Here is a 504,470-nt window from a genome sequence, read left to right on the forward strand (position 1 = left end):
TTAAATTAAATAAATGCTCAAAACGATGCCCATGCAACAATGAAATAGACAGACTGTAAAATGTAACATTTTGACCAAATCTAAATGAATATATATCATTACACATTATATATGCATGTGGGTGGCACCCCGGGTTACCCCTAGTATTATATAAAACAAGATGAGTGCTTGGATCATCATGATTATCTGAGTAACGTCTGCCTCCAGTGTGCTGATGGATCAGATGCTGGTGGTCCACATTGTGGAAACCGGATTTGTTGTCAACTATTTTTTTATTGAAGCTGACAGGACATGAGGAGGACTTTAGAAAATATTATGAATAAACAATAAGTTCCAGGTGGCACAGTGGCATAGTTATCACTTTGACCTCACGTCTCAGTGGTTGGGTTTGATTCCCGTCTCAGCTTTGTGTGTGTGGGGTTTGCATGTTCTTCCCGTGCTTGGTGGATTTCCTCTGGGTACTTTGGTTTCCTCCGACAGTCTGAAGACACGCAGAGTGGGCTATTTTTTAGGCTAGGTTATTGGGATTTTGATCAGAAGGTTGGGGGATTGAGCCCCAGCACCGCTGGGTTGCCACTGTTGAGCCCTTGAGCATGGCTCTTAACCCTATCTGCTCCAAGGGTGTTGTATCCTGGCTGACCCTGTGCTCTGACTGCAGCTTCCTAACTTGGATATATGAAAATTACAGTTTTCCTTTGGGATTAATAAAGTACGAATTAAGTGTTATAGAAGATAAATTGCATATATACAATACAGAATCGCTTTAAATGATTGCTATGACGATAACGTTAACGCATATCAAGGAGGCGGGATATCTGCTTAACTGACATTCCCCTAAACGAATGGCTCAGCTTGGATTCCGCGCTTGAACGTTTATTTGACAGCTAATCTGTCCAATCGGGATTTGAAATAGATTGGCACGAGCGTCTCCCTTGACCAATCACAGCTTAGGACAGACGCTCGTGTAAATATGCAATGAAATCAGGATAGAACGCGTAGCTCGATTTCTTGCCCAGAAAATATATATATAAAAATATCAGACTGACGAGCGGCGCCGTTAGCAGGTTTGTAATTTCCTTTACAGGATGAAGAATATAAAATAAATATGTTTCGAGTAGTGATCTACAATAATCTATTAAAAGAGCGCTGTAGGGAGCATGAGGAGCTATGGAGGTGTCCGTCGACATTAATTAGCTAGCGTAATGAAATATGCAGCCTTTCCGGTTAGCTAGCGTGTTAGCATATTAGCGTGCTAAGCAAGACATAAAAACGGAGTGTTTTTTAAGTTAGCTTTTAGCTAATTAACGGCGTGAGGGTTTGGTTGTCACGGCAACCAGGCAACTGTATCTCGTTTACCGTTTTAACGCTTTTAAGCTAACGGTGTTGCTCATGAAGTAGCTGAGATGCTAACGTCAAGCGCAGGCTTTTCCGCAAGCCATTTTGTGATTTCTGTCTCCGCAGGCGAGCACCAGAGAACACGCTTCGGCTTGAAGAACGTGTTTTAAAAGTGAAATAAACTCTCATGCGCGTGAAATTAACGGTTTAATTTTATCCGTTATTTTTTTTTATTTGAAAATAATTTAAAAGTTTAAATTCGAACTCCCAGGGCTGAGGCAGTTGGCAGGGTAGCATGTTGCTAATGTTAACACACACACGCGCACACGCACCATTTTGAAGCACAGCACCAGGCCCTGTTGCTCGGCTTGTACAGACAGCTGTTGATTGGACATCACGTTATTTTTATTCATTGAGTCAAACAGTGTCAGGAGGTGTTTCAGCCAAGTCCTTCAATGTTTTGCAGTTTATCCACTTTATAACCCTAAAATGTACCTCATCTCTACCTACCCTGACATCCCTTTGATTAAGCATGTCAGCATTGTTGAGTTTCCTGTTCATTGTGTTATCTTCAGGCATTATAACACAGATTCACACATACACCACTACACCACTGTGTCAAAGCTCAGTCTGGCTCTGACCTATCTCTTTGCTGATGCTGCGTATCAGTTCCTGTTTGAGTTTGTTTGTGTTTTATATATATATACACACACACACACACACACACAAATCACCTGAACCTTTCTTTCTATCCCACAGCGTTTTTCCACGGAGAGGAGAGCCCTTTCCTATTTTCTCCTTGATAGAAGACAATGGAGACAGAAATTGAACAGCAGGACGAAGATACCACATTCAGCAACACTGACACCAACGGTAAGGTTTTGTAACCATAATACAAGTAAGACTGTTCGTTGCTTTTTATTAAATGGCTGTTTTATAAAATCCCTATCAGTTTCAGAAAGCATGAGTTATCCTTTTCAAATACTATTTCCTGTCGCACTACACACATCAGCCAATTGTAGAACTAGTAGATTTAATAATTGTAGATGATTGTAGGTGTGGACCAGATGGTTTAGACAAAGTGGGCTTATTTGGCTTACACACTTCCCCGACTTCAACCCTTTGAGATTTATCACCTTAAGGATGAAGTGGAACGTCGCTAATACTCTTGTGGCTGAATGAGCACAAATCCCCAGAGTCGTGCTCCAAAATCTATTCAAAAAGGGGGACGGAAACCTGCAATGCAATATTCTTCAGGCACCAGCGGTTGTGGCGGTCAGGTGTCTACAAACTGTGCAAGACCATACCGTATGATATGAGTTCAGATCAGGGTGTTTTGCATTATTCGTATCGATTGCGCTGCCTGTTTGAGATCATAAATAACTTCATGCTTTTAATTTAACCAAAGACAACTCTTTGTTTTGTTTATTAACAAGAAACTAATTTTCTGTTTAATATAACATGATTGTAAGTATTTCTTAAGCTCAAGTGGTGTTTGGAAATCTTAGCAGGAGGTCTTGTGTCATATGGTTGACATTTCGATTGTTAACAGGTAAACGCCCTGCTGAGGACATGGATGAGGAACAAGCCTTTAAACGTTCTCGTAACACAGACGAGATGGTGGAGCTGAGAGTGCTGCTGCAGAGCAAAGTGAGTTCTTTACATATTTATTTTATTTTTTTAAGAAATGACTGTGGCATCGAATACAAATTTTATTCAATACACAATGCATACGTGCACATTTTCTTTTTAATTAATTATTATTATTTATTTAGAATGCAGGTGCAGTGATTGGAAAAGGTGGCAAGAACATTAAAGCACTTCGGACCGATGTGAGTGTTTTTTTTTTTTTTTTTTAAATTACTTTTGGCTTTCCAAAAGAGCAGTTGATAGCTTTCTGTAAAAGGCAGGTGGGAATTGTCTTCAGATCATCAGCGATCATGATTTCCAATTTTTTTTTTTACCCGACATTTTAACTAATCATAAAACAGAAAACACTAATTTGATCTTATTTAAAACTTATAATCCTAATAACGTAGCAGAATGTGAAAGGGTGCTAATCACTTTGCATGCTACTTGACTCTAAACAGGAAATCTTGCTCTCCGTAGATGATGGCACAGTGATGCACACACTCTATAGGTTAGCTCATTTGGCCAGACTCTCATGCTTCCTGAACGAAGCATGATTGTGTGGTTTGGACATTTCAGTAATTAAGTACTCAATCTTAAGTCCTTTACAGCATTCTGTTTCGCTCTCCCTGGTAGGGATGTCATGATGGGCTAGCCATTCTGTGCCAAAGCCCTGACACAAGATGTCTAGACTCTTGAGCTGACCCATAGTCTTAATTTCTTGATTAATTTCTGTATTAGTTCTGTATCTAAACTGTCAAGTCTGTCCACTCGTTGCCAAGTCTCTTCAAAAAAAACATTTTTTTTAAACAATATAGTGAATATAGCCTTGTATTCAATTAAAATGTATTCCTTCTCCCCCTCTTCCCTCTCCTTTACTTTTTTTTTTGTTTTATTTTGTTTTTGGCCACCTTCCTCTGTTGCCCATGTTCTGGATCGACATGCCCCTCCTGCGTTGCCCACCTTGATGTTGGCCCAACCTCCGACCCCCTGAACGCCCGCCCACCTGACACCCCGGTTGGCCCCATAATCGTGCCCCTCTCTAAACGGGCACCTTACTTGACAACATGTGATTGAATGCCCATGCCCAATGCCAACCACCACGACCATTGCAGTACAATGCCAGTGTATCAGTCCCAGACAGCAGTGGCCCAGAGCGGTATGTCCCACCAGTTATTGCCTCACTGCCTGATTAGAACAGAGAACACATGTCTTTTGATAACCTTCTGTTTCATATTAACATTTTTCTATACATAGTATCGCCCCTTTTTAAGAAACATGTATTGTACCATTTGGGTTATTTATGTCTTCTCCCCTTCCCCAAACACCCCATTCAGTATTTATTTGGGACCTTCTTTTCTTTATAATGTGTATGAAGTTATGACACAAAAAAAGAGAGAGAACTCTTTCTAATCAGTATGAATGGAAGAAACACTGCTTGAAGTGTTAAAATATTTATCTTTGGTGTTGTTGCTGCTGCTGTTGCTGTTTCTTGCTCTGGAATCGACTGTTCATTAATAAATAATTTTTTAAAAGCCACATTTCATTTCTCTGTCTGTCTTTGTCGCCCACCATTTCATTGTTCTCAACATCTGTCTATGACTGCCGCTGTCTCACTTCCCTTTTCTGTCTTGATTAGTGTCATTTTGTCTATGATTTGTTCCTGTACTACATCTCTCCCCTGTTATCCTCCCCTCCGCCTCCCCTTAGGCCAGGCAACCGATCTTCCCCTCTGCCACCCCTGCTCCAGCTCTACACATCACCTGGTGGTCTACTCTTGCAGTTCTAATTTTTTGCTTTTGCATTTTATTACCTTTTTATATAATTCAACTTCTCGCTCATTTTTCCTGGTGTATCATAACCAAGAGGCTCGTTAGTTTCTCTTTTATTTTTTTTTTTTTTTCTCCCTCCCCTCTTCTTCTCTCAGAACGCTTTCAGTGGTGGGGTGCATAAACAAGTAGCTTTCTCTTATAGCCTGTTGCCCATGTCCTCAGGATTGATATTTGTTTAATGTGCAAGGGTCAAATGCATGTCAGTGACTTGTACTTCAGTCCATTGTGGGAGACCTAAACATGTGTTCAGGGTTTTTTTTTTGGTCATTTTTATTTGTTTACATTTAAAGTTCTGTTTATTTATTATTATAATATTGAAGTGAATCTAAATGTAAATTTCAGTGGTTGTCTGTTTTTGCTCTTGTTTTGATTGTGCTTTTGTTTAGCATCTTGAGCGTGAGTGCAGATATCGAGACAATCGGCGAGATTCTCCTGAAGATCATCCCTACTCTTGAGGAGGTAAGGTTGTCCGAGCTCGAAATACGATCTACACGAGGACAGTGTAAATTCAGATTGCATTTACTTATATTATTGATGTTGGGATAAAAAAAAAAAAAGACAAAACATAGACGGTGTGTAATTTTCAGGTTTGTTTGTTTTTCCTTTTCCTGAGAATGAGAGTTGTTTTGCTTCTGTTCGGCAGTACCAGCACTACAATGGTATAGACTTTGATTGCGAGCTGCGCCTGCTGATTCATCAGAGTTTAGCCGGAGGCATTATTGGTGTCAAAGGCGCCAAGATTAAGGAGTTAAGAGAGGTAAGTGGCGTAGGTTTTTAAATTTAACACCATTTGCTATGGATATGTAGTTAATTTCGTTATTTAGTGTTTTAGATCAAGGTTATTCAGCTCAGTCATGAAGCTGTAGTTGCTTACAATGGTCTAGATAAACCAGTAACATGAACTTTTAATTGCTTAGCAGTTAACATTTAATTTCTGGGCAAAATTAAGGCTCAAATAGTACAATGTGAAACTGTTAAAGTGCGTTTTTTCATACATTGAATATTGTTGGGTTAAAAAAGATTCCATCTGTGTCTGCTAAAATACTTTATGCTTTATTTTAAAAAGTGTAGCATGTAGGGATGTTCTTTAAATTACTGATTAAATAACCTAAGTAACATTTCACATAAGACCTGGTATTTAATATTTTTTAAATTAGAAGTACCTAATAATATGGATTTTGTTTTGCATTAGTGCAAACCAAAGTAATCTGTCAATGTAAAATTTTCATGAGGCAAAATTCTTTCCTCAAAAAAAAAAAAGACCTCCACAAAGTGTTCAATATAAGGATTTACTTAAGCTATCTATGGGTGTATCGAAGACCAGACTGGTAGCTGTAATGTAAAAGTGAGACGTTGGGAACACACTAGAAATCAGCAACAATTTAGAAGAAAGAAAAAAAAACCCTGAAAATCAGACAATAGTTTTTATCTTGTTAAAATAAGTTATAGCACACTGCACAGCTAGGAAAAACACTTTTCCAATACCTGTAACAGTATACCGAAGTGTAACTGTGTGGCATTAATCTGGATTTCCGCATCAAGATCAATAAAAATCAGTGGCTCTAATTTGATTTAATATTAAATCTAGGTTTTCAACTCTCTGTTCTCTTGTGTTTTAGAATACCCAGACGACCATTAAACTCTTCCAAGAGTGCTGCCCTCATTCCACAGACCGTGTGGTTTTAGTGGGAGGAAAACCTCAGCGAGTGGTGGAGTGCATTAAGGTCATCCTAGAACTGACGTCAGAGGTAGAGTCACGTGTTCCACTGATTTGATTTTTTTTCGTAATCTGATCTGAGAGGCAGGTTGGAAATCAGACCCTCACCCTCTTTTCCGTCCCGCTTAGGCTCCTATCAAAGGCCGTGCTCAGCCCTACGACCCGAATTTTTATGACGAGACCTACGACTACGGTGGCTTCACCATGATGTTTGAGGAGAGAGGGCGAAGGCCCATGGGAGGGTTCCCAATGCGTGGACGTGGCGGTTTTGACCGGATGCCCCCCAGTCGTGGCGGACGTCCCATGCCCCCCTCTAGGCGCGATTATGATGATATGAGTCCTCGCCGTGGACCTCCTCCACCTCCGTTAGGAAGAGGAGGCCGAGGCGGGAGCCGGGCCCGAAATCTGCCTCTTCCTCCACCACCTCCTCCTAGAGGAGGGTAAATAAACTCTTTTAGATTAGTCAGTACTTGGAGTCTAATTGCTCCATTTTGTTATTTTGGTTTTTGTCCTGTTTTAACGGTTTTATTGTTTTGCAGAGGCGACCGGTTTTCCCATCATCATGGCGGTCTAGACGACAGACCGAGGTAAGTTCTTTTTGTGGACGACAAAGCTGTAATTGGTGTGAACAGATTTTTTTTTTTTTTCCTGTAACTATAACTTCAAAGTGTTTTAGTATTTTGGTACTGAAAACAGCACCTTAAACCTGTTGTGCTTAGTCAAAGAACTCCCAGTTTGCTAAGAATGCATCGTAGATTAGTGGCAATATCTGTAGGTGCATTATATTTTTATGTGCATTTACTGTACATCTTGTGACGCATTTCTTTAAGGAATGTTTATTTTGCGAAATAGACAACTAATTAGGGGAAGCGCTTTAAATTGTTAAGCTATTAATGTTGAAAATTTTTATAAGTCCCATGCCTTATCTAATTTATAATTACTTAAACTTTTTACAAAAAGTTATTACTTGCCTTTGGTCTCATTTTTATTTTATGTAATTAAAGATGCCTGTCGTTTGTTTCTTAATTCAGTGTATATTTTATATTGGAAGGTTTTTATTTTTTTTGTAGCTAATGTTAGAACATGATGAACATATACACAAATTATTTCAATCTGTCTTGTACCAGTAGGAGTAGGTGTGCTGCTTTCTGGTTTACTGACAGAATTCTAATTATTTCCTGTTTGCTTTAAGTGACAGAAGAGGAAGACCTGGAGATCGCTATGAAAGCATGGTAAGGTGGATAAAAAAAAAAAAAAAGACCTGTTGCATTTGTAATACGTGCAGGTGTCTGGGTCGGGGGAGAAACGGCCAGTTTTGGAAAAGGGTTTGGAAAGCCAGAGTGAAACTACTCGTTCTGTCTGTGTGAAATGACAGGGTAATGGATGCATATGCTGTGCACTGCTTTGGCCTGCTGTTGCTAGGCAATGGATTTTTTTTTTTTTCTTTTTGGAATCACTTGTTGCCTTGGTAACCAAGGAGCAGATAGATATGTAGGTGAAAGCCGTCACACTCGCCAGTGAACTCGGGGCAAAGATGCAAGCACAGAGATTTGTCAAGCGCTTTAATTAGGTGTTTTTGCGTTTGTCTTTTGTGTATGTGCATGTGTATTTTTTTTCTTTTCTTTTTTTATGCATGTAGGTTGGACTAACACTTTTTTTTTTTTTTTCTTCCCCTCTGAATAGGGTGGAGGTGGATATGGTAAGTGTTGCTCAGATTTACTCCTATAAGCACAATCTCTCTCTCTCTCTCTCGCGCTATCACTTTTTCTCCCACACACACACACTCAAGGTTACCCCTAATCAAACATGTCAGGACACTGCTCTCAGTAGCTGTAGTGTTTCCTTTGTGTTAATCACATCTTTTTCTTATACTGTAGCTCTAACATTTCAATAATTTTTTTCCTTTATTTTCTTTCCCCTGTCTGATCACTGAAGACAATAACTCTTCTTGGGAACCCTTCCAGTCTGGTAAGTGTCCTTTATATTTGTATGTCCAAACTCCGCATGAATAAAAACGTACAGTAGGCACAAATGAAAGACTCGTTATTCTGTTTCTGCAGGTGGACGAGGTTCCTACGGCGACATCGGCGGCCCCGTCATCACAACACAAGTGACTATACCCAAAGACGTGAGTGCACTTTAACCCTTTTGCTGTCTCGCACGCATACACGCACGCTCAAACACACCCTAAACATTCTCTTGTCCTGCAATAGCTGGCCGGCTCGATCATCGGGAAAGGTGGTCAGCGCATTAAGCAGATCCGTCACGAATCCGGAGCCTCCATCAAAATCGACGAGCCTCTGGAGGGTTCGGAGGATCGTATCATCACCATCACAGGAACGCAGGACCAGATTCAGAACGCTCAGTATCTTCTGCAGAACAGGCAAGTTCATGATTCAACAGCTAGGCTCCAGGCCTGACACACACAGCCACAATCTGCTTTTTAATCTTTTTGTATATAACACGACTCTTTTCTTTCTTTCTTTTTATCATTACAAGCAAAGTAACCTCATACTTCTAATGCTAGGCAATTTTCTGTCTTTTCCTTCTCCACAGCCTTCTTTTTATTAATCATTAAGCAACTCTTTAGACTTGTAAAAGGCATTTTGTGCAATTTAGTCAAGATTTGAACATGTATTGATTTTGTGTTTAAAATATAGTCGTATGTCCTATTCATATGGGATTAGTATTATCTGGGGGAGTTTCTTGTGGCGCATTCGCACAGGATAAGCAAAGGCTGCGATTTTACTTGAATATACTGACTTTATTACTGTTGTTTTCATACAAATAAATATTAAATTTGTTATACATTATAACATTTATATTTATATTACACATTACAAATAATAATACATTTTATACAAATAAAGCGTTTTTCTCTCTTTCTCACATTGTATTGTTATATTGTGTAGAGCGATTCGACCCAGCACCCAAACTAATATATATTATCACAGGACCCCAATGTTTTGCAAAAGAAATATGCTAGGTCATTTGCTGGAGAATTTTTGCAAAAAAAATCTTTACAAATGACAAACATGAACACGAGGTAACCAGATAATACTAATTATACTATTATAATTAATACTAAGTCCCATGCGAATAGGACATTATATATGTAATCAGTTCTCCAGACAGCTAAATAAATGACAATTAATCTTTTAGATAAATGTACATTTTTTTTAAATTTCTATACAAGATATAACCGTGTGGAACAGAAAATATCGTTGCTGTATGAGGCTGTAACGTTCCAACAGATTCATGTGTTTGTCCTGTGATGTTGAATTTATGAATGTTGTCTGTTTTAAAATTGATTGATCGATCAAAATTCTCTGTTAGTAATCACTTACATAGCACTTATTGGAGTAGTCTTCCATTTAAACTTAACGGAACACTCTTAAGCATGCACACACAAACCTACTGAAACAAACTCACTGTACATTTATAAAGTGTAGTATTTAAAGAGAAAAATATTATGAGTAAATTCATTTAATTGTAGTGAACATGCAGTTTATTTATGATCATAAACTGTGTAGTTAAACTTGTAATCTGAATCAAGCTAAAAACAATTGTTGCACAAATGCTAAGTGTGGTCTAACTTGCTTATAATTTATGACACCTGACTGCAAATGCTTTTCTCTCTCTCTTCCACCTCTCAGTATCACTTTTTTTTTGGGGGGGGAAGTGTGATTTGAAACCGAAATCCAAACTAAAAGCAACCGAGAGGCGCAGTACTCGGAGCCCAGGAGAGTGCGAGGAAGCTGGCCTGATTCTGTGTGGAAGACTTGTGATTTTGTTGTTATTAGTTAGATGATGTGACAACAAATCACAGTCTGCCCTACAGCACAGGCCCAGGCTCATCTGCCCTCCTTTTCTCCCCCTTCTTCCTGTTTCACTAACCCTACCCTAACTTTAAGCATGTCTGTTTCATTCTACACTGTTTCTAACATGTGTGTCTGTGTGTGTTTACATGCCTACATGATCACAGCAATCACTGTCTAATTCTTTATTAAACAAGTCTGTCACCTTGCACAAGTCGCTGTGATAAAGAGTTGTAACTAATAAAACACCTAACATGACATGCTATTATAGAAAAATAATCAGTGAGTGGTTATTAGGAGTCAAATGGAGTTGGGTATGGTAAAATGGTAGTTTAAATTAATAAATGAGTGAATATGTTCCTTCTTGTGTGTCTGATATGTGTGTGGTTTTTCTCTTCCAGTGTGAAGCAGTACTCGGGTCGGTTCTTCTAGAGGACGGCGAGCAAAGGCACGCACTGCCCTACCCCTTTCCCTTCCGCTTTTTTTTCTGAGTCTACATTCCTCTGCCTCTTCAGTAGATGTGTCCCCTGCCGTTCTCCTCCTTTTAACACCTTAAAGGAAAGATTTTTTTTTCCCCTTATAAAGGTTGAAAGAAGGATCTCAGAATTAGCCGAATGACCAGATCATGATTCTTTTCCTTCTTTTTCCCTGTGCTTTGGATTTTTTTTTTTGGGGGGGGATTCTTGTAATGTTCTGTGATTAGCAGAGCCTGTGTAATATTCACATTTAGCTTGAGCAGAGCTGCATGCCTGGTTTGTCTAACAATTCAGATTGTAATCTTCAGTAATTCTTTTTTGTCTTTGACTGGTTCAATTCCCTTTTTGTCATTTCTTTAAAAAAAAAAAGAAAAGGAAATGACAAAATGTAAATGTTCAGCTGAGTTTTAAACTCTTAGCATCTTTATTTAATGAACTGAAATGAATGTGTGTATGGGGTGGAAAAAAAAATGGTTGTTTTTGATTGGCTACATTTTGACTGTAATCTCACTGTTATCAGGATCCATTAAATCTCATAGCTGCTCGTTTTCGTAAGTCTGTTTCTATGCGTTTTTAACATTTTTAGATCAGTTTTCTTCAAAACATTTACCAGCTCAAGGGGTTACAAAACGTCCCCGTGTTCTCATCCCTCACCCCTGTTTTCTGGTGTCTGTAGAATGTGCTGTGAGTCTGAGTAATAAAGTCTGTGCCACTTTTTATTAAAAATGCATTCCTATCTTTTCTGGTTACTGTATTAAAGTAGTGTGTTTTTTATTTTTATCTTTTTTTCTTGTAATCAAGGCTTGGTTTTACTTTATAGCCAGAGGTCTGGGCTGAGTACTGTTTTAACTGACCTGAATATTTCTATTTTTTAAATGTGGAAGTGGGTTGTGGTTTTGCTTTTAGTACTACTCCTTTAGTGAAAGTGAAACAAAATAAAGGAAGGAGTGAGAGCTTTTTTTTTAAAATGTGGAAAAACGCCTGCCTTGCAGGTGTTTGTTTGGAGTCCATTACATTCCTGTTGTCACTTGCATGATGATCATGTGTTTTATATTGATAACACATTTTTTTTTTTTTTTTTTAAAGTTCATGCTTCAGATTATTCGAATTTATAAAAGGGTTGATAAAAAAATGTTTGATATTTGCACTGAAATGAAGAAACGATTGATGTCTTGTGCGTCAGTGATTTTTTTAAATTTTATTTTTTTTACATTTATTTTTATTAAATACACAATAGCTTGTGAAATGCATGCAGGTATAGCCTGTTGTTTGCGACTCAAAAGTAACTTGCTTTACTGAAAAGCAATGCCTTTAGTAGATTTTGTTTTTAAGTAGTAAACTCTTTTAATTTAAATTCTGAAAGTAATGCATTTTGCTTTCATCACTGGGTTGCAGTAGCATTATACTAACATGTAATCTACTTTTCAGTCAAAGGCTTTAACCATAATTGGGAGAGGCATTGTTTACACTTTTTCTTTTTTATATTGCTATCTGTAAAATAATCTCTAATAATTCCTATCTCTAAATAAAGCTTTTAGGAGTTATTAACTAAAACAAATCTTAATATCAGCAACTTAATTCCATCTCATAAGAGTAAGAGCTATACAATTACTTGGCCTCACCTGTTCGACTGTCAGTGGCCCCAAAAATGGATTGGTGTTAGGAGAAACTTGCGTTTTTCAGGTCCTGCTAGTCTGGATTCCTTCCAGTTTCCTCCCTTTTACCACACAAGCTGCTGACCAAGAGCACCCCCTTGTGGATAATCTCCAGCCTACTGAACATTAGAACATCCCTGAGGTTCTTTATTGAAAGAACTCTGAACAGCTGTTTAGATCTAATATTAAAGGTCACAATAGTTCTTTAATAGGCAAATCTGTTCGACTAAACCTTAGGATTGTACATTAGACCTTAAAATGTCCCACAAAGACACAAATCTGATTTTTTTTTTTTATTATATTTTGTATATGTATCTCTCACCTGATAATGTGGATATAATTGACATAAAAAGTACAATATATTACTTTTCTAATTAAAAGATATGTACCATTGAGTATCAAGAGAAGTGACAAGTTTTTTTTTTTTTTGGTAAAGATCTATTAAAAAATATTGATAAAATCAAAGTGAATTTTGTCTCTTTGGCTGGAATAAAGTATTAATATAAAAATGGGAGGGGGGAGGGGGGGTGGAGAAAGATCTGGAACAATATTACCAGGGTGTCACTGGGATGGTACATATAACCGTGAAAGGATCATGCAGTGCACCTTAAAGTTTAAAGGTTAATGAATAAGAAGTTAATGAATTACAGTCCACTACTGTACCTTAAACCATTTATAGGTTCATTACATTCACAGTCTCAAGTAAAAGATACACAAGGCTAGCACTTGTGCGATAAATTTTTTTTTTATGTGAGCAGGGTCCAAGTCAGACAGAAAAGGCATACAGCTAAGAAAACATTAGCTATGCTATATTAGTGTATGCTAGCATTTTGAATTCAATGTCAGTGCTAGCAAATAACAAACTGTGACCACAGGGGCCAGGGAAAACAATGCGTCCGCGTGAGCTAGCTAAACTTGTTTGTTCCTAGACTTGACAACAATGACGCGAATGTTTAAATTTCACAGAGATTATACTGTGCATTCTGCCCTTATATTAACTGTCAGCCTTAAGATGGCAGCAACGTTCACCCTGACTTATAGTTCAAGTCAAAACATCCCATATAAGAGCAAATAAGAGGGATGTTCAGATCAAACCGGGACTTTTGATTGTGCAGAATAACAGAACAGTTACAGCGTAGGAGTAAAAATTCCTTTCATTTCTCTATATAATCCCCTACTACACTTATCCCAGAGTTTCACCAATGCTCGGATACCATTAAGGGTGAAAGTTTTCTCAGTACGCCGGAGACATGATCAAACCGCCTATTTCATGTCTAAAACGCTAGCCTCCCAGAAACTCCTTTAATGGCCCAAATATGTGGAAATGGCTTGGAGTGAGGTCTGGACTGTGCGGCGGGACGTGGCAATAAATCCCAGAGTTCCTGTAATGTGCAAGTGGTGCTGGTGAATGATTGTGTGTACAGTTTCCACAGACAGATGCGTCTCTTCCGCAAGTTGGCAATAACTTAAATAAAATAAAATAAAATAAAATAAAAAACACCTACCTAATCTGGAGAACTGGTGCGAGAGGAACAACCTCCTTCTAAACGTCAGTAGGGCAAAGGAGTTGATAGTGGACTTCAGCACTAAGCAGGAGAGGAACTACCAGACCCCCGTCACCATGAGAGCCCAGTTCACCTCGGTGTTCAGGACCTGTCATGGTCCTGTCACATCAACACCGTGGTGAAAAAGGCCCGACAGCGTCTCTACCACCTCAGACGCTTGAGAGACTTCCGACTCCCCTCCAAGGTGCTTAGGAACTTTTACTCCTGCACCATAGAGAGCATCCTGACGGGAAACATCTCAACCTGGTTTGGAAACATCACCATGCAGGACAGACGAGCTCTACAGAGGGTTGTGCGATCAGCTGAGCGCATCATCCGCACCGAGCTCCCTGACCTGCACTCGATCTACAGCAGGCGGTGCTGGACCAAGGCCAGGAAGATCGTGAAGGACCTCAGCCATCCCAACAATGGACTGTTCTCTCTGTTGAGGTCAGGAAAGCGATTCCGCTCCCTGAAGGCCAACACAGAGAGACTGAGGAGGAGCTTCTTCCCGCAAGCGATACGGTCTCTCAATCACAATCACACCTCCACACAGTACTGACCCACACATAGGGTTTTTACACACACACTGGACATTCTGGACATTCGTTTACACTAGTGGCCACTGCACAACTACACTTCGTGGTCATCAAATCACTCCATCACAAGTCACTTTAAATAAATCACTTTAAGCATATTTGCACTGCATAAGTCACTTTAAATATGTGGATTGCACAACCATGGACATTACCATTCTTTTATTACCATTTATTCCGCTGCTCTTATTGTTCTACATTTCTTCATATATTCTTCATATATTTTCTATATTGTGTATTTTTGTTGTACAGTTATTTTATTTTTAACTTTTATTTGTATATTTTATTTTATTCTTTCCTAGTTAAATTTACCCTTTATTTTAATTTTCATATTTATTTCCTATTCCGATTCCTATTCTTTTATTTTTAGGTCACGAGCAGTTGTCTAAGCATTTCACTGCATATCGTACTGTGTATGACTGTGTATGTGACAAATAAAATTTGAATTTGAATTTGAATAATTTATGCGTCGATTTTTAATGATAAAGCATTCCACTCGCTGAATGTTCAAGGGAACGACTGCAGTGACGACCTTCTTTTAAACGTCAAAGGTTTGCAGTCACTTGAAAAAAACCTTGTGCCTTTCGAACATCCCAATCCAGGTTTAGTCCCCCTTTGCTGTTATAATGGCCTCCACTCTTTGGGTAAGACTTTCCACTAGAGTTTGGAACATGGCTGTGGGAATTTCACTTCATTCAGCTACAAGAGCATCATTGAGGTCAGACGAGGATGTTGGGACGTCAAAAAGGGCTCGAGTTCCAGTTCTGTGAGGTTGAGGTCAGGGCTCTGAGTAGGACATTTGAGTTCTTACACTACACTTTAGGCAAGCTATGTCTTCATGGGACAATAAAAATATCATCCTGAAACAGCATTGAGCCTCTTTGTTCCAGGGAAGGGAAACTACAATGTTACAGCATTTCTCAGTCAGATCCTTGCTCACTTTTAACTGCTTCCAACATATCAGCTTTAAAAACTGCCTGTTCAATTGCTGCTTAAGATACATGGTGTCCCAAAAGAAATGTACATGATTTTGTAGTCTTACAACACAAATGACCCTCAAATTTTAACGAGACGTTCACATTTACATTTACATTTAGGCATTTGGCAGACGCTCTTATCCAGAGCGACTTACATTTTTATCTCATTACACATCTGAGCAGATGAGGGTTAAGGGCCTTGCTCAAGGGCCCACCAGTGGCAACTTGGTGGTTGTGGGGTTTGAACCTGGGATCTTCCGACCCGTAGTCCAATGCCTTAACCACTGAGCTACCCCTGTCCCCCCACCACGTTCACCTGACTTGAAACCTTGTGATTTTTTTCTATGTGGCTACAGGATGTGGAAGGGACTGGTCTTCACCCCTCCCTTCCTACAAGACTAGAGAAGCTCAAGCAGGGAATCATTGAGGCTCTGGAGAATGTTACACAAGATATGCTAAAGTGTGTTTGACAGGAGCTGGACTACTGACTTGATGTGAGTCGTGTCACAGGCAGTGCACATATTGAACATTTGTGAAGCTTTGTGAAATCGCTTATAAAATCTATATCCATTTTACATTTGTTGTTGGAATTTTTAAAAATATATTATCAATTATTTTCCGACATTGATATTTCAAATGATGTCAATCACTTTATGTAAAGAGCTGCCACTGTAAATAGATGATCAATATTACTGACATCACCTGGCAATAGTTATGTTACATGTTGATCAGTTAAATGTTAAACCTGATCAGTAGAGGTCTTTTACCACCTTTTGACTACAGCAGGGTGACTTAATGGTACTGTTGCCTTGCACCTCAAGTATCAGGGTTCGGGTTCCACCTCTTGTTTGTGTGTATGGAGTTTGCATGCTCTCCCCGTGCTTGGTCAGTTTTCTCCCACAGTCCAAAGACATGCGGGTGTTCCTAAATTGCCCGTAAAGTGTGAATGACAATCGGGCATCGAACTGTGCAACCCGACCCCTTAAGTAACTGCCATAGAAATGATAGAAGGATCTACCTCCAGAGCCATGGACAGACCAAAAAATAAAACAAAATAAAATAAATAATAATAATGTTCAGGTTTAGTCTTAAGATGCAGCACTGTTCACACTAAGTGACAGGAGGAATAAACAAAATATAATTAGACAAATAATAGATATTTGTGAATGGTCATAGATATAAGAAATGATGAAGCAATAATTATGTAAAGGGAAAGAAATAAAGGGAACTCTATGAGGAGCAGGGACACCTCTAAGATTAATACAAGTTGAGGTGTTAAAGGTAAAAAGTGTGAAATGATGAAGTGAAGAATAGGAAAGAGTGTGTTACGAGAGCTTTTGCTGTGTAGTGTTGGTGTGGATCTGCTTCCTCTCTGAGAAAGAGAGAGAGAGAGAGAGAGAGATGGTCACATGGTAGTCAGTGAGAGAGAGAGAGAGGGAGGGAGGGAGAGAGAGAGAGAGAAAGGATCATGCAGCCTGTAATGCAATTACATATGGAAGAGGCGAAAGCAACTGCACTTCGACTGGAATTTACCGGATTGTGGATGCACCGAATATTTTAATGGATTAATTCAGGGGGAATGGGTTTGTCTGAAGTTGTCGTCAGTCGGGTTTTTGTTCCTCTAACGTGACTCATGTACGAGCCTGGAGATGTTTTTGCTGTAACAGAACTGTTCCAGTTTGGTGGTCGGAAGGGAATTGTGAATAGTGAAACTCCGCCATATTCAGCTTTTTACCACGCCCGGACAGAGAGACTGGAGAGAGAGAGAGAGTGAAAGAAGGAGAGAGAGAGAGAAACAGGATTTCATTGCATTCGGATTACAGAAATGATTTGTTCACGTCTGAGGAGGATTACAGCACTTTGAAGTGTTACATTGTAATTGTTCAATTGCAACATTTAAATTGTTACATCAAACGAGCTTCTGAAAGGGTTCGACGAGATGAAAGGATCTGTTGCTCGCGAAGTGAGCCCTAACTTCTAACGTGTAGATATATACGTGTATGTGTGTGCATATATTTATATATGCACGTGCGCAGTGTTGCCGCCTCGCCAGGGGCCGCGTTTGATCTCGGGGTTTCAAAGCGCTGATCAATAATAACGGATACAAAATCGTTCCGATGTTTCTGTGTTTATGAAATTGCGTCGACGTTTCATGAATCGCCCCCCTTCTTATCCTCCTCCTCCTCCTCTTCCTCTCCTGTTCTCCACTCCGAACTGACAAACTACAGGAAAACTAGCCTTCACTACAAGTACAACTACTACTGCTACTTCTTGTTGGTCGTCGCCCTTACGTGCGCTTAATGCTGAACAGGAGCGATTTCTCGGTGTATTGTCTGGTCCTGTGTTTGATGGAATAGCTTGAAAAAAAGTTCAGAGCAAGCAAACCGAATCAACCCAACCCAAACAGGAACCAAACTGCCCGATCGTTTCGTTTCGGAAAGAGGCATGACTCTGGACTCCATAATGGCGTGTTGCCTCAGTGAGGAGGCGAAGGAGGCGAAGCGGATCAACGACGAGATCGAGAGGACACTGCGCCGGGACAAGAAGGACTCCCGGCGCGAGCTCAAGCTCCTGCTGCTGGGTACGAGAACCGAGAGACGCAGACATGACATGAAGAAATCACGTCTAAGCGCTCTGCTAACTGGTTGCGGTTTGTTATGCAAAACTCGTGTGTGTGTGGATTTTAAAGCAGGCGAATGCAAAAACGGGCTACAGGTGCAGAAAAAAAACATATATGATATGGTAGTGTAGTGAAGTATAGTATACTGTGGTACGGTATGTTACATTGTATTGTAGTGTATTATATTGCAGTGTGGTTTAGTAAAATATATTGTGATGTGGTGTATTATATTGTATTGTGTTGTAGTAAAGTATATTGTGGTATGGTATAGTATATTGTAGTGTAATGTGGCATAGTATATTATATTGTGTTGTGGTATAGTATAGTAAAGTATATTGTGGTATAGTATACAGTAGTATACTATATTGTGGTATAGTATAGCATATTGTGGTATAGTATAGTATACAGTAGTATACTATATTGTGGTAGGGTATAGTATATTGTGGTGTGGTATGGTATAGTATAGTATAGTATAGTGTGGTATGGTATAGTATAGTAAAGTATATTGTGGTATAGTATACAGTAGTATACTTTATTGTGGTATAGTATAGCATATTGTGGTATAGTATAGTTTATTGTGTTGTGGTATAGTATAGTAAAGTATATTGTGGTATAGTATACAGTAGTATACTATATTGTGGTATAGTATAGCATATTGTGGTATAGTATAGTATACAGTAGTATACTATATTGTGGTAGGGTATAGTATATTGTGGTGTGGTATAGTATAGTATAGTGTGGTGTGGTGTGGTATGGTATAGTATAGTAAAGTATATTGTGGTATAGTATACAGTAGTATACTTTATTGTGGTATAGTATAGCATATTGTGGTATAGTATAGTTTATTGTGGAATAGTATAGTATATTGTGGAATAGTATACAGTAGTATAGTATATTGTGGTGTGGTATAGTATATTGTGGTGTGGTGTGGTATGGTATAGTATAGTGTGGTGTGGTATAGTATAGTATATTGTGGTATAGTATAGTATATTGTGGTATAGTATAGTGTGGTGTGGTATAGTATAGTATATTGTGGTATAGTATAGTATAGTATAGTACTGTATATTGTGGTATAGTACTGTATATTGTGGTATAGTACTGTATATTGTGGTATAGTATAGTGTGGTATAGTGTGGTGTGGTATAGTATATTGTGGTATAGTATATTGTGGTATAGTATATTGTAGTGTGGTATAGTATATTTTAGCGTACAGAATAGTAGAGTATATTGTAGTGTAGTATAGTATATTGTAGCGTGTATATTGTATAGTACAGAAAAGTATAGTATATTGTAGTGTAGTACAGAAAAGTATAGTATATTGTTTTGTGTTGTAGTATAGTATATTGCAGTGTGTATATTTTTTATTGTAGTGTTGTACAGAATATTATTGTATATTATATTATAGTGTAGTATAGTATATTGTAGTGTAGTACAGAAATATAGTATATATATAGTATACTGTGTGTAGTTTAGTATATTGTAGTGTGTGTAGTTTAGTATATTGTACTGTTGTACAGAATTGTATTGTATAGTATATAAATAGTATTATATTGTAGTGTAGTACAGAATAGTATTGTATAGTATATTGTAGTGTAGTATTGTATAGTATATTCTATTGGAATGCTGTATATCGAGCACATCGGGCAATGGATAATCATCCAGCAACTCGGTGGCAGTGGTTTACAGCGTCGGGTTGCCAGCTTGACGCACAAATGTATATGAGCACTTGGGGGTGATGGACCTTGTAGTGTGGTATAGTATCTTATTCTGTAGTGTAGTATAGTATAGTGTATTGTATTGTAGTATAGTATAGTACATTTTACTGTAGTAAAGTATGTGATATTGTAGTGTAGTATAGTATGTATAGTATTGTATCATATCACATACCGCTTTCCCGCTTTAATGGTATCCTGTATACAGGGTCGCAGGGTCCTAGAGCCTATCCCAGGAGATTTGGGGCACAAGGCAGGACAGGATGCCAATCCATCACACACACACACACACACACACACACACACTACTGTCAGTTTGGAAATCCCAATTACCCTTATCTACATGTCCTTGCATGACTGTGGGAGGTAACTGGAGTACCCAAAGGAAACCCACCAAGCACAGGGAGAATATGCAAACTTCATGTACACGGACCCAAGGCAGGAATCAAACCCAGACACAAGAGGTGCAAGGCGACGGTGCTAACCACGAAGTCACATTGCTGCCTCCACAATATTTTATTATACTGTATTATATTTACAGTTTTTAGAACATGCTTGGGTATCCGTGCAATGTTCTGCACGGCAAGTGTGCAAATATTTATTTAAGGTAATGCACACAAGGGCACACCTATAGATATAGAATTATGTGGTTCCATTTAAAAGACAAACATACACATACTGCATGCATGTACAGGCCTACTAAGACCTGCATGTGCTTAGCAGGTAGACCGGTTCACATGAGAAGGTGTCAGGACTTCTCACGATCTGGCTGTCGTTTGTTTTTTACGATCTACCCATTTTCTTATTCCTCTTAAGATGATCTTACTGTGTGTGTGTGTGTGTGTGTGTGTGTGTGTGTGTGTGTTTTCGTGCAATGCTTTCTGCATCTGTTAAATCCCTTAAAACTTTGCCTGCTGTAGGGACGGGCGAGAGCGGCAAGAGCACCTTCATCAAGCAGATGAGGATCATTCACGGTTCGGGCTACTCTGAGGAAGACAAGAAAGGATTCACCAAGCTGGTCTACCAGAACATATTCACATCTGTTCAATCTATGATCCGAGCCATGGAAACACTGCAGATTCCCTACAAATACGAAAACAACAAGGTAATGTTGTCCGGCTTCGTCTGAACAAGACAAGGCTTTTAAGTTGTTTTTGATGACCTTGTTGCGTGACTATACACACTAAACAACAAATGGGTCGAAATCATAATGGCGACAATAAATCTAGGAATAGTGTTTTGAATAAAAATGATTCTGTGGATTATAATGTAGCTGCCAGATATGAAACGAAGAGTTTGTATTCCTCTAGGGAGAAAAATAAAGCAGTAAAGTCAGCTACTGACAAGAAGTGCTAAGTGTCACTAATGTAACCAGGTCACCAGGTCCAGAAGAACTGCTAGAACTAGTGCTCTTACAGGAACGAAAGTCAGACACTCCTCCTATTACAACATCTTTTATGTTTACCTTTAAAATGATTGAAACCTTTTCTGAAGATTTTCATCGTTGCTGATCTACAGAATCTGATTTCTTTAGTCTGGCCCCATTAACACTGGACTAAGGTACAAAAACACGAGTCTGACACACTGATGCAAATCTTCATAAATCTTCATAATCAGATCTCATCGATGGTCAGATTACCCCAGAGACGCATCTTTGTTGTGAACTAGGGCAAGTCATGAGACAAATAAGACGAGAGACAGTGACTTTGGTTAATCACACAGTACAGACCTAATGAGATTATCCCTCCAGGCCGTAAAATTAATTATATGAATTCAAAGCCTTAAAGAAATGTCCTGGCGCGCTTTTCTATTTTTGGGGTAGATCTAAAGGCAAGTCTATTACTTTTCCAATAACAGATTATAGAACATTATCTGCAGCAGCACAATAATAGGTCACGTCCTCAGTTAAAAATGATAAACTTCCTCAAGCCCTCAATATCTCAACCTGATTAAGTAATTAGGTCTCCAATAATATTTTTTTGTAGATATTTAAACGTGAACAGCATATGGATGAGTATATATAGTTGATCTTTTTATATATTTATTTATTCATAGGGCAATGCAAATATTGTCCGGGAAGTGGACGTAGAGAAGGTCACAGCGTTTGTGAATCCCTACGTAGATGCCATTAAGAGTTTATGGAACGATCCGGGAATGCAGGAGTGCTACGATCGGAGGAGAGAATACCAGCTCTCGGATTCGACCAAATAGTAAGTACCGATTTAAAACACTATGATGATTCATTCGAACCTGCCTCATTTGGTATGTGATCAAGAAATCCTTTCTCATCATCGAGTTTAGAGAGTGGACACAGAGATGTTTCCTTTGTCAAAGTAGTTTTTCATCATTACTTAAGGAGTAAGTGATTCTTACTCTCCCGTTCCACTACATCCCAATGGTGCCCTTTTAGAGTGAGGTCTGGTGACCGCGGAGAGCGTTTGAGTATAGTGAACTCATTGTCATGTTCAAGATGATTCAGTTTCAGATGATTTTAGCTTTGCGACATGATGTTTTATACAGTACAGTGATCATAAAGTAATGGACATGATCATCAACAATACTCCATAAAACTATGCTCAATTGGTACTAATGTGTCTAAATTGTGCCAAGAAAACATCCCCCACACCATTAGACCAACACCACCACCACCACCACCAGCCAGGGCAAGATGGATCCATGCTTTCATGTTGTTTACTCAAAAATTCTGACCAGACAAATCGAGACTTATCAGATCAGGCAACATTTTTTCTAATCTTCCAATTTTGGTGAGCCCAAATGAATTGTAGCCTCAGTTTCCTGTCCTTAGCTGACAAGATGTGGCAACCGGTGTGGTCTCCCGCTGCTGTAGCACATCTGGTTTCTCAGTTCGACGCGTTGTGTGTTCAGAGATGCTTTTCGGCATACCTCTCGGGCTGTAATGAGATTTTATTTGGGTTACCGTTGCCTTTCTACCGTTGCTCTAGCCTCTGGCCGGAGAGAAATGCCCCTCACTCAGACCCTATAAACCTTAGAAATGATTGTGTGTGAAAAACCCAGTAGATCAGTAGTTTCGGGGACACTCGCACCAACATGTCCGGTACCAACAACCATGCCACTTCAAAGTCATATCATTTTGTCCATGTTTACACGCCTAAATGCGTAGAGTTAGATTGATATATGCGTTAAAAAACGGTTGAACAGATGTACTTAATGGGATGGCAATATCACATAGTCATGTATTAGTTAGGGAATTTACTGAACTTGGTTTAACAAGCAAAAACGTAAAAAAAAAAACAATTAGAGAAATGAGAAATTTTCTTAAAAACAATGCCGCCTCTGAAGGCTTGATGAAAAAAATCTGAGAACTCATCTTCCCACACCATACCTGATTTCTCACTTCTGTAAATCCGTACCAGCGCGAGAGTTCTTTTGCTAAAGCTTCCTGTTTCGTATGGATGCAGGCACAGCGTTTCCATTTCAAAGAGAAAGTGATGAACAGTTTGGCTGCTAAACTGTAGTCAGCGTAGGTCAGGGGAAAACCTTACGCTTTCCATTTCTTTCCAGTGCAAAGAACTTCACAGCTCCACTCAGAGTTCCACTTTCATAACCATGCTGTTCATTAGGGAGTGAAATTTCTCTGTACTTTGCAGCTACCTGAATTCACTGGATCGGATCGCTGACTCGTCATTCGTGCCCACGCAGCAGGATGTGCTGAGGGTCAGAGTGCCCACCACGGGTATCATCGAGTACCCTTTTGACCTGCAGAGCGTCATATTCAGGTACACGTGATTATTATTTTTTTGTCTATTGTTTAATGCCTTTTGTTTTCCTACTCGTGCTCACTAACTCATTACTCTCGTCCGGACCAGAATGGTGGACGTGGGCGGTCAGCGGTCAGAGAGACGCAAGTGGATCCACTGCTTTGAAAACGTCACCTCCATCATGTTCCTGGTCGCTCTAAGCGAATACGACCAAGTCCTGGTTGAATCCGATAATGAGGTTTGTGTTATAAACTAGCGCTAGTTAGAGCCGGAGTTTCAGCGAGCCGGTATTAGTGATACCAAACTCTTTATAATGTGGCGCAGGAGGTAATGTGGCTGTCTCAGAGCTCCAGGGAGTCCAGTTTGTTTTTAAAAATCGACTTATTTCCTGTCTGGGTTTCGTCCTATTTCTCTGAATATGCCTGGAGTTGTATTATGCACTTTATACTATACATATCTCTATTTCTTTTTTTTTTTTTTCCATTGGCTAATGCTGTCGTGTTTTTTTTTTTTCCCCCTTGAACATTAGTACTACATACAAATAATTGGTCACAATTAATGCTCTTATTTATCTGTCTATTTATTAATAAATTAATTAACTAATTTATAGACCTGCACTGTTTTAAAGGTTAACAATTATGTATAATAGTTATTGTGGAGTAAATTAATCATCTGCTAACGTTTCTGACGTGTCATTCCCCCATCTCTCCCCCCCCTTCCTTTAGAATCGAATGGAGGAAAGCAAGGCACTGTTTAAGACAATCATAACTTATCCCTGGTTCCAGAATTCCTCAGTCATTTTGTTTTTGAATAAGAAGGACCTGCTGGAAGAGAAAATCATGTTTTCACATCTAGTAGATTACTTTCCTGAGTATGATGGTGAGTGTTTTTATATGTGTATGTATATGTGTGTGTGTTAATGCCCATCAGATAATGCATTTTTTTCTATTTCAAACTCCATGTTGTTTCACTTCTCCTCCGAATGTGCCGTTTCTGGTTACCGGCGTGGACGCATTTCCAGATAACGGCGGAGCTGAGCAACAGGCCGGGGGGAGGGGCTCCTCTTATTTGTCACAATAGAGAGAAATCTAATTAGCTTGTTTAAGTTAAAATATAGGCCAATATAGAATGTAAAATGCCATTTTATATATATTAAAATGTATGTATATAAACTATTTGGTCCATGCCACCCGTCTAAATGTTAAATAACCAGAGTCAATTCTGCATGATAGGTCCCCTTTAAATGATTTCTAACAATGATTTCGCATCAACAATGGGTTTCTATTTGTAGCGAAGGTTGCATGTGAAAATTTCAGCAGATGTTCAATTTCTGATCTGAATACAGATGCGTCTCGGGGAGGAAAAAATAGCCCATGTAATATCACCAGAGATAATATACAAATGCAAAATACACAAATCCTGTACTTGAGTAAAAGGAGAGATTCCCTAAAGCGAATATTACTCTAGTAAAAGTAGAAGTCCTTCATTGATTTGTGTACCTGAGTAAAAGTGCTATATAAACTTACTTAAGTATCAAAAGTACAGTAAATCTAACCTATTGAACCTCATCATTTAGCTTAGCCTGTCTTAAAGGTCATTGTTGGCTTAGTGATGGGTTTCTCACCTGCCATGCAGAAGGCCCGGGTTCGATTCCCCCCCAGCCATTGGATGTAGTGCAAGTCCCAAGCCCCGATAAAATGGGAGGGTTGTGTCAAGTGGGGCATCTGGCGTAGAACTTGTACAAAGTTGTTGTGCGGATCAGATGGTCCGCTGCGGCGACCCCTTGATGGGAGCAGCTAAAAAAAAAAACCAACCTAACCTGAACATGCTTAGATCAGATGTGCCATGTTGGGCAAAATCTTTGAATAACAAAACCTATTTTATAATAAAGCGGAGTGGAGAATATCTCATGTAATTTACACTAAAAACCCAGTACACTGTAGTGTATCGGTTGTTTTCCCCTGGTCATCCTGTGGTTGATTAGGAGCTGTGGGTCACTGCTGCCATCCAGCATCACGAGAATAGTGAATCACTAGCCTTGGGAAAGATCATAGTTCCAAACTGATTTGGATTGATTGGCTTGGCATTTCATATGTATTAAAGCATCTTACCAATTATAAATGAAAATGAAGTCCTATAACCAATCATAACACAAAAAGATCAGGTGCTTAACTTAGTCTCAGAGTTCTCAAGGCACCTCTTTAGGCAGATTAAACACCTCACAGCGGGCAGAACCAGCTTGAGCATGTCAAAGAAAGCATGTACAAATCACATCAGTGTCCGTATAGACAGTTAAGCTGGATTCTCTAATCAGAATTATTTTCATTGGATTAAAGAAATATAGTCCGTTTAAAAGAAGCAACTGAAATAACAATTTTTTTTAGTCTGATATCTGATGTGAACATTAACTTCAGCTCTTGGCCAGTGTTGCATGATTTTATGCATTGTCCCATTGATGCATGATTGGCTCTAATCAGATTATTGCATGCCTGAGCAGGTGTACAGGTGTTGGTTGGTTACTGTATTGTTGCGCACAACTAAGTAACCTGCACAAGATACACTGGCCCTAATCATCTACAGGATCGAGTATGCCACGTGCAAAAGTGAAACTCTTATTCTAGATTTATTACACACAAAGTCAAATATTTCAAGCCTTTTTCTATTGTTTTGAATTCGATGATTGTGGCATGTAGTTTATTTAAAAAAATCCAGTATCTTTAAAACATTAGAATATTTCACTTTGTATTTAAGTAAATTGCAATTTTTATGGTGTATCTCTCGGTCTTGTTCAGTACATACTAACTTAATGATGGGGAAAACTGCTGATTTGAGAGTAGTCCGGAAGTTGATCATAGACCCCCTCCATGAGGAGCGTAGACCACACAAGGTCATCGTGCTGGCTGTCCTCTGAGTGCTGAAATCGAAGCACATTCATGGAAAGTTAACTGAAAGGAAAAAGTGTGGTAGGAGAAGATGCAAAAGGAACAAGGCTTCCCCCAGCCTTAAAGAAGATCAATAAAGCCGATTCAAGAACTTGGAAGGAGGGGAGTGAGGCTGGAGTCAGTGCATGAAGAGTCACCATACACAGACACCTTCAGGAAATGGGCTACAACTGTTACATGCCTACAGTGTCTTAACTTGGCTAAAAAGAAAAAAATAACATGGAATGTTGCGTCCAGATGGAAGAAGAGTTTTCTTTTCATTTGGAAATCAACGTCCCAGAGTCTGGAGGGGAAGAGAAATCAAGTTGTTTGAAATCCATTGTAAAGTTTCAACAGTTGCTGATGATTTGGCATGCCACTGTGTATTATAAAGTCTTTTTACACGGCTATCTACCAGGCGCTTTTGGAGCACTGACGAGCCTTATAGAGATGTTTAATGTTTATTTTATAGCGTAAAACTTGCCCGCATTGCCAAAACTGCCACTAATTGGTTTGCTGACCATAATATTACTGTGCTTGATTGGTCAGCCAACTTACCTGACCTAAACACCATAAAGTATTTATAGGCAATTGTCAAGAAGGAGATGAAAAACACCCGTTCGAACAATACGGACGAGCAAAACCTGCTATCAAAGCAACCTGGTCTCCTATAACCCCTCAGCTATGGCACAGACGATCACCTCCGTGCCATGCTGCATGGATGTGGTAATTGATACTAAAGGAGCCCTGATCCAGGAGGATTTTTTTTTTTTTTTCCCCCAGGAGGACTAATTTTCTTTTGATTCTGCTTTAGGACAATGACCACTGTCAAAAGCACTATATAATTAAAACTTAATTGAATTTAATTATTAAGTGCATAAATTAACATCCTTTTCTGAAGTTGCACATTTCTTCATATGCAATCCTTTTTTAATTGGTTTCAAGAAATATTCTAATATTTTGAGATACTGGATTTTTTAAAAATGTAAGTCACATAGGCTCAATTTTTTTACTTTACATTTGATGAATTTTTAAATAAAATTATGGGAAAAAAAAAACCCTCTCCATGATGTTCTAATGTTTGAGATACACTGTGTATATATAGTTTTATAGTTTGAGATGTATTGTTTTACCTCATTTCATTTCATGTCCCAAATTGTTCTCATTTCTCATTCTCACTGTCAGGCCCCCAGAGAGACGCTCAGGCTGGGAGGGAGTTCATCCTGAAGATGTTTGTCGACCTGAATCCCGACAGCGACAAAATCATCTATTCTCACTTTACGTGCGCAACTGACACAGAAAACATCCGCTTCGTTTTTGCCGCCGTCAAGGACACCATCCTGCAGCTCAACCTGAAGGAGTACAACCTGGTCTAAACGGACGAACAAAACACAGCTTAAGCTTCACTTTAAAATGACACACAGCCATCCAGGGCGACATTGATTTCTTCTCTCCTTTTTTTTTTTTTTTTTCTCCTTCAGAGGCAAATTGGAGACCGATTTACCATTTTGTCTTCAGACGATAGTGTGAATGAATACAGACTGCTCACTACTACGTAATTTATTTGCACCTTGGAGCTTGTTCAAAGGGTCCATGTTGATTATTATTTCATTTTAAAGAGAAATTATGCTAATGAACGTTTTTACGATCGTCGCGCCACACGTTCAGAGGAGCCACCGAGGAGTTTCGTGATTTCATTCCGAATGTACACACTTGATTATTTACTGATTTACAGTAGATGATTATTTTTGTTGAGATGATCATCTCAGGATCGAGGGGATGCTAGAAAGTCATTAAAATCACTTTTTCCTATTGTATTTAATTACTTCAAAACAGTGACCATTTTCTGTTCAGAGTCTGAAGAGACTTCGGATCAGGTTCGGCGAGGGGTGGGGTTTTCTCTGGAAGACGCCATCTGACTTTATGATGATTGAACAGTGACCGGTTAAGAGTCGAGAGGTAGTATGTTACGAGTGCCACGTTTTGCTTTTAAATATACGTCTTATATATTGCCAAAGGAATATACGCTCCACTAACATTAGCCGTTCCTCCATTTGTGTGTCTGACTCTCTCTCTCTCGCTCTCTCTCTTTTTTTTTTTAAACACACTCTGTTTTGTACTTTTTTTCAGATCTCTGATGTGTTCTTGTAAAGTTGCCAAGCTCCACAGCATTAATGTTCACTCCATAACCTTAAAATCATCAGTATTTCAGCCTATTAAGTGTCAAATCTTGCTTCATTTGGTGTCTTTGGTGCCATCTTTAAAATCAAACATTATTTCGTGCACGTCGGGTTCTTTTAACACTACTTTTACACATTCATCAGGATGAAATCACAATGTCAGTTTTGAAAGCAAATCCAGTGTAATTAATGATGCTGGAAATTTACATCATGTTCCTCCAATACGAATGCACATTAGGACAAATCAGTCTTAATGCTATTATCATTTTTCCATTAAAGTTGCTTTTATTCTAAATCTTTTCCTTCCAAGCTTTCCTTGATAAAAGGCTGCTGATGTAAAATAAATAAATAATAAGATCATAATAAATGACGAAATTTATCGATTTTGATGCTTGCCATTGGAATGTTCTGGGAAAGAACAAAAACATATTAAAGTCCTTGTGTCCCACCCCAGGGGTGGTTGGTGTTAATTCTCTAATGTTGAAATAATTCCTAAAATGACTCAAATTAAACTTCACTTGCTTCTTACTCCAGCAAAGGTTTTACTTTTACATCAGATTACAGGTTTAATTTAACAGTAATTTAGTTGAGAATGTAAAGGTAGATTAGATGATAAATCTCAGAGTTTTAGCATGCACACCATAGCAGTAATGGTATTTAATAGTAGTCTTTTTTTTTTTAGTCCACTGGTTGCTTTTCATGTTAGTGGCTGATGCTGGTGGCTTAGATTGCCTTCCACCTTGCCTCAGGTTGGGGGTTTGAATCTCACCTCTGGCCTGTATGTATGGAGTTTGCAAGTTCTCATTGTGGTTGGTGGATTTCCACCCACTGTCCACTGAGTTCAATTGTGCATGATTGTACCATATGATGCATTGGCACCTCATTCAGGGCATCCCATGCCTTGAGCTCCCTGGGATAGGCTCCAAGCCCCCACACAAGTATAAACGGTATACAGTCTTGAGCCACCCCTCATTTCTTCTTTTTTTTTTTTGTAGTCTTGAGGAATAGTTCTTCAGGCTTCCTGAGAGGAATGTTTCTTCTTTGTTAAGCTACACTGACCTATGAATCATTCATGCATCAAAAAACATCTTACTTACAAATGCGGATGATCCGGCCAGGGATTATTATACCGGTGATGCTTGAATGCTTAGTGGTTGGAGCAGATGAGAGGGGAAATGAGGTTGCTGCTGAGGTACTTGCATAAACAACCAATTATTAGATTGAATGTTTAGACACTTTGCAGCCTGTTTCAGTAAAACATCTGTTCCCATTTAAAAAAAAATAGATCTTCATTTAATATAAAGACATGAGGGCTGTGTCAGTGCTTTTGTACAGTACTGTATGTTCTTCATTTGTTTATTTCACATAGAAAATGAATTAGTCATTTCTAAAATCTCATCAGTGCTCACAATCAGCTAACTGAACTGTAGAGCAGATGTCATCCTCCGCTCACAAGTTGAAGAAATCTGAAACCATGAACTCCTGGGGCCTCTGACAATCAAGAAAGCAGAAGCAGTTGAACTTGAATAGCGAGTCAAACCATTGATCATACGGCGCATTCCATTCATATTCAACGACCTTCTGGGAAGCACTCTAGAAAACAATAAGGTGTTTTATTTTATTTTTTTTTACTCCTGGACTTGTAATTGTGCAGTTCAACAGTTCAGCTGAAGGACGTCAGCACCAAAACAAATGTAACTTGATCACCTGAATGTCCAAATGAACCGTACACATTTTATTTGATGTTTCTGAAATCTAAATAACTTTTTGGGTCACTTTTAAGGAAAGAGCTTGAGCAAATGCATATGCAAATATGAATCCAAGTTTTAAAGTGCTAACTCTGCTAAAGTGTCTTTAGTTCTGTAACACATTGTCACTAGGATCAGTTGCCTGAATTCTTCTTAATGGTTTGAAATAAATGATTCCAGTTCATAAGCCAAAACATCTTGTGTAATTATTCATGAACTGAGCTGGTTAAGGAGAGGGAACGAAATAGGCGTGAGAAAGGAATGAGGAACAGTGATATTTATTCATGTCGGGTAGGTGTTGTCTTCTTGCACGCCCCATACACATCCAGAGGAGGGAGGTTTCTCATTGTGGTAGAACCTGTGCGGCAGATACCTTATTCATAATTACTTGCGAGAGATCCCATGCTCAATCAGACCGTGGTTTGGTTTATTTAATGAAGCTTTCCTAACTTCTTCTGGAACTTGCTTTGTCTTTGGTTGGCATGATGAATGAATGTTGCTTGTCGGCCGATGAACGAGAAGCTCGAAGAATCAGTCAAGATATCGAGAGACAGCTCCAGTCCGCCAAAAAAGAAAAGCAGCACCAGCTGAAGCTGCTACTGTTAGGTATGTTGATGTCTTTGTATTGGTTTTATAAGGTTTCATTAACTCTAACAAAGCTTAAAATGTTTCATATGCCTATATATATATATATATATATATTTACAATATTTGCTGTTGTTTAAGAATGTTTGAGATGTAGAAGAGATGAACAAATCCTGATGTTCAGCTTGACAGCATTCTTGAAGATGCAGGAAGTACAAATATGACAAAAATTTCGTCATTGTGTTTAGGTCTGCTTTTAGGCATTCTTTACATTCAAATTTATGTCATCTGTATCTGTATATATATTTTGTGTTTAAAATGTTGGGATCTGTGTTTAAATTGAACCCCAAAGGGATAAGCCTGATTCAAAAGGGTTTATATTTTAATTTGATATAAAATATATAAATATATTTGAATATACTCCCAAATCATTGAAAATTCCTCCACAATCAGCCACATTACTTTGGTTCAAAATTGGTCTTATCGAAAGCTGTTTGTGTTACTGATTTTTAAAGCTTCAAATACTCCTTTTTACACAAATGATTAAACAAGGCATCACTGGCTCAGTGGTAGTTGTGGAAAGCATATTTCCAGGATATTGTATATAATTTCTGGCCATCATGGGGGTGATTTTAATACGCAGGAGGATCCCAGGTCTTATGGGAGAGCTGGGACGTCTGCCTTTTTCACACAAGTTGAACATCTCTTTGCAGAAGTACATAATATTAAAAAATTTTAATGTCACTAATGTGTGACAAAAACCTGAGCAATTCCTTGCACTTGCTTACCAGAGTAGTGAAAATGGAAAAGCTGGATTTCTTTTCATGAAATCAGGGCGTGCAAACCATACACCCTGCTGTGATGGAGTGATCCAGCTTGACATGAAGCAGAGGAGTCCCATTTATATGAGAAGCCATGCATGTAGAATATTTAGTGATTTGACGTACAAGGACAGAAACAAGGATTTCACCCACAAGGACGCTCTGCTTTTCTTCCTGTCGTTGTGACCTACGCCAAATAAAAAATTCTAAAGTATGTTCTAGTGGCTAGACATTGCAGAAGCCTGGTATACAAAACAGACACTGGTGGATTTAAAGGCTGTATGAGATATATATATTTTTTAATTATTAAAAAAAAAAAATTTAATAGGGAAAGTGGCGGTCTAGAATCAATCCCAAGTTTGGGATTAGAGGAATAATGCTAATTTGCTTAGTTGAGGTAGATGGACATTTTGACAAATTTGTCATCAAACTTTCCACTCCATACATTCTCAAACATCACTAGCTTTCTTTATAATCATATAAAAGTCAAAAATGGACTTTCTAGCATCATACAGCTTTAAAGAATATGTTAAAATTGCAAACCAATCTTAATTTGAGTATGTTACCTGGAGAATAAGACCTAATCACTACAATCAGTTTACTGCATTCTTCAATCTGTATTTACTATCTGTTGTATTGTTAGCATTGGCTATTAGCATTCAGCCAGTTTGTACCATATAATTGGAGTTGTATCATGCTATCTGTTTGAGAGATTAGGATTAAGGCTGTTGTTATAGTTAGCATGGTTGAGATTAGCAGTTAGCATTAAATTAGTTTGCAGCAGAAAAACAAACATGCTAGCTTCGATGTGAGAAATGAGTAAAGTTGCGGTTAGTTAGCTGTAGCTGTATGTTTTCTCTCACATTCTCTGGTGCCTTAGCAGCAGTGTGTGATATGACACAGACATCTTTCTTTCACTTTCAAACTTTTAGGAAAGGTTAAGATTAAGACTTAGGTTTGTTTTTTACTAGCTTATGTTAAGTGAAAAACTACAGTAGCTAGTAATTAATTTAAAATAGGAAATAAATAATTCAGTTTCAAAAAAACATTTTAAATAAGACAATACCTAGAAATCACACGTTTCACACATTTTTTAATAATATATATATATTTTTACTTATTATTTTTTAAAATACACCTCCAGCAAAAGATATTTGCACCAGTGTAGTTGATAAAAGGTTATAACCCCTTTTTTTATGAAGGTAATTATTTAGCTAAAATGTGATAAATTTTAAACTATTCATTCATCTTCTATACCGCTTGAGGCCTCCTATCCCAGGAGACTTGGGCCACACCCTGGACAGGGTGCCAATCCACTGCAGGGCACACACACACACACACTATGGGCAATTTGGGAACGCCAATTAACCTAATACATATTGTGGCGTGGGCGGGGCGGCGGCTGACGACCAGCATGCCTTGCAGGGATGTCGGTGTGTTCACCATGATGGGGAAAGGTGTTTGGGTTAGTGGCTTCGGCCCTGTTGTGTGTGTGACGTGTGAAATGTGCTCTGGTTCAGGCTGAAGCTGAATTGGATGTAGGTTCCTGAGTGAAGGTGCTGCTCATGCCATACCTGATGTGTGTGTTTTAGTCTTCTCATGTGTTATTGTTGCGAGATTGTGCTACAACACATTAAAGTACTCCCAGCCATTTGCATTGGGCAGCAAACAAGCTCACTCGTCTCTCCACCATCCTTTACGGCGATAAAAATGCTACAATATGTTTTTGAAATGTGGGAGGAAACCCACCAAGCAGGTTAGAACATGCACCCTCCATGTACACAGACCCCCGAGGTGGGAATCAAACCCTTGACCCTGGAGTTGGGAGGCCACAGTGCTAACCACTATGTCACCTTCTGTCTCATTTGGAATGAATTACTAAATTTTATATTGCAAATCTAAAAAAAAATAATAAAAAAAAATGCTAATCTCAGCCCAAACTCAAACCTGTCCCTGGGTCTCTATTTATCCAACTAAAACTAACTTACCTGTTTATAGGTACAGGCGAGAGTGGAAAAAGCACCTTCATCAAGCAGATGAGGATCATCCATGGGAAAGGCTACTCAGAGGATGACAGGAGGACTTTTACCAGGTCTATTTCCCAGAATATATTCGTCGCAGTGCAAGCCATGATTGAAGCCATGAAAACACTTAAGATTCCGTTCACAGATGACAAAAATACGGTAAGCACATGAGCAGACAACTTCAATGTCAATTATAGTAATCACAAAGAATAAATAAACTTTATATGTTCATTTTTTATACAGGGGTTAGACAATGAAACTGAAACACAGAGTTTAGTGTTGGAGGTTTCATGGCTAAATTTGACCTGCCTGGTGGCCAATCTTCATTAATTGCACATTTCACCAATAAGAGCAGAGTGTGAAGGTTTAATAAGCAGAGGAATAGCACATTTTGGCTAAAAATATGGAACAAAAGTATTTGGCCAAACCTGTTAATTGAATTCAGTTGTTTAAATCAGGCCCCTTATCCAATGTGAAAGGGCAATTTTAATGCTTTAGCATATCGAGACATCTTGGACGATACTATGCTAGTTACGATACTAACTTTGTGACAACAGTTTGGGAAAGGCCCTTTTCTATCCCAGCATGACTGTGACAAAGCAAGGACCTTACAGGCATGGTTTAATGAGTTTGGTGTGGAAGAACTTAACTGGCCCTAACACAGAGCCCTGACCTCAACCCATCGGGCACCTTTACTCAATATATATATATATATATATATATATATATATATGTAAACATGACAATAAATGAGTATTATATATATATATATATGAACTCGGACACGGAGAATATCCTGCTCAAGGATTTTCTATGGTTATAGAAAAAACAAACAAAAAAAACAATAAAACTAAATTTGTACCTTAACAAAAATGAGGGATTTTTCTGTTGTTTCTGCTTTTCAGGCTTATGCTGCAATGCTGCATAAAGTGAATCCAGATAATATGAGCACCATAGATAAGCAATATGCCGATGCTATAAGCAGCATGTGGCGAGATCCCAGCATGCAGCAGTGCTACGAGCGCCGGAGAGAGTACCAGCTCTCTGATTCAGCCAAATAGTAAGTTAAGCTCATCAATACTATCTCTATACTGTACCTTCCTATAATCTGCTAATTTCTCAAATAGGTAGTATGTATGTTGTACATATGGATCTGAAAGTGTACTTATTTGTAAACATGTTCTTAATGTTTAGTTACCTGGATGATCTGGCACGAATATCCACTCCCCTTTACGTGCCCTCTGAGCAGGATATTCTCCGTGTCCGAGTTCGCACCACTGGAGTCATAGAGTACCCCTTTACAATTAACCATGTTGTATTCAGGTGAGATGTTGAAGAAAACTAAATAGGATATGTGTTTAATATGTTGAGGTGTATTACATCTGTCTGAGCACGTCTATTTTATAACAGGATGGTTGATGTAGGCGGTCAGCGCTCAGAGAGGAGGAAATGGATCCACTGTTTCGAGGATGTGACGTCTATCATTTTCCTGGTGGCACTAAACGAGTATGACCAGGTCCTGTTTGAGAACCCTAATGAGGTGGGACACTTTTCCAGGCTGGTTTCGTGTTAACTAAACTGGGTGAAGAGTATAAAACCATGCAATGTGTCTATTCATAGAATCGTATGGAAGAGAGTAAAGCACTCTTTAAGACCATCATCAATTACCCAGTGTTCCAAAGGACTTCCATGATCATCTTTTTCAACAAGACAGATCTCCTTCGAGAGAAAATCTCCAAGTCCCACCTTGCAGACTACTATCCTAACTACAAAGGTGAGAGGTTTAAAAATTCTACATTGTGTCCCAAGATAAGTTAAGCTGATGTTAATAATTGAAATATTTTTTTATTCTATTCAATTATGAGAAATTAACAATCTAAAAATGTACATAACTTAACTCTGTTAAAATGTACATGTGTGTGCATTCATTTTACCATTTATCTAGGGCTAATGCCAAATAATCATTTAAGTAAACAGTTTAAGGGACATATTTTGATATGTAGTCTGTATACCCATATTTTGCTTTCAAAGAGCCAGACTTTCTTGTATTTTTAATGTAGTCTTCAATTAAGTCTTAAAGAAAAGTTCTTGTTTTTGGCAAGTTTTTTTTTACTCACATTTTCAGTCTAGTACCTGTATCGGACCAGTTCCAGAGGAATATTTTCATTCAGGCATAAAAATCCATCTAATTTAAAGCATGACCCAGTAAGGAACAGCTGCAAATGATGACAGATGATCAGGCCAGTGATTAGTATACTGGTGATGCTGAATGATGCTGAGTGGTTGGAACAGATGAGAGGGGAAATGAGGTCGCTGCTGAGGTTGTTACATAAACAACTAATTCCTAATTCGTATATTTAGGCACTTTGCAGCCTGTCACGGTAAAACATTTGTATAGATAGTTAGATAGATAAAACTTTTGGTTGTCCAGAATAAAAGAACTCCCTTTATTTCCAGTAATCCACTGCTACAGTACACTGCAGTATCCCAGTGTTTGGCAGAAACTGAGGAAATGACACGGAATGATATGGAAATGACAAAAAAGATCTCGTTAAGGGTACTCAAAAGTATGCACATTATTACGTGAAGTAAAAAAAAACATTTTTAATGTATTTTGGAGATCGGCTCTGCTTATTAAGAACAAAATATAAACCTGACATTTAAATGCATGAGAATTACTCAACTGAATTATTTTATGGCTATGGATAAGTGTATTACTTTTCTATAATTTATACGCAAGATTGGGTTTTTATAAACTATGAACAATCACGATGAAAATCCTTTTTTTGTTTGTTTTGCTGTTTGGGAGACGTTACCTGTCGACAGCCTTTACATCATCAGACCGAACCCGATGACACTTTCATGTTTGTCTTTTGTCTCGTTTGAAAGTTGCATTGCAGACAGCATTCCAGTGTCATCTCATTTAAGTGCTACAAGCAAACGTACGACGTATGACTCACAAGAATTACTATTAAATCTAAATAAAACTATATGCCAATTAAAATTCCTGGAACATAGCATATGTTACATCACAACACAGAGGATACGTCTGTACAGCCAAAAGATAATCTTAAAGAGCATTTTAGATTACTTACTAGTTTATTTTGAAAATTTGAATTTCCCAAAACATATGTCATCAGAGATTTTATGAAAACAGAATAAGACTCCAGATCGAGCATCCTAATCAGAAACTAATGTGTAGAATTACACTTTCACAGAAGTTCATAATGAAATCTACAGCAATTGACATATTTTTCCTATTTGAATTTACGCGTATGTGATGATTTTTTTTTGTCTTTGAAAGAAGTAAAAACAATTATGAACAAGTTACAATTTGATGAAAACACACTGTATTTACAGTACTGTGCAAAAGTCATGAACAACTCCAACTCTTTGACATATTGAGGAGATAAATTAAAGAAATGGGAAAAAAAATCACTGCAACAGGCTGCAAAGTGTCTAAAAATCAGTTATTTATGTAACAGCCCCAGCAGCATTCTCATTTCCCTTCTCGTCTGTCCACCCATTCAACATCACCAGTATATTAATCACCTGATCATCTGTCATCATCTGCACCTGTTTCTCACTGGTTCATGCCTCAAGTTCGATGTTTTGTTCATACTTGAATGATTGATAGGTCACTGTGGCTTAACAGAGAGAAAACAATTCCTCTGAAACTGCCCAGGTACAGGGATTAGACTGAAAATGAGACGTAAAATCTTGCAAAAAAAAAAGAGAGACAAAAAAAGTAATTCAAGAAGGATGGAGAACTATTCCTCAAGACCACAATAAAAATACGAGAAAATCTGGCAAGCCACAAGTTTCTTACTGTATCTGAATAACTATAATTCATAAACGTAATTTGTTCATTTGTAGTGATTTTTTGTAAAATACATACAAGTGGAAACTAGGCTTTAGTGTAATTGTAATTGTGAAACATTGAGCAATGTAGTTAGAAATAGCTAGCTGGTGCAAGGAGCGTTAATGCTTTTGATATGTAATGTTGGTAAATTAGCTGGTCTAGCCATGGTGTTTTCCATGATTCATGCAAACTAAAATAAATTACATTTTTTATTTCTTTCATATACACTGCATTTTGTGTGGCTGTGATTACGGTGGTCATGGTATAAACTTTCGTTCCTTCAATCATTTTACTTTCCGATGGGTGTAACTGTGTTAATTATGGCTGGAAAAAGTATTGTCTAAGTGCTCAATCCTGGTTCAATAACTAGGATAAATCAAGAAGGCAAGAAGTTCATTACCGTAGTAGTAGGGATTATATTTATAGGGAATGGGATTAGTTTGAGATACAGAAAAATTGTAAAATAAATAATAATATTTTAAAGCAAAAAGAATCTAGCTTATGACTAGAGTAATGAGTGGGTTCTATATCTTGAATGTGGAATGAATGAAAAAAATCATCCAATCGATTCTGATTAACCAAAAATGAAGATTAGGTGGCTAGACATTAAATCAAGACCGTTTATTATACCTAAAGAATACCATGTGGTGGCAGCATCATGCTATGGTACTGCTTCTCTTCTGCTTAGAATGCTTAGATACAGGAAAATTATGGGCAGCTCCAAATAACAAACATATTCAGGTATAAAGCATCTCTTAGACAAATAAAGACACGTTTGACCTTTCCAGACCCAAAAACAAAAACCCATGTGAATTTTCAGTGGAAATGCTTGCCTTCTTTGGATTGGCTTTCTACAGTAGCAGTGTTGGTTAATAAAGCTATTGAATCTAATTTCAACAATTTTCCTTTAGCTTTTACACGTCTTATCCCTAGTTGTTTTTGTGAAATCTGGACATCAATAGGATTTACATAAAAAATGGTCAAAACAAGTCGAGCCATGTCAAGGTAAGGCAAGGCAAGTTAGGTCAAGGCAGGGTGGCTCGAGTCGAATCAACGCAGATCAAGTCAGGTCAAGTCAAATCAAGGCAAGTCAATTCAAGTCAATGCAAGTCAGGTCAAAACAATTCAAGTCAAGACACAGGAAAACAAGTCAAGGAAAGACAAATCAAGTAAATTAAAATTAAGTCTGGTCAAACGATCAAATCAAGTAAACTGGCCATAAAATTTGTCTAATTAATAACTTCATCTCTTCTTACTTACTTACTGGCTCCCAGTTGTCTACCGTATTAAATTCAAAATTCTTCTCCTTGTTGTTCAAATCTATAAATGGCTTAGCTCCCACTTATCTTTTTAATCTGCTTGCCCCCTACATTCCGACTCGTTCACTACGTTCCTCCGATTCTGTTTTTTTTTTGTTGCCCCTCGGTACTGCCTCTCTTTAATGGGCGGCAGATCATTTAGGGTTATCGCTCCCAAACTTTGGAACTCCTTACCACACTCTCTCTGTTCTGTTATCAACATCTCCATATTTAAATCTTTACCCTAAAACTCGCTTGTTTTCCGAATGTTACACCTGAATCCACCTGTCCTCTGCATGTTTTTTTTGTCTGTTTGTTGACCGTTTTTCCACTTATAGTAAAGTGTCGTAGAGCACTGGAAAGGCACTATATAAATAAAAATTATTATTATTATTATTATTATTTATTATTATTATTATTACTTACTTGACTTACTCAACAAAGTTACCAGAAGAACTCATATTCTCCAACATGCTCAGTAAAACCTAACAACTATTTTACTTATAATACTGTGCAAAAGTCTTGGGCACAAAAATAAGCATAAGCAAAAGATGCTTTTAAAAACATTTATGCATAAAAGAAACTTCTATAAAGAGCAATAAAGAGTAATAAAATAAACAAATCAGCAAGGAGTGAAAACCTATTGCTTAAAATCAGGAGTTTTAGACACAGATTTGTGCAATTTTATAAGAAAACAGCTGTTAGGTTTTACTGAGCTTGCTGGAGAATATGAGTTCTTCTTGTAACTTTCTCACACTCGCTCCTTTCTATTTTTATGCAAATCCCAGGGGTGTACATTTTTTGTTTCCCTCTAAAAACTGGTCTGTCTTGTACTATATTTCTTTCTTTATAGCCATGCATATATTGTCCTGTAATTTTATTTATTTATAAATTTTTAAGTTATATATGGAAATACTAAATGATTATCTACTTAAAGGTGCAGACATGATAAACATATATAACAAAATTGGCACAGCATATGATATGGTACCTAAGACTTTTGCACAGTACTGTATTTCTAAAGTATACGTATGGCTGTTTTAAGCTAAATTACTGTATATACTGTAACAGATATGTCAACCCTAATCCTTTTTAAGAATAATGTTAGCAGTTATTACAATTGTCAACAACATTGCAAACTTTTTTCCCGCTACCCAGGTCCCAAGAATGATCCAGATGCAGCCATGAAGTTCATCCTCAAAATGTATGAAGCTCTGAACACAGACGCTTGTAGACGCCTTTACTCGCATTTCACTTGTGCCACAGACACAGAAAATATCCGTTTAATCTTTTCGGCTGTAAGAGACACCATAATGAGGAACAACTTTGACGATTTCAATTTGACGTAGGACAGCTACATCTTTTATTTTGGTATTATAGATATTTATTTAATACTTTTATAAATATTTCATATGTGCAAATGTTACATTTTTTTCCCATGTCATTTGTTTTGCATGATTTTGGTTGTGTTTGATATGTGGCCACATGAAGGCATATTCTAACATGGTGAATTACATCTTCACTTTAAAATATATTCAACATTCAAACCCTAATGAAACTCTTATTATAATCCCTGAGTTTAGGTGTGGCATTAATAACATACCCTGCATAGCGTATCTCAATTGTTATGAAAAATGTTACCAAATAAAGAATATTTACTCTTAAAGACACCATTAAATCCCCCCCAAAAATATGCAACCACATGGCGTTATTACCATTCTGTCATTTAACATTAAACATATTCTTTGCTGTACTTTAGAATGGGTCCACTAGGTGGCAGCACTGTATTTGGATATGTTTACTATTAACAAGGTCACAGATTCTTATTTTTTTAAATGTCTGCAATATATTAACAGATTATTATCCCTATTTGTAGTATACCGAAAATTATTTAATGAAATCGTGCACCAGAGTGTAATTAACAGTATAAGATTACATGGAATTTTATAAAAATCTGTTACAATAACTAATAATCAGAAAGGCACTACACATGTGCATTGCAAATGCAGTATGCATTCCTGCCTGAATATTTCTGAAGCATTTATTATTAAATTTCCCAACAATAATTACAGCATTGTCTCTGTAAAAAAAAAAAGGCTCAGCCAACCAATTATGATTTAGCAAGGTGCCGAGCCATTCGTTAGCTTAAGGAGTTGACTCTAAAGGTTCTTTCCTGTCCTCATGTGGGTGTGTGAGAATTTGCCCAAGAAATGGCTATGTATCGACCCTGGCAGGGAATCGAACCCGGACCCTTGAGTTGCAAGGCACCAGTGCTAACCACTAAACCACTGTGCCTCACTCCATAAGAATTCGTAAAATTGAGATGGAAATTTTAAGCTCCTGTTGTGTCCATCTGATGACTCTATCAACATTCTCTTTAAAGATCATTAGAAGCAACTAAACCATATCCTTTGTGCTGCTAGAGTGGGTTAGTATTTAAGTTATTTATAGCGATGGTTTAAAAATCCATGACTTAAAGCAGTACTTTAGCTTACTAGCCACACCATCTTACTTTTCTAGAGTTGTTTGCTAATTAATTGACCAACTGACCCAACTATGTGTTTTGCCATTGGAAAAATAAAGTAAACTGCCTCAGTAAACTGTTATAATATTGGACATTGTGCTGTATTAGAGGTATTGGACCACCACTGGAATGATCAAAAGATTTTTTTCTGGCAACCTCCGGTTTAAATAAAGCCAGTCTGATAAAATCCAACATGTGATTTATTTGAAATTATACTGTATATATGTAGATATACTTAGACAAATATACTGCCTTTTTTTTTCTAAAAGAACAAGAAATGCTGCTGTCGGTTTAAAGTCACCTCTGTCTCATTAAATTGTAAATATTGCATGTTTGTGAATGTACAGTAATGCACAGTAAGTAGTAAGTGTTTTATAACACTTATAAATATGCCTACATTTTGACACTTCACTAAAAGGTTTCACCTAAATTATACATTTATAAATAATAATAATGTAATGTAAAATAAAAATGTTTCAGTATCTGCTTCATGTTTGAGATTCTCTGTAAAGATAAGACACAAAAGATAAAAATGCCACTGCACGCCAACAGAAAAACCTCATTTTACATGTGAAGCACGGTGGTGTGTGCATCATGGTTTATAGCAGCATTGCTTTTGAGAGTCAAAGGTTTATGGCTCGAGATTTTAAGAACATATCATTATTGTTGCAGTGCTAGTTTATAAGGAAAAGTATACAGTGGGGCAAAAAAGTATTTAGTCAGCCACCAATTGTGCAAGTTCTCCCACTTAAAAAGATGAGAGAAGCCTGTAATTTTCATCCTAGGTATAGTATATCCCAACTATGAGAGACAAAATCCAGAAAATCACATTGTAGGATTTTTAAAGAATTTATTTAAAAATTATGGTGAAAAAAAAGTTTTTGGTCAATAACAAAATTTCATCTCAATACTTTGTTATAAACTCTTTGTTGGCAATGACAGAGGTCAAATGTTTTCTGTGAGTCTTCACAAGGTTTTCACACACTGTTGATGGTATGTTGGCCGATTCCTCCATTTGGGGCTGTCGCTGGGCAACACGGACTTTCAACTCCCTCCAAAGATTTTCTATGGGGTTGAGATCTGGAGACTGGGTTGGGTTAGGTACCTGTTAATACTGGTAACGAGTGGAGAACAGAGGAGCCTCTTAAAGAAGAAATTACAGGTCTGTGAGAGCCAAAATCCTACAATGTGATTTTCTGCATTTTTTTTTTTTCTTATTTTGTCTTTCATAGTTGGGATATACCTAGGATGAAAATTACAGGCCTCTCTCTTCTTTTTAAGTGGGAGAACTTGCACAATTGGTGGCTGACTAAATACTTTTTTTGCCCCACTGTATATACAAAATCTATAGTACACATACAAAATGTTTATACACAGATGTATACAGAATTTTTAATATGTAATATATTTTGCCTTTTTTTTTTGTCTGACCGTACTCTGTCATTTGCACGCTTTCATTTGTAAGCTCTGCTTCAGGTCTACTGTTAACTCCTCTGCTCCTGCACTGCCGTAGGGATGACCTTTGCACCAGAAAAGCTGCAGTGCAATCTGATCGTCTAGGAAGGTCCCAGAATTCGAAGGTGTGCTAAGATAAACACAGCACAGTTTTGTTTTAAAGGGACAGTCAGTGGTTTTGGTGGGCGGAAGTTGACGTTGTTTTGAAAGTCAAAGTGTAAACAAATACGTTCCAGGGCTTTAGGGCGACCTCAAAGACACACCGCTAAATAACATGCTTGTATTTTTCTAGTCTACGATTCCTGAATCTTTGTGAATTCATAGGCAAGTGGAAACCACACCATGCTTCATAACATTCCTGCTATTAGCATGTATTTATTTTAATCTGCTCCTAAGTGAAACAAAAACCCTATTTTATGTTTATCAGGGTGCAGCTAGCTTATAAGTATGATATATGAGTGCTTCAGGGACGATGTCCTATGGGAAGATGAGATAGAAGTTGAACAGAAGACTGCAGAGCAAGACCAAAATCTCTTATCTGTGAAGCATGGTGGTGGGAGCATAATGGATTGTGGTCGCATTATAAGCAGTTTGCAATTTAAATTTAAAGTTTTCAAATATTAACAAGTTTACAGAAACATTTATGGTTTAAAAAAGCAGCTTTAAATGTTGAAATTTCCTACATATGTTTTTTAGATTAAAGTAGGCTTTGGTGTTTTGTTTTACTCGGAACATAGACATCCATACATAAAGTGGTTCTTCCCTTATGCTTTGCTAAAGCTTTTGCTAGGCATATGCTGCATGTAGCCAAATATGTGCTTCTGTGCAGGTTATTGCTGCTAATGTGGCTTTAAACACTCCCCCTCCAGTTAGTACTGTTAATGATTAATCTAAATGTACAATAAAAGTTACTGAATGTGTTGCCTATTGTTTTATATCTGGATCAGTTCAGATGGTAAATCTATTAATGCAAAAATCCAGGTAGGTTTAGAATTTCGGCTGTGTTTTATAGGAAGAAATAATCCAATATATGCAGAATGAGCAGAAAATCTCTGAAAAACGAATCATTGACATTTATATGCACTACTTTAGTATATAGAAGATAATTAATGACAATAAAACTGTAAACTACTGTATGTTGGACATTTTTACATTTATACTTTTATTACACTGTCAATTTGTGCTGCAGGTTCAAAATGGAAGGAACAGATACATTTCATGGTTTTAAGTTCTATAGCACCTTTACCTTTCATTTTTCATTATTTTATTTTATATTTCATTGTTTCTGTTTTAATGCTAAATCTGCATGTTTTACTTTTATGTGCAGTATTACAGTGCGTACACTAAACAATTTCTGTATCAACATATTTAAATTAAGGGCATAATTTTTAAACAATTAAAAATAAAATACATTACAAACATAATATATTTTAGAAAAATGGACATATTTATATTATCAATAGGTAAATCGAGCCAAGGCCAGAATTCTGTTTTTGTGAGTGTAAGGCGATTCTGATGATCCCTCTCAATGAGAAGTGACAAGTTGTCATGGTGATGACCTTTGGATTATAAGCGAGAGGTCAGGAAGGGACATTCACTTCCTGATTGTTGGAGAAGATTCTGGATTTCAAAAGGTGAGAACTGAACTTGACACACTGCTGAACATTTTTAAAAAGCTTTCTGTCGCACAGATTCTTCCCGTATGGCTGTACAGTGAATAATGCTGTGATGGTTAGTGTTTAGTTAAGTTATCATCTTACAGTCTGTGAGGGACACTGCGGTAATTAGCTCCACTGAAGAGTACAGGTAGTGTGACAGGGTTGTTAGTGTATTTTATTTCATTTTTAGACTCAAAGTATTCAGGTGCGACACTGCTGTCTCAAAAGTGGATGTAGTGTGTGATTTGTGAAACAACTTTTCAAAAGAATTTGTTAATACACTGCATTATGTTCCTGAGGTCTTTGAATAATTATGTTTGGATGAGCAAACATCTTTTCTAAAATTGTACATAGAGCCTTTTTTACATAATGGTTTTACATAATGGTGCTCCAGTTGAGTAAACTACAGAACCCCTAGGCATTCTAGATTTCATTTATTAATCAATTATTCAGGATAAATTAAATGATAGAGTTGTTCCAGAGTTGTGGACATCATTGTACTGTACATGGTCTGGTGTACATTGTACAGTTTTGAATAAATGTGATTCTATAATAAGGATGCAGATGTGCAGATGTCAGATTTTAAATGTTTATAAATAAACACATTTGAAGTCCAGTTGTTTAGATTCAAATTTATGTTTTAACTAAAAAAAAAGATTGAACCTAAAAAATGTACAGAATAAAAATTGTAGTACATGTTTATTGAATAAAATTTTTTAAACATATGGTTTTTTAAAATTTAATTTAACTCATTTTATAAACTTTATCTTTAAATCAGATGAAAAATCAGTATCAGTCCGCCCCTTCAAAAAAAAAACAAAAAAAAATCATAATGAAATAATTTAAGTCTAAATTTTGCTACATATTGCCATATTAAGGGGTTAAAATATTTTTATTTTATTTTATTAAGTTTAATGTATTAGGAACAAAAGAAAAATCAAAAGTAAATTCACTAAATAAACAATCTAAATAAAAAAATCAGAACACAGAAAAACAAAAAGGTTAGATTTACAAAATGATATTTATTTCACCAAATGTATTTTTAAAATATCAAAAACAAAGCACAAAGCTTTAAATACGAACACATTCAATTTCCAATCATAGAACGTTCCATTTAAGCAAACAAATACAATATGAAATGTAAAAATTTTAGGAAAAATAAAAAAACAGACATTTACAGAATGTGTATCATGTAGCACAAACGTCCCCCAGTTTAATCCCCATGTGGATCGCCGAGCTCAGTGGTGCAGCACTAATGTGCTCTTTTCATTCCTAGAATCAGCTGTGATCACACTCCCCCTCCCACTCTATCCTTCTTCTACTGTAGCTTCCTTACTCTGGCTTTCTCTCTTCTCACCTGCACGGTCAGTCTCAGGCTCTCTGCTCCTCCCTTTTGTCCACAAGTCCCCTGGTTTCCTCTCCACCTGTCCTCCTTTAGCTGCATGCTGACTCTCTGTGCTGTCAGAGCTGCACTCCTTCCTCTGAGCCAGCCTTAGTGAGCAGCCTCGGGCACTTGTTCAGTCCTAGTCACATGACTACAAAATGGTGGAGGCTGTCGGTGGGTGAGCCGAGCATCTCTGTAGCTGCACAGGGGAACGGAGAGAAACGCAGAAACCTCCCCCTCTCTCTCTCTCTAACACTCACACACACATGATTTCTGATACCTGGAGCAGGACCGAGAGAGATTAAAAGGAAAGGAGAAGTGTGTATCAGCAGTGGTGAGTGACTGGGGTGTGTTGATGCAGCAATTGAAGTGAGATAGAGAAGCAGAGAGAAAGAGAGATGGGTCATGTTTTCTTTTTTCCTAGAGCTGAAAGAGAAGCAGGAGACATGGGAGGGGCAGCTGTTTAGAGAGAACCGGTTTGTGTGTGTGTGTGTATATATATACTGCATTGTAGTGAGGTTTAGTTTCAGCATTCTGTTTGTTTTATAATTAAGTGCGTACCTGTGCATGTGTGTGTTTAATAATTTCTCTAATGTGTTTCGGTCATGAATCTCAATGTTTTATCCAGGAGACTTTTTCCAACTGTCATGGCTGCCCTGGGGCTGGTTATTTAAATTTGCAGCATTTTGCATCCAGCTAAAGCATTTGCCTCTGTCCGTGTGTGTGTGTGTGTGTATATACACACACGTGTGACCGCCGAGTTGGAAGAGAAACGAAAATCCTAGAAAGGGAGGAGGGAATGAGGGATGAAAATTAGCCGATGACGTTGACTTCACTTTTTTTTATTATCAGACTTGGTCTTTAATTGGTATTGAATTATCCTTCTTAAGAACAACACCGATAACTAAAGGAAAAGGATCCGTCACCGGTCCTGTCTGTAAGCTTCCTGTTATGAATTGTATGCCTCACATTCTTCATAATCACATTTCTTTATCGTGAGCTTGATCTAAAGAATCTAATCGGTGCTTTTGCAGGATTCGCTGTGTTCTGGATATTTATACACTACAAATGTATACACAGTTAATGCCCTATATACTGTAAAGGGGGTGGAGGAGGTGGTGGAGGAGATTTGATTTAACAGCATAGAGATGGTCTGAGTGCAAACAGTATTCATTCATAACATTTGTATTTTCTGTGCACAACAAACTACGCGTTCGAAGGAAATGTCTATATATGGACTAGGAAGTATTCAGTTTTAACCAATAAGCTTTCTAATGTTGATCCAAAATGGAGAGATTGCCATTTTGTCTACGGTGCCTTTTGAGACATCTCCGCCTCGAAACATGACCAAAAAAGCAAACAGAGACAGATTTAGTTGTTTGTCATTCCATCTACGTTTAATGGAATTTTAAAATGTGTTGTGCAAATATTAATTTAATCCCAAACCTCACACTCATTCTAATATTAACAGTAACGCTGTGTATACCACAGACGTACAGTATGGGAAAGCTGTAACAAATGGACTACTTCACAGAAGGAAAAACAACATTTGTGTCTTGCTGCTACGGGGAAATAATCAGTGATGGTGCTGATATGTGACATGGTACAGAGTAACTGTACTGTAACTACCACTTATCAACCAGCAAAGTTGATACATTTCCTCCAACAGCACATTCCTCCAAGGAAAAAAAAACACAAACCAGGTTTTGTTTTTAAAAGAATGATGTCATACTGTTTATACTCATGTTTAGGTTTAAGAACTGGCTGCATGTTAGCTTCCGAGACAAAATCGCTGATATTTAGTATAACACTTATTATAGAACAGTAGAGGAATTCCACAAGTAGCATAACAGCACTAGGACATTTTACTATGTCGATGAGTTCTTAAGGTGGAAATTCATATTTTCCAATAGGAAATAATGTAGATGCAGATAATCCGTTCCAGACACCCAAATATATATATATATATATATATGTCAGTCACTTTGCCAAGACTTTATCCATGCTGCTTCTTTGAGAGCTCAAATATTTGCCTGTATTGTGTTAGAAATATCATAATAATATATTAAATATGTATTAGTTTATTAATAATTCATTATAAATAATTCCCTTAAAGAATTGGGAATGTGGGCAGCTCAATGGGTAAGGCATTGGATTCTAGTTTGGAAGGTCACAGGTTTGATCCCCAGCACCACCACCTTTGGGCCCTTGAGCAAGGCTCTTTCCCCTCAACAGCTCAGATGTGTAATGATATAAAAATGTAAATGAGACATTGTTTCAACTTTTTTATACAATGTATCACATCATGTGCTTCCCTTCTTACCCTGACGTGCTCATCGCTCTGGGTCAATCTGGACTCATCAGATCACATGACCTTTTTCAATCGCTCCAAAGTCCAATCTTTATGCTCCCTATCAAAATGATTTTTTTTTCCTAATCAGTTACAAGTGGTTTTCTTATGCAAACACAGCTGTTTAGTCCCACTCCCGTGAGTTCTCATCACATTGCGTGTATGGAAATTCCCTTACTTTTTCTCTTTACTTTTTATTCTGCAACTTCAGAATCAAAACACTTCAGCACCATCCTTCCAGGTTTTAACAATGCATTGGAAAGTTATTTTGAAATCAAGAATTATTAATTATTAAAGGCTTTCGAAAACTTGCATAAATAACTTCTAACCCTGACAGTGAGCATATTGTACATCATAAAACATTTCACTGTTAGATTTTCTCTATAAATCAATGAGAGTTGAGTTGAGAGAGATGGATTTGTGTGTTATCCTGCAGATCACCCTCCTCCCTGCTCCCCGGTGATGAGGGAATGGAGCAGCCTCCTGAACACAAGATGAGCTCTGAGGGGGCAGAAGGCCGACCAGGTGTGTGATCATGACCTGGTTTAAACATTGCTTACACTGAGGAATTTTATTTTCAAGAATTCTAATTAGGCTAGGTTGAAAAAGAAACACAATTCTCAGCACAGTTATGTATTTTACGGAAATTATTATAGATGTTTAATGAAATCTAATTCTTCTTTGATCTTGTAGCCCCTCCCACTACACTGCCACTGAAGGGGGATGGTAGTGGCTCCCAAAGGAAAAAGCTCTCAGCGCCCCGGATCAGCCTCTCGCTGGATCAAAGTGAAGATGATCTGTTCGACACTCCCGATGACCTGGACATAAATGTGGACGATTTGGACACACCTGACGAGGCTGATATCCTCGACTACACTGATCATGAGTTAGACTGGGAAGGTAGGACATGAAGTACAAATGAACTAACTACAGTAATTCAAAAGCATAAAACAAGTTATTGGCATCTAAACAGGGATTTGTCCCTTAACTAAATTTACATCAGCCATGCCATTAAAATAACTGACAGGTATAGTGAATAACACTGATTATCAATTATATATCAGTAAACTGGTGACAAGATTATGAGCAGCCCGCTTATGAGCAGCTCGCTTATTATGAGCCCGCAGGGACAAAAGGCTAGCCTGTCTGGTCCGATCCCTAAAGAGAAAAGCTAATGTAGCACAAATTGCTGAAAGAGTTAATGCTGGAGGCCCTACCTCTTAAATGACACCAACTCACTTTTGTGATTTGAAACCTACTAATAACCTTAAGTCAAGTCTAAGAAGAACCTTAAAATATATTTAAAAATAAAATAAATGTGCCTTATTGGTACAAAAATTGAGTGGTGCAAGATGGTTGTACAAGTTTCTCCAAACCCATGTGTGTTTTTAAATGCATCATATTTGTATGTGTCATCAATAGTATGTGTAAATATGTAATTACATATTTACACATACTATTGCACATATCTCCACTGTACTGTATATAAGTACATGGAGAGTGTCAGTAAGTGATCTCTAACCAACGTTAGGCATGAGTCGGGCTGTAGGATTTGAGTCCAGTCATGTATTCCTTCACAGAACCTTTTCTGTATTGACTTGAGCTTTCTGTTATAGGCTGAGCTTATATTTGTTATTGTTTGTAGTTGGACTTGACTTGGCCTCCAGGCACATGGTACAATGCATCCAACTAGATTCAAAAATTCAAATTCAAATTCAAATTTTATTTGTCACATACACAGTCATACACAGTACGAAATGTAGTGAAATGCTTATACGACCGCCAGTGACCTTAAAAAGAGAATTAAAGCTTATAATAAGTAATAAATATCAATGATATGAAGCAAAGGCGTAGCCTCTAAAATGTTTTCATGATTTGCAGTCCAAAGCTTGACTTACTGTAACCTTGACCTCCTTAAATACATTGTCTTGACTTGATCTCAACTAGTCCTTGTCGTTTTAGGGGGTTTTTCCATGTTCCTAAATTTGATCCTAAATTGGTGCCATCTCAAGATTGTATACAATAATACAAAAATTGTCAGGAAGTTCTTGAGAATTCATTATGGCGAGTTGTGGTTTGTTTGTGGGGAGCCATTCTCCAAAGTGTTCTAAGTGTAAGTAGAATCACCACAAGCTTGCGGCTCGGAAAGAATCCCAGCCAGCCAGGAAAATATATTCATTTGTGGTGGAAATTTTGAAACCTAGTCAGCGACTAAAAAGCATTGTAGCTGTTCTTAAATTATTCAAAGGTAGATTAAGACAATTTGTAGGTTGTTCGTGCATTTCCATGATGAATTATGTAGTTCAGAAACAAGCTGAATCAGTTGTTTAGTGTTGACATGGAAAGATTTGGGATTTTGCTCTAGCAGCTTGTCGGTAAATTGTGACAGTTCAGTAGGAGTTTGACATGGTTCATTTTGGTGCAGTCCTTGGTCGCTCATAAGTACATTTTAACTTTTAATAGCCAATGCATAGGTGATTGAAGCACCTTGATAAGTTGAGTGATGAGGAAATTTAATTTGGGACAGTTCTGCAAACAGTTCAGGAAAGGCCCCTTAGTCTTGATCTTGTCATAGTGATATACTGCAGTCTTCAGTCAGTGGTACATTATGATTCTTGCACTTCATATTGTTTAAACATCTAAATTTACACTATTCAGAGCCTCAGGAATCCCAGAGAGCTCCAGTGAAGGAAGAGAGCGAACCCATCCCGGCATACACCTCCGAGGAGGAGCGACAGGACTCCAAACTCTGGAGGACGGTCATCATCGGGGAACAAGAACACCGCATCAATATGAAGTGTATTGAACCCTACCAAAAAGTCATCTCCCATGGAGGTATATAAGCTGGTACTGTAGCAAACCCCTCAAAAAACAATTGTGTTCCATAAAAGACCCAAGTAAACATACTTTGGAAAACAAAAATATATGAGTAATTATAATTTGATATTGTATTTATGCTCTGAATCAATCTAAAGATTTGATTTCTACTGAGGTATTATTAAAATTGAACACTTGTACTTTTAATCAAGTAAAAACTTATGCTTTTATTTTAACATTTAAAATACTCTTTACTATCTATAGCTATAGCTAGTTAGTTATTTCTATTTCTCTAGAATAATACCATTATATTAGACCATTATATTAGATAGAGAGTAACATTTTGTAAATGAGTTCATTTGATTTTCCCTTCTTAGTTAGCGACTTTTGTGATTGGTTAAGGGTGTTCCTATCACTGGTGAAAAGTTGGTAAAATCGACCTGGGGTGAAAAAAACAACGCTGCTTTTTCGCAAAATTCCATAAATTGATTTTAAATGTTTTATGGAGAGGTTATTGGTTTAAAAAATATTATTGATGAGCAACAAAACTCAGCTCATTAGCAAATTTGTTTCTTCACTTTTTAAAAACATCTTTACTTTTGAATACTTGCGTATGTTTAAATTAAGGCCTAGGCCTTCCTTATTTCTTTTTTTAACTGTAAAAGATTCTGGCACAGTGCCAATACTTTACCTTAAGGACGTTAAGAACCTTTAGTGTAAGATGGTGCAGAGACACTTTTCAATCTTGAGGATTCTGCTGGACTGAAAATGTTATTCATTCCTATGTACAGTATGATGCCGTATTTTGTAACAGCGATCTCTCTTCTCTAAAAGGCTACTACGGAAATGGTGCGAATGCTATTATCGTGTTCGCTGCTTGCTTCCTACCGGACAGCGATAGTGAGGACTACCATGACATAATGGAGAACCTCTTTTTGTGAGTTCTTATCTGTTTATCAATAAACCGTATTAACGTCCTTTAATTGAACTGTCAGTAGCACTTTGCTGTGAAATTGTTATCAGGTATGTTATCAGCACGTTGGAGCTGATGGTAGCAGAGGATTACATGATCGTCTACCTGAATGGGGCCACTCCTCACCGGAGGACGCCTGGCCTCGGCTGGCTGAAGAGATGTTATCAGATGATCGACAGGAGGTAGCTGCTAACTTATAATGCAGAAATATGCATGTTTGGTTTTAAAATAAATGAGCTGTCTGACTTTAAAATTTGCTTACAGGCTCCGAAAAAACCTGAAGTCGTTCATTATTGTTCATCCTTCCTGGTTCATAAGGACTATCCTAGCCATCACCAGACCCTTTATCAGGTAAATGAGATTTTAGGAACCAGAGATTAGGATATTTATTTATTTATTTATTTACTTACTTTTCCATTTTTATGCTTCATGTTAATTTGTGTGTGCTCCCTACAGCTCCAAGTTCAGCAGTAAGATTAAGTATGTGAACAGTTTAGGAGAGCTGGAAGAGCTCATCCCTATGGAATACGTCCATATTCCTGAATGCATCATCAAGTAAGTGAGAGTTTATTTTGTTAATATAAAAATGTACCGTTGTAATATTTACCTTCAAAATTTATTACTTATTTTTTGCTTAGTGAAAAATAAGACATTGCAGGACATGCTGTTATAGGTAATCATCCATACTGGGATGTTGTGATAATCAATTGTTTTCCTAAAACAGCATTTACTGTTATTTAAAGTGCTTTTTTCTGCTTATACCACAGCAATTTGCCACCAATATATATATATATATATATATATATATATATATGCTTTATTAATGAATGTTACAATACATATTTTAACTGTTTAGAGTAACGTATGAAGTTCTGGAACAACCATAAAACAATTTAGCTCATGTTATAGCTTATCCTGTAAGCAACATTTTTGTACTAGTCTTTCTGTTTTCCATATTGTTTTTAGTAATTGCTTTTAAATGAATATATGCTTTAAAAATTTCCATAAACTAAATAGTAACTTAAATTAACTAATTACGTTTGTCAATTGCTTTTGCTAGTTAATTAAAAAAAAAAAATCATTTGAATAAATTTGCTAGCTAGCTAAAATTAAAATATCTAGCTACATGATTTTTAAATTAGCTTGGTAAATTATTCCTTTTTAAAAATTCCTTATGACAGATTAAATATTTGTGCTTAAAATTGACCATGAGAAACAATGATAAGTTACCAATGGAATGGTGTTGAACTTTGAAGGACATAATCAGATGTTACTGTATGTCATGGTATAGCTGTATGTACTAACTAGCCTTTCAGTTTTTTAATTTTACTTATATTTTAATTAGCTAGCTACATAAGTTTGTAAATAGCTTGTCTTCATATAATAAGTAAAGTTTTGTAAATTATTTGCATAAAGTAGCTAGCCAGGTAAATATTGTTCATTTAGCCAGTTACTTAAGTTTTGTAAATTAGCTGAATAAATTAGCTAGCTAGTAAAATTTTGTTCAGTTAGCCAGTTACTTATGTTTTGTAAATTATCTAAATAAATTAGCTAGCTAGGTAAATTTTGTTTAATTAGCCAGTAACCTAAGTTTGGTCAATTATTTGAATAAATCAACTAATTTTTACATTTACGTATTTGGCAGACGCTCTTATCCAGAGCGACTTACAAAAAGTGCTTTAATGTTTACATCATTGGATACATACTTACACTGGGTTAACTATTTTAATAACTAAGTGCTATTAGCCCAACACAACTGGGAAGAGTTTTTTTTTTTTTTTTTTTGGTGGGGGGAGTTAGTCCAAGTACTGGAGAAACAGATGCGTCTTGAGTCGTTGTTTAAAGATATTCAAAGTCTCTGCTGTACGGACAAAGATTTAAAAATCATGTAGCTAGATAATTTAATTTTAGCTAGCTAGCAAATTTATTTAAATGATTTTTTTTAAATTAACTAGCAAAAGCAATTGACAAACGTAATTAGTTAATTTAAGTTACTATTTAGTTTATGGCAATTATTAGTCATAAAATATGTGGAATGGTTTTTGTATAAGACCCCATGCATAAGCAGTTTCCATAGAAATGCTAACATACAGTATCAGAACAAGCTCATTACTATACAGTAGTAATTACCCAAACTACAGTCAGATGTGCTGTTATAGAAAATTATCTTATGATTGAAAAAGTAAAAACACTGTGGTATAACTGGTCTAAATGCATATTGGTTACTTAACACAAATTGTTTGGTATGATAAAATAATTCAATAAATAATTATTAAAGCAAGGAGTTTCTAGATCTCAATCTAGACCTCCCAGTTTAAGTGGTTAATACAAGGGTGCAGTCATTTAATTCAATCTATACATTTTATTTTAGACTGGTTTGTTTTTAGACTGGTTTTCTTTTGTACAGCTGGGTTCAAAGGTTCGCATCTTTCATGGTTATTGAACAGAAACATGGACAAGGTGGTGGTGGGTGTACAATAAGCAATAAAATCCAAATTATAAGGTGAAATCCTTTTTTAAAAAAGTTTTATCTACATCTTCTCTGTCTTCAGAACATGTGAAGATGGTAGGGTGGGCTGTAGGGAAGAGGATCGAAAAGCTGCACAGAGGATACAAAAAAAGAAAGTGGCGTTTGAAGGGTGGGCATATGAATGATCTCAAAATTCACTGTTGCACCATCCTTGCACATGACGATGAAGTAAGATCTATAAATATCATACAGTATGTCTTTGTCTTCTTCCTTTTGTCTTATGGATGCCACCTTTTGACAGCATGGCAGAATGGCCATGTGAATTGTTGTCTCGACAGGATGTTTGTGTGTACGCTTGAAATGCTGTACATAAGCAGTAACAGGGTAATGTGGTGGAGGTGTTGGTGTGTTCCTGAGAGTCACAGAGATCCCTGACAATGTGGTTTCCACGGTAACAGATACTAATGTGCCGAAACAAGTGCTAATAAAGGCTTTTTTTAAAAAAACATCTCAGCCACAATCTTGTCTCTGACCTTGTCTTGCAAATATGAGAATTTTGTGAAGGAAGGAGTTTTGCTGGGTCCAGCTAAATAGATGATCAGGAATAATAAACGTTAGGTTGGTTGTTTTCATTGATTTGTGCCATTTGTGTATTATTTTGTGACATGGTCAGGTGCATAAACTGGCCTCGGTACACCACCACATTGAATTTGAAATGAAACACTTAAGGTGTGAGCAAAGTCAAGACTTTTAGCTTTGACCAAAGTGGTGCATTAACATTTTAGGAATTACAGCCATTTTGGGGACTCGTAAATAATGGGACAAACTAACATAATTACAAACATAAGACTTGTCTTTAATACTTGTTCGAAAATCCTTTGCAGTCAATGACTGCCGGAACAAACTGACATGGCCAAATGCTGAGTTTCCTCCCTCAAGATGCTTTGACAGCTTTACTAGCTGCTTGTTTGTGGGACTTTCTACCTTGTTTGTTGTCTTCAGTAAGTGAAAAGCATTCCCTATTGGGTTAAGATCAGGTAAGTGACTTGGCCAGTGAAGAATATTCCATTCCTTTTCCTTGGGTAGCTTTGACTTGGGTCATTATCCATCTGCAATATGAAGTGGCATCCTTCCAGTTGGCATCCTTCTAAGCAGAGTGTATAGCCCTATACACTTTAGAATGTATTAAACACTAGGAGCGAGTGACCTGGTACTCTTATGCCATACTGTAACACTGCATCCAACATGTTTGACAGATGATGTGGTATGCTTTGGATAATGAGCTGTTCCTTTTTCTTCTTCATACCTTTCTGTTCCTATCTGCTTGATTAGTCATTGAGTAAATAATGAGGGAAGAGGCCACACCTGGCTGTGGAACTGCTTGTCAGCCATTTGTTCCAATATTTATGAGCCTCCTAAAATGGCAGTGTTCTAAAAATAAAAAAGCCTTTTTTTTTTAAAAGTCGTCCATTACATACAATATGTTGCCAAAAGTATTCGCTCGCCCGCCTTTAGTAACATCAAATTCTTAATTCATAGGGTTTAATATGATCTTGGCCCCGCCCCTTTTGCAGCTATTACAGCTTAGACTCTTCTAGGAAGGCTTTCCACAAGGTTTGGGAGTGTGTTTATGGAAATCTTTGACTATTTCTCCAAACGTGCATTTGTGAGGTTGGACACTGATGTTGGATGAGAAGGCCTGGTTCGCAGTCTCCGCTCCAATTCATCCCAAAGGTGTTCTATCAGGTTAAGGTCAGGACTCAACCGTCAGGACCTGCAGGACCGTCAAATTCTCCCACACCAAACTCTCTATTCCATGTCTTTATGGACCTTGCTTTGTGCACTAGTGCGCAGTCATGTTGGAACAGGAAGTGGCCATCCTCAAACTCTTCCCATAAAGTTGGGAGCCTGAAATTGACCAAAATGTCTTGGTATGATGAATCATTAAGAGTTCCTTTGACAGGAAGTAAGGGGCTGAGCGCAACTCCTGAAAAAACAACACCACACCAGTTCCAACATGACTGGACATGGAATAAGATTTGGATGTTACTCAAGTCGCAACCACATTTAATATTGTTTTTATACTGCATGTGAAGGCAGGCGAGCGATTACTTTTGGCAATATAGTGTAAGTAGCCCGTGGTTTAAAAGCTCAATGATATGTTCAAACGGGTTTCGCTTGTTGCTGTTCTTGTTGCACATTTATCCTGTCTTGTTATGTAAGTAGATACAGATAACACGCAGTGCTGAAATGAATGAGTACGTATGCATCTCCAAAAGTAAGATGGGTTAAGATCCTCTGACTTAAAACCCTTCTCTTTTATTTCCATTTTCCTCCACCACAGACTCGATGAGGAGTTACAGCAAGCGGGAGAGAACTCAAAGTGAGTTATCGGTGTCAAGGATCCACTGCACTTCAGCTTGGAACTAATCAAGCACTTGCTGTGTTTAGTTTTAATCAGTCACACTGCACCACCTGATTTACTACATGACTTTACAAATTGTCAATCAAAACGCAACGCTACTCTTGCTCATAATTCATACTTTTATTCTTCCACACAGGCTTTCATTTACAAAACTGTTCAATCCCTTCAGTAGATTTCCTACATTTAAATGAAAATTATTGCTACAGTAATTCAAATGTTTAATCAGGGCTTTAATTAAAGGCACAAAGGGATGAAAGTAGAGGCAAGAGGATTAAAATGTATCAAATGCATTTCAGATTATTTTTACATTTGCTGTAGTATGTTTAATTTATTTAATCAAATTAATTAAGCGAAATTAAACTTTAATTCAGGTTAAAACTCAAAGCAGTTTAGTATACATTGAATGTAGCAAGTAAATTCTTGGATTATCAATGACTCTCAGTGTAAGTATAAAACAGCTGTCTAGGATCACGAGAGTTTAATTTCCTAGACTTATATATTATATAATAATATATTATATACATTATAATTCAACTAGGACATATTTACTATAGTACATACAAAAAATGTATTAAACTGAGTTATGAAAACAACAAAATTGTGATCAAAACCTTTAGTTTTGTGAACAGCGTGTTTTCCAACCTTAGTGTGGTTGGTTTAAAAACATTCATGATCTCCATGCCTGAACTCCTGGCTTGTTAATCAGTCAATTATACCATGTATTTGGGTTTCAGATATTTGGACTTAGTTTTGGAATTGATGCTTCGTTTGTGAAGGCATACAGTATGCTTAGAGCTACGCAAAGGGTTGATATAGTCAGCGAATGGTAGAAGCTTGTTTCTACTCATTAACTGCAGTAGATGTTTCTGACCAAATGTTGTGCCCCTTCGAGCTCAGAGCATTTTAGACATTTTTTTATTTTTTTTTAATTTTTATTAACATATATGGGGCTCAGGATTGTGCTGAATATAGTGACATATCCTATTCTTTCAGCACAACTTACAGTAAGCAATATAGACATAATTTTAGTTCCTTGTAACTACTACAGAAATATGACTGATCATGAAATTCAAAAATGGCTCACATAGACAAAGAAATAGCATAAACTTGTGTTTTTATTGTTGTTTTTGGTTGTTTTAATAAGCTATTTTAAGAGTTCTACATTTGCGATGTCATTCTATGAGTATATTCTGTTAGTGGTAGAATTAACTTTTTGCAAAAGTACGTTTGTTCTACAGTACATGACATATCTTAAAATCCAAATGCACGTATCTGTGCCGCTTGAGTTTTAATATATTTATTCATATTTAACTATATAATGTACAATTATATGTATGTTGATTTATACTCGTCAGTTTGAATACCGTAAGTCATACTTTGGGACGTAAAATTAACAATAGTACAGACTTTTGACTTTTTTTAATTAGTAAACAACTTGTGATTTGACCAGTGGTGGGCAAGGTACATAAATTCTATACTAGAGTAAAAGTCGAGCTTCCCTAGGGCGAATATTATTCAAGCAAAAGTAGAATATCTCCCATGACGTTAAAGTACCCAGTCACCTCCCATCTCTGGATTTGACGCAAATTTATTACAACGCACACAATTCCAAACAATAGCTATTTCACACCTGCAGCACATCATAAAGCAGCTACAAAAAGAAATTCTCCTACTGACTGCTATTCAAAATTCTTCCTATATAGAATCAACAGCTTTCTCCAGGGACCTGATGTGCCAGTACCTACGTACGTATTTCTTCTAAGACTATTATTATCTATCTGCTATGCTCGCACATGTCTCTATTTATATTTCACTTTTATCTGTTGCAGAGCTCAACCCAGTGCAAGCAGCTCCTAAGCCAAGGATGTAAAGGCGGAAAGCATGGCCAGTGTGTGTGTGTGTATATACAACAAGAGATAATGTGAATATTTGAAAGACTCAAAATTCCACTGCCCAAACACACTTCCTCACACACTTCAGCTCATTAGAAAGTCCTGCGGTTCACTCGAATTGGTTACCAGTTACAGCCGAGCTTCATCTTTCAGACACATTATACATTTCAGGAATCATTTTTGTCTTTTTATATCTTTTCGCAATACGCCATCCTTTTCTTTCCTTTTAGATAAACATGAGCAGCAATAATATTATGGTGGACATCTCACTCCAGACAGTCAGAACATCATCATGTAGCATTCACAGAATAAGGACTACACCTCAATCTTTTCCTCACTCTAATCTAAAATAAAGTTCTACTGTATATTCAAAATATGTTTTAGTATAAATGCTTAAGTAGTCCTTTAACTCTTTATAGAAATTGATGTAATTTACTGCAAAAAAAAAAAAAAAGAAAAGGTTCATCAGCCAAGTGCAAACCAGCAAACTTTTATTTCTAACCTCAAGGGTGGACAAATCAGACCATGTACCACGTTAATTCTAGTGACCTGATTATCCAGGAATCGGACTGGTTCGGATAGAGAAAAAAAAAATTTGCTAAAACATATCGAAAGTTAGTTAGCTGGAACATACAGTATAATGTGATGCACGTGAACACATGCCCATTCGCAATGCAAACTCGAGCTCTATTCTGAGCATTGCTGGAAGGGGTCCTATAGTCAGGCTACAGTTGGTAAGCTGGTAAGTTCATGTTAAATAGAAAAAAAAGGAAAAAAAAGATTAGACAGTTCTTCTAAAGTCGAGTTCTGATATAGCTACTATCAAGATACAATGGAGACGACTTTCTGACATTTTATTAAAGATGTCCGTAGCTAAGATCCTGTAAATACCTATGGTATCTGGGCATACTTACTTGATTCAGGAAATGTTACAGTACAGTATGTCCATATTTGTTATACTAAGCCAAGTTTCTATGATAGACCCATATATACCCAAAGGCTGACAAGAAATTGCAAGTTCTGGCGAAGAAACCATCAACAGAAAACAACCTGATGTCCATAGTGGAAATTTCGCAAGTAGCTACAGTATGTTACACAGCCATATGTTCTCGATTCAGGAAGTGTTACTAAAAATATTTTCTATACTCTGTCACCTTCTTGAATAGTGAGCTTTATAACCACCAACGGAACATAACAACGCACAATGAGTATAGAGTAGACGTAAAACAGGAAAGATTTGGATCGTTGTTGTTATGAACGTTTGCATACAGTACATATGTTTATTTTGGGATTAAAAGGGTGATAAAGGCATGTATGATTATTATTCTCATCATCAATAGCGCTTTATCCTGTATACAGGGGGATACGCTATACCTGGAGCGTATCACAGGAGACTTAGGGCATGAGGCGGGGAACACCCTGGACAGGGTGCCAATCTATCGCTGGGCACACACACATACACACACTCACACACTTCAGGCAATTTGGGAACGCCAACCAGCCCAATCTGCATGTCTTTGGACTGTCGGAGGAAACATGGAGGAAACCCACCAAGCACAGGGAGAACATGCAAACCCCATGCACACAGACCCTGAGGCGGGAATTGAACCCAGACCCTGGAAGTGCAAGGTGACACAGTAAGCCACCGTGCTGCGAGCTTTAAAACACAAATGAAAACTTTTTTTCCTTAAAACAAAGAAAGAGTTAGGAAGGAATTTGTTTGCTTTTGTTTCGCTGATGTGCCGATCTTGTCTAACGAAGAACATTGAATGAAAAATGAATAACCTGTTTATGAACTGTGCACATTTTTACTGATTTGTCCACCCCTGTCCATCTTTAGCCTGTAGTGTTAAAAGAAAAAAGCAGGCAAAACTCAAAAGTGAGCTTCGAAAAACCTCAATGTCTGTGTGTGTTTGGTCGCAGTGTTTGCCACGTGGAATATATACAGCAATCAAATTAGCTGAGACAGCATGCAGATTCAGATCCTTAACACGTCTATCGATGTAGCTCCTGCGTGTACATACTGTATGAACACCTCGTATACGTGAGTGTGTGAGATCTTTGTAGGTGTGATTGTGTTTCGGTTATGCGTTCGGGTGTCCTTCGGTCTCTCAGGTTGCTGTAAGCAGGAAATGACCTCACGGGTGGACGAGAGAAAATACAACTGCAAAGCACAATATCCACATCCTTCTGGTGTGTCTATGGGTGTGTGTGTGTGTGTGTGCCGGTGTGGGCGAGTCACTGCATGTCTCGTAGTTGTTAATATATTAAAATTGTGGATCATATGAAATAAAGATGAAAAAATATATAAATTATTGGATTGACCCAGAGGCCTTGTAAAATAATGCAGAGTATATCAATAAATTTACCTCTACTCTAATTGTAAGGGTTATTTATTTATTTATTTATTTATTTATTTGCTTTCTAATGCGTTTGCTTTAATTTAGTAATTAATAAAGGGGGACATTTATCTCTGTTTTATTTATACTAAAAATGCTTTTAAAAACGACAGTATATAATTATATGTGGGGTTCACCTGCAACAACTCTGTAATAGCTGGATAGAAAGAATGACAAATTAATTAAATCTAAATAAATAAAGGAATAAAATTAAATACATACTACTTCTCCACTTAGTAACACTACTACTAATAATAAAAGAAATACATTTATTTATAAAAAAAAAGACATTTAAACAAACAAATAAATGGTTGTATTTATTTATTTATTTATTTATTCATTCATTCATTAGATTTTTTTAAAGGTCTATATGTTAACAAGGTCTCAGAGCTTCCCCAAAGGATGTGTTCGCTGTGATGCTCTAGCTCAAATAACGCATTGTTTTATACTTTAAACTCCTTCTCAGATTATGCCATTTTAGTGTCTATATAAATGACATGCTGTTGAGCCACTCCAGAGAGCAGCGGAGCGGAGCGACAAGCCGAGGAGGGGCTCCTCTTATATGAGGTCACAATAGGGGAAATTCTAATCTGCTTCTTTAAACTATGGCCAAAACAAAAATGGGAAAAGGACGTAAAGCAGGGATTGTTTTTTTACCCCCATAATCTTTGTTTGTTCATGCACATTGGGGGACCCAGTGATGTTCAAGTCAAACCGGGACTTGAGATGAAATTTCTCGTGAATAAAGGCATAAAACTGAAACAGACTTCCAGCACAGTATGGCGATGAGACTCTTAGCTGCAGTAAAACATTTGAATGGTGCAAACGTTTTTTTTAAAGATGGCCGTTTGACCATGAGGGACAATCACCGTTAGTGTGACTGGGAGCTCACAAAATATTCCTGTGAACATTCCACGAGTGGAACGCCTGATCCTTGAAAAATCAACAAATAACTTGTCACCAACCTGCGGAAGAGACGCATCTGTCTGTAGGAACTGTACACACAATCATTCACCAACACCACTTGCACATTACAGGCCACTCAAGCCATTTCCACATGTTTGGGCCATTAAAGGAGTTCCTGGGAGGCTAGCGTTTCAGACATGGCTCTGGTGTACTGAGTAAACTTTCACGGTCCCAGTTTGACTTGAACACCTCATACAGTATGTTTTGACATGACACTGGTTTTGTAAAAGGCAGTATGACATCTGGTTGGTATGTCAGGATAAACAAATAAGGGTGTGGTCCATCCAAATAATGCATGGGAGAGGACAGAAAAGCTTTTCATGAAACATAAAAGAGATCGTTATAAAGCCGAAGGCAAATAATACCCGGGAGAAAACAATACAGCAGCTTAACATGCAGGGATGCAACATTATTAACCAAATTTTTACCCCTATTTTGTGACGCATGTTATTTGTGATAATATCGAGATATACAGTCAGTTAACTCTAATACAGTATGTTATGAAGTTGACATTACATAAATAAAAAATATTTTTTTTTTTATATTCGGGTGGACTTTGCCCTTGGCTGTAGAATATATGTCTTATTTGTTCATTTCTGATCTGTTTAAATGTTTTATTTCAACAAGTCATTACATTTTTTTAATGAAACTGATATAACATTTTACAGCAACAAAAAAAGTCCACAACAAAACCGATGACAGCAAACTAATGCGAAGGACCTAGAAAGGAAATGGCAACCTAATCACCATGTACATCCACAAAATAAGACATTGAAACGTTTATAGGTTTATGGTTCTGTTCAGAAAACAAACAAGGTGGATATTTTTCAGTCAAATGTAAACTAAAGACAATACAATACAGATTCATGAGAGTTAAGTTATTGGTACCTTTTGCCAAATTGCTCGTAAACTATACAAACTCGTTGTTACCTGAATGTGTTTCGATGCATAATTAAATATATATCATCTCGCTATATCATTTCGATCCACACAACCAACCACTACTCAAATCATCCACAGTTACTTGTTTTATTGTCTCTGTTCAACAGCTTCATCTCCAAATCCATTTTTCATTTCTACTAACAGTATTATTTAAAATGATAGCTCTCATCGTCATACTCCAGCTGATCGTCCGGGTCCTCGCCCAGCTGCCCGAAGCGGAACTTGCGGTACACCGTACCATCCTGCCCCATGTACACGATATCTTCATCCTCATCGTCCTCATCATCATCATCGTTCAGAGCCGTTCTCTTGTCACGCAGGTCCACCAGCTGGTCCTCGTGTAAATACCCGTAACCATACCCTCCTGCGTTCCTGGAAGATGTTGATGAAGATGATGTCATACCTCCGCGGAAAATGTCCCGTCCACCGCTGTTGCCCAGTTTTTCGTAGCCGCGGCCAACTGTGGATTCAGGGGTCGGGCGTTTGGAGAAGGACCGCGCGATGAACACAATTACAGCTCCAATACCCAGCATGAGCAGGATGGAGGTGGTGATGAAGATGAACATGTTGCCCGAGTGCTCCAGTTCCTCATGGTTGCGGAAGGCAAAGTTTGTGCTGAGGACACACTCACCTTGAAGAAGAGAAAACAGTCTAGCTTTAGGTAAAGTGGCTCAGTGACTAAATACTGTAGGTTTCTACGCGTACTGTAGGATGCGTTTCTCATAATCGCAACTTTTTCACGTTCTGACCGAGAAGATACCAGGGTGGGGATGATCAAGAAAAATCAACATAAACGACAAAGTGAAAGGAAAAATCAGCATCTTGTTAATAATTAACAAGTAGAATTTACTATACAGTGTGCAAGTATTACACTCATTTACTCAGTTTTCTATACCAATTAAGCCTTTCAGGGTCACTGGAGCACAGGTATTAGGCAGGTTACACCCTGGATGGGTTGCCAGGCCACACACAAGCACACACTATACAGGGAATTTGGAAACTCCAATTAGTATAATCTGCACGTCATTGAACTGTGTAGTGAGAAAACCGGATTACAAGGAGAACGTGGAAACTTCACGCGCACAGACCCGAGGAGGGAGTTGAACCCTTAACCCTGGAGGTGCGAGTCCACAGTGCTAACCACTGCTAATTCACTGTATAAATTTGGTAAATTCTTCAGTACAACTCAGGAAACTGAAATGGTGCAAAATTTCTTATACACTAACAGAACTTTGCCTAACAGTTGCCTAACGTGACTTAATTATTTGTTTTGCAATTCTGTAGACAGTAGAAGATCTTACAGGGGACATGTAATATACTGTACTGTAGATTTAGCAGTGATTGATATACCCCTGGTCTGTGTACAGTTACAGCACTCCTCTTGCTCTTCCATGGGGTCTTTCTCCCCTATATCCTGTTTCCCACAGCATGGAAGACAGCGCCCCTCGGTGGCTAGAATGAACTGTGTAGGACAGGCTGTGCAGTTTTGTGGACCAGGTCCCTGACACTCCACACATGACTGGTCACAGGGTTTACAGTTATAGTTCTCCTCCAGCTGGAAAAAAAAAGAAGTAAAAAAGAATAAAAAAGTAGTTCCAATGTGACAAAATTCAAATGAACTAAAAAAACAAAGTAGTGAAAAAGTAGTACTGTGTATACAAAACACATTGATGACAAATTATGGTGGTTTTTTTTTTTGCAGCATTGTGGCATTCATTTTTGCTCATATTGGTAGATTCCACGTAAATTGAAGCATCGCTATAAAGCAGTACAGCTATTCTGACTATTCTGACTCACTTTTATCTTATGATGAAACCTTTCTATCGTCGCGGATTAAGATTCAATTATTTGTCACTTTATTTTTCACATTGTTTTCACATGTCCCAGTTGGGAAGCTGGGGTCACAGCACAGGGTCAGCCAGGATACAGCACGCCTAAAGCAGATAGGGTTAAGAGCCTTGCTCAAGTGCTCAACAGTTGCAGACTGACGGTGCTGGGGCTTGAACCCCTAACCTTCCGAACAGTAATACAGAGCCTTAATCGTTTAAAACACCACTGCCCTCAAGGGTTTTTGGAAAAGTATCTGAGCTGCGTATTGCGTATTCCGATGGCGGTCACAAACTTTTATTTGGTCGTGATAATCTCACCCCTAGCCCCTGATGTAAGCTTTGTTCTAGCCCAGCAAAGTTTTGGTGCTGCCATGGAACTGTTTATTTTTCTATCTGAGGGCCGGTGCTTCTGCTGTCTGAAAACAAAGACCTGGTTTAAAATTGGACACCAGTTCCAAACTAGCTGCCTTGATGGAAAAAATGTATTAAAGAATCTGTGATAAGGTGAACTGAACTGTTCTAGCACCTTTTTAAGAACCTTGTTGGCTATTCCTTTTATTTGCTAATCGTTAGCAGTATTGTATAGCAGGTTTGTGGAGTTAGTGTTCAAAGTATTAATTACTGTAATTTTCTTCAATCTTTAAATTGGTACCTCAGATGCGTAGTACTCCCCCATGGCACAGAGTGAATCACAGGTACCCTCTGAGAGTGAGTCTCCTGGATGACATGAGATGCAGTCCTTAACCCCTTTACCTGTTAAGTATTAAATATGAGATGCAAATCTTTACAAGTAAAATGGATGAATGAAACAAACACAGAAACAGAAACCTGTGGATGCTATTGCTCATTTCAAAAAAACTTTGGGTATATACCAAGGAACTGTACATGGCCCAGTTTTGCTGATGATACAAAGATCTACCTATCATTCCCTCAAAGAAAAGCCTCATCCTCATAGCTAAACACTCTGAGCTTACATTGTTTTTGGGAAGGACCCTAACCCCTAACAACAATATTCAGTGATGGTGCATCTTGTCATTATGGCCACTTCCTCACTTCAAAACATCATCACCTGCAAGCTTGGCTGGCACTATTAAATTCTGGCAGGAGTTTTGGAATAACAGTCTTGCATTTACATTTGCACACAAATTATTAGCATGTGAAGCTAATGGACAGGATGCAAAAGAGGGCACATAGTGCTGCCCTTCATGTGTGTTGCGATGCCATAGGATGCAGCCTGAGCAGCAGTTGGGGGTAGGTCAAGTGTCTCGGAGAAAGCACGTACTAGCCTTCACCTTCCATGATTTGTAGTTGTCATGTACTTAAGAAAACTACTGTAGCAACTCTATGAAAGCTAAAAAATGACCAAACTTGAAGAAAATAAAGTACAAATAAACAAAAGGACCGTTCGGCTAACCAGCATAACTGGGCCAAATACAGATCCTTGAGGCATACCAGATATCACTCACTCCCTTTTCACAGTTTTTTCTTCCAACTCTATTGACTGTTCCTCATCCTCCAAGAGGCATTTCTGTACCTGTGCATGTCCTACAGGTGGTGTGGCAGGGCTCACAGGTGCTGTGGATTGTGTCATGGTAATGATGAGATGGACAGGAGGACACACACCCGCCCTGCTTTTTTATTAATAGCAGCCCTTCCGTGCAGCTCACACACCCCTCGGTTTGTGTACACACTGCACACGTTGCCTCGCACTGCTTACACACCCTCAGCTCTTCATCTGCATAGTGACTTCAATAGACAGGTATATGAGTGTGTGTGGGTTTGCATGCAACAAATTTTTAATCATTAATAAGGAAAAATTTTGTCTATAAAATATAAAATTAGTAATATACATAGACATATACTGTATGCCAAAAAAATGCAAATGATATGTTGTGTGCATGTGTGTCTGAGTATGTTTACCCAGGTCTACAGGTGTCCACACACTCCTTGCCTTCTCGATACAGATGGGTTCTGCAGCTCAGGCACTCGTGGCTGTGGCGCCCTGTGCAGCTCAGACAGTTAGGATGGCACGGCTCACACCTCTGGGTCTCTCCACTGAAGAAACCTAAGGGACACTCGTGTATGCAGGAACCGTCTGTAGGTACACAACACAGCTCAAGCTCAGTGGGTCCATGTTAAAGAAACACGACAGGGTAAATAAGGATTCGATTGAGAAACATATTCATCTAGGGACTCAAAACATGAGGTTTACGAACCATTTCAAATATCAAATTTCGAATATAAATATAAATAAAAAGCTGTATGTACAGTATTCAGCACTCACTCAGCAGGTAGTGGTTCAGGGAGCAGCTGAGGCACTGGCTGTGGGCCGGGCCGGCACACTGATTGCAGTGTTTGTGACACAGGTGGCACGCACCATCACGGTCGCTGTAGTGGTGTGAGGGGCAGCTGGTGGGTGTGGCACAGCGCCCATGTGTGTCTGTTCTCAGGCCCTCTGGGCAGCTGGTGCAGTCCGTGTCCAGTGGACCAGAGCAGGCCTGGCAAGTGCTGTGACACACTGGACAACACCAGTGACAATAAAAGTTATGTATAGCAATAATATACATAATTTATTAAAAATATATATAAAAATAAACGGTCATTAATGCTAAGAGATACAATTTTGTATGGTTGAGTATCTTACGCCTTGTTCGATAATCTGACAGTAAATCAAAGATGAGAAATCAAAAAAGTAGATCAAATAAAAATTAAGTTAAAATGAATTTATACAGTTATACCAGCATGTTCAAACTCATTTATACTACTTCAGCGCTGTTATTTCAAAGATATGAAAATATAAACTAATTCCAGGAAAAATGTTCAGTTAGCTATTGGTGCAGGTTTGTTTACTTTGAGCAAGTAGCTTATTATTATCTTATTTTAAGGTAGATTATTAAATTGGGGATATGACTGTACATAACATCGCTTTTACTCAATATTTTGATTTAACTTATGGTACAGGTTAAACCTAAAACTTCTAAATCTAAGTATATTAGTATACAAATTTAAATGAACTCTAAACACAGCCAGCTTTGCATGGAAAAAAAATATTTTGTAATAAATATTTTTGTAGCAATTATGTAGGTGGGGGAAATCGGGGTAAGAATAGGGGGCATTTCAGCGCAATAACACTGGGCTCTTAGTTCGGGTATTTTACACAAACTTGCATCGGACTGCTGCGGTTTCAGAACAAAAGAGACAAACTGGTTTAAACTTCAGGCAGGAAGAATAAACATCCATTCATCTTTGAAGGTTCAGTTTTCTATTTTTAGTTGTCTACTTTTCATTTTTGCACTTTCAATTCTGTTTCTTTAAGGTTTCAGCAGCTTTTAGGTGTTGTTTCTGTCTTCCTCTACAGTATTCTGTCTATACACAGTAAAGTATCGCGTTGATTGGCTCTGTTGAGTGATGTGTATAGCCACGCCCACCTCGAGGGAAAAAGCATGGCACATAACTGCTCATAACCTCACTTCTACCCAACATTTCGATTTTATTTATGGCTCAGGTTTAACTTGAGGCAAAAACCTAATTACTGCCTGAACCTAAAACTTTTCTGATACTGGTTTCTGGTCGTACAGTGTATAAAACGATTGTGCAGAGAAAACCTTTACTTTTATTTCTATAGATCAGGACATTATATTTCATGCGTCTTCGTGTTTCTACTCACCCATACACCCCCCAGACCTGCTGTCTCTGTAAGTTTGTGACGGACAGGCTGAAACACACGTCCCGCTGCGCAGGGCGCTCTCAGGATCGGCGCACGAGTCACAGTCTTTAGAGCCCGGTCCATGACACGACTCACAATCTGAGTGACAACGGGCACACACACCTTCCTCTGTCTTCTCATAAAACCCGCGAGGACATTCAGACACACACCCCGCCTCATGCAGATAACTCTTTTCACACTCTGGAGGCGGTGAGAAAAAAAAGGCAAACCTCTTATCAGGTGTGTATAGATGGGAATGGATTGAAATATGCTCAACTTAATCAAAACCTCGCAGTTGAATAACAGAAACGTAGCATCCCTTTGTGCATCTTGTCCCTTACTTGTGCACTGGGCATCCTCAGAGCACTGGAGACACCCCTCTGGACAGCGCGTACACTCACCGCCCCGGAGCGTATGTGCACGGGGACACTCTTTCACACACTGCTGTTCGTGAAGCGCTAACGGCTGCTGACAGCTGAGACAGTTTGTGGCACTTTGCTCACATGATGTGCAACCGGGGGCACAGCTCTTACACACTGCTCCAACAGGGTAGTAGCCTCTGTAAAACAAAACACACACATAATATAAGTGCATAATCCAAAAGAGTGCAAAACCACTGGAGAAAAATTTAGCTTTATTACCTGGAGCACTGGCGCACACATTGGCCATTCAGCAGGTAGAGGGAGCTCTTACGAGTAGACAAGCAGCGCATGCAGCGTTGATTATCCTGGCACTGGGCGCAACCCTGAGGACACGCCTCACACTGCCAGCTCTCCTTATTACCAAAGCTTCCGGCCGGACACCGTGTCACACACTGCTGGTCAGAACTCAGATACCGTCCTGAAACACATACACGTAAAATCCTAAAATAATTGGGGGAAAAACAGATCAGTCTGAGTCCTAGTAGACTCTTAATCTCAAATATTGTCTCAGTGCTTGTGGCTTTGAGTCTGACAGGCTAAGGACGTCCCTCCACTGACCAATCAAGGTACAAAGAAAATTGAGAAGATTAAAGGAAGACCCTCCTGATCACCCATATGAGGATGGGTTCCTCTCATGGTTTCTTTCTTTTGTCATCTCAGGGGTTTTTTCCTTGCCATTTTCACTCATGACTTGCTCATAAGGGACAATTATCATGCACTCAAGGTCGTTGGGTGGGGCGCTGGAGCCTATCCCAGAAGACTTAGAACAAGAGGTGGGGTCCGCTTTGGACGGAGTCCCAATCCATCACAGGACACACACAATCCCACGCACATTCACACAGTACGGGCAATTTTGGAACGCCAGTAAGCCTAATCCGCATGCCTTTGGACTGTGTAAGGAAACGCACCAAGCACTGGAAAAACATGCAAACTTCATGCTCACAGACCTGAGCCGGAACTACATCTGGGCGTGCTTGCCAACAAGATTGACGGACATATGGGCTTCTTTAAAAAGTTTGCACTATTTAGATGTTTTACTGCAGATATGAGTCTCATCACCGTACAGTGCTTGGCATGTTTTACACCTTCATTCATGAGAAATTTCATCACAATAAATGTCCCGGTTTGACTTGTATTTTGTAAGTGAAAGTCATTTAAAGATAAACATCATACCTGTGACACAGGTGGTGCACTGATTCTTTTGCCCACCCCAGCACACCTGACATGAGGGATGGCATGCCTCACATTCTCTTTCATCTGAATGAGAGAAAAAAAAGGGAACTCATATACAGTATATGGCCGTTAGCTGCAGGGTTGGAGGTAGCAGAGATGAAGATGTCGAGGTTCTCTTTGGGAGTGACGAGGATAGATAAATAGATAGGATCAAGAATGAGTTCATCAGAGGGACAACACATGTAAGACGTTTTGGAGATAAAGTCAGAGAGGGCAGATTGAGGTGGTTTGGACATGTTCAGAGTAGAGATGGTGAGCATATTGGTAGAAGGATGCTGAGGTTGGAACTGCCAGGAAGGATGTCTAGAGGAAGACCAAAGAGGAGATTCATGGATGCAGTTAGAGAGGACATAAGGTTAGATAGAGTCAGAGAAGAGGAAGCAGAGGATAGGGTTAGGTGGAGGCAGATGATTCGCTGTGGCGACCACTGAAAGGGAACAGCCGAAGAACAAAGAAGAAGCTGTGGTGTAGTGACCTATAAGGAAATCTATGATCTAGAAGATAACTCATCCAGATCTCTACGGTGTGGCTCACCAGTGAGGAAGGTTTTAGCAGGACACCTCTCTTGTTCTGCTTCACACACTCCGTTCACCATGACAAGACCCTCGTGGCATTGGTCACACTCGTCTTCCTCTGGTCCAGTGCAGGTCTTGCAGCCTGTGTAACACTCCTCACACTCCTGAGTGTCCTCGTCAGCATAAAATCCATCTGGACACTCACGCATACACTTTCCGTCTGTAGGAAAAGTCTTTTACACTTCTGATTGTTCGCTAAATATTAAGCTGAGTGAGTAAGCTTATATAACAATTACTGTATCAAGAACTAATATTCTAAAAGATTGGCCTTTTACATTACCCAGTAGGAAGAAGTCCGCCTCGCACCAGTGGCACTCGTCTCCTTCACAGCTCACACAGTCACGCTCACAGGCCACACATGTCATCGTGTCCCCCACAGCATAGGTCTTAGCAGGACAGAGCTTGTAGCAGCCCTCCTCATACCTACAGCACACACAGATACAGGTTACGGTGCAGGTCAACACAAATGGTATTGTATGTTCCGTCAGAAATGAGGATTATGATTAGGCTTCATGAAACGTTTCATGCTTCTACACTTTTATTGTTTACCAATAATAATTCCAATTAATGGTTGGTATTTCAGCTTCTCCCGGCAGACAATCTGATCCAGACATACAAGCTTGGCACTGGTTTTACACTGGATGCCCTTCCTGATGCAACCCTCCCATTTTATCCTGGCTTGGGACCGTCCCTGCATCCAGTGACAGGGGTTTGGGCACTGGCTGGGAATCGAACCCGGACCTTCCGCATGGCAGGACAAACACCTACCACTGAGCCACCAGTGCCCTATACTGAGAATTAGAATTGATTGAAGTTGTGCTTTTTATCCTTTCATTGTTACATTTAATGTTGTGATGTGAAACTTCTGTTATCACTTGTTATGATGGGGTATCAAAAAGTCTTAAGATTAGCTCTGTTTACAAGCTCTGTTTTTCGCTGTATGCCATGCCTCAGAACCGTTTTTGACGGTCTGGCCCCTGGGGACGAACTGTCGATGCCCCTTGCCACAAATGTTGAAAAAGACGGGTCACGCTGCGGACCTGCCTCGCCTTTTTCGTTTGTTGAGATGGTGGACTTTTCCATTGTGAAGATTGCTGCTGTTTCTCAGGGTCGTACCCATACATTCAAGTTTCGTCACCGGTAATGATCCTCGACATGAAGGACGGGTCATCCACAGCATGCTGACGGAGTTTTTGGTAGACTTTGACGCGATGTTCATTCTGCTCCTGGGTCGGCATCCTGGGGATGAACTTGTCAACTTTTGACATGGCGCATGTTCAAATCACACATGAGGATTGTCTGGACTGTTCTGTATGACACACCGACAACGGCAGCAATGTTGTGGATAGTTCTCTGATGATCATCATACACAAGTTGCTGAATGGTTTGGACATTTTTAGCGGTTGAGCTCTTACTGATCTCTCGTCGTCTTCCAGTGATGTTCTTGAAGCGGCACGCCACTCAAAACTCATTGCAGCATCGCCGAATGCAGAATTTCACGTTAGCTCTTTGGACTTGCTGTCCACGATGAAATAGCAAACGTGGTAACGCACACGGTGAGATTAGCACCAGTCACAAAGCTCCGATGTACACAGGACGATGTCTTTTGGCACACTGACTTATGAAGGTCGATGCTCCTCGTGACTGTGTGTGTGTGTGTGTGTGTGTGTGCGTGCAGCCTTGTGCTGCCACCTGGTGGTGTGTTACAAAAGTAGTCTCGAAACCTTTTGATACCCACTCGTATACCAGTTACAATCAGTGAAGGTAAAACGTTTATTCTGCTGATACTGGAGACTCCTTCCAAGGTGGGTTTAAAAAAAATATCTCCATAAAAAGATTTTAATAATTTCTAACTTAAAAAGAAATAGAGAAGTTGCTAATAAAGAAGATTTATCTTATTAGCTCTTACTTGTAATAGCCATCAGAGCAGGAGAGACAGTGTTTGGGGTTATCTGTAATGCAAGAAATTGGGTTAGAGGAATAAACACCAGCAATAATAATAATAATAATAATAATAATAATATTGTGTACCAGAGTTCAGAACTTACAGAGTACACACTTCTTGCATCCTTCTTCACATGCCATGCAGTCATCATACTCCGGGTCCTCAACTTCTCCTACAAACACACACACACACACATCACTTTATACCATGACAATAAAAATAACAGTTTTAAATATTTAAAGGAAGCAGACTGACCCTCTCCACACTCAAGGGCCGTGCACGTTCCCTGGCTGAGATAATACGAACTGTTGCACTTTAGGCAGTGTGTGGCAGAGGAGCAGAGACTGCAGTGCTCAGGACACGGTTCACATGTCTTCACTGAAGTGTGGAAATGAGCCACAGGGCATGTGGTCACACACTCCCCGGCATACAGGTAACGGTCCTGGCCAAACCTGTCTATAGGGTTAAATAACAAGGTTCAAGGGTCGTCCATATTCACTTACAGTACAAATGAACACTGGGAATTGATAGAGACACGGATGAATGAATGAATAGATATAAAGTTATTTACTTAGACTTTATAGTTATGGCAAGAAAACAGACCAAAAAAGTCATATTTTTCCATATGAACCCATTACCTTTGTCACAGCTGGTGCAGTCAGAAGGGCCAGCACCCAGACACTGAGCACAGGAGTGGTCACACACATGGCACTGTCCACTGGACGGGTATTTACCTTCTGAGCAGTGTGTCACACACCGACCCTTGTCCAACAAGCTGAGACAAAACAGGCAGAAAGAACCAGGGTTCAACTTAAAGAATGAATTTGAAAGTGATATATATATATATATATATATATATATATATATATGAGAGAGAGAGAGAGAGAGAGAGAGAGAGAGATACTTAAATAGATTCTATTTAGGTGATTTCTTGATTCGACAGGTCTGGGTGTTTTAAGTAAAATTTAACTGAGATTTCCAAAAAAATGTCGCTAACTCAGATAGGGTCAGGAAGGTTTGGACAGCTGTTTTCTCTTGAAATGAAATCATCATTTAAAAACTGCTTTTTGCATATACTTAGGTTAACTTTGTGTAACATTAAAGAACTTTAATGATGTCAATCATTGTGATCAAGTGTGACAAATCTGCAAAGAAGAAAAAATCAGGAAGGGGCAAATACTTTTTCACGGCACTATAGAGTCCATTTAAGTCTACAATTATATATGAGAATAATAGAAAAATAACGTAGAGAATAAAAGAGGTGTTTTGAAATGTATTACAGGTAATGTAAGGTGTAAGTGGTTTAAGTGGTATCACAGTGTAGTGGGAATAGAATACACTGTAGAATCAGTAAAAATAATCATGACAGATTGTAATGTATCCGAGCAGACCCTCACCGGTTGGACGCACACCCGACACAGTCATCAGTCTTTGGTCCTTTGCACTTAAGACAAGTGCTGTCACAAGCGTGGCAGTTCCCACGCTCATCCTGGTACTCTCCTGGGATAAGCACACAATAGCTAATGATGATCAATCCTTCGGTAAATTAACAACACTTTCAACAAGAGTTTAGAATGAAATTCACCATCAGCGCAGTTATGGGTCAGAACACACGCTCCATCCTGCAGCACGAGCCGTTCCACACACTCACTGCAGTTCCCTTCGCCTGGCCCAGTACAGGCTAGACAGCTCACATCACACCTGGGTGATACATTAGATAATAACAGAATAAAATATTCTAGACATCAGGAAGAGCCATAAAAGCATCGAGTAACATAATATAAACAGACTAATTGTTTATTATAACCTGGTAATAACTTTATACATGTTATGGAAGAGATACAGATCTCAGGCTAGAACAAGACATGAACTAAACATGTACACACACACACACACACACACACACACACATACCTCCTGCAATAGGCCTGAGTTTGTCCTGTGAGGTCAGGAGGAATTTGTACAGGATAAAATCCTTGACTGCAGGAGGACACACACTTCCACTCCTCCATCACGTAACCATCAGCACAGTGAGTGCACGACTCCGAACCTGCAGCTAAACATAATCATACACACATTAATACCACTACGACTATTCACATTCAGTCTCTATACTGCTTATCCTGTTCAGGGTTGTGGGAACCAATCAGAGGGGACACGGGGCACTAGGTGGGGTACACCTTAGACTGGGTGACAGTCCATCACCGGGCACAAGCACACACACTCGCGCACACATTTAGAAAGCAAATTACTGTTTGTAATCTGCATGTATTCGGACTGTGGAAGGAGACCGGAGTAATCGGAGGAAAAATATTTTTTATTTATGCAATGCATAACTTAGGTAGACACGGACGGAAAAACATACATACATACGTCCTCCCTCCCTCTCTCTCTCTCGGGAAGATTGTAGATCTCGTGGAGTTATTTTTTTTTTAATTGACATACAATATTAAAGGTGTATCTGTTAGTCCGTACCTGAGCAGGTGGCGCAGGACGAGTGACACGGTTCACAGGAATCTTTCTGCTTGTGGTAGAAGGTTCCAGGCTCACATGTTTTCTGGCATTTGTTTCCTATCAAGCTAAGAAAAAGAATAAGAGAAAATATATTAAACACTGAATCTACTGTAGTATTCAATTAAAGTATAGTCCAATTTTTTTCAGTTATTATAATTCTTTCTCATCACAAGTCAAACCATCATTAACTTATAAAAAGGACTACTTTACCCCATGCCTCCTGGACATTCAGTACAGATACTGAACGATGTACATTCGGCACAGTTTTCGCTACATTTCCAACACGCATTCTCCTCTGTGTTGACAATACACACAAGACAAATATATTAATATTATTAATATCCGTATGTTTTGATTTACCCTTTAAGTTATGAGAATTTGCATCGCCGCAAGAGCATCAGTAGCATGACTTCTTTTCCTTTAACTGTTAAAGCGGCGGTCCTCTGGTTTGCAATACGCAGTCCAAGATTGTATATACAGTAAATATGTTCAGACTACAGTATATATTATTCCATAAAAAACAGAAGGGAAGAGATGTGCACACTCAGTTTGGTTGCTGGATTGGATAATACCACCACTATATTGTTTCTTTTCTTCTTTTACTTTGTTTAAGTTCTTCCCAAAAATACTAGCATGCTAGCAACCAACATGGATGAACATGACGAATGTGGTTGATACGCCAACAAACTTGCAAAGCAAATAAAATATTCTGGGCATATTATAAATTGTATAATAAATAAATATAAATATTATATACAGGGTCGTGCAAGACCTGGGGCCTATCCCAGGAGATTTAGGGCACGAGGCGGCAATTTGGGAATGCTGGTTAGCCCAATCTGCATGGCCTTGGACTGTGGGAGGAAACCGGAGTACCCGGAAGAAACCCATCAAGCACAGGACGAAAATGAAAAACTCCCTGGAAAATGGACCCTGGTGGTGCAAGGCGACAGTGCGAACCACAAAGCCACCATCCTGTCTGCAACATAGCTATGATTCCTAAACCTCAATTTCAACCGCTGCCTACTTGCCGTAATCGAGGTAATATCCGTCTCCACAGCTGGTCACGCATCTCTTTGTCTCCTGATCCAAATAGTATCCAGGCGCACACGAGGAACACTGATCACCACGGCTTCCTGTACACGTCAGACAGGTAGAGTAGCACTTCCTGCATCGCTTCCTGTCCCCCCAGAAGCCTTGTGGACACTGGGACAGGCATGTCCTGCACAGGGAGTCACCATCAGTCTTAGGTTCTGATATAAGAGAGTAATTTTGTGATCTGTGATGTGAATGAAACAAGTGTTGCACCTGGTGCCATTCTTAAACTTTAAGTAAAAGTGCAAGCAGGAAACACATTGATGCGGACCCGGTCCTTCGCAGCCGTCCTCACTGCATTCTGGATCACAAGACCCTTTTGCGAACAGATAGGAGAAGGCAGGAATAAAGTAAATGGGGAAATATTTTCAGCTTCACATGATTAAAGTGAATGATTACATTGAAAAAAACGCACTATTATATTCTTCAGTGTCATCTTCGCTGGACATCTCGGCTGACCGGGGCTGTTTGTGCCGTTTGTATGGGTGCTCAGAGGTGCCATAAAGCACCAGACTGCATTCCTTTAGTTTCCCTAGACACCACAAAAAAATCTCTGGTGAGAATTTTTTTTTACATGATTGTAGCTAACAGATCTAACAGCTTCAACCACTCGAGCTGGTGTATAACTGCACGCTAACTTTGGGTACCTTGCACTGCGGGGTTCCTCTTCCGGGATGGAGTGTCACTGATTTCTAGGATCCAGTCTCCTGATGCGCGCTCACCCCAGCAGTGTGTGGTCATGAACTCCCACTTTGTAAAGGCATCAGGGGAGTGATCATTGGGTCTGGGAAAAAAAACACAAACACACCTATTTGTTCATGTGAAGCATGTGCTAATATGGAAACAGTAACACGTTTACTTAATAAGTGTAAGTTCTGTGTGCTGGAAATGATAGGGTTATCAGAACATTTTGACCCGGTATGATTATCACTCACTCATCGTCTGTACCGCTTTATCCTGGGTCACAGGGCATGTGGTGGGGTACAGGGTGCCAATACAATTTGAGGACACCGATTGTCTTTAGGAGGAAACTAGAGGACATGCAAACTTATGCACACTGACCCGAGGTTGGAATCAAACCCGGTTTTGGGGAATCGAACCCAGGTCCCTGGAGGTGCAAGGCGATGAAAATCATTATTCGTGTAATAAAACAACAATTTTAAAAAGCTCTTACCGGATGGCAAGGAGCTGAGATTTGGTCCCTGTTGGAGAGGTTAAGGTTATAGACAGGTCTCCACGATGTGGATGTGTGATGGTGATGCGTAAAATTACATGTTCCAGATACATCACATGTCTGCCAGGCTCTCCAGCGCAACCTAAAGACTTGTGCACCAAGCGCCACACCCGGCCTGGACTAATCACTCTGCAAGGTTTGGGATAAAGTAAGTAACTAAGTTTAGCCAAGCAGTTTACTAATTCTTTTCAAATTGACTTAAGGTGTAACATTACCTTGGTTTGTCAATAATGATCTCATCACACGTTTGTTGTGTGGGAACCTGCCGCCACGTCTCAGCTTCTTTCACCATCGCCTCTGCGTCCATCAACCCGAATCCATATAGGTGGCTCACTGTTATAGATAGAAAACTCATTCATTACTTTATTATACTGTATGTGTATTTTGGTTATTAGAGAGAAATCTTAATAGCATTCGAATAGTAACACAAGCAAAACTGTACCCTGTTCACAAGTCAGGGTACACCCTGGACAGGGTGCCAATCCACCGAAGGGCACACACACTCACACACGCCAATTAATATAATCTGCATGTCTTCAGACTGTGGAAGGAAACCGGAGTACATGGAGGAAACTTCTTCTTCTTTGTTTTTCGGCTGTTCCCTTTCAGGGGTCACCACAGCGAATCATCTGCCTCCATCTAACACTATCCTCTGCATCCTCTTCCCTTACCCCAACTATCTTCACGTCATCTCTCACTGCATCCATAAATCTCCTCTTTGGTCTTCCTCTAGACCTCCTGCCTGGCAGTTCCAACCTCAGCATCCTTCTACCGATATATTCACCATCTCTCCTCTGAACATCTCCAAACCACATCTCTGACTTTATCTCCAAAACATCTACTGTAACATGGATAGTCCCTCTGATGAACTTATTCTTGATCCTGTCCATCCTTGTCACTCCCAAAGAGATCTTCAGCTCTGCTACCTCTAGTTCTGCCTCCTGTCTTTTCTTCAGTGCCACCGTCTCTACATTTACATTTAGTCATTTGGCAGACGCTCTTATCCAGAGCGACTTACATTTTTATCTCATTACACATCTGAGCAGTTGAGGGTTAAGGGCCTTGCTCAAGGGCCCAACAGTAGCAACTTGGTGGTTGTGGGGTTTGAACCTGTGATCTTCCGAACCGTAGTCCAATGCCTTAACCACTGAGCTACCCCTGGCCCACGACCTAGAGCATCGCTGGTCTCACCACTGTCCTGTCGCACAACACACCTGACACTCTTCTCCACCCATTCCAACCTGCCTGTACCAGCCTGTACAGGGAGGAAACCCATCTGGCAAATTTTACTACAATATTTAATGAAGCTATTGGTAGTGGATATTTTGTCTGGACAATATAATCACTGGTCCATACCCTGTCCTGCACAGGTTTTCACCCTGACCCATCTACCCTACCTAATCCTGGTACTGTAATATCCATAGATTCTGGCTTGGATTTAAAGAGAACCTATTGTGCAACATTATTTCCTGTCATTTGTGTGCATTTAGACGGGTCTCCAGTGTGCATCCACTGTACAAAAATATGTTTTTGTCCTGATTACATTTTGAATTGGCCACACAATAAGATCCCGCCCTCCCTTGTGACCTCATATGAGAAGATTCCCTCGCTGAGCTTGTTGCTCAGCTCTACCCACTGTGTTCTGTCTGGAGTGGCGTGGCTCAGCAGTAGCTGAAAAAGTGAAAAAGTATGTCAATTTATAGGACCTTTAAGAAACCCTGCTAATGTTACCATTATTTCCCGCTCCATTGGTGTACCAGTCAGGGGCAATTAGATGGGCTCGGCGGGACGTCTTCACGATGATGTGCTGCACATCCCTCCAAGTCAACAAAGGACTGGTAAAATAAAACCCAACCATTTAGACACAACATTCATAGTTATAGAAATAAAACAACATGTGGTTTGTTGTTATAAAATAATAATGCTTAACTCGCTCATAAAGAACGAACTATATAATACTCTTTATGATGTGAAGAAGTTGTGTATTACTTTGCCTCCAAAGTCAGAGCGATGATTCCCGCAACCATGGGAGCGGAAGCTGAGGTGCCGGAGTGCTCACCAGTACATCCCTGTCTTAGATCTGTCGTCACCTGAAAGTAATCACCCCCACATTGAAAACCTTCTAGGTAGAACAAACTAAAAACATTACCACTAGGCATCCGGGAACTCTTTAAAAATTGAAATGATGGGATGTCTACAGTAAAAAAAATTATGTTTAGTTGTGTTAATGTCCAGTATGAGCGGCACAAAGCATGCCAGTTACTGTAGAATAACCACTAAAGCTAGGTTTTTAGAACTGTGCTTTGGGCATTGGCTCTGTGGAGATCTCTGCATCATGTCGCTCGTCATGATCAACTCTAAAAGCTGTAAATTCTATCCATTAATTTAAAAAAGCACCTAAAAACAGATTGACCACTCACAATCCCAAGGCTTTCGCCGCTGCTGTAGGTGGAGGCCAGAGTGGAGGAACACTCCTCCAGATACCAAGGCTTGTTCCCACTCCGGGTGGTGCTTCCCACAGAGATGGTGTAGATGCTGTTTGTGTACCCGTCACATGAGCAGTGATCCTGATTTCTTCCCCCATTTCCTGATGCCCAGACAAATATGGAACCACGCCCTTTTCTGCCCTGCAAGCCAATGTCTTAGTAATGATTAAAGGGGGAACAAAAAACATTATAGGTTTTCAAAAAACAACAAACAGCACTTTACTTTACGTATGCCGTTTTCTAAAGCGAGGCGAGCAAGGCGTCCAGGACCATCCACAGTTTTTCCGTCGTCTTCCGGCCCCCAGCTCGAGCTGTAAATGTCAATGTACTGCTGTCTCAGGCTCAGCGATTTGGCCTCCACCATGTCCGTCATGTCACCATCCAACATTCGGATACCTAAACATACAAATCGAGGCGCTTAAGGCTGAAAATATTGACTGGTTGGAAAAGTGGTATCTTAATTTAAAGACATACCACCGATCCTGGCATTGTAGGCAATTCCAACGGTGCACAGTGAGTTGTTCGCAGTAGCAGCCACCACTCCGGCACATCTCGTTCCATGTCTAAACGGAAATGATCATTTAATTCCGGACAGTTTTTGTTGACTATGTTTAATATGTTTAATCTTTAAATCTATTCAGACCTGTTTTTATCCATTGCATCATATTGTGGTGATGGGTCGGCATCATTCCCGTCAAAATCATAGCTAGCTTGTGCATCCTTATAGTGATAGGATAACATAGGATAAGATACGTAACCATATTTATATGAGGGGAAATATGATTGCAGTAGAACATGGAGTACGTACATAGTTTTGCTTCAGGTCTGGATGTTGTGTCTCCACACCATCGTCCAAAATAGAGACCACGACCCCTTTCCCAGTGTAGCCTCGGCTCCATGCAGCCCTAATGTTCATGTCAGTCGTGCAGTTCTGATCACAGCGCTACAGGGAAATAATGGACTATTTATTAAGCCAACTTTTTCCATTCAAACTAAACTACTAAAAAGTCAGTAAAGCACAAACTATCAAAAAAAGTCAATGCTGGCTACAATAGCAAGGCACCAGAAGATCCAGTGCACAAAAGCCCACTAAGCACAGTGCCTAGCAAACAAAAAGCTCAAGGTCAATGACATGGCCTCCAATTTCCCCAGATCTCCGTCCGATCAAGCACTCATGGTCTGTGCCAGACAGATGAGTCCCATCCAATGAAGCCTCACCCGGCAACCCACAGGATCTACCGACAACATCCTGGTGCCAGGATGCCACAACACACCCCCAGAAGTCCCCAGACCCCAGAAGTCTTCTGTAGTCATGCCCAAAGGGCCAGAGCTGCCCAGGTGGCACAAGAGGAACCTATGCAATACTGGAGCTAATATGTTGCATTGTAATACTATGGCTAATTGGCTTACACTACTGTACATGAGTCTACAGGCGGGGCTACAAGGTAATCACCCCCAGGCTCTACTTCACGCATGTTGTTTACATTTACATTTAGGCATTTGGCAGACGCTCTTATCTATATCTTATCTCATTATACATCCGAGCAGTTGAGGGTTAAGGGCCTTGCTCAAGGGCCCAACAGTGGCAACTTGGTGGTTTTGGGGTTTGAACCTGGGATCTTCCAAACCGTAGTCCAATGCCTTGGTCACTTGTTTCCCATGCAACAACTGAGAGTGAAATCAGTGCAGATCAACATACTGTAGGCTCAGAACTTTGGAAGGGAATAATCATAAAATTTTGGTGTAAACAATACTAACAATGTACCACATGCTGTCCCATTTTGGATCATTGAAGCTGATGAACTGGGTCTCGGTGGCTCTGCTGATTCGTTTCACCCTCCTGTAAAGCACCTGCTGCTGGATCCACTTCACCTTTAACACCAAAAACAGAATGGAATTATATCTGAGATACGTGAGAACATACTGTATGGTGACACAAATTAGAGAGAAGAAATTTAAATATGAATAATTGAACATGGTTAGTTATGGCTGATAATTTTGTAGCTGCGTTAGTATAGTTGTGGGCTGGTGTTTGTGTGTGTGTCTCTATGTTAGCAATCATATGTCTGTTGAGGTGTAGTCTGACCATAAACTATTCATTGGCATCTCAGTAACAGCTGGCACATGATCTGTATACCTTGCTCTCTGTAGCAATGAGGCTATGTTTCTCTCTGCTTGCTACTGTGGAACGTTTGATGATTCTTGGATGCTGGAAGTGGTAGTGGTCCTTCAGACCCCCGATCTGCAGTAGGACAAGGAAAAAGATATCAGGCTGTGCATCCAAGACCTGCTTGAGCATGTCTGCAGCTCCATCATGACTGGCACAGGTATAAATTATGCACTCATCCTTGATGTATTCCATTGAGTCAATCACCAGCTCGTGTTACACTACTGATAAACTTACCAACAAGGTGCAACCTGACCTAGTGGGAAATAGTCAGAGCTTAAGCTATTGGTTGATGCTTAATCTCTGATACGATGGGGTCATAGCGCTATTATGGTGACTTGAGCTAAAGAATAATGTAACCTAGACTAAAACACAGCTGGAACACCTGGAACAGGTACACACAATGGGACTTCTTTATTAAGTCGGCTACAAAGAAATTTATCCATAAATCATCTGGCAAGGCATTTACCAAAGAAATGTGGTGCTCATGAAAATCAAATAAGTTCAAGAAAATCATATTCTACAAGATTTTTTGAGGTTTGTCATGTGCAAACGTTTCTGGATACCTGACCATCACACCCATGCATTACAGTATGTTGAACATCCCATTCGAGGTATATTCCACTTTTGCTCTTACAATAGAATTTGTGTTCATTTAGCGACAAGTGTGAGGTCGGGCACTGATGGTGTGTGAGCAGGCCTGGTGTACAGTTCACATTCCAGGTTATCCCAAAGTAAGGTTGAGGGCTTAATGGAGGACATTCAAGATCTTCCATACCAAACTTGCCAACCTTCATGAAGATCGCTTTGTGCACTGAAGCATTGTCATAATGTGAAATTAAACAAAGACAGTCTATACTGTACAAATGTGAGTCGTCATATCATGTCAATTATTAAGTCACACATGTTAGTTTTGCTCGGTGGCCTATATTGTGCAGTAGCTGAACTGTTTTGCATTTAAGTTGTCCGTGTATTTTTCGCTGTAACCCCAAAAAGTTATTTGAGGTAGAGGTAGCAGAGAAATCCTGGTGCCAAATTAGGCCAAGGGTTTCCTCTTTCTTACTACATCACAGAATCCTCATTTAAATATTAAACATAGGTTTTTGTCGTTACAAACTCACATCGGCCATACAGTATCTCAGCAACCGGACATGATACAGAAATAAACTCTGTATCAAAATGCAACTTGTTGAACAAGCATTCTGAAAATATAATTAACTCAAATGATCCAAAATGTGACTTAACATCTGGTTTGATGTTTGATGGTCACCACTTTTGATGGGAATATCACGTGTGGGTCTGATGGTCCAATGTCCACAAGCATTTGGCCATATCGTGCATATACAAATTATGATGATAGTTATTATAGTATGTGTGAAATTTGTGTGAAAAAGATTTTATAGTAAAGAAGACAAAAAGTAATGGCACGCTGGAACACTATAAGGGAAGGAAGAATTGTTGGATGAGTTAACAAGTAACTAAGGTAAGATGACACTTTTTTTTAATTTAGTCATAATTTTGTCACTTGCACTTAAATAAACTTTGCCCTTTAAAAAGTTTTATGCGCATCACAAAATGGAAATAAGTTATGCCATGACATTCAGTGTTGCTAATACTTTTGTAAATCTGGTGGGGATTTCTTTTTGTTTTTTGGTTTGGCCTATGAAAAGAGTCACACCCAACATTACTCAATGACGGAAACATTATAGTGGGTATATATAAAATGGTCCCAAACTAGAACTCAAATTGCGCTGCTTAGCTTTCTAAAGCAGGTATGGCGGGTTAAGGTTTCATCCTGCATGGTTGCACACATACATTATAGAAGAGTTAGTGACCTACTAAGGCGGTTTTAAGTGAAAAGATGGTCAAATTGTAACACCATGACAATTCTGATGAATAAAAGTTTGGTTTTTGGACCATCAAGTAGATCAACTATAGTAGATCAACTATCAGGTGGATCATATAGTAAACGACTTATTGTAATTATTTTCTAAAACACAAGACCCATCCGCCTTTGTAGGCCTGGGACATTCTATCTGGTTAAAATTTAAATCATGTAAAGTGCAAATCAATCAGTGGATAGCCAAAATGAAACTTGGTTGCTTTGGAACTATAAAAATGCAATCTTGTGCGATCACAATCTCTAATCTAATTATAACCAACACCATCATCACCAGAATTTTCTTCTTTTTTCTCTCTATGATAGAGTCTACAAAGCATTTTGGTAAGTCCCTCTGGATAAGGGCGTCTGCCAAATGTAAATGTCCATGCAAAACCAAAAAAAGCTGGTGGTCACCGCTTAAAGCCATAGCAGACAAAATCATGCTTTCTTCCTTTCTTTTCTTTCTTTCTTTTTTGAAAACATACATATGTACACATCATTTAGGTTACATACCTGTCCCATATTCAGAAATCCATACTTTTCGGCAATCCGGTCTGCATGTTCTTGACCTCCACTAATTCTCACCGCCCAGTGGTTAGTAAACAATTGTGCCTCACATACCAGAAATATGAGTACAAAAGCAATCATCAGCTGAAAAAGTGCTGCAGGTGGTCTCATACCTAATGGCATCTTCCAGTCATTTCCCATCAAACCTCACCACTTTCATATGTAGCTATAACGTTGACAACATTCCTGTATAAACTAAGGCGATCAGCAAACTCGCAGTCGCTTCCTACGGACGCAGTTTAAAGTGTCTTCAGTGTGGAGTGTGTGTGTGTGTGTGTGTGTGTGTGTCAGCGTGGACCTGTGCTCAGTGTGTGTCTCAGATTACACCACCGTGTGTATATGGGACACTAATTAAAAATGGACAGAACACACTCAAGTCAAAACATCTCCATTTGGGACAATTTTAGTAGGGTAGTTTTATTAAGCTAGAATGTAATCACATTTTATTTTTTTATTATTCAGATATAAAGCATTTCATATACATTAAAATATATTAAATTTACAAGCTCAGGCTCCTGTTTGGTCTCCGCAGAGCACCAGGAGAAGTTTCGCATAATCCCCCTTGGTTTCTGCCTGTAAAGAGAGAATTTCTTAGTTGGTAAAAAAAAAAACAATGTTAGTTAGTAAAAAAAAAACTCTGGTCAGACAAATTCCCTGTATGACTCACGAGAAGGTCTTGCTGAAGCGTGGTCCCGTACATCCTTTTGTACTCCTGCAAAATTTTCTGCATGTCCACTTCAGACCGACTCACTATGACCCGAATCAGTGTGCCATGGTCGGCCCCCGAGCCCTGAGGATGGAGCACGTTTATCAGAAATCCAGGGAAATACAATGACTACAGTCAAATCTAATTTTCATTATTGGCACCCCCAATGAAAAACAGACTTAACTAACTGTAGAAAACTTTGATTTTCATCACCAAGAAGCATTTTCAACTAATAGTACTTTCTCTAAAAAGAGCATATTTAGAAAGTAGTGTTGTCGTTCAATATATATAAAATAAAATAAAAAACCTCTATATTGTAAAATTAAAATCTTTATTGATTAAGTGTGCTAATGCACCCAAAGGGCAACCCTCCAGTTCTGAAAGTCCAAAGCTGTCCAAAGTGCTAAAACATGCAGTTCCTTGAATGTCCACTAGGTTCCAATAATGAGTCACTCCCCACAGACCCCATGTTAAGATGACAAAGTTTACCACAGAAATAAACATGTTTACACTCAGGTACAAAGAACAGTTTTTCCATAACTAGATTGACAATCTTTACGGAGAGTGAATTTTTATGTAACTTTTTTTTAATGTAAAATTAGTTTAATTCATAAAATAATGCATAATGAAGGTTGTGGATGTCTGCTACGCATCACTTTAGCTAACAAGCTAACTGGAGTTGTTGTAGTTTGACTTACCACAAAAAATGTGCAAGAAATGTAGAGGTTGATGTAGAATGATGTGTAGAGTTTAATCAAATCAAAGCAATGTTAGCTTATAATGTTAGCTTGTAATGTTAGCTTATAATGTAAGCTTAAGCTAAGCTAGAAAGCCTGTGGTAACTGAGGGAGGCAGGTGTGTTTGTTCCACGCATTTGCCCCTTTTATGGCTTAACCGGGGTTTATGTGGAGTGTTTGGTTCAAGTTCTTATACAGTCTATGGTTGTACTCAGAACGTACTGAACTTGACTCATATTTGTGCTTGACAGCAGCACATATCAGTCACTGATGCGTCTCTACCTCCTCAGGCCGCATCCGATTTGACAAATTCTACAACGTCAGAGATGCTGAAACTGAGAAATGTTATTTGTGGAATTTAAATTAATCTGTGTTAAATCATGTTAACATGCTAAAGATTTTGTATTAATAAAATGTAAAGCATTAATGCTGAGACAAAATCATTGGCTACCAAAGGAATAATGGAGATATTATATGCAAGCTACTGAACTTGCCTGATATTATTCTGCATTGCAAACAGAGGAAAGGGGTGCCAATATTTTTTACTCTGATGAATAGCAAACAAACAACAAGCAATTAAACAAATAAATAAAGTCCTATAAAAAAAAATGCACTGTGTAGAAGGAAAAAAAAGCTGAAATTGTATTTAAACTATCCAAATCAATCACACACTTCTGATTACACATATCATTTCACTCATTTTGTGTGTGTGTGTGTGTGTGTGTGTCAGGGAGGGAGAGGAAGAGAGAGAGAGAGAGAGAGAGAGAATTGTCTACTCATTGTTTTGGAGGGTGCCAATAGATATGAACAAATGAAATGTACAGAAGAAATAATTGCATAAAATTTTTAAATAATAATAATAATAATAATAATAATAATAATATAGTGCCCCCATATGTTCAAACTTAACATTTATAATAATAATAATAATAATAATAATAATAATAATAAAATTCAAATAAATTTGAATAAAATTTTCTTTGGTTAGCGCTTTTAACAATTGTCATTGTTGCAAAGCAGCTTTACATAATCAAATAATAATAATAATAATAATAATAAACATACTGTAGCGCCCCCTTCTGTTCAAACTTAACATTTAATTCATTGTGTGTGTGGGTGATTGTGTACATGTGTGTGAATTTTCTGCTTATTTTAATAATAATAATAATTATTATTATTATAAAACACTTTTTTAAGGAATACAGATTATTAAAAGATTGCGATTACATCAGTAATCATTAGGTCGAATGTAACACTTTTACTTTAGAGTTACAGATTATGTTTCAATACATTTTGTTGTGGAGATAAAATGTCGCAGATGAACACACCTTAAGCTTCGAGTCTTACCTTCATGGCCAGATGAAGCCTTTCTGCAAAATATGCGGATTTGTTCCAGGCTGCTTTCACTGAATAAACAACAATCACATTCTACAGTCACACTCACAGCCTCAAAACAATACGGATTTGTACAAGTAAGTGTGTAGGTGTGTTGTGTAACCAGGCTTTACTGGAAGCCTAACAGCGTAACATGCTAAACTGGAACAGTATTTACTTTTACATATAGAGTCACTCTCACAGAGACTTAAAGAAGTGCTTTGTATTCTAGATCATAAACACATCTTTATGCTACTATCACCAGGAACTAATAGTACCATCAGCATAAAAAACATTGTTCGGGAAGAAACTACAGTATGAAAAGACAATGATGATGTGAACAGTTAAAAAAAAAAAACTTTACATAGTTATAGAACGTACAGTATGTAGACATTTACACTTACCCAGGGTCATTAGGCAATCCTCAGTGTCTCCATGTAGTTCATGAATCACAGCATTAGCAAACCCCTCTGTGCTTAACTTTTCATACTGCTTGAAAACTAACAACACACACACACACATTATTGTAAACTAGAGAGTTGCCAACATTTATGTTTTATTCAAGTGCATTTGTTTTTTACGGCAATACAAGAGCTGAATACTTTTGGAAAAAAATAAGAATTCTAAGAAAGAAAATTTGTACGAATCCTGAGAATTAATCGAAATTCTAAAAGAAAAAGTAAGAATTCTTAAACTAAAGTCAGAATTGTGAGGAAAAAAAGTCAGGATGCTAAAAAAAGATGGATTTTCCCTCTCTTTTAATTCAGGAGTTACAGGTAATTATCAGGTTCAGTAGGTGTCTTGTCTTGTGTTATCGTGTTTTCTTGGTGTTAACTGCTAGTTGGCAAAGACAATGTTGGATTACCGCCACCTTCTGGTCTTGATCTCACTTACCATCTTCCTTTCAGTTTAAATCTCTGGTATCGTCCTAGTTTTGTTAATGCAATGTGAGTGTGTGTGTGTGATCAGTGTTTCAGGACTGGAGTTGTTCTCCGCTGATATAAATAGCTTGGCCATGTTGGTTTATTTAATCAATTAATTGTTGATCGTGTCATCTACTTACTTTTGCACAGCTGGGCATCACCTCTGGAGGTAAGAACATGGATGAAAACAGAAGTCACTGCTCCAAGTTTTTTTTCTCCAGCTTCAAACAGAGACTGCGAACAGCAGTTTTAATCCAAAATCACAACACTGGATGAAGTACTGTACTGCTTCTATTAGATGTATGTAAAGTAGTTAGATGTATTTATAGTATTAATGGATGCAGTATTAAAATACTTATGACACTGTACAGTATGTGTACATGGACTAAAGTATTATACTTAAAAAAATGTTGATTTGCTTTAAAACGACCTCACCTTGGCCTCACTTTTTGCGAGTCCATCATCAATGTCACGATCCTCATTTCGGGTAGCCTGTGTTAATAAAAGTTAAGGTTTTAATTCAGATACAGTACATACACAATAAAGCCAACATGTTTTATATACTAATATAAAGGCTAACTTCCTTTATTTCAATATTAACATCTAATCAAAATAATAACTCCAATCACCCTTTTCCAATCTGACATATGCTTTAATGAAATAAACATACTATACACACATTTCTAAAGCTGTATTCCAAAAGGTTTCATTTGACACAAAAGTGAATTACATTCATTTTAACCATACATCATGAGTCAAAAGTCAAAATAGGTTTTATTGACAGACAGCAGCACCTTCTATGTTAAATAGCCTACAGTACAATGCACATTTTACAACTACCTGGCCAAAATACTGTAAGTCCCCATTTTCGAAAGAGTCAAATTATTGGGCTGCATCAAGCAAAGAAAAAAGAAATTCTGGAACTGGGTTAAGAATCCTTCAACACATTATTAAAAACCCAGAAGGATAGTGCTGAATCGTCAACTTTGTGGAAGAAAATGTGTGGCCGGAAAAAAAATGATAAATATAGAGCACCTAAACACTTAAAGGTGAAGTTGCATGTTAAAAAAAAATCAACAATAATAACCATAGCTATGTTTAATTAGTGAAAGTGAGAGCATTTCTATACGCACACTGACACAGGATCGGATTGGACTTATAGCAATGGATAAAGGTCATGTGGTCTGATGAGTTGAGACTGATCCCACCCTAAAACGATGTGTGCCCCGTGTATAAACCTCTGGAGGCAGTCTTATGATCTGATAATTATGTGATTGCACTGGACATATACAGTACCAGACTCAAAGAGTGAAAGAGGGGTTCTGGGAGTATGAGGAATCAATTTTCACACTTGAACTGACCACCACATTTACATTTAGGCATTTGGCAGACGCTCTTATCCAGATTTACATTTTTATCTCATTCCACATCTGAGCAGTTGAGGGTTAAGGGCCTTGCTCAAGGGCCCAACAGTGGCAACTTGGTGGTTGTGGTGTTTGAACCTGGGATCTTCCGAACCGTAGTCCAATGCCTTAACCACTGAGCTACCCCTGACCTCCATCAGCTGGGTTGTGTATATTTCCATTGGTCCAAGTTTAAATTCCTTATTTTCTTTATTTAAGTAATGTAATGTAAGTTGTGTGATAAAATGTGAAATTGACATTGTAAACTTTATCTATAATATTTTTTTAAATCAATGACTGATCTGTACCTTGCACAAGGCGAGCAGAGCCGTCTCGTAATGTCCTCTAGTGTCACCTTGGATATCATTCTCCAGTTCCTTTCCGTAAGCTGTGAACCGTACAGTGAGCACATTATAGTCAATTAAATTAGAATTTAGCTTCACACTTGTAAATATCTATCCTGAGAAATATACAGTACATGTACGTGTACTGATACGGATCTCAGTATTTACCATCTTTATAGGCAGTTTTAAACAAGCTAATTTCCTGGTTTGATCTCGTCCCCAGAATTTCATTCAGCGCCTTTTCATTGGTTCCAAAGCCCTAAATTTGCACAAAATAATTAAGATTTTTTTTAAAACGCTGTGAAAAAAGTGTGAGAAGTTTGATGTTGGAGTAACTGTGCATTATAGTACCTTCATGGCACGTCTGAGCTCATGGGCATCGTACTGGGCGGGAGTCATCAGCAGGGCCAGGGCCGCGTCTTTGTAATGGGACTTCAGGACTGAGGACAAGGTCTTCTCCAAATCCTAAAACCATACAAAACACATATAAGTCTGATAAATCAGTAGCATGTTTTAGACATACAGTAGTTTTTAGATCGTCTCACCTTTCCAGTCTCTTGCTGAAAAGCGGCTTTGATTTCCTGTCTCTGTGCATTAGACCGTCTAGCCAGTATCTCTGTAATGGCATTTTCATCCACACCTGCACACGGAGAGAGAGTACAGAATAAACACTTTGACAGGCTAAACGATCACAAACACCACATATACAGTACACTCATGATATATTACTACTGTAAATATTATACGGAATGCAACCGTGAACAAACTGTGCAATTTACAATTGTGCTGTGGTGTGCAATGTAAAATGTAAACATTATGGATCCTGGTATGTGTTCTATAGTACCGTACCACAGTACATGGTAGAACTACGTACTAGACTTCTCGCCTGCCATGGGGAAGGCCCGGGTTCGATTCCCAGCAGGGCTCAAACCCCACCAGCCACTGGATGCAGTGCTATATCAACATATATCAATATTCACATGCACATTCTTCCGATCAGAGCTCAGAGGGCTAATGCACTGAGTTACTGATCAGAAGATCGGCGGTTCGATCCCCAGCTCCACATGGTTGCCAGGCACACAGACCCCGAGGTGGGAATAGAACACGGACCATGGAGGTGCAAGGCGACAGTGCTAACCACTAAGCCACTGTGCCGGCTAAATGCTATTTAGCATTGAATTAACTGTAATCAATCACAATGCTAGATAATTTCGCAGAATGTCATAAATACAGTACGCTAAGCGATTTTGCTAGCATAGGGTTTAATGTACAGTACATGACAGTGGAGTATCAGATTCTCACAGCCTAGCCACAATTCTCTCTCACAATGACTGAAACTAATCTTTGTTCGGAACTTGCTAGCCCTTTGATATCAGCGGCTTTACCGTTAGTCTCAATGGCTTTCTGTAAAGCAGCAGCATCTCTGCTGGCGTTGAAGTTCGGATCAGGCCGGACGGTGCCGTAGTAAGGCGCGCCGCTTCCTTTGGAAGAATCTTTGCCCTGTCATTCACAAACAAAAGGTTTTAAAAGGCTGAAAACATCTGCTTCTTTGGTTATGTCTTTAAAACCAAGCACAGTTAAAATATCACAATCATAAAGAAACAAAATACTAAGCATGGAACAAACCGAGTCGTCTTTTGGCTTGTGGTCAGTTATTATGTTAAAAATTTTCTTGAAAAAGGCCATCTTCAGACTCTAAAAGACACAAGTAGTCTAATTATTAATCACACATTCACTAAATTGATAAATGTAATTTCAATGTGAAACCCAGCTCAGTAGAATGCAGCAGGAAGTTATTGACCTCCACAAAAAAGATAAAGATTTGTTACTAAGATATGTTTAAAGAATGTCATACACAATGTCATTAAAAAAAAAAAAAAAATTCATGTGTTGCACATGACAGTCACGGCTCCTAAAGCATCTCATACAAAGAAAACTGAGTCTCACCTGTGTTGTGCAGGTTGCAGGTATCAGACTTAAATCATTGGTAGGGGAACAGAACTCACACCAGCACCCTGCATTCGTACAAACTGGGTGGAGATTGTGGAATCAGGTCCCACTGGTTAAACCCGACTGCACGCAAGTCACAGGTAACTGATTCAACAAGAATCTGAGTATACTGGTTCTCTGACCTCAGTCGATGTCTACAGATGGTGTCTTTGGATGGTGGAGGGAAACCAGATTACTGGGAGGAAACCCAAGAAACACAGGGAGGAGCTAGCAAACTACATGCACACAGACCAGTGGTGAGATTCAAACCCCGACCCCTGGAGGTGCGGGGTGACAGTGCTAGCCACAGTATAATGTGCAACCAAGTGTGATTACAGTTACTTTTAAACAATACCTTTCTGGTTATAATCCAGGGGTTTTATTGAGTTGTTTTTAGAGGCAAAACTAAAAGTGTTGGACTACTGATCAGAAGGTCATGAGTTCAAACCCCGACACTGTCAAGCTGCCACTATTGCATTGTTAAGTAAGGTTCTTAATCCTCAAGTTGGAAGTCAGACCTTAGTAGACGTAGGTTGCTCTTAATAACCAACAAATGCCATGAGTGTAGTAATGTTAACACACACACACACACGTATTTTAGGATTTGCATTTCAGAGATTGTTTTTAATGAAGCGTTTGAAAAGCGTCGACAATTAACACATACCGATATTTCATTACAATCATTATAAAAGGCAAAATAAAACAAATACCTTTGTTTTCTATTGATAAATAAGTTACACAGCAGGCAAGCTGATTACTTACAAACAGATGCCATTTAAAGCAACATTTTGCAACCCTTTTGGGGTTTTGGAACTTTGAGACCCCTAGTGGAGAAAGATTTAATTGCAAGCTGTTGATTTATAGCCTACATAAGATTGCAGCTTATAATCAATAACACAAAAAAAAACCTTTAACTTCAACATTAACAAAAAAGCAAGCAATAACTCTTTAAAACTCATAACAACAACAGCAACACAAACAGCAAAAATCAATAAAATCAGCCCAATTCCACTAAACATTAAAGTTTAAGTCTCTCAGATGCATTAAAGTACAAAAATCATGACTATATTTATATATTCGTAACTATGCTGCAATATTACAAAAGGAGTATAGTTTAGTAAAATTTACTTAACAGTACTTTTATCAGGGTTGAAATTAGACTTACATTATTACACTTACTGTATTTTACAAATGTCTTGTAAATAATTAAGGCAAATAACTGGTGCATTCTACTACTCACGATTTCACATGCAGTTCCCATAATACTTCATTAGGATAGCTTGCATTCACTCTTAATAGATTATTAGTGTGTTCACATAGAATCTCATTTATGTACCTGGGAAAAACACTGCTAAAAAGTTAAACAAGCGCATTTCCTTATAACTCGCGAGCCTGATATGGCAACCTCTAGCCTTAACACTGTCGTTTATATCAGCCGTTTCTTTTGTGCAAGAAGCTGTGCAAGATCATATACTGTATGACCTCCGTCCATACTGAATGTATGTAATATATTGACATATACTGTGTGAATATAAAAAATATGTGCCATATATGGTCTTTGGTCCTTTTTATATACGAGATATATATGTAGTATGCGTATATACAAACAATTATTGTTTATACATATATACATGGGGTGTTCGAGTCAAACCGGGACTAGTGATGTCATTTCAGGTGAATGAAGGCGTAAAACCAATAGACATTTCCAGACAATTCAAGCACATTACAGTTATGAGACTCTTAGTCGTGGTAAAAAATTTAAATGGTGCAAACATTTAAAAGAAAGCTATACATAAACATTTAGAGGGTGAAACGTCTGATTGTTAAAAATCAACAGATAACTTTGTTGCAAATTTGCGGAAGATCTGACTGTGGGAACTGTGGACACAATCATTTACCAACACCACGTGCACATTACAGGAACTCGGCTGGGAGTTATTGCCACATCCCCCATACAGTCCTGATCTCACTCCAAACCATTTCCACATGTTTGGGCCGCTGAAGGTGTTTCAGACATGAAGCAGTACGGCTGAGAAAACTTCCTACCTTAATGTTATCCAAGCACTAGTAAAAGCACTAGTGTGTGTCATGTGGTAATTGACAAAATATACCTGGTTAAAAATTATTTAGTGATATGTAATCAATATACTGTATGTTTTTCCCCTATAGTTATATGTACATATAAGTAACATACAGTATCATTTTATCCTTTATCACCATATGTTATGCAATCTGTCCAAATGTAGCGGATGTGAAAATGTGTGTTTTACATCACATTTCTGTATGGACGTAACCTGACTGCTCTGTCTCCACTGTCTCAACAATGCTAGTTATTCAATAATACGATAAGACGCATGTTGCTGCTCTGAATTTAAATTCTATTGCGCTGAATAATCTACTTGTGTTAGATATTTAAAAAAAAACAGAAAACCTATTTCAAAATACTACACAATCACTCATAAACTGTACACTTCATGTAATGAGAAGTTAAAATAATGAAACAGTTTTAGAAAGAAAGCTATATTAAAGAGTTCACTTCAGCATTTAAGAAGTAGTCTGATAGCGTCTAGTGCTAGTGTCTAGTGCTAGTGTCTAGTGCTATTGTCCCTTGCGATGTCCTGCCCCTGGAGCTGGCCCGGGGTTCCCAGGCAGAGGCCCAGCTGTCCTGGGTCCTGGTGCTCGGTTCACAGGACCTCGAGCGTGTGGATTTGCTGATGCCAGCGATATGTCTTTCTGCAGGTTCACACCATTCGCAGCTGATCCTGGCTTCACTTTTGATGGTTTTCCTCCACCATGTTTGTCTATAGTATGAAAAAAAATTGGTCAATGAATTTGAGACACGTAATGTCTCGAAGACATGGTTTTACTTTATTATTGTCAATAGAGTTAATCAAACCTTTTTGACCTGCTTGTTCTTCTGAATTCTGCATATTCGCGCTTTTGGGTAGTAAATCCTCTAAATCCTTCATGACTTGATTGGTGCTGTCTTTGTTATTCCTCCTGTTCTTTTCCTCATCTCTTGCCTAAGAACAATGTTAATGATAAAAAGTTTGCAAGAAATAAAAATGATTATTTTTGTTTAAAAAACATTGTCATGCTGTAATAAAAAGTGAGTGCAGAATTTAGTTAATATACACACTTACATATAAGTGAGAAATGTTTCCTATTTCTTTAATTTAATCTACCTAATTAAATTTCTTTTAATATGAAGGAATAAGGGGTGACAGATGGACAAATTGTATTGAAAAGCAATGAGATTATTTAAAGAAATGATGTATTTGTCTTTTTTAAATAAATTCCACAGTGTATAATATATATACTGTATGGGTAGAGATATTCGTTGATGCTGATGCTCGGTTTCTCAGTATTGGTATTTGCACTAAATAAAAGATGAAATAATAGTAAAATAAATAACAAATACAAGCCAAATTTAAATTCACTGTGAAAATATGTTGCAAAATATGTTAATCCAACAAATAAAAAAAAACAATATTTTCATACAAATGTGAAATATGTGTTAACTAAAAATGATATAGATTTACTGCATACAGAAAAATAGACAGGTAGAGTCTCATACTGGATTTAAAGACTCTTATAGAGCTTTTCCTAATAATCCCAAAATTGAGGGATGATCAGAAAATCACTGGCTGAGATCTGATTAATCATTAATTGATAATGAAGGTCCCTCGACTGACTGAACTGCTCATGATGAATAATACTGTTCCAGAACATCAGTAAGGTTCACTAAAACATTTAAAACTTCATATTTGCTTAATGTATCGACTGTATATACTTTACCCGTATTAATTGATAAAAAATGAAATTTATTTCTCCAAACTTACCATTTGCATTTTCTTCTTAAGTTCATTGTTGGCGTTCTTATAGGCCTCAGACACCGAGTTGAGATAATAAATTGCCAGACTAAAAACAAAACAAAAACGAGATTCTTTTGTTACTGAGAGCCAAATCATGTAACAAGTTGGTTGATGGACAGAGTTATTTATCAATGCAACAGAGCATGAAGATAATGCCGGAGTCACTCACACCATGAGCAACACAGCTGGGATGATGAGTCCGGGGTTGGCCGCGTAACCGAACAGCTTCCCCATAAACGAAGGCAGATCCAGTTCTATCGTCTCAATGATCACGTCAAACATCCGGTCTTTGCCACTGTGGGAAGAGAAGAGATGAGTGTGCGCTCACAAATCCGGTATTTAAAGCTACAGTTTAACAGAAAATATAAAGAGGTGGACACTGCAGTACATAATGAGAAATTATATTTAGATTAATAGGAAAAATGAACTAAGAAAAATATTGATAATATAAAAAATAATGATTTAGTTGATAAGTGTGGGTAACTTTTAGGAAAAAATGAGAACAAAGTTGAGCAGTACGATCAATGTTTCAATTATAGACCAATGATATAGTGTACTGTGTGTGTTTACGACCTAAAGGGCCCACAGTCAAAGGACGGCGGCAGGGACATGATGGTGTAGACGACAGGCAGCAGGCTGAGGAAGAGGATGAGAAGAAGGAGACCCATGTAGAAGTTGTTGGATTTCGAAGCCTTGAAGACTCGCTCATGAGGCACATTGGAAGCCATGACGGCCCAGCACTGGTAGTACATCGAGGTCAGAAGACGGAGGACGTTGATGCCGACTAGACCCGGAGCATAGAATGCTCCCATCCTAACACACATACATAAAGACACACACACACACACACACACACACACACACACTAGAATATGGAAGTGATTGAAATAAGCAAAGTGGACCTTACAGTGAGGTCTCTAATCCATGTTTTGGCTCAGTATTCATACAACTTCTCTTGCTGTAATCACACTTTCTGTGTATTACAGTACCTGTGTATATGCAGAAACCAGTATACACACTAAAGAGAGTTGTAGCCAGGTGTCCTGGTTTCAGGGGTGGTATTCATGCAGCCCAATAAAGGTTCTAACTATATTAACCTAAAATCACTGGATCTATTATGTTGCGGGGGGCCAGGAGAGTATCCCAGGATGCTTAGGGCACAAGATTGTGAATGGGGTGCCAACTCATTACAGGGCACAAGCACACACAGATACTCACACACCCTTTTATACAGTATTGGCAATTTTTGGAAGCACCAATCAACCTAGACTGTTGATTGAGCACCAGGACAACATGTACAGGACTGAAGGCAAGAACTGAACCCCCACCCCTGGAGGTGCAAGACACCATGCCACAGAACTGAAATACTGAATGCTGAATTCAAATTATCTTTTTTTAAGAATGCAAGAAATTTATCAAGTTCACCAGAACAATGACACAGGACAACCAACATGTGCACAAAAACATTACCGTATTGTGGCTCATGCATTTGCATCTTACCAAATCATCCCTTGATTGAAGACCAATCCGAGGACATTGCCGCTGATGTCAAACTCGGCATATGAGGGCTGGAGATAAAAAATAAAGGGGGAAGTTAGTTACCAAAATTGTGCAGTATTAAAAGTTTAAACCTATAACACCTACCCAGCCTGCCTCCAGGTCCCAGCACCAGCAATAGTTAAGAAAGCGCACAATCAGAGCTCTCGCAAAGTCCCCAATGAGGATGGTCAGATACGTCACTTGGATATCTGAGATGGTCAGTTTTACAAATTCCTACAGAGAACAGTACGTTAACTATACTACACGTTAACAAACATAGAAAAATACTGTAAGTGCAACCGTACAGTATGTCTGGGAAAAACCTTCACATGGTCAAATGTGGACATTTCCTTTCATACCAGGGGCATTCAAGTCAAGCCAGGACATTTGATTATGTAGAATAACAGAATAGTTATGAGATTTCTTTATTTCCTCCCGTTATTACCTATATGATCCACTGCTACACTAATGCGTTTATACTAGTGCTTGGATACCATTAAAATAGAAAGTTTTCTCCGATAACTGGAACCATGATTGAACTGCCTGTCCAACAAGTTTATTAAGTTATAATGATCATAGCTACCCAGTAAGTACGAATGCTGGACATCTTCAGGAACATACAAACTACAGACCTATTGGAGATGTCTTCAAGATCCATTAAAGCCCTAAAAATGGCCTCAGATGTCTTCAGGAAAATAAGAGGTCTTTAGGGTAAAAAACCTTTTAAGGAGTCTTGGTTTTAAATATCTTTTAGAGTTAACATAACTTAAGGCAGACTGTCTGCATTTAGCTCTCAGCTTTTACAAAGCAGACTACATAAATAACATTTTTAAGATAGACTTATAGACCGGTAACAAACTAACTGACTAGACAGAACTTCCAAAATCCAATATATATTAATTAGTAAAAAACATTGTAGTTCAAACACTACAAGCAATTTAAAAACGACAGTTAGCCTAATCTGCATGTTTTTGCACTGTAGGAGGAAACCGGAGAACACAGAGGAAACTGCCATGCACAGGGAAGACATGCAAACTCCATGCACACTGGCACATTGGCCTGAGGCAGGAATTGAACCTGGACCATGGAGGTGCAAGGTTATAGTGCTAACCACTACACCACCATGCTGCCATGGACCAGAACATCTTTTATAATAACCACCCCTAAGCAAAATGCATCTTCCCACGTTCATGTCAGACAATTCATATCTAATAAAACATTTCCACAGTAACACAGTGGGCGGTGAGAGATAACAGGGAGCCTCATTACTATCCCCACTGTTGTCTCCCAGCACGGGCCACGGATCACATCAGCAGGGTCGAGAGGGGGCGGCGTGCCCGTCATGTTCGGGTTACTTGCACTGTAGTTGGCATAATATTCCTTCATGAACCATATGCTGGCGTTCTTTATGGACTGTTCCTCCACCAGCTTAAAAAAACAAGCATACATATTGGATTAGTGTTCTGATATGTGCAGTGACAATAATCGTACACATCAGTCAACAACGTCATTGTCATGATTATACCTTTTCATTGACCTCATCGAACAGAGCCAACAGGAAGGTGTACAGGTTACCAAGGAAAAGGGCAAAGATGCGTCCAAGTTGCCACTTGAGGGCAATACGGGGGTGGTATTCCTCCAGCTCGGCGATAGTCTCAAACAGCATTGGGCCCACCAGTCCGAGTAGCGACATTATAATCTCCATCTGCATAAAGCCAACCAACATTTTACTCCCGTTGTATTTTTTTTAAACAGTACAGTATATATGAAGCTTTCCTTATCACAGTTAAAAAAAAAATTGTTAAATGCAAAAACCCCTTTTTGGAAGGCAATATTGTAAGATACAGTATACAATATTGTTTAGTTGTACAAAATTACGAGGGGTGTTCAAGTCAAACTGGGACTTTTGATTGTGCAGAATAACAAAACACAATTATGAGTAAGTAATAGTAAAAACTCTCTGTATTTCTCTATATAATTCCCTGCTACACTAATGCACTTATCCCAGTGTTTCACTAATACTTGGACACCATCAAGGTAAAAAGTATTACGTCTGCTTTATGTCTGAAAGGCTGGCCTCCTCCTCTAATAACCCAAACATTTGAAAATGGCTTGGAGTGAGGTCAGGACTGTATGGGGGATGTGGCAATAACTCCCAGCCAAGCCTAGCCTCATCACCGTGCTGTGCTTAAAGTCTTCTGTAAAAGTCAATAATTTTTAAGTCTTCATTCGTAAGAAATTTCATCACCAGTCCCATTTTGACTTAAACACCCCTTTCCAGTGTTACCAGGCCTTTGAATCCTCTTATCCAAATAGGAAGCATTTGTTATGCCACTAATAATAAAGCTTTATGAAAAAACACTTAAAGTTTTTCATAACTGGGGAACGGCAATTATCCTAATATGCTCCCATATGTCTTTGGACTGTGGGAGAAAACCGGAGGACCCGGAGGAAACCCACTAAGCACGGGGAAAACATGCAAACTCGTTGCACACAGACCTTGAGGCAGAAATCGAACCCGGACCCTGAAGGTGCAAGGAGACAGTGCTAACCACTAGGCCACCGTGCCGAGGTTAACAACTGCGATTTAAAAAAATATCTCTATACATATAGATAGAGTAACAAAGGTATGGAATGTAAAATGTGAAGACAGTTGTACTGTATTACCTCATTTTTCTCATACCAGCTCAGGTCATCCCTCCCAGCAAACTCTTGTGAGCGTTTGACCACAAAGTAAATGAGGTACCCACTGCCCCCCAGGATGCAGGTAATGAGGAAGTTAGCCAATACACGCAGGAATCGCCTAAGGTGGATGTTCTCATCCTTCTGGTTCTCTTGTTCATCCACGATGGACTCCTACAGCACACAGGATACAACCATTCAAAACAAGCACTCACACATTCAAGGCTTAGAGAAGACATGATGTACGAGTCAAAAGTTTCTAAATGAATGTTTATTTATTTATTTGTTTATTTTCCATAATCTAGAACAATAAAGGAGCTTTCAAGTGCATGTTGCATTATGTAATTATGCAACATCAAGAACAACAGTCATTATTTATATTGTAGTTATGGTTATTAGATGTTAATAGTTATTTTAAGACTGTTGTGGAACAGTTCTTGCAAAAACAGAATAGTCAAGTGTGTTTGCAAAACCCATCAAGCAACTGTTTCTCCCAAGAAGGCAGAACCTACAGTACTGTACTGTGCTGTAGAGGAGAAGTTCATTTAGAGTTACCAGCCTTAGAATTCACTAATTAACAAACTGTACCTCAGATTAAAGCTGTTTTTAAGGATTTACAGAACACAGACACATCTCAATATCAACTGTTTAAAGGAGATTATTGCATATTTTGGATGCCTAAAGAAATTAAAATAAAAAAAGGAGTTGAGTCATTGAGGAGTTGTTGTTCTTAGTACACATATTATGCCAAATGAATGTACTGTCCGTTCAAAGACTGAGTATTACAGTAGGGCCACCACGAAACAAAAACAAATAAAGAAATAATTATTATTACATTACATCTTTTTTTTATTTTTTAAGAATTCTTTTTTTTTTCTCTCTCAGAATTGTGGCAAACTTTCAGGCTGGTCTGAGGTAAGATAATTTAGCTAACAATAGCTGCTAGTTAGCTAAAGAACCCCACCTGTGTGTGAAAGAAACGGCTAAGATGTCTGAGCTTTTTATATTTTTCTGTAGAATGTTTGCAGGGTGACGAAGACGGTGAAGTGACGAATGACCGCTAAACTGTTAACTGTAGTGCTAGCATGACGCAGGCATTTAGTTAGGTTGCTAGCGTTAGCAACCACATATCTTTCTAAATATAAACGAAATACTGAACATAAATGTCGCCTGCTGTTTAGCGATGTTTAGTCACGTTATTTTGGTTAAAGCTATTTCTTGTATTTTTAATCACACTTAAAATACCGACGGTTACATGCGCGTGCTTAATCTGCGGTTCGGTTCTGGTTTCGGTTTGTTCTTATGAGTAGTGAAGCGGTGGAGAGGAACAAAGTATAAATATTGTTTATTTGCTAAATTAAGTATCATGAATTTTAATTGAATCTATCTCTATATTTTTTCACAGCAGTTTGTGACTGAAAAGTGTCCTGTCTGCGTCTGACTTTAGGAGTTTCCTGACCAACCGTCTCTAACGGTCATATTTAAAAGTTATAACGAAGTACAAAACGATTCTGTTGGTGTATAAATTTTTTTTCTATGATTAATGCTTATTTGTGGTGTTTTATGTTTTGTACATCTTTTCAAATTGAGACCTCATTTGTATGTTGCTGCTGGTGTAAAACAGTGTTTTTATTAAATATAAAATAAAAATCTCAGTTTTATCCCGTTTGTCTTATGCTTCCTTCCTTCACAGAATTCTGTTGACCATAGTTAATTATAATTAACCAAGGGTATTTAATTAAAATAATAGGAGGAGGGTGTTTTAATAAAATGACGTCTATACGACATGCATCAGATGTATGAACATCTGATTAACATCATCTAAAGAGCGGATCAGGGACGTTTTAATTCTTTTACGTCTTAAATACGTAGGCTAAGCATCGTTCTAACATCGGGCACGGACGTCTCCGCGACGTGTGTGAGCAAACCCCCTCTGCCAGATAAAAAAGTTGATGTCACATAGACGTCTCCGCGACGTGTGTGTGCTATCTGGGGAATTGGTGTCAGAATTCTTACTTTTATCTCAGGGAAATCTGATTTAGTGTCAGAATTCTTACTTTGTTTTTTAGATTTTTGATTTAGTCTGAACTCTTTTCATCCCCAGACAACAAGCCCATAAAAACAAGCCCACACGCGTACACATGCTTTCTAAAACATCCTCAGATTCATACACACACCTTAAAGCTCGTGGTTATGGAGGCAAACTTGTTGTCAGCCGTCTCTGCGTTTCCGATGAGGTAGTCCCAGCTTGTGAACATCTTCCAGGCGAAGGTGAACTCGCTGTCCTCGCCGTCCCCACCCCCCACATCTGCGTTTTTAGCCATCCTAACGGCGAGAGTGGACTGCGTTCATAAAAGTGGGAATCCACTCTAGCTGGCAGGATAACAGAAGCGCATTCTTCTGTTTTGACACATGGCGCAAGTAACCAGGTTCGAGCCGCGGCAAGTCATTCAAAATCGAATTCTAAAGTTTTTCAGGCTCTATTTTCACGCAGGCGCAAGCAGGATTTACTGGTATAACGCTGACGTTGTTACCTATTGGATGTGAGTTATTGTTTCCTAATCCATGAGAAGTCAATTTTTTTTTGTGGTTAAAATGAAAGGCATCTAAACTGATATTGTGAGACTATGACAATTAAAACAATTTAACAAACTTTAAAGCTAAAATTTAGCCAATATTAGATTTTTTTAGTGCAGACAGAACGCCAAAAACATCCTCTCTAGAGTCCCTTTAAGGGCATAGACTTCTAGTTCCAGGTTTTTGGATATACATGAGTATGTCAACTCACTCACAGATGACAATGTGATGTACTGTAAGAAATAGATTTTGCGTCATTTTTTTTGCTATAGTTGGAATGTAGTCACAGCAACAACTGAGACGTTTTCCCAGACAGATTTTTAGACAGTTATTTAAAAAAATGACCTTAAACAAAAAAGATTCAATAAAATCTCAAGCCAAACTTATTAAATATTAGTTTGCAAATCTATATTTCTTCGCCCTTAAAGAGGCTCTCAGAGACAAAAATAAAAGTAACGTATAAAGGAATTCACTTATAATGTATTTTCCCACATGCGCCATGATCACGAAAATAGAAGCCTTTAACATACAGTATAAAGACATAACCTACAGTATAATCTTATTCATACATGCTGATGTACAGTACTGTGCGAAAGTCTTTGGCACCCTGTTTTTTTTTTTTTTTATAGTCAGCACAAAAAACATTTCTGATTTCCAAAAACTAGTATACCAGCAAAAAAAAAATAAAATCTTCAGGAAAATATATGTAGGCCAAAAAAAAAAAAAAAAAAGCAAAAATCAGCAAAAAAAAAAAAAAAGCTGCTGAGTTTTGCTGCATGAAAAAGAAGCAGTTTTGCAGGATGTTCAGTAAAAATATGCAGGTTTTTTTTTTTTTATTTATAAAACTGCACAAAATGTTCCTAAGACTATATTTAACCACAATATTTATCCTCCCAATTATTGACTTTGTTTCATTAATATTTACTGCTTGTATAGTATTTTTTTAATGTAGAAAATTTTACATTAGGGATTTTCATGTGCCTAAGACTTTTGCACAGTACTGTACTTCACCTCTACATCTACATCTTTTAAGATTGACAACTGCTGTATATACACACTGCCTGGCCAAAAAAAGTCATCCTTTGGATTTAAATTAGCATACTCCTAAAAGCATTTGATTTCCTAATAACTGCAGTGATTAATATGTTTCAGGTGACACCAATTCATTGTGTAACTTCTCATTTCTTAAACTGCCATGTCAGAAAACATGGTCATGGAAAAACATGTTTCAACTTTGTTTCAGAAGAGCCAAAGTATTCGCCTGCACCAAGCAAAGAAACAACTGGGAAGATTGCTGCAATGACTGAAATTGGGTTATGAACTGTTCAATGCATCAATAAAATCTTGAAGGATAGTGCTGAATCGCCAGCATCATAGATAAAATATGGACAGAAAAGAAATCATGAAAGGGTGTGATCAGAAGTCACTTAAACGCTTGGTGAAGTTGTATCAGAAACGAATCAACAGTAAAAATCAGGGGTGTGATTATAGTATAGTAAGAGCATTTTCATACACACAATGTGATGAGAACTCACAGGATTGGCATTAAACAGCTGTGTGGCTATACGGAAAACCACTCAATAGTGAGACTATTCAGGGAAAAAGGAAGTTGGTAGAGAACATAAAGATTGGACTTTGGAGCAATAGAAAATGGTAATGTGGTCTGATGGTTTCTGATTGACCCTATTCCAGAGCGATGCATGCATTAGGGTAAGAAAGTGAATGATGCATGCAGCATGCATAATGGCCACTGTATAAGACTCTGGAGGCAAGATCTAACACAGCAACGTTATTTGGCAAAAAAAATTTGCTGGTGATCTGAATGTATTAAATGACAAGGGTCTCAGATCTATAGAGTTTTTCTTCCCTAATGGCACAGGCATATTTCACTCAAACTGTAAAAGACTGGTTCTGGGAGCACGAGGAATCATTTTATGAAATGAAATTATCATCATTGAAAGTCTCTAGGATGTGCTGGAGAAGACTTTATGGAGTGGTTTGACTATTCCATCATCAATTCAAGATCACAGCCAAAAATAAATCCATCTGTTTGGATAGAAATAAATGTTGTGCTTTTGCAAAAGGATGTCCTATCAGGACAAAAGTTAGTCCAATGAAATGTTGAAGTGTTACATTTTTTTTTGGCCAGGCAGTGTACTTGTATGGGAGCTTAGACACCTTAAACTGATATGCATTACAGACAGACTAGCAACATTAAATATAACCTGCACTAATATTTCATGCCATTTCTAGCAACTCTAGTAATGGATGAAATGAGACTCACGTTCGGATCACAACCATCAGACTATACCCGAAGTTCCCAATGCCCACCAAAAGGTAGGACAGAGGGAGGCGGAACTTCAGGAAGCCAATGGTTCTCTGGTCATTATAGTACCCATAGAATAACACAGAGTACTTGCAGTAACCCTGTTAAAAATAAAAACAAGATTTAATATAATGTTGAAAAAAAAAAAGGCAATGCATTCTGGAGAATAAAAATATATACCAAAATATGGACTGGTGGTGTATAGTTAAATAGGTCTTACACTAAAGTCTGTGAGAACTGAATAGTCCATTGCAGTGTCCTGTTCCTCTCGTGGCACTGTTTTTCGAGGAATAGAACCATACGGGAGGCCCATGAGAACCTAGAAGAAATGTGTTCAATTTCAGTTCAATGGAATATATATAGCATGTGATTATTAAATACATATACAAGGTACATGCTAAGATCAGATTTAAGCTGATTACTGCTAGCCTTACGCTCAATTCTACTGACACAGCAAACTTACCACATTATAGGCACAATAAAGCATTAATACCCCTTGCATTTGATTTATTTATGCATTCATTTTTAAGACATATGAACCATGGTTGTTGCATATAACTAAATCATGACCCGTTCTGACCTCAGGGATCACAATCAGGCCGAAGGTCAAACTGAAGAGAACGAGGTTCATGCCATACATCCAGCGGAGGAAGATGAAGTACGAGGCAACTGATGAACCAAAGTGACCTAAAAAAATATGTAGTACAGGATTATCGTTTTATACATTTTATACCATTAGTTTGTAAAATAAAATAAATGCAGTTCTTATTGTTTTGACCAGGTGAAGTGGTGCTTCGAGGTAATGCTTATAAGTCAAATACCTGCTGGGGAGAAATAATGCTCCTATTCCACAATTATCATTATTAGCTTCGTTTTTATTTGATGACTTGCCTAAATGGTCCTTAAAACATTAAAAATGGTTACCCTTAGCTGAAAGGAAATTGGTTTGGATGGTCAGGAACAACCCAGGAACCAACAAGGCTTAGGTCTGCCATGAACTGGAAGCTGCTGGAACACCAGTGTGACTGTCTACAGCAAAGTCAGATTTAGATGTTTGGATTGGATTAATGTTCTAGGATGTTGATTTGAGAATCTGAGGAACCTGGTCTCATCTTTGCCGGGTTGGTGGGTTGCCACACCCCAGTCGCTGGATGTAGTGCTGGTCACAAGCCTGGTCAGGAAGGGCATCTAGCATAAAACCTGTGCCAAGTTGCGTGTAGGATGGATGGGCCGTTGTGGGGACCCGTTGGCGGGAGCAGCCGAAAAACAGTTTAGGTGTGTTTTGAGAAATAAACCTAAGGTTTCAATCCCAGGAACACTGTACAAACCGTTAAGCATGATTATGGTAAGGCCAGGGTTTGCTGCCAATGGAACTGGTGTATTGCTCAAAGTGGATGGAATAACGAAGAAGGATGAGGAAAAACCTCAGAATTCATCACTGGAATCTGGAGAAAATTGTGTATTTCTACAGTTTTGTTATCCTGTATACATGTTGGTGAACGAAAAATCAAGGAGGGGCCAATTTCTTGGGATTTTCTTCTATTATATGGTATGATATACGATCATTCACCCACAGAAAGTAAGAGAATCAGTGTTAAATCCAAAATTACTGAGGTTGAACAACTTGTTTGCTACAGACTAGTATTTCATTTGAATTTGAAAGAATTGCTCACAACAGCCTTAATCACAATAATAAATTCAACCAGACCACTTAAATTGTTGTGTTTTGTACCTTATCCTGTAAAATTAAAGATCGGTAGCAACACTTGACAATTTTTTATGTACAGTATGTCGATCCTGTAATTTACAGCTCACACGGAAATGTGCCACTCACTTTCAACCTCTTTAATTTTGCGTTCCCAGGGTATGCAGGCTGTCTTGAAATTGTCAAAATCTCTCTGAAACTTGATCCATTTCTGACAGAGAAGCAACAACAATAAACCAATCAGTATGGAAATAAAGCATACCGTCAACAAAGCGTAAGATATTTTCTTGTATTCTTACCTTCGTCATCATGACTTTGAAAGCATATAGTTTCTTGCCCTTCCCTTTGCCCAAGGCACCTTCAAACTTATCGACAAACACCTGAGCTTCCCTAACAGCAGAAGATCAGCAAGTGAGTAACGATATAGTTTTGTAGACAGCACTGGCTGGATTCGACAACTTAAACTTTCCATCTAGTATGAATTTGTAAGGAGTAGGGGTTCGCAAAGACTAGTCAAGTACTTAACTAATACAATAACTAGCTGCGCAGGGCAGACAGTGAGAAGATCCAGGCTAAATAAATATAGTAGCCAATTCTGCAGTCAACCGCACAAGACTATCCTGGGAAAAAAATTATTTTAATTTAATGAACTGGTGAACACTTGGTTTTTAATGAAGTAATAAGAACGCGCAAGACCGTTTTAAATTCTAAGCGACTACAATACTATCAATGAATTTCCTCCTGTATTTATTTTTTTCTTTTGTTTAAAGAAAGCGTTCAGAGCCATGGGTTGCACATCACTATCCAAACCCTCTCAGCCAGTTTAGAGCTGAACATAGTGGAAAAACCTCCCTGACTGCATGTAGTCATCCCATCATTACTTCTGTGTCACATCTCATTTTAAGAATGAATGATTTTTAGCCCGGTTCTCAAATAGTCTAATATGACACATATAGTTAATAGTGCTGCTAATAAGAAAGCATGGAAGGTAAAACTTTGTGTTGAAATTTTACATATTGATTCTTCAAATAATTATCAATATCCTATCAATATCAAATATAGTTTTTTTTCCCCTCCAGATTTTCTCCCTAATTTCAATCATATCCGATTCCCACCCATCACTAGGGGGACTCCCACATTAAGGCTACTACCAGTCAAGGAGGGAGGGCTAAAGACTATCCCATGTTTCCTCTGAACCATGTTTCCCCATGACGCTAGCTGACTGCATCTTTTTGTACTGCTCGCTCAGTCACTGTTTGGGGGGGTCCCACCCCACCCCGCTGAGAGATCTCGGCCAATCAGCTCTCTACAGGCCCTCGGCTGTGGAAGGCTATAGCATCACCCAGGAATCGAATGAGATCAAACACAGTTTTTGCTTTAAGTTTGGGAAAGGCATTAATCAATCTGCATATACTACTTTTTATTATATAGATTGTCTAGTTTAAAAAAAAAAAGAATAGCTGTGCCACCCATAGTAAGTAAGCAAATACCAAAGATTTGGAAAGCAATACGAAAATGGTAAAAGTAAACCTTAAACTCACTAAAATCTGGAGAGTTAATAAGTTAATAAGGTAAAAAAAAAAATTTTTTTTTACTTTTAAAAAAATTGTAATGCTATTGAGTTTTTAGCAAAAATAAATAAATTTTAAGTTTATTTAAAACCAGTAAAAATAGTATTTTCTCCTATAGCTTTTGTGTGCAATACATGAGGGTGTTCAAGTCAAACCAGGACTTTTTGTAAAACCATTTACAGAAGTTAGATAACTTGTCACCAACTTGCTGAAGAGATGCATCTGTCTGTGGGAACTGATCATTCACCAACACCACTTGCACATTACAGGAACTTGGGAGGTGTTACCACATCCCCAGTACAGTCCAGACTCTCACTCCAAGACATTTTCACATGTTTGGGGCATTAAAGGAGTTCCTGGGAGGCCAGCGTTTCAGATTCAGTGTGATCATGGCTCCGGCATACTGAGAAAATCACTGACGGTATCAAAGCTTGGATGAGTGCATTAGTGTAGCAGGGGATTATAAAGAGAAATAAAGGGAGTTTTTACTCTCATAAGTGTCTTCAGTCCCAGTTTGACTTGAACACCCATATATGATTGAAGCTATCTAATCCTGATCTTTCCTACACCCTGCTTCCTTTTATATAATTTTTATTATATAAAAATTAAAATTTTAATAAATCAATCCTACATCTTCACTTGACCACAGATTTTCGCGAGCCATTGATGGACTTTTTGAGAACACACTTTCACACTCGTTCACAGTACTTGAGGTGTTTGAGTCTCCTCTTCATCCGCCATGGCTTGCTCCTAATGTTAGCGATCAGCTTCTTCTTTTCCTCCACCTCTTCCATTAGCCGGGCTCTCTCCCCCTCTGACATGGACTCCTCCTCATCCTCTTCCCCCCCCTCTGACTTAGAGTCCTCACTGACATAGTGGGGACGCGCAGGGGTGGGAGGGAAGAAGAAAGAAGGAGCAATGAGCAATGCTACAACTGGGTATTAACAGATTTATGCTGATCTGGGGCCAGTTTTGCAGCTTCAGCCATGTCAGGTTCCTAGACCAGCATAAAAAGGGGAAAGCAGAGCCGGTTGGTCAAAGGGTTTCTTCTCTTAAAGCAGGTGTGGAATTATGCAATAAATGCAGCTCAGCTAATATTTGGCAGAAATACACACAATGTTAAGCCATAATGTTTAAAAAAATCACATAAATTTCACATGTAAATTATTAAATTAGTAACATATGAATTAAATTTGGAACATATGGAGTTACAATTTTTTCATTGAGGGATTGTATTTCCACATGATGCATTTATTTTTGCATGTATTTTTATCAAAACATGGTTAATTAGTTCTTTAAAAAAAAAGTTATTTTCACATGTAATAATTTACAAGGCACCTAAAGGGATGCAAAAGAGGCTATGCTATGCAAAACAGAAACTCTAGTAGTAACATTCGATTTTATGTCCCATTAGCGGCTCTGTTACATTTGATGCAGTAATCATCACATGTGATTTTTCTTACCAAAATAAATATAAATATATGTATATTATATATATGTATATAAAATAATTTTTTTTTTTCCCACATTGATTTGCATTTTACTTATAATTAGGACACATGGTCCATTTATTGTCACATGATTTTTTTTTACACTTGCTTTGTTTTCTTTTTAAATGTGATTTTTTAAAATGAATTTATTTTCAAATGTTAAATTTTTATGTATTTTATGCATTACGTTTATTTTTTCCATATGTATTTCCCCAACTAGATTCCTTTATTTACATCAAATTTTTGCACAATTTATTTTTTTCATGTGATTTTTTTTAAAACAATGTATTATTTCTCACGTGATATCATGAGATATTTTAATAATAATTATTATTACTTTATTTTTCTATTTTCCTACAACATTAATTTATTTTTACATATTTACTTTTTTTACAATGAATTTATTCAGCTTTTTAATTATTTTTTTATTAACACATAATATATTGTTTTTCTCGTGTGATTTTACACAAAATTATATTATGTTTTTGTGTTTTTTTCTCTCCACATAATTCTTTTTTTATGTGATTTATCCGTATAAAATTATTAAATAAAATTAACTTATTCTCTCATAATTTTAATCATGATTTTTTTTTTAACGATTCATTTATTATTTTGTGCATGTGGCACAATATCACCCAAATACCTATTTTTTTAATTAACATGATGTCACATAGGAAATGTGATTACGTTATTTGCTAAATTCCATGAAAATGAATAATCGCATGGAAATGTACTATGTGTGGTTTTCAAACAATAGCCGGACAATTAGAAAATTATTTGCATGTAACTTCATAAAACATGATCGTTCCTAAAATGAATTTTTCAGGGTACAGTTCTGTAAAATCCAAACCAATAAACCAAAATGTTTTGATTCACTCCTTAAAAATGAAATCACCCACCACACCCACTCACCACTTTGAGTCCTCACTGGGAATAATGGGGAAATGCAGGGATGGGGGAGGAAGAAAAAAGGAGCAATGATCAATGCTACTATATGATATTAACAGATTTATGCTAATCTGGAAACAGTTATGCAGCTTTGCAGCTGCATCAGGTTCCTAAACCAGCACAAAAAGGGGAAGGCAGAGCCTGATGGTCAAAGAGTTTCATCTTTTAATGTAATCATGGAATAATGCAATCAGGCAGTTATGTAATATAGTCCAAGTCAATTAACAACCAATCTTAGGCACAAATGCATATTTACATGCACGACCATTAATGCATGTAAATCCAGAATGCTAAAAAGTATGCATGTCAAAGTTGAGCCCCTTACGGAAAAATCACATCAACCTATGAAATGTGTTATGAATTGAATAATTACATGAATCACATGTGAATAATTTTCCTGTGTAGTTCATGGGATGAAATTTTCACTTGTGATTTTGACACCTGATTAATATATTTACAGAAGTGATATTAACATGGGATTTTTACATGTGGTTATTTTACCACAACCTTTTATCACATGTTAAATTTTTAACACGTTATTTCTGGTATTTTTTAATGTTTGATTTGCTTGTTTTCACAAGTGGTTTTACTCACATTTCTACATTTAATTGACTTTTTCATATGATTTTTATAAGTTGTTTATTTGTTTTTACCTGTGATATTAAGTTATGAATAATTCATTTACATAAATGATTTTAACATATTTTTTAATCACATGATTATTTTCACATGTGATTTCTTTAAACCTGTGACTTTGTTTTCACTCATGTGATTCCCCTTTGATTTCTAACTATGATTTTAGTACTTGACTACATTTGAGACTATATTCAATTTAATCTTATCTTAATTTTCCCACATGAATAATTGATTTACACGTGTGATCACATGGTATTCAAGTAATCACATGTGAGATGTGATTTTTTGTGTGTAAGGGAGACAATGATGAATGAAGAATTATTTCCTTATCACTTAGGTACAGTATTCTTTAAACATGAGCGTCACTAGAAATGTGTTTATATTGAAAGTTATGTAATAGTTAACATAATGCAAAACTTTTTTAAAAAGACATTAAAATGTTTCGATTCACTCCTGAAAAAATCAAACCACCCACCACGCCCACTCACCACTTTGAGTCCTCACTGGGATAGTGGGGACATGCAGGGGTGGGAGGGAAAAAAGGAGCAATGAGCAATGCTATTACAGAGTATTAACAGATTTATGCTGATCTAGGACCAGTTTTGCAGCTTCAGCTTTATCAGGCTCCTAGATTAGCATAAAAAGGGAAGAGCAGAGGCTGATGGTCAAAGGGTTTCATCTTTTTAAAGCAATCACTGAAAAATGCAAGTCCATCTTAGTTTAAAAAAAAATACTTTGGACACCAATGAATATTTACATGTATAACTAATAATGCATGTAAATATTTAGGTTAGGGCCCCTTACAGAAAAGTCACAGAAACATCACATGGGAATAATCACATGTGATGCTTCTCACATAATAATGATTAAAAATTTATGAAATTATGCAAAATCTTATAAAATGCAGTGTATGGGCTTTTAACTTAATGTATTTTTGTGCAAGTTGATGCAATTATTTTCACATGATGTTTTCTAATGAGTTATTTATTGTCAGTTATTTTCCTGTGATTTTTAACAATTTACATTATATATATATATATAGTTTTTTACACATGATTTTTGCATATAATTTGTAGACGGACACATTTATACTGTATATCAGAAATTCACAAATGATTTTTACACCAGAATATTTAAATTGTCTTTATTCATTAACTTAGTTTTACATGTACGTGTTTTTTTAATGATATGAGTGATTTATTTTAAAAAATGCTTTTATAACTAATTGATTTATTTTCGTTAATTTATTCGTTAATTAATTTTAATTTTTACTCATGTTTTATAAATTATTCATTTTCAATGGTGATTTTTACACAGTTTTTCATTTTTCACATTAGATTTTTCATTTTCAGGTGTGATTTTCTGTGAATCACATTATTCATTATTCCATGCGAAAAACAGATGATAACATGTAAAATGCAAGTGAATTTTCCATAAGGGGGACAAAAGTGAAGAATGATTTGCCAGTCACTTAGACACTCTTAAAACATGAACATTGCTAGAAATTAAAGCTGATCAGGGACAGTTAAAGTTAAAAATTAAATTATTATTATTTTTATTTTCAAAATCACTCCTTAAAAATAAAATCACCCACCACACCCACTCACCACTTTGAGTCCTCACTGGGAATAGTGGGGACGCGCAGGGGTGGAAGGGAAGAAGCCATTATGTAATTATGCAATAAGTATAGATCAGTTAAAGAATATTTTGGCCATAAATGCATATTTACATGCATAATCATTGATGCATGTAAAGCCAAACCATAAAAAAAATAAACTGTGTGTTTTTGTTGGCTGGACAATGATGAAGAAATATTGTTCCTAAATCATAGATCTTTTGCATCAACTGATCCGATTTAAGTTTTTTTTTTTTACAATTTAGTTATATATTTTTTTCAATAATAATTTTCCAATATTTTTTTTTGTTTCTAAACCACCATACCTACTGCTCTTCTTCTTGGAACTTTTGCCTCTCTTGTTTTTTCCTCCCGCTGGCTTGCCTCTCTTTCGGTTCCCTGCGCATCTCTTCGGAGGAATGTCATAATCACTGTCATCTTCCGACGCCTCCCTCGGAACTGCCTTCTTTCTGTTCGCTGCCTTGCGGCCTTTACGAGGCTCGGCCTCTTCGTCCTCGTCCCCTCCGTCCTCACTGGCGGCTGCTTTGCCCTGTTTGCCTGCAGCTGCTTTACCGTTTTTGCCTTTACTTTTGCCTTTCTTGTCGTCTGAATGCATACAGGCAGGTTTATATGGATGCAGGTAAAACAACGCAACACATTTATCACATCATAGCTTTGGGATAAGTCATGTGATGAACGGCAGAAATGTGTCCTGATTGTGCAGTAAACTAGAGCGGCAGCAGCCAGACCAAGAATGCTTAAGAATCTTTAAGCTACCTCAATGACATTTTAAAGCCTGGCGGTTAGAAGACGACTTGGTAGGAGAAATGTGTTCGTGAAATAAAAAAAATGTAAAAACTTACTCAATAAACAACAGCAAAGTCCAATGAAATGCCTTTGTTTGCATTAACCAGTGTTCACTTGATGCTAATGAAAGCTACCTCATCGAACATAGCATGCTAGCCCTTGGCTAAATACAAGGTAATGTTTCCGGTTTAGGGATAAGGGGTTTAGGGATTACAGTTTATAGACTACAGTTAAGGGATCACAGTTTATAGATTATAATTCATGGATTAGGGTTTAGGGATTAGGGTTCAGTAATTAGGGTTTAGGAATTACGGTTTAGGAATGTTATCTAGCTAATAATGTACTGTTTATGCAGAAAAAAATTGAGAATATTTAACATTTTACATTATTCTAACTAAACACATTGAAATTTTTTCCTTTACTGTATGTATGTATGTATATATATATATATATATATATATATATATATATATATATATATATCATTATTATTTTTTTTCGCATTAGCGTTGAAATGTAGCTGTGTTCATGTTCAATGTCCGAACGAACCTCTTCATGATGCCACAGATGTGTTGAACTGTTGAGTCAACTTTCTGATGATAAATTTTCCATACAAGGACATTCATCCCAAAGTGGGGTAATCGCAGTTATCATTTTAAAGTTGGCCAGCTACCAGATGTTAGCTAAGTTATTTAGCTTTAACCTTGCTCTATCACTGGATCACTGGTCAGCCAGCCAGCATTGATTAAAAGACCAGCTTGTATTTTGCAGTTCATGGTACATACTGCATCGAAATTATAATTCAATTATAGTTTTTTAATGTACTCGTATAGAAACCTATCAATTCAACAAACATTTTTACTACGACGTTAATCAACTAAAAAAAAAAAAAAAACTCTTCTAGTTGTTACACCACTTTCATCTTTTTTTTGTTGCCATTCTTCAGCTTTCAGGTTACATTTAACTTAAACACATTTCTGTCCAGTACGAGGCTTATTTTCCAGCCAAAAGATTAATCTTTTTGTGGCTGCAGCATATAGTAATAACAAAGCAAAGAATCCATAAATTCTACAAATCTACACATATAGAAATGGTGTGTTTGTACTTACCCTCAATGCTGTCATCAATCTCTATACCCACTAAATAAGAGAAAGAAAAAGAGAAAGAAAGACCCCACACGAAAGGTTCCCCCAAAACAGGACAATAAAAAAAATAAAGCATCGAATAATTTATATATGAAAGTACGTATTACATTTTTAACGTCCCACCTTCTGCTAATTTTGCTGTATCACTTTTCTTGGGCATTTTGAAAGTCCTTGAGCTGCTCCGTTTCGGTCAGGGCGCTCTAAACGTGTCTGCGGACAGTCTGGTGCGTTCCCCCAGTATAAGGTGTGCAACTACTACCCCGTAACTGACTCCCTATATCCATGGCAACGTCACATGATCTCAAGGTCCCATCAAATATGTCAAATTTCAGCAGACACGTAGTGAACGTGTCCAAGCATACCGCACGGAACCAATCATCTTTCATTTAAGCCGAGAGGTGTGAGAATCCAAGATGGGTAATGCAGATGAGTAATTATTTAGTAATGAGGTATAAGATCAAAGGGGGGAAAAAAAGAAAAGAAAGAAATGATCTGGAACCCGTTTTTATACACTGTTTGACACATCGAGCGAGCGATACGATCACAGTGCTTTCTTTTGACCAACAAAACAACATATTACGCCTGGCTAAACCGTCAGATACACTCTCACTCATAGAGACACATGACACCGTGACACTTAGCACTTGTCGAGAGGCGAGCACCATTAAACATTTAATGAAGGTTTAGGTTTCCATTCAAGAGGCAATTAACCACATTTTCACAGAGTATTAAGCTTTACATGTTCATATCGTTAGATGCAATCAAGTGCATTTCTGCATGCAGTCACGTGTGTGTTTTTAAAAAGACGCCAGTAAAAACGTTCGCCTTTCGCCAGACTTTGTACAAGCCAGTACTGGTTAGCAAGTGTGACATATGAGCTGCAGTAAACCAGATTAAAAAAATAGTTGAGTAATCTATACACACACACACACACACACACACACACACACACACACACCTGTGAGCCCGTGTGACATAACCACTAAGACACCTGGTCGATGATACACGGGGTCTCAATTTTCACACATGACCCACAACATAGTAATCAGTCTGAGTCCATTAGCCAAACTGACACACACACACACACACACACACACACACACACACACACACAAATATATGTATAAACATACAACAGCAAACGCACCATAATGTTACACACTGATTAGACTCATAGTTCACTCAAAGGAAATGAAAATGTTCTTCTCCTCGACTCAAAAACAGGCGAGTTTAATAATTCACGGTTTAGCTCATGTAAAGTGTATGAGCAGCACTTAAATGTTAATGTATCTTGTCTGGCAGAGACAGAGAGCACAACATGGAGAACATGGCTTAATTTATAGTCTGGACTGTAGCTAGAGACCAGCAGCTACAGGGGGGCGGTGTCTGTAATAGTTCTCATTTTCAGTGGCCTCTGAACCAAACAGCGTCTTATCTGCACTGGGAAATAAATGTAACATTTGCTTTCTTAAGGGATTTTTTTGTCATTGTATCCCAGTGGTGTTGTATCGTGTCCTGGGGTTTTATACAGAGGGCAATTAATGATACATCAACAATTACAACCAATATAGTTACAACAAATATAGTCATAAATGACTCAGCAACCAGTACTTAATGATTCACCACTAACACATAGATCAGTTCCAAATATGTTATAGCCTGGTAACAGAAGCCTCGTAGTTCAGGACCAAATGGCTCATAGGTACTCACAGTTCAGTACTAAATGACTCACAGTTCAGTACTAAATGTCTCACATCCCAGTACTAAATGACTCACAGTTCAGTACTAAATGACTCACAGTTTAGTACTAAATGACTCACATCCCAGTACTAAATGACTCAGTTCAGTACTAAATGACTCACATCACAGTACTAAATGACTCACATCACAGTACTAAATGTCTCACAGTTCAGTACTAAATGACTCACAGTTCAGTACTAAATGACTCACATCCCAGTACTAAATGACTCACATACCAGTACTAAATGACTCACACTTCAGTACTAAATGACTCACATCCCAGTACTAAATGACTCACAGTTCAGTACTAAATGACTCACAGTTCAGTACTAAATGACTTACAGTTCAGTACTAAATGACTCACAGTTCAGTACTAAATGACACACTTTAGTACTAAATGACAAACAGTTCAGTACTAAATGACTCACATCCCAGTACTAAATGACTCACAGTTCAGTACTAAATGACTCACAGTTCAGTACTAAATGACTCACATCCCAGTACTAAATGACTCACAGTTCAGTACTAAATGACTCACAGTTCAGTACTAAATGACTCAGTTCAGTACTAAATGACTCACATCCCAGTACTAAATGACTCACAGTTCAGTACTAAATGACTCACAGTTCAGTTCAAAATGACTCACAGTTCAGTACTAAATGACACACTTTAGTACTAAATGACTCACACTTCAGTACTAAATGACTCACAGATCAGTACTAAATGACTCACAGTTCAGTACTAAATGACTCAGTTCAGTACTAAATGACTTAGTTCAGTAATAAATGAGTTACAGTTCAGTACTTAATGACTCACAGTTCAGTACTAAATGACTCACAGTTCAGTACTAAATGACTCACAGTTCAGTACTAAATGACTCAGAGTTTAGTACTAAAAGACAGTTTAAGGGAATTAATAGAAATTGCCATCTTCTATTTTTTTCACCCCACAAGGGGGCGTCATGTGACTGTCAGAAACAGATCTATAGTGTTTAAATTGGATGCAGAGAGCAGTCTCACTCAGGATGTCTTCGCTTTTGTGCTAAAATCTCATATTAAAGTATGTAACATTTAGTGTGAATATTAAAGTCCATACAAAAAGCTGCATCACCACAAAATGCAACTATAAATGGATAAGAAGTACAATGTATCATTCTTTAATTCCTAAAAAAAAACAAACTGCAAAGTACAATGGTATCAGATTATACCATTATATATTTATTATAAAGCATTACTGAAAAATGATCACCGATCATTATATCACAGGGATACTGTCTGTTATGAAAGATGAAGCAGGAAGTAATGTAATAACCCATATAGCATGCACACACACACACACACACACACACACATGTATGCATGTATAATGCATATTTATTTTATTTGGGGACACAGTGCACCATCACACCACCAAGGTTGGGGGTTCAAAGTTTATATCTGGGCTTATCCATGACTAATTGGTCTTTCCAAATTGGCCATAGTGCACCATTGGGTGTGTGTTTGTGCCCTGAGAGAGGGTGCCACCCATTATGTGCTTTAATTCTGGCAAGACAATTCTAAAAAAAAAAAAAAAAAGTCGGGTAATACTAAGTACCCCCTTACTGCTTTTACAGGATTGAAGAGGGTAAATTGCAGTCAGGTATGCAGACATCTGATGACGTCTAAAAAGCAGAAGTTTAGGCAGTTTGCTGGTCTAGAGCTTGCAGGAGTGTGTAAGCAATTGTTGCTGCACATCAATAAAAGCTTTGCTGCACAGTTGCCAATCTTTACAGGATTGGACGCCCCAGCACATTCACTCCACGGTCATGGAAATACAAAATTGCCCAGTTACATCTCAGACCCTACAGTCCTTACTGATCATGTTAAATGTTAAAGTCCATGACGGCACAATTAGAAGAAGACTAAACAAGTATGGTCTGTTCATAAGCGTTGCCAGGAGAAAGTCTCTTATGGACAGATGAGACCACAGTGGAGTTTTTGGCCTCAGACCTGCAGAGCGCTGATGGGGTGATGAATTCAGCCTGTTTTGCAGCCACAGGACCTGGGCACCTTGCAGTCATTAAGTCGACCATGAACTCCTCTGTATACCAGAGTAGTCTAGAGAGGCCATCTGTCCGACAGATAAAGCTTGGTCCATGGAACAATACAATGATCTCAACCTAATTGAAATGCTGTGGCGGAGCTGTGCATAAGCAAACGCTTAGCAAAGGCTAAACCTCGATGAACTGAAACATTGTTGTAAAGACGAACGGACCAAAGCAATGTGAGAGACTGAACAAGTCAAAAAAGGTAGGTGGATCTACAAGCTATTGAATCATGCGATAATATTATCGGCATGATTTTGGGCTTCATTTTTGTTTTCATATTTTGTTAAATAAATAGTGGCTTGAAAAAAGTTTTATTTTGTTGTTTTTCCGAGGTTATATTTGCCTAATACTATAAACCGCTTATGATCAGATGATTTTTATTATGTTTTTAACACAAAAATGCATAGAATTAAAGAGGGAGCCCAAATTTGAGACATAACCATACCCAGCCTTGTGCCCTGAGCTCCCTGGGATAGGAACCAAGCCTGAGGCTCTTACACATCATAAGGGGGTATAGAATGGAAATGATGAAAACTTCAAATCTTTGAAATTGCTTTAAGCATGTTTAATTTTTAAAATTTGGTCGTCTTTGCTCATTCTGTCTCTTTTTTTATTCCATTTCTGAACTCTGCTGTCCAACATCACCTTACAAAAAAAGAAGAAAAGAAGAAAAATCGCACCTTGGTCTTATCTGCGTCACTGAATCTGCTTTCACATGACAAGAATGTGACGATTAAACAAATCATCTGAGGGTCACCAGGAGGGGGCGCTGCCTCATAACCCTGACAGCTTTACAGTATATCACAAGTTATCCTCAAGGCTGACTAGACAGAGCAGATGTGACCATCATGTGACACTGAGACGTAAACCTGAGCTGTTTGACTACACAGCCACGTCTCAGGATCGCTCAGACGTTACTTTCTCACTTGGAGCCAAACTCCTGCTGAGCATGTTCAAGTTGTGGGTTAAAATAAAAAAAAATAAAAAAAATCTTTCTGTAGTTGCCATGGCAACCACTTATATTTTATGCGTTCCTCACACAGACTTCCGCATGCAATTTACTTTGCAGCAAACCGCCGGCGTGTCTACAGGAAACCCTAATAAACTGCATGGCTGCTCCTCTCTCTCTCTCTCTCTCTCTTTCTCTCTGTCTACACTGACTCTACCCTACCAAAACCCTACACACACTCTCTTCTCATCTCCCTACAAATTTTCGCTCCACATCACTTCCATCAGCACCGATTAATATCTCCATCGCCTCCTTTTCTACTTAACTATAACTTTAACACTCTAGTTAATCTTTTGTCTTTTGCTTACAGGTCGTTAAACATCAGCAGGACTTCATCAATCATCTCCAAAAGTGGGAAAAAAAAAAAAAAAAAGAACAGGTCGCACTAGCAGGGCTGATTTGAGCCCGTCTACAGCAATCAGACCGGTTTGTTTAAAGCAGATGCTGTTTGATAAGATTTATTTACAAATTAACCAACTAAACAGTGTTGGCATTGATTTTCCTTGTGGCATTAATTAATGCATAATTTCACACGAACAAACCCTAAGTAAAATAAACCCTTCTTTAAAGCTCAGATTTAAAAGCTTTGCCAGTGTGTGTTAACAGGGAGGCTTTAGACATCAAACTTTGCATCCGGGTTTTCCAATATGTTAAGTAGAACAAAAGTTGTGCAAAAATGCAAATTTGACCACTACCGGAATATGGGAATGACATCACAGAAATCTAGGCAAAACGTCTAGCGTCATCTGCGCTATTTCTTTGCTTATGCGACCCATTTTTGTACCCTGGGGTTTGGGCAATGGGTGGGAATCAAACCCAGGCCCTTCTGCATGGCAGATGTGAAACCCGACCAATGAGACACCAATGCTCTCTGTTTATACCTTGGATGAATAAAAACTAACTCACTTACTCTTCTTCTGGACCTGGAGCCTATCCCAGGAGACTTAGGGCACGAGGTGGGGTACACCCTGGACAGGGTGCCAATCCATCGCAGGGCACACACACATACACACATTCATTTACAAACTAATTGGGAATGCCAGTTAGTGTAATCTGTCATGGCTTTGGACTGCGGGAGGAAACCGGAGAACCCCGAGGAAACCCACCAAGCACAGGGAGAACATGCAAACTCCATGCACACAGAAAGGGGAATCGAGCCTGGCTGGGAATCGAACCCGGACCCTGTAGGACATGCAAAACTATTCTTGCAATTTTTTGCTAATATGTACTGTATTTAAAAAGAAACAAAACACTTGGGGGAGTGCTCTTTATAGGAAAATAAACAATGATGCATTAGTGTAATACAGGTAGGCATTAAGCAGATTTACTGTAACCACAGTAGCAGAAGTTGATTAGTTTTCTTTTTTACAGCCTACTTAATTCCTTACATCGCCAATCAAAACAATGTTTTATTCATAAATAAACTGCACATTGCATGTTCCGGCCACAGGGTGTTCAAGTCAAACTGGGACTTTTGATTGTATAGAATAACAGGACACAGTTAGATGAGATGAATAATAATTTTATTTATAAATTTTTTTTCTCTATGTAATCCCCTGCTACACTAATGCACTTATCTCAGTGTTTCACTTGTGCTTGGACACCATCAAGGTGAAAAGTTTTCATTGGCTTCATTGCCTCTGAAACACTGGCCTCCCAGGAACTCCTTTATTATCCCAAACAGGTGGAAATGGCTTGGATCGAGGTCAGGACCGCACGGGGGACGTAGCTGTAACTCCCAGATGTGTTCCTGTACTGTACAAGTGGTGTTGGTGAATGATTGTGTGTACAGTTCCCACACACAGATGCGTCTCTTCCGCAAGTTAGCGACATGTTATTCGTCAATTTTCAAGAAATAGACGTTCCAAGCGCTGAATGTTTAGTCAGATCTAAACAACATCCCTTGTATGTGTGTTGTTGAGAAGCTGCGAAACCAATTATTTCCTGCTATCACTTGTGTCATAAAAGCTATAAACAGTTCACCTTCTTTTTTCTTCCCTCCTGAAGTCAACTGTATTATATATGTAATAACACATATTGTTATTTTTTGTTATTATTATATGTATTACAGTATTAATGCTGTAAAGGTTCCTAATCTGTTCGTGTTCATCAATTCAGTAAACTACAGTATGTCGCGCTATTTAAATAGAAGCTTAATATAATGTGTTATCAGTGTATTCTGGTATCCGCAGGGTGGGTTTGTGGGTGAAATTTGCATGTGCACATGACTACAGTTTCCACAAGAGTTAATCATATGAATCACAAAAGGGGCCTCGCCCCCCCAGGGGGTCTATTTGTAGTAATGAACTTTAAATATCCGAGACTATTTGTGGAAAAAAAAGGAAGGTAAGCGACGCCTTTTATGTACGCTTACTAATTATGAATCAATTAAAGGCCCAGCGATAAATTTCCTAGCTGCCGATGATGCATTAATAAAAATGTCACAGCACCAAAGAACAGTCATAAAAGTTCGAAATGGCTTCTTAAAACTAGTTTTAAGTAAAAATTTTTGCTTTTACTAATATTTGTTGTCCTATCCAGTCTTAACAAGGTATGAGGAGTGTTCGAGTCAAACGGGGACTTGAGCTAAACTTTCTAGTGAATGAAAACGTTTAATCTGACATTCAGAGAAAACTGTGAACAGATCAGAATCTTAGTCTCACTAAAACACTTGAATGGTACAAACGCTTTAGAGAAGTGAATAACGCTCCCTGAGCTGAGGCGGCTCGGAGCCCATTGAAGTCGTTTCTGTAAACATTCAGCGAGTGGAACGCCTGATCCTTAAAAAATCCTTGAACATACTGTAACTTGTCGCTAATTTGCAAAACAGACGCATCAGTCTGTGTGAACAGTACACACTAACACCTCGTACAGTCATGACCTCGCGTCAAGCAGTTTCCACATGTTTGGGAGTTCCTGGGAGGCCGGTGTCTCAGACGTGATTCAGGCAGTCTGGTCCTGGGTCTGACATACTGAAAAACTTTCTACCTTGATGGTGTCCAAGCACTAGTCAAACACTGGGATAAGTGCATTAGTGTGAAATAAAATAGAAATAAAAGGAGTTTTAACTCTCATAACTGTGTTCTGTTATTCTGCAAAATCCAAAGTTCCGGTTTGACTTAGAACAAAAAAGAAATTTGGAATAAGGGAAAAAAACTTTCGATAATAATGCTATTACCTAATAACAAAGTCAAGTTATATAATATGATATGATTTTGCAATGTTCATGCAATAATAAAAAGTAAGACAATTCTTAAATATATTAAATATTCTAAAAGTACATTGTTACATTATTTAATTATCGGAAATAAAAAAGATTTTTTAAAAAGACACATTAAAACAATGAAAGCTTGACACCACAAAGGTTAGAGGAAGTTTCTAAGGCGAAGCGTGGGTATGTAAGTTATTAAAGGTCATTTATAACTCCTGCATAAAAAAGAGATGGTTAACACGTTCTGTTCACTTTGTCACACTTATTGTTTGCTAGCTGACCGATTTTTGCTACCTGTAATGAAGGAACGTCAGTGAGACCTAACACACTAAACCAACCTCTTTCTTTTTGAGCACGCAGCCATATACTGCATTAGGCAACCCTGGTTTAATGTAACGCTCAGATTGAACTGGAACGAGTAAACTGGTTGACATCCTGTCACCTGAACAAAACTCGGTGGCCTTGATGAACTGGTTCTTATCCTGCTCTTGTACGAATCAAGGTTTTTGAGGTGAAAACCCGCCTCCGAGTTTGCTGTAGGGACCATGTGATGTTTGACTTGGCTGTCCTTTCACACCACGAGCATGGCTCCAGTTACATAAAGTATGGCAGGTGATATGATTTTGCAGTTCGATAAGTTCCTGCTGTCGGTGGGTGGGTCTGTCTTGCCAGATGGTGGTGAAGAATTCTGGTTAATGAAACAATGCAGGGAAGAAATGAACCATGAGCGAGAGTGTGTCATGGCTGTGGGTGCTGATTTTTATCTCAGCGCTCTGGCATTCTGAGTTACAGTAATGCTGCCATGCGTGTCTGCGCAGGAACGTTTTTGATTCATGGTGATGCGACTTCTCTAAAGGGCAATGCTGGCAAAATAGGTCAGAAGTTGAACTCGTGGTATCTTTATTTTAATCAGTTGCAAACCAAAGGGCGTGGATGTAAAAGACTGTTCCGCTATACTGGCAGCTCCCATGCAGGAAGCCATTTTATTTTTAAAAAGTCTGAAATAATCTGCTTTAAGGCATTTATTATCAGTCTGATGATGATGAAGATGCAGAAAATGGAACCGTATAACTGGTGCCTTTTAGCTGCTGTTTGTTATCTGTGATCTCTTACAGTACATTCAAGTGTGGCTTCTTCTATAAGCGACACACATTTCAGACATTTTCCTTTTTTCTAATAGCTTTTAGATTCAGCTGAGCATTATATCTCTGCTTATTTAGTTAATTGAACAATATCGGTCAACTTTATGGACGAGGCCTTTTATCGTTTCACAAAAGCAAGCGGTTAAAGCACTTGATGCCTACAAAGGCTGAAAGCACTGAGTGATGTTTAAATGACTTTGACATCGTGGAGGCATACAAGGTCTTTTGTTGCCTTTTGTTCTCGCGGTAATTCGATTTTCTTCCACCAAGCCTTCTATGCAAATGAGGCTGGCAGGCGTGCGGCGTCGTGTAACTGTGCCTCATTCTGCCTCATGACTTCGATAGTAAATCACTTTGATAATCAGATGAAAGCACCTGCTGACTGATATATGATATACGGATTATGACGCGCTATTCCAACAACGCCGCGGGTACAATCGACTTCAAAATGATCATGCATTAGGCAGCAGTTGACCTAGGCGAGTCATACACGCATTTAAAATATTATTAAGCTCTATCAATGCCATCGAAATCTACATTTATAAATCTCTGCTTATCCCGGGTAGTGTTGCGGAGGCCCTGGAGCTTATTCCAAGGAACTTAGGGAAAAAAAACACAAGAAACCTTGCACAGGGTGCGGACTGATCTCAGGCCACAAGTCCACATACTGTAGACTCACATGCCCAGACATACATTACAGGCAATCTGGAAACACCAATCACTCTACAATGCATGTCTTTCGATTCTGGAAGGAACTGAAAGAACCCAGGGAAAGTGGTGGGCACTCATACTATATCCTATGCTTGATTAAGTGTAGAGATACACTAGATGATGTGTTATTCAAGTAAAAGTAGAAGTCCTCCATTTACAATTCTATGTGAGTAAAAGTACAAAAGTACTTCCTTTCCAATTTATTTAAGTATCATACACCTACTACATTGTTAGGTGTTTCATGGAGGGAAGGCAAATCGAAGAATGATGCATCATAGTCAGCAGTTGGCTGCGAATGCTACATAGTTTTGGTAGCTACACTCTAGGTGGTAGGAGGGACTTAGGGACCATGTTATTAATAATAAGCCTGTCATATACAGTACAGTATAATCGGCACATACAGTATACGTACAGTCAAATTCTTTTCTTCACATATCCCAGTGTGTTAGGGATCAATGTGGGGTTAGTGTGCGGGGTCAACGCCCCTGGAGTAGAAGGCCTTGCTCGAGGGTCCAACAGTGGCAGCTTGGTGGAGCTGTGGTTGATTAGTAGCTGACAGTCTTAACCATGTGGTGTGAACCGAAGAGGTGTTTACATGTACACTGATAACTTTTCTATGACGTTATAAAGAAGGAATTGGGTTGTTTATGATCTGAAAAGAGATCAGATTTGGCACAGGTTTTAAACCAGATGCAACTCTTCCTGATGCAACCCTCCCATTTTCTCAGGGCTTGGAACCGGCACTGACTTGGGATTGGGGTAATAACTGGGAAGAGAACCCCATCTTTCCGCACGGCAGGTGAGAAGACTACCAGTGGGCCACCGATGCCCAAATATCAAAGCTAAAAAAACATGTGAGGGAAAAGACGGACATGTTCAAACAAGTATCAGAGCATTTCTTTAAACCTTTCCATGTGTCTCTGTGTCTTAACCGTTTCCATGTGGTTTTGGGGCTCTTGTGGCGGCGTGCTCTTCCGGTGTTCTGGGATCTAGGTTTGGATGATGTAACAGCTCAGTAGTGTGGGCCACGGCGAGAGATTAAAGCTTATTCATTGCAACAGGGCTTATTTTAGCTCTAAAAGCGATTAATGGTAGACCAAATCCCTCACTGTAGAATATATTCCTGCCTCACATCCTTTGTTCCCAGGCTCCACGTGTGGACAACGTGGTAGAAATGGAAAACTGAATGATCAGACAGTCCATAAACAGCATCATGTGCTAATCTCACACTCAACATCTGCATCATTTGTGACGCTCGTAATGATCTCGCCGCAATTATCCATCCTGCCATATGGAGTCATTTCCCTGGTTAAATGAATTAATGAATGAGTTTTAGGCACTAAAAGCTCATCTCCTGGGATATAAAGCTATTAATCCCTAGAGAGTATGAGATTCGATTTACTTAATTTTTTCTTTTGTATGTGTTAGCATTGTGAAAAAGCATGCTTTGTCATGTATTATAGTTTTTAGTATTCATGTATTATGAAAAAAAAGGACTAGGTAACTACATCGAGATATGGCTTTAGAGATATCTACAAATCTAATCACCTCATTGCTACTATATCTCATAACTTTACATGACAAATTATAAGTATCCTTATTCTACAACAGACACGGCTTGTAGAAAAATATAACAGCATATACCCGGTTTCAGAAATGGTAAGAAACGATTTAAAATTATAACGTCATAGAGGTGAAATTGACTGAGATAGAAACACGAGTCCACCCACACATGCACTTTTATTTAGCCCGCCGTGTGATAAGATTGGACAGAGAAAGTCCCTAGCACTCCTTGACTCGGCTCTGAGCGCTGAGAGAGTTGCGCTGAGTTTGCATCATTCATTTGAATTCAAATGAAGAACCGCCTAACCTTGCGGGTTAGCAGATTAGCTCAGGTCCTGTTGAGGAACGCAGGGAGACACATGACAAATCTGTTTGACTCGGACAAGGGGGACTTTTATCAGTGAAAGGAAGAGTAAGAGTAACATGATGCGGCACTGATAAATATGCTAAGCTGCCATTAGCTAAGTGCTAGCTTGCAGATGCAGGGTAAAAAAAGAATAATTTTTTTTTTAATTGGGTCGATGTTTATAAATAGGTATCATATTAATTTGGCTTAACTGATTGGCTCGAATGATTTGAATATATACACCACCAGATATACAGTAGCGCTAGCTCACCTTTAGCGCACGTTTGTCCAAAAACTTACAATCAGATTTCATTTTATCTTGTTACATACAACAAGTCAAGTTCAACTCAATCCGAGACTTTTGATTGCACAGAATAACGGAACGCGGTTATGAGCGTAAGAACTCACTTCTCCCTTTATATAAACTCTATTTAATCCCCTGCTACACTACCGCGCTTATCACCTTGTTTGGATACGATCAAGGTGGAAAGTTTTCACAGTACACCAGAGCCATGATCAGACTGTCTGCTTTACATTTGAAACGCTGGCCTCCCAGGAACTCCGTTAATGTCCCAAACATGTGGAAATGACTTTTGGAAATGAGGTCAGGATTCTACGGGGGATGTAGCAATAACTCCCAGTCCCTGTCACGTCCAAGAGATGTTAGTGAATGATTCTGTGTGTACAGATCCCTGAATGTTAACGGGACGACTGCGGTAGACTCCGAGCCACCTCGGCCGGAATCATCATTCACGTCTTCTTTAACACGTTTGCACCGTTCAGATATTTTAATACGGCTAAGACTCTCATGACCGTACTGTGCTTGAAATCTTCTGGAAATGATTTGAACACCCCTTGTAAGCCTTTTCATTAAATGTCTAATAGATACATTATGAAAAAAATAAAATAAGGAGATATGTCTTAAATACATTTAAAAAGTAAAGTGCATGTTAGCTTGCATTGCTAATCTGCCAGTAAAGCTAATACAAAAAAGTGCACTTAACACCCAACCGGTTTTCCTACTGATTCGTGCGCCATTTCATTTGCAATCAAGTAGCTTTAGGATCTCTATATACACTCTTTCTTATTGCAAAAATAGCCCACCGGACTTTGTATGGCTACCGACGAGAACCGATGTCAGGCGCTGTAGAAACACTTGCTAGTGTGAAGCTGTGATAAGATCCCTGTGCTGTTTTAGCAGTTGGATTCGGTTCAGGTGTTCCTCAGGGTGCTTAGTCAGTTCTGCTAAATGCTGGCGATTCCATGCTGGGTGTCCACATTGTACAGCAGTGGAAAGTGGAAAGTGTGAATTGGCCTTGAAACTGCTAGGTTAACACACACACACGCACACACACACGCACACACACACACCTCTTTGTTCCAGTTTGACACATCCTACACTGGATAAGCTTTATTCTCTGGCAGATTTCTTATATATATTTTTTTCCAGAGCAGGTTTGCAATGGTTCCAGGGTTTTATTTTGCTAATGCTAGTAGCTAAGCAGTTTTAGCTGAAAAATGCGACATTGCGAATCGACATGATGGCAGTGAAATACTAGTAGCTGACTCACTTTTAGACCGATATGAGGACGTTTCCAGATTGCATGTTCAAATGAATGTACTTTCATGGAGGTCATTTTTTGAGTTTTTCCTGAACACTATGTCTCAGATCAAATATATTATCGTTACTGCATGACGGACGCTGAACATGATCTTAAGACTGATCTTGAGCAGAACATGTTAAAATTATGATAAAAATTGTATAATCATAGATATGGTGATGTTTTATGGGACGACATGTTTATTTAGCATTTAGGTAAGGAGTCTCCAGTTCTAGCATTTGAAATTTTGGATTATTCCTTTCTCATCATTCACTGTGCATTGTTTCTATTAGTTCAAACGATTGGTTTAAGAGGAAAAAATATTCCTAAGGACGCTCTTACGATTAATAAAGTATCCGATCTACAGTATCTCCCCTCCTGGACTGATGTCCCTTTTTCAAAGCTTACTGCAGGTTTCTTCGAGTCTTGTGTGTCACTGGATCAGTCCACACGGCTCAGGCTTTTGCCAGACCACACTGAGAAACCTGATTATGGTTCACAACGGTTCACCAGCCGCCCTGACTTGGCATTTTCCCATAGCATGAAATAACATGACCTGATGGAAACTAAGAGTGTCACGGCCCGCAATAAACCGAATGCAGTCAGACATGGAAGCATCGAGTTTGCTCAGAGAGAGGGGCCGAATCTTCTAGTCTGATTCTGCAATCCAAAGGACTGTGAACTGGTAAACCATTAACAAGACCATTGTGTAATCGCTCACTAATCGTCTGCAACTGTATCAGGTGTGCACTTTGAACTTTTATCTTATCTGGTACACTCATTGCATGTGCCTGAGCGTCCCGGTGCTTCGACACACTCGTTATTGACTGTGTCCAACGATCACATTTCTCACGTCGTCAAGTCGTTCAAAGCTGATTTTATGAAACTCGCAAGCACTACTGTACGACAAATTATACTTTACTTGTCTTCTTTTAAACTGGTTGTCTGAAAGATGTAGATGAATCAAGTTTTTTTAAAATATAGAGCTTATGATTATTATTATTATTAAAAAGTTGCACTGCAAGAAATCAAATAAGTTGCTAAGTTGAAATTATGTTACAAAGTTAGCAAGTCTTTGATGACATTTTTTTTAAATATATACAACGCAAGGTCCTTTAAGCAATGCACATTTTACACACGCAGCACGGTGTCTGTAACCAGAATTGTGCAACCTGTCTCTTATTTCACAAGCACGATGTCCCTCATCACCGCAACTACAACTGTAAAAAGATTAGCTATCGTGCCAGGATAATAAATAGCTAGTGAGGTCTAAAAAAAAATCTATAATTTTGAAAATGATTTTCAAATATTTATATATTACATGCACGATTTTGAGGTCTCTACTAAAATGCAAGCACATGTCTTGATATTAACAACGGTAACCGCTTTGTATGAACGGGTCAGATTACTTCTGCTAAAGCATGTGTTCAGACATGAGGGGTCCGCGCCAACTCGAGCGCGCACTGACATTATAGCAAAAAAGGGGAAAGTACCAAATACTGAGAAACTCGGAAATTCCTGTAACTATACACTAGCGCACAAAGTCTTACGATTAATGCATGTGATTCAACATGTGCATCAACATTTGTTACATTTTTGAGCAAGTAAGGTTGAGATTATCAATTCATACTTTATTAATACTCGGTTGACTTTTAAAAAAAGCAGCTTTAAAGAAACTGTAGCAACAACTCCTCTAGAGTAGTTCTAGGGTTGATCAGATGTTTAAAAAGCATCGAGAGGTGTTAAAAAGGCGATTTCCTCCCTAATTAAGTCATAGCCAATGCCTACTACCCATCAGTAGGGCAAATCAAGGGGGTGTACCAACTAGACTATCACATGCTTCCTCCGAACCACGCGAAGCCAGCCAACCGCATCTTTTTTCAAATTGCTTGCTCACACACCGCTGCTTCCTCTTAAGCAAGCTCTCAGACGCCCATGGTTGACTAGGGCCACGACCGATGTGAGAGTCCCTTCAATTCTTCTGCCTGAGAGAGCTCGGCCAATCAGCTCTTTCTAGACTAGACCATCGCACAGGATTCAGACCGCATGATAGGGCGAGCTCGTTACCGCCGCGCCGCGCCGCGCCTCACCACTACACATTGTAAACTACATCAGCCATATCATCAATACTATTGACATTAAAACCACCTAGGGTTTAAGTTAAGCCTTTATTTGTTACATACACAAATTATTTCTTTGCATATTCCAGTGTAACTGGGGTCAGAGCGCAGGGTCGGCCATGATACAGCGCCCCAGGAGTAGGCAGGGTTAAGGGCCTTGCTCAAGGGCCCAACAGTGGCAACCTGGTGGAGCTAAGGCTCGAACCGCCGACCTTCCCATCAGTAACTCAGTGCCTTAGCGCTCTGAGCGTCCTCTGCCCCTTAGCTTCCCTTGTGTCACCAAAACAAGCTCTGACTCTTCGAGGAATTGATAGCCGATTCTTTAAATACTGGAGGTTATGAGACTGGCCTCTATAGATCAGGCTCGTTCGTCCAGGACGTCCCACAAGTGTCTAATCTGGGAAATTTGGAGGCCGGATCAACGACCCTGAAATCTTTGCCTGCTAAGCCCTATACACGGTAATCACTCACTCTCTCATCGTCTATACCACTTTATTTTGTATACAGGGTCACAGGGGGCCCCGAGCCTATCACAGGCTGACTTAGGGCACCCTGGCACCCTGCATGGTATTCCAATCCATCGCAGGACACGCACATCTCTTTTACACACTATGGGCAATTTGGGAACACCACTTAATCTAATCTGCATGTCTTTGGAGTGTGGGAGGAAACCGGAGTACCCGGAGGAAACCCACCAAACACGAGGAGAACATGCAAACTCCATGCACTCGACCCCAGAACCTGGAGGTGAAGGCGACAGTGCTAATCACTAACCCACCGTGCCACTAAGACTTCAGGCATCTATTCAGCTAATGCACATCTGTTTAAGTCTAAAGCATAAACGTGGGTGAAACTTTATGAAACCACATGACATTTACAGTAAGTACGTACGAATTATGTGATAACTGGAAATTTCCATAAACTTGACGATTCAAACGGACATCAACTGAGAAAAGAAGTACTGTCGCCAATTCCCCCCCAACGCGTTACACAATACCTGAGTGACACAGCACTGACACAGGCCTAATGACATTTTCCTCCTCTACATGCATCAGCTGAGCGTCACAGATGACTTCCGTTAGCGTCTCAGAGTTTCATAATTATGTCAAAGATTATGCTTTAGATTGAGAGATTTAGAGGCTGCTATGGCGTCGCTACCGTGATCATGACACTATGTTATAGGGATTAGACATAAGACTCTCACTTAAAGGAATTTGAACTTATTTGACATGGTCGGGGTCATTATGCGTCCCTAAAAAAATTTCTCTATCAGGACATTGACAGACGTAAAACCCGACGTTGTCATCCTACATCAGAAGCACTAAAGACGTTCGATGAATTTGTTACACGGTTAAGCGCCTTATAACAGCCTTATGTCAGGACTTATTAAATTTTAAAATGAACAAAAACTTCCCAAATTCTATTAGCACAACTCCGAGCGATTAAGACATCGCACTACTGATCGAAAGGTCACGAGTTCAAATCCCAGAGGCCTTTAAACATGGCTCTTAACTCTCAACTGCTCAGTCGTAAAAAAGAAGATAAGCGCAAGTCGCTGTTGATAAGGTCGTCTGCTAAACGCCATAAATGTAACCCTTCTGTTGGTGGCTTTTGTCTTCTGTTGGGGAATTTATAAATGTTTATGCAGGTTTATTGACATGTACGAGTCACCAAGGTTTAAACACACACTGACTTATAAAGTGTATAAACGATATAATCTTCCTTAAGCGGACTATTAAGAGCGCACGACGACGGCGGATTTATCGTATTGCTAAACCAAGAGCCAGTTTGTGTTGTAATCTCGTATTTTTGATTTTAATACTGGTTGTGTTTCAGGGCCGAACCATGTTGTATATTTCTCGTAGCATGGGTGTGCGCCCTGTGATGGATTGGAAGCTCGTCCAGGGTGTCCCGAGTCCCCTTGGAGAGGCTCCAGGCCTCCCGTGACCCTGAACAGGATAAGCGTTATGGAGAGTAAGTGAGAGAAAGATTTGTGAGTCCATACCTTGTGATTTCATCAAGAGCAGGGGCGAAGGGGTGAGCGCGGACTTTCTGTCCAGAAGGAAACCTGCAGTTAAATCGTAATCACCGATTACAGTCCTAAGCTCAGATGGATTTTATGACATCATCGCGTTATGACTTTATTACATTAATTCGCTGAACGAGTAGGAGTGGACATGTTCGGTGCCCAGCCAAAACGATAAACAGCGCCGTTTCAGAAGAGCCAAATTATTATTGGGCTGCATTAAACAAACATTAAAAGACTGGAAGATCTGTCCAACGTGTTATTAAGACCAGCAAGGATACTGCCGAACCATGATCGAATCATGAACCGAGGTCACTTAAACGCTTGGGAAAGTAGGACAAATACACAACTGAAACCAGAGCTGTGTTTAATAGCGAAAGTGAGAGAATCTCCGGAAGAGAACTTGCAGGATTGGGACTAAACAGCTGCGTCCAGAAGATGTCATAAGGTGTCGCTTAGGTCTAGACGCAGCAACGTTGTCAGAAAAAAAAACCAAGTCAGCTGATGACCTGTACTGAATGATCAGGTGATGATCACATCACTGGAGGTTTTTTTTTTCCTTCCTGGATGGTGAAGATTCGAATCATGAACGAGGAAGCACTTTGAGTTGTGGAAGTTAAATCTTGGTCGACTTTTGGTGCGTCCTCGTGCCCTGTGTAGCCTTTCTGCTGTTAGTATTAGTGCGACATAATTTCTTAATAAAAACTAAACAAAAAAATCCTGAAATCGTTATGCGGACCTGTGTGATTATTTAAGCCGCAACAATTCAAATGCATTTCTTTAAATACTAATAACAGTAATTGTAATAATACAGCAAACTTAATATTTAATATCACAGTTTTCATCGTACTGCAATTTTTTTTCGTCCTCATCAAACCATGTAACTTTCCATCAAGCATTTGTTCATCCCCTTAGTAGAACCAGTCTTAATTTCCGAGCAACTTATTCATCCCTGGCGTCTGTGGTGCAACAAGCAGCTTTCTTTTTTGTCACGAGTCGATGAACAGTCACGCTGCGTGTATCGCTAGCGGTATCAGTTAAATCAGTTGCTCTCTAAATAACTTGTGTACATGCCATTCCTAACATTCGCACCATGTTAGAGGTGCACAACGGCGAGTAAAAGCCGCGCGAGTCGGGTCTAAGAGCGAAGATTTGGATCTTGTGTCTTCTTGAGAAAAAGCAGAAGTGCACAAGAGAACATCTGTGGTTTACCATTTCCGGACCTCGCTGTCATGCTAAAGTACACAGTGGCTAAGCCTTCTAGAGGAACTGCACGTTTAAAACCATAGCATTGAACAGAATGGAAAAAAAAAAAGAAGTTCTTCTTTTTTTTTTTTTAAATGAAGGCCCTAATTTAACCCGTGCTCGTTACAGTTCTGGGCCGCTGCTTGGACACGCGTCAACGTGCCATCTGCAGTCGTCATAAATAGTGTTTACGAGCGCTGATGCATTACTTTAGCTTTTTTTTTTTTACCCTTACATTGCTCTAACATCAGTGGAGGAAGTGTCTGAAGCGACTGTTAATGCTTCCTATAAAATCATTTGCTTTTTATTTGTACTCATTTTCATTGAGTCACCCTGCTGGATCTGATGCAAATCCATGTGCAAAATCTTATCTTAAAATAACACTAGATTAAACAAAAAACAAACAAAAAAAAAAAAGCGATGTGCCAAAAATCGGAGAAGCACTGCACCCAAGCCAGAGAACAAAAAGTACTCTAACCTCGTGTCTCCGATCAGGACTGGTGACATCAATGGCGTGCCATCGTGCCATACCGCTGAATTTGCATAACCTCAAACTCTTCTCCTTCTGTACAGAGTTCAACAAGCTGCCGAGCAAAACCAGCATGAAAATTTTCTTTCTTTCTCTTTTTCTTTCTTATGAAAGTAAAGACTCACAGCTTAATCATGCCTTTAATGCTGGTATTGTATTTGAAAGTTTAAATATTTCAAGGGTTTTTCCAGTCCAGAGAAACTGCAGATAACAGAATTAGAACCAAACATTATAAATTGGGTCTGTTTGATTTATTTTTTAAACTGGTTAAATGTTGACTCAGGACAGTAATAAAAAAAATTAGTAAGTTCAAGATATCGGTTTTAAATCTGGAAATCCCCTTAAAGTACCCAAGTGCAAAACGATTGCTGGACAATGCGAAAATAGTTGCTCAGAAGAAGTTCCTGTGTAAAGCTGAAACAGCACAGTGCTTTAAGGAAGCTTAGCTTTGCAATAAAATTTTTTCTTTAAATTGATTTTGTTTTGAAAACATTTTTAGAGTTTGAGTGTTTTTAAATGCTGATGGAGTTTTTTTTTTTTCGAATACATCTTGCTAAACGAAGAAATGTGTAACAGTACCCATTTTGACTCGGAGCGCATCGACACCATCGCCGCAATATTCAAAAAGCATTTTTCACACCTTAAAATGATGTGTCCCTTACATGCTTAAACCTTCTGCAGCATCCCGACAATCATTAAGGAGCTTTCGAGGCGATTATTGGTTCACAATGATGTTTTTATTTATGCAAAATATCATCGGATGCATAACTGCAATATAGACACGAGTGTGGCTGGAGGCAAGCCTCTATGCCGAAGTCTTCACCAGTCATAAAGCTTAGAATACTGTAATCTCTGATGAGGAATTATAAAGACAGCAGATGACAGAATGGAGCCATTCAGCTGGCAGTTAGGAAAAAAAAAAATCTAAGAAAAACAACAACAACAAAAAAAGCTGCAAATGGAAGAACTAGCGTTTACCAGCTTTGACTGAAAAGCAGATTAGTATATACGGGGGTGCGAGTCAAAATACAGATCCTGACTCGGTCGTGTAAACACCAGTGAGTTTTTTTCTGATACAGAAAAATGATATGGATAAGGAATAAAGATGTGTTCTTCATTCATCGAAAAATTAACGGGAATTCAGTTTGCCTCGCTCTACATTGGCTGGAAAGTTAATCTCAAAATAATAATAATAATAAAAAAATAAAATAATAACTGAGCTTTTGAATTCCCGAAAAGCTTCAAAATGTCTATGAGTCTCTGAAGTGTGAAAATGTACATGATCCAATTCAAGATTTACGATATTATTGACAAGAAGCAGCACTAAAGTCCTCTAGGCTCTGCCTAGAAAAAAATAGTAAGCTCAAAGTGTGGAAAAAAACCCTAATAAAATACTCATCTGTTCAATCTAATCAAGAAATTCGTAATAAAGTACTTTTATCATTTATCTGAAAACTGAAGCCATCTTTTTCTTGGTAGTTTCGACACTTAAAATATTTTCTTATAGACTACCATTAAAAAAAAAAAAAAAAGGTTAAAGCTGTAAAAACAAAAAAAGAGAGAAAATTATATTACGGGTAGCAACGTGTAAAATAAAATCACATCTGCAGAGGAGAAAGGGAGAAACAGAATTTGCATAGCACGTTTGAATACAACTGAGAAGGAACTGAGCGCTGTTTTTGGTACAACATGGTTTCAATCACGTTTTTTTTCTCTTTTTCTTTAAGTTCATATATACAAAAATGAATCTTTTTTAAGTTCCTTTGCGTGCCTTGCTAGTCCATAAAAAGCAGTCACCGTAATGCTTGCAGAATAAAATGCCACGCATCCTGTCCCCGTTCTGTTTTTTTGCTCATTTAAATCGAGATGTTCAAATCTTTTGCTTGTTCACAGTCCTTTATGTGACGAAAAAAGAAAAAGGAAACAAAAACAAAAACACAAAATATACTGTTTTGAAAGTGCCATCTTGCTACATTGATCAGCTGATTCCATGGTCTGTTCACATCGTCACCTTGAACACGCCAATGACGAATAGCTTTTAGATACTGTGAGTTTTGGTCACATCACGTCCACACACACACACGCACGCACTCACTCGCATACATACACACACACCCCCACCCACGCGCACAGGTATAACTCTCTGAGAAGCAATTTCAAATAAAAGTTGCACTCCAGAGGTCATAGTCACGAGCGTTCCACATTCCAGCAGTGGGTAAAGCTTTGAAATGAACAAGCACCATTTTGAGAAAAGGCCTCCATCGTCCTCCATTTTGGGAGAGATCAAAGTTCAGCAGTTTCTGCTTGACGCTGAGGGAAAAACGATACGACTCCTCAAGGTCTAGGCTGAAATGTCTGCTTTTTGGGGCGAAAAACCAGCACTCTGTCCTGAATCCAAAGTGGAGGCATCGCTGCAGGAGCTGAGGCCTTTTTTTTCTCCTCCTCCTTCTTATTCTAAGCTCCAAAATGAGCATCACAATGAAAGTCCCGACGATGTCAGTGTCCGTGAGTCCTCATCGCCGTGGGTGTGCGTAAACCGGGTATGCTAACGTGACATTCAGAGAGTCGTTGTGCTGAACCAGAGACGTGTGCTGGTAGTGCAAGACCAGTTCCTTCAGCGAGCTGTACAGGTTGTACGGTTCGGCGAAACCGAAGCCTGTGGGAGTTTTATTGATGACGCAGTGCTTGACCTCGCTGTCCACGCTGCAAGAAGAAAAAAAATTTATTAATCTACTGAGACGGCTCAGAAACTTCTAACCTCCTTTTTACTTAAGAAAAAAAACTAGCTTATGTTATAACAACAGTCACATCTTTCAGTAGACGTTACTATAGCAACAACAGTCTAGCCTTCTTTAACGTAAGCTAAGCTGATAAGCTAGCTAGCATAGTGTGCAGAGGTTTAGTGGCTGAAATCTTAACAGCTCTGAACAGAACAACAAATTGTTGTTTAATCATCATTACAGAAGAGTTTTACAGTATAGGCCACTGAAATCAAGACTTTGGATCTACGTACACGACACTGCAGGCGTAGCAGCCCGGCTTGCTACTGTCTCGGACCAGGAATGTTCCATCTTTTTTACCGCGTAGAAGCGCCTCCGCTTGAATGCGGTTAATGTTCCCGAGCTTCCAGGAGCGCTCGTCGTGGTGCGGCAGGTCCTCGTCGTCATCCACCATAGGGTATTGACTGGTGTGACAGAACCATTGGGACGTGTTAGTAGACAGGATTTGACAATGATCATACAGGATGATATACTGTACGTGATTTAGAGGATACTCACTCTTCCTGGTTCTCGTTTTTGATTCCCAGCCACTCGTTGAGCTTCTTTTGCCTGACGCCCTTCTGTGTCAACCACCTGAAGTTCAGAAGAAGCATGTGTGTGAGATCTGTGTCAGAGGCTTTAGGCGCCGCTACAAAGACTATGCAGAGTGGTCTGAGCACTTACATGAGGTACTGATCCCTGGTCTTCCTGAGCTGGATGAGGTCAGGCTTGATGCTGTTCATCCTCTTGTCGATCTCCCTGTAGTCGGCCGCCTGCTTCTTCAGGTCCTCCTCCAAGCGACGCTTGCTGTCTACGATCTCGCTGATGCGGGACTTCAGCTTCTCGTAGTTCACCATTATCCTGGAGGGGAAAAACATGTTCGATACATAACTAAAACGCACAACTAGAAATGCTCTTTGGATTTATCCGGGGCTCTCGAGTTATTCCTCACCTCTGGATCTCCTTCTCGTTGCCTTCTCTCCTAAACTTCTCGATGTACTCTTTGCTGTAGCGTTCTTGCGTCTGACACTGCTCCTCGAAGATCTTGATGGTCTCGTTAAAAGCTTCAATAGCGGTTCTTTTCATCTGGATCTCCTGTGACGTCCTGGTGTACTCCTCATACAGCCGGTCGTACTCCCTGTTCTTCTCTTGGTACTGCAAGTGGTATTCGTGCAACTTCTTACCCACTGCTTCAATGTTGTCCTCTTTTACCACTTGATCCTGAAAAAAAAGGCAAGAAAAGTCATTTAAAAACCAGTAGCCTGATTAAAAATCAAAATACAATTGGACATCAACTTGATTGACAGGCATTACCTGTTGGTGCTTAGACACAGGATACAGCAGTTTCACATCTAGTTTGGGGTTGTATTGGGCGAGGGACTCGTGCCGATAGTGATTGATCAGCTCGACCACAGAGTTGAAAGTCAAAGGATCTGAGAAACCGTACTTGCCATCGCGATGGAAAATTTTGATCAGCTTGTTGTTACCTCCTTTCCTGTAAAGTAATTATAGAGATGCGTTTAGAACACGAAAGATACGAGTTGAATAAAAATGGCAAGCGAGTATAATAAACGGTGTGTAATTACCTCAGAGTAAGGGTGTAGTCTCCGTGCATTTTCGTGGAGGCGTCACGAACCAAAAATGTTCCATCAGCTGTGTCTCTTAGCTTCTCGTTGACCTCCTCCCTATAATGGAGAACATAAAATAAAAAAAAAATTTAATCGGGTTTTAGATGCTGAAAGGAAGCGCATCATTATTCTCACTTCCTGTGCGCTGAATGTATAACTAAGATGAATGACTGGAGAAAAAAAAAAAAAAAAAAAGACTTGCCTCGAAATGTCCCCCCAGTACCATTCGGCATCCTGTAGAGCCATATTGTTGTTCATACCGTTGTTAGTGACAGGCGTTGTTTTGGGTGGTTTCGGAGGTAGTGCTGTTGAGAGAAGAGAAGAGAGGGTTTATATAGGCGGCATCCATTTACATGCAAAAGACCCGGCTCCATTCAAGGTCAATTTACATATGAAATGCATTCGGACAACTCTCCGTGTACAAGCCTGGACGTGTCCAGGACAACCTGAATGGTTCTTGGATATTAATGCATCGGAAAAAGAAAAAGCTTAACTGGCTGTGAATGTAAACAGAGTATGAAAGCCTTGGGAGCTTTCATACTCTTGGGGAGGGGAGAGGGGTAGGTAAGGAAAAATCTGGAATGAAGATGAATATAGATATAGCAATAAATCAGAGAAGCAAGATTTAGAGCTTATCATCTGCCTGATTAACCCTCACGTTTTAATGCAATGACATTTAACCTATAAGCAAAAAACATACTAATATGCTGCATCATATATATATATATTTATATATATACATATATATATATATATATATATATATATATATATACACACACAGCATACATACATATATATATACACACACAGAGACTCTGCAACGTGCATGGTGTGCTGAGACGCTGCTCTCTTTCTCCAGCCATTGAGAACATGTTACATCATTGGTAACAGGAAAAGGCTGCTGCTGATTGGCTGCTGCGCTGAGTGACTGAGAGCTGTGGGGGCTGTGTGGTCTCCGTGGAGCATGAGGCAGAGCTCCTGCGAAGGGCTATTTTTATCTCCCTATCACCTACCCACTCTCTCCTTTGTTCACTTAAGCGCAAGTTGTCCGCCAGCTCTAGACCTGACGCATCAGGAGCGCCTACATAGCGAAAATTAGGCACAGAATTGGGAAAAGGGGAGGGAAAAAAAAAAAAAAAAAGCTTTAAAGTATACGTGCACAAAGAGATTCTCAGGCAGAAGTAATACAAGATTAGCCATCGGTGATACGGGTACAACATGTTCTGACATGTTCCTAGAGTACCCAGAGGATCAAATTTTATGTATAATGCGGATATCCTGTATCGATATGAACATACACACCCGGGATTGCTTGAACAGCCATGTAGGGACAAATTTCGAGAGTGTAAAAGTCAGAATTACAACTATATTCTTTTAATAGACTGTACGAGCACGCTCAATCGAAACCATTACATCACTTACCCTAGCCAATGGCGTCGCAAGACTGTTGCCAACCACTCCTGCATCATCGTCTGCACCGATATCGTTAATTCCCTTAACAAAACGGCGCCATTGCAAATATGCACATTGTTGAGGAAAAAAAGAAACGTTTCGGTGCCTTCCAGTAATATCCACTTCGGTGTATGTACTAGACTCTTCGTGCTGCTAATTTCGAACGGGGTTAAAAAATAAAAAAAAGGCAGTCAGTGAAGTGCACAGTAGCGCAGCATCTCTCGAATGAATAGAGGATGTGGTACATCGCTCTCTTCAATTCCTCCCCTCCCTCTCTCTGCCTGTTACAGGTCTCCTTAGCTCCTCCTCCTGTCAGTGAATGGGGTGGCTGAGACAGGCTCCTGTGCTGGCAGGCAGACAAAAGCTGAGCGCTTCTTATTGCTGCAGCAGAGGCACGTAGGCAGCTGCTACGTCAAGCACATGGCCGGGTCACAGGCAGGCAAAGAGCTTGCAAATGCCACTTGTAATCCCTAGATGCTTACTGCACAGTGGGGAAAATCCAGCTGGCCAGAGTGTAAAGGGGCATCTCAAATAGCCACACTTCTTAGAAGGGCTAAAAGAAGCCATAGGAACGTGGCCCATTGTCCACATTAAGTTCTCTAATGGGTCAGGGAAAGCTGTGAAGCCACAGAGCTCAAATACTGAATTCAAATGAAATGAATTTTTTTTTTTTTTTATAAATCTTTCAGACTTAAACACTTCTCTGACTCTGAGCAGGCAACTTGGAAGCAATTAGTATTAAAAAGCGACTTCTTGGTTAATGAATAAAGTGTTCTGTTCACATGCGCTCAGATGCGTTAAGGCAAGACTGGGACAACTTAAACTGGTTAACCCACTTTTCTTGACACATGCTCTGAACTTTGTGCCCTGTACTTATCAAACATCTGAGAGAGAGAGAGAGAGAGAGAGAGAGAGAGAGAGAGAGAGTTAAAAGCATGAAATGGTAATTTATTCTCAGCTGGCTGGGGAACGGTGCGTCAAAGGAAAAAACCTGCTCTGGTTGTTAAGTCAAAACCGGTTTAACTCCTTTAACACCAGGCTGTAAATTAGTCGGCGACTTTTTTTTTTGGTCACATAACCACATAATGCCGTTTTACGTTTTTTTTCTCGAAATTTACTCATTTACTGTCGACGCAATGCTTTACATTAAACACGCCAGAGTGCTCGACACTTACTTTGTAAATTGTGCATGTTCCTGAGATGGTCACACAAATCCACGTGTCCTGATTGATCAGCAAAATGCTGTAAATCCAAATTCAAACCCAAAGTACTTGTGTCAAGTCTCATTCCTTGGATTTAGCAAAACGAATCCTTCCAACAGCACTCTAACTAGGTAACTGAGGCAGGTAAGAAAAAAAATCCAGGCAAATTGTCAGAGGCAAAGTGCAACAGTCCTCGAGCTCTAGCGTTAACGATTGCGCACACAAGAAAAAAAAAAAAAAAAAAAAAGAGAGAAGGCTGATTAATGAAGGCTGGCCTGAGGTGGATGGTTAATGATTGCTTAAATGTCCAGCCCTAGCCCTTTCGGAAAGCCTTCTCTCACCGCTGTACTGGCTTGCAGGCTTCAGTCTTATGATTAACTCGCTCAGGATCAAATATTTGCTGAGCTAGGCACTTTGTGTTTTGGAAAGCCCGTCTAGTCCCAGGAAGGCGGGATATCGGAGGGTGGACTGAAGCCCTAGAAAGCTTGTGTATTTTTAAGACAGTATGCATAGAGTCGTCGTTCGAGAGTTAAGGAGGGTATCATCAGCGCTCTCAACCAACCAAATCTAAGTGGAACTGTGGCCACCAGCTTAAAATAGCCCGTCTGTAACTGGGAGCAGACAGACACGGGCGCACACATGACCAGACAAACATGATTACAAAAACGCATGTACCCTCATGCCCACTAACAACTACAGTCACCACAACTGTTTGTGCAGAAAAACAAGTACGGGCAAGTAAATCGAGACAAAGAAAAACTTGAGGCCCATGCAGACGCAAAGGAAAAAACACAACACACACACAAGACAAACAAGTGTTACGAAGTTAAATTAAGGTAACAGTACAGGTTACTGCTCAGACCATACAGAGTTGCAAGATTTAATTAAAACTTTCTCCACAACAAAACGTCATGTCAGACAAGTTTCACATCTATTTTAATCCCAGGAATAAAAATAACTTTTTTTTTCATAGTGATAAAATGACACTCATTATTGGTTCTCGACAGGAAGCATGAGAACAGGATGTTTGTGCAAAAAAATTGCAAAAATGATTCCAGATTCCAGGCTGGCACAGACCTAAAAGTTCTAACTAAAGTGACTCAGTCCAGGATCCATCATGTGCAAATTACCCACAGCTGAGAAGTGAAGAGAGTGTATAAATAGACCTTAACAGGTAGTAAAACTGTTAGACATTCAGGGCACAAAGTAGTACACACACAGCCTTCAGAGATCTCTCTCTCTATGGACCCTACTGTCTCACACTTGAAAAAAAATGTGTGGGGAAAAAAAAAAGTGTGCTCGGAGTAACAGAACCCCTTTATAACGTGGCTAGAGGAGGTGTGAGTACAAAGATGACGCATCAGGATGTGGACTTGCTCTGGTCTCGATCCGAGCACACGAGATGCTCATGAATCACACTGCATGTGTGTGCAAGAGCAGTAGAACTACAGGAAGTTTGTAGGTCAAAAGTTGTGTGCGTGTGTGTGTGTTGCGCTGCGGAGCCTCCTGACGCTTTACATTCAACCCAGCAGACATGCTAATAATAGCAAGCTCTAGCCTCTGGTCTGTTGCTCCCATCCACGAGTCTCCAAAATGCTCGGGTAATGATAGGCCTCTTCCACACACTCCTGCACTTTAACGTGGTATTAAACCCACTGCAGTCAGCAGCCACTATGTTTAACATGGCATCAAAAGAACCAAATAGAAAGCACACTTTACCTGGAGCTGCCTGGCTGCTGCTCCATTCACTGGTCACCAAGACTTCAACGATCCTAATGTGCGTCTCAGGGCTGGGCTCACAGCTGAGGAGAGAAACAAGAGATGATTAGTCCACAAATCAGTCAGTGTAATCTAAAACGAAGGCAGCTTTGTGCAGCCTCGATTCTTAGACGGGAAATCGTGGAGTAATTAAATCAAGTAAAATTTCTATTTCTGCTAATCTGCGTCCAAATGATGCGACACTTCCGCCAAATGTCTTTTTCACGTGTAAACTGTAGTGTGACCGCAGGTGTGCGCACACATCTACCTGGTTGCTTGCTGCCGGAATAGTGCAGGGCTGAAGATCTCGGCGAGGGTGCGGGCATTCAGCAGGTTGGCGGCCGAGGCCTGGCACACGCGAGCAAGGTGTCTCAGCAGACACTGCAGCGTCAGCCAGTACTGAGGCGGCAAAACGGACGAAGCAGCAAGTCTCCGCAGGTGCTCTGCGCATTCCTCCATGCCCTGAACCTCTGCAAAAGTTAAAACATGCGACAAATCCATTAAGTGTTCGTTTCAAATACTGGAAATTAAGGAATGAAATAAACACAGGACTAAAACCTGAACCAGATTTTAACATTGCTGCCCAGATGATCCACAGAGAGAAACAATCAAATACAGTAAGGTCCTGAACTGTGTGGTTTGTCATAATGCTGCTACAGAACATTTTAAAGATGCCAAAAGACGACTTATAACACTTGACTCAAACACTTTAATAATTGTAAAATTACTATATTCATTGTCGGAATCATTCAGCCAAAAAGTAAGACCGCCACTGGGTCAGGAGAAATGTGGAAGATGGGATTCAAAACATTTAAATATCATTTTCTTTCCCTTTTGTGTATGTAAATACTATGGAAACTCACACCGCACTCGATCAGTGAAATTCACTCTGACAACCTTAATGGAAATTACAACTAGTTCTTTTTCTTGTTGGATGGAAAGTAATTCAAAAGTGAGAAAAAAATCTGCTTTTAAATAAAAAAATAAATAAAGCTGAAATGAACAAATGCATCACTGCATAGCGAATTGTAAACAAATTATAAAAGACTCTCACCCTTAATCATGTGTTAAGAGCACAAAAATAGAAGACGGGTAGTGGTATTAGGGAGGAGGAAAAAAAAGAAAAATCTTTTATCAGTCAGGTGGAAAGTTTTGCTCAGGCAGCTCCAAAACCGCACAGTGATAATGTGTGACAATGACAGAGCAGAGAAATGTACTCTGCCTGCTGATTGGCTGTGAAGACTGATGCTGCAGATAAGTTCTCAGCCTTCTTTTAGTTTTGATTGACCACAGATATCCTGTTCTGTGCAACATGCCGATACAATTATTGGCTCTAATCAGTGAGCAAAGCTTAAGGAGAATATTTTTACATTTTTTTGGTTAAGCAGGCACCACATTTTTAGCATTTGAATTCATTTTTTATTTAAACATCCATCTGCTTTGCTAGCTCCACAGAATAATGTTTTAAAACATTTTAAAAAAAGCTGTCAAAACTGGAGGAAAAAAAAAGTTGATGCATGTTTAAATCTGACTTATTTACAAAGACACTGAGTGCTTAGATGCGTAACAGGATACACAACCTGTCTTTTGGCTTAGAGAGGGGCGGGCTGGGCTATGCTGTAGAGTCTCCTCAGAGCAAACAAAAGCAAAAGCGGTGTTGGCGCAACAAAAGAACAATGAAACAGAGCCAGAACAATAGCACCACCGTGTGGTACCATCATTACATCATTGGTAGTGTGGCAGACCATCTAATTGTTTATTTATGGAGCGAGGGACTGTTGTACACTGATCAACAACATTATGAGGTGTAGTGAATGACATTGATTATCTTTTTACAACGGCACCTGGAAGTGAGCAGCAAGTGAACATTTGTCGACGCAGGCGGGATGTTTCAGTGGTCAGGAGGCAGTTTAATGCTTTAGACAATGTTTTACTGGGAAACCTTGGGCCATGGCATTACTTTGACACACACAACCTACCAAAAAATTATTCTTGAACAAGAAAACAGTGCTCTGTTATGGCAGTGGCGTCTTTTAGCAGTATAGTGAAAAATATATATAAAAATGCTTTAACACAATGACGAGTTCCAAATTCATTCATCTCTCTATCCATTGAACATTCTTGAGATGGGCTAGAAAAACAAGTCTGTCCATGGAGGCCCCAGCTTACAACTCACACGACTTCTGATACTGACAGCCTGGTGCCAGATACCACATACACCTTCAGCGTTCTAGTGGAGTCCATCTCTGTGCGAATCAGTGCTGCTTTGGCAGCAAAAGGATGTCTCGATATTAAGCGGATTGTCATAATATTATGGCTGATAGCTGTACGGATGTTCGACATTCTCATTCTCACCTTGAGAAATGTGTACCATCTCAGTGTAGATTGAAGAATGGATCACCGGCTGGGGCAAATCCAGCAGGTATCGTCTCAGGCTGTCACACAGTGTCTGCAGGTCAAGCTGCTCCAAATCTACGGCTGGGCCGTCTAATTCAAACACATGTTTTGAAAGTAAGACACTAGAAGATGATGTGTGTGAAAAACAGAAAAACAACAGTGTTAAAAAAATAAGCAAATAAATAAATCACTTACCAGCGTCAAAACACTGCCGTATGTCCAGGCCTCCTCCAGCAGTGAAGTTTCTGTACAGCGTAGGGTTGTCCAGGCCTGCCGAGAGGAGAGATCGTTTTATAACTCGTTATAGGCATGTTATGGAATCATCTAAATGACGAGTTATCTCAAACACCAAGCACTTATACAGTGTGTTATATAAATGTACATAACAGCACAATGGGGCACCTTATGTAGTTCATTAAGTCATTTGGGATTCATATTTAAATAAGCGTTACAGGAAATTAATCAATGTCACGACGCTGAGAAGCAGTTCCTGTTTCTACCTTGCAGCTGACTATATTTTCAAGTAATGAACTAAGGATCCCATATGGTCAATGTTTCTGCTGTAAAAATGTACAAGCAAAGCCTTTATTTTCCCCAAGCATATATACTTAAGTATATCGGTGTATAAATATATACCCCCACAAACACACACACTTTCTACTTACCAAATATTAACTAAAAAAAAACAAAAAAAAAAAACTCACCTTTCCTCTCAATGGCCTCCAGCAGTTTGAGCAGCATGGGCGGGGCCATGTCTGGAAGTGCAAACTGCTCGGTCAGATCTGGCAAAGTGCTGGGACCTGTAGAAATACAGCATAGATTCAAGATTCAAGTCACATACACGGTACAACAGTAGTGAAATGCAATTGCAACAAACTCCAGACTGTGAAGATTGTTAAGAAAAGAAAAAAAAACCCACCACAGTCTTTTTACAACTGCGCCACATTTTTAATTAAAAACCAAAGTCAGCTCGAAACGGAAGCGCGCTTATTTTGCCAAGAACCAACCAAAATTTTGTAAGAACCACCTTAATGGAGTTGCTGTACAGCACACGAGTGCGACTCTGACGTGGCAACAACAGCAGTTTAATGTGAAAGTGAGTGGCGAGCAGAAGGGTGTGATTAAGTGGAGAGTGGAGGTGGCTGGGCAGGCTAAACAAACCCGCTAACGGGAAGACTGGTGGAGGGACGAGAGCCTCAGATCTTGCAGCGCAGGTGCACACTTAAAAGGGTTGTGGGGCCAGTGGGCTGCTTTATTTGGATTTGTAGGCCGCTGTTTCAGAAAGCCAACCTTTCTAAAAGGCTCGACTGTTTGCTGTGTTAAAGGCGGTGTAGTAAAATGCAGGTGCTTATGAATGGACCCCCTTTACAGTTCCATTCCATATTTGGATCTTTTTTTTTTTTTTTTTTTTCAGGGTGTGGGCACTAACTCATCCTTCTTGTGTAACCCCCTATTACTAAAAACACAACCTAAAATCTGCACACTGGATATAAGCCTAAGTTTTTGTGTCGGTTCTATTTTTGTGTTGAAATGAGTGCTACGCTCTTGCTCGTCCAACTCATAGGGCTCCTATTGAGACAGGACACAGCAGGTTACTTGTTCAGCAGTAATACTGGTGATAATCGCAGCCAAACGTACTTGTGGGTGCCAATACTTTAATCATAGTGATACAGAAAGAGCACTGAAGCTTTGTGTAAGTGAGTCTAAGTGACTTTGATACAACAAAAGGACAAGTACCGCATGTCGTGCCTTCTGTAGTAAGGGGACAAGGCTCCGTTTTAAGATTAGGATGAATTTAGATATCCCAGGGTTTAAAATCCGACTAAATCGCTGATGTCTTCTTGAAAAAAGAACAATTGCATAGGCGGATACCAATGCTTAGTGTAGCACTACTGCTAATGTTTGCTCGGTCAGTCTCTAAACACTGCATGTGTGTTTAATTTGATTTTTATACTGTTTGAAGTAAGACATACTTAATTTGATTACACAATTCATTAAATCAACATTTTTTTTTCAACAGCTTCCTGAAAATCAACAAAAACTTTGTCTCTTGGAAATCTTCCTGTTAAGAAAAGTAAATATTACGCCACGCTTCACCCCTCTGAGCCACCGGTTCGGCTCAATTCCAGCTCAAAGTTGAGGAGTACAGGTTGTTCGTTTTCTTCGAAACGCGCCAGTGATGTTCCTGCGCTCCAAGCAAGGTGTGACCTTTAGCCCATATGACATTTTATCCACCTTTACAGAGCAGCCAGCTGGTTCTCAGAAGTCCGATTTACACAAACCTAGGCTAAGTTTACCCATCTGCTCAGCGGAAAAAGGCCCCTGTGTAATAATCTAAATCTACAAAGTCACAATTTCACTAATTTAGAGGGAAAAAAAATAATGGAAAGAGACTCTGTTTTTAAGCTGATGTTTATACTTAGAGATACATTTCAGTTACAGTATAAAACACTGAAATGAGGCCTGTGTGAGGCGAGGCTCTAATGGACCAAAGCTAAGGTTGGGAGCTGGATTGTGTTGCTTCCTAGAAACTAGAGGTGACCTGATAGTGTAGTCCCTCATGCCGCACAGATTAAATGACGGCTATAAAAATCGGTGAAATGATTCGGTTCATCCTTTCTCCGAAGTGCTACGTGCCAGACATGCGATCACGATAAAATGATGAACAAGTCACAGATATGACTGGAACCCAGACAAAAACTTTCACAAGCACAATCTTAACCTGCTACATATGTGGCTTTGTAGATCTAATTACTTTATTCCCCACTGCCTTCAGGGAGAGCAAACATTAGCAGACATTGATGTCCTAACTTTGTGGAGTTGCTTTCAAAGTGGAACTCAAAACGTAGTACAAGAAACTTGCGCAGCCTTTCAACACAGAGACTTGTCATTTTTGTCCCTTTCAAAATTGTTCATGCAAAACATGCAATCGTTCACGTTAACCATGGGTGACCATACCTTTGTCTGAGCTAAACAATCCTTACAACTCCTCAGTATTACCTTCCTGTTGGTTGCTTTAACAAAATCAACTTTTAATGCTGCTCCTAATGAACAGTCCCCTCCCCCAAAATAAAGGGTGCATGTCTTCTTAAGGAAACAAGTGCTCAGGCAACCAAGGCATGAGCTCAGTTTCACCCCGCCAATAAGAAAAGCTGCTCCAATTTTGGTTACCAGGGTAACAACGAGGCGGAATAAGAGGGCCTCACGAGCGAGTCGACACAAGCCCGAGGCAGCTCTCTCATTTCAGTCCCACAAGGCGCAAGGAGACGAGGGCTGCATTTTGGGAAGTTGTGGCTTTAAGCTGCTGTAGTGTGTTGTCTGGATCAGACTGTCTGGCTGGACTAAAGATAGCTGGCTGAGAAGTAAAATTAGGGGGTCTAATCGTGTTACAGGCTTTACCATAAAGACAAATATAAATTTGTTTTAAAGGATGGTGTTACTTTAACTGTTATCAGCCTATGAAAAAAAGGTTACAATCTCCTTGAGCTGAATCATGCTTGACTCAAACGTAAAGAACGATGCGAAAATGAGCCAATTCTGAGCAAACTACATCCGATGGGTTAAAAGTGAATTACAAATGTACAAGCAATGTGATTGGGGATTTTAAAAATGTGTTAGAGATTCTGGTTTAGATTAAAGGTGCGCATGAGGACAAAACAAGAAGACAAACACTCGAGTTTTATTTTCCTACCAGATATGGAGTTTGTGTGACAAACAATGATGATACTACATGACAGGTTTATTTATAACAGACTGTTAAAGACTGCACTGAAATTTCCAAAACTTTTTTGGGGATTTTTTTTAGGGGTTTCTAAGGCCATGATTTAAAAAAAAAAAAAAAAGAAAATTACTACAAGTACATTTATGGCACACCCTTATCCATAGCAACTTTATCTCATTATGCATCTGAGCATTTGAAAGCTAAGAGCCTTTCTTAACAGTAACAATTTGGCAGTGCTGGGGTTTGAACCTGGGACGTTCTGATCAGTGATCAAACGCCTTAAATACTGAGCTACAAAAATGCCACAAAATCAATCTAACTACCTACCTACCCATCTACTCATCTGGAGTTCATTTTTAAGGAAGACTAACATGATTTTTCGTCACAGGCGACATCATCTTGTGATCATGCAAAGTTTGGATTTACACTGCAGGCTTTTACACCACAAACCCCCAGCCAACTTAAACAAAATGGAACACATTGAAAACTTTGCTATCTTTGTGCAGTCCTTCTTTAACCCCCCACCCCCACCCCCCTGCAATGTGTTGCTAATCTGTCCATCAGACATGCTCAGCCTCCAGTAAGAAGATTTGCCAATTCAGCCCTGCATCTCTGGAGGCGGTCGGTAATGAAAGGCACATGTGTGCGCTCTCACGCACAGGGCTGCTTAAACACGAACGTTTTACTGCAGCTCCCAAAACCACGGCTCTTACGAAATAAAACAAAAAGCAAAATAAAAAACTGACAACCTGCCATCACACATTTTTAAAATGCTGTTTGTTACTCACTTAGTTGGGCCTGAAAAACGATGAAGTGTTACACTGTTATAATTAATTTAATTAGGAGAAAATGTTGGCATGTTTGACAAACCAAGCACAAAAACATGAAAGTTCTAAACTTCTGTGACAAAAATGTAACAAAATTAAAATAAATAAATAAATAAATAAAACGCTACATGAAAGTTCAAACTTGTCCAAGATGAAAAGTGGTTTTGGAGCTTGATCTCTTTTTCCACACACAAGACTACCTCAAACTTATACAATGCTAAATCTGTCTTGCGGAGCATTCACTGTCCAGTTCCCAGCACAACTGCTGCTCATACCACCTTCCTTAGCGGCCTGAGCATGTGTCAGCGTTGTTTTTTCTTTTCCCCCTCCTCTCTCAAGGGTGGAGGCTGTATTGAATGTTGTTAAATGTGTAGATCTATTTTGCCATGCGCTGGGAAAGTGGGAGGAACGTCGAAACCCCCAGCTGCTTACTCCTGGGCTCAGGGGAAAGTGCACATTCTTTGTGAAGCCCTGTAACAATTCTCCCTCAGTGAGCGCTTACACACAGCAGATGTTCAGCTGAGTGCTAAAGAGGCCCCTGAAAAGGAGAGTGCTACATTATCTCAAACTCCAGCTATGCAAAATGTACTCATCTGCTGTTCCTTCGTTTGCTCGCTCTCTCGTCCACGCTTCCTCTTTTTTTCCCCTTATGTAACAACCGACCCTCATTTCAGCCATGACTAAGAAAGAGTTGCAGTTTTGTCCAATGGAGTTGATGAACACCCCACCCCCCTCTCTTAATTTACAACATGCTTTCAGTAGAAGAAATACGGTTCCCATGAACTGAATTACAGGAGCACACGCACAGCCACACACAGGCTTTAACCTCAGAAATAAAAGAAGCATTGACAAAGATTAAAAACTGCAGGGAAAGTAACTTGGATCAAGCACCTTCATGTCTTCTGCCTCGAGGCAACCAATCTGCAATCTACTTAAAGCTGGGAGACAAAAGCTCTGCACGGAGACATGGTAGTTGCTATTTTAAGAGGAGACTGGAAAGAAAGGCTTAATTTCTGTGCGTGATATGAAGCACATAAAACCTGCATGGACTTGTCGCTCCAGCAAAATAGAAATTTCATGGATTTTTTTTTTCTTTTGAAAGGCAGGAACAAACACAGCTACAACTTTCTTTAACTTGTTTATTGCTTGGTCTTTATGTAGTTTATAAAATGTACTGCATTTCAGGCTTAACTACATATTAAAAAAAAGAATTTTTTAAAAATCCGCTTCAGGACTAAACAAGAAACATTTCTAAAACCTGCAAAATTGGGGTCAGGCTGTGGCCTTTATTTGCCCTCTAGTAAAATGCACATTCAGCCCTAAACTTCAAAATCCCATAAAGTCACAAGCATAAGATTAAATTTCACAACTCAACATATTCCCCCCTCCCCCGAATTGTCCTTAAGTTCAGCTGAAGCGTGTCCAAATGGACTTGATTAGTCATCGCTTTCCTTCATGCAACATGACGTCAAGGTGGCTTTGCAGCTCTCACCAAACAGGTACGATTTAATCTCTGAGTGTTTAACAAACACTTGGATGAAATTATATTTTCATAATATCAAAGTTGTCAGCTGTGTGTTTGATGAATGTCACAGGGGGACGTTGAGATCATTAACACATGCAAAATGACGCTTTAAAACAAATATGTGAAGTGATAATGATCAAGGTTTTGGTGATGATTCTTAAAAAAAGGCTGAGGGCTTCTCTTCTTACTTAATTTTCAACAATTAAACAACAGACTGATGAGAAATCCAGCACAGATTTAATAATCACTGGATTCAATTTATCAGCGAGCAATGTTGCTACATGGCACAGGGTACCATGTCTGGACAGACTAAAAGTGCCGAACTGCCGTCGCCTCGCTTTCTTCAAGGAGCGACAATATGAATGCTTAATATTACTTCAGATGGTGCCGCCGTCATTATGGGGTGGTGCCTTCTATAGGAAACTTTAAGCAAAATCAAAAAAAAAAACTGGCAAAACAACAAAATTAAGAGAAAAGTCATCTGGCTGGAAATCACATCTTTAAGGATAGACACGGACAGATGCAATCACCCACAGTGTAAATTTTTTATAAATATAAATTTCCAAGCATTTCATGAGAAAAAAAAAAAGTCATCACTTCCTCATTTGTGTGCATGAGCTTAGTCTGAGACACTCGTTAGCTTAGATTATTGCTACATCAGTGTCCAGAATGTGAGCTGTGCAACTGAGAAAGTAGGTCAGCAAGGGAGCTTAGTGAGAGTCCATAAATACAGAAATAAAATTAATTTAAGTGCTTTTCTGAGAGGACTGTGGAGGGCAATCAGATTTGGTGTTGAAGAGGCAACTGTGGCAACCTGTGGCAATTATGGTTCTAACTTTGATTTCACAAGGGTCACAATGCAGGGTTTCTTGTAGTGTGGTTTAAAGATGTGGCATCTTTTTTTGGGGGGAAACGTAACTAATGGAACGTACTAAAACTTTGAAAAATTTCAAAACTATTACACAACTTACAGACCCTGAATGAGAAGCTGATGAAAATGTGTAATTGCATAAAAAGGAAAACCGCAATACGGACCTGTGAAATTTTTTTTATCTTAAAAGGCTGCAATTTATCACAGGTACTATATGCATTGTCTAGAATTCATGTAAAGTTCGTCACTCATTTAATTTAATTTTTTTCTACTGCAATTGTAATGTGGTTTGATAATTAAACTGTGATTTATAAAATTGTGCAATTTGTGCAACTTTAGAGTAATCAAATAAATATCTGTCCACCAACATGAAAAGCAGCATTGGAACAAAATTCTGTTTACCCCCCACCCTTTTTTTAAATAATAAAAGGTAACAAAAGGCATGCACCCTTGTAACGTTGAATTCTTATTAGTACAAAAAAAGAAGTTTAGAAACCTGCCTTTCAGTATGGGAATGTTTGTATTTGGATTACACGCTGATAAATAATTACAAGGAGACGTTGCATGTTTATAGACTCAAAGCTCAGCTTTCAAGCTGCTGAATGTTCGAAAGCACTTAAAAAAATAAAGTCTTCACTAACAGTACCTCTAGTTACCACGCTCAGGCTAGCTTTGTGGAAGGAGCTTTGTGTACATAGATTGAAAAAAGGGCAGGTCTAACGAGCATGGCGAAGAAAATTAACTTTAAAAACCAATAACCCTTTAAAAGATTTTACACAATCTATTTTTCTAAATGTTTTAAAAATGGCCAAGGTGGCAGCACAGTGTTATGGTTTTATTTATTTTATTTTTTTTATTAAAATAAATTTTAGGACATGTGAACTGTTTCATTTAATTTAAAAGCATTAAAACAAAGTAAAAGTTTTTTTCTTCAAGTAAAACGAGAAGAGAGTGAAAAAAAAAAGAAAAAAGGAGCTAATCCAAAGTGAGGCAGGACGTACACTGATCCTCACTCCAGAGGCCACAAAAAAGGAGCCCATTTGTGTTTTTAAAGCTCGGGAGCCGGAATGGACTGGAATTCCACATCTGCTGCTCTCTGAAGTAAGCCCATGTGACTCGGAGGGAGGAAAGGAGGGAGTGTGTACATGTGTGTAAGAGAGAGAAAAAGAGAGCACGAGAGAGAGAGAGAGAGGGATAAGAGCAAGAACCCTCTAATGCACCAAAGCTCCCACTTTCAACCCTTCCCCTATTCCCCTAGTCAAACTTATACTTGGCTCCCTCCCCCAACTGGGCCGAGTCCCAGCTACAGAGTATTAAAGGATGGAAGGGAGAAAGAGGAGAGGAGGGAAAAAAAGGGAGGGGACAAAAAGAAAGAGAGCCAAAAGGATCTGCCAGATCCTTCAGTGTCAGGTAATAAATCACAAGTGCTGTGAAGCAACAAGAATCCAGACCCCGGGCCCCAGAGCCTGTGCTCGGCCCACTCTCGCCTCCTCTTGCCTGGGCGGACACAGAGACTTTTCTTCTCCCGGTGCCACAATCATCCTTGCGCCAAGTTCTGAGGCTGTCACTCAACACTGCTGGGATTCATACAGACAACCCTGACAGATCCTTGCAAAAATTTCACAATCACTTCCCAAGGAGACTTTGAGACCCCTAAGGAACCTGCAGCTGCATGATGGGCCGAGTTTACTCGTGTACAGGATACACACATACTGAATCTTACAGCTCAAAACTGCACACATTTGCTCCCAACGTACTGCCATAAAATTTGTGTAATTAGCACAGAGAATTAAGAACAGTAAAATATACACACCTCAGTATTTAATGATCTAAACAAATCAGAATAAGTGTCCTAAAATTGACTTGTGATTCATGTTTAGTGCAGCTTACATTTACATCCATCAATGTAAAAATAAACTGATAACCATTTTTAAAACAACAAAATGGCACCCATCATCCACTTATTTTTACACTTCTGAGCTTTATAATGACAAAAGGCGTGTAGAAAAAAAAGCGCTAAAATGTACTAAAGTGTAAAGCTTAGTCATGAAAGTTTTGCATACATACAAGTTTAAAATACATTACTTAAACAAGCACAGTTAAAGATGGCATATCATTATACGAGAAATGCATGTAATTTAAGAAAGAAGATATGACAAAGCAAAAAAAAAGGGGATGAGAAACTTTGTATTAGCTGTGAAAGTCTGGAGCACAACAAAAAGAGGAGGAAAAAAGAAGAAGCCAAGACAATTTACTAAACATGTATTGGTTGACTGACTAAGTGTGGAATTAGTATGCAAATTTCATTTACATAAAAAAAAAAAAAAAGCCTAAAGTTGACAGCTTCTACAAAATAAATAAATAAATAAATAATATCCTGCTTTCAAAATGGAGGTTGTGGTACTGTTTATGACTGATGGAGCCTCAAAACAGCACATTTAAACCAAACATTTCCACCAACTAAATAGACCACAAGGCAGGAGGAAATACGCAAGGACCCGTGGTACACCGATTCACTGCTCTTGATTACTGCTGCAATATTTCACATATAATTTAATGTTCTGTGCGCTAACTCGAGCACATCCAGTCACTTCGGCACCATGGCAACGATGTTTGTCTCTAATCAGAACCTAATGCATCGAACGGAGGAGGGGAAAAAAAATAAAATCAGTGACGCACTACGCAGGCCCTGCACGACGTGTGCACTTTAATTTGTTCAACCTGTCGAAGTGGAAGCTGCAGTTGTCCCTGAGAACACGTTTAGAAACAGTAATTATTGCTTCAAGGGCATGTAGACGGTCTGTGCTTGCTGTGCCGATACAAGCTACCTGGTTAATCAATTACCAGCTTTAAGGAACTAAACCTATGCCAACACAGCCACACTCGAAGGGTATGAGGAAACTTTTTGACTTCATAAACCAACAAAATGTACACATCAGCCACTGATCTAATCACAAAGGATCCAGGAACTAAGAAGAACTAAAAGTGTTCACAGGATTGGGCTGCCTGTTGCTAATTAGCTAAACCACTGCACACACAAGCTGGTTTATCGCAACCTGTAAAGGTGGATCATAGAGATTGATAGCATTAATAAAGATTAATAGTTTAATGTTCGTCAGGACAATTCTTTATCAACAATATGAATAAGGATAGTCCTTATTTATTTTATAACCAATGTTTTTTGGTGGATTTTTTTTGTCTCGTTGACAAAAGCCCAATGGTTATCTAAGCTTCTCTTGCGTTCTTGCACACCGTTGATTTTAAGATGGTCAAGGTGACTCTTCTGGTTTCTTTCAAGCTGAGGAAAAAACAGACCCCACCCCAACAAGTTCTTTTAGCACGTTTTGGCCATCGTGTTTCATCAATGTGCAGCCAGAGGGGGAGGTGTAAATAGAACACTAAATAGACAGATGAATATCTGCTGCTCTCGACCACCTACAACGCCAGCTGTATGAGCAGATAGCACATGATGTGAACAGGACTTTATTTAAATCTGGGTTAAAACAGCATTCTGAAATAAATATGTTATTTCAGAATATGTTAAAAGTTTCTAAGATGGAATAGCACGATAAAGGCAGCTTTGTCCAATTTGGACATAAACGGATTATACAAATAGCACCCTTCTGAATAAAAGTTGTCCCACTTTCACCAAAAGGTCCCGGGTTCAAACCTTAGAACCACCACCATTGGGCCTTACCCCCTCAACTGCTCAGATAGATAAAAATGTAAGTCGCCCTGTAAATAGTGACACAGCTGCCATGAAAATGATTTTTTAGGTTTAATGTTAATCCTTTTATACCACAACAATTTAAGCAGCATGTTTGTGGCAATCTGAAGTTAATAAGACCAACAAAACAAAGCTTGTCTTGGTACCAACAAGGGCCCTGACACTGGTGACTCCTTCCATATTTAGTACATAAATACAGTAATAAAACTTTTTCTTATAAGACTGACAAACTCACTCACCTGCTTGCTCACAGTCCGAGTCATTCCTGGCTGGCCCGGGTGCCACAGGAAGAGGCCTGGGAGGCCGGGGCTTTGGGGTCGGAGGAGAAATCTTTTTCTTCCCAATGAACTCCACATAGGTACCAGGGAAGTCCCCCTTTTCCTGAGTCATCTCATTATACCCGGGTAGCCAGCCTATGTCCTCCGGCCTCTCTGCCAGTCCTTCAGTGTAGCCGAGTGCTAACAAGGCGCCTTTACTCACTATGAGTATGTCCCCAATGTGCAGGTCAATGTCCTCCTCTCTCTCCTTCTTATAATCATATAGTGCTCTGTACTGATATCCTTCTGCGCTCATCTTGTTATCTTAGCAGATATAAAATAGCTAGGTTTTACACGTCGAATTTACAATATTTTTTCTCCTTTACACACCACTCGAGTAGCAGCAGCACCAAGAAATTTATCTGTGGTGGAAACTATTTCTCTGAATCCTATCGATTTAACAAGACACCATGCTGCAGTCTTCCTCCTGCAACAGTCCAATCATTTATGTGAAACTGATTCTCCAGTGATCTAAAGGAGCCTCATGGTGCTTAAGACATAATGTTCCCATCAGGTCTGCTCCAGAGTTTTGGCCAAGGCAAACACCACCTGCAAAACACACATACAAGCTTTTTTACTTAACACTGCATGTTACACACAGATGGGTGACAAATTAAAAGAAAAAAAAACAACAAGGTGGCAGCCATGAGCCACCAGAACAGCTTTAATGCATATCACCATTATATATTTTTTAACACTTCTTTTTAATAAATATTCTCGTCTGGTGTTTGGATAGTGAAGGCATTAAATTTAATTGCGTTCTTGTAAATGGCACAGCCATAGGATAAGATTTACATCATTTCTATTATTAAACCATTTAGTGATGATGATAAGTGGACACAAAGCATGGCAAAAAAAAAAAAAAACTGTCACTATACATTAACAGAACCTTGATTGTATAGGAGATTGTAAAATGTGAATAAATAATTTAAAAAAATGTCGTAGGCAAAAAAAAATAAACTCAAGTTGCAATTTAAAATGCACCATTTGATTCTGTTTGCTGCATCTGATAATAATGAGACTTGTACAACCCAAGACATCAACTTGTATTTTTTCCTAATGACATGCAAATTTTCTGACTAAGTCCAAAATCTCTTCTATCCATTTATCAATATTTGCTGTTTCCTTTTTTATACATAAACTTAAGTTTATTTGCTTCCGCCTTTTTAAAGAAGAGAAATAACTCAGGATGCTTCATCATTCTTTATTCATCAGATGCACAAATCTCATCTCTTGCTTTAAGTTAAAAATGGTGCATTTTAGTTACAAAAACTAAAATCGGGCATTAATTAATGCACCAAGATCAGCCATGGATGCATACAGTACACTAGATGTCGTGTGGAATAGTCTATATACCATTTATAGCACAACAGAAACCTTTGGGGATCAACTTAATGCACCAGAATCCGCCATGGTTCCCTAACTGCCCATAAAGTGCACGGGATGTGATGTGCAATAGTTTATACACGGGATAATAATATTATAGCACATTATATAAAACTTATAGGAGAGCGAGAGAGAGAGAGAGAGAGAGAGAGGGAAAACGTATACAGAATGAGAAACGACACTGCGGGAATGAGAAACATACTCTTTCTTTATATTATAATATCAAAATCTTTATATTATTACGTAACTTACAGAAGACACAGAGAGCGAGAGAGAAAATGAGAAACGCCACTGCAGGAATCAGATCCATACTCCTGTACAAGTGCACTACATGTGGTGTGCAATAGTTTATACACCCTTTATATGATATTATTATTATATAACTTATAAGAGATAGAGAAAGAGTGAGAGAAAGAGATACAGAATGATACAGGAATGAGATCCATATTCTCCATACAGTGCATAAGATGTGGTGTGCAATAGTTTATTTTGGACAATATTTATTTATTGTTTTCTTTATATAATATTGTCATATAACTTATAGAAGATGAGAATGAAATGCAGAAATTAAGTGGAGAAGCAGTGCATAACTTGTATATATAAATATTTGATATAAGCATGCATTGCATACCAAACGTTTCTTAATTATGCAATAGATAGTTCAGGACATATGATAAGTGTTTGTTGTGCAGAAGGTTCAGAGATACATATGGATTGCGAATAAAGTAAACACACTTCATCGTCGATTGTGTGAAACATGGAGCTAACTACTACTAGCTATGGTACACGCGCGTTCGCCCTACTCGAAACAGGACACCATTAGTGTGTGTACAGACTTTATTAACACAATTTAGTCTCGTGTGTGTGTGTGGGTGGACGGTGAGAGTTTTGACAAACTAAACAATGAGACACACAAGTGAATATATAACGCTGTATCAGGAAGCCAGCCATTCCCAACCGCGCTAACGTTAATCCGTGCACGAGCTTCTCCCGACCAACGGAACAAACTGTTCCCAGTCCATTCGAACAAAATGAGGCGGTTATTTCAGTTAAAAAGCTCAAAACGACCATATAAAACGAGTCAAGTGTTGAAGTACACTCGGGAGTAGATATCTAACTGTGTAAACACATCCTAAACAGGACGAAGCGTCGAAAACTTACTTTGGCAAACTTGTATGGAGTCCGGTCAGAGCAGGGCCGTGAAAATCCTTCCTTCCTTTTCCTTCGCGTGAAGAAAAAAAAAAGTGTAGCTAACGACGGCTAGCCGTGTTAGCTCAACAATACAGCTTTCTTGGGGGGTAAAAAGAAAAACATCAACGAGGCTCGGGTTTAACCAAAAGAAATCCACTCCTGGTCGAAATAACGTGCAACGGTGAAATAAATCCCACTGAAACACCGCGTTTTACACTAATCTCTCCAACTCACAGACGTGGCTCGAGCGCTCTATCATCACTGACGACACCGCCCGAGTGGCTTCAGCACGAGCGAGAGCCGATTCCCAGGCACGTCGAAACTCAGCCACGTCAATCAAACGAAGAACCCGCCCCCTAAAGCGATACTCTCCACCCCTTTTTTTGCCTTGTCACGCAACTTCTTGGCTCATGGCGCTTTCCCAGAACTGCGCATGCGTATTCCGTCAGTCCGGGCAGCGATGGCGCTGCTTGGTCTCCTTATCGCGCACGCGCTCATTAGCTTGAAAAAAATATATATATAAAACAGGAACAAACATAGCATTGTTTGGAAATGTAATCAAATCCTGTGCATTGCTCTGTGCAAAAGATTAAATGCGCCCAGAGTCATCTGTGATGGATCTTTAATTGATTTTAATTTCTGTTTTGTGTGAATAAAAAGTTTTATCAACACTGCTGAGCTTTAAATGACACAACAAAGCTGAGCGTAGATGATTTCTGGCTGTAATTTGATTGATTTATTTGGTCAAGTTTTCAAAACTGCAGATAAAAAAAAGACTTTATGGTTTGCATCTCAGACAGCATGGTGATTTATTTGTTATCACTGTCGCTTTGAACCTCCAGGGTCGAGGGTTCGAATCTCGCCTCGGGTCTGTGTCCATGGAATTTGGCTGTTCCCCCTGTGCTTGGTGGGTTTCCTCCTGGTACTCCAGCTTCCTCCCACAGCCGAGACATGCAGACTAGGCTGATTGTCATTCCCAAATTTTCCATAGTGTGTGTGTGTGCCCTGCGATGTATTGGCACCCCTGCAGGGTGTACCCCAGTCTCTTGGGTTAGGCTTAATGCCCTATGCGACCCTGTATTACAGGATAAAGCAGCATAGATGATAAGTGAGTGAATAGTTTTTTTATATAGAATTACATCATTGACTGATAGAACTCACACAGTAATTATTGTCAGGTCATCTAAAATCTTCAAAGTAAGAAACCCCCCCTTCATTAAAAAAAACTGGTCTCCAGTGCCAGAAAGTGAAGAGAACAATAATGCTTGACCCGTTACAGCTCACATGTTTGAACTCTGTCCCTTCAGCCAGAACCAACAGACATGCTTCGAAAAACCACTTGCCACATGCAAGGCCTATGAAGCCTTTGTAACAGCGTCACGGAAGGCACGTGCGTTTTTCGTGTTAAAGTTGTAGTAATTTTCCTGTGCAGTATTTCAATACGCAACAATGTTCTGTATGCAGTTGCATAAAGTATCTACTTTTGTTCTTGGTAAAGGTGTATTATATTACCACTTTTGTTTTGTCGCTGTCTTTATCTATCTTGTTGCACTGTATAACATCTATAAGCACAACATGAGAATAACGCCTAAGTAACCTCTGTATATTCTTACTTAGCCTCGTCGCTGATGATTACTTTGCACTTTTCTCTGACTTCTCTAAAGGAATTACAAAACGCATTACACCACAGCACTGTCGAATTTTTAAATCTCACTGATCAGTTAATTTTCAATAACAGCGACATGATCAACTATATGTGCAATGAAAGGATAAAATAATGGTTGTTATTGTGACATTAATTAACACTAATGAAAGAAGTCAAGACTTAAATGTCAATAGATTTTTAAACAATGAACTTCAGGTCTTCAGGAGTATATGATTTTTGGTTTGATCAGCTGCATTTCTTACAAAGAGAGAGAGAGAGAGAGAGAAGGAGGCGGATGAGAAAACAGCTATTAATTGCTAGAACTAACTCTATATCCTGTATACAGCATCGCAGGGGGCCTGGAGCCTACCCCAGAAGGTGGATGGCACGCTGGACAGGGTAGGACAATAATCTACTTTGGGGTTTGTATCAGGTTATATCACACTACCCATACCCCGGATTATTTTCCCATAAGAGCATGCCATTCCGTGGTTTATTCTTTAACTGAGAAGCAACATGTGGTGACTTAATGCATTAATGTCTTTGTATGAATATTTCATGTGCACAATTGTGTTGCTGAATTGTGCTTATTACATTATAGATGTTTTCTGTTAGGGCTGGTTAATGAAATGACTGTGATCCTTTAAATATCATTATTAGGATTACTGAAGTGCACATCTGAAGAGCACAGCTGTATTCCTGCATCGCACCTGGTGTCCCAGGATAAATCCCAGATCTACCACGATCCGCCTGGAATAAGGCGCTTACTGAAAACGAATAAACAAAACCAAAAGAATTCTTCCTGCCTCAAACCATTCCTTATTAACTTTATGTACTGTATGCATCTTATAATCTCCGGATCACATGTTCTGGGACTTTGCTCTAGTTTCTGGTATAAAAATTCCCAGGAAATAAATAAATAAAGCTTGTTCATGCAACATACCCCTCCGTGTTCTCTAATTAGATAAAGCTGAATGAGTTTAGTGATCCCTTCACTAAAGTGCAACACAGGGTCTTCACAAAAAGGAGCATGTGATGTTACGATCAATTCAGTGCAAGCAGCCTTAAAGCGCTTGCTCTCTAAAAAACACAAGTCTGAAACATGGAATGGAAATCTAAGTTTGAAAAGTGCTGCACTGTGTTTTTGAGGTGTAGCCACCTGCTATAACAGGAAATTATGGCGGAAGGTACAATATATTATAAAGATAAAGCGTGAATAAATCAATTGGCTTAATAAAACAACCAAAGTGACAAATAAGAAACTTGCCATCTGGCACAAGGGTGTACGCAGAGGACTCCTTAAACCGGTGTGGCCTGATCATGTCTCTGCTTAGCTGTTTAAAATCCTGCAACGCTGCTCGTGTACAGGAAACGCAGCTCTCTCAACAAATTAGAAAGTAAGAACTCATGCTATAAGAACACTCAGTGTGAAATTAAAAAAGGGAAATTACTGCTCAACAGCCAGTGCAAGAGTGTGAGAGGGGAGACCGGGGGTGGGGGGGGGGGGGGGTTTGAGGGGGGCGCTTTCTGGGTGGTGTTGCTGTCAAACAAAAGCAAAAACTTTGCACATCAGCTTGTTACTCTGTTAATGTTTCAGTACGGCTGAGACCTGAAAATATAAAATGGTGAGCTGTTAAAAAAGCATTTAAGCATTATCCTCTTGAGCACCACAGCACGACTGAGCTTCAGATGAAAAGTTCAAACTGGTCTTCTTTTTTGTTGGGAACATCTATAATAGAAGAATACCCCAGGAATTTGAAACGAGGGGTTTATTATCATTTATATATTTTTTTTGGGGTTTTCTGAAATTAGGTTTCTCCTTAAACCCCAAGCAGCACAAATCTGTACCGGCAACACAGCATAGATCAAAGACTCTTAAAAAAAGTGCTTATATGGAAGCCTCGTCGGTTTGTGTTATTAGCGATGTTTTAGACTTCAAACTGTGCATTTGGGTTTTCAGATACATCAGGTAGAACCAAAGTTATCAAAACTTTTATACTGTGTAAATTTTACCACTACCAGAATATGGGACTGAATGTAGAAAATGTAGAAACTCTTATTATTATTATTATTATTATTATTGGTGGGTTTTCTCTGGGTTCTCTGGTTTCCTCCCACAGTCCAAAGACATGCAGATTGGCATTTCCAAATTGAATGGAGGTCCTACCACAGTTGTACAAATATGAACATTAAATAGTGATATTAGTAGATATTAACCTTTTTTTTTTACCCGGATTCTGGTTGGATATTTGGCCACTCGGCATGGCAGAATTGGTAGTGTTTCATTTCTAAAACTCTACTGCAGAAGGCTTGTTCTTTGCCCATGTAGTCAGAAACAACCCAGGAACCACCAAGACGCAGGACTGCCATGAACTGGAAGCCGCTGGAGCATCAGTGTCTCCGTCTAGAGATGCTTTCAGATCATGGTAGACCTGCGTGTTGGTGGTTCCTGCATTGTTCCTGATCATCCCAACCCATTTCCTCTCAGCTGAGGATGACCATTTTGATCTTCTTCCAGATCATGGCAAAGTGGCTAAACCTCCCAGTAACTTACATACAGTTGTTTAAACCAGTCTCCTGATACGTTCCTGACCTGTGTAAATCTTACCACCCGTTTTCTCAGATCTGTACTGAGCTCCCACAATCTTGCTACTAGCTGTAGTCAAACCATTACCAACAGAAAGTTGAGGGAGGCTTGAACAAGGCAAGTTAAAAGACATTCCCTAGCACCGCCGCATTCATAATCTAAGTGGGTGTTTAAATGTTTTTCAACCTGTAAGTTTACTTTTGAGGAGAAAGCTATGGGAAGTGGACACTCGTTGGTTAAGATGCTGGGCTACTGATCAGATGATGAGTTTAAATTCCAGCTCTGTCAGACTGCCATTGCTGGGCCTTTGAGCAAACCTTCTTAATCCTCAACTGATCAACTGTAGATATAAGATAAATGTAAGTCAATCTGGATATGTAAGGTGTTGCTTAATGACATAAATGTAAACCTGACTAATCAGAATTCAACAGTACCTTGGTATAAAAATCTAATGCACAGCAAACCCAATAAAAGAATACAATACCATTGTTCCAGAAACTTGTGCCAAATCAAATCTTGTGATTGCTTCCAGGTTGCTGAAATTGCTTTTGTTAAAGACTTTTAACTTCAGTGCATCAAAAATGTATTTCATTATGGGTTTATTATCTTTTGATAATTAGGTTGATTGGCGTTTCCAAAGTGGGAGAATTTTGACCAATTGTTGTAAAATGGAAATAAATACAATGGTAATCATCATTGGCCTCCATGGTCCCTAGTTTGACTACAGAGGTTCCTAGATGGATGGATGGATGGATGGATGTACAGTACCAATCAAATGTTTGGATTTATGTTTCTATTTTCTATAAAATAACACACATGGCATTAGGTATTTAAGCAGCAACAACAGCAACAGTCAGTTGTTATTTTAAGACAAGAAGGTCTGATGTTCTGCAACAGTTCTTGCGAGAATCATATTGTCAAGTGCATTTGCAAAACCCATCAAGCACCATGATGAAACTGTCTCTCATGAAGACCTTTTTAGGAAAGCAAGACCAAAACTTACCTCTGCTTCAGAGAAGATATTCATTTCGAGATCCCAACCTCAGGAATCTCAGATTAGTGCCATTATAAAGGATTTACAGAGCATAATTAGCAGATACATCTCAATATCAACTGTTTAAAGAAGATTATTGTGCATTTTGGACGCCTTCAGTTTTGTTTTAAAAAGAAATCAAATTCAGGAAAGGCCACGGAATTAGAAGGTGTGTCCAAACCTTTAAACAAACAAAATAGACAGAAGGACAAATATGTTATGAAATAGTCTTCTGCAAATATGTTCCCGACTTCCTCTCTGATCTCTCCGTGCTACTCCGTCCTGATCGCCTGCCACCCTCTGGACTCAGACCATGCCAAGCACAGTGAGAGGCTGAAAGACTTCCACACATATCCCATGGCTATAAATTAGCCAATTTGTTGAGCGCTATGAATATTCTGAATAGGCAGACAAAGGCAGCCTGCTTCTCGCACTTTCTGCAGAGTTGACACTGGCAGGTGTCCAAAGCAACAGCTGCAGAGAATCAATCTGCCGTTGCATAACAGATCGGCTCAGATTAACTGAATTATATAGCGCTCGCATCGCTGTTGATGGTTTATTATAGTTTATTACAAGCAGTTAAAACTTGCGTGTTGTGCACGCTGTGTTTTCACGTACCCCAGCCATGCTGATAAGGTTACGCAATGCCAGCGAGCGACACTGTAGTTCGGAGGCCTTGTGGACAGAACGTGCTGTACAGTGTAACTGTACACTTGGCTCGAGTGAAGCAAACTGCAGACACACCCATTGGTCTAACACTCAAAGGTGATTATTTCCCCACCATTTCATTTGCAGCATATGCAGCCTGATAAGATGTTTTTTACAGGTTTGCAACAGGAGCTGCATCTGTTATATAAAACATATACATTACCTTAATTGTCTTTATTATGTTGCATTCATTAGAAACCCCACATGAGGTCTTAGTAATATTTCTATCATTGATGTTGCACTGGCATGTGTAAGTTATGCAACTGGAGCTAGCTTTCATTTACTGTTCATCTACTTACATAGAATCCAATTCAATTTGTGTTTTAATAATGGTCATTGTATTGTAAGTATTTATTGTAATGGTCATTGGAAGTATTGTATTGAGACTTTGCTTCTATTTTCAATTTGAGAAACAGTGCAAGGATCCTTGAGGTCTAGTTCACCAGAATTGGTTTTTGGGCATACCGTAAGGGGACCGCTAAAAGCTTTAAAAGAGAGGATGTTGGGTATTGAGATGGGTGAGAAAACCAATGTGTTCGATTACGTAAGCAAATTTTGTGAAAGGCTACAGAAATCTTGTGCTTCCGCTCATGAGTCTTTGTCCAAAGTTCAGGGGGAAATGAAAGCGTGCTATAATAAAGGTGCCGTGATCAGAGCTTTTGCAGTTGGTGACCAGGTATTGGTCCTACTTCCTATTCCAGGGTCTACGTTGTCTGTGCGATTTTCTGGGCCGTATGAAATTCTAGAGAGGAAGAGTGAGACTGATTACGCGTTCAAGATTCCAAATAAAAAGTGGCAAAAACGAATGTGTCATATTAACATGTTCAAAGCTTATCATGCTAGAGATGCTATAGAGCCTCTCACTACTGGAAAGGAAAAGGACATAGTTTTCCCAGTGAGTATCACTTGTATCAGGGCTTAATGATGAAGAAAGAGAATGGTGACTTGGATGGTTTCTTCAAGGCTGATGGAGTCCAGTTGTCTGCCAGGCTACCAAACTCCAAAACCCTGACAAACTTGGCAAATCTTTTTACACCACCTTAATGTTATTCAAAGGCAAGATATATCTTGGGTGATGTTCCCACAATAATAAACGTACTACAGCATGATATTATAATAAACAACTCTCAGCCAATTCAACAGCATTGATACAGACTTAATGCAGTAAAAATAGGTTTAATGAAGCTGAAAACTCAGTACTTGTTGGAGAAGGGGTTAGCTAAGCCCAGCATTAGTCCTTGGAGCTCCCCATGTTTGTTGGTGGAATAATTTGATGGTACTAAGCGTTTTTGCACCGACTATCGACGCGTGAATGGCGTGACGATACCCGATTGCTTTCCAATGCCAAGAATGGAGGATCGTGTTTACAGTGTATAGGGTCAGCAAGTTCATTAGTAAGTTGGACCTTCTTAAAGGATACTGGCAAGTTCCGTTGGCCGCCAGGGCATCCGAGATTTTAGCCTTCGTAACCCCGGACTGTTTCATACAGTATAACGTTAGACCTTTTGGGTTGCAACATTTCAAAAGACTGGTCAGTTCAGTGCTCACAGACAGTCCTAACTGCAATGCTTATCTTGACGATCTGATTGTTTATTTACAGACTTGGCCTGAACATGTATTATTGTTAGAGATCGTACTTAAGCGCCTAGAGAAAGCATCTTTGACTTCAAATCTTGCAAAATGTGAAATTGGCAAAGCAACAGTGACCTATTTAGGTAAACAAGTAGGACAAGGCAAAGTGCGACTGGTAACAGCAAAAATTTCAGCAATGAACGAGTTCCCTACGCCAAAAACCAGGCGAGAATTACGGCAATTTTTGGGTATGGCTGGTTACTATCGGAGCTTTTGCAGGGACTTTTCGTTTGTTGCTGTCCTGCTGACTTTCCTACTTAGTCCTTTTGAGCCTTTTGTGTGGTCACTCGAATGTATGGCCCTTGTGTTTTGGTTCCTATGTTTTTCAGGTCCTGGGATTGGACATCGCACCTGTTAATCTTTGTTTCCAGTGCGACAGCGATTTCCGTGGGAACCAATGAGGCAGCCCTAGCCGAGTATAAGAACCCAGAAGTGAGGCAGCCAGTGGCGCGGCTTCTTTCTTTCATTTACATACAGTGACACCCTGGATTGCGAGTAAAGCGGTTTGCAAGCGTTCCACAAGGCGAGCAAAGATTTTTAATCAATTTTGACTTGGAAAACGAACAACTCTTGGTCTACGATTACCGAGTATCATGTATCATGCATGCGCTTTTTGTTTTGACACCAACGGGTTTTCCCTCTGCAGAAAAACTCCCTTTTTTAAAATTCTGCTAATGTCAGCTTCCTATCTCCCTAACAATGTGTGTGCCCTGCAATGAATTGGCACCGTGTCCAGGGTGTACCCCACCTGGTGCCCCAAGTCTCCTGGGACAGGTTTCAGGCCCTCCATGACCCTGAATACAGTATAAAGCAGTATAGACAGTGAGTGAGTAAGTACATTCGCAAATACCTGATTGTTTTCCAGTGACCAATCACTTGTCACCGTTGTGTCCAAACAACCAATAAACTTGCTAGATCATGTCAAATCTCTATGTGGCAGATTTGCCCAGTTTCATGCAGAATTTCACGTTAGTTTTTTATCTAACTTGCTGTCCATGAAAAAATAGCAGACGCGGTCAGAATAGCATTAGTCGCACAGTTCCCGATGTACACACTACCATGTCTTTTGGCACACTGACTTATAAAGGTTGGTGCTCCTACAAAACTTGTCTCGCAACATTTTAATACCACCTCATAATAATGTTTCAAGCATACCTTAAGTACCTAAATTTAGTATTCATGTTTAATGTTAAATTCTAAACAACTCCTGTTATTTATTGGATTTTTGACTTTTGGGTATCAAAAGGCCAAATGTAGGCACAGACCCCTGGGGGTTAAATTAAAGCATAATTTGGAATTCTCAACCTACATACACTGTACAAGTGGAGCATTTTGATCCGTAGCGAGTGTGTGGGTCTGATTCCCACATTTTTATGTCTGCGTTTATGAGTTGGCCCTTTGTTCTCGTTAAATACTTGGCCTACTTCAGTCACGCAGACATTGTGGACATATCTGACTGAGCAATATGACTGAAGCCCTTCAAATCAAACTCCACTGCAGATAATCAAATCTTAAGCAAAACATTCGCTTTCTTGCGAAACCACCAAATACCACTTACTTTCCCTACAACACATCTTTCTTCATGCTTCTCTCTGTCTTTCTGCTCCACGTCCATAGCATATTATTATTGTAATAAATTCACACATTTATGGCCGGCAGCATCGTCTGTCACAGCTCTCGTTTCAACATGTTCAAAGCTTTCTAGTAACTCCACAAAAAAAAACCCCTCATTAATCCAGAACACCCATTTCTTCCAGGATTAAAGTAAATCATGATGTCTATTTTTTTTAAACATTAAGCATATACTGTATATATTGTGGATATGTATGAGCCAAAATATCTATAATAGAAAAATTTCAGGAAGAAAAGAATTTCCCTTGAATAAGTTAAGAATCACACCACGCTGATTATATTGCAACACAAGATTCGGTTTAAACTGTTGCAGGGCTTGACAACATTGGTCTCATACCATGGTAATGGACATGTCCATGTCATAAAAAAAACACTCATAAATTTTATTACTTTGGAGTACAGACTTACATTTACACATTTATACCTTGGGGTGGTTTTTGTAGCCTATCTACATGCAGGTGTGACTTGAGAAGAAGCGAGAAACCTGGAAGAAACCCCCAGGATGTAGACTGGGCGATCATGGAGACGTGCAGCGACCATGCTGCCTGCTTTAAACAGTTCAATTAGTACAGTAATAGCAAAAATATGACAAAAAAAAAAGGAATTACAATGTAATTTGCAAAAAGTTATAAATTAAACATGCTAACAATTGGCAATTACTTAATGTTTATTTAGGATGGAGGTGTTCAGCTGGATTGAAAGGTTGCGAGCTCTTGCACTTTAGTCTCACTTGGAAATGCTCCACCTGCTGCTTGTGGTTCATTCGAAAGAGGCCCCAAATATTCTGTAATAACTCTCGCTAGGACGAAGCAATCAAATCAAAACAATGTACAATGAGCATCCCGGTGTATGGAGCTTCGAACACACCAGGATGCCCCTGTGTGAAAGATTTTAAAGGTAAACATTTGACGTGAAATTGCTGCCGTTCCCTCTGATATGCTTTAGGAACGCCATAGAGCGCCATTCATAAATGTTTTCGTCTGGCAGAAAACAGCGATTACTTTCAGCATCACATGTAATGTTATTACTGCTAATATCATACGTCAAGGTATGTTGCATTTTTTTTTTTGGTTCAGATTGCTTCATTATAGCGAGAGTTATTATAAAAAATATTCTGGGCCTCTTTCAAGTGAATCGTTCTGTATAAATGCACTCACTCACTCACTCACTCACTCATTCATTATCTGTACTGCTTATCTTATACAGGGTCACAGCAGGGTCATGCATATCTCCTTGACTGTTCATTAACTTCCAGATGGTACTGATTTTAACCCTAACCCTAACCTTAATCCAGTTTTTAACCGAAGTTACAGGAATTAATATAAAATTTCTCTTACTGGTTATACATAACTTTCCATCATATAAATGACATGTGACCTCTGTGAGTTTACAGATGCTTACATAAAAAGTACAATGGACCTAAGGCAATCCTACAAGTCATAAAAAGCCATAGCTCTGCTACGAATCTTTTTAGCATGCTCAAAAAAAATGATAGTCCTTGCAGGAGCGTTCCAGATCACTGACGCAGTGACACACCCAGGTACAGTAAGTCATGACTACTTACGAGCAACTTAGTCAAGTATTTCTGAGTTTTCCTTAAAGCTGTTAATAGCTAGTCAAACTGAAAAATTTTTTCATGTACATTACTATGCAAAGATCATAAACAAGCTTCATATTCAATTCAATTAAATTAAGTGGATAAAAAAAAATTGAAACCAATGTTTTATTTGCAACAGGCTGAAAAATTTTGCACAGTCCTGAATTTATGTGAAAAAAAATAAATAAATCAGTTTCAAATGTCAAAAATGCTCTGGCATAGCTATCTTAAAGAGAGAGAGAGAGAGAGAGAGGTTTCATATTTATGGATGACAGCTCCTGTCAGTCTCAGTGCTTTGGAGGTAAAGGTGTAATTTAAGAGTCGTGCCATGGGGCAGAGCTTCAGGACAGAGAGCTTTGTGCTTCTGCTTTCTCTGTTATGTAACAAGCTGCATTTTTTTTTTCATCTTATTAACTTCAATAGAGAGAGAGAGAGAGAGAGAGAGAGAGAGGGAAAAAACCAAGGCTGTCGAGGAAAGAACTATTTATGGCTGTTAAAATGTCACTTAGATACGTTCCAGCATGAACTAACCTGCCTCATAGACATTCCACAACGTTAAAAAGATTAAGTGTCGTTCTTCTCATTAATATTTCTTACCTAGCGTTGGCGAATTCCTCAGTATCAGAGCTACAGAAGACTCTTCTTACAAATCTATGTGGATTAAACATACGTACAGTATGTAGTTCTGATCCAGTATTTAAAGATATTAATATACCGCTTCCAAATACAATATGCACAATTTTGGAGCGTGTTTGTGTTTTCAATACAGAAACTTTTCATTTGCCGTTTTTTTTTTTTTTTAGCAGATTAAACTATTTTATATATACTGCACAAAAAAACGCGAGGGAACACTCAGTCGCGGTTTCACTTGAACGCCCCTCATATGTGTACAGTATGATAGGTTCAAGTCAAACCAGGACTAAGTGTTCCTTTTATTTTTTTCGAGCAGTATATTTAACAAGCGTACAAACAAGAGTTTGTTGAAATAATTAAAAGGTTTAAGTTTAAAACAAGCTGATCAGCTTTAATGTAATCAGTCATTAAGTGTATTTCATGTTGAAGCCCACAAATAAATAAAATTTTCAACAAGGTTGAGTATCTGACATCTTGTTTTGATCTGACTTATGGTGCAGGTTAAACTTCAGGCAGATATATACTCCAAATACTGCAAAAGTTTCATCAAATTCCGTCCAGCCAGTTTATGTAGTAATATATATATATATATATATATATATATATATATATATATATATATATATATATGTATATATATATATTTTTATAGTGTTTATGCCTTGGGGGGCAGTCGGGGCTAGGGGGCATTTTAACACATAACACTGGGCTCTCAGTTGGGGTATTGTACAAGCCCTCACCTCGGACTGATGCGGTTTCGGAACATATGAGACAAAATGGTTTTATACTTCCGACATGAAAAATAAACAAATATTGATCTGTCTATTCATCTTTAAAGATCAGTTTTCAACTGGACAGACATACAGACACACAAACACAGAACATTTTTTGAGACTGAGTTTGGGTCCTCCAATGTATGAAACGTAAAGATATCATCAAAAGAATGAGTTCTAAACAATGTATATATATTATTATATATATATATTATACTATTTAAAATACATTATGATACAAGATAAAATGAAAGCAGAATCTGTTTATTTATCTGCATTAGGAAGTGTTTCTGTATGAGAGAGAGATCATACAGACGTGTGAAGTTTCTATTCTGAACAACAAAGTTTTCCAAAACCGTTTTTTTTCAATAATCAGTGAAATCATATCTGCCATCTTAAAAGAAAAATGTATTTATTCTTGTTACTGTGAGTTACTGTATACTTTCTGATTTACATATTTGGCGGATTAAATACTGGAGAGATTCAAATGACTGTTAATCAACTGATTCTATTTTGTTTCCAACACTGAACATAACAGAAGATTTGACTAAACGTTTTTTGCCTGAAGCTTTTGCACAATAAGACTGCTTTGAAAACTGACACAGATAACATGTTTATTCGATTTCCATAACTGCTTTGTCCTGGGCGGAGCCATAAAATATGCGAAAGTTTAAAGAAAAAATAGGATTTTGCTTCTACATTGATTTATAGCCATAAAGTTTTAATGCATGACTTAACTCTCGTGACGTTTGGGTGAACATTCAAGCCACAATAAATAAATAAATAAATAAATAAATAATCCAGTTATCATAAAAGTATTGAAGTAAAATCATTACTATGTTTGTATGTTTTTAGTTCCATAAAAAAAAAAATTTAATAAAGAAAAATGATGTTTTTTTGGGGCTGTCTCATGAAGGCCTTAAGTAGAATTGCACAAAAGACAATGAATTCTTACATTTTTTTTTCTTTTTTTCCTTTTTTTTTACTTCGACAATTAAATTTTTAAACACCTTATTTAATTTTCAAAATACTGTAGAATACATTAATAGCAACAAAGAATCTACATAACATAAACAACAATGAAAGTCTTTCTTGTTGTTGACATACAAAACAAACAAACAAACATTGGCACACTCTAATATTTCTTTACATCACATTTAGCTTTGATCTATATTTTTTTGTGCTACTGTTTCCGCAACTTTTTGCAACTTTATTTCTGGACAGAGTTGTATGAATTTTTGTACTGATGTTCAACCCCTCTGTACGGTTTTCTCCAGCACGTCCTTTGGGGTTCCAGGATCCATAGATGTGATGATAACCTGGTCATTCAGTGCATTCAGCTCAATAACTCCATATTATTGCCACATAACGTTGCTAAGGCTAGACTTGACCTGGGCAACAGAAGCAACCCTGGATCATAAGACTGTCTCCAGAGGCTTGTACAGTGGACATTATGCATGATGTGTGCATCACTTCATGCACTTCCCTTCTTATCATGATGCACCTGTTTTTCTGCTGAGTTTCACTCACAAATGGTTTTCTTATGACCACACAGCTGTGCAGTTCCTATCCCGAGGTCTCATCACATTGTGTGTGTGTGTGTGGAAACGTTTTTAATTTCACTTTTTCACTATTTGGTACTAACTTCACCAAGCACTTAAGTCATCATGGTTATTTATGATTTTTTTACCAACCACATTTTCACACTGTCCCTCCATGTTTTAAATAAAGAGTTAGACAGAAAGAGCTAAAAAAAATGGCAGGCAGTGTATTACTGTATATCAATTATAAAGGTTTTTTTATTGAATGTTGACGGTGTTATAAATAACTGTGATCTTTTATTTTTTATTAATTTAATTGGTATAAAAAACTTTTAGTAGGTGAACTGTTAAAGTGGAATATTACAGACTTCTACTGTATGTAGAACCATTAAAGGGACGTTTAAAAAAATCCAACTGGAATTTTAGATTCTGATTCTCAAAAATCTTGTCGCTAACTTGTTGAACTGTTGAACTGGGATTTATTGCCACATTTAAAGCCATTTTCACACATTTGGACCGTTAAAGGAATTCCTGGGAGGCCAGCGTTTTATACATGGAAAACTATTTCCCTTTATGGTATCCAAGCACTGGGATAGGTGCATTAGTGTCGCTGGGGATTATATAGAGAAATAATGGGAGCTTTCACTCTCATAACTGTGACCTAAATGCCCCTTGTATTATAAAAACAGTGTTGCAACATTTTTGGCCCAACCAATTTATTTGCTTCTGAATTTGGAGCTGAAACTATATTTTATAAATTCTATATTTAAGCTATGACATAAAAACATGTTGATAAAGCATAGTGTCCCGTATTTATCACCAGATGCAGACGAAGAACTCAATAAAAAAAAAAAGGCTTATATTATATCTAACCTGTTTCTAACTTTCCCATTCAATGAAGTGAATCATCAGGACAAGCAGAATGTAAAGGCATCGCTGTTGTTATGAGAAATCAGCATTTGAGGAATCATGGCCTCCTGTAATGCGCCACCAAGCGGCTCTGACCTCAGGTTGATTGCGGTCTTTGCTCTCCTTACACCCCAAATTTAGACGGAAGACGGCGTTTAAAAGGAAACAAATGAACCGTGGCCTCAGAGAGAAAGATTGATGTATAGTAGGATTGGAAGACTGTGACAGGCAGACTGAGAACAAAGCACGAAAGGCGAGGTCCAGGCTGCCTGGGTCCTCAGAGGATGCGGCTTTTGTGGCTGCTCGGCGAGGAGACAAGGACTGACCTAGTTTTTTTTGCACAGGCACGTCTATCGCTGATGGGCAGATTTTTTTTTTCCTTCCCAGCAAACATCACAAACTTGCTCAAGGCCTCCCTTTCAGATTGCCTCGGCTTCATGAGGAGGCACCTGAAATGACACAATGCTCCCGTTTGTATAGGGAAAGCGCAGCCAATCAGCACCTCCGGATCGTGCCGCCTCTCCAGTGCAGGCGAATATACTGTGTTATTGTCTGTAATGTGTACCCTTCCCAAGAGACAAAGTGTATGTGGCTGTAAGGGCAACACCAAGGGGTCTTTACGAGCAATTGTAGTTCAACTAAGATATGGAAGAGCTCCCAGGAAATGTCCATGTCTGTTATGATGGTTTTACTAATAATAGAGATTGGTCACGGTCTCTCAGTTAAAGATCATCTTTAAAATCCCACATGAGGAACAGGTTGAGGAAAGTTAACAGTTAATGCATTGATACCATGACACATTTCCACTGTTCCTTTCCTGCATTTTCAGAAGACCGAACAAAACTAAATCTTTCAGGAATGAACACTCCTATACGCACATCGAGCATAGCATTATAGACGTTCCATAAAAGTTGGCCTTCACGGACGACAAGCAAGCCAAATTGAGATCCTGTTTGGAGATTGCCCAAAGCATGTCGAAGACTCAGCAAAAAATAAAGAAAACATTTCTCCCGTCTGAACATTTTGGCCTTGGCACCAAGTTCTCTGCTTGGCAGACATGCATCACGCTGAGAACACAGTGAAGCATGGTGGTGGTAGGATCATATTGAGATTGATCCCTCGCTTCTTAGTGGCAACCCTGAAAAAAAAAAGAAAAAACAAAGCCCAGCGCGAGGAGAAAGTGCTCAAACCACGGTCCTTGTTAGCACTCAGTGTGTGTCATGCACAGGCTCTGAACTGGAGTTAATCTGCCTTTTCATCTCAGAACATTTTACAGAGGCGTTCCGTTCCAGAGATAGTCGTTCGCACGAACCAGACAGATTCTGCCCCAGGCTTGCTGCTGTATCAGAGGCGAAGTGAGCATTGCAACACTTCTGACCTCTGAGATCATTCAGATAGTCGAAAGAGCTCGGGAAATCCATGAGATCATCATGGAAATGGTGGCACGAAAATAAGAGCATGTGAATTCCATATACGGGAAGAGCTGAATAATTCAAAAGGCTAATGCACTGTAGATTTTCAATCATGGTTTATTTAGTGCTTTTAATGCTGACTAATTTTAGCCTACAGCTTACGTCCACTTTTCAAATGAATGAAGCACTATCTAAACAACTGCCCTGGTGGCAAGTAAAAGCATTCTGAAAGCTTGAATTTTATGTTTAAACAAGTGTTAGCATACTGAGAGCATCAGTTTAATTCACGAGTCAAAAAATAAAGAGATATAGAATTCACAGATCAGTGTAACGGCATTATTTAGTGATAAATGTAAGTTAAGATTAGCCGGCTAACATGTGCTTATACTAATATACATAGCTAGCAGTCTAGCATTGTACATTCATGTCGGGGACTAACATAAATCTGATGTACTTTTTTTCAATTTTGTTTAACTTCCCCAATTACATACTGTAAATGTTAGTATATATACCACAGTACCTACAGTATTTGTTAATATAGCACATAAAGGACACTGTGGTATAGGGTTCTACCATGGTACATACTTTGGTATAACAGTACATGTACTACAGTACATGGTTCTAAAATAGAACACATGCTATCAAAAGTATTTCATACATGTTCATGTACCATAATAGTGATATTGATATACTGTACTATAGTACCATTGTACAGTATGTACTGTATGTAGCATTTATGAAATACCATAGTGTATGTTGAAATCTACTGTATATAAATGATATTTAATGATATCTTTACATGTCATGCATCGGGGGACCCCAAACAGTCTGTCTGTCTGTCTGTATGTCTGTATGTCTGTCCAGCCAGAATTTGTTACAGCATCACATAAAACTGGAATTACAGAATGTGATGAAACTCTAACAGTCCTTTGGTATCTTCCTGAAGTTAAACCTGAACATACATGAAGCTAAAACGTTGAGTAGAAATGACGTTATGAGCATTTATGTGCCACCGCAAGTTTTGACAGCGTACTGCGCATGCACCAAACTGTGGGCGCGTCTTAAATCGGATATCTGCCTGAAGAGTAACCCGCACCATAAGTGAAATTAAAATGTTCAATAAAAGCGATGTTATGAACAGTTATGTGCCAGATTTAATAATTTAATTTAAAATAATCTTCTAATAAGCTACTTGCTCAATGGTAAATGTGGTAATGAATGTACTATACCATATACCAGTAGTATGTACTAACATATCTAATATGGTACCATTCCTTGTTAAATACCTGTTGAACTTTGGTAGCCACTGTGGTACCCAGTAAATACCCAAATATTGTGCCACAGTTCTACATACCATAGTAAAATATCTGGGTTTGTAGTGAAAAGTAAATGCTAGCTAAGCTAACGGCTCTGTATTGTTAGCATGAATTGAGTAGAGACTTGCTAGTTTGGAGTTTGACCTGATTTAATACTCCTCTATAAATCAGCGATATCATTTTATTAAATCCTGCCCCAAGGGTGTTTAAGAGAGACGATAAAAAGCATAGGGATAGATGTCCGAAGTGACTGAAACCCTTCCATTCTCTTTAGGACAGATAATCATCATGCGTTTAGGTTCTCGGTCATGTTCATCATATTAAATAAAAAGGGTTTTAAAATGCTGGTCTGTAACAGTGGCTGACTTTTCTTTGCACGTACGTTTCCGAGGGATTCCACAGGCCTGTGATATAATGTGTAACTGCTGATTCTCCGACAGAATGTTGGGATGATCTAAGCAACCCCTTGATTAAAGCCTAGAAGATAAATCGCTTTGTAATTACAGGCATCTCCCGAACTGCTCTCTGTGCTCATTATGTAACCGTGGCAACCACCAATCAAACATGTCACAGACGTGGAGGAAATGGTAAACGTTCAAGCGTAGTAATGTATATCAGTACAGGATGTACAGTTAAATAATTTATATATATATATATATATATATATATATATATATATATATATATATATATATATATAAGTAACCAATATATAATAAAGTGTTTAGTTTTTTATACTGCTTTGTACTTGGACAAAACCTAATAAGCACAGGGGGAACATTCAAACTCCATGCACGCAAGCCTGAGGTAAGCTCAAACCCCCAACCCCGGAGGTGTGAGGCTTTAGAGCTCACCACCACGCCAATTTGCCACACCATGTCTAAATATACTAAAGTATACTTAAATATAAGTACTTTAGTGCCCTAAACAAAAGCATGTTCAAATAGAAGTACACTACTGTAGGTGCCAAGTATTCTCCAAGTGGTGTTCAAGTCAAACTGGGACTCATGATAAAATTGCTCATGAATGAAGGCACGAAACCAAATTATTTACAGAAGACTTCAAGCACAGTACCATAATGTTACTTTTTTTTTGCAGCAAAACAATTAATGGTACAAGCATCTGAAAGAAAGTGGATCTCAGGACCTCATTGCATGTCCATTGCAGTCGTTCATGTGAACGTTCAGTGAATGAATTGCCTGATCCTTCAAAATAGATGAATAACATCTTGCAGACCTTGCAGAAGAGACGCATCTGTGGGAACTGTACACACAATCATTCACCAACATCACTTGTACATTACAGGAAGTCCTGACCTCGCTCCAAGCCATTAACATTTACATATAGGCATTTGGCAGGCGCTCTTATCCAGAGCGACTTACTTTTTTTTTTCTCCATGTTTGAGCATTTTCACATATTTGGGACTTTAATGGAGTTCCTGGGAGGCCAGCGTTTTGGATGTGAAGTAGGTAGGCCGATGATGGCTCCGGCGTACTAAGTATTGAGAATTCTTTCTACCTTGATAGTATCCAAGGACTAAGAAAAAAAACAAAACGTCTGAATAAGTGCATTATTCTATCAGGGGATCACATAGAGAAATAAAAGGAGATTTTACTCTCATAATTGTGTTCTTTTATTCATATGCATAATCAAAAGTCCCTGTTTGACTTGAACAATATTCTTATAATTTAAGTGATATGTTTATTAAGTAATTAAAAAAGTATTTATAATTTTTTTTTCACATGATCAAATATAAGTGTTTTTTTTTTTTCTATGTGTGTGTTTTCTAATGAATAATTGGGGGCAGGCGGGGGGGGGGGGGGGGAGTTGTTTGATCTCAGCTTTTATTTATAAACAGCAGTTTCAGAGTCCATAAATCCTGACCTGCTCATCACTCCTGATGTATGCACACAGATCACGTACCCTGGGTCGCATATCAGACGCTCCACTACATCTCATGCCAGCGAAAGACTTTCCTAAAGTCGAGTCAAAAAGAGTGATTTAGAGTTTTGCAAGTTTACAACCTGTGGAGTATAATTAACTTTTCCATTGACTGAGCCAAGGGAAAGATCTAAAATTGATTTGACCTCTTCCCGCTAGTAAAGCAATCCAGCTACCCGGTTCAAGACCAGGCTGTGCATATGATGTGGCTTGTCCTTATCTCGCTTGACTGGGCTAGACGCTAAGTGGTTTACACACAGACAGAAGAAAAGGCCAGATACTACACAATATATTACATTGCTTAACTAAACCAAAGATATGGTTCATGAAACATGCTAAACATTTTTAAGCCCAGCCCAAGCTATCATGAACAGGTTTTTTCCAGCAGTGTAGTGTCTGTGTAATGTAATTATTTGAACCGAGTTACATAATGTTCATTTTTGTGTTTGCCTTGTGGTCAAATTCAAGAAATGCTTATACAGTCTGTACAGGCTGTAACTCAATTCTTTCTACAAATGTGAAATTTGTGTTGAAACTGCTGCAAAAAAGTTTAATACAACAAATCTTTTTATTATTAATTATTGCATTTCCTTTCCAAAAATATTGTTATAGTAGCTAAGACAGCTGGGATGGTGATCATACAGTATGTCCATAAGTTGTGTCAGAATTTGTGTAGGAAAAGTTTTTTAGATGTGACTTACCCATGTGCATAGCTACTTTTCTGGATGTGACATTGAGGACCACTTTCCAGTTCAGCATCCCTAGTTTAAAACTACAGTCCCTGAATTACAAATGAGTTTGGTTCCAAAGTCCGTTTGTAAGTCGGATTCGTTTGTAAGTTCGTCAAAGTGAGTCTTAAACACCTTTGACACAAATATACAATGTAAAGCATAAAAAAAACCAAATACACAGGTCTGGTCTTTTCGTTCCGTGTCATATTCTCGCGAGACTGCGTCTTTAAATGGCGAGGGAGATCCCGGTGGCCAGCTGACCTTGTGTAAAGGGAACCCGGAATGATGTTGGGGGAGGATAATCCTACATGGTGTTTACTGCGCGCTTGGTGGGTTTCCTCCGGGTACTCCGGTTTCCTCCCACAGTCCAAAGATATGCAGGTTAGGCTAATTGGTGTTCTCAATTTGCCCGTAGTGTGTGTGTGCCCTGCGATGATTTTGAACCCTGTCCAGGGTGTACCCTGCCTCGTGCCCTTAGACTCCTGGGATAGGCTCCAGGTCCCCGCAACCCTGAATACAGGAGTAAGCGGTATAGAAGATGAGTGAGTGAGTATAAATATTGGTATCTGGTGCACTGCAGTGTGCATTTTTTGTACAATACACATGAGCTACTTCTGATATTTGTTCGCATGTACGAATGTTTGTAGAACCATGGTCCGTTCGTATCTGCAGGAATTTTTAATAACCTGTTAAATATTGAATTCAGGAGTTTCAATCAATCAGGCCCCTTATCCGCAGTGAAGAGAAATCCTAATGCTTCGGCGTACCAAGACAACTTTGTGGCAACAGTTTGGTGAAGGCCTGTTTATATTCCAACATGACTGTGTCCCAGTGCACAAAGCAACGACTATAAAGACATGGTTTGATGTGTTCGGTGTGGAAGGACTCGACTGGACTTCCACTGGGGTTGACCCCTGCTCTCAACTCCATTTTCACATTGATATTAATTTACATGTGTACAGAACCAGAACTGGGCTAAAGTGGAAAGTGGACTGTTATGGTGTGTTTTATTTTCATTAAAATTTGCAGAACAATTGAAGCTGATCATGCTCATAATTATTATTACTTATTTCATTACATACTGTACATTTCTGTTTGCTAACGCATAAATATTGGGCTCCGCCTACATACTGTATATACAGTACTCTTATATTATATAATGTGAAAGAGAATGAAACATTTGATTAAGTAATTGGTTGGTATGAAATTTGTGTATTGTAAGAGAGTGATAACAGGGACTGAAAAAAGACAAACTCAATTCAGTTAAAAGCCCCAGGGTGTGTGTATGCATGTGTGTATGTGTGTGTGTGTGTGTGTGTGTGTGTGTGTGGTTCACTAACTGCTCCAGTGGTTGTGTGATGGAGTGATAGCGACCAAAAAAACAAACCAGGCAGAAAGTTTACGCATAGACAGTGTGTGAAATTGAGACACGTGACACCCAGAAAGACCGGGTTAAGTTAGAAAAACCAGAGTGTACAGAAAAAAAAAAGCTGCTTACACATGGCAGTTTGCACATTACCCTGGGGCCCACCAGTGTTTCCTGCTGCTGGAATTACAGCAATGCCAGACCCAGCCCGTGCACCAGTTCACTTTCATCTCATCCCCACTCCCTGCAATGCCCCACAGGTCAGCTTATTTTAGTTACAGCCACTGTTCGGATAGACGAATGTTTGTGTCCTTTGCGAGGCATGGTGCCGGTCACACCGCACACCGGGGCAACCTGAGAAAGGGAGGACCGTCTCAGTAGAGCATGGCACAACACGGAGATGAAAGCACCAAAGGAAGGTTCTGTGTTGAAACTGGAACCTCTCTTTGCACAAGGCGGCTCTCCCATGTCCCCCCTCGGACATGTCGCTGGGATTCGATAACACGATAACACAAGCAGGGGGTGATTTTTATGTGCCGACGGGATTCGTCACGTGTCCCACCCATCGTTCATTTTAAGTGCATATTAGATGTTAGACATGCAAATGGAAATAAAATTCCCAAACATGCGCCGCCATCCGACCCCCTGGACTCGCTCGAATGAAATCACGAGCTCGATGTTCAGATTCCCATGAACGCTAACACCGAATCATTTCTCGCGGCGACAGGATTATGTTCTCAATTTATGATGCAAGAACATTGTGTTTTGGCGGTACGCAGAATTTCAGTTCCGAGGATCCGACGATCAGCAGTTTAGGGCTGTCACGATGTGTCTAAGCGCGGACAGCTAAAGACATGCCATGCTGGAATGCTGAAAGCAAGGAGGGGATGTGATACTTGGAAATGTCTAGGGTTCTGAGAAAAGGAGGAATGAGAGATAGAAAAAAAAAAGGGACAAGCAGATTCTTTCGCAAGCTTTTGTGGGCTCCTGCAGAAATGTTATTTAATATCTTTGATACAGGTGAAAGGACACTGAAGAGGGAGAGACAGAGGGAGAATAAAACAACAACATAAAAATGTCCACAGCAGCTGAGACCATTAAAAAGTGTCGGATTTCTGGAACCGTTCCTGCATTAAGATCGTGGAGCTGCATGCAAATGTGAAAAGTTATCTCTTACCTTTGTGATATTCTTATGAAAGACAAGGGAAAGGGTTTATACGGTGAAGTTAAGACCAGGACAAGTTTTACTAAGTTAATATTTGACATCATCATCATCATCATCATCATCAGTGTGGCTGCAGGGCAAAAAGAGAGGAAAAAATAACAGTCCTGTAATGATTCTTAATTAGAGCTTGAACATCACAAACTGCAATTTCAGCATAAGCATTTCTGTTGAGCAAACAGGAACGATAAGAATATACGCATTATCTGTTCGAAAACATTAATTAAGCTGCCACTCATAGCTAGTTTGTCCACCCACCGCGTATGCATGACTGTAGCAAACCCTGTGCTTTAGCTTTAAATGCTCTGTTATTGTGTATGCGCTCTGGGGTGAGCTCTGTTGGGAAGTCATGTGACTTTCTTAAGACCTGTGTAATCTGTGTAATCTAACCAGGCCTAAACGAAGCACGCCACCCTCGCAGAAACGACTGGCGCACAACACCAGGAAGTGCCAGGGGAATCATTTCATAAGGCTCAGGTTTCACCGGGAACAATGCAGACGGAGGGTTCGGGACACAATGAGCGTGGAAGCATGGCTCGGAAAACTTTTGTCCGCGACGATGGACAAAAGATGTGAATAATTATGCAATCTTCAAAACTCTTTTGTTAATCGAAGAAATGTATTGAATCACTGGGTCAGTTTTTGATTCAAATCAATTCAGACTTTTAAAATGAATTAGGTAAACTTACAGATGTTAAATACTACATCTTTTATAAATACTCGCATTTTGCAAGAGTATCACTGCTTTTCCTTTGAGTTTATGTGAGCAATATTGGTCTGGATTGTGGAGCAGGATATATATACCGTATATATGTGTACATATATATGATTTCGCCCAGATTTTCTCTCTAATTCAGGCACAGTCAGATCCCGTCTGGCTCTCTGTTACGGAATGATGTCATAAAGGCAGCATCAACCATTTAGGGAGGGCGCAGACTATCACATGCTTCCTCCAAGATACACATGATACCAGCTGACCGCATATTTTTCAATTGTTGCTCATGCAATATTGGGGATGGAGTAACACACTCGGAGGAAAGTGCAATCCGCCCCTTTTGGCTTGCATGAGCATGTGGAAGCCCATGATTGACTTGTATCACTATGACAACTCAGAGAGAGCATGGCCTATCTGCTCTCTAGGCTCCCAGCTAAGAGTGCCTGTAACATCACCCTGGAATCAAACTCTAGAACACGTACTGTATACACACACACTCATTCACACACTACGTGATATGCGGGAACGCCAATTAGCATGTCTTCGGAGTACCTAGAGGAAACCCACCAAGCACAGGAAGAGAACATGCAAACTCAATGCACACAGACTCCGAGGTGGGAATCGAACCCGGACCCTGGAGGTGCAGAGCGACACTGCTAACCTCTATTTCTTTACTCTTATCCATTGATATGTAGTGGTGTGGAACGTCCATGAAACAAGGTACTTCCCGTTATCACTTATGTTATAGCAGCTATAAAGAGCCTCTCATCAGCCTTAGTATTTTCTTTCTCTCTAAAAGCTACTATGAAAAATGCAGCTTGTCAGGTTACAGAGAAACCGTAACGCCCCGAAGGCATTCCCTTAACAGAAAATGTAAAGTTACTGAGCGCTGACTAAACATGTCCCGGTGTACAAGTGCCTTATTATAAACATGATTTGCCTCAAATTCAGAACTACGTACCTTCAGGAAAAAAGAAATCAACCAATCAGATAAGAGAATTTAACAGACTAGTGGTATAAATCAAAGTGTTCGACTAGTGGTATAAATATTCTAATAGGAGATCATAGTGCATACAGTAAGTATTACCTTAAAAAAAAAATGGGACTGGTGGTACATAGTTAGTAACCTAGTAACCCAGTGTAAGGATCTATCTAATGACTAAAACGTCTAAGCACTTTTGTGAGTCGTTGTGGATAAGAGCGTCGCCAAACGCCTAAATGGAAATGGAAATGCCATGATCCAATTGGAATGAATGGGGTCATTTTATAAAGTTTAGGTTTCATTAATAATTATGTGGATTTATACATTTCCATCAGTTTCTTTTTTAGTTTGTAAACTTAAAAAAATCTCCATTTGATCTCTGTACCAAAAGAAATAAAATAAAATAAAATCCCAACTCAGATCCTGGTTCGGTTTGAGGTTCAGCTTCTCATACATGCACATGTTTCTCACTTCCTCATCTCCAGTTCAGAGGAAGTTTAGTACATGGCTCCCCTGTCTCAAACTGATCTGAGAGCAGATGATCTGGGGAAGTCACTTCTGAAGGCACCAGGAAGAAAGAGGAAGCTAAACCCCCCAAAAAAAGAGAGAGAGATAGAGAATAAATATAAAAAAGGAAAAGAAAGAAAAAAAAAATCCCCAGAAACACAATCTTCCGGGACCTGTTGTTAACTTGCGCAGTCTCATTATTCCCGCTACTGTGACCCATCTGAAGTGGCCTTTGGCTGGTTAAGTTTTATACACTTCCTGTGTGGGAATAGCGGCTTGCAACCACATCTGAAACCTGTGGGCCCTCCTTCAGCTTTAAATACTTTGAGAATATTTAGGTAAACGCTAAACCTGACCAGAGAACAGTATTTAGGGCACAGGCTAATTTAGAGTTTATAATGACTGAGCGGCTGCGCTTTCCGAGCACGTGTAAAGACAGCCATCTGTCCTCAGAGCAACAACAACGACAAGGAAAAAAATGTACAATGACCATTATGGACTACAGCTTGTAGTAGCTACGATATCCATTCAGAAATTCTATTTCTTCAAAAATTAAATGGTGTCTATTTTAACTTGGGTGAAAAAAAAAGCTTCAGCCGCACAGTATGGCTATTTGTACTTTTTTTTCCACACAAAAACCACAAGAATTTGTGTGCAACAGAAAAGTTTTAGCCTTATTTAACTAAATTAGCAACATAGCACTCTGCTAAAATTGCCAGCTCTGTTTGCTAACAACCCAGCTAATGTTAGGTGAAGTATTGCTGTACTGTACAGTATAACCCATTGTTACTTACTAGCTAAGTTTAAGCTAAATATTATATCGTATAAAGCATGTTTGAGGTAATGTTACAACTTGTAGCTATACCACGGTATACAGCGATCAGCCATAACATTATGATCACCCACTTATTATTGACTTCCCCCTGCCTTGTACCACCATAACAGTCCTGACACCTTTCCACGGACCAGCAGTTCCCATGTGCTGGTCAACCTTGGCTGCCCATGACCCTTTAGCCGGTTCACCGGTTTTAAGTCCTTGCACCCCTTTTTGGTCGGTTCTCCCCATACAGACTGGGAACATCCCACAAAAACTTTGGAAGTTTGGGATGTGCTCTGACCCAGTCATCTAGCTATCACAATTTGTCCCTCGTCAAAGTCACTCAAATTCTTATGCTTGCCCATTTTTTCTGTTTTCAACACATCAACATTAAGGACAAAGTGTTCACCCGCTGTCTAATATATCCCACTCACTTCCAGCTGCTATTGTAACGAGATATTGTAACTGTAGCTACTGTGACAGGGGCCAAATTGTAATGGCTAGATGACTGGGTCAGAGCAACGCCAAAACTGCAGCTCTTGTGGGATGTTCTCAGGCTTCAGTGGTCAGGACATACCAAAAGTGATCCACGTAAAAAAAAAAAAAAAAAACAGTAAAATGGTGGTTCATGGTCATGGGTGGCCAAGGCTCATTGATTCGCGTAGCGAGCCAAGGATGGTCTATGTACTCTAATTTAATATAAGAATTGCTGAAAAAGTTAATGCAGACTCCAATAGAGAGATATCAGGACACACAGGTTTGGTGGCAAAAGAGGTGACCTACTCAATATTAAACAGGTGGTCATATAGTGTTATGGCTGATAGGTACAGTGGCACTCTGTAGTGCTAAGGTGTGTATAACAATACTTTGTTGATTACTTACTGTGTATCAGAGAGGCTACCAAAGTTCAGCAGGTGTGGTATGATTGGACATACTGTTCCATATAATAACTGCGTAAGTGGTATGTTCATACTACTTATATAATATAGTATAGTACAGGCAATCTATATTAGATACCTGCTGACCCATTATAAGGTTTACTATGGTAAACTATAGTACATACCATAATATACCATAAATATTGCTATTGTAGGTACCATAGGACTTTATAGAGTACCAGGATAGGTACTATGACACTTCAGTGGTAGTGTTATGTTGTGTTCCACAATATTTCGGTAAATACCAGTGTACCTTGTACTACAGTGGGTAAAAAAGTTCAGAAGGTATCTAATATAGTATGTTTGTACATACTGTACCGTATTATATATGTTCATATTACTTGCATACTATACTATACTATACTATACTATACTATACTATACTATACTATACTATACTGTACTGTACTGTACTGTACTGTATAGTACAGGCAGTCCATATTGGAAACCTGCTGACCCATAATAAGGTTTACTACAATAATCTATCATACATACCATAATATACTACAGATATTGCCATGGTAAGTACCATGGTACTATGGCATTTCACTGGGTATCTGTGGTAGTACTATGGTGTGTTCTACAATACTTTAGTGAATACCATGGTACTTACTATGTATCACAGTGGCTAACAAATTTCAGCAGGGGTCTAATATGGAATGTTTGTACATACTGTGCCATATTAGATATGTAAGTACATATTACTGGTATGGTATAGTACAGGCAATACCGTATTATTGTATGTAATATTAAAAGTTTTAACATACACTATGGTTTTCAATGAATGTAACCATACTGTATAAATATCACTATTATGGTATATGCACATGTATAATGTATTGTTGACAGTATCCTGGGACATCTTCCATAGTACCATACTACGGTACATGGTAAAACTGTGCACCAGAAGACATGTACAGTACCGGTGTACCAAAGTATGTACCAATTAAAACATTATATACCACAGTACAGGTACCATACTTTGGTACAGCAGTACTGTACAGTATGTGTCATCTGGTACACTGTTAGAAAGCATGTAGTGTTCCATGTGTAGGCACTATGGTAAAATTGCTGTGGTTTGTAATCCTTAATGAATCATAGGGTAATTGTGCTTAACAGCAAGATACATTTTCAAAAGATGCAGGTTTAAATAGCAATATGGGACAACTTTGAGATGAATCATATTTCCCTTTAAAGGGCTTTAAACAGTCCCCGAATTATGCTTTACATTAAATTCCATTAAATTATGTAATTTTAAGGCAAATTTCCTCAAATGAGGAACTCTGTACCAGATGAACCGAGACATTGTGTACATCTGAAACTTGGCTCACTAGCAAGCTACCTCACGTTAGGCTACCTGTTACGTAGTTACAAATTATTAGCTAAGGTACCAATAATACTTATAAGTCCTTATGGGAAATCTCTCTCATGCCTGGGAATTTCGCAGGACACATCTGCTGATTCAACCATTCCTCAGACTTTTCTCAAACACACCCCTTTTCCTGTTCATTTCGCTGCAGCTACTGAATAATGCACTTAAAATTGAATAATAATAAGCAGGTAATAGTCTTTTCACTGATCCTATTACGTGTTATGATTCACGCAGCTTCGATGATTAACAAATCAAACTCTTTACAAATGCACAAAGATGAAAAACTGGTCTAGTTTCACACCGCGCCATGCCCGCGAGCGCAGTGTCGCAGGATGAGTAATTAAACCACATGAATCTGATGGCACTGGATGACTCATGTCGAAGAAGACACGTCATCCGGAGTAGACATCAAATGAAAAAGTGTCAGGAGAAAAAAACAAAACAAAACATAATAATATGATAGTCAGGAAAATGACGTCGATGTGATATTGCTTAATCACGACTAGGTGGAATTCTCAGACGTGATTGGTCGGATCTGTCTGATTTTCATTTCAATAACTCAATAAATCTACTCATTCGAATACGACCCTTATTCACTGCTAACAACTTGAACTTGTGAGGAACTTGTCTTTTAGGATGTGGGTTCCAGTCAAGCAGATAACTGAAATTGTTGATGTTTGGGGGAATTTTGGAAGGAGTCTCCAGTGTCAGTACTTTATAACAGTAACATGACAGGATGGGATTTCTCAGTAACATGACAAGCTTAGTTTCTATGTCATTATTTTTTAAAGAGAATTGGTAAAAGAGAAGCACATGAATGAATAAATGAATAAACAAAATCAGTAGCACTTTACTTTTACAGAACAAAATCCCTATAGGATATGCTTGTTAAAGGACACCTATTGTGTAATTTCTTTTTATATATTCAGATGGGTCTCCAGTCTGTGCAAACATACAAAAAACAGGATATTTCCTGATCTATGCCCTGGCTCGATGCTCAGCTAAACTCTGCCCAGTTCTTCCATTCTTTTGGCATGATTTTTACAAGATACAGTAAATCAGCCTAGGCTAGGCTAATTGGCTAATTGCTAATGGCGAACCTAGCCTTCGTTAGCTCGTTAGCTTTTTATAGTGCAACATATTAAAGACTAGCTGATATAAACTGTATATATACCCACATATACGTATGTGTACACATGTTATAAACATACCCCATACATTATATTCTCATTAAATCTGCCACATAATTGTTTATAGCATGGTTTTTATTTGACTTATGGTGCAGGTTAAACTTCAGGCGGAATTCTAAGTACTGCAAAAGTTTCATTACGTTCTGTCCAGCCAGTTCTTTACGTGATGCCGTAACAAAAGTTTGTTATTCTGTTTTCTGTATTATGGGAAAATTCGAGAGAGAGTCTTATAGCTAACATCTGGACCAATGACGTGGCATTGCATACATTGTCTGGACCAATCAGAATTTCTTTTGTTCTGCATGAGAGAAACCATGCTTTAGTGTAACTGGTGTTATGTGATTGGTGATCAGGTGGGAAATGCTTGATAAGGTCCCAGACATGGAGCTTTTCCAGTCCCAGTCCCAGAGAAAAATACAATTCATCAAAGGGGCATTCAGGGGTGGCGCATTTAAAAAAATAAAAAAATAAATAAATCCAGCATGCCAGAATAGGGATTCTGGGTAATATTTCAGCTGAGACGTTTTGAATACCACTAAAGTCTCTAAACTTGTAAACTTTGTTCTTACAAAGTGAGTTTTAATGTAAAATAATAAACTTCACGGTGGGAACTTTGCTTTGCGCTGCTTCACACTACCCATAATTGATCATTTTCCTGTAACATCATGCCACCCATGTTTTTAATGCTTGATTAACTGACGCAAATGTTTGCTGGAACACTTTTCGACACATTTGATTTAGACACAGACGCTGTTATTGTTCTCCACGGCAGACGCTGACTGTTAGGATCAGACGCTAATTTGAATAATAGCTATTCTGTTTGACAGGCAAGTTTATTCTCATTGTGTGTGAACTAACCTTTGAGACAAGCACACACAGACCTAAGGGCATCCACCGTTACACACCACCTCACCGTGGAAGAACTGATATACAGTATATATATCATATCATATATATATATATATATATATATATATATATATATATATATATATATGGTGTTTTATTGATTTGTCATAAATCAGGGAAATGCTTTGGATCTTAGAAACGAGGGGATTTACAAAAACATTTTTTTTTAAATGCATTAAAATAACCCAGGGTACACTCTGGTGTAATTTTCCTATCATGAGTTTCATCAGTGGAATAGCTATCCCAGCACTCCCAGTCATGTCGGCAATGTGAGAGAAATTATTCTGCAGCTGCGGAAAGACATTCACTTCATAAAGCTGTTATGTAAGATAGACGGATATTTTGTGTGGTCGAGATGAACGTTAGCAGCCCCTCGGGGATGGTGGTGTTTTCAGGGCAAGCACATTAACCCAGGCCGAGGAGCGCTCTGATTGGCTGACAGAGACACACCTCTGAGGCGCTTCAACAAACCACACACACACACACACTCCCTCTCACACTCACACAGTCACAACATGGAGATATGCTATCTCGGCAATGTTCTAGCAGGCGAAATGAATACACATTGCTTAACACTGAAACAGGGCAATAAAAAAGACACATCACATGATCTTTGTGTACAGAGTCTTAGTTTAACATGGGACACGCATCTCAGATGGAAAATAAACAATACAAATGGTGTCTTGTTTACAGGCAGAAGTAATGGCACCCCGGATTGTTGTAAACAGCTGAAAACGGAGCTAGAGAATGTATTTCTGGAAGCAAATAAGATTTGTGTGTAGGGTGTGTGTGTGTGCATCGGGTCTTCTCCAGTTGATTTATTTGATTTTAGTTTTTTCTGATGGCCACATTGTCCTCAGGCTCAACTGGTTCTCAAAAAGAGATAATAAGGTTGTGCCTTCTTTATTTACAGTAATATTGCCGTTCTTACATGAATAATAAAACCAGCCTATTTATGTGTGTGTGTGTGTGTGTGTGTTTTCAGTTAGTTTGGCTTCCTGTTGCCATGCAGAAAAAAAGTTTGCGAAAAAAACAAACATCTGAGAAGATTTCTGCAACAGATAAATATTCATAACAAGAAAAAAAACAGTGAAAGTGTAAAAGCAACTGATTAATGCTCTACAGGAGATCTAGGTTGCTTTGAAACCAGCTCAGATATTAATTACAGATGTAAATCACAGTTTTGCTGTATATTTATACTAATACTGAGTAGGTCCCCCGTTTGCCATCGATACAGTGATGCACTGTGTGTTCTGACACCTTTCTATTGGAATCAGCATAAACATTTTCATCAACTTGATCTACACTAGCTCTTCTTTTGGATCGGACTACACGGGCCAGCCTTCATCCCCATGTGCATCAGTGAGCCACCCCTGGCGCCAGTTCAACGGTTTACCTTCCATGGACCACTTTTGGTATCTTCTGTTGCTGCAGTTCTGGACGTGCTCTGACCCAGTTGTCTAGCCATTTGCTCCTTGTCAGAGTCACTCTAATCCTTATGCTTGCCCATTTTTTCTGCTTCCAGCACGTCAACTTCAGGGAAAAAAGTTCATTTGCTGCCTGATATCTCCCACCCACTTCCTGCCGCCATTGTAACGGCAACTACACTCATTCTTTTCCACCAGTTCTTTCTTTCTCTACCCATCCCGGGGCATCTGAGATTGTGCCAGATTGATAGGCAGAGATCTTGAGGCATCCAGAGAAGAACCTCCTCCAGCTGGATTCCGCGTCATGATGGTTTAGATCTACACATGCTGCTCCTGAGCTTCTGGTGATCCAGACACCCCTCTGTCCTCTGCACCTCATCTCTCATCCCTGTGACCTCTGACTCATCCCTGTGATGAACTGCTGGACTCCATGATAACTTGGACAACTTCTGTTATACTGAACTTCCAACACACGTGATGTTGTTATATAATTTCTGTTATCCGTTATCACCCAAATGAATATGGGTTCCCCGTTGAGTCTGGTCCCTGTCAAGGTTTTTTTCCTATTTCAATCTCAGGGAGTTTTTCCTTGCCACCGTCGCCGACACCCTCGGCTTGCTCATCAGGGACAATCTCATTATTATCTAAACACATTTTTTGGTGCAGTCACAACAACCTGGAGCTGAACACGCTCAAAACAGTGGAGATGATTGTGGACTTCAGGAGAAACCCACCTGCACTTCCCCCACTCACCATCATGAACAGCACTGTGACAGCAGTGGAGTCATTCCGGTTCCTAGGCATGACCATCTCTCAGGACCTTAAGTGGGACACTCACATTGACTCCATTGGTAAAAAGGCCCACCAGAGGTTGTATTTCCTTCACCAGCTGAAGAAGTTCATCCTGCCACAGGAGTTGCTCACACAGTTCTACTCAGCCCTCATTGAATCCGTCCTGTGCACTTCAATAACTGTCTGGTTTGGCTCAGCTACAAAAGTAGACATCAGAAGACTACATAGGACGGTTCGGGCTGCTGAAAGAATTATTGGCACCCCCCTGCCTACGCTGCAAGAACTGTATACATCCAGAGCGAGGAAAAGGGCTCGGAAAATCACTTTGGACCCCTCACACCCAAGCCACCTTCTATTTGAACTTTTGCCGTCGGGGCGATGCTACAGACCACCGAACACCAGGACAGTCAGGCACAAAAAGCACTCAGGGGTACAACAAATATCTGTACTTTTACTTAACATCATTTCTGTGCGATAGAGAGAAAGAGATTTGTTACTATAAAAAAGGCTCCTGTGAGCTGATAAAAGTCCTGTACATTTGATAGTTAAGTAAATTTGAAGGTGAGTACTTTTACTCAACTACATAAATAAATGGACTTTTACTTCAGTAATGATTCCCGAGGGAATCTCTATTTTTACTTAAGTACAGGATTTTTGCACTTTGCCCACTTCCGAGAAACAACTTGCAAATAATGGCTTCCTCTTATTTACTAAATATATCTCCGAATGAAGAGAAAAGGCATTAGGAAGAACTGAATCAGATACACGTGCCTCCTTGTGATCATGCACGGCACATGAAGATTAGATTACACTCTACACTCTGCTGGATAACTACTGATTTTTCCCCCCTTCCGATCTAATCTCAGCTTTTTAACATTAATTATTACAGGAACAGCCATATATTTCTGTGTGCTCTTTAATCAGTGAGTGTTCCGTCAGCAGCAGAACATAGAGGACTCATCTCGGGAGTCTTTAAGAAAAAGAGCTTCAGTATGTTCGCGTGGTGTGTGTGTGTGTGTGTGTGCTTTTCGTAATGAAAACAGCGTTGCTTGGGAACATTCGGTCCATTCCATGTTCTTGTGATCTATTGGCAGTGTGGCAGGTTGAGTCATCTCAACACAGCACGCTTCTTCAGAGACGTCTTTCTCTCAAAAGTAAATAAACACTGAGAGCAATCAGGCTCGTGAAGAAGATCGGAGAGTCACTATGCATTATGGAACACGCTCCATCCTGTTGATAAGGTTAAAAGGTAATTACCTTGTCGTTCGATTCGTCGACCTCTATTTAAATAATAAACAGTACAACATCAAAGGAATTAAACAAAGAAGAAAACACCTGGTTGAAGGAAAAGTGACTGGGTTCTGCCGATCTACAATTTGCAAATAATTACAATTTTATTATTTTTTCTTTTTAAACTTAAAGTCACATTTAGCGTAAATCCAGTTACAGCTTTATTCCCACTCTGACACTGGAGACTCCTTCCAAAAGTCACCTTACAGAAAACGTTTATTATTTCACGAAGTACAATCATTTTATTTGGAAAATCCACCATTCTGTGTAAGTCCATGCTGAAGAAGGATTAACTTCCTGTATTAGAATAAACACATAAAGACAAACATGTCGTTTGAATGACTTTACGTTTCTTTAACGTCTGACTAATCATTGGGCTTTTCCCCTTCTGGGATGTCTCGCCAGGTCAAATTATCCAATCCAATTAGAACAGGTTTGATGATAAATGCCCTTCCCGCCATAACCCACCCTTTTCTCCAGGCTTGAATAGCAACCCAGGGCTTCAACCTCTTGAGCTATCACTGCCCCTTGTGAGCAAATAAAAACGAAGTGTTTTGATTAAGAAGGTGACGCATGTGAAATACGAGGATCAAAAATTAGCCGCACTTTATTTTAAGAAAATATATTTTTTTACATAATGTTTTTTCTTTTTCATACACTTTGCCCATCTGTTAACAAGCTTTTGTATTCCCTCATTAAAAATGTTTTAGTCTGAGCTGAGAGCCACGAATGTTCCTTTTATTGTGAATCTTCGTCCTTGTAGGGCTGCTTTCAGGGGACCAAACAGGTAAAAGTCTAAAGGAGTGAGATCAGGACTATAGGGAGGACACTTTAACTTTTATATCAGTCCTCTACGTTTAATCCAAAGTTTAGGCTTCTGCTCTTCAATAAGCGTCTCACTGTAACGAGCACTGTTGACTGTTGAACCTTTTTCCTGATAATGTTCCAATTCTGGTCCTTGAGAATCCCAGGTAAGTGAAAGCATTGATGAATTTTCCAGCTAATGGTTGACCATTTTCATGTGAACGTTTTTTCGGTCTGCGATTGAGGATGTTTCCATTCCATCCTCGGCCGTTTACTCTCAGGCTCATAGTGATGAATAGTGATGTCTCGTCACCGGTAATGGTTCTCTTTAGGAAACTTTCAACTTCCATAGAGTATCGCTCCAAATTTAGTTTAAGCAGTTCTGTTTATGCTCTTCCCTGCGTACACCATCAGACCACATACTGTAAGAACTCATCTTTTCACTCCGCTCTTCTTTTGTGAGACAGTACGCTTGACCGGAAATCGCTGACTAGACGTTTTAATATAATAGGAGTGCGGATACTTTTTGACTCCCCCTGTGTGTCCTTTGGAGTTTGGCTGTAGTACGTATAAGAGATCTGTATTAGCACTAAGTCTTTATAAGATCATAAAAATGTCATAGAGCAATGATGTAGCATGCTACATTAACATTCATGGCATTTCTCGGGCATGCTTGTCCTCAGCATTTATGTCATTACGTAACCGAGCACTTGAAGGGTAATTCAATTCAATTCAACTTCATTTTATTTATATAGCGCTTTTAATAATGGTCAGGCCCTTGTTTAAAAACCCCAAAAAAAGCAGTTTGGCGATGCAGGGATGTGAACTCGCGACATTGCATCAGGAGGTCAACATGTTTATCAAATAAGCTTCCACTGCCACCTTAAGCACCCAAGACGACAATCGGTTCTGAAGGAGCGGTATTGGTGGCGCCGCCGATGTAGGCTTCCTGCCTGCCATGAGGAATGCCTGGGGTCATGTCCCTGTCAAAGCCCCGCACCCAGCCACTAGGGTTTGTAGGGTAGATACACTAGTGCTGATCTTAAGTCTGGATAGAAATGGGAGCGTTGTATCAGGAAGGGCATCTGGCATAAAACCTGTGCCAAAGTCAAATATGGGAGCAGCTGAAAGACCAACAGCAACAACAAAGAATATGCTTGTTGTTCTTGGAGCAACATTCCTTCAAAGATGATATCATGAACATGGCTGCTACTCTCGTGAAGCTGCATGGCTATGTTTATTATACTGTGAGCATAGCTAGCTTACATTAGCATGGAAAGTTAGATGGATATCAAAACGCACTCAGAAATTATTGGAAAAAGAGGTGTACTGTATCTATTATATATATATATATATATATATATATAAAATTATTATTATTTTTTATTTTTTTATTTTTTTTAATGAATTGAAATGTAACGCTTTTAAAAGAAAGAAAGAATATTTTAGAGTGATGTCATGATGTTTCAGGTTACGTAAGCTTACTATACAGTCTGATGAGTCTTTTGTTAGGCCGTAAAAGGTCACCTGCATTTTTTTTTATTTATTTGTAGGCAATCTAATGTAAATTTATTAAATTTTAAAGAATGGAAATGCAAGAACTATACAGCTTATAGTCTTAGTTGGTCTAGAAAGAATAAATTTGGTAAAACTTGAAGAAATAATATTCACAGATTATTTTATTATATATAACGTTTTATCCTGTATATAGGGTCGGTGGGGGGGGGGATGGGTGGTTGGGGTCTGGAGCCTATCCCAGGAGAGCACATGTCGGGGTACACCCTGGACGGGGCGCCAATAAATTGCAGGGCATGCACACACACATACACACACTCGCATGCTCATTCACACACTACAGGCAATTTTAGGAACGCCAGTTAGTCTAATCTGCATGTTTTTGGACTGTGGGAGGAAACCGGAGTATCTGGAGGAAACCCCCCAAGCATGGGGGGAAAACATGCACGAAACATGCAGAACAGGCAACGGTCCACGGTCCACGGTCCACTACGCCACAGTGCTGCCCATGACTCTATTAATGCTACAGTTTTCTGTAATCACTCATTTATGCCTAAATTTGCTCAAACCTGAGTGTTTCAGTGCAATGTTGTGAATTACAGTAGATAATCAAACTTTTTTCTCTTTTCATCATTTATGTAGATCATAGCATTTTTTTTTACTTCTGTTAGATCACATAAGCAGTTACCCACAATGCCAATGTTTCACAATGCTACACACATACACACACACTTTGCACGAACCTACTACCAGTTCCAAAAATATCACCCATGCCTTTAGCAGTTCAGCGCAGACATGTCGCTCGACCAATGTTAAAACTTTAGCTCAGTCTTTCATCAAGTCCAGAGTCACAGATTTATTGCAAGGAGCAATAGGATTTTAAATCCACGCCATATTCTAAGCTGTCTATTTATACTCAGAGGTGCGGCATGTACTTCTCCATCCACAGCAGTAGATGGGTGCCAAAACTCCTGAGTATCTCGAATTGCTTTCGCATTAATCCAAGGTAGCCAGCTCATTTTAGGCTCACGGCTAAACAATTACAGGCTTGGAGTATTTCTAACATAATATGTGCTTTGAAGTACATTTGTGGGCCAGTTTAATAGGAACACCTGCATTTTTTCATGCATTGATCCAATTAGCTGATCATGTGACAGTTACAATGTGGTACAGGTCAGTTAATGTTTATAGAAAAACCCTATGCTTTATATAAAGCAGGCTTTAGTGATTACATATGTACAGTATATTCAAATAATCACACTGAGCAGAAATGCATCTCAGAAAAAATAAATGTCATTAAATGCACTAGCTGAAAATTCACAAAGATCCATTTCTGTCACCCAAGAACGAGAATCTGTGTCTACTATAGACATAGGTTTACCAAAACTGGATAGCTTAAGATGGGAAAATGTCCTCTGGCAGTTCCTAAGAAAGTGGCCGTATACCGTACAATAAATAAAGAATATATACTGTAGCCTGGTAATACTGTGGCTTTATGACCAACTTGGGATTAAAGTGGGAAGTACAGTACATTAGAAATAATTATAATGTAATTGTGGCATGTATAATATTCTTTCTTTCAACCCGTAATGTGTTACATTTTCCCAATAGGTAGCTAATGTTTACCAGCCATATAGATTTCAGCATATCCATGATAAATAAACAACCAGTGAAATACCATATGTGTGTCAGTGTGAGAAAGTCATGAACAGGAACAGGAGCAGGAGAAGGAGAAGGAACAGGAGCAGGCTTTGGCTGGTCAAACACTATAAATCCAGCACACTGGCAAGCAGCGTGTTTTTCCATGAGCTTTCATTGAAATGTAGTCGAAAGAAAATCAGCCCGTATTGGTTTCATTTATTCTTTTATTCATTTTGAAAGTCATATAACCATCAGGAAAAATTATTTCTTTCTCGTTTCCTAAGCTTTTTTGGTCACAGTAAAAGCACGAGCAATTTGTCAGCCATTTGGTTGCTATTCATGAGGCATTTCAGGGCACTGGCTCAAATATTTCCATGATGAATTTGAAATGGCAACCGTCAAGGCATGGAAATAAATAATGGGGAAATAACACTATAACAGGTCTTATGCAAGAGTTACTTCAGACCGAGTAATCTGATTGGACGAGAGGCATTCCAAAAAGTGGTGATAATATAGCATAGTGGCACTGGGACATTTAACTATATGTGTCCTTATAACTGCTAATTACGCTAACTGTGGATTCGCCAACATGGGTAAAAGTAGGCCAGTACGTTCTGCAGTACTGAGGAGAGAGCAGCTGCTTGCCAAAACCTACATTCAAAACCAGCCAGGGAAGAAATTTTAGCCAGACAACACATCTGATAACGTTATGTCATCTTAAAGAACACCTTGTCTCCTTAGTTGCTTCAAATTGCCTTTGAAACTTCCGTGTTGTTTTGTTCACGGCTAACACTAGCTACAATACAAAGTGAACTAGCTTCTAATGTAAGGTTGAATCACAAATTCCCCTCTAACCCCTGATTGAGGGCACTACCTGGTGTGTAGAACAAGGGATTGTACACACTACATTGCACACTAGCTTTCCATTTTATGCTATTTGGGATTCAACCCTAAAACTTGGACGATAGCTGATTTTTTAACGTGGAAAAAAAGTAAATCACGCAAATTTCTCAGAACGGTCAGCGACCTCCCTGGTTTATGGTTTATTCTCTCCAACTTTTGGCACAGAATTTTTTTTTTTATAAAGGTAATATTACACTTGAAATTGTGTTGTTGTATTGAAATATCACTATCGTGCCATATTCAGCAGAACAGCATTCCTTTTTCTGTGATATTGCTTAAATAGAATACAACCTTGAGGTACACCTTTTGGAGTAGTATCGTGGACTTGTATCAGTAATTTGTTATTTCACGTCAATAGATGTACAGTTGTTGGTTTTAACATTTACAGTACCACATTTCATTTACACAAACTAGCCAACATTTAACAGCTGCCTTTTGCTAACCATCTATCCTGTATCTTAGCTAGCTTATTTAACAGCTACCATGGTAATAAAAAATATTTAAAAAAACGACAACTTGATCAAGCAAGTTATAATATCACCATGTAGAGGACTGTCCTAGCCTGCTAGTCATTGGTCCAATGCTCCTTAAATTGTAGGATGTCTTCATAAGAACCTGTACAACCCTTTATGGTACATATGATCTAAAGGTATCTTGATCATGCGACAATGGCATTATAAGACTTACTAGGGGAAGCAATGTCGCAAATTAGAAATTTGTGAAACAGTCAAAAGCTGGTGCTGATCCTTTTAAAATCTGAACTTTTTCTTGGTACCGTGTGATGTGTTATACTACAAATTAGGGTATATTTTTATACTGACGTGTCCTACAGAAGAGGAATAAGTAAACAAGGAATATAAGTGATGAACTAGATTTAAATATGTCCCAGATCAATCTTGTTTTCGGTAGAGAAATACAAATTTTTTTTTGGTGGGGTCTCAGAAAGTCTAAAGGCTCAGAAACCTAAAACAGGCACGTTTCCATTTCCACACAAGTGAAGTGAAATATAAACCAACTGGTCAAGAGGTTATAGTATCATCCACATGCGTGTGGTTCTGTGTCTGTTTAATGTTCACAGAGCGTCTCCGGATTTCTTCTATACACAACTATTGGCTTTATTTAGAGCTGATGTTTGCTGATTTATGGTTTGCGAATTAAAGACGAGCTGCCAAGGGAAATATTCAGAAAACGGTCAATGATAACAAAGTGTCCCCAAAAAATGCTGAAACTTTTTTTGTTTTGTTTTAAGAGCACTCTTGAGAGATATCCAGCGTTCCTACTGTCGAAAAGAGAAAGACAGAGAAGGCAAATTAAATTCCTTTCCATGTTTTATGCTCTTTGTGGAATGAACAGCTTGGTGAAAAGCATCTTTCTTATCTGTCAGGTAATGATGTCTATATATATATATAATATAAATCCTTCGGCATGGCGATCTGTGAGTATCACTCTCCAGCTGAGTGAGACCTCCAACAATATTTATGTCTCCCAAATATAACCTTTCCGAGTAACGAAATCAGAACCTGAAGGTCAACGCAAAAGAAACCTCCTTGTTGCAGGCTGGGAAAGGAAATCCTAGAAAGTGAGAGAAAGTGATAAGCTTTTTCTTTCTCTAAGGAGATAAGCTTTTTCTTTCTCTAAGGAGAAAAATTCCTCCTTAAGATGGTGAAATCAACACCAAACAGTGAGCCTAACACCAGGTAGGAAGATTAGCCTAATGCTAGACATAGCTAGCTTTTCACAACAACATGGCTGCTAATACTGTCAACAGTAAATAAAGTAGTATTTCTGTAGTTTTGCTTAATTTATAATGTTAACAATGTTAAACAGATTGAAAATAAAAACTTGTCACTAAAGTTAAGGATGTTGTTGCTACAGTAGCAAAAGACAAGCAGTCCTGGAGGTGCGGCACACGATTAGCATGGCAGGGTAAACATAGCTAGTTTTGCTAATCTGCAAGGAATATAACACACCAAGACAGTTTTCATTGTTAAATTAAGAACATGTCATAACTTTTTAATATGAAATAAAAACAAATGCAGCTGATGATGTGACAGAAATAATTATGTTTTTGTGGTTTAAAGCTATGAAGCACACTTAGATATTCAGATATTGCTAGTACAGTACACCTGGTGTAAATTGTGAAATGCCTTTTCATACAGTGTGTGTGTATATATATATATATATATATATATATATATATATATATATATATATATATATATATAAAAATAAAAAAAATAACAACTCCTAACCTAGAGGTCATTAAAAACAGAAATTTTCATGTGGAGACTTTAAGTTTATGCCCACCAACGCAGAGGATGTTTAAGTTTGGGTCAGCTGCCAAGCATTACTTTGTCCCCAGGATAATCTCCAAGCCTTCAGAGGCTTTCTTCCTCATCCAGAGAAAGAGAAGTGGCCTGACCTCTAGATGAACCCTTTGTGCTGTGATAGCCATCAGTTTGGGCAGAGGAACACAACACGAATGTATTTATTAAAAGACCAGCTGTTCGGCTTCTCACAATCTGATAATCCTGTAGCCCAATTTCACCTTATGTGTCCGAACACGGCACCGTCATGACATGGCCAGGACTCTAACATAAAACAGACACGCTTTGTATCCGTTACCTTGTCAAACAAGATTAGTACTTGTGATTACACACACTGGTGATGTAAACCATCGAAATATATAAAAATAATAATCTGTCCAAATAATATCAAGGTCGCTGAATTGGTCGTGCATGACTTGAGAAGAAAATGCACATATGCGACTACATACTGCCGTACTTTACTTTCTCGCTCATCTACAAAACAGTTTGAAGCCATTTCGGGGCCTCTGTAGTCTCCAGGCAACAGTGAGAGAAAGAATAAGAGCTGTGCGCTGTTGGTGTGGGTGGCTTATTCATAAGACTTTTTTTCCCTTTTTTTCTTATCGGAGCACACTGGAGCCGGAGAAATTAACATCTTCTTCAGGAACAGGCGTGCTATAATCTCCAAAGCATGTGCAGATTCAAAAAGGGTGGTGGGGGGGGGTGTTAGGCAGGGCCACTTCATGCAAGCTTGCGTGTCAGCGAGTAAGTGGGAGAAATCTGAGCAGCTGGAAAGCATGCAGGCGCTTTTCAACTCAAGCCTGAACCTCGCCACCAGTGCTGTCGGTTCGTAGGACATAAATAAACTCGAAAGCCGTGCTGGAACATGGTACAATGCACTGTAAACTATACAGTATGAAGGAGGGTCATTAACAAGAGGGAACAGTCTATCGGGTGTACAGTTAAGGAACAAAGACCAAAAAAAATAGCCTATCTAATTAGAAAAGAGGAGTTATAATGTATAAGGCTAGGTTTCACAAAATAATCCTGTATGCATGTTATATTCTAAGGTAATCACTTAAACTTTTTCTTTTAAACATAGTTCTGTAAATTTCACCTCATGTTAAATCCGGTTGCTTATAAGCTTCTATTATTTGTAGGTGAACTGCAAAAAAGAAATCCTACTGTAATTGTTGCATGCATAAACAAAAGGGGTGCACTACATGTACTGTATAACAGACATTGTTTGCCCTCAAACTCTAATATCAATGCAAATTCTCTTCTGTGATTTTTAGTCCATTTTCCATTTTTGTATTCACTGGAGCTTAAACAAACCCATTAGATTTTCCCCCTTTTGTGACCTCACATGTTTAAAGATGTCCCTCCCCACAACTTGTCAGACAAGAACAAGACAAGACAAGACAAGACTTATTGCTCAGCTCTGCTGTTCTCTGAGGGGCGTGGCTCAGGAGTAGCTCATTTACATAGACGCCGAAACAGTGTGTTCAGAAGGAGGAGTGAACCAAAAGGAGTCTAAGGTATGAAAAAATCCATCATCTGAGGAATCTTTCAGCTAGAGCATTCAATCACACTTTAGACGGGCTCTGAGATCTAGGTTAAGAAATAATCATATATTTATTTATAAACTCTCACAAACGTTTTTTTTTTTTTTTTTTTGGGTGATGTTCATATACAAAGGGCGCTCAAGTCAAACCTGGACTTTTGGTTGTGCAGAATGGCAGAAGAGTGAAAACTCCCTTTATTTCTCTGTATAATCTCCTGCTACACTAATGCACTTATCCCAGTGTTTCACTACTGCGTGGTGGTGTTAATGAATGATTGTGTGTAGAGTTCCCACAGACAGACGTGTCTTTTACGCAAATTGTTAAAAAGTTTTACATTCATTTTTAAGGATTTCAGGAGTTCCACACACTGAATGTGCATGACAGTGACTGCAGTAAGCCGTGAGCCACCTCCGCCTGGACTGTACGGCCTTCATTAAAATGTTTGCATTGTTTAAATGTTTTACTACAGCTAATAGTCTTATCACTTACAAAGTCTTTTTTAGTTTTATGACTTTTTTGGCCATAATTTAAGGAAGCTAATTAGACTTTTCGCCTGTTGTGACCTCATATAAGAGCAGACCCTCACTCAGCTTGTTGCTTCACTCCGCTGTTCTCTGGAGTGGCTCAGCACTAGGGCTTTTTCATAGACACTGAGATGGCACAATCTGAGGAGTAGTGAACCAGGAAGGGAAGTTTAAGACTTGAAAAACATTTTAGATATTTAGATAGGTATTTTAGATAATTATATGGGACCTTTAAAAAAGTTAAATGAATTCATTAATTAAAATTTTTTTGTTGTTGTTTTTAAAATGTCTGTTTTTATTATTGTTCAATTAATAAATGTATTTGTTTCATTATTATTATTAGTAGTAGTAGTGGTACTAAGTGTAGAAGTATAATTTATTTAATTGTATAAATTTATTTTTTATTAAATCTGTCTATCTGTCGATCTATCTTTCTATCTAATGTCTTCATTTATGAGGAATGTCATCACACATCCCGGCCTTGACATCAACAGTCCTTGTATATGAGTATTATCATTGGTTTATAAGGAGATTTTTATATAGCTAAAATTAACTAAGTAAATTAAGAAAAATAATAATACAATAAAATAATGAAACTGATCAGAAACATGCGAGAAGAGATGAGAATATGCAATAAATGTTCCTTCAGGATGTATGTTCATCTCATCCTATTTTGTCAGCAAAGTCAAATCAAAACACTTCTGATTTTGCTTTTACAGATCGGCACAGATTTCTAGCTTGTTCTTTATTTCCCTCTCAGGCTTAACGATGCTGTTTGAAAAGATGATTAAAATCTCTTGATCTTAACTCTTTTTTTCCTCTGCTTTTCTTATGGCTTATCTGTGTGAAAGTATTTAGTGCATGTTTTTACAGGCCTTGTGTCTTCAGTCTGCAGTCATTCCTTAAACAAAGAACATACAGAAAAACTTCAACAGTTGGAAGTCTTTCAGATTAAACATTGCTTGTGCGTCTGGGAGGCCATTTTGGCAGTGTTTCTTTTTCTCGAAGACTCAGATGATGGTGATTCATGGCTTCCTGTGTGCTGCTTTCGCCCCTGATCCGTATCTGAGTGAAGGAAAGCTGACACAACTGCAGAGGAGCTCTTTTCTACAACCTGATTTTATCAGCGAATTTTAGTTCGTGTGCTTAAATTTAGGGCTTTAATTCATTATTTGGGCTCACCCTAAGAGCTATAATTTGTAATGGAAAAAGCAAACAAACAAACGAATGCTTAGAGCCGTTTAGCTTGCATGTGGCAAAACCTTGACCTCAGTATTATAGTCGGGGTTATTACACTAAACTTGATACAAAATGCTACAATCATCATTAAAGTGTAAAACCACAATCGCTTCAGAATTCTCACCTCTGATTGGTCGGAAAGTGTTGAATTTTCCATGATAGTAGCACAGCTCTAAATTCCAGGTTTCTATGAATTAGCTCTTATACGTTCTATACTAGCAGTTTACTAATAACATCACTTTAACCCGTAAAGATTTGAGTGCAAATGAGTGTGTTTCTGCAACAACATGTTTGTGAAGCGTGTCCTGAAAGAAGTTTCCATTGTCAGCTGTATTTCACTATAATACACCATTTTGATTCTATCATATCATAACCCCTTAGTTGGCTCTTTTTATTGATTCCATTGAGGTTTGTAGGTCAAATGACCAAATGTCAGGCAAAAGCCGATGTACTGATGTAGCTTACAGAAAATGCGAGACTTTTATAAAGACTGATGAAACATCATCCAATAATACAATTCACAAATACATTTCTCTGATTGCTAAGAAAAAATAAAAATTCAACAATCTGAAAGAAATTTCTGACTAACCCCTGTGTAACCAACTCAAAATGGTTTCTTAGGATGTGTTTATCATTTTTATTAGAATTTCTAATAGATTCGAGTTCATTGACTATGCTTGATTCCAAAGCACTGAACTTTTGTTTAAAACACGTTTCATTCAAACCAGTCAATTCTTTAGAGAATTTCTCTTTGTCAAAATTTATAGAGGAAAAACTGGCCAACTTAAATGGCTACCTAACCATAAACATATCAATCATATATATTTTTTTATTATTATTATTATTTTGGATTTTTTCCAGATTTTTTCACTAATTTAGTCATGGCCAATTCCATTTCCGTGGCCATTAAGGCTACTACTACCATTCAGTCAGGAGGGCCGAAGACTGTCCCGTGTTTCCTCCGAACCGCGTGACGCCAGACGACCGCACCTTTTCGAACTGCTTGCTCACGCACTCTGAGAAAAGCGCTAGCCGCTCCTTCCGCGTGCACGAGCTCACAGACGCCCTTGATTGGCTGTAGAGCCGTGATTAATGTGGGAGCACTAAGTACCTCTCATCCTTCCCCTCTGAGAGAGCTTGGCCAATCAGCTCTCTCTAGACCACCAGCTGCAGTCCAAAGACATGCAAATTAGGCTAATTGGTGTGCCCATAGTGTGCTGCACATGTAAATGTGGACAGAAGGTCCTACCATGGTCATGAAGATAAATAAATACAATGGTCTCTACAGTCCTTAGTTGGACTTTAGCGGTTCCTAGATAGATAGATGGATTATAAGGTTATAATTTATTGCACTAGAATGTTTAAGTTAAATCAACTTAAAATGTCACTTTTATGCTTTGGCCATTTCCTTGATTCAGATTATCATTGGTTATCTCAGGCAAAAACAAGTCTAGGCTTGTTTGATGGACGATACCAAAACAGCTGAATGTTTTGTCTTCTAGGAAGTACAGCTGAAGTTTGGTGCTTAAAGTTAAAAACAATCGGGACATCGATTGCTTAGTGGTTAAGGCTCTGGGTTACTGGGTTACTCAGGGGTACAAGCACAACCAGACAGAGTGGCTACTAAGTTCCTTAACCCTATCTGCTCTAGAGATCTGATATCATGGCTGACACTGGGTTTAAGTAGTTACTATTCAGACCATTTTACTTAAATTTATACATATATTTGATATCATCCATCTATCTCCATCTAGGAACCTCTGGAGTCCAAATAGGGACCATGAAGGCCAGTGGTGACCATTGTACTTATTCCCATTTTTACGATTGTGGTAGGACCTCTGTTTAACATTCTCAAATGCATTTACACAATTTGGGAACGCCAATCAACCTATTCTGCATGTCTTTGGACTGTGTGAGGAAAGCGGAGTATAAAGAGGGAAACGCATCAAGCACGGAGGGAACATGCAAACTCCATGCACACAGACCCAAGGCGGGAATCGAACTTTGACCCTGGAGATGCAAGGCGACAGTACTAAACACTAAGCCACTGAGTCGCCAATATAATCTTATATTCAACTTAAGCTTAGTTCGAAAACTGATTTCAGGCAACACATTTCCTCAAAGGTTTAGAGCAAATTCTCCTTGTCAGGGTTTACAGTGTATTTTAGAGGATGCTCGTATGGCATGGAATGTAGATATGACCTCTTTGCTAATATGAACATCCACTAAGAACAAAAAGGCAAAATTCTTGTGTAACTGCTTCTCAGTAACTAGATGCACCTCCATTCTTTAAAAAACAATAACACACCCCATCTCACTCATTTTTTATTGGTTCCCAAATCCAAAGCGTACAAACTGTAACGGAATGACATACTGTAACCTTATGGAAAGCATATGTTTTTTAAATCTCTTTAGCGAATTTGCTTTTCAACACTAAAACACCTTTTGATGTCCCTCATCCACAACTCCTCCTTGTTCATTTTGATCAATTGAAAAATGTGCAACATAATGCTTGGCAAAGTCAGAAAAAGGTCATCCTAACACGCTTTCATGTGCATTTCACACATGTCCTCACAGATGCTCCATGTGAAAGTAATTGACACTTGAAGTACTACACAGAGGGAAATAGACTGATACCACCTGTTGTTTTCCATCACAACGTCTGTTGGTATTTTCATTTAAGCCTGGAGGTCGTAAAGCCCTTATTGTACACAAGAGAATTCCAAGTTTGCTATTTAGGACATAGACAGTCTATTTATAACAATATATAGATAGACAGATCAGACCAGATCGTGTAGGTGATGATGTTGTCTGTCATCTGGGTCGTAATAGTACACGGACGCAGAACACTGATGTCCCAAAATTGTTATTAATCTTTAAACAATGCAGTTACAAATAAAAAAATAAATGCCTGAAGAATCAGGAGACCACGAAGCAGATTATAATAAAAACAGTTCTTTTACTCTGTGCATGATGATAACCATGATGACATCAATACTGTTTTGTGTAAACTTCAGTGCAATAGTTTGCATCCCTTGCATGTAGAAAAGTAAAAAAAGGTTGGCGAGAGAAATTTTGACATTGACATCAGACACACTGGTCGCCAGATTTGATTTAAATTAGGGATATTTTGTTTTTGCACTAGAACATATCGTTTTTTTTTTTTCCTGAGTGTGGTGTAAGCTATTAATCAAGAAGATAATAATTTTTTAATGGATTTTACTACAAATGTTTAGCAATTTTCTCTATTCAACTAGTTTTTATGTACAAAACATACTGTAGTTTAACTCTGGTTTAAAAAAATGATATATATATATAAAAGCTTAGGGTTACATGTATGATCATATTTATTTATTAATACCATTAGAGCTTTTCTTTAAAAAAAGAGAGAAAAATTCTGAACTTTTTCCCACAGAAATCAAACTATTTACAGCCGTTTAGGGATTTTTCTCTATTCAAATAGTCTTTATGTACACACAATACTGTAGGTCACTCTAGTTAAAATGGATATGAAAACTCATTAGAAATCTGCAAATATGAAAGCATAGCGTTACTATTTTTGGCAGAGAAGTATGCGATGATTTCTTTAGTACAATAATATCTTGTAAAACCTCTGAGATTTTCCCCATTTTAACATTCACTTTATATCGTTGCTTAGAGCAAGGGTTCTCAGATGTTTTAAAGCAACTGAAACGTTATTATTAGAAAAATAATTAAAGTATAATCCAAAATTTTAAATATAGGACACAACAGATACAAATTTACTATCATACTTGTTAATAAAATTTTTCCCTTTAAAAAAATCCTGGACATTTTGACCCACAGAAATGAAACCATTCACCAAAGAAAAAAAAAGTGTATCTACGCTAGACAACGTATTTGATCTGCTTTACTGGAAGATTTACGATACAGTATGTCCTGCAATGGAAGCGCTCTTTTATAGTTTAGTCATCATTTTGTTGTTTCCAGTTCTCAGCAGGAATAGCCTATTATGTCTTTTTATTGCCTTTATGAGGGTGTAGCTAATTGTAAATCAAATGTGCCTTTAATATGTTTGGTAATTTATGACTTACTGGCATTTATTAATAGACAAAAAATATATATTTCTAGGATATCTCTGCTTCAAACAAGTGCTTGTATGATTTTGGTTTGACCTACAAAACATTGCAGCCAAAGATAGAAATGCTGTAAGAAGCTTTTTTCAATAATAACTCTCTTCACTGGCATTTCGGTGAAGCCCACACTCACTACAACAAACAGAAAACTTTGAGATCTTAGACTGTGACCTTATTTCAAAAGACACCACTTTTTTTTTTTATTTAACATCATACAACTAATACCCTCTTTGTCATGAAGTCATGAGGTTGATCGTACAGTAATTGCTGGTGCTTTGTGCAAGGCCACATGCATGGCAGTTTCCGTTTAACAATGGCTCATTAATGCCAAAGCTTTCAAAGCCTCTTTTACTAATAGCAAAGACGCAGCTGTGACCCATATGTCCTAATGTCAAGCCATGTTTATAGGTCTGACTTTCTGGCAACCCAAATGCATTGTTCGTTGCACCTGAATACACTCTAGAAACATTTTACCAGAGTATCTGGTCCGCATGTGGCAGAAGGGGCATTCGTTTTGAGGAACTGCCTCATATGCATGTGACTTATAAGAATGTATTTCCACTTTATTGCATTTATACTGTAGACTTCAAATCCAATCTAAATTATTTCTAAAGAAAATTTTGTTGTATATATATATATAAACAAGATGAGAGATCAGACCTGCTTATTTCCATCCTTGCATTCCAGTCCGACTTGAACAACTATTAGTATATTGTATTATTAGTTAGTGTAGTGGTTGGCACTGTGGCCTTGCACCTCCAGGGTCAAGGTTGTGATTTTGTGTGCATGGAGTTTGTATTGTTTCCCTTGCTTGGTGGGTTTCCTTATCAGTCCAAAGACATGCATACAGTATTAGGCAATTGGTGTTTTCAAATTGCCTGCAGTCTTGTGAATGTTGACCAGAGGTCCTACCACGGTCATAAAAATGGGAATAAATACAATAGTCACCATTGGCCTCCACAGTCCATAGTTGGACTGCGGAGGTTCCTAGATGGATGGATAGGAATAGTGTATTGTACTTTGGTTTCCTTTACAGTCCAAAGACTTGCAGAGTAGCCTACAGTAATTGGCCGTGATGTGTGTGATTGTGTACCCTGTAATGAACTGCTAACTTATCGGGGGTGTACTCTGTCTCAAGTCCCCCAGCATGGGCTGTAGGCTTCCCAGAACCCTGTACAAGATAAAGAGTCTCTTGAATCATAGTGTATTGTCCCAATGTGCAGTAGAAGAATAGTATTCTAGGAATCTTAGACCTCTATAAAGGAAATTGCAATGTTTTTCTTTTTTTTGTCTCTCACAAATAGCACAAAGAGTTTATAGAAATCCACAGCACCATGCTCTATCAATGATCCTTTCTGGAGTTTGGATGAAGAAAGGAGAAAGCTGAGGCTGAGTCTGAACTGGATCTGACCAGATGCAATCCTACTGCTGTTATGTAACTCAGGCAAGCTGAGGTCACTGATTATAAGGATCTGGCTTTACGTAATGGACTGCTGTCGATCTTTCTCTAAATACAGGTTAGCTAACAGGAAGGAGGAATGAGCAGGATGGAAAAAATGCTCAGAAATATGTCATGGATGTAATTTGTTTGATTTTGGATATTTTATTTATGACAGGAATGAAGCACATCCTTCTGAAGTTGCACTGTTTGCTGAATTCAGGTATTAACTTGAAGGACTAACTGCAATCTATAAGACATGCTTTCAGGCTTGAGAAAGCATTCGCAGCACCTTTTATCTTGAAAGTACTGTAATTCACTACAGATTGAGCTCTAATGCCGCATTTTTTAGGATTAGGAATGCAACACCAAATTCAAAAGGTCATGACTTCATTCATGTATTGAAGTTGATCACAGGAGTGTGACACTACACTATGACACAATGAATGTATTCATGACCTTAGCACTGTCCTGCACATGTCACGGTGCTGTTTTAGCCTCGTATTCAGATTGGATTAGTCTTAGAGAAGGAGGTGGGGTAATGCCATTCGTACTGAATATATCTTTGGGGGTTTTTATGAAGGGGTCATAAGTGGAAAGTTCGAATTCAAGCTTCGACCTTTGTCTGGTAAAGCTGGGGAAAAAGGCATGAGCACCTTCATATTTGATTTGTCTGTAATTAGTAACAGAGGTGGGTAGTAATGCGTTACATTTACTCGAGTAACTTTTTGAAAAGAAAAGACTTCTATGAGAAGTTTCACTGCACCACACTTTTTACTTTTACTTGAGTAGATTTGTGAAGAAGAAACGCTCCACATGACTCGTTACTTTTCTACAATTTATTCTACACATGCAGCCAGTAGATCTACCGCATGACTGTTTCGCCAATCAGACGCAAAAACAATGATCACATGACTCCGCTAAACCAAAAGAAACATGGTCAGAAAAAAAAAATCATGAATGATCACTTAAACGCTTGGTGAAGTTGCATGGGGAAAAAAATCTACAATAAAATCCTGAGCTGTGTTTAATAGGAAAAGTAAAAGCATTTCCATTCACAAACAATGTGGTCATGAGAAAACCACGTCAGTAGGAATAATCAGGTAAAAATTATTCCTCAGAATGTCCTGGCTTCAAAAGATTACAGTCAGAGAATCTGCTTCAATCCTTGGTTCTAAATCCTGCTCAGTGCAGGTCTACATTGGACTATCTAGCATTAACCCTTGTGTTCTTCCTCTTCTTCATCCTCCATCCTGTTTTTTCTGTCTTCTCCTTGTATCCTCCAGTTTCCTCATATCCACGGCTGTGACGCCAGCCGAGCGCTATGCGCTCCGTCCGCTTGCGTGAGCTGACAGACGTAATGATTTGGCTGTAGAGCCGTGATTAATGTAGGAGCACTAAGTACTTCTCATCCCTCCCCTCTGAGAGAGCTCGGCCAATCAGCTCTGTCTAGACCTCCAGCTGCGAGAGGTTACAGCATCACCCGGGAATCGATCTCCGGATGATAGGGCCGTTACTTTACCACTGCGCCACTCGGATGCCATAAAAGGCTTATGGATTAAAGTGTTATATAGGGGTTATAAAGCCTAATGACATTGTCATACTCTAGGTTTACATACTAATATTATGAACTCAGCTCCATAACAATAAAGAGTCCTAACACCTCATACAACCCCCCCCCAAACCACTACCATTTCTTTATATTTCACTTCCAAAACGTCAGACTAGTTTATATTTTTAATGTAGTCTTAAGAAATAGTTCTCCAGGCTTCCTGAAAGACGTTTTTGTCTCTCATGTTTATTCCATTCCAGTTCCAGAGGAATGTTTTTTGTTTGTTAAGCCACTTCATTGAGCCTTCTAACTTAGGGCATGAACCAGTGAGAAACAGGTGCAGATGATGGCAGATCAGGTCTGTGATTAGTATACTGCTGATGCTGAATGATGCTGAGTGGTTGGAACGGACGAGAGGGGAAATGAGGTCGCTGCTGAGGTTGTTACATAAACAGATTAACATTTTAATGCACTTATAAGTATAAATTGTAAAAACACTGCCTTGAGCTCTTCTTCCTATTAGCTGTCAGGTCAGGGTATGTTTTAAAAAAGTGACTCTGAGTTGTTTTTTTTTTCGCTTTCTTTTTCTTTTCAGGGCTCTGGCATGCTTAGATTACTGCAGCCAAACACTCATGCCACGCTTTCATTAAAGTTTCCCTGCTTCCCAGGAAAGAGCAAGTCACTGGAAGGTCACTGTATGGCTTCCAACGCTTAGATAAACAGCTTTTATTATGGTTTTATTTGGCGCATGGTACTCGAGACTGTAGAGTGCTTTAAATATACAGCTAATTTAGAACAGACACCGAGGGGAGAGTGGACTGATGTGGTTACGGCAGCACAGCTTTCCTCTACCTGGCCCTAAGGTGCTGCCACATTTCTCTTTCTTTCTTTCGTTCTTTCGTTCTTTCTTTCACAATTCCACCCACTTTAAAAAAGCAATTATGTTTTCCGCACTCACGCAATTCACTTTAAATAGAGTTTTATATGAACTATCTAGGCAGTTACCAAGCAGCGAAGTATGTACAACATTATTGCTGGTGGCTTTGGGTCACTTCCAGTCAGGGAGGAAAATCGAGAACAGCTTTTTTTTCCTTTTTTTTTCTGCAATGAGGGCAAAACCAGGCGAAACAGAGTGATTCCAAGAAATCTGATGTTTTAAATGAGGTAGCGCTGTTTTTGGAATCAGTGAATATTTCTACTGTTTAAGTGAATATATAGTATATATATATATATATATATATATATATATTTATATATATATATATATATATATATATATATATATATATTTTTTTTTTTAATCACTCACACACCACCGCAGTTTAGTCTTCTAGAATGTTCTCTAAACTCTGGAGGAAACTCAAGCCCTGACATGACCACTTTGATCTACTTTGCATAGCGACATGCCACAGGGAGTCAAAAGATTTCATGATCAAAAACTTTAAAAGGCTTCAAAAAAAAAAAAAGTTCTGAACATTTTAACTCCTTTATTGATTCTGACTGGTTGTGATAAATTGGTCAAAACATAAACTTTTGTAAAATGTTATTGTTATTTTAATGCATTATGCATGGCTGCACGGTGGCTTAGTGGTTAACACTGTCGCCTTGCACCTCCAGGGTCTGGGTTTGAGTCCCACCTCAGGTTCTGTGTTCATGGAGTTTGCATGTTCTCCCTGTGCTTGGTGGTTTCCTCCCACAAGACATACAGGTTAGGCTAATTGTCATTCCCAAATTGCCCATAGTGTGTGTGTATATATATATATATATATATATATATATATATATATGTGTGTGTGTACACTGTAATAGATCGACACTCCATCCAGGGTGTACCCTGACTCATGCCCCAAGTCTCCTGGGATAGGCTCCAGGCCCCCCACAACCCTGAACACAGAATAAAGCGATATAGATGAGTGAGTGAGTGAGTGAGTGAGTGGGTTTAAATGCACACTCCTGGATTTACTGTATAAGGACATGTTTATGTAGCATTGTTGGGAAGGAGTCTCCAGTTCAGTGATAAAGCTGTAAATTTAATTTCAGGCAATCTTCAGGACAAACTTTTTTTTTTTTGGCCTTATTAAGTTCAAGGCATGTTTTCACTCGCTACAAATCAAAGGATAAAAGTAACATCTAATAAACAGAGAGGCCATGACTACAGTGAAAAAAAAGCTGCTCTGCTGCTCTGAATCCTAAGATAAACAGTGGATGAGGGGGCGGGAGGGAGAACTGGAGAATTCAGGCTCTGGAGAAATGCTCTGTGTGTGTGTGTGTGTGCGCGCGTGTGTGTGTGTTTATCGTTTTATGAGGACCAAATGCTCAATAAGGATAATAATAGGAATATGTGACAGGGATATTTCACCCATCCAGAAATGACAATTTTCAGTTCGGAAAGAAAGAAAGAAAGAAAGAAAGAAAGAAAGAAAGAAAGAAAGAAAAAAGCATCTGAAATGTTTTCATGTTGTCAGCACTCTCGAGTTCTCAGGGGAACAATCACATACACACACACACATATACACACACACACTTACAAACAACTTTAATCAGCCCTTTTCTTTTTCAATTCTTATTTCAAACAAAGTGTCAACGAACTCAAGTTTTCGACTCGCCCCCATTTACCCCAACACCTCCCCCCCAACGACCTGCTACATTGGTTCTTTTTCCGTTCGTGTCACTCGGCCAGAGATTTCACGTTTAAAGCCCGTGGCTTTTGATAATTAATTGCAACATACATAGTGCTCAGGGGCTCAGGGGCTCAGGGGCTGAGGTCTCGCACAAATCACAAAAAAATGTACTTGAACTAATTGCAGCTGAAGCTCAAACAGGCCAGAGAGGGATTGATGCGCTTCTCAGATTGCCTGGCGTCTGACAGAACAGTGTGTCAGGAGGAAGTGCTGTTAAAACCATTCACTCTCTGAGAACTGACTTTATACACCAGTAACACAGAGAAGGGATCCTTTTTTTTAGATTCTGCCTTATCAGCTTATGAAATCCCTAATGTCAATAAAAAGCAGAATGAATCATGTTTATTACACAGTCAATAAGTAATAACATTAATTACAACGATATATGAGGGTGTTCATGTCAAACCAGGACTTTTGATTGTACAGAATAACAGATCACAAAAATACCATTTATTTCTCTATATAATCCCCTGTACACTAACGCACCTATCTTGGCATTTCACAAGTAATGGTAGAAAATGAGCCATGATCAGACTGTCAGAAACGCTGGCCTCCCAGGAACTCATTTAAAGGCCCAGACATGTGGAAATGGCTCAGAGTGAAGTGAACTGGTTTTACGCCTTAATTCAAGTCCCGGTTTGACTTGAACACCCTATGCATAAAATACAAACGTCATGAAGTATAATTATACAACGTATTATACAACTATACATATATAGATAGGCATGATTTATTTCCATTTATGTATGTTTGGTTTCCTCCCACAGTCCAAAGCAAATAAGGCTTGTTGGCATCCCAAATTGTCTGTAATGTGTGAGTGATTCCTAATAGATAGTAGATTCCTATCTCGGCACACTCCCATCAAGGCGGAAACTACTGTAGCAATTAGATAAAGATGTTTCTGAAGACGTCAGATGAATACAGTGAGTGCTTGTGAGTGGTGTAACAAAATTGGTAGGAAAGCGCTATCCACCCCTTCCGCATGTGTGAGCACATAAACGCCTTTGATTGGCTATGATTGATGTGAGACCGCAGGATCAAACCCTTCCCGAGACCTGTGTGAGTGGAATTCAACAACAAAGTTTTGTATCTTCGCCCATGTTTTCATTCGAACATTTCCGAGCTCACACAACAAACCACATCTATCTCCGAAGCGTCCTTGGAAGTTAACCCAAACACTCGCCTCGGGCCCGTGGGAAACGATTAACTCCACCAAAAATCACTCCTAATTGTATTTGGGGAACCAGGCCAGACTAGATGATGCATCATGATGTTTACTGTATGATGGCAGTGTTTCTTATTTTTTTGCCAACAGGTCAGCTCAACCAGTTTCTCCTGATACGAATGTGGGAGACACGTTGAGAAGGAAGGGTTGACATGTCCGTACATTAAAATGTGAGGATGGACAAATTATGCTTATTTCATTCTGCACCGTAATGATAAGGAGTGCGAGAATGATTAACATGAGTTGGTGCAGTGAGGAATGTCGTTGTGGTGTAGCGTTGGGATTCGGAGAGGGTGGGGGGGGGGGGCATTGTAGGCATGGAGAGGTATGCAGTTCCCTTTTTTTAGCAACACAGGTCTGAAGATGCCTGCAATCTATCTTTGTTCATACCAGAGAGCTTGGCCTCACATAGCCGCAAGTTAAAAAGCGTTTAAGGAGGGAAAACAGGGGGCCTACTGGAAAGAGGGAAAAAAAAAACCACACATGACCTAGTTATTCAGCTTGTTAGTGTGACGAGATCACATGGACCGAATCACAGAATCATGGTGGGAGGAAAAACAACAACAACTTGTTGCTTTACATTAAGGCATTTATTTAGTGTCTGTTCTATTTATTTAGGTAGCTCCTTATGATGGAACATGGTCTAGGCAGCGTGTGCAATCATTCCTAATGATGAAATATTCAGTGAAACAGGAAGTGAAACACTATTTAGCATGCTTAATGTGCATCTTGGGATGATAAACCCAGATCTTTAGTTCGAGCATGTGATGACATGAAGGGTTAAACACAGAATGAAAAGAGCCTGGAGAAATAAACCAAAGCTTGACAATGATTAATTCCCTGGGCGTATATCTCTCCCTAATCAGCGGCGTATCTCAAGTCAAACAGGATAATGATATGTAAATACAGCCCTGTTAAATTTATGAATTTAATAGATAATCCAACCGATAGTTCTGATCAAATAATCTGATTGGACTAGAGGCATTCCACGATTTGTAATCATAGAGCATCAGAGCAATGAGTGGTTTAAATTGAAAGTAGTTCTGTACGAATCTGATTTTATGTTATGCCATTTAAAAAAAACCTTTGTGTTCCCTCGTCGTTCTGAATCGCCTCTGAACCGTCCATGCTGGTTTGTTCACGATTATCGAGCTACAAAGCTAACTAGTTTCGAACACAAGGTTGAGTCCCGAATCCCTCTTCAGCCCGTGATCAAGGGCACTAACTTGGTGTGTGGAACAAGGGACTCTACAGCCTACAGTACATAGCACACTAGCTTTGCATTTTACGCTATTTGGGGGTCAAACCTCGAACCCGGAAGTTATCTGATATTCCAAAGTGAAAATATAAAGGAAAATCATAGAAACATCCATTTTAGCTACATACATACTGTAAGAATGAATCTGTTCATAATAAATGGTGTTTGTTGCCCAAATGCAATACCACACTAGAAGTTGTGCTGAATATCAGCACAGCTGTGGCAACCACATCACAGCCGTGCTGATATTCAGTACAACAGCACTCCCTTTCATGCGATATTGCTTAACTAACTTTTTATAACAGCAGTGACAATGACAGTCATTCAAACTAGATTTTTATAATAATATTATATTCATATTATATGATATATTAATTTTAAGAGAGAAAAAAAGAGTATATCATGATGTTAATTAGTTGAGCATGATAAAAGAAATAAAACATGCCATTGTGGGAAAATAATCAACTTCAAGGTGGGAACAGTAAATCTGCTTCATCATGCCACATTGTTTGTGGATTAGTAGAAGAGGAAACAGTGTTTTTCTTTATACCGAGCCAAAAGTGGATTACAGTTTTATAAATGAGGTCATCATTGTTCATCAGGTTTGAATTAAGAGAAGAGCGTTGTTGAGGATCCGGCTCGAAATTATCCCAGGAAAATATACCACTTGTACATAAATAGATCACATTTTCTCTCGCACTTCATTTAATGAGGAGAGAGAAAAGAGAGAGAGAGAAAGCGAGAGAGAATAATTACTAATATGGTAGGTATTAGTGGGCTGGAGTGTAGCAGCGTGATCACGACTGCAGCGTACGTGGGCGCCTAGATGTCGAGTGGTCATGTTTCCTGAGTCACGAAAAAAGGTGGGATGCTGCTACACTGAACTACTTAGAAGACTCTAAACAGATATCGTGACTGTGGCTGTTTGTTTTACAGCAAGAGCGGGAATAGCTGCATCTGTTCCTGATCATCTATTATGGAGAAATGATAACAAGGAAGAAGAAAATAAAAGTAAATCTCAACACAGGTTTAACAGTTACAGTGGAAAACTTGAGTTCCTAACCCAATTGCAGCGAATACTCATAATGGAAAGCAGTGTAGTGTGTCTAACTGCTATTGTGTTACCCAGATGCCTTCAGAAAGACTCAGTATGATGACAGAAGAACTGTTTAAAAGTGTTAGGTTCTAATCTGCAGGCTAAATGTAGTACTAGATTGAGCTTCCCAATTAGATCAGCCATCATTACATTAGAACACCTTTGGCAAAGTGACTTTTTTTTTTAAAACCTAGAGCAAAAACAATCTGAGCTATTGTCTATCAAATAAGCTAGCGAAATAACATGCATGATGCGAGACCAAGTTACTTTTTTTGGTCACATGATCACAGTCACAGTTTTTGGCCTCATGATAGCAGTGTGGGGAAAGGGGACAGATTTAGTTGTGTGGATTGGTATGCTTTACATTGTATATTCCTGTCAAAGGCGCATAAGATTCACTTTGTCAGACTTAAGAACAAATCCGACTTACGAACGTGCTCCCAGATTGGAACACGTTCGCAAATCAGGGGCTACTTACAGTACAGTATATGATATTTTATTATCTACATCTCTTTATAGTTCTGTAATTATAGTTCTGTTGTAATAATAATAATAATTTAGAAGTACAAAGATGGCGAAAGATCATCAGAAAAATTCTAAATAACACCATCAGCCTCAGTCTTTACCAGTTTTAATTTTACTTCGGTACACGATGACCGCTCATTATCATAGTACAGGTATACATTATTTAACCAACAGCTTCCCACACACAGCCTTTGCTGCACAGGAAGTATGTACACTACACTGATCACTTCACTTTAACTTCTTTCATAGGCTCATCATGACATATTGGCTTTTGATTGAAATTCTGCATCCCGTCTGCATGTATTGCTTTGTACCCCACCTTGTTCCCCAAGTCCCCTGAGATCCCTCTGTAGGGAACAAACATACAGTAAGAGAATGAAGTATAAAGAACGAAAGAGAGAGTGAATCATGCACAAACATACGTGCAATATGAAGCCCTTTTTACATTCAGTGAAGTAATACATTTACAGTGTGTCACACTGAGCCATTAAACTCCATCATCATGTGTATAATACATGAAGCTGTTAAATCCTGAGTTACATTCGCTGAAACACACTTTTCTTCCTGACCCCCTGAAAAGTTTCTCTTCATTCATATGCAAAAGGTCTATCTGTCAGCTCAAAGGAACGTGAGACTAAGAGTCTCTCTCTGCCCACAGCCTGTAAAGAGGAAGTGATCGTAAAAGTGAAGTGATCATGCCCCCTGATGGTAGACTGGTCTACAGCAGAGCAAGACATGAGGCGTCCCACACACAAACGCACACATCATTTCCAGGGTTAGAGTTAGGGTTCTTCGTCAGACCTGGTGCACTGTCTGTGCATGTGTGTGTGTGTGTGTGTGTGTAATGAAATCAGCCATTATGTCTCCCATTCACATTCTTCATCCAGTCTGAATCACAAGCTCGTTAAATTACTCCTAACCATTTTATTTCAGGAAGTGACACAAGAAGTGTTTCCTCTAGCCCTAAAATTCAGCGGTAAAACATCCGCATAAGCTTCCTTTTTTTGTCTGGTGAACCAAAATGAGGCAGACCTAGGGAAGCCGCTTGATTTTTTTTTAATGGGAATGAGTTCAGTTTCAGGTTCTGCATTTTATCCCAGTGACTTTTCGTGAACAGCTTGGACAAAAGTTGCTGTGCAGTTATTTCTCATCAAAGCACAATGTGAAGAGTATTCTACAGGAAGACTGGAAAGTAACTAAGCATTAAAGCATTTGGTAATAAAGTCCATATTTCAAATACGAATTTATTTAAACTAATTGTATATGTACTTTATTACATAGGAAAGTTAAAGCAAATCTTTACATTTCAACATAGGCACCAATAATTTCCCTCAAACAGCCAGGGATGGACTGTATAGCCTTCTGAAGGAAGTCGTTTGGGATATTGCTGAGAACCTCCTGAATCCATGCATTCAAGTCCTCTAGTGCGTGAGGCTTTGTCCTGTACACCTCGTCCTTTGCGTAGCCCCACAGGAAAAAGAGTCACACAGTAAGATCTGGACTTCTTGGAGGCCAATCATGAGGTTCACATCGTCTTAGCCAATGTCCTGGGAAATGCTGGTCTAAACCTACAGCAAGAGCAACATGGTGTGGTGCACCATGGGGTGGTGCTTCAGTGATACTAAAAGTTCCATAGCCATTAAATATTGCCTAGTAAATTTTCTCCCACCCTGAATATCTGCACTGGAATTGAGATTTACTCCATAGTGTGACTTTAGATGACTCTTCAAAGGTGAAGAAGTAATGCTTAACAGTAAGCTTAAGCTTCTAAGTTTAGGTCTTGTTTTCTAAAGATAGCTAGCTATTCAGACCTGCTGAACGTCCTTGCAAGGTCAAAACCTCCTGTCTTTGTAAGTATATTTGGTCCTCACAAGATAAAACATATACTCACCAGCCACTTCTTTAGGTACACCTTGCTAGTACTGGGTATGATCCCTTTTTAGCCTTCAGAACAGCCACAATTCTTCATGGTAAAGAATTCATAAGGTGTCAGAAACATGCCTTAGAAATTTTGACACAATTGTGATGTTACTCTGCCGTTTCCACCACATCCCAAAGTTGCTTTATTGGATTGAGATCTGGTGACTGTGGAGGCTGTTTGAGCATAGTAAACCCATTGTCATGTTCAAGAAACAAGTTTAAGATGATTCTAGCTTTTGTGGCTATATTTTTCCAGTCTTCCATTGTGCAACTTTGATGAGGACATGCAAATTGTAGCCTTTTCTTGGCTGACAGGAACGGCACCCGGTGTGGTCTTCTGCTGCTGTAGGCCATTTGGTTTAAGTATCAACATGTTGTCTTTTCAGGGATGCTTTTCATCATAATGAGATGTTATTTGAGTTACTGTTTCTTTCTATCAGCTCAAACCAGTCCGGCTGTTCTCCTCTAATGTCTGGCTTCAACAACGAGGCATTTTCACCCAGAGAACTGCCCTCACTGGATGGTTTCACTTTTTTCAGACCATTCTCTGGTAACTCATGAGATGGTTGTGTGTAAAAGTCCCAGTAGGTCAGTAGTTTCGGAAGCCTTAAGACCAACATGACTGGGACCAACTTCATGCCACGTTCACAATCAGTTAAATCACCTTGCTGCTTCATTCTGATGCTTGGTTTAAGTTAAGTTAAGCCTTTATTCGTCACACATACATTACTGCACAGTGAAATTCTTTATTCTTCACATATCTCAGCTTCTTGTTAGTAGGCAGGGGTCAGAGCGCAGGGTCAGCCATTTTTTTTTACGGCGCCCCTGGAGCAGACAGGGTTAAGGGCCTTGCTCAAGGGCCCAACAGCGGCAACCTGGCGGAGCTGGGGCTCGAACCGCAGATCTTCCGATCCGTAACTCAGAGCCTTAACACACTGAGCCACCACTGCCCCTCACCACTGTTTGAATGTCAGGAGATCATCCTGGAGATGATCTCCTGGAGATCATCTTGACCAGACATGGATAAATTTTGCAGTTTTGTTTTTATTTCTAAGTAATAAAGGATCATTATGTTGGTTTTTAAACACTATGGAAACAGAAATTGTGAAATACAGGTTCTGCTTTTTTGGATCCATATACTGAGCCAAGCAATTTCTATTCCCATTGGGCATTGGAAACATAACAACCATAAATGATCACACTATACACAACAAAATTCCCAGTGTTGAATTAAAACCAAATGGTGCTTATATTCGTCCAGGTGGAAAATGTTGCACTAAAAATTTTACTGTGTAGAATATCATAACAGAATGTTAGTGAAGTAAGGTGGGTTTTCTTTCCCGCCAAAATTGTGAAAAGATTAACTTGAAATGATAAAATATTTTAGATAGGTTAGTATATGTGTTTTACCAATCACAGAACGTTCATTAACAATGTTAAGAGAATGCTAAAATGCCAGTTTTTACATTTATGTTTATAGAATGGTTCGGAAATTTGTCCTAATTCAATTTCAAATTTTATTTGTCACATGTACAACCATACACAGTATGATAAGCAGGTAAAGCATTATATGCCTGTCCGTGACTTAAAAGAACAAAAAAAAAAATCACTACAAATGAAAATATTACAGTAGAAAATACAATTAAAATAAAAGATATCATTTGTAGAAATAAAAAAAAAAAATTAGCCAAAAAATTAAAGTTACACAATAACATAGAATTAACAAGAAATATAAATTGCACAGGAACAGAATGTACAAAATTAAAGTTTAAACTGTGATGTATAAATTATAAAAGTATAGATTGTCCATGTCCTAATTTGGACATGACATGTATCGAGCTGCCACTGGTGTGTGGATTGGTGTACGTCATAAACTCACTGTGTAACATAAACTTATACGTACATCTTACTGTCCAAAATCTCATAATGTACTTATATCTAATTCCAATATAATGTATAAGGTGTGCTATTATTCTAGAGTTTAATGAACATCAGCACTTTCTTTTCACATCTTTTTCACAAAGTTAGGAGCACAAAATTGTCTAAAATGTCTTGGTTTGCTGAAGCATTAAGAGTCTCTTTTACTGGAAGTCAGGGGCCGAGCCCAACTCCTAAAAAACAACATCATACCACCTCCTTCATGACCCCCTGGACTTGACACCTTTGAGAAGAATTTTAGCGGAGACTTCGAGCTTCTTGTGCAGGCCAGTTAAGTTCCAGTGAAAGTCTTCCCACAAGAGTTGAAGTTGTTATAGCTGCAAAGGGGGCGGAGCCAACATCATATTAAACCCTTTGAATTAAGAATGGGATGTTACTCAAGTTCATGTATGCATGTGATAGCTGACGAGCCAATACTTTTGGCAATAGTGTATCTTTCTAGTTTGCTTATATAATGCTTTCTCTCTTGGAAAATTACTCACGTTATTGTGAAGTTATCTTTTGCAAATGTTTTACTCTGGAACATGTTTTTAAACTAATTCCAAAATGGTTCTACTAATAAACCCAATAAACAAAACACGGTTGTTGCTTTGTTACCGTAGTAAACATACAGAAACCCCAATATTAAATTTTCGCTTTCAAAAAATTGTTCTAAAAAGATACAAGGCAGCACGGTGGCTTAGTGGTTAGCATGGTCTCTTGCACCTCCAGGGTTCAGGTTCGATTCCCACCTAGGGTCTGTGTGCACGGAGTTTGCGTGTTCTCTCCGTGCTTGGTGGGTTTCCTCCGGGTACTCTGGGCTCCTCCCACAGTCCAAAGACATGCAGAGTAGGCATTTCTAAATCACCTGCAGTGTGTGAGTAAGTGTGTGTTTTGTTTGTATGCCCTGTAATGGATTGGCACCCCATACAGGATGTAACCTCGTCTAATGCCCAGGGCCCTTCGGAACAGGCTCCAGGACCCCAGCGACACTGTACAGAATAAGCACTGTAGATAATGGATGGATGGATATATTTTTTATTTCAACTAGAACTATTTAAACCCCACACATTTAAATCTCATATGTTTTACTACTTTGGTGTGGAAACAACTACTTTGCTTCATTGTACCACCCTTTCTTGTTTTTTCATTAATAAGTCATTGTTTTATTTGACAGATTTCTATATATTGTTTTACATTTTAATCATTAGAACAGATTTGAGTTCTATGTGTGGAAAATGTAGAACGTATAAGTCCTGTTTAAAAAAAAAAATTAAAAATAGCACTGATCGGCACCTACTACATTATTTACACAGTATTGTGTATTGATATTTAATATAATCCCAAATTTAATGCAAGGAAACATTGCTGAATTTTCACCTCGCAATCTTTTTTTTTTTTTTTTGCATATTTGTCACAATTAAATTCCCGAGATCATCAACCAAAATCTTTATATTACACAAAGTCAGTTATGGCAAACATAGTTATTTTTTTCATGCATATTTGCACCGAATTTAAATTTGATTTGAATTTATTAGGTTTAGGGGGCAATTACTTTTTCATATAGGGCCAGGCAGGTTTGAACAGTTTATTTCCTCTTAATAAATGAAATTATAATATAAAAACTGCATTTTTGTATTTCCTTGTGTAAAACATTGTGTAATGTATGTAGTAATGACGCACATCTAGGGAGACAAAAGCGTAATGTCATGCCAGTTTATTTTCAGAATTATACAATTTTTAGAAGTATAAATATTTGTATAGAATACAACATCTATGACATCCATAGAGCTTCCATCGGGTGAAATACAAAACTCAAAACCACATTTCTTATTGCACAGATTCTAAAGACAGATGACGATGAAGACGGCGAAGCAGGGCCGTTTACACAAACACTAGCTTCACAGAATGGATGACGGAAAAAAAGAAACGCTCCGAAAATTATGCCGGACGCTTAAGACCCGACAGGTTCACGATGACTAGATTGACTATACCGTAGACTGACAAATCTTAAAACTGCACAACCTGCTGGAGAAGGACGCCATGCAAACAGTACGATTGCGATGTCCTGTGATGTGGAACACAGATTTGGCAAATTATTAACACAATATTCAAAATATACATCCAGGAATTCACTGTAAACAAAGAAATGTGCTTAGTTAAGGATTTTACATCTGTCGTTTGAATTAAAAAGGCATGGGGACCGAAAGACAATCTATCGAATAAATGTATGTAGTCTTGCCCCGTTAAACATTCACATCCCTTTAACGGCCTTGTCCTTCATAATTTATCTTTGTATCTCGTTTTTTAGAAATTACATTAACGATAAGGTGCGTTTTTCCCCCCGTTTCTCGCGCTACATACGCTACAGCTGCAAAGCTTCAAGGACTTGCTAACAACGCTTAAAATTTTTCAAATCCGTTCTTTTTTTTTTTTTCTAAACATGAATAGTTATGAGTTTGCGACTCCTTCGAGTCATATTCACATTCAGGTCCTAAGCGTCGTATAGGCTTTGTGATCTACAGATAACTAGAATATTACTTTAATATAAATAGATTAGACGATTTTTTTTAACGGCACTAAAATATCTCGTCAGTTAAGTTTATATGACATAAAGGACTAAAGTACTGTAGTCATTTCAGAGCACGGATCACATACACAAAAAAACGATCGAATAGCATCTTATGTAATGTTACGCGTCATAACTGCGTATGTGAAAGTGTTACGAGAATGACTTGGGGCGACTCGGAGACAACACACACACACACACATTACCGTTACATTTTAAACAAACGGATTTGACAGCATGTTTCAGTCATGGGTTTAAAGGTACGGCTAAACGACAGTGCAAAAACACTAGATTATTTATTATTATTATTATGATTATTATTTATTATTATCATTATTACATGTCCCACTTTTATAAGTATTATACAATGTACTTGACTTGACCGAGCAACTAATGGACAAGAAACAAGACACATGAACAAAAGTTGAAAGTCCTGACTGTTCAATAGAATTTTATCCTGACCGATCATACTGTAAATATGGCCACCGTTTAATCTCTCAATATTAATGATCAAGGTGAGCAGTCGACCAAATAGAAAAAAAAAAGAAAAGAAAAAAAACAGCCCTACAATCCTTGCATGAAAAGGTTTTTTTTTTTTCATGGGAAAGGTTCCAAACTTTTTTCTTTATTTCAACATTCACATTCTTTTTTTTTTACAGAGCATTTGCACTAGTTAACATTCCTCTGTCCTGTATTTTTATTTAAATCATTAACAATCAGATGACATGCCAGGCTTTTTTAGCAACTTTTGCTTAAAACACAACCGCCTTTGAGTGCAATCACTCCTTTTAGTGCCTTTGTAACTTCAAGTATACGTAGATCACATCAGAGGCCAAGATCCTATTTTCTGCTCCTTTCTAGCTTATTTTAAATGGCGTCGTGAAAAATTCAGCTCAGCGACGAACAGTTACAGTTTACAAACATACGTATGTGACATAACAAAATATATACATATAAAACACGCAACGCTCATATTCAGAATCCCGATCCCACCGACCGGAGTTTGTACAATTAACATTGCTTTATGTACAGTACGTTGCATAAAAATGAGTATTTAGTCAATGCATGTGAAAGGAATGTGAATTTCGACACAACCTGCTAAGAACAGCAAGCTGGACAGCCCAAAAAAATACTCTAAGGCCCCTTCCACTAGATACGAAACCAGAACCCTAAGATGATTCCATTATAAAATAGTTCTAGGTGAGAAGCACGGGATAGACACGCGTTCCCTCGGCCCAAAACAAACTTTGCCTTTAACTAGGTCAAAGCGAACGAGAACAAGAATAACGACCAAAGAAAACAAAACCAAACAATGTTTTGACAGTGTGTGAGAGTATGTTTTTTTTCTACATGAAGAGTGTGTGCTGGGAGACCAGCACCATTGCTACAAATACTTTTCTTCTGGCTTTTTAATGTCGAAACAAAAACCATCGTTCCAATACAACGGACCTTCTTGCGAACTGAGAAAAGCAGATAAATTTTTATGACTCGAAATGATTCCAGCGACTCCGAAACAACACGCGGAGTCCTTGTTTGGTACAATCGAAATTGGCACAGTTCATTTCCGACTCCAAGGCATCGATCGGGTCACTTGACGTCAAACGGATTGCACGCATTATTTTCTATACACACTCATGACCGCTTTTCTCGTGATGCAAGAAACTACAAAATGACATTCAGCAGCAAATTCAGGTACATTCAAACCAAGGATTTTTTTTTTCTTTTTTCGGAAACATACTACGGACTAGCATACGACACTAGCACTCCACACATTGCTCTCGTCCTCCACACGAAACACTAAAGTAACAGCTTCATCGGTCCTCAGAATGGAAGGTGCTATAATACAATGCATGAAAACTTCAGGAAAAAAAATTTAAATAAAAGATTGCCTTGCAGCCTTTCTTAGAAAAGGTGATTAATATCACCGCTGTCACTTTTTATTATTTGAACCGCGGGGCAGATCTTTGGACTGCTTGGTGCGGGGTGAATCTTTTTCCGGTGTTACGCCGTCCTTTGCCGGAGCCGTCGATTTCTGTGAGTCTTTACGGTTGACTTTCTGTAAGGAGTCTAATGATGTCAAGGTCTCGGCTGTGGCCCCTTTGCCTGTAGGAGATCCGCTTGGTGCGTGAACCTTTACAGTAGGTACAGATACAGGACCAACCTGAGGGCCTGTTTGAGGAAAGTTCTCTCTCTGTGGTTGAGTTTTTGATGTGAGAACTGCGGACTCTCTTTGCTCCTTTGGTTTAATATCAACATTGTCTTTGATTATCTGCACTGGTGCTTTGCTTTCTTGTTTTCCTCTTTCTTCAGCGGCTTTCCCACTCTGGTGTGTAACAGAAGCAGGTTCTGACTTGGCTTTATTCTTGGAGCTTGATGAGCCTTGTTTTCCAGTTGTGGATGCAGGTTGTGGTTGTTTCTTTGTCACAGTAATAATCTCCTTCTTGCAAACATCAAGTACCGACTTGGAGATCTTCTGACTGGCTGATTCTAGAGGACTCTTGACTTTCAACGTTTCTTCAAGCATGGTTTCTGACTGAACTTGCACAGTATTGCTCATTGTTTCTCCACCTTTTGTGCCAGGATCCTGACTTCCCTTGCTGCTGGAAAACATTTGCGTAGAAGCTAGAACGCACTTAGCGCTGTCGAGAGTCTCGTTTGACATAACGCATTTTGCATCGTCTTTTAAACCTGCTGTTTTTTGAGGCATTTTATCTTTAGATAATATAGTTTTGGACTCATTGCTGGACCCTTCTGGAATCATGCAAATTTTTGTATCCTTGTCCAGTATTTTGCCTCTACAAGGCCCCTGACTTTGAGAATTACACTTTTTGCCACTTTCCACCGCAGCGCTTTGTATTTTCACAATGTCAGCATCTTTTGAGGCAGGATCTGAGCTTTTCCGTATGTTTCCTAAGACAAAATCGATTAGTGTTGTCGATGTCGTTTGCTGATTTTGTTTAACTCCGGTGCTGTCTGATTTGATTTCAACAGATGGTTGTGGGCTTTCGTGTACATTCTGCGGTGACTGGAGAACCACAGCAGAAGTTGTCTTGAGAGGAGCACCTTTTGGAGATGCATTGTCTTTATCTGGTTTGGTTTGAAGAGGTGGATCTGGAGGCAACCTGATATCTGGTGAAGATGTGGTTGACGCTGAGGTTATTGTTTGACTCTGTGGAACTTTGATTAAACTCTGGGAGAGAGCATGTTCTGGTTTCGCACTTAACACTGGTGTGCTACTCGATGTGGCCTGTTCATGCATCTTCTCTGAAATCTTATGTATGGTTTGAGATGTGCTTTCAGGTTTCTTCTCATTACTCACAACGGGCCTACTTGAATTTTGTGCACTAAACGTTCTGTCTGGTTTCTGAGGCAAAACCTGCACCAAAACTGCTGTTGAGCTCCGAGATTCTGAGGCACAGTCTTTAACGGTTTTGGATTGATAAACCTCCTTAGAAACCACATTTAAGCCCAGTGTTTTTAAGTCTCCATTTTTCTCCATGGTTATTTGGCTGTTGTTTACAACAGCCCGCGCTACGTTGTGTGGACTGACAAGGATCTCTCTTACATTTTTATCTTTACCGACACTACAGAGATCTAAAGGTACAGACGGGATTTGCTTGCTGACCTGGTCATGGATCACTGGTGTGTTTGTGTCTACAGTGTTGTTTTGCATGCTAGGTTTTTCCTCTGGATTTTCCATCTCGTCATCTTGGTCTTCATTGCTGACCTCCCTTATCGAGGGCGTTTTCCCACAAACAAAATGAGTACTGTGTCGAGAAGGCCTCATCTCCTGAACTGTTTTCAATTTAGTCTCTGGTTTTCCACCTGTTGACAAATCTGTTGGCTCCATTTTACTGGATATGGCTTGTAATTTGATTCCTTCTGCCTGCTTATTTTTGTCATAAGTCCCTTCATGGCTAAGTGAACCAACAACACTGTCTCTACCGCATGGGGGTTCTTCTTTTCCTGCATTTTTGCTGCTCAAAGCACCAATACTTTCCATCTCTGCAGCAGTCTGTGCCTGTTTATTTGTAGGGATCTGTTGCTGTTTTTCACTCAGATTTTGCACAGCTATGGCCAGACCACTATCAGCTTGACTGTTGGCTATTTTTGAGAGACAGGTATCAGTTTTGGAAATCCTGGGTCCAGAGAGCAGTCCTATGTCCAGTGTGCCCTTTAGTGGTTTTAGGGAGGACACGAGTCGTGCCTCTAATTTATACTCGGACGAAGTCTTTCTCATGGACCCTTCTGTGGATGAGATAATCTGAAGCTTTTCCACCGCACTCTCTCCTCGGCTGCCGAATAGCTTAGGGCTCAAGGAATCCGTGTTGATTCCAGAACTTGTAGAATCCAGCTGGAGACTTTTGGACCTAGTGGTATTAAAGTGAAGGCTTTCATGAACACCAGGGTTTATTCGACACATACAGTCCTCACGCTCTTCAAAGGACTGCCTTTTTCGAGCAAATTCCATATTGGGAGCTTTGAAATCATGTCTGTCTGGTTTGCTGCCCTCTTTAATCTGCCAGGCCAGCTGTCGGTCTGACTGGGTAGGGGATGATCTTATTCCTTCATTTAATATTGAGGTAGAGTCTGTAGTGCTGCTCATGGGGTCAATGCTTTCACATGCTCTTGTGTTCAGTTTTTTATACAGAACATCTTTTACTGTAGAACCGGCGGCTTTGTTTTCAACAGAGGAACACCCAGCGGTGCTTTGCGGTGTAGATTCAGCCTCTTGGATAGCATCTTGCTTTTGCAGAGATTCCCTTCTCTCATGCCAGTCCTGTCTTTTTGCTACCACTTTGACCTTCAGTTTCTCCTTATCAAGATCCTCGACCATTTCCTGGCGACCCACCTTACGAGTCACAGCCCGTTTCAGGCAGCCCTGCTCGGCAGGTCTTACTCGGGTGATGGCGGGAATTTCACAACCGATCTCTTCCACACACTGAAGTGTGTGCTCACCTCCGGATGCAACCCCAGACTGATCTTCCTCTTGGGTCACCTCCAGACTGTGCTTCCGTGAGCAAAGGTGCTTTTTGTCCCCTGCATAGGATGGCGAAAGCTTTTCCTCTGACTGAACCCTCTTAAGAAGTGGGGAGCGAGGGGGTTCGGCACATTTAGGGCGCACCATGTGCCTGACAATTGTAGGGGGCGAGTGCATCTTGGCTGAGAACGTCTGAGTAGTTTTGGAGCTTCCCACTGAGTGACTGAGCAAGGGGGAAGGAGATCGCTGTGGGGAGGTGGGCTGAGGAGTTGGGGAAGGTGTTCTAGCCAGCGGGGACAGCGGGATGCTTCCTGCTGATTTCCGGCGGCTCTGGCGAAGCCGCTGCCCGGGCAATTTGGGGCCCAAACCATGTAGAGTGTTAGGACGGACGTGGCCAGAGCCAGCAGGGGAATTTGGTGCACTTGAGCTGGGGGAACTGCTCTGAGAGGATGTGCCACCTGGGAATAAAAAGAAAAACAGCATTTCTTTTTAAATGAAAAAATAAAAAAAAGAAGGAGAAAAACAAAACATCTTTATAACATGTGGACCCTCTGACCTGATTGATTGAAGTCTGGCGCGGGCCGGAAGGAGGCAGTAGGGGAGTGAGGAGACAGGCTGTGCGTGGGGGATCCTGGCAGACTCTCTCCAGATGACAGTGATCGGTTTAAGGAGGTAAAGCTGCGACTGGTGTGGAGCAGTGGAGAAGGCTGCATGGCGAAGCGCCTGAATACTGACCGTCGTCTAGTAAGGCAAATTGTTGAAATTAAAATTGTTTTTGGATTATTTTAGGAGTACATCTAAATAAAAATTCATTTTGAAAAAAAGAAGCTGTACCTTTCTTGTGTCTTCTCCTTCTTGGGCTTCTTGGTTCTCCTTATCATTTTGCTTCGATAACTGTTCCTTCTAGCTGGACCCGTTTTAATCGAAGTATTCTCAAAAGGGGTAGTGGATATGGCAACCTTGCTTCCACTCTAAAACAAACACACAGTTTTATGTTACTGCTTTTATACTAGCATCTAGTTATAGAATGACAGACACTCTAGAGCAGGATATAAATTTAATGAGGCCAGGTCAATAAACTTTTTTTCCAGTTGATTTCTAAACTTTATGTTTGTGTTAAGATTCAGATCTTTACATGTTTAACATTTTTGTCTTTTTTGTTGCTGATTCTTAACACAGCTCGCCTTTTTGTTTACCCTCAAGTAAAGTCTGAGCAACTGCGTTCAAGCATTCCTTTACATAAATGTCCCATCAGTAAATGTTTTGTTTAAATGTTGCCCCAAAATCCATGCAACTTTAAGTGAACATTCATTTGCATGTCACCGGGCTGTAATCGAATGTAAAAGGATTATGATCCCTCTTAACATCGGCTGCTTTTTTTTTTTTTTTTATGAAACTGGAAGTGGCTTCCTTTTCTTCATGCTACCGGCCTTGCTAACATTCTTAAAACCCATGGTGCTATGCCTTCACTAAATCTTGCACGAAATGCAAAAAAAAAAAAAAAAGTTAAATTCACTTTCCCAGGGGCTTTCCACTAATGCAAACAAGATTTAAATAGCTTGCGGACGTGCGACTTAGCCGGCGTTCAGTTAGCTCGGGTTCCTATGCACGTATGCCAAAAATGCCTCATGCTAAATTTCAGTTCTTAAGGTAAAAATGAATAAGGCGGTACATTCAAATGCCTAGGTACCAATGTGTATTATCCTTATTTATCATAAAAGCATTAGTTTCCGGATAGAGCTTTTATTCGATCCGGGTCTGGACCGTAGTCCGCCATTAAGTGATGCCTGCTCTAGAGCTATGAGGCCCAAGCCTTAGTATACACGAAATCCTGTAGCAGCAATTTTCATAGTGTACACGTGCAGCATTTTGGTTTATAAAATATAAAGTGGATCACATTTCTGCAGCATGGACATTAATTTCACACCTGCTAACTTTCTAGCTCCACAGAACTCAGTACCCATGACTAAAGCCCTGTGGAATAGTTTTATAATGGTCAGAGCATCCTGAGTGATAATCCTGAGTAACTTTGGAGATGAAGGGGACCTTGGAGAAGGATGGGAAACGCATATTCTTCAACAACTAGTTTGTGGGTTTTTTGGCCGTTGGATCATAAGGTGTTGTAGTTGGTAACACCAAGTACATTGTGGTATGAGAGGGGGTGTGGTTGAACTGCGGACAAAGAGGAGGCATGGTGATTATCACTTGTGTGTGACTACCGCCGTGTTACAGTATTACAGGAGTCTATGGATCTTTAATTATGAGGCAAGTTGGATTGACCTACCATTACTCTTTAATGTGACATTGTAGTAAGGACAGTCTTCTCACCTTGAGCAACAGCTCTACCACCTCAGTGTGGACCAGGCCGTGAACAGTTTCCCCATTTACATGAGTGATCAAGTCTCCAGCTTTGAGCCCAGCCTTATGAGCAGGTCCGTTGTCTTCCACATTCTGCCAAGCAAAATTGCATTTAAAAGGAAATATATTATATGTATAATAAAAATGAGTAATCTCTAATAAGCTTAACAAGCCCTTACCCAGACCATATGATAGACAGTATAGACGTCACCGTCGCAAGCGTAGACTCGGATGGCTCGGAGCGTGAAGCCGAACTTCTTCCCTGAACTGTGGATGATGATTGGCTGGCGCGAGCTCGCAGCGGACAGGGAGGAGTCTCGGCTAGGGGAGGAGTCTCTGGAGGAGGGGTTTGATGATAGTGAGTGTGGAGACATTGGACTAGCCAGCGGGGATACTGCGAAAACATCTGCGAAAAGAACACAAGTGTGTAGGTGAACAAACTGTAATTAATACTCAGATCCAAAAATGTGTCTCTTACTACAGTATGTAATCATTTTGTTCCTTATTCTATTAACAATGACAAAAAGGGTTTTAACTAATGGTTGTACCACATCCTCATGAACACAAAAGCTTATCCGACCAAGAGAGATCCATCCCACAAAATGGGAGACTCAACCAGAAAGGAGCATGAAGATACAAACAGTAGACACTCACCTGGAGGGATCATGAGAGACAGAGCGCTGGTAGATGAAGATTTCGGGATTCTGGTTTCTGGTCTCAGGGAACTCAAATGGCTGCTCGTGTCAGGGGATGGCTTGCAGGCTGTGTCTGGACTGTCCACTCCCTCCGGCCGTGGTATCAGTTGGTCCAGGTGTTCGGAGAAACTGCCTGTTTGGTTGCAGAAAAGGAAAAGAAATCTTGCCGTAACAATTTAACGCTTCTGAAGAGCCTTGTGGGATGCGAGAGTCCAATTAAAGTTATTTCTTTAATGTCTCCGACTTTCCTCCATCATGAAAAACCTGGGTTTCCCAATGTGGAAGAAATACGGCATTTCCCAATTAATCAGTCTGCTGAGTCCTTTTCAGACCTGCAGAGTCAGTACAAAAGGATCAAATTCAGAATTTGTAGTAGTTTTTGTATTTTTTTCTACAGATCTCGCCTCACCAACACAGACAGTACTCATGAGACTTGATGTGTCTGAGTTTGAGCAATGCTCATTGATTATTGCCCTCCCAAGAGTGTTATTTCTAGACTACAATACTATTAAATGTTTGTGCTTCATCCTGAACAGGCTTACAGGTGACCTGAAGCATGTGTTTAAGAGACAGATTGGTGTTAGACATGGAAAGAGGTGTAATCTAAAAGTACCTATTTTACTGTACATGAAATAAATTACAAGTTTATTAATAGGACTTAATGGACACCGATGCGGATACGCAAAATGTATAAATATGGATCAGATTTTTGTCCTAAATGTCGGTCATGAAAAAAACAATATATATATTAGGCCTTTTTGGGAAGCGGGGCATTCCTCTGTGCAAAATATCCTTAATAAATGTTAATAACTTCATATTTACTTTATGACCAATTAGAAACAGTTTTTGTCCATCAGCAGAGAATTTTCTATTTTCCATCTATTGCTGTGTTGCCGTGATCTAAAACAGAGGTACCATCTCTAAACTTCTCTCTCTCTCTCCCTCAGACCTCAACTTTTCTTCCTAATGAAAAAAGTTGACATATGATCTGAGACATCTGTCTGACAAATTGTGGGACATATAGTCCATCCTGTCTGGAGTTAGACTGGGAGGGCAATACAATAAGAGTGGGAGTGGTAATGATTTATTGGGTTAAAGTTTTTATTGTTGTTTTTATTACTTTTCTTTTGTTTGTACCAGTTTGTATCATCTTTTTCGTTTTGTACCCCTTGCCATTTCTGCCATTTGCTCATTCACTTTGTTTTCTTACTGTATTTTGTTGATGCATATTCTGTAAAAAATACAGTGACTGATTACAGTTTTATTGGTCTTTCTCTTTTTATGTTTTCCCCCCAACCCTCGCAAATGTTGAATGTCTGAGCTATAAACAGTGATTATATTTGTATGGACATTTTAATGAATTTTAAGTGCTAAATAATTTTTTTTTTTTTTAAATAAATAAATAAATAAATAAATAAATGAATGAAGACTGTCTTAGTATCCGGACAGAGGAACATGTAAGACATCGTGTAAACAGAGTTACGGGACATTATTTAAATTTTTGAAACAACTAACTTAATCTGCCGTAAACTGACCTCACAGCTTCTGCTGCTCGGGTTTAAATCAGCCTGAAACATTAAAGGAAACAAGGGCGCTACCTGACAGGGTGGCGTTGCTGACCGGGCTGGAGGGCGTGGTGGCTTCAGGCTCGTCCTGAGAAAGCTCTCCAACAGAGAAAGACACTTTCCCGGGCTTGTCCAAGGACAGTGAACTCTCGCAGCTCTCCGTCTCTGCTGAAATGGCGAACTTAGGCAGAAGTCCCGAGTGTCGGCCCGTGCTGGTGCTCTCCATGTCTGATGAGTGGGACAGGGACGGTCTGGACACAAAAACACAGATAGCTCTTACAACGTAGTTAGAACCGGCGCTGAGGAACAACACGCTGCGGAAAAAAAAAAGTATAGTGAAGCTGACTTGGAAATAACATCTGGTGGTAATGGAAGCAGTGTATTAATAATAATAATAATAATAAAAAATAGGAATCCTCTCTTCAGTTAGATCCATTATACAAATAATTATTGGTGGAAATATTAGGTCAGGTTCTGGAGAGACACCTTATTTTACAGTACAGTAATTACTTTTTGTATCAGCTATGATGTCATAGCTGTATGTCATGCTGAACTTCCAATAATTATTGTAATCGATAGCATATTAATGTTGTGTATTTATGAGGCATGCTAATATTGGAAAATAAACAACTACGTGGTGATAACTTGAGAGCAGTGGGACGTCATCATTTATACATTTAGTGCCTGTATCTTCCTAGTATATTTAGTCAGACGTGTATCCTGTATACAAGGCGTGTTCAAATCAAACTGGGACTTTTAAATAACAAAACGCAGTTATGAAAGTAAAAACTGCCTTTATTTCTCTATATAATCCTCTGCTACACTAATGCACTTATCCCAGAGTTTCACCAGTGCTTGAACACCATCATGGTAGAGAGTCTGAATGATTGGGTTGCCTGCTTCAAGCCTGAAACACTGGCCTCCCAGGAACTCCTTAAACATGTGGAAATGGCTTAGCGACTTTGGAAAGTGGCGACTTTCTGTTAAATTCGCTTGACCTCTAGAGAATCACTTACATTTCACTGAAATCTGGAGTCCAGCTGAGCGACTCGACAGTCAGAGGACTCTCGCTCTTCTTCTCCGGTTGCTCTCCTTTCTCCTCCAGCTGCCCGCGAGACAGATCCAGACTGCTGTACACCTACAGGAAGTATTTGAACGTGTCTCAAACGCACATGAAAGGACTTTTGAATTATTCACAATATGAGATATTGATAAAAATTTAACAACGTGACTGCTAATGCACGAAATAAAGCCTTAACGCAAACACAACCTGTGTTTAACTGTTTCAAAAAAGCCTGCTTAGCTTCCTCTACAGCTTCTGTATCTACTCAATGAGAAGAATGTTCCAGTGCTTACATAGCTCAACAAAAAACCTTATAAATCCAAATATAATCAAATATTTAAAAAAATCTTGCTTTCTGACACACGCTCATGTTGTTGCTGTAGGAAGTATTATAGCACCATCTATTGGATCTTTTCTGAAACTGCACCTGGAAGGACTACAGTTGTCTATAGCGCTCTAAAGCTTACAGCTGCACAGAAAACATCCGTAAAACAGATTCTTCAGCTATTTTCAAATCATGTATTCAAATCGAAATTATACGAATGGTGTATTAATACATAAAAATTAATCATCTTGTCTCATGGAAACGTTTTTTAATATTTTAATATCCAGATCCATATTGTTATTCTTCTATTCACATCTCCCAGTCCTTCCTGTTCTGACCTGCTGAACGCTGCTGCTGCCAGGGCGTACACTCACTTTAGAAAAGCGGTGGGAGGAAGAGGAAAACTGGCGCAGCTCCACATTGAAGTCTTCATCATTGGTGTCCTCTTCTTCCTCGGTTTCCAGGTGATGGTACCGTTCGGATCGGGCTACAAACCAAACACAAAGAGTGTGTGTGTAAGCATTTTTGTTTAAGGTCTAGCAGGGTGGCATTAATTCTGGATTTTACTGTTCTGCTTATAACGATGACGGTAGAGGTACGTGCATTAAATATCACAAACGAACCAGACGCTGTTCATATTCATATAGAAACACTGTGTTTCTGTTGCTTTAGTCCTGCCGTGCATCAATGACTCAGACACACAAAACTCAGACACACACTCACACACACACACACACACACACACACACACACACACACTGACACTGACTGTCAAAGTAGCTGGTGTCGTCTTCGGACTCAAGCTGGGGGATAAACTCGGCCTTCTGTCTGAGCAGACTGTTCCAGTCCAGACTGTAGAAGAACTGGTGGTGCTTGACCTCATAGGCTCCTCCTGCTGACACACACACACACACACACACGCACACGCACATGATAAATACTCAGTAACCTGTAAACGAATATCTAGCCAAAGTACACGGGCATTCAAGTCAAACCGGGACTTTGGATTGTGCAGAATAACAGAACACAGTCATGAGAGTAAAAACTCTATATAATCCCCTGCTACACTAATGCACTCATCCCAGTTGCCATTTTCACTAGTGCTTGAAAACGTTTTCTCAGTACGCCATTAGCCTGATAGGACTGCCCACTTCATATCACATCACACTGGCCTCCCAGGAACTCCTATAATGGTTCAAGCATGTGGGAATGGATTGGAGCGGGATCAGGGCTGTACAGGGGATGTGGCGATAACTTCCAGACGATTTCCAGTAACGTGCAAGTGGTGCTGGTGAATGATTGTGTGTACAGTTTCCACAGACAGATGCATCTCTTTTTTTTTTCACCATCAAGAGTCTTACTGCCGTACTGTGACTGAGAAATTTCACTTGAACGTCCCTCAAAATTAGTATGGGACACTAAGCTTTCTTCAAACCATTAGTTGCACAAATGGGAAACTATATATTCCATATAAACCCCCTTTTTTTAGTAGGTATATTTTTATAACTATAATTAGATTTTTTTTTAAATATATATAGCGACAACCTGGATATCATTAAACCTGAAAATAAAACGTATACCATTTATATAACATAACCTTTTACAAATCCTGTGACCGAAGTTCACATAAGATAACCGAGATTATAAAACATTTATAATTCTTCCTAGACATCCACTCATGTTTTGCTCATCGTTTAAAATCTATATAAAAAAAAGTGCTATAGTCCAACTATAGCCTTAAAAACTCTCCCTTGTATATATATATATTTAAAGAAATGTTTATATCTTTGCAAATGAACTCCAAATTATACAGTCTGTAGTCTGTAATCTGTAAATAAAGTCCTGATTGTTTGGATGTTAGTGGATGGCGTTGAATTTTCTCTTTGATTTTTTTTTATGGCTGCCACATTGTGTTGCTCCATGAGCGAAAGCTATAAAACACTGTTCCGCTCCAACGACTGCACCTTTATTTACTGCATGTGTACTGAAACCACGTAATGGAAACACAGAAACTTCAAACATTGTTGTGGGCAAATTTGTTCTGCATTGAACGTGGCAGTTTTATTCAGAAAACAATCTCTCTACAGCTTTCTTGTAGTCATAAATTATACAATGCAGTTTCCTGTGAAGACCAGCTAAATGTCAAGTTAGTCGCCATTTGTTTTTTCAAACATGAATCAGCTTTGGGGAAGTTCAGAGATTTTGTTCTCTCAGATAAAGAAGGTTCTTTGCAGTACAAATGCATAAAACGATCAGCTAAATGAAACTAATGCTGTACTTTTACTTCTCTTTACATTTACCAAGAGGGTAAAAGAAATACATTTATAATTCAATATACGAATACAGTTGCAATGATAATCGGGCCCAAGCACCTGTGGCATCGCCACCTGGGCGCCCCAGAAAAACAGTGGGCGCATGCATTTAAAGGGGAAATGTGTTAAAATGAGACATACAGTAACAGTAGCTCATAGTGTGATCATAACAGTAGGCAGCGTCATAAACAGCTTTTATATTAACTGTTGTTAGTCTTTCTGCTGCTACCGTTGAGACAGCAGACCATTCAATCCGCACAATAACTTGGCACAGGTTTTACAACGGATGCCGTTCCTGATGCAACCCTCCCATTTTACCCGAGCATGGGAAAGGCGGTCTATTGCATCCAGTGGCTGGAGTTTGGGCATTGGCTGGGAATCGAACTTGGGCCTTCCGCATGGAAGGCAAGAAACCTAGCACTGTGCCACTAATGTTGCGGTATGCCACTATGCAAAATTGCAAAGGGATTTTTAAAACTTACACCAAAAAGTGACTAATAACTTCCACAGCATTTATATAACTAAGAAAGTCTATAACGATTAGTCGCTTTTCGCCATAAGTTTAAGGCATCACCACAGCTGAACCGTTTGAGATATCAAAAATCCCTTCGCAATTTTGTATCCTCAATGTCTTGAGATCAAAATGGCCCAGTTTGGAGGAAATCGTATAAATCCTCTAGAAGGAGTATATCAAAATCCACAAAACAATCCGCGAACAACCCTAAAAAACCTAAAAAAATAATTTTAAAAAACAGTGTGCTGCAATAAACCCTTAATAACTTTTAGTTGAGTAGATCCCATGACATGCATAGCAAAAGTTGTTTGGCTCAATGAAATCTAAATGTGTGCCGAGTTTTACATGTATATGTGCAAGAGTGTATGAGCTATGCAAGAAAATCTCTTGTGGAGATCCTGGTGCAAGTGCAAATTCATAAAACGATCAGTTAAATAAAACTAATACTCTTACTTCTGTTTATATTTCCAAATAACAGAAACGAAACATTATATAAATAAAATTACACAATAACATTGTGCATGAAATTGATGTAAAAGTCAGGAACGATGTCCTACCGGTTCCCAGCCGCTCCAGTGGGTTCTGCCTGAGCAGCAGTGTGATGAGCTCCTGAGAATCAGCTGGAGGCGCATCCTCTCCTTCAGGCCAGTTTATCTCATCTGCACAGAAAGAGAACCGAAAACACACATCTCAACCCACTACTGCATAATAATATACCCTGTGGAAAAAGGCAGAATGATGGATACTGACCACTGATAACCTGACCAAACAGCTCTTCTGGAGTGTCCCCGAAGAAAGGCACACATCCTACCAGGAACTCGTACAGAATGATTCCCATGGCCCACCAATCCACAGGCTTCCCGTATCCCTGCCTCAGGATCACCTCTGGCGCGATGTATTCAGGGGTGCCACACACCTAAGAGATAAGATGTGAAAAAGCTGCATTCAGATACGAAACGTATCTCTGTAAACTCTGTAAGAAAGTATTTGTCACCTTCCTATTTTTTTGCGCCGTATTTGCCGTAATTGTACCCTAAACCTAATAATTGGTTGTGCCACCCTTGGCGGCAACAACTTCAATCAGGCGTTTGTGATGAGTCTTTCACATGGCTGTGGAGGAATTTTGTCCCCCATCTCTTTTGCGGAATTGGTTAAATTCCGCCACGTTGGAGGGTTTTCAACTTTGACAAGGCCACTCGTCTAAAACCTTAATTTTTATTTTTTTGAGCCATTCAGAGGTAGAATAACCCAAATACGCTTTAGGTCATAAACTGAGCGCAGAATTCTTGGTCCCCTCAATTATTGCAAGTCATCCAGGTCCTGAAGTTGTAAAAGCCCCAAACGGTTACACTACCACCACCATGTTTCACTGTTGGAATGATGATCTTTTCATGGATCGCTGCGTTAGTTTTACACCAGATGTAACAGGATGCACACGTTTCAAAAAGTTTAACTTTTGTCTCATCAGTCCACAGAATATTATAAGGACAGTAGCTTTGGACAGCTTTGGACAGTAGTTTTTTTTCCCCATAACAAATGCAGTCATTATTTAAAAACTGCATTTGTCAAAGATAACCTTTGGTTATCTTTGTGTAATATTTAAATTTAATTCATGATCTAAATTATTTAAATGCTTTAAACATTTAAACATACTTTTTCACAGCACTGTACAAAGGTGAGGTGTAAAGCTTTACCTGTTTATCTGAGAACTCTCTGGCATCCTTCTCTATGTGGCCCTCATACAGGTTAGTGGTCATGTTCATCAGGCCCACCTTCGACAAGCCAAAGTCGGTTAGCTTGATGTGTCCCATTGATGTGACCAGCAAACTGAAACCATTCAACATTAAAGTATAAACAAACATCACGAGGACAGTATACACATGTTAAAAGGGAGAGCATCTAAAGACGAGAGAGTCTAAACACGATGGAGAAAGAGGTAGTGGATGATTTGGGACACTCACTTGTCTGGTTTCAGGTCTCGGTGCACGATGCCGTAATTATGGAGGTATTCCAAAGCAAGGACAGTCTCTGCAAAGTACATTCTGGCCATGTCCACTGGCAGAGGACCCATGTTCTTCAGCAAAGTCGCACAATCCCCACCTGCCAAGATATCATTCGATTTCTTCTTACACTAAATATATCAAGACAGTTTTTATTTATTGTTTATGACAGGAACATATGATGCTATAGTGTGATGGTCAGGATAATTTCAATATGGGCCTCTCACAGAAAAAAAAAAGTATCAAGATAACGTCATGTACGTCAAAACGATCAGATCGTCCCTAATGAGGGAGCCGAGGGCAGCGGTGCCAATGAAAAACTCCCTGAAATGGCAATAGGAGGAAACTTTAAGAGGAACCAGACTCGACAAGGAAACCATCCTCATTTGGGAGATATCAGATAGCAGAAATTGATTTGCGGTCATATTGTGTGTGTGTGTGACCGCAGATGGAAGTTTAGAACAACAGGAGAAGTGTTTAGGTTAATATGAAGTCCACTTCCGTTTATAAGAAAACTGTTGAATAACAGTGAAGAAGGCAGTAGACGTCTTCTGTGCATGATCTCCACAAAGGAATCAAGCAGACCTGGATTTAGCAAGTCATTAAAACATTGAATTTTACGTTAGTCTCAATACTTTTAGCCAACACTGTATGTACTGTATATACAGGATCATATAGAAACCAGAAGCTTGTGTGTTTAAGTTATTAAAGGTCTTTAGCAAAACAAACTTATACAAGAAGGCCTTTTTTAAAAATGCACCTTTAGATGAATGACATGAATGGAGTAGACATTAATGGATTTCACATTTTTCCATTTGCGATGACAAACTGTGACTTTGAAACATTAAGCATGAAAATTAAAAGAGATGAAGTAGGGGTAGGTTGTGGGGCTTCCTGAAAAAAGTTACTCAAACTCAATTTAACTAGATTGTGTTGATGTTCCAGTGTCTGTCCAGTACAGAGGCGACTCACCGCTGACCTTTTACTTTCCATTTCAAGAGCTCAATACCAAACGGACAAAATGGCTTACCTTCGACGTACTCCATGACCATGCACAGGTGTCTGCGTGTCTCAAAGGAACAGTACATGCTGACCACGAACGGGTTCTCGGCGAAGGTCAGGATGTCCCTTTCTACAAACGCCTGCTGGATCTGGTTCCTCAGCATCAGGTTCTGCTTGTTGATCTTCTTCATCGCAAATCGCTGATTGGTCTCTTTGTGTCGCACCAGATAGACGGCGCTGGGAGACAACGGGTCAGGGGTTAACGTCAGAGTTAAACTGCCATTAAGTTATTCTAACAAAAGGCAATAAACCAGTTTACCCGTAAGCTCCGTTACTGATGAGTTTAATCATTTCGAAGTCTATCTCACGGGGTTTACGGCGAGGTCGCTGCGGTGCACTCAGACTCTGGGACTGAAAGAAAAATAAGTAGAGTGTCAATATCAGAAAGCAAAAGAAGTCCTTTTTTTACCATCACTTTCACTTTTGTGCACAAACCAGTAATCATTTACAGTAAAAACGTTCATGACCGTTTTTTACATCTCTGCCACTAGGTGGAGTAGGCATTACGTTTACACTTGTCCATATACAGTATCTGTCCCAGATTATCAATGCAAGTGAGTAAAACGATATATAAACAACAGAATATTACAATCAGTAAATTAACAAAATATGCAAACAATAACACAATACACAAACAATAACACAATACACAAACAGTACAAACAGGAACATAATTTATAAACAGTAACCTAATACAATGCACAAAGTAACACAATATTCGTCACAATATGTTAACCAACACTATATATAAACAGTAACATAACACAGTATACAAACATTTACATTTACAATTTTCCATATGAAACCAACAAAACATAGTAGTAACACAACATAATAGCCAACAATAACACAATAGGTAGCAGTCAAATAACAATATGACAAAATATATATTTCTTATTTATTAAGTGATAAATCCAACTAACACAACATCTTCAATGACCAGCTTATCCTGATAGGTTGGTGCCATACTCTTTGTACATTGTGTTATTTTTTGTTTCTGTATTGTGTTACTCTTTGTATATTATGTTACTGTTTGTATATCGTCTTATATATTGTTTGTATACTGTCTTATTGTGTCCATATTCTCTTATTGTTTGCATAATTTCTTAGTGTTTGCATATTGTGTACTCTTTGCATATTGTGTTACTGTTTCCATATCATCTTGTTGTTTGCATATTGTGTACTCTCTGCATATTGTGTACTTTTTTTCATATTGTGTTCCCGTTTGTATTTTGTTACTATTTGTATAATAATTAATTAGCATTATTAACATTAAAGGTACTTACACTCACAGAGTCGTCAGTGTCAGGAGTTTCTGCTATTCCACTGTCGTAGCTGCTTAACTGAGCTATTTCTACAAAATGAGAAAAGGGGAAAAAAATAAACCAAAAAAGAAACAAAACAAAACCAAAGAACAATCCAATCCCTTTTAAAGAAGTATAAACTCGATTACATCAGTGCTGTCTCTTTCTGATCAGAGTTTAAAAGTAAATAATACAAAAGGATCGCATTTTTCCACATATTAAGCCTGATGAGCTGACTCGTGTGGTTTCCTAAACGGGTTAAATGAAGTCGAAATCCAGGAATCGTCACTCAACACGTGTCAAGAGACATTTGTGGAAAAATGCGGTGCCAGACAAACGGCTGCGAGCTCATTGCCAGCACATCAGGCCCTACAAACCTGCGAACAGCAGGAGGTAATGAACCAGAGGGTGGATTTGGGAATCTCCAAAAGACTCAAGCTCAGCAAAAAGACTTTAAAACAGCTGCCCCCTCCACTTTAAACCCTCACAAGCACTGCGCTTGGAGACCTCAGAGGATTAGAGAAGCCTGAAGGGGTTTGGATGCGATCCAGATTTGGCCAAGAGAGTTGAGGAGCTTCCATGTTTATAGAGGAGGGAAAAAGATGGTGAGCTCCATGTGGGTCTAATTACTGGTAATGCTGGTAATGACTGTCTTGGATGTGGTATTACAGAATCATTAAAGAAGCTCTGTCACTTAAGACAGACTTCCTTCAGTGATCTTTCCTGATTTAAAAAGAAAATCCACATTAAATGACTTCAACAGCACTTGACATCCTGTTCTTTAGTTGGAACTTCTTTCATCGACATGGTGGTATATTCTTGGATTGCTTTACAGATTGCATTTTATTTATTTTTTGTCCCAATGTTCCCAGTCATCTTGTTAGGGCACAGCCCCATCAGCGACAGCTACCGAAGACAACACATGTTTTCTCCAATGCACATAAACGCATCCTTTTGAAGTGCTCGTCACGCACTATCATGGGGCGACATAACACACTCTGAGAAAAGCGCTATCCACCCCCTTCCGCTTGCATGAGCTTAGAGATACCAATGATTGGCTAGTCTCAGTAGGACTAATGTGGGAGTGTGAACATCCCAGCCACCATCCTAAAAGGACAGAGTCAAACTGCTGATATAATTTAGTGCTTTCTACCTCATTTCAACCTCGATAGTGCGATGCAGAAGACTTTCACCTGCCATGTTCTCTCACATCTATCATGCTAACACAAGCGTCTCACTCATCATATTGCAAAGTGTGAACCAACTAAGCATTCTAGAACATTTGCACCATTTCTATGCGAATATAAATTGGTTATCATAGGATCTCTTGCTCTTTTGCAACCTGATCATAAGACATTAGCGCTTGAATTACTGAACACATTAGAACATATAGCGCATTGAATTCCATTCAATTCCATCTTACCTTCCAGTGGGTCTCGTGTGAGACCGAGTTGGCTGATAATGTAGCGTGGAATGTCAGTCTTGATGCCTTGCCCTTCTTTGGCGTGACCCTCAGCCGCCTCCAACAGGTGATAGAACTCCTCCGGGTCAAACTCCTGCAGGTGCACATCACATTTTAGCAACAAAAACTAATTTATTTGTATGGAAATGAATAAAATGTTATTTTGGAGATTAATCATTTATAGTAAACCCTCCTCCATGCCCACAAACAAACAATAGTAGCCCGCTTATGTACAGTAAATTAACGTATTAAAAAAAGTTACAAGAATTTATAAAAGCCTTGAGAGTTGCATTAATGAGAGTTACCTTGTATAACAATTATAACATACTGTACCATATTATTGTCATGTCAATAATACCACCATGGCCACTTCATTAGGAACACCATCCACCTACTCATTCATACACATCTCCAAATCTGCAGGTCTTGACTACAACTTTCATGTGAGGAGAACTCAAAGACTGGACCATAGAACAATAAAAGGGGGGAATGATCTGATGAATCACATCCTTTACATCATGTGGTCAGATCAATGAATGTCCCACCCTGCGGCTTACTGGACTTTAAGGATGTTCTGAACTTGTCTGCTTCCAAAAGACTCAAACCAGCCCACCCACTGTAGCACCAACAGTGATGCCTCACTTACATGTCACTAAAACCCCATTTTAATTTTTCATGTGAGTCCTGGGGTCCTTATAAAATGGCCAGTGAGTGTATAGCTTCATATGTGTGCATTCATCGGAACAGCTTCTGTTGCAATGCACACATATGAAGCTATTGACTTACATTAATTACTTTTGTTTTAATGCATAATCCCATCACACACTCAACAAGTCTCTATTCTCTAGGACGGATTATAACTTGGTACGTAATATATCGTATTTTATTCTTTTTTTTTTATCTAAGTGCTCAGAAAAGTGCTGCAGCAGCAAACAAACAAACTTACGAGACACTCCAGAAGGCGTGCCGGTCTGGCGATGACAATAAGGATCTTCTTCACCAGTTCCTTAATGAAAGTCACCTCAGCACTCTCAGATCTCTCTGTGGACTGTGCACATGGTAACACAATTAGCAATGGGTGATTTGGGAATACACACAAACACACACACACATAGATGCGCACGCACACACCCAGAAAAAGCTTTCCACATGGGACTGTTCTGTTCTCCATCTGTCTCTCTCGCCGTATAGCAGACCAAAAAAATCCTTTTGTTTCTAGAGCACATAGCACATGTGTACACACATTGTGTGCCGGTCCGGGAGCCGTTCAAAACTTGTTTGAAAAGCAGAAAACGGGGCCACTTTAAATTTTGTTTTTAGAAGAACCGGTGCCAAGAGGAATCATAAATTAAGATTAAGTGAGATTTAATGTCTATTTCACATTTAACATCTAATTTACATGTCGTTTCTAAATGATTTGATTGTGTTTAAATGGAAAAATTTGATTATAGTGTTGGAAATTGGCAATATTGGTAATATATTTGGGTGGCTGGAACGGATTAGCTGCATTTACGTACATGGGAAATGGAAAAGCGTTTTGCAATACGAAATTTTGACCTCAAGAACTCGCCTCTGGAAGGAATTCAATTCGTATGCCGAGGTCCCACTGTCATGCTAAGCACACAGCACTAAGTAATTGTTCTTAGTATGTGGCTAGTAATTAAATAATAATATCTTTTTTATGAATATCTCAGCAAAATATAAAGATATCTAGAAATGTGAGTGATTTACTCAGACTTGGAAAAATAGTCAAACGTCTACATAAGGTGATTTAGCTACTGTAGCTAGTTACCTCACTCTATAGCTGTGCTAGCAAGGCTGCATATAAACACATACGCAGGCTTGACTTTTAAATAACTATTAAATAGTTATTAAGGCAGAACTGCCTTTTTATTAACAATTTTCCAGGCTTTATTATAATTTACTTTATAAAAAAAAAAAAAGAGGAAGTTTAGTCACATCATACAGACATTTTCTCCTCCTGTTTAAGGCTAAGTCAGCTAGCAAAAGCTAATATGATTTTGGCTTTGTCATGCTTGGAGCAGTAACTAGTTTGTTAAATACAATTTGATGGAAATAAATTGTACTTATCTTTTTTTTTAACTATAACTAAATAGGAATGCAGTACCTATTTTAAAAAATACCTGCTTAAACATTGGCAGCTTAAATATAATTACCCCAAAATAGGCTAATTTACCAGTTGTTACAAGTGACTAATTGATGCTAGGTGCTTTTTTATATTAAGTGAGTTATACTAAACAATTGGTCACTGTAGTTCTTTTTATTTTTATCCTAAAATATTAATTACTTACAGCAAATTTGGTTAATCTGTTAACATCACATTATTTACTAGAGACGTGGGAAAAAAAATCGATTCAGTTATGAGTCACGATTCTTTGATCTGCTGATTCACATATCTTTGATTTTTAATTGATTTATTACATAGAGATGCAACAGACAATCAACCAGTGACCAGAATTGGCAGGTTTTCAGCTTGATCAGCCATGACTGATTAGCCTTGGATATAAACGATTATGTTGCCGAGTGCACGAGCTTATAAGTGGTGCAACAGAAATGCTTTTTCAAAATTATCAAAAAGTTTCAAGATTATCAAAAAGCCTCTGATATGAGTTTTTCTCCAAACTCATGTGAAACGTGCATTGGTAGCCGTGCATTCCCACCTGCTCAAAGTTGGCCAACATGCGCTCAAGACTTGAAGAGACTTTAAGGTGGTAAAACGTCACCATTTCTTTATAATCCTACAGGTGGTGCACTTTGAACTATTTACACACTGGCGTCCCATAGAGTAGGAACAATTTATTTGCTAAGTTTGTTTAGAAAAAATTATGAGAGATACACGTGCTCCTCAGAAAATTTTTTAGATATTTGTCGAATTTAATCTTAAATTTTAAACGTTTAACACTTCTATTTGAAGTTAGTTGGCTTTTAATTAAGTAAGAACAAAATTGGGAAAAAATCTAATTTTGAATCGATATTTATAAAATCGCGATACTTACTGTGACTAGAAAATCAATATTAATTGTATCGGCTTCTAGGTATTGTGATAATATCGTATCGGGTGGTAACTGATGATTCCCATCACTAATATTTAGTGTACATTACTTTTATTTGGCTAGAAAAATAACACATTAGTTATGTTAGCTATTATAGAAAATAATGCATAGTGATGTGATGTGTTCCGACTCAAAGTTGATTGGTTCTTTTATTATTTTCCCAAAACTGCATTTCCCGAATTGGTTCATTTATCTCATATCACAGTAATTTGCCAATCCTAATGTTAATTATTATTGTATAATAATTATTCATAATAATAACGTTAATTAAAAAGCAGCACATTGTGCTCCATGTTTTCTTTCAGATTAATCTATTTTTGTCGAATGTCTGCAAAACTGTAATTTCCTGTTGCAGTTCCTTTATAAGAAGCTGTTAATAATTAGACCCTTAAATCCACTTTTCCACTTCCAAAAAAATGCTTCCAGTTATTATTTCCAAAATAATAAAGTAAGAAGAATCAAGACCACTACACATTTTGATTTGATCAAAAAAAAGCTTTTAAGAGCTCCTCACCTCTTGAAAGAGACGTTCAAGTTTGTCAGTGAGCTCGCAGAAGTAGCGAGAAGTGATGAGGCCGAGGCGAGATTTCTCCAGACAGTCTCGTGCCAGTTCGATGATCTGGTGATGGGCGAAGCTGAGCACTCCATCCGCCAGAGGTAGCACGTTCTCTGGAGAACTGGTGCTGATGATCTCCTGAATGCGCTCCTCCATCTGTGCTGTGGCCTGAAGAACACACCAGAGAGCTCAGGAGACACACTCTAACACCCGTGGGATTTTAAATACAAACCAGAGATTGGTGCTTACCTTAGGAAAGCGTTCTTTGTACACATGATTCATCATGATAATCTCGTGGTCGCAGCACGATGGAGATCTTCCAGGGCTGAAATCAAGAGACAAAAAAGACATAATGAATTCACTGTTTAATAAAACATTCAAACAAATGACATTCAAAACAAATGAAACCACAAGCATTAAGCAGAAACGTTTTTTTTTTCTCCTGTACCTGAGGCTACGTGAGCGCGGGCGCATGGGTGTGACCCTGCGATGGTCATCGCCAGCAATGCTCTCAGTGCAGAAGTGCTTGGACAGGAAGTGGAGCTCGTCAGCAGTGGGCTGAAAGGGCAGCTGATGAAGCTTCTCCTGTGATGAACAGGATGACTAGAAATGACAAGGAGGTACATTAGGATGGGACTTTAATGTTTTTTTTGTTTTTTTTTACCCGAAATAAGTTGTATTGTTAATAGATATTATATGGATAAAAACATATAATAATATTAATAATTATATATTTTAATCACCAAAAAGCTGAAATTTTGCAAGAAATGTATAAAGATTTAAGCAAAAGTTTTTACAGCCCTCCTCAACCTGTTGAGGAGGGCTGTAAAAACTTTTGCACAAATCTTTATACATTTCTTGCAAAACTTCAGCTTTTTGGTGATTTTCGGATATAATATTTTATAATTTATATATATATTTTATAATTTTCGGATATTAAAAAAAAAATTATAATAATAAATCACCATTATTTTACACTGGATGTTCTTTCCAGTGTCAGCAGACTACATTATATACATCTACATTGTATTAGCAGGCTCAAAAGTTTGCATCCCTTCTTTACATGCTATAATTATTTTACATCACATTTTTTTACTTAACATTTGCTTTTTTTTTGGTATTTATTTTAAAGCATAAAAAAATCGGTCTAAAACAATAAGCGCTAAGAATCAGTCTGATTTAGGAACCCTCTTAAACAAAAGCCTTTTCAAATTAAGGTTGAGAAAGGTTAACTGAATGCAAAGCTACAGAGTCGCCTTAGGCATTAATATCCCTTTTTTTTTTTTTTTTGAGTAGTACTTTTAAAAAGTAAAACTAGTTAAAAAATAACAACACCACCACATGACTAAATAGAAGCGATGACTAATTGTTTTTCTAAGCAAATACTAAGAATCTTCAGATATTAATTCTAGTACTAAGTAACTAATTCACACTTAAACTACATTTTTGTTGTGTGAAAAAAATGCACTTAAAGCAGACTGACTCGAAGCGTCGCTGACTGACACGATCAGTTTTGCAAAGTTACACTTCATTAGTTTGGGTAAACTGTCTCATGCCTCTCCTTAACGTCTCGCCTAGATGACATCTGCGCCCGCTATTCTCTGGCTCGGCTTGCTGGCTCTATCTTGTGAGCTCATCGCCGGTTGGCTGGGACAATCCTATCAGATTGTTTGCCATTTCATCCCCAGGTGGGCGTGTGCAGAAAGAGTGTAAGTAAACACAGCCACAGCCAGTGAGCGAGTAAACGAGAGGGTTTTTCTGGAAAAGATTCAGGCACATATTTACCAGAAAACAAATCTGCTCGGAGCCATGTTAGTCAGAGCGACAGCATCTGTTATTTTTTGCAAAATGGCTTGCTGTGCTTTGCGCTCAGTTGGAGTCTAAATATAAAACTTAGAGTATGTACAAGAGTATGCTTAGAGTATGCTGACGAGTGCCCAAGACATCTTTTCTGAGATCTGAGGATTTGTGCAAAATCTCCCGCCCCTACAAAAAAAAATTTAAATAAAATAATAATAATAATATTAATAATATATACACATTGATCTTTCATAACATTAAAACCATTGAAACAACCTATTTTTGGGCTCCCCTTTTGATGCTAGGTTGGTTCTGGCCCTTTGGGGCGTGGCTAAACAGAGCCCCAGGGGCAGAGGACCCTTTGGGTGATGTCAATTCCAGAGTTGGGACTCGTGGATTGGAGTCTAGCGCATCCCATGAGTGCTCAATCATATTGGGATCTGGGAAGTCTAGAGGCCGGGGCAAAGGTCTTTGCTTCTTTGACTGCTAAGCCCCATACTTGGCATGCTGCTGTATTTTGCACCAAGTGTTCTGATACCTTCTATCGTGTCCAACATTTGGATTTTCTGTGGAATCACACAAGACAGGCTGGGCTTTGGTTCCATTGGGTGTTGTTGGGGTTTGGTGCCCAAGATTTTATCACCAGTTTACTAATAAATAAGTAATAATCAACGTTATTCAATTCATCTGGAGGTGGTTTCAATGTTACGGCTGATCGGTGTTATACTTAAGCCTGAATTAAACCAAGTGACCTCGACCAAGCAATTACTAAGGATGAATGAATAAATGAAAGTATTCTTTAATTCTTCTGAAAGTTTTAGATCTCAGAATTTACTCAGAACTATTGAGCTCGATATACAACCGCTTGCTTGCAAGATATTAAAAACCTCCCACTCAGAACTCGACGACATTCCTGTGTGGCACAGAGGGAACAAACTGACCCCTATCATCAAATCCGAATTCAAAGGTGATGTTATAGCCTCTCCCAGCCAGGATGCATACAGAAAGCTGATTGGTCAAGCTCTCTCTTCGGTGGGGAGGAGTGAGTGTCGTACGAGCACACTTGCAGTACATCAATCATGACGCTTGGGTTGATTTTTGTTTTTCAGCTAGGTACGTTTACCCAGAAAAGCCTTCTTCTGAGGCTCATGGTTTCGCATTGGGTTATCTAATCCTACATTTGGAGTTCTGAAAAGCTGCTTTGTGACGAGGTCTATTATCCATAGTGATAACTGAATCGACTGTGCCTTGATTTCTAAATTTGAAATAAAAGCTTTGAACATGAATTAATATTACAGTAGATGTTTCCCAGGGTGACTCAAAAACAGCAGGCGCTTACAGAAATGGTGGAACTTGGGGTGTTGGTTCCATATCCTGACGACGGGAGGGATGCCAGGGACCAACGACGGCCGTCGGTCCTACACACAAACACACAAACACACACATATATCACTACAAAAGAACAGCTTAGATGGATGTGAATGAAACCTGCAGTATGTAATGCACAGGGTTAAACCACGGTCAGTAAGTGGAACACCAGAGGGAAGGGAAGGGAAGTGAGACGCTGAATGACTCATTGATTTTCAGAGCGAGCGCGAGAGTGAGAGCGAGGATGAATGCTGATTACAAAGCAGCTCTGGCTGAGCGCGAGCGTTTTTACACAATGGCATTTAATGCGCTATTTCCTATAGACCCCTTTTTGCCAGACTCATAGCAATAACAGACGAACACAACAACAGAAGGGAGTTGTGTGAAAACACAGCGACAGTGAGAGGACTGAGAAATTAATTGGTGCACTCACAGGGAAACGAATGGGACAAGCAAACAGTAGGGACGGTATTTTATTTACCTGTCTACTCTGTAGCCGGGGCTGAATTATAAACAGCGAAAAAGTGCATAAAATATGTTTATTTCCAGCAGATCTCAATTTCTTCATTTAATTTTACTAACATAGTTCAGGAAGATTCAGGCTTTATAAAAATCTTTCGGGTTTTAAACATCACAAGCTCAAATAAGTATGTTACGCTCCAAACCAAAATCGTGAATCTGTTTCTTTCTGCAGATATACACAGTACAGTACATAAACACACTTTCTTAGCACCGATACTTAAAGATGCCTCATTTACCTGCGAGCAAAGGAGAAGTGGGCCGAGGCACTGGGAGAGAAGTTTCTGGGGCTGTCCTGAGGACTTGTGCCTGGAAGAAACAATCCAAGACAAACAAGAAGCTTAACACACACAATCTTATACAACAAATCACATTTATTAATAGTTTTATCCCCCATTTAATCCTAATAATAATAGTATTAAAGCACATAACATCATTTTCTATAAACTACAGCATTTTCCTTGACTTCTTAAATTTAACTTCATGATAAATAATAATTTAGCTCTGACTTCTCAATGTGCTTATTCTAATATGTGTTTGATTCCATAATAATCAAAGAGAAAACTGTGCTTTTCCAACCCCAAACATTAAATGTAAAGTTATTCCGTAACTGTGGGGCTTTGTAAGAAAAAAACCCTGCTCCCTGCTGTAGTTTTCATAATACAATGTACCAACAAACAGCCTGCATCCTTTGATCAAAGCAGGCCTGGCAGATCATTAAAACACTAGCAGTTCACTCAGGTACAACAGGGCGAGTCCATTTAGTGCTTTATATTTCAGCAGTAGTGCAGTAAGTCCCCAACATAAGAATGAGTCCCAGTCGTTCATAAGTCTAATTTGTTTGTAAGTCCAACATACATTGGGTGCTAGGATAATAACAGTTGGCTATACACATTATAAAACTAACATGTTCCATGATCTTGATCTTGTCCTTGTTCTTTAGAATTGTGCCGATTGTTGAATGATTTATTTTAAAAGAACGAGCAATGTCTGCCATCTTTTCACCCCGCTCCATTCTCTAAATTATTCTCACTTTTGTCCTTATTGCTTGCTGCTTCTTAGCAGCACAAGCTTCATTGCCACTGCTTTTACACTTACTTCTGGACATCATGGGATGCACGATGCATGCACCGGACACTGTATGCCGGATATGTGATAACTAACTTGTGTGACTGAATATTCTCAAACGCATGTTCATTTCGTTGAAAGTTCGTAACTCGAATGTTTGCATGTAGAGGACTTTTAAAATTAGTCCTAGTAAATTAAAATAAATTGAATTATTTCAAAAACTAAACATACACTTTATCTGTGCTCTATAATGAGATGTTTATGAGACATTGATGGAAGGATTCTCCAGTGTCAGTATTTTGTTTATTAGATTTACCTAAATTAAATCTCTCTCCCTGCATATTCACGGGAATGACTGCAGTGTTCCACCACCAGCCACCATGGCTAGGATCGTCGTTCATGGACGTACGGCTTTCTTTAAAACATTTGCACCCTTCAAATGTTTTACTGCGGCTAAGAGTCTCATTACTGTACTGCGCTTAAAGTCTTCTGTAATATCAGTTTTACCTCTCACTTTGACTTAAACGCCCATTGTTCGATATATTATAATGAATTATTTGCCTATAACACGACACCATTGTATTTATTATGTTTGATTTATCTGTTTGTGTTCAGGATGTAAAAAAGATCATCTTCAATAGGCAAAGGCAGGTCAGACAATTACATAATGATCAATAATGACAAACACAGAACAGTTAGGCAACTAGAAACAGAAATATCCTTTATTGTGTAACTGCACACAGCTAAGGACAAAGCATGAAAGACCATTCAGAAAACTAATTTAAATGAGAGGTATCAGCTATCGTGAGCAACCTTTCTGCACAGAGCTTTCCCACCTTCATCTGAAAAGCAGATTTTGCATAAAAGGAAAGTTTAAAGATAAAACCTCTTGTTTGAGGCCGTGTGTGTAAACTTCATGAGACCTGGACACTACTTCAGTGTACATTGAATTTTCTATTCATGGTATCAGCAATTGATAACTATGAATTTCATCAAGGTCCTCAAACAAGTATTTAGATACAAGAATTACACCTAAAAGCCCCTGTACAGTATGAGGATCACACCCAAGGATACATACTGTAAGTGATCTAGTTTGGAAAAGATTTCATGTCCTGGTATGAGGACATTCAGGTCTCAAGAGGATGAAGCAAGGTGCAGAGAAAGGTTTGACATCGAAAAAAAAATCATTAGATTGTATATGGAGCTGGTTTGACTTTCAGGCTCCCGTTGTATCCACACTCGATCTCCCCCAGAGGCATTAAACACATATGGGCCCCATCTAGTTATCCACACACCCCACTGTTTCTGTGCACTGCTTCTGGCTATCAGGGTCAATCAAACAGAAAAGGGTGTGTGGGTATGTGCATGTGCGTGTGCATGTGTGTGTGTGTGTCCAGTAAAGTAACAGCATGGCTAAGGTCCTCTGACCAACATTAATCACACATCATTCGCACCATTGATTAAAGGAAGGGGTTCAGAGTTAATTAACAATAGCAGGGCAGAGACAAAGCGGGGTTCGTGTTAATGACTGAAAGTCGTTCATTAAGGGCTTCATTCACAAGACAAGAAAGTCATTTGATTTGGTCGCAGTCGTCTATGTTACTGGAATGACTGGCTTGACCCAAATTACAGCCATTTCCAGTTCAGACACTAAAAACTTTAATTAAACACTAGAGCTGATCTATCTAATTAAAATAATTTTCATTTTACCAAATACATCCGAGAAATTTAGAACCATTCGAAATTCAAAGTTAACGTTAAATGTTCAAGTTAATATATACTGTACATCACTGTCTGTACTGTATGTCTGCAAAAGCTCCTTTCTTACAGTTGATTAAAAAACGTTTACACACCCTTAAGACAAAATTCGACTCATATCATCAACAAGGCAGTGACGCATCCGTGTTCGCCTTCATTACACATGTACAGTGGTAACTCGGCATACGAACGTCCCGCCACATGAATTTTCGCCTTAACAACAAAAAAGTATTAAATTCTTTTTAAAAGGTTTTAGACCTTAATCAGCTCATTAGATCTGATGCATGGCAATAGCTGTCATTAGTAAATGCCCATTTCAAAGCTTTACAAATACTTTGACTCTTTAAAACTTGTGCACACACTTGTGGACACTTAACAACCATGGGTTCCTCTAAGCAGCTTTGTACTGTAAGACTATTATTGATGCCCACAGTGCAGGAGAAGGCTACAAGAAGATAGCAAAGCGTTGTCAATATTTTGCTGAAAATATTGTGGATTTTATTTCTATTTTTAAGAGAGACTGTGTTAACATCTTTTTTAATTTAAAAAAATCACCAAAATTACCAATGGGTGCCTAAACTTTTGCATAAGTCTGTACATGTCTTTCCTAAATGTTTTAATTGTATTTATATGCAAAAATATGATTACAGTCTGTAATCTGTAATATTTGTACTATGTTTGGGTGGCTGGAACGGATTATCTGCATTTACATTAATTTCCAGGGAAAAATGCATTTCATAATACAAATTTTTTGCTTTAAGAACTTTGTATCCACTGTAACACATTATTAAATAGTTTGTTCATAATGATAACTATGAAAACAATAAGATCCCACTTTACTTTAAACACTATTCTTTATTACGCTGCCAACACGCCTCCGATCTTTTTCACCTTCTAATAAATGGTAAGTCATTCTTCTGTAGCGGACTTGTACTGGTCAGGGTCTCGGTGGACACTGGGAACACGATCCGGGTGGAAGTTTAATCCATTTACACACTTTAGTTTGGGGAAAATTTACACTTAATAAACTATTAATTAGCATGTTTTTTTGGTATGTAGGAGAAAAATTTTAGATTTTAAGAATAAAACATATTTGATTATTAAGGCCTAAAACAACATGAGTATACTGTATTGTACTGGATGTTGCACTGGAGGTGAAAACCTTTGCATACAAAGGTTTATTGCACAATAAAATTGTACTATCAGGTAAAAGTCTCAATTCTTAACCCTGTCAAAGGAGACAAAAATGAGAAAACAGACGTATCTGGACAAACAGAAAGACAAACAGAGACAGAGTACAGTACCTGTGTGTGAAGAAAAGGGGGAGTGTGGTCGAGGAAGTCCTGATGTCTGTCCACTTCCTATAAGACTCTTCCTGTTACCCGTCCTACAGCTGGAAAAAAAAACATGTAAAGAATCTTAAGCCGTGTCCTTTCCCTGGCGGACGGTTCTCATTTTCTAAAAAAGGAACTCGCTTGTTTCAGGGTTAAACACAGAGATGATCTCTACACATCGAATCAATAACGTATCGATTGGAAACTTGTTTCTAAAAGCATCATTTTATGGAATCCGTGTCCAGACGACGGCTTAGATTCTGTAATGCTGCAAAAAAATCAATCATTTCCTGAGAATGAGATTATTTCGCATTTATTTACATTACATTTCTCAGATTTGTAATTTAATCAGCCTGGAAAGGTAAATTCATCCATTCATCATATTTATTGCTTTATCTTGTGTACAGGGTCACAAGGGCCTGAAGCCCATCCCAGGAGACTTGGGGCACAAGGCGGGGTACACCCTGGAAAAGGTGCCAATCCATCACAGGGCACACGGACATACAGTACACTCATTCACACACTATGGCACAATAAGTTCATAGGTCCTACAATAGGAGATTATTTTTCTTAACACTGTCTGTGGTTTTGACTTCAATTGATATTTAAATCATAAAGCTGTTCAAAATACTGCGAAATAAACTTGTACTATCAGGTAAAAAGTCTCAATATTTAGTATTTCATTGTTCTTAAAAAAAAAAAAGAAACAGTTCATGAACAGATATAAAAAAAATCAATAGTTTCTTGGGATAATCAAAAAATTCTATTAAAATGAACCTTCACACAAAAGGATTAGGGAGAAAGTTTACCCTGTTAAGGAATCTTTTGTATTTTATTAAATAATAAAAGATAATGAATGACACTCATTGATATTCCACAGGAGCCATAAGAGCACATTCTTACTACATGCAGTCCACCTGGAAATTTTTAAACTCGCGCATGAGCCAAAAAACAAATCGACTTAATAACTAGAAAACCAGCAACGAAAAGACATTTAAGACCTGCTAATGTTAAATAAACCGTCAGCAGCCTGAGATGTGATTGAAATAAAAAATAAAAGGCTTAAAGATTTGCAGTAGGTCTGCACGATTCGATCAAAAAATAAACTAAATAAATAATTACATTGTGATTATTTTCACACATGTTGCAACTGTGATTTACACGATGAGAAATGCAAAAAGATTTTTTTCCCTTATTTCTATATATGTTTGCATTTAAGGTGGTAAAATGTTGCAGTTCCATATATATATATATATATATACACACACACACACACACACCCTGTAATAAATTACAGGCTTTTGTAATTTGTACAGGTCCAGATTGCGATTTCCATTTTAATGCAATTAATTGTGCAGTACTAATTTCTACGGTTAATTCTTTTTCGTACCGTCTTCTTGATTTTCTCCACAAGCTGTACCACTTGGTCCTGTTAAGAAAGTTTATCAAAGTCGTGATGTACTCATCCTCGAGGCTAGTCCACATTCGTCCTGAAGATCAGACCAAAACGCAGTTAAAAGTGCCAAAACACTGGCATTCCCTCAGCTGCGCTGGCTGTCGGGTACTGAGCGCTTCAATGACAAGACGATTAGAGGTCATTATGTAGATCCTATTAGCTCACAGGCTTACTCATCCCACAGTGCCCTCCATATAGACGACCGAGGGCACAGAACGACTCCTCGGATGACTTATTTGAATACATAGAGCTCATACGCTGTAGATACTGAAGCAGTGAGGGGGGAAAAAAAGGTCCCATAAAACACACACACACATTTTATATAAAGAATTTTTTTTTCCAAATGTTAAAAATCTGAATGTTTACTACTTGTTTGGCAAGCCTTAATTCGCTAGCTTTGCAAGCAAATCTGTCTAAAGATCATTCTGCACGAAAACTTCAAGCAGCTTATTGATAAAAGAAAGTCATCCAGTTTTACATCTGCAATGCAGCTGCAGGTGGTACGGTGGCTAACTGGTTAGCACTGTCGCCTTGCACCTCCAGGGTCCGGGCTCGATTTCTGTTTTTAGGGTCTGTGTGTGCGCGTGTGGAGTTTGTATCTTCTCCCTGTACTTGGCCCACAGTCCAAAAACATGCAGATTAGGATAATTGGCGCCATAGTGTGAGAATGTTGACCGGAGGTCTCACCAGAGTCGTACATGGGAAAAAAAAGAAATGGTCATCATCAGTGGCCCCCACGCCCCCTAGCTGGAATACAGAGGTTCTGGGATGGATGGATGGATGGATGGATGGATGGAATGCAGCTGTTACTTAAATCAGCCACGCCCCTATTATGCAGTATTTGTTGTCATGTCACTAACCCATTGTCATGATTGGAAATCTAGATATTGAGAATAAAAACATTTTTTGTTTTGTTTTTTTGCACCATTCTGTAAACGTTTATACAACGTTTATCTGTTGTAAAGTTTTAACAGGAGGATTGACACATTTTTGGAGCAATTTGAGCAATTTGGACTAATTGGTGGCTCAATTGTTGGTTACTGTAGGTTGTTGGTTACTGGGCTACTGATCGGAAGGTCGGTGGTTCAAGCCTCAGCTCTACCATGTTGACACTGTTGAACTCTTGACCAAGGCCTTTCACCCTACCTGCTCCAGGGCGCTGTATCCTGGCTGATCCTGCACTCTGACCCTAGCTTTCTAACTCGGATATGTGAAAAAAAATTTCACTGTCCTGTAAGGTCTAAGGTGGGGAACTGTAACAGCAAAATAAAAGTCTGTAGTGTCAGAGATTTGAATGGGTTCCTCATCACATCTAGCGATATTCCTACAAACATACATTAATTATTTACTTACTATAAATTGAATCTACTAAACTCACTTACTAACTTAAAATGTCATCATCCTAAAAAGAAAACTACAGCATCTAGCAGGTCATCCTGACAAAGATGGAAAGCCTGGCAAAAAAGATTCGTCATTTATTCCAGCAGGTATGTAGATGTAAAATGTAGTTCACAGGTGCTCAGTGAAAGAGGATCAGATGTACCACGGCTATTTATACAGCCTCCATGCACGGGCAGATTAAACTCCATCAGTCCTGAGCACTTGCTCCTAGATGCCTCCTACAGCGTAGCAGTGATATGACACAACTTGACCTTATGATAACTATAATATGCTTATAAAGGGCATTACATGAAAACATATACAAAACATCAGTGATCTCATACTGTATGTAAGCTATACTGTAATCTTAAACTAAGAGAAAAAAAACATGTACAGTAATAACCTCAGGCTACGTTGTTCTTTTAGTTCTCATTCTTGGCCCCTGACTTGCGTTACTGTACTAAAATAAGGCGCACTGTAGTCATAGCTGAAACATGAGACTAAAGTTCGGCTGCTAGATAAATATGTAAATGACTTTATGGTGAATTCGCCTGATTTATCTCACTACCATACCATTGTTTTTTGAAACGTGTCACACACGCAGAGATGTACAGAACGTTCCACTAAGTCTTTTATGGATAAAGATGTTATTGAACAACTTCATTTCCTTGGTCTCATAAAACCTGTGAATTTAATCAATGTCCTTTTAAACGCATGTAACTTGTCAAACAGATCCGCAGCCCTTATTATCCTCGGTTTAGAGTAACTAAAGATTTTAAGGTAATGATGCATCAATGCCCTTTTAAAGCCCTGTTTTAGCTTCCAGCATCTGGCTGAGGGTGAAAACTGCATTTGAACCCAGGTGTAGACCATGGAAGTGACCTCTGGTTCATGTTGACACAGTGGGTTGGAATTCATCTCGAGCAAATTCCAGCTTTAAGTATTCCCAAGCTTCAAGCAAACCGGAGTTTCACATAGACTCACGCTTCAAACAAACCTGAGCTTCGTGTTGACCCAAGCTTCAAGCGAACCTGAGTTTCATGTAGACACAAGATCCAAGCAAACCAGAGCTTCTTGTAAACCCAGGTTTCAACCAGCACAAGCTTAAAGCAAACCCGAGCTTCATGTAGACCCAAGCTTCCAGTGAACCTTATGTGAACCCAACCTCCAAAAAAACCCAAGCTTCAAGAAACTTGGGATTGAAAGCTAACCTAAGCTTCATGTATACCTGAAATTCTAGCAACCTACTTACAGAAAGGAACACCAACATTATTTCAAATTTTACAAAAGTAGATAAAGGCATCATACAGTTTCCGGAGCATAATATCTTCCCAAAGCACAATATACAAGTGTACCAGTTATTTTATATCCTGGAAAAGCTTTGTATACACAAAATACAGATAAAATTCAACACAAAGTATATTGTAGTTTTGACAGAATTGCTTTTGCTCACAGCCTCAGTTGAATCTTGCATTGCTGTATGCCTCACTGCAAGCATCAAACACTTGATTACCTTTGCAAGCGTGGTAGCTTGCATCCATTAAGAAACTGAGGTATGGACAAGATTGACCTCGACATCATCTCACTGTCATGCGACTAAACATGTCAGTCAGCAACAGAAAATTACCTAAAGAAACGCGTCAAGCATCCACTGCTAGAGTTTCAGTTAGTGGTTCCAATGTAACTCTACCTCCTAAAGAGATCTGTCCAGGCACATCTCGGTAAATCTGGGAAATTTGTTCGCTGTAAAGCAAGTGTCCACTCCATCAACTGAACATTAGGAGAACAAACAGGAAACGTTTGCTTGTCCTTATACACAGTTTGCTAATCCAAAAAGAAAGCAAGGCCACTTATAGTGCATGCATTTGCATTCCATGCCAAAGTCCTCACTGCTCATCCTGAACATGCCCTCAAACATTCTCCAGATCAAGTAACGGGGATCTACCACTTCACATTCTGACTGGTAGAGAGGAGACAGAAAAGATGAGAAGGAGTAGTGAATGAGTCAGAGCAGGACTCCATCATCAGTATTCTCTATTTGGCACTGCTCCAGTATATCGAGGTCCTTCTTTGAAGCTTGTCTGAAATGGAAATGTACTGGTTTTCAATGGTTACATCCAGGTCTAAATATTGGTGTCTACTTACTGTACCTTTTGGAAAGCCGTTCTGGAAATGGTCATGGACACCACCCCTAAAGTACTTTACCAACCAAAAGTATGTCCAATCCCCCCCTAATGTGCTTGGTAAACACACCAGTTTAGATTTAGTCCTTTTTTTATTATTGGAACTAAAAAAAAATCGTTTTTCCAGTAGATTTTATAAAGTGGCTCAATTTCTACCCATTCAGTCACAAGAGCATTACTGAGGTCAGGGAAAAGGTCCTGGCACACAGTTGGCGTTTCAATTTATCGTAAGGGCATTTAAAATTGTGCAGGTTAATAAAGTTCTTTCACCAGGGTATCATCAATCAGATATCAAAGAGTATTCAATACCTATTGTGGACTTATCTGGGTATGATCTTCGAAATTCCAAAAGTTGCAATCTGATTGGCGTTTCCACCAATTTCCATTGGAAACACCAACGTTATGGCATATCAGCACACGTTTATGATCTGTCATGTCTCAAGGTGACTTCAGATATTTAATTAAAGCAATTAGTTCACAGTTGTGAATAAGCAAGACCTCTGCTTTTGATGATAAAATACTGGCAAAAACAGTGGGAAAGCATTTGCGATTTCATTCATTGAGGGTCAGGGCCCTTAACCCCTTATCTTCTCAACTCAAACATAATATGTTTTAAGATTTAACCACACCTGAAAATCTAAGGAACAGCCAACATTGAACCTAACCACCAGGCATTTTTAAAGGCCATCCAGGTAATAATGACATCACACAGATTACCAGTCATAAAGCCTCCAGTCTCCCAACATGCAGACCGAAGACCATAACCCAGCCCGGGTTCTTTTATCTCTTCCACCTTAGCTTTGCTGATTTTAGCAACGACATCAGGTCTAATCGCCTTCTCCGGTTGCTGTGTCCCAAAGGGTCCTATATAGCAGCTTGTGCTCTAGATAGAAGTGAACTCTTTCTGTGCCCCCATTACAAGAGGATGAATTAAAGACACCCATGGAGACCTGAATCACAAGAGCTGCTAAGTAACTTTCCTTTAGGTTAGAGGCATGAATTTCTGTGATGACTTTGTTTAAGGAAACCTCCAATCATAAATAAAACACAAGTCCTTTAAGTTAGAGGTATTCAAAGGTAGATTTGGTGGTATAGGTTTGCCAAGAAACGTCCATCAAAAACAATCATGTTGAGTTAAAAAAAAAAAAAGGGATTTATTTTTGTCCTATCCTAAAACAAAGGCTAGTTATGCAATGTCCCAAAAATGCATTAACATACTACATTTGCACCTCCTTCTTTGCAAACTGATTTTGTATTGATCAGCCATAACACTAAAACCGTCACCAAGTGAATTGGATAACATCCATTATGAATTATACACCAGTAAACAGAGAGCAAAGGCCAGTCCGTCTGGTCCAACCACACAGAAAAACCAATGTAGCACAAATTGCTGAAAAAAAAATCAATGCTGTCCATGGTAGAAAGGTACCAGAACACCAGTGCACCACTGCCTGCTGGACACGGAACTCAACAAGGCCAACAACCTGACCTCCAAACTCCTGAGATCCTGATCTGATCAAGCACCCATGGGATTCACTGGCCAGACAAGTCTGATTCACAGCTGCCCCACCCCAAGATCCGCCACTAACATCCTGGTCCAAGACACCAGCACACACCCAGTGGTCTTGTGGAGTCATGCCCCAAGAGACCAGGGCTGCCTCGGTGGCACAAGAGAACCCTAAAAACCTATTGCTGATGAGTGTATTATTCTGTAGTTATAATCATGTGCAGAAATTATGGTTTCTTATCTTTCCTCTGCTTCTGGTTGAACTCTTAAGCATTCAGCACTAAAATCCCAACATATCTGTTGAATAAGTGAATGTCCAACCTGTTTTAAATGAACATGAGTTAATCAGAGCTACTTGAACGTAAAATTTCATTTTCCTGTCCAGATAGACACATTAGAGGCATTAAGTCAGACTGGTGTACGTCATGGTCTGCAATTTTAGTCGCTATTGGGCAGCACGAGAAACCGACACAGTACGTCAGCTGCCTGATGATCAAACACCGTCGGATTATACAGACACAAAGCAGTGAGACTATCAATGATGAATCTACAATGATTTCAAAAGTCCGTCCTGAAAATGTGCCAACACATCAAAAGCAGTAACATCTGATCTTGCACGAAAGCAGGAAATCCAGTCCAGCCCTGTGTTATTCCATTTTAATTAAACTCAAACAGAATTTAGTTTTTTTACCATTTCCAAAAATGGCGTCTTTTAAAACCCATTTTCCCCCACAATGGCTTACTTTTTTCCTTAAGATTTGGACCGACCTCATCCGCCGCTCAATTCAGCCACAAATCCTATTTTGCACTTGAAAGAAGGCCGACACAAAAGCTCAGCGCGTTATATAAGCCCACCATCCCTTTCTATGAAATTATATAAAAGCTTTTTGAAAAATAAAACGAGCAGAACTTATCATTCAATTGAGATCTTTTTTTTCCCGCTTAACTGTTGCTGTTGAAAATCAACCTGAGTAACATCGGAGCGTGAAACCTCGCTCGACTCCTGAGAAACAAAATGTCGAGGAAGCGTGCTCTTACCTCCAAAAATGGAAGGCGTGCAGCGGGCTGCATGGGCTGCAAGGGCTTGTGGGAGTCGGGCTCAAGCTTCTTGGAGTGAGGCTGTAAGTCAAATCACGGTTCGTCAATGCTGACCCAACGTACGACCTTACAGTAGGCGAGTTATGTACATCACACATCGAAAGGTGCATTTTGTGCTCGCTAAAACTAATTAAAGTCGAATTTTTATTAATATACAAGTCATTAAACATAATCCACATTTCCAAATAAAACATATGTACGTCTTAAGAATTCTTTGGATTGTTAAAGGTTTAATTTAGAACCCTCTATAAACCATTTGTTATAGGGTTCTAGATGGAACCTTTAACAGTTCTCACAGAGAGATAGAACGATTTGACGTCTATTCCTGCAAAGTATGTACAAATCCAACAGAATGTAGTATAAGGAAGTTTCAAGTCAAAGTGGTACTTATGAAGAAATTGAAGTTTTACAAGCATTTTAAAGAAGGCCGTACATCCGTGAACAACATTCTCGGCCATAAGAGCTCAGCGCCCACTGCACTCAGTGAAATGTCTGAGACTTTAAAATCGATAAATGACTTCTCGCCAACTTGCGCAAGATACGCATCAATCTGTAGGAACCTTTACATGCTTGCGTCATTAACGGAGTTCCAGGGAGGCCAGCGTTTCAGCCGTGAAGCAAACATGACTCCGGTGTATTGAGAAAACGTTAAACCTTGATGGTATTCAAGCACAAATGAAACGCTAGGGTTGGTGCGTTGGCGTAACTAGTGTGTCTGCACAATCAAAAGTCCCAGTTTGACTTGAACACTTCTTGTATATTAGCATACACTGCCTTGTGTTTAGGTTTCCATTATATTAAACCTACATGAAATGTATACGGTCCAAAAATCTAAAGCCACACTGAAAGTCAGGGAATCGGGAAGTTTTTAAATTTGAAACCCTTTAAAACAAGAACAGAAAATATTTTATATGAACTATTTTTATGAAAATTTGTATTATACTCTATGACTCTAGCGCCTTTGTATGCAAACTCGAATTTTTTAACACGTGCGATGCATAGGCTCTTATGAATCCATGCCAGAGTGCACGTTGTCATTCAAGCCAAAGTGAATGACAAAGAAAGTTATAATTTCATGTACATAAATATTCCAAAGATTCTAACATAGAATAACTTAGTTAAGTTACATTAAGCCTTTATTTGTCAGAGCGCAGGGTCAGCCATGACACAGCGTTCCTGGACGAAGACAGGGATAAGGGCCATGATCAAGGGCCCAACAATGGCAACCTGGTGGAGCTGGGGCTCGAACCGCCAACCTTCCGATCTGCAAGTCAGTGCCTTAGCCCTCTGAGTCACAACTGCCTCTATTAATATAGTTTGTAATAAAAAAAATAACGGTTTATATTCACATAAAGAAAGAATCTTTCTGTGCTGGTTTCAGAATTTTGGACCGTTTGGACCGAAATTCGGATAAAGATTTCATGAAGTAAAGGAACTACTGTAGTGCAGATGGAGTTACAATTCAGCGGAGTATACAAATGTTCTCATAAAAACAGGAAGTTCTGAAGATAAAGAAGGTGAAACCTGGAGACAGTCCATAATTTCGACATCTACTTTTATCTGAAACGTTCAGATTTTTTTTTAAGGACTTCATGTACAACGCTTAATTTGAACTCCATCTGCTATACATCATTGCACGCATTACCACAGAGCAGCACCACAGCAGTGATTGGATCAGTGAATTTATTCTGTATAGAGCTCAAAGAATAAACCCAACCATGTCAGCATTCAGCTTCTATTATACCTCACACACCAAATTCTATTAGTACTGTTTTTTTTTTTGTTTGTTTTTGCATTTACAACTTGCCAAAAAAAAAAAAAAAAAAGCCTGCGCACGCTACGTGCGGCTCAAACCAAACACTGCAACATGACCTCCAAATTTCCTCTCCCCTGGCTGTTTTCCTGGAGGCCTTCGAGTGCATAGACGCTGGTTGCTGGTGGTGCAGAAGACCATTGACAAGCTAAACCAATCACGTCACCTGAAAGTGCTGAAACGGACGTGTCAGGAGATATGCATGCACGGTGCGCTTAGCAACACCAGCAGTGATGCAACACGCAGCTACAGCAGATGTAAACATGTGATGTGCTTTCCGTGACCTCCGGGGACGGAATTTGATTTCTTTACGGTTACAAATCCCTGAGATGTGAACGAGAAACGAGAGCACATGGTAAATATGAGACGGCATAATGAGACGGCAGGGATGTAACTTAGAACTGATCAGGTCTCGATGTATAAGGGAAATTCATCATCATCATCATCATCATCGAGTGCATCCTGCTGAGGGGAACACGAGCCATATCTCTGTACGTCACCTCATCCAAACGGACAGCCGAAGCTGGCGGGTTCTCCAACTGCAGACCTCACTGATCGATCGCCAATTCTTGCTGATCCCAGATCAAATCCACTCATACACACCCTATTTCAATCCTGAAACTGACCCCAGATCAGTTTCAACACAGCAACCCTTCTCTAGCAAACCTTTTATTATGGTTTTATTATTCGAGCACACTGCAGAAACTGCTGCTGTGGTAATGCTGCACCTTTCAATGATTCTGCATGTAAATAAAGACGACGCAGCACACAAAAGGGAGGAAATACTCACTCGAGTGTCAGCCCCGGAATCCTTAACCTCTCCCGCTGGGCTTTCATGGCTGTGCTAGACTGGATTGATCTATTGTGCACATGATATTTCCGTTCGCAGAACCTCACGGCACGTCAACACAGCAACGGAAATCGTCTGGTCCTGATTTTTTTTTTTCCTTCCCTCCCCCTGTCCTTATACTTCTAGGTCTAGCTGTCAGATGAGATCGTCAGTCGTCTATGGAGAACTAAGAGGCTGGACAATGGCTCTCTTTCTCCTCCCATCCCTCTGCCGCTCACACTTTCTCTCTCACTCTCCTGCTCTCTCCCTGTGTCTCTCTCTCCCATACACAAACATGCATGCCTGGGATCCAGGCCGCCCCTCCTCCACCGGTGGAAGACCCTTACGTCAGCAAAGCCAAACACAGAGCATGGAGATTTATCATCCCTACACCAGACTGCACTCAACCTCCTCAATGAAGCCTCATACAGTTTTAGATTCCGTCCCACTGTAATTAAAACGTCTTCTTTTTTAAAAATATTATTTTCATCATGCGCTAATAGACGTGCAGACTGCAGTGTCCTCCAAAACATTCATTAGCATTTCAATGCCATCTTTTGTGCCGCGCAAGAAACATCATGACCTCGGCAGGACAATTCGAACCCTCATGAGCAAAACTAAATGAGATCTTACATGGGATTAACGTGTATTTGCTTTTACGCAAGACCCCAGTTTAGCAAGAGCAAAAGTGACTGAAGTGATCCGCTGCCTTAATCCCAACGGATCTGCCAATCCGGATTTTAGTGAGCAGAAAAATCCTTAAAAAAAAAAAAAAATTAATAAAAAATTTGTTTAATATTACAATGATAGGCTATTATCTTTACCAGGTTGTTAAGAGGGATGTTATGAAGGAAATAGAATAAATGACCATTAAGAAATTGAATTTTATGCTTTCAGACTTCTCATCACTAGCTTGGTACTTTAAATAATCTGGCAAGCTATGTTAGTTAAAAAATGTTACTGCCAAAGTAGGTCTATAAGCTTTAATATATTACATAATCTGATTGGATGAGACCCACGATATCCATGAGTGCTGATATTGAGCATAACAGCACTCAGATGTTTAAATACATACAGTACATCACTGTTATCCTAATAAACGGTAATTGCACTAAGCGGTGGTCGCCAGGATTCGTATGTTTTCCACAGTACTAGAAAGAGGAGAGAGCAGCTGCCTGACGAAACTCACACTCAAAACCAGTCACAGAAGCACTTCCAGCAATGAAACCATAACTGATAACATTATGTCATCTTAAACAACACCTTGTCTCCCTAATGAAAGCTTCCTAAGCCGCTTTGAATGGACTCTGAACCGTCCGTGTTGTTTTGCTCGTGGCTACTCAAGTTTTATGATTATGATTACATTTAGACATTTGGCAGAAGCTCTTAGCCAAAGCGACTTACAAAAGTGCTTTGAAGTTTCAGTCACTGGATAGATCCGTTATTGTGTTCCTAGGTCACTTATTAAATATCATAAAATCAAACATTTTTTTTCTTCTTCTTTATTTTACTACTAAATGAATACAAATATTGAAGCATCGAGTAGGTCTTTAGTCTTTGTTTAAAGGTTGCCAGTGACTCGGCTATACGAACATCTAAAGGAAGCACCTACTGCTGTGTGGAACAAGGGATTGTTTACGGTCTATAGCACACTAGATTTGTCTTTAGCGCTATTTGGGATTCGACCCCGGGACCCGAAAGTTAGCTGATATTCCAAAGCGAGATAAGTTGAAATATAATGTAAATTTCGTACGTTTATCAGGACTGCCCACTACCTTTTGTCCTTTTGACTAGATATTGTCGGTAAGAATTTAAAACTATTTCATTAATTACACCAACTGTTGCTCCTGTTGATGAAGCAAAATAACTAGTTAAGTATGCAAACAAATCATGATCTGTTAATAATAACTGCCATTTATAGAACTGTTGTATAAAAGCAATACCACATTCGAGGTCATGCTGTCGTGCCGAATATTACAACCACATCACAGCCATGCTGATATTCCGTATATGGAAATTCAAAGCAGCCATTGAAAATCACACGGCACTGGAGTCATACGGAGGCACGATCATAAACGTCAACAACTATCGTGTAAAAGAAATGACCCCTAAAAGGTAGTGTATAACACACACACACACACAGATAAACAGACACTCACACACACATGCACAGAATGACTCTCATCTTCTCTTACTCACATTTACTTGGGTTACCATAACAGACTTTACTGAGCAGTCAAGAGAAATAAATGTAGTTACAGAAATTTGACATTTTCATTACTGGGAAACAGTTCTGCTTGTTCTAAGGCAGTTCTTTCCACCTAGATTCCAATTCTCTCACTCTCTCTCTGGCTTATAAAAATACACTTTGTTTTCCTTTATTAACATTATTTTAGTGAACAAACATTTCCATAATTGTTCCATTAAATTCCTTCAAGCTTCTGTGTTGTTTTGCGGCCGCTTTTTCATAAGGATGTAGTTTAGTATTTGGGACAGTTATGAGCGCGCTGGGACAATTAAACCTGCCATCTGAGACCATTTCTGGGACGGTCATAGGAAGGGAAAAAAAGTAAGTCAAATTCTGAGCTCAGGCCGTAACGAACGTGAGTCAGACAACACTTGTTCGCTTGGACCGTAAACCAAATGAAATACATTTTTGACATTTCTTTACAGGTCGGGATTTTCCAACAATTCTTAGAGGTTTATACTTTAGGGTTGTTTATTTTGTCAAAATTTTCTGTATGCTTTTTCGTAGACCTGAACCACCTGCTGCAGCCAAGCCCCGTCCACTGAACAAGACAGGGCATTTTAGGCAACATCTAGGTTTTCTTCTAGATCTTTTTCCAAACATGACTGCAAGTAAGTAATTATAGTGGCACCATAAAAATAGACAGACATAAGTACTAAATATATAACAGGTGAAAACAAACTGGTATGTCAAAACAATACCACCAAAAGAAAAAGTAGGAAACAACTACAAGAAGAAACTTTAATTTGGTAAAGATCTCAGAAGAACGCTTAATCAGTAGAAACCAATAAATTACGAAGTAATATAAATGGCAATCATCTTTGCACATCATCTGATGGATTAAACATGTTTGAACTACATCAAGCCATCAGTGTCCAGTAACGGATATTGTTTGGAAGCGCTCAGGTCAACGGTGTGGCATTTTCTGTGACTGATCTCTCTAAAGTAATGCTAGATCCCGTCATCATAAAGTGGCTTGCTCCAACAAGTTCGGGTCTCATCACCGAGCTATGGTCTCGGAGAAAGTTTCAGAAGTTTAAAGTTAGGAATCGACAGGGTAAGGGCATTGCTTGAGCTTAATATCACGATTTTATTGATTATTATTTCTCAGAGATTTATTCAAAAGAAGGATTAACAGTGACCTATTAACAGTGACCTCTTGTCCTTATCTCTGTATCCTCTTCTGTCTACACCATGCCTGTAGCTAACATTCAGATATGCAGCAGCTCATGTTCATGTTTATTTATAACCATCGTGCCAGTAAGGAATAAAATCTGTCGGGGTGTTCTGTTATAGGAAAGTAATCCACGACAAAGTGGTGTCATGTGGTGTTCAAACAAGGAGAGCGAGTACATATTATTATGTTAGAAAACAATGGTTTTAATTGTTTTATTACTCTTATACTAAAAAAAAAGTAGACACTGCAAGTTCATGAAAATAAAAAGTAGGCTGGTTTATTGGTTGAAATGTTAACAATATTTTTAACTGCATCTAAAAAAAAGATTGATTATTATTGCCTAATTCAATTTAATTCATAACAGACAACAGATTATGGATGTTCGAAAAGGAAAAAAAGAAATGCTTTGACAGATGATTGACTGTTTGCACCACTTCCAGGTCTCTCTCTAAAGCTTGGCTCAGCTCTGGATGCCATCTGGATGGTAGACAGCTGCGGTGCTGCATGTCAGTGAATAATCCATGTAGGACTGAATATTTCCTCAAATAAACAGGAGACAAACATATATTCGGGGGCCGTCATCATGATGGTGTCATAAGCAAAATCATCCCAAAGCAAGCTGTCATTCATAACACAGCGCCTGTTTTTTTAAACGACCAAATTCCGCATACGGAAGGACATGGTTTTGATAAACTTCACATTAAACCACGACAGTTAAAACAAAATGAACCCGGAGCGGAAACGCGATACTGTTTACATGAGATCTCTTGTCAGCAACATGTGCTCATAAAGCCTGCCAATCATCCCCTGGATCATATCAATCATCCTCCTGCTCTCTCTCTCTCATTCCTTCTTTTTTTGGACCAACTCCCAGACAAATACAAGCCAATCTTCCTCCTAAAGAGGTTGAAGCTCCCTCTGTATAAACAGCGCTTCAGCAGAGGCTGTTATCTTACACATCCCATAACGGCCGAGCATAAATATGATTCAGGATTGAGCAGCCCATGTGTGTGGGAGCTTTTTATTACCAGTCATCAATTATAAGCCAGGCAGTTCTTCCAGATGGCAGGCCGCAGGCTGGAACCTCATATGTGCTAAAGGAAGAAATGGATAGGGGCTGCCAAAATCCATGGCTAGGTGTTACGACAGAGCCAGAGAGCACCGAACGCTGAAGCTAGAGTGGAGAAGCGGAGCACGCCAGCTTTAGCAAGTGATGGCTTGACACAAACCCTACAAATTCTCCACAGGAAAATCAACAAGGCTCACTCTAGGACAGACACAAGCACATTGGGAAACTGGGTGAAAAGTTGTATGACTGTAACAAAGCTGAAGATGTGCACAAGTAACTTTGAGAATTTGTTTTTCTGTAAATTCAGCAGTTGCTGGAGTATGAGGCAACCTCTTAAAAATATATTTTCAGCAAACTGAAAAAGAAACCTGGAGAAAATAGGATCCATTTTTTTAAATTTTGATCCCAATAAAAATTATTACAATAAAAAAACAACTTAATTTAACTATCGAATCAAATTGTTATCTGCAAAAGAACAGCACTTTCTGGCATGTCTGAGGCAATGATATACCCTGTTTTAAGTATTTGGCCAAACCTGTTCTTCTTTGCCTTTTGGCTGTTCCCTTTCAGGGGTCGCCACAGCGAATCATCTGCCTCCACCTAACCCTATCCTCTGCTAGCTCTTCTCTTACCCCAGCTAACTTCGTGTCCTTTCTCACTGCATCCATAAATCTCTCTCTTTGGTCTTCCTTTAGACCTCCTGCCTGGCAGTTTCAACCCCAGCATCCTTCTACCGATATATTCACCATCTCTCCTCTAAACACGTCCACCTAAATCTGGCCTCTCTGACTTTATCTTCAAAACATCTAACATGGGTTGTCCCTCTAATGAACTTATTTTCGATCCCATCCATCTTTTTCACTTCCAAAGAGAACCTCAGCATCTTCATCTCTGCTACCTCCAACTTTGGCCAACTTTTGGCTACCTTCAATTTTGGTGTTTCAATTAATCAGGGTCCCACTAAAGAGCAATCTTAACCTCTTAAGACCTGAGCTTTAATTCTGCATGCATTTTTTATTTTTCCTATGTATTTGAGATTAGTAGGACCAGATAAGTATAAAATCTTTAAACATGAAACTGAGTTTGACACTCTCTTGTGTTTCCACTAAATAGTGTATTGCATTTTTTGCTACCTTTAGATGATGCTATAAAGTGTCCACTACTTAGGACAACAGGTCTAAGTTAGACAGAATGAAGTACAAGCAGCTGTGGACCCAGGTTGTGTCTCCATATGAGGACGAGGGTCCCAGGAGGTTAATGTCTAAGCATACCAAGACATCTTGGACAACGCAGTGATTACAACTTTGTGGCAACAGTTTTGGGACAGCTTTTTCCATTCCAACATGACCATGCCACAGCGCACAAAGCAAGGACTATAAAGTCATGCTTTGATAAATGCACACCAATCGAGAACACCTAGGATGAACTGGAACATAGACTGCGAGCCAGGCCTTCCTGTCCAACATCAGTGCCTGTCCTCATAAATGCTCTACAGAATAAATGAGCACGAATTCCCCCACAAACACTATAAAAAAACTTATGTAGGGCCTTCCAAGAAGAGTGGAAGCTGTTATTGAAGTATATGTGTTTGAATACAATGTCATTGCAGGTCTGGCCAAATACTTTTGCCCATATAACCTAGCATAAACCGATGGAGTAAAAATGTGAAGAAACTGTTTAGACCTCTCTTAAACTCTAAAAGTTCTTGTTTAAGAAAATTTTTATTTAATGACTGCTAAGTTTAAAAGCTGATTCTGGCTGTATACTGTAATGTGTTCATTGACACAACTGAGACACATTTACCTCAAAAGTCTCATGCTAACCTAGCGCTTTACTTACTTACCCATTATATTCTAATGCTAGTTTCAACAAAACAGTTTGTAAATGATACACATTGAGAGTTAAATACAAAATCTCTCTCATGTCAAGCTGTGACAATTGTGTGCTAGATTAGTTGACAAAACAAAACTTTAAAAAACACATTTTTCAAAAAGTTTTACCTCAGAAATCCCAACCTAGCATAATCTTAACTGTTAGTAATAACAAAATAGAGCAAACAGGAAAATTAAATCTCATTAAAAATCTTCATCCATCATGTCAAGCTTGCCAAATGTGAGCTAGTTTAAAACAAAAACTTTTGAACAGTGCTATCGACTACAGCTCACTTAGCTAGCAAATGTTAGCTAGCTTTCAACCACTACAGTAGCTTAGCAGCTAGAGTCATTTTAGTGATGAGTGTTTGAGCAATGCTTTTTTTCAGACTTTTCCAGCTATGTTTACATACAGTAAATCATTAAAAATATAATGATTAAGACAGAGGTAGACAACATTTTCCACTAGTGGGAAAAAAAGCTACAAGCAGACAAGCTAATTTAGCCAATGCTAGTTAATACAAAATGCCAAAGCAATTCTAGTGATTATGTTTTGAGAAAACAATTCAGTAATGATATTTGGTATATATTTTCATCATATTTAACTATATAGAGTTACAAGTTTTGAAGTACTTCAATATTTAACCAACAAAATTTCAGTTTTCTAAATATTACATATAAAATGCTGAAGGAAAATCACTAAAGCACAGCTGCTAAAGCACGACAATTCATTTTCTTTCTTATAATTAGTTCATTTATTTCCATACAGCTGAAAACACAGGACTAGTAATATAACTTGGAATGAAAAAAAAAAAAAAAACAGAAAATATGCTTTGAAACTAAATTCACAGTTAGGGTTGTGAGATCTGTAGATGTCAGTGACAATTATAGGGTTGCCCTTTTTGCATACATTAATTACTGTATACTTATATATATTAAAACATTCAAGGTAGCTATAAAATCATCGCAAACACACCCATAAACATTTATTTAAACAAGTATTTACTTAGAAGGGATTAATTTATTTTCATTGGTACATTTTACTTACTATACGTAAAAAAAAGTAGGCCTATTTATAAAAACTATATTTGAATGTTGTTCTTGGTCTTTCGGCTGCTCTGGTTTTACGCCGGATGCCCTCCCTGACACAACCCTCCCATTTTATCCGGGCTTGGGACCAGCACTGCATCCAGTGGCTGGGGTTTAGGCACTGGGTGGAACCTGAACCCCGGCCTTCTGTATGGCAGGCAAGAAACCCATCATTGAGCCGCCGATGCCTCAAACTAGCTATTTAAGTGTTTTTTATAAAACATTATAATGCATGCAATAACAGTCATAAAATGTTGCATATCAATAGAATCTGAGGTCAAACATTTATACGGTATAATGATAAGAAACGAGCCACCTTGCCAAAAAACAAAAAACAACAACAACACTGTGCTTGTGGTTATGGGATAACAACATTTTAATAAGAACATTTACTTACAAGCTCCCTCTCCTGGGCAAACTGAGCTCCTTCTGGAAAAAAGACAGAAAAAAACAGAAAGGTTTTAGTTGAAACGTGTGATTATCTCACACTTCAAGCACATTTAAGAAGCATTAGAGGAAGTGCAGTTAACTATTTACAACACTTAGGCCTTTTTCCTTTATCCAGCTTTGCCTGACAGGGATGTCAAGAGCGTGGGAAGTTCCCTTATTCTGGCTTCTCTCAATGGAAAGAGACGGTGCCCCGAATAATTACAATGAGCTAGCTTCTTAACCCTGAGCTCTAACCGTGAATAAAACCTAGACATACTCACACACATTGCTAGTCTGGCTATTCAAAGCCTGCTATGACTTCACCGCTCTGGCTCAATGGTTCAGAGAGGTGACCCATTTTCCCAGCACTCCAGATTTTTTTAAAAAGATAGAGTCGGACACAAGCCAGTATGAATTAAACAAGTCATGCAATGAGCCTACACACACGTCACCCACATATTAATTTATTAACTAAACAGAAATTCAATAGAAGTTTTACATGATATATAAAAGCATTGTCATAAAAAAAATCTAATTTATTTATTTATTTTTCAAATTATACAGTGTTAATAGATGATGTTTTTTTTAGAAATCTTCAGCAGAGGGCGCTATTGTAACAAATTAATACTACAGTAGGACTTGAACAATGTCCTTGTGAAACTGATTTTGACGTGTTCTTGCTTATATCGCTCAATCATCAGCCTCAAGAGGAAATGCAGAAAGCTGTTATAATACACACAGTCTGAAATGAACGCACTCCAGCATGACTACATGACAGGAAATATTAGATAACATCAATTTCATCACCATTCTAAATCAACCGTCACAAAAAAAAAAGGAACTAAGAAAAAAAAAGAAGTAAGGGAGACATTTACACAAGCAGCTGGAGTATTGATTTAACCCAAAAAAGTTTGTGTAAAAGCTGTTGAAAAGTTAGGCGTGAGTGTGTAATATGAAAATAAAAGACTCTTGAATACATTTTCTAACAAGCTCTACAAAAAAAAAAAAAAAAAAAAAAAGTCCTGATGTGTGCGCTGTACCTCCAGCTACTCCATATGGTGCTATAACATAAGTGCGCAGTGAGCAGACTAGCACAATGTAAATGTAATGAGACAGAACGAGTGGAAGAGCACAGCAGGATGGAGTGCAAGCTTTTTCCTTAAAGATGCAAGAAAGAGCAGCATTCATAAGAGTAGGAGACAGCTACATAAGCCTTGCATACTAATTGCCAAACCTACATAAACTTTTATGATGGAATATTCAATTAGGTTTAAACAGGCTCGGACAATTTTGATCGCAGTTTCTGAACTTAGGAAAGTCAAAACAACCACAACTGACTTATGTCATGTGACATAAGTATGTCATAACAACTGACTTTGTATTAAACGGACTGATAAATATCAAATGTTACCTTTAAACATGTATAAAGAAAGGCTTTGCTTGAGGAGTGTTTATAAGGCAACATGTACACTACATAAGCCTTTTATGACACCTGACATGAAGCCTACATTATATAAACAGCTATAATTGTTAATAAGCATCAAGCATCAGCTTTTTTTAAACGCTGACTTCCTCAATGCCAAGGGCAAGCTAACGTAACATGAATAACCAAGTGAAGTGACATTAGAATGTTATAACTACTGACGTTGTATTACAAGATTTAAAAATATAAAATCCTAAATTGAAATATATATGAAAAAACTATTCACTTTTGGACGGTTATTCATAATGTTTCATTCATAATGTAACATGACAACTACATATGCCCTTTTGACACCTGATATAAGGCTACATAAAGACTGATAACGTCTCATTTTGTCAGCTGTTAGTTTCCATAAAGCCCAGATTTATCAAAATTGTTGCCAAAGTGACATAATATCAACATAACATCATAAGAATGTCATAACAACTGACATAGCATAGTGTATGACGGACAGTCACTATGGTGTTGACGACCAATCAAATATTCCCTCATACTTGGGGGTCAGATGCATTTATAATCTCTTTAAAAGAAACATGAATCTTATTTTAATTACGAATCAACGGAAATGGACACAACACTGTCATAATGGTATTATAACCTAATCATTGGTATTTGTAAGAATTACCAGCAGAAGTCTGTATAAAATGGCAGAGAGACATATAAATAACTCTCATAAAGTTATGTTGTATAACATAATATTTTTATGAGCAGAAATTTTTAATCCATGTTAGAAGATATAGGTATAGAGTACATAACTGTTCATAATGTGTCGTAAGCAGTTATAACATTGTTATGAGCAGAAATATGAACTGTTCATAATTTAATTTAAGGGTCAGAGAAAATACATATTTCTCATATATCTCAAAATATATATAACTCATTATGATTTCCTGTAATATAAAACCAATTATTATTGTACCTCATACTGTTATAATGCACATATGCATGCTGAGCAAGTACTGATGTCAAGAAATGCTTCGCAGCATATTTTGGTAACTTTTTAGTTCACTTAGCATGCTACGGTGACATAATTAAGTCAGTAGACATACTGTAGCGGTGTAATATAAGCTTACAAAATGTTATAACAATCCTATGCCACATATTGTTAATCTGATAGAAAAACTGAAATCATAATGTAGCCTTTATGAGATCTGACACATGAGTTAAAACAATATAAATGTTTATGCAAGGTACTGTCAGTGGTCATGATGAACTTAAGTAGGTGTCATGTCACTATAAGCGCTGCTTTTAGAATAAATCTTACCAAAGGGTGTTCAAGTCAAACTGGGATTGAAATTTCTCATGAATGAATGAATGCATAAAACCGATTTACTTTTAAAGACTTCAAGCACAGTATGGTGATGAGATCCCTAGCCGCAGTAAAACATCTGGATGGTGTGAACATGTTAAACAAGGCTGTTCATTACAGAAGCTCAACTGGGAATTACTGCCGCAATGTCCAATCCCGGTTCTGATGTACTGAGAAAACTTTCCACCTCGAAGGTATCCAAGCACTGGTGAAACGCTTGGATAAATGCATTGGTGTAGCATTGGATTATATAGAGGAAATAAAGGGATGACTAACTGTTCGGTTATTTTGCACAACCAAAAGTCTCGGATTGACTTGAACGCCAACAACAAATCTCGGTTTTAAACACATCAGTATGCATCTGTGAAACCTGAAATGCTGCTGCGAATCCATGATGAGACAAATGAAACCCTGAACGAACGTCGAGCTGTTTGGCAATCTCCCTCCTGTGTGATTACTCAGTGTAACACTGCAACATGCCAGGCGCGAAGCTCATTCTCCATTTACTGCTAAGACCAGATGACTTAATGAGCCTGCTGAATGACGGGAATACATCAGGCGTGCCTGTGATCATTGTTCCACCCTGCTGTTTCGGAGGTCAGAATGGGAAAGCTGATAAGGAGCGGGAAGGAGTCGTCCAAATGGGTATGAAAAATACAGACGTCTGTGCTTGTTTCATATGATGTTTAAATGTAAATAATAATAATAATAATAATACAGTAGTAGAGGAGAATGGAAGTGACTGAGGAACTACATAAGGAATACTGTGCATGCAGACTTTCTTGTAGATAAATCACACTTTCTGTGCAGAGCTGCTTCCCAATTCCAGTCACTTTATAATTCCAAGAACAGCGATCCAGTCAAGCCATGCGTGTGTCCACGGACACTTGCCTAGTGATTCATCTTTTTTTGTATTCTGGGCCGCAAGAGAAAAAAACAAGGCTGTCCGTGGGGGAAAGAAAGCCCTGAGAGGAGAGCAGGATCTGCACAGTCATGACAAAAATATATTAGACCCAAGGATGAGTTTCCATAAAATGCTTTTGGTATCATCAAGTCTAGGACGTACAGTGTGACAACAGTGCAGGAGTTCCATATGCTACTTTTGCCATTATGTCACATTTAATAGGTTTCTAAATGACTGGTAGATTTCATTTTCAACAATCTGTCTTAATTTTCCAGACTTTAGACTCACGCATTTAAAGGAAAAACACTAGAAAGAAAGAAATTCTTTTTTTTTTTTATTTAAGGTTTTAAAAAAGCTTTGAAAGTGGTTTACACTGTACGAGGTTGCGTTCAAGCCAAACAGGGACGTTTGATTGTTTAGGATAACACGACACAGTTATGAGTGTAAAACTTGCTTCATGTTTTTTCTACATAATCACCTGCTACATTAATGCACCAGAATTTCCCTAGTGCTTAAAGAGTCTCATTAAGAGTCCTTTCACCGTACTGCGTCTTGACGTCTTTAGATGTTGTTGAGTTTTACGGCTTCTCTTCATTCAGGAGAAATTTCTTCATCAAGTCCCGGTTTGGCTTGAACGCCCCTTGTATTTGAATCAGTTTTTTTTAAATACGTCCTGTTGCATTTGCTCAATGTCTCAAAGTGTTCTGCCTGTTAACTAGTAAGAGATCATCCTCAAAGAGAACAACAATAAACGCACGTGTTGCAGAATTGCTAAACTATTTGAATAAGCTGTGTTTTTCTTCCACATCCACACATTTGAAATCTGCAGCATCTTTCAGACTAACGTCCAATGAGGCACGCTCTAACCATGTACACTTGCTAGTTAACAAGCCTAGCCGCTGCGTTCTATTAAACATGCATTAGCCTCGTTCTAGTGAAACGCTGACTTGCGTGATATCCTCAAGAGCTGCTTAAATTATTAGCTCAGATTGCTGTGAGATAGACAACGGAGCAACAACAGGGTATTGACAGCATCTTCTATCTGTGCGATGCCCTCAAGGACAGAGCAGTGACCCTGTGGGCAGGGGGTAGTCATGTCTACATTAAGATGACTGATAAGACCTTTGTGTCCTTCTGCTGCCACCACGAAGCTATCAGGGGAGTGACACACTCTTGGCTCAATGCAACAGAAACAATACATAATTTATCTTCCATATAAATTAAACTGCTTTTAAAAAGTAATTTTAAGAGCAAGATCCAAAAGACAAGTCAATTAAATTACAGAATATAAAAAGAAAAAAAACAACATACTAAAATTGTCTCAGTGTTTAAGATTTTTAAGGCCAAAAATTAACCAATAGAAATTTAATCAGCTAAAATCTAATCATTGGAATCAAATCAACTAATAATCATCAGGATTAGCTCAAATCAAATGTTCTCATCTCGATATAGTCACTTTAAATAACGAAATAAATCAAGATCAGCTCAAATAACGGCAATCAGTTAAAATAAACTCACTAATCGCGCTCAGCTTAAATAATCAGGATCAGCTCAAACATAAACAACTTAAATAACCAGGATCAGCTCGAATATGATCAACTTAACCAGGATCAGCTCAAACTATCGGTGGCAATCGATTTAAATAAAAGAATGAATCAGGTCAGGTCAAAACACACGATCAGCAAGATCAGATCAGCTCAAACAAGATCAGCTTAAATAATAAAGATCAGCTCAAATAAACGTCTTCCACTCAAATTATTGCAGTCACTTTAAAAGAGAATTTTTGTTCTCACAAATAAACATGTTCGTCTCAAACAACCGTAATCAGTTTAATTAAACTGACTACAGTTGTTTGAGATGAACAACCCGGGAGGAAATTAATTAAACGTCATCAGCTCACACATGATTCGCTTAAATAATCAGGATCAGCTTAAATAAATACATTTAGCTAAAATAATTCCAGTTGGTTTGAAGAACAAAAATCTTATCTTATCATGACCAACTCAAATGACGTGATCGCTTAAACAATCAGGATCAGTTTGAATAAATGAGACTGCCTTAAATATGATCAGCACACAGGAAGATCAGCTCAAAAACACATGATCAGTTCAAATAAAAAAAAAAAATCAGTTAAAAATGAACAGGACCAGCTCCAATAAACTCTATCAGCTAGAATCTTTAAAAAAAAAAAAATATTTTAAGATGATTGTTGTTATTTAAAGTGATTAATTAAAATGTATGATTGCACTGATTAGCATAATTAAATACATTCATTCATTTATCCTGTATACCGTTTTTATCCGGTACGAGCCAAGGTACACCCTGGACAGGGTGCCAATCCATCGCAGGGCACACACACACACACACACACACACACATATACATACACACATATACATACACACATATACATACACACATATACATACACATATTCATACACACATATACATACACACATATTCATACACACATATACATACACACATACATATACGTACATACACACACGCATACACTACGAACAATTTGGGAATACCAAGTAACCTAATCTGCATGTCTTTGAACTGTTGAAGAAGACCGGAGTACATGGAGGAAACCCACCAAGCAGGGGGAGAACCTGCAAACTCCATGCACACAGCAGACCAGAGGTGGGAATCGAACCCGGGCCCTGGAGGTGCAAGGCGACAGCGCTAACCACTAACAAACTGTCATCAGATCAAATAATGAGGATCAGCTTAAAGAAACATGATCAGCTCAAATCGTATGATGTAATATGTATCGTATGTAATGTCAATAATTATGTCGAATCCTACACAGATTAATGGCGTGTGATTTAATACGTAGTGTAGGCAAACTACTGGGGCCTTCAGCTAAGATAATAAAATTATCTAATTATCTATTAGCAAAACACCCAACTATACGTAGGATTTGTCATAGACCAGTGAGAGCGGTGAAAACTCTCTGCGTGAGAAACCGAGCTATACGTCCCCCCCCCGCCTCTTTTTTTTTCTCAAGGAATGATGGAACAGCCTTCGGGGCGTTAAAATCCCAGAGCCACTTAACAGGCATTTTCCCCTATTACTCTCTCACATTTAATGGTTATTATAAAAAAGATAAACATCCGACTGCTAAAACTGATGAAATAACTTCAACGACAGCTATTTTTAGGACGAACGTGGTTTCAAGAACCATCTACGATTAATATGATGCAATAATAGGGTGGGATTTCAAACGGATGAAACGTAAATAAAAGATATTAAAATTGAATCGTTTTGCTTTCAGGCAATTATATTATACAACAGCATCTTGATTCATGTCGGGATGGTAATATGTGCTGTTTTCTTTTTTTCCCAGCATTCTTTCTTCTCAGTGTTGTAATTGTAAACTGCCTTAGTTTTTCCTTTCAAAGTGAGACGGAAGGAAAAAAAAGGACCATGAGGCCTCTCTTGTATTTGTCTTTGTACAAAAAAAAAAATTGTAGAAGAAAAAAAGGGAATGGTAAGATTTGTATTTATTCTGCAAGCGTCTCCGGCTCTATAGAGAGTTTAGTCTCGAGCTTGTGAAGGGGATCGGTCCAATCTGCTGTGGTGGTGACACGGCAGGGTCGCGCTGACCTACAGCAGGATGCTTCACCATCTCCGAAACTATGACATTTCTGTCTGGAATAAAGGTCGTGCAATCACTCTCACAAAATGATATCATTCTGCTGCAATGTTTAGGTGGCTCGTGACACTTACTTCTTTAGGAAGCTAAGAAAACTTAACTTTGCAAAGAGAAGAACCTTTTAGTAAAAGTGCAGTAAAAGTTCTTTAGTTAGAGGCATGAGATCGTAGAAAAAGATGAAACGAACCAGAAACCTGAAGTACTTCGGATTCATCAGAACCTGAAGTGGAACCTGATGCGATCTTCTTCCTCAAGGTTCAGTGTGCTGAGCTTTCCCGAGACGGTTTTCTGAGAATGGTGTCCCATTAATGTTTTTGAAAAGACAACTTTCATCTAGTTCAGACCAGAGGTTTTCATCCGGACCAAAATCCACTGGGGTGCAACAAATTGCGAGGGACGTTCAAGTCAAACCGGGACTTTTGATTGTTATGGGAGAAAAAACTGCCTTTATGTCTCTATATAATCTCCTGCTACTCTAATGCATTTATCTCACATACACAACCTTATAAAAACATAATATTTTATATGATGCTTTCTTGATTTTAGGTTATGGACTGTCATATTTAACTGCATTTATACTTTGTATGGTTGTGTATGTGACGAAGACAATTTGAATTTGAGGATACCGGGGAAATTTCTTCGTATACAGCGGCCATGATTGGACTAATTGCTTTACTTCTGAAATACTGGCCTCCCAGGAACTCCTTAAATCTGGAAATGGCTTGGAATGACTGCAATGAGCTGTAAAAACCTCTGGGGTTTTCCAGGTTTTTTTCCATAATAATAATAATAATAATAATAATAATAATAATCCTGATATAAACCACCCCCACTTTAGGTTTAAATCCGAAAATACATACTGATATTTGAAGCACTAACCAAACACAGATAGTGGCATAGCATGTGTGTTTGTGTGAACATATGTGTGTATTGGCCAAAGACTGAAACTCCCACCGCAAGACAAGCCCTGTGCCAGGCAAGCAAATATCCGGCGCGTGACATGAGGCGCATACAAATAGAACTTGCTACAAGTCCAAAGGAGAACCTCACACTATGAAAGATTGAATTCTTTGGAGATAACAGGAGCACAGGCAGCTTTGAATCTTCACTTAAAGAATGTAAACACAGCAGAAACACACTATATATACGTATCAATGATAAATGAGAATTGATTCCTCACCATATACGAGCTCAATGCTTTCATTAGACCTCAATCGCCGCTGGTGACCCGTTACCGAATCGCCATCCTTTGATGTACATGCAGATGTATGGAGATGAACGGAAACTCCGTCTTCTCCAGGCAACACTATCTCGGGCTCGCTAGCAAAGCAATTACCAATATATATAGAAATAATTACAATAATAATAATAAAAAAACAGAAAGCAATTTCATGTTCACACTTCGTTACAGTGCGTTTTTCCCACCTCTGTTTGGATACATGTGATTTGAATGGAAATGCACCGGCACCGGCGCGAGCCGAGGGTCTCAGGAGAGCCCGGTTACTGCAACCGTAATTGCAAAGCTAATACAGGGCCGCTTCTGTTTACTCGGCCTAATCGCAGGACACATTAACCGGCCCCCATTTCAATAAGATTTTAAACTGAGCTTGTGCTTTTACAATCAGGTTCCAGGAACCTCATGATTTAGTTTAAATTTTTATTCACGGTGCCAAACAGATTCTAAATGAATTCTTTATACAACTTGCACATCTTGTTTTTTTTTTGTTTGTTTTTTTAAATATATACATTTCCAACAGCTTACACCTAGGGTCGAGGGTTCGATTCCTGCTTCAGATCTGTGTGTGTGTGTGTGTGTGTGTGTGTGTGTGTGTGTGTGTGTGTGTGTGTGTGTGTGTAGCTTAAATGTTCTCCTGTGCTTAATGGGTTTCCTCACAATCCAAAGACATCCAGATTAGGTTAACAGGCTTTCCCAAATTGCCCGCTGTGTGTGTTTACATGTATCTGCGGGATGTACCCCACCTCCTGCCCCAAGTCTCCTGGGATAGGATCCAATCCCCCAGAAACCCTGAACACAGGATACGCGGTATAAAAGATGAATAAATAAACAAACAAACTAAACTAGAGTTGTGCGGTTGAATCGATTAAACAATTCGATCGATCTTTTGTTTCTCGATACAAATTATTTATGATTCAGATTTGAAATTATTTCTGTAAACATCATTAAAACGTAAAATTAAGGAATTCTTAATGTAAAAAAATATAAATATACCAGATTCAGGATAAAATAAAAACCATGTTTCAATCTTCTGCAAATACTGTAGTTCTAATAATCGATTCTTATTCTTTGGAATTTTTGAGCGGTTGGTGCAACACTGCCACCTATTGGACTGGAGTGAGGAGCCAAATAAGAGATACTACTTTTTATCTCCGATGTTCATTCAGTACAGGTGCTTGAGACAAAACGGTCAGAAAGCCTGAGAGCGCTGTTGAAATGACTTGACAATGACGACGTCCAAATATTAAATAGACCCAACAGTCTACTGCTGATTCACACCTCTAGTCTCATAACGAACAATGAAATGAAGGTCGGGGGGAAAAAAAATCCAATCCTGTGTTGTAAAAGCATACAGAAAGATATTTCTTAAACATTTCGGCGGAATGATCCTTGAGAAAAAAGTCAAACACAATAAGTAAACTGTTAAAAAATAAAATCTCATTTGAAACTAGAATTGCAGGAATCCATGAGGGACGTCGTTTAGTATTGTCTTTTTTTAATTCCTTTAGGCACTAGCTAGGTTAGATCTGCTGCAATTACAGTTATATCTCACCCTATGTAGTGATCAGTAAGTCTTTTTAGATATAACTTAAAAATAATGTTTTCACATGACAGTCAACAGAAGGTGTTGATTAGTTTCCTACTTACAGCAGCCTGGACAGTAGTTCAGCTCCAAGTCATGGCTTTGTATTAATGCGCTCATCCTGTTATGAGCACCAACGTTAGTGTTTTTATAGTAACTCTTGCGAGGTTAACATTCTACATTGGGTGTTCAAGTCAAACCGGGACTTTTGATTGCACAGAATAACACAACCCCCTCCATTTGTCTGTATAATCCCCTGATACACTAATGCACTTTATCCCAGAGTTTCACTAGTGCTTGGACACCATCAAGGTAGAAAGATTTCTCAGCCACGATCGGACTGCCTGCTTCATGGCCTCCCAGGAACTCCTTGAATGGCCCGAACATGTCAGGACTGTCCTAGGGATGTGTCGCCGAGTTCCTGTAAAGTGCCAGTGTTGTCTGTACGGCCAACTTCAATCTCAATCTGCTGTACGACTTCATTCATAAGAAATATAATCAAAAGGTGTTTAAGTCAAACCAGGGTTTTATATACATAGGAAGATTTGATGCAGAGATTATTTTTTTTTTTTTGGTAACATAAGCTGTCGAATTAATTAAAATAAATAAATAAAAAATTGGATGAGAGAATGAAGGTTTAAGTAGAAACAGCAACATTACGAGTATCTACGGTATGTATACATAAAACACATTAAGCCTCTATGCAACATAAATTAAACTAATTTAATTAGCTAATCAAGACGCCTAACTAGCTGAGCCAAGACAGATCGACATGACAACATAAAGTAACAACATAAATTAACAAAAAACTAACTACCTAACTTAGAACGTCCCACGCATGCACCAATGAATGCATTAATAAATCATTCATAAATTAAAAAAAAACACGAATATTGGGCATTTGTGGCTCAGGGGTGGGTTTCTCGAATGCCATGCAGAAGGCCCGAGTTCGATTCCCTCCCGATGCCCGAACCCTAGCCAATGGACGCAGTGCCGGGCCAAAGCCTGGATAAAAATGGGAGGGTTGCATCAGGAAGGTGTAAAACCTGTGCCCAAGTGTGCGAAAGATTAACAACTACTAAATGGCGAACTGTTGAGGTGCAAGAGAATTAAAACACACAGCACTCATGCAACATGATTACATTGTTGTAGATTTTTATTTGAACAACCCCATATTAAAAAGCAAGTCATTTTGAAGTAAAGTAATTTAAAAGGCCAGTTTATACATGAAACGACACCAGAAGTTCCAGTTTCACAATCATTTCAAGAAACCGATCTGATTCATTGAAAAGAATCGGTCTCCATACTTCCACACTAAAGTAGAACTTACTACAGCAGCGCCGCACATCAACAAACCGATAACCATGACGCCTTTGCTTAGTTTCACAAGCACTGGTCTTGTTTCCTTTCAGTTCCGCGTAGAGAGCGAGAACCTCGCGCAGCTCGTCTGAAGAGCAAAGCGAAGGCTGAGCTCAGATTTTCCAAGAGCACCGCGACATACGTGCTCACGTACTCGTTTCACGCTGGAACACCGCGCATAAGGCAATTTCTAAATGTAACGGTGTCACCCAATCGCTTCCTGTGTGGTGGTGAAATTAAAGAGTGGAACAAGATCAACCCCTCACACACACACCAACACTCACACACACCCTAATATGCACTGATATGCAGTTCACCAAACACACAGCTGACTCAAAACACAACAAAACAGAGGAAGTTGTTTTGTGTATTCGAGCTCGTACACTGCACTACAGTTAGAGACATTATGCAAAAGCTCCTGGATGGTTTGATAAAACAGCGAGTGTGCTTTCTATTTAACAGTGTTAATGTCAAGTGTGTGAGATGCGTCAGCGCGGAAATAAACACACACGTCGCAGATTTACGAGGGTGTAAAGAAAAGTTAAACTGTAGGCAGCCATAAAATACATTTGAATGGAAAATGAGTGCATGCAAGGGGCGTTCAAGTCAAACCAGGACTTTTGATCGTTACGATAGTAAAAACGCTATATAATCTATATAATCCACTGCTTCACTAATGCACCTAATCCCAGGGTTTCGCAGGTTAGTGCTTGGATACCATCAAAGTAGAAAGTTTTGCAAGACTGCATGTCTTCACATCTAAAACCGCCGGCCCCCCAGGAACTCCAAACATGTAGAAATGGCTTGGAGAGAGGTCAGGATTGTAATGGGGACTTGGTGAATGATCGTGTGTGCAGTTCCCACAGACAAGTGCGTCCCTCCCGCAAGTTGGCGAGAAATTCGAAGATCAGGTGTTCCACTCGCTCACAAGTTTTACAAGAACGACTGCAGTGGGCTCCGAGCCACTTCGGGCGGGACCGTCAAGAAAATGTGACGGTAAATGTTCAGATTAAAACTTGTAGCCACCCAAAGTACCCTTGGTTCCTCCTGAATTGCCTATAAAATAAATATAAAATCAACAAGTTCGCTAATTAATAAAAAAAAAAAAAAAAAATCTTTTTTTTTTTTTTACATTATGCCTTTTTCATCAAAAACCACAATTAATCCAAATATTAATGAGAAAAATTTAATCATGAGGATCAAAAAATAATTAAAATTCCCAAAACTTTCATTCGTTTGTTTTTTTCAAACATCTTTAATCGAGGTACTTTGTTCGGAAAGCGGAAAAACAAATCAAACCGCGATGTTTTATGTTCTGCAACGTTTTTCTTTCACCAATCTGAGATTTATTTAAAGCTCTAAAGCTTTAAAGTACTGAACGCCTACAGTAGACGCGGCAGAAAGTCCCCGATAAGCTTGTGCAGTTTCACAGCAGGGGCGCGAGATGCGAAGCCTGCGGTGTGTACAGGAAGTGACTGAGGTCGTCAGAGAGCGTGGAGAAAGTCGCCAGGACGCTGTTCGGGTTTCGGGTCGTCTCCTACTGTACCTCGGGGTTAATGTACACGAGGCACGCGGATCATTTGTATCTTTATCTTCCTTTGTATTCAAGAGACAAGAAAGAAAGGCACAGTTGGTGTCAGTAACGCTAGGCGCTTATCATCCGCTCTGTTCGTCTAGATCAGCTAAGTGATGTCACAATACAGTGGTAATCAATATCGTGATGGAGTCAGGAGAGCGTGAAGACTCTTTTCTTGATGCATCTATTTTAAATCTTCACCAGGAACCTCACTTTTATGTCCAGTGCAATCATGAAAGCCTGATCAATCAGTACATTCAGGACTTTGTCTTATTGCTACATAACGTTGCCGAGTCTAGACGTCAGATCACAACACTGTCTCCAGAGGCTTGTACGGCGGACACTCTGCATGATCACTTCATGCACTTCCTATCTTAGCGTGATCACCCTGGAGGAATCTGGACTCATCAGACCACATGACCTTTCTCCATTGCTCCAATGTCCAGTGTTTGTGCTCCCTAGCAAAACTGAAGCCCTAATTTTTTCCAATTAGTCTCACTGACAAGTCATTTTCTTATGGCCACCCAATTCTGCAAGTAAGCGTCTTTGTGATCACATTTCTTCTAAGAAATTGAAAGTTCAGAACTATCCATCTGGCTTTAATAACATCTTGGACAGTTCTTAACCCAGTTCCAGGTATTTCTGTAATCTCCCTAGTTGTTGTCTTTGCTTGACCCAGGTCTTTAATTTGACCCTTCTAAACCGGTGACTTTTCTTTTACTTGAAGCACTCAGACATGCCATGATGTTTCACCGCGATGGTTGTATGATATATATACATATACATAAAGAGCATGCAGATGGCGAAGCTCAATCATTTGCAACTCCCATGAGAACAGCTGCGTCCTGGTGCTCTTGGGCAAAATTCAACCCTGTCGCTGATCCCATAAACATAAGAAAGTAAGTTCCAAGAAAGTCAGAAAAAAAAGCATAGCAGAATAAGTACAAAGACTCCGTAGTAAAGTGCATGGCTCTTGTTTTGTTGTTGTTGTTTATGTCCCCTGAGATGTTATTCGGTAATTCCTGTTCAATGAGTTCAGCACTGTCCCCTTGCACCTCCAGGGTCCGGGTTCGATTTCCAGCCAGGCTTAACTCCCGTCTCTGTGCACATGCAGTTTGCATGTTCTCCCCGTGCCTGGTGGGTTTTCTAATATGCCCAAATTGCCCGTAGTGTGTGAATGGGTGTGTGTATGTGTGTGTGCCCTGCGATGGATTGGCACCCTGCTAAATGCTAAAAAATCTCCCCGAGTTTGAATTATTATTAGTACAAAAAGCATGCATTAAAAAAAAAATGCAAACAAATCCTGCGCCGCAAAGAAAGATTTTAGTCAACTTTTAAGAGAAAGTTAAAAACGGATGGTCTTGGTCTCTACGGAGATGCAGAAAGTGAAATCCGTCAAGCGCTCGCACCTTTTCTTCTCTCTCTCTCTCTCTCTCTCTGTTCTGCAACTCCATCAAACCGGCAGCTGACAACACGGCTGGATTACTATTCATGCAGCACCTCCAAGTGTTAAAACGAAAGCTGTGAAAACTCCAGACTGAGGATCACACGGTCCCATGCATACTCACACACACACACACACACACACACACACACAACAGAGTTGAACATCTCCTACCTGTAGCCCTCGTCTCCTCAAAATGCTGGACTCGTCCATGCTGGAGAGTAACTAAGCTGTTCCTCTCTCTCTCTCTCTCTCTCGCTCCGGTTTTCTGTCTCTCACACACACACATTCGTTCCGTCTCTCAGCAAACCATGCCTCATTCACTGCCTGCGCTACTGGTGCACAAGTCCTCCAGACACGCCAATCCTATCTTAGCAGCTGCTAAACACTTACATCAGGACTTATCTGATTGGAGAAAGGATAGTCAGCTGACGCCGCCCCCACTCTCTCTCTCTCTCTCTCTCTCGTGCCAGCTGTCCTTTCCTGGAAGTTCAGAGCAATGTGGAAGAAGCAGCGTGCGTGTAAGAGTGGGAGGAAGTAAAAATGATTAAAGAAGATTTTAGTAATTGAGGGGAGGAAAGAAAAAAAAAAGAAAAAAAAAAAAGAAAGGCGACCGGGTTCGGTGATTCACATCCTGGGCGTGCATGAGCTAACGGTGGAGAAGGAGGGAGGGTGGGTTTCATGCAGACAGAAAAGACAGGAAATCCTGCGCTGCATTGTTCTGCCAACGAGAGACAATGCAGCTGGCATCCTGTCCGCGCAGCTACGATTTGTCAATAGGACTAGCGAGGCGCGCTCGGGACGCATCGAGCCAGCGGCTGTTTGTCCTCCTGACCCGCACTGGGCCTCGCAGATAAAGTGGCGCGGTGTGAAGGTCAGAGGCGAGAGAAAGTGACCAAGAACTGCGAAGCGTAAAGTCTGGGGGGTCGAGAGCGGAGCCTGAGAAACAACAAGGAACTGCCAGGAAATTCCAGCTCCGTAACTTCTAATATTAGCAAGCGGGATGTCATTGGGTTTAAAAAATTGTAATTAAATCAATTTTTTAAAAAGTTAATAAAAAAATGTATTAAACTTTTTTTTTTTTGCAATTAATGCAGGTAAAAAAAAAATTTATTAATGCAAATAAAAAACTCTCCACGCGCGCGCACACTCTCCACGCGCGCGCACACTCTCCACGCGCGCGCACACTCTCCACACGCGCACATTGCAACCACTAGCACACATAAAAAAAAAAACATTTTTCTATTTGAAAAAAAAATGATATTTTTGTAAATAAAAATAAAAGAAAAAGAAAAACATTTAAATTCAGCTGTGATGTTGTGAAGCAGATAAATGTTTGATCATTAGAGAACTTAAAAATATATATATATTGGGCTAGATCTAAATGAGAACAAAAAAACTTGATAATGAGAAACATAAATCAATGAGAAAGCAAAACATCCTTCAGGAGGCCTGAAGAACTTGTCCTTAAGACTACATTAAAAAGAGAAGAAGGTCTTTTTGAAAGCAAAATATGATTAAATGAGGGTGGGGGGGGGGGGGTCAAGACTTTTGCACAGGACTGTGAAATAAACAAATAAATTAGAGAAAATGCTTAAATTCACAGCGTCTGACTATGAGGTTCTTATGTACATACACAGGATTTTGCCACCTCAAATGCAAATATATTTTACTGACTCACTTGTCGCCTACAACGCTTTATCCTGTATACAGGGCCATGGGGGCGGGGCCTGTCCCGGGTCACTTAGGGCATGAGGTGCCAATCCATCGCAATTTGGGAACGCCAATTAACTGCAGGTCTTCGGATGATGGGAGGAAACCAGAGTACCAGGAGGAAACCCAAGCATGGGGCGAACCTGGTCCCTGGTCTGGAGGTGCAAGGGCGATCGTTGTTTAGCACTAAGCCACCGTGCCACCTTTCAAACCATCTCTAATACTTATGCGTCTCAGAAATCTCCGGGAACTCTCAAACACGACAGTCTATGATTTTACACAGAATGATAAATGCGTGAAAAACAATGTTGATGAGAGAGATCAGGAAAGCTTTAGTACCTCAATCAATCCATCACTCTTTAACACCATGATGAGCGGTAAAGCATCTCATGATACACAGTACGGCAAAGCGTACGGAGCGTGATGTGCTACAGAGGTAGATGATCACACCATGGACTCACTCCTGTCAGCCACGAGCAGGAATCTGAAGTGCAGGCTCGCCCAATTATAGTTAAAGACTGGAAAAAAGTCCAGACGTTTTCTTTCTTTGCTTTTTTTTTTTTTCTCTCCCAGTCACTGGGGGAGATGCACTGCGTCTGTAGTTACTACAAAGAAGCATTTCAAGCTTTCCCTGCTTTGGAATTCAAATCTGGCCGTAAGCCTTCCTGTATCATTTCATTCTGGGAGAGAAGAAAAATAAATAAATAAGAAAGAAATTTCCATTCCACCGATTTCACACACGACTTGAGAGGGGTTTCGCTTCCCTTTTATTCAGCGTCTTCTTCAACAACACACTTTTGCTCTCTCTCTCTCTCTCTTAGACACACTCCGCCAGCCTGTGAATACAGTCTTAAGCAGCTCCAACACTCGTTCTCTCCATCTCATCAGCTAGGCATGAACGATCGGGACTTTATTGAGCAGCAAATTCAAGGTCAGGCTGATCTCTTTACTTGTTTTTTATTTATTTATACGTTTTATTTATTTATTTTTCCATAGGCTTTGCTGATTTCCATAACCTGATTAAAACAGGACACTACAGGTGAATACGATTTTATTTATTTTTGGGTTGGTTGCTGGTATTACTGTAAGTACTTAAAAATCTGTGATTATTTACTCATTCATATAAAATTATCCTATTAAAATGTAAAGTTTAATGCAAAGCTCCTGAGCCACCCCTCATTTCTTCATATTAAATTAAATTAAATGATGTAGCTTAAATGAAAAGAACGGAAACAAATGTTTCCCCAAGATTTTAAAATTGCAAAAAGAGTTCCTCATAACACAACCTCAGCAGCGACCTCATTTCCCCTCTCGTCTGTTCTAACCACCAGTATACTAACCACCTGATCATCTGCACCTGTCTTCTCACCGTGTGGCTTAAACTAAACTATACATCTCAAAATAACAGCAAAAATCTGAGATTCAAAATGTCCTCCAGGAAGAGTCGAGAACTATTGCTCCAGACTGCATTAAATATACAGCGATGTCTGGAAGCACGAATGAGACTCCGGCACGATATTGCATAATAAAACTATAAATTAGAACAAATGCCCAAATCCATGGTATCTAACGTGAATCTACGACCATTTTTTAATCCATCAGAACTGCTTGCTGCTCCATGAAGACATGATTTCATCCGTAAGCGCAGAAATTGTTCTGGGACTATTCTGATAAGACTACTGATTTCAAATAAGCAGCAAATTAACTAAATAAATAAATAAATAAATTGTGTTCAGTCTAGTTGCATTGATGAATAAGTTTAGCAACGTAGCTAATTAGAATAGCTTCCCCTGATCAGACGTTCAGCTACCTGAACAAAAAAAAGGAAGTGCCACCTTGTGGTGTTATCTGGTATTACACTGTAGCCATACAGCGGTAGCTCGGTATACGAATTTAATCCATTCCAGAGATGAGTTCTTAAGGCGAAATAATCCGTTCCGGCCACTAAAAAATATTACCAATATTACCATTTCCAGCACAATAATCATACAGTATTTTTGCATATAAAAACATTAAAAGTATTAAGGAAAGACGCATAAATAAATAGACATTGAACCTTGTTTAAGTTTATTTATGATTCCTCTTGGCACCGGCTGCTTTGAAAATGAAACTGAAAGTTGCTCTTAGACACACGCAGCTCTCAGACATATGTGCAACTTAAGCTGGCGTTCAGCTTGGGTCGGTCTGTTCACTTGTATGCCGAAAATGCTTCGTATGCCAAGGCAAATTGGAGTGACTGAAGTGGAGTGAGTTGAGTGGAGTGGAGTGGAATAAAGTGGAGTGAATAAGTGAGTGGAGTGAATGAGTGAGTGGAGTGAATGAGTGAGTGGAGTGGAATGGAATGGAGTGAATGAGTGGAGTGAGTGAGTGGAGTGAGTGAGTGGAGTGAGTGAGTGGAGTGAATGAGTGGAGTGAATGAGTGGAGTGAATGAGTGGAGTGAATGAGTGGAGTGAATGAGTGGAGTAAGTGAGTGGAGTGAATGAGTGGAGTGAATGAGTGGAGTGAATGAGTGGTGTGGAGTGAGTGAGTGGAGTGAGTGAGTAAGTGGAATGAGTAAGTGGTGTGGAGTGGAGTAGAGTGAGTGAGTGAGTAAGTGGAGTGGAATAAAGTGGAGTGAATGAGTGAGTGGAGTGTAATGGAGTGGAGTGAGTGAGAGGAGTGAAGTGAGTGAGTGGAGTGGAGTGGAGTGGAGTGAGTGAGTGGAGTGGAGAGAGTGAATGAGTAAGTGGAGTGGAGTTGAATGGAATGGAGTGAATGAGTGAGTAGAGTTAATGAGTGAGTGGAGAGGAGTGGAATGGAATGGGGTGGAGTGAGTGAGTGAGTGAGTGAAGTGGAGTGGAATAAAGTGGAGTGAATAAGTGAGTGGAGTGGAATGGAATGGAGTGGAGTGAATGAGTGGAGTGAGTAATAGGGTGAGTGAGTAAGTGGAGTGGAGTGGAATGGAGTGGAATGAGTGAGTGGAGTGGAGTGGAGTGGAGTGGAGTGGAGTGGAGTGGAGTGGAGAGGAGTGAATGAGTTAGGCTACCTTTACACTGTCAGGTAAATTTGACCTAATTTAGATTTTTTGCTCATATGTGACACATATCCGATATGTTCTATGTCCGTGTAAACAGGGAAAAAACGCATGCATTCCGATATTTCGAGATCGGTTTCAGGCCTCCTTCATATGTGGAAATAAATCAGATATAAATCAGATATGTGCTAATGTGATTGTCGGTAAACAGACAGATCGGATTTCCTGAGGCATTGCGTTCTGTACGCCATTAAAACTGCGACTTCTTCGCGGTTTAATGACGTAATGTTATTCTTCGGTGGAAGCGCGTGTGGAATTATAACATCGCAGGTGACATGGAAAAGGAAAAGCACCCAGCTCAACCCCCAGCACCCTTTTTTAATGCTTATTAGGGCTAAATAAAAGTAAGAAATCAGTATTTGGTGAATGAAGCCTATGCGCAGGCTGCAATTATGCTGTTTTTTTCTCCTCCGCAGTTTTAAAACCATGGTGACGTTTCGCGAACTTTGCATATATCGCAGAGCGTCAAGCATACTTCACCTTCGTCTATCTTGGCTAGTGTGTAGCGCAAGAACCTCCCTTAGTATGCGTGATGTTTCAGATGGCATGGCAAGTGTAAACACGTGTATCGGATATGAGTCATAGTTGAAAGAACGTGTAAACAGACGATCAAAAAAAATCAGATATAGGCAACAAATCAGAATTGAAATCAAAATTAAATAGCTAGGGCACATCTATGCTTCCGGATTAGGTTTCCTTGAACGGTTCAGGGGGAGTTTGCGGACTGAAGAAAAGTGTGACTACTGTATAATAAACACTGATGCTGACATGATGATAGTGATCCCTATGTATCGTCTGTTCTTCACAGGAAGACAACATAAGCGACATAAGCAGATTAAACACATGAGCACATGAGTGTTTAGTCCACTGTTTAATTCCTGTTAGACAAGTTGGGTTTGATTGTAGTGAGAAAGAAATCCATGTACGTGACCTCAAGTGCAGGAAAATAAATATTGTCGGCTGCATATAGAATTTATTTCTCCTACTGTTGTGCCCTTAAATATTTTATGCAATTATTTTATTTATCTCCTTCACAAAGGTGTTTCTTCAGATGTTTAAGTGTTTTGACTTTAGTAGCAGCCATTAAGATTCTTCTATTGTATCATTACTAATTGTATTTGTACACGATTATACTACCAAGAATTAAAGCCATCTGGTTCTCTTAACCTCAGGAGCATGAACCCGGGACGTGTTTTGAATAAGAACAAAAGCATTTTAAAAAAAAGTAAAGGACACACACATTGATGTTGGTCATTTGTTTCATTTGACGTCGGAAGCGCTGCCCGAGTTGGGGTATGAATCCAAAGCACAGAGGGACTCGGGCTGCCTCATGAATGAGCGCGTTTAAGGAAACGACGGACAGCACAGGGATTTTTGGAAAACACATTCTGGAAATGACCTCATTGGTTAAAAAAAACAAAAAAAAAAAAAAAAGGTTCTCCTTTTTTTGTGTTTAGTGCAGATCTGCAGGAAACACACACTGGGAAAGTCATTCCAGGCACGTGTCCGGTCTCTAAAGCGAGCAAAATAACAAGCAGAGCCGGAAAAAAACTGGAGGAGGGATAATATCAACTGGGGCGAACTGGGCCATGGGCTCAAGCTACTAATCTTAAAAGGATATGTGAAGGTGTAGCAGTGGGGAAGAAGAAAGGAAAATGAAAGAAAATAAAATAGAGACAGGGGTCAAGAGCAAGAAGGGCTTAGAGGAGCGAAGACGCCCTGCGGTGAGGGTTGATTGAGTGCCTATGGGGTGGAGCGCAAAAAATCCGCCTGCACCCGGACACCTTACGTTCCTTTTTGGATCGAATGCAAGGATAAACCTGATGTGATGCGCGGCGTGTGTGTATCGTGAGTGAATCAGGAGAATTTCAGAAACGCCTGGAATGAAAGGGAATCGAATTGTGTTTTAATCGGTGCGCTGGCATCGGGAATCCTTCCGATCGTCCGCCATGCACGTTCGCTCAGACTTAAACGTGACACATAAGGTCTGATACTGGACGTTTTACTGCTAGCAAGCCACAGCGGTAAACATGACTGCAGGAAATACTAGCTAGGCAAAACAATTGCTAAGATAACTTCTTTCCTAGCTAATGTAGTTGAGCCGCAATGTTCTAAAAATATCAAAGAGCGCAATGGGAACGTGGTCCAAATTGAAATAAATATGCATTCATAAAGTTCATACTACTCCCTAGCCACGTCCGTGAGGCTCTCAATCCGTCGTATCCTGTTGTTACTAATACGTCCTTCTTGCTTTCTTTCTGCGCCTTGCTTCGACTGTGGCTGTTTTGAGCGATACTCCGTCCTTACCGCGTTCCTGAGAGTTCTTACCACGTTCATCTTATTTTTTGCAGTGGCTCAGTGTGACTGGGGGATAAATCATTTGGATCGATGCATCCTTTGCCTCGAACTCCATCTGTAACCTGGTATTTTATCAAACACACATGATAGCTGATGTCTATTTTCCATTATGTGGGGGAAAAAAAAAGTGTCACGTGCGACGTTAGCGTGTCCCGACAGACAGGAGTTCAGCGTCCCACAAGTGCTCCTATTTCATCAGGCTGACAGGTTCTATTTAACCCCGTACTCGAACACGCGGTGCATTTCAGCGCGTCGCCTCGTCTGTATGACCCCTTAATGGAGGTTCTAAAGGTCTGACGCGGTATCCATCACTTTTATGAAGTAAGGCTTGATATCAACTTTTCTGCAACACCTCCAGAGAGAGCAGAACGTGATCAGGCTCATAGTGTTGTCATGATATGAAAAGTTTGTGTGTGACATCATGTATTTCGATACTTCCTCACTGAGCCACAAGAACTAGACTGAAAAAAACAGGTGGGGAAAAAAAAGAAGGCCTCCGTAGTTTGTGTATCTAGATTACATCAGATTACATTATCCTGTATCTAGAAAGCATTTAGATCAGACTACAAAGCAACTACATCATAATCTAAAAAACAATTTATGATGTCATGATGTCAGGAGTCTAATATAGTGGGAATAATGAAAATTACCCAAATTTTATTTGTTTGCTTGCAAAAGAAAGAGAATAAACACGTACAGGAGCTTGCTGTAGCTGCCAAGACTACCTGGGCACGATTGATTCTGTCAATCTATCACTCATTTAACATTTAAACCAGGATTTACATAATCGTTAATAAAATAAATATGAAAGTATGAGTTTCCACACTCTATACCACTTTATCCGGTATAATGGGAGGCCTGAAGCCTATCCAAGGAGACTTAAGGCACAAGGCGTACAGGGTGCCAAATCAATGCACACACACGCGCGGTCATGCACACACACGCGCGGTCATACACACACCACGGACAATTTGAGAACAGCAACTGCTCTAATCTGTAGGTCGTTAGACTGTAGGAGGAAACCGGAGAATCCGGAGGAAACCCACCAAGCATGGTGAGAACATGCTTGGTGGTCTGAGGGCCCTGGTGCTGAAACAACTCTTGGAAGAGAATAAACAGAAGGGTTTGGGTATCTGCAAACTAAATTTGGACTGGAAGGTGAAAGTTTGTTAAATAGGATCACTACTGGTGACGAGACACGGATTCATCCCTACGAGTCTGAGAGTAAACGGCAGAGAATGGAACGGAAACATCCTCAATCACCGACCAAGATGAAGTTCAAAAGTCAACCATCAGCTGGAAAATTCATTAATGCTTACAGTTTCCTGGGATTCTCAAGGGTCAGTATTGGAACATTTTTTTAGGAAAAAGGTTCAACAATCGACAGCGCTTGTTACAGTGAGACGTTTATTAAGGAGCTGAAGACTAAACTACGGATTAAATACAGAGGACTGATATCAAGGGGCGTCGTGATCTCACTTACAGTAACGATGCACGTCTGCACACTTCTGCCCACACTGGGGACAAGCTGCAAAAACTTCATTTTGAGGTGTTAAAGCGCCCTCCCTGAAGCCTGGACCTCGCCAACAAGATCACGTCAGTCGAAATGGCTGAACGAATGAATAACCTGGGCTCATCCGAGACAAAAGAGCTTGAAAAGAAAGTAGATATCTGACCATATTCATGTTGAGTAATGCATGAGAGTCCTCCATGTCTTCAGGTCAGTCATGGTGGTCATGCTGAGGAATCCGCTTTAAAGCCAAGGGTACACACTTAACAACGAAGGACAACTCTGGCCACGGTAATAAAGGAGGGCTCTCAGGGTTATGACTTTTCTTTGTTTATCTCCATATCAACCCTGGGGAGACTGTATTGATTTTCTACCAAAGCTAATCATGCTCGTGAAGGACGACTCAGCTACAGAAGATACACCCCTCTCCCCCCGTCCCCCCTTCACATTTCGTGCTGATCCGAGACCAGGTTTGTGGTTCCTCTTCGAAATCGTGGGATTTGTTATGAGGGGGTCGAACTGATTGTGTGTGTTGATAAAATGGCACAAGAATCGTCTCCTCGCAGTTCATCATGATCACTCTGGGGGATGAGATCATGGTCAGGGGACGGGAAGAGGACAAAAGGGGCTTTGAGGGGAGGACTGAGAGAGTGTCTGTAAGGAGACAGAAGATGTGTGTGTGTGTGTGTGTATGAAATATTTAGAGCATTTGCCCCGTGGCTCGGTATGTGGTGCGAAAAAGAAATGAAGAGGCTTGAGACGAGAGCAGAAAACTTCTGGAGATGATGCAAAACTAAAAGAAGAGAAACATTTGAGTATATCGGCGTATCGGTGCGATGAACAATCCAGACTCCACAAGTGGAGCCAATCATTTTGGACAGTCAAATGGGTTTCTACTGAGTGTAATTCCAAAAAAAGATGAGGGAAAAACACATCCCCTCTATTTATTCTTCTTTAAACACCTTTTCTAACTCTTAGCTGTGTTTATAAAGTCATCTGGTAAGAAATTAGTAAAAGAAATGCCTTTTTTCTGCATGTTTTGTTGGAAAAGACACAGTTTCTGCTTTATGATCGGCTAGGTACAGTAAATGCACCAGTAACATTTTTGTTAAATAAAAAAATTAATAAAATAAAAATTTTACGGTGGAAAAAAGTTATATGACTAGACTAACCCTAAGATTTTTATTATTAAAACATAGAATAAAATGAGGGGGTACTAACTTTTGGACATGGCTGTATATCGATATATAGCAGCAGCCTAAAGGATAAACAGACAGCAGGGTGGAGAGGCAGAGCACAAACCAAGTCTTTATATGGAATCTTAAAAGAAAATATGGTAGGAGCAAAATGTTTTGAATGTCTGGAATCCAGCGGTTATCTGGGCTGATCAGTGGAGTCCGGCTGAGAGAGAGAGAGAGAAAAAAAAAAGAGAGAGAGACCCCTGCAGAGGGTTTTTCTTCGAGACGTCCTAGAGATTTGAAAGTCCAGCATCCCTGAGCCACACAACATACTCAGAGATAACGATGGGTACACACACGTGGAATATCCTGCCAAGGTCATAAACAAATCATACGCTTTTTCTTTTCTGGAAATCGCTAAGGTTTCCAGCACACGTTCTGTTCTGTGTGTTCATTGGAAACAGCAGGAAATGAGGTCGTGGGGACGCATTAGTGATTCAGGGGGAGGTCATATGAAGGCACCGCAAGACCTAGTGAGACCGCGCTGACTTTCACTGAGCCTGGTTTAAATGCAGGGACATGCAATGGACAGATAAAGCCAGACACACACACACACAGCTCAGAGAGAAACATGGAATGACAAAATGACTACATAAATAAAGAAAAAGGAAGAAAGAATGATAAAAAATTAAATATAAAAGACAAGAAGTGGAAAAACCGCGGGAATCAGACAGTCAACTCGACCAACAAAACCAAGAAGATAGACAGATATAAATAGATAAATGCACATTAAGGTATACGCTATACAGACCACAGGATGGACAGACAGACAGACAGACAGACGATGAAATTAACAGCAGGTGAGACATGCAGACAGCTAAACAGACACGCCAACAGACAGATGTTAAAATAAATTGCAGGTAAGGTACATAGGCAAACTAAATAGACAGACAGACAGAAAATAAGCAAAAAGACAGACAGAAAGACGACGAAATGGACAGCAGGTGTAGCACGCAGACAGCAAAATAGACTGGCGGACAAACAGACAGTCTGAGAGACAGACAGAAAGAAACAGACAACGAAAGAAACAACAGGTGAGGCACCTAGACAAGTTAATAGAGACACCGACAGACAGACAGACAGACCGACAGACAGACAGACAGACAGACTCAATAACCAGCAAGAGAGACGCAAACAGTTTAAAAGACAGACAGACAGACAACACAGAGCAACTTTATAGTGATCCTTAAAGGAAAATTACAGCAACAAGAGAGCAGTTGAGACGGAGTCAGGTGAAGGCCAACAGAGTAACGGGAATTAAAGAATCACAAAAAAAATTTATAATATAAAACATAAAATGTATCAAAAATGTCTGAATGGTCTAAAATAAATTGTTGGTACTATACAAATATATACTGGATGGATGGATGGATGGATAAATCTTTTGTTTATAATAATAAAAAAACATAAAAGAAAAGATATTGCAAACCCAAACGAGTAGAATCCTAAAACGAACCTGTGCGATTCAGCTAGTTCTATTTTCTTCCTCATTAGGGACAGACAGAACCTTCTGCTTTATGGACAGATCAATCATGTGCATCCCATGTGTTCTTTGTATCTCAGTGAAAGAACACCTTGTTTTCCATCACAGCAGCGATTCCATCAAAAAGAGACAAAGTGGAGCAACACAATGCTGCATTGTCCAGAGTTTAGACAGCGGCGCCTCCTTGTGACTAACCACACAATCTACAGTTTTGAAAAGAAATATTTCAGAGGGAAAAAAAAAACTAAATCAAAATCTGAAATGTTTTGAAACATACCAGACTGGCAGTGAGGGACGGAGCGGACTTGCCGAAGCTTTGGGAGCGCATGCGCACCAGGTTGGAGCTGTCCGTCCCCAAGGCCGGCCACGGCTGCTGAGCCGACATGTACGGCAACAGGTACTTCCCTAAAAACACAATCGACACCAGCATTAGATAGAATGTCAAAGTCAAATCGCCTAAGGCTGTTGTACACCAGTGACCCTCAAATAGAAGTCATAATCAAAAGCTAAAATGAATTTTCTAGCTTAAGGCTTTGGAGGCTGTTAGTTAAAAAGGTCTTAAAAGGTTAATGTGCCTCAAACTTGTGGCGTGATGGATTTAAAAAGAACAAGAGAGCTGTGGAAGTGCCACCAAAATTGAATAATAGATCACAAAGAAGCCTTTAGCTAGCAAGATAAATAAAAAAAGAGATTAAATCAATAAGTATAAAGTGTTGCTAAAGAGGCTAGTGCACATTACTTGTAAGCAAAGTAGCTAGCTAGCTATTTAATATTATTCTAGAGATTAAATTGTTAACGCATTGCTACCTACCATAGCTAGCTAATATTAGAATTGAGATTAAGTTGTTTAAAGAGTAAGAAATGTTGCTAGCAAGGTTGCTAAACAGGAGACTGAAGGTTTTTTTTATATTATTAAAAATATTAAATATTATTAGGATAGAACTTACATTTTTAATGAGTAAAAAGGTTTAATAGCGGCCTAGCGAACACTATACAAGAGACTGAATTCTATCAACTTGTACACAAGTTTGGTAGCAAGCTATCTAATATTAGGCGAATTAAATTGTTAATGAATAAGCAAGGTAAGCTAACTAGCTAGCTAATATTAAGATAGAATTTAAATTCTTAACGGGTAAAAATGTTCACTAGCTAGCTAATTTTTTAGATAGAACTTAAATTCTTAACAAATAAAATGTTTACTAGCTAGCTAGCAAATGAATGGCGGGAGACTGAATTCTATCAACTTGTACCCATCTTGTAGGGAAGGGTGCTAGCTAGCTATCAAATATTACGCAAAAGATGAAATTGTTAATGAGTAAGCAAGGTTTCTAGCTAGCTGGCTAATATTAGAATAGAGATTAAATGAAGTAGGAAAAGAAATGTTAAATGAGTAGAAAAGGCTGCTAGAAAGTTGGAGAATACAAAGCAGGAGGCTGAAACATGTCAACTTGTATGGTAAGGTTACTAGCTACTGTAGCTAATATTAGGGTAGAACTTGAATTCATAGTGATTAAGAAAGATTGCTAGCAAGCTAACAAACAGGCAAAAGAGACTGAATTATGTCAATTAGAGAGCAAAGTTGCTAGGTAGCTAAAATTATAACTAAAAGCTAAAAATTAAATTGTGCCAAACACAGCTCCAGTTTGCTAGAAAGCTAGCTAAAATTAGGCAAACTATAATACTGTGTAAACTAGTAGCCCTTAGCTTAAATGCCAACTTTAGGAATAAATTGTAAAAAGAGTAGGAAGTTGGTGAACAGTACGCAAGAGAATAAATTATGTAAACTATTTTGCTAACTAGCAAATATTAGGCAAGAGATGAAACTGCATCACCCATTAACGCAAGTTAATGTTAGCTAACAAGCTAGCTAATGATACACTAGGAGACAATTTGACAAAGTTGCTAACTAGCTAATATTAGAGATACACATTTGGCAAGCACTGCTCACGTTTGCTAGCAAGCAGGCTAATATTACGATGTACAACTAATACTGCATAAATAGTGTGTAGCCTTTAGCTTTAATTCTAGCCGCAAGGCCAATTTCCTCCATTTATTTATTATATTTATATCAATCAGCACCTGTATGCTTTCTCAACCCAAAGGACCATTTTCTTCCTAGCAACTAGCGCACTTGAGCAGAGTGCTATATACAATAAAAAATGTATAATTTTTTTTTTAAACAGGTCTATGCGTGTTTGTTAATACGCTAATTAATACAGATCATGGTCACACCTTTCTGAAATATGCTCTTAAGCTCTTGGGCTACAGCCAAAGAGAAACCGGCACAGAAATAACATAAAAAAAAAAAATTATAATAAAAAATAAAAACACTTCACGTCATACTAGCACTGTTTAACAGTGTGTTTGTGTGCGCGCGTGTGTGTATGTCGGCCAGGCTATCCACATACTGTAGGTATTAGGGTGAAAACAGGATATAAGGAAGGAAAGCTGTGTGTGCAGGAGTTTCCTCACAGTCATTTGTCAACGTAGCATGAAATACCTATTAATCATCTTTCCCTCTCTCTCTCACACACACACACACACATAGATTGGCGATGTTTCAGTTCATGTCCTGCAGGTTCCAACAGGCTAAGCTTTAAAACCATAAATGATGCTTTGGAGGTTTTTTTTTTTTTTTGGTGAACATTATATTATTATATAATATGAACTTATCCACACACGGACTGTAGAATTTTTATTAACTTTTAGAAAAGACGAATATGTCATCTTTCGAAATCATCTCATTTCTTTTCAAAACACAAGCTTACGTATTTCCTCATTAAACGCAGAGGACTGTTTTAAGCTGAGCTGCCAACCACGAATGCACCGCTGTCTTCACTTCTTCATCAGAAGTGCATCTTCATTCTTGTAGGGTTGCTAACCAAACAGGTCAAAGTCCATCGGGGCGAGGTCAGGACTACAGGGAGGACGCTTTAACACCAAAACAAAGTTTTCGCAGATCGTCGACAGAAGTGTGCAGATGTACATCGTCATGAGAGATCATGTGTACTGAGATGCTTAATGAAGAGCTGAGGACTGAACTTCAGATTAATTGCAGATCACTGATATTCGGGGGCGTCATGATCTCACACGATGATGTACATCTGCACACTTCTGGCCACGCTGTCGACAATCGGGAGAGCATTTCAGTTGTAATTTTTCAGCTGATGGTTGACTTTCGAACTTTATCTCAAAAATTTAGTATCGATAATATACGTTTCTTGAGGTTTTTTTTTGTTGTTGTTTTTTGTAGGGGATCAAACGAAACGCAGTTGCAGCAATTAATATCAAGGAATAAAAAGTACAGAGTTTTATAGCACACAACACCTTTTTAATGACAATGATAGGTGAAGATCATGAGAAACATTATTAAACAATGCAAAACATGTGCTAGTTCCTGCCTTAGCAGATATGCACCGTTTAATGTCCGTTTGGGCATTGTTAAAGTTATCACACATTCAGAGTGTAACTGTTATATCTCTGCTTAATTTTAAATAAACAATATTACGGGAAGTGCATCACAGCTCTCAGATGCACAAACCCAGAGCTCGTGATATGAGCAAGACAGAAAAAAGTAAAGTATCAATATAGAATTGAAACAAAACGTTGTACTGAAAACTAACTATACCACGTGATTATAGCTTTAAGTATATAACATTCTGTTCACAATTGCACAACATCCAGATCGAATTATGTTTTATTTCACAGAAAGTATCAGAGTGTAAATATCCATTTTTTTTTGGCTTCAATTTTGTTCAAAAACACACTTCGTTCACTGGGTGCATCCACTGATTTGCACGGCTCCTGGTTTCATTTTACTTATCATTTTACTTATGTTTAAAGCTTCTAAAATAAGACGATATAGCAGTTTTCAGCTTAACGTTTTATTATAGATGACCCAGTCTTCGTCAGAAAATAATAATTTGCCAAAAAAAAAAAAAAGTCAAAAAATGGGATTTATCGCGTTTTGCTGTCAAAATTTTTGACAATTGTGAATATGTTGTTGATTCATCCTGGATGTGTCTGATTTGTGTCCAATCAATTGCTTAATAAAGGACATTTGTCGCATCCCAGTAAACAAACTCCGGCTATTAATTTACACAGAATATAGTTATATACTGGAGGCTAGTTTAAAAGCACACGAGGCTACTTGTATAAATTGTGAAGTAGCTATTTCTTATTGTATTTATATGTTATTTATTTGAATTTATTATTACGTACCCATTACAGCCATATACTGTACAGTATACATTTTGTGTGATGTGGATGTCGGCAGTGTAACACCTCACATTCATGCAGTTACCTGTTAGCGCTCCACCTAGACTCCCTCGACGGAACTGCTTCCCGTCTTCGTTCAGCTGACGGCTCAATTTGAGCGCCAGGCTGGAGCTCGTGCACTCCTCGGGGTTACTCGTCTTGCCGAAAGGCAGGGGGGGCGGAGACCGGATGTTATCCAGCTGGAGGACGGGAAAGGTAACACGGGGTGTCAAGTAAAGTAGGAAACAGAGTATACTATAGCTGTAATAACATGACAAAGACACTGTGGTGTTTACGGAGACATTACTCGGAACACTAAAGTGTGCATAGGGTGGAGGTTTCCTCATGTGAGACTTAAATCTAATACAAAGGGATTATGGGAATGTTTGTATGTTGTTTTTTTTCTAACCGGATATGCTTGCAATACATTACGGACAAAAAGGATGATTCTCCATTTTAGATCTTTGATTTCGTTCCCCGTTTCTGCCACACTGACGTACCGAAGCTGCTGCACGAACTACACACAACAACAGTGACTGATTGCTTAGTATAATGAAATCAGGAACATGAAGATGAGACCGAAATGATAAACAAAATCTACATTGAACTCAACTGGGACAACTGACAATCATACGCAGCCTGTGCTCAAACATTCGCCACCCGTTTCAGCTACACGTATGCACAACATTAAGGCTTAAAGCTCGACAATAGAAGAGGGAAAGAAAAAATCCCTTTCAATCTGTATTCAAAGCACATTTGCCTCCAGGACAGAACAACTCCGCTATTGTCAGCGTTGGTGATGCTGCTCCACATGACGCAACATAACAGCCCATTATTAATCGTATTGTTTGGACAACTTGAAAGGAACCCATGTCCTGATGAGAAAGAGCCTCTCTGCGGGAAAACAGTAGGAGAAATCTTCCGCCAACGTTCGTGAGCGTAAACACGACTGGAACAGGGAACACCCAAAAACCTTTCAGGGCTCTTTTCAACACGCTGTCATATACTCATTCTCAAAGTTTTTTGCTAAAAAAAAATAAAAATAATAAAAATAATTGCTAAAGAACCCGTTATTATGAAAGCCTGGACACAACAACTGGAATCTGATGGCAATTTCGTTAAAATGGAAAAACGCTAAATGAATACAAACAGGCTCTAAGTTCAGAAATATGGAGGTCTAGAGAGAGATGATTGGCCGAGCTCTCTCAGAGAAGAGGGATGAGAGGTACTTAGTGCTCCCATATTAATCACGGCTCTACAGACAATCAGGGGTGTCTGTGAGCTCACACAAGCGGAAGGAGCGGATAGCGCTGTCCTCCGAGTGTGTTACACCGACTCCAACGGTGTGTGAGTGAGCTGTTCGGAAAGATGCAGTCGGCTGGAGTCACGTGGTTCGGAGGAAGCACGTGATAGTCTTCGGCCCTCCCGACTGAGTGGTGGTAGTAGCCCTAATGTGGAGCCCCCTAGTGACGGGGAGGAACTGGCTACGACTAAACTTGGAGAGAAAATCAGTGGGGGAAAAAAGTTATAGTAAAAGAATAAGCGATGATTTAAGCATTAGGAGTAATGCTATTGGCAATGCTTTGCACATATAGAAGAGATTTACAAAGATATTTTTATTTGTTTACAGTTGCAACACCCCCATGGTTTCTGGGAAATATATATATATTATATATATATACACACACACACACACACACACACACACACACACATATGCAAATAAACAGTCAAGTCAATACATTTTAAAATGAAGTTTTTTTTTTCGACATTTCACATCTATACTCCAGCACATTTGATTTATGTGAGCGAGGTCGAGAATTTCAGCTTTAATTCATGGAGTCTGACAATAATGTACCATTCAGAAATTCCATCCATGTAATGGCTAAACCGCCAAAACTCTTGCTTTTATAGAGGACTGATCAATTAATCAGGGGCTGATGATTAATGATTTTTTTTGCTTTATTTTTGTTAAATAAACAATGGTATGGTGGTGTAGTGGTTAGCACTGTCGCCTTGCGCCCACAGGGTCCGGGTTCAATCCGGGCCAGACTCTATCCTCGTCTCTGTGTGCATGGAGATTGCATGTTCTTCCCATGCTTGGTGGGTTTCCTCTGGGTACTCCGGTTTCCTCCCACAGTCCAAAGACATGTAGGTTAGGCAACTTGGCATCCCCAAAATCCCGTAGTGTGTGAATGGGCGTGCGAGTGTGTATGTCCATGTGCTCTGGGATGGATTGGCCCCCTGTCCAGGGTGTACCGTGCCTTGTGCCCTAAGCCTCCTGGGATAGGCTCCAGGCCCCCCGCGACCCTGAATAATTAAGTGAAACAATGGTATGGTGAAAAAGATTTATATTATGTTTTATTTGCCAAATACTGAGACCTGCTATGATCAGAATTAAAAGAGGGGGTACTAACATTTGAACATGACTATATGTACATCAGTCCCAATATTTTGAAATGGATCATATTGTCCAAGGTCAGAAATTTTGCCATTGTCCTCTCAGTCTTTCAGGCGCATGGAGCAGTACATGACATCTGAGTTAAAACAGTTCCAGCAGGAAGTAATAAGCGGAAGAGGATTTAAAAAGCTTCCCAACGAACATAAAAGCAGATGAAGTTTAAACAGATAAAACACAGCTTTCTCACTATTTATATTTTACACTATTCCCCCCCTCACTTTTCACCCAACATCCTGAACACTGCCTGCATGTGATCTTCCGTAGAGCATGCAAAATTAAAAAAAGTAACAAAAATGCACATAATATAATGAAAAACAGTAGCGTCTGCGGACATTATGTATAAATTTATTACCAATTAAATATTACTAATAAATTCATAAATAAATATACAAAATACACATTTAAAGAACATTTTTAAAGTATTCTGCAGCATGGAAACAAATGGCTTTGCTGAAGTCTTGAGGAAACCAGGTCGAGGTGTGAACCAGCCGCTGATTTCGTTTTAAAAGTGGAAAAGAGGAAATAATGCAGCTCACTGCCACCCTTCCACTAACGAACCTGATACACTCTGAGCTAATGCTTTCATCATCAATGTGCTGCCAGGATTCCGTACCCTGCTGTTTCACCTCCTGTCACTTCACACCTGAAGCGCATGAAGAACGAATGTTTTTAATCCGAGGGAAATTCTGTCCGGCATCGGCAGTTATTTCATCCGTGTAAGGAACGAAATTTAAAAGTGAGCCTCATTTATGAAGCTAATTTATGCAGCAGTGCTGCAGCATGCGAATAAAGCACAAAGCATTTATAAATTACTTGCGGAAATCCACAGAGGAATAACAAAACTGTTTAAGGCAGAAAAAAAGGGGCCTAATAGCATCCGGAAAAAAATCTGGAGGTAGAAAACAAGTGAATGAATTATGGGGAACTCAAACTTTTGATTGTGCAGAACAACACAGGTTATGAGAGTAAAAACTGTTCCTTTATTTCTCTATATAATCACCTGCTAGACTAATGCACCCTTCCCAGCTTTTCACTAGTGCTCGGATACCATCAAGATAGAAGGTTTTCTCGGTACCCCGAAGCCATGACTGGACTCCCAGAGTCACACTGGCCTCCCAGGAACTCCTTTAATGCCGCAAAAACGTAGAAATGGCTTGGAGCGAGGTCGCAACTGTATAGAGAATGTGGCAGTAACTCCTAGCCAAGTTCCTGTAACGTGCAACTGGTGCCGATGGATGATTGAGTGTACAGTTCACCCAGACAGATCGACCAGGCATTGCCTTCACTTAATGTTCAAGGGAGCGAGTGCAGTGGGCTCTGAGCCACCTCGACCAGAATCATCATTCACGAACGTACAGCCTACTTTAAAACCTTTGCACCATTCAAATGCGGCTACGAGTATGATCACCTACATTCTTCTGTAAATGTCAATCAGCTTTGATGGCTTCATTCACGAGAAATTTCAGCAGTTCTGATTTGACTTGAACGGCACTCTTACATAGGTGCAGAAAATAATCACACTGTTCACTCGAGTAAAACAAGTAGATGTATCTAAAAGCTGATGGAATAAGCTGGTAAAGAATTAACAATGACAGGAAATAGACAGGGTGGACTTGTAAGAGGATTAGAGATGTGGGAAGAGAAATCTTGCACTTCGAGTGGATGCTGAGGATTAGAGTTGAGAAGCGCAGAGTACTGCACAACACGTACACACGATAAGTAAAGAATAAAACAGTTTTCTGCATTAGAAAACAGTTGGTAAATAATAGTAATACTCAATTTCAATACTAAATACTCAATAGTCAAACCTTTTGATTGTACAGAATAAGAGAACACAGTTATAAGGAGGGAAAAAAAAACTCCCTTTATTTTTCTGTATAATCCGCTGCTACACTCATGCACTTTTCCCAGAGTTTCACGAATGCTTGGATACCATCAAGATAGATTGTGTGTACAGTTCCAATGTTTGCACCGTTCCGATGTTTTACTGCAGCTAAGCGTCTTAAAGTCTTGTGTTTACCTCTGACTTGCACTGGAGACTCCTTCCAAATAAAAGAAGCATAATTAAGCATATCCTTACAAAAAACTTCATATCAACAATTATTTTCTTTTTCAAGATGTCCACCATACAAATGTTGTTTCTTGCCTTGAACGCAGAACTAGATACAATCTTTAGAAAATAAACGAACATCTGATGTGTTATCAGTCACACTGTTGTTATACTGAATATCAGCAAGGTTAGGATTCGACCGTAGCCATGGGGCACGAGGCAGGTCGAGTCCTGCATGTAGTCACAACAACCCAACTCTAAGTGTGACTGCTTTTATGCAACAGTTCTATTAACATAACGAGATCGTCAAGACATACACCGTAGTTGGAGAGACAGTGTGTCACATGTTGCCATGGTAACACACAGCCTTACTGGCAGCCTATAATAAGTGTTGTAACAATTCTAGTGAAACAAACTATTGCTTAAAATCAAATTTATGCAACCAACCCAAAGTGGTACAAACAGCTCCTCTTATACTAAATATTGGCACCCCTGGAAGGCCACCTGTCCTGGTTAGCTAAATCACTGGACTGGAATTGACTGTTGTATAATTCTCATCATATACACCTAATGTTAAACCAAAATAATCAATTCACCAATGTTAACATGTTGCCTAACAAAGCATCTCAATGTCCTCTTAGAGATGATGATTGGTAGCTTCTCTGTGTCAACATGAAACCACTCTTTGAATTGACCAACACACAACAGGAAAGCCCAAGGAGCTCTATACAGATCTGAAAAAGAGGATGGTAGAATTTACACACACAAGTAAATAATATCTCTTAAAGCCCTTTCTAAACACCTGCATGCAAGTTATTGAAAGGTGTAGCTACTTTAAAAAAAAAAAAGGTCTGAAAGAAAACCCAGACTGTCACAATCAGTTTAGAGGAAACTGGGTTGGATGGTCAGGAACAACCCAGGAACCACCAACACACCGGTCTACCATGAACTGGAAGCTGCTGGAATACCAGTGTCTCTGTCTACAGTCAAGCCAGGTTTGTATCATCACGGACCAAAAGCCTGCTGTGCACGAAAGAAGCCCCTGCTCCAAAATCAAAATCACCTTCAAAATCAACTGAAGTTCACAGCTAACCATATGGACAAGGAAAAAGCCTTCAAGAGTTATGTTTTCAGCAGGGTACGTTTGGAGGAGTACAAATCAGTGTAAAGCATGGTGGTGGTGGAATCATGTTTTACTGCAAGTGGAACCGGTGCAGTGCGGAAGTGGAGGGAATAATGAAGAACGATTTATGACCGATTTCTTCAGTAGAACTTCATTAAGCTAGATCAGGAGGATCAAACTGGACCCGGAAAGGGTCAGTGTGGGGGCAGGATTTCATTACTGCCAAGCAGAGGCCACACCTGATTCCACCTGATTAATTAGTTGTCCTTGTCTTTCAATAAAATATCAGGTATGGCTTCTGCTTGGCTGGAATGAAATCCTGCACCCACAAGTTTGACACCCCTGAGTTAGACAGTTATAAACTGGACAAAATGAAGTTTTCCAACAGGACAGCGACCCCATTGATCGTGTCTAAATAAATTTTTCTGGCGCTGAATGATTGTCTGAATTTATGTCAGATTTCTTCAGCTATACACACACACACACACACACACACACACACACTTATATATATATAATAACATTACACATCGGTAGTCTCTTGAAAAGTCAGACGCTCGGTCAGACTATCATTTTGTTCTACCCACTTGTCAAAAGTGGGACCAGTAAACTGGCGGCGGATAAATCATACAACTCATCTGGTGTCGAGAAGAAACTGGCAAAAGATGAAGAAGCTAAACTATTATGTACAGACATGGAGCAGCTCACATTTGAATGCAGTCTTGAAGCACAGGACTATCTACATCTCTCTTACACAAACACACACACACACACACACCACTGGAGCAGTGACAGCCTTTAATGCATCTTTCTGCTACGAAGGCAGCGTCTTTTATAAACACTTTTCTCTTCCATTACATCACGTACCATCATCTCGAGAGCTCGTCCTGTTCATCCATCTCCTCATCCCCACAGATGTTCTGCTCTATACATGATCTATTAATGTACTCCTAAATGATGCACAAAGTAAAATAACAATAATAGATCATTTTTAGCTGAAACTAGAAGTCTGGCTCATGAAACGAGGACATAAAGGAATAAATCAACCAACAGGCACAAACAACAGACGATCCAAAGGACTGTGTGCAGCACCGACCTTGAGGACGACAAGACCGCACGCGTATGTGTGTTTACTTTGTATTGATTTCTGAAGTGACCTTGAGCACAAGAAAGGCATTATATAAAGCAAACATTATTATCTTCGACGGCTATGAATTTGTCAGCAAAACAAAAACCCTAATTCAGCTCTTACTGTCGGCGCAATGCAATAAACAAATTTCACATAAAAGCATAAGGGTAATTATGGTAATGCATTTCTGCTCCGATTAAGTGCACTGTTCTACAAACCATTATATGCAAAAGCGAAATTACGCCCAACCTGTGAATAATCATCCGGACTAAAAAAAAAATGTAATAAAATACTCGTCTGAATTATTAATGTTATTTCCAATGGTGCTGCTTTAACATGTTTATTAAGTTAACAAAGAAGCTTCGGATAACATTAAAAAGCATGTACTGTAGCAACTCAAGTAAAAAGAAAGAAATGTTGATTCATGTTCATTTTAAAGGGCACCTATTATGCAAAATGTACTTTATTCATCATTTAGTGTGTGGCTGCACATTGTTGTATGAGCTGGGGCTTAAACCAGCCAATTAGATTTATTCCCCTATTGTGACTACAGCAAAAAAGGAAATCCCCACACTCGTTTACATAGACGAAGATTTGGAAGAGGAGTGAAATAAAAAAATAACAAAAATTGCATTATCCGAGGGGTATTTCAGCTAGTTACAGCTCCACTGTAAATAAAGTTTCTTCTCTTCCCCTGTAAAGAAACGTTCTCCATAACTAAAAATGGAGAGTTTGGTGTTTCTATTAACAGCCGCCCACACTTCTGTAGATGTCTAATACTAAACACACAACACAGGTTTACTATGGGGAAATAAAATGATGATTCCCAGGCCGAGCTGAGCTCAGAGCCAGCGGAGGGTCTCTAACGAATGTTGTTGGTCTTTCAGCTGCTTCCCGCGAGGGGTCGCCACAGCGGACCATCCGATCCGCACAACAACTTAGCACAGGTTTACCCTTCCTGATGCAACCCACCCATTTTATCCGGCCTTGGGACTGGCACTGCATTCAGTGGCTAGGGTCTCGGCATTGGGTAGGAATTAAACCCAGGCCTTCTGCATGGGAGGCGAGAAACCTACCTCTGAGCCCCCAAAGCCCTGAGGGTCTCCAACATATAACCACCTTTTTCCCAGTAACGGTCACCTATGATGTATGAATGAGAAGTATGAATCTAGGAATATCCTGAAATCTTTCAAGGTTATTTGAAAAGATAAAGAATCCTAAAAATGCCTTTTATAAAACACAATTTAAAAATTCCTATAATTTAAATGACAATGAAAAACAACGATGTTCATTCAGTATAGTGGTTGTAGCTAGGGATGCACCGAAATTTCGGCCGCCGAAAATTTTCGGCCGAAATAGTATCATCGGTTTCGGCCGAAACGTAAGAAAGCGCCGAAAATAAAAGCCGAAATTGTCGCCACGCCTCTCCCATTCTCCCGTCTCGTTCACGCTGTCATTACGCATCAAACACGGAGTATGTCGGCGGTTTGGAAGCACTTGGAAGCAAGTTTTGTTATTGTTAAACAGCCTTATTACTGTTATTTATTATCAATAAAAGTTTGATTGCTTAATTAATTTGTAGTTTTTTTAATACAAACAAAAAGAAAATATTTTAAACATGTTTTTTAATGAAGCCATTTTCGGTTTCGGTATCGGTTTTCGGCCAAGTGCATCCAAAAATTTCGGTTTCGTTTTCGGCCCAGAATTTTCATTTCGGTGCATCCCTAGTTGTAGCTAGATATCTACGTATTGGCTCTGTTTTCATCCAGATGTTTTACAAACGTTAACCAATTTTCAAAAACTGTTTTCTCAAAACTGTGGTACATGGCTCTACCACAGTACATACCTTGGTACCACAGTACATTTACGTTTGTGAGACACCCTTATCCAGAGTGACTGATGTTTTTATCTCATTATACATCTGAGCAGTTGAGGGCGTTGCTCAAGGTCTCAACAGTGGCAACTTGGTGGTGCTGGGGTTTAAACCTGTGACCTTCCAATCAGTTGTAGTCCAACACCTTAACCATTGAGCTAGCCCTTCTACCATACACTTTAGTATCGTACTACAGAACACAGACCACATGTCAATTATGTGTTATACGCGTTTATGCACGTTAATAGTAATTTTTGTATATGTTGCCATTGTATACATACATGTATGCACACAACGTTAATTAAATACCAAAGTGTACGTAGAAATTCTAAATAACTCAATACTATGTTATGGCCTGCACTATATCACACCAGTAGTACGTACTAACATATCTAATATGGAAATGTATGTATAACCATACAATATTAGATACCTGCTGAACTTACAAGTACCATTTACCGAGGTATTGTAGTACACACCATAGTACACAACATGGAACCCACTAAAGGGGCATACAGTAGTACCGACCCTGGCACTATATAGTCCTATGGTAACAAGTAACATTGGTAATCCAGTAAAAATGGGTATGGACGGAAAGCTTATATATTAGTTTACAGCAGTAGCTCTTTCTTGAGATATATGCTGAGGTACCACAATATTAGTTATTTTACACTGAGGTAAACTAGTGATTAGCATTTACTAAATACAGAAAGTATGAAAATAAATAATTTATTGGAAATCTTAACTGAATAAATTTATTAAATACAGAAAGTATGAAAATGAATTATTTATTGGAAATCTTACTTAAGATCTACCAGTTATTTGAATAAGCACCAGCATGCTAAGCTGCTAAAACAGCACCTAGCTTTGCTATCATTAGCTAGTGCATAGATGTTTGCAAACTACTTCAGGTGTTTTTTCACTGTTGCTATACAATAAAAAAATTCAAAATTTTTCTTAACATTTTGATAAATAATAAAAAAAATAAAGAAAAAAAAAAAGAAGAAAAAAAAACTTAGCCTGTAAAGAAACTAACATTATAACTGTTTTTTGTTCTGAGGGAAAAAGAAGAATGTGACTAAGTTCGTTTTCTAACAGTCATGAAGTACAACCTGAAGTAAAACACAATAAAACTGCATAATTGAATTTTAAATAATCCATCAAATCCTTTAAATTCATCTACATGCTAACGTAGCTCGACAATCTTTCTACACAGCTTTGGGGACGCATTGCTCATGCGTGTGTAACCTTCTCTTGGTGTTGAAAGTCTCACTCCTGTAATGGTTATAATTTACCGCAGTCCTGATATTGAGAGGTGTCGTGTTTAATATTTAAGAAGGATCTCGCACTAGTTTCGTTCCCCCCCCCCCAAGTTAACCTCACAGAATCAGTAATGTTTTTAACAGTAAAAACCTTTGTAATCCAATACTCTTACTAGATTTGAACATGATTTTACAACAACTAGCCCGCTAACAAGATCTTAACATGCTAAGCAGCTCTCCAGAACAGTGCTTTATGGTTTCTGTACAGCCCTTTCCCTCCGTCTCAGAAACCATTCAATCGACACCCATGCACCAGACAGCAACACGTGTAAACATAGCATCAAAAATAGCCTCAGCCTGAGCGACGGTGTGGTAACATGAGAGACAGAAGCTGCGAGTCGTTCGTAAGCCATCACTAACGCAGCAAAATTCAGAATAGAGGGTTTAGAGCTCAGGCGTAACAAGAAGGAGTGAATTGTTCTTGAATATTCAAACCTTCAAAAACAAAGAAGCCATTATTTTTTTTCTTTTAGGGTTTTACTCAATAGAAAACTAACTAGGCATAAGCGAAAGGAAGAACTGACTCGAGAAAAGGTTGCTGTTAATCCTCAACAGTCACCATTTGATGTAAACCAGTTCATAAAAAATCATTAATTAAATGTTGGCCTAAACATTTAGTCCCTGTTGTGTCAACATTTCCAACAGACACATGAGGCGTACTCGGTAACAAAATTGTTCTTGTAATAGCTCATACTGTATGTCTGCATAAAACAGGTTGGTTTTTACCATTAAATTGAGTTTCATCCCCCTGTGCCCAAAAGACTGCCAAAATTTATAAATATATACGAGGAGTGTTCAAGTAAACCTTGGACATCAGATGAATTTCCCTGGAATGAACGCGTAAAGGCGATTGACATTTACAGAAGACTTCAAGCAAGTATGGTGATGAGAATGTTTGCAAACATTTTAAAAAGGGCATATGTCCATGAAAGTCATTCCCGTTAAAATTCAGAGAACGTTCTTGCCGAGAATCAAATCCCTCTCTAGGAACTGTACGCATAATCATCCATATTTATTGAACCGTGTTCTGTACAACCAAAGGTCCCGGGTTGACTCGAACACCCTTCGTATACATAAATATGACATTCAAACACACGCCAACTGAATTAGTAAACAGCATTTACATTACACATGCTTTATCTGTATTTTGCCAATGTTAGAGCCTAATGCATGCTTACTGCTAATGTGTTCCAGATCTTAGATGCATTAAAAACAAAAAGCTGCTCCGCCACTATTTTTTACTTTCATACAAAGAATGTCGAGAAAGGTCATGCTACATGATGTTAAGAAGCGGACACGGTTTTTAAAACCTTGAATAGTAATTTTGCCTGATCCCTATATTCCAGTCTCTTTTATCTACCTGAAACAATCTGTTAGTCGTACCGACGGTACAGTATGCCTCAAGTCTTTCAAATTTCATTTTATTAATTTTTTTTATGAAAAGTAGGGACCTGGAGCCAAAGTGACATTTAAACGTTATTTCAGATAGACCCAGATAGGTCTAGACTTCTTTGCATTTTGGCTGTTTTCATTTCTTGCACTGTTGATGGTCTGCAGGAAAGTCCTGCCCGTCATTCTTCTGAGAAAGCATTCAATAGCAGGGCATTGTTTAAACTTTCAACGTGTTGACTGCAGAATTTCCCCACACAAACACAAACGTACAGTAGATAATTTTACTGACCGCCATTACAGGGTTTTTTTTGCAACAAAAAAAAATCATAAAATTAAAAAAGCCCGTGTGAAAAAATACAATAATTGTTTTCTGCTTGAAAAGGTCATTCAAGTACAGAGAACTATAATGCAGCATAACTGATTACAGTAAACACTGATTACAGACTATGACTATCTGCCTATGAACAAGCCATAACACAGTAAGTCATAACTTTGTGACCTTGTTGATAGATTTGGTGATTTTTTTGTGTGCTTTGGCAACTAAAAGAGTCTTCCACTACTATTGTAAACAGACATAAGTGACAATCCAGAACTCCAACTTACATCAGAGCTGCTGGTTAAATAGATTGAGTTAGTCACCAGAAATGTCTATAGCCTGCCATTATTCCAAACAACCTTATCAGCATTGTCCCCCAAGGGCCAACCCCTGATCACCAATGTCCCCCAAGGGCCAACCCCTGATTACCAATGTCCCCCAAGGGCCAACCCCTGATCACCATTGTCCCCCAAGGGCCAACCCCTGATCACCATTGTCCCCCAAGGGCCAACCCCTGATCACCATTGTCCCCCAAGGGCCAATCCCTGATCCCCCAAAGGGCCAATCCCTGATCCCCCAAAGGGCCAATCCCTGATCCCCCCAAAGGGCCAATCCCTGATCCCCCCAAAGGGCCAATCCCTGATCCCCCCAAAGGGCCAATCCCTGATCCCCCCAAAGGGCCAATCCCTGATCCCCCCAAAGGGCCAATCCCTGATCCCCCCAAAGGGCCAATCCCTGATCCTCCAAAGGGCCAATCCCTGATCACAAACATTTCCTATGACTAATCCCTGATCATGACTTTTCCCAGCAACAAATTACTTATTACCACTGAAAATAATCAATTCTTTAAATAAAAGTATTATAGTCCATTATTTTCTACTTGGAAAAATCTTTATTCTCTTCTAAGCCTCTAATACCCCTCCTTGTGTATGTAACATGTTTTGGTATGCAAATGACCATTCACTGAATATGCAAATTAGACAATGACTTCATCTGGCAAATTCTAGTGACCCTTTAAGCATGCATTATCTACTTTCTTTTGAAAAGAGTTGTTCATTACTATGAAATTTAATAGATTTAAAAAAGAATGCATCTGAACTAAACAATATTATAAATCTACATACTGTAAATATAAACCATTGTTGAGGAAGAATGATCTGAAGGAGCGGACCATCAGACCATCAGGGTGACATCGCCTCTGCCCCATTCCCAGCTAAGCCTCTCTCCTCTATAGGTCACTGCAGTTTAGATTACAGACCTCAACAGACAAATTCACACCTCATCTTCTATCTCCTGTGACCTACAGCATGAGCAGGAAAACCCTCAAGAGAGATGGAGCTTCCTGTTTGCTCCAGCTAGGAATGGGCGAGAAAAAAAAAATCGACTTTTTGCATGATTTTTACTTTTAAAATGGAATTTAAACAATTCATCATTGATGTACGTATTGCCTTTGAAAAAAGTCAGAAAATAGTAAGAAATTAAAAGGTTTTTTTTTCTATAGACTATATCAGATATTACTACACAAATATATATATTTTTTGTTTAATTAGTCCAGTTTTTGGATCTGAACCCAAGTGATATTAACATTTGCTAAAAACTTTACTAAACACTGTACTCAAACGGGCGGCACAAAAAAAAAGAAAAAAAAAGCAATAGTGAAAGCACTCCATTATTCTGAGACGACATCCACTGTCAAGTGATTACATGAAGGTCTTTTTGTCTTTATAGCTTCAAGAAAGAGAGGATAAGAAGAGGCTAGTATGACAGCGAATATTTCTAGCTGCTGTAACAAAAGTAATAATTAACTAATACTTGTTTTGCGAATACTAAACAAATAAATTGAAGGCAATTACATTCCTTCAGTAATTAAAAATACCCAGTATTCGGGACAATAACAGTGACGCATGTTGGGACGGGCTGCTAATTATTAAAAAATAAATTGCTATATAAATAACATTCATCTCGCATTACCAGAAAGATTTAATAAAATAACCACACCTCTCATTTCCTTGCAGCAAAGTTTAAATACAGAAGACAAACAGCGAGCAAGTTAATGTTTACTTACCTGGCAAATTTCTCCTCCGAGTCTCCTTACAGACAGAGTGATACACACCGTTCACGTTTCGCATGCAAACACTAGACTGTAAGCAAGATCATAAGTACACATCATGCTGGGAATGATCACCCCGATGGACCATGAGAAGCTTTAAGGGGATTACACACGAATCCTCTTAACGTCTAAGCTGTACACCGAGTCTCGTCCCAGCAAAAAGCAAAGCGATGAAAAAAAAAAAAAAACAAGCTGGTTTTTATTTATAAAGATGCAAATAAGATCTTAGTTGCCAAGGTTTGGGAAACCTAACAGGCTAATGCAACCCACATGAGCCCTGGTGTCCTGGTGTCACTGTTTTACTGAGTCAGGAAAACTAAAGGAGGTCAGGATCATTAATTACACTGAGATTTACTGGAGGGACAAGATAACAGGCAGAAGAAATCATAACTTTATATTTACGTTTATGTTTGTGTACTGACACTGGACATGAAGGGTTTTTACACAGAAACTATATTAAATCTAATGCGAAATTGTGAAAATAATACTACAATTTCAAAAAGCAATTTTGCAATTGAATATTTTACTGCCACTAAAAAAAAAAAGATTAGTTATTTTTAAACAAAATAGAATTCTCAATTTCTAACTTGTTTGTATTTATTGTATTTAATGTTAATATCCAACTATTAAATGTACTGTACCACTTGTATTTCAACATACTGTATTTATTAGACAATAATGATTTTGCAACTAAAAACTGACCATGCACATATTACCTGTAATAAATTACAGCTGTTTCGTATTTTATAAACATACATTTCTTTATCTTATACTGTATATACACTGTAAACTTTTTTTATTGTAATTTATTAACTATTTTCAGCTACTTTTTTCAAGCATTCTTTTCCTTTTAATTTTTTTTATTGTTACAATACTATAATGTATTATATCATTTTTATATTAATTTATTTGTACTTTTTTAATAATTTTTATAGTTTATAAAAACAGAAAATATTTAAAACCTCTTTAGGTGAAAACGGAAACCATAAAATGCATTTTGAAAATTCAGCTAAGGATGTCAAGTAATGACCTTCGCAAAGTGACCCTTTACTGAGCTCGAGGGTGGAAAAAGAAGCGGCGTCTCTGCTTTGTGCTACAATGTCCTTTACTATTTAGATCACAATTCAGGAGGGAGAAGAGAAAAGTGAGGGGAACTATTTAGAAACAGGGCCAACAAACTTATGCAAAGGCGGTCGGAGGAAAAGAACTCTAACTGCTGTTTAAACAAGTCACGACTGTAAAAACACCAGAGTATTATCATTAGACAGATCGTAATAGCTTATGGGCACTATAGCCATGTTGACATGCAGCCGAGTAATCTGTAAATATTGAGTGACAGCTTCATAACCGTAATAACTCTTTATGCATACACCTCTACCCACCTGAACCAATCGAGTTCAATTCCCATCCAATGGAACAAAGTGTGTGATCTAATTGTTGACAGAGTTTCCAGTTTGACAATGAATTTGGATTGAAGAAAAGGGAATTGTTTTAGGCACAATGAAAGAGGATGATAGAAGGTTTATGTGCATATGTTGAGATTTTGGAGGTTTTCTTGCACAACACAAGAATTTCGGTTGGTAATGCCGATCCCAGATTGTCACCGTGCTACCGTGATGACCAAACCCCTTATTGCGACCGTTCCCCAATGACCAAACCCCTTATCGCGACCGTTCCCCAATGACCAAACCCCTTATCGCGACCGTTCCCCAATGACCAAACCCCTTATCGCGACCGTTCCCCAATGACCAAACCCCTTATCGCGACCGTTCCCCAATGACCAAACCCCTTATCGCGACCGTTCCCCAATGACCAAACCCCTTATCGCGACCGTTCCCCAATGACCAAACCCCTTATCGCGACCGTTCCCCAATGACCAAACCCCTTATCGCGACCGCTCCCCAATGACCAAACCCCTTATCGCGACCGCTCCCCAATGACCAAACCCCTGATTGCGACCGTCTCTGAAGACCAAGTGTGCCCTGCGATGGATTGACACCCTGTCCAGGGTGTACCCCGCCTAGTGCCCTTAGTCTCCTGGGACAGGCTACAGGACCCTGTGACCCTGAATACAGGATAAAGCGGTATAGAAGATAAGTGAGTAAGTGAGTGAGTGTATTCTATGCATTTACACAACTAGGAAGTTTCAGGACCGAAAAACGGGCCAATATTTTATCAATGTACGAGTGTACTACAGAGTAGTGCTGAATTGGAGAGTCCAAGCCCTTTATTAAATAATAGTATTTTCAGCAGCACTTATAATATTATATGACAATTAGTGACAGTAGACGTTTTATGTTTTAATAACTTGCAGAAATAACAATCGTTTTTTGAATGACTCGTGTAATATAAACCAAGCAAAGTTGCTTAGAACAAAATATGTTTCCTGCTTATAATTAATTTAGTGACGTTTATTGTGACATGCTGACTGGCTGTGCATTGATACACTTCTCACGTACAAGACTGCATGAATTCTTAAAAAAAAAAAACAAGGATTTCTGTTTTCTTCTGTCCTCTCTTAAAGCACACAGTGATATTACACTTTCACATTACAGATGTAAAAAACATAAACAAAGATTTTTAGGTCTTATTCGATTGGTTCATATCAACTTAAAAAAAAAGTTAACAAAATTTTAAACAGGACGTAAGTCAAGCTTTACCGCTACGAGCCAAAGCCTGTACAGTGCCAAGCAAAAGTATTCACACCCCTTGACGTTTTCCACATTTTGTCACACTGCAACCAGAAAACATAAACCTGCTTTAAACATCTCCACAACTTCGATCCCTGACCTGTCCGGTGTTCTTTGGGTTTAACGATGCTGTTTGTTCACTAACGTTCTCCAACAAACCACTGAGGGCTTCACAGAACAGCTGTATTTATACTGAGATTAAATTACACACAGGTGGACTCTTGATTTTAGTCAGGTGTATCAGAATAAAGGGGACTGAATACAAAATCCTTTAATGTATGTAGTTGTAATGTGACAAAATGTGGAAAAGTTCAGTGGGTATGAAAACATGTAGTGCTAATTGTATTTAGCATTAGCTACAAGATAGCAAGATCCAAAAAACACATTTGGAAGGGGAATTCCACTCTATTGCTTTATTCTGACGGTGTTAAACATCGACTATACAAGCAAGTTCATTAATGACACATGAACTGGCGAATCATACTGAGGAGACTAATTTTAGGGAGCTAACCACTGCTAATCACAGCGGCATCGTAGCAAACCGTCTGCACACGCATTTAGCTGTAGTGTACCACAGCAAAATGGAAGGTCCCCCTGGTGGTGTTATTTGGTATTACTGTGTAGCCACATTACTAAACTGACTATTACAGCATATCGGGCGGTATTAACTCTTTTTTTAAAAACCGGACTGTCATGTAGACATGACGGGGGTCTCGTTTAAATGGCCAAATACATGAGTTCACCAAATTCTACAACTATCGAACTTAAATAAATGTGTAAAACATCCAGAAATTCAAAAATTTGGTTCCCCTTATGGGTTCTTAATGGAAAAGGACATTTTAAGAATTTTCCTACAGAAGAAAAGCTGACCTAAAACTAAAAGTAATAAATAAATCAGCAAAACCATAATCGACAAATCCGTTTTGCCATTATCCACTTAGTCCTCGGCAACCTCGCCCACTCCTTTCGGTACGAGTAATAACAGATGCACGGCGTCAAAACAGTGTAGCGTACGGGACAGCAGAGACAGAATTGCAAGTCAGAGATTCTCTGAGGATATAAGAGACATAAAAGTGTAAAATGTCCCTCTACTGTTTACCCTAGTCAGGGTCATGCTGGATCCAAAGCCTACGCCAGGAAACCGTTATGGGAATACCCTCTGGATGAGGCATGTCCTGTTGGATAAATAACTTTCTTTGTCTCTAAAGGGATGGACTTCTGCACTCAAAAAAAAAGTTGAAATTCTTTACAGCGGGATAATAACACGAATATGTGATAAAGTAAACAAATGTGCTCAATGCTGTCATGCATAACACTTACACCCTTATCATATTTCTTTGTTCTTGTTGGTCATGTGGGTCATGTTGTCTTGTGCTTCAGTATCAGCACATGACCGTAGAATGAATGTAGGGTGGAAACATAACTTTATTTGAAACCCCACTCAATAAATCGCAGCTTCTGTCTCATCATATATACCACAATAAACGGGGGGGGAAACAATTAGTCCTGGTTTGATTTAAACAGCCTACACCTCATTTGTCACAGAATATAATGGAATCTTTACTAATATATCAGTTAGGAAAATCATAAAATATGGTATAATTGTTCTGAAAATCTGTCAAAAATTATTACCTTATATTAAACTAATCCAGTCCAAACAGGTCATAGGTCACATCATTAAATGAGACCATGAGACATTTCTGAACATAACCGGCCCCTATACTGTATAACAACACACTGCGGAGTGTGTTGCAGAAATAAGGACAGTTGACACGTCTCAGGTCTGGTTAGCCCAATTCCAACTCTCACTTGGTAGGTTTCACTTGAAAGGCCGCATTAACATCTTAATTACTCTGTATAACTGGACGAACTGGTTTAAACTGGCACGGTGACAAAGGTGACGAATTAGGTCACCGATGCTGGCGTGTCGCTGGGACCAAACAACAGCATGCAATTAAATCATTAAAAATCTTTTTTTATTTATCACAAATTAAAGCAAGCACAGTCCAGACGGGAAAATTAAACGTCAAGTCCAATATTAGTTTAATGCAAAAATAAATTGACGTATAAAGTAGTCTAGTTTGCTAGAAAGGGAGTTTTGCCTTAATCCTCCCATACTTATGAAAAAAAAGAAGAAGAAAAAGAAGTCTGGCTGGGTTTCAACTCATAAAGCAAGACGAAAGATTGGCCGAGCAGTCTGGCAAAGTTACAACAGTTTACAGAGGCAAAGACGACGGGGGAATTTAGCCAAACCTTGGTATTATTGCAGAGGTAATGCTAGACAGGACATGCAAAATGTCTTAGGGCTACATTTTACCTTAAATGGTAAGCCGAGACTTGAACTAAATTACATAATCGACTGTTTGTTACTTTAGCGAGGATCAGTGGAGCTGGGCGTGGTGTTGGAGATACCAGAAAATCAATTAGCCGCGGTCCGAAAGCATTCACCTTCAAGCTGGTACCGTCACGGTCATCCTCTCATAGATCACTAACAAGTAACTCAGAAACGTCAAGCCGATGTCCCCCTGTGACGTCATCGCGTCTTACAACTGTTAATTTCTCACACGAAAACCAACAAATTAGCACCACAATCACATAAATAAAGCGTGTGTTGAATATGAACACAGGTGATGTCTTTCAGGGTCACAACTTCCTTTAAAGTCCATTAAGCCACCATTACAGCACCGTTAAAGCACCAGCCCATTCCCATTCACTCAGAGCCCTAAAAGGACAATTTAAACAACATTAAAGGTACTTCACCCTTCATGGGCCCGGTGTTAATCTGTTAGGACTGCTAAGTGTTAATTGTTTAAACTGTAATGGGTTAAAAAGGTGGTTTCAGCACAGTTTTTCTTTATATACAAAAAATGCAAGTATGTGCGAACAGCCTATTTGTTGTTGTTGTTGTTGTTGGTCTTTCGGCTGCTCCCGGCAAGGGGTCGCCACAGCAGAATACCCAGTCTGCACTACAACTTGGCACAAGTTTTATGCCGGATGCCATTCCTGACGCAACCCTCCTATTTAATCCGGGCTTGGGACCGGCACTGTGCGAACAGCTTATTTAAGCTTTATAAAATAAGAAAAGTCGAACATTTAAGGTAAAATGGGATCTGCTTTCATGAAACTGTTAATGTAAATTGTAATCGGGAGTCATATAGATCGTGGGGGAGATTCACGTATTAATAGTGGCGTGAATTAATACAGATGATGGTACTGATTTATACAGATAGTGGTGTTGATTCTTATAGATAGTTGTGTCTGAACTGAAGTGGGTGCAGCAAGGGAAACACTAAAATCTGCAGAGAGGGTTCTCCAGGACTTGGGCTGGGAGCCACTGATATAGATTGTGGTGTCGTTCATATACAGTAGATTATTATAGATAGCTGTGTAGATTCATGTAGACGATGGTGTAGATTCATATATACTAAGCTTGGCGGGATCAATTCATATAGACGGTGGTTTAAATATCAATGGCGGTTTAGATTCATATGGACGGCGGTTTAGATATACAACGATGGTGATTTTGGTTCACATAAACGGCGGGTTAAAATCATATAGCTTGTGGTGTAGATTAATACAGATGGTGGTGTAGATTAAAAAACGTTAGTGGTGTGGATTTATCTAGACGGTGTTCTAAATACATATATAGATGGTGGTATAGATTCATATAAATAACTTTGTAGATTGATATAGATGGCAATGTCAATCCTTAGCTGGCGGTATGAATTCATATAGGCTAGATGGTGGAATCGGGTTAATATAGACGATGGTGTAGGTTGATATGGGTTTACTGTATATAGATGGCGGTACAAACACACACACACAGATAGTAATATCAATGCATATTAGATCATTGTGCAGTTTCATACAGATAGTGGCGTAGACTAATATAGATAACGTTGAATCATAAAGTTTGTGGTTTTGATTCATACTGATAAATGAATAAATAGATAGATAGATAGATAGCAGTGTCCATTACACAGACTGTGGCGTTGATTCATATCCTGATAGTTGTTGATGTTGTTGTTGATTTATAGAGACAGTAAAAGATAAACAGAATAATTCATACAGTGAAAGTGAAGTGGATTGAAACTGAAAAAAAAAAAGGTTCATGCTGAAGCTGATTAAGTCACATCTGAGCAGAAACTTTTGTGACAGGTAACATTACTCGGAGCGACTCTGAAACACACCTGCGCTCGCGCTCACACACTTACACACAGACACACGCGCGCGCGTCGTGCTACATGTAGACTTTTTACCATTTCGTCTTCTTCCTCGTCCTCCTCGAGCTCGTCTTTATTCCTCATTTTCTCCTCCCTGCCGTCGTTCTGTTGCCGTCTCGCGCCGTCCTGCTTCCCTTTTTGCCCGACACTGGCGGTGTGTGTGTGAGTGTGTGTGTGTGATGTGCGCGGTGTCCCCACGCGCTCCTGCTCCGATTCAGTGTCTCCCGAAGTGCAGCAGAAATCCGCCTCGGACACGGTGTCGGTGTCGGACTCGGTGTCGGACTCGGTACCGGAACTACACGGAGTTCGGCTCGCTAATCGCTCGGCTTGTTCCTTCTCCATTGCGACGAGCCAAACTCGCCTCGAGGGTTAAATGTCACCGCCTGCAGGAGACATGTTAGTGTTAAAGCTGCTGTTGATGGAGCACTTTATGAGAAATGTCGGAACCAGATCTGATTCCCTAAATCCATTAGAACGCTTAGAAATAATCACAATAATAATAAAAAAAAACCCCGCCAGCTCTGGGTCTAGGTAGTCCAATATAAACTCCGCCCAACTCTCAGATAGACACGCCCCCCGTTTTTTGGAGACGTAACTCCTGACCTTTGTATGTTGTTAAAGTTTACACGCTGACAATAAGTCAATAAGGATTAAGATTAAATAAAGTCGATTGTTTCTGTTTGGAACAAACAGGTCCAGATCAAAAGCATGTCTCTGCCTACTAATAGATTGCTGAGTGTATGAGTAAATATGTATTTACTTTTTTTTTTCCTTTTTTTTTTTTAAAACTAAGACTATCTTATAATAAGTGTTTCTTTACTATGTACATTTTTTAAATAGAAAGTCATTTATATATTGCATAACCGGATTATATTGTTCAACTGGACTATGCACACTACCGTTCAAAAGTTTTAGAACACTTTCTAACTCCATGATCGTTCCTGATCTTTATTTCTTTCTACATTGTAAAGGAAAGCTGAAGGCGTCCAAAAATGCATTAATCTCTTTTGAACGGTTGATATTGAGATGTTTCTCCTACTTATGCTCTGTAATCTGAGGTGCTGTTAATTGGTCACTTTTCAGGCTGATAACTCTAACTGAACTTCTCATCTGCGGCAGAGGTAGGTTTTGGTCTCGCCCTCCTGGAACGGCCTTCATGAGAGCCAGTTTCATTATGGTGCTGGACGGATTTTGCAAATGCACTTGACAATACTGTTCTTGCAGGAACTATTACAGAAAGGCTGACGTCTGTGTCTTACAATAACAACTAACTGTTGTTTTTCTTGTTGTTATGTAATTACCTAATCCCATATGTGTTATTTTATAGTTTTGAAATCCCCAGTATTAAAAAAACAACAAAAAAAGAAATTTGCAAGTGTTCTAAAACTTTTGAACGGTAGTGTATATGCAACCTGTTTTTTTTTTAAAAAAAGAGCACCACCACCATGCTTCCTACAAGCTCCTTGCATTAAGATCAAATAAAGTTGTTTGTTTGTTTTTGTTTGATTGTGTTTGTTTTTTGTTTGGTTATCTATTTTATAAACAAACATGTCCAGATCATATGTCCTGTGTATAAATATACTGTATTTATATAAACAGTTATAAACTTTTTCTGCATTTATGTTTAAGGTTATATTTATATTTATATATTTATATCATATCAGTCAACTTCAGTTTTAGTGTATGAATGACTCAACATCACTATTTATTTATATTCATTTACTTTACTGTCTTTATAAATCAACACCACTATCATTAACAGCAACAACAACTAGTATATGAATCAATGCCACAATCTGTATAACTGACACTTCTATCTCTTTATTTATCTGCACAGGACTATATTGTTGATCTACTGTAAATAAAAAAAATAAAAAAGCACCACCATGTTTCCTACAAACAACTTGCATCCTACTGCACATTACTACTACTTGCTACTTGCACTACAGTATATGTGATGCACACCATGGCTATACTTGCACACTCACTTTATGTCCATCTGTTACATACTCCGGATACCCTCCCCCCTCCACCAGCCGTCTTTATTTAATTAAGATTCAGTTACAACACTAAAGTTACAGCATTAAGTTACTCAGTGTTGTGTACTTACTGTGTATAGTGTTTTGCCTACAACAAATGTACAATGTTTTATGTTGGTCTGTACTTTGAGAGCCATAAACAGACAGAATCAAATTTAATGCGCAAGGTCTTGGTGGTTTGCATGGTTGCTTTACACAACCAGGATCCAGGTTGGATTTCCACCTCTGGGTCTGTGTGCATGGAGTTCCCATTTGTGCATGTTGGGTTTCTTCTGGTTTCCTCCCACACTCCAAAGACATGAAAAAAAGGCGAACTGGCATTCCCAAATTGCCCATAGTGCATGAATGAGCATGCAAACGTCTGTCTGTGTGTGCCCTGTTATGAATAGCAAGAAAAGGTGGTACACACTGACTAGCATGGCTTTCTAAGATTTTAACTAAATAAATAAATGTAATTTGATCTAAAATATAGACTGCACAAAAACATCGGATTGTTTATCCAAGTGTGGCTTTCCATTTAGCAAAACACAGGCCATTCCCATTTCTGTGGCTTTTATACTAAATTATGTTGACATTTCGTACAACCAAGTGCAACAGCACCACTAACAGTCATAAGAAAAATGAACCAAATGGTATAAAGATTTCCAGTCTTTCCAAACCCGACTGTAGATTAATAAAGCCTATCCGAATCAGTGACAGTCATGTCCGGTGATTAGACAGGGAGACCCACATCTGTATCAATCACACGAGCAGCAATGATTAAAAAGGTGCTGTAAAGAATGTTTACAGGGTCAATTATTCTATTTATCTTTCTCTTTTGCAATGTGGAGGAGGAGGAGGAGTCTAAGCACATGCAGACTAAGCACATACTGTCCAATCAAGATACAAACGACACAAAAGGACAGATGACAGAACCATCCAAGATGTGTCAGTGTCTTCTAAATTTGTATATTTTTTCATGCCCTTAGTTTATAGTTGGTGGGACAATGGCGTAGTGGTTAACACTGTCGCCGCGCACCTCCAGGGTCAGGGTTCGATTCCCACCTCGGGGTCTGTGTGCATGGAGTTTACATGTTCTTCCCGTGCTTGGTGGGTTTCCTTCGGGTACTTCGGTTTCCTCCCACTGTCCAAAGATGTGCCGGTTAGGCTAATTGGCGCTCCAAAATTGCCCTTAATGTGTGATTGACAATCAGGCACCTAGCTGGCACCCCGACCCCTTAGTTAACTGTCACAGAAATTGCGGATATATATATATAAGGTTGGGATTATCTGTGGCCAGATGTGCCGGATGGCATTTGGACGGACCAAAATTCAAAACAAAAAAACAGTATGATTTTATATCTGGTGTTTACAATTGTGCAATTTATATATTTTTATATATTTCTATTTTAATTCTATTTTATTCTGTAAAATTGTAAATTTGTATATTCCAACCTAAAATCTTAACTTTATTTATTTATGTATTTATTATTGGAAATCTTTAGTTTAATTGTATTCTCTAGTGCGTTTTTTATTTTGTTGTGAAATCCTTCTAATTTTGCATTTAAGACACAGACAGTCGTTTAAGCATGTCCCTGCATATCATACTGTGCATGGTTGTGTACGTGTCAAATAAAATCAGAATTTGCATCTGATTTAAAGACTTATAGCCTCAACATTTTTAGATGCATGAATACAGCTGCCTGTTTGGCTCCTTTTCAGTGTGTCATCAAAAAATCCGTGTAATATAACGCATTGCTCAACAAACATTAGAGCATATACAGGTTGCTTTAGAGATCCGAATCTTTTAGGAAGATTTCAGTCCAGATTTGCACGTCTCATTTCGTTGTGTTTCTTAGAAAAGGCCTGGAGCTACAAAGCTCTTCATTCTGGATCCTTATCTCCAGTTGGATGTGCTGTCTCCTGAGCATTGGACGGTCAGTGTTTTCCTCTGCGAGGCCGTGAGAAGGTCTTGCACTCGCGATTTACATTTATGGACATGTTTGTGGCAGAGTTAGAGATGAGGATTTCAAGGCCTAAAAAATGGTTAATTGCTAAAGAACCGACAGCATGGTGGCTTAGTGGTTATCATCGTCGCCTTGGACCTCCAGGATCCGGGTCTGATTCCCACTTTGGGTCTCGGTAGGTTTTCTCCAGGTTATGTCCTACAGTCTGAAGTCCAAATGAGGGTGTGCGGGCCTGTATATGTGTGTGGCCTACAATGAATGGGCACCCCGTCCAGAGTGTACCAGAGAGGGATAGGCTCCAGGCCCCCCCACGACCCTGTATACAGGATTAAGACGATGAGTGAGTGAACTGATATGGGTTGATGTGTTCATTCCATGGGAACCATTAAGGAAGAGAATTGTACTGGTGTATTATTTTATGACTATAACAGTGACGTAGAGAACATAATAAAACTGCGGTAATGATGAATTATTACGGGCAATCCAGCTGATAAATACCTTCCACTTCCCTTTGAAACTGATTCTGATGCAGTAAACAAATGGAAGTAACTGGTGATTCTTGATCTCCACCTGCTGGTGAGAAGCGCGAAAGGTTCTTAAAGGAGGAGAGAGGAATTGAGAGGATGTTTGTTCCATCAACTTTGTGCCAGAACTGAGAGAAGTCTTCATTCATGTTGCCTTTCCTGTACCCTGATGGATGGAGTTTAAGGATCGGAGTTTACAGATCATTTCTTCAAATGCTTTGAAGTTCTTTCACGTGGAACCTGAGCATTCATCACCACCCACACAGACACACAGACATGTGAGCACTAAATAGACACCTACAGTTTTATGAACATATGCAAAACATATGAAAAAAAAAAAAAAATGTGTTGCCGTTGTTATGACTCGTGTTTGTTTCCTTCTTTCAGATTACCTTTTTTTTTAAGCCTGCCAAGAAGAAACTTCTGATCTTCAGAGAGGCAGGATTATCAATCAATTAATCAATCAGAGCGTAGACTCTGTAGTCTCAGAAACAAATACCAAGGAATCTTGATGAATACCAGTTTCTATCATTAACGTAATTATAGTTAAGTTTAAATAAAGAGGTAAAACATCAGCAGGGTCACGACCTGATCGCCCCCGGCCTTTTGCAGGACGTATTTGTGCTGATCAAAGACCTGTTGAGAATTTCGCTGTAGCTATTGCTCTTAAAGCCACTAAAGTAAAGTCAAGAAGGCGTTTATAATATATTAACCCTATTTGCTCAAATATATAATTACAAATTTTTGTTCATACATTTAATCGTAAAGTGATGTGTTTTTTTATGTCCTAACAACACCACACATGTTTTATGATGCATTTGTACGTGCACTTTGTTGCATGGTGTCTATTGTTGTCTCTTTTTGTGTAGAAGTAGTTTTAGGTTATCTTAAAAAAAAAAAATGTAAATCTGTCCTATCTGAGCTAGTCAGCTAATTAGGTCTCTTAGTTAACTGGCTGGTTCCGGTAGAGTTGTGTTGTTCATTTATGTTGTGGCATGTATGTAGCACCTTGGTCCTGGAGGAACGATGTTTCGTTTCACTGTGTACTGAACTGTATATGGTTGGAATGACAATAAAAGCCTACTTGACCTGCCTTGACTTGACTACTTAACTTCATCCTATAACAAATATCTGTGCTTTCTACTTCACTACATTCGTGCACAGGCACGTGCACACATAGAGATCAAAGGGGGCTTGAGCACCCACCCTTTTTATTCCTGGAGAGAAAGTGCCCTTTTTTCTGGGGTGCTTTTTCTTTTTCTTTTTTTTTTAAATAATATATATTCCTGTTTGCGCACAGCTTCCCTGTCAAACAAATATATTAATTGAAGAATAGTATATCTAAATATCAGGTCAGGAGTTCTGAAGCGATTAGATCTGCTACATACTAATATTGCCATGGCTATTGAATTTTGTTGACAGTTCACCAATAGACAGTCCGCTTCGTACAAATAATTTTAAAAATGCATTCATGACTTGGCAAACATTAATGATTTGATTCGAGATTTGCACACTCAGACTCAGAAAAAGTGAAATAAAATGATTGCTATTTAAATGGCATGTGTTGATCCTGTTTTGTCAGGTGACAGAACCTAAACAACTGCTGTATATCAGACAGCGATGGAGAGAAGGGTCTTTTTGGCTCCTTCATATAGTAGCAATAGGCATTGAGCTGTTGTGTGGTACCTAACACTAGTTCATGTTAAGATGTAATCTATTTTTATATATACTGATGTTTGAGATGTTTCATTTGCACTATGGCTCAATAAAGAATAGTCATACAGGTCCCCACCAATGTCCAGAGCCAATCTACGCCCTTGAACCAAGCCATCATGTAATAAAATAAGTTAGTAATAAGCTTACTAAATAAGCTTAATAAATTTACTAATAAGCATATATCATAGCATAAATTGGTGAATTTAGAAGAAATCTACAGATGCAAACAGATGGAGGATAGATAGACTCTAAAAAATGTAGTAAATCTGAGTAACTGCATCTGGTACATTAATCAATAAAAGTGAGTAAAAATAAGTCAACATTAAACAATAACAATAACAATATTTATAAATTAACTTTTTATTTATGAGTAATTTACCTTTTTTTTCCCTCTAAACCTTTATAAAATAGGAGTCCATACAACCACAAATACATACATGACATTGGCTTTTATTGAATTTTTCTCAATTATTTTGGTAAGTTTAATTCAAACAATCAAGTAAGATTTTTAGAGATTTTGTTAAGTTAATAAAGTTAAATATTTCTCTAATATTTACTAAGCCACAGAATATTTTTTAGAGTGTAGTAGCTTTAAAACAAACTCCATCTAAATGTGGATTTTGAAGGTTTTATTTGATGATGGTGATACAGTCCTCCCTCAAATGTGAAACTAAGTCCATGCCAGTCACCATCATGAGTTTGAGGAAGATAAAATTAACTTTTTTAATTATTTTTTTTTTTAAAAGGAAGTCAGTGTTGCGTTAATATATATATACGTTTTTGTTTAAAAAAATAAAAAAAATACGTAATTATGAGAAGTGCCCTTTATTTCACTTGAGCCCCTGCCCCTCAAAATGTCTGTGCACATCCCTGTTCGTGCATGGCGTTGCGTTACATAACCCCCTAAGGCGTGTACGATCTGAAGTTTCATGATAATGTCGTTTCAGGAGTACCTCAGTGGTTAAGATGTTAAGCTGCAGATAAGAAGCTCTTTAGATTAAACCCCAACACCACCAAGTTCTGACTGTTGGATACTTGAGGGTCCTCCCTTAACCCTCAAGTGGCCAAATGTATAATCAAATAAAAAAGTCTATGGATAAGGGTGTCTGCCTAAGGCCATAAATGTAAATAATTAACTGGAGACAAGATTATATGTAATTGTTTGATTGCCTTCCCTGGGGGAACCATGCTTAATCATGTAGCAGGTGTTTGAATTCAAAGCAGAGATGGTTTCAGACAGTGAAGAAAACAGAATGTTCACAGTCAGGAAGTGCGAAGATAGAGACACAGTGAACTAATACACTATCCATACACTTTCGAGGACTTCCACTTTTACTTAAGTAATATTTTAACTGCAGTATTTCCTTTGACCACAACTGGATTTTATTTATTAGTGAAGTAAATATAAATGGATTAGTTAACGAGAGGTTTGTGCATTTGATACAGGATGAAACAATGGCTGAAAGTAAAACTATTTTTTTAAAACAAAAAAAAAAAAAGAAGGAATTATTAACCATCCAAACCACTATTAGCCATTTAGCTTAGAGTATATGTACGTCTTCAAATTCATTAATGTTCTTCCACCTGAAAGAAGAACATCTGTTTTTGTATTTACAGTGTATATCCATTCTTGTATACATGGCTCGAAAAAGGAGTTCCTCAATTGTTCTTTAAATGGTTAATGAGGTCTTATGGTCTGGAGAGAGTTTTACCTACTGAAAGTTTTTTGCATAATGTTTGATGACACAGAATCGGATGAGGGAATGGACCACAAGTAATATGTCACTTTGTGGCTTTCATATTGCTCCAAAGCTTGTGAACTCTGAACCGTGGGTTTATCTGTTTAGAAAAATGAGTGGAGCCTCTTGGTGGTGCTAAAGCACAATTTCTACCTCCTTAAAACGTTAACTGACAGAAATCCTTCCACAAAGTGCTAAGCTATTTTGTTTAATATTGTAAACTTAATTTTCCAAAACCAATTTAGAACTTTTTTGCATTCTCAGGCCATAAAAGGAGTTCCTGGGAGGCCAGCGTTTTAGACATGAAGCAGGCAGATCGGTTATGGCTCCGGCGTACAAAAAAAAAACTTTCCACCCAAATGGTATCCAAGCACTAATGAAATGCTGGGATGAGTGCATTAGTGTATCAACTCTCATAACTGTGTTCTGTTATTCTGCACAATCAAAAGTTCCGTTTTGACTTGGACGGCCATCGTATTTAAAATTAAATTTCAAAAGATTTTAGAAAAATATTGCTGTCTTAAAACATTTAGCTATAAATTCATTAAATATTTTGTATAATTGTAATAACTATATAACAAACAAACAATAAGAGGCTTAAAACACAACCTTGTGGGACACCAGACTACATTTAAAGCATTTATATTGAGTGGATCTTACATATTGATTATTTGATGTTTAGATTAAATTAAAATCACGAAAAACAAAGACATTCTTCAGATACTCTTACTATTTTGAATTGGAAAAGAGCTGTTTACATTTACATTTAGGCATTTGGCAGACGCAAATACAGAGCGCTTACCCAGAGCGACTTACAAAAGTGCTTTGAAGTTTCTGTCATTAGATTGATACTTACGCTGGGTTATTAGGTTACTAACTCAGTGCCATCAGTCAAACACTGTTGGGAAGGGGATTTTTTTTTTTATAGGTAAGAAGTTAAAAAAAAAAACCTTAGCGGTGATTAATCTCAGAAATGAAAGAGCTATCCAAATGCAATTTCTGTTGTTGGATTTTAATCAATAACAGTGTGGTGGAGTTAGTTTTTCAGTCTGTAGTATTCTTATAGTATATTATTCCTGAACTAAAAGAGGATCCAATAAGAGGATGAGGTGCAGCCATTTTTGATTCCTCGAACATAATTATTTGCTAATAATTTATGTATTTTTACACTTTGTTTTCATTACACGTCATAATTTTGATCTGCGGATTTGGTCATAAAAATGAGAAACAAGTTGGTTTCGACTGTCACGTACATTGCGGTATTTATAAACACCCAATTCTTACACATTGTCATGAAGTTAACAGGAGCAAAAAAAAAAAAACAGAAAAAAGCACAGAAAAGTTGACAGAAGCTTGTTACTGAGAAACCACAACGTGCAAAGTCCTCTGTCATGAGTGCTTTCATGTGCCTGAAAATTTACAGCTCTACCTCTGACAGTTACAAAGTGCTGACATGAACTGCAAGACAACGTGAAATAAAAAGCCTTACAGGAAAAACATGACTATAATAATCAATCTGTATGGGCGAAAACGAAAATGACTGAATTCAGTAGTAATGGATCGAAATTGTGGATTTTTTTTTTAATTAATTGATATACACTATTAGTTAAAAGTTTGTATACATCTTGATTGTCTCTGATTTAAATTTTTTCTACATTGAACATGTCCAAAATACACAATAATCTTCTTTAAACAGTTTGTATTAAAATGCAGACGTCTGCTACTCATGCTCTGTAAATCCTTCATAACGGTTTTAATCCGAGGTTCTGTTTGTTAATTGGTGATTTCTGAGACTGGTAACTCGAAATGAACGTCTCCTCTGCACCAGAAGTAAGTTTTGGTCTTGATCTCTTGAGATGGTCTTCATGAGAGCCAGTTTCATCATGGTGCTTGATGGGTTTGGCAAATGCACTTTGACAATACTGTTCTTGCAAGAAGTGTTCCAGAACTGCTGACCTTCGTGTTTTAAAATAACATCTGACTGTGGTTGTTTCTTAATTACCTAATGCTGTAAATGTGATTTAATAGTTTTGCGGAAAAAATCCAGTATTGTTCTAGGAATGGGAAAATAAACCATTGTTCACCAACAACCAAAAATCTCGATTGGTGGAGTTGAAGGTCTCCCGCTGCGCTACAGAATATTTGCAAAGATGACATCATTGACGAGAGCAATGTTCACAGACGGATGGAGAAGTTTAAAGAAGGAGAAACCAGCAATAAAGACAAACCGCACAGTGCTAGACTACCAACTGCGACAAAGGGGATTTTCAAGAGGTGGGTTTAACAATGATGAAAATACATGGCTTGTGATGGAGATGTTGAGCAATACCACCTGTGCATTACTTTCAGTACAACTTGTCTGTTTACTCTTTATACGAGCTAGCTAGAAAAAAAAATGAATATGCAAAATACGAGAGACAAATTTTTGAAGCATTTTATGTACATACATTATATATGTTTGCAAAATGTAAAAATTTAAAATAACTCATGACTTCGAGCCACTTGTGATTACAGCAAACACATGAACATTGAACAGAGATGATTTCCTCCTTTAGTCCACTTTAATGTAAAACAAAAAAGTTCTTTTTTTTTTTTTTTTTTTTAATACAGTATGTCTGTACCAAAAAACTTACTGATTCAGCGCCTTTCGCTTGATGCGTTCATCCAAGTACACATCAAATAGTTTGTCAACGCACACCCGGCCCACACACTCTTATCAGTCTTTGGATCTTCACACTCTTCTCAAAACGTATGACAGGTGTGAAAAAAACACATCAGTCGGCTGATGAATGCATTGATAAGCAAGGTGGGGGAATTTTATGAGAAGTGGATCATTTACTGTTAGTGTTCCCCTTTTATCGTTTCTGTTTGCGAAGGAATCTTGTCTCACTAATTGCTGTTAAAATCAGCAAAGTTAGCCCTTAACGTAAAAATAATGGGCTTCTTTTTTAAAAATTTGTCCTTCTATATGTTATGTGACGTAGTAATCCTTTAAAACACACAATTGATGGATTTGAATAAGACGTTAATAAGCAATAAACTAGCATATTGTTGTTTAGTTCTCCAAAATATCTGTCAAATGTTGGTGTTGGTATTTTTTTTTCTAAATTTGGACCTCATGGGCTGATGTGTGAAAATGTTCCTTCCTGTGCGTGTAAGCATGCGTTTATATATGTGTGTTAGAGAAAGAGAAAGAGAGAGAGAGAGAGAATGTAAGCAACAGAACAGTGTGCAAAAACTGAAAAGGAATTGAGTTGATAACTGTAAAGTATCACAAATAAACATCGACTATTGTTCTTTACATATTCCGTATAAGCTGGTGAAGCTGTATATGGAATTTTTTTTCTTTTTTTAAAAAGCAGTAGTGAGTACTTGTTAAATCATTTAAATATTCAAACAGAACAGAATTTCCTGGAAAGAAAGACTATAATGTCTGGGCAGTCTGGACTGAAATGACTTAATGCAATGTTTTACTTGCTGATTGTGTAACCTGTACAGGATGTGAGGTAGGAATACGTGCCTGGCTCACGCAGGGCAAATACGTACCTGGCTAACCCACACACCACCGTCTATGATTAGTAGCATGTTTTTGAAATGTTTGCCACCCTGCGCAGAAATGTTTGTGCTACAAGGATTGCTGGGCATTGTGCGTAAAGTAACCTTGTCTGCAGGGTTCGATCCTGGGCTCGTTTGTAGTTTCACATGTTCTCAGGCTGGCGTTTTGTCCACAAGTTGTGTCACAGCTCACACTCAGTATTAACCAGTTAATGAATGAGTGAGGTGTTCTTTAGATGGGTACGCTCTCAAAGCATCTCAGAAACTTCTAGGAACACCATCAGATACAACCAACATTACAGAAAACTTTTCTTCTTTTTTTTTTCTTCTATTGCCAGATTGACTATCCAAAGAACTCTATAAGGATTTAAATTCGCCCTTTGTGCACGTGAATGAAGGACTATGTAGTAATATTTCCCTGCATTACCTCCCTCAAAGTCAAACCTAAAAATACCTAAAGACTCAATCAGTATGACTAACACGTTTGAGGAAGTGAAACTTCCGCTATACCCACTCGTCAGTCCTAAGGCGCTTTATAAACACCCTGAGTTCTTCCAAAGTTCGTTGGTTTCAGAGCACATACTGTAGTTGTGGCAGCTTTTCTTACAAGACCTAACCTGGCTTACTACGCATGGGTGGAGCACCTCACACCTGCTTAAACACAGAAGGAGAAGTAGGTAAAAAAAAAAAAAAAAGCACACTAGTGCGAACCAGGAGGCAGAAAGGTGTTCATCATGAGCTTGAAACTCCAAGAAAATTGGATGATTTTTGAAAAAAGAACAAGAAACCAAACCACGCTCTCTTCCTTCAGGACTTCTTTAAAGGGTTGTGTTTAGAGGAGAGATGGAAAGCTTCCTTTATTTTGGTGTGTTTTGTTTTTGTTCTTCATGTCCTCCAAAACAATAATTCCTGGATTACTAGAAATTTTAACTTCACCTTACATTAGTTTTAAATGATGCATGTTTATCTGTTTATCTGTTCACTGTTTCTTCATCTCTTCTTTTTTTTCCAGCATGGTTAGTGCGATTGATCTGGTCAACATGGATTATTTCTGATGCTTCAGCAGGTCAGTAAACAGGACATGGAGTTGACACTGTGGCCAATTTTACACCTTTTGGGTCTGTTTTGGAATCGCTATATTTCGGGTTTAAATAATAGTCTGTAGTCGCAATCTTGTTTTAAAGCAAATACATGGAATGAAATTGAATAGAATGTTCGCAAAACATTTCGCGATAAAGAAATCGGTTGTCCTTAACCCTGATGTATGACGTAGCTGCAACTTTATACTGACGTTATATTTTATACCTATATAAATTTTTTTATCAGTCATAAGAAATTGTATCAGGATAAAATATTAAAGTACAATTCTATTTATTATATTTGTTCAATTAAGATTTTACATATATTCTATATTCCTATATTTTCCTTAATTTGATGCGATTCAATAACTCTAGCTACAACATACTCAAAAATGACACCTTTTATGACATCATATGTAAGATTTGCATGTTCAATTATTCATGATCATTTTGCATATTTAATTAGAATATGATGGATTATATATTCAGTATTAATTAAAAATTTAGACACACCTTCCAATTCTGTGTGATTTATTTTACATCATTTAAGAACAACACTGCAGATTTTAAAACTATGAAATAACGCATATGGCATTAAGGTTGCATAATTGGTTGCAAACACAATTCAGGCACATATCGCATTAGTAAGTGGTCGGGTGAACCTGCTTTGTCTTAATTCGTACATGAGAAGCGGAAAATCTGGATCAAGATTAGGACGTGGCGGTTATAGTCAGTATACAGGTCTAAACTGTCTCCAATGCTGACAATAAAAATCTCAAATTTGGAATATGCAAATTCCATCGGCGTCAAATGAATAAAGTCGATGTCTAAAAGAACCACAGCGGTAAATCCATATTAGGGTAAAAAAAAAAAGGGAAAGTGTTGCTTTCGAGCGGTGTCACATAAAAACGTTCGCAAAAGAATATACTGTAAATCAATCCGATATTAGTGTGAGCAATAGGTGAAACAATATTCATATTTGATCGTACTGCTTTTCGTAAATTAATATTGTATGTGTTTAACAATGCAAGATAAAAACAAACAAAAACACCTCAGATCACCACAACCTTCCAACCCACAACAAAGAACAACAGCACAAACACTCCCCACCCCTGAGAAAAATAGAAAAATTACAACAACAAAAAATAATTTTATAAGGCGTGTTAAGTCTGACGATCTGAAAGCCACCATATATCCACAAAGAGGACAGAAAAAATGTAGTTATTACACACTTCAAAGCATAAAATAATCACTCTGTACTTATAAACATATAATAATTATATGTACTCTTAATTGAAGGGTGTTTAAAATGGTTTCCCTGCAGTGAAACATTACTGAAACCCTTAGATAGCCTGCCAGAGAAGGGGAAGCTTCACACTCCTGTTCCACTTTGCAGAATGAAACTGCTTTCAAAGGAATGAAACTGGAACATTTCAGAACCTCGTGTGGGTGCTCTGTGTGTGTGTGTGTGTGTGTGTGTGTGTGTGTGTGAGAGAGAGAGATTGAGAGAAAGAGATCAGAGAATGTATAAACGTCTAAAAAAAACCCCGAGGATTTTTTTGATGATGACGATGATGAAGAGTTTATTGATTTGGGATTACGTTTAGACACGTGTGATACATTCGAATTCAGGGGCCACTTTATCCTGGTCAGACTGCAAGTTGTAAAATTACAGATATTTAAAAATAAAATATTGAAATTTTTCTATTTCAATTTTTCATTATTTCATATGAAATCTGTTTGTGGCCTGGTTAGAACAGTGATAGTATCTTGCAGAAGTTCAGGGTTCAGGTTGCACAAGTCAGCACACTCACAATGAAAACTGAAGTAAATCTTGTGTGTCGAATCAAATATGCAGATGGGATGATCCATAACGAGAGCAACTGAAAGAAGGACAACAGTTACTGTTGTTTTATACAGCATGCCAGTGTATATTTAGTATAATATAATATAATATAATATAATATAATATAATATAATATAATATAATATAATATAATATAGGCGGGATACTGGTTTGCACTGTTTCCTTGTACCTCCAGGGTCTGGGATCGATTCCCACCTGACACCAGTGCATCTTCTCCTTTTGCTTGATGGGTTTCCTCCAGGTACTCCGGTTTCCTCCATAAGTCCAAAGACATGCAGATTAATCTAACTGGCCACAGAAATGACGAATATATCTTGAGGGTGGGATTATCTGTTTCCAATTGTGCCAGGGGGCACGTGGATAGACCGGGGAAAAAAAAAAAAGTAAATTCACATATTTTTTAAATTAATTTTTATATTAATTGTATGTTTTCCTGTAAATTTGTATATTCCAGCCTAAAATGTTTAATTTTTCATTTATTTTTATTTTTTACATTGGAAATTCTACCTTTAGTTTAGTTTGGTTTAGGTTTCTCATGACCAGGTATAATGTAATGTAATGAAGTGTAATGTAATATAATATAATATAATAATTGGTAACTTTAAAAAAATCGGAAAGAATCACATGATACATCGGCGCCGACATGCTTTCCAACAAGCAGAGAAGCACACACCCAACTGCACAGTCAATGTTGTGTCAATGACCTCTAGTTCATTCCAGGAAAAGGAGGTTTTTATGTTCTATAAAATGTGTCAAGTTCGTGACATTGTTACATTGGCAAAAAATAATAAGCCATAAGCATGTTTTATGGAAATCTGGGGAAACAAACAAACTAAAAAGATCAAATGAATCACAGGAAGTATAGTATTTCCACAAACGGAATGAGAAAGAAAGAGAAGCAATCGTAAAGTTCATGCAATCAAAAGAACAGTAATATAGAAGTATACTATAGTCAAGCAATATCACACGAATAGAAATGCTGTTATGTTAAATATTGCATGGCTGTGTTGCAATTGTACGTGTACTGAAGATTGTATAGCGGTGTTGATATTCAGCACAACAGCACGACCTGGAGAGTGATATTGCTACAATACAACAGTTCCACAAACACCATTTATTATCAAAAGTAAAGTTATTTTACTTCACCAACACATATCCTTGCGCAACCTGCGGAACGAACTAATCGCGACTGGCGAAGCTGGCAAAAGTAATGTTAAATTCTTACTGGAACTATCAGCTCCATTAGATTCCGGGGTTAAATCTCAAATGGTATTAAACGTAAAGCTAGTGTGTTGTGTAGAGTGTACTATCCCTTGTTCCATGCACCAAGTAGTTACCTGTTACCGTGCGATCTGATTGCACAGTCAGAGCGAACTGTTGTATAATGTGGTAATATACTACAAATTAGTAAAAAAAGTATTACTTAATCTTTAACATTTAAAATTTCGCAATGGCACAATTATTTAAAACGAGACAGGATACAACTCAGCAAGATCTTGCTCAAAGACCCAATCACGGCAGTTTGGCACGGTTGGGGTGTAAACTCCCTATCTTGTAATCTGGAGCTCAAAAGCTTAACCACTGAGCCACAATTTCCCTTAATAAGATTGCACTGATTCACAAGCTCTATCGTTGCATTAACTCACATTAGAAGGTGTACCAGATCAAAGTTTTTACATCAGATACAGTAGGATATGTGTACTAATGAATGATTCTAATTTTAGAGTGCACGTTTGAAAAAAAAAAAAAATGATATTTTGCTGTGAAATAAATAAATACTGTTAATTTACAGGTTTCGGTTCAGAGTCAGGGCACATGTAGAGGATGGGATGAATGAAGACGGTAGACTTTGATGGGATGCCGGTCTGTTGAAGAGACACCATGCACACATTCATTCACAAACTTCTTCATAGCGTGCCAATCCAGTGTAAAAAAAAAATCATGCATGTCAGTGGATTCTAGTGTGAGTGTCTGTAGGTGGCATGGTGGTTAGCACTGTCGCATTGCACGAATGGGTTCGATTCCTGTGTGCATGGAGTTTGTATGTTCTCCCTGTGGTTGGTGGGTTTCCTCCCACAGTCCAAAGCATGCAGGTGGCATTCCCAAGGTGCCGGTAGTGAGTGAATGAGCATATGAGTGTGTGTATGTGTTCGCTGGATTAGCACCCCATGCAGGCATGTAGCAATGCCCTAAGTCTCCTGGGATAGGCTCCAGGCCCCCCACAACCCTGTATACAGGATAAAGCATTAAAGACAAGTGATACATTGGATAAGTGAATGAATGTGGGGTCATTTGATGATCTGGTGTCCCATCTAGAGTTTATTCAACAATAAATAATCCACTGAACTGCTGGTCTACAGATATAAGGTTTTTTTAGCTGGTAATGCCAATATTTTATATGTTCTGAATTCTTTTCCCCATTGCGAAGCAAACCATTGATGCTCTTCTTGGGTTCCTAAAATCATTCCTGAACAACACAGTGTTGCACTGCAGATAATTCATCTAGAAGAAGCCATTGGCATTGAGGAACACTCTAATAATTCCCATGGCACACCCACCAAGACAGTTTGAACCAACTACGCCCACCAAAGAAGGTCTTTGAGAAGGAGGCTTCTGTAGAACACCAATGCACCCTTACAGTCACCTTGGCCTCTGTCCTTCGATGAAAATAGGAAGACACGCTTCTGTCGTAATCAGATGGAAACAAGAAGTTAAATGATAATGAGTCATGGCAACTTTCTGTTAGTAGCTACTTTTTTCACATTTCTCAGTCATCTTATCATCATTTCTTTCGTTCTAAGTCTTCCACATAAAATCGTCTTAAAAACTGACATGCAGTTATTTTGCGGGTGAAAGTTGATAAGCATCTTATTTGTGTTACGAACAGGAAAAAAAAAAATCAACCGAGGGAATTTCCTGACTGAAAAATCTCACACAACAACCGTTTGAGGCTTCCTAAGAAAAATCCAGGAAACAGGAAGTACATTAGTCAGCACCACCCTGGATCAGGTCATCCATGATTTCCTTCTTGCCTTGAAATCGTTTCGGTATAAATTCAGGTTTTTGCTTTCAAAACAACTCTTGGATGACCCAATCCAGGCGGCAATAGTGTTTTTATCCACCTGCTCATGTTGTCAAAGCAGAACAGCAGAAATGCCACGAATAATGTGGATCCACCAAAAGAACAGCAAGGAACATGTAGAACGTCAGAGGAAAAAGATTGATAACATTGAACGCGCAGAACATTGATTTTTTCCTTAAATGGACAGAAATCGCTTCTGCTTTCAACTGCCGCCTATTCCCTGGAAAACATTGGTCATCTTCATTCCTTATGGTGCTAAAACCAAAGCTAAAAGCTAACACAATGTCATTTTGACTCCCATTGTACATCTTCAAACATTCATCTTCCAACAAGAAGGACGTCCAGCCTAAATTGCCAAAGAGATTGTCTTTCTCAAGAGGAACTGCCCTGCCCAATTCAGATTTAAATCCAGTCAATGACGTCATCTCGTTCTCCTTTTCAGTGGCCATGCAAAGAGACTTTCTATGATTTTATAAAATAAGGTAAAGCGGTAAGGGTCCCTCCATTTGCCATGAGGAGATATCTGTCTATCCTGTAGCAGGTTCTTATGGGATTGGGTTACGAGCTCAACGCACAATTATATTTTTGCTGTATTTTTAATAAACATATACTGTAGGGATCGGGATTGTGCAGTGTAAAGTGACATATCCTTTTTTTTCAACATGAACTGAATTTCATTTCATTTTAAACAACTTCTCAAACATGACTGAGCAAAAAATAAAAAATAGGCCACATAAGCAAAGAAATAGCACATTATCGTAGATAGTGAATTATGGTTGTTTTTGGTTGTTTCTATGACCAAAATAATAATAATAATAATAATAATAATATGTTTATTTTGAGAGTTCTACATTTTTGCGACATCATTCCCATATTCCAGTAGTGGTAAAATTTAAACGTTATAAAAATAACTTTTATAATGTGTTGTTTTATGTAATTTAAAAAAACACTCAATTTGATAGCTTTGATATTATATAAGCATATATCTCAGAATAACTGATGGTCTAAAGGGACAATACTACAGAATCTACTGGATCTACTTTACAGATGTCAATGTGCAGCTTGTATAACAGTACAAATTTACTGCTAAAAATAAATAACATGCAGCCATTATTGTCAAAATAACTGGCAACGAAAAATGTGTACATGTGTGTCAAAACCGTCTCCAAAGTGTCAATATTTGGACACTTGTGAGCTTTTCACCAGAGCGGCACATGTTGTTGCTTCCACTCCTCCATAATGATATCATGGAACTGCTGGATTAAGCTTGACGACGTCCCACAGGTGCTCAATAGGGTTCAGGTCTGGAGACATACTTAGCTACATGAACATAATAAACAGGACATGTACAAAGATGTACAGCTGTTTTCACTTTTGACAATAATGGCGTTACAGTATGTTGAGTTATTATCAGAGGAAAGTAAATCTCTACTAAGCTGCACATTGATTACTTGGATATAAAATATATCCAAGTTTCATTTCTCTAGTATTGTTCTTTAAGAAGATGTTTACTGAAATTAGACGGGTGTCTTTTGTGAACGGGTGTACAGTATACTTTTTTTTTTGACTTGTGCTGCTTGGGTTTTATTAAAGAGAAAAAGCAAATGCTGTTTGGCTTCACTTTTATAGTTTCTAAATTAAAAAATGATGGTACGATTTTGTGGGATATATGAGCACAGTACATTTAAATTATTTATGTGTGTGTTTGTGTGTACTAATATCTTATTTTTCATATTTTTCAGCGATTTGCCCATGCAAAAACATGACCTGGTATGAAAAACATTGTAGCGTCTCAGAAGGTAATGTCATACAACTGTGTTCCAAACGAACCTTCACGATCAGCACTGTTGATGTGTATTAATGTGTTTTTCCAATTCGAAAGTGTTTATACTGTAACTGTGGATATTTTTAGACGAACAGAGTTTAAGCTGCTTTGGACTACGGGAAACAGAAACCATAATATATTACTACTGCACATGGAACCCTGGACAATATGACAGACAGAGTCTCTACGTAAAGCAGTAAGTTGTTACATTCACCTTTGCGTCTAGCAATTTTCCACAACAACCTCGTGTTGACGTCTGCGTTCACTCGGACTGTATGTGAAAGATTAAAATGAAGCCGTCAAATATAGGAAGAAAAAAAAATCTCACTTTGGTGTGATACAGCCCAAACTGAAGTGTTACTACCGTCAATTGGGTTATTCGTTTCCAAGAACCGCACCTCCCAACGTGACAGCTGACAATGACGTGTTGTACTTTTTACCCATTTCATGATGTTGATGTCTGCGTGATGTTATCCCCTCATGCCGGAACATTCATTCCCATGTCAGCTCTACTTAAAGTTCTTAAGACAAAAGATGCACCTCATTTTGGTGAGAAACTACAAAGCGCAAATGTTTTCAAGACTTTCCTGTGGGGTGAAAATGGAATAATGAGTCCTAATGGAATACTTATGTACCTAATTTCATACCATAACATGGAAGAGTGCTAGTATGACAATGAAGAATCCTTGAATCCTTAAATCCTGAGGTTCGGACCTCTGAGAGATCCTTGCAATGAAAAACTTTTTTTTCCAAAGAAATGTTTAATCCTGTTCGAAATTTTTTTATTTGGAGTGTCTTAATAGCAATTTTGTAGCTAGAACTACTCTGTTTTTAATCTATCGTACCTTTCCAGTGAATATTGAAAATGCTGTATTGGGATAAAAACGAATATTGTCTCTTACAGATCATCATGTCAATTTAAGTCAAACTTCACAAAACAACAAACAAAAGCATTTCGATTACGATCGAATTGGAATATGACAGCGTGCGCCGTCGCGGAGAGTGACAATCCAAAGGCCTGCGCCTTCTCAAAATTCAGCAGCCATCCATCGAATATAAGTATGCTCATCCAATTGAAATCCAGTTACAAGCTATACAATACTACTTTTATTAAATGATTATTATTATTTTTTTTTAACGCTTATGGTAATGTTTGTTATATTTCAGTACGGTGTGGTCCACCTGTTAATGTGACTTTCAAGAGACGTTATGGTCGTTTGAATGTTACGGCCGAATGGAAAGACAGCAGTGAACCAGTGAAACGGTATCTTTTGAGGTACAGGAAACACAATGCCGATGTATGGACAGAGGTAAAGATAAAGATCGATCTTCTGCTTATGAAAAACAAACAGCTTTTCAATATTGGAAGGACCAAAAGAAGTTTGGGGGATTTTTTTTTTTTTTAATAGGTCGCTCCATGCTCCATTTCTCTGATGCTGGTGCTTGTTGCTCTGTTGTTCTTCCCCAAAGATGGAAGCGTGCAATTATGTAGAATTACACAGTCTCTTCACTAGAACTAACAGACCAAAACCTGTTCCAGCATGCCCATGAGCTTACCTCAAATAAGACTTGGTTTCCCATGGTTTCTATCCTCGCTCTTGCTTGTACTCTACTTTGGTCTTGAGCAAAATAAAATTGACTCTAGATTTTTTTGGACTGTTTTTGTGTTCATTCATCCACCAAAGCATTAGTGAGATCATTAGCTGACTGAGGAGACTCAAGATCTTCTACTCCAACTCTGGCAACCCAGATAGGAGATCCGGATCCATCTTTGATCCACTTTGCCGTCGACAGATCCGCATCAAATCCGCATCACATCCGCATCAGAGTCTCCTTGATGTGTTCTATTACTCATCTTACGCCCCCGCAAATCATTTTTCCGCAAATATCTTCAATGTACAGATACCCCGATTACAGTTTTAATATTTGTAACAGGAAATTAGTGCACTGGAACTGTAGTGTAAATACTGTATAAGTAATATGTTTACCGATAGACTACGTTTAACAGTGGTTTTAAGCCATATTAAACACGAACCAGAAATTACTATATATGCTAGTCATTTCGTAACCTTAGTTGACTGAACTTCATCTTTAATTCCAGGGAGGTTTTTCTTTTTATGATACTTAATGACTAAGAGCATGAGAAAGTTAAGGTATTACTCATAAGTAGATGAAAGGCAAATATAGTGTTGGTTTCAGTTAAATTATTACAGTAAGCTAGCTTTCTGAGATATGACCATTAGCTTAAACAAGCGTAGAGTTTAACAGGAATGCAATAGCAAAGGAAATGATTCTAGAACTAGCACTGCGTAGCATCTACAAGATTGCAAATTTCATTTCAACATCTTTTTTTTTTGTTCTGCAATTAAATATGATGTATCCGAGACAGAACCGTGGCAGGTCCTAGCATGAACTGTTAGATAAGTTAGCAAGGTCTGCGTTAGTGCTTAAGTAGTACGGTAGCTAGCAAAAATTAATATGGATGTATAATATTTATATAATCGCTATATACAGTATATAGTCTCAACCAATTATTCGTCATGTTGCCAGATTCATGACTGATCTCTTTTAGTTAGCTACAGTATATGAACGGTTTTGTAAAGAGTGGATTCACTTGAGGTTTTCAATGAGCTGTTATTTCTCATGTTGTAGGTAGAATCCCGGAACAAGACAAACTGCACGGTGGGAAATGTCGTCTCCTATCAAGCATATCAAATACAAATTCGGTGTAATGTCACTTCTGACTGTCCTCAATGCCCCTGGAGCAAAATCATCACAGTCCCACCAGGTTAAATCATTATTCAAGACATTCATAATATGATAGAACCGAAAGGCTCATACTTCTGATCATGTATATAATTATTATTATTAATAGAAATATTATATCAAAATGTTGATGGTAAATAATCCTGAATAAATCCCTATAATTGCATTATGACCTGGTAGGAAGGTATTCGTTCATACTTCAAGCCAATATAGATATGGCTTAAATATGAAAGATTTGCATACATCTTACATAAAAGATTCCTTAAAGACTTGACTCATTCTAGATGTTAATTAGTAAAAAAAAAACTCTTACCCACAAAGTAACACAGTGAATGGAAAGAGTCTGCGGTGTCAGATTTCATGTCAGTGCAGTCACTTTCCCTGCAGGGCAAAATGCACAGAACACACGATTCTTTATACTTTTCTGGTTCTTTGTAAAATGACAAGATGCATTTTTTTTTATCTTACCTTCAAAAAGACAAGAAACGAGTAAGAACAATGGTGAGGAAACGACTATAAAGGCAAAGCATCAATAAGAACCAGAAAAAAAAAAAGAAATGAAAAGTATGACATGCTGCACTTTAACACTGTTGTGTTTTATATATATATATATATATATATATATATATATATATGTTTTTTATTTTTTTTTTTAAACCATGTTAAGAGACGGTACTTGTTACAAGGCCTTCACTGAATCTGGTCTGATTGCCTGTTCACAGCCAGATGTTAACCATCATCTATTTTTTTCATCAGAGCTGGTAGAAGCACCCATCATAAAAGAACCCCGGTACGAGCCGATCCAACCTGGACAGAGAAAAATAACCGTGCAGTGGGAGGTATAGGCACATCTCGTTTTTCTTCACTTTCCTTTCTAATGCAAAAGGTCACAGTATTTCTTCAGCTCTGGGAAATGCATCACTACTAGTGTAACGTTGATTTGATCAGAAAATGTTTAGGAATATAATTCGTTTTTTTTTTCATTATTATTCAGATATGCTATGTTATTACATTTAGTAAATTCAACCACTTCCAAAAGTCCATGAATCGCTTATGGCTCTGTTTTTTTCCCCCCCATCATTTTTCGACATTCAGTATGTGAACAGTCAGGCGGTGGAAGAATACACTGTGACCGTTCAGAAGGTGTCTGGAGAATCTGCTGAAGAAGACACTTATTTCCTCAAAGCACAAACGGTCACTTTGTTCCTGTGCTATTCCGCCTACAATCTCAGCATCAGGGCCTTAAATAAAGCCGGACTTTCGCCCAGTGCGGACCTGATCATAGACGCCATGGAGGAGCAGAGTGGTAGGCCGTCTCATGTATTCATATACATATACTGCCATAATTCAATTTAAATTTAAAAAAAGAAATGAGAACAAATTTTTTTTTTTAAGATTGCCTGTTTATGTAACAACCTCAGCAGCAACCTCATTTCCCCTCCCATCTTTTCCAACCACTTATTTAGCGTCACCAGTATACTAATCATCACCCTGATTATCTGTCAGAATAATCAGCACCTGTTTCTCACTGCTTGATTTCTATCAAACTTATCAGGTACAGGAAGTTGACTGAAAATGAGAGATTTGCCAAAAATTAAAGGCAAAGTAGTCTTTCAGGCAGCCTGCAGAACTATTCCTCAATATCATATCTATACCCAAGTAACTAACCTACCAACATTTGTTTTGTTGTACCAGATTTGGACAAAGCATTTAAAGTTACTCTGATGACTAACAACAGCTTCAGGCTTTCATGGAATACAACACTATCCAAGAAATATCCTTGCTATTCTGTAGAGTGGTGGGCGAGCAACGAGAAAATATCCTACAGATCCTTCTTCGAGAAGAAAGCCTTCCATATTATCCAAACTCAGACAGGTACTTCATCTTCTAAAACACTGAACAAATATGAAATTGAATGTAAGAATACATTAACATTCCTACACAATGTGATATACACTGCCTCGGCAAAGCAAAGACACCGTTTCAGGAGGGTTAAATTAAAAGCATTAAAACTGGTTAGGGGAAGAAAAAAAAAACATGAATGACCATGAATGTAGATCACGTAAATGCGTGATGAAGTTGTAAAAAAAAAAAAAAAAAAAAAAAAGGACAGTGAAGATCAGAGCTGTGCTGAATAGTGACGCACAGGATTGGGACTAAACAACTGTGTGGCCATTAAAACCCACTTGTTAATGAGACATTTAAAAAAAAAAAAAAGCTTTGGTGCACTAGAGAGCATAAAGATTGGACTTCATCCAATTTTTGGTCTGATGAGTCCAGATTGACCCCTATTCCAGGACGATGGGCGTGTCAGGATAAGGTGGGAATCATATGAATTGATGCACACATCATGCATAGCGTCCACTGTACGAGCCGCTGGAGACAGTCTTATGATTTGGGGTTGCTTCAGTTACTCAGGTCTAGCAATGTTATGTGGCAGTAAAATGAAGTCAGCTGACGACCTGAATGTACTGAATGACCAGAGTATCATCGCATCTAGGGGGGGTTTTCTACCTGGGTGACACAGGCATATTCCGGGATTCAAATTGTGAAAGAGAAGCATGAGGAACGCTTTGTCACACATGAACTGGCCACAACATTGCACACACATAGGTGTCAAGGCGGTTAACGAAACATTAGAATGTGTGCCTCTCTTTTTTTCTTTTGTCTTTCTAAAAAACAATTATATGAAACAATAGTTGTCTATTTAGATGGTTGTAATGCATCTTAAGAAGTGTCCTTGACTCATTATTTAAAGACAGTTTTTCCATGTAATTGATTATAAAACAGTGCTAATAAATAATACGGAACAAAATCTCATGAACGCATTATAATCTGGTTATAATGTCCTCACCTTTTATTATAGATAGAAAAATTATGATGGAATTTGCGACAGTAAATAATCTTGAACGATGTGCTTTAGAACCCTATAGGAAGATGTTCTTTTATACTTCAAGCTAATATAGATATGGCTTAAAAATAAAATGACTACATATGTCTCATATCATGCGAGTTACATCTATTCTAAGCATTTCCTTTTGCTTTATGTGCAGTTGCATTTCAGTCCTATAAGAGATACCACTTCTTCCTGCATGCCAGGCACGAGAAGGAAACCTGCAACCTAAAGAAAGTAAATAACAGCGATCAGACGTATGGGAGAGCTCAGGTCTACCTCACTGAAGGAAGTGAGTTTGGTTTCACACCATAAATATAGTAAACACCATAGCTCGGCTGCACATATAGAAAAAAGAAAACACACACATACAGTGGGGGAAAATATTTATTGTATTACCCCTGAAGATTGTGTAAGTTTGCCCATTTACCAACAAATAAAGGCTCTGTAAATTTTTATCACAAGTTTATTTTAAAGTATGGAGACAGAACAGCAGTCTAAAATCCAGATAAAACACATTATACTGTATAAATCTTATGAAGTTGATTTTCAGATAATAAAAGAAGTATTTGAACCATAACAATAATTCTGGCTCCCACAGACCGGTTATGTGCTCATACACAATGTAGTACACAGATTAATTTAAGAAGGTGCTCCGAACAACAACTCATTACGTGCATAAAAGCCACCCGTCCACAAAATCTCTATCCTCCATTCAAACCTCATTACCATGGGCAAGGCTAAAGATCTGTCAAAGGGCGTCAATGACATGACATGTAGACCTGCACAAGGCTGGAATGGGCTACAAGACCATCAGCAAGAAGCTTGGTGAAAAGGAGACAACTGCTGGAGCGATTGTTTACAAATGGAAGAAATACAAAATAACCATCGATTGCCCTCATTCTGGAGCTCTTATGGGGTAAGGATAGTCATGAACTGCACGGGAGGAGCTTGTGAATGATCTCAAGACAGTTGGGACTACAGTCACCAAACAAACCATTGGTAACGCAGTTACGCCACCATAGATTAAAATCCTGCAGTGCCGGCAAGGTCCCCCTCCTCAAGGAGGCACATATACAGGCCTGTCTGAAGTTTGCCAATAAACAAAGAAGGATTAAAAATAAGTGCTAGATGAGACCAAAATTGAGATCTTTGGCATCAACTTGACTCGCTGGATTTGGAGGAAGAAAAATACTGACCCCAAAAACAGCATCCCTACAGTCAACGCAGGTGGAAACATCATGCTTTGGGGTTGTTTCTCTGCTAAACGTATTGAGAGGCCAAAGGACAGGGCCATGTACAGTAAAACCTCGGATTACGAGTAATGCGGTTTGCGAGTGTTCCGCAAGACGAGCAAAGATTGTTAATACATTTTGACTTGGAAAACAAGCATTGTCTTGCCGCTTCCGCAACGAATTATGCTCGTAATCCAAGGTTCCACTGTATTATAAAATCTCAGCCAGATCCCTCAACCAGAACACTGAGGATGGGTTGTGGGTGGGTCTTCCAGCATGACAATGACCAGAAACATACCGCCATGCTAACAAAGGAGTGGCTTATCCTATAGAATCCTATAATCCTACAGAAAATGTATGGAGGGAGATGAAAATTCGTGTTGCCAAGAGACCTTAAGGATTTAGAGAAGATCTGTAAAAAAGAGTGGACCAGAATCCTTCCTGATATGTGTGTGCAAATCCGGTAACCAACTACAAGAAACTTGCCAACTAGGGGTCTCTAAGTCATGTTTTACTTGGGGATCAAATACTTACTTTACTCATTAAAGTGCAGCTCAATTTACGACCTTTGTATCATGTGTTTTCTCTGGACTTTTGAGTTTATATTGTGTCGATCCTTTACAATAAAACCAGGATAAAAAGTGGGCAAACTGTACATTTAACATAACTACTTTATTAATTGTCACTCATAACCTTATAAAAAGACCTTTATATTGTCCCCTATCAGCGCCTCTAACTGCTCCTGGGAACGTGAGCTGCTCTGATGTTACTAAGAGCTCCTTTGTGATTACATGGCACCCGGTACCTGAGGAGGAACTACGTGGCTTTCTGCAAGGTTACATAATTCGCTACACACAAGACAATAACAAAGAAAGTGAGTTATTTTTGTAAAAGGTACACCACCACCACCACCACCACAACTATTCTGGTTAGAAACATGTAACCATTTTCTTATAAACACCAACAGCAGTATAGGAAGTCTCTAGTGTCGCTGCTGATAGTTTTCCTATAACACACCAAACATTTATTTCTTATGAATGCTATGAAGGCCAAATGTTAAGTACTCTTGAAATCAAACATGCACAATCATATTTAGCTGCATTTTGCATATATGGATGTGTTGCCAGATATCACAGTGGACCCTAGCGTGAACAGCTATAAGTTGATGAACCTACGAAGTGGAAGCATGTACTGCGTGGAGGTGTCCGCTTACACGGCTGCAGGGGAGGGCAAGCAGAGCGAATTGAAGTGCTGTGAGTCATTGGGTAAGTTTTCTCTTGCTAACATGATGATGCAGGTGTATGGTTTATAACAGTGGCTAATTTCTGTGTGATCGCAATTGTTATTTATGCAACACCACACGAAGTTGATGATGGGCCGTATCAACCATTCCAATAGGTCTGTGTTAGTCTTTCCATGGGGCTAATCTTATCATTCCATTGAGCCAATGTTAGAATTGTACTTGAACAATCTTAACTATTCCATTGGGCCAATGTTAGCCTTTCCATCAAGCCAATTATAGCCATAGCCATTGGACTAGTGTTTGGTCCCATCATTATTAGTTCATTATTATTTTGTCCGCTACAGTAACACTTTATTTATATTGGCCCAAAATTTGCATAACTCATCGTCTATACCGCTTAATCCTGTATTCAGGGTTGCGGGGCCTGGAGCATATCCCAGAAGACTTATACCCCTATCTCACCTACGCGGTTTCGCGCGGTGGCTATAAGTAGGGTTTATCATGATTCTCTGCGAGTTTTTGCTGTTGTGCTTACATTTCCATCTTTCCGCGCAAAAAATTCAACATTTCAATTTTTTTGCCGGTCCTCGCGGAAGCTTGCAGGTCTTACAGAACTTCGCGCAATGCCAGCGGATTGTGAGAGGAAATCGGAGTGTCCCGGAGGAAACCCGCCAAGCAAACCCAGACCCTGGAGGTGCAAGGCGACAATGCTAACCACCACGCCACCTCTGATATTTAAATATCATAAAAAATTCAACCAACATTGTATAAAAATGACCCAGAATAGCCACCAAACGTAAATGTAAAACCAACAATAGTTTGCTTCATATACAATACCCCGACCTACTTCTAAATGGTGGTGTATTTACGCTATACCATGATAACATTCGCTTAAATACTTTAGAAATGGAGCTTCTGCCCGTTTTTTTTTATGTTAAATACCTTCAACATATTAGTGACCCATAATAGCCAGTGAGGATTAGCGTGTTTCCGTAGGCTTCCTGTGCAGTACGTTTGCAGGTTTCACAAGTTTATTATTCGGTAATGGATCTAAAATCTAACCGAATATCTGCTCCCTTAGACTCCATGGCTATTGCTGGAATGTTCGCAGGAGTAATTGCAGGTATAATTGCTCTGCTGCTTGCCACTCATCTGTGCTTCAGGATTTTGAAAAGGTAAAGCCCCAGTTTAAACGTTCTAGCGCCTTAATTATAATAATTCGACTGCAAAAAGACGTGAAAATTTTGACATAAAAAACACATTCCATCCAGATCGAAGAAACTGCTATGGCCGAGTATACCCAACCCCTGCAACAGTAACGCTGTGCAGAAAATTGAAGGCTGCCAGGAAATGGTGAGTGTTAAGGCTCTGAATATTAGCTCTATTGGAATGCTAAAGTTGGATTTGTTCATTCTTGGATGTAAAGACATTTTGTCCTTGAACGATCGTTTGTGTTTTTACTTCCAAGCCAAATTTCTCCCACATAAGATTAGTTATAACTTTGACGTAATGAAGTCTCAGAATTTTTAAGGGAATCTCAACTGTTTTTTATGATAAATAAGGAATAAATCATCTGAGGCATAATGGTATACATGATGATTTACAGTTACCTTTACATACATGCATAACTGAAGCAAGTTCCTGTTCTTACTCACAAAGTAACAGCTATGAATTATTTCCTCCCCATTCTTGTATTTTCTTGGTTGAAGACACTGATGGAAACTTGTTGGGCGGGCATTGGAGACTCCTTTAACCAATGTTAAATAGAAAGACAAGTTAAAGTCGCGAACACCATCGTTAACAGCACGTCATGCAGTGAAATTCTTATTATGACTTAAAAGTAATAATAATAAAAAAAATTTAAATCTCTTTAAAACGTAACCAAAAATTAACAAAGTTTATTTATACAAGAAATGTAAGTTTTACACAAATATATGAATATAGTGAATGATATTTAAAAAACAGAATTTATTTTACAATAAAAAATAAAGCTATATACAAAAAAGAATTAAAACAAAGTTTTTTCAAAAGTTTCACAATATCAATGTTTCATTAATAAATAACACTTAAAATTCAATTGCTTTATTAGTATTAGATTATATTATATAAATTGTCCACCTTACTGATACAAGCTTGTGATTTAAAATCGAGCCATCACTATAGTCAGAGCCGCAGAAAATGAATCATCTGACTAATTCTAATGTAACATGTTTCCTAGAAATTGGTTCGGTCAATACAGTTCAAGTACCTTATTAGAAAGAGTTCTGAAAGTAAAGGAACAAACTGTCAGCATCAAAAAAAAAAAAAAGGGATGACATTCAACATCTATTATTTAAGTATCAGTAATACAATATTTTTGCTCTTTATTCATTTACAGGAGGTGATGGAGCTCCTGCACTGGCCTAATCGTGAGGAGACGGAGGCACACGTGTCCGTGCTGGAAGCCAAAAAGGAGGAACGTTCTGCCTGCAATGTCTCTCAGGACTGTACGAAAGTCACCTTTACACCCAGTTCTTTTCCTGCTTTAAAAAATGACGAGCCTCCTTCATCTCCTACAACTTCAAGCGGAAGAGACTCCACACCTGATGAGGCTTTTCCCATAGACAGTGTTCACGAAAGCTCTAGAGAAGAATCGCCTGCAGGAGCTAATGATATAAATGACTCTCCTAGAGTATTAGAGGCACAGTCTGTCTCGACAAGTGAGGCAAACCCACCATGTGCCTTTATGAGCGATTACACCACTATGGAGCTTTTCCGGCAGATCAGCCCGATTGTGCCTCTGGCTCTGCCTGGCTCAGGAATAGCGTCATCAGATCCGAGTCAGGAGTATCTTCGACATTCGTGCTCTCCATCCGAAAACACGACTGGAACTCCTGACTCTTGATCAAATGAATCTCTCAGACTTCACTGTAAACCCATGTCCTTATCTGTAAATATGTGTCCATATAGTATGCATTGTGTGAAATCATTATTTAGTCACATCTTTCATACATATCAGGGAATATTTATTTATTTTAAATGATTTCTCGTTACCAAAAATAGGTCCAATATATCCACGGAATCACACAAAATAATATGGGTCAAGAATCATCTCTCTTTTGGGGTGCCTTTTTTTTTTTTTTACATATTAGTTCCAATAGTTATACAGTGGAGTGAAAAAGTTTGCACCGCCTATATTTTTCTGCTGTTCAAAAAAACAACTTTGTTTTACAGTTTCACGATAGTTTACAGCTCTAGGAAGGTCAATATGAAACATGGGCACATCCTGAAATCAAACTTCCAGTGACTTCAAAATGATTAGATAATACAGAGAACACAGTTATCACATATGTAGAAAGAAACGCAAATTTTGATCACTACATACTGTACACTGCAAACCTTCAAATGACAATTACTGAAATGAACACTTTTTGTTTGTCTTACCATCATGTTGTCCTAAGGGTGTGCAAACATGTGCACTCAACTACAATCACACACACAAGCATGATTAATCTACATCTCAGACCAAACATAACTTTAAAAAAAATAATTTTCCCATACTTGAATGTGACAATGCGCAACTCAAATTAGTTTACATAACCGTACAGGCAGATATCACTATTAGTTACTTCAAATTTGAAGACACGACAGTAAGAGGAAAAAGAAAAAAGAATGAAAAACCTGCTGAAAAACTGAAAATTCTGATGGATGGATTAATAACACTGCACAGTAAAACTACTGTATATCTCCATATCACTATTTACTGGTTTATGCAAAATACCGTGAAAAAACATACATCTAAAAAGCACTGACTATCAGCCTTGTTAAAGAGTGAGATAAATGCACAAGCTATATTTATGTTTCATAACTATACTTAACATGTGCAACTTTTTTCCCCCAGGCACTTTTTACATACCAAGTGTATTTTCCCCCTTATATTTTCTTTACACATGTAATTACTAAGGTTATGCTCATAATATATGAGGGTATTCACATAACTACATGAATGAGTGGAGGTGGGGGCAACCAAAAAAAAAAAAAAAAAAAAAAAAAAAGAGATCCCCTGGATTCTAGTGAAAACATTAGATAGTGTAAAGGGTAGTGAGACAGGTCCATGAGGTGCCTCTTTTTCTGTAGCTAAAAATAAATGACGAACGGAAATAATTCCTGAACTTTATACACAAGCATACAGTATATTTCAATATAGCACTCGTATATAATGAGCACAAAAAAAAACTTCTTAGGATCCAACAACATGATTTTGAGAGAGAGAGAGAGAGAGAGAGAGAGAGAGAGAAACACTGTACAAAAAGAAATAAAACATTTCAAGTATGTGAACCCCAGGGAAGTGTGAGCTGTCCATAGTTTAGTCAGCTGTGGAGAACTCCTCTGTGTCATCTGCGTGTGTGTTGCTGTATCTGCCGTTGTGTATGGCGTGAGGAGAGAAGTCTTCGCTTACACCCGAGCCCATGTCCTCACCATCGCTCTCGTAGTCCTGTTCCTTCTGACTGTACCTGCTCTCCGTCTAAGAAAGAAAATCCAACATGCTGGTCTGTTAATTTCTTTTTGAGTATGAGGCAGTATGTGAAGAATAAAACCATTTGTTATACGGAAAATAATCCGCGGTGAATAAGTCAGTAAAGTGGATTTACTGTTACCACCATAAAATACAGCATGTCTGTTATTTCTACAGCTGAAATACCACCGACACCATGCATTCTGGTTGAAGATTGTAATGTTTAACCTGCCTGCAGCTTTAAATTTAAAATTTAAAATCCTTTTGTAGAAATGCATTTTTCAGCCAATCAGAACACAGGACAAAGCACCAGTAAAACGGTGCATAGATGAAGTTGATTCAGAGCACAGGATATACAAATTATGACTTCTTATATTTCTTCTTGCCTAAAATGAATTCGTACCAGAAAAGAAATCTTAACTGTACACGTTCAAGCATTTTTAAGTACTAAAAATCGAAAAAGTAATTATTTTCCCCCACTCATATTTTGTTCTCCGTGCGATTCATCCACTATAGAGGTAAGTCTTATAAGGAAAAAAGTGAACATGCAACAATTTTCCAACATTGTACAGGGAAAGGGTGATCTTATTAGAAAATCGAAAAAGATTGTGCACATTTGTGCTCCTGAATAAAGGTTCTGTGAAGGTTCTGGTCAAATTGCCATGAACGACGAGTAGTGGATAGTAGAAAAGTTTGACGATGACGGACACAAAAATGACCAAGAAGTAAATTTTGAATGATGCCTTTTATAATAATAATAATAATAATAATAAATGATTGATGGCATGTCATTCACATTTACGTTAAAATCAAAAGAAAAGAATCTCTCACATCCAAATTATTATTATTTTTTTTTTACTTAAATCTGATATTTTGCTGACCTTTAATTGTGGTAGATCTGACCTTTCAGCTTTAGTAAAAAAAAGGAGATAACTTTCCTCTCTATTCATCATAAACATTTCTCCCATGTCACAGGGATTCACCAGCCTACACCAAATGTCTTTCCAGGAATTTTAACGGAAAAGCATCTCTGATAATAAACCTTACAAGAATTTTCTCGCACGTCTGGCAAGAATGAAATATAAAACGACATATCTAAAAGCCCACAAAGTACTAGGAAAAAATTTTCTGGCCCCATTTCCAAAGATAAAATCGTGTTTTGAAGTAGATTATCAAAGCAATCTGTTTCTTCCACTCGCAGTTCCATAGAAGTAGGCCATTATAGTGAAACTGATTGCAATCGACCACATGCAAGTGAAGACCACGAGCGTGCAGGTAAACGTTATTTTTGATACCTATCTGTAGTAATAATCTTATTTTTGCCTTCTATTTAGGGCACCAAAGTTTCAGATACAGCTGCATCATCCTGCTTTTACGGCTTATCTCACACAATGTACGTCACTTAGCCGCCGACGGTACACTTTTTTGAACATTTTGTGCTACGGTACTGAACGTTTTTTGTGCTATAGACTGCTTTAAATCACTTTTAACAAATGCAAAATGTATTTCTTATAAATGGGTTCAAGTTTTTTAGTTCGCTTGATCACAAGTACACTGAAAAAAGAAAAAGTGACTTTTGGTGGTGGCCTTGCTCATATCGTTTACTCTAAATACGCGCATGTGAAATAAATCGGACGGGTTAGTGTTGGCTTAGCGTGTATCCGACTCACTTGTTTGGACTTTGCTTTACTCTCCCGCCTGTCCGAGTCTCTGCTCCTCCTCCTGGATGATGATCTCTCTCTCCATTCCTTACTGCTGCCCCGGCCATGTTCTCTCCACCGGTCCTTCTTTCCTCTGAGAAAAGAAAGAAAAATATGAAACCTCTTGACGTTCCGCTACAACAACAAATCAACTGACACGCTCTACTGACTTCTTTGGTGACGGAGACCTTGCTTTCTTTCTTACAGATCTAGAGCGTGATTTGCTCCTCTTTCTTTGTCCCCTGCAAAAAAATAAATAAAATCACAAAGTGACTTCTACTGTAAATACTTATTTAAAAAGGTGGCACGGTGTAAGTGAACATTTCTCTGACCTGCTGTTGCTTGGGGATCTGGAGGATCGTCTGTAACCTTTAAAAGGCATTCTTCCTTTTTTATCCCGTCTCCTGTCATCAGCATCATCCACTCTCCTCATCTTCCCATCTCTATCTTTCCGTCTTTCTCTATTAAACAAAAAATAAATAAAAGTGTGTTTATGAAAAAGAGCTTTGGTGTTATTGTACGTGTGTATATACTGTACATTTAAGCCTACATAGCTCTAAATTATTATGCTAACTGGCATCGCTACGCAATACTTATAAATATACCTCAGAAGGCTTGACAATCTTGATTAACTTTATTCTTATTCGCATTATATTTAATTAATATTTGATATTAAGAAGCTTGTAATTTGGATATGTGAGGTCCTTTTTTTTTTTAATGTTTATATTCTAGAACGTGTATGGACTAAAGCTAAAATTGGGACGGAGCGAATTGCGAGAGGATACGAATCCTTCTTGAACGTGAAATACAGTGAATGCAGGCTGCATGTGAAGAATGTAAATAATGCTGCTTCCAGCAACCTTTCGTTGGCTAAAAACAAACAAATAAGTAAATAAGTGCTTGGCGGCAGTGAACTGTGTTCCAAACTCAAAATTGTAATGTTAAGCAGCTTTGTAAACAAAGCCCTAACATTGTTTTTGTTAGACTATCTAAGTAATTTTATTTTTGTTAACATAAAACTGGTATGAAAATACATATGGTTCAGGTATGAAAATTAAAGCATCGGTAGAAGTAAAGACATCTTTTAACTCTACCCAGCCCTCCAAGTGTGTGTGCTAGCTTCTGAATGCATTCTAACCTGGAGTGTGAGCGGCTGTATCTTCTGTCTTTGGAGCGTCGCTTGTGTGATTCGCTCATCCTCCTCCATGACTTCTGTGATGGCCGGCCACTTCCATGGCAAAGCAAAGCAAATCAAGTGGATAGGATTTGTTAAAAGATTTGGATAAAAAATAAAAAAAAATTAAAAACCTGACACAGCAGAAACAGGGGCACTTTGCTTGTCAGATTTGCAAAATCTGTGAAATAATTATTACTGTTTAGATAAAGCCTGGTCTGAATTAGTAATTCTGTTCAACACTATTTTAACATCGAGATGAAGGTCACCTGTGGTTGGAACTTGAGCGTTTTCGTTGTGAGTGTGAACGTGAATGAGATCGAGATCTGGAATGCGACCTTCTTGATCTCCTGGATCTGCTGGGTGAGGGTTTTTCTTCCTCCGCTGTTTGAAACAAAAGAAATATACATCCGTTAACCCGTGAACCGATTATCAAAGCAACGAACAAACACGATGGCAAGTTAACGCAGAATATTCTAGACTCGTTATATTGTAAACAATCATTTTCTACGTAAACAAACTGTAAAAAGCCTGTGGTTAAGAAGAACCTGGGTCGATGGTTGCTGCTATGATGGACTGAGCCTCTCTCACGCGCTTCATCACATCCTCCAGTTCTTTAGCAGCGGCCTGAGGGGTCAGCTCTGGAGGTTTCACGATGGCGTTGTTGGAATGGTTGATCCTAATATTACACGTCAATTATTCAAAGCTGAGGCGATAACAAGCCGCGGCAAATAAATGAAAAATAAAACGACATGATTTTGTGACTCACTTTAACGGTCTGTCTCCAAACATGACCCCGTTAAAAACGAGTGCTCGCGCCACACAGTCCTGGTTGGCGAACTCCACAAAGGCGAAGCGTGTTGGCTGAGTCTCGTCTCCCGCCATCCGCACGAACTTTACCTCACCGACCTGTTTAAAAAACTCCAGCAGCTGCTCCGCTGTCGTGGTCTACAAGAAGGAAGAAAAAGTCAACTCAGTGGAAAGGAAAAAAAAAAAAACAACAACAAAAAAAGATAACTATAAGATCTTTTCAACAACAGCATTTACCTTTTATGTTTTTGAGGAAAAAAAATTATAAATGGTTGAATTTTTGAGACATTCTTTAGTTTTAGAACCAAATAAAAGAAAAAAAAAATCCTTCAACGGATACCTGAGAATTGAGATTGCCGACGTACACCGTCCTGCGGATCTCATCTATTTTGGAAGGGTCCACGTTGCCCATGATAGGGGGTTGGGAGGACATGGTGCTCAGTGAAGGTTCGAGCCCGAGGTGCAGTGGGGCCCGGGCTGCCAGAGGCAAACTCAACTGCTGAGTAAGGCAAATATTTTAATCATTACTATTAAAAAAAGTTTTTGACATTTCAAACAAAATCTTTCATTCCAAGCTCACATACCCTGAATTTATGGAAAAATTCTATCAGATTCCTCCTTGCACCGACTAGCTTTATCTGCCTTGTTGCCTGTCACTGCAGTTCCAGGAAAGAGCCAATAGGTGGTGCTATAATACCTTCTATAACAGTGAGGATGTGAGCAAGTGTCGGAAAATGTTATCTACATGGGAGTATTTCACTATCTTATGTAGTTTGTAAGAAATGTACCAATGGCAATGAAAGTTTTTGTTAGACTACCTAAACACTGAATTGTTTTTAACTTATTGAGTCGGTACCGATAAAGGAAGCTAAATATATGAAAGGCTGTTTCATATATTTAAACAACAAAGTGTGTGTGATATACAAAAATATATATTTTTTATAATGAACATTTCTTTCTGGTACAAAGATGGAATAGGGGATGGAGAACTTAGGGCTTAAGATATTGGCCTGCTGACTTGAAAGTGACAGGTTTAAAGCCTGGCACTTAAGAAAGGCTCAAAAAAGGCTCATCGTACGACATTAGAGGAAACATAATACTACACATTGCTTTAATTCAAGGGTTTTTTTTTTTAAATAAGGGAAAGATAACTGAAGCGTGTACACATTTTTTTTTTGGCTGACTCTGTATAAATTGTGGTTCCACTATTTGTTCAGAATTTCACAAATTGGCGCATCCCTACAATTATTCTGAGAGAAATGTTTGCTCACATTCTGCAGTGGTGAAGGGCTCGGGATGGGCAGCAGTCCTCCTCCAGGCATCAAACTGGGCACTGGGGCTACAGGTGCCAGAAGGGATAAAGCCTTGGCCTCCTCTGGGATTTTTCCTACGGGGCAAGTGACCTGGTGTGAGAGCGAGCAATGGAGAGCAACAGCACTTTCTCCCTTCTAAATGCACACAAGAGAGAGATCCAACACCCATCATACATGAGCCTGTCACTAGTCTAATTTAATAGCACAGCTATCGTTTAGCCTTGATCACTTTACTATTGTCCTAAAAGTAGCATATATTAACAAAAAAAAAAAGTGTCCTTTTTCTTCTTCTCTCTTAAAAAAAAACAAAACAAAAAAAACACAAATGTAAAGAATGAGGTAACACTTTGTGGTATAGGTCACCTGTACTGGAAACATAATGGGCATGAACCATACGATATCAAGCATGGGCGCGTTTCTCCTTGGGGGCAATCGTGTCGCAGTGTTGGAAAGGGTGTGCAACACAAGACAACCGTTCATGTTCGTTGCATCACTAATAGCACACAGAACATCAGATACAGAAGAGAAAAACATTTTAAGCGTCTTTCAAAAAAATGTAAAATAAACAAACAAAAAAAATAAACAGCTATCTTTAAAGAATCTGCTAGTGTCGGCTAATTTTAGCATGCAGTGAAAGACTATAATAATTCATAGTGTTGGTAAGGAAAGGGTGTGGATCGATTAGAATTTAAATTTATCCAAATAATAATAATAATATTAATAAATTTTTAATAATCTTAAGCAAATAGGTAATCATCTGTAACTTCCCTAATTAAAGGTTAATTTATGTTAATATAGTGCTCGACCATAACGGTAAGCTGAAAAAGTATTTCTGGTTATCATACAGGATCCTTAAGTCAAAGTGAAAGCATTGCAATACCGACAAAGAGGATATAGAGAGAAAGCGAGAGATAGAAAGAAATAGAAAGAAATAGAAAGAGATAGAGAGAGAGAGAGAGAGAGAGAGAGAGAGAGAGAGAGAAAGACAGAGGAGGAAAGGGGATTAGACACAAACATAGAGATCAGAATTAATCGCCAGCCACGGCTGCCTGTGTACCGTTCAAATTCCCCTCCATAACTGGATCCCAACCTGGACAGCTTTGAGAGACACGCAAAAGTGGACAACTGCATAGGGAAGAGGAGGAATGGTGGGGACTTGGGGACAGAAGAAAAAAAAATAAAAATAAAAAATAAAAAAAAGAAACAACAATGAAATATGCAACAGCCTCTTCTAAAGAGGCAAACAAGACACAATGTCAGAGGAAAGAAATAAACAAAAAAGGACAAAAAAAGAAAAAGCAAAAGAAACAGAAAAAAAAAAAAAGAGACAAGGTGTCCATCTTGGAAGGTTCAGCGGCTACGCTCCTGGTCACAATCCCCCCTTGAAGGCAGCGTGGGCCCCAGCGGGTTTAGTGGCTTGGAAAACAAAGCCTTGAGTCAGGCTAGGGTAGTACTGTAACGCCTGGGCCACTCTAGTCATCTGATATGCACACATAATCAACACAGAAAAAACATACAGAAACCAAATTAATTCACCATCCTGCAGCACCAAGTCACCAGGACAAGCTATTTTTTTTTTCTTTTTTTTCTTTTCTTTTTTTAATTCCAGCGACATCAGCTCATGGTTTATAACAACACACTCCATACTTTTGACTTGTTTATTTGGGTGACACAAAAAAAGGGAACAGGTTGGTTAGGTAAAGCTAGTTACTGAAGTACAGGCGTGACCGTGTGTCTTGTCGTCATGACAAACACCACAGCACAAGCACACACACACACACTGCACTGAGGCTTTTCTCATAACCTTGAGCAAAGGAAAAAAAAATTAATTCATTAAATTAAATCATACACCGAGTTGCAATACAATTAATACACAGAAACTAACATTATTTCATTCATGACTGAATCAGCGGGCAAAACGACTTTGAGTAGATAGTGAGCTTAACATAGCTTACATAGTGAGCTTAATTCTGTTAATTGTATAAACAGGGGTCATCAGTGCAACAAGATACAACGTAAATCATCTCATTACAATTACTGCATGAAATATCTGTTTTCAGCCAATCACATGGATTTATGCAAATTATTGACTAGAAAAAAAATTATTGTCATGTTCACATATTTTTATACTAATTAGAAACCTACAGAGCCCCTAAAGGGACATGGGTGAAATGAGGAACAGAAAAATAAATAAATAAATAGATAAATAGAAACGAGACATGGGTGGGGGGAAAAAAGTCTTTTAAAAAAATCTGAAAGTAAAAAATAAAAAAAATAAAAACGGGACAAGGGGCACAAAAAAATAACCTGAAGGAGAAAAACAAACAAACAAACAAAAAAACAACAGGTCATGGAACGCAAAAAAATATATACAATAATAAATCGAGACCACGTGACTAATACTTCCAGATCAATCTTCCAGCGCCAAAATTTGAAAGGGCGAGCTCTGAGTACAAACTGAATGTCTTTATATTTAAGACCTAGCTAAAAGAAAACTTAGCTACTCAGAAAGTAATTCTCTCCATGCGTGTTTAACAACGCATGTGTAACTCTAATCCGAGTATTATCCTGCCCGTTTGCTTCTTTTTCCTTCATTTTTTAGCAGTTGGCAGCCAGATTTTAGGTGCATTATCGACACTCACTGGACTGGATCAGTAACACACTGACACCCTCTGACACTTACACCCTTCCCGGTCATGGCTCAAGTTTGACATTACTGCCACCTGGTGAACTAAATTGGTAACGCTGAAGAATCAGGGTTTGCAAGATCTCGGAAAAAAACTTGACCCGGGTCCCATGTCCCGTTTTATCCATGTTCCATTTTTTTCTTTCTTCCTCAGATTTTTTCCTCCACCCATGTCCCTCCATAGAAACCTGACATAGTTATGTTTAAAAACTAATAATAAAAAAAAGTTAACAAGGTTTATAAAAACGTACACAGTTAAAAATAGCCCCATTCAGATTGCATTAGTTCTCCAGTAATAAAGTAATAATTAATCTTTAATTATTACTTAAACATTAAGTAATATTACTATTATTACAGGACCTCGATGTTTGGCGAAATATGGTAGGTCATTTGCGGGGAAGTTTCCTCTGTGATAAAACTCCTATATCCAGACTGCAAAAAATGCCCACGTAAGAAAAGGGTTTCTAGCAGATGTATTTTATATATATATATATATGTGTGTGTGTGTGTGTGTGTATGTGAGAGAGAGAGCTTTGTGCTGATACATTGCCTCTACACTGTACAATGCAGTTTATTCTCTACGGAGCGAGTTATTTTTGGGGGAGCGAGGAATTTGGGGAAGCCTGTCATTCTGAGAGGGCCATCAACCGTAACGACCCATATTAAATGTCAAGGTTTTGGTTTTAAACAAAGTGAGGATGTTCATACCAATACACTAATACAGGCTATAAAATTTAATATTGCTTTTACCAGGACATGGCCAATCGAGGTGGACATAAAATCACAGAGGAGCAGCTGTTTAATATAAAATTACTATATGAAATATAATGCTGCCCAAATAGTGCTATAGTTGAATGGTCTGAGAAGTACATGTTTATTCACTGCCCTGAACTCAATACATGGTGACAAAGCAAGATAAAACAAGCATTATACAGGGAACTTATGTGGCTCATCTAACTTTTTATAATTACGGCATTTCAGCTAAACCAGATGAATTTGAGTTGAAAACCCGTTATAGCCCTACACTGATAGATCTACGCATACCTGACCACATCAAACATATTTTATAAAAATTACCATCAATTTTTCTATTAAACAAGTCAAGCTTCCAAGTATTTCTCCATCGTCTAACTCTACAGACAAAAACACGAGTAAGCAAATGTCAGACAACACTGCGGGCGATCCCTAAAGCCATCTGTAAACATTAAAAAAAGAAAATAAAATAAAAAAATGGGAACATTAGGAAGAGGTTACTAACCTTCCGCACATGGCACAACAATAAGAGCTCGATCAATAAACACAGTGTTGGTTAAATGCTGAGCCACGCCAACACTGCTCGGGTCCTTGTATTTTATGTAACATACTTTCGATGAAAAGGAAAGCGGTGTGTGGCTGAAAAAAAAAAAGACATTCACTCAATTATTTAATATACTTATTTTATAATATACTTATATTATTATAAGTTATAAACATGTATTATAAATATTATTTTATATTGAACAGGCACATGCATGCACACAAATGGACATGTACATAAAAAAAATAACAGGAAGATAATATTTTGTAATTTAATATAATTTAAGATACAATATTTAAGATTTATTACATGTAAAGTGAAATATTTCAAGCCTTTATTTTATTTATTATTTTATTTAGATTAAAAAAGCTCATGAAATCGAAAATCCAGGATCTCGAAAATATTAGAATATTTGATTTAGAGTAAATGATTATTCATAACACTGCAAATAACATGTTTCTCTCAGTCCAGTTTGGTTCACACATGGGGAAGACAGCTGATTTGACAGATGTCCAGAAAAATATCAACACCCTCTACAAAGAGTAAGCCAGTGCCAAAAATGCCACTAAATGGTTTGCTGACCATTATACTACTGTGCTTAATTGGCCTGATTTTCGATGAGGTATTATCAAGCGGGAGATGAGTAACTTACAACCAAAATTAAGCTTAAAGGCTGATATCAAAGCAACCTGGTCTTCAATATTGAGTAAAATAGGCTGATCGCCTCCATGCCATGACGCTAAAAGAACCTTGACCAAGTATTAAGTGAAATATTTTTCATTTTATTTTTATTTATTTATTTACTGGAAATGATTTTTTTATTGATCTGAGTAAAGTAAATCTAATATTTTAGATTTTTTTTTACTCTCATAAGCAATAAGCTCTAACTGTTAATTAAAACCAAATAAAAAAGCCTAATTTACATGAAATGAATCAGGAACATATTAGAGTTTCACTCTCATATACCAGATGTCTTGGTATAAGTATTTCTTGGAAATACTATTTTTTTTGTGTGTGTGTTTGTTTTTTCAAAAGGTGTTAAAAAAAAAAAAAAATGTTGGAGTCAGTTCTCTGGGCAGAAAACATTTTATTTTGAGAGGTCAGACAAGAATAACCAATTAGGTTCATGCTTAAAGCAAGTGTACATAAAATATATACAGGCAGTTCCTGGATTGTAATATAATTATAACACCAGGCTTACGGACAACTTGTCCTTACAAATAGACTGCTGCAAAGTGCACTATATTATACACTTAAGTATGATTGTAATAATGAACACATGTACTATTTCCTAATGCTCAAAAAAAAAAAACCTAAAGCAACAATAAAAAAAGAGGGATCCAACAAACCTGTCCAATTCCTTTTTTTAGTTTTTGCTCAGTCATGTGTGTATAGCTGGTTAAAATGAAATATAATTCTATTCATCGTATTGTGTAGGTTATGTTTAATTTTTTAAGGTTATTGTTTTTTTTTTAAGTATACGTGTAAGGAGAACTCCATATCACACAATCCTGACTCAATATATATTTATTAAAACATAGTAATGCAAAAAAAGGCTAAAATTTTTAAGAGCTACATGCTGACAGTGCCATCTTTATACACAAAAAAGTGTTGGTTTTTTTTGTTTGTTTTTTTACTTCATCTTACTCTTCCCATGCGGATAGATGGAGTGGAGTGTTTGTATATTAAATCTCTGAAATGTTAAATTAACTGAAATCTAAAAGTAAAATATAGAGTGGAACACCGGATTACAAGTAACGCGGTTTACGAGTGTTCCGCAAAACAAGCAAAGATTTTTAATAAATTTTGACTTGAAAAACGAGCATTGTCTTGGTTTACGAGAATCGAGTATCTTGTATTACGCATACGCTTCTTGTTTTGACACCGAGCGTCACGTGATCACAACTGAGCCAGCGATTTTTCTCTCTCTTGCACTGCGGAATGGTGGGTAATCGTCTCCCCTGCTGGGTCTTAGTGCTCGTCTCTTACTGGTATAATCAACATCCGTGCACACTAACGGAATCACTGCAGTAAAGTGTAAAGTGTGTGTGCCGAAAGGGGAAGGGAGTGGAAGGGGGGGCTGTAAAGGCGAGTGCGTGTGTGCGTGTGTGAGAGAGACATGCCTTTACAAACCTCCTACTCCCGGCTTTGCACACACACACACACGCACACACACACTGCTTTACACAGAAACTCCGCTCTGTCGCGATTCTTTTCAAAGGTAAAGGTTCTGTCCGATAAAACAATCTCTCCGTTAATGTGTGTTAACTAGGGCTGCAACAACTAATCGATAAAATAAATTGTGCAGCTTTTGTTTAAACGCGCTAGATCTGTTCACGTGCTACTCGCTATTGCGCAATCACCTAATGAGCAATAGTGATTAGTTAAATGGTGCTACTTTAGATTAGCTTAAATTACACGGTGCGAATAACAGTAGAATATTACATTTAGTGATTGTTGTGGTTTTCAGCAAATGCAAATAATAGTACATTTGTGACTATTAGCTTTTTGCATTTCTACAGTTTTTCTTTATAGACCACTACAAAGTTAATTTTTGAAACAAACGTAATTTACTTATGCATACATCATTTTATTATACAAAATTACATTATTTTAGCTGTTTATATCTTAACAACTGAATATGTCAGTGTATTTTTTAAACTATATATATATATATATATATATATACACACTGTATATATCATACACTACATTTCATTCTAAATTAAAGATCATTAAACTCTATATGTGGCTTTTGCATTTTTAAAAGTTCATTTTTATACATAAATAATACCCTGATTTATGTTTTTTTATAGTTATAAGCAAAACATCAAATTAAAGAAGCGTTAAGTTTTTATCCAATTAATCAAAAAAAAAATTATCGCCCAACTAATCAATTATCAAAATAATCATTAGTTGCAGCCCTAGTGTTAACGCACATCACACACACACTTGCCTTTACAGCCCCCCTTCCACCCCCTCCTCCTCTCGGCTTCACACACAGATACAGACGGACACACACTGCACACACACAGAACGCCTGCGTGCACAAATGGAAACACTTATCTGTCAGGATTTATTTTTACTTTTTTTTAAGGTAAAGTGCAGGTTAATTTGTTTTATTTTTACTTAATATATTGTATTAATTATTTTTATGTATAATTTTTTTTGGGCTGTAGGACAAATTATTTGAGTTTCCATTATTTCTTATGGGAAATTTAAACTTGGTTTACGAGTGTTTGGGAATATGAGCCCGCTTCCGGAACGAATTTTGCTCGTAATCCGAGGTTTCACTGTAGTTGCAAGCAATAATGATCAGGCCCAATCAACTCAATGATGTGACGCCACTTGGGAACTCATTAGCCAGCTCTCGCCTTAAGTTTAATCCATCGTTTGATATCACAAATACACCGTTTCTGTGGTAGCTATTTACAGGTTCGCGTTACAGATATCTGAGCATATCTTCAGGGTGATACCCGGTGCCCGATGTGCCAGGCGCCACATAGACATAACCATCTATACAACTAATATCCCAAACGACTGAGCCGTTTTGCATCCTTAATGTCTTAATATCATATTGGCCAGTTTTGGTGGCGATCGCATGATGTCCCTAGGAGAAAAATATAAACTTCCATTTTGCAAATAACCCCAGCATCAGCACTACCAGAGCTATGATGTCATAACGATTGTTAATCCTAATAATCCTTAGATGAACGTAATGGCCCTCACATACTATTTTGACATAGGGCTGATGTCATAATGCTTGGGCCCTAAAAATATTGTGTTCACTGTCATAGGTATTTATTGTATGTTGTACGTAGTAGACTACTTTTGTGCTGGCAGGTAATGCTGGCCCGCTCCGCTGACTATCACCACACGTATATACCAGACCTGAGGGAAACACTGACATAAAACCAGTTGGAGACCACTGTAGCAAAGCACCTTAGGGATGTGATCGAATGGACAATTTTTGACATGAACGTACAACTCATGAATCAGCCACGGTGATGTTATGTAATTATACCGATATGGAGCAGGATCTCGAAGGACAATCTGGACCGCAACACCTTCTGAAATCTATGTCTTGAAACCAACGTCTGGTGGAGTTGTCTTACCAATACAGTATCGTAGTAAAGTGTGCATTATTACTGCCTAGTAGTAGTGAGATCTTCATCTTATTCACAGTGTGTCACTTTATAGATGGTCCCTTACCTGTTTTTTTTATTCTGTTTGGTGTCAAACATCTCATAAAACGTATAATTGTGCTTTCTTACACTGTACTTTTTTACACTGTATTATCGAACATTGAAAGGTTAAAGTTGTTTCTATCTTGAAATTGCTGACTAATTGCTGTATAAACTACTTGAATGTAAATCGTTAATAAAAAATATATACAGCTTGTTTGAAAACAATATCCAAATCGAGAAAACATTTTTGATAAATGTGCTTCGTCTAACATTTATGCGTTTTCATTTTTCGTGCAGATAACCTTTGTATTTGTGGATATTTAGTGTTTTATAAAGATTACGCTAGCTAGTTACACGCTAATCCAGCTAGTTAGCATCCTAGCTTTCGTTAAGGTTATTGCTAAGATTTACAGCAATTTTTATAAACATGTATAAACATTTTCTAGAGCTTACACATTTACTCGACAACTCTAACAAACGTAAAAGTTTTTTTTGTTGTTGTTGCACAGAACAATATAAACAGCTCTGCAGCTTGCTTGCTAACACTCCGTGTACAGGCCTGGACATCCTCGGTGTTTCCTGATTGAACTAACCCGAGAGGGATGCACTTACTCTGGAGGGTAGAGCCGCAACTCCTCGATATCCCCGAGGAAGCCGAAAAGAGTTCGTATTTGTTCGCTGGTAACAGACGCGGACAGGTTGGTAATCTGAATTACCGCGGTACTGGGCATCCCGTTCATTTTTCTTAAATGTTTTAAACATGAAATAAGGGTCTACATATAGATAACGTTAAATACAACGGTGTGTAACTGGTGCGCTAACATCATTCACTGCGCTATCCATGATGTGTCGTTCATATAAGAGTCGATTCTTTCATTCGGATCTTTTAGGTCAACGTTAAGAGCTGGCTCGAGATATTTTTTTTTCTTTAACGCGGCGAATCATTTAATTATACTGTTTGTAAATTTTGTTATTTGATTAATTACAAGATAGAAAATTAATTCTATCCACATATAGCCAATGAATAACTATTTAATCTGAAACAGTATATATTGTAAATTAGCCGAATGAACTGAAATAGTCGACTCTTTAGGTGAGCTGATATGCTATTGCCATCTGCTGGTCAGAAATATGAAGTGCATAAGGGCATGCTAGTGGGGGCTGCTGTGGAATTGGAGTCATTCATTCATTTATTCATTCGTTCATCTTCTATAATTCATACACTTGAGGGCAATTTGGGAACATCAATTAGTCTGCATGTCTTTGGACAGTGGGAAGAAACCGGAGTACCTGGAGGAAAACCACCATGATCGGGGAGAACATGCAAACCCCATTCACACAGACCAGAGGTGGGAATCGAACCATTACCATGGAGGTGCTAGGCGACAGTGTGCCTGTGACATGATCATTAGATCTGGCATTAGAGGATTTAATTGCCATGGTGTGGTGTACTGTAGGAGGTACTGTAGGTTTCAAAGTAACACCCACTTGAATGTCAGGACACTTTTCAGAGCATCATACTGCGTATACCGGCGTGCTTTCTTCTTATTATCATGTCATCCTGGTGCCATCTATTCAACTGACAAGCGAGGTACACAAACCCAGTCATTAGTTTTCTTTCATTGCTCCATTGGTCCATTTCTGGTGCTCACATACACATTGTAGGTGTTTTCAACAACCTGTAGGAGTTAGCATGGGCACTCAAATGGTTCTCCAGATTACTTGCCTGGCATGTGGAGGGCTCAGGTTCAAACCCCATCCACTGGTTGCAGTGCTGGTCCCAAGTGCAGACGAAATGGAAGGGTTGTGTCAGCAAGGGTATCCGGTGTGCAAGCTGTGTGCGGATCGGATGGTCCCTCATTGTAGTGAGTAGTAGCAGTTGTAGTAGTTAGCTGCACATGATTTGGGTTTATTATTTCAGTTTGGTTGCTCCTGATTCTCTGCAATCTTCAAACAAACACACACTCACACAAGTTGGAATTTTTGACACTTCTCCTAGAGTGTGAAATTTTCCAGGCTCTTCTTTCTTTGTTCCCCCACCCTTAGTTTATTCTTAGATTCCCCAGAGGAGTTGGCGAATACTTGGATATTCATGTTCTTCATGTTGCCACGACCCCTTTGCTTCCCTGAAACGTAACTGGAACGTGTTTATGGCTTTTCGTTATTTGATGTAACAGATATGCATGACACAAGGTAGTTGGCCGAAAGATTTGAATACTTTGTCTTCGCTGTTAATAAACCTGACAACCTGACACCCATCACCATCATGTGTGAAATATATTGAAGCACAGTGCTCAAGAAATTCTATAATTTTTTTTTTAAACAATTATTTACACATAGGGACAATTTACTGTAGTCAGTCCACATTCCGGCATTGTACTGAAAGCTAAATGAAAATCAGAGAACCCAGAGGAAACCCATATACAAGGTCACGGGGGCCTGGAGCCTATCCCAGGAGACATGTCTTTGAACTGTAGGAGGGAACCCATCCCAAGTGGGGGGAGAACCTGCAAACTCCATGCACACAGGTGGGAATCGAACCTAGACCCTGAAGGTGCAAGGTGACAGTGCCAACCAAGTCACCATTTCGTCTAATCAGATTGAAAATATCGTACGTAGCTAACAAAATTACTAAAAGCTCTTTAAAAAAGATCAGTTTCCTGAATTTTAAAGAATAAAGATACTTTTGCTCTGGTCTAAGTTTCTGACTTGAAATGAAGCTCATGACAGCAGTCAAGCTTACAGAGGAATGTTGTAACAAAGCTTGTACATATGTTTGATGCTGCAAAGAAATTATTTTTATATTTTTTGTGCCTTTTTTTTTTGCTTTTTTGCTAATCCCAAATAATCTTTTTTTTGCAATCATGTACATAGCTGTCAGGTTATGCATACGAATAAGCTAACAAACATATTGCAAATGTAATGGGCTTGTGCTTATTTAGTTTGTTGAAATATGTCAAACATAATGCCTTGTAAATCATGAATATAAGTTTAATTAATTTCAAAGCTCACAACTGCTCAGGTTATTATGGCCAGGATAAGGGTTATAGTGTGACATGTCGACTCCCGTCCGGTAGAGGGCGCGAGTACAATTATAATTATTATGTCCCCCGCAAAGAAGAAGCATCTATGCGGAAGTGATGACGTTGACTAGCATTTTGTCATGCTCAGTCTAAACAGGCAGATTGGATCTATTACAATGACCAGCTGTTTGTTTAGTTTGTAAACGGATCATGGCTGCTCTGAGACAGCGCATCTAAATCGATATTGGAAGGCTTTAAATAAAGCGGGAGTAGGAGATAAATCATGTTATGCTGTATCCAGTGCTTTAGCTAGCCTCCGGAAGGTTAGCTTGTTAGCTAAGTTTCTATATTACAGACCGCAGAATTAAATAGGAGGGGGTGTAAACTTTTGGACACTTTCGACAAGCACAATGGATGACAAGTACAGCAGTAATGTCATTTCAGGTGGAAAGCTGGGCCGCGTTGAAGTGCCCAATGCCAGGTAAGCTAAACGCTAATGCTAACCAGGACTGCGCGATATGATGACGTAATAGCGATACCGTGATAAATGTCGCGATACATTTTCCTGAGATGTACCCGATATCATGATTTTTTTTTTTATTTAATTTGGAAGCAAAAATCTACCTTTCAAATAATGAGTTAATTATTAGGATAGATTGAAACGATTATTTAAATATTTTAATTGTTTTTACATTATTACTTTTCCAACATGCAAATGTTTTTAAAACTCATAATATGTGATATTTATAATATTTATATTCTTGTCACATTCATTCATTTTTCACATTATTTCTTATTTAATATTTTCTCTGAAATATATTTTTGGATCTTGCGCTAATTTGTTTTATTGTTATTAATAAAAAAAAAGCCAGTTAGTGAGGGTAAGTCAAAAATTCTCTGCACTCCAGTTATATTACAAAAACATACAACAAAATTTGGACAGATAAGGCAAAAGCTTCTTAAACTGAATCATTGTTGGTGACGAAACATGGATTCATCACTACGAGTCTGAGACTCAACAGCTCCACTGTATCTAATGGAAACATCCTCAATCACTGAGAAATAGTCAAAGATTCATCAATGTTTACAGTTTCCTGGGATTCTCGAAGGCTAGTATTGGAACATTATTAGAACAAAAGCTTCAACAATCAACAGTGCTCGTTACAGCGAGACACTTATTGAAGAGCAGAAGACCAAACGCAGAGGACTGCTATCTGAGGGCGTCGTGATCTCAAATGCCTGTACTGTCGACACTCAGCAAAAAAAGATTTACTTCTGATGAAGAAGTGAAGACAGCGGTGCAGTCATGGCTCAGAGCTCAGCTTGTTGACAGATGGAAAAAGTTTATTAAAAAGCAAGGAGGTTAATTAAAAAATAATGTATTTGTCTTTTCTAAAATTTAATTCAAATTACTTCTACTGCCAGTGTGTGGATAATTTTTGACTCACCCTCGTATATTCAAAATGGTAACATATTCATTTGTTTAATGAGTTAATTTTTGTTATATTCATATTATAAGAATAAATGTAGTATATTTAAACAATTAAAGGGAAAAAAATTTCTTTGAATTTTTTAATTCCCAAGTGTTTTTATAGGTGAATATATCCAGGTGTAATACATAGGTTATAACCGAACAATTATCTCATGTTCTTGCTGTTTCATGTCTCCTGTCGTTCTTTCTTTATTTCAGATTGACAAGATACATAGTGCTTCTCTTCTTCACCAAGCTGTTAAAGGCTTTAGGGATTTTTGAGTCCTATGACCTCCTCAAAATTGTACATATTGTGCAGTTTCTCTTCATACTTAAGTTCGGGTAAGCAGTTCCACAAGACATGATAATAATCGTAGCGATGTCATTCATGTTACACTGTGCTCTATAATACAAGCGGTGTTCAAGTCAAACCGGGACTTTAGATTGCACAGAATAACTACACACAGTTATGAGATTTAAAAACTGCCTTTATTTCTCCGTATAATCTCCTGCTACACTGATGCACTAATCCCAGTGTTTCACTAGTGCTTGGACCCATCACAGTAGAAAGTTTCCTCAGTATGTCAGAGCCATGATCGGCCTAAAATGTGCAAGTGGTGTTGGCGAATAATGGTGTGTACAGTTCCCACAGACAGACGCGTCTTTTTCGTAAGATGATAACAAGTTATCATTGATTTTCAAGACTTGGCCGTTTTACTCTCTAAATGTTCACGGAACGACTCCAAGGCCTCCAACTTCGTACCAGGATCGTCATTCACAGATACGGCCTTCTGTATAACCAATCAAATGTTTTCATCCAGTTTGACTTGAATTGTTAAATTCTTGACTCAGAATGGGTCAGAAAGAGTTTATCAGCGTAACACACTCTTATCATTTATAACTTTATGTATGATCATAAGCAATACCGTGTACTATGTTATTAAATATGACTATATTGCTGTGGTATAAAACATTACGTGGTCATACTTATTGTATGTGTGTGTGATATGTTTTGTTTTTTTTCTCCCCCCAAAAAAACCCAGATGTGCGATGATTTTACTTTTCTTTCAAAAGCCCTTTTCATCAGGAAAAATCATCACCAAAAGACAGGTACAATATCAAAGATATCATTTTTAAATGCGCTATTATTATTATTATTATTATAAGTATTCTTATTAAATGTCTTGATTTAAATTTTATTCCAGTTAATAACAAACGGTTCTCTTTCAGTGGATCAAAATCTTCAAGCACGCCGTGATCAGCTGTGTGATCTCTCTTCTGGGATTCTTCGGCCTGACGCTCTGTGGGCCGCTCAGGTACAGTAAACGCGTCACCTGCTACAGCGAGGACTTAAAACCTTTCTGCATGATTGTGTACGTATCGTGGCGAGGATGGTTAAGTTTAGAGTCTGTCTTGCAGGACGCTGCTGTTGTTCGAGCACAACGACGTGGTGGTCATCGCTTTCCTCACCGTTCTCTTCACCGCCTCAGATGGAGGCCCGTCTAAGGTAAGTTTGCACAGACAGCGCTTTAACCGAGGCGTAGATTCCTTCCCGTATCAGCACTACAGCAGTAATAGTACCATCTGAAAATGAGAGTGATAAAAGAAAAAGGCGTAGACATGGTAGAGATGCCTCAATCCTCACTTTTTTTTTCTTTTTTTTCCCCAGACGAGAGGCGCTGCGTTCTTCATCATCGCAGTCGTCTGCCTCCTGCTCTTCGATAACGACGACCTCATGGCAAAGATGGCTGAACACCGTATCCTTCCTAAACATGCCCGATTCCACTCTGTGTCTTTTCTCTTCATAACAACATGAACATCTTACTGTTAACCCTTTAACCCCCCTGCAGCTGAAGGACACCATGACAGCGCCCTCACGCATGCCTTACATACAGGAATCTCGCTTCTAGGCGTGGCCGACCATAAAGTGAGTAGAACTTCGTCGCCCAAGTCCGTAATTCCCGTTCAGAGAAAGAAAACGTTTTGTGTTTCTGTCTCCAGGGTGGCGTCGTGTTGCTGGTTTTGGCGCTGTGCCTGAAGGTGGCGTTTCACACACACTCCAGGAAGCTGTCGGTGGAAATCGGTGGAGCCAAGCGCCTGTACGCTCTGTCCAACCTGGTCGCCTCGGCTCTGCTGCTGCCCTGGGTGTTCGTGCTCTCCGCTACAACAGAGGTTCGTAACCCATATCGTGTGTAGAAAACATTCGGGAACGGAAACGCATCCTGGGAGCACGGCAGCACGCCATTTATTCTCAAATCTTACTTTCCTGTATAAAATCATACCATATTGTTTTGTTAAAGTTTAATAAGAACTTATCATGCTTAGTATTTACTGTCTGTTATAATAAGTACTGTTTGTTTATTTATTTTTTTATTATTATTATTATTATTATTAATTGTTTTTGCATGTTTATCACCCTTTTTTTTTTTTCAAATGAAGTTTATAAATTATGATTTTATTTATTAAGGGAAAAGAGCTGTCCAAATCTACCTGGCACTATGTGAAAAAGTATTTGCCCCCTAAAACCTAATAACTGGTTGTGCCAAACTTGGCGGCAACATCTTCAGTCGAGCGTTTTTGATACCTTGCAACGAGTCTTCCACATCACTACGGAGAAATTTTCGCTCACTAAACTGTTTAAATTCTGGGTGTTTTCAAGCATGCACGGTCTGTTTAAGGTCACGCCCCCACAGCATTCCAGTCGGAGTTACACTACTGCTGAAAGTTTGGGATCACTTTATTGTTTTCCACGAACAAGGCATGCCGACAGTGTCAGAGTTAGAACTAATGATTTGGATGGAAATCATGAATGTGTTCATCAAACTTTGTCTTCATAAAATAAAATAATAATAATAATAAAAAAACACACACCTTTTGCAGCAATTACCGCCTGGCAGACATTTTATCTGGCAATTTTTCAAGATAATATGCTGAGATCCCCCCAGAATACTATTTCAGAAAGTGCCAAGCAGGTTTGGACAGATTTTTTTTCCGCCCTTAATAGATTCAAAAACATTTACGGCATTTTGTATGTACCTGGTCTATTTTTGTGTAATTTTAAATACTTTTTAATGATATGAATTGTTTAAATATGACAATCTTTTTTTGTATATTGAGAGCTTTCCTATAATTCCCAGAGCAAGGTGGAGTCGTGGTCCAGTCTGCTCTTGCCCTTTGGCATGATCGTCTTCTCTGTGATGATCCTGGACTTCTACGTGGAGTCCATCTGCACGACGAAGCTCGAGGCCCCGCGCTGCGCCCGCTACGGCTCTTACTTCCTGTTCCTCAGCGGCCTGTTCCTAGCCAACTTCTGGACCCACCCGCTGACGGACCAGTTTCGGAGCATGAGGACGGGCGGTGGCCAGCAGTCCAGCACCGAGCATGTGCTGTCTGGAGGAGTGCTGGTCAGCACCTGCTTCTTTATCCTGTGTGAGTTACAGGCCTTACATGTTTACAACCCCGGTCCTGGAGGAGGCTCTGGTCTAACACACCCACTTCTGGTTAATGATGGTTGATGTTAATGACTTCTGCGGATTTCTTTCCTTCTTTCCAGCCACCAGCATCCTCTCCTCTCCTTCTAAGAAAGGCCAGAAAGGAACTCTAGTGGGCTATTCCCCTGAAGGAACTCCTCTGTATAACCTCATGGGCGATGCTTTGCAGCACAGCTCTCAGTCACTGCCTCGCTTCATCAAAGACTCGCTCAAACAAATCCTCGAGGAGTACGACTCGCGACAGATCTTCTACTTCCTGTGCCTCAACTTGGTGCGAAGTCCTACAAATATCAGAAGGAATAGTTTGTCGTTTATACAATCCACTTCCTGTACTGAATTTCTTCTTGTTTTCAGGCCTTCACATTCGTCGAGCTGTTCTATGGCGTGTGGACCAACAGCCTTGGCCTGATCTCTGACGGCTTCCACATGCTCTTCGACTGCTCGGCTTTGGTACTCGGACTCTTCGCGGCCCTCATGACCAGATGGAAGGCGACAAGAATATACTCTTATGGGTGCGCCTTTGTTTTCATGTCTGTTATTTATTCTCGTCCTCTCATAGTCTATACCGCTTTACAGACACATGCTTATTCACACGCTACGGACAATTTAGGTTAGTCCAACCTGCGTGTCTTTGCATGCGAACTTATGCACACAAACCTAAGGTGAGAATCGAACCCGGACCCTAGAGGTGCAGGACGATGGTGCAAGCCACCGTGCCACCCTATTTTTTATTAGTCAGATTAATTTTTTTTTTCCTCAAGCTTTTTATGAAAAACAAATGCTACAACTTTGTACTAGCAGGGTTATTAAATTTTACTTTTTTTTTAGGTACGGCCGTGTTGAGATCCTCTCAGGGTTCGTGAATGGCTTATTCCTCATGGTCATAGCCTTCTTTGTGTTTGTGGAGGCGATCTCCAGACTGATTGACCCTCCCAATATTAACACCGTCATGCTAGCGGTAAGTGTTTATTTGGGAAATTTGTTCCGATCATACCATCCATTGGCACCCTCTGTTTACAGCTCTGACATCATTCATACGTTCTTAGCTTCTACATCTTATCTCTCTCTCTTCAGCCGGTGTCTGTGGGTGGCCTCATCGTGAACCTTTTGGGCATCTGCGCTTTTAGCCACGCCCACTCCCATGGCGCCTCAAAGTCCGCCTGCTCCGGTCATGACCATGGCCACTCGCACCACGGTCACGCGCACGGAGACCACGGACATGGAGGACACGGGCACAGCCACGGAGGTCACGGTCACTCTCACGGACACGGGCACTCCCATGGCTCGGGAGGAAGAGGCATGAACGCTAACATGAGAGGTAGTTTCTTATGATGTGCTCACGCTCGCCATGTATTCTGTCAAAATGGTTACTAACGTATGTCCACTAAATGCTTACAGGAGTCTTCCTGCATGTCCTGGCTGACACGCTGGGCAGCGTAGGAGTCATCATATCTACAATCCTGATCAGTCAGTTTGGCTGGCTGATAGCAGACCCCATATGTTCCCTGTTCATTGCCGTACTCATCTTCCTCAGCGTCATTCCCCTGCTGAAGGACTCTTGTGAAGTTCTTTTACTGAGAACTCCACCTGAGAATGAGAAGGAGCTTAACTTTGCCCTTGAGAAGGTTAGTATTTCTTTCAGACTGAAGACTAAAACTGTGGTCCAGATTACGTTACGATAAAAGGTGAAAGTACTGAGCATGAGGTGTTGTTGGTCTGCAGTTCAGCCACAATCAAGGGTGCCAATACTTACTCTTATTCATGCCTATTAAAAAAAAAAGATCAATGCCGAGGTCATGCTGTTTGAATAATTTTCTTATAACAGCCTGTCTTAAAATGTTCTATTCCTCTTACACCATAGCAATCTGTCCACGAATTTTATTCTTATTTACCTGATGTGTTCAAGTCAAACCGGGACTTTCCCCAGCCTTTCAACGGTGTTTGGTTACCATTAAAGTAGAAAATTTTTTCATGATCATCCGAAACACTGGCCTCCCAGGAACTCCTTTAATTGCCTAAACATGTGAAAATGGCTTGGAGCAAGTTCAGGACTGTACAGAGGGTGTGGCAATAACTCCCAGCCGAGTTCCTATACCGTGCAAGTGGTGTTGGTGAATGATTGTGTGTACAGTTCCCACAGACGGATGCATCTCTTCTGCAAGTTGGCGACAAGTTATTAGTCGATTTTTAAGTAACAGACATTTCACTTGCTCAATGTTGAAGCTTGAAGTCTTCTTTAAATGCCAAACAGTTATATGCTTTTATTCAAGAGAAATTTCATCAAAAGTCCCAGTTTGACTCGAACGCCCCTAGTAGTAAATGAGTGCATCTGTAATGTTATGGAACTTTTTTTTTTTTTAACTAGTTAATTCCTGTTATCACTTATTTTATAGCAGCCATAAATAGCGGCTACAGTGACGCTTGCTGTTAGAGAAAATGACTTACTACCTGTCAGATTTGTGATAAAAAGCTAAATCATGTTAATTCAATTTAATGAATTAGTATGAACACTAACCCTACATTTTAAATTTTACAGTGTTTTTTTTTTACGAATAAACAGGCAGTAAATAAAAAAACTTTTTTCATTTTCGTTTCAGATTCAAAAAATCGAAGGCGTCTTGTCTTACCGTGACCCGCACATCTGGAGGCATTCTGCTAACGTCCTTGCCGGCACCATTCACCTACAGATCATGTCCGATGTTGTGGAGCAGAGAATCATCCAGCAGGTCTGACGATAAACTGTATAGCTACAAACCCATGTTCTGTATGAACCAGGCTTAACCTACATCTAGTCGATGTTTAAAAGGTGCTGACGTTGCTGCTGTTCGTTTTGTTCAGGTTACTGCAGTGCTGAAGGATGCAGGTGTGAATAATCTGACCGTGCAGGTGGAGAAGGAAGCGTATTTCCAGCACATGTCAGGCCTGAGCACAGGATTCCATGAGGTTCTGGCAATGACGCAGCAGATGGAGGCCATGAAATATTACAAGGATGGCACATGCATTATGTAAAAATGTATTATAAAAAGATTTAATTGTGTTTTTTCTCATGTAAATAAAACTTTTAAGAAATAATTCTGTTGATTAAAAAAAAAAACACCAATATGGTCCTTACATAAAAGAATTCTCTTATAAAACATGCAACAATCTAGTTGTAGTTGGAAAGGTGCAAAAAGATGCCTGGTGTAAAAGAGACCAGGTTGAAGGCTGTAGTTTTATTTCATTCATTCATTCAATAGGCATTATCCTCTGCTTAAAATAACCCTAAAGCACGTTAAGAACATGGCGTATAGGCGTTCTCGACCTTCTTCTGTAACCAAAAGCTGATATGTGAAGGAAATTTATGAAACCACATCTATTTAACATAAAAAGGAGTATTATATTTGTTACCAGTTCTAAACTTATAAGTACTGAATGATAAACTGCAGCGATTTTGAAATGCATCTCTATGGTGATGAACAAGAAGGTGTAAATGCCTCTGCTACATGCTATCTACAGAACACTGGATGCAAACACTTCTATACCTGAAAAACTGGAACCAGAGCCGTCGTAGTAAAGTCTGGCCACTTGGCAGACATATTACAACTCTTACATAACATATGGAGTACTGTGTATTTATAAGGCGACATTATTGATTATAACTTTTATATTGTTTTTACATGTTTATGCTTTTATATGCTGATTATAAGTTATATACAGTAAATTGGTGACAGGATCATGGGCACATAGCCTCGTAAATGTATGATCTGTTCGGGGTGATCCCACATTTACGACATTTGTATACAGACGTATATTTTAATTTCATTATACATACGAGCAGTTAAGGGCCCAACGCTGGCAACTTGGTGTCTCTGCAGTTCGATCCTGAGACCTTCTAATCAGTAGTCCAACACCATAACCACTAAGATACCCCAGCTACTAAAAGAGTTACAGAAAAGCCAATGTAAGACAAACTGCTGTTGAAAAAAAAAGTTCTTCAAAGTTGTTGATCTGACCTTCCGATTCCCCAGATCTCAATCTGATTGAGAATGTACAGGACAAACAAGACAGATGCATGGAGGTCCCACCTTGCACCTTTATAGGTTGTGAAGGATGCAGTGCTAGATAGCTAGAGACGTCAAAGCTCTTTCGGTGGCACAAGGGAAACATACAATATAGTGGAAATAATGATTAGGGTTTTAACTTTATGACTAATCAGTGTATTTTTCCTCTTACATCGTGTCCCATTGTGTGTTGTACTCGATGTGCGTGCCAGAAGCACATGTTAACTGGAAAAAAGTTTCTTGCATTTGATCACACTTGACAAAGAAATCTGTATCTGTTTTGTGATTCTGATTTTGAAAAATGGTGTAAGATCAGTACAGAGGAAAGAGTTTTCCTTCGAAAAGCATAGCAGTTGGAAGATTGGTGATCCAAATACACGAAGGTAATAATACGAGGTATAAGAGGAGTAATATAGTTTGTGACATCCTGGTAGGGGGAAAAATAACCAGCTAAACCTGCTGTTAATTGTTTTCTTATAAGACCATGACCTGGTGTGTTTTATAGGATTTGTAAAGGGGTTTGCGTGAAGTTAGCATGTTCTCCCCGTGCTTTGTGAGTTTCATCTGGGTAAGCTGGTTTCCTTCCACAGTCTAGCGTGTTCAGCTAATTGGCGTTCCCAAATTGCCATTGTGTGTGTAAGTGTGTGTGTGTGGAGGTGCCACCACTGTTGTAAAATGGGAATAAATACAATGATCACCACAGTCCCTAGTTTGACTACAGATGTTCCTAGATGGGATGGATGGTGTGTGTGTGTGAGAGAGAGAGAGAGAGAGTTTTCCTGGTTTCTAGTGTGGTTGTAATAATCCACACTATTTTTTATTATATTTACTAATTAAACGTTTTAAGTCTTTTAAACTATTAACATATAAAAACTTTTCAATTCAAAATATGTTGTTTCATACTGTACGTATTTTTTGTTTATCTATGTGTATCCTCCTGTGCACTATGTGGCAGTATATATCTCCTAACACGTCACTCAAAGAAGAAAAAGCACCATTTAACCAAAGGGTCCTCCTCCCGCGGCTCCGCTAGTCACGTGTCCAGCAGTCGTCTTGGAAACGCATTATTATCAGGTGACGATCGGCCAATCAGAGCCGGCGCATTTTTGAGAGCGCAGCCAATCAGATTCGAAAGAGCGACAATTTAAACTCAGTGCGGAATCGTATTGCTTTAAACTACATTGTGTTGCAGATTGTGAAGTGAAACGAGTTCAGATATGGCGCTGCGTATTACAAGGGTGAGTTTTAAAACATGTTTTGATTGAAATCTTTGTTAACAAAGAATATCTAATGCGTTTTTAATGAATGCAAGCTTTTAGGTTCTTTTAAATTGTGTATATTTGTGCGCTCGGTTTCTTGTGTGGGTATTTCCTGTTTGTTAAGGGAGTGTGTTTTAATCCTTTCCCGTGTTTGGTGTGTAACTTTTAATAATTGCGTTTTTCTTATGTTGTCCTGATAGAGCACTCGGCTGCCCAGCAGTGAAAACCAGAATCTTGTGGCTGGGAAGGCGGTCGGCGTGAACAAGCCCGTGCTGAGGCCCAGGGCCGCGCTGGGGGAGATCGGGAACGCCGTGCTGCCACGCCAGCCTCTCAGGAAAAAGGTCAGGCTTTTACCTTTTTTTTTTTTTTTTTTTTTTTTTTTTTTTTAGTGATTACAAATTAAAGTCTTGTTTGGAAATATAATTTATTTTAAGGTGATTTACCTTCCTGGATTGGACTATCAGGCATGCTTCCCTGGGGTGTGCCTTTAAACTGTAGTTAAAAAAAAATTTGTTTGTGTAAGGTTTACCTTGTGCACCATAATCCCTTTAAATGAGCACTACACTGTTTACATTTGAGATGGCCTATTAAAGACTTCAGATTTTTAGTTTTTCTCTCCCTTTTGACATTACTTTATTGATGACTCTATATATTTATAGTGTATGAATGGCTTCCCTGCTCCTCACACACACTGCACCATTACTGTGTAGACTTGGATCAGGACTTTTTTTTTTTTTAATGCTGTGTTTGAGTGCGTTTTACAAACCTTGCAAATTATGTGCTCTTTGGGTCCTCTGGTGCTCATCAGTCTGCCATTTTCTGACCAAGCTTTTAAAATGCATTGGCTGAAATCTCCACACTCCCTTTATACTCATGGTTCATATAGTCTTGCAAAAAACATGTTTTAAGTGATTCAGTTTGGTCCCAAATCCCGCCAGTATTCACTTAAAATGTGATTTTTAGTTTGCGTTGTTTGCATTTAAAATGATGTGCAGTTCCTCCCTAATCCTACAGGTGGTGCTATTGAACCGGTTTGCACAGCATCTTATGTGGGAGTTTTTTTTTTTTTTTTTGGGGGGTAGTTAGTGTTATTGGAGATTACGTTGGTGCTTAATTGCTGAGGTTCTTATTTCTAGACATTCCCTTTATTCTCTGCACTTATACTGTTATATCCATCCCTTTTCATGTTTCAGATGGACTTTAGTAAACATGAGCGTCTAAGATTCTTTATTCTGGCCTGAAGAGAGGGCACAAACCATATTTCAAGTGGTGGAATCAAATCAGTCCTAAACTTTTTTTTTTTTTTTTTTTTTTTTTTTAATATAAACCTTGTACATCTTGCTTGCATTTGGGATGGTAAAATGCAGTTCCCCTCTTAGCCTACAGGTGGTGCTCTTTAAACTTTGTACAGCATCCTGTGTGGGGAAGCAAAGTTTTCCAAGTTTTTTTTCTTTTTTTAATGAAATTGCAGAAATCTGATTGTTAAATCGGTTTATTTGTAAAATACTGATTCTCGCAGAGTTGCAGTACAAATTGAATTGGCCCATAGGTGTTGTATGCTCCCTGGTGATTCCCATCCTTAATGATTTGTGTACTTTGAATAAAGTGGTTTCTTCAGGGCTTTAATTTAACACGTAAGACACGTATTCTGTGTAAATGCATCTTGGCTGATGTATATATATGTTCTAAAGCAGGATGTGAAGGTTGCACCTGTGGTGGTTGAAGAAAAGGTTCCTGAGCCAGTTCAACAGCCAAAGCAGGAGCCAAAGCAGTTGCCCAAAGTGGAAAATGAGGTTCGGTTTTGTTTTTACTTGTTAATAATTGGGTTTTTAACTTGAGCCCACAACATTTGGTATTTATTTAAAAACACTGCAACATTTGTTAGTTTCTAGTTTTCAACTAGTTATTGCTCTTAAACACTAGGTGCTTTCTGAGCCATCCTCCCCTGTGCCCATGGAAACATCTGGCTGTGCCCCAGATGAGCTGTGCCAAGCTTTCTCTGATGTGCTTCTCAACATCAAAGATGTGGATGCTGATGACTACGACAATCCCATGCTCTGCAGTGAATACGTGAAGGACATCTACAAATACCTCCGGCAACTTGAGGTTGGTCTCCTTTCTTGCATTCATCTTTTAAATTGTCCTTGTGCTTTAACTTTCTGCCTTAAAACAATTTTAATCTCATTTCTCTTAGGCTGATCAGGCTGTCAAGCCAAGGTATCTGGAAGGAAGAGAAGTCACTGGGAACATGCGTGCCATCCTCGTTGATTGGCTCGTCCAGGTCCAAATCAAGTTTCGGCTGCTACAGGAGACCATGTACATGACCGTTGCAATCATTGATCGCTTTCTCCAGGTAGGTGGCTTCACCTGACTGACCTGCTCTCCAACAAAAGTGGTGGTCGAGTGCTTGTTGACTAAAGTTGCCTTTTCTTGCTTGTAGGATAATCCTGTTCCAAAGAAGCAGCTCCAGCTGGTTGGTGTTACTGCCATGTTCATCGCCTCCAAATACGAGGAAATGTACCCACCCGAGATCGCAGACTTCGCCTTTGTGACGGACCGCGCATACACCACTGCTCAGATCCGGGATATGGAGATGAACATCCTGAGAGTTCTAAAGTTCAACTTTGGCAGACCTCTGCCGCTCCAGTTTCTTCGTAGGGCCTCAAAAATCGGAGAGGTATGGATTGGTGGCTGTCGGGCATTTATGGCAACCTTGAGGTTTGAATAAGTTCTAACTCGTTTTGCAAATCTCTTTATAGGTCACAGCTGAGCAGCACACTTTGGCAAAGTACTTTGTGGAACTGACCATGGTTGACTACGACATGGTGCACTTTGCTCCCTCTCTGGTTGCCAGTGCTGCTTTCTCACTCATGCTGAAAGTCTTCAACTGTGGTGAATGGGTAAGTACCTTTAACTTGTACTTTAACAACGAACTATGTTTTTATAGTTTGGGGTACTGTTTTCACCCTTGCTGTCTTTGCCTTGTTAGACCCCCACACTGCAGTATTACATGGACTATACAGAAGATGCTCTCATCCCCGTAATGCAGCACATTGCTAAGAACGTTGTCAAAGTCAATGAAGGCCTCTCGAAGCACCTGGTGAGTTGGGTTTCAATAATGTCTACAGTAATGGCAAGGCAGAATGGTCACGTTTCCTAGCAAACTGACTTGCTTTTTTTTTTTTTTTTTTTTTTTTTTTTTTGTAGGCTGTTAAAAACAAGTACTCGAGTCAGAAGCAGATGAGGATTGCAACCATTTCTCAGCTCAAGTCTTCAATGATCAAAGATCTTGCCAAGCGAGTCTCCTAGTGAGATTGGAACAGACACTAGCACTATGTGCTGACTTTTGTAAATTGTAACTTAATTGCATGCTTTTACTTGATGTTTTAATTGAGTTGTATGGATAGTGATTTTAAGGTTGTGCATTTGGCCAGGATGTTATTCTACACTGCCAATGTCTTGGTAAATGTAACCTGTTTATGTGTTAAAGACGTGCAATCTTTGTACATTCTTTAAAATTTTACAATAAACATTTTAAACTTTAACTATAATTGGTATTGCTTTTTCCTCCCTTTGGTAATTTTCAAACTTTTCTCCCCAGTTAAAATTAAAAGGGCAACTCGTAAAATTGGCTGTAACTAAAATACAAGGCATGGTCCGATCAAACCAGGATGTGTGGATACCAAGTTTGTCTATTATACTTGCATACACTTATGGCGGCTCAGTGGTTAGTGCTGTCAGCTTGCACCTCCAGGTCCTGGGTTCCATTCCCATGCTTGGGTCTGTGTGCATGGAGTTCTTAGGTGAGAACCTGCTTAGGTTTCCTGTCAGTCCAAAGATCTTCCAATTAAGCTAATTGGCATTCCCAAATTGCCTTGTGAACGTTGACCATAGGTCCTGCCACAGTCTTATAGAATGGTAGTCCAACTCGGGTCTTGCACACTTAACCCAGTGTTTCACTGGTGCTTGTACCATCAAGGTCAGACTGCCTGCTTCATGTCCTCTCAGTAACCTCTTCAATTACCCAAGCATAAGGGAATGGAGCAAGATCAGGGCTATACAGGGTTTAGTTTCTGTAATGTGCCATTGGGGAATGTGTACAGTTCCCACAGTTGAACTTGTGTATCACAGCTAAAGATCTTGTGTACTGTACTTGAAGCTTGTCTTTCAGTTTTACAGGTTCATTTCAACAAGTTTGTTTTTCTCCTCCTTGAATAGAATGTTTGTGCTTCCGTTAGTCCTTCCTTTCCAATCAGGGTCAAGATCTGGCATGAACTACTCTTTGGATTTCTATTGTCAACATTACTGAGGCTTGATGTGATCAAAAATCTTTATTAGAGAAATGCCTTATTGTATTACTTTATATAATTGTTAGAGTTGTATGTTTAAAAAAAAAAACTTAATTAAAGAGGAAAATCATGGTCATGTAAGAATGGATCAAAATGTACAGTAAGTAGTCAAGAAATAACAGACCTGACTGTTGGGCAGACGATACTCTTAAGCATGAATCTGTTACAGGAACTACCAGTTGTGCTTGGAGGAGTGCTACAGACACCTATTTAAAGTACTCTTATCTTTGGAAAAGAGGACTTCACAATAATCCATGAGATACTACGCTGCACTTCTCTCACAAGTGATTTGTCACGTCAGCTTGCTAGGGGGATTAGTTAGGTTTACTTCTGAGTAGTACTTACATCTTTTTATAATTGTCATAATTTAACAAGGAACTCATTTTAACACTTCATATCAAATGATATAAATATTTTTAGAAAATACTTAACTTTTTACTATATTTTTGTCTTTCATGCAATAACCTTAAAATTCACATTAGCTTTTACACAATATATTTTTATTATAATTATGTAATGGTTATTATAATTACACTTTTTACATTTTTGTAGTCCTTATGTCTAAAAGTGTTTAGAAATAAAAGTATTTTAAGAAATTTGTGATCTTTTAATGTAACAACCTAAAAATAAAATGTACCATTGCTACATTTAGTTTTATTTCCTTCCCAGAATTTAAGATGAACATTATTGTCCATTTAAGCTCAACCATCATGTACACCATTTAAATTTAAGAAGGAGCTCAAGTGCTACAAACAACCTAAAACCTGTGCTAAACTCTGTTTTTCTGTTTTCCAGTGTTTAAATTTTTATTTCAGCTATGTAATTATTTATATAAACGTACCAGGGTTAGAAAATACTTGTTACTGTATTTATTTACCGAAATAGACTGTAGAAGGTGGGACAATAGCATTGTGGTGAGCAGTGTGGCCTTGCACCTCCAGGGTCGATTCCCACCTCAGGTCTGTGAACATTGAGTTTGCATGTGAACTTTGTGTTTGTCTCGTATTCTCATCCAGACATTTACTATTATGTCGGTTTACTAAACACATTCATCCACATAGAAAAACCTTCTCATGCAACACAATGAACATAGTTCTAACTAAAAACAGTGCTTCAAACTTCAAAAGATCCTCAGTTCAACCTGATCACCCTTGGACACACTATTCAAAAATCACATAAGAGCTTTGCATTGACCTCACTTCCATTGAATTACCCAGAACTTCTAAATCTGCCATAGTGAAAATTAACTTCCAACAAAAATGATTCATTAATCAGTTTGAGGATCAGTACAATACTGTAGTACTGTACTTCTAAAAGTACATAATCCACTGGAATACAGTTTAGGAATGAACACCCTTATTTAAATGTTTAATGCACTTCATTAGCAAACTATGTTGTCTAAGTCGATGCACATAAGCAGCAAACTTATGCAAATGTAAATGATGTTTTCACGTACAATTAAATGGTTAGTTATTGTTTTCCTCTCTTAAACATGACACTAAATTGATTTCATCAAGAAATTTTTTTTTGTTTGTTTTTTAGCCCTATAGACCCCACTGTTCTTCATAAACTGAGTCCATCATCTTTTCTTCCAGCTGTGTGTTATAAGCGTAGAAAGCCTTCATATGATGACCATTTGCCAAAATTCACCCTGTTTGAAGATATTGGTGATGTTCAGTAGTTCTTTGGTGCTAATAAACAAAAACAGTAGGGGGAAATTACAAGATATACAACATTATTGTCCGGGTCTGATGAGTTTATCATTACACTGGTCTTAAACCAAAATGCTCCTGAAACAGCAATAAGCAAATTTGTTTGATTTTTGTTTGCTAAAAATGTAAACAGGCGGCATGGTGGTTTAGTGGTTAGTGATGTCTTCTTGCACTTCCAGAGTCTGGGTTCAATTCCCTCCTCGAGGTCTGTACACGTGAAGTTTACATGTTCTCGTAGTTCTTTGTTGGTTTCCTCCAGGTACTCCAGTTTCCTCCCACAGTCCAAAGACTAGGCTTTTCATAAAAACCATGTGCGTTTATGTGTGTCCTGCGAAGGACTGGCACCCCATCTAGGGTGTACCCCGCCTTGTGCCCTAAATCTTCTGGGATACACTCCACATGCTTAGTGACCCTGTATACAGGATAAAGCGGTATAGCTGATGAGTGAGTGAAAGAAAATGAACATGATGCTTAGAATTGTCAGTTTGCTCTAGGTTTCAAGATTTCTAGGAAGCAATTTCTAAGAAACATCCAACAGAGGGAGCTCTTACACCATTTCCATCACTTATCTCACACAAGTCCTTGTTCTTAAAAAAAAAAATAAAAATTTCCAACTGCTTTATCAAAGTCAGAGTCAGGTTTCCAATCTCTGAGTTATAAAACAAGGAACATTATACACTATAAATAAAAACACTTTATGACAGGTCAAGTGTAAGCAAGACTGTTACAAAACCTATAAAAAAATCTGCAAATGTTTATAGAGACATTTAGTTCTTTATATCAGCGTATAAATGTTTGTTCTGGTTCTTTTCCTGTTTGTTACGATGTTGTTTAACATGTTGTCCCAAACAAATACGTTCCCATTGTGTTTAACTGAAACTTCTGGTTAATTTGATGTCCTCTATTTGTTCTCAAGTGCATTTCACTTGATGGATCATACTTGTACCATTGTTCTTAACCTTGTTGCTATATTTATAAACCAGGGCTCGCCTGTAACCTCTTAACCTCGTTTGCAACTATATTTATTCACATAGAATAAAGCAGACCTTTCTAACCTTGGTTTACAACCCAACGGTCACAAAGCATAGCCTATACGTCCCACTCATGAAGGACCTGGGCCTCTGCTTTAGCATTCACTATTTTAAGCAGATGGCCAGATGTACCACCGGAAAAATGTTTGAACTGTAAAGTTCCTGCAAATTTTTCAAACAAAATATTCAGGGGTTCATATAACTGAAATAAAGTCTGACCTGAACTGAAATGCTTTAAGTGGCAACGTATTTTCTACTTTAATTAATGATCAGTGATTATAAATACAGTTTAGAAATGTCAATTAATATGTTGTAGGTATCGTTATATATAATAATAAATAATCTGTAAAAATCACCTCTAAAACCCTTAGTATTGCTTCATAAGGCTTTTCCCTCATTATAATATAAGCTAGTTGTTATTTTTTGACCATTCTACTCTTATCCAAGATGGCTGACACTACCACACTGCCACAAGGGCAGCACGTGATTCATATACATCTCTCTGAACTTTCTACACCTTGAACGTTACACATGGAGATAAATGATTTATTTCAAATATAGAATTATTTCAAATACTATAGCTTTATACTGTATAGCTATATATGCTTGCTCTAAAACCAACTGGTTGCACATATCGATGGTACCAATGTGCTTAGAATAAGTTTTATCATCAACCCAAATAGGGTACAATAATAAATTAATTTTCAGCAAATTATAATGAATTCGTTTTATTAATCTTTACACATGATTTTTTTATAACAATTTAGTGATAAGTCTAGAATAATAATAATAATAACAAGAAGGAGAGGTAATTCTTCTTCTTCTTATAACACTTTTCATATATTACGGTAAATTATCTAAATATGTTAAAAAAGTAACAAAGTATTTTAACAATTTATTTTTGTATTTTGGTACACAACTGAAAACAATTTAAATAAGTTAAAATTCACATCAGCCTTTACAAATGCTTAATATAATATTTTTTGACAATTATATGATGATGTTATTATTATCACTATTATTATTGTTGTTATAATTTTCATATTTTATGCCTTTTGTCTTAATATGTTTAAAAGTTAACAACATATTTTAAAAATAATGTATTTTTTTTACCTTTTAAATTAAATGTGGTAATGTATTTTATGTGATAACCTAAAAATAAAATGTAAATCATTTCTAAATAAAAAACATATAATTTTAATAATTTATGCACGTTCAGGTACTAAATTTGATCCAATCACAGTGTAGTGAAGGTACAGTACATCCACAGAGCACGTTTTGTCTCGCTGATCTCAGCATGTAAAATCTATTTGTTCTCGGTTATTTTCTGCTTCTCTGATGGATTGTTCACTACTGTTTTCATGAATGCGTGCTTCTTGTAATGGGCGGGACATATCTCCCTATCTCCACCCCAGACAGTGGTGATAATGAAGCTCAGCTCCTGTGGATGTCGAGAGTCCCTTTAATTCTTTCAGGCTGAGGTCACTGCTGGCCAGTGAGATCATCTTACACTGCCGATGCTTTCCAGAAGAGGAAGCACGAGCTGTGATTTTAGGCTCAGGTTTTTCATGCAGGGCCTGTTATTGTGGTGATGATGTGGATGACTGTAAAGTGTTTATAATAGTATTAATATTACTCATTCTTGTTGATTTACTGTAAGGGGATTAAACAAGCTACAGCACATGTTTATATAAATTTTTCTTACTAGGTTGTTAACATGATATCGTGGTGTACTAGATCAAAAATAATCCAAGCCTGCCAATATTCAGGGGAATTTTGGGGTGTGAGAAACCTGGTTATTGGCAGCATAGTGGCTTAGTGGTTAGCACTGGTGCTTTGCACCATGAGGGTCCGGGTTCGTACTTGGTGGGTTTCCTTCCACAGGCCAAAGACATTAATTTGCCTGTAGTGTGTGAATGCGTATGAGCTGGAGGTCCTACCATTGTCGTAAAAATGTGAAAAAATGCAATAGTCACCACTGGGCTCCACATTGGACTACTAATGTTTCTAGATGGATGGATTTAGACTATCTTGTCAGTCCCCCCCCCCCCCTCTAGTTGAATTGTGTAAAGTATACTGTAGTAAATGTTTCTCCCTACTTTGGCAAATTCCTAAAAACTACAGTGTACCCTAACTTTCCCCCAAACTTTAAGAATTAGCATGCTAGTTTAGTTGTTTGATTAATTTGTAGTAGAAATATATTAAATGCTCTATCAACATGTTAAATTTAGGTAGCTAGTCAAGGTACAAGCTGTATACAGGCACACATTAGCTTATCTTGCTACTGGTTAGCTTCAACTTTGTTAGCTAGCTACCTCGAATGAGTTTCATTCCTCTAGCCTGGTTTGTGAATGGTCAATTTCTGCCAATAAATAACAATGACAATGAACAATTTGCACTTTTTTACACAACTAAGCAATGTATTTTTTTATTATCTGCCTAACCTATCTTGTGACAACCTAGCTACTACAATGTTAACTAGCTTCCTCCAGTAGGGCTAATCCCTCCTCCATATGTAGCTTAATCACAATAGTGCTTATTCTTGTTCATTTTTCCTAACATCTATTATTTCCACAAATAAATTCAGATTCGAATTAGCTGGTTGCTTTATCCAGCTATAACAGCTTCTAAGTTGTTGGCCAGCTATCTCAAACGTGATTAATTTTAGCTAAACTGCTTTTGTGTTTGTTTTAGGTCCATTATTTCTACATCGACTTTTACCTCAGGAAAAGAACAACAGGTCACAATGTGTTTAAAGTAGCTGGTTAACCTACATTGCTATTAGTTAGACGCTGCGCTGTTAGTTCTCTCATATGCTAGTTAATTTTGTGCTCATTAATTTATTACCGTTTTATGAGTAAAAATCTTAAATGGTGAGTACAAGGGAAGTATCAAATGTTAACAAGAAAATAGTTTGTAGAAATGGTAAAAAAAAAGTTAAAGATCAGCTTTAATTTAATCACCTTTTATTATTATTTCAGGTTGAAGCTAATGTACGGTTACCAGTAGCGCCATGGTTTCGGAACATATGAGACAAACTGGTTTTAAACTTCCTGCAGGAAGAATAAACATACATGAATCTGTCCATGCATCTTAGATGGTTCACTTTTTAAGCAGTACTTTTCTATTTGGGAGTAAGCTATGCTGTGTCGCGATTTCGTTTGTGTTTTTTGTGATGATAATGGCGGCTTGTAGGTGCATTAATGTTGTGTCTGTGTCTATGGCTCTGTTGAGTGATGCTTATAACCACGCCCACCGTGAGGAAAAATGCTATATTCGTCATAAAAGCGCTAGATGATGTGACTTAATCTGGCACAAAACTGCTCATTACTTTACTTCTACTCAACATTTTTGACAGACATACAAACATACAGAGCAGATTTTTTTTCTTCTAAGACTTTTTTCTGCTTCTCCAATGAATAAAATGTAAAAATACCATAGAAAGAGAGAGTTCTGACAAATGTACAGAACCAATGTCCCTTTCTTACATTAATATAGAAAGTCTTTCCTATTCCTAGAGGATAGCTTGCCAGAATTGTATTAACTACAACAAAAAAAGGAAACATTCCCGATAGCTTTTTTACATATTAACCTCCCCGATGTGTAATTGTATCATTTGCACTCTGCCCATATTTCTGCACTATGGCATTTTACAAGTGTACTTGTGAGCATAGTCAAACCACAGTTAAAGCCCTATTAGTCAAGAATCTCTCCAGAACATGTGTTCCTCAGTTTGTTCAAATTGCCCTACACCAAGCATCCACATGCTGCTTAGGAGCAAAGCTGGCACTCGAAGAGAACCTTTCTGCTGCCTGGAGCCCCCACGCATAAATAAACACAGAGGCCTTCGTTTTCAAAATTTATAGATTTTCAAATAAATGCTCAATGTGCTTACTTAACTTTACAGACCTCTGCTGCTCAATGGCACATGAAGGAAAGAAAGGCCTCTATTGTGCCCTGATGTGGCATTGAGTTTCACCAGGTGTGAACAGAACCTTTAAAAGGTTAATCAGTTCAAGCCTGAGAGAAATAAAATCAGAGACTACCTGGATCCCGAGTGTGACGTAAGTTCAGGTTTTTAATTTATCTAGAGGTAAATAGTTCTTACTATTTGTTCATGGCATAAAAAGCACAGTGGACATTCTACGTCACAGTTACTGATACTTCATATCTGGTTATGTTTGTCTAGCATCTAACTCCTTATGCTACGTATTTTTTTAACACTATGGTGTTAAACAATGTTTTTAATTTGCTCAGTGCTCAGTGCTCTCAGAGCTGAAGTGGTCCCACATGCAAATCAATTGTGTACGCCCTGCGATAGATTGGCACCCTGTCCAGGTTGTACCCTGCCTCGTGTCCAAAGTGTCTTGGGATAGACTCCAGGCCCCCCATTACCCTATATATGGGATTAATTGGTATAGATGATAAGTGAGTGAGTGAGTGTAATTGATCGGCTTACATGACGTTTGAATATGAGTAAATAAGCATGATATTAGGCCAATACCTGATTTTAAAATTGATGTATGCATATGTTATGTATAAAGTTATGAATCTATGGTCTACCTTAAACACTTGTATTTTTTGGAAAGTAAATAATGAGCTTGAAAGTTGTCTGAATTGATTTTTTTACTCTTCAAAATGCATCTTTGTTTAATCCTTTACAGTTATATCAATCTCTGATAAATAAATGTATTATTAACATTCTCATGAAAATGCATAGAAACATCCTTGGATGCACATTTTTGGGGTAAATTTATATTTAAACAGGTCAAATTTTCATTTAAGGCATATTTGAAATTGGCATCTTTTTACTGATAAAAATGAATTTAATCACCTGTCGTAAATCACATCGTGCGTGTGTCCTGGTGTGTGCTTATATGTAGACACACAGTAAATCTTCTCTCTGGGTCACATGACCATCCTTGCTGTAAATCTCTTCTTTTATGCTCAGGTCCCAAACATGAAATGTCAAACAGCTTAGATGACAAGAGCTGCGTTTTTTTTGTAGTGCTCGGACCCAGTTGTCTAGCCATCACAATTTGGACCTTCTCACAGTAGCTACATTTTAAATATCTTGTTACAATGGCAGTAGGTGGGATAGATTAGGCAGCAATCTCCAAGCGTTGGAAGCAGAAAAATTGGACAAGCATAAGGATTTGGGTCAAAGGGCCAAAATGTGATGGCTAAACAACTGGGGCAGAGCAACTCCAAAATTGCTGCTCTTGTAGGATTTTCCTGGTCTGCATTCTCAGGACATACCAAAAGCGATCCAAGGAAGAAAAAAATGGGGAACTGGCAACTGGGTGGCCAAGGCTTACTGATGCATGAGTGAGCGAAGGCTGGCCTGTGTAATCCGATCCAATAGAAGAGCTACTGTAGCTCAAATTGAGGAATAACTTAATGCTGGTTTCGATAGAAAGGTACACATACTGTAGAACATATGGGTCATTACTGTTTTGGTGGCGGGGACCTACTCAATATTGGGCGGGAGGTCATAATGCTATGGCTGATCAGTTTGTTCGTTTAATTAAAGCTATAGGTTTGTAATGATGAGTGCTTCATTTACTACAGCAGGATGGCCATTTAAATGATTGAATGATGACACACTATCCATTAATGACATTCAAGGCCTTTAGGAGTCAAATGACTGGGACACATATGCCAATGATGAGAGAAAATTACACAAATTTACACCATATTTATCTTTGGAGTCAAACTGTTGCCTTTTCTTATTTATTTTATTGGGGGCTATATCTGCTTTATACTCAATATGTGAACCTTATCGGTTTTGGCACTCATATGGTATCAATTAGGAGAAGGAACCAGATATGGAGACAAGCCGAAATCCAATTCAAATACCCCCTATTAACTTCATTTTCTATATACGGCTTCATCTCCCAAAGCCCTGTGAGCACAGAAACAGTAAGTATTGATTTGCTGGTAGTTTCCACCAAGCTTATCCTAATGCACTTATGGAGAAGGTCCCAGTCTGAACAGCTGCCCAGGTCACAATCTGCAGCACGCAAGGCTCCTAAATTATTCAGGACGTCTCCCCCTCCCCCAGCCAGACCTCCATTAATGATGTCACCCAGCCCTGCGGAGCCAGACGCTGTCCCACGGGATGGCAGGATGGAGATGGGCGCTGCTTCACACTGAGTGCACCCCACTCAGTTTCTGTAGTAATTTAGAGCCGTGTTAGTTCGAAAATACATTTGTAGTGCGCTTGTAGTGTCCTGTAAAAGCACTTTGCACGGAAACACACAAGGTTGATAATAAGGTAGTAATGGCAATACAGAGGCCTAGATAGCAAATTAGAGCGCATCGTGTTGCTAACTGTTCCCAAGTAGGTTATTCATTATATGAAGTGTTCCTGTTCAGGAAGTCTGGACTAAAAGCATGTCATACACCTGTTAATTGTACTTTTATGACCTTGTCAAGGAGCAAGCCAGAGGTGAGCCACTGGAAAGGGGAAGCTCCATCATACACACACTCACATGCTCATTCACACAGTACGGGCAATTTGGGTACGGCAGTTAGCCTTGCTTGTCTGTATGTCTTTGCGAACATGCTAACTCCATGCACACAGATCCGAGATGGGAATCGAACCCAGACCATGGGTAAATTTAAGTAAATTTTTACCGGGTCTGATTATTCTGCCTTCTAACAATAATACGAACCTGCACTATACTATATTTTTACTCATTTCTCATGAATCACTGAGGTGTTCTCAGAGCACTTCTTTTTACCCATGTGGAAAATGAGCATAACAACACTTTTCAGAAAATTCCAAGAAAGCAGAGAAAGCAGAGCCAAACTCTTTCGCCGACTGGAAACATATTCGGTTCAGTGTGTTTAAATTATTGGCTCCTACTCACATTATGGAGCCACTTGGAAATGCTGGAAACCTTCCAGGAAATGTACTTCATATAAGCAGTGGATTTAGCAGGAGAGGGATGTTTGTTATGGAGAACTTATCTAAAAAACTATTTCACATAGACAGTAGGTAGCTTGTGGAGCGTGACATATGTAGCTACAGCATGACGCTATAGGCCAAGTATACTGTATGTTTGTTCATGATGCTTGTTAATGGATTCTGAATGACACCAGCAGTGATATTTATTTTAATGATCAGATAGGGTTACACACTAATTCAATACAAGGAAATGATGATCACATTGATTTTTGGCTCAAATGCACTTGAATGGCCCCATTCGGTTGTGCATTGAACACAAGGGCAATCTCTCATGTGTGTAAAATACAATTGGGTAAAACTGTGCCTGGGTTATCATGTGTGCTTATGCATTAATGCTGCAATTGCAGATATTCTGAGTATCCAAGTACTTTTAGGTTATAAAGCTGCTGTTAAAAATTGTTCTTATATTTGCTTTAGTATTTATTATATTTTAAGAATGGAGAGTATAATATACAGCAGTTATTTCTTCCTGGGTGGTGCAGTGGCGGAGCGGTCAGCACTGTGGCCTTGCATTTCCAGGTCGAGGGTTCGATTTCTCCCTTCCAGTCTATGTGCGTGAAGTTTGCATGTTCTCCCCGTTGCTGGAGTGGGGTTCCCCTGAATACTCTGGTTTAACTGCTTCCACAGTTTCAAGACATGCAGATTAGGCTTATGGGCATTTAGAAATTGCCTGTAGTGTGTAAGTATGGGCATGCTTTTGCCCTGGGATGGATTGGCACCCCATCTATGGTGGTGCCTGAGTCCTCCGGGATAGGATTCTTAAAATCCTGTACAGGACGAGCGACACATAGAATGAGTGAGTGAGTGTTTTTACCTGGCGGCACGGTGGTGAAGTGGTTAGCACTGTCGTCTTGCACCTCCAGGGTCCGGGTTCAATTCCAGTCTCTACGTGCATGGAGTTTGCATGTTTGCATGGTGGTTTTTCTCCGGGTACTCCGGTTTCCTACCACATTCCAAAGACATGTAGGTTAGGTTAATTGACGTTCCCAAATTGCCCATAGTGTGAGTGTGTATGTGTGTGTGCCCTGTGATGGATTGGCATCCTGTCCAGGGTGTACCCTGCCTCGTGTCATAAGTTTCCTGGGATAGGCTTCAGGTCCCCGTGACCCTGAATACAGGATTTACATTTACAACCCATGACCAAGACTGTAGCAAATTTCTCACAATGTTTACCACCATATACTATAAATTGACTAGCTATAAAGTAAACTGCTCAGGAGTGCAGTTCTAAAGAATGATATTATCCCTTTGATTAATTAACATTAACAAAATTGCTGCAGATCAAAAGCATTCCTGGGTGAGTTAAGTTTCTGTGCAAGTACATCTACAGTTTCCTGTCTGGACCAAGGTGACATCTAAAAAACTTTCCTTGTGCTAATAGAGTAAAGTCTGCGTCTGGGATTTTTCCCGAGAGTAAATAGCGAGGACAAGTTAAAAAGATTGCTAAAACGAGGCCATTCGGAGGACTATGTGGCATAATATATATATAATATTGTAAGCCTTTTATGTTTCAATGTTCATGATCACTTTAATTATATGCTTACAGTATCGAAAAGTGTTACAGAATATAATAATATTATAATAAAGAACTGTCTACCTTCTGACAGGTATGTTAATTTATGCACTTTTGAGTGGCACGTTATTAAAAGCCATGTTGCTTTGATAGCAGCCTTCCGCATATCTGTATCATTGGGTCTGGGTAAGACTCTGCAGTACCTTATATTACCGTAGTGTGACAGCAATTTCCTCAGCAACTAGAATAAAGTTACTCATCTTCATTTTGACATTACCCTGAGATTCAGGTCAGGCGAGTTGGCTGGCCAACCATGCACAGTAACATCACGGTCAGCAAACCAGTTAGTGGTAGTTTTGGCACCGTGGGTAAGTGCGGTGTCCTGCTGAAAAAGGAATTCGGCATCTCCGTAAATCTCGTCAGCAGATGAAAACATGGAGTGCTCCAAGAATCTCCTGGTAGATGATTGTGTTGACTTTGGACTTGATAAAACACAGTGGACCAACACCAGCAGATGACACGGCACCACAAATCATCACCGACTCTGGAAACTTCACACTGAACTTCAAGCAACTTGGATTCTGTACTTCTGCACTCATGACTGTATATCTTAATTGTTATCCGAAACACTCGACTCTGCAGTCTTAATATTACCGTTGTGTAAAATTACAATTACAGCCACAAATCCTCGACTTCTACCAAAATATTCCTGAAATGATTCGACACTGTTTCGGCGGATCTGCATTAAACATTTATTTACAAATATATTGTGATGTTGTAAATTTCCATTCTAATGTGGTTTGTCAGGCAGCTGGAAGGCGCCTACATTGCAAATTAAGATAGATGCTAAGAAAAAGATCTCATTCCGGTTCTACTGATAGGGGGATGGCACAAGCCGTGTCCTTGTTGTTTTCCTCTGGTTGTGTTACAGCCACCATGGATTTTCCCCTCTGTGGCAGCTTTGTCAGCTGTTCTGATTAAGAGCGTCCTACCGATCAATAACAAACAGAAGTGCTCAGCGCCATGATGAGTGACCTCAGAAAAGCGCTCGTATCACGCTGACTTGGACAACGGCAGTGTTCATTAAGAAACAATTGCGTCTCATAGATCTAGACTGTGAAATGGATTGAAAATTCAAGCAAAAGGAATATCGGCAAAGCATTGAAATGGTGTTTGGCAGGCCAAAGCACACAGCTGCTTGGTGGCACAGGGGCACGGTGGCCTTGGACCTTTAGGTTCTGGGTTTGATTCCCATGTTGGGTCTCTGTGCATGTTCTTCCTGTGCTTGGTGGGTTCCCTCCAGGTACTACAGTTTCCTCCTATAGTCCAAGGACATGCACATTAGCGTAATTAACGTTGCCAAACTGTCCAAAATGTTAACTAAAGGTCCAAATTGGAATAAACACAGTGGTCACTGTTGGCCTCCACTGTCCCTAGTTGGACTGCAGAGGTTCCTAGATGGAAAACACTGCTTAATCCGCATATCTGTGGGCAATTACAGGTAAGACCTCTGGGGGCCTTTTTAAGCACAAAAATGTGTTGAACATAAAAGTACAGGAAATTTATATTCTCACTGGTGTTCTTGAGCTTGAGCCAGCCATCTTCTTGTTATTGGCTTAGAAAACAAAGCTTATTAATTTGGCACAAATACTGGGGCTGTGTCGCAAATCATGTATGTGTATGTCAGATAGTCTGTCAGAACACCAGTGAAGTCCTCCATATTTACAGTATAATGGGTACCATCATATCATAAATTTGATTAATTGAGAATTAATTATTTCAAATCACATGATTATATAGAGAAGCATTTTCTGCTACAAGTGGCGTTCAAGTCAAACCAGGACTTTTAATTGTGCAGAATAACAGAACACAGTTATAAGAGTAAAAACTCCCTTTATTTCTCTATATAATCCCCAACTACACTGATGCACTTAACTAGCGTTTGGACACCTTCAAGGTAGAAAGTTTTCTCAATACATCGGAGCCGTAATTAGACTACCTGCTTAATGTCTGAAACTCTGGCCTCCCAGGAACTCCTTTAATGATCTAAGCACGTGGCCATGGCTTTGGGGCAAGGTCAAGGATGAGCCGTTCCACTTTTTATATGTTTATGGGAATGACCGCAGCAAGCTCCGAGCCACTTCGATAAGGAATTGTCAATTATAGACGTACAGCCTTCTTTAAATTGATTCCACCTTTATTAAAATGAAAATCAGTTGTCTGAAATTTTAATTTGTCAGACTTTTTCAAGTCCTGGTTTGACTTGAACGCCAATTGTATGTTGTTTCTACTTAGTTTATGATTAATAATACTAACAATTAACATTTACATTTTTAAGTGATGAGACTTAACTTCTTTAAGGACATTCTACAACATTAAATAGACTGTATACAGAAAAAAAGTAAGGAAAAATGTGTAAATTGTTGTAAATTGTTGTATACTAAGTAAAAATAAAATGGATAGGAATAAATTAAATTAAATTTAATAAATTTAATAAAATTTAAATTAAAATTAAATTAAAAAATTAAATTAAAAAATTTAATAAATTTTTTAAAATAAATTAAAAAGAATTAAACTGCAAAGAGCTGAATGCTTTCATTAAAAAAAAATGATTTCAGAAATAAAATTAGTTAGACTTGACATTAAGTAAACATAAAAGACAGAAGACCAAATAATATTTCTATAATTTATTCACGGATCTTATGATACAAATAAATATCATGCTCTTCACAGGGTGAGAAGGTGCCATCTGGATTCCCGCGCCGTCGTCACTGGACTCGTCCACAGGACCTAGGCATCCCAGCATGGCCGGTAGACCCTTCCCACCATGCACCTCTTGGTGTCCCTCCGGATGATGGAGATGCTGGACTGGTCTGGACTTCCGTCTCGGTGCTCAGGACTCAGGATCCTCTCAGGCATGTTCCTTCCCAGAGCCTTCAGGGTGTTCAGCAGGTCTGCGTCTGCCACCATGATGATCTTAGAAACGCCTGGTCCTGGTCCGGGAGCCACTATGTTGTCAGTCAGTCCTTCCCCAGTGGAGTCTTGAATGAGGTTTAGATCTTCATAGTTATCCAGTGGAAATGCCTCGGATTTTATGTTGCCGTCAGACAAGAAGGCAACGGCGAAGAGTACGGAGACGACGGCCAGCTTCATTCTGCGAACGCTCCTGGCTTTGGTTGCGGTAGTTCTGTCGAGATTCTCCGGCAAGATGCTCTGACTACAATGTTCTCCTTGAGTTTATATATGTTCAAAGGTGCCACGTTATCTCCGGATTAAAGGATTCGTGTCTTGTCGTTTTTTTTTTTGTTTGTTTTTTTAAGAGTAATGAACAAAATCTTTTTCCAATGAGATGAGACCACAAACAGTGTTGAAGTGGTTTGTTTTTGGGACACATTAATTAAGATTGACTTCACTCCATTGACAAACAGTAGGGTGCCATTATATAAGAGATGTAATACAGATGAAATCCAGGTTTTAGAGAAACAACATCGGGGATTATGGACCTTTTCCAAATGATTCTAAAAAGAGGTTATTTGCCTTTTTTTTTTTTTTTAAATGGCTATTTCTTTTTTTTTTTTTTTTTTTTTTTAGCATCTTAAAGTATTAAAGCCAGAATGGAGAACTGATTTTGTCGTGACCATTCATTAGGACATTTCACATCTGTCAAGCTGGTTTTACATTACACGTGGTACATGTGGTGAATTATATTTAATATAGAACCATCTGGACAAAGACAAAAATAGAGTTGTAAATGCTTCTAGGTTTCAAGGACATGGATTTGACAAATATTGAATGAATGCTACATTTAAAAAAAGAAGAAGAAAAAACCCACACGCGCACACACAAACGCTAAGCTTTTATCTCCGCCATCCAGACAGATGCACTCAGGGTCAGACAAGAACCGTTTAGAGATAAAAGCAAGCATTCTTTCATTGCTGGAAATGACTAAGACCTTGTTTGCGATCGCTGAGGTGTCCATAATGAGATAAACGGGATCAAAACTTACCAGACTGATTATTCTACGTATGAAATTACCCTGTAACACAAATCCGGTAAAGCAATATCGAGCACGAATCTCCAATATTCGCTTTGCTATGTTAAGCGGAATTGAACGTTTTACACAGCGGAACAGGTGGAAAAAAATCATACTGCATTTAAGATAAAAAATTTATAAATAAAATGCTGCAAAACTGTGAATAAATGGATCTAAAACTCTAAATTACTAGGAACTGGAAGGCTATTCTTTTGCTCCCATAACAACCACTTTAACTGCATCTGATAGTTTCTTGGAAAGAATAAAAAAAACAAAACAGAAAAGGTTATTTACATCATGCCTTCCTTAAAAGGAATAGGAACAGGATGTCATACATATTTAATGCATTTAACAGTAATTGTTAAATGACGAAACCTGTACAGTATATACTGTAGGAAGTGTTTCATTATAAAAGAAGACTGAATGATTGAATAATTAATTTATATGTATATAGACAGATGGCGGCACGGTGGTGTAATGGTTAGCACTGTCGCCTTGCACCCCCAGGGTCTGGGTTTGTGTGTGTGCATGAAGTTTGCATGTTCTCCCCGTGCTTGGTGGGTTTCCTCTGGGTACTCCGGTTTCCTCTCACAGTCCACAGACCTGAAAATTAGGTAATTGGTGTTCCCAAATTGCCTGTTGTATGTGTGCGCCCTGCGATGGATTGGCACCCAGGGTGTATCACGCCTCGTAATACACCCTAGGCCCCCCCCCCCCCCCCCGACCCTATATACAGGATAGAGCGGTATAGACGGTGAGTGAATATAGATAGATATAGTACTTTATTAATCCTAAACCACCAATGGATAACCACCAATGGTGTAGCGAGCATGATTAATTGCTTGCAAATACGGTATTCATTAGTCAAGTAATCATTAATTAATAGTTAAGGCATTGGACTAGTGATCAGCAAGTCCCAGGTTTAAACCCCACAACTACTGTTGGGCCCCTAAGCAAGGCCCTTACCCCCCACTTGGTGGTCTGCCAAGTGATGTCTTATTCTCAAACAGTATCTGAATTATCTAATTTCTAACTTTTATGTTCACACTTTTTGGAACAAAACATGAGAAAAGAAAGAAAAAAAAGGCTTAAGATATTGTGCCGTCTCTTGAGAACGAGTGGAAAAACCTAATCAGGACAACAAAGATCTGTTAGCGAGCGGAACAAACTCGAGATGACAGAACCCTTACGGCATAGGAAAGCTGCCCCGAAATCAAATATTCAAAAAGAATAGAGGACTTGGAAAATAAAATCTTTGTGCCTCTAATAATGCAGCTTAGAGAACCCTGAAACAATAAGTTTTGTGTGTAAATAAGCCAGTATCCCTGGACAGAGTGCCAATCCATCACTCAGGGCAATTTGGGAATGTCAATTATCCTTACATGCAATGTTTTGGATTGTGGGAAACCAGATCACCTGGAGGAAACCCATCAAGCAGGGGGGAGAACATACAATCTCCACGCACACAGATCTGAGGCGGGAATCAAACCTGGACCCTCGAGGTGCAAGGCGACAATTCTAACCACTCAACCACCACTCTGATTTATAACATTTTAATTATCACCAGAAATGTGTTACCTCACTATTCAGTTTACCCTAGCTTTATGCCAAAACCTTTAGAAGAAATGACACTCTTAGTGTACATCAGAGGCTTTTTAAAGCTTGTTCAATAACTGTTTAGAGCTTTCTGTTGATGTGCATGCCTGGGCCTTTCTAATTACTTGTCAGAGGTTTTATCTTACAAAGTGCAAGTATTAGCCTGTTATTCTGGCAAGTCAGAGGTCGCTTTCGACAGACTTTTAAGACAGGTCATAAAAATCATGCATACTTTAATGCAGCACACTTCCTTATAGAAGAATTATGAGTCGGTGACTGGGTAATAAAATAGTTTAATATGCAGAAGAAGCAAATACAAAAAACACAGGAACTTACAGAAGCAGCGGACAGCATTATGAACATACTGGAGGATGCTCAGTGGTGAAAGCATTGCGTCTGTGAGGGTATGAGACCTACAATATACTGGTGCACACCTGCGTTCTCACATCGGTCCTAGAGATGCCTGCCAATCATGGGCATCTCTGAGGTCACGCAACGCAAGGGAAAGATAGCACTCTCTTCAAGTGTGTAACGCCTTCGCCGACATTGTATGAGCAGCAGTTGGGAAAAGATGCAGTGGGCTCTCTGTATTGATTGATGGAATATGTGCATTTGCAAGTGACTCATTTGCGAAAGGTTAATGCTGTCAATCACAGCAACTCTTATCCATTGGTAGATGTTTGTGGGCCTGTGTATGTGGAAGATTTGCCCACAGATGGGAATACATACAATGGTCACCATTAGCCTTCACGGTCTCTAGAGGTTCCTAGTTGGACGGTTAAACAACAGCAGCAGGCATTATCGCTTTATGCCTCCTAGAGGAAGGCCGTGTAAACCTTCTACGGTTTCAAACTTTTGAAATTATATTCAGAATTGTGACTTGAGTAAAGCAGTGCCGCAACAATGTCTATTGTAAAAAGAGCTATATGCAAATTAAATTTAACTGACATTAAATTAAATTGAACTGCGTTGGCATCTGACATGTCATATGGGAAAATTTGATCTTTTTTAAACGATCAAATCACGGAGAAAGGTTTTGTACAAGGCACAGGAGAGAACTTTTCATTCTCTAATATTCAAATCAAGATAAACATCACAGAAATCATAGAAAAGGAATTTGCAAATGGACTAAAGATGCAATGCATCACGAGTGACTCAGGGAAACAAAGTTGTTTTGCTTTGAAAGTGAAGCTGACTATTTATGTACAGTCTTCAACATTTCTTGCGATGTAAAACGTAATTAATTATTCAAATTATTTCTATTATTTAAATGGATTATTGGTTTGAGAAAACCAATCAGTAATTTGATTAAATTTCTGCACTAATGTGTATGTGGCTAATAAATGCTGAATAAATCAAAATCGAATACAAGTTCTGCACAACAACAGTTCACCCAGAATGTGAATACGATGTAAGTAATATGGGTGAAATTTAAGAACCCTTGTTCCATGCAAAGTTTAGCTGGGACTCATTTAAAGCTTCTGCAGTCCAACTGAGATAAATCGAATTGGTATCTTTCAAAGTTACGGTTCATTTAGTACAAATTTAACTCTTTTTTTTTGGTAGCGATACAGCTAGTTCCAGTTAGCCATTTCCACCCATGTTATGAGCGTGCACACTTAATCTGCATTATATATATTTCTTGGAATTCATGCGCATTTCCGCTAAACAGCAGTTGCTACTTTATGCGTTTTAGGAATTTTTAACTATTCAAATCGATTTCCATGTTTCATAATCGATCGCTTGAAATGCACAGAAAATGATCATCACCATTGACTATAATCAATAATCGTTCCATTAATAATTGTAGCGTTAACAAGCAATCACAAGGCTCTGTAAGTAAAGTGACCTCAAGCTAAGCTTTATTTATTTTTCAACCACATTTTATATTAACCATTATCAATAGTGACATCACTCAACACTGTTTCCGATTCAATCCAAGTCTGTTTCTGCAGTGGTTTGACAGTGTAGGAAGATATGAACTGGCTAAAGGAAAGACCTCCTTGGACGTCCAGTCTTGCTTTAGTTACTGTTGTCACAACAGCCCGGTGTGTTTAGATGTGTGTATGTGTGCATGTGTGTGAGGATTGTGCGTGACTGTCGGGCAGGTGTCTGCAGCCAGCATTTGAAGGTGGAGGACAGCTGTTAGCCATATGCTCATAACGGAGCTGTTTCTACAACCATAAACCCGGGAATGGGATGGTAAAGGAATCCGAACCATGCTCGCTTTGTCCTGTGTGGCTAGACGAAAGCAAAACACGCTTTTCTGCTGAACATATTATATTATGTGTTACTGGAAGCGACTTTATTATCCACCCATTCCTATTCCGGTTAGGTGAATTATAAATCATTGTAAATGTGAACCTAATAAAAAAAAATTTTTTAAGAACTGATAATGTATCATTAATACGGAATATTTAATGCAAGTGAAACGGATGCTGTTTACATCAGATGGAATATAAAGTGGAAAATGTACTTATTCTGCAAATTTGTATTATAGATAAATATATTCCTATATATAGCCGTGGAAAGCAATTTCCCGAAAGGGCACTTTAACGCAAACATTTTCTGATAGTTATCATTAAATTGGGTGCTTTGAAAAATAAAAAAAAAGGAATATTTTTCTTTGACCATCGTGGGCTATGCAATCAGGAACTAAAACCTTCAGCACTTTCCAGCTGCAATGACAATTCAAGTAACTCACCAAGCGCCTGGTCTCATGCACGGGCAAGAAGTGTATAAGATTATGTTTAATTTGAATGGTAACGGTGTATTAGGTAACTACCTATATTTGTTCCCTCTTAAGAAATGAATGCATTATTGTTAATCTGATTAAATAATAATTTCAAAGAGAGCATCTGGTTATGACTAGAGGATCCAGCTTCGTGTTAAGAGTCGTAGCCGCAAACACAACACTGACGGTTCAGAAGGAGACAAAAGGCTGTTTAAGATGACATAATGTTAGCAAATGTGTTTTCTTTCCGAAAGTGCTTCTGGGACTACTTTTGTACGTGGGTTTTTGCACCGGTATCCGATGAGTAACATTTGGGTGGGAGAATGTGATACAGATGTGATATCACATGCTAAAGGCCAATTAGCTTCTGTTTTGTGAATTTGCTGGAAAATATGCCAGGCAGCGATGTGCACAGATGGATGAAAAAGTTTAAATAAGGGGACAAAGGGGCTTTTCTAAGAGGATTCGCTTGTGATGGAGGCTATGGTGAGTCGTACCTTTGTATAGAGAAAAAGTGCAAATTGAATGACCTACGCCAGTTTAGTTTAGTGCCCACTTTTGCTTTATGTTCTGTACATCCTTGTAATCATTCATTCATTCTGCTTATTATGTACATGTTGCTGTTGGCCTGGCACCTATCCCAGGAGACTTATTGCACAACAGGGTGCACACACACACTATGACAATTTAGGAATGCAAATTAACCTTACCTGCATTTAGAATGTGGGAGGAAAATAGAGTACCCGGAGGAAACCCACCGGGGAGAACATGCGAACTCCAGGTACACAGACCTGAGGCATGAAACCAGGTTGAAAAAAAAAATCAGTATATATATATATTTATATATATATATATATATATAAACACACAAATTATTTTGACTATTTGGCTTGGATGTAACACACTGGACGACCCTTTTACAGTTTATTAAAGGGAAGGCCTCTTTCCTTGCGTACTGCCAGCTACTGCTTCAGCTAAAGGTGTTTGTGTGTTACAGTAAGCTACCCATACAGCCTCTCTTGCCTTAGGTGCAAAAAGCCTAAACGCCATGGACTCTACTTTCCAAAACATGCAGACCAGCTGACTACGCCCCCGGCTGCCAAGAAAAGCACAAGGCCTGGGTTTGGGGGCTCAGCGGCCTCGTCTGGAGAGGAGACAGTGGCTCTCACATAACTCGAGCCTCTGCTCGAGCTGCGGCAGCAAACCTTGTTAAAACAACACACAGACGCAGGCCACTTGGTTCAAGCTGTCCAGCTAGATAAATACAGTAAGCCCCCCATCTCCCCCGATGAATAGCACTTATTAACCGGCACAAATTGGATTATGTTGTTAAGAAGGTAACACTCTCGTACATGACTCAAGTCGGTCCTCTTCCTTTTCTTATATTCTACAGCATGAAATGTAATGCCTTTATTGAGGGGAGGGCGATTGAATCTCTTTTTTTGGCTACGCTCACGTTACCAGCTTGAAGTGACTTAAATATGATTTTTTTTTTTTTACTCTAATGTGACAGATCAGATTTTTAGGGTTGTATGTGGTCCTAGATCGGACACATCTGGGATGTGGTCATTGGCGGTGGTATTAGGGATCCGAAGGTTGGTGGTTCAAGCCCAAGGTCCTGCTCCAAGGGTGCCTTATAATGGCCGACCATGCGCTCTGATCCCTAACAAAAAGCTGGAATGTGTGAAGAATAAAGAATTTCACTGTGCACTAATGTATATGTGACGAATAAAGTAAAAAATCTGAATTTATGTGACTTTTTGCCTCTGTGCGTGCGTGAGGTGCTCATTAACAGCGCAGGATTTCATTGCAGTGTGAAATCGAGGTGTCTGGATTTCTTCCTTCTTCTGGACATACAGCCGACTAACTGCTTATCACCTTCCAGCACATTTTTGCTGAAATCACATCCATTGTTTGAATTGAATGAGCGGTCACAGGAGCTCACAATATATTTTAACCCATGTGGCTCGAGCAAAAATCATATCGATGTGTGCATTCATGCCTTGTACAGAGGACAGACATGTCCACATTCAGTCAGACAAATGTCAATTGTCAATAATAAGTGTGAGCCTTCATGACACGCAAATCTGAATTGAACAATTGAATTGGATTGTAATGTGAACGCAGCCTTTTACTGATTAAGTTCAGTCTTTATTTTTTACATAGACATCACTTGTACTGTGAATATACTTATTCTTTGCGTATTCCAGCTTATTTTGGTAGCAGGCTGGAGTAAGAGCGCAGGATCAGCCATTTTTAGGGCACCCCTGGAGCAGACAGGGTTAAGGGCCTAGAGCTCAACCTAGCGAAGGTGGGACTCAAACCGCCGTCATTCCAATTGCAAGCCGTAACATACTGAGCCACGACTGCTTTAAAATTTGCATAGATTGATGTTCTGGTGTTGCATTGGACTACGGAAGATCCCAGGTTCAAACCCCACAACCACCAAGTTGCCACTTTTGGGCCCTTGAGCAAGGCCCTTAACCCTCAACTGCTCAGATGTGTAATGAGATAAAAAAAAAAAGTAAGTCTCACTGGATAAGAGCGTCTGCCAAATGCCTAAATGTTAATGTATATTTACATATACAGTGTTATGCAAAAGTTTAGGCACCCCTTGATAAATAACAGATTTTGGTGATTTCTTAATTGAAAAGAACACAGTCTGTCTTGGAAATGGAAAAAATGAACAACATTTTCAGCAAACATTGATGCATAGTTAAAAAAAATATAAACATTATTAGATATCACAGCTTGCAAACACTTTTATAGCCAGCTAAAACTCTTTCAATTCTTGTACTTGGGATTTTCTCCCATTTCTTCCTTGCAAAAGGTTCTAGTTCTGTAATATTCTTTGGTCGTCTTGTATGCACAGCTCTTTAAAGATCTACCCACAAATTTTCAATGATGTTTAAATCAGGAGACTGTGATGTCAATTCCAAAATCTTCTTGCGTCTCTTGTGGTGTTCCATAGTGGATTTCCAGGTATGTTTAGGATCATTGTCATGTTGTAGAAGCCATCCTCTTTTCAGCTTTAGCTTTTTTAAAGATGCTGTGATGTTTGATTCCAGAATTTGCTGGTATTTAGTGGAATCCATTCTTCCCTCCACCCGTGTATTGTTTCCTGCGCCACTGGCTGCAACACAACCCCAAAGCATGATAGATCCATCCCCATGCTTAATAGATGGCAAGGTGGCCTTTTTATATAAAATGCTGCTCCCTTTTCCTCCAAACATGTCTTTGCTGATTGTGGCCGAAGACTTCATCAGTCCACAGCACTTGTTTCCAAAACGCATCATGCTTCTGTAGATGTTCTGTTTCATACTTCTGATGTTGGATTTTATGATGGGGATGCAGGTAAGATTGTGCACCACCACTCCTGAGTCTGCTGAAGCTTCCTGCAGGTTTTTTGCAGTCAGATGGGTTTTTTGATTTGTCTTTCTGACCAGCATACGAGCAGTTCTCACTGAGAGTCTTCTTGGTCTTTCAGATCTCATCTTGACCTCCACAGTTTCCCTGAATTGCTATCTCTTAATTACATTTCTCACTGTGGGAACTGCAAGCTGACAACGCTTTGCTATCTTCTTGTAGCCTTCTCCTGCATTGTGGGCATCAATAACTTTCATTTTCAGAGTCTTACAAAGCTGCTTAGAGGAACCCATGGTTGTTGAGTGTCCATAAGTGGGTGCACAAGTTTTGAAGAGTCAAAGTATTTGTAAAGCTTTGAAATTGGCCTTTACTAATGACAGCTGTTGCCATGCATCAGATCTAATGAGCTGGTTAAGGTCTGAAACCTTGTCAAAAGAATCTGAGACTCTGGAACTCTTAGCGTGCCCAAACTTTTGCACAGTGCCATAATAATGTTTTTTATGCATCAATGTTTGCTGGAAATATTGTGCATTTTTTCCATTTCCAAGAGAGAACAACTTTTCAATAAAAAAATCACCAAAGCCTGTTATTTATCATGGGCTGCCCAATCCTGTGCCACTTGGGTTTTAAGGGTTTAATTAATAAATTTTTTGCAAGACAATCCATATTGACCATTTTTTTTTCCTATCCATATTGTTTCTTACTTGCTTTTATAAAATGATTTTTTTTTTTTTTACTTTCTGTGGTCCTATATCTCAAGTGTCGAGGTTTGATTCCTGGGTCTGTGTGTGTGGATCTGTTTGTATGTTTGGTGGGTTCCCTTTGGGTAATCCGGTTTCCTCTCACAGTCCGAAGACATGCAGATTAGAGTAATTGTTGTTCCCAAATTGGCCGTAGTGTGTGAATGAGTGTGTGTGTGTGTGCGATGGATTGGCACACCTCATGCCCAAAGTCATCGGGTTAGGCTCGAGGCCCTTCATGACCCAGTATACAGGATAAAGCGGTATAGGCGATGAGTGAGTGAGAGAGTGAGAGCGATCCAACATGAATGCAGACATTCTTGTCTAGACTCTGTGATGATGAAGTCCACAAGATTTAGCAAAACTGATCTCGAATATGAATGCCAGCTCCATGTTTATTTAAAGCTGTCAATGGCAAAGTTAAAGGCCTAAAAAAAGGCACACTGTAACACCTCATTTCTCTATATTCAGCACGACCAAATAAACAGTTAAACATGCACCGCCACATTTGGGTTTTGGAGTCAGTCGTACCTCACAGGCCACAGAAAAGGGGTGGCGACTGATGAACCAGGAGCAAAAAATACTTCGGAGCCTTAGACTCCACTCTTTGGGAAGCGAGAGGAAAATTAATTAAGGGTGCAAAAAATCAGACCCCCCCTTTAAATGTCTGTAACCACATGTAGGATGCAGAGTAAACGCAGGGAGGGAAACTTTTATTTCAAGCATCTAGAGAGGGTGCATACAGTATTTAGAGCTTATTATATAGTATGCATAAGGTTTAAAGGGAATGTATGACTCTATATTTTTTCTGCATCTGTATAACTCTGTCGCCTTTCACCTCCAGGGTCCGGGTTCGATTCCCGTCTCTGTGTGCATGGAGTTTGCATGTTCTCCCAGTGCTTAGTGGGTTACCCCGCCTCCAGGCCCCCTGTGACCCTGAATACAGAATAAAGCGGTATAGAAGATGAGTGAGTGAGTGTATTAAAAAAAACTGATTAGCCTAAAAGGTAAGAAAGGTTCAAAAAGCAAGATTTTGGATGTAAATATATCTACTTTCTTTATGGTAGAGTAACTTTCTTTCCTTCTGGTTTGAGGAAACCCCGCCCTTTTTGTTCACATCATTTGATTTGAAGTAAACTTTTATTGTATTGTTGTTTGTGTGAGTTGCCTTGCAGGGTAACTTGCTGTACTGTACATAAAATGACTGTCAGAAAACAAAAACGTGTAATGAAAATATACTCTGTGTGTCCGACCCATTTTATTTCACACCTCTCTCTCCTTCTCTCTCTCTCTCTCTCTCTCTCTCTATATATATATATATATATATATATATATATATATATCTTACTATAAATAAAAAAAATTCTGATGACAGTATTCCACCACAAAATTCTAAATTACAGAAAAATATTTGTATGCCAGAAAAGAAAACAGCACATTATATAAATGGGAAAAATATATAAATAAATAAATAAATAAATAAATAAATATTTATCCAATTATCTATGTTTTTAATTATTTTATCTATGTTTCCTTTTGTTTCATATACACAATATGCAAAAAAATCTGTATCCATAGACAAACAAGCAAATTATGCAATTTCTTTCGCCAGCAGGTGAATAAGTGAATAAACATGTCTTGCATAAATGTTGTTTCAAAGCCATCAGAGTCTGAAATGCAAAAAACTTCTTCCTTTAAATTGAATTTAAATTTTAATAAAAAAATCTGCCTCAGACCTGCAGGGTCAGGGTTCGATTCCTGTGTGCAGTGCGATGGATTGGGACCCCGTCCAGGGTATACCCCACCTAAGTCCTAAATCTGTCAGAATAAAATCCAGGCCCTCGTGACCGTGCACACAGTATGAAAGATAAATGAATAAATGAATGAATGAATAAATAAATATAAGAAAAAATATAGATCCAGACTTTTATACCACTGTATACAATTTTTACAATCTATAGATACAGTACATTCAAATGTGCATCATTGTGGCTTTGGTTCTGATTATAGGGCCGCCTATAAATAAGATTAAAGCAAAAGAAAAAATAGGCAGAAGGGACACTGAATAAAAGAACTGCTTCCTCGGTTGATTGTTGGTCCGGCTGTTAATCTCCAATGATGAGCTTGTACGAGTCTATTAATAAGGGAGATACTGAGTCACAGGGTTAATTTAAATCAGATAGATTAAAATGCTAATCGGTGTGGTTCAGGGAGCAGCGTGTAGTTAATAGGATGCTGAGTCATATCGTTAAGTCGTGTGCTGGATGAAGCTTGTCCATTTTCGAGTAATACAAGAGGTAGATGGAGAGACAAGGAGGCTTCAGGAAGGGCTGGTTCATGTGTCTCCTGCTAGCTAAAGGTCATCTGAGACCCTGCAGTGTTTTTTTTTCCTCTTGTGATAAGCAGAATCGAGAGAGAGAGAGAGAGAGAGAGAGAGAGAGAGAGAGAGTAGGTCTCAGAGTAAAGGTCCAAAGCACTGGTCAGAATTTAAATTCTCTTATGTATTATTAAGCATTTTTGGTTTTCTCAATTCAACTTTTTTTTTATGAATATTTTTTATGAGTCATTCAGAAAGTACAAATCGAGTGTTTAAATAAGTACTGCATACCCTGATATTAAACCTTATGAAAAGCGCCGTTCCTGTGACCACCCTGAAGTTGATTATTTTCCAATAGCCTCATATCCTCATATGCTTGGTTATCTATAATATATTAGTTTATACTGCCAGTTTTATATGGGAAAGTTTTATAATATAATATATATTATGAATAAAGTATGGCATGTTCTTTTTATTCATGTATTCCATTTTATCAGTTATGTTTAATCTTGTGGAACAAGAGCAAAAGCACCATGCACGAAATCCTGCACTTTCCCATGGTGAAACACTTTACCTCGGACTACTACAAAGCACTAGAGTCATTAAAAAACAGTTTTAAACATGGATAAACATGGATGAATGAACGTCTTGCTCCATAAAAATGTCTTAATAATTAAAGGTCCCATATATTACTATTTCTTCAACAATTTGACACAGGTCTCAGAGGTCTCCTAAAGTGTGTGTGTGCATGTGTGTGGATGTGTTAATGCTTCTGTTGAAACATTCACTCACTCACTCACTCACTCACTCATCGTCTATCCCACTGAATCCCGTGTGCAGGGTCGCGAGGGGGCTGGAGCCTATCCTAGGAGACTTATGGCACGAAGCAAGGTATATCCTGGACAGGGTGCCAATCCATCGCAGGGCACATACATACACACACTTACACACTACAAGCAATTTGGGAACTCCATTTAGCCTTATCTGCATGCCTATGGACTGTGGGAGGAAACCAGAGTACCCAGAGGAAACCCATCAAGCATGGAGAGAAAATGCAAACTCCACCCACACAGAAATGGGACTCGAATCTAGTCGAGAATCGAACCTGGACCCTGGAGGTGCAGGACGACTGCTAACCCCTTAACCTCCAGCAAAGCAAAGCTGATCACCAAGTATATCTTATATGAGGTCACATTAGGTGGAAAATCAAATTGTCTTGTTTAAAGTCTGGTATACAAAAATAGAAACAGGACAAAATGCAGGGAATGTTTTTAAAAAGAATTTATTTAATTTTTTATTCATACTACTTCATAACACTTTAATTGATGTATTGTATAGTTCATGAAATATTAATACCCACTATGCTTATTAAAAATATTCACCAAAAAACTAGGATTATTTTAAATCCTAAAGTAAAAAAAAAAAAGAGAGAGAAAAAGGGCTAGATTCATGAGAAATGATTGTGTTTGTTTTGGACGCAAAGTCTCTTGGGTGGGTTTATTCAATTTTACTATTATTTATAGCTACATGACAAGATAGCAGTATAAATGATAATAACTGGCTAATCCCATCATGTTGGCAAGAGCGACTCTGACAATCTGGTACATCTGGTAAACGCAACTCTGGCTCGCTTGGAGAGCATGTCGAGAATGTAACCACATTCATTACACGCTCATGGGAGACTTCTTTAGAAACGCACATGTTGGATTGCCTGGCGAAAGACGCATGCACAAGATTCAAGACAAACAAGTTTCTCAACACAGCACGAACAGTCCAGATATTCTATTCTAACTGCACCTAGGGGAGAACATGAAGTTTTCGGCATTACACGCGCAGACGAAATGTTCCTTTTTCAGTTCCGAAATAGGATTTTGGACGTTGTTAATGCTGTGATTTATATGTTACATGCATGAATAATGAAGAAAAAAAATTATGATAATAAATTAAAATCAGTGAAAATGCACAATCATTGATTTCTTCGCTGTCTTTAGTGTGTTAAATGCTCTATGAATTCTGTACCACATATCCCCTTTAATCTCAGCATGTCCCTGATTTTTGGATGTTCTAGTAACTTTATGACAAATTCTATGAATAATTTTTAAACCAATTGATATCACAAGCAATTTGATTAATTTTCTTCAAACATGATACTTTCTGCGGTGTGAATTGTAAAAAAGGAATACACATTTTCTATACCTTTATAGCTTTGACTAAATAAATGTATCAATTTGTTTACTTAAATATTATGCGAAATGCACTTTTGGTCACCTTTAGATATTCAGATTTGGGTTTCCAGTCTGCAGGAACACGCAAATGGTTTGTCCATGTGCCATCAGGCACATCAGGCGATGTATACACCCCCCTCCCCCCCCTCCCTGGAGAGATATCATCGTCTCAGTTCTTACGGGCTCGTGTTGCCAGCTCGACGCCCGATTATATCTGAGCAGTTGAGGGTGAAGGACCTTGCTCAGTGCTGGTGCTCAAACCTGAAACCTTCTGATCATCGGTCCAACAAACACACAAACAAACACGAGAGGTAAACATTCCCTGCTGCCTTTTTTCATTTTTGTTTAAGCAAAAATCAGTTTTTCCCCTATTGTGACCTCATACACCATGAAACACTCCCACGGCTCGATGCTTAGCTCTGCCTAGCTCTGCTCAACTCCACACACTTCTGCCCACTTCTGCCTTCCACTATGTGTCGTTTTTAACAGCTACAATAAATAGCCGCTAACCTAGCCGTCTAGGGTTAGCATTAGAGTTAGGGTTAGTTGTGTTAGGAAATGGTCGTAAATATATATTTTACCCCTTATTTATTTTTTATTAATCAGAAATACAGAAAAAAACAGATAGGAAAGGATTGATAACGACCTGAACATGGACGTTTTTTGATCCCTGCGTTCTGATTGGCTGTGAAAATGCACTTTCTCAAAGGGGTCTTCAGGGGCTGTTATTATAATATACGACCTTTTATTTAAATCAGTCATTTAGTCTTTAGATATTGTTATAAGAATTATACTTTTTATTTTACTTGGAACATAATCTTGAGAGAAAAGCTGTTGGAAAATGATTTCTTAATACAATGCACCGTAATTAATTTGCTTTTTGTATAATATTAAGTATCTAATCTAATCTAAATGTAACAAAAGTAAATTAATTTGCAATTTTATTCTAATTAGGGATAGGAACTGATATGTACTTTTTATCAACACTGGTCATCTAGAAACTAACATTTTGATTCTGAATATAAAAAAAAAGTTGATTTCTTTGTTGAAAAAGTGTCATTTAATGTGCCTTATTTAAATTTTATATAATGTGGTGGTTGTAAGTGGACAACAAAACTGAAATAAATGTTGTAGCAGTATATTAATCATGTATAGCAGTAAAAATAAAAACATCAACAACCACTAACAACATGTCTTTTAAGGAATGTTCCCCTATAAAACCTTTGCCGGTTTATTTTTTTATTATTATTATTAATTAGTGACACAACAAAGAGGTGATGTCACAGATAAAGATAGAGCTGACCAAAAGTAAGGTAAGGTGGTAGAAGGGTCCAGCTGAGCCTTATAGCCTTATATTGCTCAGTCATGATGCTTGGGATGCTCTGTGCCAGATGTTCCTCGCTGTGTGCCAGGAAAACATCCCCCACACTGCCGTCGCTGACCTGCACCGTCACGCCAAATAGGAATCTCCATGGATGCATGTTGTTTCTACCAAATACCGACACTTTCACCAGCAAACTGGGCAGGAAACTTTAAACCTACTTGAGACAATTTCTTGTTCTTTTCTGTTGATCCTGGCACCAAGTAGCCTAAATTTTGCTTGGTTTATAACGATTCTGGGTTGACATTTAGAAATCCCCATATGTCTGCTGTAATGGTGGGTGAACCTTAAACATGGACTGAATCAGCAGAAGGGACGCAGGCCCTCAACATGCTTTTCACTTCAGTATAGCTCAGTAGAAGTGTTACTTTCTGACACCACTCTAATGCTGCTGCCCATCTGTTTGCTTGCATAATTCACCCAATTCTCACGTAACCCCTTTGATCCACAAGCTGTTCTCTTCCACATGAGTACATGAGTAGTCATCTCTAGTACCTTGTTGGGTTTTGCATCGTTTTTGGCAGAACGATGAGATTTCTTTAAAAGGGTAAAACCTAAGGAACCCAAAAGCTGTGGCCTCCATCACGATTACAATATCCATACAGTACACAACTATCCATCAACCCCTGGAAATATGTACATACTGTAATAAACACATCATGATATGCTTCTGGTTATTAATTAAACAATTTATATTAAACAGATTCATCTTCTGTAATAAGTATAGTGGGCATTCAAGTTAAAGCGAGACTTTCTTATGAATGAATGTGTGAAACTGAAAATTGGAAGGAAATTTACTGCTGACGGTTACAAAGAGTTGACACTGGAGACTCCTTCCATAAATGTTTATGAACCAAAAAAAAAAACTAGTATTAGTAGGCATACACTAGGTGGAGTATCCTACGTAAGTTGTTACTATAGAAACAATGGGGGAAAAGACAGTGTTTAAGTCGAACCAGAACTTGTGATAAAATGTGTCAAGAATTAAGGCGTAAAAATAAATTCAGTTCAATTGCTTTTTATTTGTATAGCGCTTTTAACAATTGACATTGTCGCAAAGCAGCTTTACACAATCAAAACAATTATTAAAGTTTGTATTGTATGAGATGTGAATGTGTATAAATCAAAATGATCAGATCGTCCCTGATAAGCAAGCCGAGGACGACGGCAACAGTGGCGAGGAAAAACCCCCTGAGATGGTAATAGGTAGAAACCTTGAGAGGAACCAGACTCAACAGGGAACCTCATCTGGGTGATAATGGATAGCAGGGATTGATCTGCATCATACTGTGTGAGACTGGAAGTTCAGTATAACAGGAGATGTGTTTAAGTTAAATTAGAGTCCAGTTTGTTCTTGGAGGCTTAAGTAGACTGTAGGAAACTTCAGTCCTGAACTATCGAGCGACTGAAGTCACAAGTCCTCAAAGAACAGCTGTCTGCATCAGGTGAGGACAGGTCCGTCTTCGTGGAAAAGTGGAACCACACGCATCCCAGGCAGACCACACGGGTCATCCATGCGACACCAGGACGAGTCAGACAGATCCCGAGGGCAGGGGGGACTCATGGAAGGCAGTAACTATTCCATCATCAATCACTGATTTGAGTAAACCAATAATTGTTTTAACCTCACAGTACAATGCTTCTTCCATTTGTAGTGTGTCCTGAAAATCAATCCCACCGCCATTCACTATTACTAGACCCAGAGTACATTAGACAGTCAACTGTGATTATTCACATAAGCATCTAACATAACCCAGCTCCCGAAGCAGACTTACATTGTCATTGTAATGTAGACCAACTGGTATTTACTGTGATGTGCATATAGACAGATTTCTCATATAAACCATCTTTAAGGTTTTCCTTTATTGGTGGTGTAATTTTTTCCCAAAACCAAAGTAGTGGAAAATTGTATAACAGTACAGCATTTAATATTTTTATATTTTAACTTTGTTGTGAGGATGCCACAGTTCTCTCTCTATTCCATGTACAAACATCACCGTTTACACCGTTTACACCATTCCCAAGGAACATGCCGGGTTCTGCAACATACTGAGAAAACTATCTACTATATGCCTATGAAATACTATATATGCATATATCTACTATCTACGATATACATATGAAAGTTGATGGTGAAGCTAACAAAGCTTAGTGTAGCTGAATTATATGTATTTTTTAAACATTAAAAACATAGTAATTGTAAAGAAAAATGGATAATTCATCTAGAACCAATATGATAAACTTATTACCCCCGAACACAGTATAAGCATGGTGCCATCTCTTCACCTTCAGCGTAAATCTTTCTGTTTATTATGGGAACACGCACTTTCTTGCACCACCCAGGAGCTTACAAACTACTTCCTCCTCATCACTCTCACGTAGAATCCCCAGGGAAAAACAGTTTATAGCTTTTCATAAGTGCTCTCTGGGAGATCGCTATCACGATCTTTCCAGCAGGATCTGCTAGGAAGCAAAGGTTCCACGTTCATCCAGCTCGTGTGGGGAGGCAGCTGTGTGCTCTGTGCCCATTCCCAATCATCTTTAAGATCCCCAGGGAGAAACTTAGAAAGTGGGTTCTTTGTCTCCTCTCATTGGCTATACTGGGAAACGATCCCTCCAGTCCTTTTAGCGGAGGGTTGGTTTAGGCACACACAATTGTTGACACGGATTAAGGAAAATGAGTGTGGACAGGCAGACATGAGTAAAATGTTGCGGAAAGAAATGCTAGATTACAACCAAGTTTTACAACCGAGACGATCCAAATGCTGCTTACAAAATATGCAAGTAGTTATGCAAGCGGAGTGTGGGCATGAAAATCATTTACGCAGCAGTGCTTTTGAGTTCTGAATTCGGATTCGCCAGAAGGTGTTTCTATAACAGCGGCTATGACATGAGATGTGGTTTTATTTCATTTAATACAACTTTGTAATGTATAAACATACTCATATTAATACGTTCTTGTTTCCATAGTAACAGCTAATTCACTGTGAGTCATAAAGTAGACGGTCTAGACTTTTTTAGACTTTTAATTCTGAGATTTGAAGTTAGTTAGTAAAATGAATATAATGGTTGAATATAACGCTTCCGGTACGTACATGTTTGTTTAACATTTATGGAAGGAGTCTCCAGTATCAGGGAACATGAGAACAGAGAGCATGTGTGTTACAATTTATTAGTAACAATATACAGTATATGAAATAATATAATGATTGCAATATTAAAATAATAATTGCAATATTACTTCCCAATAAAATATGTAATACAATATTACATATAATAATACAATATTACATACATTACAAATGCTCTTGGGTCATATTTTTGGTACTTACTGTTTTAGGACTCTTTGCTTAGGAGGATCCAGCAGGGTTTAAAAAATAAAGGGCTTTATATGAAATATTGATGGTTTTATATCAATTTTATTACATAAAATAAAAAAATATATTTTTTTTGATTGCATTTAAAAAAATTTGAGAATTCATTCAAATATTAAATTTCACTTTAGCTGTAGTAAAATTAGACAAAAACTGTTGCCATTCTTTAATTATTTTAATAACAGAGGTTATTATTAAATGGTGGCACACTTGTGTAGAGATTAGCACCTCTAGAGTTGAGGGTTCGATTCCCACCTGGGTCTTTATGTGTGGAGTTTGCATGTTCTCTGTGTTTGGTAGGTTTCCTCCCGAGTAGCAAGGACGAATCAGGCTAACTGATGTTTTCCAATTCCCCGTAGTGTGCCTCTTGTTGGAACTGCCACCCCACTCAGGGTTTACCCCTCTTCGTATTACGTGTCCCCAAGTATAGGCTCCAGGATAGGCAATCTTTGTGGTATAGAGAGTGAGCGAGAGAGATTTTTCGACCATTTTTGCTACTATAAACCAAACTGATATAATGTTCAAAAGTGTTTGCATAACTTCTGCACTCCACTATATACCCCTACAGCACATAACCTTCCTATTTTGTTGTAACTTAAAAACATGAGACCTTCAGTCATTGATTGCACACACCCACCCACTCATATACACCCCCACACATACACACACACACACACACACACACACACACACACACACACACAAACCTTCTCAAAGAGCACACACAGCAATTAATAATACACCCTATGTCCGATGACACAAAGAATCAATTGATATGTTGGGTGGAAAGAAAGTTCTGTGCTCTGTGCCTGTTCCCAATCATCTCGCCATGCTCCAGGGAGAACCTTCCACAGTGGTTTCTTATTTCTCTGCAATCCATCAAGTCTCTTTTGCAAATGCTAATATTACCTATGACTTGTTTAGTAATATTAATTAGCGTCTTATATAACCTAGATCTGCTCTGGGCTAAAAAACAAGCATGAAGCATTTGCTGAGGAAATAAACTTTGCTAGTGATTACAGATTACTGATTATACAAAGGCCGGTTGTTTTCCGGTGAACAGTGATTATGTATGTCAAACTACATTTAATAAATAGTGATGGCGTGCCTGCCATTTTGGAACGCTTAAACTCTAATCCAGTAATAAAAATCTGTTGGTGGTAAGAACAGACTGTTTATTAAGATCCTTTGTCTTTAATTTTATATAGTTTCATTCCCAAAGTAAGCTACTATAAATGTATCTATATACAGTATGTTTTGTGTCAATTATATGTACTATCTACTCACTTTTTTATTATTTATTTATTTTACTTAGACTAACAAGCTGTCAGAAATGCACATAATATTATAAAACATACATTTATTTGTTAAATACATGCAGATTGCATGTTCTCCCCGTGCTTGGTGAGTTTTCCTCCGGGTACTCCAGTTTCCTCCCACATTCCAAAGACATGTAGGTATCGTAAATTGACGTTCCCAAATTGCTCGTAGTGTGGGAATGGGTGTGTGAGTGTGTGTGAGAGTGTGTATATGTGTGTGCCCTGCGATGGATTGGCACCCTGTCCAGGGTGTACCCTGCCTCGTTCCCTCCAGGTCCCCTCGACCCTAAATACAGGATAAAGCGCTATAGAAGATGAAGAAGATGAGACATAGCCATGCACAGTATGATATGGAGTGAAATAATAATAATAATAACAACAATAATAATAACATAATTATAATAAATAAAATATTTTTTAATCAAAGTAGAGAGTTCCCAAAGGACAGCAATTTGAAAAATCGTGTGACTGTTTTATGCTCTTTGCATAAATTTGCACAAATTAACCTTCAGCAGGGCTTCTAATTAAGTGACAAACATCAACGCCTTTTTAAAACAAAAATGAGGTATTTATTTAGTACTTATAATTAAAAAAATAAAGCATGCCAAGTTAAATACAGCTTTAAGGAAAAAAAATAATGCTGCATGCACAGAACTATCCACATAGATAACATTTTATATCTTACTGCAGAAGAGATATAAAATAGCAACAGGATGGGTGAATAATAATAATAATAATATTAATAATAATAATAATAATAATAATAATAATAATATTAATAATAATAATAATAATAATAATAATAATAATAGTAAAGAGGCTCACAGATTAACAGAGGTTTACAGAGAGTATCTGAAAAAGATGAGTAAGAACAAAAAATAGGCAAAAAATTGTAAATAAAGTGAATTAAGTGAAACTGATGCAAATAATTCTGTTTAAACTTAAGGAATCACTACAGAGTACAAAACATATTTTTTTATGAATAAATATTTGAATTAAAATATTGAAAGAATAAAAGTATAACATACAGGGGTAAAAAGTTGAATTATACAAGTAGAAGGTATACAGTATAAGCACAGACAGAATAAAGCAACAAACAAAAAACAAACACACTAATAACTGGGAAACCAACATTGTTGGATATTATCGGCAACTCGCGTGACGTCACGTCCGTTTTGTTTACGTTCACCATAGCAACCACAGAGCGGTTTCCCGAACAAGGAGGCACGAGACTTCCACGTTATGTTTCACCGCGTTTAATTATTAGTATAAAATTATAGAATTAATATTATTCTATTCTATAAAGTATAAAAGTCCTTTCCACAGCGCTAATTAATCTTAATAATAATCTAATTACACAATCACTTCAATGTAAGAATGAGTTCCTCGGAGGCGGGAAGTGAGACCTGGGAGGAGGAGGTGAGATCACTGAGATGAACACTGCATCACCTGTAGCTGGGTTTCTAATATTTATTACTTATCTGACTTTAATTATCTAGGACATGTTGGGGTCATTTTTCCACAGTCTTTACAGCACAGGGTTTTTGTTTATTATATAATAATAATAATAATAATAATAATAATAATAATAATAATAATAATAATTTAACTAGTTACATTTTAGTCACATTAGACACAAATATGTATTCCCCATGTATTAAGTTATTTAATGGACGACTTAATTTTTTTTCTTGTAATTAAAAATTCTTGTATTATCCAACAATTTTACTCAAACCTGTTAAACATTTCTATTATATTAACTGAATATTATTTATTACATTTATTACTAGTTTACCTAGTTTAATTACAGTTGTGGTAATAAAACCGCAAGATCATTTCACTTGCTTTTATGTTATTGATTTGGGATTAACTCCTTAATTAAAAACACCTGTCACTTTGGTTATGACCATAACAAGATTAACAATCTCCAGAGAAATGTCATTATTATAGTCACAGTGCACATGGATTTTCCCAGACCCCGGTTTGAGAATTATGGGCCTAAGTTACTAAGTTGTAATTGAAGATAAGCTAGTCTAGTCTGAGACACATTAGTTTAGCATTTGTACTAGGTACAATTTATGGCTTACCCTTCTTTAACCAGCACCAGCTGTAGTTGCTACAATCAGCTGAGTTTAGATGACTTTCAATATCATCAACTTCCTTTGTTTGGGATTTATAAAGAACATCTATCTATCCAATTATCCATCCATCTACCCACCCCTTAATATATCCATCCATGCATCCATCCAAATATATCAATTTATTTCTTCCATCCTTTAAATGATCCCACTATCCATCCATCAATTTAATTAAACTAAATCATGCCATATACCCACCCATCCACTCATCTATCAATTTACTTCATCAATCTATTAAATGATCCAATCATTCATCTGTCCATTTTTTCCTCTAATTCATCTATACATCAGTTTACTCTTTTCATTCATCATTTTATGTCATTCATCCATGTAGTGATTCCATGTATCCATTAATTTCACCTTTCCATCCATCCATCCATCCATCCTTTCATCCATCCATCCATCTGTCTATCAATATTGTATCCCAAACTTTTAAACTGAATAAGAAAAGTCCTCTTTTCTTGCACAGCATTCCTTCACTCTAAACATACCTGAACATTCCTTGTATAATTTATTACTAATTCTTATTTTTAACACTAAGAAAACGTGACCTTGTTGCATGCATGATAAACTCTTTCGTGTGCAATTAAGAGGACAACAACATCACTGGACAATACTGGATTGACATCTGACATTCACAAAAATGGACACCAAGACATCCTCTCAACCGACTTGACCTCTGGATTCCATGGTGTTAGTACACAGAAATCTGCGTTCACCAGCCCTAGAGGCACAGGGGTACGAGAAAAAGGTAACCCTCCAACATCTTGAATTTGTATAGCACTTAAAAAACAATATATCATAATTATTTCTTGCTTTGATGTCAAACATGCTTCAGAAATCCTTTAATCCTCGCCCAAACTAGTCCTAAATGTTTTTGATGGCACACACAAATGAAATCCACACTTTTCACAAGCACTGCTTTTAAATTTGGGAATCGGCAGACGTAACAGCCGACTTCTGTTTCATTACTTTTATTACACCATGCCGTTTCCTTCTAGGATTACGAGCGGAGCTGCTGGAGAAGAACCTCATCAAAAGCATAAGGTAACAACCAGAGCAAGACTGTTGGACTTCACATTTTAAAGATGAAACAAGACAGATGACCTCATCTTGTCTGAGGCTCCAGCGACACTTTAGCAGCATCCCACACTTCCTGTTCCAGCCAGGAGAACAGAGGAAACAGTGGGAAGACTGCACTGAAGGAGTGTTTGTGTCTCGGTCAGCTTTCATAGTTCAATTAAAAGCGTTCAATTAGTCTTTATCATGGCATTTGAGATCCGTTGCTATGGAGACCACTTGATGTATCCCTGACAACTATCCCCTGCGGAAAGAGACTAAACAAATGTGAGCCTAAAGTGAGACACTATCTCATAGCCACAGCCCAGGAAATTAACCCTGAAGCAAAGGCTAGTTTTGGACAGAGACGTTTACAGGAACAACTGCTGTGTGAGGACTTTATTAAAAGAATGCGGGCAGTCGCTGGCGTAAATGAGAAACAGGATGTAGACTCTAATAAAAAATTATAATAAAAATTATTCCCAGAACTTTAGATTAACTTGGATGAATAAGAACATACTCCAGTAATAGTTTATAGCATATGGCTGGTGAATTCCTAAATCTTAAATCTTATTGGTCTGAAAGAGGCATTAGGAGAATAACTTAAACATAGTGACACACTTTTTAAAATTTTTTTGTTTAGTTTAGACATTTTAAGACCCTGTCTTCTAAAGTGTTTTTATTTAACAAACTTTTTTTTTTATAATTATTCATATGTAAAGCTTTTTGTAAGGAGAGATTGTAGATTGTTGTTTAATTATCGTCTTCTATCGAAAGCTTTCCCATTGAACCCCATGCCCAGGAATGAACTACAAAAGGTGTTCGTGTCAAACCGAGACTTTTGATTGTGCAGATTATAAGCCCCTGCTACACCAATGCACTTATCCCAGCGTTTTACTAGAGTTTGGAGGCCATCAAGGTAGAAAGATTTCTCAGTATGTCAGACTGCTTTCTTTACGTCTGAAACGCCGGCCACCCAGGAGTTCCCTCAATAGCCAAAACATGTGGAAATTGCTTGGAGCGAGGTCAGGACTCAACAGTAGAACCCATTTGGTGATCAAACCAATAAAGGGAAAGGGTGTTTAGGGAGTTCCTGGGTGGACAGCATTTTAGCATTGACAATGACATAAAGTAGGCAATCCGGTCAAGGATGTTGCGCATTGAGAAAACTTTCTATCTTGATGGTATCCAAGCACTAGTGAAAAGCTGGGATAGGTGCATTAGTGTAGCTGGGGTATATATAGAGAAATAAGGGAAATATAGGGTTAATTTATAAATCTCATAATTGTGTTCTGTTATTTTGCACAATCAAAAGTCCTAGTATGACTTGAACACACCTGGCATGATAGTTTAAATGACTATAATTGTACTAAACATTGTTTCAGAGACACTACATCTTTTCACATTGTCATGATCTGATCTGTATTCCAGTCAGCAAGTACATGCAGAGCTCAAACCGCAACCTCCAGCCCCTGAACTGTCCTCCGTAACCAGAACTGATTACAAAGTGAAGGGCTTCCGGGGTGTCCGACCTACCCCATCCACGGTCAGTCATTACGAGGCGGTGGAATTACAGAATGATCTCATTTTGCAGTAAACCACTATAAGATTTGACACTTTTCAGAGGAATGGAGGTGAAAATTATCACACTGAAACCATATTTATATTTATATTTATATTTATCTGTATCCTTTCAGGATCGTGACTACAGGACTGATGAGGCCATCACATTTTGGAAAGAAAATTTTGAGAAGATTCAGGTACATTAATGTGTTAAAATCAATCAGTGTGTTAGATTTGGTTTTGGTTCATTAAATAGTAATGGAGGTGTGGTAATAATAGTGTGTATTGGGTTTTCGTAGAAAGAATGTATAGTACTGTATTAAAGAAAAATTTTGGTTATCCATATAGCATTGACATACATTTTATGGCCAAAAGTATGTGGTCATGGCACACTCATATCGTTTAAGATGTCTTTGTTTGCTGGAACCAAAGACCAACCTCCGGTTCGGGACAATGAGCTCAAGGAAGAAGTGCAAAAATGTGCAGTTCCTCAAATGACCATTAGGAGTTAGCTCCAAAAGTGTGTCACTCTCCATAGACCCCCATGTTCAAATGTCCAACTTTACAAAAAAAAAAAATGTTTTCAGTCTGGTGCTAAAAAGGCTTTTGATCTCCATAGATAGATTTTTTACTCATGAAAACTGCACATGTGTGAATTTTTATGTACCTCATCAGTTAAAATTATATTAGGACAGCTGCATTAGCTAGTGGTGGCAGCTACTTTAGCTATTAGCTAAAGTAGCTGTTAACTACATCCAATTAGCTAATCGGCTAATTGGATGTAGTTAAATATTGTAGTTTAACTTACCAAAAAATATGTAGGCACAAAATTGTGTAGGAGTTGACACAACATGAGGTTCTATAGCAGGGGTCGGCAATTAAGTTTGGCCTCGGGCCAGATTTTTTCCAAGCCATTACATGGCGGGCCACGACCAAAACATTGGCTAATTTATTGAATTAATAGGGGAGGATGAATGGTAGACGCTCGTAAAATGACAAAACCGAGATCCGAGATAAACTGACACATCTAGGATGAGATCATCGTGCTAATTACGATCCGGCTAGGTTGGTTCTTCGAGCACACCTGTTGTTGATGATTAGTATGGCTGGATTGAGTTGTCTACTCACTGATCACAAGCCCTGCGATTGGTTGACGAAATGGAAAAAGAGCGGCTTTTTTTTTGTAACACGTGTTATGCGCAGAAATGCCCCCTGCCATGGATTGCCCCCCCCCCCCCCACACACACACACACATAATCGCTATTAAATATTATATTATAACATAAATTTAGAGGTTAATGCTTTACAAATTACATGAGACAATGAAATAAAATAAGCAATATGAAAATAAATATGTTGTATATGAAAAAATAGAAATATTAATATTTTTGAAATACATGTATACTTTTATATTATATATTATAAAATTAGTTTCGTTTATATAATTTATCATTATAAAATATTTATTTTTATTATATACAATTATTTATTTGCATATTCATGACAAACCCTTGAAAAATAAATGTGCAAGATGCAAGGATATATGCAAGATCCTTTTCTTTTTCCACGTGAGTCAGTCCGCGTCAGTCGTGCTCTTTAACCAATCAGATGTGACCTCGCCATTTCAACTAATCATAACCCACCAGGAGCGCAGGCTAAATCCTGTTTACATGAAATAAACCTGCTTCCGAGCAGGTTCAAGCTTACGGATATGTTGCTATGACAGCAAATGCAAGAAGCGCATCGAAGAACGAAACAATCCAAGATCAGGACAAATCCACAACAATCAAATCCAGCTAACTGAGTTAGAGACAGACGAAGAACGGACCCCTGGGTGCTCGCAAAGCACAACAAGACGTCATTTGTTTTTGCATGTTGAGCGTTCGCTTTGCACCTCGCCGATGCGCTTATTCATCCTTGTATCCAGATATAACAAATAAGAATTTAGATAGATTGAAATATTTCTGTTCTGAAAAATGAGGTTTCCAAACAAATTTTTTTTAGACTGTCAGTCCGATTTAAAAAAAATATATAATTTATTTATTTTCCTTTTTTTAGTTTAAACAATCTCACGGGCCAGATGTTTTTGCTTGCGGGCCACATGTGGCCCGGGGGCCGCTAATTGCCGACCTATGTTCTATAGGTTATGGATGAGGGACTTCAGTCAAATAAGTAACTTTAGCATGTAAATTAATGTTAGCCACCGTAGCATTATACTTAAGTGAAAGTGGTAACTGAGGTAAGTGGGTGTCTTCCAACCAGCATCCAAGCCCTGTATCGTCTGCCAATTTGCCTATTTATAGATTAAGAGTTTTATAGATGGAGATGGAGACCACCAGAGCTCCCATGTTGGAGCTTCACAACCGTTCCTTAGAAAACCTACGAGTGGTGTCCAGGAATTTTTATACGGCATATGGCTGGAACTAAGACTCACAAACAAGTTCCAGCAGGACGACTCCCCTGTGCACAAAGAAACCTCCATGAAGACATGGTTTGGACAAGGCTGGAGTACAATAATTCGATTGTCCTATACAGATTCCTCACCCAACATCAGTTCCTGATCTTACGAATACTTTAGTATAGCCTTCCCGTAGTGGAGGTTATTACATCACCAAGGAGGCGGGCTAAATATGGAATAGGATGTCCAGAAAGTATATGTACACGTGTGTGACGGTCAAACACCCACATCGGTTTTGCCTTACATGGTGCATTTCAGTTTAAAACTCAGTGTGGTATCAATGTTACATCATTTTTATGAAGGGTGCCAATAATTTTGAAGGTGATTGTTCAACATATGAATATCGTGGTTGTTCTTATACCCAGGTAAAGTCCTTGTTTTATTTTACAGGGTGTGACAGCAGTGAGAAGTAAAGACGCTCCATTTAAGAAGAGCTCCAAATTCACTACGCCAATCAAACAGTGCTTGGACGCCAATCCTGAAAACTATCCCGATATAGAAGAAGCGTGATTTCGTTAGCGCAAATAATTTTCCTTCCAGGAGAACGTAAATAGCTGTTTTGTAAGCACACACTAACCTCTTTTGTTTTGTTTGTCTCCTAATACACTGCGCGGCCAAAAAAAGTCACCACCCTAATTTAACTAAGCAAATTAGTCCATTAGTAGTTAAGAGCTACTTAACCTTCTACTGCATAATTACTGATTACTGATTAATATGGTTCTGCTAGCAACACGATATTTAGCCCTAACTAATGCAGGGAGTAGCTTCTCATTTCTTAAACAACCATGACGTGTTTGGTCGTGGCAAAGATGTTACTCTGGTTCAGAAATTATTATAATCCTGAACCAAGCAAAGAAAACAACTAAGGAGAAAATTGGGGTAAGAACTGCATTATTAAAAGGGGTAGTGATGAACCATCATCTTCAAGGATGAAATGTAGTCGGAAAAACATTCTGAATGAGCATGATGGGGCATCAGCATTAAGGTAAGAAGATGAAGGCAGATGACTATCTTTAAACGACGACTCAAGACGCATCTGTTTCTCCAGTACTTGGACTAACCCCCCCCCAAAAAAAAAAAAAAAAAAAACACCCTCTTCTCAGATGTGTTGGACTAATGGTACTTAGTTATTAACCTAGTTAACCCAGTGTAAGTATGTATCCAATGTTGTAAACATTAAAGCACTTTTTGTAAGTCGCTCTGGATAAGAGCGTCTGCCAAATGCCTAAATGTAAATGTAAATGTAAGTGATGTACCCATCATGACTAGTGCCTACCATACAGGCCTGAGGAGCAGTGTTATGATCTGGAGTTACTCCTGTTGGTCAGGTCTACTGTAGGTTCAGCATTGTTATATCTGGACCAGGTTTTTCCATCAATGTATTTTTCTTCCATGATAACGATGCCAGGATCCATCGTGATTTTCAATTGTGAAAGAGTGATTCCGAGAACAAGAGCATCATTTTCACACATGGATTGGCCACCACCAGAGTCCAGGCCTTAACCCACTTTGAGAATCTGAGAAAACTTAATCTAGTGCTCTGGCTTACACGTCATCAATACAAGATCTTGGAGAGAAATTAATGTGACCCTGGACAGAAATAAATAATGTGACATTGCGTCAGATTATTGAAACAATGCCACAGTTGTAATCAAATCTAAAGGCGGTCTAATGAAATATTAGTGTGTGCGAACTTTTTTTTTTTTTTTTTGCCCCCGGCTGTGTATTTGGATGTTTAAGAAGCATTACAAAATGTGATCATTATGTACAGTACAACAGGCCTCAGTTCTCATACAAGGAGAGGTCTAAAACCAAACTGTCAAAGACTCTAGAGACAAACTGATAATTATAATTGATACATGTTTCTTCGCATATTTTAAACTTATTTCAATACTTTTTTTGGATTCTGTAAAGCTGCTTTGCGACAATGACCATTGTTAAAAGCGCTCTATAAATAAAACTGAATTGAATTGAAAGACTCTACCGTTCCTTTTTTTAATTGCTGACATTTTCCAGTTATCCCTAATACTTTTCCAACAACACTTATCATCTGGCAAACAAACTCAATAAGCTCCTTCCCTTTCAGTGAATCTTTTAGCTGAAACTTTGCAGGCTGTGCTCGAACAGTGACAACATTCATTTAGTTTCGTAGCTAGACACAAAGCATCTGCCTTCCCACTGTACGCAGGAACCCGCATTATATTGATGACACACCAAGTGTTGCGCTGGCGTCCTTTTGAGTGCAGTGGCTTACTTCCAGCACCAATGCACTAACCTTTTATGCTTTCAGCAGGGTAGCTATGGCAACAAGTCATTTTTAGACCATGTTCATGCAGATTCACCCCCCTCGTTTTTTAGGGAAGCATTTGTCATCTGGTAGAACCTACACAATTAATAATTGAAGCGGCAAACTTGAGATGTTTTTACGGCTTGTTGTTTATAGTTAATGGGAAGCTCCACCCTGGAGCAGATTAAAGTTTATATTGAATATTTATTTGTGATGTGCTTAAATCTTTTCTTGGCTGATGTTGTATTGTCCTCGTTGCTGTAAGAGGTTAGTGGTTGTGGGCCACACTGATGTCATGTTCTTATTACTAGTGCAGTTACAGAGGAGTTTAATATGAAAAAGACTTTCAGAGATCTTAGACATAAGGGATAAAAAAAACAGACTTGTTCTCTCGTTTCTTGTTGAACTTCTGAGTAGGAATTGTCAAAAACTCAGTTCACCTAGTTTGTGATCTATGGGATAATGAGTGTGATGGCTTTAAAAATGAAAGCTTTGGAAGCTGAAGAGGTCAAGCAGAGTGTACGGATGAGGAGGTGAGAGAGCTGGACAGACTGCTGCTTCACTCTCTTTATGTGGAGTTACATTTCCAACAGCAGTGGGAATTTGAAGGAAAGTGAGAAGTTTATACGTTCTTAAAGAATTCAATTACAAAATAAATTTTGGACAACAATGAAGAACAATGAATCCATCTATCTAGTGTCGTCCAACCAGGGATCGTGGAGGCCGACGGTGATCATTGTATTCATTCATATTTGTGCCGACTACTGGGCACGCTACAGTCAATTTGGGAACACCAATTAGCCTAATCTGCATGTTTTTGAATTGTGGGAGGAACTCGGAGGAACCAAGCAAGCATGGGGAGAACATGCAAACTCTATGCTGGAATCGAACTGGGGACCATGAGGCGACAATGCTAACCAGTACACCACCGTGCCGCCAACAATAAAGATCATAAGTTAATTATCAAGATGAGTGCGCAAACCAATCAGAGTAGATTATTCCTGTATCTTAGTGTTCGTAATAAGAAAAAAAAAAGCTGTTTTTTTTCATGGGTTTTTATCGATGTTGTATGACTTAGGTAAACGCAATGATTTTCCTAACTGTAGAGAAATCTGGTGCGGAAAAGCAAGGAAATAATGCACACAATATGTAATCAATAACATGTGAATGTTTCCCAGCTCATGCACACAGGCTTCCGCTAAAGGTATTTAGATCTGTCATGGAATGACACCCCCTCAAGGTTACATGGTAATTTCTGCAGTCTTAAGGTGTGACTTAAAGTGCACAACCGGAAGTAGCAATTACTGTAAGGTTATCTGTCCGTTCTCCATCTTTTATGTGTTAACTGTCAAGTTTTCGGTTGTGTTTTTGGGCTGGTTTACATCTGGGTTAAGTCACTGGATAAATGAGTACATATGGATATAGAAATAAACACTTCAGAATGGAAATCATTAGTATGAAGAGGCAGTAGACGTCTTGCGGAACATGTATTCTCGCCCCTCACAGTGACAGTGAAAACTATTAAATGTATTTATTTTTATTAATGTTTCGACAAACGTACAGTATGTTTTATTAAAAATCACTAGGCTGATTGTTCTGGAGCCAAAACAATGAAGTCTGGGACACAAATTGTAAATTTGTAAAACACTGCAAAAAGTGATATATTAGCAAATAAAAAAATATATTGAATTAAGTCGAATTATTGTATGTCTTAATATACGATTACAACAAACTAGATAAAAGATCATTAAACCTATTTTGACAAAAAAAAGACAAATTTAACACATTTCTTAAGGCATACATTTCTTCTTCTATTGGAAGATAATTTTGCTACTCTTAATAATTTATTTCTTGAAAGAAATGCTCAAAATATGACACTTAAAAACTTTATCTAAAATGTATGTCTAATGAACATTTTGGTTACCTGTCCAATATGTCTAGTAGAATGTGTCTAGAAATAAGCTTAATTATTATATATTTGCTTGTTTTAATTTTAGATTTAAAAAAGTATATATATTTGTTTGGATTTAAGATATTTTCTGTTGGTTTTTGCAGTGAAGAAATTTCAGCCTTAGATTGTTATTGATCAGACAAGATCCAATCCCTGATTAGCAGATGAGCAATGGTCCAATAATGTCCAGTACTTAACATAACAATGTTGAATGACAGGAATGATGGATCCGGATTTGGCTAGCAGAATAGTTTAACCTTGCATGTTTACAACTAGGCCTGAAATTGTAACACGACACAAGCATTCGTGGCATTTGTGCTATTTTCGGCCGACATTCTAGATACTGGTAAATGGTGATGTTAAAAATGTCCCAGTATGTATACATTGCTTTAAATTGTGCCTTTAATTTGCATTTATTTCTTTGATGCTAGCTTAGCTTATAAGTAAAACCAACTTAAATCATTTCACACCTTCATTTTCAAACAGACATTTTGCCTTCATTAGCCACTGTATGACATTTTTATTTCTTTTTTGTTTTTCAAGGCAAAACAATGCTAACTCACACAATACCAATGACTATAATGAATTGCGGGGCAACATTCAGTACTAGAAAAGTAGAGTCTCAATATTGAGTTTAACATGAACACACTCCCACTTTGACTTGAGTGTGTGTTTTTATAATATATCTTATGCTGTCACTTAGTGGCAATTAGGGGTTCTGAAAACACTTCCTTGTAATTTCTGTTTTTTTTTTAACATCGGTACACTATAAGATTCATATTTTTTTAAATTAAACTTTGCTTCAACTTCCCAAAATGTAACTCTTTACCACTCCCGACTTCTTGAATTTGATTTGAAGTACAGCTTACATATGTGACTGCTTACCCAGAGCTGTTTTTTTTTAAATACACATAAAAGACATAAAGCTAGACACTGCTACAAAGAAGTTGTCTCATTATTGAACACGGGCACAGTTGCGTGCTGCAGTACGACCTCTGTGCAACAGCAGCCGCAGCGACAGAGCCGAGTGTGGGAGGCAATTCACAATCGAGTAGGTGGGATGATGCTGTGAGCATGAGCGCAAACACACACACACACAGATGGTAAAAGACCTAATATACTACCAATAATCTGTGACATCATTCCTTTAGCTTATTATGCTAGAGTGCAATGGAAATTAACTGTTACTGCATGCCACCATATATATTTCCATAAGAAATAATTTAAAATCTATTTAAAATAAGAATAATATGATATACTGGATGATTAACAAAACTCGTTTATAAGCTGAACTACCCAAAATGATCTCTTGAGTTCAAAATGTTAGACTATATTAAGTCAAAATTGTTGTGTGTTTTTGTAATGTGATACGATTCATTGAGATTGTAGGAGAATAGAAAAAATGCTACTCGAGTAATGTAAAAAAAAAATCCTTATGCGAGGCAAACCATTCAAACATTGCACTGAGGTAGGAAATGTACTGTATATCACAAATCGTGTGCAAATGTTCAGAAACTGCATGTTTTTTTTTCAGATTGTTTATTGAACAAAATATCTTACATTGTCTTGGATATACATATATACAAATATTAACCTGTATAGTACCAGAGCAAAATATCCCTTCTGACACCAGCACTAAGTTCAGTACATTGTACTTTTGCCCTTTTCATGTGCTGTGTGTAGATAGACATTGATTTTCAAATCACGTACAAATCCTGGTATATAGAAAGCACAAAAATAAGTAAAATCAATGAGGAAAAAAAGTCCTCAGCTATCAACACTGGAAGTTGCATTATCATCATCAATAAAAAACACCTTTACAGTTTATTTTGCAGTTAGAGCAGGTATGAAACATACCAATATTATAATTCCTCTTAAGGTATCAGGAGTAACATGTTCGATGTGAGGACGAGGCTGGTTGGTGCATCCTTTCAAACTGAGAACATAAAAACAAGGATTGTGCTGAAGAAGTTTTGGCCCAGAGCTTCCCTCCATGAGCGGCACTCAGATAACGTAGACATCTGTCTTCTCCCCTAGAAGCCAATACGTTCTCATTTTGCCTTTGCCCTGCAAGAAAGGAGAGATCAATACAGTACATCGACAAGCTCTCAGGATGTACGCTGAAGCAAATAATCAGCACTCGGAGCCTGCGCTGAGGACAGCAGAGCGGCATGAGTCTGCAAAGTCTAATGACTAGCATCCCGATTAGAGGCCATCAAGCATCCCCTGCCACTAAGCTTTAAATATAATTACATAAAAGAGACTGCAAACCAGCCCCGGATAAGCACGACTCGGAAAAGTGGCTTCATCAGGATTGAACGGAGCGGCATTTGTTTCCTACAGGGACACAGTGTGCGTGCTGACTCTATGTCTCTGCTACAGCTTGTAAGCCGAGAAACACAAAGAGAACCATTCGCAACTCAGAGTCCGGAGAGATAAATCTGGTTTAAAACATAAAAACTGGATTGGTGGAGTAAATATACTGTATAGAGCACTGAAAGAAGCACTACGTTCAGAACACTTTATAGAGAGACTTAGTACTGGGGCTGATGATGATTTGGTCACAAGAATATTTTTAAAGACTTTTTTTAACATGTTAGTTCCGGCATTCCTAAAATAATATGAATATTGAGAAAAATGTGTTAATACACAATTTAGAGATATTGTTGGTATAATCAGTACTATTAAAACACTAACCAACTCTTTTTTTTTTTTTGGTTCTGACTTTAAAAAAATAAAATAACAAAAATAAATGAATAAATAAATAAATAAATAAAAATTATTATTTCTTAAGCAAAAATGATTTATCTTTAAACAAGTGTAAATCTGTTAAAGCCTACATGGTTTAATTGAAGGCTCCAGTGACATGTTTTGAAGATAATGCTACATTTCTACTCTTTACTCTTTACCTCAAAAAATAAAGGCTAGTTAGCTTAGATAGTGGCCTTTTGGACACCAAAGTCCAAATTGCTTTAGAAATGCTTTTTAAACGAGAAGAAGGATAAAAGTCAGCATATCCTGACAGAAAGGCAGAAAAAATCTTCACAGACAAAAATAAACAAACCCTCCACGAGCTAGCTATTAAGCTAGCTCTCTAATTAGCCAGTCCATTTGTGAACTAGCCTAGGGGCAGTCATAAACTCATCCTGTAGTGTTCACTTGCATCTATTTGAACATTATTAATAAAATATCTTATTAAATGATATTAAATAATGGGTTTTAAAAAAACATACAAAATGCTTGGTTTTATTATTATTATTATTATTTTTTTTTTAATACTTTTTTAAATACTGCCTTCAAACCCAGCTCTGAGCGTTGCCATAATATTGACGGGAAAATTTGATTACGAGCAACAAATCAAAATCATTGGCATGTTTTATTATTTCCTTGAGTACTTTACCTTTATTTCTATATCGCCTCGTAGCTGGAGGTCAAAGTAGCCAAACTCGTCAAGTACCTCTTTGGTGGCTGAGGACACGTGTATCCGCAGGGCTGCGAAAAGGAGGGGACATACAGTATCAATACACGCAATCACACTAAGTGCACATCTGTGAGTGACAGCTGGACCCAGATGACCTCAGACTTATGGAAAATCCCAGGCAGCCCTACCACGTAATGAGTAATGTATGTGTGCATGTAGTCTCTGGTGCTTTGGACGGATTTGATGGGAAACGCACGCTCCATATGGGCTGTGCATGTGCAATAGATTTTATGGAGGCTGAGGATTACTTAGAAGTGCACTGTAAATCAGACAGGATAGAGGGGCAGGGAGTTCTGCATTCATTATTAATGGTTATTAAGTACAAGGAAGCTCAGTACAGGAAGTCAGGCAGAAAGTCAATAAGAAACAATGAGCCGCATAGACGGCGCATGTCGTGTCAGTGTGTATTTATTTTGATTGTCTCGGAGCTGGTGAGCGCCAGAGTTGTCCCATCAATCCATTCTGGGAGATTCTGTGCTGTGAGAAACGCTGGAAACGTTTACTAATTATTCTATACGCTGTGGACTGATGACTACGATAGCAAGTTGGTAAATTCATCGATTGAGACTGATTATGAATGAACTGCTCCAATAAGAAAAAGGCCAATAAATGCCTGCGCCACTCACTCATCACTAATCAAGATGGAAAACGTATTAATTTACCAATATCAAATGTATTTCTTAACCAGTATGCACCTGTTTTTAACATACAAATTGACATGACATTTACAGATGGGTCATATATTGTTAGATTTAATCAATTTCCAATCAATCTACAGTACTAATTAATTCTATTTATTCAACTGTAATTGTTGAACTGGCACAGAACTTATGTACACTGAATAAAAAATCCTGTAACAATATCCTTAAATTAAGGGCAGAATAAAACATGTAATTTAAACAAAAATAAATAATGGTAAATAATGTTCAAAATCTGTGCATTAACATAAAATTACGAGGCTTGTTCAAGTCAGACCGAATGCAGAATAAACAGAATTAAAAACTCCCGTTATTTATCTACAGTATATACGTAACCCTGCTACACTATAGTGATGGGAAGTTCGGGTCATTTTACTGACTCAGATCTTTGAGTGTCGTTCAGGAAAATGAACAAATCTTTTTTTGAGTCATTTCCAATTAATTTAGTTCATTAAAAAAAAATTTTATTAAAATGTTACGTGGTACTTTCTACTATGTACGCATCGCATAATATGCAAATGTTAATCTCACAACAAACAAGATTAAAGTATAATGTAATAAAAAAGGAAAAGATGAATTTATTATTTACCACTATTTCTATGAAAATGCTTATTATACATCTTTTAATAATTACAACAGAACCTATGATATTCCACATGGGTGACTGGACAAATAATTTCCCATGACAACACGTTCTTCCCGAGTCACACTTAAGATTAGTTTAAAATGACCCATCACCTTAACGAATCTAACATCACGACCCATCACTACAACACTAATGCACCTATTCCAGTGTTTCACTAGTGCTTGAAAACTATCAGGGTAAAAGGTTTTCTCAGTACGCCGGAGCCATGGTCAGACTACCTGGTACACATCTGAAACGCTGGCCTCCCAGGAACCCCTTTAATGGACCAAACATGTAGAAATGGCTTGGAAAAAATTCATGAAAGTGATGCTTCATTTACACAGTAATCAGGCTTCCTTTGTATTAGTGTTGATCTTTTTTTTTTTTTTTTTGCTTTTGTGTGCGTCCGAATCTCGATTGAAATAAAATGTCTTAAAAGATCAATTTGGAGCATTTAAATTGTCATAACAATTAGTACTATATCACTACTATATAAGATTATGTCTGAAACCTAGGCAAACAGCAAATAATGTTTTACATATTGTTAAGTTTCTTTCACAATTGTCACCCATCATATCAAGTCAAGTATTAACAGATTAGATCACATTATTTTTGCGCTGTGGGCAATATTTGAAATAGGTGAAATGTATTGAATTTTTAGTTTTGACAAAAAAAGTTGATTAATCCCCTATCCTCCTGATCCTTCAACATGTTTGAGAAAGTTTTAATCTTAAACGTTGTTTTAAAGTACTTAAAAAAACTTTATCCAAACCACTGCTGGCGAAGTTATCCTTAGGAGTAGCAGGGAAATCCTGGTGCCGAAATGAACCAAAGGCATCCCTCTTTCTTACTACATGATGAAATCTTTCTTCAAATATTATAAATAAATATACGATTTTAATGGATTTTTCCAAAGGCCTTCTCATAAACAAACTTGCACTGGCCATATCTCAGAAACTGGGCATGATGCAATGTAATAAACTGGGTATCATATTCAAATGAAGCTTATTGAACCAGTACTCTCAATAAATTTAACTCAAATTACCCAAAATGTGACTTAATACCTGGTTTGATGTTAAGAATCACAAAATTTCAAATCTACTTCCAGTTTTAATGCAATAAACAATGAACCTGTATTTACATTTGTTACAGTTGTGTCTCTGCAAATACTTTCTGACTCTTACTCAAGGACACGTATTTTTACTTCAGCTTGAGTCATTACTTCTACTAATGTGAAGTTTCTTAGCATCTCAACATTGTCTAGAAATGAGTTCTTGTCACCCACCTTCCCCGGTGGACTCCATCCTTGATGCCGTGTTGACAGTGTCTCCAAATAAACAGTACCTGGGCATTTTGAGTCCTACTACACCTGCACAGACAGGCCCTTTACACACACACACACACATACACAGAAAGACAGACAGATGTGGGAGATTAATTAACTCCTGCCAGAAGACACCATACAGAACCCTCTGAACATAAGTATCATCTGACAGGTTGTGGGTTCACGCTGAGGACATTGATCCCTGCAATCGTTCCAGCGTTAATCTCGTTACAACAGCCACCATGGTGTGCATATACACAAGCTGACAGAGATTGACAGAGATTTGTGAAAGCATGCTGGGGGATTTACTCTAAAGCAGGAGTAAGAGGATTACTGCTGGCTGTGAGGCTGAGCATAAGAGAAAACATTAATTAAGTACTAATGCTGTGACTCAGCCATTGCAGGATGGGATGATTGGTAGTGATACAGACTTGCCACAGTGTGTGGCATAAAAGCCATACGTTGTATTTATAACAGTTTGCAAAAAGGTTGAATTTATAGTGTGTTTTACTTGAATTCAAGTAAACAAGTAAAGTGCTGAAATTAATGACCAACATTAAATGCTTTTTGCTGTTTAATCTAATTCTTTCCTATGTGTAAACACACTTGCTGTTTAATCTAATTCTTTCCCATGTGTAAACACACTTGGGGAATTTCCAAGATGAAGTAATAAAGCAAATTTGCCCGATGTTTCAACAGCATGAATGGTACCTGTGTGGATTCCGATGCGTAGCCACAGCTGGTCATTTGGTCTATGTCTGATTTTAAAGCTTTTGACCTGCTCCAGTAAAGCTAACGACATTCCGGCAATCTCCCGAGCGTGGAGTTTGCCGTTACGTACTGGGAGGCCAGACACCACCATATAGGCATCGCCGATGGTCTCCACCTAAAAAGATTTAAAGGTAGAAGTCATGAACCGTGCTATGTGATGTTATTGTTTAAACCTGAGCATAGTTATTAAAGAACAAATCTTTTAAAAACTAAAAAAAGGTTTTTGGTTTAATAGAAAAAATCCTAACAATATGTATTCAACAAGGATTTAAAGGGTACTACTCACCTTATAAACATCGAAATTATCAATGATGGCATCAAAACATGTGTACAAGTCATTCAGCAGTGTTACAACCTGCAGGGAAAAGGATGCTTCTGGTTACATTTCGCTGCCAGAAAGCATTATAAAGAAATATTCTTGTGGTACGTGTAATTCAGATTTGTCAAAGTATGAACATAAAAACTAATTTAATATGACTTTTTTTCTCCAATTTGGTTTATGTTTGAACATCATTTACATGCACAGCACTAGAAAATGAGTTCTCCTGATGTTCTAGCATATGTCGGTCATGACTTCATGACAACAAAAATCTGTCGCTGGCATCACAACTGACAAATATCCAAGAAAGAAAATCTGACATTTAGTGGAACTAGCCCTAAAAATGCTTCCAAGCAGAAACCCTAACACTGAATGACTTTGGTTGTAATGATTCTGCATTAACGTTTAACACCAGAACAACATTCTATTTAACTATTTAACCTCAAAACAATGAAATTATAACCCGTTATTTGGAGCATTTATGATTAACACCCATTCATACAATGACCAACCATGCATCTCTTAGGGTTGTAATGTTGCCCATCTGTTTCACTTGCTTTCAGAAATATTAGGTACCTATTGGGTCCATCTTATCTCCCAAATTACTGTACTGTAAAATTGTGTTTGTGGCATTGTTATTTATCTACATGCATTTTCAAACTTCAACGGCATGCTCCCTCGTGGTCCAGTGGTAGCACACGCAGTGCTCTCATTGATCAGAGTTTGGACTCCAAATTAATACAAAGAAGAATTAATACTAATTTGGAGCTAATTTGCATTAATTTGTGGCATTTGTTCAAAGTCATCCCATCATTGTGTACTCAGAGTTGTTCTCATTTAATCAACTTTCAAAAAGCCCATTAACAATTAACAACATTGTCTGTAACAAGGCCAAATTTCCATCACCACAATGTTTTGACAACCACAAATTCCTGCTGGATTAGGTATAATGTCTAATATATTGTTTTAATTAAACTATTTAAGTCTTTTTTTTTAACATTCTCCTTAACCAGTTACAGCAATGAATGTATTTTAATTAGTCTCTAGTTCTGGCGTGCCGTTTTCCTCGAGATTCTCTCAGGAATTAATTGTTGCACCAAGTCTGAAGCTGTTATCTCACAAATCGCCCTAGAGGTCAATCAGCTTTTCAGAACTTGTCTAAGAACATGTCCTGCAAACTTGTGCTCCAATATTGGATCTTATGCACTATTATATAAAAATTGCTTTGGTTTGACGCATTTCTGTTAGAGCGTCCCTCAACTGAAAATAGTTTCTTCCTCCTCTTTTGGATGCAAGCCCAAACACAGGGTGAACCGTGAAATAGATTTGCATGAATAAAGAGAGTGATAATGAATACATTACAATGAGAACACAATGTGTTCAGAGTAACAGTGTAAGTTAAAAAATTTAGAGTAGAGTATAAAATCAAACGGTGAAATGTATATCTTGTTACAATACAGAATAAAAACTAAAATAAAAGTACTAAATAATCTCACAATGTGTGATTAGCAAATTGTTTTTCTATAACAGGATGTTCCAGGGTCTTCTATTAATCAAATATCACAGTGATTTGCCAATTATTTAAATAAATCTTTTATTAATTATGAAAAACTGATTAGGTTACGTGATCATGATTCTTTTGTGTGGTAATTCATGCATCCCCACAGTGACTCAGACATCTATTTTTGTTTTTATTCATATTTGTTTATATTTGAGTTGGTAAAATGTTGGTATTCTTCTATAATTCTATTTGTTTGAGAGAATTATTTATTCATTATTCAAGTTTGTTAAGAATCGTAACGCAATCTAAAAAAATTAAAAACAGAAAAATACAGAAAATACGGAAAAAACTTATAAAATTGTGATACTAATATAAATCGAATTGGAACATGGGTATTATAATAATAATAATAATAATAATAATAAGGTATCAGATGGTCCCTTGTGATGCCTATCCCTATTAATTGATGAGATGCTCTAATCTTAGTAAATAATAAATCAGCTAGATTATTTTTGCTGTTGGTAACGAACAAAATATTTTTTAAAGCATTTCTTGTTAGGTTCAGGTTGGTGTGTCCAAAAGTTACTTGCACAGCTTATTATATTTATTTATATCTGTCTAGACTGAAATAATCATTTCTTTTCTCGTCTCTTTCACACCCTATCAATACCCAGTCAATTCTGTCGCAACACAAAGCCCTTACTATGCTAAAAGCTTGAACAATGTACTGGCATTTTACCAGCTCAGGACTGAGTTAAACAGAGACTTCTGTGCGCTGTCGGATTCGTTAGATATGATTTGAAATTCATGCAAACTTAACCAATCCTTGCCTCTACAACTAATGGAGTTTTCCTGGCAGAAGATATTAAAAACCCCAGACCATATTGGGCCATCAGAGTTTAAGCCCTCTTCCTCAAAAGGTGATCGAAGAAGATTTAGTCGAGGCAAAGCCAAGGGTTGGAGAACGCATTTATCTTTTCAAGGGGCCTTTTCTTCCTTGGGCTCAGCTTCAGTCGAACGGTGTCTGATTATGATTTAATGAGTCATGAATATATTTTACGACCTTTCTTAATGTTAACATGCGAAAGCTGTAATGTTACCATGATAATATACATACCTGCAATGGTGTGCTTTCTGCTGACATTGAAGTGAAGCCCACTATGTCACTGAAATAGATGGTGACGCTGTCAAAAGCCTCTGCCTGCACTGTCTCTCCTCTCTTCAGCTGCTCAGCTACTGAACTGTTAGCAAAAATAAATGAATAAAAAAAATAAAAATTCAAATACTCAAGAAGCTGAACAGCAAAATCACTGCCAAGTTCCAGTGTAATTTTAACACTAATGCATAGGGACCAAAAATAATAACCAAGGGCAGCCACGAGTAATTTAACAGGCCCCAAAATTTTAGAACTATGACAAGCTTACTAAGGAGTTGTAGTATGTTTCAGGCAAATGCATGTACAAGGAATAAAATGAAACATTAATTTCAAACACTGCATTACATGGCAGCCAAACTCAACTCTGGTTCTCAGCCTTTCCCGATATAACAACAGAAATCCTTCTTTCCACCAGGGAAAAAAGATCAATTAATGATAGAGACGTGGATTTTCCTGCTTCTAGAAAAAGAGGGCTTAAAATTCCCAGCCGTTCCCACAGTCCTCAGCAGTCACTTCAGCTGGCTTTAATGTTCCTCACTGCTTACATAATTATGTCTAAAATAGAGGACAATGCCAGGACAATCAGCTATTTTCAGCATACAAGGAAAAAAAAAACTCTTAGTGAAAGTACATCAAGTAGTTTTGTGTGTGAGGGAGTGTGTGTGTATAGGGAAGGGACTTAATAACCATTCATTCATCAAATTGTGGTTAAGAGCTTGGCAGCGATAAGGAAACACAAATGTGCATCTTACAAAATAACAAAAAAAAAAGTTTCTCACTGTGGCAAGATTTGGTAAAGCAGATTTTCAGCTCTCCTCTTTTCCTCCAAGTAGGCCTGAGTTCGCTCCTCCACCAGGTTCTCCAGGTTGTTGGCGTACTGCTCCATTCGGGACAGCAGGTTATTCAGGATGCTGGTGCTCCCTTCTCTGCCACAAACACAAGCAGCAATCAGAAACCCAGAAACACAATCATTTAATAAATCATTGAAAAAAAGCAAAGAAACTGATTTGTTAGAACTCTGAAAGGATGACTTGCATAAATGATTAAACTGGTGTTTTTCCATCCTTTTCTCACTTAATTATTATTTATTAAACAATACCAGGATTATTTAGCACTCCTATATGTGGATACATTTCACATATTTTGTTATACATTTTCTCAGAATGTTTAATATACTGTACTGTATACTTATAATTGGTGCTATACTATAACTTGATAATGTACACTTTTAATGTAGGGCTAGCTTACAAAACTATTTCTGTCAAAATAAATCTATATATCTATGTACCTATGTATTTATGTATCATCTCCTGCTGTTACAACTAGCAAGCTAACATAAGTAACAAGCTTCTTTTTAAATGAATAATAGTACATACTGAATAAACTGTGCATACTGTCTAGCATTCTTGCTAATATGCGCTAACCTGACAGAATTTCTGACAGACATTTTAAATACATATATATTAATTCTAATAATGTACACTAATAATGCTAGTAGATTAGCTATTACATTATAGGATTTCTAACATTAAATATTTAAATACATAAGCATATTTTAATGTTACTAACTTTCACTATTACTTAGCCTAACTAATTCCTGAAAACCTGACAGGATTTCTGTCAGAATTTTGAGGACATTTTTTTTTAAAGGTTAATATAAAAGATTCACTGCCAATGTTAGCCATTTTGATAACCTGACAGGATTTCTGAAGGAATCTCAATCAAAATTGGATCTTAAGGGATTATTTGTCTGGGTTTTTTTTTTTGTTAGTTTTTCCCCCCCACAGATTATTAAATTTAATTTCCACTAAATTATTTAGTAATTATTTGTTTGTGGCCGATTAATGACCACTGAGAGGAATAAGCTGTACCTCTACTGTGTGAAGCAATCACAGTCGCTGGTTCCTCTTACTATGGCAGCTTGAAGAGCTGTGCTACAAATGTAAGGTTGAGAATCTATGCAAGACATGTAGATGTGGGTTGAATCATCCTCAGCTGGTGCCCTAACTTTGTGCTGAATGATTCAGATCTATTCTGGGTCAGAACTCACACACCCACATGCACCATTAGAAAACTACGCAACTGAAAAAAGCTCATCTCAGGGTTTTTTTTGTTATTGCTAATTGCTATTTGCATTTATAACAGCAATAGAGAACGTACAAAAGATGTAATGCACTGTATAAACTGTACTATGTGAAATACATGTAGTAAAATACATTGATGATAAGGATATTCTTATTTGAAGGTAATACATGATGTAAAGTGAATTTAAAAAGCAAATTAAAAGCTATATGACCAAGTGCTATAAACTTTTTAGTGATAAAAATGGCAAAAATAGGCAAAAACTTTACCCATGTTCAATTCCTTGGCATACTGAAAATATCCGCATCACGCATGCCATGCATTTCATTATAAGAAGAGCTCCCTTTTTCAATTAACGATGTCTGCCAAACGTTTTAGCCAAACGTTTTAACATGTCAAGTTGTGCTAATAAATCAGTTACTTTTTTATTCCATATTGAAAGCCATTTATCAATCAAACGCGAAGTGCCAAGCTCTGGAGTTGAAAGATCTCTCACAGATCTCTGTTTATACAAATAGAATCCAGTATCAGAATTCATATCAACCAAAAGATTCAATAAATGTAATTAACTATTCTTTTAAAAGTTGTGGTGTACAAATAATACACAGCAAATTCAAAAGTATGAGATTCCATTCAGAATGATAACATTTATACTGTATATATACATATTGCATATTATTTATTTGACATTTAAAATAACATTCTTAAAATATAAAGATATGGGCAATTGTTGAGTAATTCTATTTAAAAATTGAAAGACAATTGATAACTGATCTTAAATGGTTTGTAATTTATATGAAGAGTGAAAATGCATTTTTATGAATAACATACTTTCCGTAAACACTCATACAGTATTCATGAATGTTTAGATCAGCATTCATAAAATATTCATAAGACAATAACAGATACTACAATGTCATTCTACCATTCTACTAAAAGGTCTGCCTAGATATATAGCTTGAATACATCTCTCATCTAGTACAGGCAAAATATTCTGCCCTATTTAGGTAACTTTTAGCTAAATGAACAACTTTCATTTGCAACTATCCATTGCTTTCACCTCCTAATTTGTGTATATATATATATATATATATATATATATATATATATACACATATTCAAATATATATATATATATATATATATATATATATACATACACACACACAAATAAATAACGCTGGGGGCCAGCGTTCGGTTTCCTATTAATTTGACAGGAATACATTTTGCAAGCAATTTATATGTGCAATGTTTCTTTTGTTCATGAGTATATCTTGTACACCTTATACTAATTACCTAATTACCAGAATGTCAACATACTACATACTGTACCATCGTACAATGTAACAACCCTGGCTCATACATGGTTAATGCTTTAAACAAGTAAAAGGAAAAATACTAAGCATAATGCTAAAATAATTAATATTCACCACATTTATATCTCTAATTTGAAAAAAACCTGGATCATTCCAAAGCTCCAGGCCATCAAGGACAAACTGGCATGCGTTATAGCAGCAGCACTCACTTGTTGAGTTTGGTTATGAAGATCTTGATGTGGCTAAAGTCTGGGCGCTCCGTGGGCTCCTCTGCCCAGCAGTTCTCCATCAGGGTGGTCAGCTCCTCGCAGTGGCGCGAGTTATCCGTCGTTGGACGGAAATGAGGCTTTTGGCCATTTCGCACTTTCTGGATTATCTCTGAAACACAGAACATTATAAACATGAACATAAATAAAAGCACATTGCTTGGTAAAGTAATAATATTTCTATATTTTTTATCGTTTCTGCTGTCAAAATTGGTTATTAGGTAAATGATTAGCTATTTTCAGAGTATTCTTGATTAATGTCTTTTTATTGGATACATTAGCATAACAATTTAGTAGTAATATATTGACGATCCGGTAGCACGGTGGTGTAGTGGTAAGCACGATGAGTAAGTTATAATGACTATCCAATAAACGTTTTGCAAATGCCTTTGTTGGAAGCAACATGCATCACATTTACCAATCAGCAATTACATTAAAACGCCAAACGTTAAGGTCAATATTGTGAGGGTTCTTCTCCTATATTTGGGGTCAGCTCATCACATTGTGTCATGACAAACTGTCCAATGTAAATTTGCTATTACCCCACCGTCATGCCTCGACCCCATTATGTCCCCCCAAAGAATTGGGTGAATGCAGTGAGAACTTGTACAACTCTGCAGGAGCACAGTAGAAACTGATAAGGATGTAGTCGAGCTGCCATGCTTTTTTTGGACATTTTCAAAAATAAGCCTGGCGAGGACGTAGTCTAAGCAAGACGCAGGAAGAACTTTGTACGGACATATTAATGATGACATTTACAGTACCAGTTAACCCTGTAACTAATGTTACAGCGTTGTTGCTCCGTCAATAGAGTTCTCACAACAAGCTTTTGCTATGGCAAATTGTAAAAGAAGTAGAAAGAGACGTGGCTAAGAAGTAGTATGAAGATGAAAAATGCACATTTTCCATTTTGACCCCATTCCTGCTGAATTCTTAGATATTTTTAAGACGCAGTGGGAACTTCATGGCCTTCTCAGTGTCTGACGGGGCACTAAGGCTTGAATTAATATAAGCACACATAAGAAGTGCATTCCATTCAACAATATTATAGATGCAAATATAATTTACCTTTTGGACTTAGATCCATGCCTTCCACATAGAACGGCCCATTTCTCAAAGCTATCTCCTGCAGGATGATACCAAAACTGTACACATCTCCTTTCTGGGTTCCTTGTGGTGAAGGTCTGTCATATATCAATAACTCTGGTGCTGTCCACAGTTTTCCTAAAATATAAAAGCATTACCAAACAATAATCCTTTTGATTAATGTTTTTTATTCAGTTTTTCAACTAAAATATAAATAGTAATAGCAGATAAAAGTAAATGTTTAAATATTTCACAATTGCCAATTAGTGACCCTACATGTTTGCATTTTTAGCTTAACATTTGCTTACTTGCATAAAGTTCATGCGAATCTTCATTCTCATTGGGCGACCGAAAGCTTGCCAGACCATAATCTGTAATTTTTAGGACAAAGCGACTGTCTACCACGCAGTTCGACGATTTCAAATTTCCATGGGAGCCAATGTAGCTATTGTGCAAATAGTTCATTCCCTGCCAGAAAAAGAGATAATGTTAAATGTAATAAGTTTTTTGGTTAAATGTAGCAGAAAAAAACATTACAAAGTGTTGAGCTACATAAAAACATTAAGTACAGAACAATATATATATTTATTACTTCTTTCTTGGCATCGTCACAATCAAAAGGTATTGGCACAGATTTTATGCTTAGTTACTCTTCTCCCCCAACCCACCCATCTCTCCAGACTTGGGACTGGCACTAAGGATGCCCTGCATCTACAGTGGCTGGGTATTATATATAGTATGTGCTTAGGGTTAAGAGCCTTGCCAAAGGTCCCAAAGAGGGCAAACTGGCAGTGCTTAAAGCCCTGACCCTCTGATTAGCAAATGTGATTTTGTGTCTGTCACACACAAATAAACCACAAAGTCCTTTTTAATCCTCATTGCGTTGGCTGATTTCTTAAGTAATCTATTAGCAGACCAACATTTTCACTGAAAGCTTGGGGGGTTTTGTGTGTCTCAGCTTCTAAAAAGGATGGAGGAGTTTGTACAAAAATTACTTCTCTATCCATCTTACAAAAGTAGCATCATTCCTTTTTCTATCACTAATGGAGCTACAGTACAACACATGGAAATTGTCAACGCAGCACAAACACACACACAGACACAGACACACACACACACACACACACACACAAAGAAAACAGATACAAACAAACCATGTCCAATCTGGCTGTCACAACTGTTAAAATCCTTTCCGGGTTACTTATTATTTACTGCATGAATTGGGCTCCTGAATGATTGAGAATGAATTGAGCTCCTGAGGCTGAATGATTTGGCAAAACTGCACTCTCACACACCTTGACAATGTCATTGATCAGTGAGAACCGGAACATCCAGTCCAGATTGATGCTCTCATTTTCCAAAATGTCCTGCAAGAACAAAAGTTAAATCAACACTGTGAACAAAAAGTTGTTTAGGTCCAAAACGAAAAATCTGAATTTGATATCAGTGGTTCAGTGTGGTATAAAAGTGTCATGCAAAATTCTTAGACAAGATAGAAATAAGAAAGATAGTGGTATTTATAAATGTACATATTTTCCACAAACTATGTTAGCCAGCTAGCTAACCTAAAAGGAGTTTCAGACAGCATTTTAAGTAATAATCACAAATGTTATCATTTAGCACTAATACCAGCCATCTAGGATTTTTAAGTTATACCTCTAAATGTTAACAAGCCCTACTGCTAATATAAGCTAATATAAGGTTAGCTGACATGATTTTTAAATGCTAGCAATCCCCCTGCTAATAAAAAGCTAACAGCTATCAGGTCCAACTGACAGGATTTTAAGAAAGTTCACTGCTAGTCAGCTAGATAATATTTGCTAACCCGATAGAATTTCTCATCATATTATTTACTGATAATAACCATCACCACTAATGTTAATCAGCTAGCTAACAAAAGACAGGATTTCTGACGTTGTGTTTAGAATATATTTAATGTGGTCAAATGTTTACTGTTTAATATTGTATTAAATCATGAGTGATCATAGCCTTAGCAAATGTTAGCTAGCTACCTGGCCTTTATTAGCCAAAAAATTCATAAATATTTAAAAAATTTACCTGTTGGGTTTTGTTACCTTGCTTATATTGAGAGTAATTACTAATTATACAACTTAAAAATCCTTCCAAGATGGACTTTGCTTAATATGATTTTTAAATAAACTGCTAGGGCTAGCTTAGGCTAATCTTAACATTTTATAAGATCCAGGAGAGAAGCACATAACTTAATCACAGAAGTCTTTATCCAGTTATGTTCAGAACTACATGCTTACATAATTAACACAAGTGGTGTTCAAGTCAAACCAAGATTTTAATGAAATTTCTTGTGAATTAAGGTGTAAAACTGATTGACATTTACAGGAGACTTCAAGTACAGTACAATGCGGAGACTCTTTGTTGAAGTAAAACATTTGAATGGTGCAGATGTCTTAAAAAAGTGCACATGAATTTCGATCCTGGTTGAGGTTGACTGCAGTCCCCGTAAACATTCAGCGACTAGAAAACCTGATCCTTGGAAAATGATTGATAACTTTTAGGCAACTTGTGGAAGAGACACATCTGTCTGTGGTACACTATACACAATACAATTATTCACCACATCCCTCATATAGTCCTGACTTCACTACAAGACATTTCCACATGCCTAAGCCATTAAAGGAGTTCCTGGGAGGCCAGCGTTTTAAGCACTAGTGAAACGTTGAGATAAGAGCATTGGTGTAGTTTTTACTCTAATAGCTGTGTTCTGTTATTGTGCACCATCAAGTGTCCTGGTTTGACTTAAGCACCCCAAACTCACAATTCATGCATAAAGGTACAATACATTTAATATTTTCCTTTTGTAGTTAGACAGTCGAGTCTTATTTATTCTAGCATTTTGCTAATTACATGAAAATAGGGATACAATTATCAAAAGCTTAACAAACAGACAAGAAACATGTACTATGGTGTAAAGGAAGCAAGTATTTACCTGGAGGCTTCCCCTGGGACAATACTCAGTCACAATGCAGACATTTGGAGGATCGATACAGGCACCAATAAACCTGGTGAGATGGTTGAACTGGACGTCCCTCATCTACAATCAATACCATAAAAAAATGATAACACTAATTAAACCCCAGTTTATAAATCTCAAAAAAGCAAGGCAAAAAAGCATGAATACAGTGAGCATGAATGATCGTGTTTTCTTTTTTGCTGCTATGATCTCAGTAACCTCTAAACTCTGTGTGTCCGAAGGTGCACTGAGTGAAAGAGTCTCGTCAACGTCCCCCCAGGCTAGGGCCAGTTAGTATAGCCTTTGACCTACATAATCACCTCCCTGGTGAGGAGCTACATAATATTCCCCTTGCTGAAACTTTATTACTTCTTCTATATTTGCTTTTTTAAGAATCGAATCGTCCCAGTCCTGCTTTGTTAAAAACAAAGATAAGCAGTGCAGAGAGCAAGATAAAGTAATGTGTTTTTTTTTTTGTTGGACTTTAAGCAAACATGTATTATTATTATTATTATTATCATTCATGGACATTTTATCCACAGAATTCAAAGAACTACATCCACATTAAGTTATTAGTGCTTGTTTTTAAGAACTTTATGTTTTTGCTCAGGAACTGAACACATTAGAACACCCGGCCCACTTTTAAACCCATTAATCTCGTCGGACAAGTTCAAAAGTACAATTTCGATCATTTATTTAAATAATAATCTACTGGAGTTCTTTTAAGAAAGCTTTCTGCATTGTAAGACTCCAGCAGCATCATAGTCAAGATGAATCACTGCTGTTATGTCACAAAAGTAAATAATAAAATTGCAGGCTCCCACGGACAGGGGGTCAGTAGACCCCACTTTCGGAGCTGTGTAGAACATGGTGCTTAGTGCTTGCCATTAGCTGTGGCCTTCTTTGGGAAAAAAAAAGAAAGAAAAAAAAAAGGCTCAAACGGAGCTGTTGTCAGTGTTTGCACAGCAGCGGTGATGATGTGTCCGTATTATGAAAGAGTTAGATAATATGCAGATGGTAGAAAGTGTAGGATATGCTTTACGCTGGCGAATTTCTTGATTTTGGAAGTTCGAGTGCTGACGTAGTCGTGGTGCTGTCTCTGAATCAGACTGCTGGGAATTTTATATTATTTAATTTTTTTTTTTTTTACCATAAGACCATTTTCCAGTGCTTTCACAGAAAATGCTGGCCATTTTTCAGCACTTTGAAACACAGCGTCCAGCATTGCTTCCCCCTTTTTCCACGGCCTCAGGCTGCTCTCCACCCCTTTCCCCAACAACTTCCCCCACCACACACACACATATACACCTCTTATACCGTGGATCTGAAAGCGGAATGTGTTTTTTTACCACACTGGGTACAGAGGTTACTGAGTGGTCATAAACAGCAGGATAACACACACACTTTACCCATACACGCTCCCACACACACACACATACACTCACACGCGTGCACGCGCAAATGCATGTGCACGCACACACGCAAATGCACGTGCACGCACACGCCCGCACACTCACACACCGAATAAACAAACCTCTTGCCTTACATGCTTCAGTTCAAACAGCACTTGTCTTGTCAACTCGATCCTCTTGTTCACGTGCTTGATTGCCACCAGGTTTCCCTGAGACAAGGAATAAGTAAAGTGTTAGTCTCCATGTGGGTTGAAACACAAAATCAAGCTGTATTATTCATTCAAGAAAAGCATCATGGAAAATAGTCAAAAATAAATTAGTCATGTCCACTGAAGGCATGCCAACTGCGAAACCTGTTTTTAGTCTTAGTTTTTGTTTAGTTTTTTTTTTTTACTGCACAAATTAGTGTCTTCCAAAAAATTTGCAGCATCGCAGTCACTGATAAACACGTTTCATAATCAAATATCCCATTGTCACAACTACAAATAGCTATGAGCAGCTTTGCGTCTGGGACGGTCCTTAACATTTGCATCCACTATAAAAAAAAAAAGGAAACATTTATCTTTATAAAAGTTCAGAAAAACTCCAGAAAGTGAAAAAGGAAATATAAACACATCCTGCAAAAAAAGAAGAAGAAGAAGAAGAAAAAAACACCAGAAAAAGACCAGAAAAATAGTTTGAACAGAGCCAAAAACATGAAGTCAAAATTTCCACTCTCAAGGCCTGATAGAGTTAGAGTTAGAAAAGATCATTACAGCACATTAATATTACATTCGAAAAGAAAATACAGAATGCAATTAAAAGACGATGCTCTTAAACTCGAAAAAAACTAATAATATTAATATCCTGACATGCATTATTTGTCAAATTTTTGTTGCATTCATGAAAGAAGAAACAAACCCAAAAGACTTATTTTTATCACTGCTATAAATAACAATATACCACAGTTTGCTCCGACCGAGTAATCTGATTGGACGAGAAGCATTCCAAGACTGATATAGAGCATAACAGCACTGGGACGTTTAACTATATTTATCACTCCTTGTCACATGTGGTCTAATAATCGTTAATTACACTAACTGTCGGTCGCAGCCAGTAGGTCTGTACGGTCTGCAGTACTGAAAACAAGGAAGAGCGGTTGCCTGCCAAAACCCACATTCAAAACCAAACACAGAAGCACTTTCAGAAAGAAAACATTTGATAGCATTATGTCATCTTAAACAACACCTCGTCTCAGTAGTAATTGGTCCTAAGTTGTTCCGGATTGCCTCAGAACCATGCGAGTTCTTTTCATAGTTAATGTGAGTTAACACAAGGCTAAATCTATGTTTCTCAGGACCGCCCAACACCTGCATGTTTTATTTTCCTCCCCTTCGGGTACATAGTACCAAATTTAGTAATTTAAAACAACTTTCACCCGTAAATTATGCTAACAGTCAGTCGCCAGCTCAGCTAGTCGCGGTTGGTTAGTCGGTTCCGCCAGTCGCGTAAGGATTATATGTGTTGTTTATGTTTATTAGTTAAATAAACAAACAAATCACATACTATGAAGGCAATATCACACTCGGAGTTATGCTGTTGTGCTGAATATCAGCACAGCTGTGATACCTTCAGCACTCGTGCCGTTCTGATATTCACTACAACAGTACGACCTCAAATGTAATATTGCTGCATTTTATTTCAGAGCAGATTATACCATAAGACACCAGATTCAAAATAGGTTAATTATTAAACGCATGGGAAGTGATAACTTAATTACTGTAATTTTTTGCACTGTAATATCAGACACATGAAAAAAAATAATTCATACAGATACTACAGAAATGGAAAGAAAGTCTGGAAGAGAATTTGCCTGCATGTCTGACTGGAGATGGAAGATGAAACATTCCTGGAAGTGTTACAGCTCTATCGTAGGACGAGCTTTCAAATGACTCAAAAGCTGATATAATCATCGGATTATTATTAAATAGCTTTTAAGCTGCACTTTTCCTTCGCATGCCTGTGTGAGATGCGTAAGCCTCCGGCGCGCTGGACGTTCATCGGGACGCTCGGAGGTGTGCAACTCTTACCTAGTGTTAATTGTGTGTCTGATGTAACTGGAATAAACAGTACTGTTAACAGAAGGGCAATTGTTCCACCTCTGAAAATGGTCTTGATTTGCTTGTGAGTAAACACACATGCACCTCAAGGGAACTCTGCCGTTACCGCTGGTGCGCTGACTTCACTAATCCAATTCATTTAGCATGAGAAACACAGAGGAGTTCACAGTCGTGCCAACGCACAGCACTGGCGCGATATAATGTGATCACAGAGTAATACAGTGATGAGACCACAGCTATCTCTCCACACACACACACACACACACACACACACTCTACCCCAACTTCTATACATCGGCATGTTTCTCTTTGTCTCACTTTCACCTGTCTCGTCCTTTTCTCTCTAAACATCTTGCTCTCTGTCTCAAACTTTTCCCTTTCTCTTTCTGTTACTCTTTCCACCTCTATGTCCCTCTCTCTATCGCACTCTTACGCTCTGTCTCTCTCACTTTCTCTCTCTCCCCTATTCTCCTACCTGTCTCTTTCCATTCAGTCTCTCTCTCCCATATCCCTCTTCCTGTCTCACTACACACTGTGCTCACTCTTTCTCCTTCTCCCTTTTCCATGTCTCCCTATCCCTTCTCCCATCTGTCTCATCCTCTCACTCCATGTCTCTCCTCCCATCTGCATCTGCCTCTCTCTTTCTCTCTCCGTGTATCACTTCCTCTTTCCAATCTCTCTCCCTGATTCTTCCCCATCTGTCCCTCTCTCTCCATTATCACTCTCTCCTATGTTGTCTCTCCTCCTCCTTTCCTAGTTTTATCCTTCTTCCTGTACTGTATCTCGGTCTTTTCCACTATCCATCTCACATTTTTTTCCTCTTAGTGTCTCCCGCTTCTTATTCATCTCTACCTTATCTCTGTACACATCTGTCTCCCTCTCCCTTTTCTCATTCTCCATCTTTCTCCTTGTTTGTCTCGCCCTCTCTTCATACTCTCTCTCCCCATTCTCCTTCTCCCTGTCTCTCTCGCCCTAATTCTCTCCATTTTTTCTTTCCCTGTCTCCCTCTCTCTTTCTGTCCCTCTCTTTATTTTCTCTCTCCATCTCCCTTTCTCTCTTTCCCCATCTTTCTCTCTCTCTTCAGTGTAAATGTATGTTTGTGTAGGTGTATAAAAAACGCGGAGCTAAGGAAAATGTCAAGAGAACTCAGCCTCACCTTAAAATAGCCTGTTTTTGCAAACAGCTGATGTTTTCCATGCGCTGTGATCAAGGAGCCGTAGCTGGAACCCCTCTGAAAAGTGCATACAAGGGACAGAACATTAGCAGCCATTTAAATCAAAGTAGACGTCTATAGCAGGTAAAAATTAAGAATCGATTCAGCCTCACATAAAGCGACATGGAGTAGGCTTACACCATTACATCTAGCAAGGTCAGGAAAGAATTTGTGGGATTAGTCTGTAAGAGTTGGTCAGGGTATAGTGTCTATTGTGGCACAAAGATCCATAAGTACAGTACACCGTCAGTGCTTACTGAATACCAGGTCAACAGGTGGGTCGGAACAAGATTTTATTTGGGGCGCCATCAGTGTTGGGGGACGTTACTTTTTAAAGCAACTAATTACACTGCAAAATTACTGTCATTAAAAAGTAATCAGTAACATTACCGCGTTACTTTCTGATAAATGTAACTAGTTGGAGTACTTTTCCATTGCAGAAAATGAAAACTCTTTTGTGATTCCTTATGCATGTTGTTTTAGTTAAGACCTTTATAATTATTCTACCATCATTCCTCAGCGAAGTCTGGCCCATAATCTGTTAGATACTAATACCCCTACCTCACCTATGAGTTTTCGCACGTCGGTCCTGGCAGATCCTACACGCTTCTCACCGCGAGTCAAACCGCAAAGGTGAGATAGGGGTATAACAGCAGAAATAACAAAGGGGGGTGGGTTATCGGGGGCGGGGCTTGTAGGACGACTTTCACACACACACACACACACTAACGGAATGACGGCTGTCCGACTCACGGATTACATAAATTGTCTGAATAACAGAATACATTCTTGAAAATATAAGTAAATAACTGAGTACCTAACGTGTTGAATTACTTTTTTGATGTAACGAGTAATCTAAGTACTCTAACGCGTTACACCCAACACTGGCGCCATAATGCATGCAGTACCTCTTTCAGGCACAAGGGGGGGGGGGGGCGTTAGTTTTCTACCACGGTTTATGCTATAATTTTGTGTGAAGTTAGAGTAAGAGTAGGAGGAATTACACATGGCCACAAAGATATGACTCTATATGAGGCTGTAGCTGCCTCTCCCCCTGCATGCGAAGTGAATGTATCCAGCTTTCACTTCAAAGCCAACATTCTTTTACTTGTACAGTATCAAAGGAAACATACAGTAGGCAGTGGTAAGTTGCTTCCTCGATTTTCCGAAAGAGGAAGTTTTAAAGTTGTAGGAAGTAAAGTTAATTAAAAGTGAATAAAAAAAAAAAAATTATGTGCAGGATGATATTTGTTTATAAAATGGTGCAAAAGTGTTTTTTTAGTGTGTGCTCACTTTAAAATCAAAATCAATTAACGTCTATCGTAGTGATTTCAGGAAATGCACATATAAACATTTCTCATGATTTATAAATAAAGGATTAAATAAAGGGGGGGAAAAGCTTGGAAAATATTACACTACACTATACAAAATTCCTCTTTAATGGAACTAAGAGGCCCAAACACGTTCCAGCAAGTTATTTCCTGTTCCAGGACCATTTCAGGTTCTAACTACGGAGGAAGAATGGATTAACATCCTGCACTCCACACATTCGAAAACACGCTGAATGTTGGCCTTGATAAGGTTTAACGTACCTTAGTCTGGGTTTCGGTAAAATTATTCCAGATGGATCCACCATTGATGGATTCTGCTTGTTTTTAAACTAACGTGTTTAAGGGGTAAAATGGAAAAGTAAAAAATGCAATAAATAATAAATAGAAAATGGGAAACTGTTGATTGCTTGATATACTGTAAATTGTAATAAAGCAGTATAATTTAACGCAAAACAACTGAGAAACTCGCAGGAAACAATTTGAAAGTAGAACCGATGTGAAAAACATCTTAAGTCACTCTTTTTTTGTATTTAATTTTTTCCGGTTTGCCGTGATTTCTTAACAAAACACAAATGCAAAGGTCTTTCCTACAATCTATAAGGGTTCGTTTGATAATTGAGGCTTCCTGGATTTCTAAAAGGTTTTTACTTTTTGTCAGGGAAACACTCAATTGTAATGCTTAACACGGAAGCTTAAAAGACTTTAAAAGGAATAGCAGGGAAAAAAAATCTTCTAATTCGTTAACTAGGTATGGATCTACCCGCACTTTAGACACTGAAGTGTGCAATTCTCAATAGTCTAACAAAAATATTACAGACTCAAACACACAGGACTGACGGTAGCGTTCACCTTTATACATTACAGAGCAAAGAAGCCACTTCTCTCCAGGAAAAACAGGGATTGGTCTGCTAAGGACTGGGGTTAAATCATTTTCTTTGATGAATCCCATTCCCGATTGTTTGGAACATCAGGACAAAAGCTTGTCCAAATAAGAAAAGATGAGCGCGCCTCCGAGTGGCGCAGTGGTAACGCGCTCGCCCTATCATCCGGAGATCGCTGGTTCGAACCCCGGGTGATGCTGTTTTCCTCTCACAGCCGGAGGCACAGAGAGAGCTGATTGGCCGAGCTCTCTCAGGGGGGAGGGATGAGAGGTACTTGTGCTCCCACATTAGTCACGGCGCTACAGCCAATCAGGGGCGTCTGTGAGCTCGCGCACACGGAAGGAGCGGCTAGCGCTTCCTCCGCCCCTAACAGTGCGTGAGCGAGCAGTTCGAAAAAATGCGGCCGGCTGATGTCACGTGGTTCGGAGGAAACACGGGATAGCTTTCGTCCTCCCGACTGAGTGGTTGTAGTAGCCTTGATGTGTGTGGGAGCCTCCTAGCGACGGGGGGAGAAAATCGGGGAAAAAAAAAAAAAGAATTGGACAGGACTACATTTAAAAAAAAAAGAAAAAAAAGAAAAAGAAAAGATGAGCGCTACTATAAGTCCTATGTCACGCCAACGGTACAGCATCCTGAGATCGTTCATGTGTTGGGTTGCTTCTTAGACAAGGGAGTGGGCTCACTCATAATTTTGTCTAAGAACACAGCCAGGAATAAGGAATGGTACAAAAACATCCCTTGAGAGCAACTTCTCCCAACCATCCAAGAACAGTTTGGTGACAAACAATACCTTCCAACACGAGGGACCTCCTTGCCATGAGGCAAAAGTGGCTTGGGAAACAAAAAATTTAGATTTTGGGTCCATAAATAGGGAAACTTCCCAAACCTTAATCCCTCTGAGAACTTGTGGTCAATCCTCAAACAAAAACCCACAAACTCCAAGCACTGATTATTTACGAACGGGCTGCCATTAGACGAGGTGGCCCAGAAGTTACTTGACAGCATGCCAGGGTGAATTGCAGAGCTCTTGAAAAAGAAGGGTCAACACTGCAAATATTGCTTTTTTGAATAAACTTAATGTGATTCTTAATAAAAGTCTTTGACACATAGGAAATGCTAGTAAATACATTATTTTTCAGTGTAACATAGTAACCTGATCTGAAAACACTGTTGCACAAAAATGTATATTTGTGTCATTTTCAAAACATTTGGCCATGGATATAGTGGTACATGTAGAGTGTACATTTACAGTATATTAATAACTAATTGATTTCTATTGTCTGCTTTTTTTGGTTACGTGAAAAAATGTCTGATTTTGCAAATTACTGGATTCCATTTTTTTAAATTAAAGCATTAATTCACACACACACACACACACACACACACACACACACACACACACACACGTGTATATATACAGTGGTGTGAAAAAGTGTTTAATGCTCGTAAACCCTCCAATGTGGCCGAATTACAACAATTCTGCAAAGATGAGTGGGCCAAAATTCCTCCACAGCGCTGTTACAGATTTATTGCAAGTTGTTAAAAACGCATTTGGTTGCAGTTGTTGCTGCTAAGGGTGACCCAACCAGTTATTACAGTACGTTTAGGGGGCAAATACTTTTTCACACATGGCTATGTGGTTAGTTTTGGATTTTGTTTTTCCCTTAATAAAAAAACCTTCATTTAATTAAAAACTGCATGATGTGTTTACTTGTGTTATCTTTGACTAATATTTAAATTTGCGTGATGGGTGATGGTCTGAAACATTCAAGTGTGACAAATATGCAAAAAAAAAGAAAAAAAAAAGAAATCAATAAGGGGGCAAAAAATTAAAAAAAAGTTCTCAAATTTATGCAAAAATAAAATGAGCTCATTGACAATCTTTAACGCTCCTGCACTTGGTTTCATCACTCCTTCCAGTGTTTCACATTAATGACACATTATACAATCACATTATTTATTTTCATGCTACACTGATCCACATTCAAACACAGCAGTTATTTATAAAATATGGCACGGGGAAGAAGTTTCCAGAATGAAACAGGATGACTAAAATGACACTTAAACCTAACACGGACTGGCTCGCGCTTTCGCTGAGATGAGGTAGGACAGGATGAAACGCTGTGCCAATATCAGTATTGCAGCCTGGAAAATTCATTAAAAACATATGCACCATAAAGACACGCATATGTACGTGTGTGTATACTGTATATACGCCCCAACAACTGTTACGAAACCCTCTATATGTGAGTGTGAGTGAGTGAGTGAGTGAGTGCGTATGTGTGAGCTACTGCACAGCGAAGTAGACATTAAGGGTTTCCGAATCCTACGGAGAGTTTAGAAAGCATTAAAGCTATTTTGGATCATTAAGCAATCATACTAATGTCAGAATCAGTGAGTCATTTTAGCGTACAACAAAACTATTGAGAGCGAGACGGCCAGGCATGACTCAGGCGTCTCAGGAGTTTCAGAAATGACCGTGCGTATAGTAGAGTCTGTCACCAAGGGATGTTAGATGTCTCTTTCACTCCAATAAGCAATGTTTATCATTTTAAACTGGGGATTGTAAATCCCCCCCCCCAAAAAAAAGTTGGGCTTTTTAAGGAGCAGCCAAGGTTTTCTTCCTTTCTTTTTTTTTTTTAAATGGTCGTGTGGATAAACTTGGCATGCAAAGTCCGTCGTAGTTATAGTAGTTTTACAAAAAGGGCTAAGAAAGTTGTCAAAATGGACGGCATGGATACAGCTGGAAAAGGAATCAGAGCTGAACCGCCCACCAGATATGAGGATAACGGTGCGGAATGAAAGATACCTGGGACAGAGTGAGACGGCTGCCAGCGCGCCTGTGGTATTTGTTGGGGCTTTCGAACTGCAGATCCTCCCATCGAATCCTCCACAGCATTCCAGCAAGCTCCTTCTCCAACTTCAGCTTCCTGAACACATCGAAATCAAAGACCCTCTGCCTTTATTGTATTGACAGATCATTTTATTCAAATGACTCACGATTGAGTGCAGTTTAAAGGCAAGGGACTTTCTCACAGGCCCAAGTATGTCTCTTAAGTCACGACCAGAGGTGCCAGGATTGTGGTTTTCCCACAGAACTCGGGCCCTTTTAGGCAATATAAAAGAGTTTCTTGAATGGAAACAGTAAATACAAATGATGGATCAGCACAAAGATCTTTAACGGTTATAAGGACAATATGTACGTGTAATTACTGTAGCAGAGCTAAAAAATATATGATAATACACAAACCAGCTCAGCTCAAGCTCTATGCCACTCACACACATTTACTGTTGATTTAAACGCAGCTCTTTGGGGTCAATAGGTTAAAAGTAGGACAGTTTTAACTGGCTTTAACTTTACTCTCTCTCTGGTCCGGGAGCGAACCGATAGAGTGGCTTGTTTAAACAAAAGTCGACAATGAAAACAGGATGTTTAAAGACGGACAGACAGACAGAAAAGTATGCCGCATCAACCTCAAAATAAATGCGTCTCATCTGTTCCGAGTTTAGTCAAATGGGGTCACATGAAATGCCAGACACGACATAATACGTACTTCCAATTGACATTTTTATGGCCATAAACTAATTATTAATTGTTAAGCACTGTAAGTGTAGTAGTCACACAAGTCTCACACATTTAAACTCAAATGATCTACAGTTTATACAACACCATTTCACAGCCATCTTTCAGAACTGTTTAGAAGAACAGCTTGTTTCTCAATAAAATGATATTAATCGAGGGGCGTTTAAGTCAAACCGGCGAGGAAATTTCCCGTACGGTGATGAGACTTTTAGCTCAAAAACAACTGAACGGTGCCAACGTTTTAAAGAAAGCCGCAGGTCCATGAATGGCGATCCTGGTCAAGGTGGCTCGGAGCTCACTGCAGTTATTCAACACGTGAACATTCAGCGAGTGGGACGCCTGATCCTTGAAAATCGATAGATAACTTGTCGGAAGAGATGCATCTGTCTGTGGGAACTGTACGCACAATCACTCACCAACACAACTTGCACATTACAGGAACTCAGATAGGAGTTATCGCCAAATCCTCCGTACAGTCCAGGGCATCTCCACATTCCAGCCGTGAAGCAGGAAGTCTGATCATACAGTAACTCCCGCAGACTGAGCAAACTTTCTACCTTGATGGTATCCAGGCACTAGTGAAATGCTGGGATAAGTGCATCATTATTATCTCTATATTATATCAAATATATAGAGAAATAAACGGAGGTTTTACGTTCATACCTGACTTTTGTTATTCTGCACAATCAAAAGTCCTGGGTTGACTTGAACGCCTGTATCATATTACTGTATACTGTATAGTCTGTATAACTGGATGATGCTACATTCGACATTTGGCAAAAGCATATACTGAACAAGTGCACTGAAACTCTCTAAATGATTTAATTGGCTGATTTGGAGAACTGCATGAATGAGAATTGAGATATTCCTAGTAAAATGGCCACTAGGTAAACATGTAAAGATGCTCTCATCTTTTGCATAGAAACTTGAACGCTTAACATAGATTAAAAATTTTTACCAAAATCTTCTTATTGATTATTGGTAAATCATTGACAGTTTAAAAAAAATATTATATATATATATATATTACAGTATATATGGGACCAATATTTGTAAATCAATAAAAGATACAATGACTGTTCATTTGAGTCCCAGCCATTTTCCTAGACTAAAAACAGCCTTTAGGTGGGATGGCGGTGGGGGGAGGAGGAATAGAGTCAGAGCCATTTTAGGGTCACTGCTACTCTTGCCTCTCCCCTCACGTTATTTTTGACCAAAAGTAAACTTGGATGTCCACTCCACCGTGTGCACAAACACGTGGACTCTTTCCAAACAGATCGACACATCTGGAGCTGCTCTCTCCGGTCCTGCTGTTTCTCCAACAAGCTCAAACGAACCGAAATCGCTCATCCTGACATTACACGGACGTTGCCTTGGTAGGAATTCAAAATGAGCCGGTTTGTTGTTCAGGGGAGAAAGAGAAAGAGAGAGAGAGAGAATAAGTGAAAGAAAGATGGAGAGAAAAGAGCAAAGCTCACACATTCCAATCTAAAAGGTGCAAAACATTTCCAGATGTCGAGGCTGGGATATTGCAGCGTTTGCATTTCAACTGGGTTTTTTAAAACTCCCCTTTGTAGCCACCCTGGTCTGCCCCAAAAGACCCACCGTTATTTGTTTTTCTAGGCTGGAAGAAGGGAAAAAAGCTTGGCGGGGGTTTAATGGGGTGGGGCGGGGGTATAGATATTGCAAATAGAATTTATTTTAAGGTTCGTCACATGTAAAATATTTTATTATTATTATTATTATTAGAACAGAATTCTTTTTTGGTGAGGCCATAGTAAAACTGTCAGCTCATTTATTAGCTAACATGGGGCCGTATTTATTTATCTCAGCACACAACCTCAGGAGGAGCGAAAAAAATATTAATGCATGGTATAATTATAATGCATGTATAATAATTTATGTATGGTATAATAATCGTATTATGTAGCAACTACAGTGAAACTAAAAGGAAAGGAGTGTCGTTATGGAACTGAATAAATTCCCAAGAGGTTAAAAGGTTAAACGGTTTCAAATCTGTCAAACCGATTTAGGGTTAGGGTTAGGGTTAACCCTGGTCGCAACGAGTCTCCGTAAACCTGCGTAACCCCTGATGCAGAGAGCCACATTGATAGACCTTTTTTTTTTTTCTATTTAAAGGTTCCCATTTTAATGCTATTAGCAGGTCTTGGTGCAAAAGGGAAGCATTCCACACTGGACCTATTGTTTCATGAATCCCATATGTGAATGCCTTCAGTACCCCCCACTCCTCCTTCCTAAATAGCCCCCTTTCGCACTATTAAAGCGCTCACGTTGCCTTCCCGCGAAACTTCACCTCACACCATTGACTTATCAGCGTGATCTTACTCCTCATTATCCGTCTTTAGCGTAATGGATTTTGTCTGGACGAAACAACAAACTCAAGCTGTAAGCGTTTTTCTTTTTGAGTAAAAGTGCAGAAGAGCGATGGCGAACCTGAAAGGGATAGGAAGAGGAATGCAAACACCGAAGGTGAAGCTGAGAACAAAGTAAATGAGGAAGAAAAAGCGATATCAGATCGTGATAAAAATGACTGTAGAATTGTTACATCCTTCAATGACATCTTTATATAATTTATACGGCAAATCTATTATAACTAATATTATAAAATCTCACTGTTATACAACAGCACTAACAAATCTGATTATACTGTTGAACTCATCGAGCACTAACCTTTCCATGTAAAGTACAGTGCAAAAGTCTTGAGCCTCTTTAGATTTAGCTTCCAAAGAGCCAGACCTTCTTGTATTTTAATGTAATCTTGACGAATAGTTCTCCAGGCTTCCTGAAAGACTTTTTTGGCTCTCATTTTTGGCAAGATTTTGGCTCTCATTTCCAGTCCCTGAGCAGTTTCAGAGTTTGTTAAGCCACACAGTGACCTATGAATGAATTATATTCGAGCATATAAAGCATCTAACGTAAGGCAGGAACCAGTGAGGAACAGGTGCAGATGATCAGGCAGGTGATCAAGTTAATTCAATTCAATTTAATTTGATCTGAAGAAATGAGTGACTTAAGACTTCTGCACAGCCCTGTTTGTCTGTGTGTGTGTGTGTGTATTTATATATATGGGCCTCCGAGTGGCACAGTGATAAAGTGCTCGTCCTATTATCCGGAGATCGCGAGTTCGGTGATGCTGTAACCTCTCGCAGTCGGAGGTCTAGACAGATCTGATTGGCCGAGCTCTCTCAGACAGGAGGAATGAGAGGTACTTAGTGCTCCCATATTAATCACGGCTCTACGGCAAATCAGCGGCACCTCTGTGAGCTCTAGCAAGTGGAAGGAGCGGATAACGCTGTCCTCCGAGTGTGTTACGCCGCCCCCTACGGTGTGTGAATGAGCAGATTGAAAAAATTAAGTCGTCACGTGGAGAAAACACGTGATAGTCTTTGGCTGAGTGGTAGTAGTAGCTTAATGTGGAGCCCCCTAGTGATGGGGAGGAATTGGAAACGACTAAATTAGGGAGAAAATCGGGGGGAAAAAATTATATATGATTAATCATTATTTGGTCATATAATTAAAGCAAATATGCAATGCTTGTGACCGACTGTGTGTGTATAATAGTGCATCCCGACGACAAAAATGCATAAAATCATGAAATGACTTCCGAACCTGAAATGACAATATTTAGACTATAAGCCATTAACATAAATATTTACCGTACAAACGTTACGGAGACGTAATCCTAGACGCCTTTCAACTTAATTCAACAGTTTCATCAACAATAAAGTTCCTCCTTTAGTTTTCAGTTATTCATTCCCAGCTACTTGTTTCAAGGAACACAAGGAACACACCGCTAATGGATTACGGTAAAGAAGCAGAAGACGAAAATAAACATTACGTCCACATATTAATCCTAAGCCAGGACAGTTCTGATGTGAAACTGATGCGCGTCGGATCCAGCATTTTCTCTGCCAGAGCGCTGTTAGTGTTTATACATTCCAGCGCGGAACTATTTAGACTCTCCACATCTCTGCATAAATCTTGTAAATCTTGTAAATTCAGAAATCTGCAAGACCTGCACCTAAAATCTCTCCTGGAATTCCATTCGCTCTCTCTCTATACCTTTTGCTCTCTATTCTTTTTTTTTTTTTTTTTTTTACGAAAAAGAAACCTGCAAGGTCTTACAATTCAGAGCCAAAACCATACCTGTAAATGAGAAAGCTTGACATTCCAAAAATGATGAGGGCGAGACCGGAGCCTACAGCAACAATTCCGAGGACAGGAATTTGTTCTGAAAAAATAAAAGGCAAATTTACACCCCTGTGAATCTCTGACACATTAAAAAAGGAAAATAAATCGCAGACAAAAAGAGTTAACATTCGAAAACCTGTGTGAGACAGTTCAAAGAAATGAGTTGTTGTGATTTTTGATTCAGTCTGAAGCATTTGAAATCACTGCAGTTGAATCATTATAATGTTTCTGATTTTTTTTTTTCTGTTAATTTTGATGTTAAATGCAATTGGCTTGAATTTCTATGCTTTTACTTCATGTCTTTTGACTCATTATAAGCACTTGCTGCTTTTAAAACATAATTATAATACATCATGAAAAAAATAACTTTTTTGCTGTCATTTATTGCTTTTTAAAAAAATAAATCTTAAAATGATAACTTTCACATGTGACCATTTACGTATATCAGAAATATGTTTTCTAAATGGTTTTGTCTAACTGGCACAGATCAGTAAATAAAAAAAAGTCCAAAGTATGTAAATTTGCAATAAAAGTATAAAAGGCACAAACACACTGAAATGCTACTTCAAATATTTAGTCTGTACAACACCACAAACTCTGAAACATGTTTACAAACTTAGTAAAATTTAAGTAATTAAAGTTGAATAAGAAGTTTATTTATAATTTTTTTTGTCTGATAGTTTTTTTTTTTTTTTAGTTTCAACCCAAATTAGTACCAAGGTAGCGGAATAAAAAAATTCTTACATGACTGTAACTTTCCTCAACGTTTACAATTTTCTTACATAGTCAGATATAAATTTGCTGCCACAGCGGTTTCGATGACTCACTCACATCTGACTGCGGAACTGCCAAAAAATTTGCGGATTGGGAAAACTTTCAATCACTAGCAAAATTCCTCTAAACAATAAGTCAAAATAACAAATTAAAACTTTGGCGATTTAAATAAAGTTATGTCTGCTCCAAAAAGTTTATCAACAAACGTCTGGGGGCCAACTCTGTCAAAGTACTGCACAAGAACGGCTAAACCAGGACCTCTTTCGCATCGAAAAATTTCTAACAATTTTCACGTAAAGATGTACACCTGGAAATATTCAGTTTAGCATATAGAATAACTTTCACTAAATGTTCATTATTAATAAGCTTAATAGCATGCTTGTGCTGTAAATCACTAAAAGAAAGGGTTATTAATCATGCATTTCCTCTTACCTTCACACGAGATTAGACAGCGAGGTTCATCGAGTGGTGGGCAACCCTTTGGCCAGTGAATCCTTTCTGTGGCCGACCACACAATTTCCTTATTGGTTCCATTATAGTGCCCAACAACCTACATAGAAAAAAGGTTGTAAGTCTGTTGTTTAATACTCTGGAGAACACCACACAGACAGCGGCCCAATCTACAGGTTAAAAACAGGAACTCAGGAACTAAGAGGACAACAATGACCCATTGCATGACCACATCATCCTGAACTGACAATTCCCAAAGGAATCATACCGGAATCTGTGAGCTGTTGTACACAGACTGATTTTTACGCCCTTCCATATAAGATATCATATCCTTTTATCCTTTTGTGCACATTTGGAGTCTGAAGAACGAAATTTCGATCCGATGTGTAAATACTGTTTGCATGGTCGTATTGACAATAAAGTTGACTTTGACTTTGACTAAAGCCCACATTGTCTTTACATGAAGCACCCAAAATAAAATCCCTAGAAACCCATAGAACATCCATGAAACAACAACAACAATACCACCACCAATAATAATAATAATAACAACAACACATTTTTTAAAAGTCATACAAGATTCACATTACATATAACTGAATATAGCTCACTTAAGAAAGATATTATTTTACATAATAACTAAGCAATAAAATTCCATTCAAATAAGGCAAAATTCTAATGAGAAAATTTATGTCCAACAGATTATTTAACAGAAATAGACTATACCTGCATTCAAATGAATAACCCATAAGCATCAATTCCAATAGAAACCCTATAGAAATAGATCATGTTACAATGGCTAATCCATAAATCCTATCGGAAACCTATAAAAATACATATTTTAATGGCTAACCCATAAATAGAACCCTGTAGAAATACATTATATACCAATGGCTATTTAAGTCATATTCAATAGAAATACAGAAATAGATCTTACTCCAAATCCAATCTATACAGAAATAGATCTTACTCCAAATGACTAACCCATATTAAAAAAAAAACTACTTTATAAACGTGTATAAACAAAAAGATTCTATTACAATATCTAATCCATAAATATCTTATTGGAACCCTATAAAAATCCAATGAGCTAACCCAATAATTTTCAATAGAACCCTATAGAAATATATCATACTGTATGCCAATGGCTAGTTGAACATATGCAACAGGAACTCTACAGAAATAGATCTAACCAAATAGATGGCTAACCCATGATTATTAAATATGAACGTATTAAAGAAGAATTATAGGCATAAATCTAATTACCATAATATCCAGAAATATTTAACATTGCAGAACCATATATATACCTGGTTATTCAATTAATATTCAATAGAAGCTCTATAGAAATACATTATATTTCAATGAGTTACTCATAAATGTCCAATAGGGAACTTATGGAAATACAAATTCCATTGGCTAACCCATTCATATTTAATGGAACCCTGTAAAAATATATTATATTCCAATCAGTGACCCATAAATGTCCAATAAGGAACATCTAGAAATACATACAGTATTCTATTGGCTAACCCATTACTATTAAATGGATCCCTATAGAAATAAATTATATTCCAATTAGTAACCCATAAATGTCCAATAAGGAACCAATAGTAATATACCATAATACAATGGCTAACCTACTAATATTTAATGGAACCCTAAAGAAATATATCATAATACAATGGCTAATCAATAAACTATTTAGTAGAAACCTAATAGACTCATTCTAACGAATAACCCATTTCATTATCCAATGTTCCTTGTACTCACATCAGTATCTGAGTTAATACATGGAACTTAAATTGAATAACCAGTCGAATTTCAAACACTATATAAAAATCCTACTGTATACGAGGTACTGTATATTTAAATTGATTATTTGCCACCACTTGAAATTCTTGTTTGCGACTGGCAGAGAATCCGGTACCTGATCTGTTGCATCAAAAACTGAATTACCAACTTTTTAAATCTGCATCTTTAGTTGTAAATGTGCTATATGGATTATACTCATTAATAGGCTCGTATAAAACATGTGACCTTTAAGAGAGATGGAGAAACTTTGGCAACGGGGTACAGACGGTACGAAAAATGTCTATCATTACAGACAGATGTTATACCTGTGTTTCAGGTTGGATACTAAATGCGCAGCAGGTCTGTTAAAGGATTCAGTCTGAAGAGCTACAGGCTTTGTCCAAGAATATAAATCAAGCATTCGTGACCTACCTAACCTGTTGTTTTTCCATGAAGGTTCTCTTAGTTTTTTTTTTTTTTCCCTGCCTGTACAGACATGTCTTTTACAGCTTTAACCATGAATCCACTGAAGAACTGCTTAGAGTAAAAGAATTGCCAATGTCCGTAATCAACATTAGTAATAGGTTACAGATGCTTTTTAGCACTTCAAGCTCACAACCCTGTTTATCTTCAGGAAAACACCCATAAAAAAGGAACACCTACACATTTAGCTGGAGTTTAATCACCAACGGTGTAAATAAACTTCACCATTTATTCGAGTCGCACTAAAAGCCAAACAAGGTCTGCTTAACACCGGGTGCAAAAGACAAATATTTTCTTCAATCTGAAGAAAACCTTTCAGTCTAAAAGCATTTTTGTTAAGGGTCTCATAATTACGCAATCCTTCCAAGGTTACGAGTGCTGAAAGTGGTCACGTGGTGCAAATGCATAGTGTGTGAATGTAGCCCAATCAATTCTTCTTTACTACATTTTATTTATTATTATAATTTTTTTTCTAACTAAACATACTTTATACCCGAACCACTGACAGGCATTATTGGTGAATTTCATAGGCAGGAAAACCAGCAAGAAATTTTTATGGCGACTTAGACGTGCAAAGCATTTCCTCAAACCAAAAACACAACAGCAACCAGCAAAGACCAAAGAGAGGTACTGTAACAGCGAAACAGCAAAATCAAACACATGACAACAAATCTGAAAACACAGCCGGCAGCAAAACCAGCAAAACCAAATAACAACAGCAAAACCAAAGGTACAGTTTAACAGCAAAACCAACATGACAATCAAAAAAACCAAAGGCAAAAAAGCAAAACCAGAAGAAAAAAAAAAAGAAAGAGGGAAAAAAAACACAAGGGCGAAGACACAACTGAAAAAAAAAACAGAAGACACAACCACAAAATCAGACGCAACAGAAAAAAACTAAACAAAAAACAGTAATCCAAAATTGATAAAAACCAAAGACATAACAGCAATGCCAAAAACATAACATTAAAACCAAGTACACAACAAAAAAAAGCCAAAGATACAACGTACATTTCTTCATTCATTCATCTTCTATACTGCTTCTCCTGCACAGGGTCCTGGTGTTTATCCCAAGAGACTTAGGGCACGAGGTGTGGTACACCCTGAGTCCAACACAGAGTGCATACACACACTGGGCAATGCATGTCTTTGTACTGTGGGAGGAAACCGGAGTACCCGGAGGAAAACCCGTCCAGCACGAGAAGAACATGCAAACTTCATGCACACAGACCCAAGGTGGGAATCGAACCCCGTAACCTTGCAGGATTCGAGGCAACGGTGCTGCCCACTACCACCCCGAAGACAACGTTAAGAGACAACAAACCCAAAGAGACGATAATAAAGCCTAAAACATAAAAGCTAACTCTCTTCAGCCTAACATTAAAACCAAAAACAAGACAAAATGAATAAAAAAACAACAACACAGCACTAACTCAGAAGTCCTTCTCCAACATCGATTACTTGTTGCTAATTGGCTACAAAAAAAGTGTGTTGGAAATACGAGGCTACATAAACCACTGACATATTTGTTATTTTTAATGTGTATTTTAATCAGAGTCATACACACCATGTTAGGCGATATAGATATTTGCTGATATGGATGTAATTCACCGTCATAAAATGAACATGTCAACAATCAAAAGAGAGTATGTGATCTTCAATAAGGAGGAATAAGTTTTATATTCGCATACTGTATATATATATATTAGTGCTGTCAATCGATAAAAAAAATTTAACTAATTAATCGCACAATTTTTTGCAATTAATCGCGATTAATCACAATTAAAAGACTGAAACTTTTTGGATATGTAAATGTAAATAATTAATGTAAACTCAAGACAATGAAACTATTTAAATTCAAATATGATTGTTTATTGGAATTTTTGTTTAACTTGTAACACAGATTTTCTCATGTAAACAACATACCTGCAATAAACCATCAATATTCTCCAAATTAACTGTTGGCTTGAAAGCCATATTTATTACAGAAATAAAAACACAGGTATGTGCCATTTGTGTCATTTGAATTTCAAAACAATCAATGCAATTTACATTGGTGAGGCCCTGTAGAGATTGTTTCGGTGGGGTGTTTTGCTTTTAAGTGATATGTCAAAGACGAATTACTTCTCTGGTATTTAAATTCGGCTTTGCAAAATGTACAGATTACTTTTGTTTTATCCACAGGACCATCCGGCAGAGTTTTATACTGAAACTTTCAGTCTAAAAGTCCTTCCTTGGTCTTATCCATACTACTTTGCACGTTGAACACACGTCGGCCACAATAGAAAAAAAAAAAAACTGCAACCGCGTTAATTGCGTTAATTTTTTTTAATGCGTTAAATATTTCAAATTAATCGCATGCGTTAATGCACTAATTTTGACAGCACTGATATATATATATCGCAATATTCGCAGTCATGGATTTTGGTTTGTGTTTAATATTTTTGGGACCATGAAATATTCTCATGAGTAACTTAAAAAAAAAACTAAAGGAAACAAACAAAACAAAGGACAGTCCTAGGATTTTTTTAAATGGCATTAATTATTGCCACCTAAATTCCTTATTTGCGCTATACCTTATATCAACAGCTAGAAGACTTGATTTGAGTTTGAAAAAAAAAAAATTAAGTGTACAGTTGAGTCATTAAATTAATGCATCCTTACAAGAAAAAAAAAAAAAAATTAACAGCAGAAATACAATTATTTATTTATTTATTTATTTATTTATTTATTGTGTGTAGTGCTTTTAGCATATCGTCATTATCCCAAAGCAACGATGTAAACTGCATAAAATACTACATTTAATAGTTCAATATCGCAGTTTAACCCACGAACGAAATATGTGTGAAAATAATTTTTACTGTATGTGTGAAATTTTTTTTTTTTTTTTTTATTAAACCATGTAGCTCTACTGTAGTTCTGTAGTTTCAAACAACAAAAGGTGTCCAGGAGAAAGAAGTCACTATTTGATAAAAATGTGGAAACCAAAAAAATAGATAAATACAGTAATAAGTGAAATAAATAAACAAACAAACAAACAAATAAGTTAAAATGTTGCTTTCTGAATATGAATTTAAATTCACTAATGACTTTAAAGTCCATTCTTCGTTCACAGTTTTTGCTTCGTGGCACCACTGATGTTTGTCCAAAAAAAAAAAAAAGGAAAAAAAAAAAGTCCACTCTTTTATCAATATTAACGACAGGGACAAGGATTTATTTGCTAAGCTTACCCCATACTGTCCAGTTTCCAGGTCGGTCATGGCCCAAAGGCTGAAGTCTGTAAACCTGGCGTTGTTTTTATCGGTACTAATGAGGCCGGTCACTCCTGAAACACAGATCACACCCTCTCAGTGTGGAAAGTGGCAATTTATTCTGAACTTTTCTTAAAAAGAAAAAAAAAAAAAGCATCCTGATTCGAAAGGTACATTTCAGAAAGTGCATAAAAAAGTGCTTAAAAAAAATTGAGTTAAATCCTATAAGTTAAAACCGAATAATCATTTATAGGCTGGTTACGTTTTGTTTCATTAAGCCATCATCTGTCAAAATAAGCTGGCAAAATGCATCAGTTACTGGCGCGTCAAAGTCAAATTGTTCCTTTAATGGACAGTTTCCCCTCTCGGATGCTGATTTCTGACAGGAAATACGACCGCTAAGCTATCTCTCCAGCCTGACCCTGTGCTCGGTATTATGCCTGGCTCCAGTCCGCTTCTGGCACGAAGCGAGTCGGAGAAAGCTCATGTCTCAACTCTACTGCTATGACAAGTTTCGGCAGATGGGTTTGGAGTATTAGAAACACATTTTCGATGCTGGCCCGAGACAGGCTCTCACATCTCAATCACAAATCTCTATACACATCGTCTCCCTCTCTCCCTCTCTCTCCCTCTCTCTCTCTGCACCAGCCATTGCATGTTGCATTGTTCGCAATCGCTCAATTCTAACCCGCCAGGGTAATTGAAAACGGACGTACCCCAAATCCTGCGGTTCTGCATCCTTGCGATGACACCGACACCATCGTTCTGAGACTCTCCGGCCTCTAAAGCCTCACTGAGGGCCTTCGCGTAGAGCATAAAGCCGTCATGGAAACAGCCGGCAATGAAATCCATCTGAAACAGGAAGGAAAAAAAAACTAAAATAACAACAACAACAACAAAAATTTGTCTTACATTCCGGGTTTGCATGCCGTGTCAAAATGACTAGTATACGGTAATGATTTGGAGGACGGAGTCAGGTTACGGAGAATTCCTGACTAGGTTCATTCCCAAACGCGAGATATTTTTTTCAAATGTATTTGCATGCCTCGAGGCCATATTTTCAGCACGAACCGTTCTTGGGTTTCAGCCTCTTTGTCTGCTATATTTATCCCCGAGCACAGCTGATTCCGGAAAATGAGCCTGACACGAGGAAGCCAGACTCTTGTTTCCACGGTTTGTAGGTGTCATATCTGATCAGCGACTGCATGCGGCGGCTGGAGAAAGAGCAGCACGCTTCGCCGAGCGCTACAGAAAAACACGGCGGACCTCCAACGGCCTTCACATGTCTAGACTTGGACCCGACTTCCAATCGATTACGCTCATCCTGCGCCGCTTCCCGGCAATTCCAAGGTCACCGGGTGAAAATCAACACGGAACAGCGGCTCAGATTTGCTTCTTTGTTTATTTACCGCTGTTTTGATTAACCCGGGGAATTTAAAGATCGCGTGCACTTACCAAAGACGGTTCCAACTGAATGTTAAAGTCCTGCGTGGTTCTCTTGTGGAGTTCAGTGCGGAAAGCTGTGTACTCCGGATTGTCTGGCTCCCGGTACGTTATAACGAAGACAGACTAGAAATGGAAAGACAGCTCACGTTAAACAAAAGCAGCGCCAGCGAGATGAAATACGGAAATGTTCCAGCGTTAAAGTTAGCTATAAATGATAAAAAATTTTTTAAAAAGCACAAGGTGTCAAACATTAATAAATTTAAACGTTAAACGTAAGTGTTCCTCTCACAGCGTTCTCCTGTTTATGGGTCACAGTTTATTCCTCTTCCAAATACTTCCTTTTTTTTTTTGTTTTAATCATTTTCTGTATCTATCGGTTTCTTTTTATCATTTTCAGTATATACTGTATATATATTATTAATTTGTTAATTCTTTTCTTTTCTGCTTCCTTGCTATAATATTTTTTTTCTTTTGTTCTTTCTTTTTCTGCTATTCTCATTCATTAGTTTGCTGTCTTTTTAGTTTTTTGCTCTCTTCTTCTTCTTTCATTTTTCTTCTTTCTTTCTTTTTCTTTTATTCTTGCTCTCCATCTTTCTTTCTAACTCCTTTTTTCCTCCCTTTCTTGTTCTTTCTAGGTCTTCCTTTTCCTGCTCTCTTCTTCTTCTTTCATTTTTCTTCTTTCTTTCTTTTCTTTCATTCTTGCTCTCCATCTTTCTTTCTAACTCCTTTTTTTCTCCCTTTCACCTTCCTTTTCCTTTCATCAATTTACTGTTTCTTTTCTTTCTCTTATGTTCTCAGTCTCCCTTTCTCTTTACTTTCTATTTCACATTTTTTCATCTGTTTTCTCATTTTCTAAACGTTTTCTTTCTCTCTTTCCTTCTTTCTTTTTTTGTTGAAATTTTTCCATTTCCACGTCTTCATCTGTTTATTGTCTTTTATCCCTTTTTCATTTTTCCTGTATTTGTGCATTCTCAAACCCCTTTTTTCTTACTTGACTTTAATTTTCACCACTTTTCCTTTCTTTCCCTCACCCTTAGTACCATCACTTTTTACTCAGGTGTGCCACTACACACACACACACAAAAAGGTGTTGTATTTTATGAAAACTGTTACATATTTGACCCCATTAGCTCCGCCCACTCAAACATCTGACAGTTCACCCGGAATGACCCGAGTAAGCAGTCATTAACAGGTTCATAAAGGTGTACCTGAAACAGCTTGACCGGATCCTTCCACTGTTCGGCTGAGCTCTGCCACGGCCGGTGCATTTCGTCGCCGAGGCTTTCACCAAACGCGTCCAGGTAGAAGATGGCATAGTCTTCTGGGTTCTTCACCTCCTCCTCAAAGCTGTGCATGATTTTAAAGAAGGTCTCAAGAGGTCCGCAGATGTACACGACTGGAGGAAGACGAGAAGCGTCGGACAGTGAGGACACAGAACTCCTGGACTACTTCATTCATTTTTTTTTTTTTTGCAATTGCATAAAACAAAATGTTAATATATTTAGTTTTAGAATTTCTGTCTTCTGTCTAGGGCGTTCAAGTCAAACCGGAAGTTTCTAATGAATGAAGGCGTAAAACTGATTGCCATTTACAAAAGACTTTAAGCGCAAGTGCTTCAAAAAGGCTGTACATCCAAAAAGCCTACTGCAGTTGTTTCTGTGAACATTTATCGAGTGAAACACCTGATCCTTGAAAAATGACGGGTCTGAAAACATCTGTCTGTTTAAACTGTACACACAATCATTCACATCACAGAAACTCGTCTGGGTGTTATTGCCACATCCCCCGTACTGTCCTGACCTCTCTCCTAGTGATTTCCACATGTTTGTGGTGGAGAAAACGTTCCACCTTGATAGTATCCAAGCACCAATGAAACACTGGGATAAGTCCAATAGTGAGGCAGGGGATTATATAGAGAAATCCAGGGAACTTTTATACTCGTAACTGTGCTGAATCTTATTATTCTGCGGAATCAAAAATCCTGGTTTGACTTGAACGCTCCACATTTAATTTAAGATTTGAGGTACCCCAACATTGGGTTATCACCATCAAACCGAGACAATTTAAGCGTACGTCCAAAGTTCAAAATGGGTCAAAACAAGAAGCAGGTCACATATGCGTGCACTGGGGATTTTCCCCCCGCTATTGGATTTATAGGCATTATTTCCATTAATGGGCTGGGCTCCCAGTTAGCAGCTATTTCTATTTTTTTAAAGCCAGGCCCCAGTCCACCCTTAAACCCGAAAGCCTCCAGTCTATGCAGGCTGACTCACGCCAAGTCGTCCCGCTGTCTCCTGGACGTCCACCAAGACAAATTCACAAAGAAAGGCAAGGTAAACCTTCGCAAGAATGAATGGAGATGGTTCACTTATTGTCAATTAAACACACATGCCCACAATGCAATTCAGGCTTAAAAGCTGAACTTCATTGTTTGTGTGTGCGTGCATGCATGTGTGTGTGTGCATGTGAGAGAAAGAGACAGAGAGAAAGAGAGACTCTTTTCCTAATGGAATTCTTGGACTGCGCAGTTGGACGCACATGCAGACATGCACACAGGCACATACACACCCACTGAAAGTAAAAAAAAAAAAACAACAACAACATGGCTTCGTTTCACACCTTCTCCTATTTAACATTTGCTTTCAAAATGCTTAAAAGCATGACATCGTATCATTTTTGGGAAGGTTTCATTCAACACAATGACCGAGAACAAAATTACCATAAATATCTGGAAGCATTTCCCTTAAAGAAGTGAGTCAATGTTTCTTGAAGGTAATCCAGCAGGCGAGAAAAAAACAACAAAAAAAAACAAAAAAAAAAAAACAGCTGTGACAATATAAGCTTTGGGGTCAAGCCTGTTTTCGGCAGACAGAAATGAATGGAATGCCAGCACCAGAAAAGCTGAACAAGCCCTGACAGTCATTACCTCGCCATGACCCAGAGATATTACAGCAACGTTAAGTATTACACTTTATAAATACACTTTACAATAGGATTTGTGTGAGAAAATTTCAGCTCTCTTATGTTTTTAATAAAAAAACGATTACTTGGGGTCTAAGTCATTCATTGTGGGTTACAACTCCAGAGCAGCGCTCTTGCACCAACTGGATTGTGATCACTCTGAATAAAACGTCCACCAAATTAATAAACATTATTGACTTAGACTTTTAATCTATATATATATATATATATATATATATATATATATATATATATATATACACACAGCACACTGCCAGTTAAAAAGTTTCTGATGTTTATTATACTTTATACTAAATCACACCAGTTGTATGTTGTAGTAGTATATCTAATATACTACATTCTGCAAGCGACCTTATATTATATTATATTATATTATATTATATTATATATTTTTAAATCTAAAAAGGTCAGAAGGGGCTTTGCTTAAGGGCCCAACAGCAGCAACTTGGGATCGAACCGGGGACCTTCAGATCAGTAGTCTAACTTATTGGTACCCAATAAGTACCATGGCATTCACAAAAGTGTTGTGAAACACACCAGAGTACTACCATGAAGTGCCAAAATTCCTATCCCAGTACTATAAAGTCTGATAATGCCTTCCATGGTAATGTCTGAAGTACCACAGTAATACTACAGTACATTGTTAAGTACAAAAGTTTAGAACACTAAACTATAGTACAAACTGTAGTAAAAATTATTATGGATATGGTGAAGATCTCTGCTAATATATGGAAACGTCAACTTTTTGGATGGAGTCTTCTATGACATAACTTGCCGTATAGAGGAATTTCTGCTTTGAGGTTTCTTAATAAAATGAAAAGCCTAAATCACTTTCTTTTCAAGAAGTTAGAGAACTATATGATATAACCAACAAGATAAGAGAAAGTATCAGCCAGCGTCAACCATAATCAAATAAACTATATCGTTTAACATAATCTTCGATAAAAAGTGGCGTAAAACACTTCAGCATAATTGGAAAATAATCATCCATAGGGTGGTAACATCTGATCGTTTTCCTATAGCAGCTCTCCGAAAGTGTTTTATTCCTTGTGATAATTATACACTGCTTTCGTCCCTAACCACACAAAACACTACGGAATAACAATTAAGTGAGGAAGTGAAATCTTTGTGGAACTTATTAAATGCTGGTTTACAGATCCTAGACTCGAGATGATTGCTTTATTAAATGCCGACACGCTTAGGTGGAGGATAAATCAGCTAATCCTGTGCATAGAACACTCGAAGACAGTGTTAAGAATAAGTGTAATACATTTAATATGTGGAGATTGTGGAAAAGATTAGTCCATTTTTTTTAAGTAGATTAGATTAGGTTAAATGACATTAGATTAAGTTAGATTAGATTAAAAAACTCATTCAAATTAAGTAATTTGTTGATGATTAAATATAATTCTGATGTATTTATTAGACTGGATTTTTCTATAATGTATGGTATTTAAAATGAGGTCATTTAAACAAGAAAGAAGTGGCGTACACAGTTTGTGGTAGTGTAGGTAGAGTAGTAATTTTGGAAGTTACATAATAAAAGGGTCTCAATGTTAGAAACAGTACAGTTGAGTGTTGTTTATCTGTTTAGCTGGAGGTAAGTCATGCAGAAGAACCCACAGAACGTCAACATTTCACTCTGGGCCTAGTGCAAAGGTTTGCATTTCCCAGGGCTTTTAAGTAGGAATAAAACTGTATTTCTTTTTTCTGTTCGCCCGAAAAAATACGGATTAAAAACAACACTATACATGTGCCATGACCATGACCACTTCTATCCCTCATAAGAAAGAGCTAAAATTGAGTTCAAACTCAGATTGCACAAGGAATGGATAAATATTACAGTTAACGGGATCAAGAGGTCATTCCGAGAATATATGAAAGGTTGTAGGAAGTCGTAAAAGCAAAACGTGGAAAGAGGATTTATTATTGGGTGTTTATGTAGAGAGCAAACCTTCACTATCTGGTCAATTTTTACGACTTATGTTCATATTTTATACTGAAGGAACCTCTGGGAAAATGAGTGCACTATATGCCTTAATGTAATTTAAATGTACAGTGGTACAGCAGCATATGAACCGCTGTACCAATGGGGTGTACCAATGGGGTGTGTGTGCATTTTCGGCTTATGAGCGAACAGACTGAGCTGAACCGCACCAAACGCTGGGTAAGTTGCATGTACGTCCGAGAGCCATTTAAAACCTGTTTGCCTTAGTGTGAAGCCAAGCAAAGCTAGTTGACAGTTTTTTTTGTGTGTGTTTTTTTCTTATTTTGTGCAGGATTTAGTAAAGACATTTCACCAAGAATAGTAGCAAGGACAGTAGCAAGAAGAGGGGTAACTCAGGCATTGGACAACATTTCGGACAAGCCCAGGTTCAACCACCAAGTTGCCACTGCCTTGAGCAAGGCCCTTAACCCTCAACTGCTCAGATGTATAATGAGATAAAAATGTAAGTCGCTCTGGATAAGGGCATCTGCCAAATGCCTAAATGTAAAAGGGAGCCACTTAAGATAGGTTTAATGTCTATTTATATCATGTTTTGATTGTTTTTATATGCAAAAATGTGATTATAGCATTAGATATTGGTTATATTGGTAATATTGGTTCTAATTTGGTTGGCTGGAACGGATGATCTGCATTTACATTATTTCCTTTGGGAAAATGCGTTTCGCAATACGAAATTTCGCCTTAAGAACTCGGCTCCGGAAATCCGTATGCCGAGCTACTGCTGTATCTGGTGGTTCACTTCGTCCAAGGGAAGGCGCAAACTTTCTCATAGTTGCTTTATTAAGTTCCTGGCTGTTCTTTTAATATTAATGTACTGTATATAGGCTAATAATGTTTCACTACAATCCAGCCAGCTTTACAACAATTTCTACACACATACGCAAACACACAATATATAAAATCGCTTCACACACACGCACGCGCACACACACACACACACACACACACACACACACACACACATAAACCTTTATCAGTTTTAGACTAAAAATAAGATATTTGCAAGTCATTACCACAGGATTTGTTATGCTAATCACTGAGCTGAAAGCAGACTTAGCATTACGACAACTGCAAGCTATTAGCCATAAAAAAAATGTAAATAAATTAAAACGCTCATGTTTTTTAACTGGACTAGTTAAAAGTAGAAAAAAAAACACAGCACAATGGGGCTGTTATAAAACACAAGTCTGCTCTTGACTAAATATTATCAGAAAATCAGTTTGCGGCGATGCTATCACCGCTGTGCTAATTGCGTATGTTTTGGCATTTAAACAGGCTACAAGGAACAGACTGAGAGAGATACAGTGGGTTCCTTACTTAAAGCTTCTCTGGGAGGAGAAAATTAAGGAGCATAAGAAAGAGAGAGAGAGAGAGAGAGAGAGAGAGAGAGAGAGAAAGAAAATTTCTTCCATTTTCATCAAATTAGGTCACAATTCGTTATACATTGTGACCTAAAATGAATGAACAATCTTGGAAAATAAACATTTTATTAGCAAGTAAATTTTATTTTAAAGACTAGCTTAAAAAGCCTTATAAATACAGTATATCTATATTTACAAACACTTTAAAAATACTCTACAGTATATACACTTTGTATAGTTTGATTTGAAGCACTTACTGTAAACACTTTATATAATGCTAATATGCACCATAAAACATATAAAAGACTAAAAAATCTATATAATAATAATAATAATAATAATAAAGAATTGAGTATAGAAATATATATATCCTTCTTTTGTGATTTTATGTGAAATGATTTTATATACCATATATACTTTATGGATACATATACCATATATATGCTATATACTGTACTCTGGCTCTACATGAAGCAAATTTTGTCATCTGGGATATACCCATAAATGATAAGAAAAAAAAATGTGAAATGATTAAATAACCACTGAAAACATTTCTTCTGGGTTATCATTGAAAAAAAAAAAAAAAAAAAGTCCTGCAGTAATAGACAAGGATCTTTTCTAAGCTGACACATGAAGAGATGCTGGCCTTTGCACTGGTAATAATGAGCACACTGCAGCAGGAACAGCAGAAGATTTCTTGGTTTAAAAATAGACATATCAGTGTAGGCTTTTGAAAAACATACTGTCCTTTTTCCGCCCAGCACTTTATGGAAGCAAAAGCCTTTCGAGGACGACTAGCCAAAAAAAATGGCCAGGAATCGAGGACGAGAGACCGGCCATGCGGAATGCCGTGCTGATCTCATGTTAAATGAGGGTGCTATAAAAGGTTGACATAGATGCATGTTTCCATGGCAGTGAGAACAGCTCATGCCTACACACTCAACTGGAATCGCTATGTAAGATTTAAAATTATTATAATAATTATGTATATAATACCACAAATGCTTTCTAGGGCATTAATAATAATAACCTGTCAGATCATGCACTCCTGGTACTAAGAGCACAATTACTGTATACACTGGAATTAATATTCTGACACTGGTTCCTGGATAATGAGGTTTCATGTTAAAATATGATATACTACAATGCTTGGTGAATTCCCAAATTTGTTAGAAAGTGCTGATTGATGTTCTATAACATTAATCTATAGTTCATAAGATGGGCTTACTATGTATCAATACACCCATTCTGACAGGGTTTGTTTCTATAGCAACGACTAATCCATGGGACTTGTATGGCAGAAACGCAGCATGAACATAAAAAAAAGGAAACATATAGGGAAAGTTCTCCGAGATATATAGGAGAACTTTCCTCCATGTAACAAATCTGTTCTGTTGCCTTGTTAAAGAAAAGCTAGGCTGGAGAGAAAACAAATGTTTCAAATGTTCGACATATACAGTAGTACCGTGCAAACCTCTTAACCGACTTCTTTCATATTAAATGAAATTATACAAACAAGAACAAATGTTTTACTGCAACAGGCTGCAAAACCTCATTTCTCCTCTCGTCTATTCCAACCAGTCAGCAGTCAGCATTACCAATATACTAACCATTTTATAATGTCAATAATTATCAGTAATCTCATCATCTGTCATAATCTGCACCTTTCTCACTGGTTCATGCCCTAAAGTTAGATTTTTTTATTTATTTAATGATTTATAGGTCGCTGTGTGGCTTAACCAACAACAACAAAAAAAAATCCCAAAACTTCAGGAAGGCTAGAGATCTATTCCTTAATGCCTGGCTATTTGGAAGCATAATATGAATAGGAATGAATAGGAATAAGGGGTGACTCAGGACTTTTGCACAATTCTGTACAACATAACTATGAAAAAATAAAAAGATGGTATTTTATATATATACAAAGAAAGAAAGAAAGAAAGAAAAATGCTGTGGTATAAGATGACTAAAATACTTCAGAATCATAACTCTACAAATCTGGGCCTCATTACACCATTGTGTCATTAATTAACCTGCTATAACTGCATCCTCTGTTGTGTTTTATTACATCTCCTATTCTGTAATTACAGTAAAAAAAAAAAATTATAAGTAATGACAGTGTAAGTTAGAAGCCTGGGGCCTTTTTCTTTAGCGTTTAAGGGGTTAAATGATCTCTATTTAAAGATGGGTCAATTAAGTCTCATAAATGTTTACTTCTAAAAATTGTCAGTTTGCACTTGTACAGTTTCCATGAGGATTCGCGTGCTTACTGTCGCTTTTCTTACATATTTGGACAAAAGTCCTGATCTTTGATACCACTTATTAAATGGCATGGGTTGCTTAAGGATTCTTTAGATAGGCAGAATGTTCTCATCTCCCTAAAGAGGTTCTACTTGGAACCCTAACTGATGCAGGATTGTCCAAAGTAGCTCCAGTGGTTCTCACAAGTGATTATGGACCTAATCTTAGGTTTGCACTTTTAAAAATTTGCACTAGAAAAATATTACTAATTTACTTGACTTTTAAATTGGATTCTGGGAAAGAAATGAATAAATGTAAAGGTAAAGAAGTAAACATATATGGATACATTATCCAGATTAAATAATGTGTTCCGAAAGAATATAAATAGGAGGTGCGCTAGGGTTTTAGAAGATTACTAGTTTGGTTATACAGTACAAACTAATAATAATATGCAAATCAAAGCTGGGACTTTTAATTGTCTAGAATAACAGAATGCGGTTATAATATAAAAACTACACTAATGCACCTATCTCAGTGTTGTACCAGCGCTTGGATACTGTTAAGGTAGAAATTTTCCTCAGTACACCAAAGCCATGATTGGACTGCCTGAATTACATCCAAAATGATGGCCTCCCAGGAACTCCTTTAATGACCCAAACATATGGAAATGGCTTGTCAGGACTGTATGGGGGATGTGGCAATAACTCCCAGGCGTGTTCCTGAACTGGGCAAGTGGTGTTAGAGAATGATTGTGTGTACAGTTCCCACAGACAGAATCGTCTCTTATGCAAGTCGGCAACATTTTCTATTTTCAAGGATCAGGCGCTTCACGCGCTGAAGATTCATGGGAAATGTTTGCACCATTCAGATGTTTGGCTGCGGATAACAGCCTCATTACCGTTATGTGCTTAAAGACTTTAAATGTCAATCGGTTTTACTCCTTCATTCAGTAGAAAGTCTCTGTTTGAAATAATAATAATAATAAAGCAGAAATATGAAAACAGTCCCACCCACGTATCTTGTTGATAGAGATGATTTTGAGGAACATCATGAGAACACCATGCTCACAGTGCCACGCCCACTTCAGATTTCAACCCAAATACAGACATTCTATTATTAATTTCTTTGAAAAGCATTATTATAACCAATGATGACCTTTGCCTTCAAGCAATCATTGCTGTATAATAGGTTGCTGATGAAACACACCTCTCTCTCTCTCTCTCTTTTTCTATAAATATATATATATATATATATATACACACATACATACATACACATACTGTATATATATATATACAGCACCTCTTATTCGCTTCTACATATACAATGGCAAGTTGTTTCTTGCATGTCGGTGTAATTAAGCTTTGACTTTGGCCCAAACTAAAAAATTTTAAAAAATCAAAGATAACCATCTGAAAACGGGTTACTGAGCTGTGCATTTTCAGGTCATGGAATTAAGTTCAAAAGGTGAGTAAACCTGTTTTGAAATATATATAAAAAGAAAAGCTGTGAAATTACAAAAATAATAACTGGGGACTGAGATAGAACACACTAAGCCTTTATCTTCCGATCAACTTCTGCTGTTCTGCTGATGTTCTGATATAATCTTTTTTTTTAATACGCATGAGGTGACCGCTATTGTACCGTATATGCTACACTCTACACTACAGAAAAAAAAAGTGAGATAAGCCAAGCAAAATGTTATCTACAGCAATAATCATTATGTTTAAACCTATTCTGTTGCACACGTGCTTGCATGTTTAAAAAAAAAAAACTTTTTTTTTTTAAAGTTCAATTGAAAATAATTCATAATCAGTAGTATATGACACTGAAACTCGTATGTATGTAAAAAAAATAATAATTATAATAATAATAAGTTCCTAAAAATGAAATACGCAGATGGTGGAAAGCGGCCAGGATTCTGGTGGCTCCCAAAACAAAGCCTCATTGTGGTCTAATTTAACATAATTGAGCGGGGAAATGTGGATAGTGAGTGGGAGAAACATAAGCGGTAATACGTCTGCATGAGTAATACGCTTAAAAACAATCGCTTTTTAAGAAAACGAAATTTCACACAACCTCCAGGGTATGCGTTTTTTTTTTTCTCTCCCCTAGCTGCAGTATTAATTATGTTTCACCTGGGAAAGTCAATGCAGCATCCTTGAGGTTTATTTAAGGTACTAATTCGACCTTAAGCACCTAAAACGGGTTTTAACCGTGCATTAAGGGTTAAATTAACTGTGCATTAAGGCAGAAAGATAAATCTTTTAATGAGTACAATGATTGTGTTCATTAAAAAAAATAATGCATATACTGCTTTATAGAAATGACTATAAATAGACTCCTACAGTCATGCTGTTTTTAAACTACAACCTTGATCATTAAAAGGAAGTGTATTTATGTGTCTGAGATATGGCATTAGATATTTTAATGCCATAAACAAAAAATACTGAATACATAGTACCATCAGGCACACCTTCAAGCAGTGGTACCTTTTGCACCTTAAATACGTACTGTATGGTTTACCTAGAAGAGTGCATATAGTGTATCATTTAGTGCTTCTACTATAGGAGCATGCTATTGATTTTTTTTTTTCTTTTAATGCATGGTACTATGCATTTAAAAATTGGATTTCTTTGACTTTCTACCTTTGGTGGAAATGTATCAACCACCATCCTGGAAATGTGGAAATACTGTATCGTCTGTTTAAAAAATAACTTTTCAGAGTACAACTTTAAAGGTACACTGTGTCACTCTTTCCAGGTAAAAGATAAACAGGGTCCAGAGGATGAAAGAAAGTGACCTTGATGTCCTCATGCCAGCCACGAGCATTAGTACAGGTCAGTACCCCCTATACTATTTAGTGTGCACAGCAGTGGCAAGCCTTAGAAAAGGGTAAGTACCCTTTCTTTAGAGCGTGCACCTCACGTCAGTTCCCTTTATTCTAAGGGTGCATGTCGATGATATTCATTAGTACAGATCAAGCATGAGCATGCACTGTAATGACAAGCTTTAGAAAAGGGCGAGTACTCTTTCTTTTGAGTGTGCACCTCATGTTGATACCCTTAATTCTCATTTGCATGAGAAATATTAATACAGATCGAGTCTTTATCTTTCTGAGCATGCACCTCAGTGAAAAGCATTGGTGCAGGTACTGTAAGTACCCTCTCTTAAGTATAAGTACAGTTTAGTAGCATTTCTTTTTTTTTTTTTTTTTACGTGCGCACCTCAGTGGAAAGTATTAGTACAGATCAATTCCTCATTCTTCTGAGGGTGCAGCTCTTGTTAGTATCATTTTTTTCAAGAGTGTATGTGTTTTTCTTTGAGAGCTCACCTCAATGACGAGCATTAGTCCAGGTAAGTACCCTCTCTTATGAGCATGCACCTCTTCTGAGCCTTAAAAAAGGCTAATACCTTTTCTTCTCAGAGGGCACATCAGATTAGTACAGTTTCTTCTGAGAGTGCACCTCATGTTGGTACCCTTTCTTCTGAGAGTGCACATCAGGTTAGTACCCTTTGTTCTGAGAGACACCCCAGGTTAGTGCCCTTTGTTCTGAGAGTGCACATCATAGTACCTTTTGTTCCAAGAGTGCATATCACTTTAAGTACTCTTTCTTCTGAGAGTGCACATCAGGTTAGTACCTTTTGTTCTGAAACTGTACAACAGGTTCGTACCGTTTGTTCTCTTAGTTCACATCAGCTTAGTACTCTTTCTTTTAAAAGTGCCCATCAGGTTAGTACCCTTTGTTCTAAGAGTGCACCCAGGTTAGTACTCTTTGTTCTGAGAGTGCACATCAGGTTAGTGCCTTTTGTACCGAGAGTGCATATCACTTTAGTACTCTTTCATCTGAGAATGCACATCAGGTTAGTACCCTTAGTACTGAGAGTGCACACAGGTTAGTAACTTTTGTTCTTAGGGTGTACATCAGTTTAGTACCTTTTGCACATTAGATTAGTACCTTTTGTTCTGAGAGTGAACATTAGTTTAGTACCCTTTGTTCTGAGAGTGCACATCAGTTTAGTACCTTTTGCACATTAGATTAGTACCTTTTGTTCTGAGAGTGCACATCTTGTTAGTGCCCGTTGTTCTGAGAGTGCACATCAGGTTAGTACCTTTTGTACCGAGAGTGCATATCACTTTAGCACTCTTTCATCTGAGAATGCACATCAGGTTAGTACCCTTAGTACTGAGAGTGCACACAGGTTAGTAACTTTCGTTCTTGGGGTGTACATCAGTTTAGTACCTTTTGCACATTAGATTAGTACCTTTTGTTCTGAGAGTGAACATTAGTTTAGTACCCTTTGTTCTGAGAGTGCACATTAGTTTAGTACCTTTTGCACATTAGATTAGTACCTTTTGTTCTGAGAGTGCACATCAGTTTAGTACCCTTTGTTCTGAGAGTGCACATCAGTTTAGTACCTTTTGCACATTAGATTAGTACCTTTTGTTCTGAGAGTGCACATCTTGTTAGTACCCTTTGTTCTGAGAGTGCACATCAGTTTAGTACCCTTTGTTCTGAGAGTGAACATCAGTTTAGTACCCTTTGTTCTGAGAGTGAACATCAGTTTAGTACCTTTTGTTCTGGGAGTAAACATCAGTTTAGTACCTTTTGTTCTGAGAGTGCACATCTTGTTAGTACCCTTTTTCTCAGTGCCCAGGTAAGTACCCTGCGTCCCGAGTACCCTTTCCCCTAATCAGACCAGGGCTGAGACTTACTTCTTCCGTTCGCCTTGACAGAGGTGACGATGTCCTTGTAGTTGGAGTCCTCCTCGTCGTATGGAAACGCCTCCACGGTGATGTTCTCGTCGCGCAGGTTGAGGAAGATGCCCTCGGAGAGGAAGAAGTGCGGCCGGTCGTCCTGCTTCAGGTCGTGGAAGATCATGACCGCGCGCCGCGTCCAGTTGAACTGCGCGTGCAGCGCGTTGACGAAGTCCCCGAGCTTGGTGGTCGTGGGTCCGGTGCGGAAGATCGTCCGGAACTCCTCGGTGATGTCGAAGCCGTAGGCGAGTCCACCGGCGGTGATGAGCGGCAGCTTCCAGTGCGACGCGAACCTGCCCACGGAGGCCACGGAGTAGACGCAGCCCGGGCCGATGAACGCGTCCGGCTTGTTGTAGAGCTTCGTGTCCACGGCGATGATCTGCGCCTTGTTCTCGGAGCACGAGCCCGTCGAGTCCTCCACGCTGAAGTTGAGCAGCTTTATCCCGCGCGCGCCGAGCACTCCGCTGCGCAGCACGGACTCGCGCGCCATGCGTATCGCCGGCAGCACGCGCGGCGATGCCCACGGGTATTTCGCGTTGTCCGGGAGCAGCACGGCCACGGTGATGTTACCACCTGCATCCGCCTTGCACCGGGCCAGGACGCAGCAAAGAAACAGGACGAGGACACAGTGCACGGGATGCGCTTTATGTCCCATCTGACAAATAATAATAATATAAATAATAATAATAAAATATAAAGGCACACAAATCCGATAAAAAGATTGAACTAAAAAAAAAAATCCAATGCGTTATATAAAAACAAAAACTCCTACATGAAAGGTTTCCTTTCCCGCGTCAAATCGTGGTGCGCAGTGCAGATGACAATTCTTCCAAAAGTTAGTGTTGGTTTTTTCCTTTTCCTCGCTGCTTCCTCACACCGCCGCTCTCTCTGATCATATTCATCCAAGTGACCAAGTTGCAGTGAGTGCGCTTCTACTCACTCTCAGCACAGCCCCTACACGTCATGTTAATAACCTGTTATAGCCATTACAACAGCGCCATCTGCCGGTCAGGTAAAGTAAAATACCGTATCATGTGTCCTGGAGCCTATCCCTGGGAGTTCAAAGGGAAGGGGGCACACTGGGTGAGGTGCGTGCGAACCAAGCATAGTGCACAGGTGCACACACATTTGAACTCTCTTTGGACTGAGAAAACCCTCAGAAAGACCAATGTGAGAAAGACCAAGCATGGTGACTCACGCAGACCCGAGGCGAGAATCAAACCCTTCACCCTGTAGGTGCAAGGTGACTGTGCTAACCACTACGCCACCGTGCCATCTCGCTGTGATATTACAAACAAAATTGTATGAAGGCAATACAATGACAAAGCTAAAAAGATTGTTTGTAAGTGCCAATTTTTTGTCTGTAAATGCCATGACTACAGGTTTACCATGTAAACAAAATGCATTAGACAATCATCAGACATCAAATGAACATTCCAGAACATCAAAGAAATTTTAATAATACACAAATATTACCAGAGTGGGCGGAACAGTGGCGTAGTGGTTAACACTGTCCCCATGCACCTCCAGGTTCCAGGTTCGATTCCCGCCTCTAGTCTATGTGCATTTTTTTCCTTTTGTAAAAGGTGCATGGCTTGCAGCTTTATGACAAAAATGAAAGCATTGCTTAAGATTGATTTTAGCTAATCTGTGCATAGAGTATCAAAATCAAATAGTGTGTAAAGCGCTCATGCACACATACCTGTACAATTTGGAAATGTAAATTAGCGTAATCTGCATGTGTTTGGCTGTGGAAGAAACATTCAAATGACGCACATTGACAGATCCCAGGGACTCAAACCCTTGACATGGACATGCAAGGATACAGCGCTAACAACTACTCCGGGATGTAAACAATTTAAAAAAATATATTGTCTTTCTATATTCTGGTTATTTTAGGCACAGAGACAAGGCTTCGACGTTTATTTATGAATAATGTTTGCATTCTGGAAGTAACTATTTCGGTCTATATTAGCTGGTATTCACTAATCTTAACATGTCATAATAATAAGAGCAAATCTTATTATTTTGTATAAATCAACCTAAATCTCTGCAGAACAGTTATATTTTTTTATAGAAGACAAAATGCAGTGAGAAGTAAAACACTGTAAAACATGATGAATATGATAAACTATTTAGCATTTTATTATTTGTGAAAAAAAAAAATCTAAGCAGATGAACTTTGTCTGTGCATCTCTACTGAGTAGTTTTGGGCAGTCTGTACACTCCGGCTGAGACGATCAGCTGGTGATCTCGCACTTTTTTCTGCAGGAAGGCCTGCAGCTCGTTGACGTCCATTTCGGTGACGCCGGGCCCTGTAGCTACAAACATACGCAGCATGGAGTGAATCCTTTCCAGGGTCATGCTCTCCAGATTGGTCAGCATGGCCTGAATGTAGGCCCAGAACAACTGAAGCAGGACACAGGAGACAGAAAATGATTAGGCTGCGTCAGGCAAAGAAAACAACTAAGAAGATCTAAAATGACTGGAACTGGGTTAAGAACCATTCAACACATCATCAAAACCTGAAAGCATAGTGCTGAACAGAGATCACTTGAACACTTCGGGAATGGGGGGTTTATAGGGTTAGGGTTAGAGTCCACCCACCTGCAGCTTCTCCTCCCTCTGCTCCGACTGCGTAGTGGTGTTGGAGTCTCCCTCCTCGTCGCTGTCTATGAGCATGACGCCTCGGTCAGGCCGTTCCCGACTGCACGCCTTCTCGAGGATGCTGTACCGGCCCGGTGACTCCTCCTGGATCACGCCGTGCTGCTGCCACAGTGCTAGCTTTCTGCGCAAGAGCTCTTGAGGCACGCCAAGAACTCCGCTCAGATCCTCCAGCGCCCATGTGCCTGAGAGAAGAAACCCATGTTTATACACTAGGTGGAAGCAACCGATCGGCCTAGTCTCAGCCGCGGACGGATGGAGCTGGAGTGTTGGAGCTTAAGACACAAGAGTGCTAAGGATTACACTGAACACACGCTAATAAACATCTGCTTGATTCTATTCTTGATTTTAATTGTAATCACCTAAATAAAGATGATTTCTGCCTGCATTTGTGACTTGCAAAGCATGCTTAATGCTCTAATCATAAAGACTATTTAATGTCTTTGTTATGCAATGTTCATTGCAGGACTTGTCCACCAATTCAGAAGATATTAATAAAAGCCCAACCAAACTCAATATTTCTTCGCTCAGACTTCCAGACTGAGGATCACCAAAAGCACAGTTTCACATCAATCACTGCATCCTTTTATAGTCTTTAGTCTTTCTCAGAGAGCTGGACTATAAATATCTCTCACACACACACACACCCTGAGAAAGCCCCTGTATAAATAAAAGAGACGTTAAATGGAAAATAAGCCTTCAGTTGACAGTTTGTGTCCTCACCCTTGTCCTGGAAGTGCAGGATGATGGCAGCGTGAATGGGAGACACGGAGAGGTTAGCAAGAGTGCGGTCCTCCAGCTCCACGTCCAGGGTTACTGACCCGAGATGAGGCTTCCAGCTCAGAGTCCGCATCGCCTACTCTCACACACAAATGATCATGGTCACTGATTAATTCTCAGACTACACCTGATAACATAACATAATCCTTAACCTTAGCGGCCAGAAGGAAATAAATGGCACTTTTAAACAGAAATATGGTTGCTGAAAAAGAAAAAAAGTGGAAGACAAGAGACCTTAAGCTTCTCAAAGCGGTGTGTGTAGGTTTCCATGGATTTCGAAATGGCAGCAGGTAGTTCCAGCTTCTCCTCTTTGAGCTGAGGCCAGAACTCCGAGGACAGGATCATGGCCGACAGGGAGACAGGAGATTGCTCTTCCTTTGGCAGACGAGCGTCCTCTTCGTGAATGTTGGTGTTTATTCGCCGGGAATCCGCCACATCCTACAGAAAAAGAAAGACGGAACAGAATAAGAAGCAGTTTGGATGATTCGAGTGTTCCTTATGGTTAGTTTTGCGCAATTTTTAAAAAAAATTTTCTTGTTTTTCGGACCAGTGTGTTTATAGTGAGGTGTAGTGGTTAGCATTGTCGCCTTGCACCTCCAGAAAAAGGTTCCGGGTTCGATTCCCGCTTCAGGTCTGCGTGCATTTGGTTTGCATGTTCTCCGTGTGCTTGGTGGGTGTTCTCCGGGTTCTCCGGTTTCCTCACACAGTCTAATGTTAGGTTAACTAGTGTTCCCAAATTGCCTGTGAGAGCGTGCATGTGTGTGTGTGTGTGCCTCCCATGGATTGGCACCCCATTCAGGGTGTACCCCGCCTTTCCCTGTAAAATGCATCAGTGATGTTGTATTAAAAAAAATCAGCTTTCTTGTAACACTGCTTGTACATAAAATATTTGATATAGTCAAACTCCATTCAAGCGATCATTTTATTAGATTTTAGAATAAAACATCTTTATCATCATCATCAGCTTCTGACCAAGAAAATATGATTTGACTTTACAGGTCGTTGATGATTTAGCTGCCCTCTAGTGGACACTGATTTTTAAGTCTTTAGCTACACAAAAAGTACAGAGGTAACAATAATAATAATAATAATAATAACACAAGGCAAAGAAAACAAAGAGACTTAAAGTAAATAGAATTGAACACAAGTGTCCTGGACGGCCCTGACCTTCAGCATGACCTCACAGTAGTGCATGTGGGACTCTCCAAACCTCAGCTTCAGCAATTCCACATTTCGAATCTCCCTACAAACACACACACACAAACACACCGCACTGATCTATACAAACTAATTAAACACACTGTGTGTCATGTCACATTTATTACAGTGTGATTCCTCAGTAATACAAGCGTATTATAAGATCACCTGGCTGTGTTGTAGTTGAGCTGGTGCAGCAGCCGGTCTGCCAGCACGGTCTTGTACTCATCAATGAAGATGTCCTTACTGCCGAAGATGCTCACCAGAAGACTGATGATATCTGATGAGCGCCGCTTAGAGCCTGTCTTATCTATAAAGACAAAGATTAGGAGAAGTTAAGAATACTCAAGATGAATTAAGAGTGTATATACCACACCCATCAGGAAAACAAGGCTCTTGTAGGCAAATGTAGAGTGTGTGAATGCAGGGCTATGACCTGTTAGGGCATCAGTAGGGTCTGGGGTCCACTCCTCTGGATCACTCCCCTCATCTTCACTATCTTGTGTTTCCAGAGTAACAGGGTCGGCCCGAGAGAGCTCACTGGCTAACTCACTGCAGCCCTCGGTGTCGCCTGTTAGACTGGCGACAATCTGACGCACTGTGTCCTCGCGCGTTCTGTCCAATATCAGATAAATGAAACCAATTCAATTATTTTGGACATAAATGAAACTAATAAAACTAACTGGATTGGACCCAGGCAAGGCAAAATCGGATTAGATTCATTGGGTAACGATGTCTAGACAGTGTTCCTACAATTATACAACCATATCCCAATCCAATTTTACCCAACCGTACCCAAATCCAAATGTACCCAGGTAAAGCTCAATCCAATTTTACCTGAACCATTTTTACCCAACAATACCCAAATCCAATTGTACCCAGGTACAGACTAATCCAATATTATCCAACCTTTCCCAAATCCAATTTTAACCAACAATACCCCAATCCAAATGTACCCAGGTAGAGCTTAATCCAATTTTACCCAACCTTACCCAAATCCATTTTTAACCAATAATGCATCAAACAAACTAAATCCAGTTTTACCTAATAAAACCCTAATCCAATTGTATCCAGGTAAAGTTGAATCAAATTTTACCCAACCATACCCCAATCCATTTTTACTCAGAGGCCCTATCAAATTTTACTCAAACAAACCAAATCCCCTTCCAATTTCCCCAGCTACAGCCAATAAAATTTTACGTAACTATTCATATCCAATTTTACCTCATTATGGTCAACCCAATTATACTCAACCACAGCCCAAACTATTTTACCCAAACAAAGCCCAATCCTACTTTATCCAACCACATCCTAATCCAATTTTACCAAACCAGATTTAATCCAATTTAACCTAAAAAGCCCAAACCAAGAGCATTTTAGAAAACCTGATACGACAAAGAGCACGAGCTGGTAGCAACTGGAAGGTGAGCAAACCCAATAACTGCTACCATGCCAGTGCTGGAGGCTTTAAGCAAAGTAATTACACCTCAGGACTCCCCTTATCCCTGGCCCTTCTCTCTGATCCCTGAGTTAGAAAATATTTTTCACAAGGGTGCTCTAAAAGGATAAACAAAGCTAATAACATGAAACTTAAGCGTCTGTGCTTGACTGTGCTGCAGAATGAGAATCTTGCCTAACCTTAGGTATTTGCGAATGGGTTGGCAGGCCACCTGAAGGATGACCATGGAGGGGTCGAGTTCCCGTAATGCTTTAATAGCCGAGATGTAAACAGTTATTATGTCAGATGTGTGAACTCCTGCAACAGAAAAAAATGGAACGATAAGTTCAATATTTTTTACGACAATGCACAAGGTTGTTTTTTTTATTATTATTTGCCAGCTGACCTGGGTGCAACAGTCGTGTCTCGAAAGCGGATTTGAGGGAGGTAAGAAGTTGCTGTCTTTGATTGGTCCGCTCCAGACAGAACTTCAGGTCTTCAACAGCAGGAGTGGATTCTGGGAAATCTACACAGGAAAAAAAATATATATACAGATTTGACATGCAGAAGTTTGCAGAGGAGTCCAATTCATCAACAAACGTATACATTTTTTTAACCTCGAATGATGCTGAAAAGCTCCTCGATCCTCATGTTGACGTAGATGCGGCAGAAGAATTGCTGCATATGACAACGCCAGCGCTGGAGGATGGTACTACCAACGTAATCTAGCTTTCCGTCTGTTGGCAAAGTGCTGGTGGTGGCTTCGCCTACCTCGCTGGCAAAGACCCTACTGAGCCAACCAAGGACCTGCTCCAACCACTGCACAGAAATAAAGAGACCATAAGGAATTTGGAGAAAGAAGACAGTTCTAAAAAGTTTGGACACACCTTCTAAGTCCATGGTCTAAGTCCATGGCATAATCTCCTTTGAACAGGTTGAGGGCATTGGTGGCTCAGTGGTAGGTTTTTCGCCTATCATGCTACTTTATCCAACCACATCCTAATCCAATTTTACCAAACCAGATTTAATCCAGTTTAACCATCCAGATCCCAATCCAATTTAACCTAAAAAAGCCCAAACCAAGAGCATTTTAGAAAACCTGATACGACAAAGAGCACGAGCTGGTAGCAACTGGAAGGTGAGCAAACCCAATAACTGCTACCATGCCAGTTTGAAACCCCGCCAGTGCCGAAAACACCAGCCACTGGATTCAATGCCGGCACCCGATGTAAAACTAGTTCCAAGCTTGTGCGTGAAGCGGATAGTCCACTGTGGCGACCCTTTGACGGGAGCAGCCAAAAGACCAACATCAACTTCTTTAAACAGTTTATATCTAGTTGACTCGGCTGCTAATGCTCTGTAAAGCCTTTATAACAGCTCTAATCTGAGTAATTTGTGGTTTTTGACGCTGGTAACTCTAAATGAACTTCTCCTCTGCAGCAGTGGTTTTAGTCTTGCTTTTCTGGGACGGTCTTTGTGAGAGCCAGATGGTGCTTAAGGGGTCTCGCAAATGCACTTGACATAACAGTTCTTGCGAGGACTATTCCAGAACAGCTGACTTTTATGATTCAAAATAATAACTATTGTTAATAACAATGACTATTGTTGCTGTTGTTTAATTCTTTAATTCCATATGTTATTTCATAGTAATTGACTGTGCATCTTCAGCATCCTTTGTCTTAGTTCCGTGCAATAAAGAGAAAATTTTGTAGTAAGGGTGAAAACAGCAGGAGACATTGTAAAGTCAGAAGTCAAGAATAAACAGGGAGGATGCTGACATACATCGTTGAAGTCTGTAAGAAAGGATCGTTCATATTCTCCTCTGCAGCGCTGCTCCATCCTCTGCTCGATCAGGCGGTGCAGAATGTTGGTCACTGCTTCAGAGCTCACTCTTTCTAACAGCTGCAGCCTGGAGCTGCAACAAACACACACAGAGCATGACCTGCTTGCTCATCAAAAAAAAAAAACAATAGAAACTCCACATGAATTTTCAACAATTTGTAAAAAATTTAATAATTGGGTGCTTACAGTATGTGACTAAACTCTTGCAGCTGCTCCAGAGCGTTTTGACACCAGCACGCCTGCGGTGCAGCGGCGCATCCCGTGCACACGTCGCTCCTTTCATGCTCCTCAACTGCATCGTCAGGCTCGATCTGTTCTCCCATCTGGCTCATGTACACAGAGAAGGTGCGGCTGTAGAACTCCAGAACGCGCTGCTGCAGCACCGGCGGTGGAGAAAACAAAAGGATGGCACGAATGATAGAGAACGCCCTCTCCCGCAGGCCATGGGCTCCGGGTCCGATCAGACCTGCTCGACCCTCGTCCTGCCACGAACCAAGTCGCTCAAGACCACCTGCGAACAGAAAAATAAATATAATAAAAAGAAACAACTTCCGCAGCCAAACATCTTCACAGCCTGGAAAAAAAAACATAAACCCCCCCCCAAAAAAAGAGAGAGAAAAATCACAGCATACAGAGAAAAGGTTGGAGCCGCTGCAGCAGGGTCCTAAAGGCTTCTAACAGGGCTCTGCCCCTGTCTCTCTCTTGTGATTCCCCATCCGGATGCTGAAGTCCGGCCCAGAACTCTGGAGCCACGTCGGACGCCAAAGACGCCTGCAGCGTCTCTAGGAGCCAACCTTCCACATATTGGCCCAGTCCTTTCTTACACAGCAGGGTCAGAGCCTCGGAAACGGGATCATCGGTAACTGGAGGGGGTGCGCACGGAGATACCTGGAAAACAAAAATGCAAGAATGGAATGTTCAGGGATATAAAGCTAATCATATATTAGAAAAATATGAAGATACACTTTGAATAATGTTCATAAAGTAGGTATGTAATCAAGGGCTGAAGCTGAAAGAAATGCCATTACTGGTGCATTAGGTACAATTTGTATTGTTTTTCCTTTTTTATGTTTTTAATACTAGAACAATAAGTAAATAGATGACAATTCTGTTTCACCTGCCAATACATCTTAGATACATTTTTTTCACACTGAAAATACGCCTAAATGCATTGAGTTGCTACCATGTGATTTGATATTTTTTATTAATGAGAAGGTGTACCTAGTGAGTAAATCTGGTAAAGATTGGCTGAAAAATCAATTTGGTTATAAATCGAAATTCTTTTGCGTGGCAAATCAGCTATCACCTCACTGACTCCAAAAATTTTTATTATGTTTGCTGTGGTGACCCCTTGCTGAGAGCAGCCAAAAGACTACATGTTTATAATAGAGGTAAACCGGTCGATCGGTCAGTAATTATCATTGGCTGGTTTTCAGTTTGATTGGTTGTGACTGGTCATCGGCTAATCAACCGGTAAAAAAAAAAAATTGCTTTCTTTATAATTCTATAGGTGGTGGATTCTAAACTATTTACACATTTTTCAAGTTTGTTCGAGGGATACCTGCTGCTTAGTAAAAATGTCAAACTCTTGTATTTGAAGTAAGTTTGCACTGTTGCATTACACGTTGCACTTGATTTTTAAGTAAGAAAAATTGTATAAAAACTGGTTGCATTTAGTTAATCATTAAACAATTTTTTTAAAGGTTAAAATTTATATGTTTTAACATTGCTTAGTTAGCACTGTCGCCTTGAACTATACTAATAAGGTGTTTGACCCCCTTTCGCCTTCAGAACTGCCTTAATTCTACGTGGCATTGATTCAACAAGGTGCTGAAAGCATTCTTTAAAAATGTTGGCCCATATTGATAGTATAGCATCTTGCAGTTGATGGAGATTTGTGGGATGCACATCCAGGGCACGAAGCTCCCGTTCCAACACATCCCAAAGATGCTCTATTGGGTTGAGATCTGGTGACTGTGGGGCCATTTTAGTACAGTGAACTCATTGTCATGTTCAAGAAACCAATTTGAAATGATTCGAGCTTTGTGACATGGTGCATTATTCTGTTGGAAGTAGCCATCAGAGGATGGGTACATGGTGGTCATAAAGGGATGGACATAGTCAGAAACAATGCTCAGGTAGCCCGTGGCATTTAAACGATACCCAATTGGCACTAAGGGGCCTAAAGTGTGCCAAGGAAACATCCCCCACACTATTACACCACCACCACCAGCCTGCACAGTGGTAACAAGGCATGATGGATCCATGTTCTCATTCTGTTTACGCCAAATTCTGACTCTACCATTTGAATGTCTCAACAGAAATCGAGACTCATCAGACCAGGCAACATTTTTCCAGTCTTTAACGGTCCAATTTTGGAGAACACGTGCAAATTGTAGCCTCTTTTTTCTATTTGTAGTGGAGATCAGTGGTACCAGGTGGGGTCTTCTGCTGTTGTAGCCCATCCGCCTCAAGGTTGTGCGTGTTGTGGCTTCACAAATGCTTTGCTGCATACCTCGGTTGTAACGAGTGGTTATTTCAGTCAAAGTTGCTCTTCTATCAGCTTCAATCAGTCGGCCCATACTCCTCTGACCTCTAGCATCACTGGATGTTTTTCCATTTTTCCACCATTCTTTGTAAACCCTAGAAATAGTTGTGCGTGAAAATCCCAGTAACTGAGCAGATTGTGAAACCCTCAGACCGGCCCGTCTGGCACCAACAACCATGCCACGCTCAAACTTGCTTAAATCACCTTTCTTTCCCATTCTGACATTCAGTTTGGAGTTCAGGAGATTGTCTTGACCAGGACCACACCCCTAAATACATCGAAGCAACTGCCATGTGATTGGTTGATTAGATAACAGCATTAATGAGAAATTGAACTGGTGTTCCTAATAATCTATTAGGTGAGTGTATATCCGCCTGGGTTCGATTCCCGCCGCTATGTGCATGGAGTTTGCATGTTCTCCTCGTGCTTGGTGGGTTTCCTCCGGGTACTCCGGTTTCCTCCCACAGTCCACAGACATTCAGATGCGGATAACTGACGTTCCCAAATTACCCATGAGGAATAAGTGTGTGTGTCCTGCAATGGATTGTCTCGTGCCCCAAATCTCCAGGGCGAGCCTGTATATACAGTATAAAGCGGTATAGACAATGAGTGAGTAAATTGGGATATTTATAAAATTTTGAAACTTAAAGAATCATGATTTTTACTTAAATCGGTTTATAGGTATCGTGATAATATCGTATCGGGAGGTGACTGGTTCCAGTCCCTGGTATCTGGTACGGTCAGTTTTAAGATCAGAAGAGATCAAGGCGACAACCTAAACAGTGACGTCACGCGCACGAGCTTTATAGAACGACCAACGGGCGCGTCTAAACAGAATCAAGAATTCCAGACCGGAAGTGAATTTTTCCATATTGGTGTTCTTTTAATGATTTTACAGTCACCTATTGCACCTTTAAAACCTTTCACGCTGTTAAACTCACCAGTGCAGCAGTCACTGTGTCCCAAGCTTCCGTCAAGCCCTGCGCCATTAATTAAAACGGTCGGAGCAACAGGGTTTCATCAAAGCGCATATTTTCCTCAGAACAGCACCGGTGTGGTATTTTCTGTTGCTCCCGCAGGCGAGTTTATCGCGCGCTTCTCTGCAGCGTCGGGCGCGTACTGATGACGTCACGCCACAGGAAGTTGATAAGCGGCTTGGAGGAGAAGTTTTGAGCTGCAGTCGCTCTGGAAACAGAAACAGAAGCGAGAGGGAGGATTAAGATTTGAGGCTCGTACTGTGGAGGGAATAACAGGCAGGATTTTATCCAAAACAGTTCATGAGCTGAAGGTTTAAAAGTTAACTTTTACTTTGTGAAGATAATCAGCAATGACCCAGCAAGGAGCTGCACTGCAGACCTACAACAACGAGCTGGTCAAGTGTAAGTCTAATATAAAAGATCAGGAATTATATAAACGTATGCTTTCTTTAAAATAACGCTATGTACTGTCTATGCTAAATGCTAAGAACTTATGAAGACATTAGGTTAGTTAAGTAGCTGCCATAAAGCACAATAAAAAAAACAGTTTTGCTGAAAATCCTCTCTTGTTGAATTACATTAACAGGAACATTTTGTCTGATTTGGTGTAAATGTACTGTGTACATATTTAATACATGTTTTAAAAATATTATTATGGTCAAACATCCAACACATAACCTGAACAGTCTGTAAGTATTAAGGGAAATTCCACAGATTCTCTCCGTAAGGGTTTATTAACCAAAATAACAAACTAATAAAATGGTGTTTAATCAGGATTCTTGTTTTAATGAATCGTTTGTTTTATCTGATTCTTTGTCTGATATATAAATACATTTCAGTTGGTTGATGTTTGTCAGCGTAATAACTTGGAGGTTTTCTATGGCAGAGTGATTCTCTTGCTGTAATCAAGTTACAAAAAGGAAAGAAAGACTGGTTATGTATCCGAGATTCACTTTAAGAACCACAGTTATATAGTTCCTTATTCTCCGCCCATTTGGGCAAAATACATTGGGTAAATGAATGAACTGATAAATCCAAGCTGGGCCAGTGAGTCCTTCAGTGACATGCAATCAATCACACAATTTTATAAAACATAAAACCAACAAGAAGCAAAAAAGATGTTTATTGCAAAATATATATTTTATTGACACACATTCTTTCTGGCTAAACATAAGATGAGCGACAATCTTTCAGACTTACTTAGGCCATGTCCACACGTCGCGGGGTATTTTTAATCGTCTTGTGCCAATAATGTCCTTGTCTGTGTGCTCGTCTTCTTGATTTGACGTCAGCTTTATTTATGAAGATATTTTGTGCAATGGTGGACGTATGTACAGTGAACTAGTGACTGTGTTAACGTTGCGTACTGGACATTTTACAAGCATGTACATACACATGCAGTTACTCGCACATTACGTTAACAAACCGAGGTGCCTGAATGTACTACAAAGCTCTACTGCTGCTACATACTTGAGCCCGTGTTGATTAGAGAGGCTCCTTGCGTTTTTATGTGAAAAAAGATATTTTTAAACCATAGGTCGTGTGGACAGAATTATTTGTAATAACAAAAAAAGAGAAATTTCCGTTTTAAAAAATACCCGGCTACTTGTGGACATGGCCTTAGTTTAAACACTACAGCATTATTCAGCATATGATTTATGCTTTTACTGTTGTTTAATAAACAGGCACTTCATTGGCAATATCTAAGTATAAAACACAGAGATTGACCGCTACGATTTTAAGGCTAACGTTAACAGAATTCCAATATTATTCTGCATATTAAAAGTCTATGAATTATTATGGCACATCTTGGTTTCGCTTAAAGTTTAATGCTGATAAAAAAAATTAAGAATTGGGTAATTTTATCACTCCATACATATTTTTTTCAACCTTGTGTACGGATCAGATGGTGCGCTGTAGCGACCGCTCGAAGGGGGCAGCCAAAAGACTAACAACAGCTATATTAGTGATTTACTAATAAATGATTAATATCCTATGTAGAACTGTGCAATATGCGGTGGTGGGCAAAGTACACAAGTTCTGTACTTGACAAAAAGTGTAGATTCCATAGGTTGAATATTACTTAAGTAGAAGTCCTCCATTTACATATCAACTTGAGTTGTTAGTTTTTCACCTGCTTCTATTGAGGGGTTGCCAGTGGACCATCCGGTTCAAACACATTAACTTAAGTAGATTTTGTGGCAAAGACTTTTGTACTTTTACTTAAGTTTTATTTCATAGTAAAAGATATATTTTTTTGTCTCCCTCTGAATCAATGCAGATATGTAGTAAAAGTCTAGAAAGTTGTTTGAGGATGTAGTGGAGTCAAAGTAAAAAATGTCTTTTAATAATATTCGAAATATCTACTTAAGTACAGTAACAAAGCATATCTACTTGGCTGCCTTTCACCTCTGGCGATACACCTGTAGTATTTTACAATTTCTACCAAAAAATTATATTGATTTGATGTCCACATTGTCTTTTCATTATTCAGCAGACATTCATTTTTAGAAGGAAAAAATCTTTAAAATCTGTGCATTTTAATAATTTGAAGGATAGTAAAAAAATTGCCACATTTGCAAGCTGGAAGCAGCTGATGCATTGTATAAAAACACACACACATTACTTTATTTGATTAATATAAAAAACACAATATCCTAGTATTTTAGAAAATCTAGACCTAGAGCTATATTAAGCTAGATTAATTAAATCTGCATGAATTGAACTGGAGTAAGAGAAAGACCTCTTACTGAGATCATATGAGTTTAGTGAAGTCGCAGCACTACTTTGCACATCGCTGTCTACTGATAGTATCTCTATAACATATGTAGTGTCAGAGGTTAAAGCTCATATCGGGAAATATTTCACTTAAGGCATTCTTCGGTTGTTGTTTTAACCCATGATAAACACCCACAGTCCTCCTTCGTAGGTCAGTATTTGTGTGATTCAGCGAAAATTCAGCTGAACAAAGTTTTTTTTTTTTTTTTCTTTTTTTTTTCTATACATACAGAAAGTGATGTTTACTTTTCATTAGCATGAATAAACATACAATATTTATTCTGTCTTTATGGAGCTAAAACAAAGCAAGAACTTGAATGGTTGCTCTTTCCTCAGGTATAGAGGAGCTGTTCTGCAAGAGGGATGAGCTGAATAAGCAGATCCAGCTGGAGGAAGATGAGAAGTCTCGTCTCCAGCATGACATCCATTTGCTTACTGAGAAGTTAAACCGCGTGTCCGAAAGTCTGGACCGCCGCCTCGCTACACGGAGAGAACTAGACCGAACCATCGCTGAGACAGAAGCTGCATACATGAAGGTAGCAGCCTTATTTATTTATTTATTTCCTGTAATGTAATTTAATGAGTTCACCATTGGGCACTTTGCACTTTAGATAATTATAATTATAATTTAATGTTCAAAATCTTTGTTCTAACACAAATGTGGTTTAATTACAAGTTGTCAGGCAGCCCTGGGAAAGGGAGTACAAATAATCTCATTTAATGAAATGGACAGACCCTCCCACATGCGACAGGTTAATAAAGGATGGTGTGTGGTGTCCACGTGGTGCTATGTTTTAAAAATAAATCAAGAAAGGGGTCCAGTGGTCTCTTTGCTAGGCTTTTGTCATGCAACAGTTTAATCATCTCTACACAATGTTCTTGGGCTACAAACCTGCATTTTGAGGAGGTGCTCCAGAGTGTCATTGTGCAAAAGTTTGCCAAACAACCATCTTTTTCTCCATATGAATCTGAAATGACCTGTGCAATTGATTTATAACCCTCTGAATTATTTGACATCACCTCTTCCCCTAACTTTCATGCCTTTGAGTAGTCTTGCAGGATGGACTAACTTTCTAGCAAGGAGACTAAAGAATATTTAGAAATTAATGTTTTGAAGTAATATATGTTGGACTTGACTTTTCCATCCATATATGGTCATAAATGACACTTATCCCTTTAGTTGGGGTGAAGAGAGAATGATTAGCTAGAAAAGATTAAATACATTTACCATTAGGTGTCAGATCTATTGGCAGTACTACTACAAGAGTCTACGGAGAAATATACCAACAAAATGACTGCCATAATCCTGCCGTCTGTTAACCACTTGTAGTCATGTGCTGTGATTCGTAGCCCACCCCAGCTGTTGCTGTAGTGTTATGGCTGTCCACTGAGTAAAACTTTCTTTATGTCTCTATATAATCCCCTGCTACACTATTGCACTTCCTATATGTTTTTCTAGTGCTTGGATACCATTATGGTAGAAAGTTTTCTCAGTATGCCTGAGCCATGATTGGACTGCCTGCTGCACGTCTAGCACGTCGGCCTCCCAGGAACCCCTCATTACTATATCAGGGATGTAGCAATAACTCCCAGTGCTGACGCTTGCTGTAGCCCTGTTATAGGTCTCTGTGGGTTTCTGTAGTCCCTTTGCTGGCTATGATTAAATAAGCAAGGCCTCTAGTGACCGTCAATTTATGAATTCATAGCAAAAATCATTAAAGTTGGGAAAATCAGCCGTGTGGCGAAATTTGTAAAAGCATCATATTGTGTTGCAAATGTACTGGTTTAGGATTTTTTTTCCCCAGATTTTTTACATATTCTAAAAAAAAATTATTGCCACTTCCATCAAACAGTTCCTGACCGCACAGCTGATAACCTACTCCCTTTAAACCTTTAATTGAAAGTACTTGTTTTCCTTTTGTCTTTTTGGCTTTTTTTTCCTCTTTTTTTTTTTCTTTTCTTACTGTTGCTTGTCACATGTCTGGAAAGAAAAAACATTATTCACTCACATGCGTTAGTGTTTTATCTTTAAGAAAGTAGTTACTTGATTTTATTTGCTTGCTTTATGTAAAAACTGCTTCTTTTTTCTGTTTTAGATTCTAGAAAGTTCTCAGACCCTGTTAAGTGTTTTGAAGAAGGAGACCGGGAACCTCGCCAAAGCCACAGAACCCAGGAGCAACAAAGACCGTTTACCGCTATAGCAGTCTCCTTTTGTGTTCGTGTTGACACCATGCAGCATTTAACCCTTTCAGTTCTTGGTATTTTAAAACCGTATTCATTTTCTGTAAATTGTATTGTATTTAAATTTCATATTTTTAATAAAGGTTATTTCTAGCAATGTTTTTGTTTCATGACATCAAACTGACCCCATTAACCACCTTCACTTTATTTAATGTTTAACCGTTTTTTTTTTTTTAAATCAGTGATGCAATTCGTACAAGTAAATTTAGCCAAAGACAGAAATGCAAAAAAAAAAAAAGAAAAAAAAACTTAACTTGCTAATCGAGCTTTTGAGTGAAATGAAGCTTCGATGCAAAATATCTGCCATTTATGTCCTTTTTTTTTTTTTTTTTTTTTTTACTTGTGGGAACTAGAGAAACATTACTACTTCAGTTTAATCTTAAAATGAAAATGAAATGTGAGGGTTTTTTTTTTCCATTTTTGTTTTTAAAACTGTTAATTTTTTTAAGAAAACATTTCTAAAGTTGTAAAATAATATTTCTTGTTTTTATGAAACAGTTGTGAAAGTGTTCCAAGAGTGTAAAACCTCTGCATCAATGCTGGCCAAAGAAGCATATTGAGACTACTCAAATTCAAATTTTATTTGTCACATACCCTCATTAAGGAATGAGACTGAAGTAGGCGTTCATTCAAACTGGTCAAACTGGGACTCTTCTTTTTTCTCTATATTACCCCATGCTACACTAATACACTTATCTCAGAGTTTAGGATACCATCAAGATAGAAAATTCTTGTGATCAGACTGTCTGCTTGATGTCTGAAACGCTGGCCTCCCAGGAACTCCTTTAATGGCCCAAACATGTGGAAATGGCTTGGAGCGAAGCCAGGACTGTACTGGGGGGTGTGGCAATAACGCCCAGCAGAGTTCCTGTGATATGTGCAAGTGGTGTTGGTGAAAGATTAGATGTATGGTTCCCACAGACTTTTCTACAAGTTTTTTTCTTCTCTCTCTCTCTCTCTCTCTCTCTCACACACACACACAACCTCACACACACACACACATTATTTAATTTATGATGCAATCAAGCGTAATATTATGCCTAATATTGAGTAGAACTCCCCTTCTGCCACCGTAACAATGATGTACTGTGTATTCTGACACCTTTTTATTACAACCTTTTCCTCAATTTGAGCTACAGTAGCTCTTCTACTGGTTCGGATTACACGGGCCAGCCTTCGCTCACCATGGGACCCACAAGAGCTGCAGGTTTGGATGTGCTCTGACCCAGTCCTTTACAATTTAGTCCTCGTCAAAGCCACTCAAATGCTTATGCTTGCCTATTTTTTATGCCTCCAACATGTTGACTTTCAGGTTCACCTACTGCCTAATATCCCACCCATTTTCAGTCTCCATTGTAGCATGATATTGAAAATATAGCTACTGTGAAAAGGGCCTAATGTTCCGCCGTGGTCAGGAGACACTAAAAGTGAACCAAGAAAGAAAAACCTGATAGATGAACTATAGTGACAGGGACAGGATGGGTGGCCAAGACTCA

The 504,470-nt window shown here is 38.6% G+C and overlaps 18 protein-coding genes across 36 annotated transcripts; 9 read left to right on the top strand and 9 right to left on the bottom strand.

Annotated features, from left to right (window-relative positions):
- Window positions 1–938: 938 nt before the first annotated feature.
- On the top strand, window positions 939–11,186 carry hnrpkl (heterogeneous nuclear ribonucleoprotein K, like). Its single transcript, XM_053485478.1, has 16 exons — window positions 939–1,064; window positions 2,095–2,208; window positions 2,888–2,985; window positions 3,111–3,167; window positions 4,080–4,123; window positions 5,183–5,255; window positions 5,440–5,553; window positions 6,416–6,544; window positions 6,643–6,953; window positions 7,053–7,100; window positions 7,706–7,745; window positions 8,197–8,212; window positions 8,449–8,481; window positions 8,574–8,641; window positions 8,727–8,896; window positions 10,733–11,186. The coding sequence occupies exons 2-16, from the start codon at window positions 2,148–2,150 to the stop codon at window positions 10,761–10,763; spliced, it is 1,293 nt and encodes a 430-aa protein (XP_053341453.1). The 5' UTR covers window positions 939–1,064; window positions 2,095–2,147; the 3' UTR covers window positions 10,764–11,186.
- Window positions 11,187–17,045: 5,859 nt separating this feature from the next.
- Window positions 17,046–28,788, top strand: LOC128511887 (guanine nucleotide-binding protein G(q) subunit alpha). Its single transcript, XM_053484911.1, has 7 exons — window positions 17,046–18,160; window positions 20,832–21,016; window positions 21,967–22,121; window positions 23,541–23,669; window positions 23,760–23,889; window positions 24,377–24,530; window positions 27,758–28,788. The coding sequence occupies exons 1-7, from the start codon at window positions 18,025–18,027 to the stop codon at window positions 27,946–27,948; spliced, it is 1,080 nt and encodes a 359-aa protein (XP_053340886.1). The 5' UTR covers window positions 17,046–18,024; the 3' UTR covers window positions 27,949–28,788.
- Window positions 28,789–30,872: 2,084 nt separating this feature from the next.
- Window positions 30,873–42,030, top strand: LOC128512279 (guanine nucleotide-binding protein G(q) subunit alpha-like). The gene is made up of 7 exons (XM_053485475.1): window positions 30,873–31,106; window positions 33,905–34,089; window positions 34,836–34,990; window positions 35,125–35,253; window positions 35,341–35,470; window positions 35,551–35,704; window positions 40,249–42,030. The coding sequence occupies exons 1-7, from the start codon at window positions 30,983–30,985 to the stop codon at window positions 40,437–40,439; spliced, it is 1,068 nt and encodes a 355-aa protein (XP_053341450.1). The 5' UTR covers window positions 30,873–30,982; the 3' UTR covers window positions 40,440–42,030.
- A 2,570-nt stretch (window positions 42,031–44,600) lies between these two features.
- Window positions 44,601–61,399, top strand: prune2 (prune homolog 2 with BCH domain). Of its 4 annotated transcripts, XM_053484770.1 has the most exons (13): window positions 46,094–46,445; window positions 46,536–46,587; window positions 48,898–48,986; window positions 49,155–49,361; window positions 51,120–51,296; window positions 52,113–52,215; window positions 52,302–52,433; window positions 52,516–52,602; window positions 52,708–52,806; window positions 54,804–54,890; window positions 57,066–57,104; window positions 58,850–58,891; window positions 58,976–61,399. In XM_053484770.1, the coding sequence occupies exons 3-13, from the start codon at window positions 48,932–48,934 to the stop codon at window positions 59,001–59,003; spliced, it is 1,056 nt and encodes a 351-aa protein (XP_053340745.1). In that variant the 5' UTR covers window positions 46,094–46,445; window positions 46,536–46,587; window positions 48,898–48,931; the 3' UTR covers window positions 59,004–61,399. The 4 variants fall into 4 exon arrangements, with proteins under 4 accessions (XP_053340746.1, XP_053340745.1, XP_053340744.1 ...); XM_053484771.1 differs by lacking the exons at window positions 46,094–46,445; window positions 46,536–46,587 and adding an exon at window positions 44,601–44,703; XM_053484769.1 differs by lacking the exon at window positions 46,536–46,587 and having other exon boundaries at window positions 46,095–46,445.
- A 1,658-nt stretch (window positions 61,400–63,057) lies between these two features.
- pcsk5a (proprotein convertase subtilisin/kexin type 5a) lies at window positions 63,058–85,180 on the bottom strand. Its single transcript, XM_053485427.1, has 37 exons — window positions 84,944–85,180; window positions 82,519–82,623; window positions 82,140–82,253; window positions 81,190–81,324; window positions 81,025–81,101; window positions 80,856–80,944; window positions 80,605–80,777; window positions 80,316–80,522; window positions 79,885–79,985; window positions 79,627–79,730; window positions 78,111–78,228; window positions 77,836–78,024; window positions 77,309–77,445; window positions 77,077–77,193; window positions 76,875–76,977; window positions 76,598–76,788; window positions 75,780–75,864; window positions 75,531–75,634; window positions 74,970–75,111; window positions 74,641–74,756; window positions 74,453–74,555; window positions 73,694–73,830; window positions 73,311–73,511; window positions 73,159–73,227; window positions 73,020–73,062; window positions 71,391–71,533; window positions 71,070–71,270; window positions 70,476–70,559; window positions 69,522–69,720; window positions 69,222–69,439; window positions 68,842–69,081; window positions 67,459–67,692; window positions 67,095–67,269; window positions 66,709–66,920; window positions 65,827–65,927; window positions 64,696–64,900; window positions 63,058–63,976 (listed from the first exon to the last, which is right to left on the bottom strand). Exons 1-37 carry the CDS (start codon window positions 85,136–85,138, stop codon window positions 63,492–63,494), a joined length of 5,652 nt encoding a protein of 1,883 aa, XP_053341402.1. The 5' UTR covers window positions 85,139–85,180; the 3' UTR covers window positions 63,058–63,491.
- Window positions 85,181–85,394: 214 nt separating this feature from the next.
- LOC128512390 (annexin A1-like) lies at window positions 85,395–92,627 on the bottom strand. 2 transcript variants are annotated; one of them, XM_053485647.1, is made up of 13 exons: window positions 92,432–92,627; window positions 92,111–92,179; window positions 91,870–91,984; window positions 91,030–91,124; window positions 90,836–90,949; window positions 90,653–90,743; window positions 90,449–90,528; window positions 89,173–89,229; window positions 88,878–88,971; window positions 88,219–88,314; window positions 87,788–87,846; window positions 85,665–85,787; window positions 85,395–85,570 (listed from the first exon to the last, which is right to left on the bottom strand). In XM_053485647.1, the coding sequence occupies exons 2-13, from the start codon at window positions 92,168–92,170 to the stop codon at window positions 85,505–85,507; spliced, it is 1,050 nt and encodes a 349-aa protein (XP_053341622.1). In that variant the 5' UTR covers window positions 92,171–92,179; window positions 92,432–92,627; the 3' UTR covers window positions 85,395–85,504. The 2 variants fall into 2 exon arrangements, with proteins under 2 accessions (XP_053341622.1, XP_053341623.1); XM_053485648.1 differs by lacking the exon at window positions 92,432–92,627 and adding an exon at window positions 92,340–92,358.
- A 2,236-nt stretch (window positions 92,628–94,863) lies between these two features.
- Window positions 94,864–115,549, bottom strand: tmc2a (transmembrane channel-like 2a). Its single transcript, XM_053485682.1, is given in 20 exon segments — window positions 94,864–95,274; window positions 95,370–95,496; window positions 96,316–96,394; window positions 96,518–96,643; window positions 96,922–97,161; window positions 97,849–97,916; window positions 97,993–98,121; window positions 99,157–99,315; window positions 99,413–99,592; window positions 100,555–100,743; window positions 102,747–102,894; window positions 105,431–105,573; window positions 105,693–105,791; window positions 106,053–106,159; window positions 107,307–107,388; window positions 107,477–107,567; window positions 109,457–109,598; window positions 113,669–114,043; window positions 115,354–115,383; window positions 115,513–115,549. Coding segments are annotated over 20 exon segments (2,754 nt in total). The 3' UTR covers window positions 94,864–95,071.
- A 19,884-nt stretch (window positions 115,550–135,433) lies between these two features.
- On the bottom strand, window positions 135,434–159,768 carry pik3r1 (phosphoinositide-3-kinase, regulatory subunit 1 (alpha)). Of its 3 annotated transcripts, XM_053485096.1 has the most exons (15): window positions 159,453–159,768; window positions 156,828–157,454; window positions 146,622–146,717; window positions 146,113–146,187; window positions 145,876–146,007; window positions 143,789–143,990; window positions 143,482–143,564; window positions 139,308–139,410; window positions 139,064–139,162; window positions 138,792–138,972; window positions 138,430–138,698; window positions 138,162–138,338; window positions 137,997–138,071; window positions 137,732–137,902; window positions 135,434–137,421 (listed from the first exon to the last, which is right to left on the bottom strand). In XM_053485096.1, the coding sequence occupies exons 2-15, from the start codon at window positions 157,159–157,161 to the stop codon at window positions 137,232–137,234; spliced, it is 2,187 nt and encodes a 728-aa protein (XP_053341071.1). In that variant the 5' UTR covers window positions 157,162–157,454; window positions 159,453–159,768; the 3' UTR covers window positions 135,434–137,231. The 3 variants fall into 3 exon arrangements, with proteins under 3 accessions (XP_053341071.1, XP_053341072.1, XP_053341073.1); XM_053485097.1 differs by lacking the exons at window positions 143,482–143,564; window positions 143,789–143,990; window positions 145,876–146,007; ... (2 more) ...; window positions 156,828–157,454; window positions 159,453–159,768 and adding an exon at window positions 141,736–141,864; XM_053485098.1 differs by lacking the exons at window positions 143,482–143,564; window positions 143,789–143,990; window positions 145,876–146,007; ... (2 more) ...; window positions 156,828–157,454; window positions 159,453–159,768 and adding an exon at window positions 140,531–140,736.
- Window positions 159,769–164,024: 4,256 nt separating this feature from the next.
- srek1 (splicing regulatory glutamine/lysine-rich protein 1) lies at window positions 164,025–370,050 on the bottom strand. Of its 7 annotated transcripts, XM_053485375.1 has the most exons (14): window positions 369,825–369,843; window positions 364,987–365,120; window positions 362,100–362,522; window positions 361,406–361,535; window positions 361,001–361,116; window positions 360,070–360,228; window positions 359,689–359,867; window positions 359,468–359,598; window positions 359,189–359,303; window positions 358,884–358,973; window positions 358,078–358,206; window positions 357,916–357,987; window positions 357,716–357,839; window positions 354,534–356,054 (listed from the first exon to the last, which is right to left on the bottom strand). In XM_053485375.1, the coding sequence occupies exons 4-14, from the start codon at window positions 361,434–361,436 to the stop codon at window positions 355,896–355,898; spliced, it is 1,305 nt and encodes a 434-aa protein (XP_053341350.1). In that variant the 5' UTR covers window positions 361,437–361,535; window positions 362,100–362,522; window positions 364,987–365,120; window positions 369,825–369,843; the 3' UTR covers window positions 354,534–355,895. The 7 variants fall into 7 exon arrangements, 6 of the variants coding, with proteins under 6 accessions (XP_053341350.1, XP_053341353.1, XP_053341352.1 ...); XR_008356265.1 differs by lacking the exons at window positions 361,406–361,535; window positions 362,100–362,522 and adding an exon at window positions 164,025–164,034 and having other exon boundaries at window positions 354,940–356,054; window positions 369,825–370,050; XM_053485378.1 differs by lacking the exon at window positions 361,406–361,535 and having other exon boundaries at window positions 360,070–360,225.
- Window positions 223,026–324,448, bottom strand: mast4 (microtubule associated serine/threonine kinase family member 4). Of its 6 annotated transcripts, none has more exons than XM_053485370.1 (29): window positions 324,078–324,448; window positions 303,399–303,552; window positions 299,373–299,500; window positions 273,128–273,159; window positions 254,981–255,069; window positions 251,090–251,159; window positions 250,303–250,381; window positions 247,612–247,766; window positions 247,413–247,488; window positions 247,122–247,331; window positions 244,480–244,581; window positions 243,495–243,627; window positions 242,060–242,121; window positions 241,027–241,118; window positions 240,736–240,944; window positions 239,667–239,805; window positions 239,400–239,532; window positions 238,456–238,621; window positions 238,263–238,364; window positions 235,649–235,771; window positions 235,218–235,366; window positions 234,508–234,629; window positions 233,525–233,742; window positions 231,886–232,059; window positions 231,411–231,637; window positions 231,202–231,324; window positions 229,708–229,844; window positions 229,430–229,614; window positions 223,026–229,331 (listed from the first exon to the last, which is right to left on the bottom strand). In XM_053485370.1, exons 1-29 carry the CDS (start codon window positions 324,381–324,383, stop codon window positions 225,823–225,825), a joined length of 7,404 nt encoding a protein of 2,467 aa, XP_053341345.1. In that variant the 5' UTR covers window positions 324,384–324,448; the 3' UTR covers window positions 223,026–225,822. The 6 variants fall into 6 exon arrangements, with proteins under 6 accessions (XP_053341345.1, XP_053341346.1, XP_053341343.1 ...); XM_053485371.1 differs by having other exon boundaries at window positions 235,254–235,366; window positions 324,078–324,447; XM_053485368.1 differs by having other exon boundaries at window positions 235,254–235,366; window positions 242,054–242,121; window positions 324,078–324,447.
- On the top strand, window positions 336,121–354,490 carry LOC128512208 (interleukin-31 receptor subunit alpha). The gene is made up of 16 exons (XM_053485372.1): window positions 336,121–336,425; window positions 336,573–336,626; window positions 343,331–343,387; window positions 343,501–343,609; window positions 344,318–344,472; window positions 344,581–344,723; window positions 346,066–346,201; window positions 346,936–347,018; window positions 347,275–347,485; window positions 347,875–348,054; window positions 349,233–349,364; window positions 351,035–351,181; window positions 351,435–351,572; window positions 352,632–352,725; window positions 352,822–352,903; window positions 353,928–354,490. Exons 1-16 carry the CDS (start codon window positions 336,404–336,406, stop codon window positions 354,432–354,434), a joined length of 2,250 nt encoding a protein of 749 aa, XP_053341347.1. The 5' UTR covers window positions 336,121–336,403; the 3' UTR covers window positions 354,435–354,490.
- Window positions 370,051–372,337: 2,287 nt separating the features above from the next.
- On the top strand, window positions 372,338–380,269 carry slc30a5 (solute carrier family 30 member 5). Its single transcript, XM_053486046.1, has 16 exons — window positions 372,338–372,716; window positions 373,926–374,048; window positions 374,750–374,816; window positions 374,937–375,022; window positions 375,126–375,213; window positions 375,376–375,463; window positions 375,557–375,633; window positions 375,708–375,878; window positions 376,844–377,135; window positions 377,260–377,468; window positions 377,552–377,709; window positions 378,026–378,155; window positions 378,272–378,515; window positions 378,596–378,822; window positions 379,795–379,923; window positions 380,036–380,269. Exons 1-16 carry the CDS (start codon window positions 372,646–372,648, stop codon window positions 380,204–380,206), a joined length of 2,331 nt encoding a protein of 776 aa, XP_053342021.1. The 5' UTR covers window positions 372,338–372,645; the 3' UTR covers window positions 380,207–380,269.
- Window positions 380,270–382,386: 2,117 nt separating this feature from the next.
- On the top strand, window positions 382,387–386,041 carry ccnb1 (cyclin B1). Its single transcript, XM_053485479.1, has 9 exons — window positions 382,387–382,475; window positions 382,697–382,837; window positions 384,191–384,289; window positions 384,420–384,602; window positions 384,691–384,849; window positions 384,937–385,173; window positions 385,256–385,396; window positions 385,486–385,596; window positions 385,704–386,041. Exons 1-9 carry the CDS (start codon window positions 382,455–382,457, stop codon window positions 385,803–385,805), a joined length of 1,194 nt encoding a protein of 397 aa, XP_053341454.1. The 5' UTR covers window positions 382,387–382,454; the 3' UTR covers window positions 385,806–386,041.
- Window positions 386,042–400,829: 14,788 nt separating this feature from the next.
- pmchl (pro-melanin-concentrating hormone, like) lies at window positions 400,830–401,263 on the bottom strand. The gene has a single exon (XM_053485866.1). The coding sequence runs from the start codon at window positions 401,225–401,227 to the stop codon at window positions 400,865–400,867; it is 363 nt and encodes a 120-aa protein (XP_053341841.1). The 5' UTR covers window positions 401,228–401,263; the 3' UTR covers window positions 400,830–400,864.
- Window positions 401,264–422,445: 21,182 nt separating this feature from the next.
- Window positions 422,446–428,995, top strand: spag8 (sperm associated antigen 8). The gene is made up of 6 exons (XM_053484746.1): window positions 422,446–422,578; window positions 423,889–424,048; window positions 424,299–424,344; window positions 425,788–425,902; window positions 426,054–426,116; window positions 428,768–428,995. Exons 1-6 carry the CDS (start codon window positions 422,537–422,539, stop codon window positions 428,885–428,887), a joined length of 546 nt encoding a protein of 181 aa, XP_053340721.1. The 5' UTR covers window positions 422,446–422,536; the 3' UTR covers window positions 428,888–428,995.
- A 5,149-nt stretch (window positions 428,996–434,144) lies between these two features.
- npr2 (natriuretic peptide receptor 2) lies at window positions 434,145–487,423 on the bottom strand. Of its 2 annotated transcripts, XM_053485342.1 has the most exons (23): window positions 487,282–487,421; window positions 486,468–487,164; window positions 474,367–474,554; window positions 473,168–473,281; window positions 472,429–472,564; window positions 471,692–471,786; window positions 466,167–466,284; window positions 464,916–465,000; window positions 459,975–460,095; window positions 454,897–454,971; window positions 451,776–451,850; window positions 450,206–450,310; window positions 448,536–448,607; window positions 447,549–447,708; window positions 447,223–447,378; window positions 446,098–446,266; window positions 443,270–443,416; window positions 442,452–442,575; window positions 439,801–439,869; window positions 439,455–439,629; window positions 438,705–438,803; window positions 436,016–436,107; window positions 434,145–434,682 (listed from the first exon to the last, which is right to left on the bottom strand). In XM_053485342.1, the coding sequence occupies exons 2-23, from the start codon at window positions 487,162–487,164 to the stop codon at window positions 434,620–434,622; spliced, it is 3,135 nt and encodes a 1,044-aa protein (XP_053341317.1). In that variant the 5' UTR covers window positions 487,282–487,421; the 3' UTR covers window positions 434,145–434,619. The 2 variants fall into 2 exon arrangements, with proteins under 2 accessions (XP_053341317.1, XP_053341316.1); XM_053485341.1 differs by having other exon boundaries at window positions 486,468–487,423.
- A 1,208-nt stretch (window positions 487,424–488,631) lies between these two features.
- Window positions 488,632–498,099, bottom strand: anapc2 (anaphase promoting complex subunit 2). Its single transcript, XM_053484741.1, has 14 exons — window positions 497,920–498,099; window positions 495,063–495,318; window positions 494,617–494,941; window positions 494,371–494,503; window positions 493,206–493,407; window positions 492,995–493,114; window positions 492,789–492,906; window positions 491,587–491,765; window positions 491,319–491,460; window positions 491,121–491,196; window positions 490,188–490,391; window positions 489,897–490,029; window positions 489,117–489,358; window positions 488,632–488,918 (listed from the first exon to the last, which is right to left on the bottom strand). Exons 1-14 carry the CDS (start codon window positions 497,965–497,967, stop codon window positions 488,706–488,708), a joined length of 2,391 nt encoding a protein of 796 aa, XP_053340716.1. The 5' UTR covers window positions 497,968–498,099; the 3' UTR covers window positions 488,632–488,705.
- Window positions 498,100–498,164: 65 nt separating this feature from the next.
- ssna1 (Sjogren syndrome nuclear autoantigen 1) lies at window positions 498,165–503,065 on the top strand. Its single transcript, XM_053484742.1, has 3 exons — window positions 498,165–498,357; window positions 501,070–501,269; window positions 502,830–503,065. Exons 1-3 carry the CDS (start codon window positions 498,306–498,308, stop codon window positions 502,932–502,934), a joined length of 357 nt encoding a protein of 118 aa, XP_053340717.1. The 5' UTR covers window positions 498,165–498,305; the 3' UTR covers window positions 502,935–503,065.
- The last annotated feature ends 1,405 nt before the right edge of the window (window positions 503,066–504,470 follow it).

Source organism: Clarias gariepinus, chromosome 24 (genome assembly GCF_024256425.1).
Source record: "Clarias gariepinus isolate MV-2021 ecotype Netherlands chromosome 24, CGAR_prim_01v2, whole genome shotgun sequence".
NCBI lineage: Eukaryota > Metazoa > Chordata > Actinopteri > Siluriformes > Clariidae > Clarias > Clarias gariepinus.

Bases quoted from the DNA above. Each gene is read 5' to 3' on its own strand.
- hnrpkl (XM_053485478.1), top strand. From the start codon at position 2,148: ATGGAGACAGAAATTGAACAGCAGGACGAAGATACCACATTCAGCAAC. The intron at 2,209-2,887 runs GTAAGGTTTTGT...GATTGTTAACAG, and splicing joins CAGCAACACTGACACCAACG to GTAAACGCCCTGCTGAGGAC. The intron at 5,554-6,415 runs GTAAGTGGCGTA...CTTGTGTTTTAG, and splicing joins AGATTAAGGAGTTAAGAGAG to AATACCCAGACGACCATTAA.
- LOC128511887 (XM_053484911.1), top strand. From the start codon at position 18,025: ATGACTCTGGACTCCATAATGGCGTGTTGCCTCAGTGAGGAGGCGAAG. The intron at 18,161-20,831 runs GTACGAGAACCG...TGCCTGCTGTAG, and splicing joins GCTCAAGCTCCTGCTGCTGG to GGACGGGCGAGAGCGGCAAG. The intron at 22,122-23,540 runs GTAAGTACCGAT...TGTACTTTGCAG, and splicing joins CTCTCGGATTCGACCAAATA to CTACCTGAATTCACTGGATC.
- LOC128512279 (XM_053485475.1), top strand. From the start codon at position 30,983: ATGATGAATGAATGTTGCTTGTCGGCCGATGAACGAGAAGCTCGAAGA. The intron at 35,471-35,550 runs GTGGGACACTTT...GTCTATTCATAG, and splicing joins TGTTTGAGAACCCTAATGAG to AATCGTATGGAAGAGAGTAA. The intron at 35,705-40,248 runs GTGAGAGGTTTA...CCCGCTACCCAG, and splicing joins CTACTATCCTAACTACAAAG to GTCCCAAGAATGATCCAGAT.
- prune2 (XM_053484771.1), top strand. From the start codon at position 48,932: ATGGAGCAGCCTCCTGAACACAAGATGAGCTCTGAGGGGGCAGAAGGC. The intron at 48,987-49,154 runs GTGTGTGATCAT...TTGATCTTGTAG, and splicing joins GGGGGCAGAAGGCCGACCAG to CCCCTCCCACTACACTGCCA. The intron at 49,362-51,119 runs GTAGGACATGAA...TACACTATTCAG, and splicing joins TCATGAGTTAGACTGGGAAG to AGCCTCAGGAATCCCAGAGA.
- pcsk5a (XM_053485427.1), bottom strand. From the start codon at position 85,138: ATGGGAAATGACTGGAAGATGCCATTAGGTATGAGACCACCTGCAGCA. The intron at 73,228-73,310 runs GTCAGTCTGCTT...GTGTGTTTGTAG, and splicing joins GGCCCTTGAGTGTGGAGAGG to GAGAAGTTGAGGACCCGGAG. The intron at 69,721-70,475 runs GTATGATGTTTA...TATGTGTTTCAG, and splicing joins GTGCACCACCTGTGTCACAG to GACGGTATCTGAGTTCTGAC.
- LOC128512390 (XM_053485647.1), bottom strand. From the start codon at position 92,170: ATGGCCTTTTTCAAGAAAATTTTTAACATAATAACTGACCACAAGCCA. The intron at 90,950-91,029 runs GTGAGACGATCT...GTATGGTTTTAG, and splicing joins TTCAGCAAGAGACTGGAAAG to GATTTGGAGAAGACCTTGTC. The intron at 88,972-89,172 runs GTGAGGTCGTTT...TGCTGTTCGCAG, and splicing joins TCGCAAAAAGTGAGGCCAAG to TCTCTGTTTGAAGCTGGAGA.
- pik3r1 (XM_053485096.1), bottom strand. From the start codon at position 157,161: ATGAGCGCAGAAGGATATCAGTACAGAGCACTATATGATTATAAGAAG. The intron at 143,565-143,788 runs GTAGATGTGTGC...TTCTCTCCTCAG, and splicing joins TTCCGGCAGCAAGCAACCAG to CTGTGAGCCCAGCCCTGAGA. The intron at 138,699-138,791 runs GTAATGCCTGTC...CTTTTTTTTCAG, and splicing joins CTGTGTCTAAGCACCAACAG to GATCAAGTGGTAAAAGAGGA.
- mast4 (XM_053485366.1), bottom strand. From the start codon at position 324,383: ATGGAGAAGGAACAAGCCGAGCGATTAGCGAGCCGAACTCCGTGTAGT. The intron at 273,160-299,372 runs GTATGTTTCAAA...TCTTTTTTCCAG, and splicing joins CGTCCCTCACTGCCAGTCTG to AAGGAGCTCAGTTTGCCCAG. The intron at 255,070-273,127 runs GTAAGTAAATGT...TTTTTTTTCCAG, and splicing joins TTGCCCAGGAGAGGGAGCTT to CTGTAGGACGGGTAACAGGA.
- LOC128512208 (XM_053485372.1), top strand. From the start codon at position 336,404: ATGGAAAGCTTCCTTTATTTTG. The intron at 336,426-336,572 runs GTGTGTTTTGTT...TTTTTTTTCCAG, and splicing joins GGAAAGCTTCCTTTATTTTG to CATGGTTAGTGCGATTGATC. The intron at 344,473-344,580 runs GTATGCTCATCC...GTTATATTTCAG, and splicing joins CAGCCATCCATCGAATATAA to TACGGTGTGGTCCACCTGTT.
- srek1 (XM_053485373.1), bottom strand. From the start codon at position 369,952: ATGAACGGGATGCCCAGTACCGCGGTAATTCAGATTACCAACCTGTCC. The intron at 360,229-361,000 runs GTGAGCAAACAT...TGCCTTACTCAG, and splicing joins GCCCTTCACCACTGCAGAAT to CAGTTGAGTTTGCCTCTGGC. The intron at 358,207-358,883 runs GTTAGAATGCAT...TTTGTTTAATAG, and splicing joins TACAGCCGCTCACACTCCAG to AGAAAGACGGAAAGATAGAG.
- slc30a5 (XM_053486046.1), top strand. From the start codon at position 372,646: ATGGATGACAAGTACAGCAGTAATGTCATTTCAGGTGGAAAGCTGGGC. The intron at 378,156-378,271 runs GTAAGTGTTTAT...CTCTCTCTTCAG, and splicing joins TTAACACCGTCATGCTAGCG to CCGGTGTCTGTGGGTGGCCT. The intron at 379,924-380,035 runs GTCTGACGATAA...CGTTTTGTTCAG, and splicing joins AGCAGAGAATCATCCAGCAG to GTTACTGCAGTGCTGAAGGA.
- ccnb1 (XM_053485479.1), top strand. From the start codon at position 382,455: ATGGCGCTGCGTATTACAAGG. The intron at 384,290-384,419 runs GTTCGGTTTTGT...CTTAAACACTAG, and splicing joins TGCCCAAAGTGGAAAATGAG to GTGCTTTCTGAGCCATCCTC. The intron at 385,597-385,703 runs GTGAGTTGGGTT...TTTTTTTTGTAG, and splicing joins AAGGCCTCTCGAAGCACCTG to GCTGTTAAAAACAAGTACTC.
- pmchl (XM_053485866.1), bottom strand. From the start codon at position 401,227: ATGAAGCTGGCCGTCGTCTCCGTACTCTTCGCCGTTGCCTTCTTGTCT.
- spag8 (XM_053484746.1), top strand. From the start codon at position 422,537: ATGAGTTCCTCGGAGGCGGGAAGTGAGACCTGGGAGGAGGAG. The intron at 425,903-426,053 runs GTCAGTCATTAC...GTATCCTTTCAG, and splicing joins TCCGACCTACCCCATCCACG to GATCGTGACTACAGGACTGA. The intron at 426,117-428,767 runs GTACATTAATGT...TTTATTTTACAG, and splicing joins AAAATTTTGAGAAGATTCAG to GGTGTGACAGCAGTGAGAAG.
- npr2 (XM_053485341.1), bottom strand. From the start codon at position 487,164: ATGGGACATAAAGCGCATCCCGTGCACTGTGTCCTCGTCCTGTTTCTT. The intron at 471,787-472,428 runs GTACGTCCGTTT...TCTGTGTTTCAG, and splicing joins GCAGAACCGCAGGATTTGGG to GAGTGACCGGCCTCATTAGT. The intron at 439,630-439,800 runs GTGAGTAGTACC...AAATCTTTTTAG, and splicing joins ATAATTTCGATGTTTATAAG to GTGGAGACCATCGGCGATGC.
- anapc2 (XM_053484741.1), bottom strand. From the start codon at position 497,967: ATGGCGCAGGGCTTGACGGAAGCTTGGGACACAGTGACTGCTGCACTG. The intron at 494,942-495,062 runs GTATGCTGTGAT...TTCTGTTCGCAG, and splicing joins GCGGCTCCAACCTTTTCTCT to GTGGTCTTGAGCGACTTGGT. The intron at 493,115-493,205 runs GTTAAAAAAATG...TTTCCTGTGTAG, and splicing joins GCTTTTCAGCATCATTCGAG to ATTTCCCAGAATCCACTCCT.
- ssna1 (XM_053484742.1), top strand. From the start codon at position 498,306: ATGACCCAGCAAGGAGCTGCACTGCAGACCTACAACAACGAGCTGGTC. The intron at 498,358-501,069 runs GTAAGTCTAATA...CTCTTTCCTCAG, and splicing joins CAACAACGAGCTGGTCAAGT to GTATAGAGGAGCTGTTCTGC. The intron at 501,270-502,829 runs GTAGCAGCCTTA...TTTCTGTTTTAG, and splicing joins CAGAAGCTGCATACATGAAG to ATTCTAGAAAGTTCTCAGAC.